Genomic DNA, 469,737 nt, shown 5'->3' with positions numbered 1-469,737 from the left:
ACACACACACACACACACACACACACACACACACACACTTTGAACAACTATTCTTGATTTATTACTATAGCTAATAAAATGTGAATGTGATTTTAATTAATGGAGCAGCCTCAAAATGGATATCAAGCCCTTCTCTTCAAACATAGTAGCTCTAATTTGCAATTGGCAGTTAGACACAAAATATTAAAAATGGGTAAAAGTCATAGTTTTAATGCAATGAGCTTAGGCATCCAAATTATATGCATTGAGATATTGGAGTGAAATGGGAAATATCAGATGTGTAAATCTATAAAATGAGTTTGAAACTCAAACCCAAGTTCGTGTATTTGAGGACAAAAATATTTTTTGCCGTTGCAACTTGGAGCAAATACAAAAAATTCTTTATTAGTTTTACTTCTTTTAAAGTAAAGCAAAGAGAAATTTTTAAAAAGTTGATTATTTTCAAATGATGGCTTGAAAGAGTTTAAATTTAGGTTTCCATCTAAGCTAGAATGTAATCCTAGAAATTTAAAAAGTATTTTGCATTTCCATATCTATCAGTGGAGCTGATTCCTGGAATAGGTGTCCTCATTCCTCTGACAGGAATGTCCATTGCCATTTCTCCTCTGCCATCTTAAAATAACAAGTCAGAATGTTCTTGTTAAAATAAAATTGTTCAATAAGTATGTGTTCATGGGTGTGGATTGAGGTCACTCTTGAATTTATAAGATATGCCCCATTTAAGACACACTATTAGATTATGTTAGCAACAGAATATATATATTTATCCCATTCTAGTGTTAACAAATCTCCAAACATCTTTCCTGGTTGATGTGATTCCTGTAAAATTTAGGAATAATAATTTACCCACTAAAGTTTCTTCTGTGAGGACAGGATTCCTGTTACTGTTTTAGAAATTTCATTTATTTGGACATTGCTATTTAAAATATAATTTCACACTGAGTTAAATATGTGCCTGTACTAGCAGTGCAAATGTAGCAATAATGAAAAGGAAAAAAAAAGTACAGTTTTCTTAGTCAGCATTTATTACTGTGCTGTATTATTTAAAGAGGAAACAATAGAAATAGGAATAGGTCTTCTGTGTTGCTGTAGTTTTCATTAAAATAGTTGTTTGGATCAGGAAAACGAGATTTGAAAATTTCTAAAAACTTGTTTTTAAAGACAGAAATAGTATAGACAATGATTTAGATATGTTAAAAGGAATGTTAAACATTTTCTGTTGTTAATCATACCTAACACTAAAGTAGGGGATAAATACTTGAGTTTCTGTCAGTAGCATAATCCTGTATCCGGAGTGGTCATATCTTATGAATACAAGTATAAATATAAATTTTATTATAGAGTTATATTACATTACACTATAACAGCAGTTTTATATTTCCAAAAAAAGATGTCTTTTGCAGAATATAGTAATAGCACCTATCTGTCTCTTCTGGAAGTTAATTTTTGTATTTGATGGACCTATACATAAAACAAACAGGAAGCCCTTCTAGGTCTATTACTTTAAGTTTACAAAGGTTACTATTAAGTAGAAGTATATTACATTTTAGCTAAGTATTTATTGTTGGCCATAAATTCTTTTGTATGAAAAATTGGAACATTAAAAATATTACATGAAAACTTATGGAATTGTAATGATGAATAATTAATATAAATGTTTATAACAATAATAAAACAATTGAATTATATTCTGTATTTATCTTATTTTGTCACAAGGTTTAAGAGTACTGTAAATAAGCTACAATAATATCAACTAATAAATAAATAAATTTGAAATTCCTGATTAACTTTTGCTTAATACTAACAAATCTTTCAGTATTAAGGTCAGGGTCTTGGAAAAATCCTCTGTTGGAATTAATGAATTTTATTTTAAGCTACACGTGCATATCAATTACAAGAGCTTTCCACAGTGGGATGAGCAGCAGCAGCAGATCTTCTAAAATTGACTATTTTTCAAGGAACATATTTAATATTAAAGGATTTTTTTGAGTTTTTAAATATTACAATCTGTTTTAAAACATGCCTATAATATTGAATTGTTTCTGATAATATACTTTCCAAAGCACAAAAGGCAAGTTAAATTACATATGAAACTACATCTTGGGGTATAAAAAACCCTACTTTTATTGCCATGTTTATCATTACATAGTTCTTATCTAATTAAATTCACATATTAATGATTCAGCAATAAAATGGCAGCACGTGTAAATAAATTACTTAAATGAAATTATGGTGTGAATATTCCAGTTACTATCACTATCTGAAAATAAAGAAAAAGCAAGATCGTGTGCCAGGCCAACATCAATTCTTGTTTAAACATAAAAACTTGAACTTAAAATAACAAGACAGAATGTCCTTGTTAAAATAAAATTGTTCTTGTCAAAATATTATACTATGTCATCTTGAAGCTTTATTGAAATAATTAGATTTATATCAGAGCTTCTGCAGAGTTAACATTTTGTATAATTGACTTAAATACACAAACCAACTAGTTAAAAAACTTCATTAAATAATAGATGCACAATTCACCCTGATCCAGCAAGGTTCTCATAGACTGGGCATCCTTTGTACTCTGATCTCCTGTTCACAAAAAGGTGTTATGAAATGTAGCAAAGAGATTATACCAAATTCTGTCAAACCAGAAACAATCAACTTTGTCAAGCTAAAGGCTACAATTGACATTGAGTAATATGCCAGAGTTTACTTCATTAATAAAGTAAAACAGATTCAATTTGCTAAAACAGATTCAATTTATATGCAAACTGAATTAACAAATTAATTGAATACAGTTAATATAATTATTTCCATGTATTTAATTTTAAAAAAATCTTTGTGCCACATTGACAATTTTATTGATGGGCATTTTTCAAAGAGCTGTGGGACTCATGCAGACTGGAAAACGTAGGGTTCTGTCTTCCATATTAAGAAAAGTCTGCATTCAGCCTGAACCAATGTTTCTTTATTGACAGGATAGAATGAATGAACCTTAGCTTCTCTGCATAATTGTCAAATGTGGACTGCTTTACTCTTTTTGTCTCCATGGGAAATCTAAAATTCTACATGGCACAAGCTACATTGGGGTTAGTTTGAAAATGAACTACACCACTTCTGTGATAACTTTCTCCAATGAGGGCTACAGGTCAAATTGGTAGGAAATTCTATATGTTTTTCTGATGCATCTGGAACACACAACAATGCTAAGTGAAAATAATTGTATGCTCATTAAAGGTTATGTTGCAAATGACCTTAAACAGAATTTTAAAAGTAGCCTTGGAGAGAACATTGGACATGATAATGTTCACCATATTTTCATCATATCAGTACTCTGAAGAGTCAGTATTTATAGGAAGCTGTGTTATGGCAGAACTATTTATAATTTAACTGAATTTTACCTACTTTATCAGTAATGACTCATCAAGATCTTGGGAGATTTATTTATAGCACCTGTTACTTGATCTTTTTAACTGAAGACTCCAGAGATTGAATGTAGCCTTATATGCATCTTGTGCATTGCTATCTGTCACTGATGTATGGCTCGTCTCCTAATAGACTCAATCCTTCTTAAGCCTAATGAAATCAATGGACTAAAAACACAACAGTATTGGCACTGTCCTTCTCTGTATAGTTGCAATGATATGCTTGGAATTGTCTTGTCAACAGAGAATAAACAAAACGTAGCTTCTAAAGCTTGGAAATATACAATCATTAAAGATAGGGAGAATAGAGAGTAAAACAAAATGTACACAAAGAAAACAAATCCATAGACAGAATTCAAAAGAACAATAAGGTTTTTAACTAATACATTGCTAAAAGAATGTATTCCTTTACTCTTTATTTAGTTGCTTATTATAAAAATATATTAAATACACATCTACAATATTTTTCTCCTGTTCCATTCTGTTGAAAATATATATTCCCACTGAGTGATAAAACAGGAAATAAGTATTTTTATACTGTAGCTAGATTAATGAAGAGTAATGTGTATCATTTCAGCCATCTGAATGGAAAGGTATAGATCTACCTGTGTGAAGAACTGTACTGACAGTTATTTTAAAAATTGAGTGATTACATATAAATAGAGAGCTTCTAGTCCCATATCAATGTAGGTGTGTGGGTGTAAGTGTGTGTATATATAAACACACAAACACATGCACACACATATAACATACACTTATCTTCCACATATTTACTTAAAAGTAAGGACATTGACCAGTAGCTTCAGATACAGGTAGTCCTTAAGTTATGAACCTTCATTCAGTGACTGCTCAATGTTATGGCAGCACTGAATGAAGGGAGATATCACTGGTCCCCCAAGTTATAGCTGTTGCAGAACTCTTGCAGATATGTGACCAAAATGTGGCACCTGGCAGCTTGCCAGCACTTACGACTGCAGGAGTGTTTCAATTCCTGCTTCCCCTACCTACCTGTCTCCATCTATGCCTTTTGGCTCCTTGCCATCCATGCCACATGCTAGCTAACCGTTGCTCTCTTGCTTCCACCACTGACCACACATGCCCAGCTGCTGGCTGCATGAGGCTTTTTTTCCCAGGTCACACACTGCAGTTCCCTCGCAAGACCTGGAGAAGATGGACCTGTGGCAGCAGATGCCTCATGAAGGGCCAGAGTGGACCTGCCTCATCAGCGGCAACAGAAAAAAACTGGAAAAGTTCAGCTGGGACTGTGGAGTGACAGTGGCCTTGGAGTACAACTGTGGCTGGGACTGAGCTGAAATACCCCAGGATGGCTGCAGCTTGTACCACACTGTTGCTCCTGGGACTTCCCCGGGCACAGTGGCTTTGTATTGTACTGTTGGGATGGCCGAGGCTTTGAGAGGGAGCTCAACTTTGTATTGTGCTGCAGATGAGGGGCCTTTTGCGGATCTAGAGTTGCCCTTGAAGAAGCACTTGAGTGCAGAGTGGCAAGCAGCCCCAGAACCATTAAGTTCTGGGTTTTTTGCTGCCCTGAAAGGCAGAGTGCAGGGCATCTAAAAGGGCAGAGATAAAGGGAGTCCCTTACTTTACTGAGATTCAGGGCTGGGACGGACCAAACCTAGAATGGCTTAGATTGGGATGGATCCCAGGCTATCAACCAGTGGAATTTAATTAACGATAGCAATGGGAGTGCCATTATTGCTAACAATAGCAATGGGAGTGCTATTGGGGGAGTGCTATGGGGGTGCTATTATTGATTGCTGTTAATAAGTGAACTGGTTATACAATGTCATGCTTTATGGTCACATTGCAATGGAAGCAATGGAACTTCTGATACCATTTGTGATAATAAATCAAGGACTACCTGTATTATTAATTTGGCCATCCCTACACTCCCCCCACCCCCATGCATAGCATTCTGAATCTTGCTGGTGCTTGTTATGATCAAGGAAGAATTTGCCCAAAAGGAATTACTGGGAATTTGAAATGAATATGCATTTAGTGTTGGATTAGAGGATGGGGGCATCATTTCAGATGAATTCAACATTCAAATACGAGAGGGAGAGGGGAAGAGGGACTGACATTATTTTAAGAGTAGCCATTATGTTCAACAACAACAATTCAAATAGCTATAAAATGCTATCAGTGCAGGCCAGAGCATTGTCTTTTCCTTTGTTTAGTGAAGGGATTGCTGCTTTTGCCAGTGACTTTTCTTGGCAGTTGGCTTTTGGCACATCACTATTGTTCAAATAGCCTTTTCCAAAGACATAGTTCCTTGATTGATAACTTAAAGCTAGTCATATCGAGACTGTTTATCTAGCTAGCCAGTATTTCATGTACAGTTGCATGCTTCATAACTTCAACCATAACAAGAACTGTGGCAAGATGCTGTCTTTGTGGGATTAGCAGCTGCCCAGGCAAAGCTTATATATTTTTAGAAGGTTGCTTGTTTGTGTAAACTAGCCTTAGTCCATATATGTTAACAAAATATAATACAATAAAGTTGCCAAAAAACAACAACAACAACAACCAAAAACCAGCCCTATTAGAAAAGCCTAGGAATGAAATTAATCTTGGCAGGCAAATTGAAAAGCCAAAGAAAAAGGAAAGATTTTTTCTATACATGAGGCTATATTTTTAAATATAAAATATAATTTATATGGCTTTTCCCTTAATAAAGAGCAAACCCACCACAATCATTACAATGATCATTTTTCATAAACAGTATTGAAATGCATAAAATAACATGTTACTTCCAAGCTAGCAAACCTGATGTACCTATACATAATAATGCATGTATAATGGTAACTGAAAGATGCTAAAATCCGGACTATTAGCATCTATTTCTGTAAATACATGGGCAATAAAAGAAATATACATATTGATTCCATTTCATGTCTTTAAAAATAGCTTTTGTTTGCATTTTAGGGGCTTAAGTTTAAGAAAAAGATACCCCAGTCTAATTTACAAGCAGGTTATATAGTCCTGAAATAATAAAACATTTTCATGGGAAGTCAATAAGTGTTTACTGAAATTAGACAAAAAGGCTTGACGCAAGATACCTTTTAAGCACTTCTAATTTTGAATGGAATGAAGAACCAACGTAGTATAGTGGTTAGGGGCACCAGGAGATAGTGAGTTCCAGTTCTCCCTGGGGCACAAAGTGCTAGGTGACCTTGAGCCAGTCACTCTCTGTCAACCCTAGAAAAAAGGAGCTGGCAAAGTCCTTCTGAAATTGCCAAGAAAACTGCAAGAGCCTATGTAGTTGCCAGAAGTAAGACTGGCTCAAAAGCACCTGCCCCCAAACCCACTCTCGTTCCCTTATAGGGCTAGGGCATCTTAAGTCTTCCTTGTATAGGCTAGTCATATCCATTCTTGAATTATAAATGAGAAATTTGCTATAAATGTTTTTACACTATTACTTATATGCAATTTGTGCATGGCTTTTAGAGCACGCAGATGTACTCATTTTTTATATTGGAACAGAACTTATTCCATGCAAAGATGGAATGATATAGCCAAATTAGATCTAGGTAATTTTTGTAAGAGATACAGATAACATCATTCAGAAATATGACATGGCTACTAAAGTTTATAGCTCATATCTGGCTTAAGAAAGATATCTGTTGAAGTGTCTATTTATGAGCATCAATTCCTATATGGCCTCATTTACTAATCAAATAATAGCATCATTAATGATGCTATTTCTTTTTTTATTTTGAAACAGATATTTTGCCCATTGGCCAAAGCTCAGGATGACCTGAAAGTAATGTAGTAATTAGAATGTTGATCCATTTGTATTCATTGGAAAATTTGGAAACATTTCCATGATTGAAAAGTATCAGAATTAAACTGATATTTTTCACAATGGTTTCAAGAAAAATACCATTTTTCTTGGTTTAACAAACAGCTAACCTGAAGAAGTTAAATATGTCACAATGAATGGCTTAAAGACATTTTTTTCTTAAGTGTAATAGCAATTTCTTATATTTTCTCATGTTAAATATATATTTATAAAGTCTACATAACTGCACTGTGTAAAATCACTGGTACTTATCATGGATTTTATGTTGCTTAAAACGTATTTTTGGACTTTGCTCCGTGTTGTGGAAGCATACTGAATAGACACTTAGACATGAATAATAATGAAACTAGCCAATGGTTAAATTTGTTTGTACTCTATGTACTCTAAACTTTCTAAGAGAAATCTGATGTTCAAAGAAATGCATTTAAACACTTGGCATCATTAAAAATGTGATGATGACCTTTGCCAATAATTCACTTTATCTGTTTATACAAATATTCTGTAAACATCTCTCTGCATAAAATTTCACTATAAACTTTTAATTGTTCATTTTGGCCAAGAATTTTTATGCTTTCATTCCAGCATATTAGTTGTCATAAACTAAATATAATAATCACAAAATAAATGTAGTAATAAAACCCTAAATTTGGGATTTGGTAAGCAATAAAATAAATACATGTGTCAAGTTCTTTTCTTGATTGCACATTTTATATTGGAAGCTAAAGTGTCACAAAACATGAAAATAAATGTCTATCATTATTGTTGTCAGTATTATTATTTAGTAATTAACCATAAAATTCTAATACAACAAGAAGGTAGCAATTCCAAGCCAAGAAAGCCTTCACTTTCAAAAAAAAAATTGATGAAAGTTTTCTGAATACTTTACTGTTATATAAAGTTATACATCCATGCCAAGTTATTCAACATCATATAGCAATAGTCTTTTATTAGGGGCCAGGATGTTACCATCAGTTCATTGAGGATGGAACTATGTAATGTAAGTAAAAATTCCAAGCTGGAAGAGTTAACATAAATATTTGTGTTTATAGTATGAAGAAGACATTTCAGTTTTTGAAGCTGGGAAGAAAAGGAGTGACAGTATTTTCCATTTTAGAAACGCTGAGGCACAAAACACAGTTGCTTTTAGAATTTTCATACATGAAATCCTTTGTCTTGTATGTGCATCATGTGTAACCGTAAAGTCTGTAAACTGCTCACTATTCGTCTCTGATGTCCAATAAGAGCAACTCCAATTCTTCTAATGTCACTGCAAGATAAATGTAATGTTGGAAAATATTGGGTGAAGTACAGAAAATATAAAAACAAATTGTTCCAAGCTGAAATATTCAATATATTAAACCTGAAATATTGAATATAATTCCAATATATTATACTATATTTTGTTCTTCTTCTTGAAAACTATTAGAAAATGGATACTGGATATTATACATATTGAGTAACTGGATTTGAAATGTACTGAAAGTTTGCATTTTTTATTCTGGCAAGACTAAAATGCAAATTTTCATTACATTTCAAATCCAGTTACTATTTTTTTATGGGGAATAAATATTTGTTGATTTAACCCATGCCTGCCATTTTGTGATGTATCCTTGCACTTTCTAAAATTCCAATCTTAACCACTGCCATATAAAAATTACATATCCTAATAAATAATGTACTTACTCAATACTCATTCTTGAAACAAGATCCATAGATGTGTACCCTGCTGCCATGAAATTAGCTTTATATTGGCCCATTTTTATTGAGTCCAGCCAATCACTGACTGATACAAAGAAGGGATATTCTATAATTTCACCAGGTGAATCTGGCATTCTGTGAAAAGAACAATATATTATTGATTTAGTAGATTAGTTGTCCATAGGTTTATTCTATAATATTGCTTACACAACAACGATCTCTTTGAAAAGTTCTTAAAAGGGAACCATTTTCCCCAATATCATCACAAAAAATCACCATAAAAATACAAAAGAAAACCTTGATAAACTTTAAAAAATATAACAACTTGAAATAAAATGCTTTGGACTGACAAAAGAAAAACTGAACTATTTTGCCACAATCATAAAGGATCTACTTTGTATAAAGGTGAAATATTTACAGAAAAGAATACTTTAAGCTAACAATTAAGCTTATATGTTGGGCTGTATATGCATTGGGATCAGTGGTGGGGTTCAATTTTTTTTATTACTGGTTCTGTGGCGTGTCTTGGTGGGCGTGGCAGGAAAAGGATACTGTAAAATCTCCAGTCACAGGTGGTATTTGCCGGTTCTCTGAACTACTTAAAATTTCTGCTACTGGTTCTCCAGAACTGGTCAGAACCTGCTGAATACCACCTCTGATTGGGATGCTGTGTCATCCAGGGCTAGAGGGACTGTTACATAAATGAAGAAAATAGATTCAGCTAAATCTCAATATAAACTAGAAATTAGCATTTCTTAGTCAGTGAAAACAAGTGACCCTGAAAAGCTCTGGGAATTTTCACAAGACAATAATCATAACCAGACCTCCAACTCAACTATGAAACACTAACAGGAAAGAAAAATAAAGATTTTAGAATGGCTTTCAAACTCTTGAAACTTGAATAGTATTGACAATCTTTTGGAAGATGTTAAACATGCAGCACATGCAAAGAAAGCTGAGAATAGTTTTGAGGTAGAAGAATTCTACAAGTTAAAGCCTTGAAAAAAATCTATGTGACAGAATAAAGAAGAATTGAAGAAAAATCAAATTCTATGACAATATTTGACTGAATTAAAAATTAAGACTGTTAGAAGTAAAGAAAAGAATATAAAGTTTGTTTATTGGTCAAGGTTAAGATAAGATCCCACCCCGCTTCCTTCCACAATATTCTGGCAATCTTTTATGAACATTTTACTCCAGGATTGAAAAAAATCGTTTTATGGATTTGTTTATAGATAGTGGATGGGATATTGGGTAAAAAGATATCTGTTTAATCTTACAGTGAGTAAAGAATTATTACATTTGTTTATATTTGTGATGAAGTCTGGAAATCACTTCTATATAATACTTCTCTTCTTTTTCTTTATTACATTTTTCTTTTTTCCTGCATGTTTTCTTTATTACATCGTTTTCTCTTTCTCTAAATTTAGTTTGTATTGTTTTTTATTACTGTAATTAAAATTATTAATAAAATATATTTAAAAAATTCTGCCAGGGGAAAATTTCAACAGGAAGTCAGCAGGCTACAACGATTGTTTGGAAGCTATTATTTCTATCCAAGAGACATTACAAAGTACTGACTGAAAAGGTGCACTTTCCATGTACACTACTTTCTTATTTTTGAGAAAAGGTTCTATATGAAGTGGGCAGATCCTATCCACGAGCGATACAATTGCCATGACCACTACCATGTGCCTCATTTGAAAATAAAAAGGCTAAATTTAGGATCAGATGGAAAACATCCCTTCCACAATCAGTACATATAAATCTGATATTAGCTAGCATTATTATTATTATTATTACTATTTTCATTATCAATGATCCAAATAAAAGGATATAAAACATATAAAAAGGTAATACTGAGATGTACAGTATGTGATGATGTGTTTTAATCATAGCAACACAGAAGTTAGCCAAAGTGCTGGAAGAGCAAGGAGTAGAATCACAAAGTATAATAGAAACTTGTCTAATAAAGGTCTGGGGATATTCTGTCATAGAGCAAAAAATAAGACAATTCCACATGTCTGTATAGAAATTACAATGCAGCATAAGAATAAGGGAAACAAAGTGAAATAGCTTCAGTCTTCTCTGAATCACAACAGCCGACATATTTGGATAAGGGGATTTTGGAGTAAGTGCCCAGTTAGGAGTGTTGATGGTCTCACATTATGCAATGCTCGAAAGAAGTTCTTCCTGAAGCTGAAGAAGATCAGACTTCAACATTTGGCTGCTACATGTTTGGCCTTAGCTCCTGGCTGAAGATAGTGGAGGACAGTTAATAAGGAACCTTTGAAACAATATTGAGGTATAAAGAAATGTGCATTAAAGCTTTTGTGACTTTATTAATTTACACACACACACAACTAGTACAAGGAATTTCCTCATGAAGTTTTCCATAGACTTTGAATGAATGTGAGAAGTTACAGGACGAACAGACCGCTCAAGTCTATCTGACATGATAGAGGAAACAAAAAGAAATGATGATGAAAAAAAATCTCTAGTTTAATGCAGAAACAAATCATTATGGTTCTTACATTAGTACATCCTCCACTAAAGTATGAAGAGAGCTTGGGTTTCGTATCAATTTGTCTAAGAAGCTGACGATGTCTGTAAACTTCGGCCGATGGCTTCTTTCCTTTTGCCAGCAATGAAGCATTAGTTGATGGAGGGCAGCCGGGCAGCCCATGGGAGCTGGAAGCCTATATCCTTCTTCAATGGACAGAATGACCTGTGTAGAAAGTGGGAGAGGATATTTATTTATTTAATTATTTATCAAAGTTGTATCCTGTCCATCTCTCCAAATAAGAATCGTAAATTTAAAATTCAGTTAAAATAAAACCAAGCAGGATAGAGAGGGAGGGAGCAAAGTGCATCTGGGGGGAGGTGGGGTGTTTTCTACCCCATTATTTACCTCCAAAGTGTCACACCCATTGGGACCACAGACTAGTTTGCACAGGGGTGTCAAACTCAATTTCATTCAGGGTTGCATCAAGATTGTGTCTGACCTTGGGGGATGTGGATGGATGTGGCCAGGGTGGGCATGGTCAGCTCAACATCACTTATGTTGGGGGCAACTATGATGGTCCAGGTGGGGCTGAGGGGGTCCATTGTCTGCAGTGGAAGAAGGTGAGACCAGGGAGAGCACCAAACCCTTGTCCTCCTGAGGAGCCTTGCTGTCCCTTTCAGGCTACATGGAGGACACCTGGATGGTGACACAGACTGTCCAGAGCCCTAGGCAGTGCTCAGCCCAGTCCTCAAGCTCTCAGGGCACTGGGACCCCACAACTGAGCCCAGCTTTGCTTCCCCAAGGGCTTGCCTGGCCCTGCTTACATCCTCCTTGCGGCTGCTGTTGCTGCACTCACTCTCCTTGGCCAGGTTGCTCATGGTGTGTGCAGGAGGGCAAAGTGTGTGGGTCAGAGGGAGGCCCACTCCCTCTCCATGCAAGGAGACCCGACTTTGTAACCAAAGCATATTCAGCAATAGGATGGGAGACCACCAGGAGACATTGGGAGGAGAGAACAAGGGCATGGCAAAAGGGCAGCAGGGCTGCTGGTGGCCAAGTGTTGAGGCAGGACTTTTATTCCTTTCTCCCTTCCTTCCATTTCTTCTTTTTCCTTCCCTTTTCCTTCTCCTTTCTTCTTCCTTCCCCTCTTTCTTATTCCTTCATTGTTCTCTTCCAATCTTTCCTTCTTTTTCTTTGTCTTTCTTCTTTCCCTTTCTCCTTTCCTTTCTCTTCTTGGTTGCTCAAATGCAAAAGTAGAAACATTTCTCCTTTTGTTTTGCTTTTAGTTTGTTTTGCTAGCTCTCTGCCAGCCAAAATGGAGCCTTGGTCCAGTTTTTGTCCTGGATGGCCTCCTGAAATCCTCTGCCAGCGAAAACAGAGCCTGCAGTCTCTCTTTTCACTGGCAGAGGACTGCAAGAGGCTTTCCAGGCTAAAAAAGGGGCCCAGGGAGCCTCATGTGCCCCTCATCTCCATTTTTGCTGGCAGAGGCATTGCTGTTTATAGGGTAGCCCTGCAGGCCAGATCTAAGCACCCCACAGGCTGGATTTGACCCATGGGCCTTGAGTTTGACACCCCCGAATTAGCACAACTATATCTTTCAAAAGTAGGCCCAGTGGGAGTAGATCTGACCTTGGGTCCAGAGGGTGGAAGCCATAGCAGTAAAGGCTCTTTTTCTGGATCTTACTCGATGGAGTGATATTGTTTTGTTGTTTTCAAATGAAAGCTACATCCAGTATGTAGAACCATAAAGTGTACTGAGTTCTATAAAGGACAATTTATTAAATGTTGTATGATAGATTCTTGTATCACATATCATACTAAATTATGCTTCACTGAATAAACAACAATCTGCTAGATTCATACTACATTTAGTATATTACATTTATAGCCCGCCTTTATTTTGTGCAGGTAACAGATAACAGATAATCAGAGTTGGAAGGGACCTTGTAGGTCATCTAGTCCAACCACCGCCCAAGTGGGAGACCCTACACCATTTCTAACAAATGGCAGTCCAATCTCTTCTTGAAAGTCTCAAGTAATGACGCTCCCCCAACTTCTGAGGGCAAGGCGTTCCATTGGTTGATTGCTCTCACTGTCAGAAAGTTTCTCCTTATTTCCACGTTAAATCTCTCCTTGTTCAGTTTCCATCCATTATTCCTTGTCTGGCCTATAGGCGCTTTAGAAAATAACTTGATCCCTTCCTCTCTGTGGCAGCTCCTCAAATATTGGAAGACTGCTATCATGTCTCTCCTGGTCCTTCTCTTTACTAGACTAACCAAGCCCAGTTCCTGTAACCGTTCTTCATATGTTTTAGTGTCCAGTGCCCTAATCATCCTGGTTGCTCTTCTCTGTACCTTTTCTAGAGTCTCAACATCTTTTTTGTAATGTGGTGAACTATTGTAATGTGCAATTCAAGATGTAACCCTCACCCAGCCAGCTTTCCCACCTTACTTTTGTTAAACCAAAACAAACTACACAGAAGTTTTGGCAAGGGTTCTCAAACTTTAGGTCACCTATGGCTTAATAATACTTTTTAAATTTGATCAAGCTTGCTCAGACAAAGCGAGTGTGCTATCAAAATTATGAGATTTGCTCCTCATTTGCACTTGATACTTGTCATGCCAGAATAGTGGAGAAACATTGTAATGTATAGATTAAAATTTAGGTATTAAAAAATAAGTGGTATATTTCTTTTTTGCCCTCAATTTTATTGAGTGTGTGAGAATCAGACAAATTCATTTATCATTTACCACAATGTTTGAGAACCATTTGCTTATGGCTAGGCCCAAAAAGGAAACTCTGCTGATGTACTGTATATTATATGCTATGCGTAGTCCTTGGGTTAGCACCATTCATTCAGTCACTTTTAAAGTTGCAACAGTGCTGAACTACTGGTACTTATGACAGGTCCTTGTAGTTCTGGTCATTGCAGCATCCCCACACTCATATAATGATTTCAATGTTCCCTTCAATTGGGAAGCCAATAGGAAGTTGAAAGTTTTAATTGCATGAGATTCTCACTTACCAGTGGCAAGTGGCAGTGCTGGAACTGCAGTTGTTAAATGATGCAGTCTCATGGTATTGTGTTTTACAATCCCCACTTGCTAAATAATCATACTAAAAGAGATTGCAGTAGAAATGGACAATGAAGAAGAATTTTGCTTCTATTGTGAAACTTTTGCTTGGCTTCAATTATGTTTCTCCCCAGCTATTAATCTTTCATGTCAATACTAAGAATACTAAATAATTTGCCTATAGAAATAGAATTTCAATGTTACTTGTTCCATGGCAATTTTAATTAAATTAGTTGCAGTTAGTAGTAATCAGTGGGGAATCAAATTTTATTTTCCACTTTCTAGCAATATGTTGTAGTAACAATGATTCCTATGCATGTTTATTCTAAAGGCAAGTCTTATTCAGTAGGACTTATTACTAGGTGAGCTCATGATGATTGTAGGGTTTTGGGTTTTTTTTTTCCCAATAGCAATGGAATAAATGCATCCCAAAAACAATAATCTGTAACAACTAGTTAAAACTTACATCCTGATTAGACATCTCCCAGTATGGTCTTTCTCCATATGACATTACTTCCCACATGACAATTCCATAACTCCATGCATCGCTTGCAGAAGAAAATTTCCTGTAGGCTATAGCTTCAGGAGCAGTCCATCTTATTGGTATTTTTCCACCCTGAAAATATACATTGAAAAATTCTCAGTATTTAAAACTAGCAAAAAATACTCTCCACTGAATAATCCTACAAACATATTAAAATAAATGAAATTCATAACTGCTGATAGAAACATAAACATTCTGTTATAGTTCATGTATTAACATAATATTGCTTTTGTAATGTTGTATCATAATTGAAAACGAAATGCATTTTGGTTCTTTAAGGCACTTAATATTGTTAACCATATTCAGACTGAGTAGGTGGCAAATTGTCTTCACTTTGATCATGAAAATCATTACTGTTTTCTTTGTATTCAAAATATGATGCAGAATAAATCCTTCTGAAATAAAGTTTGTTCGCTAATACTATATTTATCTGAAATATATTGTGGCTCATCTATACTTTGTAGTTATTATTTTCATAACACATTTGGCTTCCACTTTTGTAAACATTGTTCTAAACTATGCACCTTGGTTAAATTCAAGTCTAAACCATTTCTGCTTGTAAATCATGTTTGCTAAATGAGGGTTGCAAATGTTACTACCACAAAGTAATACACTAGCTTTCATGTAATTGGTTGTAAAAATCTGCCAATGATACATTACATTAGTTATTTTTTAACAGTAATCAAAATATAATTTTTGTTATCTTAAATATTAATTTATTTATTGAAGAATAAGTTTTGAATCCAAATCCAGATAGTGTCAAAATGCACTCAAAATGCATGCATTAAAGTTTGTAATGTAATATATTTGCTAAGTAAATTTTGTTAAGTAAACGAATGTTTTGTGATTTTTCTGTTTCAATTCATTTTTTAAAAATATTTTTGAATTTATTCCGTTAATCTTCACAATTATTTCAATTCAAAAGAACAAAAAAAGCAGCTAGTCATATGGTCTCACAAGAACATTGGCACTGTTTAAATATCTATGATAGATATAAGAGAAAACAGTTAAAACTGGGAAAAGAATTATTATGGGCACATGCTAAATAAAAAGACATTATTTATTATTATTACTGTATTGCCAGCAATATCTGAAGTTTCTTTAGATTTTAATTCTTTTTCCTTTTTCCCATTCCTGCCTTTTCCCCATTTCTCAAAATGTAAATTCTAATTCATATATTTCTTTATTTTTAAATAGAAGCATTGCACCAGTATCCTTGTTTCTAAATTAATTCTGATAATTTTTCCAATTAAATTAAAAAAAAATGAAATGAAAGAGATCAAGAGACTCTAAAATAGAGAAAACTAATAGTATAAAGGCATTTAATTGCTTGCAAAGTTCTAAAATCTCCATACTAATACCATGTTTGAGGCATACATTCTTCTCCAATGCCAGTTATGTTATTCCATATGTAGTTTTCTAACCTAATTTTGAGGGTAAGTGTTCTGTATTAGCATTCTTGGAAAAACCGCACCCTGATTGGCCCACCTGAACTGAAGCCCGATTGGCTGACTGACTGGCCGGGATTGGAGCGCTAGGAACCTACCGCGATTGGCCGAGCCGATCGCGGGAAATTCGAAGCGCTGCCATTGGCCGCCGAGCCGCCGGCCGGCTGTATAAAGCCAAGCGGTTTTACACAGTTGCTTTTGTCCATAACCAGAGCTGAATAAAAAGAGCTGAATGTTCACTAAGTGTCTCGCCTCTTTTGTGACCCGATCCCGGATCTAACACTGGCGACGAAGGTGGGATTGTGAGGCGAGGACCAACTAGCACGTGGCACCGGTGACCAGCGCCTACAAGATGGCCAGTACCGTGCCACCCGCTCCATTCGACCCAGCGACCGAAGACTGGGAGTCCTATATTGACCGCTTCCAGATGTTTCTGGAATGCAGTAACCTCAAGGACGCCAACGGCCAGAGGAAGCGGGCAGTATTCCTAACGCACTGCGGGGCCGCGGTGTTCAAAATGGCCAAGGCACTCGCGAGGCCCGCAGACGTTAAGGAGATGGATTGGGCTGATCTCGAGCCCATCCTGCGCCGCCATTACGCCCCCACCGTGCCGATCCTCATCCGCAGGTATGATTTCTACCGCCGGGACCAGCGCGAAGGCGAGTCCATCAGCGATTTTGTGGCCCAGCTGCGGAACATGGGAGGCCCCTGCGAGTTCCCCGAGCTGGACCAAGCAATCCGGGACCGACTCGTCCTCGGACTCCGAGACCCCGTGCTGCAGAGCCGGCTGATGGCCAAAGGCAACATCTCCCTCGCCGATGCCCTCGCCGAGGCCACCGCCGCCGAGGCCACCCGCCAGTCCGCAGCACGGATGAGACAAACCAACGCGCCGGAACGGCCACCCACCAATGAGGCGACCCCAGCCGCCGCGAAGCCCCGGGACACCAGCCAGCGGGAGACGACCGCACACCATGGCGACCTCGAATCCCAGCCTGATACCGAGGATGAGGACGAGGAGATACATCGGTTGCAGACCGAACGTGATCGCCGAGACCACCGGAGTCGTAAGTCGGGGTTCCGGTGCGCCGGTTGCGGCGGCGATCACCCCCACTCCAAATGCCGTTTCCTCGACGCCATTTGCAGGCATTGTGAGAAGCGGGGGCACATCGCCAAGGTGTGCCGAAACAAGAAGAGCTACAGCCCGCAGCGCCGAGGCGACAGCCCACGACGACGGGACGGCACCCCACCCAGACACCGAGACCGACCCGCGGAGAGCCGGTGGAGCCGCAACAACCGGAGCCGACGACTCAGCGAGGCGCAGCGGCGCGAAGAAACCCATCAGACGGTCGTCATCGGCCATTCATCAACCACCGACGCCCGGAAGGTACACGTGGCCTTGAGCATCGAGGACCGGCCCTGCGAGATGGAGGTGGACTCCGGGTCCTTCCTCTCAATGGTCTCATGGCGCACAATCAAGCGCCTGGTCCCGACCATCCGCCGCAACGAGCTGGACGACCAGAAGCTAATCCTGAAAGACTACCAGGGAAATCGCATCCCTGTAGTTGGCATCGGGCACTTCAAGGTAACGTTCAAGAACCACACTGACGTCCTGCCGCTCACGATAGTGGACCGGGACCGCCCCAGCCTGCTCGGCCTACAATGGTTCGCCCCGCTCGGCATCGAAGTAACCGGCATCCACCGCACGGACACGGCCGACTGGGAAGCGACCCTCGTGAGGGATTTCCAGGAAGTTTTCGACAACTCGTTAGGCAAGTACCGTGGGCCCCCTATATCGTTCAACCTTAACCCCAATGTCTCCCCTATCCGCCTAAAGCCCCGGCGAGTGCCTTTTGCGCTCAAACCAAAAATCGACGAGCAACTAGACAAGCTCGTCGCACAGGGGGTGCTTGAACCCATCGACCATGCCCGTTGGGAGACGCCCATAGTCACCCCTATCAAGCCCGATGGCTCCATTAGAATATGCGGGGACTATAAGGCCACCCTTAATCACGCGCTACAGCAAAGCGCCTACCCCGTCCCAGTGGTGCAGCACCTCCTGCACTCACTGGGGGGAGGCCGGGTCTTCGCAAAACTCGACTTGGCTCAAGCCTACCAGCAACTGCCGGTCGACGCGGAGACAGCAGAAGCGCAAACGATTGTCACACACCGGGGGGCTTTTCGTTGCAACCGACTCCAATTCGGAGTCAGCGTCGCCCCGGGAGTCTTCCAAAGCCTCATGGAGAGGCTCCTCCAGGGCATCAAAGGGGTGGTTCCCTACTTTGACGACGTGCTGATCGCAGCCGCCGACAGAGAACAATTGGAGATCCGTTTAAGGGCGGTGCTTAACAAATTCAAAAACGCTGGCCTTAAAGTCAAAAGGGACAAATGTCAACTACACACCGAGAGGGTCGAGTTCCTGGGCTACCTTCTGGACCGGCACGGAATACACCCGACCGGGAAGAAACTCAGGGCCATCAAGGAAGCCCCCACACCGACCAACAAGGCGGAGCTACAAGCATTTCTGGGGTACTTAACTTTTACAATGTTTTCCTACCCCAAAAGGCGACCGCGGCGGAACCCCTACACCGGCTACTCGATAAGGCGGCCACCTGGACCTGGGGGAAGCGGGAAGAGACTGCGTTCCAACGAACCAAGGACTTGCTAACATCAGACGCGGTTTTGATTCAGTACAGCGAAACCCTCCCGCTCTCGGTAACATGCGACGCCTCACCCTTCGGTATAGGAGCAGTCCTCAGCCACACCCTACCCGACGGGACGGAAGTACCCATCGCCTTCTTCTCCCGGACACTAGAAAAACCGGAAAGAAACTACAGTCAACTAGACAAAGAAGCCCTCGCCATCGTCGCTGGAGTTAAAAGGTTCCACGAATACCTTTACGGCAGGAACTTCTCAATCATAACGGACCACAAGCCCCTGCTCGGAATACTCGCAGGGAACAAGGCCACCCCGAACATCCTATCGCCCCGGATGACAAGGTGGTCCGAATTCCTTGCAGCATACTCCTACGAGCTGTCACACCGACCCGGTAAGGCCATCCTACACGCAGACGCACTAAGCCGGGCACCGCTACCGAACGTAGATGACGACCCGGCACCCACAACGACGACCCTACAGATCGAGACCATGCCGTGCCCGCTCTTAACCGCGCCAGACATTGCCCATGAAACAAATAAAGACAAACGGCTGGCGCGGGTACTGAGCTGGGTAGAGCGGGGATGGCCAGAAGTTGAAGGTAACGAATATTTCAAACCCTTCAGAAACCGCCAAACTGAGCTGTTCTCACAAAAGGGCTGCATTCTCTGGGGCGACCGGGTGGTCATACCGGAAACACTGCGAGACAGAGTGTTGGCATTGCTGCACGAGGGACACCCAGGGGTCGTCAAGATGAAAGCCCTGGCCAGGAGCTATGCTTGGTGGCCGGGGATGGACAAACAAATAGAAACTTGGGTCGCCGGGTGCAGCAAGTGCCAAGAGTCAAGAGCCAACCCCCCCGCCGCCCCGATCCGGGAGTGGGAAACCCCGAGAGGACCATGGTCGCGATTGCACATAGACTTCGCCGGACCAACCAAGGGGTATACATTCCTCATCACCGTAGACGCTTACTCCAACTGGTTGGAAGTAAGCACCATGAGAACAACAACGACTGAGGCGGTCATCGACAAGCTCAACAGACTCTTCGCAACGCACGGTTACCGGACGTCATAGTGTCGGACAACGGGCCCCAGTTCACGGCAATACTGTTTGAGAAATACCTGGCCGAACGGGGCATCAGACACGCCCTAACCTCGACGGCTCACCCGGCGGCGAATGGTAGGGCGGAACGAATGGTCCAATACACAAAAAAGGCCATTCAGAAAATCGAAACCGGCGACATCCAGGAAAAAATAAACAAACTACTGTTTATACAACACATCACGCCAAGCACAACAACGAACAAGAGCCCAGCGGAACTGCTGATGGGGAGGAAACTAAGATCCCCATTAGACCGCCTACACCCCACCTACAACCCAGAGAAACCCCCGGACTCCTCCAGCCGGTACCGGACATTCAACATCGGGGATGCCGTCTACGCGAAAAACTTCACGGGAGACCCCCTCTGGGTACCCGCACAAATCACGCAGGTAACTGGACCCCGATCATACAGACTACAAACAACAGACGGGAGGAGCTGGAAGCGGCACATCGACCAGCTACGGTCCAGACTAGCCCACAACACCCCCATCGACCCAGCAACAACGGCGGCCCAAGAAAGCAGAGAGGGAGGGGAAGCCTCAACCACCAACCCAGAAACCAACAAAAGACCGGAACCAACCAGGACACACACCCCAGCGCAAGCCGGACACCACCCACCAGATGACAGCAACGACCAAGCAAACCAACCAGACTCACCTACAGACCTCGACGCGTCGCAGACGGGTTTTTCACCTGGGAGGTGCAGCCAAGCCAGCTCAACCAGCCCGGAAAAACCGAGCGGGAGCAACAGAAACCACAACTCGACCGGCCCAGGAGACTCGGACGGGAGTTGCGGCGCCAGGCCCGGCTCACCTCACCAGGCAGTTCCATCGACGGAGTGGAGAGCGGCGCGGAGCCCGTCCGAACCGGCCAGCGACCTCGCACAGACTGAGCCGCGCAAGTCAACCAGGCAAACTCGAAGCCCCGCCTACCTGCGCGACTACGTCACGACGCGGCGTCAGACGAAACCATGAGGGGAGGGGTGTTCTGTATTAGCATTCTTGGAAAAACCGCACCCTGATTGGCCCACCTGAACTGAAGCCCGATTGGCTGACTGACTGGCCGGGATTGGAGCGCTAGGAACCTACCGCGATTGGCCGAGCCGATCGCGGGAAATTCGAAGCGCTGCCATTGGCCGCCGAGCCGCCGGCCGGCTGTATAAAGCCAAGCGGTTTTACACAGTTGCTTTTGTCCATAACCAGAGCTGAATAAAAAGAGCTGAATGTTCACTAAGCGTCTCGCCTCTTTTGTGACCCGATCCCGGATCTAACAGTTAATTCAAAATTCTAATAGCAATTTATTTATTTTTTTAAAAAACCCACATTTCTCTAAAATGTTATCTGGTTTATTGAATACTATATGATTCTCTTGTAGAGTAAAAGAATAGAAACGAAAATTGCAAACATTCATTTAGAGAATTCTATAAAGATACATCTATATATGGCACTTTAGCCATTATACTCATAATGGCTAAAATTTTATTTTTAATATTTCTTAGATGATTATTTCTTTTGTAAACCCATAAGATGAACAGGAATGGAAAATTTCATTACTCAATTACTTTTTGTAAGGTATATTTTTATGCAAAAAAAAACCTGTTATCCTTTTTATACATACATACGGTAAGTAAAAATATGAAACTAAGTAATAGTGAATATTAATAGTGAATATTACTATGAATAATAGAAGGATGTATTTGTTTCTGCACAGTTAAAATAATATTTATAGTGTTTGATGAAACTAGTAAAACAACTTCAGCCCTACTATGCTTCTCTTTATAATAACATTGATATCAATAAAATTATATTTATTAAAATTTGTTGTTTACAGGTGCTCTATCATCACATAAAAATAAATATGCCTTTTTACTAATATGAAACTTATACATCAGATCATCCAAAAGGTCACTTTCCTCATAGGCTGATTATCTAAGGCAAAGCAATTTTTCTCATCTTTAACTATGTTGCAGCTGAACATCATTTCTTAAATTTATAATAAGTCCAAGGAAATGCAAATTTCAGTTTTCTGTATAACATAGCAGTAATTGTACTAATCTAGTTATAGCACTAGAAACTGTATTCATCTGCTGTTTCCTGGGTTTTTCTTGATTTTTCAACTAGAAAAGGTGTACTGTAGGCTGCCACAATGGTTCAATTCACAATGAATTCAGGCATCACTTTAACCCAAAATGTGATATTTGGGTTTGGGTTCACATGTACAAATTGAGCCACTTTAGAACTCAATATCTGGCCAGTGTTACTTATTCAACAACTACTATGAAAGCAGACTATGTATTAGTGTGAACAGAATATAACAGACATTGTACAAATAATAGCAAACTTAAAGTTTGGAATGGAATGAAGAAGTTCATAAACATAAGATTAATGAGTGACATGGGATTGGATAAAAAGCCTGCTACCCATTCACCAATGAAGGAAACTTTCAAGTTCTTAATCTCTGGAAAAGCAATAATTGCACCCATATTCACCCACTATTTTGTTATAATGTTGTCAATATAAAACAGTTTGTTAACAACTAGAGAATCTTTAATACTTTTATTTAAGTATATGGTACTGCCTCCCATTTTAAGCTTTTTGGGTGCCATCTGTCCAATTTAGGAAAAGACTACAATTTATAGTGCTTTGTGTCTATGTTTGCCCAGTATACTAAGGAAAAGAAAGAGTTAATGAGATTGTGTCTTTGTGTTTGTGTGTGTGTAAGATTTACCATTTTCTTTTGCCAGTTGCACATGACTTGTTAACTAGAACCTGAACTTCAATATGGTATTCACATCCCAGGAAACTGCTACTTTAGGCATGTGGAAAGAAAGAAAGAAAGAAAGAAAGAAAGAAAGAAAGAAAGAAAGAAAGAAAGAAAGAAAGAAAGAAAGGAAGAAAGGAAGAAAGAAAGAAAAACTTATACATTCTTTTCTTCTCTGCCTTTTCTCTTGGAGAATTTACAAATCAGAAAAGGCTCTCAGACTTATAATTGCTTTGCTTTCTGTTTACATCATTCTATAGTTTGCATAAGACATCTTTAAATAAAAATACATGGACAGAGACTAGCACCAATTTTCAGACTGTGTGTCAAATCATTGGATGATTTGGACCTAGATTATGCTATGAGTATGCCCATAAATACCGTGAGCCCTATAGGTTTGGTACATAATGTCGCTGTTTGGAATATGATTTGGACTGAGAGTGAGCAAGCAAGATTAATAGCTTGTCTTGACAGAATAAGCACATGCTCTCTACATTTCAAATGTGACCAACAGTAAAAACATTCAAAAATACCTGCTTTACAAGTTATTCACTTATTCATTTTGTGTACCTTATTATGTTAGCACTAATACTGAATAAAAGATTGACACTAATTATGAGCAGTATACCCATATCATGGATTTTCTGTAAATATGACATTTATGATTTTTTTGAATTAAGTTGTATCTTGTGTATCCCCTAAGAAATATGTGGTCATATCTCAGTCCGTCCTCAAAGCAGCCGGTTTAATGATTGGTCCAAAATCCATGATGACCTAGAGACTTAAACCTGTTTTTCATTTTGTTACTGTTTCTTCAATTCCTTGGAAAGAAAAAAGCTTGAAAAATAATTATTTAGTAACTTTCCTTGGTATAAGCATCTGGAATATTTAATTTGTTATATACTTTCTTTTATGTGCTATTCTTTTAATGTGTGCTAGATACTTAGCCTTAAATTTCCCTACTGAATAACTCAGGCAAATTCTTGTTTGATGGGGTAGGGAATAGCTAATACTTTGAAGATAGGGTCAAGTTCTAGAAGGATCTTAACAGATTTGACCTTTGTGCTCTATTCAACAAGATGTAGTACAGTGCTGAGAAAAGTAAGATCCTACCAAGTGCATAGGTATAGAGTAGGTGGAACCTAGCTCAACTGTAGTAACTGTGAGAGGGATCTAGGTGTTCTAGTGGACCATAACTTAAGTATGAGCCAGCAGTGCATTGCAGCTGTGAAAAAGTCAATGCAATCCTAGGATGCATCAACAGAGGGATAGTATTGAGACAATAAAAAGTGAAAGAACTGCTTTAAATCATGTTGGTGAGATCATGCTTGGAATATTTATGCAGTTCTGGTCACCATGATACCACCTCCAAAAGGTTGAGACCTTGGAAAGTATGCATAGAAGAACAACAAATATAGTAAAATGTCTAAATTGTATGACAAATAGTTAAAGAACCTACGTATGACTAGCCTATCAAAAAGAAGGATCAGAAGGAATGTGATAACTGGTTTCCAGTACTTGACAGGCTGCACAGAAGAAACACCAGAATGTAGGACAAGAAGTGATGGGTGGAAGCTTGTACAAAAAAGATTCAACCTAGAAATAAGGAGGATTTTTCTGACAGTTAATTAATGAGACCAATTAATCAGGAGAATAGCTTGCCTCCTGTAGTTTGACCAAGATAATGTAAGGTATCCTGCCTTGAGCAGGGGGTGATACTAAAAAACCTCCAAGGTCCCTTCCAGCCCTATGATTCTAAGAACATTTGCCTATTGTGAAAATAATCAACTTCATTAAAGCCCCTTACCCTTAATCAACGTCTCTTCAACAGGTTCCCCCCCCCCCCCACAATATATGGTATATAAACTTCTTTTTACTATGTGGAAGTTTATTGGCTTTCCAGAAGACAAATCTTGAAGTACTTGACTGAAATTTTGGTTTGAAGAGAAACTTCATTTTTTCTGAGAGAGAAAAGGAAAAACCCATTCTTATATAACAAAAATTCTTTTATGACTTAGTTTTCTTGGCACATATTTTTCACTGTATGAATCAGATAAATCATTTGATTTAAGTCTCTAGGGTCACATTCTGGTTATTCCAGCTCTTTTGGCCAAGTTATCAGTCTGCAAAAGGAGATTGAAAGATGATAAATTGCAAAGTTTTCAGTGTTAGTAGAGGTGCTTCTACAAGATAGATTCAGGAGTGACAACAGTTTTTCTTCAGGCAGAAATGTGCAAACATTGTTGAAGTCTTATGAAGGTTATATCTGGGTTTCAAAAGTTCATTTGGTGCAAAAAAAAAAAAAAAAAGAACACCCATAGAAATTATCTACTAGTCATACAAATGTTTGTAGTTCAGATATAGTGGCTCTAAGAAAGGGGTAAAAGATCACATGCAAGTCTCTTGTTGATCTTTTGTCCGATGCTTTACATTATCTTAACTACAACATTAATATTCCCTGTCTAACATTGACAGAAATAAAATGAACATCTGAAACTCTTTTAGTAAGTCTAAATACATAGCAATTGTTTGATGGAAAAGGAAACAAATTTAGGGTTAAAATTCAAACTGGTAGGGCTATTGTTGAGATTTGTAATAGCTTTTATTTCCCTTTTTGGAATTATTTATGTAGATTATGTAGGGGATGAAGGTCAATTATTTAGATATACAGTATTTTAATAAACAAAATTCGTGCTCACATTCATGAAGTAAACTTCTTTGGGAACTCCAAACTTTTGGATAATTTTACATGCAAATTGAAAATGGACAAGAAGCTGATTATCATCAGTATCTCTTCTTTTGATCTGAGAAGCACAGCATCTGCTATGTTAGTCAGGCTACACTGTATATAATGTTAACATCTGTTCATTTATGAGAGTGATGTTATTAATACTAACCAGATTTTTCTCAAGAGGAACCTAGTTTGACTAGTCTGAGATAGTTTGTGTGTGTGTGTTGCCCTATATAGTTGTCTACCTAATGAATTAGAGATAAGAAATCTATATGATAAAACATTTCTGAGGTAGTTTCTTAGAATGATGGCCCCTTGAGTCTTAAAGCTTGGAAGCCTTCAAATTACCTAAAAAAACTATTTCTTTTTATAGGAGCCTCCCCTTTCTTTATGCTAATAAATTTAATTATTTGCCTATATCCTTTTGTTTTCAAAGGTTGGCTGGGATCTGTAACATCAGCACTGTAAATCTTTTCTTCTAGTCTTTTTGTTGATAAACTATCCTTTGTCATTTTAAATTCTGTAAGGTTTTAAAAGTTGCTGCTAGGAACTTTAACTGCCATTTTAACTGCCTGTTCTGTTTTTTTAAAAAAATAATTATTTCATTGCAACATGCTCTTAGAATAACTTATAAGTTATTTTTCAGAATATTCTGCTTAGCAGGAATGTTATAAATATGGTGAATCAATATACGGCTAAAAAAGTCATTTCTGTTTGATTATTTGTAACCTTAAACTGTGTGAAACTGCATTGTACATCAACAATTTTTGAACATATTTCAAAAGAGCTAAATTACAGAATGTATCTGGAACCTATGACTCCCAGAGATTGAAATTTGGCAAATCTGTGGCTGCTTCATTGCTGTCATGCTGCTGTCATGTGATCATCACTCTTGCTCTCAATTCTTTTTTGCTTGCCTGTAGCTATTGTGTTTCTCTATTTAGGTAAAGAAATATCTACGAAATGATCACCCAATGTGTCATTATTTGTTTGATAAGAGGATACAGATTCAGGAGTTCGACAGATTCATTTAAAGCAGGCATGTCAAACTTGCAACCCGCAGGACGGATGCGTCATGCTCTGGCCACACCCATGTCCAGTTTGGCAAAGGGGAAAAAAATCACAATATGTCATGTGACACGGCCGCAACAACATGAGTTTAAAGAGTATTATGCCTTTCCAGTAGCATTAAGTACAACTAAACAGAAAGCTACAGTATATACTTCCAGTAGTCTAGTTTCCATGCATAGTAATAGAACTTTTTCTGCAGCTCGGGATAGTCTGTCAGGGGCCATAGCAATAATTATGACTGTTTCTGCAGATTATCTGGCTATAGTTGAACTATCTCTTGTTGATGAATATTCAGACACATATACTGTTAGGGCTAGGCTAACATATGTGAATTTAGGATCCAATGGCCAGAAGATTCCTAATTCAATACAACAAATGTCTTTAAATCTTCAGTAATTCTATTCCTCTCATACCCTTCCCTCCAAATTCTATCTAAAAGATAAAGTAGTCTATCCATATTTTTCAAAGTTAATTTAAAGAGAGAAGCCAATGTAATTGCTTAGTAAGGAGGGGAGAGAAAGAAGAGATTGAGAAAGGAGGAGGGGTTGATCCAAGAGGAGGAAATTGAGGAATGGAGTACCCAATAGTATATGTGGACCTTGAGAGTCATTATATTTGGTGATTGCAAGTATAAACATGATTGAAGTGCATACCTCAGTCAATAACCCAGGTAATGAATCTTAAATGGGGTCATTGTGAACAACCTCTGCATAGCAAAAGAAAAGAAAATCAAATACAACTTTGCAATCTTGCACTTCTGAATACCTCTTATGTTATAAATCATTCAAAGCTTTAAACTGGATGCAATATTTCTGGGAATTTACTGAAGCTGAATATAGTCTTGACTGATTAGAATAGCCAGAAATACAGACATAAGCTTTATAGTCAACAGAGTTTTAAAGAGCTATGAATTGCACTTATCTTCTTTATATTTTTAAATTACTTTATGTAGCTATCATTAATATTTTTATGCCATCCTCTTTGCTAATAGCTATCACAGTGGGGAAAAAGCTAAAGTAATAAAACATACAATCTACCTGTATGAAGTATGTTGAAATTATAAAACTGTACACAATATAAAATTAAAAAGCTGACAGTTTTTAAAATTAAAAACTTGACAGTTTTTTCTTTTAAAAAATCTGCAAAAAATGAGTCAATTTTCATTCTAGAAGGACTTCATTCTCCATCTGTTCAATTAATGGTCTGTTCTTATCAATGGGACCCTTCAAAAGGCATCTATTGCAGTTTTTAGTAAACTTACTTGCTCACAAGACAAGCATTTTCTTTGGGTAAACTCTAATCAGACTCAAACCTAAGCTTTAGGAGTTTCCCTTTAGATGAACTTGGAAAACAAATGGTAACTAGTGCCAGTTTTTCAGTATTCATATCATTTTTACACAGTAAATTAGTTAGCAGACCCAGTCCTGAATTTATACTCTATAAAATTTCTGTATGTTCTTCCATGATAGTCTTTCATGGAGCTGCGGTATAAATATGATATAAATAGGGCATGGATAATTGGTGTCACATGTGGAAATCTAGAAAGGCTACACTGATAATAAATGTGTAATCTACTACTTTTATTCATTTGCATCCCTCTCATTTTAATTTTAAGATGTACTTAATATTCACACAATGTAAAATGAGAAAGTCTAAACAGACAAAGCAGGTTTATGTTTTAATCTTTTGTCCAAATTATTTCATGATTATATAAAACTGTACAGAGAACAGTGAAATACATTCATCTCATCACAAGAACAAAAGCATTTGTGACATAGCTATATTTACATCTTGTTTTAATAAATTGTCACTAATTATCAAAAAGAAAAAAATATGAAAATACTTTAGGGTGCTAAATTAATTTCTCCAATTAAAGTCTTTGGCATTTTTAATTTTCAATATCCTTTGTAAAACTTTTACTAATTATTCTGGATATCTTCATTCATTTCTTGTTAAAATATGCATAGATCTATTGCCAGTTTTAATTCAATTTTTTCCTTACTGCTTTAGAATGAAATGTTGGGTGTCTGTCCAGATAACTAGCTATCATCTGTCCAGCTAATTGCACATCTGTATATGTATTTTCATACATTGATCATTTGGCTCCAGAAATTAAAATTTTCCGAGGAAGGTATAAAAGGACAATTTTATGGTAGTATCATTAAATAGATTCTACATTGCAATCTTCTGGGTTAAGTTTCTATTTAAAGGAATTGTTATACAAATTACAATATGAACAGACTTATATTTAATGGTTAGACTAATGGTTTGTCTACTCCAGTCTTATCTATGGTAACTTGCATAGATTTGTCAAAGTTTTGAAAAATGGTCTTGCCAGTGCTGAAATTATAAGACTGAATCAGCTGCAAATAGTATGATTATATAAGTGCACGGTGTAATTTCATGTATACATGCAAACAACATATACAAATAGTGAAGATGGAAGCAATAGTCAGAAAGAAAATAATAGAAGCCTCCTCTTTAGAGAAGAACTGAATATAGTCCACTTTGGACTGATTCAATCTGTATTTAGGAGAAAATTGGAAGCCTGCTGGTATATGTTTCCATGCTATTTTGGATTACCAATAAGAAAGCAATCTTCTACCATTATTTCATTCAGGTATTCCAAAGCTCCTTGGCTCCAATGATTCAATAGGTCATCAGAACAACAGCAGTGCAAGAGCCAGTTGTAAATTTCCTTGTGTCTGTTGGTGTGTAATCGATTACTCTACTTATATGGACAAAGGAACTGATGCAGATCACCTGAAATTTAGACAGTGAATCCATTTCTGCTTCCAATCAAAGCTGAACAGGGTTGATGGATTGATGCATGATAGGCAAAGCCAAGCCTCCTTTAAAATCTAACCTAAAGCTTATTATTCCTTTGGATAATACTTTATTTATTGTTATTCATATATGCAAAAATATCCTTCCAATATCACTGTTTTTAATAACTTGTTGAATTCAGTAGCCCTATGTGGGTAGATTTCAAATATTTATGTGACAACATAAACGGGAAAAGTACATGACATGCATGCAAGTCTCATGCTAGCTTAATCATGCCAGGAAAATCTGAAAAGGATTTCTATTTATGTGTGCTACAAAAAGAAGTTTGTTGGACATATAGAGGCATCTGTATGTTTCTTACTCCGCATTAGTTCTAAAAAACTAAAGGAAGAAACTCAATGATGACGCTTCCACAACTTGTGTGCTTATGCTTCAGCTAATTTCTAAAATGTTTTCAGTCTACAACTAATCTCTCCACTAACTTTCCAAATGTGTATTTTATCAGTATTACTGACAAGCCTGCTGCAGGTCTATGCTTGATGCTCATGGCAGGTGTCCATATAATACATCTTAAATCACCATTTTTCAGTGTTCCTGATACCCCCTCCTCTCACACTTTTCAACCTCTTCTCCTGCCTTTTGTGAATCTTATTATTAAATTATTTCTTACTTTTTATTTGTCAGAAGCTCAGAACAACATTGTAAAGCTGTGGCCCTCATCCCTTGACCTTTTAGGAAGCCTTTCTCAGTTATCTATTTAATTAGTCTGTCATCTGCACCTCTATAACTATCTGGTTTGGTTCTGCAACCCAACAAGACAGACACAGACTTCAGAGAATAATTTAAGACTGCAGAAAAAACAATTGCTACCAACTTGCCTTCCAGTGAGGATCTGTATACTGCATGAGTCAAAAAGAGGCCTGCAAAAATAACTACAAAACCCCTCACATCCTGGACATAAACTGTTTCAACTCCTACCATCAAAACAATGCTATAGAGTATTGCACACCAGAACAACCAGACACAAGAACAGTTCCCCCCCCCGAATGCCATCACTCTACTAAACAAATAATTCCCTTAACACTGTCCAACTATTACTAAGTCTGTATTACTATTACTATTAATCTTTTCATCATTCCTTTCACCCCTCTCCTTCCACTTGTGACTGTATGACTGTAACTTTATTGCTTGTATTCTTATGATTTATATTGATTGTTTCCTAGCATGATTTGATTGCTTATTTGTATCCTATGACTATCATTAAGTGTTGCACCTCATGATTCCTGACAAACGTATCTTTTCTTTTTATGTACATGACAGCATATGGACCAAGACAAATTCCTTGTGTGTCTAATCACACTTGGCCAATAAAGAATTCATTGATTCATTCATTACTATTTTATTTCTTGATAAAACAACATTCTGCAAAATTCTGAATTTCTCACCATAAGTTTCTGAGCACACTGAAAGGACATTTTTCTACTCAGACTTACCAAATTATTCCCTACATTTATGCCATGATTGGCATGTTCATTTTAGCCAGCTCTATCTGACTGATACTGTTACATTAGGAAACAGTGTTACAACATCTTATAGTGTCTGCACTAAAAGTGAAGCATAATTGGAACAGGAGCTAAAAGACTTAAATGCAAGAATGCATTATCAATTGTGTTTTTTATTAGTGGAAAATTGGTAACAAAATGGAACAGAAAAATTATTTCCAACCCATCTTTTGTTTTCTTTCTGCAGCCTGGAAATTCACTTGCTGCGTACAGTTGCTTTCCAAATGTCTTCCATGAGTGCGTACATAACCTTAAAGAATGGAAAAATTGCCTTTTTATTTCATAAACTGTGGGCAAAAGTGTTGAAACCTTTCTGCCTCCCCAGAAACTCATCTGTTTGTTCAATAGTTAAACTTCCAGCTGCATTTATTTTTACTCCATCAAATTTGCTTCTCTATTGAATGTTAACAGCCGTCAAAGTTATAATTCTAAAAAGTAGAAGTAATTTTGGTTCTTTTCTACTTATCTAGCACAGTAATGTTCCTGCAATGTTGGGTAATAATAAATACAAAAAGTAGTAACAGAACTGGTAATAATTTATGAGAACACTTTCTGAGAGAAAATAATAGCAAAATAAATTCAGGAAATCAAATGAAGGTTTGTGTTGACATTCTGATAATAATTCTCTGGCAACAAACCCATAATATCCTTCAGAAGTTGAAATAATATGTTAGAAACATTCTTCCAGCCAACCTGTTCTCACAATTAAGAAATCTTTTCAATGCTTGGCATATAATCAGCAAAGAAATCATAATCACAATGTCTTAAGGAAATTCTTGGATTAATACCAATCATTTTCTATAGTTTAGTTTCTTTTTATAAAAATTACAGAGCTGTAACATAGAGCCATTTGTGTTGCATAGGTGAAAGGCAAAGCTTATTGTTTTTAAGCAGTGTAAAGTAATAGTAATAATTATATGTAATAATTGTCTTAAAATGACATTGAAAAATTGGCTTCAGCAAAAAGAATTGTTTTACTAATTACTAAAAACATTGCTTGAATGCAGCTTGATATTTCTGCTCATCCTAAGCCCAAAAGCAAATGTGACACAGAGCTGCATTTTTTTCCGAGTTTCAGAAAACTGTAGCTTTGAATGGGGCCAGGAACCAGAACTTTTATTCCAACAATTTTTCCATGTTAAATAATCTCTTAGCACAAGTTTTTCTCTCTCTGAAAAGATGAAGATAGATCTGTTATTTGTCTCAAACTCTTATTAAATTAAAAAAGTTCAGCTTATAAGTTCTGTAGAAACCACATAGCTTCAGTAATTACTGAATAGTTTCAGTAATTGAAAAGACCAGGAAGGTAAGAGGATAAGACAACGATTTCACCCATGCTTCAGAAATTCAGGAAATTAGACTATATTAACATTACGTTATACTGTAATTCATAACATGTAAAACCTTATTTCCCCCCCAGGTTTTCACATTATGGTGGATTTACAACTCAAGTTCCCTGTGGTCACAGTACACCAGTACATTGGTCTGTATCTGGAGGAGGATGTAATCCAGATAGAAGAATAAGAACAGCAGGTTCCCCAATTATTTAATCAAGATACATTATATGCAAGATTGGGGAAACTATGATATTCTGAAAGGGCAAAGTCAACATAAGAACAGTGAGTTGTAAGTTCATCATAACATATAAGACTGACGCTTAATGTAAAGGAAACATAAAGTGATACTTAGGTTCATATGGTAAGGAAGCAGCGGGAATGAAAGAAAAAATTGAAAAAGATATTTAGTACATAACTGTGGAGAAATTTCAATGATTTATAATGGAATATCAAATAAGTGGTGGAAATGTAATCAGTGATAAGATATCTTTTATCAATTTGGTGGACACATAAGATTGCCAAGAAATATTGGAATCGGGTATGTTGTAATGATTAAAAATAGATGTAAAATTGAAACCAGAAGCTTTTCTTTTAGGTATTATGGATAAGAAAATTGAGAGAAAACATGAGCTTTTATTTCTATATATCAGGGGTCACCAACCCTTTGGACCTCAGGGACCACCAAACTCATAATTTTAAATCCCGGGGACCACTATCCGGTTCTGTTAATGTGGCCTAATTTGTGGGCATGGCTTGGTGGTCATGTGACTGGCTGGGCATGGCTTGTATGTAAATATTATAAATATTGATATAAATATTGATTTTTTTATAAAAAAGAGCAACTTTTACCCAAAATCCAGCAAAGCAGGCAGGCAGATTGAGTTGCTCACAGAATCACAGATTCATTCAGAGATCTATCTTTCTGCCATCAGCTAGCTCAGTCACATAAAATTTTCTAGCAAGCAAACTCACAAAATTAACTCACAACACACCATGTATGTAAATATTGAATTTTTTATAAAAAAAAACTTTTACCCAAAATCAGGCAAAGCAGGCAGGCAGATTGAGTTGCTCACAGAATCACAGATTCACTTAGAGATCTGTGTTTCTGCCATCGGCTAGCTCAGTCTGCTCTGCTTCAGTCCTAAGGAAGATTCCGCTCATCTAAAGATTTCCTGCTTTCTAGCTAATCTAAATATCCTGGTACAGCAGAACAGCTGATGGTCAGAAAAAAGGAAAAATAGCAACTTAGCAGGCAAGTTTGCCAGATAAGGAGTGAGTGTGCGGGGAGGGTTCCTGTGGGCCATGTGGGCGGCGCAGCCTTGTGTTCCTATGCAGCCTGGAATAATTGCTTTGTGGGGTACTCTGGAGGTAATATTATTTTCTGGATTTTAGAATAATACTATTCTAAATAATGCATAAACGCATATGATAGGCAAGATGCATTTCATGGGATCATTTTAGAATAGATGTCTAGAATTGCCATTACATAATCATGGTAGCTCTCATAAACTTCTTGGCTGTTTTTCATTGCACGAGAACATAATATGTTAAGATTTTAATCCCTTGAATAAGAATAGAATAGAGCTGGAAGGGACCTTGGAGGTCTTCTAGTCCATCCCTCTGCTCAAGCAGGAGACCCTATACTATTTAAGACAAGTAGCTGAAATTATTGAAGTGTATAATCATGAGGACAATTATATATACATATGTATTTTAAAAAGATGTAACTAATGAATTAACAATGGATTTCAAATATTTATTTAAAGTAGCAATTAGAAAATTTGCTAAATACTTTATGAGAAGGATTCTTCCTTAATCCATAGCTTTAGATAGTACCCATTTAGTAAAAGCTTTAAAAAGCTTTACATGCATCATGTCCATTTTTTAATTTAATAATTTATGATAAATATGCATATAAGCTCCCATTTTCTCTATTAAGTCATTTCGTTTTGGCATAAATATTACATAATATGGCATTTTATACTTTTTTTAAGCCATCAATATTACAAAAACCTTCTCATTTGCATTCAGTATAATGATGGCAATACATTCTTACTGATAACACATACATCCATAAATTGATATTTATCAGACTAAGAATGTATTGCCATCACCATACTGAAAGCAAATGAGGTTTTCGTAATGCTATTTCTAAGCTACCTAATGGCTCAGTGGTTAAAGACACTGAGCTTATCAGCTCAAAGCTGACAGTATGGATTCGAGATCTGAGCACTGCATTATGGGGTGATCTTCTGTTACTTGCACCAGCTCCTGCCTACCTAGCAGTTAGAAAACATGCAAATGTGAATAGATAAATACTACCATTTGGCGGGAAGGCTCCCTCGGCTAAGAAAGTATCTGACTAATTTGCAATAAAGGTGTTCGTTAAATTTATCTTTCCAGAAGAAGAGCAAATATTTGTGTTTGATAATCCCAAACTGATTTAAAATGCTACGTTTTTTTCTGGAAAAAAGTATAGTTCCAATTCAGCCACTGTGGGGCAGTCAAAAGCAACAAATAATATTTATTCTTTTATAACTTGACAATACAAAAGTGTTCGTTTTCTGACAAATATTAAACTCAAAGCATTTAGTTTTCTGCTAAAACTAATCTTAATTTTATTTTAATTTGATAAGAAAAATCATAGGGCAGATTTGCCTGACTGAGGCTACAAGAAGCAGGCACAGTTAAATCCATTGTTTCCGATTCTGTGTTGGATTATAACCATAATTTTTAGTCACCCTTAGGCTAGATTCAGAATAAATCACTTAACACCTGAGCACATTAAAATCCAAAAGAATGAAATGAGACAGCTGTAACTTTTCAGACTGATTTCAATGAGCTTTCACAGTCACAAACAGCCTGGATCCAGCTCACTATGTCTTCAGCTTAGCTGTATTTCATTATGTAAAAACAAATCAGAGTAGACTAACGCGTGCATCTTTAGCATGAATTACAACCATACATTATTTATCAGTACTAATTAACACAATCTTATTTTAATGGATTACTGGAAGAATCAAAAATAATTTGTACAGGCATCTTGAAGTTGCCACAGTGGAAATAATATATGCAATTGTTTATTACACAGCTATCTGCATCCTGTTAGCCTAATGAAAAATACAAAAAGAAGATTAATATGTTCTTATTAAAATATATACTACTATTTATACTACTATTATCAAGATATATTTGGTTATAAGAATACTTCAATTTTTAATTTGATACTTTGATTCCCTCAGTGTAATACAGAAACTTTTTACAGCTCCTCTTATTGTAGATTTCAATCATATGAAAATGTTCCTCACTAGTAAGAACGAACTGATACAGTCAATGAATGAAATCTTTTAGGCAGGGTGAATGTGAGTAATTGTGCTTTTTGCTAAGTGATAATAAACATTAGGTTTAAACCAATGGTGGAATTAAAACTAGTGAGAGCTGGCACTTGAAAGTGCTCCAAGTGAAGCATGATATCTGCTTCAGATTCATGCAGGATTTATTAGCTTTCCAGGCAGGACCAGGAGCATGTGACCACAGTCTGCTTCATCTTGCGGATTATTATTCTCTGAGATGAATTGGCTTTCTTACCCCTGACATTATTTAAATTACTAGAATATGGAGTTTGCAAAATCTAGCCTTGTATTATCCTATTTTACCTAGCAAGATTGCAGCACCATGACTGAGCTCAGAGAGCAAAGCAGAGTTGGACTTCGTTAATCTTGGATAAGAAAACATTATAAAATGTAGTGGTACAACCTGAATTGCAAAGTTGAAGAAAATATCCTGGAACAATATAGTGACAGACCATCTCTACACTGTTTCCAAGAAACGACACGATTTTGTCCATGAAGTCAAGAGGAATTAAGCTCAACTCAAAAGTCATAGTTTGCTTTTGTTCTAAACACATAGTAGTCCAATTTGGCATTATTATTTTTTAACATAAAGAAGTTATCAATAAAATCAAACTATGAACATTCTAGCTTTAACATTATCAAAGCCCTATTTTTGTAAATTTTCATAAATTTCATAAAACTGCCCACTTGGTTGAGTGGCTATAGAAACTGAATAAATAGATTACTATACCCTCTACATCTACAGAAATAAGCTAAAACAGAACACTGTAGAAATTAATTCTTTTATCTTTGAGAAAACTATGACAGAGTTTTCAACTGCTGTGAATGCCAGCATACACATATACTTTTAACACTGTCACCTTGCAGGATAAGTGATTCAATATGAAATAGAGAATAAAGAGAAAGAAATAGTAAGCCAAAGAAATGGAAACTAATCAAGGAAAGAGTCAACCGAGAAATAAGCAAAACTGACGCTTAGAATAATCAATTAGTGGAACGGCTTGCCTTCAGAACTTGTGGGTGCTATATTACTGGAGGCTTTTAAGAAGAGATTGCATAATTCTTTATCTGAAATGGCATAGGATCTCCTGCTTGAGCAAGCGGTTGGGCTTGAAGACATCCAAAGTACCTTCTAATTCTATTCTATTCTATTCTATTCTATTCTATTCTATTCTATTCTATTCTATTCCATTCCATTCCATTCCATTCCATTTATTTATTTATTTAGTCAAACAACTATTAGATAACAGGTATAAGTATAAACATGGTTATAAATACACGAAATGGATACGAATAAAAAAAAAGAAACAATAGGACAGGGACGGTAGGCACATTGGTGCGCTTATGCACGCCCCCTACAGACCTCTTAGGAAAGGGGTGAGGTCAATAGTAGACAGTCTGATGTTTTTTACATATTTATCTTAAGCACAATATACAGTCAGATGGAACCACACATTTGAATGTTAAACCATTTGCTAAATACTCAATTTATTTGTATGTTTTACTTATAACATATAGCATTTACTTTTTATTCAGCTATCAAATATTCTTACATTTATGCTTTCCCTATTATACTTTCTGTCTTTAGTGAAGAAAAAAAATGGTTTGCAAAGTGTTTATGCATTATAAAAGTGCATTGTATTTCCCAGATTTGGTCACTGTTACCTTTTATACCCTGCCAACAGAAATGTAGGCAAACATTTTTCCAGGCACACTTTATTAATCACTATAATAAAGGCATTTTCCAATCATTGGATATAGATTCAGATTTATCACGTTAGACAAATTGCGCAGCTACTCCACTAGCAAACCAAAATGATCCACACATCATTTCTTTATTTATATTGTCTATATTTGCATCCCATTTTTCAACATTCAGTTATGACTTTCCTTTCATTTTTTTTCTTGGATACTAACATTTATAATATGTATTTCAATTTTACTCTTCAAAATATCATTACCATTCAGGTCTCAGAACTATTCCTTTGAGCATTCATCCCATCATTTTGTAACTTTGCTAATTATCACAGTCTTTTATTACAGTCAAATCAGTCAGTTTTGATGTGAATGTCTGCCCAGATGTATGCTCAAATCATGTTTTGAAAAATTGTTTTCGAAGCAGATGATCACCAGTCACTATTCTTGAATCTATGAATGATTGAATGAGAAAAAAGTTTTGACATGACATGTACTGAAATGTTGTGCATTATAATGCTAATGAAGGATTCATTTATTTTTTGAGATTGGAATAATGTAATATAATCAGATGAAGACTATGTTCATCTTAGTTTTATTCAGGTATTTGTGTTTTGGTCAATTAAAAGCAAGAGCCCCTATACCATTTTAGCCTGGACAGTCACTTGTCTGAAATGATATAAGGTCTCCTGCTTGAGAAGGGGTTTGGACTAGAAGACTTCTAAAGTCCCTTCCAGCTCTGATTGACTAGCTGATATCCAGAGAATATACCTTTATTCATCTACTTGTAAGATACTTTTAATGATAGAATAAATAATACACTTCTGCAATTAAGGTATTGTAATGGTATTCAATAACAGTAGTCAATAAACTATGATCTCTGAAATTGGACTTTTGCAAGATAAAATTAAAATATTGAATTTTTCAATCTCAAATATTAATCTATCGAAATATAACCATTCTACTCCATTTAAAACTATAGATCCTAGTTGTGCTGTATAAGTCTGAATAGAATTTATAGAGTGTATGTATTGTGTATGATAAATGCTATTTATTTATAGATAAATGGCATTTATCATACACAACATTGAAAGATGCTTATTGGTCTTTACCACGAGCAGCTGTGGGACACTCTGGTCATTGTATGATTCATCTTCTACCTGCTTACAGACAAAGACTTAAAAGCATGAAACCAACAATTAAATCAGTGAAGCCTTGGACTGAGGAGGCAAAGCTAAAGCTACAGGGTTGCCTTGACTGCACTGATTGGAATGTGTTCAAAGATACCTCTGCAGACTTGGATGAACTCACAGATACTGAAACATCAAATGTCAATTTTTGTGAAGACCTGAGCATATACAATAACAATAAACAATAAACCTTGGTTCACAGCTAAACTTATGCAGCTACATCATATCAAAAAGCTAAGGAATCAGTTCTCAACAAATGAACCAGCAAACATGTGGAAAACTCTTAAAAATATCACCGGTTACAGCAAAACCCCTTCCCATGCTGAAGGAAATCAACAACTGTCAGATGACCTGAATATGTTTTATTGTAGGTTTGAGAGAAGACTACTGCCACCCATCTCACAATCCCCATCTCAGACACACTAACAACAACCAAGCTTCCTACCATCTACCCCAACCCATTGGGCCTCACCACTTCTGGTGATTACAGAAAATGAGGTACAAAGTCTATTTCACAGACAAAAGCCAGGAAAAGACCAGGCCCAGATAAGATAACTCCTTCTTGCTCAAAAGCTTGTGTGAACCAACTGGGCCCCATCTTCACCTGCATCTTTAATAAATCACTAGAGATATGCTATGTTCCTTCTTGCTTCAAATGTTCTACTATCATCCCAGTGCTGAAAAAACCTTTCGACAAGGAACTGAATGATTTCAGACCGGTTTCTCTAACATCTGTAGTTATGAAGACCTTTGAAAGGCTAATGCTGGCCCACCTGAAATCCATCACGGATCCACTGTTAGACTAATTTGCCTACAAAGCAAATAGATCGACAGATGCTGCTGTTAATATGACTTTGCACTACTTCCTACAACATCTTGAATCTCCAAAGACCTATGCAAGGGTCTTCTTTGTAGACTTCAGCTCTGCATTCAATACCATCATTCCAGATATTCTTCTAACTAAACTAAATCAGCTAGCTGTACCTGACCACACTTGTAAATGGATCATAAGCCTCCGAACAGACAGGAAGCAGCAGGTAAAACTAGGCAAAATCACATCAGATACCTGTATAATTAGCACAGAAGCACCCCCCGGGGCTGTATGCTCTCTCCACCTCTCTTCTCTCTCTATACCAATAACTGCATCTCAAAAGACCCCTCTGTTAAAGTACTGAAGTTTGCAGATGATACAACAGTGATTGGTCTCATTTGAGACAACAATGAATCTGCATACAGATGTGTTGTGGCTCGCCGGCAGCAGGTGCGGACAGCAGAGGTCTCTGATAGTGAGGAGTCAGATGAGGGACCTGCATGTGATGCAGGGATGGAGCCAGGACTATTGAAGAGTGGGGTGCTGCCCTTGGAGCTTTTGCGGTCTGGCAGCAGTGATGCAGAGGACCCCGGGGAGCCTGTGCCCAGTGTGCATGCTCACAGGGCTGCTTGAAGGAAAGAGCAGCTGATGCAGCAAGGATGACTTGGGAGTAAGGCTGGGAGGTGATGGTTTCTCCCATAATGGATTAAAAACAGCCCTGGGGATGTATTCTTTGCAGGAAGCAAAGAAGTGTTTTAGACTCAGAGTTCTTTTTGAAGCCCTGCTTACCCTGGTTTGTTTTTGAAACATCTGTTGGTGGATATTTAATCAGTAATTAGTCTTCTGTTCTTGGCAGCCTTTTGCAACCTTGAAAGGGCTTGCTTTTGATATCGGTTTAAATGTCTTTTGGCTGAAATGCACTGAATTCCCAGCGCCGCATTCAAAAAAGGTTTGCTTTTATACACAGTTTGTGTTTGTTTAATTTGAACAAGGCTTAGGTCAGAACAAGATGGGAGGTTGAATAACTACCCTCGTGGTGTAACCAGAAAAATCTTGAATTAAATACACTCAAAACCATAGAAATGGTGGTGGATTTTAGGAGAAACCCTCGTATACTACCACCTCTTACAATACTAGACAACACAGTATCAACAGTAGAAACCTTCAAGTTTCTAGGTTCTTTCATATCTCAAGACTTAAAATGGACACCTAACATCAAAAATATCATCAAAAAAGCACAATAAAGAATGTTCTTTCTGCGCCAACTCAGAAAGCTCAAACTGCCCCAAGAGCTGCTGATTCAGTTCTATAGAGGAATTATTTAGTCTGTTATCTGCACCTCCATAACTGTCTGGTTTGGCTCTACAACCAAATAGGACAGACAAAGACTTCAATGGATAATTAGAACTGCAGAAAAAACAATTGCCTTCCACTGAGGATCGTATACTGCACAAGTCAAAAAGAGGGCTGTGAAAATATTTACAGACCCCTTGCATCCTGGACATAATTGGTTTCAACTTCTTCCCTCAAAACGATGCTATAGGCACTGCACACCAGAACAACTAGATACAAGGGCAGTTGTTCCCCAAATGCAATCATTCTGCTAAACAACTAATTCTCACAACACTGTCAAACTATTTACTAAGACTGTATTACTGTTATTCTTCTCATCCTTCCTAGTACCCGTCTCTTCCCTTTTATATTGATAACCATGTTACTTGTACCTTTACAATTTATATTGTTCTATTTGTTTCATAGTATGATTTGATTGCTTATTAGTCACCTATGACTATCACTTAGTATTGTATCTTATGATTCTAGATGAATGTATTTTATTTTTTCTTTATGTACACTGAAAGCATATGCACCAAAGACAAATTCCTTGTGTATCTAATCACACTTGGCCAATAAAGAATTCAATTCAATTCAATTCAATTCTGTCATGAACATTTTTTATTATGCTTTTTTCTTTAAACAAAGTTAAAATGCTCCCTTTCTGAAAGCAATTTGGTTTCTTTTTCTTTTATTAACACGGTTACTTCAATTTTTATTTTCTGAAAATTATATGAATTAATCGCTCCAAACAATGCTATCTGAAAACAAATTATTGATTATTTCCCAAATCATCATTTAGATTAATTTACTGCAGGACAGGGAACATTTCAATTTGAAGGGCTAATTGACTCTGGACAATTAATGAAGGGCTACATTCCAGTTCGGCATAAGGCCGCAATCCAAACTGAACAGGATGACTGCAGGGTTGATGAATAACTCACAAAATGTTTTGCTAGATCTTATTCTAAATCTCATACTTTCATTTCTTCATTCCCTGTTCCTCACCTACCTTGTCACAATTTATATATATATGTTCTTCTCAAATTGTTTGAGTGCAAGAACAGTTAATTGCATACAAAAGCAATTATTTCATGTTACTTGCCAACTACTTCTCATAGACAACTGACTCAATTAATAAATATTCAGAACCATTGTAATGGCAATGTACTGTTAATTGAGGTGCTCAGAATGGTCTCCCAAAGGCTGATTTGAAATCCATTCAAACAAATATTATGGGAATAAGGATATTGTGCTAATATGCATCCGCTGAGCATGCAACATCATGGATTCTGTAGATTGATCTGATTCATTAGTCTTTCCTCACTGATACACTATATGAATGTGATAACATCACACAATTAAATCATATTTGACAGCACATTAATAATGTGGATAATAAATGGCATACAGTGTCACAGGGTTCTGAAGCAGAAACAATCCCAGCAGGACACAGACTTATTGACTGTGGTTAGCAATGATGCATTACAAAAATGAAATTGCTTAAGTAAACAGCAAGAAGCTTTGTGTTTATTGTATATTTTCTCCTATCTGTACCCATCTTAACTCTACTTATTTCTTCTTCATCTATTTCAATTTTATTATCACTTTATATAGAAATCCCTGACCACTTCTATTCATCTTCCTTGAAATAACTTTCTACCATCTTTCTCTTTTTCTTCATGTCCCGAATCTGGTCATGATTATGGTGTTGGTATCTTCCAGGATAGCTACTCTATATGCAAATGTCTTGGTTCTACTTCTTTACTACTGCTCTTCATTGTTGACCTTCATCTCCTAAGTCTATTGAGACTGCAACTCAAAAGTTATTGGCTGTTTGGAAATTCAGGGAGGGGGGAGAGAAGGCAAAGTTATCTTATTAATCTGCACATTTCTCAATTATTTACTGCTAAGGACTGGAAACAGTGCTGTAAGACAATTTCCTTACTGCTTATCATTTTCTAAAAGATTCAAATCTTTTATCAGTTGTGCAGTAGCCAAATTCTGTGTTGCTACAATAATCCTAGTTAATGTATTTTATCTCACCCATTTGATTTTAATTTTGTGTTTAAATTTTAAATCTTCCTGGTCATTTGTCAAATAAAGATTATTACACTTTTTGGCAATCTAAGTGATTTGTCTAATCTATTGTAAAACTAATGATTGGAATTGTGGCAGACTAAAGATTTAATCTTTAATCATCCCAAATCTTCTCCAACTGTTTCTTTAAAAAAAATCAACAATGTGAGGTACAAGCCACTTCATAAACTTCAGTTACAGTTTGAACCTTAGTTTAGAAATGTAATGTTTTGTAGAAACCAAATTACATTTAATGTTGTTCCAATGATTAACTGGATTAAAATAATCACATTTAATTACTAGAAAGATCTTAGTTACAGTGCTGGGAAATCATATGGTAATCTTTACAGGATTAGGGTCTCTGAAGTATTTGGAATTAGGCTGAGGTAACTATAAGCATATTTCTTTAAAATTTTGATTTGGATGGCCTTCTGTTGGTTCAGTATGTTCAACTAAACATAGAAATCATCTTTCATGCTTTTTTGTGTGTAGCGTATCACAACAGCAGGTACTGTTTTGACATATGTCTTAACACTATTTCTTCCATTATTTATACAGGAACATCAGAGTTAATTCACCAAAATTCTCAAGGACCATCTTTCAACAAAACAGGTGAAAAGCATTAAAAATCAACATGTGTTTTAGACCAGAAAATATTAGATATTTCTTGCTACTTCTCTGGGAAGCATTTCCTTTGAAGGTCAATTCTACTTTTCTAGGTTTTAATCTAAGTGTGGCAGAAAGGTGATATTAGAGCTGCCACCAGGACAACTAGAACATTATATTTAAATTCAGGGGCATTTCCAATGGGTGTCAAAATCTGTAATATGCATTGCTATTGTATTTTGGGCAGAATGTAAATTGCAATTTATTTTACCCCTCCTGTAGTTGCCCTTGCTTAATTTCAAGTATTTCTAACTATAAAAACTGGACTTTAATGATAGTGGTGAACAACTTCAATATCATTAGCTAGGAATTTACTTATGTTGATCAGGACCAACATATAATTGAGCCTGAGGATTTTTGAGCTAACAGAACTTTGGTACTTTCAGACTTGAAAATTAGGGACAAATTAGTGGAGTGTGCATCAGAGGGCCAACATTTTTTGCTAGTATCCCTTGCTCTGTTAAACTTTTATTCCCAGAACTATATATGGTCCCTGCCCTTCTGGAGTGCAGTTAACACAATTATATTTCTTCTGAATATGACTTTTAGGAACCAAATCTGTGTTACAGTGTAATTTATCTTATGGAAATAGACCAGGGGTGGGATTCTACTAGTTTATTTATTTTTGTTTTTATTTTGATTTGTGAATCGCTTACAAGATAATAGGTATAAGTATATACATAGTTATGAATACATGAAATGGGTACATATAAGAAAAATAAAAGAAACAATAGGACAGGGACAGTAGGCGCGTTGGTGCACTTATGCACGCCCCCTACAGACCTCTTAGGAAAGGGGTGAGGTCAATAGTAGAAAGTCTAAGGTTAAAGTTTTGGGGGTTTGGGGAAGAAACCACAGAGTCAGGTAGAGTATTGCAGACATTGACCACTCTGTTGCTGAAGTCGTATTTCCTGCAATCAAGTTTGATGCAATTTACCTTGAGTTTGTATCTATTGTTTGCTCTTATGTTGTTATGCTTGAAGCTGAAGTATTGACAGGTAGGACATTGCAATGTATCATTTTATATACCATACTTAGATCAGATCGAAGACAGCATAATTCAAGGTTTTCTAGGTCTAGAATTTCAAGTCTGGTGGCATAAGGTATTTACACCTATTCACTGGAACCGGTTGTTAACATTCTAAGCAATTCGGAGAACTGCTTGTTAGAAGAAATTATTGGCCTAATCCTGTAAGGAAGGCAGGAAGGAAACATTCTGGTGTTGGTTACAGAAACTGCCTCTCCGTTAACTCTTTTTACATTCTTGGCAGGACTAGACTTCCTGTCTCTGGAACTTCTCTGGAGTTTTTTTCCCCTCCTTTGATGGTACTTTGCTTGTGTGGAGTGACCATTCAAAGTTACAATGGCACTGAAAAAAGTGACTATTTTTCACACTTACGACTATTGCAGCATTCCCACAGTCACGAGAGGCCAGACGAGGAGATGCATGTCTCGATGTGAGTGATATTGAGTTGGCCATGCCCAGACAATAACATGACCACCAAGCCACGCCCACCAACTTAGCCACGCCCACAGAACCGGTTGTTAAAAAATTTGAATCCCACCCCTGAAATACACCAATCTGATCAATTAGAAATCAATGACATATTATTTTGCCTTAATGTTCTCCAGCTTGGGAAGTAAAACAAGATGAACTAAAATGAAAATGAAAAAAGAACGTCAATTTTAAAGAGAAACAACCTTATCCTAAATAATCTGGACAACAGTATTCGCATAATTTTCTGTATCCAGTTTTTTAATATTGAAAAAAAAACCTAACAACATATACTTTGTATGCTGACACATTCTTAGATTGTAGTGTTTTAAATTATTAGCTTTTTAAATAGTAATTTTAAATATTTAATAAAATGATTATGAATACTTTTGGTTTTCTAAAACAACAAAATTAGCATTTTCCATTAGCATATATTATTAAGTTATTATTAAGATTTGGTATAGAATAATACAATTACAATGTGACTTAAATAAAAGACTCTTGAATAGTAAGAACTCTAGAATTAAAATCTCTTTTAGAAATTACTTTTAGATCCTGTTTCAAGCTTACCAAAATTCTGGTATGATCAGTCAAATTTGTCAGTCTTAATGCCTGATTTATCTGCATCTTTGGATATTTATGGAACATAAAAACTATAGATAGTTTTTTTCCCCAACAAATTCCAAATTTAGTAGAAAATGAAAAGTTGATAATGAATTACTAATAGCAAACAGCCTCAACAAAAGAATCCATTGGTCTTCTTAAGTTTTTAACTCCATTTCAGAATGAATTAATATTGCATATATGCAGATATTTTAATATTCTAATAAGAAAAATTTGAAAGAAAATTAAAATTACTTTAAAAAAATTACTAAAATTAATATATTTGAATGGGTTTTATATTGTAAACAAAATGGAAAAAAGACAAACTAATCCAGAAAATAAACATCTTTTTACATTTCTTTGAAGACTTCTGGTGAATCAATTCACTGAAGAACATAAACCATTGTACAATGAAAAGTAGCTTGATAGTGAGCCCTAATAAATTAATATAAATTTGAATAGGTATAAGTAGGATTAAAAAAAATATTTTTGCAAAATAAAATAAACTAATATACACACAAATATACACATGTATAGAAAGGCATTCTTATTTAGTATATATGGATACAAGATTAACAGATTAGGAAACTGTTAATATACTAAATAAAAAGTGAGTAAATTTCACTGAATGTTAAATAAACATGATTTTACTATTAAAATTTATTTTCATTGTGAAAATGAAAATAAAAAGAGGACTGCTTTATAAATATAAGCATAGGCCAAGCATAGGCCAACACATGGAACATATCTATTTTTATTTTCCATTTTCCCACCTCTTAAGAATTGTATTTTTCAAACCAAAAGGAATAGCTCCAACAGAATAAAATATTAACCACTATGGCTGAAGCAGTGTTGATCACAATGGAAAAAATCTTACTGAGGCCCAAAATAAAAAATAAATGTAAAGATTGAGGCTGAGGCATTGTTTCAAAATCATATCTAATTTTAATCTAATTTCATCTAATTTTAAGGTACATGAGTAATTTCTTTAGTCCTGTTCCTCATGCTGCATCATGCATAAATCACTATTTTTACTTGTGAAAGCATGGTGATTGTATGTTTCTAGAAATGTAGGAGGCAGTATAAATAGATATTTGGTAGAGCAATAACAAAGGCCATGAAAGGTTCAAAATGCTAAGTCTTCCCATAATCCAATCTATTATGCCAGCCAGAGCCAAAGAGTCAATAAATTACATCAATCAATCAATAATTGTCAACAGAAATAATATATCCAACAATAATATTCAGACAGAGAAATGAAACCAATCTGGCTACAATGAAAACCAACCAATTAAAAGAGAAAATTGGTTCAAACATCACTAAAGTTTAGAGGGAATAACTAGAAATGGAGAAATATAACTCTTTGGTAGTTTTCTTCTAAAGTGTGTTACACTACAACTTCTAACATCCCTGGGATGGCTTCAAAATGATGTGAATTAATATCACCATTTGGTTTATGGTGGGATAGGAGAAAGGAACTGAATTATTTCTGTTGGGGAAAATCAGTCACTTGTTTGAGTTGGGCGTCCTATATGAATGGAATGACTGAATTAATAACTCTTGTCAACAAATGTTTCAGAATGCTTTAAAATATCCTTGTTCTTGTTTTGACTATGAAACAGATAGTTATAGAAGGGGGTACTTTATTGGGAGGATGGAATCTACAATTCCATACCCATAAGAGCCACATAGAAATTATGATGCTAAGCTTCAGCTTTACAGAAGTGCCTGTTTATCCATACCTGGAATATTAATTTCTTTCATTTGTTGAACTTCTGTATATTGAAGAGTTTTGTGTGACAGTGTTATCAGGAAATGATGAAGTGGTCAGTTCTACAGCTATTATGGGTAGAAGACCTTGCCAGAAACAAGTCTGGTCTTGTGTATATTCCAATAATGTAAGCCAATTATTTCCTAAATAAGCTGACTAAACCAAATTGCGGTTTCTCACCTTGCTCCTTGGCTTGCCTTCTCTGAAAGAAAACTCATTTTGATATTATATATTATATATTGTATATTATATTATATATTGTATATTATAGGCTATGGAAGAGCTGTATATTACTACATGCATAAAAAATTCCACTCTCACCCTTATGAGTGACCTTTCTGTGTTAGATAAAAGCTCCAAATAAACTTACAGTTGTTGTATAAGCTGCTTCAGGATCATCCTCTAGTACCCGTGATAATCCAAAGTCAGAGACTTTGCACATAAGATTACTGTTGACCAAAATATTCCGAGCTGCCAAGTCCCGATGTACATAACCCATATCTGAGAGATATTTCATGCCTGAAGCAATTCCACGAAGCATCCCAACAAGCTGGATGACTGTGAAATGGCCATCATGTTTCTGAAAGGAAGATAGAGTTCCAGTTGACATTTTCATGTTGTGCTGGTCAAACATTTGCTAAATATAACAGTTTATATTTTAAAGATCTAATTACTTTTCAGCTAAATCTTCCATTAATTTAATATATACATTTGATAAACATATGAACCCAATTTTTACTTGAAGCATAAATGATCAGGATCAAATTATTATATTTTGGTCATAGTATCAAAGATCTAACCTTGGAAATGTCTACAATGCTAGGAGAGGTGGAAATAAAAAGAGGGGATCAGCAGCAAAATGTATGGATTCAGTGGCAATAAATGCAGCATTGGAAGATGTGAAGGATCAGGTTAGGGACACAATGTCCAGGAGAAAATCTACCTATATTATCACTAAGAATCGACACTGAGTGATGGCACACATTCAACCAATCAATTTCTACAAGGTGTAAGAATAGCTAGCAATTTCTCTAAAGCTATCAACAATTAACTAATTTCAGACAACTGCAGGGCATAATGCTTGATTGAGCAATTTTACTCTTAACTGACAAGTGGTGTTTGCACTGTGATACCCTGCATGAATGCATAGATGATTAGGAGAGCTTCACACCAGTCAGTATAACCCTGTCCCTTATCTCACTTTAATGCCAGGTTTTTCATTAGCCAAGGACTAAGGTACAGCGGGAATATTTTTGAAGGCCATGCGTTGGTGTGTACCTGCATAAAAGGTGAGGAACAGAAGAGTTCCAAGATATAAATAATGGAGAAAAACTAGAAAACAGTATTGCATTGGAAAACAAACCTTTGTTTTTGTATAATAAACTTCTCCCTGAAATAAAGGGAAATAAATTTGACTCTTGTCTGTGGTCTATACCAGGAGTGTCAAACTGGCAGCCCATGGGCTGGATGTGTCATGCGCAGGCCATGCCCACCCCAGCTCCACGAATGGGAAAAATGTCCCAAAACATCACATGATGGCAACGTGATGCGGCGAGTTCTCTACCATGCTATAACTGACTAGTTAGAGCAGGGGTAGTCAACCTTTTTATACTTACCGCCCACTTTTGTGTCTCTGTTAGTAGTAAAATTGTCTCTAACCACCCACTGGTTCCACAGTAATGGTGATTTATAAAGTAGGGCACAAAACCCCTACCGCCCACCATGAAAGCTGGAATGCCCACTAGTGGGAGGTAGGGACCAGGTTGACTACCTTTGAGTTAGAGTCTGAGAAAGACAATGGCAGCTTGCAAAATAATTCAGGACTAGATCATCTGTACATTCCTTTGTAGGAGGAAGTGATAGAATGTAGTTAATAAGACTATCTGAAAAACTTGGCTTCTTCATTGCGAGCCGCTGCTAGGGGCTTGATGATCTTGAAGATTGGATACGTATGTTTTAAGATAATGCTTATCAGTAAATTTGGTAGGGCAAGGATTCTGTTCCCGACTGCCTCTTGAAGCAATGGGATCTTACAAATGTTTTGACTATATAATACTTTGCAAACTGACAGCTTCTTTCTCAGTCTCTCAGAACTCCATCATAGATCACTAAAGACAGATAGGACTTTGAAAATAGATATTAGCTGATATGAAAAATACTTGATTATTGCATGGATGGGCATCCTGGGAGAACATTTGATGCTTTGCAATGGAAAAATCTAGCTTATTTGAAGCTTATTTTATAGCAACTAGATGTAAAAATATTGTACTGCAGCTTTTAAAAATAATAATACAATAAGTCCTTTTAAATCATATTACCATGTCTGTCAAAAATATACATAACTTATGCATTAAATGTTGTGTGCTAAATGAGAATAAACCTGTAACAACATTCTTTTAATTAAAGATAAATACCATGATAATTACATTAAGCCTAAATAACAACTTTTCAAGGATGTCTCTATGACAATTATGTGGACAACATACTCCAAGAAGAGAAACTTCAACATTATTCATATCATATTATTCATTTTTGCATACAGAAAAATTGGCTAAGAACTATTGCTTTCTGTTAATTAAATACTGTACTAAGGCTTTGTTGAGTAGAATGTGGAGTTAATTATGAATTAATTATAATTAATTTAATTAATCATGATTATATATATATATATGGCATTCAGCTTTGTTTGGGTATTTTCCCACATCATTGTAGTTGTGCTTTTAAAGTTGTAGCAACGTTTCGGCAGAATCTCATCTGCCATCATCAGACTTCTGTATAGTATTCATCTGTGAGTCATAGTGTTCATCTTTGAATCATAGTGTTCATCTGTGAGTCAACACTATACAGAAGCCTGATGATGGCAGATGAGATGCTGCCGAAATGTTGCTACAACTTTAAAAGCACAACTACAATGACGTGGGAAAATACCCGAATAAAGCTGAATGCCATACATGTAAGTACCCACGAAAACTTAAGAAACATATATATATATATATATATATATATATATATATATATATATATATATATATATATATATTTTCTGAGGTTCTCGCGGGTATTTGTATGTGGATCTTTGGTTGTTCGGGTTTTCTCCCGCGTAAGATTCGAAGTATCTAGGCAACGTTTCGATGAAGTCTCATTCATCATCTTCAGGCTTCTGTCTCCGGCTCTGTGCTTCTCAGAGTAATGTGAGATTGCAGCTGCTTCCTCCTTTTAACTGCCAGTGGGGGTGGGACTTGATTGGGTGGGGGCTTGGCTGTGTTCTGATTGGGTGGGGGTGTGTTCTCATTGGTAGGGGTTTGGCTGTGTTCTGATTGGTTGGGGGTTAGCCGTGTTCTGATTGGTTGGAGGCGTGTTCTGTTCAGGTGGGGGCTTGGTTGTGCTCAGGTTAGTCTTAGTTGCTGGGGGATTTGAGCTGGTGAGTTGTGATCTTGCTGTTTGGCTTCTAGTACGTGGTCCTGCTGCATCTTCATAGTGGGTGTCGGTTTGCTTCATGTATGGCTCAGAGGGGTTTGAAGTGGGTAGTGATGCAGCTGCAGTGCAGCTTCTGGTCCATGGTCGTGTCTCATTTTCTGAATGGGTGGGAGTCTGTTTTCTATATGGAAGTGTGGTGGTGGCATCTTGTGTGGCTCTCATGGGTGTGGGTCTGGTGTCCTTCTTCATATTAGGTACTCGTCTGTTCATGAGGGCGGGTTTCCAAATGGCTGGAAGGCGGGAGGTGTCATCTCGTTTGTTCATGCTGTGTGGGCGTTTTTCTATCTCTATGGCTTCTCTGATTATTCTGCTGTTGAAGTGTTCGGTTTTGGCGATAGTTCTGGTATTTTTAAAATCAATTTCATGTCCTGTGGCTTTGAGGTGTTGGACCAGGGAAGAGGTCGTTTCTTCTTTTTTGATTGAGTTCTTATGTTCTTCAATGCGTGCACTTATTCTTCTGTTAGTTTGTCCAATGTATGTGGTAGGGCAGGCAGTGCAGGGGATTTCGTGATACTCCTTGGTTTTCTAATTCAGTTTTGTCTTTGGGGTTTCTTAGGATGGTGGATATTTTTCTGTTTGTGCAGAATGCTGTTTTGATGTTGTGTTTTTGGAGGATCTTGCTAATTTTGTCTGTAGTGCCTTTTATATATGGGAGGAGGGCTTTGCCGTTTTCTTGTTCTCTGTCTTGGATTTTGGTTGGGGTTTCTTTTTGGATTAGGTGGGTAATCTTCTTTCTTTGGAATCCATTGGCTGTAAGTACGTTGGTGAGAGTGTGTAGTTCGGTTTTTTGGTGTTGTTCATTGGCTAAGCATTTTGTTCTGGAGATGAGTGTCTTGGCTACGGAATTGATCTGTGCTGGGTGGTGGTGTGAGAGTGCATGTAGATAGCGGTTAGTATGTGTTTTCTTCTGGTAGATGGTGTGTCCTAGGGAGCCATTGGATCTTTTGTATACCAAGACATCTAGGAAGGGAAGTTGACTGTTGGCTTCTGTTTCCATGGTGAATTGTATTTTGGGGTGTAGGCTGTTGAGGTATGTGAGGAAGTTGTTCAGTTTTTCTTTCCCGTGTGGCCAGATTATGAAGGTATATATATATATACACACACACACACACACACACACACACACACACACATACATAATGTTGGTCTAGGTGTGTTCAGGTCTTTTCCCATGTAAGATTAAGAGTACGTTGGCGACGTTTCGGTGAGGTCCCACTCACCATCCTCAGGCTAGTGCTTTTGGCTTCGTGCCAGTGCAAGCAGTGTGTGATCAGAGCTGCCGTCTCTCTATTAATACTGGTGGGGGGGGGCTGGTGTGCTGGGCTGGTTGGCTGCGCTGCTGCCTTTTGATTGGTTGATGGAGTTGATGTTGGTATAAAGGGCTGTATGATGGCCTTGTGAGTTTTGTTGTGGAGATATCCTGGATCTTGTGCTGTAATCTCCTGGGTCATTTGTTTTGTAGTGATCTTTTTTCCATTACCAAGAGAATAATCAGGGAAGCCATTGAGATAGAGAAACACCCCCATAACATGAATAGACGGGAGGACACCTCCCACCTACCAGACATCTGGAAGCTAGCCCTCACCAACAAATGAGTCCCAGCCATGAAAACCAACACCAGACCCAAAACAACAAGGGACACCACCGCCAATCCCCCTCATCAGATCCAGGCCCAAGCCCATCCTATAAACGAAGGGCAACACCATCCAGAAACCAGACCATGGCTGTTTCTCCAGCTGTCACACACCCCCGACCCCAAAACCAAACAAGCTGACACATGCCAAGAACACAGACCCAGACCCCAAACTCAAAGCCAGACTAAAACCCAGAATGCTATATCACGGCCACCTGCTCAGGATATCACATCAGAAAACTCAGAAAATTACACCGCAAGAACTCAAGAAGTTCCAACACAGTAAATTACCCAGGATATCACAGCACAAGATCAAGGATACCACAGCAATAAATCTCACAAGGTCATCACACAACCCATTACCCAAGCTGTTACAACATAGGAGGTTAATGGAAGAGATCAAAACACAAATGACCCAGGAGATTACAATGCAGGACCCAGGACACCACAACCAAAGAACTCACAAGCCCATCACACAACCCATTACCCAAGCCATTAAAACACGGGAGGCTAATGGAAAAAACGACCCAGGAGATCGCACAAGGTCCAGGAAAATACCCGAACAAAACTGAATACTATCTATCTATCTATCTATCTATCTATCTATCTATCTATCTATCTATCTATCTATCTATCTATATGTATATGTATATGTATATGTATATATCGATCTTTGGTTATTCGGGTTTTCTCCATGTAAGATTGGCAGTATCTAGGCAACGTTTCGATGAAGTCTCATTCATCATCTTCAGGCTTGTGTCTTCGGCTCTGTGCTTCTCAGAGTGATGTGAGCTTGCATCTTGCTTCATGTATGGCTCGGAGGGGTTTGAAGTGGGTTGTGATGCAGTTGCAGTACGGCTTCTGGTCCCTGGTTGTGTCTCATCTTCTGAGACACAAGAAGCCTGCACTCACAAACAAAAAAATCTCCACACCACAAGCCAAGCAAACACCTGTGCACAACAGACCCCCCGATACCTCCAGCTCAAAAACACCCCAACCAGCCATCCAGATAAAACCTAGCTTCCTAATAAACAATAGCCAGCCATTCACCCGAAGCCAAGCCACACTAAAACATAACGTTGCCAGCCAAACAAGACAAAAAAACCGCTACAAAACAGACAGAAGATATTAGAAAAAACAATCAAGCAGAACACAAACTCCAAGACCAATAAACACAGACCAAGACTTCCAACCAATCAGAATGAAGAAAAAACTATTCTAACACAGCAGTAGGCTAGCCCCAAATTTAAAACTGAAACGGCTGTGAAAGTCTGACATACAGATGAACCCAATACACAAGCCTGATGATGGCAGATGAGATTCTGCCAAAATGTCACGACAACTTTAAAAGCACAACGATAATGACTTGGGAAAATACCCGAACAAAGCTGAATAACATACACACAGATACACACACACACACACAAAATTATATATATATATAATTATATATAATTATGTATATCTGTACAACTCCTAAGGAAAAAAAGAAGTATTCCTTTTCAGCTTTTAAATACACAGAAGCTAACATACCTACCCTTCCCATTTAAAATCATTTGACAAATGAAGCTAAAGTTTACCTATTTAAATTTATTAGCCATCCAACTCTAATGAATTGTATGTTGTGAATGATATGATAGACTTTGAGCATGGACAATCTAAATATGAATTTTAATGCAGCAGCACATATTACCAAAATGTATAATAAGATTCAGTGTTTGTAATTATAATTCCATACATGCCAATAAAAAGCAATCCATATAAATTATTTAAAAATGATTATTTTTTTGGCCAGAGTTGCTTTTATTTTCATTTCATGACCCTTTTCTTTCAACCTCCTCTCACATCCTAACAAAGATATATTCAAATGATATTGAATTTTGTTTTTTTTAAATTCTAGGAGCTGATAAGAGTCCTAAATCTTGGAAGTTCAAACATTGAAATGTTACATTTTGCTACTATATTATTCCACACTTGTATCATACACACTAATATACAACCCTGCACAGATTGTATTAAATTAATATTAATTTAGTACTAAATTTTAGGAGCATTAAGTTAAGACATTCATTTTATTTTTTCTTCTGTGTCCGGTTATTTCTATATTAAATAGTCAGCTCTTTTAGGACTAAATAACTTTTAGAGGTTAGAGAAAAGGATTTACTTACTTGTTGGGTTTACACATTGTACTAAGATGTGGGTGAAATAGAGTTGTGTAGTTTAGCTTTGTTTAGAATGTTATCTGAATCATGACATTACATTAAATCATAATATAGCTAGTTTGTTTGCTTATGGACTGTTACATGAACATGTAACTTATTAGAAATAGTCTTTTGCTAACATGGGTTTGGGATTTAGAGATAGTGGATTTTATCAGACACTTTTTTCAAGTACAGATACAGACTATATCTTATCATGTCTTCCATCTATTGAAATTATCCAGGTATTTCTATTATTTGTCCATTAGTAGTGATTAATTTCATTGCTGTAAGTAAAAACTTAATTACTTTTTTACTTAATGACTTTTCAGCTTGCAATTTCTTATTCCAGCCAACAGATATGAGTGACAATTTTAGATTTGGAGAGAATTCAATCTTAAATCCTAGGTATTCCTTAAATGCCTTTAAACACATTCTTCTCATAGTTTATTGTATTCCCACCAGAGGGGAAATACATTTCTTTCAAATTACAGCATCTTATTGTTTATTTATTTAGCATATTTATATTAGCTACCTTCTCACAACAATGTGACCTGGACGACATGCAAACATGATACCAATTAAAAACTACAATTCAATCTAAAAACAGTCAAACATAAATAAAGATATAAAAAGACATCCAAGATTGCAGGAGAACAATAATCTTTTAGGTGGGGTTCCAAAAAGCTAACAGAGATGGAACTAATCTCAGTTTGAGAGAAACATATTATGGAGGATAGGAGTCACAGCAGAAAACGCACACAAGGCTGGACCTAACAGATGGTGCTTCTTTGGTGATGGGACTTGCAGCATACCCCTCTTGCCTAACCTAATGGGATGGATAGTTGTAATTTGGAAGAGATAGCCGCTCAAGTAATATTGAAAAGACATGTGTAAAATTCTTATTAGATTTTGATGCCACCTGTCATGCCCTTGTTGGAGTTGATTCTGAGGGGGAGATTGAGTAGCTGACAGGGAGTGGGAGTGTGGTTCCAGTGGCTATGGAAGAAATGGGGGAAGGGCACAGTCTGGCTGGACATTCAAAGGAAGACCCAGGACCACCCCCTCTTCATCCTAGGGCATGCAGGGAACAACGGAGAAGGGAGCAACATGGCTTATGGGAGAGAAAAAGGCCCCGATCCCTTTCATTAGTTGCAGCTGGGAGAACAGGATATAAGAAAGGCGTTTGCATACAGCACCTTGCTGGAAGCAAAGCATGCATTATGTTTGCCGAGGCTTATCTGGGTTTTGGCATCCTCCCAATGTGTGTGCTTCGTTATCTTTTGGAAGTCTGCAATTTATTATCCTGGCCTGTCATGTTATTTACTTCAGCGTGGTTTGTGTTTTTTTATTTTTTATTTCTCATTTATCTGTACTTTGGGTTCAGACTGCATTTCTTCCTTTTGTAGACTGTTTTTGGAAGAGTTTGATCTCCAGCCGAGGATAACTGGACATTGGGAGGCAAGTTGGAGGTATTAAAGAGACGTTACCTATTTTTGTGACTTTGTTGCTTTTGTGCCACGCCCTGGGTCATCACACCACCAATATAAAGGTTAAGATGCATTCTCACGGTGGATGTTGATTAAAAAAAAAATCCTTCCTGCTGCCATAGAAACTCCCAAGGAGCCTCCTTTCCCCTCCTTTAAATTCTAAGCTTTAAGCCCCAGGGTAGATTCTCCTATTTCAAATAAAATATGATAAGGTTTTGAAATTATACAGTAAGAAGTTCCATGAAAAATAATTAAAACCAATTTTTTTTTTTTAAAAAAAGATGGATGTCTATTTGTATTTTTCACAATTACCTTATTTTGTAATATGAAATTGGTCTGGCCCCAAAGAAACCAAAAGTCCCTTTTATCTTAATAGTAGTTTTATTCTAAATGACAAGATTTGAGCTTTTTGTAGAAACCTTTTGTTCTATAAAAATATTTTTTTTACAGATATACAATTGAAACTTTCCATATACTATATAATTTATACTATTCTTTTTATTCCATATGCACATCTTTCAATTGTACTTCTTCTTTCTTTTACTTTTGACTTTCTACCACAGGCAATACAACATACAGACTGTACTGATGACCTTTGTCTTGTCTTTTATGTACTAAATTTCACAGTGCCTTGTGCTATGTTGCAAAGATTTTAAATAGGATTTCTATGCTTTATTTCTCCATTACTATCCATTATTTTCAAATAATATTTTCCCCCATGCAATCTGCTATATTTCAGTCTGTCTAGTCTGGTTTTTTTCCCCTTCTGCAAAGTTTTTTAGACTATGCATCAAAATAGAATCTGTATGAAGTCTGTATGAAGTCTCTACTGGGTAAGATTTTCCCCTCATGTCTTTTTTTGACTGAAAGCGGAAGTAGTTCATACCACTAACAATCTTTATTTGGAGCCAGTGGTGAGAAAGCAGTCATGTAGAAGGGGAATTTGCAGCAAAGTTGATTGCAGAGTGTAAGCAAGCATGGGGAAATACTTTGGTTGCCCATTGCCTCCTTAATTCAATATACTACAATTTCTGTTATAGAAATAGTATTAATACAGTTTATCTACCTAGAAATGTACCAAAGGCACCATGAAGATGAGTTTCAGTGTTTTCCATTATTATTCTGTATTTAGCTAAAATATACCAACATGAAATCTACTGTCCCATTGCCAGTTTTCAACCTGTCACTGTTATTGTTAAGCTAAGACCTCCCTATCAATAGCTTAGCAAGTCAAAATGACATCACAATGATCACATGTGTATTGCCACATTGTTCAAAGGTGTGTGCATGTAGTTAATTCATAATGTTTGATGCAGCCATTTAATTTGCATTATTTATACCAGGAAACATATAGCATTGTTTGCCAGTCCTTGCCTTGTCTGCAAAAACTGACTTTTGTCCAATTCAGTTTGCCACTTTCAATTGCATTTAAATACAGTTTTTGTTCAGTAGGAGCCTGCTAGTCAACTGTTACAGTGCATTTTCATGGACTATTCAGTTTGGTCTTAATATATGCCTACCATTCATTTTCAGGTGTAAGAAATATTAAAAGTAGTATTTATTTTAGAACAAATTCAGTAACTGCAACCAAGAACTAATTTTCAGAAGGTACAGTATGGAAAAATATATTCTTAGACATATTTTTTTCAGTTCTTATACAAATTCTCAGTTCTTAGACAAATTAAAGAGATGTCTTGATTGTTGATTGTCTTGACTGTGAATTTATTTAATCTGAATTTAATCAGTTTTAGATAGAATTCAAGTTTATTGATCAGATCTTGGCAGTTTGTAATGTATCCATCAAATGTATTACGTCTATATAATAATAAGGAATATGAGTACACGACAACTTCCCAAAATGTCGACCATAACATTGTACTATAATTGTTGCACACTACGCATAGTTAATTTTAGTGGGATACATTATTTAATCATGATAATAAATAATTAAAAATCAATACCAATGAAAACAGATATCACCCCAAACATAACACAGCACAGCAATAAATGATAGTGATTCAAGGGCTTTACAAAGTAATTATTTTTAACAACTTATTAAAAAATCCAACCAAGTTCAAACTAATCAAACTTACAAGACAAGGCTGTTCTGATGTGTAAGGGCTCCTACCCTTTCCCCCTTGTTTCACCATAATAAGGGAGAGGAAATAGCAAAGTGCAGTCCCAAACTCATTTCCCTGAAAGTTGCATTCATTTTTCATCTTCCTATCACAATGCTCCAAGCACCTCTTCTGCTATTTCATTTTCTAGAGGTCATCAGTAAGCCAGGAATTCACTAGGGATCATCCAGCCAAGGGTAATCATGGCAATCAAAGCATTCTGGCCACTTTCTATTGCAAGGAGATGATTACAAGGTCACAATGGATGTCTCAAAGAATCTACTGGAAACCACCAAGTTCCACAAGGTAGTCAGTCATTCCATTTAATCTACAAAGATTCCAGGTGGCAGTCAATCTTATTTGGACCAGGGGATTATAAACTTTAAAGCACTGTTCTCCATTAAAGTTGCATTCCATCTACATGTTTCCTAATGGAATTTAGAGTAATGTTATTTGAATTTTATAAATGAATAGTTCGTTTGAGATGCTAGAATATTTTGAAGAGATACACATGAACTCCTGGTGCTTTTCTAACATATGTTGATGTTTCTAGTATGCAAATGAACTGACCCAGGGCTCCCATCTTCTTCTTCATCTATTATATTAAATATCCCGCACACAACGCATGAACGAATAGTAAATTTTTACATTGCATCCAAGGTAAATTTATATAATGGGCAATTGATACAGATAGGAGCAGGATATTAGTTCTTCTGTTTCAAAACAGCTTCCATAGCCTTTAAGACAGATTTTTAATAGTATGTCATGTCATGAAGTGGTGATAACTGTGGCTCTAAGTGAGTAATGCAGCAACATACTGTCCAAGAAGCAATGGCAAGAATCAATGCTGGAATTCACTGAAATCCACTTTTGGCTTTGTTTTTGTAACTAATGAGAAGTTTGAGACAGATATAGGGGGAATGAAGTTGTAATGTTCATCTATTGGAATAAAGTTTATATAGTAATTTTGCCTATTTCTCTCAGCAAGTAATGCCCAATACTTTCATCTATATTTGAAGAGCCATAGGGTTCAAAAGGTAAAATTGTAAGTTATCTGATTGTAGCATTTCCTGTCACATGCTACATGCTCCAATGTAATTTTGGGCAAATAAAACAAACACCTCTGTAATAAAATATTTTTTTAAAATGCAGATGCCCTTGCCTTTTGGATATATGTTTTAGCAAGATTCCTGACATATCAAATCAATTCACTGATTACCCCATAGCTTTTTTAGCTAGACATTTGAATAAATTTATATGTATTTTGATATACAAAATTCTTTGGCTATTTTAAAAAAAATATTTTCCCACAAGAAATAATAGAAACTTTTTACTGAACATTTATGCTACATGAAGTTGGTGTCTAATGCATACTTCTGATTCCCAGGGGTTATCCCCAAAATTACTTTTGATACAATTCCCAGTTGTCTTTTAAGAGTGTTTATCAGTCTTGGCAACAATTCATAACACAGTAAATTTATCCAAGGCACTGTTCCATCAAATTCTAAGCAGCCTTTAATAGCTTTGCCAAATAAACTGTTTTTGACAGCCAAAGGTATATCTAATGCTTGGCTGGTTTCACTCTTATATTGCCATTCTAGGGTACATGAAATAAATTATTTTATATTCAACAGCTGATGCTGTTTTGCAAAGCTTGTTTCAAGAAATATTCCAGTCCAGTTACAGAACACTGCATAAAATATTGACAAAAAACCCCACTCTCTCCAGTAGAAGCTATTCATTCCACGTAAACATTTTGTTCATTCCAGGAAGCAACCATTTTAAACAAAAAACTGTATCAATGAAACTTGCATGTTGCCTTCAACATTTAATTATGGAGGATTAGAAATGCATAGCATTAATTAAATCATGATACATTCTCTGCCTCTGTTTGCATGGATCAAACTAAAAAAAAAGGGGGGGGGATCCAAACTTTGCAGAATCATTTTATACTGGAATATAATGGAATGAACATTTAAAGAAGTTATGTAGTCCGTACCCATCATTTAAAGTAGCCTCTAGGCATTTCCTCATTTTTTGTAATATCACACTGTACCAAAAGTTTGACTTACACTAATTAAAATGTTTTATTATTGTAATATTAATAATATAAGAATCATCTTTCACATTGTATTTGACATGCGCAATATGCAAACGTCTGAAAAGTATAAGAGCACACATCTTGAATTGTTGAAGTGCAACTTCCAGCATCCTTAAGAAGCATCTCTAACAGTGAGGGAAGCTGGGAGTTGAAATTAAGCAATAACTGGCTTGCCAAATTTAATTATTTATCAAAGGTGAATAATTAATGGGAAGAATCACATGCAGAGAAAAAATAGACAACATATTTGTCTATTGAGGAAATTTGGGAGAAAGCGGAGGAGAGAACAAAAGAGAAAAAGAGCTCATATATTTCTAAAAATAAATTTGTAGCACTAATCTTCAACTGAACATGACCCAACAAATGTTGTAATATACTCCCATTGGCCCTCAATAGTGAGTTGGGTGGCATATAAATTTAATAGATAAATGTTGTTTTCAAACATTTTTCCAGAGAAAAGAGCTACATCACTACTGCCTGAGGTTTGTGATTTTCCTATTTCCTATATGCTGGGATCATTCAGAAGCATTTTTCAAATCAATCACTATTTAGAATTTAGCAAAGACTGGGAATTTCTATATAGGAAAACTAAAAGCAGAAAAATTTCCCCATGCCCTCAAGATGTTAGATTCCATTAATGAAAAACTGATTTTAAATCAGTAGAACAATCTGCCAGTATTGAAAGGACTCTGAAATAACTGGAGTGGTGAATTTATGCAGGATTGTTTGAAGGTTTCACTTTTAAATATCTTTTCCTTAGAAGTGTGGTTTCTAGATTCAGTCAGACTTGTGGTTTAGCTAGGCTATTAAAGAAAATGTCAATCAATACTCCACTCAGTGTACTGAAGAACAAGCTCTTTCCAAATATTCTTATTTTCTCTATAGAGTTAAAAAGTATCTCACTTTGATCAGCACGCACAGCTTGTAATTCTAATATTGAATGGAATCCACCTATCCCATCTTTTCTTCAAAAACACAAAGAACAAGAACAAAAACAAGAAAAAAGTCCCTTCTTTGATTGTCCTCCCTATGGGACCAGAAATCACTTGTCCAGGTAATTATAATACAGAGTTGGTAAGCTGTATCTTGCTAGATGATTAGTGAATAATTGGTGAATGCTTAGATAATATCATTTGTGAAATCTGGGGTTTGAATGGATATCAACAGTACAGGAACCTTTGTGACTTTGATTGTATGGCATTAATTGATTATGGATGCTCAGGAATTCTAAGAATCTGATAATGCATTGAGATGTACTGCAGTTAATACTTGACAGCATCAGTCAGTGCACAGCAAGATGCCATGTTTTTGTACCATTACAAGCTAAAAGCTAAAACAGAAGCAGCTGCTTTTAGATATTGCATGCTTCTGGTTATTTGGAAAAGTGAAACAATATTTTAAAAAGATCTAAATGTTAGGATATGAAGAAAATAGGTAAAGACAATCATTATAAAATATATGAATCAATCAATCAGTTCCAGAACTGTCTTCCTATATAATCAATCTACTCAATCCAGTGGTGTCCCCCCCCCATACATATATATGATTTCTGGATGTTCTTTCCATATTATTTTGCGAATAAGTGTCCTGGAAAAATGTACATGAAAAATTCTAACATAAAACAGTTTCACATGTAAAACATCTGATTATTGTTTTCAAAATGTTTAATGTATGAATTGTACTGGAATATTATAACATACTAATTTCAGTAAGAAAACCATTTCTTTTTATTATTTTAAATTATGTTACTTTTGTTGATTTCTTACCTATTTAATTAATACTAAATATTGATTTAATCAATATTTGAAAAGCATTTTTGACAATTTTATGACAAAAATTGAAATCCTAAGCATATATAGATATATGGATAATGGATACATGAATGGCAATAGCTTTACCTATATGGATAATGGATACATGAATGGCAATAGCTAGTGCTTCCTGAATGAGTTGTAAAATAACTGTGTATCAGTTCTTCATCAGTAAATTCATTAATTTATTGTGAAAAATACTTTCTTTCTCTTAGCTGCCAGTATACAAAAGACATTTGAATACTGGCAGAACAAGTGATAGAAATACATAGCTTTTCTTTCTGTGCCAGGAAAAACTCGCCTTATCAAACTTTTGAAATATGACAAGATTTGCTGAAAATTTAGGCAAGATTGGCAGGGAAGCTTTTTTCCCCAGTGATCTATCCTTAATTTCTAAATTGATGTTGCCTGGTTAGATGTTCCAGCTACCAAATGACCTAGTGTCATGGACTACCTGGCAGACCAAACAACAATAATTCAGTTACTTTCTCTCTCATTCAAATTATGGCCACGGCGGCGTTTCAGTTAAAAGAGAAAGTAATCTACTAGTGATGTTTCATTTCCAGCCAAGGGTATCAGGGGCCAGACTGAGAAACCAGGCACTCAAGTTACAGCACCTAGTCAGTTACAAGCATGGTTACTAAGTAGTCCTTAGCTGGATGGGACTTCACTTATATGATAGATAACACACATATTCTCATATCTAGAATGATTTGACAGCAGAAGTTGTGTTTGCTCAGCTGCCTTTCTCATTCTGCTGTTCCTGGGAGGTCACTTTAGATCCAAGCCTGCTGGAAAATATTGTCTGAATTCTTAAAACAGCTGAAATATTGGGTCTATGATTTCTGTAGCCAGGCCTATTATGTCTTGGCTCATGATTTTTTGGTTTTGTCTGCTGAAGTGTCACAGCACAAAATGTAGGCATGAAACTATTTCCCTAAATGCTTTACTCTGTAATTTGTAAAACGCTTTATCCTTGGTTTTCAATACAAATATAAAAACAACTCAAAGCATTAGGGAGAATTGATGTTAACATAATGTAATGGTTGAAACTGATGAAGCATGGGATTTTGCTTTTTATGCCAAAGATACCCATTTGGTAAACAAGGAACAGATGGCTGAAAGCTTCAAGGCTGAAAAAGGAGCAGCCAAATGTGCACTGGCTCAAATAGACAGGAGAAAGAAGCCCAGAATTTGAAATTTGAACTTTGCACTGATTAAGATCATATCCATTCATTATATATATATAATGTGTATATATATATACACACATACATACATACATATATACAGAAATACATGGTTTTCTAAATTTCAGCAACTGAACACTTATTTAGCATGTTTGTGTCTGCTCTGGAATGTAGAATTGAGCGAAAACAATAATTTTATCACTGTGCTTGGCAGAAAACTCATGTCACCATTCTTGTTTATTATGTTGTCCACATTTATTTCTACAATCACATGGGTATGTTTGATGAGCTCAACAGGACAATTGGGTGAATTTGCATATATAAACAATAAGGCTTCTATTAAACCACTTTCACTTTTTTTCAAAATTGTACACTGGACCTTTTTATTTTCTGAACTTATTGGAAAACATAGTAACAGTTACCAGTCTTTAAGGTTAGTAATAGAAGTATGAGTGTCTTCAAAATCATATATCATAACTGGCAGTATGGTTTTTAGACTAATTATCTAAAGAATCTGCAAGCTTTTGAGTTGTTTAGAATTCTTAATTGGGCTAGTTATTACAAATAATGTTATAACTTTTGTCAGATAAGGCATGGCATCAGCTTTAGAGCTCATAGGGATGAGTCCCAAGTCAATGCTGCAGCTTTTAAAAATAATTGCCCAATGTCTCCTGCAAACACAACATGAATAGAGGACCAATGCATTTGTCTAAGCAGCACACAATGCGACAAGCAGAGAAATGGAGAACCTTAGTAGAAACTGACACGATAGTGCCACTAGATGGCAGCAAAGAGATGCAGAAAACCTGTTTCAATTTTTGTAATCAATTTCTGGTAATTGACAGGACTTTTGGCTCTGCCACTCCCCAAACTGTACCTGAGCTACTATTGTTGTTGCTATTCCTCCATTTAAGTGGCTTGTGTGAAGAAGACTCCAGCACTAGAAACAATGTGTTTCTTCAGATATGGCTGCCAAACTATTTACTAATGAATTACCCTGGGATGTGGTCCCTACCTGAGAGGTTTGCCTTGAGTCCTCAACATCCTTGCTTACGTCCCTGAAAACAGGTGATATGAGGAAGCAAGAATGTCCAAATATTTAGTGAGAAGAACAATTATTTCTTTTGTTAATGGAGGTTATCATGTGTACCAAAACTGTCCAACATTGATTCTATATTCAAAATACAATTTTCATATTAGAACTAATTTTGACTCATGTTTAAATGTTTTACAAGTAGTCCTTGATTTACAACCATTTTTAGTGACTTTTCTAAGTTACAATGGCACTGAAAAAGTGACTTACGATTGTTTTTCACATTTACAGCATCCCCATGGTCACATGATCAAAATTTGACATTTGGCAACTGACATATATTTATAATGATTGCAGTGTCCTGGGGTCATGTGATCACCTTTCCCAACCTCTGACAAACAAAGGCAATGGGGAAACCAGATTCACTTAACAATCATGTTACTAACTTAACAATTACAGTGATTCACTTAAACAACTGTGGCAAGAAAGATTGTAAAATGGAATAAACTCACTTAGCAACTGTCTTGGAAACTGTAATGGAAATTTTGAGCTCAATTATGATTGAGGACTATCTGATACCTTAAAATTTTTCCATGGAGTGACTACGCTATGATTCCCCTCCCCCCACAAGTTTATTTAAGTACAAAACAAGAATGCCAACTCTCTATCCTCTACTATTGGTAAAAGTTGTGGTAGTTTTGGCCAACAAGATCCAATAAACAAAGAAACAAATAATTGGCATCAAAATTAAGGAATACAAGATGAAACGTTACGCAGATACAATATTCATAATCATGAAACCATATTATGAATCCATAGCTGTGGATGAAATTACTCAAAGATTTTCATTGCTTTTCCAAATATAATCAATGAAAGAAAACCAAAGATAATAGCAAGGCATTTATCTTTTAGAGAAGAACATTCTATGTAAAAAGAATCTCAGTATGAAATAACAAAAGATGCAGTGAAACATTTAGGACTTGACAGGATGCAACAAAGACATATTTTGAAATAATTACAATAAACTACAGAAAGAGATAAAACAAGAAAGGTGGAAAAGCTTAAAACTTTCCTGGCTGGGAGCTACAATGACAATAGAAATGTAAATATTACTCTGTATAAACTTCTTATTTGAAATGGCACTAATTCAAATCCCAGATAAAAAAATTGCAGAACAATTAATATATTTACATGGAATAGAAAAAAAAAGAGTATCATTCAAACTTTTGCAAGATGGAAAAGAGAAAACTGGATTAGCTTTCTTCCAGTCAGATTATATTATGGAGCAAACTGTCTGTTATGGATAAAACAAAAAACATTGTCTAATAGAAACATATCAACTATAGAAGTACCAGGCTAAGCCAATGGGCTCCACAGAGATTTATGATACAGAGAAAAAAAAAGGCAAGAATCTGAAGAGACATATTGTTAGAAAAATTCTATACTTTTTTTAAAAGGTGGGATAAGTCCAATGGTTTCACTACTAGTATCACAATCAAAACTTTTTTTAATTTCAAAAATAATTACTATAGGAAAGATCTGGTTACAAATGCCATTATAATTACCTGGAATTAAAAATACCAAGATATGAAAGGAAATTAAGAAGGATTTAATAAAGTAGGCTAAACTTCAATTGTCATTGCTGGGTAGAATTTCAGCGATTAAGATTAATGTGTTATCCAGAATGTTATTGTTATTTCAGATTAGTACTAATATTGACTATGAAAACACCATTTAAACAATGGCAAAAAAGATATTTCTAAATTTGTATGACAGGGCAAAAACCCAACAAAGCCAGCTAAGACACTTATATTGAGGTGTTTAAATTTTTGAAGAAAAAGACAAATTGTTTAAAATAATCATTATCATCATCATCATCATCATCCAAAACCAAGACCCAAAACTAAAACCAAGACCAAACAAGAAATCATAAACAAACCAACACAAATCTGCTAACCATTGTCATGGATATTTAGATTACATTTTTTTCGACAAGTATAGAAATGAACTCATTTTATTTATATTGTTGAAAATGCTGTGAAATTAATGCTTTATTTATATATATTGTTCATATTGTTAAGAAGGCTTATATGTATTGACTTTGCTTTAAGATTTAATATTTTCAGTTCTGAGCAAAGAAAATAGATATATTGACTTGTGTTCAGCATCAGAAAGACAAACACCTGCCTCCAATTATTTGGTGGTTTGCAGAATTGATAATACAGATCGGCTATGGATAACTGTAAAGGATCATGGCTTAAGTTTCTTGAGGTCTCCAAAAATAAGTCTTGTGTGTTCTTGTTTCTTTTTTCAGCTTTGTTTCTTCTTTTATAATTTAAAAATAACAAAAGAAGGAAAAGACGTGAATAAAAATAAGGAGGGAGAAATCAAACATTTTGTTGTGTGTGTATTACGGGGAAAAAAGAGATAGAGACAGGCTCTATTTTTTAAGTACTTTTGTAACTGACAAATAAAACTGACTATTACGCTTTGCAGCATCATGTTAACCTCTTCATCCAATCTAAGGTAGAGAAGCTAACTTAGATGGATTTAGAGCACTCACTTTATGGCTTCATTTTATGGAAGTCTCTTCTTTCTCAACTGTTATTTAGCACAGGGCTTCTACTTAAGTGTGTAACCTCTAGCTGTCAGGAAGATGAGGTTAATAGCAATGCTACACTGGGAATTATAGAAGAGCTGCTCCATTGTACACATTGTACATTGTTTCAATGTACAGCCCTATATCCTAACTTTTCTGCTTCATAGATAACTATTTTTCATCTTTCCTTCTCAAGGTTTCTTGAAGTTTGGTAAATAGTTCAAGATACCTTGCTTTAATATACTGTATATCTCCCCAAAAGGAGATTTGCTATTTTAATATATCTGCAGTGTATCTATTTCAGTTTTATATTTTGACATAAAAAGCTTGATGACATACCTATATCAAAGAATAACAGCAGCCCCCTCCATTTCAAAATCCATTAAACTTGTTCACACATATTAATTTGTCTTAATTTTACATATCCACAAAACAAAAACCCTAGTATGATAACATTGCATGTATTTTAGGCACTGCAAGTATTTCTTCTGCTAAATATTGAAGACTGAAGCATGTACCAACTGCAGAAGAATGGACAAAAGAGATGCTTAATATTTACGCTTAATGTACATAAAATGCTAAATAACCTGGTTTGTTAGTTTAGTTTAGTGTCTTGTGGAAACCTTGTATATAAACCATGCATGAACTGTTACCAATAGAGACTATTTGGATGAGCATACACTCGCAGATATTCAAGCAGACCTTTTCTCCTCAATTCTGATGGAAAATATCAGGATTATGCTCTACCAATCACCAATATATAATTTTTGACTGTTTCTAATCTTTATAGACTAATTTAGGCAGATGTTTGTTATTTACAAATTTTCACTAGGCCAGAGTGTACACCATCCATGTCATTTTGTGTTATTCGTGTAATTTCATCATTATAGAAATGCCACATAACCTCATTTTAATCAATGTGTGTCATTTGCATAATATCATCATTATGCAAATTAATTGGAATAGAGTGGTCCATTTCACGCAAGGTCTGTTGCTTGAAGGCTGTTATGAGTGTAGTGATGAATATATAACTCTTGCTAAACCATATTGTTGACTCAATTCTATTTTGTCTCCACTTTTTCATTTTGTCTTTATTATATGACTTTAAACATTTCCCCCATTTTAGCTTTATGGTCCAGAGGTCATAAACAATATATGTAGGAAACAGCTCCCTTTTTCAGTCAAAACTGACCTTATGCCCATTCAGTAAGTGAATGGCAGGCATATCTAATTAGGAAGAGGGATCCTACTTCAGCAGGAGGCTTCTGAGATACTTTTATTTTCAGAAACCAAAAGGAAGAAACAAGATAATAAAAAGAACTAACAAATAGCCTTCCAAACTAAGATTGTGCCCCTTCACACTTTCCATTTCCATAGCTCTGACCTTGGTTAAATGAAAGGCAGACATTCAACCTTTTTTCTTTTCATGGCACACATCCCATAGGTGGCACTGACTTGAAGCCTCCTTTCTAATCAAAAGGAAATCTGGAAAATCTTTTTAGGGTCATTAATCTGTTGACAATTTCTTTTGTTCAGTTTAAGAACAAAAGCTATTAATCCAACCCAATCACATAGCCCAAAAAACTTCCTTTATCTCTTTCTGACTCTTTTTTTTAACTATCATGAACAAAAGACTTTTATGAATCATTTTCCATGAGTTCATGACATACAGATTCTAAATTAGATATAAGTGAACTAAAAACAACTTCTGGCACTATGAAGATAGCTATCGTGACTTAAATTAAGCTAGTATATTTTAGTAAGTTTTTAAAGCATTTGTAACAGCAGAAGGGGGGCAGTATAAGAATTGTATGTCAGATATCTTTTATATTATGGCAACATGTCAATAGGACAAACTATTTTCTGTATTAGTTATGAATATATTAAAGATTGGGAATTCATCACTGGCTGTGCACATGTTATTAATTGAAAACTTTGTTACAATTTTCTTTTTATGCTCCCTACATTTATTTACAACTGACTTTAAGTGCATTAAGATTAGATCATCAAGTCACTTCAGTGGTTGCTAATTCAATTTATTTAAGCACAAATAACCGTTAATAATTATAAATAAACTACTAACCTATACTACACTTCCAAAGTGAAAAGAGCCCCACTGAGAAAACATCTTTTCAAATGGATGAGTAAAATGAGCAGTTGCCATATGGCAAGGAATTCATATTTCAATTGTCTTTTTGTTTCATACTAGCAACATTTAAAATACATTTGCCTAAATATAGAAATGTAATTTGTATAAAGAATCAATTATATTCTTAAGTTTAAATATTCTTTTCTTTCTGGCTGTACTTTTATATTACTGTACCTAAGATATTTACCTTAAGCAATCTTCTAGTAAAAATCTATGAATAACATTAGGGAAAAATTAATAGGATAAATGATTTAAAACCTTTTCTTAGAATGGATTCTTATTCAGATGTCCTGAGAAAATGATACCTCACCCGTAGAAAGGAGTCAAGGGATCCATTCTCCATGTATTCAACCACTATCATGAGTGGTCTACCTGAAAGAATACCAAAACAATGTATTAGGATTATATTTGTTATATTTCCAGCTATTGTGAAAAGATTAGTTGTGCTGCTAAAATATATATTTTTGTTGCTAAAATATATTATTTTCCAATCCTTTTCTGTAGCAAAGATGCTTTGCAAAGTACAAAATAGTATATCCTCCACACGAGGCTGTCCTTGAAGACCACCCTGAAGCTTTCATTGGCCCAGTATGTAGTCAAACAAGCAGCAGTGGAAATGCCTTGATATGCCCGTGTCACATCTCTGCTTTGTAAGCTGCACTGTCATTGGTTTTCTCTGGGTGCAATTTTAAGTGCTGGTACTTACCTATAAAGCCCTACATGATATAGAGCCTGATTACTAGAGGTTCTGCATGTCTCCCTTAACATTTTCCTGATTCAATCCTGTAGGGTTGAAGAACTCTGATTTCCTTTGATTAAAAATGTCATAAATCGATACCCTGGGGGTGTATCTTCTCTGTAATAGTGCCTGCCCTCTAAAACAAGATTCCCTCTAACCTCTGGATGGCTTTCAGTCTGCTCTTGTTCAGAAGCCCTCTGAAGACTCTTCACCCAGCCTTTGGTGAGGAAGAGTGAGACTCCTCGCTTCACTGCACTTATCATTTTTATCTTTATTTTTTTAATGTTTTTAATGTTTCGTTGTATTTTTAAAAAATTGATTTGACCTGTCCAGTCTTTAAGAGTTGGGTGGTGAACAAGTCTGATAAATTATTCTTATTACTTCATTATTTTATTATGTTCAAACTACATATTGTTTGGTTATAGCAGTGAATGAAGACATAAACTGAACATGCTACATTTTTGTTTCAATAGCTTCAGTAAAAGATTAATATGTATAAGCCATACCCATCATGGATACAGCACGTAAAAGTCTGCTAGAAGGATTTCTATGTAAGTTGTAATAATTGAACTCTTTGGGACAGACCACCATAAATAGATTCCACAGAAAGATGAGAACTATACCTTACTGAGAAAATTGTAATAACAGAATGTTGCAAGACTGACTGTGCTTTCCCTCTTATGTCCTATTTTATCTCTTATGTCCCACTGTATCAGGGAGGAATCTACTGGAGTTTCATCTGATGCTATCTTGTTCCATCTTTTCTCCTACATAAGAGGTACTACAGACAAAATCAGTAAGATACTACACAGGCATCACATCAAGACTGCCTTCAAAACAGACAGAAAAATAGCAGCCATCCTTAGAAACCCCAAAGATGAAATTGACCTGAAAAACCAAGGCATATATGAAGTCCCCTGTGCATCATGCCTGGCCACATACATTGGACAGACCAATAGAAGAATAAGTACCCACCTGGATGAACACAAAAATGCAGTCAAAAAGCTGGAACACACTTCCTCACTAGTCCAAGACATGGAAGCCACAGGTCATAGCATCAACTTCAATGGCACCAAAACCCTAACCACTATAGAAAACCCCAGCCACAGAATTATGAGAAGCCATAGAGATTGGAAAAAGACCTGAAAGCATTAATAGAAGAGATGATTCCACCAGACTGTTAATCATTTGGAAGCCTGCACTCACAAACAAAAAAATCTCCACACCACAAGCCAGGCAAACACCTGGGCACAAACAGATCCCCCCTGATACCTCCAGCTCAAACACACCCCAACCAGGCACCCAGATGAAACCTAGCTTCCTAATAAATGATAGCTGTCCATTTACTCGGAGCCAAGCTGCACTAAAAGCCTCCAATACAGGAACACAATGTTGCTAGCCAATCAAGACACAAAAAAAGCCACAAAACAGACAGAAGATATTAGAAACACCAATCAAGCAGAACACAGCAAACTCCAAGACCAATAAACACAGACCAAGACTCCCAACCAATCAGGATGAAGAAAAAACCATTCTGGCACAGCAGTAGGCTAGTCCCAAATTTAAAACTGAAATTACCATGAAAGTCTGACTCACAGACGAACACAAATACAGAAGCCTGATGATGGAAGATGAGATTCTGCCAAAACGTTGCTACAACTTTAAAAGCACAACTATAATGACATGGGAAAATACCCGAACAAAGTTGAATGCCATACATGTAAGTACCCGCAAAAACTTAAGAATATATATATATATATCTCCACCCCAAAACAAAAAGCAATATATAAGAAAAGTTATAATACAATATCAACATAATTAATGCATTAAAATTAGTAATATTCTAAGATATAGTTCAATGGAAACATATTCTCAGTGAGACTAGATAATGACTCTTCAGAGTTTCAGATCTGAGTTTTCTCTGTGAAAAAGGCTGGGATTAAACCTCAGACATTCTGGTTTGGTTGTTTTGCATTCATGAACTGTCTCTATTCCTGAGTGACAGTCTTTCATTTTAAACAAAATGAATCACTAACATTCTGTGCTTGAGACAAATGCATCCACATCACTTTGGTACTAATTTTGCTTTCCTTATTTACTTAAGCAGTTTCTACTATTGGTATTCAGGAATAAACTATTACTCTAATATAACATAGAAAAATGGTTCAATTTACATGCTAATCAGGGCATCCCATCAGATGTTATTTAGGTAATGCTAATAATACAAAGAAGTATATAATATATGCAAAACTACTGTAATGGATAATCTTACATGCAGGGTTGAAAACAATATAATAAAGCAACATACATATTTGTGGGAATGAATCTATTCTATTTGAAATGAACATCAGATTAAACAATAAAAAGAATAAAGAACATGGGTTCTTCCAAGGAATCGTATCTACATTTTGTCTGCTATTATTTTTCATTACTTCTGCCCAGAAATATAAATACATATATATAATATGGCCTGTCAAAACCTAACCTTGATGGAATTTTATGCTTCTAGCAGTTTCCTACTAAATATTTTTCAGCTTTATATATGAACTGAAAGATACTTTAGGTAACTAACCAAGCAAAAAAAACAAAACTCAGATATTATTTAATCCATAGAAAGGCCTACTGCATTGAAATAAATGGAGGATTACTCGACAGCAGAAATAAGAATAGCTAGTAAAGAAATCTGTTGGAAACATCAGTATAGAATAAAATAAGGAATAGATTAAGCTGTTGTGGTTTGCTGGCAGCCTGTGCAGACAGCAGCAGAAACAGACAGTGGGGAAGAATAGAGACCAGTCTGGGAGTCTGGGGAGGACCAGATGAGGGTCCTGCATCTGACACAGAGATGGGGCCAGGACCATCTGGGAGTTATGTGGTGACTCCAGAGCCTCCAGAATCTGGCAGCAGTGAGGCAGAAGAACAAGGGGAGCCTGTTCCCAGTGTGTGTGCACACAGAGCTGCCAGAAGGCAAGAGCAGCTAAGACAAAAGGGGCAACTTGGGAGTAAGGTTTGGAGGTTATTGCCCTCCCATAAGGTATAAAGGAAGTGCAAAGGTAGGAGAACCTTTGCAGGAAGCAATGTCATTTGGACTCTGAATGCTCCGTGTTTAATTTGTTCTCCATTTTGGTTTTGAAAGACTAATTGGGACTTTAGTTGTTGGCAGCACTTCAAGTCACATAAGGTGCTTTCTTATCAGAATTCTTCCGAAGAACTTTGGCAGACATTCCTGGGACTATTTATAACCAGTTGAAAATCCTTCTGGGCTGTGAATAATGATAATTCACAGCCATTGAACTAAAATAAAAGGATTTGGGATTTTATGTGTGTTTGTTGGTGTCTCAGGAAGCCTTGGTCAGAATATAAGCAAGGAAGCATCAGTGATATATAATAGATTTTATCAGAATCCATCATTATCATCATCATCCATTCTGATGACTATTTTTAGTCATTTAGTCATTCTATTTTTAAAAATAAAGTTTTATTGAGTTTTAACAAAACAAATAAAACATCTTATTTGAGTATAGCATCATTCTGGGTTATCACATTTCCATACAGACACAATTTCATATGCATATTCAACTTATGTATTCAACGTCATATCTTATTACTCTTTTTCCAACTTCTCACTTCTCCCTTTACTTCTTTTAATTTTCTTTGATGGTTATCTCATTTTCTTCTTATTCAATTGTATTCAATTTCTATATCTTTTTATTCATTGTACTTATACTTTTGTCAGTCCTGTTTACAATTTCATATGTTCTCTTCCAACATTCTTAAGAAGTAAAATTCCCCCTATGATTGCCAATCCAAGTGCAACACCTTTAAATCTTATTTTATTATCATATGAAATTTCATTAAACATTGACTTTGTGCATTCTAAAATTATAACATTATAACATTCAAATTTCTTATATCTATTTTATATCATGTAGATCTCATCATTCAGACTCTGCTTGGTACTTCCCTTGAAAATGTAAAAAGAAAAATTCTAAAAACATAGCAAAAACAATATATATGTATAAACATTAGTAAACAAAATAATTATTCAAAATCATTTTAGTACTGGTATGAACCTTGTAAATCTTTCACATTTCTTTTCAATATTTATCAATCTTTGAGAACAATTGAAATGTTTCCCTCCCTTCTTCATTATTACTTAACTGTTATAAGCATACCATTGGATAGTCATAGTTTTATCTTATAAATTATTTACTATTAATAAGCAAAATAATTATTCAAATTCATTCTAATAACTGGTATAAATTTCCTTATAAATCTTTCATATTTCTTTTCAATATTTTATCAATCTTAAGAAACAATTGCAATGTTTCCCTCTAGTATTGCATTAATTATAAATAAACATACCATTACATAACAATACAGTTTTATCTCATAGATTATTTACTTATTTCGTTTCTAACTCATTAAAGTATTCTACTGTCACAACACTATCTTTTGTACCTTTGCAGAATCCTCACTTTTAACTTAATTTAACCATTGTCTCTGTGTTTTCTAGCTGAGCAAATACCTTTAATCCTAGTATGTTTCCTCTTTTTCTTTATTTCCTGTTTTTGTCCCTCATAAGTTCTTTCCCTTTCTATCTTCCCCCTTTTTCTTATCCCTTTTTTATACCCTTCTCGCTCTAATTTCCCTTCTGTAGTTTTCTTTTCTGCTTCTCCTTTCTGTTATACTTCTTTTTCAGACTATTTTTCTTTTTGTCTGTTCCCTTTGATCTCAAACTTTTAACTCCTTTCCCCCTTTTCCCCTTATTACCACACTTTGCATTATCTGATCATTGAAAATGGCTTCTTCTTTGTCCAGCCCTTCTTCTTGCTCTTGAAGCATTTCCTTTTGCTTTTCATAGTTCAGGATCTCCATTTCAAAAAATCCAAATACGAAGCCAAAGGATCTTCCTCCCCTTTCTGCGTCTTCTTTCTGTTTTTTAAGACTCATCTTCAATTCCTCCAGGAGTGATGGCATTTTAAACACTTTTGAACAGGCTTGGCGACAGCAGGGATTTGCGTTTCTCCGCAATCCCTGCTGTGCTCACCGTCTTGGTGCCTCTGATCCAGATGGATTTGGAGGATAAGGCTGCCCTGTAGAGGCAGCTGAAGATAGGGAGGATCTGGGAAGGGGTTTGGAGGTGCCACAGACCCCCTCCTCACCCAGCTTAACCTCCTTTTCTCAAGGCGGTGCAGCGGCGGTCAGTGATGGCCACCACAAAGAAACTGGCAGCTGGAAAAGATTGTGCTGGAGGAAGGAGGAGAAGGAAGATTCAAAAGTGAAAGTGTTGGCTATGCCGGGAAAATAACAGCTTCTAAAACCCTGGAGTGGAATTGTTTATTGCCTGAAAGATACACTGTATCCCTAAGAAGAGAGGAGCGGCAGAGAAAGCTGCTAAGGGAAACCTTTTTTTTCTACTTACTCTCCCAACCCACAGAAACATTAAATGCAGAACTGGAAAATGCATTGGGCACCGAAGGTATTTTAACTTGAAAATTATCAGAGAAAGGACTTTGGACTTAACACCCTCAGAAATTGGAAAGCCCTCATTGGAGGTATGGATTTCTGAGCGTTTAAAGGGAAATTGTTGTTGTAAGTGGGGGGAGAGGAAAAAAAACTTTTTGGGGCATTTTAAACACTTTTGAACAACCACCTGATTAACTTTAAGTAAAAACAGAAAAAGAAAGAAAACACCAATGCCAAAAACTTTTTTTAAAATCACCAGACTGTTCCTTCTTGTTTCTTTCCTTTACTTTTCCTTTCCATGGGTTACTGTATCTTTTAATAAGATTTCAGTTACAATGTATCCTTGGGAATCTTTTCAAAGTTTCACTGTTAATCTTCTTTATTTTTCCAGGTGGCACTCCATTTTTCCATTATTTCACGTTCCACCCTTTTGCCTCCACTCTTCTCCTTTTTAGGGCTTTAAAATGACCAAGAAAAAATCTTTATTCTCCTTTTGACACTTAGATTTCAGCTTAAGCTTGCCTAATAGTGTCAAAATAGATTAATATAAATTTCTTTCCATACCATTTGTAATTGTCAATATAAAGGTTAAAAAAGGGTTTTTAACCTCCTTTTCTCTCTCCTTTGCCGCTTAAAGATTTTCTTTCAGAAGTATCCCTCTAGGCACTTTTAGATTCAGGATACCTTGCTTAGATGTTCTCTGTTGTTTAGCCCGGTCTGTCCTGCTTTCCTCTTTGTCCTCCTCCTGCACAATCTTATCCAATCAGGTTCTTCTTTGAGGTGGCCATTTCTGACCACTGCTGCAACCGCCTTTGGGGAAGGGAGTTTAAATCAGCCAAGAAGGAGACATGTGGCTCCCCTCCACTTGGCTAGAAATCTCCCCCCTCTTCACCACCTCTACGGGATGACTTCAGCACCGAATCCAAAGGATCGGGGTGCTCCAGCAGTGAGCACAGATCGAAACCACACATGATCACGGATTTCAGTCTGTCACTGAAGAGACCCAAACCGGAAGTCCCTTTAGTCATTCCATCTTTAACCACATGTGTTCTTGGCTGTGTGGAATCTGTTTATAGGGGTTGCGTCTTCCATAAAATAGGCAATTCATAGTACTTCAGACATTATTGAACTATAATTCCCAAACTATTAGGAAGAAAAGGCTGATGAGGAATATTAGAAACAGATTGAGGGCTACAGATTGCCTATTCCAGTTATAATTACTATACTTAGTCTCTTAGTGTATGGAAGAAATAGTAAGATTGGGACAATGATTGGGATAGGACATTGTCTTCTAATAATACTTTCTAAACATCTTCTAAAACATTTTAGAATTTATTTGGTCTAAAGGTATAAACCTACATCATCTTTCTCTACTTTCAGAAACAAGTTCTTCCAGATTTTTCCTTGCAAGCTACCTCTCATACAGTGCATTTAAAATATCAGAAGATCAGACTGAAGACTCAATTGAAGATGTGAAGATTGAAGCCTGGCTCTCTGGAAAACTTTAAGATAGGTTTCTGTTTGTAGCTAACCATATACAGTATCCTGCAATCTTTTCAAACAGACTTAGCAGATGGCTTGCACTTCTGTTAACAATATAATGATCTTGCCTCATTTTTCCATAACTTGTTGACATTCTAGCAGCTAAAGAAAACCATATAACAGTGTTAGAATCAGATAACTTGGCTAACTATGATTTAATATTCCAGCTAGGGTATAGTTGTCTATGCAAAGTACTTCTTTGTCTTCCTTATAGAAAAAGGTCCAGATCAAAATAATTTCGAGTTTTCTTGCTCAGAGTAGGAAAAGTTTAACTGATATCCAGATCTATTGCCAATGCTGTCCTAAATGTCACTTAAACCAATTCAGGTCTGGCTTTCTGAGTAGTACTAAATTTCATTTAAAAATTCACTATGATCTCCTACAATATTGATGTCACTATAGTTAATTAAAAGGGTTAGACATAGTTTGATGCCTCAACACTAAATGCTATTTCTATCAAGTAAGCTTATCACATTATTTATTCATTTGATTTGTATGGCCTTCTATCTCAATTGAAGTGTTTCTGAAACACTCACAAATAGGCTATAAATATGTAAGAGAGTCTGTCATAGAATGTTTTCAAACTTGGAGCCAGCCTTGTTATGATATCAAGATACTATGTCTTGATAAACTTATTACTGACAGTGAATAATTGTGATAACCACTGTACTGTTTATGCTACTGTGTCTGTTATTTAGGTATTGTAATATATCACATATTACTGTGTAAACTATATCAATAAAATGGTCATCTCTATAGCAAGGAACCTCAGCCGAGAGACATTACCTATCTGTCTTGGCTGATCTTGCATACTAAGCAAGATTGGATCTGGTTAACTCTTTGACGAAAGATTATCAGGAAGTAAGAAGCTAGACTGGGAAATAAAGAAATATTTCAGAAGATGGCAAAAGCAAAGGTCTTCCATTCTGTTACAAAAAGATGGTGGAAATGTTAAGAAGTTACTAGGAGATGAACCCATCTCAAAAAAACCTTTCTTCTATAGCATGGAAAAAAACCAGAGAGACTGTCTACTATATTTTATTTGAGTCAAGTTGCACAAAGGTGCCAATTTTCATATACAATTTGCTTCCCTATTAGTAATACATCAACACACAGTATGTGATACTATCTTGAATGGATAATAGTGAATTGGCTACTGCCAAGAAAGCTGCTGAAGTTACATTAAAAACTACCACACCTGAGTCCTCATTAGCAGGACAAGTGTAAATCAATTGGTCTTTGGTCTGTTTCCAAGAACCATTTAATCTTCTTTAGACTTAAAAGAAAAGGAAGGAAAGGTTAATTGAAAACTGATGGGATATAGGGAATAAGATTAAGGCAACAGAGTTAATGCCGATGCCAGTGAGCATCAAAATCTTTTACTGAAAGTATACAATATGGTTTGAATATATTTAGTACTTTATCCATGTGGTAAGAATACTTAAAGGAACCACCAAAGCAAAGGAAGCCATGTAGATCATTAAAAAAATCTGAACTAATACAATGTCAGCATTTGGCCAATGGAAAGTCATAAATATTGAAAAAACTAAAATCCTCAGAGCAAAAAAATTAGAGGTGGCAAAATGAAAATACAATACATGTATGATTTTGTACTTATTATAAACAATGTTAACATGGATAACCATGACAATCCTCTTTACCTTTCTCTGCTCATTCTGTGAATAGGAGCAGGTTTTTTAAAAAAATTTCTGGAAAATAAATTGTGTATTTATGTTACTTTGGATTGTTGGGTGAAAGTTGCTTTGTAGATTGGATTTACTAGATTTGCCAATATTTACAAATAAAAATTTGAAGAGAATTGTTAAGACAGAAAGAGCAACCATTGCAAAATATTTCAGATAGTATGAATGATATGCATAAATTGTGAAAATGCCAAATAACTTTATAAATAAGGATTGCCTAGACAGATAAAATAGGATGCAGAAGATGGGAGAAACAGGATACCATATTTCATGCAACAAACTGTAAGCTAAAAATAAGTATTTACTCTATAGCAGGGCTGTCAAACTGGCAGCGCTGTGCTGGCCCTGGCCCTGCCCAGTTTAGCAAAGGGGAAAAATGTCCTGATACATCACGTGATGCTGCAGTGATGATGTGAGTTTGACACCCCTGTTTAGAGCCAGTGATGCCCTTCTTCCTTTGCAGCTTGATGTGTTCTATTTCCACTCTTCTTATTTATTCTGCTAACTTATTTATATTTCTCTGCAGTGCAAATGGATGGATAGATGAATTGATATAGCTGTAATATGAGTAGATTTAGTACATGAGCAATGGGCAGGATGACAACAAGGAACTATGCCTGAACTATTAATCCTGAAAACTTTATGCATGAGTACAATCCAAGTTTTGCCTACAAATTATTGTCTAAATGTGTTGGAACTATAGTTCCTAAAATTCTCAGTTAGCATTGCTAAAACGCAATTAATGGGAAAACCATATGATTCTAGTAGATGCCAAAAGGAAGCTGAAAAAGTATTAAAATGAAATAGACATGCATTTTAATTTTACAATTTTCATCCCCACATGTATTCTTTTGAACCTATGATAGGTTTCAGCATTAAGAAAATTTAGTAATAGCTAATCCTTACTGAAAACTTCAGTGGATTATTTACAAGTAATTATGCATCAGATTACACTACTGAAACAACTCAGCCTAAAATTATTAATTGAAAATAAATCTAATTTTATTGATATAAATTTTAGCCTATACTTTGCTCTTCCACTTAAAAAAGCCAGCCAGTCAGCCAGCCAGCCAGCCAACCAACCAACCAACCAACCTGTTTTTGATGGATTATATTCCTAGCTAACTTAAAAATAAGAATATTAAACTATTAAATATTACTCTGAAGCATGTCATTTTGAAAAGGTTGTTTAAAAATAAAATAATAATCATAACTTTTAAGAGAACCATTTTGATAGAAATTGAACAATAGAATGAAAATAAGAATGAAAATACAAAGTGTCAAACTGTTCAGTAACTTAGTGTCTTTGGCCTTGTTTTAAATAGTGAAGTAAGGCAACACTCCCCAGGCCATTGGATTCCTCAAAATTCTTCCTCTGGCATAGAGTTCCCAGTTTTGCATTCCTGCTGATTTCTGGATCTGTTCTTTTCATGGTCAGGAAACTTTCCAGAAACTGCAGAGAGTTGCTAACTGACACTTGGTAGGATATATAAGTGTCTGACCCATTTTTTTGCTCCAGACTAGAGAAAATAATGCTATTCATTAAAATGGATGTAGTGTACTATAATTCTAGGTGTGCACAATACAGTCTTGTTTTAATTTCTCACTTTCTATTTTCAGGCACTTTTTTGCACAGTTAATTTTTTTAAAACCTTGGAATGTGACTGTTTTCAAATTGTCCTTTTAAGACACCCCCTTTTCTTACTGAGTTTTAAATCTTTTCCATTGTAGTGAGTCTTTCTCTGGAAATTCTTTGAAAATTTTGACAAGGCTTTTAGATAATTTCTGAGAACTTTATTCATTACTACTAAATATCTGGGTAAGGGGAATTTCCTACTGCTTTCAGGGCTAATAAAGACATGAAATAGCTTCCTTATTGACGGCTCCTTACTGCTACTGTAGGAAGTCAGCTCTGAGAAAGCAAATTGGCTTCTCTGGATGGACCAATATTATTTATGAATTACTGATAATAAAAAGTAAGTTTCCTACCTGTAGTCAGGCATCACTCTTGATTTATAGTTAAATCTTCTGTTACATGTAATATAAAATCTGAGCCTTTTAACAGATGAGCAGTGCAAGAGTTTTAAGAAAAATATTTATATATAAAAACTGAAGGAGATCATCACACATGAAAAACATAATCAAATAGATCATTTTCATAGCTATCATAACATCATTTTATATTGAATATTAATAGCAATAGCATTAGACTTATATACTGCTTTATAGTGCTTTACAGCATTCTCTAAGTGGTTTACAGAGTCAGCATATTGTCCCAACAATCTGGGTCCTCATTTTACCCACCTCGGAAAAATGGACGTCTGAGACAACCTTGAGCCGGGTGAGATTCGATCTGCCAAATTGCAGGCAGCTGGCTGCAGCTGAAGTAGCTTGCAGTACTGCACCACCGATATTGAATTAATATTGAATATTAATAATGTCCTTATTTTCAATAAAATTTTATGCATTTTAACAAATACTTTATTGATGTGCAGAGGGAAGTAAAAATAAAATGTGACTTGTCTAATAAGTCAGAACAACCTTCATTCTTATCATACCAAGAACTAGGTGATCTATCTACCTTAATAAATTTTCAGTTTAATTATTTACAATCATTTTCAGTTAACAGCTCTGAAGAGCAGCAGACATAGAACCGGTTCTATGTCTGCTGACTGCAGTTTTATAAAATGACAGATGGTTGTTGTTTCTGATATTAATATTTTGAATAGAAATGTGTTAGTTAACTCCTAGCTGGGTAACACAGTGTGAATTAATAATAATAGGCCTTCATCTATGGATCCAATTATAGATGTCAAGCTGGAGAATGGGGAGTGGGTAGGAGGTAGTATAATTAAAGCACTGTGCAGAGCTTTGGAGAATATGTATTGACTCCTGATCTTGACTTTCTATAGGTATTGTTTGACCTTCAGGAAACAAAGCAGTGCTCATCCTCTGTGCCAAGGTCTCATGCTGGTAATGATGATTATATTTGTGAGTCCTTCAAAAAGTTAAAAAGTATATACATAATTCAGAAATAGATTGCATTGTGCTTTTTTTAAATTTAATAACATTATGTCAGGTTTCCAAGTAATGAAATCCATGTTAAAAGAAAAATAACGAAGTCCATCTTCAAAAAGATTTCTTTTATTTAGGAAAACATCAAACTGGCAAAGTCCATGGTAATTCCGGATCTGACCCAACCTGGAATTACCTCACAATATTAGAAGTTAGAAACAACCCCCATAAATCACATTCTCCAATAGAAGTATTACGACGTTGCTTGATGTCATAAATCTCCACCTCCAGGGCCCCAAGCCCAGACAACTCATTTCCCATGGGAAAGAAGATCAGCCATAACACTCTCTTTATCTCCACTCCTCCCACCTTAGGAATGTGTCAAGCCCGAAACTCCCCCCCCATGACTACCACAGAGAAAATAAGAAAAAGAATATATACTAAGACAAACTAAAATGGCTACACTTATGACAATTTCGGGCTTGACACTTTACTTGCATATCAAATTAAATGGTGTATTGTTTCATTCGAATGGTGGGTTAAACACACTTATATAGGCTGATTCACTTGACTGTAACTAGCAAGGAAGTAATTATTGGAAGCTGTCAAGAATAGGACAATTAGATCTTTCTACTGTGTATTAAACCCCACATTTTAAGGAAGTGCCTTTCATGGCACAGTGGTTAAAATGCTGTATTGCAGGTTAATTCTGCGCACAGCCAGGACTTCGATCTTTATGGGGTTCGAGGGTGGCTCAGACATCTATCAAGAAGTCTTATGTGCTATTGCCATTGCTATTATCTTTACAGAAAAATCCACCTAGTACTACACTTACAGAGGCAACAAAGAATCCTTCATATTAAATAATCACATATCTGAGTACAAATAATTTCATATGCATTGTCCTTGTTTCATTAATGAACCTTAGTGAATTGACTAACAGAACCATTGCATTTTCTATAACTCTTGTACTCAATGAACATGAAAATATATGAGGATTGTTGCTAATTTGAAAACAGTGACCAGTTTTGTATGGTTGCATGAGGACAGTTGCTTCTGAGAATTAAGTCATTTTTCTAACTTTATTGAAGTTAGTTTGACATCATAAATAGCTGGTGCTTTCTTTCAACACACACGGCTTGGCAGAACATGTAGTATGTCCAGTTCCCATTTGGAGGAACATTGTCCTCCTCATTCTAGCAGCTCTGACAGACAGGGATTTTCAAGAGGAAAGATGCTATTCTTCCCAGGAACTCTTTGGTTTTCTTTTGTATATTGCACAGCAAATAAATAGCTCCTGAAGTAAAGATAATGGACAAAGGGAAGGCAGGTATAAGCAGTGGTGGGATGCTACCAGTTCGGACCAGTTCGGGCGAACAGGTATTTCCAACGATCAGCTCACCGCACCCACTTGCCCCTGCCCTATCCTGCCCTTTATTTCCTGCTTTGTAGCTCAACTCAATTACATGGCACAGCTGATTCCCTCCCCCTCGCTACTTACCGTTGCTGACTTGGAAAGTAAGCAGCTGAGCTTCTAAATGCTCCATTTTCACCACTGCACGTGCTCACCAAACCAGTTGTTAAACCTGCAGCATCCCACCACTGGGGATAAGCAGTTTATTTTATTTCCCTTTTCAGGGAGATTTTTTTGCTTTTCTAGCCAGTTTCTTTTATTCTCATGTTGTGATATTAGAGATAATGAAGATAACTGTGCATCACCTTTAAACTGTTTTCAGTTACTGCCAATGTAAACAAGTCACTTAATAATGGTAATTGGGACAGTAATTTGAATTGCTAATGACATAAAGTTTAACATCGCCTGACCATACCATTTCATCCATTCAACCATTATCTATCTATCTATCTATCTATCTATCTATCTATCTATCTATCTATCCAGGGTAGGTATCTACCGGTTCTGTCTACCTCTGTAGAACTGGTAGCTCTGAAGAGCAGCAGACATAGAACCGGTTCTATGTCTGCTGATGTTTTTGCCCACCCACCCACCCGGGCTCTTACCTGATCTTTATTTCCTGATTTTTCAACTTTAGCTGCTGTAGAGTTGTAATTGCAGGAATGTTCCAATCTCAGATGGCAAACCTCAGATAAAGAATGTTTCCAAGCAAATACAACTCAGGCAAACAAAGTCACTAATCTATGGATAAAGGAGGATTAGAGAGGGGAAGTAGACATATGTTAGACTTTAAGTAGAGATAATTAATTGTATGGATTACTGTACTAAACAGTAACAAAAGTTAAGTAGTAACCAAAGTTAACCAATGCTGGAGGATAACTAAAAATGTATATAAATGCAAGACTATACTCCAATAAAGATCATCATCATAATTCAGTTGCTCATGATCAAACAACTTGACTGCCTCATCATTACAACAAGCTGCCGAACGAGGCACAGCTGCAGTTAGAAAAGCAGGAAAAGAGGGCTATTTCAAAGGCTGCTTCTCTGCAGGCAGCTGCTGATGACGATTTACAGGCACGCGGCTCGCAGCCTGCAGGGAAGCTCGCAAATCCTGAACCGGTAGTTAATCCTGTCATATCCCAACCCAGTATCTATCTATCTATCTATCTATCTATCTATCTATCTATCTATCTATCTATCTATCTATCTATCTATCTATCTATCATCTATCTATCATCTATTATCTAATATAAAATATAAAATTTGGGCAAAATTCAAAGCAATTAATCTACAAATGGCAACTGAATTTATGAATGATTTTTCTTGTGAAGCAGGAAGGTTTTTTTATTTTTTATGCTGCCTTTATTATATTTTCTATATGAATAATTCAAGGTGGCAAACATACCTAATACTCCTTCCTCCTCCTATTTTTCTCTACAAAAACAACCCTGTGAGGTGAGTTGGCTGAGAGACAATGACAAGTCCAAAGTCATTCAACCAGTTTTCATGGGAATACTGATATCCCAGAAAAATATTTCTGAATAAGTATTTCATTTTATTTTTTACTATACATAGGAGGTCAGAAACCTACAATATGTTAGTAGTTTTTAAATTTTATATACAACAATAAATTACATTTCAATAGAACTGATAAAAATTTCACTTGGGGAATCTGGCAATATTGCTCTAATTTTATTATCAACTTATCACAACTAGAAATACTTGTTTTTCTTATAAAATAATTAAAACAAGATACTTGAATTTTATAAAAACCTCATGTGAAGAAAATACACCGGGTTCAGCATGAAAATGCTGTTTTAAGTCACATCACAGAAGCAGTTTTGATACAATATTAAACATATGGGAAGCTGAAAACAAAGGAAGTGCTAACACAGAACAACATCAGAATCATACATAATCAAAACCATTAATTTTATCAGGATATTGCCACACACTCATTGTACGCAGGTACCGTCACCCAGAATTTGGCTATATTATATATAATGCTTGGATGCCCATTATGAAGGCAATGTAGTAATTGGTTATAGTTGGTTACCCTGCATGTGTCCATAAAATTCATAATAAAATAAGACATATAAATCATTCTGTTTATCAGATATGGATACAATTATTTCTCATAAGGAATTTTATTAATTGACCCTCCAACAAGGCAAATCACAATATATTAAAAATGGGCTTGAGAAGATTCTGTGATAAGTAGCATTTCCAAAATAGCTAGCCAACTGCAATATGTAACATATTTTGCATTAATCTCATAATGCTGACCTGCCTTTCCATATGTGATCTCTGAAATAGCAGGCGTAAAACTTGCGACATAAGAAATCTAAATGTCATTTGAAACGTTAACATGGGAAAAACATCAGCTAGAATTAGACAAATGTTTCTGTGGCAGGACAAAGAATTTGTTGTTCAACAAAGTCCTGCTTGGGATATATCAATAAAAATAAATATGAATTTGAGTTTTAAAAATCCAATTATGTGCAAATGTGATACATGTGATAGTCTGACTTCTACTACATATGTCTGTATGCTTGCTAGTCTGCTTCATGAAACTAATGGAGAAACCAAGGCAGATTTTTTTTCAGGATGCTGAAGATAGTATAGAACACGGGTGTCAAACTCAAGGCCTGTGGGCCAGTTTTGGCCTACGGGGTACTTAAATCTGGCTCGTGGGGCCAGTCTGGAAATATCAAGGACTGTCCCACAGTGCCTCTGGCAGCTAAAAGGGGCTACATACACCCCTCTGTGCATTGCTTTCATCCACCATGGCCTCCTGCAGCACTCTGCCAGCTGAAATTGGGCTAAAACAGAGCCCAAAATGGGCCCAAAACAGGCTGAAAGTGAGCCAAAAAAGGCTGAAAAACAGGCCCAAAAGAGCACCAAAAGGGGCCAAAAATAGGCTGAAAAATGGGCCCAAAATAGACTGAACAAAATAAATAGACTGGGACAAAAATGGACTGAAAAACAGGCCCAACACGGACTGAAAAGGGGTCTAAAACAGGCTCCAAATAGCCAAGAAGCTGGCCAAAAATGGGTTATGTGACCCATTTTTGACCAGCAGAGTGCTGCAGGAGGCCATGGAGGGCAAAAATGAGGCACAGGGGAGCTGTGCACAGACCCCCGTGCCTTGTTTTGGCTGGCAGGGTGCTACAGGAGTTATCTGTCCAACCCCCCTGCTGCTCCACCCCCCCAAACCCCTTAAATCCAGCCCATGGGGCCAGCCTGGAAATATCAAGAGACTGGACTGCGGTGTCTCTGGTGGCTAAAAAGGACTGCATGTGGTCCTCCTGTGCCTCATTTTTACCTTCCATGTCCTCCTGTAGTACTCTGCTGGCCAAAAATGGACTGAAAAAAATGGGGAAAATGGGGCAAAAACAGCCGAAAAATGGATCCAAAACAGCTTAATAAATGAGCCCAGAACAGGTTGAAAATGGGCCCAAAATGGATTCAAAACAGCCCAAAAGTGGGTCTATAACAGGTTGAAAATGGCCAAAAACCAGGCCAAAACAGGCTGAAAAACAGGCCCCAAATGGCCCAAAAATACCCAGGCCAAAAACAGCCAAAAAACAGGCAGAAAATAGGCTTCGTGGCTCGTTTTTGGCCAGCAGAGTGCATAAGGAGGCCATGGAAGGCAAAAATGAAGTGCACTCTGCCAGCCAAAACTGGGATGAAAGATGGACTGAAATCAGGCCAAAAACAAGCCAAAAATGGGCCAGGTGGCTGGTTTTCAGCCAACAGAGTACTGCAGGAGGCCATGTGTTAAGTTTGAGCAATGAGAGGCTGAACCAGAGCATGAGTGCAACAGTACTTTATTTTACAAATAAAGGGCTGACCGTGCTTGCCAAGCCTGGAACTGGCTCGCAGCAATCAGCAGCCAGTTGGACCCCGCAGCCTGCTTTTATAGCTGGGTGCTGGGGAGAACTGACCAATGGGAATGGGGGAATAACGCCCACACAATGTGAGTGGACCTGAGTGAGAACTCCTTGAGTCCTCAGGACATAACACCCCTTCCCCCCAGATGCGAACACGCATAGTCCTTGAGGTAGATGGGGGGTTTGTGTTGGCGACCGGAGCGGCGCAACTCGGGAACATTGTCTGACTGTTCGGTATCAGTCTGTGACGGTTGAGCTGGCATAGTGTCGCCAACACTCTCTCTGGACTGGGCATCCTCGGAAACCACCGGGTTGGTTTCTGAGTCAAACTCTCGTGGGTTGGATCCGGTTGATCAACTCTCTGGGCGCTGTTGTCCGAGTTTGGGCTGACTGGCGACCGCTGGCGCAGACTGGTCACTGGGTGCGGTGTGGCTGGGTGGCGGATGGGACGGTTCCCCTCGACTGGAGACTCTGGATTCTTGTTTGCGAGGTTGCTGAGGCGCCTTCTGAGTTGGTCTATGTGTCTCCTCCAGACGCGACCATCCTCCAGCCTGACTCTATATGATCTCGGCCCGGTGACAGCGATAACCTCGCCCGGAATCCAAAGTGGGTCCCCAGCGAAATTTCTTGCGAATATCGGCTCCTGTAACATAAAATGTCTAACCCCGAAGTGGAAGCGAGGGGAGAGTCAGGGCAGTATTGTGGGTGCAGTCTATCTAATACAGTCCTCAGGCGCCGGCCCATCAGAAGTTCCGCTGGGGACTTATTGGTGACTGCACAGGGGGTTGAGTGCTGGCTCATCAGGAACCGTGAGAGTTTGTGGTGCCAGTCATCTCTGCCAAACCTAGCGAGGGCCTCTTTGGTGGTCCTGACGGCCCTTTCAGCCAACCCATTACTCGCAGGGTGAAATGGGGCTGTGAAAATGTGGCGAATGCCTAGGTTGGCTGCAAAACGGCTGAATTCTACTGATGCGAACTGTGGGCCATTATCGGAGACCAAGGAGTCGGGTAGTCCATGGGTAATGAACAGGCGCGTTAACACGTTGGTGATTGCTAGTGTGGTGGTCGTGGACAGCTGCGCCACGTCTATCCACTTGGAATAAGCGTCCACGACCACCAGGAACATCTTTCCATGCACGGGGCCGGCCAGATCGATATGGATTCTAGACCAAGGCGCTGGCGCTCTCCCATCTGGTAGGGGTGGCGATGGGGGAGCAGGACGGGATTCCTGGCAAATGCTGCAGGAACTTACCCAATTGACAATGTCCTCGTCTAGACCCGGCCACCACACGTAGCTGCGTGCCAACACCTTCATTCTCACAATGCCGGGTGTCCTCGTGCAACGCTTCCAGGACTCGGGCACGCAGCGAGGTCGGGATGACCACTCGAGTGCCCCACAGTAGACAACCCTGCAAACTGGACAGCTCCTGCATGCGAGTCTTAAAGGGTGCGAATTTGTTATCAACATTGCCTCCCGGCCACCCCTCCTCACCCAGTCGAGCACCTGGGCGAGCGTTTGGTCTGCCTTGGTTTTGCGGCGATGTCAAGGGCGGTGATGGGCAGGTCCAACTGGGTGATTTCAAAAATGGCATTGACAGGAGCTGGGTCTTCAGCCGGAGCGGGTAAGGGGCAGCGACTGAGTGCGTCAGCGTGGGATAGAGTTTTGCCCGGGCGGTGGATAAGTTTGTATGAGTAGGCCGCTAGGAAAAGCGTCCACCTTGTCATCCGAGGGGAGAGGACTTGAGGTGTCTGTTTGTCGCCGGCCAGTAGGCCCAGGAGGGGCTTATGGTCGGTGACCAGTTCAAGAAGTGGCCAAAAAGGAATTCGTGAAACTTTTTCACGGCTGCAACAGCTGCTAGGGCTTCCTTGTCTATTTGGCTGTAATTTCGCTCCGTGGCCGAGAGCATCCTGGAGAAAAAGCGATGGGGGCCTCGGCGCCATTGGCGAGTCGGTGACTAAGGACCGCCCCAATTCCAAAAGGGGATGCGTCTGCTGCCAGTACTAAAGGAAGGTTGGGGTCGAATTGGATGAGCACTGCCTCTGACGTAAGTAGTGATTTGACGGCATTAAACGCCTGGTCTTCTTTGTGCCCCCAGTGCCACGGTGACTTTTTGTCTAGTAATCTGTGTAGGGGTTCGGCTACTGAGGCTTTATGGGGCAAAAAGGATGCATAAAAGTTTAGGAGTCCCAAGAAAGCTTGTAGCTCCGTTTTGGAGGTCGGTGTGGGAGCTTCGTGGATCGCCCTGACCTTGGACTCCAGGGGTGAATGCCAGAGGCGTCAATTTTATAACCCAGAAAGTCCACCTGTCTAGTGGCAATGGCGCATTTTTCTTTTTTTAACTTGAGGCCATGCTGTCTGAACCTCTCTAACACTGCTTGCACTCTCTGGAAGAGTTGGGGTCTGTCCCTGGCCGAGACCAAGATGTCGTCGAAGTAGGGTACTACACCAGGGAGGCCCTGTAAAATCCGCTCCATGAGGGATTGAAAATACCCGGGCAACACTTACGCCAAATTGGAGACGCTTGCATCGGAAGGCACCCCTGTGAGTGACGATGGTCTGAAGTTCCGCTGTTTGGTTATCAACAGGGAACTGTTGATATGCTTGAGACATGTCCAATTTAGCAAAAATACTGCCCGGTTCGAATGTGTGCAATAAGTGCTGAATGACGGGCACGGGGTAGGCGCTAACTTGTAAATATTTATTGATTGTTGTCTTGTAGTCCGAGCAAATTCTCAGGCTACCATCTTTTTGAGGGTGTGACAATGGGCGTCTCCCACTTGGCGAAATCTGTTGGCTCAATGACCCCTTGTTTTAGTAGTTTATCCAATTCAGCGTCTAGTTTTGGTCGAATAGCAAATGGAACTCTACGTGGTTTTAATCTGATTGGGACTGCCTGGGGGTCAACGGTGAACGAGATGGGGGTTCCATTATAACACCCCAGCTCCTTGCTGAACACATCTGCGTAGTCAGCGAATAAGGAGTCAGTGTCTGAGGTTGAGACAGCATGGACTCCTGTTAACCCTAGGCCGAGGTGGGGAAACCAATCGAGCCCCAATAAGGTGGGTAGATTGCCATTAATTACCACTAGAGGTAGGTGGCCTTTAAAAGCTCTAAAACTGACAAAGAACTTGCCTCTGCCGATCACGGGAATGGCCTTCCCCTGGTAGTCCTTCAGACCGAACTGGCATCTCTGAAGCCGGGTAGTAGATAGGCTGGGGTGGAGTCTCTTGAGGGTGTTCCACGAGATTATTGAGAGCGCTGACCCTGTGTCAACCTCCATGTGGCACGGTTTACCTTCTAGGGAAACGGAGAGAGAAATTTTACTAACAGAGTGGCAAGTACGCCTGGCAAGGCGGTGCGTGCGACAGTTTAATACTTGCCTCTGTGGTCCCGAGTGCGAGGACGGGGTCTTTGTGCAGCGCTTTGGGGGCTTGGCAGACTCTCGCAATGTGCCCCCTCTTATGGCAGTTGTTGCAAACGGCTCCTTTAAACTTGCAGGTGGCCCTTTGATGTGATCCCCACAGGCTAGGCACAGGGTGATGTGCTTGGGTGGACCGGTGTATTCTTGTTTGGCCCCTACCTGCACGACCGTCTGTCATTGGTGAGGCGATGGACATCGTTCTCATCGTTGTGGCCTTCCTCCGCTTCCACCTCTTCGGAATGGACTGGGAACGCTGCTAGCTTGGCACTTGGGCCCTGAATTTCGGTGGCTGAGTTCGTTGCTAGCTCGGCTGCTAGGGCCTCCTCTACCGCTTGCGCGAGGTTGAGGTCTTTTTAGCTAGCAGTCGCCTCTGTAGGTTGAGATCCTTGACCCCACAAACCAATTGATCGAGGAGCATGTCCTCCAGGTATGTTCCAAACCCGCAGTGCAGGGCTGCTGTTCTGAGGGCGGCCATATATTGGTTGATGGTCTCCTTACTTGATTGCTTCCTCATTCGGAACGTGAACCTCCTGGCGATTTGTGAAGGCCTGGGAGCGTAGTGGTTTGTGAGGATCTCAAGCAACTCGGACCACGGAACGTTTTTTAATTCTCTCGGCGCCACGAGTGCTGCAGCGGTATCGTAAACGGTGGCTCCGCAGTAGATTAGGAAATAGGATTTTTTCCGATGCTCTCCCGCATCCGACAGGCCGACCGCATCGATGTAATGATTGAAACGGTTCTTATACGATTCCCACTTCTCTTCGTCTGGTTTAAACGCCGGGAATACTGGATTGGAACTCATGGTGCTGGAACGGCTGGGCTACCTGCGGGAGAAAATCTCTCTGGGACTACGAACGCTCGTGAGTTACTAGTGATATCAGCTCTGGAGAGGTTTTTGCTACCCTCTCTTTCTCTCTCTCTGGGTTACCACGTTGGCTGCTAGCCGTTGGAGGTGTCTTGATTCGCGCCAAAAAAGTGGGCGTTAGTGACTCTCTACAGCGCTGTGCTGTGATTCCTACTGGCTCGAAATTCAAATGACACCCGTTTGAATTTCGCGCCAAATGCAGAGCGGCTGCGGCTCGCAGCGCTTCACTTTCCCCGTAGCGAGGCTAACAAGCGGCTACAGACGCTTCTAACTATTTGACTCAGACCGCTTTCTCTGGCTGCGGATCTGCGTTTGCTCTTTTGATCGCTCGTTTCGCTAGCTGACCGCTCTCTCTGGCTGCGGATCAGCGTTTCCTTGTTGCCAGCCGATCGCTCTCTCTGGGCTGTAGATCGGTGGCTAGTGACTCAGCGGTTGCAAGGTGCTTCTGGTAGCCATCCCATCCTCGTCGCCAGTGTTAAGTTTGAGCAATGAGAGGCTGAACCAGAGCATGAGTACAACAGTACTTTATTTTACAAATAAAGGGCTGACCGTGCTTGCCAAGCCTGGAACTGGCTCGCAGCAATCAGCAGCCAGTTGGACCCCGCAGCCTGCTTTTATAGCTGGCTGCTGGGGAGAACTGACCAATGGGAATGGGGGAATAACGCCCACACAAAGTGAGTGGACCTGAGTGAGAACTCCTTGAGTCCTCAGGACATAACACCATGGATGGCAAAAATGAGGTGCCCCATTTTGGCCAGCAGAGTGCTCCAGGAGGCATCCATCCTGCCCCATGCTGCTCCCTTACTGCCCTTCTTCCTCATCCCCACTGCTGGCCCACAGAGGAGAATTACAATGCTGATCCGACCCTCAAAGAAATCCAGTTTGACACCCCGGTATAGAAAGTCAAAATTATATTGCGCAACCAGAAATCCATTATAATATACTAAATGGGCTTTTTTTTTGCTAAGCTACAAATAAGTGAAGTTCCATTTCTGTGGGCTCTAAATTTGACTAAATAATGGGCCAACTAATTATTAGTCTGTTCTGAACATGCCAAATCACTGTTCTTGTTTCCATGCTAGGCAGACAAAAATAAACAAAGAGGAAGTAAGAACAAACTACCAAACATTTTAGCCTTAAATTAAATCCAGTTAACCATGTTCCATTGATTCTAATAGTTCCAAAGAAAGGGAATCAAAATATTTCTAATCTTATCAAGTTAGGATGCAAATCAAATCACAAAATAATAAACAGAAAGATGAATAACTTAGCAGGAAGTGGGTGGTTGAGAAAGTGACAGATGGGTGGAATTAATGAGATCTGGAAAAAAGAAAGATGAGAAATTTAAAGGACAAAAGATAATATACGAGATGGTATGAGGATGTGAGAAAACAAGAATTGTTTGCAAGTATGAACAGGTATTGTGTAATGAAATGTGTGGCATAAACCAGATTTAACTATTTCCTTTTTATACCCTGATGTCATTCATTTAATTTATTTGGTTTACTATTTTGTATTCCATTTTTGCTTTCTGCAAAACATTAGCCCCCACAAAACCTGGCGTCATGGCTTTGTATGCATGCATGCCATTTTTAAATGACACCTGAATGAAAAATCACTTTCTGCAAGACCACTAAATTTTATTTCTGTTGTTAGAAAGGTAAAAGATGTCTCTGTTTAGGACAATAAGCTGATTGTCATATAATAGCTGTCAGAGTTGGCTCCTTTTTGCAAGAAGTATTCTCCTCTATACAAGAGAAGTATGCAACATTTTAAGGTCTTTGAATGATATGCCTGGAGAGTTTTCCAAAGTTTGTAGGGCCAGAACCAAGAAATAAATATGGTCAGATTAAAAACTAAACTTGATTTGAAATGACGTTATCAATATTAAATTTAACCACTATTTCTACATTTAATAATTTTACAGCAGCTAGGTTTGGAGGAAGTCTCCATATTATTCAAGTACTTCAGTCTAGGCCATGTAACCACACATATCCAGGAACATTATTTGCAGTTACAGATTCAGATTCCATTCACCATTTTCTGGTTGCAAATATGTGGCCATGCTCCTGATGACTCATCATGAAGACATTTCATTTAAAATAATATACTGACTTGCTTTCCATTTGGTGCAATGGCTGAAGGAGCCAGGCTAGAAGCAGGAGAATGAATTCTAGTGCTATCTTAGGCACATATGCCAGTTATATGAATCTGGACAGTCATTCTAATTTATATCTAGAAAGAAGACAATGGCAAACACTTTCAAAAAATGCTCCCAAGACACTTAATCACTATGTAAGACTTTTTAAAAAAGAGGTTTTTTTTTTAAAAAAGCATTATCATATGAAACTACAAAAAAAAAAATATTTGGTGATGAGCATTTATTAATTCAACATACTATTTTGAAATGTAATTATGAAATACAGTTGCCAAGAAAGAGTTAATGTTATTTTTAAATGGCAGATGAGACTAGTGTGAATAAACAGAACTTTTAAAGAAAATTGTTATATTTTACTATTGTACTATACTTGAATTTGGGAAAGAAACATTGATCTATTATGATAGATATTGAATAATTTTTCATTTCTTAATTCATTTTAAACATAAATGCTAGTTTATAACATTTAGATGCAACTCACATACACTAAAGAAAATTAAAATGCTCCTGGATATATTTTGGAAATCTGACTTCCTTTTTAATTCTTTTCTGTTATAAAGCAACACAATACCCTTTTCACATACATTAATATATAGACTTGAAGGACTCTCTATTTCTTAAAATAGTAAATAAACCCAATAGCTATAGATAATATTTCAGAGGATCATTGCAGGAGAAGACACAGATATTTTAAAGGTATGAAGACAGAGACAGTGTTTGTGCCATTGGGTGCTCAGAAATATCCTTTTTGATTGAATCCAAAGTGCTGCACAATTCTAGTGTTGCATTCTTAGAAGAAGCTGAACATCAGGCAGTCCTCGAATTACAACCACCATTGAGCCCAAAAGACAACTGCTACTTGAATTTTGTCCCATTTTACTACTTTTTTTTTAAACTACAGTTGTTAAGTGAATCACTGTACTTGTTAAATATTGATGTAGTCTTAAGTGAATCTGGCTTCTTCCATTGACTTTGCTTGTCTGAAGCTGGCTTGGAAGGTTACAAATGGTGACCATATGACCCCGGGAGATGCAACTGTCATAAATACATGCCAGTTCCCAATTGGATGCTGCAATGATTATAAGTATGAAAATGGGTCATAAGTCATTTTTATCAGTGCCGTTGTAACTTCAAATGGTCACTAAATGAATCGTTGTAAGTCAAGTACTTGTACTCCTTTTATATAGCCATATTACACAGACTAATGCAAAATCTTTAAACATTATTACTTGTGACATTAAAGTTATATATCATAATAGATGTAGATGGGCCCCAGCTGTCTAACCAGTTAGCATTTTTTTAACAGCATCATATTAATTTATTTCAAACAAAGGAAAAAATTATCTCTCTTTTTGTAATGCTTATTTGGATTTTATGCACTTTTTTTTACTCATTTACTCATTGATGTAGAACCTAGGGTATATTTGTCTAATCTGTAACAAAAGTGACATGCAAAAAAATATATTTGTCCACCTTCTTCTGGTCACATGACCCCAAATATTTTAACAATGGATGCTTTGAAAATGTACATGGAATACCTACCGGAAAAAATCCTGGAGGGCAAAGATCGTCCCCCTGACAAAGGATGTGAGGCTGCAATGTTATTTAAGAATCCTTCCCTCAGGAATCTTGGGCAAAGAGACTGGAACCCAATGGCCGGGAAGGGTCCTTAAAAAGATAAAAACTGTCATTAATTATAGTCAGTGATTTTGGTTGCTGAAAAGAAACTGTTTCCAATAGGACCATGATAATATTAAATAGCTTAATTATTAATTTACAACCAGTTGTATAATCAGCTCATGCCAGCCAAACAGATATTACTCCAAGGATTAGATTTCATTCTGGTGCCACACTTTAATTGAGGAAAATGTGAGATTGGAGAAACATCTTTTGTTGTTATCAGCTTGGTTAACTATATTTTTTGTAGTTTTTCATTTATTTAATTTTCCATTTTCTGTTTTTTTTAAATTTCTTCCTGTAAAATTTATTAACATAAGTAAAAATGAAAAACTACATAATGCTAGGCAAGAAACCATGGCTTACCAATCATGCTAGCACTGCTCACAGATTTTATTAGGCTAAAGCAAGCCAATATATTTTCATATGATGCAATGTATGAATTCACTATTGTAGATGCCATTTATTAAAACCTCTCCTATTCTTACAGCCATCTTTTTTCCTTATCGATAAATCTGTTAAACAGGTAAAGTCAGAACATTTCAGTGAGCAAAATTATGTTTATACTTGGGGATTGTAAACTATATTTTCAATTGGGTTTAACATAACGATTTCTAATCAATACTTGGACCGCAATTTGGATATTATGAGAACCCAGGAAATCTTATTGTTCCATCATACTGTAATAGGTTGGAATAGTAATAATTGGACAAATTCATAGATTCTGCAAACCTCAAAGTATTAATAAGGTCTGCTAATGAAAAATGGTATACAGTTTTAGAGATATTGAAAAGTCGCACATAGTAAACTATGAAAGTAATCTTTGACTGACTATTCGAGTTTGATTGAAAAATACAGAAAGCCATAATTATGTAAATGTCTTATTGGATTTAGTTATTACAGAGGGACTCAAAAATTCAGATCTAATAAGACACTGCATAATATTTATTTGGAGACATTGTCATGATAATTTGAGCAGAAAAGTAGATCCTTCCCCCCATTGTACATGTTACAGGAAGAAACTACAAGTTCATGCCCTTCTTACTGTGTAGGATTTAACTCTTGTCTTCTACCTCCCAGAGTTTGATTACAAAACCTTAGAAGCTTTTTATTATGTTTTAATGACTTTTTTGTTTTGTTTTTATTTTTTTGCAAATAAAACTTCTCACATTTGGTTCAGTCTGGATACCAGAATTGTTGGAAATTTAATTATAGGAGGATTTGGTGACTCATTTTGTTAGACTGAATCAATGCGCGATTTGTGACTTCCAAAGATATAGGCAGGTTGTTTGAAGCAGTAAATTCTACCGCTTATCCATTAGATCTTTACCCAATTTGGTTTGTAGCTACTAGGTGGCAGGTTATTAGAGATACTTAATTTCCTTGATTGCCTGATTTATATTTAGCAGTGAGTTGAAAGAGGGATAGTAAATTGACATTGAACCCAGACATGTCAGAGGTATCCACTGTGAGTTGGTGTATTCCAGATAAGTAATAGACATTGTTTTTCTGAATGAGTACACTTTCCTAGAAAGAATAGATGTTCACATGGTGCTGTTTCTGAATGCAACTGTCTTGCTGGTTGCAAGAGTCAGGAGTACCCTTTACTCTTTACTAGCTGTGTCTCGTCCAGCAACAAAATGACCTTAATACTGTGGGCCACATGCTGGTAACTTGCAGACATGTCTACCATATCACACTTTATACGACTTTTGTATTTAACATGAACACCTCAATTAATGCCAAATTTAGCAATGAGGTTGGTTTGTAAAAATCACACTATGCTGTAGTAAAAAGATAGCATTGCACCTGTTTCAAATTTGTTTTAGCAAAAAAAAAAAAGGTGCTAGTTAAGTGGGAGAATATTTCTTTATACACCCATACCCCTGATCACTGATATCATCTTAGCAGGCTACAATGCCATATGCTCACCTCACAATGAAAAGTATTGAGCTTTTCCTCTTTATCTGCCACAATACTTTGCATACTTTGCTTTTCCTCTTTATCTGCCACAATACTTTGCAACCCATTCACTGAGTTAAATGGCTTGATCTCTTTATTCATTAAGAAGCCTTTAAACAATTTTAATTGTTGATTTTAATTTTAACATGATTGGATTAATTTTGATTTTATTTTTTATTGTAAATTACCAAGAGAGCTCAGTAGACGGTATAAATTGAATGAATGAATGAAAGAATATAACAGCATACTCCTGTGAGACTCACATTCCAGTATTACTGCAACACAAAGGATGATGATCAATGTAGGAAAATGCTGGAATCCACACATTTAAAACCTGCTATTCAGCGTTATATGCCTGTCTTCACCAAGAACATGAAAGAAGAGACAAGGGAACAAAGTTCCACATTAATGGTAATTTACACTGCAGTCTAAACTGTTTGTCACATTGTTCCTGGCTGCTTCTGAAATTTATTTCATCAATTCAGATCTGGATTACAGTGCGTTGGCAAAGATGTCTGGCTGAAGATATGATCTTTTCCAACAGTGACCACAACATGATAGACTTTTGTCTCAACATAGGTCCACACAAAAATCATTACAACGATGGAATTCCCAATTATAAGTTCAAAAAAGGCAACTATGATCTTATAAACAACAATCTCTCATCACTTGATTGGCAATTTCTATTCACTGGATGCAATACTGTAGAAGACCATTACAACATATTTTTATTTGAAGTCAAAAGCGTCATCAAACTATATGTACCATTAACAACTCCCAAAACCAGAAAAAACAAATTACCCATAACAATAAGGAAGCTTCAATTCAAAAAGAAATCACTTTGGCAGAAAAACAAATCTGATCATGTTGCCAACTTCAAAAGTCGGTACAAAAATTTGCCACCAGATAAAGACTGAATGCACCAATTATCACATTAAACAAGAAGAAAACCTTCTATGCACTAATTCCACTCTTGCTTTCTACAATTTTGTAAACAACAAACTAAAAGACTCAAGGTCCATCCCACCCCTGAAAGGACCTAATGGTAAAGACTGCAACGACGACACTATTAAAGCCAACCTCTTTAACACATTCTTTGGCTCAGTATTTGTAAACAGCAATGGATCATGCCCAGTATTTCCTAGTCGAACCACAGACAACTACAATGATCTTATACATATCGATTTTACAGAAGACAATGTTGAAAAAGCACTATGCAATCTAAAACCATCTCTGTCTATTGGACTGGACGGAATATCTGCCTACTTCTTAAAAAAGCTATCCACTGCCATAGACAAACTTCTAAGCATAATCTTTGAAAAATCTTTCAGGACCAACTCCTTGCTAAAACTATGGTCACAAGCCACAGCCATCCCCATCTTCAAAAAGGGAGACCCCAGCCTAGTTGAAAATTACAGACCAATCTCTTTATGCTGCGTCACCTGTAAAGTCATGAAATCAATTATTAATCAATCCATCATCCTTCACTCAGAAACAAACAGCCTACTCTCTAATAAACAATTTGGTTTCAGAAGGAAACTGTCCTGTAACCTGCAACTCTTGCACTGCAAAAACATATGGACTACACAACTTGATCAGGACGCAATCTACATAGACTTCTGTAAAGACTTTGATTCAGTGGCACACGACAAACTACTCCTAAAACGAAGGTCTTATGGTATCTCTGGATACCTGCATAACTGGATAGAAGCATTCCTGTCAAACAGACAACAAATGGTCAAAATTGGAAGCGTCCTATCAAATCCTGTACCTGTCAACAGTGGTGTCCCCCAAGGCAGTGTTCTAGGACCAACTCTCTTCATACTCTACATAAATGACCTCTGTGATCATATTAAGAGCAACTGCATTCTCTTCACTGATGTAAACACCACAGACCATACTGCTACTCTTCAAAAAGACCTTGACTATGTATCAGAATGGTCAAACAAATGGCAACTTCAAATCTCAACAAATAAATGCTCTGTCTTACATATTGGCAAAAAAAAAAATCAGAAAATAAAATACAGGCTGAATAGTCAAGACCTTGTTGATGATCCAAACTCTGTCAAGGATCTTGGAGTACTCATCTCTAATGATCTAAGTGCTAGAGCCCACTGTAACTACATAGCCGAAAAGGTGTTAAGAGTTATTAATCTAATCTTATGTAGCTTTTTCTCTGGTAATATTACAGTACTAACTAGAGCATACAAAACATTTGCTAGACCAATACTTGAATACAGCTCATCAGTCTGGAACCCACATTACGTATCTGATATTAACACAGTTAAGAAAGTCCAGAAATATTTCACAAGAAGAGTTCTCCACTCCTCTACTCTTTGCAGAATATCTTATGCCACCAGACTTGAAATTCTAGACCTAGAATGCAATGTCCTACCTGTCAATGAATACTTCAGCTTCAACCATAACAACACAAGAGCACACAATAGATACAAACTCATGGTTAATCGCACCAAACTTGATTGCAGGAAATAAAACTTCAGCAACAGAGTGGTTAATGTCTGGAATACTCTACCTGACTCTGTGGTTTCTTCCCCAAACCTCCAAAATTTTAACCTTAGACTGTCTACTATTGACCTCACCCCTTTCCTAAGAGGTCTGTAGGGGGAGTGCATAAGCGTACCAACATGCCTACCATCCCTGTCCTATTTTTTTTTCTTATATGTATCCATGTATTCATAACTATGTTTTTACTTATACCTATTATCTTGTAAGCAATTGACAAAAATAAATAAATAAATAATAAAATAAAAATAAAATAAATTGGTTAATCCCCTACTTTCTCTTATTTGCTCATGTAAGTAGCAGTGAACAGCCTATACTAGTAATGTACTAGTAAAGATAAATCTCTATAGCACAGATCTGTATTTAATAAAACACTGAAATTCATGATATTTTTCTATAATTCATACATCAGAAATTATTTTAATCAAGAATACTGAAATGTATCTTTTTTAGAAGAGAAAGATTGCCTGGTTTAAAACCAAAAGATGAAAGGCATGGAATGTCAGGTGGGCTTTGAAATTTCATTAATTAGAGTATATTTTTATAGAATTTAAACTGTGGACCATCAATTTTAAGTCAGGACATCACCCTTGATCATTTTGATTCTTCCTTCAATCTAAACCTTTGTTCCCAGACTTTTTTTCCCCATGCTGATTATGGATGGATGTGATGAAGCTACATTGCTGTCTTCTCCGCAAAGAGGGAAATCAGAAAATGTTTTTTTATTCCTAGAAAAATATAAGTCATTTACTTTGAATTTAAGTCTATTCTTTTTATAATTAAAACTCTACCCTATTTTGAATTTACAAAGCCAAAACCAAATCTCTATGAGCGAAATCTCTATGAGCCAATCTTTCTTTGAATTTACAAAGCCAAAACCAAATCTCTATGAGTAATGTATTTCCCCTTAAACTGAAAATTTGTGGTTGTTGCTGAATTTGGTGGGATTTATTCAATCCTATGTAAAACTTACACAGTTTTGGATTGAATCTAACATGTTGGAGATCAATTGACAGGGTCAGTTGATCCTTTTTAGCATAATCTTAATAGACTTCATTGATCAAGTTCATTAAGAATATTGTGAGACTAAGTAATTGTCTTTCTTGGGTGTGTTGGTGAAACTTCACCAAGCATTTCCCAGTTATCTCTTTGATTATCACAAAGAATTTGGTATCAAAAACTGCGAGGTAATTAAAAGGAATATTATAATGCTATTGTTTCTGAGCTGCAAATATCTAGACAACTACCAGATGGCAGAATAAAATACAGATGATATACAGTTATGATAGTCTTTAGGAAGATTTAGGAAGAATTCACTGTAACCGAATGTGCACAGTATGCAAACATAAGGACAGACTATAGCAGTTCTTGCTCATATCATACCAGCAGTCCATCTTTCCTGACATTTACATTTCTGCACCAATCATATTAGGTAGGGTAAAATAATTAGTGTGTGAATAATGGAGAAAAGGGATCTGGATTCCTTCCCTTTGTTACATAACTTTTAGCCATTTCTTTTAGAAGGCTCAAGGATAAATTTTATTAAGTAGACATTTACTTCCAGCTAAGAGTAGATAATATGGCACTTTCTGAAATCAATAATCTAACTCATTAAAAGGCAGTTTCCCAGGTTCCTGGGAACTCTTTCTTTGTCTACAGAATGTTTATGTTTAGTTGATCAGCTGACAGCTTTAAAAGTCACAGAGTACGAATATTTCACATTTAATAGCATTTGAATTGTAGCTACATTGTGACATCATTGGCAGCATAGTGAATGTCACACTACTTTTTGTTGTAGATGCCAAAAACTATCCTATTTCATCTGCAGCAATACTCATCAAAATGTAGTATAGATTTGTGTATAAACAGCCACATCATAATTTTAGTGCCAAAAGTATTAAGAAAAAGCAACAAGAAACTAGGAAAATGGGAAAGGTGCTATTTTATGGGTGTAAAAAAAGCAAACAAACCTTAATATTAGTGAATGATTACATTAACTGTAGCAACCAAAGGGATAATAAGTTGTATGGTTTCTCTATGCTTAATATTAATAGGCCAGGTCTTTTTATACCTATGAAATTCATCTCAATTGGAATTATGATTGGACAAATGAAGGAATGAACAAAATGTGATTCTTTACGAATATTACAGTGTTATCAAGCATGGCAGCAGCTTGTGAGACAACTTGTAACTATTTCCAAATATAAAGGAGAGCCGTATTAATCTATTTTATGTTTTTTTTTTCAAATGAAGAAACTCATCTAAAATGACTGCCTATTGATTATTTTATAAATCCTCAGTTGCAGAGTGTACTTTCAGCTGATGTTTACTTCTAGTTGGAGGTTGGGGTGGTGAAGAGGAAATGTAAAGCACTTTGTCAGGAAGTTTAATAACACGTTTTGCTTCCTCTGGCTTCTGCTTCCATTATTTTCAAGCTGAACTGCATGTTTGTTCCTCAGAGACAGCCAACACCTGCCTCTCATTATAATCAGGAAAGAAGCAGGTTCCTTCATCTTCATGAAATATAATTTTGCAGTGATTAACAAAAATGAAAAAAAAGCCCAGGAAGAAAAATCAACTAAAATATAATTAATTTATATATTTACTTAGGCACAGTGACAAAAAGTAATGTTAGTTTTATGTAAATTTAGAAATACATAAATGGATGGTGAATTGCTGAGCTTCCTTGCCTAAGCATTATCCTTCTTTTGTACTTAATATGTTTCACTTCACACTTTCAGTGTGATGCATTTATACCTTTGAAGGAACAAAATTTGATCTGATTGTACATATACAGGCCTTTATCTTTTTTAACAAATCTATTCTGGGCCAAATTAGTAATAGCTTGAAAATATTTAGATAACAAAAAACAGCTCCTCCCCCATAAAGATGGACTTTGGTTGTTTGACTTTCCCCTGCATCACCTTAAGCTTTCCTAACCTAACTTCATAAATGAATGACACGATATAAGAGAACAAACCCATCAGGACAAGATTCAGCAGTCCATCTGCATTTAAAAGACAGCAAAGTCCACACTTTGGACAGAGACAACTGCTGGTTTTTAAGACGGTCAAAGAGGCCACTATGTCAAAATTGAACAGCCTTCTCTCAACATAGGGAAAGTGATACAACATCATCTATCTCTAGTTTACAGCACAGTGTTTTTAACAGTTCCAAGAAGGCACCACACCCCTTTTCACTATGTAGGTGACCATGACTACACAGATGATACAGTGGCCTCAACAACTCCCTAAAAGAATGCAAATGATTATCGGCCTATAGGGAATATAAATCTTTCCATTTTCCACCATCCAGTCAGAGCTGAAGAAGTGGAAAGTCTTCAAAGACAAACCAGAAAGTCTACTTGCCTCTTGAAAAAAAGCACCTTTGGGACAACCATGATTTGGATGACTGAGAATCTCCATAGACATTTTCCTAACCTAAAGCTGGAGTTTGTCCTTTATTCCTTTACCAAAAAGATTTATTCACCCTTTGCCCATCATTTTAGCAATGTATGACTTCCTTCTTTTTTGTCTAGGTCAGGATCCAAGACAATAAATGCAGTCATTTCACCTCTTCTGTCATCATGCTTACTTATAAATGAACAAACACGTAGGGGACTGTCTTGAATCAGAAATGAAGAAAAAGAGTTAAGCTTTCCTTCTACGTCCTGCTTCTATATTTTTATATTTCTATTGTACACAATGCTATGCAGTTAGGAATATATTATGGTTTGATATTCAGCTATAGTTTATAGTCAAAATACAGATAAGTCGGCTATAATGGCTAACTATGCAAAGGGTGGGGGTTCTTGAGAGGGACAAGGAAAGCACATAGGGAAGGTACACCAAGACTGTATATTCTCCAAAAGGTTGCCAAAAACTTAATGGTCATTCTAGATAAAACAAGAGGTACTTATGTCAGGCAGAAGCAACAGAGATGTTGGAGGTGAATGGTAATTTTAGTGACAATGACTAAGCTTGTGTGGGAAAAGGCAAAGGTAACCAATCCTGTATTTTATCAAGAACACTACATGGAAAAGCAAGTTAAAGTTGGAAATGGTAAGAAGGAAAATATAATTGGACTGAATAGCCTCAGAAACAGGTTCACTCATTCCACTATTTCTTCATTACTAACCATCCTTCAAGCAACCAAAATAATACAAATATACATTAGCACCATCAGATAAAGCACATTGAAATCAAATTGCTACATTATTGATATAAGAAAGTTGAATAAATAAGTTGAACAGCAAAGAGATGGCCAGAGGCTGACAGTGAAACAGATCACAAATTGCACACTTGCAAGTTCCAAATTAAGCTAAAGTGGAAAAAGAGTCAACCACTTTCTACAAGGTGATCTTGAGCATGTGATCATCATTTTCAAGTTCAATACCAGTAATTAAAGTCCTGAAATGATAGGAAACTAGAGGAACTCTGAAATATAATCAAACAAATTGTAAAGGAAGAATGTGAAAAAGATTGCCAAAAAACAAGAAACGAAGGAAAACAAACACATAGTGCAAATTGCCAAGAAGAGAAGAAAAGACAAACAAAACTGTCAGGACCATGTCAAAGAACTTTAATTCACTGTTAGAAGAGACAAGAAACAACACTACAGTGTCACCAACAAAGACATTAAAGAAAGAAAAAACAGTAGAAAGTTTTTCAAAAGATCTCCAAAATAATGAGGTTTCAAGATGAAATTGATATGCTAAAGGATACCAAGGGACTCCTATAACTGTTTCAAAGAAGGTAAGGCAAAGATAAAAGGAGTATAAGGAAATTCTGTACATCAGCTATCAAAACCAAAATATTTAGAAGATATTCCTTACATATAATAATCTGTAGTACTAGAAGATGAAATTAATGATCACCATTTTAGTGATAAGCAAGTCAGAAGATTATAAGAATAAATGAAATCACTTGTCATGTTTGTTTGCTTCCAGGACTTTGTTGTGTTCAAATGCATACTGTCCACTTTGCTGCCTGATACTGCTTGGTGCTATTTGTCTGCCGAAATCTGGCCAACACTCAACATGCACCTTTCTTGGTCAGACCTTTCCCTCCTACCTGTTAGGACTGTAATCATCATCACTCCATTAGGCCTCAGATTGTTCTTTGAACTGATTCTGCATTTTGCTGGCATTATGTTGCCAGTGTTCTAAGTCTGGCAAATGAGGTATAGCATGCTATAAGCTAAAAAAAACACTGAACTGTATGCTCATTGCTTGGCTGCTTATGACATTCTGCACGTAGAAGTGAGCATATAACAGCTATTACACAAATATAAAACTTATCCTTCAACTTTATCATACAGATTTTCAAATAGTTAAATTAAATAGTTATTTTAACACATCCTTGTCCCTTCCATCATTTTTGGCTGAAGAACTAAAAAAAATGCATATCCTAGCTCACCCAGCAGCAGCAACAAAAACAATTCCTTTTTTGCATTCAACAATCAGAATTCCAAAAATAAACAACAAAATATATATTGAATGCAAACAAAAATAAAACCAGGTGAAACTCTACTATTGTTATGATCAAATATTAAATTCTGCAAACCATAAATCAGAATTTTAGTACATTTAGAAACAATATGTTAGCTAGAGAGTAGCAACTATAGATAAAAAGTTATGTTAAATTATTATGAACTATCATTGTGCGTTTTTATAAAAAGAGTAATACAAGGGAACATGGATGATCGAATAAATGGTCCTTTACCACAATGAGAAAATTTTAATGTGTATAGGATTTCTAAAAATCCTTCTCAATAACAGCTATTAAAATATATGAATTATAGGAAGATTTGGTGACTGATTTAGATTGAATCAATTTGTGATTTGTGACATCCAAAGATATAGGCAGGTTGTTTGGAGCAGTAAATTCTACCACTTATCCATTTGATCTTTACTCAGTTTGATTTGTAACTTCTAGGTGGCAGGTTATCAGAGATAGCTGAATTTCCCTGATTGCCTGATTGGTATTTAATAGTGAGTTGTTCAGTTGTTTTAGTAGTGAGTAAAAGCGTGACCTTTCTTGTTAAAATATCTAGCTAATCTAGTCTGGTTCAGGGAATTGGGTTCCTGCTGTACATGGCTGCCACTGCAAGGCAGGTGTCGGCCGAGGATGGCCGCCTGGCTGCAGGAGCCCTGAGGTAAGCCAGTGTGGGGCAACTGGGGCAGCTCCCCCACCCCCTGCCTCGCCACATAGTGTGGCACCCAGACAGAATGGGTGGGCACTAGCTGTGCCAGCTATTAAGTAGGGCTTTTTGTGGGGGGGAGGGCTTATATTAGGCACACATGGAAAAACATGCTAGGGCTTATTTTCAGAATACTTTTGGGGAAATAGGGTACGTATCCGTATATTCTCAGGATTTGAGATGAAGGAATATAGGGAAAACTGTAATTGACCTAAATTCAGCAAATGAAGTTCATTACATAAGCTCACAAGAAGAAAAAGAATCAATCCCAAGTGTATTCTGTCTTCAAAATATTTTTTGTATATTTGCTGCACTTCCTATCTCATGTGAGTAGCTACTAACTCCTGTTATTAAGCCCTGGAAGCATTTTTTTCCTCAGCATCATATATAAGAAATGCTAAAGAGGTAGAACTGTCTTCAATAACTGCTTATATATTATCCTGGGTATATCGAATGATGCAGCCCAGATAATGTTATTGCAGTGTTCTGCAGTTAAATCTTGCTCAGCTTTGCCAGTCCATAATGAAAGAAGAGGGAGTTAGGCATATTCAATTGTAAGGATCAAGCAATGCTGTTAAAAAGATTCATGACTTTCATTTAACCAAAGGTTTTTTTTTGCAGTGGCTTGCATTGTTGATAATGACCTCATTAATGGATTCCTCAGAGTAAAAGTACAAGTATAATATTCTGGAATAAAAACAATTACTGAACAATTGCACCTGGCTTCTTTTGTAAAGTGACATCTCATTCTTTAGTATTTGTGAAATTATGAAGTTCAGGGCCACAACACCACTTTATATTTTCTACAGTATTAAAAAGCTGGCACAATGAATTATAGTAGGATCTAGGTAGAATTTTAGTTCAGTCATCATATTAGCAAAACAAAATAGGTTTGTGAACAAAATCTAATCTGTGAATCAGATTAGAGTTTGAGCTAAGTTTCATTGGGAGGCATACTACCTAAATGAAGCTGTCATTTTTGATGCACCTTCTTCAACCTTTTTGTATCTCTTCTCTATTGCCATATGTGTTTCTCCCACAGCCAATCCCTGCATCTTCTCAGGACTTGTTTGTTTTGTGACTTTTTATTTCTCTTGGCAAATACTGTATACCTACTAAGCTTACATTAATGAGAATTCACCCCTTTCTATAGTTATTGCTTTCTTTAATTAAAATTGATTATGTGCCATCTAGTCAGTGTTGATTTTTAGGAACAACAAAGATAGATTTTTCTCCATAATGAACTGTTCCTATTCTGATCTTTCAGATCTTTCAATAGAGTACCAATTGGAAGTGTAACAGACCATTACTTGTGCTTCCACTGAAAACTATGGATTGATTTGCTTGATGATCCATCAATTTATTCTCAGGAGCTTCTTCAGCATGAAAGTTTAAAGGTATCAATACACTTTCTATCCTGATTCTTCAAAGTTCCAACTTTCACCTCCATAGAGAGTCATAGGGAATACTGTTGCTTGTATTAATCTGTTCTATGTATAAAGACACACTGCAATATCAGAGTATTTTTTCCAAGTTGTCCTGGCTGTTCTACTATGTGCTATGTGAGGAGTATGTCTTCACTGCTTCTTCCTTTACTGTTGATGGTTGAGCCTAAAAATCAGAAGCCATCTGCCACTTCAATATCTTTATTATCAATTTAGGGCTAGTTGTTCTATCTGTTGTCATTAATTTGATTTTTTCTAAAATATAATTTTAGTCCCTTTTTTCCACTCTGTGAGCTTTATTAATATTCCTTGCAGATCCTTTGCATTTCCAGCTCTTAGAGTAGAACATAATGTATGTTACTGAGATTCTTTGTCCAATTTTAAAACCTCATTCTCTTGCAACCCAACTAATTCAGCATATTCAGCATATAGGTTGAATAAATAAGGAAAAAGTATGTAGCCTTGTCTCACTCCTTTCCCAACCTGGAACAACACTGTTTTGCCATGTTCTGTGCACACTTTAGCTTCTGACCTGTATGTAGGTTTCTCATAAGGACAATGAAATATTATTGAACTTCTATTTTTTCTAAATATATTTCACAGCTTGATGCAATCAACATACTCAAAGGCATTTATATAACCTAGTGTTCCCTCAACCTTGGCAGCTTCTCAATTATCCAGCATGTCTCATATTCCTCAGCCTTTTCTAAAGACAGCTTGAACATTTGGTACCTCTTTTTCCATATATGGATCTAATTTGATTGGATATTCCTAAGCATAATTTTGATAATATAGTAGGTGAAATTAAGGATACTAAATGACACAAAATTATTACAGTTCTACAAAAGATGGAAGAAAATGCCTTTCTTATAACAACAAATTGTGTACTTCATAGAATAATTATGATTACATGTGATTCTTATATTAAATTTTATTGCTATAGGTCTTAAGATATAATTTGTGCATTCAAACAGTTAAAATTGCTGGATAAAAAGTTACCTATTTCATAAATGATATAATAAAGATTCAACAGGACACATGATAGAAGTGATCTGATGTAAGATTGTTTAATGTGTGAATGTATCATGCAATGTAAAAAAACTTTATAAAAATAAAAATTTTGTACACACATATGCACACACACTGCAAAAACATATTTTTGAATATATTTGTGCAAGAAATACAGGAGCAAGCTGCATCAGAGACCAAAGGAATATAGAATCCCAGAGAGATTAAAATGACATACTAGCCAATCTATAGAAAGCCTTTCTCATAACTTTTAAAGAGATGTTCTAGCATTTGGATAAGGTAATTTTTTTCCCTTTTACTCATACTGCTATTCATACCTCTCTTTGACTCTTCTTTTTCTTGTTTGAAAGAGAGATCAGCCCTCTCTCAACGGAAGGGGAGGGATATGACACCACCAAAAGTGCTATTCAGCAGGTTCTGACCAGTTCTGGAGAACCAGTAGTGGAAATTTTGAGTAGTTCAGAGAACCGGCAAATAGCACCTGACTGGAGATTTTATAGTATCCTTCCCCTGCCATGCCCACAGAACCGGTTGTAAAAAATTTGAATCCCACCTTTGGACACCACCTATCTCCTGTTTACAACACAGTCCTTTCACAGAAGGACTGTGTCCTTCTGTTCCAAGAAGATTCCACCCAGTTGCACTATCATTCTGGTGACCCTGAAGACACAGATAAACCCCCAAGGGGCCCAACAACTTTCTGAGAAAATGTAGTGACCAGATACTGCAAGGAATATAAATTGTTCCATTTCCCCCACCCTGCCATTCAGTCAGAACTGAAAAAGCTTCTTGGATGAAAAGCAAAATGTCTTCAAGGAAAATAAAAACAAGGAGGGTCCAGTAGTCTTTTGAAAAATCACTTTTGGGACAACTATGACCTGGATGACTAAGAATCTCCGTATACAAGAAGCACTTATATTTTATCCATTTGCATTGCTTTTCTTTAAAAAACCCTTTAACTACTTTCACTTCAACTCACTTGGCAGAATGAAGTAAATGGCCTACTCAGGAGATGTGTCCATGCTGGCTTCTCCACTCTACACAGCTCACAATGGAGAAACCTCCCATTTATGCCACTGGATGCTACTGCTGCACATAGATGACTTGTGGCTCACTCTGGTGACTGCATGGTACTTGTAGTAGTCTTCTTTTCTTTGAAGCTTCTGACCACTACATTGATTATTGGAGCTGGTATTGTTCCTGTAGGGAGTGGAGAAGCCAGTGTGAGCCATGCAGATGAGTGGGATGATTTTCTTCATCACCAGCCAGGAAATAAGTTTGAAGAATAACAATATTGTTAGGAAACTATGTGGTAGCCTTTCAATATAATTGGTCCCAACAAGTACTACCATGGCTGAGTGAGGAGAAGGAACAAGAAATTCATTGCACAGAAGCAGAGTAAAAAAAAAGTGCTCCTGGGAGGAAGAAGATAATAGCTCTGGAACCTAAACCCACAATTTAGATTCAGATTTGTACACAACAATACATAGATACTTGATAACAGTTCTTTTTAAAAATATTTGAAAGTACATATGAAAAATACACACTACACTTAGGTAAATATATGCTTTAAAAGAGTCAATATATATTGCCTTGAACCAATAAGAAAATATCAATCACTTCTATTATATATATTTTATCACATTGTTCAGTGATTGCTATGTGCTTAATATGTATGGAATTTTGAACACTAAAGCTTTAGGATATGCAGATAAAAAGATGTGGAACTTTACTACCCAAATAAACTCAACTGAAGAGATAGGAATCAAGATTGCTTGCTATTGTAATATAATTCTAATGCACAAGTTTGAATTCAATAACCTTCAAAAAAGGTCAAGACTATCATTTGAAAGACCTTTAATATAACATCCATTTGTTATCTTTTGCTTGGCAATGATAATAAGGGCAAATATTTGCTCTATTCTAAGGAAACGCTGGAATTAAAATTAACTGCAAAAAGCCTACAAGCATTTTAAGTACATAGTTTAACTCATTCTCCATAGAATTTAACAGAAGTATTGTAAAAGCAGTGACATGGATTTATTCAAATTTGCACAAAATAATTATGACTGTTGGCATGTCTAAATAGCCTTTTACTGCACTGTTACTACTCCTAGGTGTCTATTATAATGAATGCTACTAAATCTGAGATTTGAAAATGTAGGCGGTCATGAAAATACCTGCAGTTAGAGTTTCTGTATTACTCTGTTGACATTTAGTTGTCCAGATTCTTAAAATTCAATTATACCAGCTCTACCCAACACTTGATGGATACAACAACAGCCAATTTAAGGCTGCCTTTAGTTCAAGAGGCCCCCACTGACCCTCCCCATCTCATTGTCTTTTTTCTTTCCCCCTGAGCCACCACAGTGTCAAGATTCTGCACTATAATCTAGCATCATTGTCATTTCCAAACACATCCCAGAGTAATGTCAGGACATGATCATGGAAGTCACTAAAAAGCATCATATTGCTTAGATAGTCAAATAAAACAGATAAACAAACAAGTATAAAAAGCTGAATAGACATCAGCAATGGGCCCTAAATAATTGCCAAGAAAGCCAAACAAAAGTACATGTGGAATAGAACTTGAAAATATCCATCACATTTAGATCAATATATTTATTGACCAAAAAAGAATAATGTGTAAAGCTTTTCAAAAGAATATCAGGAAGGAAAAGGAAATAATCCATTCATGCAGAATCATCACATGACATTTATCTATTTGATTTTGCTTCAAAGATGAAGATAGCCTGTTCAGATATTTTCCTTTTGCAACATTTGGAAATTACAACCAAGTATCTGCTTAGTCCTTTCTAACTGCACTGTTATTTTTTTGTTTTGTTTTTAATTTATAGCAGAATCCACATATCCAATTTCCCACTTGTATCATAAAATGTTACATCTCAATAAGACAGTAATATATGGTCATTCTGAGCACACATTCAACTATACAACAAACCCATTAATAGTTTAAAACTGTAAATCAGTATCCATGTGTATAATTACATACAAACAAATAACTTTAGCATATCTGCCAGAGTAAATTAGGTAGGATTAAAACTGTATGTCCAATTTACATCATTCTAGGATTTTTCCTTTCATTGTAAACAAAAGAAACTTAATCTGGATGATGATGTGCTTTGAATTATCATTGGAACCATTGAAAAATTTAAAAATAATGTTACATCACTTTTCAATTCTGATCACATACTATACATTTCAAGGACATTGGAAGTTCCACTTTTTGGCATGTGTTTGCAATATCTTAAAGTAATGAAGCTATCAGTCATCTTGTCAAAATAAGCAAGACAAGGATAATGTATGCATTTATATTTTATCTAAAAAGGCTTCCGCTTTAGTTAATTGCTAAAAGAAACTTGGTTAAAAAACATTTGGTTTAGATGTATTATGAGTATGGAATAAAAAAATAGCTACTATTTATTTTCCAGCCAATATGAGATGCTTATAATTACAAGATAAATGTTGTAAAAAATCAACAACAAAAATAGGAGATGGTTCGTCCTTTACTAACCACTATACCAAGGATACTGTATTACAGAAAAAGGATAAAGTTTACAGTTGCATGATATAAGCAGTCTCATGAGGATGTATTGATGAGTTTTGAAGAAACTAGCAATGACTCTTATATCCCCTTTGTAAACTCATAAGACATTTTCTATACACATTTGATAGTTGTCAACAGAAAGAAGTGGAGGGGAGTTTCAAAGAACAGGCAACAGTGTGGAATCGAAAGTACATTCCATTCATATTTTCTTCAGAGACTGATTAGATGACTGAAGCTTCTGCCGCACAAAAATCTAATTGGAAAGCATGTTTGATGACTCTTGGCTATGGACATGTTTTGTTGGAGAATATGAATTATGATACACCTAGAGGGGTGGGGGGAAAAGCAGGGTCAAGGATGACATTGATTTACGTGTCTCAGAGTCGACTACACCCAGGTCATGCCAACATGTTGACTTCCAGTAAATCCTTTGAAGTCTTGGGAGTGTGACTTGAGACTCATGATTTAATTGGGGTAACTGCTGGAATCCTGACACCCTTTGTGTTTTATGTCTTCATCATATGCCCCCATGTTGAATGATCTTAACTTGATTATCCTCCAAATAGAAAATAAACCAATATGCTGTAACCCTCTAATGACAGGAAAGAATGTTTACACATTTTCTTTTGTAATCTCCACCATAATTTAATACTCAAATTGTACACTCTGGATCCAGATTATTGAATATGAATGTGAATGATCCAGTTTATATGGTTAGAGGCAAACTGGGAGTCAGTTAAGATTAGGTCATTGAGACAGAATATTTTTTGTGATATACTTCAATTAAGACTACCTAGTTATTAGTTCTAATTTAAATACAAATATATTTCATGCATAAGTGTTACCAACATTAATAATAATTTATTCTAATATTGATTATATTTGCATTGACCTCCCCCCCACAACTTACATTTTCAAAGTTACATTCTGATTTCTTAATGCTTTGCTTGGATCCATTTTTATTACCTTGAGTGAGAAACAAACTATTGGATTATTTCACAGCAGGTTTAGCCTGATGATGAAATGAAAATTAAAATGATCCTATTGTGAATTACTTGTGACAATTACTTATGGCAGAAGAAGCAAAGAAAAAATGATGGGACTCACATTTAAATAATGCTGGTTGTTCACTAGATAAACATTGACATTCTTGCAAATAAATGTAATATTCAGTTGAACAAAGTACTCATCTCTTACTTTCAAAATAATTTCCCGGTGTATAGTGTAAGTGTATTGATCAACAGAGTGAAATCTTGATATTCCAAAATACTTATTTTGTTACAATAGTGAATAAGATTTTATTAGAATAAAATTGTTTCTTTAAATAAGCATTAACTAAAATGGTAGTATTAAACTTCATTCTTCATAAAATTGCTGATTGTATTCTATCAATAATACACTACAATAATAGATTTCTGCATTTTATATAAGGAAATATCTAACAACCGGGAGTGCATCTATTAATGTGGTAATATGTGATCAAAATATACACTTGTTTTTGGAAAATAAATTCTATAGAGTTTTGAATTAGGATAAACAACATCAACATGAAATCCAAAATGGGCACATAAAATTTCATTGGAATAGTGAAATAAAAGCAACTATCAAAACATACTGACCTGAAACAAATTTTCCATTCTCAGAAAGTTTATGAATATCTTTTAAATAACATCAAAGCTAGTATCAGAAAATTAATATTCCTTTTAAATCAACATCATTGTCAATCAAATCTTGATTTTATTTTTTAAATTTAATTATAGGTTTATGTAACATTTCAAAAGGGAGTTTGACCTCTGAAGGTTTCTATAAGCTAGTCCATTAAAAGGTTCTTTCTAGAAAGGCTGATCCACTTATTTTACCTCCAGGGGTGGGATTCAAAGTTTTAACAACCGGTTCTGTGGGTGTGGTTTAGGTAGTGGGCATGGCTTGGTGATCATGTTATTGGCTCACTGTGGCCAACTCAATATCACTCACATCGAGGCACGCATCTCCTCGCCTGGCCTCTCATGACTGTGGGGATGCTGCAACAGTCGTAAGTGTGACAAATGGTCATAACTTTTTTCAGTGCCATTGTAAATTTGAATGGTCACTCCACACAAGCAAAGTACCAGCAAAGGAGGGGAAAAAAACTCCAGAGATGTTCCTGAGACAGGAAGTCTAGTCCTGCCAAGAATGTAATAAGGGTTAACGGAGAGGTAGTTTCTGTAAGCAACACCAGAATGTTTTCTTCCTGCCTTCCTTACAGGATTAGGCCAGTAATTTCTTCCAACAACCGGTTCTCCGAACTGCTTAGAATGTTAACAACCGGTTCTGGAGAATAGGTGCAAACTGGTAGAATCCCACCCCTGTTTACCTCACTTTTAAGGTTTCCTCTGAAACTTTAGTTAGCATTTTGAATAGGTGGAGTAGCCTCTTCTAAATATTTCAAATAATGTCTGAGGCTATGACCAAATGTGAAGTATCTCAGTTTGTCTCTGACTCTCAAATAATTATAGACACTCTGCAGTGTCCTACTACTAGTGGTATGATTTTCAGACATATATTTTGTGCATAGCGATAATCAAAGTGATCACAAAATGCATTAAATGTACGTCTAAATATAAAACTGAATTCCAGGAGGTATTTATTCTACAGAGAGTTGTCTCGCTTCAAATAAATAGAAATAGTTCAGCATCTACTGCTTCACTATTGTAAAAAAGCCAGACAAGAAGAACTGTGTTTGAACTCTGCAGTGAGGCAGAATTGTTGTCCCTGCGCACTGTAAATCTGTGTATGGTATGCCAATTAAAAAAACATTTATGGTGATAGAAGTGAAGTAAGAAATTCTTTCAGTTCTTTTGTCCTTGACCTCTATAGCCTCTTCTATCCTTGGCAAAACTGTTGCATTATATTGGACAAAATTATCAAGTTTAAATCATTAAGCTAAAAGACAAAATATCTTCTTCCCATTCAATGTAGCACCAAAATGTTATTTTTATACCTTGCATCATAAGTCTGCGTATGTCCTTTCTTAATATTATTTTTTTAAAAAAATCCAAAGTAATTTCACCATACCAAAAAACAAAACAAAACATTTTGTCTTACTGAGCAGTAATTAATGAGTGGAGAGAATTTTAAAATCCATTGCACTCAATTAATTTGGTCTCTGTTTTTAAAGCCAATAGATTAAAACATTGGATCATTTTTCTTATTAACTGAAGCAGTATATATAAGCAAGTTGTGCAACTTAATAACTAATGGCTAACAGAGGGGATAGTATCTCCCTCCATACTGTAGATTAGCTAAGTTTTTCACTGTCAGACAGCGATTCATTAACCACTTATAATGTGAACATCTTAGGGTTCAGTATCATATTCTATCTGATAATTGCCCCATAAGTATATCTCAATTCAGTATTTCTTCAGTCTATAGTATTTCCATAAAGCCAATTTGAACTTTTATATTTCAAATATTCTCAAATCAAACTTCCTATTTGGCAGGCTTTAGTGGCCAGAGAGATAAATATGCCCCAACTCTATTGTTTGAAGCTGATTCCACCCATTTACCCATTAGCCCGCACTCTGAAGCCAAGTGCACACTAGGAAGCCATACTTAATTTCCTTTAGCATTTGGAGAAAGAAGAAACAAAAGGAACGGCCATTTTAATCTGTGGCACATGGTCATCCAAGAACAAATTCAAACAGAATATCCCTGGTGAGATTCAAACTGTTGTATTTATTAATTGTTATGTTCAGCAGTAACTTAATACTGTCTATCTTATATTTGATTCTCACTGTATGTATCCCCATTTTTCTCAGTTTCACTATACCCTGTTCTTCCGATAAAGCTTTTATTACGGGTTTAGCTGCCAGTTGAGCTGCAGATAGATAACGTGTAGTGGGGACAGAACAAACTGATTATCTCAGTTTAATTAATAGAATAGAATTCTTCATTGGCCAAGTGTGATTGGACACACAAGGAATTTGTCTTGGTGCAAATGTATTCAGAGTAACTAATTTTTCATTTAATACTTAAAATTCTGCTTAGTATTTTTTGAGCTACCTAACAGAATATATTTCTTAACATAAATGAAAACTATAATTCTAGAAAGACCATGCAATTTATACCTTTTTATTTTCCTGTTAATACTGTAACAAAATACCATTAGATACGTACAAACACACAAGCACAAAATAAAAAGTAAGACTTATTAAAAGTTTTTTTCATAAAAATTTATATAAAATATTGGCGGGATAATAAGCAAATGCAAGAATCTTCTCTATGCTATAATTGTAGTTTGAAACATTTTATAGCAATTAAGAAATAAATTGTGTTCTAGAAATGTTTAGATTTTTTAAATATTTCAAATCTGTGTCTAGTTCTATATTTTAATATTCAGTGAATATTACAATAGAATAGAAAAATAAGTAGAAAAATATAATTTACTTGGAAACATGCTATTCAATAATAATACTACAAAATCTGTCTATGAAATTCTTATTTTGTCCTTCTGTGTAGTTGTATATGTAATATGTATTTTAATGTTAACATGTTTGTATTAGGGTCTGGTATATTTTTGTACTATTTAAACATGAAAAACAGAAATAAACCTGCTTTTAAAAACTAATTCTGATAACTAAAAATCAACTATCACAAATCACTGAATAAATATTCAAACTGATTAACCTAAAGGCTAAGCTTTCCAGCCTTGTTAGGTTTATAAAGAGATTGTGCAAAGAATGGCATAACAATGAACAATATCCAAATGGTCACCAATAAAATGGTCCTTGCTTCTGGTACATCTTTGAAACACAAATTGGTTTATCTCTACACATGCTTCAAGTCAATCCTAAACAGTGGTGGGATTCAAATTTTTTTACTACCGGTTCTGTGGGCGTGGCTTGGTAGGCATGACAGGGAAGGATACCTTAAAATCTCTAGTCAGAGGTGGTATTTGCCGGTTCTTCCAATTACTCAAAATTTCCACTACCAGTTTTCCAGAACTGGTCAGAACCTGCTAAATACCACCTCTGATCCTAAATGTGAATTAGGAATTAGGTTCTTAAAAGTATATAAGAACAAAATTGTGTTAGCACCTTAATTCTAAACCTGCTATTATGATCTGCATAATTTAAAAATTATTACTTTAATCATGGGAAAATATTTGAGAAAAACAAAGAGTTGGCTATTTTTAGTATTTTCCATCCATGAATGGAAGTTATTGAAATGGATTAGATGGAAATTTTATTAATATTATGGACCTTCAAACTTGTTTGGAAGGCTAGACTCATTGCTATAAGATATTTTAAAACGAAAAACCAACAAACCTTTTGCTCCAGAGAGAGTCCTAAGGGAGGATATGATTCTCCTGAGATAGGAGTAGAAGCTGCGGAAAAGCAGCCTGAAGGGAACTGTTAAGTTTCTAGAATCTATACTGATTCTGCCTTGGGCTCAGCCTTACTCATACTGATAGCTGTTTTCTATTTATAATATGTAAGAAGACTTTTTCACAAGAACTCTTTGCTATTCTTCTCTTGAGATTTTAAATTTAAGCACTGAATTTAAGTACACGGTCTTAAAGTCTACCCAAAGCTCTCTTGTATTAGAATAAAGAGCAAGTTAAGAATGCTATTTGTTATTTGTTCAGAATGAGTCCAACTAAATAATCACCTAAAATCAGTACTGAAATTATACAATTACTAAAAGACATTGATCTTATTCAGGCACCCTGTTCACAATTGCATGCTAATTTCTTGCAACCACAGGAAAGAATTAAGAATATAAGATCAAGAAATAATATATTGCCTTTGTGATGTTGCCATCCAAAATTGTTGGTTGGAAAGAAACATTTGCTATGTCTAATGAATGTTTCAAGGGTGTAGAAAGATCTGCTGTCGGCATCTCTTGAAGTGCCTTTGATACATATTAGAGTGATTTACTGTCAAAATAATTACTATCCAGATTATTTATTCTTTTAAAACTGATCAGTTGACAACATTCCTTTGAGTGATGCTACTTGATTGTCAGTTTTATTACCTTATAAGTTGGAAAAGAAAATTTAAGAAAATAAACTCAATGCCAACAACCTTTATGATCGGTATGAGAATGTAATTTAGGACCGTTAATTATGGAGCATTTGTACTCTAGGGATTTACAACATCACCCAGCCACTGCTGTAGCAATACATATCCTGCTTCAGTGAAGATATATTGCTACAACAATTTCGCTGCTTGATGCTTTAAATTGCTCCTGCAGAAATGCTCAGTAACTTGTTACTACTCATTAAGCTTGGTTCTATTTTGTTTTTGTTCTTATTTTGACTTTTATATAATCAAGAAATAAAATTAAAAGTTAAAAAAAGATTTAATCACTGCAGTAATATCAGCACATTTCTCATCTTGTCAGCACATGGATTTTTCAGAATGCTCAAGCCAATTTTAAAATAGTAACTAACATAAGGAAGTGTAGCAAGTCATCAAATCTGATGAGGTGATGATAGGTAGTCTTAATATAGACCTTAAAAGTAAATTACATAAGTAGATTTCTTTTTTCAGATAAATTATATGTATCATATGAAATAAACTGCTTTGTTTTTTTTCCTAATAATATTAGGAAAGAAGCAAAAAAAGTAGATATGAAAAAATTTCCATTGTTTTGACCAGATAATATTTTTATTCTTCCAAGAATATTGCAATGGCAGATATGTAATTTTTAATTTATGAATTTATTCATAGTTTTATTTGAATCATAACTAATACATAAAAATCTAAATGATTGTGCAGCCTAAACTTAAACCTACTTGGGACAAATATCTTGCCAGAAACATGGCAATTTAAGGGCACAGGAAAAATAAGGAAAGATAAAAAGATACAATAGAGAAGACAGAGACACCCGAGGAAGTGTAGATTAATCAAATTTTTGTTTCATTCTTCATTGAAGAAATTCACAATTCTTCCAAAATTCAGAACACTTTTCCAAATATGAATATATTTACTCTCAACTGTTTGTTATATCTCCAGTAAAGTTCAAATAACATTTTTGCTTCATTCACTATGTATTGAAACAGTTGAAGTGACATGAATTATGTTGATTTCAATGTAATTATTTAATGAAGGATAGTATAAATGTACATTGGTTACTCACTTTATCCATATTGATAAATACTGATTTTGAATAAGTTAATCATTTAAAGCAAACAAACTGTGGATAGAACTGAAAGAACATATTTGCACACAAATATTTAATATTGCACATATGGTTTGAATGCCATAACTAGGCCTACATTAAAGAATACATACATATGCACTTTTAGATACAATACTGCTTACCTATATGTGTAGAGCAAGCAACTTTAGGTAAGGGACTGGGGTGGATAAAGGAGAGAAAGAAAGCAACATATAATATATCTTAGACAACTTACTCTTTGTGACAACTCCTTCAAGGCGAATAATGTTTGGATGATCAAATTGTCCCATGATACTAGCTTCTCGTAGGAAATCCCGTCTCTGCCTTTCCACATGTCCACCTTTCAAAGTTTTTATGGCTACAGGAACCTCTTTTTTCCCAGGTGTTTTTAGGCGACCACTGCACACTTCTCCAAATTCACCTAACAACAATATATATAATTATAACCATTTACTATCTTCTAATATTTTAAATATGTGAATAAATATATGAAAATATTCTGGCAAAATAACCCTAAAAAAATAAAAAATAAATAAAAACATACATACTTATGTAAGTTATTTACAAAAAAGTTTTCTGCCCCACAATTCCTGATTAGTAAACTTAATTAGTTACAAATGAAAGCACGATAACAGGTAAAGCCACACATTTATTATCCAAAGCAATGTTCAAAGTTGTGTAGTATCAAAAGAGATTCAATTTCTTTTCAATAAATATAACTGACTTTAGACTAGTTCTTTTATTATGGAGACTTTGAAAGAAAAGCACAATAATCTTCTCTGATCTGGTCTAATCTAATCTTATATAGGTTAAGTCCTCTATTTATGACCACAATTGAGCCCAAAATTTACATTAAGTGAGAAATTGTTGTGACTTTTTATGACTTTTCTTGCCACATTTGTTAAGCGAATCACTGCAGTTGTTAAATTATTAATAGTGTTGTTAAGTGAATCTGGCTACCCATTGACTTTGCTTGTCAGAAAGTTGCAAAAGGTGATCACATGACTTCAGGACACTGTAACTGTCATAAATGTGAGTTAGTTGTCAAACATCCAAATGTAAATCATGTGACCATGGGGATTCTGCAATGGTCATAAGTATGAAAAAAGGTCATAAGCCATTTTTGTTCAGTGTCATTGAAACAGTCACTAAGCAAACTGTTGTAAGTTGAGGACTACTGTATTACAGATAGATAATACATAATGTATATAATGTGGCTAAGATGTCCTCTGAGTAGATCTAAACAGAAGGAAAGAGTCATTTCCATATGCATTCCCTTCTAAAACTATAAACTATAAAATAACATACAAAAAACAATATATAACAATCAGGAGATAGAATAACAGAATATTTGCTGATAAGGACAACATTTTAAGGAATTAAATTCTAATTCAATTGTGCAGGTGGACACAGGTTTGTTCTAATTATAACAGACAGTAATATTATGGAACTCACTGTAGCTTCTGAATATAGATTATCTGTCTGTCTGTCTGTCTGTCTTTATCTCTCTATCTCTATTTCTATCATCTATCTATATTTCAAAATTGTTCTCTCTCAGATTATCCTTAGTTAGGATTAGTTGCATACTGTTTTTGTAGAGAAACAAAATAAACTGTTATTTAAAATAATGTCAAGACGTTTTATACAAAATGGCTATATAAATTTAAAATGTTTCAATAATTTATGAAATATGAAATATCTGTTCAAATATTAAAAACTTGGGTTGGTAAAATTATTATGCTTTATACACACACACACACAAATTCACTCAGATAGTCAAATAGGATTCATTTGGCTATTTCATATAGTATTCCACAAATACAGGTAGTCTTTGACAATGGTTTGAAGTTATGGCAGCCTTGACACAAGTTACTTATGACTTTTTCTCAAAGTTATGACTGTCATGCCATGTCCATGGTCATGTGATTGTAAATTTCAGATTTGGCAACTATTTATAATAGTTGCAGTATCTTATAGTCACATAATCATGATTTAAAACTTTCCTGGCTGGCTTCCAAGAAACAAAGTCAATTGGAGAAGCCAAATTTGCTTAATGATAGTATGATTCACTTAACATCCACTTAATGATTTGCTTAACAATCTGATAAAAGTGGTTGTAAAATTGGGTTCCATCACCTAATCAATCCCTTTATGACTGTATCAATTTATGACAGAAATCCCTGTCCCAGTTGTGGTTGAAAGTTGAAAATTACATGTAATATGACTAGTGTTTGAAATAAAGAACATATAATATTTCTTTAACGTAGGGTGACAATGCCGCTTTGCTAGTCAAGTATCTAGCAATGTGAATTGGAATTAAGTAACATTTAGAGGACTAGAAATTGCCCATTTATGTTCTATAACTCATAATAGAAGTTATTCAAGTTTAAACAGCTTCTACATTAGGGCTGAGATTTTTATGTTCAACTGAGACTCAGTTAAAATGATGTATGTGTATACACACACACACACACACACACACACACGGTATTCAGCTTTGTTCGGGTATTTTCTATAATGATGTGGGAAACTACAATGACGTGGGAAAATACCAGAACAAAGCTGAATACCATACACGTAAGTACCCGCGAAAACTTAAGAAAACATATATTTTTGATAGTATTATCACTAGATTATTTTAAAAGTGCACTTATTAATTATGGAAAAAAATTGATTAATTTTTACCTGCTCCAATAACTCTCTCAATACGAATCCTTGTTGGCTCTATCTCCTTTGCAAACTCATGAACAGCAAGGGATGGATCTTCATAAGTATCTGGATCAATATATGTTTTGGTTCCTGGAAATCGTACTGTAAAATCAGAAAGGTAGTTTCTGCATTATATACAAATGATTGCAGCATTTAAAATAAAACAAATGAGATCATTAAGACCCATAATGAAATTTAATACTTATTATTGTTCTAAACTGCCTTGTTATTCTAAACTGTTTAATTAACATTCATCCCAAACAATTTGTGAAAAGGCTGCATATAGAGAAAGGTAATAGATGCTTTATATATTAGCAAGTACGCAAATGGTACAATTATAATAGGACCAAGAAAGAATGAAAATTACCTTCTTTTTTTCCTTCTTTAATAAAGGAGGGATAAGATGAAAGTGATTAGAAGGCAGCATGGGTTTTTTCCAATCTAAATAATATAGCATTCAAGGATAAATATTTACATTTTCACTTGCTTTAAGATATATTCATGGAAGAAAGTTTCCAAGCTATTGTGAAGTTTGAAAGAAGAAGATGAAGAAGAATGAAGAGGGCAGTTGGCTACATCAATTGTCATTCTAATTTTGCAATCTACAGCACTAAGTAACAGCACTTTTCCTACAGCCTCAGAAAAGCAAGGAATTGTGAGGTCATTGGTATTCTTTGAGGTTGGTTGTTTTCTTGCAGACTTTTCATGACCAAACTTGATAACATCATCAGTGCAGAAGGGAGTTGGGTTTGCTCTCATTTTATGTATATTTGGCTTACCCTATCTGTGTTGATAGGAAGAGTCTTCATGGTTCCTTGATTAGGCTCTTTTTTGCAAGAAACATCTGCAAGAAAACCTCCAAGCTCACAGATCACTAAGGACTCAATACAGGGGTGGGATACGACAGGGTTAACTACCAGTTCGGGATTTACGAGGTTTGGTGATTTACGATGTGCTTCCCTGCACCTGCCAGCCGCATGCCTGTGAATCATCATCAGCACGCTTCGTGCAGAGAAGCAGCCTTTGAAACAGCCCTCTTTTCCTGCTTTTTAAACTGCAGCTGTGCCTCGTTCGGCAGCTGAAGTTGAAAAATCAGGAAATAAAAATCAGGTAAGAGCCCAGGTGGGCGGGTGGGCAAAAACATCAGCAGACATAGAACTGGTTCTATGTCTGCTGCTCTTCAGAGCTACCGGTTCTACAGAGGTGGACAGAACCAGTAGAAACCCACCCCTGACTCTATAGTTTTATCCTGAGCTACAAATATTAGCTTTTATTGAAATAAGGAATTATTCCATTTATGATGTACAGTATATTTTAAAGCACTATAAGTAAAACGTTATTTTTAGATCTGGCTATCTTTCATGATTGTCACAGGATAGCTGATATTTAAACTTATGCTATTGCCTTCAATTTTTATACTGAACTCTTTACTCATACATTCTGTCAGGCTATCTTTTTTTTGCAGGGGAAGATATTTTATCAGTGCATTGTCCATGGCCAATATATTTTAAAAAGAATAAACACATGGGAGATGTTGGGAAACTAATAATCAGGCTGCTCCTCTGTCCATCTTCAGGGTAAAATGGCTCCTTAATAGTCCTTGATTGTCAGGACTTTTTAATAATGTAATAATACTGTATTTATTCCCCTTACTCTTTTAAAAATGTAACATTATTCTTCTTTACTTGATACACTTCTGTTTTACTCTATTTCATCCCACTGTCCTTCTGGTTGACTTTAGTAGAATGACTTCTACAGATAATTTGTTCCCTAATCAAAAAGAAAAACTAAGTCTAGTCATGGTAAATATTGAATCCCCTGATCTAGTCCCCTTAATCCTAGGCATTTAAAAGCCCTCCCCCCCGCCCCAGATTTTAGTCCATATTTTGTAGCACAACTTCTGGAGAAGAGTGATGAAACACAGAATTAAATGCAGAAAATTACTGAAGTGCAAACTTAAGGGAAACATTTCATGAAAGTATGGAATAGCCCTACATGTTGAACAAAATTGATGAAAGCCAGTGAGAAGGAAGACTTGAAAGTACTAATGTAAAAGTCTGTGTTATCTTACATGCTTATGACTCTAACTAAACTGACTTATTTGGATTATAAATCTTGATCAGATTCTTAATTAAGCTGTATACTTAAAGTGCACTGTCTTTAATATTTTAATTGTTCTACTGGCTTATGCATTCATTACAGCAAATATTTGGGGCTTTTATTTTGACCCATAATCAAATTATTTCACTTAGACTCTCTAGGAGAGAGTACAGAGGTATCACTGTAATTATTACATATAGCACAAGTAGACTCATATCCTAAACTATTAATTCAGACTATGCTGATGTTAGTTTTAAAATGTTGATGAATTGTGGAAAGAAAACTATAGAAAAGTTGGAAATAACCAAAGTAGAATAAACATTTTTTACGAGAGAGAGAGAGGAGGGGGGGGGGGGTAATATGCTATGATTTTGAACAGGCGGAAATCAAAAAGTTTGTAGAAAATCATATAACAAGCAGCAGGTGAAAATTCTTCTAAACATCTAAATGCTAATGAGAAGTATTTATTTTGCACACATCAAAGGTGAACAGAATTATTTCCCCCATAAAATAATCTGGAATAAATGCTTAATTAAAAAAAAAAAAACATCTAACAATGTGCAGATGTTGTTTGCTATTTGGTTATTTTGGTTTGAGTGATCTAGAAGCTTCATTAAGTTTATGATGCAGTGGTTGTTTTAATCATTTCAAATTTGCAAAACAGTCATGAATCTTCCACGGCTTTGAAATGAATAACTTTTTTCCTGCAAAAATTTACACATTCAAATGGATAAAAATATTAAAGATAATTCTAGCTAGAACAAAGATTGGCTTTATCAGCTTGATATGCAATGTAAATGCAAGTTAAAATTACAGTGGTGAAATTGATTTAAATATTTTTTTTAAAATTTCAGTTATGTTTGCTTACAATTTCCATTTTGCAAATTATTTCTTCGTTTTTCTTCAGACTTCATTTTTGCCTTGATATACCACTGGCATCTTTAAGAAAACAAACACTATTTTACTTTTGTCTTAATGTCATAAAATAAATGATATTGAGCTAATATGCTGTTTATATAATAACCATAAAAGTACTGCATTTAATTGAAGAGGGGGTAAGAAAACCAACAATCAAATTAAAGTAGTAGTTAGCATGTCTTATTAAAATATATTTTATATAATAGATACTAAAATGTATGAAAAGGACTCCAGTAACATATCAGTTAATCAAACTTCACAGGTGTTAATGGTGCACACATTGTTCATATTTCTTCCAAGTATACTCAAAGGTTCCTTCCAAAGGGAGTAGCTCCTTTTAGACTGATATTTCTCACATATAGTTAGAAAGAAATAATTGGTGTCTAGCACTTGAGATCAGACTGAATGTTTTTGAAAGCCATTTTTGTTCATTATAAAGGGCTTAAGTACCAAAGCAGGTTCAAGATTTTGAAATGCTTAAAATTACAATTATATTCAAAATACCACATTTTCTCATGCATGGGGAATATCTTATCATCTTATCACTTAAGGTAAAAGAGCCGTGGTTACCAGGAGTTTATTTACATACTGATTTAGTTTCATCTTTGCAACTTAGTAGTAAAGTTGCACATCCCTGCTCTCTAGTGACCAATAAAACTAGGTTACATCTTGGGACAGTTGAAAAGGGATGATTCTATTCTCTAATTAGTAGTCTTTAATCCCTGGGCAAGGTTGTGTCATGGCTGAGTTATACCTGACTACATCTTTATTTTCTCCAAAGAAGCCAATATTTTGGATAATTGGAGACACCAATGTGGCAAAGTCAAAATTTGTTCATTATACCGGATATTTTGTGATCAAAATACCACTGGTAGATATTCTTAAGATTTAACATCAGTTATTTTTTTATTCAGCAAGTAAAAATCTTTAAAGCACATCTGCCAAACAGGGAAGATACCTTTTCAAATTCTGAAATTCTCTGAGCAATCACAACATACCAATTGTGGTATGCTCCATGTCACCGACCATAATTAAATATCATGCACTTAAATCAGGATTTAAATTTGGCTATTTTAGATCTTTGGCCAATAGGTGGGTCACAAATAAATAAAAGTCACAAAGCTATAATTATTTATTATTTATAATAATATTACATAAGTAATCAATCCTTACTTTGAATTAACTGTTTAAGAAAGCAGCTTTATCATTACGTTCATGAAACAAAATTCATCTTCCACTTAACCTACCCATAACTTCACTCTAGTTTACTCTAGCAGAATTACAAAGAGGGCAAGATTTCACATTTTTTAATCTACTTAGGAATTTGTTGAAATTGCATACAGTTATATACAGCTTCTCAGTTTCTACTTTGAAATCAATTTTCAACTTTTGTACAAGTGCTCTTTTGGGACAGTCTTAAGAGTCATGTTGGATCAGACCAAAGATTTATATAAACCTAATTTCCACAATGGCTAAACATATATAAGGAGCTTACCAACAGAAAAAAAGTCAACAGTATCTTGATCTTATTTGGGTACCAAAGATTTCATAATTTCGCTGAACTCTGCAATGAAATCTAATAACACAATCACCTTTCTATTATTTCCACCATAACTAACTGTTACATTCTACAAAATTTATCAGCTTCTTACCTCCTCCAACTAATGGTTTTACATTAATAGCTTAGAAACTGTTGCTTAAAGGCTGATCATTTAATCAAACTGAGATACAGATTCTTATGACCTCCTATCTACATAAAGTAACCATAAGATTAACAACCATAAGATTCAGTGTATGGTAGCATCAAACATTCTTTAGTACAAAGAATAAAACATCTAGTCAAAGCCAAATAATGCACTTTGAAATTTGTTTCAATTCCAATAATAAATTCATTGAGTTGTCTTATTCTCTCTCACTTTAGCATTTAAATTGCAGGAAAACAATTCATTATATTACATAATGGAATGATTCCATTGAATGTAGAAAACATTAAAAAAGAGAATAGATAAGAACTAAAATTGTTTGCCATGTTCCTAATATTACCTACTATTTCTAATACATATGAAGAAAACCTCATATATATTTATTTCTCTTACCACCGTAATAACAAGCCTAGTCATTATATTAGAATGTTATTTACTATGCAATTTTTTCACCATGATAACTATTATGATTGCATTTAGTTATTTTGATTTATTTATTTTGATTTTGTTTCATCTTGCCTTTATTATTTTTATATGTAATTCAAGACAGCGAACATACCTAATATTCTTTCCACTTCCTATTTTTCACTGCAACAATCCTGAAAGGTGAATGGAGCTGAGAGATGCTCACTGGCCCCTCATAAATGTCTTAATAAAAGGATTTGCATATAGTTTGAAAATTAATTGTTAGAGCATTAATCATGGTATCCGTCATTTTGAATGAAGACACTTGTTAATGATGTTGATTTTTCATGACACATGAATCACAAGAAAATTATATTTTAAACTCAGTGTAAAGGAGAGCTGTATTTAGAAACTTCTTGAAGAAGCAGAACATAGGAATAATGTTATCCTAAGAATGTGAAAACTACAAAAACTTAGTAAAATGTAACAAAACTGTGGAAACCCTTCTGAGAATTGCATTCCCAATTTTATTCATCAATGAGAGAATAAAACACTTTATGTAATAATATTGTTATGGCCAATTGCTGTGCTGTGAATTCTTAGATCTATGTAAAAGATAACAATATTTGATAATATTCATTTTCAAGAAGTTGTTGCTGATGGGCAGATTTAAAAAATGAAATTGAACAAAACTGGGGCTTTAACTTATGTATCTTCTAAATATCCCAACAGGAAAATTGATAAGTTAAAAATGAAGCACTTGATATTTTTTAAGCAATGAAATAACCTTAAGTTTGATAAGGTGATAAGTATTCTATATTTTTTACTAAATTAGTATCATTTTTCCTGAGGAAATGTTCTTTTTCAGTGAGTGCAAAATTCCTTAAATATTTATTAGCTTCCTCTGCCTCTCAGAACCAGTTTGAAGAAACAAAGAAGCTATTATTTCCTAAATTTCAATTTAAGAGACATGCAAGGTTGCCACAAGCGCTTAATATTTTATATGAATCTGGCCCGGTCCTTCTGCAAAGCCCTTATTTTTCCAGCTTTTACATAGATCTTTGATTTGTTACCACCAAATGCTAATCATAGTTTACAGTGCAGTCAGGAGAGGCTATTGGGTCGCATTTTGAAACTTCAGCAACATGGTCAGGTGCTGTGAAATTTGTTTATCATCATTGAATGAATACAAGTAAGTAAACACAATATAGTTTTAGTCTAAAACTGAGGAAATTAGTTCTTTACATTATTTTAATTTCTTATGATCAGATTTTAAAATTTAGAATGGCACATGGGTACTTGGTTACATGGAGAATTACAGTGTCAACATTACCTTCCAGTAATGAGGAAGAAAAGAGTGAGAATGACTAGAAGAGTGAATCCACCCACAGCAGCTGTGGCAATGACCAGAATCTGCCCTTGTTCTGCTGCTATATCTGAAGCTGAAAAAAAACACCAGATAAAAGTCAAGTTTTGAGCAATACCTTTTAGGACAAGTAACAATCCTCTGACAGACCAGCTACAACCTCAGACAAAAAACAGTTATTAAAAATGGTTGCTGAGATCGATTGGATAGTTTAGTAAACCTGAAATAAAAATTTCTGGTCTAAAATGGTGGCACTTTGAACAGAAGAAATATTCGTTCATATTGCAGGATGCCAGACAGCATTACAGGAATATAGGACCACTCACTCCACTATGCGTTACATCATTCATAGCTTCCATAACACTTCAAATTACATTTTATCCTTAAGGCAATCTTGTGAAATAGACTTTAAAAAAAGCTTGTGTTCTAAACCAGAATGTTAAACAAATACTAGCTCTCATTTCCAAACCTAGCAGTCTATTTATATGGTATCTTATGACAGCCTGGTTCCTCTGGATATATTTTGCATTGAATATAAAAGATAAAATTGTTTTAACATGCTACAGACATTGAATATGCTATAAATATGCTATACTGATACTAGTTTGGAATTGGTACCCACCAATTTGAAAGGAAATGAAATATGTTTGGAAGGAACTAACCTAATTTTCAGTTCCTAAATTAATAAATGTATGAGAATGTAATTTGTTCTGGTTTTCACACTGTACTCAATTTTGTGATATGGTACTCCAATTTTAAAAAGTCTGCATTGTTGAAAGGCATGTTGAAATATGCATAAAAGAATAGTATGAAAAAACATGAGAATATATATTGCACTCAAAAAACAATACACAAATATTCACATAATACCATTTTCTCCAGAATTGAAAATTCTATCAATCTTGTCAGCAGTACTGGTATTCACAAGGTCCAATGGCTTGTGGGGGGAGGAGCAGAAAGGGCTGAACAACTGGCTTCTCTTAGAAGAAGACATAAAGATAATTTGCCTGTGATTCACAGCTCCAAAAGTCGTGTATAAAGTCATGTATAAAAGTATAATGAACGAGAATATATATAGTCTATGTTGCCTATATTTTAAGATATTATAGGAAGTAAGTGAAGAAAAACATCTAGCACACGGTGCTGTTTTAATTGCTTTGGTGTAAATACAGGCAGTTGGAATTTCTCTTATTACCATGAAAAACAGACTCAAGAGGAAGTTTGTAAGAATGAAAATTGTAGCTAATATTATGAATTTAAACACAAAGACTACAGCTGTATTAGAGAGAACTGCAAATTCAGATAAAAGGAAATATAATTCAAATTCAATTTGCAATGCAAATTATTACTGGATGATGAGAATTTCTTATCTTACATGTGGTAATAACAGCACATTTTATAAATTGTTCAGAATCAAGTCAGGCTATTTAGTGACCACATAGTAAGTATCATATTGAAGTATTTGCTTAAGTATTAAATAATTAGTTTCTCAAATTTCAGTTCATTAATTATGCTGAAACTATCAATTTTACACATTCCATAATTTCTGCTCTTTAATGCCCCAATTACCTGGGGGGGAAATAAGCATAATAAAATATTATTACATGCATTATTTTGAGTTGTATTTAAAGGTCTCAGGACTTTATTAATTTAATCATTCATTAGTCTAATTATAGTTTTGATTATTCCAATTAAAAGGGGGATAGAGGGAGATTTACATCAGCCAAGACTTCACAGCAGTGCTTTGAGTGTTCTTTCTGTTCTTCAGATCCCATAAGAAACCAGGTTGTCTTAAAAAGGGCCATTAAAAGGGGCATTTTGCAAATGCAATATGGCATAAAAATAATCACATTTTGCCAACTTAATGACCAAAGATTAGGCCCTAATATGAGCTTGTATGTGTGCTTGTCTTTCTCCATCAACATGATAAGTATTTTTTCTAATGCTTCATTCCTAGGAATCTTCATATAAACCAAGGACCTGCTGGATCCACTTAGCTTCCTGAGGGTCTCTGGTGGTCAGTAAAGAATGGGGAGTCTTGGCAATTTTGGACAGGATTACCTTTGAACACCTTCTAGACCAGGGGTGGGCAAACTACGGCCCGGGGGCGACATCCGGCCCGTTGGTCTTTTTAATCCGGCCCGCCGAAGATTGGTACAGAATTAAGGTTTGATGTGAATGATTGAATGATTGCATTCATTTGATTTTGACTTGTAATGACAGGCATTTCGACACCAGGTGGCGGCCCGTCTGTCAAATTTTAAAAGTCAATGAGGCCCCTGAGCCAAAAAGTTTGCCCACCCCTGTTCTAGACTCTAGGTTCTTACTCAACAAGCTAGTAGTACTTTAACCAAGAAAACCTTTTCACTGAGCCAATGGTACCAATCTTATGGTACCAATATCAGTTATGGTTCAGTGTTCAGTTCTGCCTGTAATAGGACTGAGGGAAAGATTAGTTTTTTACCAAACTTTTTGCAAGTGACTTTGGAACTGGTTGTCAACCATGTATTATGAGTAGCTGTCTCATTTTTTTATGATAAAAAGTTCCTGAATTTTAGAGAGAGAGAGAGAGAGAGACAGAGACAGAGAAAGAGAGAGAGTCAGAGAGAGAGAGAGAGAGAGAGACACCTGCAATCCATTTTTTTATCCATTATAATGTGAGTTTCGTTTATTTTACATTCTGTATATTACTCTTTTGTCTCTCTTTTCTGTTTAACATATGCAAGAAAGTTTTGTGTGCCTCTAACCATAAAGTAGAAATTTTATTTTTGGGTATTTGTTCAAAAATATTATGACAGAGATGTTTCTTTATAAATATCATGGAAAGAGTTAATCTGTAGTCAGTGACTGATAGTGCCCAAGATTCCCCCCCATCTCTACTATCTCTATGTACTTACATTTTTAAAAGTTGTAATTTTTCATTTGTAAAAGAATTGATAAACTTGGGTTGTAATAGTTTATAGATTATCAAACGATTTATTATTTTATAATATTTCAAGTTATTGCAAATTGACATTCATATTTTTGTAGTAATATGTTGCAAAGGGTCACTTCTTTGAGGTTTATGGCATAAAATAAAATATAAATCTATTTTGAATTTGTTAATTATCATCTATGCAATGACTATTTCTATGGAATGTTTATCCACCTGAGGCCTTAATTCCTATAAAGACAAGCAATTAAAGGAAATCAGCATATCCAATAATGGAATAAGTAGTTAAGTTTTTTTCAAATTGAGAAACTTAATATGACTGGAACACAGCCATAGCTGAGTTGCTGCTATTGTTCCAGTCAACAGACTCCAAAAATTATTTTTTATTAGGGCGCCAATTCTGGATAACTACTATCTAGTCTCAAATCTTCTTTTTTAAGGTGAGAAGGTGGTGGGTCTACAATTGTAAGAAGCCCTGAAGGAAATAAAATATCTATCCAGTCAGGTTTCATGTCTGGATGTGTTAACAAAATGCCGGACTTCTTAGTAGATTTTTTTATATCTGTTCCGGACTAGCAGGCTCATAGCCTGCAAATCTGATTGGCCGCTGAAAGCCGATCGTGATTGGTCGCCATAGACTGATGCGATTGGCCAGTAAACGGGCTGCTGCGATTGGCCCTGCCAAGAGCGGCAAACTCAAATCGCCTTCATTGGCTGCCTAGCCGCAGCCAGCCCTATATAAGGGGCTGCTGCGGCTGCGGTTAGTTGCTCAGATCTGAAGTCACAAATAAAGAGCTTTAGTTACTGTCTGAGTCTTGCCTCCGTTCTTGAACCGTCCTCCCAGATATAACACTGGCGACGAGGATGGGATGTGGAGGCAACAGAAGCTATTGAATTTTGCTAGCCGAAGGAGCACGTGGCTGACAGAGCACAACAACGGCGACATGGCCAGCAGCGCTATACCACCCGCACCATTCGATCCAGCTAGCGAAGATTGGGACTCATACATGGACAGATTTCATATGTTCCTGGAGTCCAACAACCTCAAAGATGCCACGGCCAGCAAGAAATGAGCCGTTTTTCTAACCCATTGTGGACCAGCTGTTTTTAAGATGGCTAAAGCCTTAGCCAAGCCAGCTGAAGTTAAAACCATGGATTGGGACACCCTTGCTCCCATCCTGCGCAACCATTACGCCCCTTGGCCCCTACGTCCTTGGCCTCAGAGACCCAACCGTCCAGAGCAAGATTATGGCCAAGGGGACATCTCGCTTGCAGATGCCATAGCAGACGCCACAGCAGCCGAAGCCACTCGTAAATCGGCAGCACGAATGCATCGAACCAGCGGGACCAACCACCAACCCACCAATGATGCTGGGAAACCTTCAGACAAGTACACATCAACCACCCATCACGAAGACGTCGAGTCATCCTCAGACAGCGAGGAAGAAGAAGTCCACAGGCTCCGGTCAGAACGTGAGCAACGGGACCAGCGGGGTTGCAAATCCAACTACCAGTGTGCCGGATGTGGGGGAAACCACCCCCGATCCGAATGCAGATTCTTAGATGCCATATGCCATTTTTGTGAGAAACGGGGACACATCACGAAGGTATGCAGAAACAAGAGAAATTCTAGCCCCAGACGGAGAGGGAGCAGCCCAAAGAGAAATGATGGCAACGCCACCACGCAGAGGGACCGCCCTAGCAACCAGTGGAACCGGTACAGCAGACCCCGAAGGTTTAACAACACCCCCAGATGAGAGGAGGCTCATCAAACCATCACCATCGGCCACGCTTCATCACTTGACGCTAAAAAGATCCGAGTAGAGGTCATGATTGAAAACAAACCGTGCAACATGGAAGTCGACTCTGGGTCATCACTATCCATGGTATCCTGTAGAACACTCAAACAGCTAATCCCCAACATCTGACGCCAAGACCTCAGCAGTCAGAGGCTCATACTGAAAGACTATCAAGGCAACCGGATTCCAGTCGCAGGTACCCACCATGTGCAGGTCTCTTTCAAGGGACATAAGGCAATTCTACCACTCACCATCGTAGACCGAGACCGGCCAAGTCTATTGGGTCTTCAGTGGTTCGCGCCATTAGGAATCGGAATGGCTGGCATCCATCATACTGAAGACAATGACTGGGAGGCGGCCCTCGTCCACGACTTCCGAGAAGTGTTCAACGAAAGCCTAGGCAAGTACAAGGGGTCCCCTATTTCATTTAATCTTCACCCCGACATAGCACCCATTCGTCTTAAGCCACGCCGAGTTCCCTTTGCTCTTAAAGCCAAAATTGACGAGCAACTGGATAAATTAATCGCGCAAGGCGTGTTAGAACCTATTGACCATTCCTGATGGGAGACACCAATTGTCTCCCCCATAAAACCTGACGGGTCCATAAGAATCTGCGGTGACTACAAGGCCACCCTCAACCACGCGCTACAGCAGAGCGCCTACCCAGTGCCAGTTGTTCAACATCTCCTGCATTCACTTGGGGGTGGCAAAATATTCGCAAAATTAGATCTGGCCCAAGCGTATCAACAGCTACCAGTTGATCCCGAGACTGCAGAAGCCCAAACTATAGTCACACATCGTGGTGCATTCAAATGCAACAGGCTCCAGTTTGGTGTAAGCATAGCCCCAGGCATCTTTCAAAGCCCGATGGAGAGACTATTACAAGGGATAAAAGGGGTTGTGCCCTATTTTGATGACGTATTAATAGCAGCACCCACAAAAAACCAATTAGAAAAACATCTCAGAACGGTCCTACAGAGGTTCAAAAACGCTGGCCTCAAGGATAAGAAGGAAAAGTGCCAGCTTTGCACAGAAAGGGTGGAGTTTCTTGGCTTCCTCCTTGACAAGCAAGGAATCCACCCCACAGAAAAAAAAATGGCAGCTATCAAAAACGCCCCAAGACCTAAAAACAAAACCGACCTCCAAGCCTTCCTGGGACTTATTAACTTTTATAACATCTTCCTACCCCAGAAGGCGACTGTTGCTGAGCCCCTTCATAGCCTACTCGATAAAAGGGCATCCTGGAATTGGGGACGTCGGGAGGAACACGCTTTCCAGCAAGTAAAAGACCTCCTTACCTCAAAGTCAGTACTAATTCAGTATAACGAGACACTACCTTTGACTGTCATGTGTGACGCCTCACCATTTGGGGTAGGGGCCACCCTGAGTCACGTCCTACCAAAAGGCTCAGAAGCACCAATTGCATTTTTTTCATGAACTCTTTCAAAAACAGAAAGAAACTATAGCCAATTAGATAAGGAAGCCCTTGCTACTGTTTCTTCAATAAAACGATTTCATGAATATGTTTATGGGAGACCGTTTTCTATTATAATGGATCATAAGCCACTACTTGGGATCCTGGCGGGCGACAAACCTACTCCACACATTCTCTCCCCCAGAATGACGCGATGGTCAGAATTTCTCGCCGCCTACGACTATCAATTAAAATACCGCCCCGGGAAATCTATTCCCCACGCAGATGCCTTGAGCCGCTCACTGCTACCCAAGCCACAGGAAGACCCAGCTCCCACACTCCCAGTACTGCAAATAGAGACAATGCCATCGCCTCCACTAACGGCTCAAGACATCGCCTTTGAAACCAAAAGAGACTCTTGTTTGGCACGAGTTCTTGGCTGGGTGGAGAGGGGATGGCCAGATTACAACACTAAGGAAATGATTAAGCTGTTTAAAAACAGACAAATGGAACTTTTTTCACAAAAGGGGTGCGTTTTGTGGGGAGACCAAGTTGTTGTACCAACTAAGTTACAAAAAAGGGTCTTGCAAATGCTACACGATGGACACCCGGGCATCATGCGTATGAAAGCGCTGGCAAGAAGTTACGCCTGGTGGCCAGGTATAGACAAACAAATCGAAACCTGGGTCGCCTCTTGTAACAAATGCCAGGAAAACCACTCAGCTCCACCTAAAGCCCCACCAGCAGAATGGGAAACACCAAGGGGTCCTTGGTCTCGCATTTATATTGACTTTGCGGGACCTACGAGAGGCCACACCTTCTTAATAACTGTGGATGCCTACTCAGACTGGCTTGAGGTCAATAAAATGAAAGCAACCACTACTGAGGCAGTCATTAAAAAACTGAACAGACTCTTCACCACACACGGGTTACCAGATGTCCTGGTCTCTGACAATGGGCCCCAATTTACCGCCTTAGCCTTTGAACAGTATTTAGCGGAACGGGGCATCCGACACGCACTCACATTGCCGGCTCATCCTGCGGCGAATGGCTGGGCTGAACGAATGGTTCAGTTTACAAAGAAAACCCTGCAGAAAATGGATCAAGGCAACATCCATGACAAAGTCACTAGAATGCTGCTCCTACAACACATCACACCAAACAGCACGACCAACAAGAGCCCAGCTGAACTCCTGATGGCCAGGAAACTCAGATCGCCTCTAGATCGTTTGCACCCTGCCTACACCCTGGAAAAGCCCTGGGTTCCAGCAGCAAGCACCGTGTTTTCAAGGTAGGAGACCTTGTTTTCGCAAAAAATTTTTCTGGGGATCCCCTTTGGATTCCTGCCCAGGTAACTCAAGTTACGGGCCCCCGCTCCTACCGTCTACTCACCACTGATGGCAGACCATGGAAACGCCATATTGACCAACTGCGCTCCAGACTAACCACATCTTCCAACCCTGACCCTAACTTTGACACTAGGGGGGGAGGGGAAGCAGTGAACTCAGAATTAGAACCAACACCTGTTTATTCCGAGCTAACACTGAGATCACCGCACCATGGTTGGCAACACTCACCAGCTGCAGCTGAGACTGGACAGTCGAACGCTTCGCCAAGAAGCAGCAACCAGGCAGGTTCAGCGAGCCCTGGGAGTCATGGCAGTAACAGCGAGGCTGAGGACTCCATCACCCCGGGGCACCAGAGGAGAGCCCTAACCATGACACCGGTTCACCATTCCTGTTTGATCCAGCAAGCAGTCCATCTGAACCCGGGTTTGAACAAGGTCAAGCAGAACTGCGTAAGTCAGGCAGACAGGTGCGAAGACCTGCCTACCTGCGAGACTATATTACTCCACCCCTTTAACGGAACCGAGAGGGGAGGGGTGTTATGGACTAGCAGGCTCGTAGCCTGAAAATCTGATTGGCCGCTGAAAGCCGATCGTGATTGGTCACCATAGACTGATGCGATTGGCCAGTAAACAGGCTGCTGCGATTGGCCCTGCTAAGAGCGGCAAACTCAAATCGCCTTCATTGGCTGCCTAGCCGCAGCCAGCCCTATATAAGGGGCTGCTGCGGCTGGAGTTAGTTGCTCAGATCTGAAGTCACAAATAAAGAGCTGTTGTTGCTATCTGAGTCTTGCCTCCGTTCTTGAACTGTCCTCCCAGATATAACAATATCACCACTCATAAAACTACTAAACACCACAGAGCTTTCTCTTATGGGCCGCTACAATCTTCGTTTGACAATCTTGTTTCTTATTCTTATATGATGGTTCTGGGAAAAACAATCCCTATCAGTAAAGGGACAATCAGTATAACGATGATACTTAATTGTATATATCCCTGAAAAATTATTTATTAACCATTTTAAAAAAGAAGAAAAGAGAGCAAAAGACTGATAAAAAGAAAAAATGGAAATATAATTTCAATAGGCATACAAAGGAATTAGCAATATTGTACAGTTAATATTCAATATGTCAGACAAAGAATAATGGATGGAAACTGAACAAGGAGAAATTCAACCTGAAAATAAGTAGAAATTTCTGACAGTGAGAATGATCAACTAATGGAACAGCTTTCCTTCAGAAGTTGTGGGAGCTTCATCACTGGAAGCTTTCAAGAAGAGACTAGACTGCCACCTGTCAAAAATGGTGTAAGGTCTGCTTGGGCGGGGGGGGGATTGGACTAGATCAGGGGTCTCCAACCATTTGAACCTCAAGGATCACCAAATTCATAATTTTAAATCCCACAGACCACTAATATGAATTCAGCATGCCATTTGCTGAAGCACCTGGACTCCCACTGACAGGATGGGGTGCTTCAGGCGCTTAGCCTGGCTGCCTGTTTCTGCAACTTTAAATACTCAAAGAGTCATTTGGACTCGTTTCCCACAGAAAACAAAACACTGGGATCTCTCATATCTCCCTCCCCCCCTCTCTCTTTCTCTCCCTCTTTCGCTCTCTCTCTCTGTGTCCTCTCTCTCCCCCTTTCTCCCTCCCCCTCTCTCTCTGTGTGTCCCCCCCTCTCTCCCTCCCCCTCTTTCTCCCTTACTCCCCCCCTCTCTCTGTCTTGTCTCTCTCTTTCCCCCATCCCTTTCTCCCTCCCTCTCCTTATTTTAACACCATGAGAAAGGATTTGAATCTCTGAACTAAGTGTCAGACTCACCTGTTTATTGTTGTGGAATACATCCCCCAAAAGGTAAAATCCTAACAGATAAATATTAGTTTCTAATTTCCACTTTGTTGTTCTTTATAAAAAATTACATTTTGTGTGTTTTTGATTTCAGTTCTTTAGTCAATTCTTTTTCCCCTTACAAACATATGCTAAATACTTATATATGGTTCTGTTATGAATTAATTTATAACAGAAGTTAAGTATATGCTGTTAACTTTGCCATTACTGTATATTTTCCAAGTTTAAGTTGTCAACCTAATATCTTTAATAGTGTTTCTGTTTTCCAATGTGCAGAAATTCCAGATCTATACAAATATATGTCAGAACAATGCTGATTAACTGAGTCCATGAAACCAGAAGACTGGTGTGCTTTTCTCTGTCAGAAAGTATGGGTATCTTCTGTTTATTCTACAGCATGAAAAAAATGAAATAAAATTTAAAAAGTGAACATTTTTAATACATTGATCATTCAGCCATTGGGTGAGCTTACATCCTATTACTAGCTCAATTTTATCTGTTAGTTACATGCTTTACTTATTGCAAATTGACATCTGTCAGCCATCAGACCCTCCAGCAGAGTGAAAAATAGGAAAGTTGACAGAAAGACAGCTAGACAGATAAAAGAGAGCAGCTATTAAGACACATAGATACAAACTGTTGTGATTGGAGCTCTAATGGAAACGAATTAATGTCAAGAGTATAGATAAATGCAAAAGGCATTATAAAGAACAAAAACAAATGCAGTTTTTAAAGGCATAGGCCAAGATATGATTGCATCACCTTTTTCCTTCTTCATATTCTACACATTTAATCATACTGAAGAATATTTTAAAATGATACGAACAGTTTAGATAATTGTTAAACTGACCATTTCAGATTCAAAATGTTTGGCATTGTAGATAATTTACATCAATTATTTGCATTTTATTATATTTCACTGAAATAACATAGTATTACATTAAATAATGGGTAATTTACATTGACCAAATGATTTAACTGCTCTTAATTCAAGAGTGTCATCCAGAACTAGATGGACTACAATCTCAAGAAGAATAGTCACTTCTGAATGAGATGGACAGCATGTAAATGTAATAAATAAATAGATAAAAAATATTCTCACTATGTACATGGAACCATGGCTTCTCTCTGGAGCCACTTAAGCAGACTTAGACAAGTTACATTCATGTAGCCTATTCTGAAAAACGCACCCAGCCACCCCCCACACCCTCACATGTTTCTTTCACTCCCATTATACATATATAACAACTTTCTTCTTATAGATGTTGCATATTTTACAGTTTATCCAATTTTAAGCTACATAGAGGCTCTTTTGCATCATTGATCAAATCAAATCAATAAATGTTTTCCTTGTGGTTGTAGAGACATTTATAATTTGATCTACAGTATTAAGTTATTGTTAGTTTTTTTCAAAATTTAGGAAATATTCTATTTATTTTTTGAACTCTTTAATTTCTTTTTCCTAATACTGTATAAAACTTCCTTATTATTTCCTACTTATTTTTTGTTGCCTTTTCTTTATTCACTGTGTGACTCTCAGATATGCTGTATTTGAATGGAAGATTACTACAGTGTAATTCCCTGGATACACAGTGAACTATGGACCTGCATTTTCAATGTATTTGAAGAGCACCTTATTGGCAAAAGCAAAACTAGTAGAAGAAACAACATTCCTTTTTTTAGCTTCCATATCATATACGTTTGGTATTCATATTTTTTATGATAGTAGTAATTTGGGATTTTTACAGTGTTGATTCTTTGTAACTTTTGTTGTAGTCTTCCAAGACCCAATAATATTAATCTAATCTAATAACTACATTATTATTAAAAGAGAGGAAGGATTGTTAGAAGACAGTGAGATTTAAAGTGGAGAAAACACAATTATGAAAGGAAGGATGAATATGTGTGAAAGGTTTTATTCTATTGGCTTTGTAGTAGCCTGGATAAATTCCACTTTAAACACAGACACCGGAGCAAGTGCACATTCGTATAGCTTGCAGATTCTCAGCTTAAGGTATATATATGTACTGATGAAGAAGGAAGACACTACACAATTTTATGTGTACATCTATGATCACACACACAACCAATGAAATCTAGAGTCACTGAATGAATTTTATTGTTTTCCTTCTATGCTCCCACAATTCCAGCTGCTGCTTATAAATCGCTTCTTCTACTTGACTTACCCCTTTGATTGTTTTGGCATTTATTTCTATGTATATACTACTGAAATATCTATGCAGTACTCTATTGATGTACATTAATTTGAATAAATCAGATTTTCTTTTAATTCACATCTGAAACTTCTAACCATGCTATCAGTTATTAATATATGTTGTGCATGAGTACATATTTGACTACTCATATAGTATAAAAACTACATCCTCTTTCATTAATGAGCTTTTAAAATTACTCCTGCAGTGCCAGATAATCCTCTTTCTGCTTCATGCACTATCTTTAATAATCATTCCTAAATTTTTGACTGCTCTACATAATGATGTATCTAATTCCATCCTAAATAATTGAAATAGCATAGATTGCATTCCATTCAGAAAAACAGGAAATGCAGATTGTCCAATAGAAGAAACAATAATCAGCTTTTACAAAGACTTTAAAGCTTTCTTCATACTTTACCATGCAACATTATTCTTATTTACTTATTTACATTACTTCTAACACATTCCAAAGCCAGAGGGCATTGGGGAGGATATAGCAATATATAATCTATATGTCTATGTCCATATTATCTATATTTATATCATTGATCATCTTCTTAAAATCTAAGAATTAAATACACAAAATCAAAGTTCCACTCAGAATTGCAAGGAATTAAAGGTTTGGCGAAACAGTAGAGAATATATTATGAATTATACCTCTTATTTCTCATTAAAATCATTGGATTGGATTGGATAATCAATGGATTAATAATCCAGTTTCATTCTTGTTTGTTTCACCCTTTGTTCCTGTACTGATTTGCAATTATGACTTTATAACAGTGTCTTTTCCTTGTGTTTTAAACCAATGTTCATAAGAGATTGTTATATTCATTAGAGTTTGCTAGAAGTAGATTTGTACCACAGGAACGTTTGAAAATCTATAATCATAACTAAAAAAAAGAGATATAAACCATAAAAGTATTTCTAAATTTCTTTACACTACTGAAAATGGTTACCCCGTCTCACAAAATAACCTCTCATAAACACTGCCACAATGTGCCCATTCTCCATCCATCCATCCATCCATCCATCTATCTATCCATCCATCCATCCATCTATCCATTTTTTTTTCTGACCCCTATGGATGGTACGTGTCTTCTTCAATCTCAGAGGCCTGGGAAATTGAGGGTTCTTTGCAGGATCTTAGCTGTTCCTTAGTTTGTTTGGACAGAGAGCTTTGACGTTGTTCACAGGTTGTGTTACAACATGCTTTCCCAGCTTAGGAGTCACAGCCTGAGTGCTCCTACCATGACTAAAACACTTTGGCCTTTACTTTCCACATCCTCTCTAGTTCCTTCTTCAAGCCCTGATATTTCTCTACCTTCTCACAGTCCTCTCTGGACTTGGCACTGCTACCTCTAACTTTTATTTCTTGTTTATTACTGTGATATAAAATTGTTTGACTAATACTACCAGTCCATCTGGATCTGAAAGACCTATCAAATTTTAATCCTGTTATTATCTATGAACGTCTGTGGAATCTACCATCTGGACTTGGCTGGGTCTAGCCATTATACTGCAGATGTTCTTGTACACAATGCCAGCTACTTGATTATGTGTAGTGAATGCTATTCCTTCCTGTACCTTACACCCTGGTATTATCTGTTGAACTATCTCTAAGGTCTCTTTGCACAGTTTGCCCCTTGGATCCTGTCAGGTATACCCTTGCTTCTATTGATCTGATGCCTAGTGCCTGTTCTTGTGCTCCTATGATCAATGCTTCAGTGCTATCTTTTAATTCAGACATTCCAGCCACATTCTCAATGGCTGCCATTTTCAGCTATCTCTAGATATATCTCATGCAGGGTCTTGTCTTATTATGGTATTACCTCTGCTTGATCTTTCTCCTATGTCTCAGGCATTATCTCAGAGTTCATCTTTGGGTGCCAACTTATTTATATATTCTTGGATTCTGTAAGTTTTGTATAGACAGGATTTTTACCAACTCTCTACATTGTATGTAACCATTTCAAAAGTCTTAATTGCTGAAGTCATAATCTATAGCTTAATTTTTACATTGAACATTTTACATTTTGCATTTAACATGCATGCGCAAAATGTAAAATCACAGAACCGGCAGTTACACGGGTCAGATCCCACCTCTGCTCTCATCCCACTGGGATTAGCCTTCTGTGCTGTCAGGAGAGCCATGCTGCAAGCCGCATCTGCCGGGGCATTGCAGCTGGCAGGTTCCAGGAGAAGAGCCTTCTCTGCCATGTTCCTGCTGTTTGGAATATCTTGCCCCCAGAGTGAGGTCTGCTCCAACCCTCCTGACCTACTGCGAGAGCTTAAAGATCTGGCTCTGCTAGCTGGCTTGGGCTCCAAAAGAGGGACTCATATTGGGAGTAATTAATAGATTAATATCAGATTCCACTTTTCTCCTGCTCATTCTTCTTCCCCCTCCTCAATTTTGGCTGTTATATATTTTATTTTGATACTTTTTTAGTATGTTAGTTATATACTTTTATTTATTTTTTAAAATATTGTGAGCCACCCAGAGTTATCCTGTTGTAAGACTTGGGGGGCGGGGGAGGGGGGGGAATAAATGGATAAATAGATAAATAAATAAGATAAAAACTCAGGATTTTCTTTTGAACTCTGCATATTTATTACAAATCAAACTCAACCACACATGTCTTGGAATCTGAGTGATAGATAAACTAATGTGAATACCTACAGACACAAGCATTTTCAATCAGTAATTCACTTTAGACCTAATATTCCCAATTGCTAGTTGAGTAACATTAGATACATATTCTGTTAGACATACAAGGATTTTGGGTCTTTGTTTGAGACTTACTTTCATCTCCAGTTTCAAATTCAAACTTTTGGCTATAGCCACTGTATCCTGTTGCAGACCTGAGTCTGATATGAAATATGTACTTGGTGGCTGGTTTGAGACCTGTGACAATGACACTTGGAGCCTTTGACCTTGTGGAAGAATAGCTGAGCTGCTCATTCTCCTGAGGGACAAAAGAAGAAAAAATATAATGTGACATACTAGCAAACTTTCAAAACTAAATTTTGTTATTAATGTAAAATTGCATTCATTCAAAGGCTAAAAGCCATCACTATGGGTTGTGGCACAGACTAGGCTTAGCTATATAGTAAGAAATGTTTGTTTTTTTTATACAACAAGAGTTGACTAATTGTGAACTCAAGAGTTAGTAATTAGACATCATAATATGAAATTAGTACAAGACTGCATTTATAGAAAATGGCGATTATACACTTTAAATCATAGATACATTTGGATTGCAAATATCTACTAAAAGCATAATGTATAAATATGGGAGTATGCCAATGTCTCTACTCACTTCTACCCACAGGTAGTGCCAAAATGCTGGCACTATCTGTGGGTAGGCTTGTGGGTAAAAGAAAGGAAAATTAACTCTGTATTTTTGCTTGTAAAATGCGGTTATTATCTTCTTAGATTGGAGATGGGTTTTTAAGCATACAATTATCTTGCAGATTTGTATTTTGTTACTGAAATAACACAGGGAATCTACTCTCCAGGGAAAATTAAAAGCATGTATATTTTTCGTATGTTATAATGGATTTCCTTCAAAATCAGTTTAATAAAAATTATTGAGTGAAATTATTTTTAGATATATTTCAACCACTAGTTCAGTGATTCTTGGACATAGACATACAATTCTTTATTGGCCATGTGTGATTAGACATACAAGGAATTTGTCTTGGTGCATATGCTCTCAGTATACATAAAAGAAAAGATACATTCATCAAGAATCATAAGGTACAACACTTAATAGTCATAGGGTACAATAAGCAATCAAAACATACTAGGAAAGAGTCAATAAAAATTGTAAGGATGCAAGCAGCAAAGATATAGTCATACAGTCATAAGTGGGAGGTGATGGGTGAAAGGAAGGATGGAAAAATTAATAATAATAGTAATGCAGACTTTCTAAATAGTTGGACAGTGTTGAGAGAATTATTTGTTTAGCAGAGTGAGGGTGTTCGGGAAAAAACTGTTCTTGTGTCTAGTTGTTCTGGTATGCAGTGCTCTATAGCATCGTTTTGAGGATAGGACTTGAAACAGTTTATGTCCAGGATGTGAGGGGTCTGTACATATTTACAGGTTCCAAAACATTAAAAATGTTTCTATGCATCTCATTTGGTAACAAGTGAAACCAGATCATTTTTTGAGTTTGTAAGTTTCTGAGGGTTAAGAGATAGGACAAAACAATTTACATGCTTAATAACAATAGCAGTATTTTTCCAGTTCACTACATAGTTGTAATTTTAAGTTTTTTGTTTTTTTATATTTTCAACCTTACAATACCTTAACTTCAATCTAAACCAAATTATAATTCAATTTAGAAAGGAATGATCATATAACCTAAATGGTATCATTTACATTTAAGTTTTCAAAATTCTGAATGCAACCTTTGGAATTCTGAGAGACAAATAATAAATTAGCAAAAAGTATCCACTTGGGATATTTATCTGTAGTAAACCAAAAATATAGTGTATCAATTATTAAAAGGTATTTTATGTCTGATATTTTATATTAGATTCAATAAACAAATCTAAACATTTCAGTGTTCAGAATTCTCAGAATATTGTATGGAATTCTGGGAGCCATTGGGAAGGATTGTGATAAACCATAAATATAGAAAAAGGCATTTTATGCCTGATGTTTTATATTAGATTCAATAATGAATTGTAAAAAACAACCCTTAGAAAAAAAAAACCTTCTCCCACCAAGGGGTTTTGTTCTACTACCACTGCAGGTTTGAAACATGAAGCCCTGTAAATAAAATTGCCCTAACTATCTCTAATCTTATGCAACTATAAAGTGAAGAAATTTATGGCATGGCAAAGTTTTACATACTGCTCCAGAGAAAAAGTACATCATTGCTATCTTAGCAGTATGTAACAATTACTATATGATTAAGTTGTTGTGTTCAGGGAAAATGAAGCACTGGGGAAAATATTAAATGATCTGTCATTTTCATACTTCAAAAGAGGATAGATAGTTAAAAAAACCCTGTCCTATAGGATGTCTTTATTTTGTTATTTATTTTAATGAAGTCTCCAGCATATTATTATATTTTGCAATAGCAATCCATTGGTAAACTGAACAAGGAAAATATGAAATATTTATGCATAAATAAAAGAGAATACACAAACCAGAACATAAAAGTATGCTATTCCCAAAAAGCAATTAAATTTTGCCTCTTCAACAAGGAAAAGGAAATGATGTGGCTCCAATACTACTGATCCTTCAAAATTCAACATAATATATATTTCCCACCTTAAAAAGCAGTAGGAATAAAAATATTAGCTGACAGCCTAAGAAAGTCCCATTTTGTTGATAGATACTGGATCCAACATTTAAACCTTAAAAATCAAAGAAAATAATAAGCTAGTAGGTATCCAGACTGATTGTATAACTGAAACTCCTTCATTTTATTATTCTCATTTTATTTATTAAAATAGGCCTATTACGATTTGCTTTGTCTTATTAAAATAGGTATATTAAATCTTAAATACCCTGAAAGAATTAAGATCAAATAAAGAAACAACAAAAGGGAAATAAACAAAAAGAAAATGACATAACATTTCACTTCCTGATTACCATATTATCACAATCTGCTCAATGTACGCTGGGGAATCCCATCAGATAAGTAAACTATGGCCCCTCTGTCTAAAAAGTGAAGAGATGAATATTTTTTTTAACTTGAGTATAGATTTGTCTTGCTAGAATAGGAATATCTAAGAACCAAAATTATATTGGTAGAAGATATAGATAATTCATTTGTTTCGTTTAATAATAAAACTATGTTATCAGTTTGATTCAGAGGTGATATTAAGCAGGTTCTGACCAGTTCTGGAGAACCGGTAGTGGAAATGTTGAGTAGTTCGGAGAACTGGCAAATACCACTTCTGACTAGCCGTGCCCCCATCTATTCACTGCCTCCTGAGTCCCAGCTAATCGGTTGGGTCTTCTTCTTTTTTTAACAAAGATTTTTATTAATTTTCAATAAACAAACATACACAAACAAAACACAAAACATGAAAACATAAAACTTCTTTTTGGAAAGCGACTTAGTCCCAGGTTACATCTTTTTGTACAGACATAAATCAAATTCATGCTCACTTTGTATACCATTTCATATCTTATTTACCATTCTATATTTTCTATATGGATTTTCCCCTCTTTTCACTCTCTTAATTTTATTTTATTTATTTCATCTCAATTTAAATCATTATACTTGTATCTTTTGTCTGTTCTGTTTCAATTATCTAATTATCTTTTCTCTTTAACACAAAATTTCTCCTGTAATCACTGATTGAAGTATGACGCTTTTATATCTTTCCCCTAAATTTAACACTTAAAATAATATATAATTTTCATTCTGATTCTGCTTACTACATTCTAAAGCTACGTACTACATTTTAAAATAAGAAAATAAATTTATAATATAATTAAAACAATAATCCATAGCAAATTAAACTCTATCATTAAATCTTAACCATTTTACACATTCCCTTTAATATTATATTAAATCATATAATGTTCCAGTTTTCTAACTTTATTTGAAATACAAATACAACAATAGTCTTATGTACTTTTGCAGAATCTCTTTTTTAATTATGTTTTTACCCTTTATCTCTGAAAAAAACCCTGTTTCTTTACATCTTGTTTTAAACCTTTGTAACTTCTCTTCCCTTTTTCCCTTCCTTTCTTCTCCGATCTAGCCTTTTTACCACCCCCCCCATCTCTTGATCTCCACCCTCTTAATCTCTACTCTCTTCTGTATTCCTCTTTTCTGTTGCTTTCTGACTTTGTATCGATTTTTCACCTTATTTTTCCCTTTTTTGGTTGTTCTTTTAAGTCTTAAATTCTCCATTCTCTTTGCCCTCTTTTCCTTTTCTTCCCCAGCTAAAGTTGTTTGTTCATTAAAGATGGCTTCTTCTTCTTCATCCCAACCTTCTTGTTCTTGTAATTCCTGATAGGTAGAAATCACCATTTCTAAGAAATGAAAAACAGATCCAGAAGAGGCCTTCCCTTCTTGTTCCTCTTCTTTTAGCTTTTTAAATTCCATTTTCAGTTCTTCAACAGATAATGCCATTGTGAAAATTTTTAAACAACCCAAATGTTTTTAGTCTTTCAAATAATAATTTCCAAAGGTCCCAAAGTCACCAAGCAATCCAAATAGACACAAGCTGTTTCATTTAGCACTTTCTTCTTTTTATATTTTCTCTTCCTGGGGTACAGTTCAATTGCAAAGTTCCAAAATGTATCTTTTAGAAGTCTTGTTACAGTTTAACTCTGATCTTATAAGTTTCAAGCAGCCTCCTCCAGCAAACTCTTAATATTAATTCTTTACATCTCCCTTCCCACTTATAGCCAAAAAAGAATTTTTTTTTAATTCCAATGTTCAGAAATCTTTAATGTTCCCTTGGCTTTAATTTTCAAATTTAATTACCTGCTGATGCCAAAATGGGTTTTTCCAATTTCCATCTACTATCTCCGTAAGGAAGGAGAGTGAGAAAAAACAAACTTTCCCTTTTAACTTTCATCCGCCACTTTTTACGATCTTCTTTGGGAACAGTGTATCTTTAATAAAGTTAAGTTTCCAGGGTATTTAGATGTTACTTGTTATCCCAGTTTAGCCAAAAACTTTCACTTTCTCAGCTTCCTCCTGCACATTCTTGTCCGGATGAAAGCTTCTTTGTGGTGGCCATTGCTGACCGCCGCTCCACCGCTTTTGGAAAAGGGAGTTAAGCCAGCTGAGGAGGGGGGGTTGCGATTCTCCTGAACCCCTGCTGGATCTTCCCTGTCTTCAGTCACCTCTACGGGGTAACTATTAGCCCCCAAATCCAGCTGAATTGGGGGCACTCCAGTGGCAAGCACAGCAGGAACCGTGCATGATCGCGGATTCCTGCCGCCGCCGAAGTCTTGCAAACCGGAAGTCCTGGCTGGGTCTTCTTTTGTTGCCCTGCACAGGAGAATGGAGCTCAAAAGCAGTTAGTGGGGTGGGGAGAAAATAGGATTTCGCAGTAACCTTTTCCCAGGAATGGGGAGGGAATGGAGATTTTACAGTATGCTTCCCCTGACATGCCCACCAAGCCACACCCACCATGCCACGCCCAGAGATCCGGTAGTAAAAAAGTTTGAATCCCACCACTGGTTTGATTGTGATAGAATCATTCTTCCTCAACAGATCTGGGGCAGGATCATAGCAAACCTTTGAATACTCTAGTTTACTAAACCTCTTAGTTCAATAATATCATTTGATGAGAAACACGTTCCAGATTTTAGAACACAGAAAGGAATTGGCTTATAATACTGATTGTAATCCCCCAAATGGAGCTTGCCTGTTTGATATACTTCTGTTTAACGTTATGAGAATGGGAATGAAAAACAATAAAACTGTAATAGAGGTAACTGAAAAAGATAATCTTGCTTTATGAAAGAACAATAGTACCAAGTCTTATAATTAAGTTTCTATTCATTATACATTTTGGAAAAAAATCAAAGTAAAAGCATATCACTTGCAACTTCTACAATTGGGACTGGAAGTTTGGTGATAATTTGTGATGGTCATTAAGTCAAAGCACCCACTGAAGTGGACCTGAGAAGTCCAAACCATTCTCCTAAATGGGCATCTTTTGCTGAAAACTGGCAAAAATAAATTTAAAAATAGGAAAGTGGCAAAACTTGTTTCAAACCCCAGTCATTAACTGTGAGCCAGGTGCCAAGTACCTGAAATGTGTCATGTGACTGTGGAATGTGGATGTGGCACAACATTTTATGATCGGCAGAAGTTCTTTATGGGCTCTAAAGCATTCTTTCCAAGGTCATTGTAACTCCAAACAGTCATTATGTGACCAGTCATATATGCTCAGGACGATCTATAGTTAGAAAGCTAAGTGATGTGATGGAGCACACAGATAACCTTTTTTTCTTGTGGGGCAAATATATATATGAAAGAGGATAAAATAGTAATATAACATAATACTCGTGGGTATAATTGTTCTGATTTACCTATACAGTATTTCAGGATTTAAACTATGTATTTTAACTCTTTGACGATCCAATTCTTTTCTGTACAGGTTAACTGGCTCTTCACATACTTAAATAAGAGTGTATTCTTGCAGATCCTTAAATAAAACAGTTTGAATTCCTTTAACTGATAAGTGATTGAGAATAGTGCTTTAGATTTTCATAGGAGTGTTCTCATAGGACACATAGGAGTGTTCTCATAAGAGAAGATGGGGTCACAGATGAACAATAACCATATTAGATATTATGCTGACATTGCAGGTGGAGAAGGTTGGAGGGGAGGATGTTGGAAATACAAATGGTGCCTGACAGCTAAAATTTCTGAAATGAATTTAGCAAATGGCTGTTAAAATTGCTCTGTTGATTTTAATAATACCCAATATGAGCTATCAGCCTGAGTCAGATTAGATTTGGAGAAAATTTAAAAAAAATTACTTGGACACCTGCTGAAGAAATTATATTCATTAGTTACTTGAAGGGACAAAAAAGGACATAAAGAAAATAAACATAAATAATAAATTAGAATTTTGAGATAGCTTTCTTCTTTCTTTGTTTGTACTTTGCTTGTACTTTTTCAAATTCTGAATATGTGTCATTGTTGCTTAGAAAATCTATCTATCTATCTATCTATCTATCTATCTATCTATCTATCTATCTATCTATCTATCTGAAGACATAATATAGAACACAATCTATAATCAGTAAGATGAATATCTTGAATGTTTATATCTGCTAATGTGGTTCCACTAAAATAAATTATTTAATATGATAGATATTCCATGCGGGTTTTTTCCCCACTAATAATTTTTTTACAGATAAGGAAATCCTATTTTAACATGGTGATGACTAGAAAGTTTGTGTTCTTCAGATTTTGATGATTTATTTTAAATAGTAAAGTTGATTGCAGGTAATAGGGTCATGATGGAGAACCTATGGCACGCATGCTGGAAGTGGCACACAGAGCCATTTCTGCTGGCACGCAAGCTGTCAGAACTGCCAGAACAGATCCTCTGCACGTGCACATGCGCCTCCCACCAGCCAGAGGATTGTTGAGTCTCTTCCATGCATGCGCAGGAGATGGGGCACATGCGGGAGATGCGCATGCATGTGTAGGGGGACGGAGGGGTCGCACAAGCATTGCATTACGATTTCAGGGACAAGTGCATGCGTGTGTACACACACACTTTTGGCACGCGACAATGAAAAGATTAGCCATCACTGTTATAGGGATACAAATAGATCTAACATCCCTTCTTTTTACCTATAAGTAAATAATATAGAAAATAAGTTTTGTTCCTTGGAATTACTGAATATGTATTTTTCTTTTGAAAATTCTGTTTTCCACCCAGAGCTTTAGCATAACTGGCAAAGGATGATGGAATAGTAATACATATAATTGAGTAGGGTCAATTACAGCTTAATAATTTTATAACTGAATGAAGAAGAAAGAAGAAAAAAGGCAAAATGAAATTAACCAGAATGAAAACAAAATAGATTGTAGGTGGTACTTCTAGCTTACGTAATACAATTAATAGAACAAGAAATTATCATAATAAAAAATTTAAAAAGATATATTAAAGTTTACATTTTAATTTTAAGGGAGTTTGGAAAGGATTATAAGGTCTTACAAGGTTCAATAGAACAGAAAGGTACAAATTTAGAAGAAATTGGTATAGCTGAAATGGAAATAGCCAAGGGAGAAATATACCCTGTAAAATACTAAAATATTGATTGCTCCTTCTCAGCGGTATATATCACTCCATTAATGCCAATTTTCCTGCACAAAAACTTCAGAATCAATATGTCGAATACTAAGTCTTGCATGTTTATGAAATTGCTTCCAAATAATAGAAGTGATGCCATTAATCCCAATTCCTAATGTGGCAGAGCAGTGAAATGAACAAAAGGAGATAAAGCAGTTCTGAAGAAAATGACAAACAGTTCCTGTAAAATGTTCAAAACACTGCAAGTATTGTTTTAAGATTTTTGACATTAATTATCCAGGTAATCTCTGGGTCATATAAACCTGAAGTGAATTTTTTTTCTCCAATGGAATTAAACCTAGCTGTCTAAATTAAACAGGCTATAAACATTTATTTATATGGCAATAGGACTTGAAATCCCCTCTGTAAGATACTATTATTATGTTTTTCCACAGCAAATTATCTTTGACTATAGATTTATTGAATATCCCCATAGTTCAATGACCGGAGATAATGGCTTCTAAAATTAGAAAGCTTCCCCAGTATTACTATAAATTGGGGTAACAGAGCTACAAGAAGTTTCACGTCCTCTGGGATAAAAGACACATTAAAGGGTATTATTTTATTTGAAAGTAAATTAGGAATCCAATCCTTCATAGAGTGAAAAAGCAATGAGAACTGCAAAAACAAGAATTAAGACATATTTATCATTTTCTGCTCAGATGGTGAAACTGAGTCTTTTTATCTGCCATATTTTGTTACTTTCTAGAAACTTGAATTGGACATAATGTTACACTCTAGTTTAATGTTACAAGCTATTCTACAAACCACCAAGGGCAGTATAAAATTAAATCAAGAGAGCAACTAATGCAGAGGGATATACTTGTCAATGGTTTTCTCAATTACAATTATCAGAAAGATTCAAAACAGATAAAAATAATTATGGTATGGAGCAAAGTAAGACAGAATTAGAAGTGCAATTGTATATCAATGATGAATATGTAGTTTCTAAAATGTACAAATCTCACCTTCAAATTCAAATTCAAATCCATGACTTATTTTAAATTTAATTATTTTTGAAAAAGGCATCTCAATGAATGATAAGTGGATATTGACTTATTTCAACATGCCATCACTTTGATTACTGTAGTTCACTCTAGGTAAAGATAACAGCTGACATAGCTGCTGTGCAGGGGAATAGAATAAATAGAATGTGACTCTGAGTCTCACTTCTTCATTTATACAAAATGTAAGCAGGTCCATTGAACCTCAATGCAATGTCAGTGAGTTAAGAGTGAACATGTACTTTTACTTAACAAAGTTAGAGGTAATGCAGAACTCGGCGACTGAAAGTAATGTAAATAATCTGTTTATTCCAGTTATCTCTGATACAGTATGTATAATTTTCAGATGTCTATAGTTTCATTCATATGCTGATTCATGAATTTCCATATTAGAAATAACTGAAAAGCTTGAAAAAAAAAGTACTTGTACATTTCAGTTTCATGTGCTTCAGTGATATTGTCTAGATGCTTATCTATCTACCCATTCTGTTGGGCCATCTAATTGGAACAATTATCAATGCTGTACATGACCAATCCAAACAGTTAATGTTTCTGCATATTATAACATACCATACCACCATGTGTCCTTTGTTCAGCTTACCTCATCTTAGAAGAAACGAATAGTTTCTTGTGTAGTTCACTATAGACTCACAACTCTCATTTTATTTATCCCAGGTTTAAAAAAACAATGATTGAAATAAACAGAGAATATTCAATGCAGGCTATACTAGAGCATTTTTATCTCTTTACCACTATTTTGTTCTTGTAGGGACTCTTCATACCATCCATAAATATCTTTGCAATACAATGTCTGCCCCATAATAATGTTTACTTGGCAGAATTCAATGCCCTACATTTAATGTTTATTTTTTGTGATTTAATATAATTTCTTTTCTAGAATGCCTTTGCATGTGATAACTTCCAGATGCAATATACAACTGCCCACCAAACTGTGGGAAAAACCACCACACTGTGGGCAAAATCACTAAAAACTCTCTTGAATGTGGGTGTACATTATTAGGTCTCTTAGAATTGCAATTCTAATCTGTCCTCTACACCAGGGGCCTCCAACCTTGGCAACTTTAAGCCAGGAGAATTTCAACTCCCAGAATTCTGGGAGTTGAAGCCCACCAGGCTTAAAGTTGCCAAAGATGGAAACCCCTGCTCTACAGTGGCTGAAATTTAGGAGGAGGCAACAATATACAGTGTAATATTAAGGCATTTGTGATTTTCTCCATCAAATATTTTTTTAAAAAATACTGTATACATGACACAACTATGGTTATTACTCTTTAATTAGATAATTTTGCTCTTTAAAGGTCTGGTTTTCTAGTTTGACATATCAGAAGAATACAATATTACATTCAGCAATCATAAACATATACAGAAAGTGACAGAAATGGATGCATCCAGCTCTTCCACATTTATACTAATTGGTAAGGTTTACAATGTTTATGGCATTATATTTTGTTAATTGGGCTTAGTTGGACTGTGAATTTTCACAGTGGGCAGATATTCATGTTTTCTTAATAATATGAAAAGGTTTGAGATGAAAAACCAAGGCGAGAAATTATAGCTTTTTGTCCTTCATTTATTATTTTTTAACACCCATTATTATTCATGTCAGACAAATAAATAAATTTGTATATATGATTCCATCTCTATATTCTTAGCAGGAGCATCTTTTCTTTTATAACTTTTTAATATTCTATGCTGCATCATTTTTCCGTCTTCTTCACTATTTTCTATTCACAAAATTGGCTCTTGGAGATTGTGTTGAACTAAGGTTTTAGACTTAATAGTATTTCACAAATCATTAACACACTTGCTTTTGGTACATTGCTATACATAGCCAAGCATCTGACTACATATTGCTTCTGTAGACTTTTCTTTAAGCATAATAAAGTAACATAGATTTTTTTAAAAAAAATTCTAGATGCATATGTGCATGTAGCTCATATTAACAAGTATGGATTTTAATGGTGTAATAAATTGCATTATGAATTCATGAGTTTTAAGTAGTGGAAGTTTATATTTACACAACAGTATGTCTGACATTATTTCATTATTAGTTGAAAGGACATGATATTTGCCACTGACAAAAAGCAAAGTATTTCTATCCAGAAATCTTTTCATTTTAAGTCATTGATTAAGACACACCTAGTTTATACAAGGTCACTGCAAAGATAAGATTTATTTATTTATTTATATTTCATGTTTTTAGACTACACATCTCCCTCAACGAGATGCTGTCAACTGAACGAAATTTTTACTATAACCTCCAAACATTTATCAGCAGCAGATGTATTCTTCCAGAAATTATAACACTAGTAACTGCTCAGAAGAAATACAAAATGATAGGCTATTAACTGAACTGTTCTAACAAAAGTTGAGACAAAGGATACTTCAAAATCATTAGCAAAGCCTACAGAATATGTAAATGCATCATATACTATGATTTCCCCCCGAAATTGTTTTACGTCAAAATGAATTCATGGAATGAAAACTTCTATTCCAACAATCCCATTGTGGGGATGGGAGACACTCCAAAGCAATATGAGAATATAATAAGGGATAGTTTAGAAAGAGTGACTAGAAAATAGCAAATATCATATTTTCTTGTAGTAAATCCTTAACTACATGAAATGTTTGGAAACTCTGCCCAAACTCTGCAAAACAGCTGTGGGATGAATAGGGGGTGACGGAGGATTGAAGGTGGGAAGAAGAAATGGAAAATATATTTCCATTGTGTATTAAAGTTCATTTTAAAAGGTTTTGTATTTTTAGGTTTTATTTTATGTTATGTACATTTTTAAATGTAACCAACCTGAAATCTTTTTGGAGTAGGCACCTCAAAATCAAACCATCAATCAATCATTCTAAGCCAATACCTTCGTGTATTTTGATATATGCTGGTGTATAACTTTTGGTATTTTTTTAAATAATAATGTTTATATCATAGACACACAATTAACCTCTATCTAATGTATGATCATCATGATGTATGATACAAATTAAATATTAGCATTTATTCAAAACAATAAAAAACTGCAAAGCTCAAATTTGTTTTACAGAGACTCCCTACAAACTAACATCTCATACAATATCCAGCATACACAATCAGCATGGCTGTTTGCTGACATTCTGGGAGTTGCAATGCCAAGATCGTTTAGGAAAACTGATGTATATATATCATGGTATTTTTCTTTAATATTGAGTTGAAAATCAACCAAATTATTTCTGTAGTGTGGCATATTAATGTCATAAATGTCATCTTAACTGATAACAAATTGCACGTGGAACTAATAATTAATTTCCCATTACTAGTTTTAAGTGGTTAAGATGCTATTTCTTTTTTCCAAGTGTGTAATATTTTGTGTGTGCTGAAGTCATGATTGGAAGTTTTCATCATAAACTGAGGTCACCAATGAGCAGACCCATTTGAAGCAGGTCATTGGTTGTACAGCCAAACCAAAGTAAGAATCAATTTCTTAATGAACAAAATTTACAATGAAAAAACAACCCTGCAAATATCAGCTGTATATTTAAAATGCCAATTGTTTGGCATAAACAGGCTATACTATAAACTGATATACAAAAAGGGGAAAATGTTAGAAAATGAGGCTAATTCAAGGGTTTTATTTTATTGTAGTCAAGACCTACTTTCTCATAGTACTTGATCTCGTAGTCCAGAATGGCTCCATTAGGAAAAGCAGGGTCTTGCCATGACAGGGCAATGCTGTTTTGGGAAGCCCAGTCCTTCCTGACCATACCTATCAAGGAGGGTGCTGAAAAGGAAAAGGATAACTCCAGGTTAAATACAATGCAGTGTATTTAAATCACCATAAAGAGATAACTTGGAATGATGCTATATGGTTTGATCAACGGATACCTCTTTGCAAAACTAAATAAGTGGTGATAGAACAGGGGTGTCAAACTCAAGGCCCATGGGGCTGCTCTGGAAATAATGAAGGACCGGTTCACAGTGCTTTTGCCAGTGAAATGTTGCATAAAAGTCAAGATGGTGATTGTGAGCATGTGATAAAAGTCTACCTCTTTGTACACATGTGTATTGTCAATATATGTTCATGGGCTCTTTCACTTCAGGGTTCATAATATTCTCTGCATTTTTTTTGAACCCCCCTGCTTTGCATTAGTAAATCTTAGTACTTTAGATTAGCTTCTATTAAATCTATCTGTTCCTCTTGAAAGTCACTATGTCTTTTCCTGGGATTGGATGGCTGTCACATGATTCTGGGAAAAAAATGAAACTGTTTTAAAAAGTTGCAGATAAGTGCTATATCATAGCTGGTATGCACCAAAGACTTTGTAAGTGGATGTACTACCCAAATAAATGTACTATTAAAATTGGATTTACTTAGAAATGTGTTGAAATGGAACCAAATAGATGTCTCTAGTATGCAATGGTTCATAGTACATATTACATTTCTTATTTCAGTGACCATAAACGATAAGAGCCCCTGATTATAACATCGAACATGCAAACAAGCCAAATACACTACTAACATGGGCAGCATCTTGCCCACATGCTTTTATCTTTCTTGGTGACTTCAATCTACCTTATATTAACTGGACCCTTAACAAATGTACAACTGAACCCACACATGCAACCTTCTACAATGCAGTAAAAAATCTGGGACTAGGAACAACTAGTAACCAACAACACTAGACATAACAACTGCCTCAATCTCATCTTCTGCAATAGTTTGAATTCAATTTACGGAATACAAATTAAAGAACCCTTTTCCAACAGTGACCACAACATGATTGACTTTTGTCTCAACATACATCCACAAAAAAATAATCACAATGACGGAATCCCCAATTATAACTTCAAAAAAGGCAACTATGAACTTATAAACAACGATCTCTCATCCCTTGATTGGCAATTTCTATTCACTGGATGCAATACTGTAGAAGACCATTACAACATATTTTTACTTGAAGTTAAAAGAGTCATCAAACTTATTACCCATAACAATAAGGAAGCTTCAATCCAAAAAGAAATCAATTTGGTGGAAAAACAAATCTAGTCACGTTGCCAACTTCAAAAGCTGATACAAAAATGTATGCCACCAGATAAAAACTGAATGCACCAATTATCACATTAAACAAGAAGAAAACCTTCTATGCACCAATTCCACCTGTGCTTTCTACAATTTTGTAAACAACAAACTAAAAGACTCAAAATCCATCCCACCCCTGAAAAGACCTAATGGTAAAGTCTGCAATGACGACACTATTAAAGCCAACCTCTTTAACACATTCTTTGGCTCAGTATTTGTAAACAGCAATGGATCATGCCCAGTATTTCCTAGTCGAACCACAGACAACTACAATGATCTAATACATATTGATTTTACAATAGACAATGTTGAAAAAGCACTATGCAATCTAAAACCATCTCTATCTAGTGGACCAGACGGAATATGTACCTACTTCTTAAAAAAGCTATCCACTGCCATAGCCGAAGCATAATTTTTGTAAAATCTTTCAGGACCAGATCCTTGCCAAAACTATGGTCACAAGCCACGGTCATCTCCATCTTCAAAAAGGGAGACCCCAGCCTAGTTGAAAATTACAGACCAATCTCTTTATGCTGTGTCACCTGTAAAGTCATGGAATCAATTATTAATCAATCCATCATCCTTCACTCAGAAACAGCTTACTCTCTAATAAACAATTTGGTTTCAGAAAAAAAACTATCATGTAATCTGCAACTCTTACACTGCAAAAACATATGGACTACACAACTCAATCAGGGCAAAGCAATAGATGCAATCTACATAGACTTCTTTAAAGCCTTTGATTCAGTGGTACATGACAAACTACTCCTAAAACTAAAATCTTACGGTATCTCTGGACACCTGCATAACTGGATAGAAGCATCAGACAGACAACAAATGGTCAAAATTGGGAGTGTCCTACCAACAGTGTCAACAGTGGTGTCAACAGTGGTGTCCCCCAAAGCAGTGTTCTAGGACCAACTCTTTTCATACTCTACATAAATGACCTCTGTGATCATATCAAGAGCAACTGCATTCTCTTCGCTGATGATGTAAAGCTATACAACACCACAGACAACACTGCTACCCTTCAAAAAGACCTTGACTATGTATCAGAATGGTCAAACAAATGGCAACTTCAAATCTCAACAAATAAATGCTCTGTCCTACATATGGGCAAAAAAAATATCAGAAAATAAAATACAGGCTGGATAGTCAAGACCTTGTTGATGATCCAAACTCTGTCAAGGATCTTGGAGTACTCATCTCTAACGATCTAACTGCTAGAGCCCACTGTAACTACATAGCCAAAAAGGTGTTAAGAGTTGTTAATCTAATCTTATGTAGCTTTTTCTCTGGTAATATTACACTACTAACTAAAGCATACAAAACATTTGCTAGACCAATACTCGAATACAGCTCATCAGTCTGGAACCCACATTACGTATCTGATATTAACACAGTTAAGGAAGTCCAGAAATATTTCACAAGAAGAGTTCTCCACTCCTCTACTCTTTGCAGAATATCTTATACCACCAGACTCGAAATTCTAGACCTACAAAACCTAGAACTATGTCGCCTTCGGTCTGATCTACATATAGTATATAAAATCATACATTGCAATGTCCTACTGTCAATGAATGCTTCAGCTTCAACCATAACAACACAAGAACACACAATAGATACAAACTCATGGTTAATCACACCAAACTTGATTGCAGGAAATACGCCTTCAGCAACAGAGTGGTCAATGTTTGGAATACTCTACCTGACTCTGTGGTTTCTTCCCCAAACCCCAAAAACTTTAACTTTAGACTGTCTACTATTGACCTCACCCCTTTCCTAAGAGGTCTGTAGAGGGCGTGCATAAGTGCACCAATGTGCCTACCGTCCCTGTCCTATTGTTTCTTTTATTTTTCTATTTTTCTTTTATGTATCCATGTATTCATAACTATGTTTTTACTTATACCTATTATCTTGTAAGCAATTGACAAAATAAATAAATAAAATAAATAAAACATATTAACTGTTATCCTGTCGGAAGATGTTATAATGAAACTTAAGAGGTACTGCCTCTTCAGGACATTTTTCAAATAATGATATGATTTATAATTGTTCATAATGCTAATTTTATGTATCAACAACAGCCTATGAAAACAACTAATGTAGGAGACATTATAAAGGATTCAAAATTATTACAGAGCCTGATCTAAAAATGTGGATTTTTTATTGATATCTTCCATACATAGACAAATACATTTGTTTTTTATATTTACTATGTAAATAACCACTACATAGGATCAGAGATGGGCTGCTGCTGGTTCGGACCAGTTCACCTGAATTGCTTGTTCCAATTCTGTGCAGTTCAGAGAACTGGCAAATCAGACCACTGGTTGGCCCCACCCTGCCCATTTTTCAGGCTGTTTTGGGGGCCATTTTCAGGGCATTTTAGGCCATTCTTCAGTCCAAACATGCCCCCCAAAACATCCTGAAAATGGTCCCAAACCAGCCAAAACAGGCTGTTTTTTGGCCATTTTTGGCCATTTTTCAGGCTGTTTTGGACCAAAAAAACCAGCCTGAAAAATGGCCCAAAAACGGCAGACATTGGCCCCACAAATGGTCCATTTTTGGGCCATTTTCTTGCCCTCTTTGAACCAAAAATGGCCTGAAAACAATCTGAAACGTGGACTAAAAATTCCCCCCAAAACAGGTCATTTTGGGGCTGTTTTCAAGTGATTTTGGGGCTGTTGTCTGGTCATTCTTCAAGCTGTTTTCAGGCCATTTTTCTTGCCAAAATCAGTCCGAAAACAACCTGAGAATAGCCCAAAAACTGGCTGTGACAGGGAGAGTAGCCAGATGAGCCATACCCAGATGCTTCCCCATACTCTCCCCTCTCTGCTAGCCCCCTTCTTCACACAGGATCACACAGAGAGGGAGAGAGGGGCAAGAGTTTTTGTGTGCTCCTGTTTCTGTGTGGCACTCTCTCCATAATGCTAGTGGCCGCCGCTGCCCCCTTCTTCCTCTCTGACTCCTTCTCCACTGCTTGGAGATCCTATGTGAAGAAGGGGATAGTAGAGAGGGGAGAGTGTTTGGTTGCTGCTTCTGGGATGAAGGAATGTGGGAAGCAGCTGGGTCCAGCTCACCCAGCTTCTTTCTCTTGCAGCCAGATTTCCCAGTCTAGCTTGATGAAGGCTTCCTCCCCAGGCCCCCATCCATTTTCCCTTTGGCTGGACAAAGCTAGGCAAAAAGCTGGTCCTCACTGGTGCCAGCCTATCCAAGAGCGGGCTTAGAAAGAGCAATGTGAGCTGCGCTGCTGCCTGTGTCAAGCTAGACTGGTGAAGGAGAACATGAGCCAGGCAAAGGTGTGAGCGTGGGGCATCTGCAGCATGATGGGCCTGGTAGACTTTCTAAGCCTGCCTGTGTCTATGTGTGAAAGAGAGAGAGAGAGAGAGGGAGGGAGAGAGAGAAAGAGGGAGAGAGATCCAATCCAATCTTGGAGAGTTATATCATGGTTGGCTCTCTCTCTCTCTCTCTCTCTCTCTTTCTCTCTCACACACACACACACACACACACACACCTGGATTCCCTCCCCAACCCTGCCTGTCCCATATAGGGACCACCCACACAAGTGATATAGAGTTGGCCATGCCCACTCAGTCACATGACCCTCCCAGTCATGCCCACCCAGCTATGCCCACCCAGCCAATCATTAGGGCAGAGAACCAGTTATTAAAAAAGTTGTATCCCAGTACTGCAGAGCAAAATAAGAACTAACCAACTTAATATAGAATGTTTGCCAAATGAAATCAAGATATCCCATTTATAGTCAACTGCCCCACTTCCTAACTCATGGCTACAACTGTCAAAAAGGGATCAGTTAAATTTAGTTAAACAGTACAAATGCTTAATAGAGCAGCTAGGAATGAAAACGAAGAAAAGCTCTGTGAACATTTATGAAAAATGGAGAACACACTGGAATAAAAGTATGGAGCCTATAGCTTTCCAGATACCATTGCTCACCTGCCTCAACTAGCATGGCCAATGGCCATGGATAATAAATACTGGTCAGCAACATATTCAGGCTTACAAGTGCCATTACATGTTTCCATAGTGATCTCTTAGAATATAAAAAAGAGAAAGCTTCCCAACATTGTTCTTTATTGTTTGCTTTTCCTGTAATTTATTTAGTATTATTTATTATATAGCCTAGAATATTAATTGTAAAAATAAATTTATAATACATTCAAGTTGCCATTTAAGAGTACTTTTTCACATACTACTATTGAATATAACATAAACTGTTGCATGTTAGCATGAATTATGAAATACAAATATTTTAAATACAACATTTGTAACATGATCATGTTTTTGTGAAGTATCCATGTTGCAGCATGTATTCTGTATCACATGTGATTGAAATTATTTTATTAATATAACATTACACACATGCATTTATAGATACTTAGATCCACATTTATTTACACTATTTGCAATTTGTACAAATTTTATTTCCTAAAATATTTGAAACGCCTTTGAATTTATCTCAGAAGGTCAAAATACAAATATTTCAACAAACGGATAAACAGATTTCACAATAAGAAAATACTTTACACCAATAACTTTCAGTGCCTCAAACTATACATTACGTACACATAGTTCACACAATTATTTTTGTTCTCTAGCATTAGATACTAAAGGCAAATGCTTCCTTTCTCCTAAACCCTGTAGTCACAGGAGAAAATATTTCTAGGAAAGATACTGTATGTGGCTGAGAAAGGATTTTGTGAAAAACCAAAGCAACCAATTTTTCTCTCAGGATGTAACTGATTTAAATCAAAAAATAGACACAGTTGCATGTTAATGTGAAGCAGAGCAGTATACCTCTGTTTTATTGTGCCTTACTTGGCTCATGCTATCTTCAAAATAACTATTGCTAGCAGTAAAGAACATGACACAGGTTCTGCAAGAAAATATTGAATTTTATATACGTTAAAGCAATTTTTGCAAATGTAATAACTATATCCATCCAGAATTTAATTGCTTCCTTCACTTGTCAACAATTCTGATTTTTATTTGTACAAAATAAATAGGCTGTCTGTAAACAAGAAAATAAATTGACACAGATCAAACACTGACAGTCAACCATCACAAATTATTTCCGTCTACTATATCTTGCAATGATTTCAAACTACCATAAATAAAGGAAGATTTTTGAGAAACTTGAATTCATCAAAATGTTCATTCTATTCAATTTAGACATTTCCTTGTATGATGATATTATGAAGATTTATTCCTATTTCATTATATAGATATTTGGGTACTCTAATTAGGAAGAAACTGCTTTGGTTATCTGATGAAGAGGGCTCTAAGGTCCCTTAGTTATCCTCCAATAAATAGTTAATATCTAAGTTGCCATTACAGTCTTTGTTGATTTTGTAGCACAACTACCCCCGTGGAATTTGTTACCTTGCTGTAGCCATCTGCCAGCTCACAGTTCTCCAATTACTTTTTGATAATGCCATCTGGAATTGTCAAAGGCCTTGCCAAAGTCACATTATATATATTGCATTCCCCTTATCCATCAAACCAATTACCCTGTCAAGGAAGGGAATGAGATATGGTTAGTGATATTTCCTGTTCCACTTTCTGAAGAGATGGGGAATTTAGAGTAGCCTTTAAAGGTGAAGAAGCAGTGAAATCATAATATTCCTAAAATGTTACAAATAGAAGGAGGAAGCAGTATTATATTTGCCACCTTGAGTTACATGAAAAGAAAGGCAGAATAAAAATAAAATAGGATTGACAGATGTTATTGAAACTCAATTAGCAATTGCATGCACTTCCATTACTTAAGACACTCTTTCTGTTTTACAATAGCCAAACTTGCTATTTTGATGTTTTGGCTGCCTGAGATGAAGGACAAGATAAGAACCCCCTTTACACATACACTGAACTTGTTTCCAAATAAATAAGAAATGGCTCCCTCCATAGGATAGACTAGGGTTAGAGCTGATTTAAGGATCGTTTTTACGATGGTAAAGTGAGTTATTCTTAGTGAAATACATGGTTGCTTAGCAAACCATAGCAACATTAAGTGAATCCAACATATTCAGTATTTATTTTTTTTGCTGTAAAATAGTAAATAAACAGACAAAATAATAAGTCATGCTGTAATGAGTTATAATTATAAGCTGGTTGCCAAGCACCCAAAATGCAGTCACATGAGGCAGTACAGTATTCTACGTCAGTTGGAAATGCTTTACAGCTGTAAAGTCATTCTTAATGACTTTGAACAGTCATTAAACAAGGACTACCTGTAATCTGAAATACTACACAAATGTACTATTTTCATTATAGCTATGTACAAAGAAGGGAACATGGAGAATGGAATGGTCTATAGGTAGCCAGATCTTCCTATTATAAAAGGTCTTGGCAGGTAGAGAGAGTGAGTGACATGGTGGGCTAGAAGTGAAGATGCTTGCATCCCATTTTGAAGGTTGAGAGTTCAATACTAAGCAGTGATAGATGTTTCTTTATCAGAACACAAAGAGAAAGTATCTGTTGCAAACTTTGAGTAGGAGTTAGAAAGGGCATCCGGTCAGTAAACGCTCAGCTCCATTCAGTCAGCTTGAGTCCATCCCAATACAAGGGATTAAAGGTCATAAAAAGAAAAAAAGAAAGAGAGTAAGGGGATGAAAGCCAATTCAAAACTAACTGCAAATGGAAAAAAGTTTTATTTTGAAAGAGTAGATTTGTCATGGCTTTATTTGTGTGGAAAGACTGCTAATTTGGTGCTTTCCTGGGCATATCCAAATAAAACACCAACATTCTTGGAACTGTCTTTCTAAGTTTCTGGTAAAAATGATTCTTTACTCCTATTTAATATTCTGAAAACAATCATGATGGTGAATTCCTGCCTTTGGTCTATATAAAGTGAAATAAATTGTAGGTTCTGTTTCATGTAAAGTTAACACAGAAGAATTTTGCTGTTTTAGTGCTATGAAAACTTCTTTCTAGATGCTATTAAAATCCCTATTATTTCATAGAGATAGCCTTGAGATTTGTTACAAAATAAATTAATTAGCAATATATTTATATTTTCTGTTCTATCATATTTTCTGTAGGATAGAGTTCACGGTACAAGCTATGCTGATTTAGAATATATGTCAAATATCATTTACCTAATATAAGTTGCTCCCTAATACATTTTATGAAAAGTTTTTGATTTATAGATGAATCTATTAGAATTGTACAAGGACTACTTCTAAATAAATGTTTGTGGATAGAATGAAAATTAGAATTTATATTTGTGATTAATTAAGCAACCCTGAAAGGCATCAGTAGCAATTTCTGCTGATTCCAAATGATGAATGACATTATTGTGCAAATGCTATTCCATACTTGCATCCTGGCATTTGATTCAAATATATAAGTCATGACCTTTATGTGATGATGCGATTATGCATGTCTTATAATTTTACTTCTGCTTGCATGATCTTTCTATATACTTCAGAAGTACACATTATTTTCCTCAAGAGGGTTTATTATCATAAAAGAATTGATAAGATTGCAGTTTAAGGGAGTAAATCCCAGAGAATAGCGTGAGATATAATTCTGAGTAAACATGCAAAGTGTGAGAGTAGAAAATTTGAGAAATATATAATCTGAACATGAGTAGAGGGTAAGTTTATTTGATGAATAAGATGTACTTAGAGGATATATCCAACCACTGTGAGATTAGAAGATTTTGATTTATTCGTGATCATTGACAGTAATCTTTCCCAGTTAGAGTGGTTCAGTGGTAGTTCATACATTATTCATGCAAAAGATTCTGTCTTCAATCATTGTCATCTCCAGGGAAACTGAGAAACACACAGGAACCTTGGAAACATCATACCTCCCATCATGGGTAATAGTGAAAGAAACCAGTGATTGAGCTCAAAATAAATTTAGGTGGTCTAAAAATGCAATGGATTTAAGAAGAAGCTGTCAGAAACTAATACATTTTGGCCTATAAATGGGTATAGATTAGGTTTTGGCATTGGAGCCAATTAATACTTTCTTTTACCTTTCCATTGGCTCTGTTCTTCACATCTGCCTGAACTTTCCAAGACTTTCTTCCATTTTAGAAACATCAATCTTTCTTCATTTAATTCTCTTTTTGAAGAATGCTTGACAGAAATGTCAGGGAAAGAGTCTTTTCAAATATTTATGTGTCAAGACTACCTCTGCAATGAAGTACTGCAGAATATTTAGAATATGTAACCCAAATTTGGTCACTTGCATTGCATTTTGTACAAATGTTTTCTGCTATTTTATAATTGGGATCAAACAATAATATTGATTAAATATTATATATTGTGTATAATGTATTAAAATACACTGTACATTCTTATTTCTTTATGGATCTTGACTATTCTGAAAATATGGTTTATGATAACAAGGTTTTAAGATTGAAAGTTTCCAAAGTTGTAGGAAAATGTTTGATGCATATACAGTACATAGTCATGATTCAGATAAATAAGAAAAGGTACCGAGAAGAAAGATGATGATTAGGCACACAAAGCTCTAGCTGGATCTTGTAAGCTGATTTTCTGGATGTTGGGTGATATTAATATTGAAGAAAAATGTTTTAGTGTATATATAATAACACTATCTAAATATCTGAAAACATGCAACACAGATGATGGTCAAGATCTATTAACTTATCATATAAGTCATATAAGAACACAGGCATATTCATAGAATAAATGTTTTTAGATCAAGGAAGACAGATTTTTGTTGAATATTTCTTTGAGCAGTTTGGAAATTATTAATAAGGTAGATGGTGAGGCATTCTTCAATGAATGTGAACAAGCAATGATAAATAACTTTTAATTGGATTCCAAGAGAGTATCATGACTGGAGTGGATCCAAAATCAATAAATACAGAAATACAGAATTTGGATTCAGAACACTGAGGACATTATTTAATCTGTCCTCTTCAACTGTACAACTTTGCAATAAAATAAAAATAAAAATCAATTTCTACAAGATCTATAATTGACAACAAATGTTATTTATGTTGGATGTGATATTCTAGAAAATATTGTAAAACAGTTTTGAAACAAAATATATGTTGGTCCATTTTTCCAGTAAGGCTTTGGTAGGCCAGTTCTTTTGATGACATAATTAGCTAAAATACAGAGGAAAAAGTATTGTGTAAACATTTTCAAGTGTGCGTATGTTGTGGCCATCAACACATTCTAAAAAAATGGCTTTATTCCCAGGTACATATTTTTTTATTTTCTGAATTCTTCTAGTCATTTTGTTAAACTACAATAGTAAGACTTTATTTCTGGTCAACAGTGTATGTTTAACACATTTATCTTCAAACTTCTTTTTCATGATTTAGCTCGACAATATAAAATAAATCTTTTTTCTTGAAATATTGTCTTTTCATATATAGTAGAATAATGTTCAGTTTCTATTCTTAAATGATAACTCTAATATATTAGTAATGAAAGATGGAAAATACTATTATTCTTATACAAAATACCTCAGCCTTGATTTCTATAACTAGATTGCAACATCTATGAAATTTGACAGTAAGTATACAAATGTTTCATACATAGCAATAAATACAGTCTGTTATAAATAGTTTTTGGCTAGTTCAGGGTATTGTAACAAAACTAATTGCTACTTTGAAAACTCTGCCAGGAAAAATAGTAACATTTTTAAAAATAATTTTCTTAACAGGGGAATATTATTTCAATTTCCAAATCATCTGTTCTGCCACTTCAGCGCCTTGAAAGTAGACAATTGATGCATTACTTTATGTATTAAAAAATAATGATTTCTATGTTTGTGAAGGTACACACAATACTTTCTCAACCATGGAATCTCATTTGGTTTGCTACTCACCTTGAATATCATGTGTTAGCAGACATGCATGTAGTTTCCAGTGTGTATATTTACCAGATATTCACAATCAAATATTTGTTGAATTTGTTATAGTCTCTAGATGCAATTGTTGTAAATTGTTGTATTTTAAAATAATTATAATTGACATACATTAATATAATAACAGTATAATATACGGTATTAAAAATCCTAATGTATTTAAACATATATTATGAGCCATGGCGATGCAGTGGTTAGAGTGCAGTATTGCAGGCTACTTCTGCTGACTGCAATTTGGCAGTCAAATCTTATCAGGCTCAAGGTTGACTCAGCCTTCCAGCCTTCTGAGGTGGGTAAAATAAGGACCCAAAATTGTTGAGGGCAATATGCTGACTCTATAAACCACTTAGAGAGGGCGGTTTATAAATCTAAGTGCCATTGAATTATTGTTTACATAAAAAATAATTGAAATACAAGCACAAATAAATATAGAGAATTGCATAAATTCACATAGATATGTATATTAGTTTACAATTATTTAACTAACCATTTTTTCATTCCAATATTTATTTTATAAAGTTTTGCCTTTAAAAAAAATCATCTATCAACTTGGGAACAGCTTTGCTAATTAAAAATACTTTCTGCCCAGTGTTTATGATTAGAAATTGATTAGTTATTAAAATTTTTAGTCAAAATTTGTTTTTTGAAGGCTAATGAATGCTAATGAAATTCAGATGAATAAATGCTACCTATATCTCTCAGATGATATCTGTCATAATATGCAGATTTAAGACAACAGTTTTCTGCATAAATGTGTGACTTGGTTCAGATTTCACTGAAGTTTGTGTTTAGTAGTCGAGGTATACAATTCTTGTGAATTTGTCCTACTATCACAAATAATTCAGAGTCAAAATAGGATATCTATTTCTACCCTCATTGTGTAATATTGTTTGTTTAGCACCTGAAAAAGACTATATATTCGTGTATTTTGTTTAATAGTTTACCTGTTCAACAGACAACATATATTTCTGCTCTGAAGCTCAAATATCAAGTTTATATTTCCCAGTTGGCTATCTTACTTCAATCAGATTACAAACAGTGCAGAGATAGACAAAAGATTGGATTCTGATGTTCATTTCTATCTCACTACTACCTGCTTTCATTCTTACAATCTCTTAAAACTGCTTAAACTAATCTCAGGCAGCTGATCTATAAATTTTGTATTTGCAAGTATACATATTAACCCCTTAGTTGGTAGTTATTTTAGACCTTTTAGATTAACTCTCCTCAATATATTTTGATTAAGTCCCTTGAAGAAATCAAACCTAGATGCAAAAAAACTACATGTCCATCCTTTCGGAAAAGTGAGGTGATAATGAAAAATTTTGAAGTCAAGAAAATAATTTTCAGAGATAAATGTACTACTATGTTTGTTGAATACCTGAAACATTATTTGCCTTTATATATGCTTGATGATGGTTTTTTTTTAATGAACACAATGGCACCTTGCAAAACAGCTACAATTTCATGGAATTAAAAATGGTATTTAAGTCAGACTATTCTAGAGAAAAAACATATTACTTAATCAATCTGCAGTATACACCGGGAGACAAGTAAACCAAGAAATCTTGATACAGCTCACATTCAGCAAGTACATAAAACAATATTCTAAGGATAAAATATACCTTAAAAATAGCTAAACATAATTAAAACAGGTTTTAGTAAATAATGAAATATCATTAATTCTTGGTCTCTCTGCATGATATTAGGATTACTTTAAGTTCTTTTATTACTCAGAATTCTCAACATGTGAGAACACATGATGTCCAGGACAGAACATAAAATTTTATACTACTAACTTAGAAGATAAATAGATTTTTGAAGAGTATTTGGGGACATTCTTAATTAATATTCTGCAGTTCACATTAATTGAGTATAACATATTAAATTTGAGCTCCTTACAAATATTTAATACTTAATAAAGGTGCAAAATTTAAATTAGATTCTCTATACTGAAAATCTATATTGAAAAAAATAGCTTTCTATTATTTTACCTACTTAACTACATTCCATTTATTCTGTGTATAATTTTAAGATTTATTCATTTGTTTATATAGCTACCCATCTCAAATTCATGACTTTCAGAGGCTAACAATAAATAAAAATAATATAAATATATATAAAATAAAAGACATAGTATACTTGGATTTCAGTAAAGCATTTGACAAAGTAGATCATAACCTACTTCTTATAAGTTAAAAAATGTGGACTAGTATCACCACCAGATGGATTCATAACTGGCTGACACACTGCCTCAACGTGTAGTCCTTAAACTACATCTACATCTAGGGAAGTAAACAGTGTGGTGCTCCAAACTTCTGCCTTAGGCCTAGTACTCTTCAATATCTTCACAAATGATTTTGTGGAGAAACAGAATGAGAACTCATCAAATTTGCAGGTGACATTAAGCTGGCAGGAATAGCCAACACTCCTGAAGATAGACTCAAGATCCAGAAGGATCTCAACAGATTTGAACACTGAGCCACCAAAAAATCCAATGCTATCCTGAGCTACATTAACAGAGGGATAGAATCAAGATCACATGAAGCATTAATACCACTTTATAATGCCTTGGCATTATTCTTGGAATACTGCTTTAAGATTTTGTCATGGTAGTATAAAAAATGTTGAAACTCTGGAAAGAGTGCAGAGAAGAGCAACAAAGATGATTAGGGGATTAGAGACTGAAACATATGAAGAACAGTTGCAGGAATTGGGTATGTCTACTCTAGTGAAAAGAAGGCCTACGGGCAACATGATAGCAATATTTCAATATTTGAGGAGCTGCCTCAAATAAGAGGGGTCAACCTATTTTCCAAAGCACCAGAAAGCAGGGAAAGAAGCAATGGATAGAAACTATTCAAGGAGAGATCAACCTAGAACTAAGGAGAAACTTCCTGAAAGTGAGAATAATTAACCAATGGAACAGCTTGCTTTCAGAAGTTGGAGATTTGTAAGAAGAAACTGGACAACCATTTGTGCAGAATGTTATGGAGTCTCTTGCTTGAATAGTGGGTTGAACTAAAAGACTTCAAAGGTTGCTCCCAACTATGTTATTCTGTTGTTCTATTCTATTGTCACAACAAAGTAATAAATAATATATATAGTAGCTGAAATAAAAAAACAACAACCAACACAATTAAAATAATCATGATATAGGCTCAATGACATACACAGAACCCCAAACTCAGTAACAAAGCCAAGTCCTCAAGAACATGTAGACATCTAGCTGGGTTGAAATAAGTCTAATCTATTTTTTTTCAGGAATGATGTTCCAGAGAACATGTATCACAACAGAAAAGAGTCTGCTTGGAGGGCCTTAAGATGTGATTAAAAATATTAAGGATAGAATCATATGTTGCCCCCCCCCCCTTATTTCCAAAATTATGATCAGAAAAAAGCTTAGTGCAATTTAATATTACTGTTGTTGTCATTGTTATAATTATTATGTTGCTCTGCAATGTTTTCAGCTTAGTTATAAAGAGGACATCATTCAAAGATAGTGCCAGGTTACATACATTATAAACCAACTGTGTTTATCAGTTGCTGAGTTTCCATGTTCTAAAAGTAACTTGACCGTACCTATTTTGGCAGCAGTATAATCAGTGTCTTATTTGGAATATGGCCAAACACATTTGGTATATATCTAGCTGCAAAACATCACACTGTCATTAGATGGAGACATTTTCTTCATATCTTTGTTGCCATCTAGTTCTCACCCATATGTTTTCCGCCCAGATACAATAGCATTACTGTTCATTATACTAATGGAATTTTTGTGAGACCAAAGACATTGCTGCAAGAAAATATAATACTAGATGACACTGCTTTGCATGACAATGACTTAGTTTTTCTTTTTACCTTAAAAACAAACCTTTAAAAAAGTGAAGTGCCAATGTTGTGTACATATTTGTTTAGTATGTACATTGGCACTTTACTTTTTTACTTCTCCCAAAAATCACAACAATTACATTTATAATTAAAAATTGCTAAAAATCCATGTATATTACTGTAATTTATTTTGTAGAGTTATGCTACAGTTAGTAAACATATAATTTTCAAGTAGAAAAATAAGTTTTTTATAACCAATGTTTAGTTAAAACTAAAACTAATGAAAAGAAACAAACAAACCCCACCAGGGTTCTAGCAAAGCCAATAGCTTGCTTCATTCTAGAAACACAACCAACAAAATAATAACAAATGCTAAGAACAACAAAATAATAATCTCTTTTTATAAACAGCACATCAGTACTTTACAACAGGGGTCGCCAACCTTTTGGACATTGGGGACCACCAAACTCATAATTTTAGATCCCAGGGATCACTAACTGGTTCTGTGGGCATGGCCTAATTTGTGGGTGTGGCTTGATGGTCATGTGACTGGCTGGACATGGTTTATATGTAAATATTATAAATATTTATATAAATATTGATTTTTTTTTTAAAAAAGAGCAACTTTTACCCAAAATCAGGCAAAGCAGGCAGATTGAGTTGCTTACAGAATCATTCAGTAATCTATCTGCCATTGGCTAGCTCAGTCTCTCAAATTTGCTTGCCGTGAATTTGCTTGTAAGCAAAACTTCAGTCCTAAGGAAGGTTCACTGTACTTAAAAGCAGAGCCGAAGATCTAAAGACTAGCTAGAAAGCAAGAAATCCAACCATTTCTTGCTTCCTAGCTAATCTAAAACTCCTGGCACAGCAGAACAGATGATGGTCGGAAAAAGGAAAAATAGAAATTTAGCAGGCAAGTTTGCCGGGTAAGGAGTGAGGGGAGGGAGGGTTCCCATGGGCCATGTGGGCTGTGTAGCCTTGTGTTTCTGTGCAGCCTGGAATAATTGCTTTGGGGGGGTGCTCTGGGGATGAGACTTCTCTGCAGCCCAACAAAATTTTCTCATGCCCCACCAGTGGGCTCCGGCCCACCGATTGGTAACCACTGCTTTACAATATCATTTGATTAAGGGAATTTTTAATTGTTTTCTCCAGTAACTAGATAACTTTAACCTCTTACATTCTTTGAAAAACTGAGACACAATAAGAAAACAAAAACATTGCTTTCTTCCTATTATATACAATCCTTTTGTCAACTAAAAAGATACTCCTTTGGTCTTTTTAGCTGCCAGAAAAAGGGAATGGGGGAAAACAAGGCATTCTTGAAATGCCTAAATAATCACCATGGCAGCCCAAAATTGCTGGAGTATAAGAAGGTTATTGGAGAGCATGATGGATGACGCTTGGAGACTGATGTGTCCTATTGAGAAGTCACATCCAGGGGGTGGGGGAAAGACCAGGTCAAGGGGTCATACAAAGACCATGTATGATGTAATTTAGTATCGACTGCACCCAGCCACGTGCCAACATGGCAATTTCTAATAAACCAATTTACTTTTTCTGAGATGAAGCTAGAGACCTTTGAGTTGGATGAGGGGTGATTTGTTGGAGCACTGACACCTTTCTTCAATCTATTTGTACACTGGCAAAAGTTTTTGAATGGACCTGTGCCATTTCCTCAGTCCTCAGCTAAATAGAGATGAACATATGTAGAAAATGTCTTTGTTCAGGGTCCTTTGATGGCATGGTTAATTGTACTAAAATGCAGTTGATGAAAAGTGAATTACAGATTCGATAGGCAGTGCTGCAACAGACGTAGAAGGTCATTCAACAAGAACTACTCATTACTTTAAATTACTACCCTTGTGGAAAAACTATGGTAAATGCCAGGTTGGAGTGCTTTCATTAAGAACTCATCTTTCAGATTTGCCCCGAGGCTATCTTTCTCTTTTTGTGTTAACATGGCCCAATTAAAAGCAGTTGGCTAAATGAAAAAGAAATTCTTTGCTGTTTTAGACAAGATTTATGCAGCCGATTGTATGAACACTATAAACATTTTAGATAGCTGCCAGATAGCTACCAAAAGGCTGTGTTATCATTGTTTGTATTGTTATCATTTTTATTGTTACATTATTATTACTCTGCTGGTTACATTTTTGGTTAGATTTTCCATCTTGCTCATCTATTGTCTATTGTATTTTTATTTGTGCGATATTGTGAGACATTCAGAGATGGTCTGGAGTCATGCAATGCTAAAATCAAATACAAAAGTAAACAAATATTTGCTATAAATAAATATTTCATGGATCCGCACCTGCTTTTTTTACTTTTGTACTATGAAATAAATAGAAATTTAAAACAGAGGATGTATTACACTGTTAAAATTGTTAAGTACAATTATCTTTTATTTATTTATTTTTCAAATATATTAGTTCTGCATATTGATTACCTCTCATACTTTAAACTGTTTATATCAATAAATTTTTATGAAGATTCTATACAAATCAGGAACTGACAGAGAGAATACTGGTGAATTAATGAAAAGCATCTGTAATGGATAAGCTGAATAATTGTAAATGGGCTAACATGACATCCTTCATTTCTGAATTATGATGTTGAAAACCATAATTGTATACACAGGTGCATAACTCGTTACTTTGAATTCAGTTAATGTCATGATGTGACATAATTTAGTTATTATGGAGGAAAAAAAACTCTATTTGTTACCAGCAGTTGTTTTTATATGAACAAGTCCTATATATTTAGTTTCCCTAGAATAAAAGTTATTCAACTGGTTCACTGAGAGTCAATAATACAGACACAATCAGTGTTGGGTGTTAGGAATATGAGTCACCTAACAGCTATTTGAGTTGGAAATATATAAACCAGGATAGACATATTAATACTGTCTCCTGAATCCTAAAAGTGTAATTGGGTGTGGTTCATCAAACAGTCATAAGATGGAGCCAGAAACCTGGGTTGTTTAGTCTTAGTCTCAGAAGAAGTCTCAGTGAGTCTCTGTTTCCTTCTGTTGGAGAATATTGCCGTTCCTCATAATTGACTGGTATTCATGGATTTGATGTAAGTCTGATACTGAACTGTTTTGGACACTGGACTTTGTTATTGGATTATCCCTGGATTGAAAACTGTCTGATTTACCTGTGAATGACTTTGGACTGCTTGTCTTGAACTTTGCTTAAACCTTTCTGGAAGTAAAAACCTACATATACTGTACAGTGTATCTATGTGCTGTGTGTGTATTATTCAAACACTACTCTCAATATGTCTCCCTGTATGCGCTCATTCTCCTAACTGGGAATTACCTCAACAGTGGGCTACTGGGTAGTTGGTGAGGTTTAGGTGAAACCCTAGCTGTGATCTCTGGCTGCCCCCACCCACACACTCTTGTGCTATGCTTTTCCTAAATAACTAATTTTTCTCCCACCAAGGCTGCCTGAGTCAATTAGCTGCCTGTTTGAAGCTGTGTGGCACATGTGAGCGCTCACGATCAGAGAACCCTTGTCAATGAAAGTGCAGCCCACTTTTGGACACAATCAATGATATTAATACCTCACAAAATCTATGCCATATATTTTTTTTGCTCTTTTTTGTTAGGTAATACAAAGAAAGAGCTCAATCTATGCATGGCTGCAGTAACAGTAACTTAATGATCATATCTGATACCATATTACTCATAGTTCAAACATCCAGGAAGACAATGAAGAATTTGGGAAACCAGGTAATATTCTTATCCATTCTTTTGGTCCATGGAACCAAATAGTTCCATGGACCAAATAGATAAATGATTGGCTACTGACATGAATGAATGAATTACAAATTGCATTAGTAATGGCATGCAGTGGGTGGCAATGCAGATCAGAAAGGGTATGTGGAAATGGCCAAGATATGACACATGGATCAGGGAAAGCACATAGAGACATGTCAGACAATGTGCATGGGAACCATATAAGAGGTGCCACATTATTCAATGAAGGTGCATGTGGTGGCGTTGATTAGGGAGGGTGTATGGGGAGAGACCAAAAAATGTTGTGTAGATCTGGGAAGACGGCAGAGACACAACAAATGTCAGAAGAGTCTTTGGGAATGTATGGTATGGGCCAGAAAGGGTACATGGAGGTTCCTTTTTCCCTATTCCTCCCTTCCCTTCTTCATCTTCCTCTTCTCCTTCCCCTTCCCCTTCTCCTTTCCAACAGACAGTGGCTGATTCTGATTAGGAGAGTGAATAAGAGATTTCAAAACTGGTTGGGCAACTAATGGAATATTGAAAATGAAGATCACATAACCATTGCAGCAGTAGCCGGTAGCAGGAAAGCATCCACAACTGTCCAAATTTCATTCCTCAGGAGTCATAGGGCCCAGTTTTTAGACCTATTCTATAAATTAGACTATTTGAAACATTTTTTTTTCAGAAATTGCCCTATGATGCATTGTTTCATCCTGTCATAGATAATGACAATAAGAGTTTTAATAGCATACATGCTATTAAAAATCAGATTAAAAATCATGCACAAATCTGACAATTTTAAAACGTGACAAGATGAAGTACCAAAAGGCATTTTTACTAATTAAAGGCAAAAGTCACATATGAACATGGGATAATCTGAATGTGAAAGGTTTCAGTAAATTTTACTGAATAACTGATATAAAATATTTTTTAAATGAGGTTCAGCAACATGTCCCACCTCCACCTGTCCTAGATAGGAAAATGCCTTACTATAATCCTCAACTTACAACCATTGGAACCTCATGTGATCAGTATCCAAGTGCATGGAAACCATCTTGTATTTATGATAGTTGCAGGATCCCGAGTTCACAAGTGGTATTTGTGACCTTATCAGGTAGCTTTCAACCAGCAAGTTTAATGAGTAAAGCCGGATTCATTTAACAACTGTTCCAAAATGGTTATATAATCAAGCACAATTCAATTAATAATCACATCACTTAATGATAGCAGTTCTATTGCCAATTATGGTAATATGTTAAATACAATTTGTATTTAATTCTGAGAGCCAATAACCAAAGTACTGGTCCTGAAGATAAGAAATCTATATTCAAATCAGTTATACAGTTTGATGAGCAGCTTTAAGGCTAATCATTAAATCCCAGCCTATTTAGCAGATAAAACAGCCCACTCACTGACATACTTTTTTTTCAGCTGTAGAAAATAAAATCTTATCAACTGGCTGAAGATATCAGAGTTCAAATCCATTAAATCTCTGACTGATTTCTGCACATAATGATGTATTTCACATTCACCAATTTTCTCATGGTAATAACATTGTACAGAAGGCTCTTTGGCGGGTGGGGATAAGGCATTTGTGCAGTTGAATATATTGAGATGCTGAAAATCTTTTTGGGATGTTTCTGATATTTTCCAAATTGAGCCAATTGGCTCTTTTTCTTTAAATGACATATTAGAAAACTGTGAAGAAGATAAAAGCAGCTTATGGATTCCACACTCAGTCAATTCAGTACTGATGTGTTTTGCCTACTGTTTCAAAAAGATAAGTAAATGACAAAACAGTAAATTCAAACATTCTGCTATCCAAACATTGAGAGCCAGGCCTTATGCCTGATGTTTCCAAAGTAACAAATCTTAAATGAAACCATGTGAAATGCCACAATGAAAGTGAACGAAGACAAACATAGCTGATATACTTATCATATCCCAATTATCAGTTCCATGTTTTTAATGGGTGTTACTTTTAAACCACTTCCTACAAGAGCTGTTTCCAAATGATTTTTTTAAAAAAAACAATGAATAGCATAATTGTTATCGTTTGACACAGAAAAACCCAGGATGCAAGAAACTTACAAAACCACCTGATTCAACTTCTTGCATGGGGTGATGGACAATCAATTATTAAATATCCCTAACAAATGGCAGGAATTCAACTTTGCTTAAATATCTTCCAAAGAAAAGACTAACATTTCACAAAGCAGTCTTATCATTAGGATTTTGGGCTGACCATTAACCAAAACCTACTGATTATTTAAATCCATTGTTCCTTGCATGACTTTTGGGTTACTGTCACACCTCCCTAAAGTCTTTTTTTCTCAGGCTACAAGCTATTAGATACATAATCTAATGCTTCAACTACTCCTCATAAACCCCCTTATCATTGTAGTTGCTGTCCTCTAAATATATAGTTTTCCAAAGGCCTTCTTAAAAAGTGGTGCCCACTACTTCACCTCATATTTTATGTCTGGTTTGAGCTATACTGAACAGGGTAGAAAAATGGCTTCACCTGCACTTCTGCTTAGTATGGTTCTCATGCTATATTTTTGTATCCAGATGAAAGGCAGAAGCACACAATATTGTGAATGAAACACATATTTCTTTTTCCTGAGGTTTGTGAAATTAGACCCTAGAAGAGAAGATGTCAGGATCCAATTATCTAAGTAATAGGTATATCTTTCCTATCTCTATCTATCTATCTATCTATCTATCTATCTATCTATCTATCTATCTATCTATCTATCTATCTATCTATTTATGTATTTATTATTTGATTTGTCAATCCCTTACAAAATACAGGTATAAGAATAAACATAGTTTTGAATACATGAGATAGATACTTATAAGAAAAATAAAAAGAAACAATAGGACAGGAATGGTAGGCACGATTGGTGCGCTTATGCACGTCCCCTACAGGCCTCTTAGGAAGGGGGTGAAGTCAATAGTAGACAGTCTAAGGTTAAAGTTTTTGGGGTTTGGAGAAGAAACCACAGAGTTAGGTAGAGTATTCCAAACATTGACCATTCTGTTGCTGAATTCATATTTTCTGCAATTGATTAGTTTCACACAACGTTTATAAATGATAATGTATTTTGCTTTGTTTTTCCTTGAACTTGCCACTCCTTTTCCAAAAAGCAAAGAAACTACCTGCCTACTAGATATCAAAAGTTTACCAGCTCTTTCTTAAGCTATTATTTGGCAAGACAGTGGGACACATGGTGGCTTTGGGCCAAAAAGCAGCCATGTACCTAGATTTACATTATACAGGGTGAAGGAGAAACTTCACAAAATGCAGTGCTTCCTTATCAAGTAATTACCAAGTTTAAATTATTAGTTTACAAAAAAAGACAACTTGCAGGTACAGTTCTATGTGCAAATTTATTTTCTGTGGTTGTTTTTGCATGGAAGACAACTCCTGTGAGAGATTTCCTGTAGTTGGAAGAGATCCAGTTCAGATACAGGAGCATAAATTCATTTCTATTGTGACAATAAAGCCTCATTTCATGGAAGATTTGGTTGGTTTGGTTCTCTTGACAAGAAAACATTTCTAAGCTTCATTCTCCCCAGAAACCCATATAAAATTAATGTTTTCAGAGCAAGCAAGAAATGGCTATTACACTAAAATTTCTGTGCTGAAAAAAATAAGTAAGTTACACTTATATTAAGGAAAGTCCAGTTTTCACAGGCTTATGAAGACAGATTTGTTGGTTCATATTTTCAAAGATTTTCCAAATTATTTCTAAGAAAATTGGCTAAGTGGATTATGGAATCTATAAATTGTTCCCATTACGTATAAGAGAAAGTTACAGTGATAATTCATATTTGCCAATGAATACAGAGGCCTCTTTCATAAAGCTGAAATATATTTTTTAAAAAAGAAATTTAAATTGTAAAGTTCTCTATGCTGATTTGCTTACTTAATGATAGCTGCTTTAAAGATTTATTCAGAATTGGATGACTCAGACTGTAGTAAATTAATGTTTTTATTTGTTAAACAACTTTGCATTATAAAAGAACCAGAAATTACATTTTCATCATGTTAATAGCTTAATGATTTATGCCAGTGATGTAGTGCAATGGAATCAGTGGAGGAATTCACATTTTTTAACTACCAGTTCTATGGGTGTGACTTGGTGGGTGTGGTGTGGCTTGGTGGGCATGGCAGGAGAAGGTTACTGCAAAATCCCATTCCCTCCCCACCCCACTAACCTGCTTTTCAGGTTCATTCTCCTGTGCAGGGCAACAAAAGAAGACGCAGCTGATCAGCTGGGACTCGGAAGGCAGAGAATAGATGGGGTGTGGCCAGTCAGAGGTGGTATTTGCTAATTCTCCGAACTAATCAAAATTTCCGCTACCGGTTCTCCAGAACTGGTCAGAACCTGCTGAATGCCACCTCTGAATGAAATGCTGCACAAATAAATAAACGTTTGAAATGCTGAACCAATGTATTCTATTGGACAGGAATGATGGGATCACCCAAAAGAATCTGGGTTATTCACACAAAACAATTATCATATGTGCAGTATTAAAAAATGCTACTGTGCATTAATTGGTAGGGAAACGAACAGCAACACATAATTGCCCTATAGTAACAAATAATATAGTGAAGTGTGACAGAATGTAGCTGAAGATTTATTAATTAATTTATTTTTGGCTTTTAATTTTTTTTCCTTTATCCAAAGCAGTGAACATACTCCTTCCCTATCTTATTTTTCAATTTATTGCCAGGTTTAGTTTCTTTGTTAGCCCCATTTCTGTTATTGCTGTTGTTCTTTTAAGTGTCTGCTTCAGATTGGGTGATTGTATACAATTATAGGCTAGTCACTCAAATTCTCAAAACATGCAGTATTATTGTCCTGTATATACTTTGTCTTATTAACAATAAGTTTGAATAGTTTGACCTATGAGCTGCAGGAAACAATAAGAAGTTTTTAGTATTCTGTTCCTGTGGTAAGTTGTTTAATTGATCCTACCTATCATCTGGCTGTATCTATTTTTTCTGTTTATCTCATTGTATGGTTGGTTTATGTCAGCCCTATGAAGCAATTATATTTGATTAAGATGCAGTGTTCTAATGGCCTCTAATTGGCTTTTCCAAGGTCCTTTCAATTTTCTAAACCTTATCTATTTATTTGCATTATTGACATTTCAAATTTCAGACTGCTTATTTACAGGCATAGAATTATTTAAATATAATTATTTATAAGTTATTTATCCTCAAAGTAAAAAAACATATAAATTTCGGGGAACAGGGAAAAATACACTAAGATAAACAGGACGAAATTTACACCATAAGCTGTCATTACCCAGGTACATTACTCTACCTACTAAAATCATCTAGTTTTCCTTCTTTACAGCAGTTATAAGTACAATTATAAATTTACCTCAGTGAGTAATTTTCTTCTTTCTATGATTGATTCTGTATAATTATTAAAATAATAAATCATACTTTCATTTTTTCTGATATACATAAAAAATTCATAAGGAGATTCCAGGTAGCAAATAAACATCGATATTATCTTCGATCAAAGAAATCTATTTAGCCATCTCAGCAAATTTAATCATATTCACCAACCATTCCGCCATTGTGGAAACTGCTGAATCTTTCCATCTTTGGGCATAAATAATTTCACTGCAGTTACCATGTACAAGACAAAGTTAACCTTTAATATCTTCTGGATCAGTATGCGTATTTTCTAGCTTTCTAACATGTCAGCCAAATATGATATAATCTCATTTCATGTTATTCATATTTCCAATACATAATACATGTCTTTTAATGAAATTTTCAGAGGAAATTTTCAGAGCAGGGGAAACATATACACATTATGTATAACATAACTTTGTACATTGTAGACAATTTCTCAGGTGACAGATACTGGTGACATACTGTATAGCTTAATGATACATCATTTTATTAAAAAACTCTTTAAGAAATATAACATAGTATAACTTTTAATCATTTCAAACATATATTTTCCTATTTTTTCAAAAGCTGGCAATTTAATATCAACTTATTTAGTCAATTTAGTATCAAGTGATTCAGCTAATAATGCCCATAGATATTCAAACATTTTCTGAAGCAAATGTGGTCTAACTTCTCTCTGTACAGTCTTCTCTAGCTTCTTGCCTCTACTTTGCTCCTTTTGTGATGGTTGCATTATATCATAATCCAAAAACGAAAATGTCTCAAATAAGGGAAACAAAGGAAAGAGAAAAAGCAAGTGTCCATCCTTTTATTTTGCTTTGTTTTTCTGTATCCTTAATTATTTCATCTCAAGCAGTGCTCTGTAATTACGGTCAGTATCACACTCTTACTCATATTTACGTTTTGTAAATTTAGCAATTATCTTGCACTCTTTAATAGTAAATGAAAAACATTTCCCAAAATGTCCAGTTTAATGTCTAATTGAATTCCAGTTTATTCAAAAGGTATGTCACCAAAATATCATCTTTGAAAATAACTATTCCCTTTATCCATCTTGTTAAGATTTTTGATAAAAGTGTTTAAATGTTTAAAACTTTTTTCTGTAACTGAAAAAGAATAATAACGTATTCTTCTTATAAATAATAAATGGGATTTTTATCCTGCCATTCAGAAAAATCTCTCTTTGTTGTAAATTAATTACATCCAAAAGTGTTTAAGAAGTGAAGCTCATGTGAAACTTATGTGTATATAGTTGCATTCCGGCTATGACTTTGATTGAAGTACCCTGACTTCCATCTGCTGGTAAGCTATTTTTTGTGTGTCTTTTTCCTTTTCTATTCTTCTTTTACTCCCCTCCCCATTTTACTTTTCTTTTACATTATAATAATTTGTACCAGCTTTTAATCGTCATTTTAAAAAATTCCTAATATAAATGGCTTCTTTAGCACATGGCAATGTTACATTAGCCAGGAGACTATTAATACAGAGTAGTAATTTGGTTGCCTAGGGCTGCTAGCCTGTTTGGTTCAAGCTTGTATGCACCATTGGGGAGAATTGCTCTTCATCAGAAAGAAAGATAAATGGCATCTTGCAGCATTATCCGGGATCTACTCCATCCATCTAAATAATCTAGCAAATGGGAGTTGCATCCAAGAAGTTTCAATATTAGCAAGGTTCTGACAATCTGCATGAAGCACAGGCTTGTCTTCCCGCTGAAGTAGTACCTATTTATCTACTCGCATATAACATGCTTTTGAATTGCTAGGTTGGGAGAAGCTGAGGCAAGTGACAGAAGCTCATCCCCACCACATGATGCTAGAATTTGAACCATCAGAACAAAGACCATCTCAGCATCATTAATAGAAATATTATATAAAAAGAAAGTCATCTAGCCTTCAAAATGATTTTTTTTATTCAGTCGCCCACTCTGTTTCTATTTCAGTGTCAAATCAAGAACTCTGTCCATTTTTTTGTTATAACTATCCCAACCAGACATTTACAATATAATGTATAGATATCAGCTTTTCAAAACCTGGTAATTTTTTTAAAATTCATCAAAACACGGTCAATAAAATACAAAATAAGGCAACATTTATTACGTTGGAAAACTCATAGTTCAATACTTACTTAAAAAAACCAGTTTAGCTTTTGATATAAAAATGATACGCAGACATGAATTTAAAAATATCATTTCAAAATAAATAGATGGGAGTGCAAATTGATTTCCTCAAAAGAATTGTAATAAAGGAGTAATAGCAACAGTAATAAAAAATAAATAAAACTGGTGATGTGGCATGATTTATTTATGTTTATTTATTTATTTAAGATTTCCCTAAATGTCAAAATATAGGGATTTGTTAGAAAACGGTAAGCCACATATTTGTAGAAATATAGGAATCTAAAATGGTCTGATAGCTATCATACGCATGAAACAAAACTATCACTAGAGAAAGAGAGTGGACCTCAAGACATTAAGAAAGTTAATAAGGATAATATTACAATTTGGGATAAGTTAAAGAAAGTACCACAGCAGAAAGGAGATCCTGAATTTTGTTTGATGTCGATATTGTTTCAATCGTATTTATTTTTGTTTACATAATTGTTTCTTTGCTGCCAGAGATCTTGTGAATTACAATTCATAGGTCAACTCTGGAGAGCCAAAACTGAAAATGTTTGGTACACGCAAAGTTTTTGATGAAAAACTACATATTTTCTTTTAAATCAAGTGAACATTTCTGGACAAATAAATAAAGAAACTAGAGTCTCCATCAAATGTTTCAAGAGCATATGATTTTTTTTGGATGAAGAGTTGCATGATAATATTTAGCAATGAAAACTGCTGTGACTATCATAATTTTGGGAAAAACAAAAGCTGCTTGATATATTTCCCATCACAATTCAGTGATTACATGTTTGAAAATATTAAGAAGTGTTAGACTAATCACAAACTTTTGCATTCATGAAAAGAGCTAGTTCAACAACATAAAAACAAATACATGAGTGACATTGGGCTTTCTGCTTGATATGTAAAGTAACACGTAGAAATTACAGACTGCCTTAAAAGTAAGCTAAGGAAGTTATTAAAAAATTGAATCACTATGCTTGATGATTTTTAAAGATATGCACATTTAATAGATTGCTTTTCCTTTTACGTCATTAATTTAAAGTTATATGTCTACAATGCATTTTTCTATTTCTAAAGAAATAAAATTTGAAAATGATGATGGAACACCTGGTAGTAATAAATGGCAGTAATAAATATACAGTTTTGTTATTTTATTTTTACTTTAAATATTATATTTGGTTTCGTGATTTGAATGTTTTTCATTTGTTTGCTGCTAAGAGTTACTTTGGATAAATGGATGCTATGTACTTTTGGTTTAGACCAATAAGATAAAGATACATCGGTATACAGATGTCTTCATTGTTATATATACACATTACTGTACTTTGAACAAATTGTTGAGACAAATAATTTGTATTTAATTACTTGGAATAAAATTTGATTATACAGTACTATTCATCTTCAGTGTTCTGGATTTGTAGGACAGTGCTATTGTAAAATATCCCCAACTTCCAATTTTGGCAAGCAATCCAGAAAATATAATGAGATGTCTGGCAACTCATTTGAAAACCAATATAGTTGGTTTTTTCCTACTGTCTGTCAGCAAATGTCACTACACAAGGCAACTTGACAGTAAGATGGGCAAAATATAATTTTGAGTAAATAAATAAATAAAAAAACTGTTCTTGCTTTATAGTACACAGATTCACTAAAAATTAATATGGTTCTGCAAAGAGAGTGATAGTGCCTGGGTTCAATTCTCTCAGCTGTTTGGATCAAGCTTGAAAATGTTTCATTATCTCTTGATTGGGTATGAGAGTTTTTAAAGAGCACAAAGGCTGCATGAGAAAAAAAAATCTCTTGCAAGAACTTGTTTTCCACCTACACAATGTTGGCTTTCATCCTTTAACTAATATAAGGACAGGATAAATCAACATTTCAAATTCAGAGTTAAAAAAAATCCCATCTGTGCACCCTGGGTAGAATCTGTCTACTACTGAAAACTACATATATAAATTGTTATTTAGAAATCCTAAGTAATGAATAAAATAAAAATGACCTTTCTATTGATATTATCATTATTTATAATATTTATATGATATTTGAAAAAGCTATGTTTTCACAAGTCAATAATTCCTTTTTACTAGTTCGATTTACACATACAAATCAACTCCCATAAATGACACTCATGGTAAGTATCGCTTATCGTTTTAAATTATTGTTTCCTAGTAATATCCCCTTTATCCAACTGAGAAATAATGTTCCTATCTTAGGAACTTTATTAATTTCAAAGGAAAAAGAAAGGCAAATTAATTAAAAGAAAATTTTGAAATTAAAAAAAAGAGATCAAAGATTTCCTTTTGCTTATATGCTGTGGTATTTGACTTCACCTTTCTGATTGTTATTCATATTAGGAAAAAGATAGCCTAGAAGACCCTAATTCCAATGGTGCTCTCAAGACAGCTTCTTAATGTGCTGCTGTAATAGAATCTGGGAACAGGTGGCTAATAAATTAACCAAAGGTATGCAATCTATTATTGCCTGGCACTGTTCCAGTCACATAGCTCACATATGACAGCTTGTTTCATGTAAATTTTATTGTAATGCAGGTTTCATTTGTCACTAAGGGATTGCCTTGTTAATGAGTAGAAAATGCTAATGATATTTTATGCAAAGCCTACTAAACCAAAGGCAGGTGTGCAACATTCTTATTACCACGTTATTCTTTATATTGTAAATTAATAAGGAAGTTAGATAGGGCAAAAACAATTCATTAATCTATTGAAAAACATTCAAATTCTATATGGGTTGTTTCAAATACTATGACTATTCCCAATGAAGCCTTCATTGTTGTTGTTGTTGTTGTTGTTGTTGTTGTTGTTATTATTAGAGAGGGCTGTAAATTCACTTAGAGAGGGACTGTAAAGCACTGTAGAGCGTCTAAGTGCTGTTGCTATTATTATAAACTTGTACTCATTAAACATAGAACTCAGTCAACTAAACATTTAAAAATGTATCACAAATATTATTGACTGGTACTGATGGTTGATACAGAATGCTTCCAGCACCACAGGTATCAACCAAGTCTCTTCTTAAAATGTATGTTCTTCCGAGTAGCGCAGTCTCTTGCAGCTCTGCTGGTACTACAGCAGGAAGTTGCAACTTCTTGATGTATTTTGCAAAATTCTTGGATATGGAACCAAATGCCCTGATGACAATGGGTATCACTGTTTCATGTTTCATCCATAATCATATAGTTTTGATGGCCAGGTCTCAATATTTCAGGATTTTTTTTCAGTTCTTTTTCTTCGACTCTGGCGTCTCCTGGTACAGCAATATCAATAAATTGTACTTTTCGGTTTTCGACAACTGTGATATTATCTGGCGTGTTGTGTTCCAAATGATGATCTGTCTATATTTGAAAGGTCCATAAGATCTTCACCTTCTTATTTTTGACAACTTTTTCCACTTTATGTTCCCATGACTTTTCGGATATAGGTCATTCATATTTTTTTACATAATGACCAGTGGATTAATTTAGCAACTTTGCTCATGTCTAGATTTGTAATCATTGTGTGATTTTGCTGCACTCACATATTAAATGTGAAACAGTTTCAACTTTGTTGTTGCAAAGTCAGCAGTTTGATTGTCAGTGGATTTCTGTATTTTTACTTTCATAGCATTAGTTTGTAGGACTTATTCTTGAGCAGCAACTATTCTATTTCTTTCTTGACGGTTCCCATCTTAAGCCATGCTCATGTCAAATTGTTATCACATTTTTCTTCAATGTTTTTCAAGTGCTGCCCATTCTGTCATGCAGCTGTTTTTCCTTATATTCTGCCTTTGTTTCTATTGTTTTTCTAATGTTCTCTGTTTTCATAGCCTGCAGCAATTTTTTTGTACTTTGGTTCACAGTCATTCAAACTTAATTTTTCTTCTTTTACAGTTTGATGGATTTGCAGTAGCCTTCTGCCCCCTTTTCTTCTTGGCAGGTACAGCCTATCGATGTCACTTTGTGGGTGTAAAAAGCATGGTACATAGTCAATAATTTACGTGTTGTCCAGTCTAAGTTTTCCAGTTCAACCACAGTCCAGTTGATGATTCCAGCTGGGTAGTGTATCACTGGAACTGCCCATATATTAATGGCTTTAATTATGTTTCCAGCATTCAGTTTTGATTTTAATATTTTGAGGAGCCATCTGATATATTCCTTTTCTGTTGACTCTTTGACTTTTCCATTCAAAGTGTTATCTGCTTCCAATATGCCTAGGTATTTGTAACCTTCTTCATTTGCTAATGCTTTCACTATGCTTCCATTTCCCAGTTCTACTCCTCCTATTTTTTCCATTTTTCCTCACTGCATAGATAATATAGCACATTTTGCAAGTTCTAATTTCATTCTGATGTCACCACTGAACAATTGAACTGCATTGAGTATTGATTCAAGTTCAGCGGGTTTTTTTGCATATATTTTTAAATTATCCATTTATAGTAGATTGTTTATCTTGCCATGCTGGTTTGAGATTTGGTATCTCAGTTTTGTATTTTCATAGGATTATTGTCAGTGGAATTATTGCGATGTTGAACAGTAGTGGAGAAAGTGAGTCCCCTTGGAAGATTCCTATTCTGATGATGATGATGATGATGATGATAGCATAATCATATAGTTCTATTTCTCAACTGGCCTTAGGATCACAGAGAATGAGGTAGTTTGTTTGAGCATTCCCACTTTCTATCAAGTATCTTAAATGTAAGAAAAATATTAACAATTTTTGTACCATTTCATTTTTTTTTACTTTAGAGAAGAAAGATTGATTCTTGCTTCCTGTAACAACAAAAGGCATAAAAATTTAATGCAACTTCATTATGAGGCTGCCAATTGTCCTGTTATGATTTACCTAGGATTCCTTTTTTAGCACTGCCACCATGTATACCACTGTATATACCATAGCACAGGGGTGTCAAACTGGCAGCTCATGGGCCAGATATGTCATGCTCAGGCTATGCCCACCCCAGCTTCGCAAAGGTAAAAAAAGTCAAGATATGTCACATGATGTCACGTGACATTTTCAAATTTCAATATTGCTACTAAGCATTTGTGTTATCCATTTGGAACACCATGGTATTTTCAGAAGTAAAGTAAGCTGAATCCAGTTCAGCATCTTAGCATTCTCTCAAAAAACATAACAAAGACAACTATTTTTATGGAGTGGAACCACTTGGTTCAAAATGTCACTTGACGGTCATGTTAGGTGGAATTATACAATTATATGATGACAGCTATCTATAGCAGAAAGGGGTGCTTGCCATTGGATGATGTTTCAACTTCTTTTATTCACATAAGAACTGTATTTTTCTTTCCACTATTCTGAAGTTAGGGAGGAATTGCCATTCCACAATAATCTTCACCCTATTTCCAAGATTTCCAATGGTAATGAGACCTTGAATATTAACTAGTTTACTTAGAACCATAGGATACAATTCATATGGTCATAAGTAATCCATAGTGATCAAGCTTCTGCTGGAATCATACTCTTTCATATATCTCCTAAAAATGCTTTGGTAGATACCCTCTTCTCATGGAAGACCAAACTAAGTACAAAAGACTGTTATGAAATCTTTTTGGACAAAAATAAAGAAAAAAATATTAAAAGGCATAAGCTTTCATTAAAACATGTTTTAAATGTATTTACTTGAAAGGTGCTACCAGACTACTAGTTTTTGATTACCATTGACTAATATGGTTTTCATTCTACAACAAACTAAAATAGTAACGCTCCCATTTCTTTATTATCTTTTGCTAAATTTGATAAGCAGCTGTAATAGCGATTTCTTTTATTTTTAAAGATTATATACATCTAACTTTCATTTATTAGCTTTTCTAATAACATTACTACATATTATAGATATCATAGATACAAAGGAAAAGGAAAAAAAGCTGAAAAAATTTGAAAAAGAAATAACCTAGACTAGAGCTTTTTAAGGGTTAAATCCTGTAGTGAAATCCAAATATCGATATGAATCCAGTCTGGTCAATTTCACTACTCAGAAAGTTGCTATTTATCTTCCATATGGTAAGTAAAAGTAGTTCATAGCCTGTCCCCCCAAAAGGGGAAAAAAAGTAAAGCAACAAAATAAAGTTAACCCTAAAATCCATTGGAGTATCAGCCTGCAACCAATCAGTTTTAAAGAAATAAGAATCAAATTAAAAAGGGCGGAAAAAACCTTGGAAATGTGTAGTTAAAAACCAAGGCATGCTTAAAAACTGAACAGCTGAGAAGAAAATGGAACTCCCTACCAGAATTGCAACTTCCAGGATTTCTCTCCCTACTCAACCAAGAATCATCTTGGGCCATTCCTAGCTGTTCTCATTTGATCTAGGGAGAAGACTGCCAAGGAACCTGCTTTGGCAGCAAAAATATAATAATAATGCTGTTCATCAGCAGAAGCAATTCCCCCCACCACTCATCATGCCATCTTGGAGGGAAGTTTTTTTAATTATGTCTTTTGAATGATATGTACATACAGTTTATATATCTAGTGATGGCTGATGTGTCCAAGTGAAAGCTTCCAGGAATTTTCTTTTAGTAATTTTAGATTTAGCTTGATCTAAGATGCTCACAGTTTCCCAGTTGAAACTATGGTTGAGTTTGTCCATGTTTTGCGAGATTGAGAAGGTTTTATTGTGACCTTTATGTCCAGAAAACTGCAGTGCTAGGAATAGATAACAAGCTCCCAGACCTTGGTATTGGATCCAAGATTTAGCAAGATATTAGATATTACCTATGGGGATGAGAAGGGAATTTTATGTAATTGTGTTTTGTAATTGGAAAGCATAATATAGATGAATATTTACTAATACTTCTATTTCTTTACTACTTTTTAACTACTGGTAAGGGTATGTCAAGAATAGCCGATATTCTTGTATTTTTTCTTTTCACTTTTTGAAAGAGAAATATTTAGCAAGACAAAACAGGATATTCTTGGAGCTTGTCTCTTAACAGATATCAAGGTAATGAAAATCCCTCAATACTACTAATTCATGCATGTTCCAATGATCTACAATTTGGTTTTGGAAAGTATCAACCACTTCTGCTTGAGGTTGGGTGATTGACAACAAATGTCAACAAAGGGTTCATTTTTATTTTTTCTTTGATAATTTTAATACAAATGTTTGCAACTGTGCTATTAAATCCATTTCTTGCATTCTGCGCTGATAAATATTTTTTTCGCTATATACATTACAATGTACAGCAAGTCTTCTTTGCATTCTACTGCTTCTATCCTTTATAAACTTCTGTTTTCAATTGAGATATTTCAATCATAAAAATCTCATTAGAAGTTTTCAGTTGTATTTATTACAAATAGTCTTTGTTTAGCAACTGCTCTGCTTAGTGACCTTTCACAGTTTACAAGAGTTACGAGAAAGTAATTTTATAGCCAATCCTCATATTTATGATCATCACAGGTCAATAAAGCAAAGGAAAGCTGAAGTAAGATCATTAGCATAGTCACAGTTTTATTTGGCAACTGCTTCACTTAATGAACAATTGCCATCCCAACTGTGGTTGCTAAAGAAGGACTACCTCTTACTTGTTATATTTTTCCCTACTGTACCAGATTCAAACTGATCTAATTCAGCATGCTTCAATGAAAGTTATTTTTTCTATCTTTCTGAAGTCCAATTTTGTGATAGCTAGTCATGATTCAGCTAATGTAAATATATTCTCTGAGAAATGTGTCATTACCATTGCTACAGTCAATTAATCATCTTTATGGTCACTTGGTTCTTTATCTTCCTTTCTAGAGCTTCAGAATCTGAAATTGATATGGTAATATTTGTAGTGGCATCTGTTTCCATGTAGTGGTTGATCAATTTGCTGTATCAGATGTTTAATATATAGTCTGGTTTATCACATTTTAGAAGCTAGAGATCTAGTTGTCAGATATTAGTTTCTGTTCCTCATACCTGGAAGTCACCAACTACTGCAACTTTTCTTTTTAAAGATCATGAACGATAGCTGAGTCATTTGTGTTGCTTCTTAGCATTCCGTTATCTGTTTGGCCCAGTCTATTACTGTTCCATCTCTGAGATTCAGAAATTCTCCTCCCCTCCCCGAAAGCTATTTCTAAGTTAAGCTAGTGGTTATTTTCTATGTCTCTACTTTTTCACCTTGGGCTTCTTCCTGTTTTGGATTTTTTTTCTTCTAACAAACAGTTCATTCTCTGTCAATTCTTCTTCCAGTATTCATCTTGTTTGATTAATAAATCTCCCATGAGTTGTAATGTGGCCATTTGCAGCTTCCATTCTTTTATTTATTGATGCATCATTATAAGCATCTCCTTGTTGCATATGGTTTACAAACAAGAACAGGTATTTCAAATCATGACTGTGGTCTTGTATTTGCTGATCTTCGCTTCTGTTTCTTAAGGCACTATTATTTTACATTAAAAAAAATTATGTTGTCAGGTTTTCAGGTTAGCCAAGCACTCACTTTAGGCATAGACTGAAAATTTGTCCAAAACTTCTCCCTTGAAATCCCTGCCAAAATCTTGTTAGTTTACCATTTGTTTAATCAGCATATGTTCCTTGACAGCCGTTATGTGCCAGAAATTACACAAGTTTGATTGGAACAGTATTTATTGATATAGGATATAGTAACATAATGTTTAAACCCTGATTATATTTTAACAATATTAATATTTTATTTATTTATTTATTTATTTATTTTGATTTGTCAATGGCTTACAAGATAATAGGTATAAGTATATACATAGTTATGAATACATGAAATGGATACATATAAGAAAAATAAAAAGAAACAATAGGACAGGGATGGTAGGCACATTGGTGTGCTTATGCATGCCCCCTACAGATCTCTTAGGAAAGGAGTGAGGTCAATAGTAGACAGTCTAAAGTTAAAGTTTTTGGGGTTTGTGAAAGAAACCACACAGTCAGGTAGAGTATTCCAGACGTTGACCACTCTGTTGCTGAAGTCATATTTTCTGCAATCAAGTTTGGTGCGGTTAACCTTGAGTTTGTATCTATTGTGTGCTCTTGTGTTGTTATGGTTGAAACTGAAGTATTCATTGACAGGTAGGACATTGCAATGTATGATTTTATATACCAAACTTAGATCAGATCAAAGATGGCATAATTCAAGGTTTTTTAGGTCTAGAATTTCAAGTCTGGTGGCGTAAGGTATTCTGCAACGAGTAGAGGAGTGGAGAACTCTTCTTGTGAAATATTTCTGAACTTTCTCAACTGTGCTAATATCAGATACGTAATGTGGGTTCCAGACTGATGAACTGTATTCAAGTATTGGTCTAGCAAATGTTCTGTATGCTCTAGTTAGTAGTGTGATATTACCAGAGAAAAAGCTATGTAGGATTAGGTTAACAACTCTTAATGCCTTTTTGGCTATGTAGTTACAGTGGGCTCTAGCACTTAGATCATTAGAGATGAGTATTCCAAGATCCTTGACAGAGCTTGGATCATCAACAAGATCTTGACTATTCAGCTTGTATTTTATTTTCTTATTTTTTTGGGCAATATGTAAGCCAGAGCATTTATTTGTTGAGATTTGAAGTTGCCATTTGTTTGACCATTCTGATACATAGTCAAGGTTTTTTGAAGGGTAGCAGTATTGTCTGTGGTGTTGAATAGCTTTACATCATCAGTAAAGAGAACACAGTTGCTCTTAATATGATCACAGATGTCATTTATATAGAGTATGAAGAGAGTTGGTCCTAGGACACTGCCTTCGGGGACACCACTATTGACAGGCACAGAATTTGATAGGACACTCCCAATTTTGACCATTTGTTGTCTGTTTGACAGGAATTCTTCTGTCCAGTTATGCAGTTGTCCAGAGATACCATAAGATTTTATTTTTAGGAGTAGTTTGTCATGTACCACTGAATCAAAGGCTTTACAGAAGTCTATATAGATTGCACCTATTGTTTTGCCCTGATTGAGTTGTGTAGTCCATATGTTTTTGCAGTGTAAGAGTTGCAGATTACAGGATCGTTTTTTTCTGAAACCAAATTGTTTATTAGAGAGTAGGTTGTTTGTCTCTAAGTGGAGGATACTGGATTGGTTAATAATTGATTCCATGACTTCACAAGTGATGCAGCATAAAGAGATTGGTCTGTAATTTTCAACAAGACTGGGGTCTCCCTTTTTGAAGATAGGGATGATCGTGGCTTGTGACCATAGGTTAGGCAAGGAGCTGTTCCTGAAAGATTTTTCAAATATTATGCTTAGAAGTTCTGCTATGGCAGTGGATAACTTTTTAAATAAGTGGGCACGTATTCCATCTGGTCCAATAGATAGAGATGGTTTTAGATTGCAGAATGCTTTTTCAACATTGTCTTATGTAAAATTGATATGTAATTTTCTGTGGTTCAGCTAGGAAATACTGGGCATGATCCATTGCTGTTTACAAATACTGAGCCAAAGAATGTGTTAAAGAGGTTGGCTTTAATGGTGTCGTCATTGCAGTCTTTACTATTAGGTCCTATCAGGGGTGGGATGGGATTACTTGTATAAATAATGTATTACTTGTATATGCTCCTTGATTCCCAGAGACACCAAGCCATTTACACATTGTTAAAAGAAATTCTCTCCTTTTCTTCTTATACTCCAGAGAATTAGGCCACAGCCAGTATGAGAGTTTCTTCCTAATGCTTTATTTGTTTCCTGGACTCAAATAATATTTGTTTACACGTTGTTGTATTGTCTCTGCATAGTTTCTGTAAGGTGTCAGATCTGCCATCACACTGCCTTGCTTCATTTTCATGACAACCTACCATAAAGAGATGGAATGGGGGAATATGGGGAGGGGGGATGACAGCAACCAGAAGTGCCAACAAGTAACAATGGCTGGAAGATCCAAGGACACAGGTATGGGAACGGAATGCAAACACCCACAAAAGAGCTGCCAAACTTTAGAACCGTTACCAAAACACCTATTTTGAATACCATTGGACATTAACAAATGATCAATGGAAGAAGGGCCCAGGAGAAGGAAGTTTATGCTGTAATATTCAGATCTGGCTTTGCTTGTGCTGTAACCACTTTACTTTAGTAAAAGTATATTGTTCATTACAAATGGAGTCAAATGTTTTTTAAATGCCCAAACTGTGATGGGGCTGATAACACTCTCTCTATACCTAGAAACTGACTGACTCATATTTCTGCTTCAATTACTGTAGTGTACTCTACTTTCACAGCAAGAATCAATAATTCAATCTTTCAATGGCAATTAGCATACATTAACACATGCCTCTTACAAACAGCATATCTTAAATATATAATTTCATCCCCAAAGCTGAGCACAGAGTTCTTTAAAACACATAGATTCCCTGACTATCTTCTGTTTTTTGTTGCTCCTTCCTGAAGAATTCCAACTCCAAATTATTTTAATCTCTTTCTGTTTCATTATTTTCCTCCAATTTATGTTAACTTTTTTTCCCTGTCCCATGATGATGAGAAATAACAAAAATTAAAGTAAATGGCTATTATAGCTGGCACATACTTCTCTTGCTTTTTTGAGCCATTTAAGACTACTTATGCTGCACCGACCAATTTATCCAGGAAGACTGACAAGCACTGTAGAATACAACTGTAATATTTCAAATTATTCAAGACTTTTAACAAAAAATCTTCAGATTCTCTCAAAATAGATAAAAATACCTATGAAATTAAATAAAGTAATAAAAGAACAATCAGACCAAAATGACTATACTCTAATAACCATAGCTAAGAATACTGGCTGAAATATCATGAACAAGATGAAACTATTGTCATTACTATTGTTTGCCAGAATATCTAGCCCTCTTTCAGCTTAGCTTTCTACACTTTATAGAAACTCTTCTATAAAAGACTTTCAGCCACAAGCATATGTCAATTCTACAACACTGTAGAAGCAGATTCTTTTTATATATTTTCTATTCTCTGATAGTGACTTTTATTTTTCAGAAAAGCATTTTATTTTCCATATAAAGCAGAAAGTTTACATTGAGTTTTGCATTATTTTATTTTAGCTTCTGTAAAAGATCAGTAGATAAAGTGTCAAGTTTGGCTTGGTTTTATTCCTGATACACTAAGGATACATAACATTTGAAAATGTCAAGATTTTATTGGATATGAAGTGAAAGTCTTGTTAACAACTAAAAACCAATATGAAGAGAAGCTAAATGTTGTCACTGTCTTATCTTTCTTTAAATGCCAAATCTACTGAATAATTTATTCAAGAAACAGTGATTTTAAATGCTTTGATTTATCATCATTAGAGTTTGTTTACTGGAGTTTTGTGATAAAGACTACTGTAATTATTAGTTGTAATCATCAGTTCTGAGTAGATTCCTTCAATTATCTTCTCTAAATAGTCCTTTTCATATAATAAACATTCAGATTAAAAACCAATGCCAGCAGAGATTGAGAAACTTAAAAAATTAACTAATCCTTATAAGTGCGTAATATAGCTTGGATATTCACAGGGTGAGACCATATTGGTCTTCACAAATTTAAAAAATGGTTAAATTTGACATTGAAATTATAGAAGTTTAAATAATAAGTTGCATCACATACTTGTTGGCATGTTAAGAAATCTGTCTTTCCTTTTGAAATTCTTCTCTAATTCTGTAAAAGACAGTTCCTTAGAAACCTGAAAAGGAGGAGAAAATAACAGACTTTCACTTGGAAGAGAGCCTATAAATACTGCTCAGAACCTGAAATAAGAAAAACACTATGCGTCTGGCAGAGTTGAGGATGTGTCACATCAGAAAGCAACAGAATGTACTCTTTTCTGTTGTCATTCTCCTGTTTTCAGGTTGAGAATTTCCCATCTTTAGTTCGAAAGAAACATGGCCATGTCAGTAATGCCATGTCAGTAATGCAGCAAACAATGGCTTCTAAGTAATTGTCAAGGAGTGAATAGAAAGATTTTAAATACAAGCAACCAGAATGATTTGAATATATCTTTAAAGGACATAAGTAAAGAAATACCTAACATGCTAACTAGAGGAACAAAAGATTCCTTGTAGTACAATAACCTAACTTAGTTTTGTTCTGGTACTTTATATGTTATCCATATCGTAAAACTTCAGTTAAAACAAATCTTTGATAAATCTTGCTTGAAATCTCTTCAAACTCATTCTAAAAGGTACTGCATGTATTACAGTTAGATAAAAATACATGAAATATCAGAACATAATTGACATAACAATTCTTTGGCAATAAGATTTTTAAATATGGATTTGGTTGTCTGCTGTTCAAAATTATGTGCATTACATAATAAAATATACCTAGAAATGTGAGACAACAGCTTAGTATTATAGTTGTTTTTCATTAAAATGCATTGAAAGTTAGTGAAAATGGGAACATATTTTATTTTCCTTGGGACTTGAAGCCTGTTATGCATTCACAGTACAGCAAATCTGAAGAAAGTAATGGAATAAACCCAGTCCATTATGGTGAAGAATATTTGAATACAGCGTTCTAGGGAAATTCTGTTCCATTATATAAAAACTTAAGATTTCCAAAAATACTGATGAGTTAGTTATGATACTACAACTACATTTTTCTCTGAATCTGAGAGTTCAAAAGGAACTATATAAAATTTGTATAGAAAAGTGAGTCTGAGAAAAAATATTGTTCATATAGAACAGAGGTATCAAACTGGATTACTTCAAAGGTTGCATAAGCATTATGGTTCTCCTTCGCAGGCTGGCAGGGGAGGGAGAAAGGGCATGGATGCTTCCTGCAGCACCCTGCGGGCCAAAACGGGGTGCAGAGAAACTGTGTGCAGCTCCCGGTGCCCTGTTTTCACCCTAGATGGCCTCATGCAGCACTTTGTGGTTAAAATGGGGCACCCTGTTTTTGACCTGGACAGCCTCCAGCAACATTTGCCAGCCAAAATAGATCTGACCCGTGGGCCTTGAGTTTGACATCCCTGATATGAGTTAAATATGATCCATGATATGATCCATATGAGTTAAATTGGAGGAATAGTTCCTGTCATTATAAAGAAAGAGACTATTGAGAGTGTTCCACACTGTAAGATTACAATACCCTTTATTTCAGTTGGATCTATCACATGGAAAAGTTACACTGGAGAAAAAGCTTCATACTGCTAGGAAATGACTGACTGAATAGATATGCCCAAATTCCACTAGCTGTGTCTTTGCTTCGGGCAGTAAATTTCAGTTTTGCATATTCTGTAGAGAATAGTAAAATTTGTAAGATTAACTAAATAGTGGAAATTAAAAGAAGAACCAGAAAAAGAAAGGAAACAGATGGGAGAAAGACAGGCTTGGTTGCTACAAATTAGCTGACATTTTGACATTTTGCTCTTTGCTAACCCATTTAAGACAGGTTCATATAACACTACATATACAACACAGTTCTGTTCTGGAAAGTCATGACATATACTTTGAATGCTCTCCTTCAAGACAAACTTTAATATTTAAACATTTCATTATGAATACAAAGATTTAATAGAGATCGTCAGGTAGAATAGGTTGTATAAATTTTAAAAATTACCTATTAATCTATTGACTAGATTCACAATTTTTGCTTGAAACTATACAGATAACAGAATGTGTGTGTGTGTGTGTAATTTTTCTTCCTCCATTGAATCTATGCTCAATATCTGACTAAACTAGTCCCTACAGTTTTCTTGCCAAGGTTTTTCAGAAGTGGTTTGTTATTGCCTCCTTCCTAGGGCTAAGAGAAAGTGATTGTTCCAAGGTCATTGGCTTTGTGCCCAAGAAGGGACTAGAACTCACGATCTGATGCCCTTATCTCTACACCAAAATGATTCTCATGTGTCCATGCAGGTATATGTAAATACAAACATATGCACATACCTAGGATAGATGGCCTTTTAATTTAATTAACTACAATTCTTTCCAAACACTACTATTTTATTAGAAATCTTTTTGAAATGTAGCAGAATATTGCTAATGATAACAGTCTGCAAAGATTTTAACTTTTTGTATGTTATATCAATAAATGTCATCACGAGTTACTGTTGTTAAGAAGGTCCTTAAATAACACATGTAATGTTAGAATTAAGAGCTTTTGTTTATGAGAGACATTACTAAGATAATGAAAATTTTGCAAAGTTTTATTAAGCAGGAGCAGCTTTATTATCTGTCTTACAAATTTATTCAAAGTAAAACAGATTCCAAAAAAATGCTAAATAAAAAGGCAACTTAATGAACAGAATGAGCAGTTTTCCATTTTTGCTTTATCTAGAGGTATGAAATTGCCTCTCTCCTTCGCTGCTTCAAAATCTTCTTGGGGAACAATGCTATTTTTTATAGTTCAAATTTTATAGTTCAACCCGGTTGACCAAAACTTTCTCTTCTTATCTTCCTCCTGCATATTCTTTTCTGGTCGAGTTCTTCTTTGAGGTGGCCATTTCTGACCACCGCTGCAACCTCCTTCAGGAAAGGAAGTAATGGGCAGCTGAGGAGGACAGATGTGGCTCTCCTCAACCCTGCTGGAGGTCTCCCCACTCTTCACCACCTCTACGGGATGGCTAAGCCTCGAATCCAGCTGGCTCGGGGCGCTCCGGCAGATTTTGATCCGTCGCCAAAGAAGCTCAAACTAGAAGTACTGCAATTGGCATTTTTAAAGTTTCTAGCTCAGGGATCAGCAACCCAAGGCTCTGGAGCCACATGTATCTCTTTCATCCCTCTTCTGTGGCTCCCAGTCACTAGTTGGTAAAAGGAAAAAGGACACCACACTAGGAGGAGTCTCTATGGTGGGGGACTGGACTTCCTGTTGACTCCAGTTAGGGGTTGGCTAAGTTAGGGACTGGACTTCCTGTTGGCTCCAGTTAGGGCTCCAGTTGGCTCCTAATGAGGACCTTTGAGTGTTTAAGGTTGCTAACCACTTTTCAAGACTATGACATATTTATTTTTTTAATATCTTATGGAATTAATATCTCTACTCACTAGTAATAATTTAAAACTTGATTAAAATAAATCTTAAGGATTATTTATCTAAAAATATTTTAGACAAGTAATGTAAATTAGCACTTGATTAACTGTATCTTTTACTTTGCCAATTGGTCAGTAAAATTTTACTCTAAATACATTTAAAATGAAAATTTATCCCCCAAATGTAATAAAATTGAATAATCTCACCAGACTAGCTATCCAACATGTAAAATAGTTAAGGAAAATTATTGGGGAGAAAAACAGGGTGGATTAAATAATATCACAATTATAGGCATATCACAATTATAGGCACATTTGGGAGACTAAGAGCTGCAGTGGCAGAATGATTAGAATGCAGTACTGCAGGCTACTTCCACTGCTTGCTGCCGGCCTGCAATTTGGCAGTTTGAATCTCAACAGGCTCAAGGTTGTTTCAGCCTTCTATCCTTTTGAGGTTGGTAAAATGAGGACCCAGGTTGTTGCGGGCAATATGCTGTCTTTGTAAACAATTTAGAAAGGGCTATAAAGCACTGTGAAGCAGTATATAAGTGCTATTGCTATTAGCTATGAAAACTGACTCCTTCGTGCAATGCTTGCTGTTAATGAAAATATTTTATTTATTTTATTTATTTATTTTGTCAAGCGATTATAAGATAACAGGTATAAGTATAAACATTGTTATGAATACATGAAATGGATACATATAAGAAAAATAAAAAGAAACAATAGGACAGGGATGGTGGGCACATTGGTGTACTTATGCATGCCCCCTACAGATCTCTTAGGAAAGGAGTGAGGTCAATATTAGACAGTCCAAGGTTAAAGTTTTTGGGGTTTTGGGAAGAAACCACAGAGTCAGGTGGAGTATTCCAGACATTGACCACTCTGTCACTGAAGTCATATTTCCTGCAATTAAGTTTGGTGCAGTTTACCTTGAATTTGTATCTATTGTGTGCTCTTGTATTGTTATGGTTGAAGCTGAAGTATTCATTGACAGGTTGCAATGTATGATTTTATATACTATACTTAGATCGGACCAAAGAGGACATCGTTCTAGGTTTTCTAAGTCTAGAATTGCGAGTCTGGTGGTATAAGGTATTCTGCAATGGGTAGAGGAGTGGAGAACTCTTCTTGTAAAATATTTCTGGACTTTCTCAACTGTGTTAGTATCAGATAAATAATGCGGGTTCCAGACTGATGAGCTGTATTCAAGTATTGGTCTAGGAAATGTTTTGTATGCTCTAGTTAGAAGTGTGATATTACCAGAGAAAAAGCTACGTAGGATTAGGTTAACAACTCTTAATGCCTTTTTTGCTATGTAGTTACAGTGGGCTCTAGCACTTAGATCATTAGAGATAAGTAATCCAAGGTGCTTGACAGAGTTTGGATCATCAACAAGATCTTGACTATTCAGCTTGTATTTTATTTTCTGATTTTTTTTGCCAATATGTAAGACAGAGCATTTATTTGTTGAGATTTGAAGTTGCCATTTGTTTGACTATTCTGATACATAGTTGAGGTCTTTTTGAAGAGTAGCAATATTATCTGTGGTGTTGAATAGCTTTACATCATCAGCGAAGAGAATGCAGTTGCTCTTAATATGATCACAGAAGTCATTTATGTAGAGTATGAAGAGAGTTGGTCCTAGGACACTGCCTTGGGGATCACTACTGTTGACCGGTAAAGTATTTGATAGGACGCTCCCAATTTTGACTATTTGTTGTCTGTTTGACAGGAATGCTTCTATCCAGTTATGCAGTTGTCCAGAGATACCATAAGATTTTAGTTTTAGGAGTAGTTTGTCGTGTATCACTGAATCAAAGGCTTTACAGAAGTCTATGTAGATTGCGTCTTTTGCTTTGCCCTGATCGAGTTGTATAGTCCATATGTTTTTGCAGGTGTAAGAGTTGCAGATTACAGGATTGTTTTTTTTCTGAAACCAAATTGTTTATTAGAGAGTAGGTTGTTTGTCTCTAAGTGGAGGATAACGGATTGGTTAATAATTGATTCCATGACTTTACAGGTGATGCAGCATAAAGAGATTGGTCTGTAATTTTCAACTAGGCTGGGGTCTTCCTTTTTGAAGATAGAGATGACCATGGCTTGTGACCATAGGTTAGGCAAGGAACTGGTGCTGAAAGATTTTTCAAAGATTATGCTTAGAGGTTCTGCTATGGCAGTGGATAGCTTTTTTAAGAAGTAGGCACATATTCCGTCTGGTCCACTAGATAGAGATGGTTTTAGATTGCATAGTGCTTTTTCAACATTGTCTTATGTAAAATTGATATGTATTATATCATTGTAGTTGTCTGTGGTTTGACCAGGAAATACTGGACATGATCCATTGCTGTTTACAAATACTGAGCCAAAGAATGTGTTAAAGAGGTTGGCTTTAATGGTGTCGTCGTTGCAGACTTTACCATTAAGTCCTTTCAGGGGTGGGCTGGACCTTGAGTCTTTTAGTTTGTTGTTTACAAAATTGTAGAAAGCGTGGGTGGAATTGGTGCGCAGAAGGTTTTCTTGTTTAATGTGATAATTTGTGCATTCAGTCTTTATCTGGTGGCATAAATTTTTGTATTGGCTTTTGAAGTTGGCAATGTGACCAATTTGATTTTCCACCAAAGTGATTTATTTTTGGATTGAAGCTTCCTTATTGTTATGGGTAATTTGTTTTTTTCTGGTTTGGGGAATTGTTATTGGTACATATAGTTTGATGAATCTTTTGACTTCAAGTAAAAATATGTTGTAATGGTCTTCTACAGTATTGCATCCAGTGAATAGAAGTTGCCAATCAAGAGATGAGAGATCTTTGTCTATAAGATCATAGTTGCCTTTTTTGAAGTTATAATTGTGGATCCTGTCATTATGATGATTTTTGTGTGGACGTATGTTGAGACAAAAGTCAATCATGTTGTGGTCACTGTTGGAAAAGGATTCTTTAATTTGTATTCCATACATTGAATTCAAACTATTGCAGAATATGAGATCAAGGCAGTTGTTAAGTCTAGTACTGTTGGTTACTAATAGTTCCAGTCCCAGATTTCTTACAGCATTGTAGAAGCATTGTAGAAGAAGAAAATATCTTGATACTTCAAGTTCTATTCATTGTTCAAAGAAAAGGTGATGAACTATAATCTTTCAAGTACTGCATAGTTTGCAATGTCTTTTAGTCTTTAAGATCACAATCTCTTAGAGATCAGTTAACTGCCTAAATGACCATAACTTAATAGCAAGATAATAGTACATACTGTACACCAAACACAATTTCTCTCAGTATTGTCTACACATTCTAGATACTAGGAAATATCTTCTAAATTGCATCTTAATTTTTAAATCTTTAGCCCGGTTTTTAAAAGACAGTCAATGTTAAGATCATATCTATACAAAATCATCATATGGCTTAAAATAGATCAAGTACAAGGCAATTTTTCCCAACTAATATTTTTACTGAGACAAAACAGCAGTATCCACTATTCAACAGCACAAACCTGCAAGCTAGCAATTACTTAATTCGTCACAATCACTTTGAAATAAAGCATATGCTGTTAGTTAACACTATAGCCATTGCATTTGAGAGTATCTGATGTTGCCAGCAAAAGCAGCTGCTATCTTTTCAGTTTATAACTGGAAGATTTGGAGCTAAATCTCAGGCAACTGAAATAAAAAAACAGTGTTTCAAGTAATTTATTTTCCCAGGAGTACAATGTCAACTCATAAAATATTTTTATAGTCTTTTTAGAGTTACCAACAGAAAGGGAGGGCGGGGAGCAGTGCGGCAGCTTGCAAACCAAAAGTGCAAAAATAGTTTTCAAAGATAGTAACTAGGTGACTGAAGTTTCTGCAGTGCAAAATTCTAAGTGGAGAGCATGATTGATGACTCTTGGCTATGGATGTGTCCTATTGGAGAATATAAATTATGATACACCCAGGGGGTGGGGAAGAGGGTGACAATGAATGTGTCACAGAGTCAGCTACACCCAGACAGTGCTGGACATTTTAACCCCCAATAAATCCTTTTGAAATTTTGGAAGTTTGGCTCGCAAATCATGATTTAAATGGGGGTAACTGCCAGAATCCTGACATACAACTTCTTTATAACGATGGATCATTTTGGGATGACTCCAGGTAAACCATTAGTCTGCATAAAAATGAAAACTTTAATGCAAATCCAAAGGATATCAAAATATCCTTTGAATTAAATCTTAACCTTCAGCACTTGACTTTTATATTTTTCAAAAAAGCAAGAGAAATAAGTAAGAAAAATAATTTTCCAGTAAGGAATTATAATTTGCATATTGTAATCATTTAGTGCATCTGCTAATTACTGGATCATATCCATTGTATGTGTGTGTAGCAGTAGGAGGCATGCTGGCAAGCATTTGCAGTCTTAAACTAATCTACAAGTGAGTAAGCTTCATGGAGCACAATGAGACTATTTGATATAAACATATGATTCCTGCAGTGTCAACAAGCAAGTAAGTAGTCAATTTATGGCCACTAAGAAATAGCAATTGCCTTTTAATATATTCCTCAAACATCTGCACTCATGTATTTTGTGCAATAAAGAATAATTCTTAATTTTAGGACAACCATTTCTTTCATATCTCATATGCTAAGAAATTAAAAAATATGGTGCCTGTCCCTGGTTATACTTCGAAAGCATAATTGCTATGCTTGATTCTGTCTCTGAACTGTTTTGACATTTGTCTTCTAAGTGCTTTTGGAAGATTACACAAAGACTTACAGGGCTTGTGGTCTGGATTTCAAGAGCTTTAGCTGAATAAAAAGTCCTGCCCAGGTACTAAAGAGAAGTGTAAAATTTACTATGCAGGTATTAGCACACAGTTCCTTTATTTATGATGTCAGTATAGAACTTTCTCTACAAACACAAAATAGCTGAGTGCAGTAGGATGTCCTCAAATGCAAAGCTCTACATATGAAGTCTTTCTACAATTATATTTTACTGTTTATAGCTGTTATAATACAATTTAATGATACATAATAAATTACTTAAAATATAAAAGCAGATTTTTTCATCATGGGCTACAACTCCTATATCAGTATTTGAGCAACAATCTGTTTACATGTCTAAGTTGTACTTAGTTTACTGCAGTTTAGTTCTAAGCAAGTAGATATAAGATTGCTCTTTAATCTTCTTAAAAGGCATCCTCATCAGATTATAGGAAAACTATTATAAAGAAACAATAAGAGCTCTGTTCTATAATGTATCATCAGAAACATTGCTTTTCTCATTGTCTCTTTTAATTCTGGTAAATTGATTTCTATTTGAATAAATAAAATCCTGGATCGACTAATATTCCACTCTATGGTCTGTTGTTTCCTCAACAAAGATGGATCAATGACATTATTAGTGTTTGGCTGTGCAAGATGTTGCAACGTATATTCAAGCAAGTCTGTCTTCCAACATGATATGATAAGATTCATCCATGAGATCACCATTTGAGTAGGATAATCTTTAAGGGGGGTGGAGAAGACGGATAAGAACAAGTGGTGAGTGATAGATGGACATTTCATAATGAATCCTGTTACCTTGATGGAAGGAGTGAACTCATTCCCCAAATATTAATATGATGTATTTTGATGAGGTGACTGTTTTATCAGATTGCAATACGTTAACCCCATTAGTTTTACAATTCTACTCATTCATTTTTCTGTCCTGTATGACTTATTCTTAATGGGGGTGTGATAGCTCAACAATTAAAGATGCTGGCCTTGTCAGCTATAGAGCTGGCAGCCCAGGTTCCAGACCTGAATGCTACATAATGAGCAGCTCCCATTATTTGCCCCAGTTCCTGCCCACTCTTGTATGGAGATGGAAGAGGAGATTCTATGGGCAAAAATCTATTGGATATGAACCATCATGCCTGCTGGTGTCTTTGTAGAAGAAGGATCTTTGTTAGGTATACAAATGTGACATTTTTTTTATCCAAGCATGGCCAAATTATAGCAGAGGAGTGACTTATCTAGAGAAGCTGTCATTCAATTGTTGTTACAATTATTATTGTTTATAATGGTAGCTTTCTATTTCTATGCACAAATGCTATAGAATTATCATTTTTTCATAATGTTTCAGAACATGTAAAATAGATACAATGCATAAAGCGTAATATCTACATACATTTAGAGTTACATGCAACATTCAATAGAAATAAATGTTAACATAATACCACAGGTAAAAATGGTAGAATAACAAGTCCCCTTAAATAACTTCTAGACCAGAGGAAAAAACAGAAGTACTCAATCATATACATGTACACATGGGGCAAAATTAAGTTTATAATTACAATTCATGAATAAAGATGCAGATGGGGCAGACTTAAAGTTCCTTTAATAATGCTAAATTACTCCAGGGAATGAACTGCTAAATAACTGGCATAGCTGTTATATGGATAAATGCATTTTGGCTTTGAGCTTAATACAGCTTAATACAGGAACATTTTACTTTAACTTTAAATAGGAACTGAAGTTTTAAACATGGAAATTACACCTAGTGAATTATTGGAAAAATTAAATGGTTTTTAATTCAGCTACCTTTATTTACATAAAGGTTTATAATTTTTCATAAAGTCAAGACAGGTGATAATGTAAGTAAAGATGTAACCAAATAAATCCCTCCCTTCCTTCCTTCCTTCCTTCCTTCCTTCCTTCCTTCCTTCCTTCCTTCCTTCCTTCCTTCCTTCCTTCCTTCCTTCCTTCCTTCCTTCCCTCCCTCCTCCCTCCCTCCCTTCCTCTCTTCCTTCCTTCTAGAATTTTTAAACCACTCTGATCAACAGAATTTGGATGGTAAAAATGACATTGAACCAGGGGTGGGATTCAAATTTTTTAACAACCGGTTCTGTGGCGTGGCTTAGGTGGTGGGCATTGGCTTGGTGGTCATGTGACTGGGTGGACATGGCTTGGTGGTCATGTTATTGGCTAGGTGTGGCCAACTCAATATCACCCACATCAAGGCACGCATCTCCTAGCCTGGCCTCTTGTGACTGTGGGGATGCTGCAATAGTCGTAAGTGTGAAAAATAGTCACTTTTTTTAGTGCCATTGTAACTTTGAATGGTCACTCCACACAAGCAAAGTACCAGCAAAGGAGGGGAAAAAAACTCCAGAGAAGTTCCAGAGACAGGACGTCTAGTCCTGCCAAGAATGTAATAAGGGTTAACAGAAGGTCAGTTTCGGTAAGTAACACATGTTTCCTTCTTGCCTTCCTTACAGCAGTGGTCCCCAACCTTTTTTGTACCAGGGAGCAGTTTCACGCAGAAACACTTTTTCAAGGACTGGGGGGGACACTTTTTCAAGGAGGGGGGAGGGGGAGGAGTCCAAGTTTGGTGGTTTGCTTGCAGACGTTTCATTACCTGACTAGATAACATCTGATGTTGTTACCTAGTCGGGTAATAAAACGTCTGCCATCAAACCACCAAGTTCAGGGAGGCTCAGGACAAGTCCCTGCAGGATGGCTGAGAAGCCCCGCCTCTCAGCCCTGCCTCCCTCAGCCTCATCCCTCAGGTGTCTCCCTCCCTTCCTCAGCCTTATCCCTCAGGTGTCTGCCTCGTTCCTCTCTCAGTCGCTGTCTCGCTCCTCCACCAGCCCAGGAAGAAACTACTTCAAAGAAGCCGGTAGGGTGGCTTTTCCTGTCGGCGCAGCTCCTCCGAAGCGCCCGTTCACCCCCACCCCGCTGCCCGCGGTTCAATCCAGTGCTCCGTTCTGCCTGCCTGCCTTCGTTTCTGGTTGTTTCGGAGCAGCTTCAGCTGAGTAAAAGAGGCGAATAGTTATTATTCTCAGCCAAAGCTACTCCGAAACAACCAGAAACGAAGGCAGGCAGGCAGGCAGAACGGAGCACTGGATTGAACCGTGGGCAGTGGGGTGGAGGTGAACAGGCGCTTCGGAGGAGCTGCGCTGACAGGAAAAGCCACCCTACCAGCTTCTTTGAAGTAGTTTCTTCCTGGGCTGGTGGAGGAGCGAGAGAGCAACTGAGAGAGGAACGAGGCGGGAGGAAACCGAAGCCGCTGAACCGGAGAGCAGGACAGGCTTTGGTTGCTTCCTCCCTCCCCTTCTTTCATTTGTGTCCTTGATCCCTGATCCCAGCAGCATTCACTGAAGGTTTTTATTTTATTTTTATTTTCTTTGCGGCCCGGTACCAAATGATCCACGGACCGGTACCGGTCTGTGGCCCGGTGGTTGGGGACCCCTGCCTTACAGGATTAGGCCAGTAATTTCTTCTAACAACCAGTTTTCTGAACTGCTTAGAATGTTAACAACTGGTTCTAGCAAATAGGTGCGAACTTGTAGAACCCCACCTCTGCATTGAATTGATATATATCTCATCCCCCAATTAAAAAACTACAGAACAATAAAAGCAAAACAAAACAAAACAAGAAAAGAATAAAAGCAAAACAAAACAAAACAAGAAAAGAATAAAAGCAGAACTCCTTCTATCTCTACGAAGTGGCCCAAGGATGTGAACATTACAGTTTCTTAGTAAAGATTTCAAATTTATTTGAACATTGAATTGACATAAAACTTAAAATGCTATGATAGCATTATGCCAGTTTTCCACGAGAAATGCATGATAATAGGAATATTATCATAAATTACTATTGTTGAAAAGAACTCATGGCCATTATTACTATCTAGGCTGAGTGCAATTCAACATTTTCAAAGAGTTTTGCAATATTTTTTCCAGATTCATTGTTCATGATCATAATCAAGTTGCTTTATCCCAGAATTGTTTTCAGAAGGATTTAAAAAAAAAAAGGATAATAAAAGAGTGCATTTTTGTTGAGGAAAAAATGGTGATAATTGTACCATTAAATTAATTTCAGAATGTTCCTAATTTCATTAGAACATTATTTGAAATAGTTTTAGTCGAGTGCTCACAAATACATAACATAAAAAGTTCCCATCTCTGCTAAGAAGTAATACAGTATTAGAAAGTGATGATGGATTTATACTGCCATAAATCATAGCAATATATCAAAAGAAAATGGAGGATCAGACTTAAGAATTATCTTTTCACAGTTATCACAGCTTGCTTCTATTCATTCAACATCCGCAGTTAAAGAGACAATAATACTTGAACATAATATGTTCTATTTTGTGCAATCACCTAGGACTAGATAATAGTAGATTTTTCTTTTGATTGTAATAATAAAGAAATATTATTTTTCATCAAATAAATTTTAGAATTTTAACTGTAGCTTGGAAGGAAAATGGTTGATCCTCTCTGGCAGATATGGTACGATCTACAGTAGTTAATAATTTAAATAGTTAATTTTTTTTATCAATGCTTTTCATTCCATTCCATTCCATCAATGCTTTCCATAACACTATGGTTGTTGCCTTATTGTTTCTTTGAATAGCAATATACAGGTGCAATTAAATAATCAAATGCTGGAGTTAGTTTCTACTGCTTCAGCAAGACCAAAATTGCACAGAAGAAAGCACTGCAGCCCAAATCTGCACATAGGTAATGCTTTACAGTTTTTCTTCCCCTTGGATATAATAATTTTAAAAGAGATGTACTTCTATGCTTGTAGGTACTAGGATCTATAACGATACCAGTTCAGGTACATGTTACATACCTCTTGTTAAATATTAATGTATGAAATTGTGACATAATCTAGATTGATATAAACATCTAGATGTAAATATGAAGTCCTAAGGAACAGAGTTTTTAATTTAAAGGAAGATTTCAAAAATACAAATCCAAGAGAAACAATGCTTCAGACTATTCATGAAAAAGTTAAGGAAAAGTTCTCAGTTATTTTTATGAACCCCACTATTCTGAAATACTGATCCCTACATTTTTCTTTGTTTTAAAATGATATCCAACCCTTTATTGATCTTTAGCTGGAGAACATCAGCATTAATTAATGTAAGAGAAACAATCTGATTTGAAAAATGTGAACAATGCTACTATTCAATCATCTGAATCATTCCAATTTTTGTTGTTGACTAATGTGGATGTAAAAAAAAAAAATCTCTTTCTTTCTCAATGTGCCAAATTAGAAATTGGCTTCATTGGAATCACATTTCAAATTTCTGTATTGTTTACTAATCCCATAATTTGGCAACTGTAATGAAAGACAAATCTTGAATAAATAATTGCTTGTATAAATCATGTTCATCAGTCTAGATATCACAAAATGTTTAATGTTAGCAAGTGCTTAGCAAACTCTATCTTCAAGCAGCTTTGTATATCATGATTCTTGATTCATAACTGTTAATATTTACATGCTATTTGCACTGTCAGCTATTATTGTACTAGTCACAATTTTTAGGTTGGACTGGGAAGGAAGAAGGCAGAATATAGACTTTATTTTGACCCCAAATATCCTTTTCTCCTCCTTCTTTTTTAAGTAAGATTGCCTCTTATCTCACACAGGATAAAATACATTGCTTAATGCTATCCTTAAAAGAAGAAAACAAACAAAAACTAGGATCCATTTCTGTTAATTTTATTTTGTATTTATAACCAATCATACAATGAATGATCACTTAATTAACCTAATTATTTTTGCTGATATTTAATGATAATAGAGTCTAAAGCTGAATCCATTATTAACTCTACCACTATTCTCTAATCTATGATTCTATCCTGTGCTATTTTTCCAGAATTAACCCAATTTAAATAAAAATACATTTACCATTCCAGCACAAAAGCTCATGTTTTCTTGGGTTTTAACTACAAAATTCTCTTGCTCCATAATTGTCCTTAAAAAAGATGTTTGTGTATGCTCAGGGAGAATGCTAAATGGCATCTCTGGCTCCATGTTCACAGCATGAATATGTTACTACGATTTAAAAATAGTGCCATTCAGATTTTTATTTTGGGATAGCATTTTTTAATAATCATATTGTTTTTCTTTGCAATAGGTTTTGTAACATACTGCAACTGCTCTGGAATCAATTCAGGTGAAGGAGCTTTAGAAAGATATTACATAAACAAAAGGGAGAAACACAGCTAAATGCAATAATAAAAAAAGCATTAAACCATAGAACAAGTCACACCACAACAATAGATAATGAAATAAGAAAAACATTCTAAGTGGTTTGTATGTGTTATGAAAAATCTACAGAATATAACAGAAAACTTTACAAATAGGAACTGATTATTTTAAAATACATAATATGAACACATTAATTTGTTTTAAAATTTATAGCTTTTAATAGAGGGCAAAAATAGAAAAATATGTAATTGCAATTGTTTTTAAGTCAGGAGGAGGAAGAATGGTTAGTAAACATACAAAGACTAACTTAGATGCTTGTACGTACATATATTTGAAATCTTCTCACTATTTTTTTTTTTTTTGCTGTGGCAGAAACAGAAAGGTTTCAGATGTTTGAGACTTTTGGATAAGTCTGCAGAGTCTGACATGGTATTAAAGACTTATTTTTAAATATATCAGAAAATAAAAGAAATGCTTCTTTTCCCACTGTCTGCTCTTTTACACAGTCACTGGTTTGTAAGATCCATGGTGGTGCAGTGATTGGAATGCAGAATTTCAGGCTGACTTTGCTCATGGCTAGGAGTTTATTTCAGTCTGGATCAAGGTTGATTCAGCATTCTATCCTTACAAGGTCAGTAAAATGAGGACCCAGATTGTTGGGGGAAATTTGCTGACTCTAGGTAAAGGAAAAGGTTTCCCTCGCACATACGTGCTAGTAGTTTCCAGCTCTAGGGGGCGGTGCTCATCTCCATTACAAAGCCGAAGAGCCAGCACTGTCCGAAGACATCTCTGTGGTCATGTGGCCAGCATGACTAAATGACAAAGGCACATGGACAGCTGTTACCTTCCCACCAAAGTGGTCCCTATTTTTCTACTTGCATTTTACATGTTTTTGAACTGCTAGGTTGGCAGAAGCTGGGACAAGTAACGAGAACTCATTCCATTACACAGTGCTAGGGATTTGAGCTGCTGAACTGCTGACCTTTCTGATCAACAAGCTCAGCGTCTTAGCCACTGAGCCACCACATCGCCCTTTCTGACTCTATAAACCGCTTAGAACAGGGGCGTCAAACTCGATTTGATTCAGGATTGCATCAGGGTTGTGTTTGACCTTGGAGGGTGGGGGTGGGGGGCATGGCCAGTGGAGGTGTGGCCAGCTCAACATCAGTGTGTCGGGGAGCACCTGTTGTGGCCAAGTGATAAGGTAGGACTTCTGTCAGACCCTCCCTCACTCTCATTATAATCTCCCTCCCTCCCTCCCTCCCTGCCCTCTCCTTCCTTTTCTTCTTTTTCCTTCATTTTCCTTCTGCTTTCTTCTTCCTTCCCCTCTTTCACTTCAGGCCTGTTTTTGGCCAGGACAACTTTCTGCAGCCCTCTGCCATAAAAATGGAGCTTGTGCATGTTCCCTCTGGGCCCCATTTTTAGCCTGGATGGCCTCCTGCAGCCCTCTACCTCTGTCAATGAAAATGGAGCTGGGGGGGGGGCATGCAGGCTCCCCCAGGCCCCATTTTTTTGTCAGGAGGGCCTCTTGTAGCCCATGCAGCCCTCTGAGCTCCATTTCACTGACAGAGGGCTGCATGGGCTACAAGAGGCCCTCCTGACAATGATAGGTTGGCAGTAAAACCTAAGTATGTACATTACCTACACCTGTACAATAATCATTGTAATTACTATACAGTAATTATACTGAAAAAAGCTTCATAGAATACAAGATGATCAATTACAGAATAAATCAGTGTCCTTGACCACATTCAGAAAGTTTTAAAGGGAAGGATGCAGTGATACATAAAATGATAATCCCACATAAAAGATTTAAAAGAGTATATAAATATCTATTTTTTAATAAATGTCTGTTTCTGGTTGTTCATAAAAATGATGCACAAAATACAACAGTCCATAAGTGCCAGCTATTCATTAACATGGTTTTAACAATGAAAATGCAGTAGGCACATTTTGCCCCAGGAAATCTGGAAATAGGTAGTGAATCAGCTATGAAGTAAATTATAACTCAGTTGATAAAAGGCATTGGAATATTTCAAGGACTAGAACAGTGGCTCTAGGATTACTAAAAAGATTCAAACATTATATTAATTACGTTTTTGTTATGTCCTGAGGACTCATGGAGTTCTCTCTCAGGTCCACTCACTTGTGTGGGCGTTATTCCCCCATTCCCATTGGTCAGTTCTCCCCAGCAGCCAGGTATAAAAGCAGGCTGCGGGGTCCAACTGGCTGCTGATTGCTGCGAGCCAGTTCCAGGCTTGGCAAGCACGGTCAGCCCTTTATTTGTAAATAAAGTACTGTTGCACTCATGCTCTGGTTCAGCCTCTCATTGCTCAAACTTAACACTGGCGACGAGGATGGGATGGCTACCAGAAGCACCTTGCAACCGCTGAGTCACTAGCCACCGATCTACAGCCCAGAGAGAGCGATCGGCTGGTAACAAGGGAAACGCTGATCCGCAGCCAGAGAGAGCGGTCAGCTAGCGAAACGAGCGATCAAAAAGAGCAAACGCAGATCCGCAGCCAGAGAAAGCGGTCTGAGTCAAATAGTTAGAAGCGTCTGTAGCCGCTTGTTAGCCTCGCTACGGGGAAAGTGAAGCGCTGCGAGCCGCAGCCGCTCTGCATTTGGCGCGAAATTCAAACGGGTGTCATTTGAATTTCGAGCCAGTAGGAATCACAGCACAGCGCTGTAGAGAGTCACTAACGCCCACTTTTTTTGGCGCGAATCAAGACACCTCCAACGGCTAGCAGCCAACGTGGTAACCCAGAGAGAGAGAAAGAGAGGGTAGCGAAAAACCTCTCCAGAGCTGATATCACTAGTAACTCACGAGCGTTCGTAGTCCCAGAGAGATTTCTCCCGCAGGTAGCCCAGCCGTTCCAGTACCATGAGTTCCAATCCAGTATTCCCGGCGTTTAAACCAGACGAAGAGAAGTGGGAATCGTATAAGAACCGTTTCAATCATTACATCGATGCGGTCGGCCTGTCGGATGCGGGAGAGCATCGGAAAAAATCCTATTTCCTAATCTACTGCGGAGCCACCGTTTACGATACCGCTGCAGCACTCGTGGCGCCGAGAGAATTAAAAAATGTTCCGTGGTCCGAGTTGCTTGAGATCCTCACAAACCACTACGCTCCCAGGCCTTCACAAATCGCCAGGAGGTTCACGTTCCGAATGAGGAAGCAATCTAGTAAGGAGACCATCAACCAATATATGGCCGCCCTCAGAACAGCAGCCCTGCACTGCGGGTTTGGAACATACCTGGAGGACATGCTCCTCGATCAATTGGTTTGTGGGGTCAAGGATCTCAACCTACAGAGGCGACTGCTAGCTAAAAAAGACCTCAACCTCGCGCAAGCGGTAGAGGAGGCCCTAGCAGCCGAGCTAGCTACGAACTCAGCCACCGAAATTCAGGGCCCAAGCGCCAAGCTAGCAGCGTTCCCAGTCCATTCCGAAGAGGTGGAAGCGGAGGAAGGCCACAACGATGAGAACGATGTCCATCGCCTCACCAATGACAGACGGTCGCAGGTAGGGGCCAAACAAGAATACACCGGTCCACCCAAGCACATCACCCTGTGCCTAGCCTGTGGGGGATCACATCAAAGGGCCACCTGCAAGTTTAAAGGAGCCGTTTGCAACAACTGCCATAAGAGGGGGCACATTGCGAGAGTCTGCCAAGCCCCCAAAGCGCTGCACAAAGACCCCCGTCCTCGCACTCGGGACCACAGAGGCAAGTATTAAACTGTCGCACGCACCGCCTTGCCAGGCGTACTTGCCACTCTGTTAGTAAAATTTCTCTCTCCGTTTCCCTAGAAGGTAAACCGTGCCACATGGAGGTTGACACAGGGTCAGCGCTCTCAATAATCTCGTGGAACACCCTCAAGAGACTCCACCCCAGCCTATCTACTACCCGGCTTCAGAGATGCCAGTTCGGTCTGAAGGACTACCAGGGAAGGCCATTCCCGTGATCGGCAGAGGCAAGTTCTTTGTCAGTTTTAGAGCTTTTAAAGGCCACCTACCTCTAGTGGTAGTTAACGGCAATCTACCCACCTTATTGGGGCTCGATTGGTTTCCCCACCTCGGCCTAGGGTTAACAGGAGTCCATGCTGTCTCAACCTCAGACACTGACTCCTTATTCGCTGACTACGCAGATGTGTTCAGCGAGGAGCTGGGGTGTTATAATGGAACCCCCATCTCGTTCACCGTTGACCCCCAGGCAGTCCCAATCAGATTAAAACCACGGAGAGTTCCATTTGCTATTCGACCAAAATTAGACGCTGAATTGGATAAACTACTAAAACAAGGGGTCATTGAGCCAACAGATTTCGCCAAGTGGGAGACGCCCATTGTCACACCCTCAAAAAAGATGGTAGCCTGAGAATTTGCTCGGACTACAAGACAACAATCAATAAATATTTACAAGTTAGCGCCTATCCCGTGCCCGTCATTCAGCACTTATTGCACACATTCGAACCGGGCAGTATTTTTGCTAAATTGGACATGTCTCAAGCATATCAACAGTTCCCTGTTGATAACCAAACAGCAGAACTTCAGACCATCGTCACTCACAGGGGTGCCTTCCGATGCAAGCGTCTCCAATTTGGCGTAAGTGTTGCCCCGGGTATTTTTCAATCCCTCATGGAGCGGATTTTACAGGGCCTCCCTGGTGTAGTACCCTACTTCGACGACATCTTGGTCTCGGCCAGGGACAGACCCCAACTCTTCCAGAGAGTGCGAGCAGTGTTAGAGAGGTTCAGACAGCATGGCCTCAAGTTAAAAAAAAAAAATGCGCCATTGCCACTAGACAGGTGGACTTTCTGGGTTATAAAATTGACGCCTCTGGCATTCACCCCCTGGAGTCCAAGGTCAGGGCGATCCACGAAGCTCCCACACCGACCTCCAAAACGGAGCTACAAGCTTTCTTGGGACTCCTAAACTTTTATGCATCCTTTTTGCCCCATAAAGCCTCAGTAGCCGAACCCCTACACAGATTACTAGACAAAAAGTCACCGTGGCACTGGGGGCACAAAGAAGACCAGGCGTTTAACGCCGTCAAATCACTACTTACGTCAGAGGCAGTGCTCATCCAGTTCGACCCCAACCTTCCTTTAGTACTGGCAGCAGACGCATCCCCTTTTGGAATTGGGGCGGTCCTTAGTCACCGACTCGCCAATGGCGCCGAGGCCCCCATCGCCTTTTTCTCCAGGACGCTCTCGGCCACGGAGCGAAATTACAGCCAAATAGACAAGGAAGCCCTAGCAGCTGTTGCAGCCGTGAAAAAGTTTCACGAATTCCTTTTGGCCACTTCTTGAACTGGTCACCGACCATAAGCCCCTCCTGGGCCTACTGGCCGGCGACAAACAGACACCTCAAGTCCTCTCCCCTCGGATGACAAGGTGGACGCTTTTCCTAGCGGCCTACTCATACAAACTTATCCACCGCCCGGGCAAAACTCTATCCCACGCTGACGCACTCAGTCGCTGCCCCTTACCCGCTCCAGCTGAAGACCCAGCTCCTGTCAATGCCATTTTTGAAATCACCCAGTTGGACCTGCCCATCACCGCCCTTGACATCGCCGCCAAAACCAAGGCAGACCAAACGCTCGCCCAGGTGCTCGACTGGGTGAGGAGGGGGTGGCCGGGAGGCAATGTTGATAACAAATTTGCACCCTTTAAGACTCGCATGCAGGAGCTGTCCAGTTTGCAGGGTTGTCTACTGTGGGGCACTCGAGTGATCATTCCAACCTCGCTGCGTGCCCGAGTCCTGGAGGCGTTGCACGAGGGACACCCGGCATTGTGAGAATGAAGGCGTTGGCACGCAGCTACGTGTGGTGGCCGGGTCTAGACGAGGACATTGTCAATTGGGTAAGTTCCTGCAGCATTTGCCAGGAATCCCGTCCTGCTCCCCCATCGCCACCCCTACCAGATGGGAGAGCGCCAGCGCCCTTGGTCTAGAATCCATATCGATCTGGCCGGCCCGTGCATGGAAAGATGTTCCTAGTGGTCGTGGGACGCTTATTCCAAGTGGATAGACGTGGCGCAGCTATCCACGACCACCACACTAGCAATCACCAACGTGTTAACGCGCCTGTTCGTTACCCATGGACTACCCGACTCCTTGGTCTCCGATAATGGCCCACAGTTCGCATCAGTAGAATTCAGCCGTTTTGCAGCCAACCTAGGTATTCGCCACATTTTAACAGCCCCATTTCACCCTGCGAGTAATGGGTTGGCTGAAAGGGCCGTCAGGACCACCAAAGAGGCCCTCGCTAGGTTTGGCAGAGATGACTGGCACCACAAACTCTCACGGTTCCTGATGAGCCAGCACTCAACCCCCTGTGCAGTCACCAATAAGTCCCCAGCGGAACTTCTGATGGGCCGGCGCCTGAGGACTGTATTAGATAGACTGCACCCACAATACTGCCCTGACTCTCCCCTCGCTTCCACTTCGGGGGTTAGACATTTTATGTTACAGGAGCCGATATTCGCAAGGAATTTCGCTGGGGACCCACTTTGGATTCCGGGCGAGGTCATCGCCGTCACCGGGCCGAGATCATATAGAGTCAGGCTGGAGGATGGTCGCGTCTGGAGGAGACACATAGACCAACTCAGAAGGCGCCTCAGCAACCTCGCAAACAAGAATCCAGAGTCTCCAGTCGAAGGGGAACCGTCCCATCCGCCACCCAGCCACATCGCACCCAGTGACCAGCCTGCGCCAGCGGTCGTTCCGGTCAGCCCAAACCCGGACAACAGCGCCCAGAGAGTTGATCAACCGGATCCAACCCACGAGAGTTTGACTCCAGAAACCAACCCGGTGGTTCCCGAGGATGCCCAGTCCAGAGAGAGTGTTGGCGACACTATGCCAGCTCAACCGTCACAGACTGATACCGAACAGTCAGACAATGTTCCCGAGTTGCGCCGCTCCGGGCGCCAACACAAACCCCCCCATCTACCTCAAGGACTATGCGTGTTCGCATCTGGGGGGAAGGGGTGTTATGTCCTGAGGACTCATGGAGTTCTCACTCAGGTCCACTCACTTGTGTGGGCGTTATTCCCCCATTCCCATTGGTCAGTTCTCCCCAGCAGCCAGCTATAAAAGCAGGCTGCGGGGTCCAACTGGCTGCTGATTGCTGCGAGCCAGTTCCAGGCTTGGCAAGCACGGTCAGCCCTTTATTTGTAAATAAAGTACTGTTGCACTCATGCTCTGGTTCAGCCTCTCATTGCTCAAACTTAACAGTTTTGAAACAGCATTCTATTATTGCAACATTAGTTATGTGGAGATATATGATGAAAAGCGAAGGGTTAGGAATATTAGGAAAAGGAGATAAGTGATTGTATAAATCTTTCTATATTGAAGCTGTTCTGTTTTACCACAGCACGAGGTTCATCACAGCACAAGGTTACTGATCTCTTTGTCTAGAAGTTTTGATCCAGGACTTAAGCTGCAATGTGTGGAAGAGCAAATTTTTTACCCTTTCCTTTCCCTGCGTGGTCTGGAAGAGTCTGGATTGGAGTCCAAGAATAAGATTTCAAACACATCTTTGATACCAATGATTATTTAAGATGTGAGTAAATATTCTATTCATATAAAAGAGTTATTCACCAGTCTTCATACAACCAACAAAGACTTCAAGAGTTTAGCTAAAAATAGCTGAAAAGCTTAACATTACAGGAGGCTGCTTTCAAGGCTTAGGGTATCCTTTGATTACCTTGAGATTCATTGTAGCAGAAAATTCAGCCCCATCTTCCTGTTCTTTGCCTCCCTTTCAAACTGTTTAGGAGTTTGAATTGGTTATTTTCTCTTTGTCAATTTTATTGTTTCCTTCAGCTAACACACTAGATGTAGGTAAAGGCACTGATATTTTTATATCATAGATGTTGACAGCTCAATATCTCAACTGTACAACTTAAATAAAAACACACTATATAACTCTAACTTTTAGTTTGACAGTATTTTGTGCAAACAGAAAAAATATCTAGGAGTTTAATATTTTAAGTATTTCTTTAGTTACTCAATAATAATTGCCCACAGTATCATCATTTATGACCTTGCATTTTATAGAATTGCTCCTCTTACTATTGTTACTGCACATCATTAGAACATTTGTGCAGAAAATATTTGAATTAAACTGGTTATTTCTACTTAGTATATAATGCAATGACAATATTTCCCCATACTTCGTTGGACAACACATTCAGAACAACAGAAAAAAGGGATTGTCAGTTCTTAGTGCTAACTGAATAATTATATACTTCACTATTTTAGTTCTTTATAGCATTTATTTTTAATAATGCTAATCATCTGCAGTTGTTCTAATAAAAAGTATATTATACGTTAGAAAAACATTTTGAATATAAACATATTTTATAATTGATATAAATGTAAATAAAGTAAAGGTCTCTAGTTTCAAGAAGAACAATGACATTTTGTTAATCTGTATTTTTATCAATTTTAATATTTTTACTGTGGGTTTTATTATTTATGAATTACGTTAAATTTTGTTCAGCTTTTTTTTTCAGCTGAAAGTCTTCATTTTATTACTAATGGCTTGAGTTGCCTTCTTTGGTCAATGGTAGAATATAAATTAATTAGACAAAGGAATGTAAAAATGTAAATTAAAATAAATAAAGGGATTAAAGCAGTTTAATGCCATACTTCAATTTAGATTCACACATTAGTTATCATGCATTGTTAATAACAGGCATTGTTTAACAATGTGTGGATCTTCAGATTATTCCTTTGTCTAATTAATTTATATTCTACCATTGACCAAAGAAGGCAACTCAAGCCATTAGTAATAAAATGAAGAGCTTCAGCTAAAAAAAAAAGCTGAACAAAATTTAACATAATTCATAAATAATAAAACCCACAGTAAAAATATTAAAATTGATAAAAATACAGATTAACAAAATGTCATTGTTCTTCTTGAAACTAGAGACCTCTCCCATGTAGATGTAGTAATATTAGTGAAACATGTTATTGTCCAAAAGAGATGTACAAAATGAAAGTGAAAAATAAGTTAATATTGCAACCATAATTACATGAGAAAAGCCCTGCTATCTTTTTATATACACCACATGTGTACAGGTATATAAAAAGGCAAGTCTTCATATAATCACAGCTTCCCGCTTGAGTTTTTTGATTTTATGAATGCCTTTGTTGCTCAATAAGATAAACAATGGAATATTTTGTATTTTCATGCATATGTAAGAAGATTGTTTGATCAACTGAGAAATATCTCTAAATTCATATTTGACAGTATCTTCAAAATTTATTAATTTGATGTTTATTAATACAATCTCATGAATATACATATTGTTGTCAGCTTAAATAGAACTACCAAAGTAATTTTGGTGAAATAAGATTAATGAAGCATGCAGTAATGTGTTAAATAACTGTAGTTTTGCACATATGAGCAATTTTTCTTATGTCATAGATTGGTAGTTGACTCCTAAATTAAAGTCACAAACTAGTACTAAGATAGTAAATAGACAAGCAAAATTTGCTGGATTAATACACAAAATAAAATGTTAAAAATAGATTTTTCCAAAGAAAAACAAACGTCAATCAATATCGCTTGAATAAAAATGAGTTAGACTTGTTTTGATGAATTGTCTGATTATGTATCCTGCAACTATTTCCCCCAAAATATGACTATGGAAGTGTAAATAATTTGAAAAAGTACAAGCATACTTTCTTCATATTTATTAATGATAATTCATGAAATATATTATTAGTCTTATTGTATAATCTCTAACTGACACACAAATAAAAAGAAACTCACCATTTTGATCTGTGGTAATTGTGATGGCTGTGAACTGCTTTGGTGAAAAGCTTAATTCAGAGACACCATTCATGGCTTCTATTTCAAAGGTGTAGTTCGCATGGGACACAAAATCAAGCACAGTCACTGAAGAATTGATAAGCCCACTATGTCTTGGAACAAATCGGATTCCTCCTCCACATATCTCACACTGGCTGGTATCAGATCCACATTTTTTACAAATAACACTATAGGTAAGGTCTTTTCTCCCTCCGGTGTCACTTGGTGGAGTCCATTCCAACATAAGGGCTGTTTCATTTATATTAAAGATGACATTCCTCGGAGCAGAAGGTGGTCCTACAAAAGGACAAAGAATCTACATAAGTATCAATCTGTTATATTAACATGCACGTTCACACAAAACCTACCTTCCAGCCTTGATTTACAAAAACAAATTGCGTAGGGTAAATAAATATCAAATTATACTGAAATAAATGAGACAAAAGCTGTGAAGAACTCCTTTTAAAATTTCTTCACAAATATAATATATAAAGGAAAAATGTTCATTTGTGCTCCTACAATGATATATGTAAAATATTCTATAGTAATTGGACAACATCAGAATTTAAGTAAGCAAACACAAACATGTAAAACTAGGAATGAAATCAGATTAAAAGTAGTAGCCAAATTCAGAACACATTCATGATGTGGCTTGCAGAATCTAGCAGCTGATAAAGCAGGTATAAAATATGGATTGACTGTTCTGAGATTTGACAAAATGATTGATAGTTTTGAAGCCTTTTGTAACTACTGTGCAGTTGTCACTCATAATTTGGCTAAAGATTAACCAATCTGCAAGCAGAGAAAAGCCCATGTATTGTATACATGAAGAACTTAAAGTTTTTAAAAAACCCAGAAAAAGTAAATATGAATTCATTTTATTGTTCATATGCTATATGTTTATACTTTCATGAATCTTTTTCCCATTGGTAAAGTTAATTTTGCTATGATTATGTTTTGTGATATAAGAACCAAAATCAAATTATTCACATATAAATATCAATGAATTTCTCATCTATTCTAAAAAATCATGGAATTGTGGTATTAAAATGTTTCAAGCTATCTTGGATCCTAATTGTTTTGTCCAACAATAATAAATTGATAAAAATGTGACATTTATGATAAGTATTTAATAAGTATTTAATAGAGTTCAGCTTCTGGAGACATACTGTCATTATTTTGAAGTGGTTATTGTTAATAAAAATCTATTTTTAAAAAATCTTACTGGACATAAAATTCTGTATGTCCACTAATAATAATTTGGTTGTGCTGCCAATATTTTCTGTATTTCATTTCTTTAACTTCCCGTCTACTAAGAAATATGGATATTTGTTTGTAACCCAGGATATAATAAATTGAATAGACAAAATAAATTGTAATCTATGGAAATGAAACCCAGAATAAATTTATTAATCACTATGATGCCACCACAATCTTTGTTATTTCTGTATAAATATCATTTGAATACCAAATTATGCCCAAGTTATTTTTTTAAAAATTACAGTTTGCTAATGATTTTCATAGTTAATCAACGTATAGAGGATTTTATTTTGTTTATAACAAAAATATGATTTATTGTCCATTTGTACTGCTATGAACAGGAAAATTGTTGTTGGAAAATTGTGGTAGGAGTGTTTAAAAGTGTAGAAATGATAGCTTGCAGTCTATTTCTTAAGAAATAGACACCCTTCATACTGAAGGGTCCTTGTGCCAATTTGCATGACGATTAAATAGGTTTTTAATTGCCATTAAATTATGCCAACTAAACTGTGATTTCATGCAAATATTAAGCTGTAATGACATGCAGTGAATCATTTACTAAGATTTAGAACTTGGAACAAAGAGAGACAATTAATTATAATCCACAGATTCTGCTAAATTATGTGTCATTGGGATTTTATGAATATGGCCTGATTGCTTTGTTATCACTTATACATTATACATCGATTATATACTGCTCAAAAAAATAAAGGGAACACTTAAACAACACAATGTAACTCCAAGTCAATCACACTTCTGTGAAATCAAACTGTCCACTTAGGTAGCAACACTGATTGACAATCAATTTCACATACTGTTGTGCAAATGGAATAGACAACAGGTGGAAAGCAGAGGCAGTTAGCAAGGCATCCCCAATAAAGGAGTGGTTCTGCAGGTGGTGACCACAGACCACTTCTCAGTTCCTATGCTTTCTGGCTGATGGTTTGGTCATTTTTGAATGCTGGTGGTGCTTTCACTCTAGTGGCTCAGGTAGTGCAGCTCATCCAGGATGGCACATCAATGCAAACTGTGGCAAGAAGGTTTGCTGTGTCTGTCAGCGTAGTGTCCAGAGCATGGAGGCACTACCAGGAGACAGGCCAGTACATCAGGTGAAGTGAAGGAGGCCATAGGAGGGCAACAACCCAGCATCAGGACTGCTACCTCTGCCTTTATGCAAAGAGCACTGCCAGAGCCCTGCAAAATGACCTCCAGCGGGCCACAGATGTGCATGTGGCTGCTCAAATGGAAAGAAACAGACTCCATGAGGGTGGTATGAGGGCCCAACGTCCACAGGTGGGGTTGTGCTTACAGCCCAACACTGTGCAGGATGTTTGGCATTTGCCAGAGAACACCAAGATTGGCAAATTCACCACTGGCCCCCTGTGCTCTTCATAGATGAAAGCAGGTTCACACTGAGCACATGTGACAGACGTGACAGGGTCTGGAGACGCCATGGAGGACGTTCTTCTGCCTGCAACATCCTCCATGACCGGTTTGGCAGTGGATCAGTAACGGTGTGGGGTGGCATTTCTTTAGTGGGCCACACAGCCCTCCATGTGATCACCAGAGGTAACCTGACTGCCATTAGGTACCGAGATGAGATCCTCAAACCCCTTGTGAGACCATATGCTGGTGCGGTTGGCCCTGGATTCTTCCTAATGCATGGCAATGCTAGACCTCATGTGGCTGGAGTGTGTCAGCAGTTCTTGCGAGACGAAGGCATTGATGCTATGGACTGGCCCGCCCGTTCCCCAGACCTGAATCCAATTGAGCACATCTGGGACATCCTGTCTCTCTCCATCCACCAATGCCACATTGCACCACAGACTGTCCAAGAGTTGGGCGATGCTTTAGACCAGGTGTGGGAGGAGATCCCTCAGGAGACCATCCGCCACCTCATCAGGAGCATGCCCACGCATTGTAGGGAGGTCATACAGGCACGTGAAGGCCACACACACAACTGAGCCTCATTTTGACTTGTTTTAAGGATATTACATCAAAGTTGGATCAGCCTGTAGTGTTTTTTTCCACTTTAATTTTGAGTGTAACTCCAAATCCAGACCTCCATGGGTTGCTAAATTTGATTTCCATTGATAATTGATTTTGTGATTTTTGTTCTCAGCATATTCAACTATGTAATGAGCAAAGTATTTAATAAGACTATTTCATTCATTCAGATCTAGGATGTCTTATTTTTGTGTTCCCTTTATTTTTTTTGAGCAGGAAATGCCAAACATCCTGCATGGTGTTGGGGTGTAAGCACAACCCCCACCTGTGGACGTTGGGCCCTCATACCACCCTCATGGAGCTTGTTTCTGACCATTTGAGCAGCCACATGTACATTTGTGCCCTGCTGGAAGTCATTTTGCAGGGCTCTGGCATTGCTCTCCTGTCCCTCCTTGCACAAAGGCGGAGGTAGCAGTCCTGATGCTGGGTTGTTGCCCTCCTACGGCCTCCTCCACATCTCCTGATTTACTGGCCTGTCTCCTGGTAGCGCCTCCATGCTCTGGACACTACGCTGACAGACACAGCAAACTTCTTGCCACAGCTTGCATTGATGTGCCATCCTGGATGAGCTGCACTACCTGAGCCATTTGTGTGGGTTGTAGACTCATCTCATGCTACCACTAGAGTGGAAGCACCACCAGCATTCAAAAGTGACCAAACCATCAGCCAGAAAGCATAGGAACTGAGAAGTGGTCTGTGGTCACCACTTGCAGAACCACTCCTTTATTGGGGATGCCTTGCTAACTGCCTCTGCTTTCCACCTGTTGTCTATTCCATTTGCACAACAGTATGTGAAATTGATTGTCAATCAGTGTTGCTACCTAAGTGGACAGTTTGATTTCACAGAAGTGTGGTTGACTTGGAGTTACATTGTGTTGTTTAAGTGTTCCCTTTATTTTTTTGAGCAGTGCATATCAGATTAGGGGGAAAAGCCTGGCAGTCACAGCCTTTTGGCAGACATCTGTGAGTAATACACTCAGGAATTTCGTTATGTTATATATTTTGTTTAGGCAAGCAAATACATGGATAACTTTAAATTGTGTATGCATTATATTCCAATCTTCTTCAGACCTAACAATTAGGGAATGCTTATTATATTATATTTATAATATTATATTTATTATATTAAAGGAAAAGTATATAATATCCACTACATAGGCAGGTAAGTTGGTCCCACCTAAGAAACTTAGTATAATCAAAGGAATCAAATGAATATTTCAGAAAGAACAGCAACATTAATATCAAGGATGTGCCTATAATCTTACTCATCCATCCTCCCAGACTGTGCAGGGAAAGGAAAAGGTAAAAAATTTACTCTTACACAGCTTGCAGTTTAAGTCCTGGATCCTTCAGAAGGTTTATCTATGTATTGTTAATAATCAGTGCATAGTATATATTACACCCAGAATCACATCCAGAAAAATAAACACTAGTTACCCCCGAAATATTCCTAAACTGTCATTATTCTATTAATAATGTAATGCAGTGTGTTGCTGTTTTGATACTACATAAGACTGAGGGATACTTTTTCAACACAGAAGTGTCTTGAGTCTAAAGAAAAAACTAATTTGCATTTTTGATTAGCAAAAACAAATGCTGTTTTTATCCTTTAAGATAAAGAAGGAAGGGGAAGAATTTTAAACACGAGGATCAATTAAACTTACGGGTACATGCCATAGTTGGTGGATCCTTATCAGCTCGGAAGTAACCTTTTTCACATTGGCATACAGATGTTGCTTCCACGAAGGTTTGGCTATGTGGAGGACACTTGGAACATTTTATATTTCCAGCAAATGCTTTATAAAATCCTGACCGGCAAGCTGTAAAAAAGAGGAAAGCAACTATACTTAATTTATACTTAAATTGCCTATTTCTATATACACATTTTTTCTGTCTTTTTCAAGGCATGGCACACTGTAATGTATCTTAGAAATGAAATCCAGCTTTTGAATGTACAGGTAAGTACAAACTGCATCCTGTATGCTGTTCAAATCAAGAAAGGGAGAATACAGGCAGTTCTAAAATTGGATCATCTGTGATAATGTCTCTTTGCTTTACATTGGAGTGGGAACTTCAGTGGCCCAACTGCACTGAGAGGAATTGTACAGCTTGTGAAAGTAACCTAGTGTACACAGTGCAGACACCTAGGAAATACAAATATAAAATACAAATTGTCCAGTAATTATTATATATGTACACATAATATTTATTAATATTTTATAGATTATATATTCCTATTGGTCAGAATGTTATAGTCTAGTCTATAGTATAGGAGTAGCCGTCAGACTTACAGACACTAAGATGTTTTCCATACAATTAACAGTAATAAGTAAAAGGGTGACAATCACTTAGTATAAGTATTCATAAATAAATACTGTCATCTAATGCTGCTTTGAATGTTTGCAATCCAGATCCGGTAGAAGTTAACAGAATTTATAATAATCATTATAAATTATGCACAGAGGATTATCAGATATTGAAAAATATTGCCTATGCAAGAAGTCAGAGTATGATTGGACTCCAGGGACTGATAAGACTGCAGTTTAACAATCTTTGGTCTTATTTTCATATATTCTTCATTTTCTTCTCCATCTATATATTTACAAAATATAACTTTTGTGAAATACTGCCACTGAACCAGCTGATCAACATCCGTACATGAAATCAGATTTATGAACATATAGGTCTGTTTAAACATGAAAAGTAAACCAATGATTTATGTACATTCTTGATTAAGTTTGATTTAAATTGTTTGACTAAAGAATATAAATAGATATTTTAATATAGCTTAAATTCCACCAACTGTAAATTCAGCAGGAGAAAAAGAAGATCCAGAATAAACTACCTTTGCTTCCTTTTTCTGCCAAATAATAGGCTGTTAAATGTTCCAAAGGAATACTGCTAGTATTTTTAGGAAGAAAGCATATTAAATAGAAATACAAAAAGTAAAAACTAAAAAAATCCCAAAATTAAAAAAAAATGAGAATATATAAACATGCATGTTTAATATTTCAACTCCATATTACATTTTAGAGTGACTGTAATCTATGAGAACAATCCATTATTTATTAAACACATTTATATAACTATCCAACTCACACATAGTTGATTCAGGTGACTTACAGCATTTAAAATGTCACCATATTAAAAAAACAACAACCACAAACATATGCCAGCAGAGATTATATTACCTGAGACTTCTCAGAAAACAAATGAATGAAAAACACCATAAAATGCGCCATAGAGAGTATTTTAACATACTGCTCCTCTGTATGGTTTGCCAATTGCACAGTGGCAGATAGGAAAGCACTCCAGAGTGTTAATGTCATTGCCCAGAAGATTATTGGTTGCTCTTTCCCTCTGCTGCCTTAAGAAAGTTCAAAACATTCTCAAAGATCCATCTCATCCTGGGCACCCTTTTTTGGAACTATTACCATCTGGCAGACAGTACAGAATAATAAAAACAAGGACAAATAGGCTGAAAAACAGCTTCTATCCCAGGGCAGTAGCTCTTTTGAATTCTGCTGTATAGTGCAGTGTTGGTGTGGTGTCGGGGGTTTCCAGTTCAATGTGTGGAGGGTGAAAGATGTATATTTGTGTTTATTTTCATGTTCAAGGTCATGATGTACACTGAAGATGGTGTTTGATTTCATTGTACGAGGTGCAATGACAATAAAGTAAACAATAACATTTACTTCTGTGCTAATTGGTATATTGAAGTCTGAATAATATAGAAATTCATGTAAGTAGTTAGGTAAATAATATACATTTTGTATAGATTATTAATTTATTTAATTCATAAGTTACTGACAGTAATTAATATCTTAGATTTGCATATCATTTAAAACACAGCCATGAAAAGTGAAAAAAATACATTAATGTAAATCAGAGCAAAACCAGTAACCAACAATATGCTCTTATTTATGAATGGCTTCCGATCTGGCAACATGAAAACACAACCTTCTGTAATCACCTGCAGAGGAATTTTTTGAATTCCCACATGTTCTCCAAGATACAGTGATAGAAGGCCATTGGTGAAAATCATTCTTGAAAAAGGCAAATTCTGATGCCAATCTTAGTCATTTAGTATCACATAAGGTACTTTTCAGACATTTTTATCTTCCAAATTAATCATGCATTACTTTATCCCAAGTAATACTAGTTATCTCTATAACTGTAATTTTGCTTTTCCTATACAGAAAAAAAAATTGCTGAAGAGTGAATTAAAAATGTTCAAGGAAAAAAGTAACAATTGGACACTAACTTGTCCCAATTTATTCTCAATCTCATAAAAAGAAGAATGAGAACTATATGTCATCAGCAATTCAATAAACTAGGCAGCATCAAAGAGCTTGACAGAATGGAAAACTGTGACTATTACATTCCTTTTTGGAATAAATCCTGAAGCAGAACCTCTATACAACATTGTCCATCTGAAACACAGATTCCACATCAAGAATAGATTTAGAGTAACATGAAAAGTCACAAAAGAATCCCAGAGATTTACGACTCCTATCCTTAATTTAGAACTCATCATCCATTCGATCAATCAAAACAATCAAAGATCAAAACATCAATCAAAACATCTTTTTACTGAAGCCATGTCTAAAATCAGTTTAAATGAATCCATTATAGATTGATGAAACTGTCAAATTTAGTTTTGATTATTATTCCAAATCTTAATTTTTCCTCAGACTATTTGCAGTTCAATAGTAGATGCACCTAGCTAGATGTGTAACAGCCTCCCAAGTCCATGGTAAAGCAAATATTTGTTTAGATTGTCAAAATCTCATTAAGCCACTGCTTTAATGATTTATTGGCCAAATATAGCTTTCATGTGAAAATTTTGAAATATATTATGTCATAAGACAATACTAAAACTTCAAGATAATTTTCCTAGAAATTCAAAATCTCATGACATGACATCAAATGTCAGAGCAACTTGTCAAAACTTTAGAATATTAATGATCTCACAAGATCAACTATAAATAGTTCGTGACTTTACTCATCCATTGAGTTCTTAAATAATGTAAGAAAATATGAATGGATTTGAGTGCATATTAATACTAATATATTATTAGAAAAATAATGTTTGCAAACAGTTTTCTTCAAAATAAGACCTTTCCCTTAATGTATGCATAGTGGTAGAGTTTATTTTGGTGTTTAAACCATTGCAAATTATAGAAAGTGCATGTCATAACTGAATAACTTAATTACTTCAATCAGAATAGAACTGGAAGGAACCTTGGAGGTCTTCTAGTCCAATTTTCTGCTCAACCCTATATCATTTCATATAGGTGGCTGTCCAATTTTTTTCTTAAAAATCTCCAGTAATTAAATTAAATTAAATTTATTTAATGCAATATATTAAATGTAATATATTTAATGTATTAAACTTAAGAATAGTTTTATTTTTAAAATAAATTTAGATAGTACAAATGAGATTAGTCTGTACAAAGTGAAAATCTCTCTTTATATTACAAATATCCTGTCTTATCATCAGAAGTTGTATATCCATGGTGATTCTGCAAGGAATAATCCCAATTAGTTATTTGATTTGATTTAAATTTTATAAATATGTGCAGATTTTATAAATATATTTATCTGATCTACAGAGATCATCCTAAAGGGAAGGCGTAGTGCAAGAAATATGTTTTGATGAATATTAACCTTTCATTTCACAGCAATGTCAGTCTAAAAAAACGAATAATCCAGTTATCCTTTCATGCACACTATATAGTGCAGGAAAGTTATGGTTGATTTTACAAATCTATTGAAAAGCCCTAAGGCCAGGCACAAAATGAGATCATCATGGTGACTGAATACATTAAAATAAGAACCAGTCCTTTATAGATATAATATGATAACATGCTGAGAAAGTCCAAACAATCAGAGTCTTGGAATAACTGAACTGTGCAGAGTACTGATTACTAGATTCAAAATGAAAATAAGAAAGCTCTTTTAATAGGTCAGTGGGAATACAATCAGAATCTGAGACAAACATTTCAGTGCTCAATGCAGTTGCAGTCAAGTAGAAGTATTTTTCTGTCAGATTTTCACATGTAAACTTTTCCACAGAGATTTTTCCAGAACCTGAATTACTTTCAAGTTGGTTAAATGTGCTTTAAAAGTTTTATAATAGTAATAAAATAAAGTATACCATAGAACAGGAAAAGTCATTTCTTTTTGTAACCTATTATATATTTCAAAGGAATATATGTTCAGTATTGCATTGCAGATTTAAAGTGAATACTATGTGGAAGAGTATTGTGCTAAAAGGAATGAACACATGGTTTCCTGGAGGCTGGAAAAATATTTTTTCCATGAAAAATAAGAACGTTAGTAACTTGTGGCATAGTGAAACTGTTGGGTATATTGATACACCAACTTGGTTTGGGTGAATAAATATATAAACCAAGGTTTAAGTGTTTGTAGCTTTAAGCACCAAACTGTAATGTAATTAGATAATTAAGGGTGCGGTTACAAGCGGCAATAAAAGGCAGAAAGAGAAACGTAACAGTACTGCTCCCTGGTCTCTCTGCTCTCTGCCTGCCTGCTGCTTACTCCTGTTTGAGACATCTGCTTGTTACTGTTTGCTGGCTACTGTGCTGGATACCGTTTCTGCTGAACAAAAGGACTATTCCCTTGGTGAGCTGATATCCTGTGAATACTCAGCATTGTCTTCGAGAGAAAGGTATCGGGAGGAGAAGATTTACAAGCAGATAAGGACATAGTACTAACTAGTTAATGGACTAAGTTACTGGATGGATATATTTGTGAATGACATATGGACTGATTGACAATGCTTAAACTCTGAATGAATTAAACAACTATTTAAAACTACAAACAGTTTTTGTCTCCAGTGTGTGTATACTCTTGGGCCCAGCCTCTCTCATTTTGGCTGCCTGGCTTGACTGCTGCTGCACACTCTGCTTGGGGGTTTGTCCCCAATCACTAACATTGGTTATGGGCCCAGTGTGCACAGTCTAACTAACCAGGATATAGCAGTGAGAGTTGGTGTGAGTTGCACATTACTGTAAAAACAAACTGTTTTTTCATTAGTTTTTAAATAGTTATATATCTGAAGAGCAATGGCACAAGTAAATTTGCCAAATCTGTCCATGATATCCAGACTAGATGGAACAAACTATGTTTCATGGTCAATGAAATGTAGTTTACTTCTACGAAGAGAAGGTTTGTGGGACATAATAACAAACCCACCAGATGTATCTAACTTAGATCCTAATGATGAAGAGGATGATAAACTGATACAAGACTATAAACGAAAGAATGAGCAGGCTTTATGCATCATAGGACTGACTCTCTCTGATCAGCAACTCATCCATATCCGTGGAGAGGAAAATGCTGCAAACTGCTGGGAGAACCTCAGGAAGATATATGTTCGGGACAGTGTAGGAGCTCAGAAATTATCTTCAAAGCTTGAAAGAAACCAACTTAGTAAAGTAAAGCACCCGGAAGAAGAGAATTTATCTTCGACGGCATACACAATTAAAAAGTGTTTTAATTGTGGAGGCAGAGGACATTTGGCAAGATTCTGCAGAAAAGAAAAAAGCCAGATTGTAAAAAAGCCAAAGAAATCTTTTGAACTAGCCACGTTTAGCAACTGTGATGTGAAGAATGATTTATGGGTGGTGGACAGTGGTGCATCCCACTGCATCACGAGAGATAAGACAAAATTTATAAAAATGTCTACAAGCTCTCAACATATATCACTTGCCAATGGTTGGAACCTCAAGGCCAAGGGTGAAGGTATTGCATACTGTCCATGCTTAAACCAGAATATAAAAATGTTGTATGTACCACAGTTAAAGATGAACTTACTCTCTGTAAGAGTATTAGACAAACTAGGTTATGTAATTACATTTAAGGATAATAATTGCATAATTGAGAAAGATAACAAAAGGGTAACTGCAGCTTTAAATGGAACATTGTATGTTTTACATGATAGTAAGAAAGGGGAGGCACAGACTGTATTTAACAATATAAAGCCTCATAATGAATGTATCCATTTATTGCATAGGCGTTTGGGGCATGTAAATTTTAAAATGCTAAAACGAACAGTAGAGTTATCTGATGGAATAAGGTTAAAACCTTGTGATAAATATTTGCGTTGTAATGTCTGCTGTGAAGATAAGAGTAAAATATTGCCTGCAAATAGGCTAAATGGTTTCAAAACTAAAGACCCTTTAGAAGTAGTATTTGCAGACATTATAGGTCCAAAGAAACCCAGTATGGGGGGTGCTCGATATATACTGAGCATTATGGACCATTACTATAGATATGGGTTTTGCTACCTAATGAAAAGCAAAACTGAAACATATCAACATTTCTTCAACTGGTTAAAATTTGCAGAAAGAAAGACTAAACGGCAACTAATAACCCTGGTGACAGATAATGATGCGAATTTGTTAACAGCAAATTCCAGAATAGATTAAAGGTAGCTGGAATAGAGCACAAGAAATCTGCACCATACAGACCACAACACAACACATTTATTGAGAGAAGAGGCCAAACACTACAGGCAATGGTTAGAACAATGTTAACTGATTCTGGATTACCTGATTCTTTGTGGGGGGAGGCCACAATGTGTGCTAATAACATATTGAACAACGTTGTTAACACAACTACTGGTGAAATACCATTCACCATGTGGCATGGCAGGAAGCCTGATCTGAGTAATCTGCACACATTTGGTGCACCAGCATGGGTGCATATCCCTACACAACTCAGGCGTAAAGGGCAACACAGAGCTAAACAATTATTCTTCGTTGGTTACCAAGCTAACCATAGGGCATATAGATTTTGGGAGAAAGGCACATCTAAGGTGTTATGTAGTGCCAATGCCCAATTTCTAGAGCACGTAGGATGGGATAAGTTAGAACAGGATAACAATAAAGAGGTAATTATTGAATCCTACAGAAATCCCATTAAGTATCCCTGTAACTTTAAGAATAAAGTAAAGAGAGAAATACAGGAAGAGATAGAGCCCATAAAGGAAGAAATAGCTGTGCAAGCTGAGGAACATGAACAGGTAGTAACTCAAAAAAGTCCTCATACAAGCCCTGTAATTCCCAGAAGAACTACACGAATATCTAGACCGCCTGATAGATACCAGGCTAATACAGTGTGCCAGGAAAATAGAGTTCCATATACTGTGGATGAGATAAAAAAGTATCCTACTAAAGATAAGGAAAGTTGGTATGCAGCAATGAATAAGGAATTGAAATCCTTGAAGGATATGAAAGTATATGAAAATGCGAGATTACCTGTTGATATAAAACCCATTGGCTGCAAATGGATTTTTAAGATAAAAACTGATAAGGATGGAAACATAATCCATAAGGCAAGATTAGTAGCCCAAGGTTTTAGACAAAGTGCCAATGACTATGATGAAGTATTTGCACCTAGTCTTAAAGCAGCAACATTAAGGGCAGCCTTAGTGTGGGCAGCAAGCAAGAAATATATAGTTAACCATCTAGATGTGGAAACTGCTTACTTGCACGCTCCACTAAGACATACTGTATATATGAAAAAGCCTATTGGATTTAAAGGTGAAAATAATAATGATTGTTGGTTGTTAAAAAAGAGCCTTTATGGTCTTAAACAATCGGGCTATGAATGGAACCAGTATATTGTAAAGGAACTAAACAATATAGGGTTTAAAGCTGGTTTAGCCGATCCATGTCTATTTAAAAGGGAGACAAATGGTAAAATATCATTATTATTATTGTTCACTGATGATATTGCCTTGATTACTGAGACTAATGATGAAGCAAATAAAATAATAGCATCATTAGAAAATAAAATAAAAATCAAGCAATTAGGGGAGATAAAGAGATATCTAGGTTTGAATATACTGAAAACACAGAAAGGTTTTAAGATATCTCAGGAAGATAAGATATCTAAATTGCTAATAGATTATAAGATGGAACTTTGTAAGCCTGCAAAGACTCCAATGAGTCTGGATATTTGCAAAATGGATGCTCAAAGTCCCAAGTTTGATAAGGTATTATATCAATCTTTGATTGGTAGCTTATCATACATTAGCAATTGGTCAAGGCCAGATATAGCTTATAGTATTAATCAACTGGCACGACATAATAATGATCCACTTCAATGTCATTGGAATGCATTAAAGAGGATTTTAAGATATCTTAAAGGAACATTACACCATGCACTGTATCTAGAACCAAAAGGTGATCTAATACTGAGTGCTTATGCTGATGCTAGTTTTGCATCAGAAAGAGACACAAGAAAGTCGACTTCGGGAACAGCCATAATGCTGGGTAAGACATTAATTGGTTGGAAGTCAATAAGACAACAGCATATAAGTTTGTCTACTATGGAGGCAGAATTCTCCTGTTTATCGCTATTATGTACTGAATTAATTATGTATAAACAAATGATGAATGATATGGGTATAACTGTAAATTATCCTATAATTGTACATGAAGATAATCAGGCAGCAATTCAAATGGCCACAAATATTGCAGTAAAAACTAGGAGCAAGCATACGGATTTAAGGTACCTAAACGTTAAACAATCTGTAAAGAGTAAAATGATACAGCTGGAGTACTGCATGTCGGAGGACAATATAGCTGATAATTTTACTAAAGCCCAAGGTGCCATTAAGCACCTAGAGAGTTGTGAAAAGTATGGGTTTAGATTGTAAGGGTATTATATATTTATATCACCCAAAAGGGGAGAATGTTGGGTATATTGATACACCAACTTGGTTTGGGTGAATAAATATATAAACCAAGGTTTAAGTGTTTGTAGCTTTAAGCACCAAACTGCAATGTAATTAGATAATTAAGGGTGCGGTTACAAGCGGCAATAAAAGGCAGAAAGAGAAACGTAACAGTACTGCTCCCTGGTCTCTCTGCTCTCTGCCTGCCTGCTGCTTACTCCTGTTTGAGACATCTGCTTGTTACTGTTTGCTGGCTACTGTGCTGGATACCGTTTCTGCTGAACAAAAGGACTATTCCCTTGGTGAGCTGATATCCTGTGAATACTCAGCATTGTCTTCGAGAGAAAGGTATCGGGAGGAGAAGATTTACAAGCAGATAAGGACATAGTACTAACTAGTTAATGGACTAAGTTACTGGATGGATATATTTGTGAATGACATATGGACTGATTGACAATGCTTAAACTCTGAATGAATTAAACAACTATTTAAAACTACAAACAGTTTTTGTCTCCAGTGTGTGTATACTCTTGGGCCCAGCCTCTCTCATTTTGGCTGCCTGGCTTGACTGCTGCTGCACACTCTGCTTGGGGGTTTGTCCCCAATCACTAACAGAAACATTTGTGGACATACTGGAAAGTGAATGTCATTTATAGCTCTATTGATCTAATTCTCTATTGATCTAATTCTCTATACCGGGGTGTCAAACTCAATTTGCTGCATCAGGGTTGTGTTTGACCTCAGGGCCCAGAGTGGCCATGCCCAGGGTGGGTGTGGCCAGCTCGATGTCACTCATGTTGGGGGTGCCTGTGGTTTCTCCGAAGCTCTGTTTTTGGTTGCAACAGCTTCTTGCAACCCTCTGCCACGGCCTATCCTGTTATTTTTGCTGGGAGAGGCACCACAGGTTGGCCTTTTGTTGTTTCCAGAGTGGTAATCCAGGCCAGATCTAAGCACCCCGTGGGCCAGATCTGCCCCTAGGCCTTGAGTTTTATACCTCTGCTCTATACCAGATGGTCCCAAAGCTTCATGTCTGATTGTCCAGAATCATGGGTAAGCCATACAAAATTTAAAGAAAACTTTACAAAAAAACTTATACAAAATTGTTTATTTAAAATAAAAATCCTTTCAGGGCCTTTGCAAAGTAAAACTAATATATGATCAAGAAGATAATTACAAAACAAACATTGAAAACCCCATAAACTCCTGTAAAATATAAATGTATGGTTTTAAAATCAGATAACACCCCTCTCCAGCTTAATTCCAAAGGAGATCAATAAATTCCTTTTAAGAAAAGTCTACAAAAAATTATTAGTTGGTCAGCGTTTTCCTAAAATATGGAAGCTATCAGCCAGATGGAGACAGTCACCGGGACCAGAGGTTTATTCTTCCAAATTTTTGGTCTCATGCTAGAGCACAGCCTCAGTGAACATTTTTCTTTGCAGAATGTGTGTACTGGACACATTCTATGTACTATGCATAGTATTTATATTGTGCTTGGCTGTGTGTGTGGCTTTTAATTGTTAATTTGGATATTGATGGCCAGCTATTAAGTCGTTGAGTGTTGTTTCCTTGTGCCTCTGTGCTTCTGGCTCCAAATACCTAGTAAACTGGTGATAAATCAGCACTCCTACTGACTGATAAAGGGCCTGTTTCCCAGGCTTAAATCATTTCTCTGGCTGACTTTGTCCCTGTTCAGCCAACAATCTTAGTAGCTGCAAAATTGAATGCATGTCCTTGTTCATTGCAATATGAGGCTACCAACTCTAACTCTCACTCATGTTTTTTCAATCTGGTGGTTAGCTTCCTCCCTGTCTGTCTTCATAGGGACAATCAATGCCAGGAATCTGGTAAATTTGATTAGACGTTTTACTTACTTACAATTTTTGTAGTGATCTTTTGATAAATGCTTGTTACCCGTTCTGCCTGAATTGGTCACTGCACTCCAGATGTTTTGCTTGTTGTGTACTACAATAGATTCTCATTCTGCCATATAGTGTCTGATGGAACTCTTTTATGTGACAGTGGATACTTATTGGCAAAACTCAGAATGTATAGAGTTTTGAAACAACAGCCAATGACTTAATTGCCAACCATCAACACCCCAATCAACAAATAAAAATCCACACACAATCAGGCAGCACATAAAAGCAACATATAGAAGAGCCCAAATCAAACATTCTGGTAGAGAAATATTTCCTGAGGATGGGCTTTACACAAGTCCAAAAGATTGGAAGACTAATTCTCTGGTCCTGGTGAGGGACCCAGATTGGATCATGTAAGAAATGAAATATTTACTGTACAACTATACTTCTAATTATTGCATTTGATTTTATGTGTTTATTAATAAGATTTAATCAGAAGGAACACTAGATATTACGCGTGTATGTCTGTGTATATATACAAAAACTATATAGATGTATAATCCTATCTTCAATCATTCATTCCTTACATAAGAAATACCTCTGTACTCCCTTCAGCTGACAGAGTAAAATTCAGCATCATTTGTCAATCTCACTAAACCAAATGACAGTTTTAATAAATAATACATTATTTGGTTTTATTTAAATTAATTGAACTTTCTTAGCTATATTGAATATAACTTCCAATAATTATCTAGTTGAATTCATTTGCAAGTGATTTTATGATGTGTAAAAACTCTTCATGTATTAGAATATGTCAATGGCTGCTCTTCACATATTAAATAGAAAATCAGACACAAAATTGCTCCATACTAAAACAGAATGTTAATTGAACTGCCACAAATAATTTTGTACTTTTGAATTTAGTAACTGCTATTTTCCTGATTTAAAGCTTAGATTGTTGATTCAGATTCAATACCAAGACCTCTAGCTACTATAAACCTGCTTGTTCATTACTTTCTCCTCAACATCTTGACATGGATAACATGTATACACAATTCTTGTTTATTAACACTGCTAATTCACTGCATAGAACATTGGGATTACATGTATATGAATTCTGCAGTATGTTCAGAGATAGTATTAGTTCTTTCAGTTATAGAAAGGGCTATCATGGTATATACATAGAAACATCTGGAAGCATTTAATCTTCATTTTATGATCTTCTGCAACTTTCTTTATTTTTATTCAAGTAAAAACACATTGGTGTATTGATGTGATTTTTGATGTGACATTTCAATTTTATATATATATAAAATATATCTATCTATCTATCTATCTATAAAATAGATATATATATCTATAAAATATATCTATCTATCTTTGGTTATTCAGGTTTTCTCCCGTGTAAGATTGGAAGTATCTAGGCAACGTTTTGATGAAGTCTCATTCATCATCTGCAGGCTTGTGTCTTCGGCTCTGTGCTTCTCAGAGTAATGTGAGCTTGCAGCTGCTTCTTCCTTTTAACTGCTAGTGGGGGTGTGACTTGATTGGGTGGGGGCTTGGTTGTGTTCTGATTGGCCCCACTCAATCAAGTCACACTCCCACTAGCAGTTAAAAGGAAGCAGCAGCTGCAAGCTCACATTACTCTGAGAAGCACAGAGCCGAAGACACAAGCCTGAAGATGATGAATGAGACTTCATCAAAACGTTGCCTAGATACTTCCAATCTTACGTGGGAGAAAACCTGAATAACCAAAGATCCACATACAAATACCCGCGAGAACCTCAGAATATATTGTAGCAATGTTTCAGCAGAATCTCATCTGCCATCATCAGGCTTCTGCATTGTGTTCATCTGTGAGTCAGACTTTCACAGCCGTTTCTGTTTTAAATTTGGGGCTAGCCTACTGTTGTGCCAGGATGGTTTTTTTCTTCATCCTGATTGGTTGGCTTCAGCTTTGTTCGGGTATTTTCCCACGTCATTATTTATTTATTTATTTATTTGATTTGTTAATCGCTTACAAGATAATAGGTATAAGTATATACATAGTTATGAATACATGAAATGGGTACATATAAGAAAAATAAAAGAAACAATAGGACAGGGATGGTAGGCACATTGGTGTGCTTATAGACGCCCCCTACAGACCTCTTAGGAAAGGGGTGAGGTCAATAGTAGATAGTCTAAGGTTAAAGTTTTTGGGGTTTGGGGAAGAAACCACAGGTAGAGTATTCCAGACATTGACCACTCTGTTGCTGAAGTCGTATTTCCTGCAATCAAGTTTGGTGTGGTTAACCTTGAGTTTGTATCTATTGTGTGTTCTTGTGTTGTTATGGTTGAAGCTGAAGTATTCATTTACAGGTAGGACATTGCAATGTATGATTTTATATACCATACTTAGATCAGACCGAAGACAGCACAATTCAAGGTTTTCTTGGTCTAGAATTTCAAGTCTGGTGGCATAAGGTATTCTACAACGAGTAGAGGAATGGAGAATTCTTCTTGTGAAATATTTCTGGACTTTCTCAACTGTGCTAATATCAGATACATAATGTGGGTTCCAGACTGATGAGCTGTATTCAAGTATTGGTCTAGCAAATGTTTTGTATGCTCTAGTTAGTAGTGTGATATTAACAGAGAAAAAGCTACGTAGGATTAGGTGAACAACTCTTAATGCCTTTTTGGCTATGTAGTTACAGTGGGCTCTAGCACTTAGATCATTAGAGATGAGTATTCCAAGATCCTTGACAGAGCTTGGATCATCAACAAGATCTTGACTATTCAGTTTGTATTTTATTTTCTGATTTTTTTTGCCAATATGTAAAACAGAGCATTTATTTGTTGAGATTTGAAGTTGTCATTTGTTTGACCATTCTGATACATAGTCAAGATCTTTTTGAAGGGTAGCAGTCTTGTCTGTGGTATTGAAAAGCTTTACATCATCAGCAAAAAGAATGCAGTTGCTCTTAATATGATCACAGAGGTCATTTATGTAGAGTATGAAGAGAGTTGGTCCTAGAACACTGCCTTGGGGGACACCGCTATTGACAGGTACAAAATTTGATAGGATACTCCCAATTTTGACTATTTGTTGTCTGTTTGACAAGAATGCTTCTATCCAGTTATGCAGTTGTCCAGAGATACCATAAGATTTTAGTTTTAGGAGTAGTTTGTCATGTACCACTGAATCAAAGGCTTTACAGAAGTCTATGTAGATTACCTCTATTGCTTTGCCCTGATTGAGTTGTGTAGTCCATATGTTTTTACAGTGTAAGAGTTGCAGATTACAGGATAGTTTTTTCCTGAAACCAAATTGTTTATTGAAGAGTAGGTTGTTTGTCTCTAAGTGGAAGATAATGGATTAGTTAATAATTGATTCCATGACTTTACAGATGACGCAGCATAAGGAGATTGGTCTGTAATTTTCAACTAGGCTGGGGTCTCCCTTTTTGAAGATGGGGATGACCGTGGCTTATGACCATAGGTTAGGCAAGGAGCTGGTCCTGAAAGATTTTTCAAAGATTATTCTTAGAGGTTCGGCTATGGCAGTGGATAGCTTTTTAAAGAAGTAGGCACATATTCCATCCGGTCCACTAGATAGAGATGGTTTTAGATTTCATAGTGCTTTTTCAACATTGTCTTCTGTAAAATCGATATGTATTAGATCATTGTAGTTGTCTGTGGTTCAACTAGGAAATACTGGGCATGATCCATTGCTTTTTACGAATACTAAACTGAAGAATGTGTTAAAGATGTAGGCTTTAATGGTGTCATTGTTGCAGTCCTTACCATTAGGTCTTATCAGGGGTGGGATGGACCTTGAGTCTTTTAGTTTGTTTTTTAAAAAATTGTAAAAAGCACGGGTGGAATTGGTGCATAGAAGTTTTTCTTCTTGTTTAATGTGATAATTGGTGCATTCAGTCTTTATCTGGTGGCATAAATTTTTGTATCGGCTTTTGAAATTGGCAACATGACCAGATTTGTTTTTGCAGCAGAGTGATCTCTTTTTGGATTGAAGTTTACTTATTGTTATGGGTAATCTGTTTTTTTGTTTTGTTTTGGGAGTTGTTGTTGGTACATATAGTTTGATGACTCTTTTGACTTCAAGTAAAAATATGTTGTAATGGTCTTCAACAGTATGGAATCCAGTGAATAGAGATTGCCAATCAAGGGATGAGAGATCGTTGTCTATAAGACCATAGTTGCCTTTTTTGAAGTTATAATTGGGGATTACATCATTATGATGATTTTTTGTGGGTGTATATTGAGACAAAAGTCAATCATATTGTGGTCACTGCTGGAAAAGGGTTCTTTAATTTGTATTCCGTAAATTAAATTCAAACTATTGCAGAAGATGAGATTGAGGCAGTTGTTAAGTCTAGTGTTGTTGTTTACTAGTTGTTCCAGTCCCAGATTTGTAACAGCATTGTAGAAGGTTGCGTGTATGGTTCAGTTGTACATTCATTTAGGGTCCGGTCAATATGAGGTAGATTGAAGTCACCAAGAAAGATAAAAGCCTGTGGGCAGGATACTGCCCATGTTAGTAGTGTTTTTAGCTTGTTTACATGTTCAATCAGGTGCTCTGTAACATAGTAAGAATCGAAATGTTATATTTAAGGATAGTTAACAGATGATGGTCTCAGGAATAGCAAGCTCCTGGGTAACTTGGATGTTTTCTAGATGTAAGGACTTTTTATAGAAGATAGCAATACCACCTCTTCTACGAATTTCACGATCTGATCGATAAACATGATAGTCTCTTACTGTGGTAATGGAGTCAGGGAGAGATGCGTTGGGTCATGTTACACAGACAAATATGATGTCAAATTTAGCCATATTTAGTAAGAGGAGAAATTCAGGTATTTTATTTGCAAGGCTTCTTGCATTGAGTAGCTTGCATTTAAGGCCAGCAGTAGTTGGAATTGAGGTAGTTAGGGGCGTGCGGGCCTAGTCTTGGGTGATGGTGGATTGGTTGAGGTAGGGTTGTGGTTGAAAGCTGAGTTGCGGGTTGTGTGACTTACTTTTGATACAGTCAGCATGGTAGTCAATGTACAGGTCCTTCTCTCCATTGTCTAGATGTTTTTTGAGTTCAATACAGAGTACACGGGAATGGGCATGTTACTGTATGGTTAGGTCAGGGAGACAACGGAGGTTCTTATGGTTGGTGTTGATTTTGGCAAGTGAATTTATTGTGTAAATGAATTTACGTTTGCTTGATTCATTTACGCAAATGACCCTGCAGAAGCGTGGGGCCACAGAGCCGTCTCTGTTTTTGAGCTCTCGGCCAATGTGGGAAATGTCAAGTATATCATCAGGGGAGATGGTTGATGCTTGATAATCACTGATGATGTTTTGGACAGTTGTGATGTCACCATTATCATTGATGTCTTATAGACCAAATAAGATGGCGTTTGATGTTTCCGTTCACGCTCAACAGCTTCTCTGATGAGGATTGGGATATCATTATTGGTCTGGCTTACATTTTTTTGTGGACTGGGTTGTGGATTGGGTTGTGGTTGTTGAGTAGAGATGTGGTTTGTAGCTATTGGATGTTCAGGTTTTTGCATTGTGTCTTTTTTTTCAAGGTTGGATAATCTTTCTTTTAAGGTGTCCAGGGATGCTACTGTGGTGTCAAGGGATGTTATTTGTGTTTCTATGGTATCAACTCTTTCAAACAGATCCAGTTTCGGTCTGCATGATTTGCAGAGATATGGAAACTCATTGGATGATTCTAGGTATTGAATCATTTGCTCGGGTAATCCCAAGCAGTCATGATGAGCGTATTTGTTACATAGAGAACATTTGATGGAGTTTTCATTATCTTTTAGACTTTTGTAGCATTTAAGGCATGTGCAGGAGTCTTGTGGTTCATTCGTGAGGATTACTTTCTCTTTAGGTTGTGGTTTTGCATTGGATTTTTTTCTTGGCATGGTAGGTTTGTTAAGATGGTATGTTGATTAAATTAATTAATGGAACAATTTTGGCTAATCAATAGAGCCAATATCACACCAATCAATCAATTACAGGAATCTCTCTAGTCAAATAATTTTCCTAAGCAACAATCAGCCTAATCAATTAATTACACTAATTGCTAATCAATTAATTACACTAATCATTAATCACATTGTTCAATTAAATTCACTAAATCACAGATTTTACTAATCAATTAAATTACATGAATCTTGATCTTTTAAACTAATCAGTAATCACACTATTTGCACTAAACACTCTAATCACACTAATCAATTAAAACAATAAATCAATTAAACCATTAATGAAATATTTTATAGAAATTGATTATCTAATCAATGATATAGGTGACGAGGTAGAATAGTTGTAAGTTTTGAGGTAATGAATTAATCAGTGTTTGATTAAAGTAATGAGGTAGTATTGAGAGCCTGTAAGGAAAGGGTTAATTGTTTTACTAGCAGCTGTGATTTCCTGGGTGGGAGGAATTTATTGCTCTGATTGCTGCTGATATTACTCTGTAAACAATAGGATGTAACAAGATGTTCAAATCACGGCTTCTGGGTTGCCGGGCTTCGGTGACAGCAGGGATTCGCGTCTCTCCGCGATCCCTGCTGTGCTCACCATCTTGGTGCCTCCGATCCAGATGGATTTGGAGGATAAGGCTGCCCCATAGAGGCAGCCGAAGATAGGGAGGATCTGGGAAGGGGTTTGGGAGTGTCGCAGACCCCCTCCTCACCCAGCTTAACCTCCTTTTCTCAAGGCGGTGGAGCAGCGGTCAGTGATGGCCGCCACTAAGAAGCCGGCAGCTGGAAAAGATTGTGCAGGAGGAAGAAGGAGAAGGAAGATTCAAAAGTGAAAGTGCTGGCTGTGCCGGGAAAATTACAGCTTCTAAAACCCTGGAGTGGAATTGTTTATTGCCTGAAAGATATATTGTATCCCTAAGAAGAGAAGAGCGGCGGAGAAAGCTGCTAAGGGAAAACTTTTTTTCTACTTACTCTCCCACCCCACAGAAAATGCAGAACTGGAAAATGCATTGGGCACCGAAGGTATTTTAACTTGAAAACTATCAGAGAAAGGACTTTGGACTTAACACCCTTAGAAATTGGAATGCCTGCACTGGAGGTATGGATTTCTAAGCATTTAAAGGGAAATTGTTGTTGTAAGGGGGAGAGGAAAAAAAACTTTTTGGAGCAGAGCTTGAAAAAGGAGGAGACTGCCTAGAATTTTAAAGAAAGATACATTTTAATGGGAACCTTTTGATCAATCAAACCCCAGAAAGAGAAATTGAAGAAGGTAAAAAAAAAGCATTGAAAGAAATAGTTTATTTGGACTACTTAGTGACTTTGGAATTCTTTTGGAACTACTCTTGACTAAAAATACTTGGGTGGTTGTTTTTGAAGAAGTCTTTCTCTTCACGATGGCATCGCTTTTGGATGAATTAAAAACTCAATACCAAAAATATAAGAAAGAAGAGCAAGATGGAAAAGATACTTTGGGCACTCTTTTTCAATTTTTAGAAATGGCGGTACGCACTTATGAAAAATTGACTACGCAGCAGGATGACCGGAACAAAGAAGAAGAAGATGCCATTTTGGATGAGCAAGGGGTTTACTTTGGGGAGGACGAGGAAGAGGAAAAGAAAAAGGGGATTTTAAGGGTAGAGAAAACAATCCAAAAAGAGAAGAATAAGATGAAAGATGGATATAAGGCTAGAAAACAACAGAAAGTGGGTAAGCAGAAGAAGAAAAGGGAGGAGGAGAGACAATGGGGTAAAAAAGGCAAGGAGAAAAATAAACAAGTGAGAAAGGAGGGGATGAAAAACCTTAATGCTGGGAAGCAAGACTTTAAGAAACAAAATCTATTTAGAGACAATGGGTAAATTTAATTGAAAAAGGGATTCTGGAAGGTACATAAAAGTGTGTTTTTCTATGTGTATTTAGAGTAAAATGTGTATTAGTATGTATGATTTGTTTTTTTTTATGGTATTTCTGGTGGATTGTAGGCTTACATTTTGTAATTCTAGTGTATTTGCTTTTCTTATAAAGTTTTTTGAGTAATTCTAGAATGTACTAACCAGAATCTCATTATAATTTAAGTGTTATATTAAGTATTGTTAAGTTAGGGAAAAGAGTTAAAGGTGTTACTCTAATTAGTGTACAGGAGAAGTATATTCAAAGAAATAAGATGAATGGATAACTGTAAAAGAACAGACAAAAAAATGATAAGTACTATAAATTGTATTGAGATAAGATAAACAAAATATAATTAAGAAAGATAAAAGAGGGAAGAAGTTATATAGAAAATTGAAAATGGTAATAAGATATGGATTGACATATAAAGTAAATATGATTTTTGAATTTGTGTCTGTGCGAAGAGTTTTAACCCGGGATTAAGCAGCTTTCAGAAATGAGGTTTTTTATGTTCTGTGTTATGTATGTTTTGTCTATGACTTTTTTAAAAAGGCAAAAATTTTGATTAATAAGAAATATAATCTGGATAATAGAATGAAAAGGAAAAATTGGGATACGTTTTACTGGTTCCTCCAGAATGACTCTTTATGTTAATATGCCTTGATTGTTTGTATGTTTTGTTAAGCTAACAAAATTTGTTTTTTTAAAAACAAAAACAAAAATAAGTCAGAGTAGCAGATAAATTAGAAAGGAAATGTTATTGAATAAGAGTAAAGAGAAATAATGTGAAATCTGTTAAAGGGAATTTACGTGCTTACATGGAAATGGGATAAACCAGAAAAATGCCATATAAAATAATGTTTTATCTGCTTTGTAAAGATCTATGATGGAAAGAGGTTTTATGTTTTTAATGTTTAATGATGTTTTGTCTTGTTTGTTTTTTGTTAAAATTAATAAAATTTATTTCAAAAAAAAAAAGATGTTCAAATCACGCTGGATTTTTGAAAGAGGGCAAAACTCACTGAATTAAAACACTTTAACTACAATCAATATGTCTCTGAATAAGATTGTTTTCCAATAGTTTCCTAAAGTTCTTCAAGTTGAGTAGTAGTAAAAATAGAGTCCAGAAATTTGGGTTAACCAATCCAATCTGTCCTTTACTTTTAAAGTTACTTCTAATTGCAATATCTTTTTTTAAAAAAAAACTAAATCTGACAGTCACTCCAGGTCATTAATCACAGCTATTTTCCTCCTTTGAGTCAAACTTTCCAAGGAAAATTTCACTGCAGAAATTGGACTGATTCTTACCAAGACTAAGCACGCTGTTACAAGATCTTTCCTTTCTTTTTCACTTCTGTCTCAGCTGCCTTCCTGGCTTCGATTTAGCCATGCTGGCAGTTTTCTTTTTAGTTCGGATGGAGGGGTTTTCTTCGGGTCAGTCGAGAAGACTTTCCTCTCCTCGCGACCACCGAAGCATTCCTCTGTCTTTACCACCCGTCCAGGGTGACTTTCAGCTCCTAAGAGCCTCAGGGCTTTCTCCTCCCTCCTTGTTTTTCCCTGCCAGCTGTCTGATGTGGCTCCGGGGAAACTGTGTGGGGGATATTAATGGAAACATGTTGTCTGGCGTGGAAGATACTTCTATCAGCTGTGTGAGGGATTTAAATGAAGGTACATTGTTTGCTGGCTCCAAGTGATCCAGTTCAAGAGCTCCACCAGTGTGGTTAATAGGACTCGATGGAAAGAGCTTTACTTCTCTGGGGAAGGAGAGGAGGGCTCCGGATCAGCTAGCAGGAGGTCCGCCAGCATTATTAGGGCTCCATGGCTTCAGAATTCAGCATTTTGGGGCTTGTTTTGGGGGCTCACAGTTACTCACGGTTACTGGTGCAGGCGGCAGCTTTAAAAGTGATTTCTGGTGTAGGTAGTGGCTTTATATGAGATAGTGTTCCAGGAGCGAGAGCCTCACCTTCCTAGTTGGGCGCCGCCATGAATCCCATTTATAGTTGTGCTTTTAAAGTTGTAGCAACTTTTGGCAGAATCTCATCTGCCATCATCAGGCTTGTTTATTGGGTTCGTCTATGTGTCAGGCTTTTGTAGCCGATTCTGTTTTAAATTTGGTGCTAGCCTTGTGCTTTGTTAGCATGGTTTTTTCTTCATCCTGTTTGGTTGGGAGTCTTGATCTGTGTTTATTGGTCTTGGAGTTTGTTGTGTTCTGCTTGATTGGTGTTTCTAATATCTTCTGTCTGTTTTGTAGCAGGTTATTTTTGTCTTGATTGGCTGGCAACATTGTGTTTCGTGTATTGGGGGCTTGGCTTCGGGTGAATGGCCAGCTATTGTTTATTAGGAAACTAGGTTTCATCTGGTAGGCAAACACCCCAACCTTCCTTCCTTCCTTCCTTCCTTCCTTCCTTCCTTCCTTCCTTCCTTCCTTCCTTCCTTGGCAATTCACATAGTTCATATAAATCACAACAGGATGATTAATGAAATGAGTCCTTGCCATTTTGTGGAAGAAACCACATGCAAAGCATAGTAAAATCTTAAAATAAGATTAACATGATAGGAGTGCTCCCAATTTTGTACTCTGCTATGGAATCAACATTTAAGTCAAAATAAGTAAATAAATCAATTCCATACCTTGCATCTATGGATACAGATTGTAGGTTTATCAAAATCAAATATTTCACCCAGAAATCTGTCTTACCATTGTGAAAACTTTTTCCCATCTTGCTTTTTACAGAATAAAATTCTGATAAATAAATTAATTCAAATAATTTGATATTGCAGGATTCAATGACAAAAGATGAAAATCATGTTAGAATCACCAACACAAAATCTAGAGTGGCATGGAGGTAATATATCCCTTCATTAAAAACTTAATAACTTTGGCTGAGACATACTTTATTATTTTTTATTTTTTTTCTGATTAAACTAATGCTATCATATGGTACACACTCTTATGACAATAAGGCTACTATAAAATATCCATAATCAATTCAAATGCATACTTGCCTAAATATGTTTAGAAACTAAAATTACACATAGATGCAATTTTCCTTATCTGAAATTTTGGATACATCATATACAACAAAATATAATAATAATAAATTCAGATATGGCTGAATTATATCCAGCAACATCTTGTGATCTCCATAATTATTTTCTACAGTCCTGTGACAATGTCTGAAATGGTTTGGATGAAACAAGGTGGTGCAAAAAAGAGAAGATGAGTAAAAAATCACACTGTTTTCTTCATTCAAAAGAAGTATTCTTGTACTGAAGAACCATCTCCATCTTGAAGAAACATCACAGAAAAAAATCTATCAGGCATGTACAGACACACACAGATCCGGACACAAACACTCACACCACTTTACATTAGTGATCTTATATATTAGAAGGAAACATTTCAGAAATATTTCCTATAGGAGAATAATAGTTTTCTAAGCAAGAGAACTTTGACAGAATCAATTTAAGCAGCCAAATGAAATTTGGCAGCTTTCCTTTCCTTATGTGATTAATCCAGCTGCTGCCATATCTATTGATTCTTCTACTCATTGATTGGTTAATTTAATGAAATATGAAGTATTAGAAATGGAACAAGTACAGTGCTAACAAAACAGGAATTTGACACTACTTCTAAAAGTAAAGCCAATACTGCAGAATCTAAAGCAAATGTCATTTCACATTTAACCCAGTAATGTGTTATTAAACATATTGCTCTTGAACATAAAACAAGATGGACTTTTTTTTTACAAGAAGCTGGTTGCATTTTATAAAACCCATGATTTTTATTACTCATTAAATATAGGCCTTTAATAGAACTTTCACCATACTTTGGTTATACATCATGATTTTATTTTATATTGCAAGCAGATGTATCAGGAAATATCTTAGTGTAGCAGTTGCTAGGATGACTTTCTCTATGCAAGATATTTTTACCCAGCTAAGAATTCAGTCCCAGTACATTCAGTATTTAACAGTTTGAATCCTTTATTCTGTAAGTCTAGTTGAGTATACTTACAGATTTCCCTCCACATTTTTATTGGTTTATCAAAATATAAAATACAAAGAGAAATAAATAAAAGTAATAGAAACTGGGAGGAGGAATACACACACACGCGCACACACAATATGCTTGTGTTTACTCATTCATTTTTATAAACTGTCATAATTTATATTACAGAATTCCCTATATTATTTCAGATTTTTTTAAACATAAAGGAAGAAAACCCTTTAAAAAATTTAAAAACAGTTAACTTTTCTTTAAAAACATTTCTAAAATAGTAAGTTCTAATACATATTTTTTTACTTCACTTTTTTTTCACTATCTCTTAATAATACTCATACTTTAAAGTTCACTTTCAGTGGTATTTTCAAACATTATATATAAAGGAAAAAAAAACCTTTTCATTTTCAAATCCACTTTATAAACCCAAAACAACATTAAAGCTTTTTTTCAATTATATATATCACACCAATAAAAATTCAATTACTTCATTATATTTAAATCTTTCCCTCAAATTTAGCATCATGGAATAGATCTTGTAACCTTTCATATTTTCAAATTTATCAATATTTTACAAACTTTGGCAATTATTCAAACATATAGACAGATGGAAAACATACATTTACAAACTATTTAATAAATACAAAACTATATTAAAGCATTCTTTCAATATGTATATTAGGCATAAAAATCCATTCTAACTCTAAGTAATTAACTAATTAAAATTAAGTCACTCCCTCTAGCTTGTCTTCATAGAATAAAATCTTTTTCTTTTCATGAATGCCTATCAATTCTCTTTTCTTTAAGAAATCCTCAACCTTGTTAATATCCATGACAACAGTCCCAAAGTTGTTCTGTTAAAAGTTGTAGATTACTTTGAAACTCTTCCTTGTAGAATACAATCTTCTTCATTGAGAAGAAGACATTGAGACACTGAGATGTCTGTCAAATCCTTTTTTTTCTGGAAGGATTCTCAATCTTGTTAGTATCCATGAAGAAAAAAAATGCCAAGCTTGACTTCTTAAAAGTTGTGTGTTTACTTCTTAAAAATTGTGAGCATGTATTCTTGTTTCAATTGTTATATTCAAGCCATCATTATAACAAAATCTGGTGTCAGATTTGTATTTCAAAGTTACATTTATTTTCATTGTCTGATATTTGTGGAATTGTCTCAGTGGGTTGATAGTATCTTTTACTCTTTTTTATATCATCTATAACATTTGTATCTTTAATACCTAATCTGTTTACAATATGGGTGATTCTCAGTAAATAGCTTTCAAACACATTCCTAATAACAAACTCGAGGTCAGGTTTAACCATCTTTGTAGTTATCTCTAGTTGTCAAAATGTGTTTGTTTGTTTGTTTGCTTATTTATGTATTCTGGGCAACCAGTTTATAAAAATCAGAGAATTTCAACCACCTACAACAAAGAAATTGAAGGCTGTGGATTATTTTAAAAATACTGTGTTTCCCTGAAAATAAGACCTACCTTGAAAATAATCCCTAGCCTAATTTTTAATGTGCTCTTAATATACCCAAACCAAACCCTACCCCAAAATAAGCCCTAGTGAAGGGGTGTGAGCATGGCCATCACAGAGGGTGGTGAGTGCACAAGCTGATGGTGTCTGGCAGCAGCTGTAGCCCATGCAGTGCATGTGAGTGATTAATTGTCCAAGCAGCAGGTGGAGGCAGAGGCAAGGGAACCATAGGATCTGAATGCACCGTATGGGCTGTGAGAAAGCCGAGAGTTGGTGGGCTGGATTGGCGATAGACATGGGAGACTTGGTTTCATGTCTCTTGGTTTTCCTGCAGTCCACATTGTGTGTCGGGATTGCTTACCTCCTCCCCCTTGCCTCTGCCTCCGTCTGTTGCCAGTGTCACCACACAAAGATAAGCCTTCCATGTTCACCTTCCTGCTCATGCCCACAAACACTTGGCTTTCTTGCAGCCTGCATTGTGTGTCCAGATGACCTGCCTTCCATCAGTCCCTGTGCTCTTGCTGCCTCTTGTGTACACACTGGGGAGTGGGCTGCCCAGCAGGGCTGATCACTCTGGCATTGTGTTTCTCCAAAAATAAGCCCTAATACTTTTTGGGAGCCCCCCAAAATATAAGACTGGATCTTATTTTAGGGAAAACACAGTAGTAAGATCCAACCACAATTTTTTATTCTTGTTTCTTCATCAAAATTGAAAAGAAAAGATACTCCACACCTCCTTATTTTAGCTTGTCTCCAACAACCTTTTTCCTTGTTATTTAACAATAAAATTCTGAAAAATGGCACAGAGCTTCAAAAAGGAGTAACAGGCTGTCACTAAAGAGAGCCTCTTTTAGCTAATAAAGATAATAGTCTCATAAATTGGTTAAGAAATGAAAGGCATAATATATTGTCCACTTGAAAAATAAATTCCAAAATGGCTTATTTGTCCAACAACAAAGTGATTACAAGGCCATGCCCCAGCTCTGGCTCCCCAGCTGCTCTGAAGCATGAAGTAACTTGCAGACCATTGCTGTATGGAGGATCTTATGGAATGATTCTAGCACAGTCCCTAACCCAAGAAAGTTATAAAAACACAGGGAGAGCCTGTTCCTTCTTTTGTTAAATTGGAGAAATGGCAGTCCAGAGAAAGATGTCTGGATATGTTAATTATCAGTCATATCACTGGAAGTCTCTTCACTTAAGATTTTGATGATAGTAGTAAAAAGTAGATGGTAGTAGAAAGCAAACTGAGATTAGGCCAAAGGAAATGCATAACTAGGAGTCAAAAATCATAGGGACGCAAGACAATTTTGTATATAGTTTTAAAAAAATAATCCAAGTTCTAGTCCATTTTTAATTCTATTGGTGTGGCATTTGTATACAGGGATCAGCCTTAAGTCAATTAGAGTTTTGAAAACTTGATTTACAATTGTTCATCAGAATTTGAGTAATCTCAGTACTGCCCCAAGTTCTTATCAGATACATGCACTTTTTACATGTACCGGTAGAATAATAAATTAATCAATATTTTGCATTTTTATATTGTTTATGTTTTTTGGTGTTACAGGCAGTTTTTTTGTGAAGAGACAAAAGTATTAAGTCCCTTGATTTTAGTTTGACTTCTGATAAGTACATAGTACAGATTTGCCTATTCTATGATCTTTTTAGATTCCCCAATCTGATTTACATTCTTTATATTCCCCATGGTACAAAAATTTGACCCTGTATAATTTCTGTCCTGGACAATGATAGCTAGGGTATTATCTGCCAAATTCATTTCTACAGAAGAGATTTGATGTTTGAACTGAAAACATGCAAAGATATTTTATTTAAATGTAAGATACATTTTACAAGTATGTCCAAAGTTTGAGTGACAATTTTAGAAACATCAATCCCCATTCCAGAATGTTGTCCTGTAACAATATATATCTTGTTTCTGAAAATTTGGATTTATAATAAAATAAATGGGCCATATGTAAGATATTAAAAATAAATTAATGAGGTGATATGAAAAAGCCACAGATTAGATAAATTGAAATGTCAACATGAGAAGAGGAAAACAATGCTATATTTTTTATGAATTCCAATTACATGAAAATCTTATGCAACTTGCTATGGAATAAAACAAAAGAATTGCGTATACATGTTATCCAGAAATGTGAAAATAGAATCTCTTTGTGCACCTGCTTATTATCACTTTTTTCATAATGTAGAAAATTTAAGGAGCACAAATGCAAAATTAGTTGGGTTTCAGAATTTGAACCTGTTTGTGATGTATTTACTGTTTTAAAGCAGATAATTATCACTTCTGGGATAAGTTTAGAAACACTATACACGTTGGTTATAAAATCATTTAAATATTGTTATACATCATTATTATTGCTTATAGATTTCCCAGTTATGTCTTTCTGATTATCACTAGAAACAGAATAGCAATGGGAATTTTATAGTATCCTGCAGAACATTTTTAATGTTCTCTGTAGGCTTAGTTTCTCCTTGATTATTAAATCTTGTAAGCATTCTCTGTATTAGAAATTTTGTTTCTTCCTTAAACATTTTTCTGATACAACTGTATTTTAAAACATGGTCCTTAGTTATCTGGTTTGGTTATCTGATAGACCATCTTTCTCTGATTATTTCAGCCATCTCATAAGACCTATGAATAAACAAAAGTCTTCTGTTTATTAATGAATGCCACCTGATGGAGCCTAGGAAGCAGGCCTTCCATGTTTTTGCACCTGTTCTCCAGAATAGTATCATTTCATCAGAAAAGACTGCAGTTTTTGATTAAGAATATGCTCTGCTGAAGATGTGCTATGAATGCTTCTATGAATAAATAAAATTATTAGCAATGTTACAATATACTTAGGATATGTACATGTAATTTAGAAAACAAAAGATTGCAGAATTTTGGGATCCAAACTATTATCATTGACTAATAAGTTCTATATTAATGATGACTATTGTTTTAGGTTGATACTTGGCTAGAAATACACATGGCATTTGTTAGTATTAAAATTGAGTTTTTGGTTAGTTATATCAAAAAACAAATAATAATCAAATTGATAATGAGAGAGAAAAATTGTAAGAGGACAAATCAACATTTTTCATTACACAAAATGGTTGTATTTTAAGGCATGCACAGAAAAATAAACTTACAACATATATACAGATTTCCATTACTGAAAATAACAAAACAAAAAAGATTCAGTGTGAAATGATGTTAGGTAAGCTTAAGATATTTATATGATGCAACAATATAAAATATCAATACTTTGGGATAACTATAAAAAAGCAGAGACTGAGATAGCTAAGAAGGTTTCATTTATTCTAGCATATCACTTTTTTTAAAATGTTGGTGTAGCCTATCTTTGGAACCATGCCCACTGTGTTAACAAAAGACCTATAGTTGTATAAGGCAGTTCACAAGTAAGAAGAATAAATTAATATTTTTTTAAAAGAATAAATATCAAAAAATTACATTTTTAAAAAAATCTGTAATTTTATAAATAAACCAAATGGCAATATAACTTTATAACTACATTATGTTATATTAAAAAATCTACATAGTTAAAAAGAAACATTATATTTTCTAGAAAATAAGCCATAAAGTAAAGACAAAAGAAGAAGGTTAAAAAACACTATAAAAGATAGAAAAGAATACAATAGGAAATGGGAAACAGGGTAGATTTTTTTCATTTCTCTGATAAATGATATGAACCCCGCCCCCCCTAAAAACACCATTCCCACCTAAACGTGTACGATGGAACTTCAGGAAATGAATGCTTCTGTCCACAACCAAATCAGGTGACAACCAAAAATTTCAGAAAATATTTGCATCTGGTCTTGAACACATCTTCAAGTGGCAGCCAAACACAGCCACAGCGATTTTCCCTGCTGTAGTGATTCCCCTTCTGCATCATTTTTTTGTCCGCACATGTGTCAGTTGTGCAGTTTGGTCATGACCAAATTGGATTGCGACTAAAGACCTGGAATGGATTATGGGTCATGACCTGAGGTTCCACTGTACACAAATAAGTTCAACATAGGATTCAATTTCTGAACAATTAATTAATATAGAATCATATTGTTCTCTTTTATTACAAAGCTAAATCAAAGGCTAATGTTTATCAGTTCAGGGAAACAAATATTTTCAACAATATATGATCAGTTTTTATGTACAGTTCAAGTTCATTACTATCCAAATTTTATCATAGATTGAATGATTACAGATTTCTGAGATATAATCTAACAAACCAATGACATTAAGTCTAAACTAATTTTGAAGAACTTGATTCGCCAAGAAGCAAGTGTCTAATAACGAAGGCATTATCATTTGTCACACTCATAACTCATGTACAGAGGTTCCTGAAAATTTATTTCATCTCTGACACACAAAGAAAGAAAGAAAGAAAGAAAGAAAGAAAGAAAGAAAGAAAGAAAGAAAGAAAGAAAGAAAGAAAGCCAACACTTCAAAATTTTTAAGTTTTTAAAACCAATAGGCTTAGATTATGCATGTAGGTACTCTACTTCTATTCCAAACTCCTTATATATTGTCCAAATTTGGAGAAATTTTTTTTTGTAAATTTTTGTTAAAACTAAATTGTTAGTTTAGGTTCAGTCAAGCCTTTCTCCAACACATTAAATAACACTGGAGCTATTGAGGGACCAAAGAATTAATACAAATATTTTAGCTATGTTCCATTCAGTCTTTTCAGGTAAATTGTATTCCTTTTATAAAATCTGAAAAGTTGTAGAAATAATATTATTCAACAGCTGAATATGAGGATGATAATGTCCTTCTTAGTTCATGTTAAAAAGATATTCCCAGTCATTTAAAATAACAATTTCACCAATGTTAATTTCTCATGAGAAAAAATATCAAATTTAATTTTCTGTCCAATAATGATCATATATATATAACTAATTTCAGTACTGGGAAAGTAATTGAATTCCTCCTGTGATTAGAACAAAGAACTTGCCAAGGCTGTAATTATTCTCAAGATAAGCTCAAAATGGTAATTTTTTGCATTCCTATACAAGATTGTGATGGGATATGCATCTGGTGAAGCAGTGGGAAAGAATTATGGCAACACAGCATCCCAGATAGAGATCCAGATTAAGAGACCGAGCAGTCCTGAGCTGGATGGTGTAGGGGGATGAGGTTCAGGATAACTACATCTTAAAATCTTTCAGGATATATACAGGGGTGGGATTCAATTTTTTAACAATGTGGCTTAGTTGGTGGGTGTGGCTTGGTGGTGATGTGACTGGGTGGTCATGGCCAACTCGACATCATTCATGTCAAGGGGCGCTTCTCCTTGCCTGGCCTCTCAAGACAGTGGGGATGCTGCAATGGTCATAAGTGTGAAAAATGGTCATAAGTCACTTTTTTCAGTGCCATTGTAACTTTGAATGTTCACTAAATGAACTGTTGTAAGTGAAGGATTACCTGTAGAAAAACACAAAAATCTTCTTTGCTTGCAAAAAGCTGCCCTTAATACCAATCATTAGATTAAAAATACCTGCAAGCTGGAGTTACAAATCAAGCAGGGTTCCAGAGCACCTTGAGGAATTAAAATAGTTAAAATGCAGTGATAACTATCAGTAGCCACCTCTTGCTCATAAAGTGAAACCTTTTAGCAGAGAGGTCATTTAAGCTCTCCTGAAAGACCACACCCAGGAGAAGCAATCCTTAGATCCATTTGCACCACTTAAAGACACCAGCTGGTCTCAAACACCTCACAAGATACCCTAAGGAAATCACCCAGATTTAAGAAAAGGTCACATGTCCCCCCGAAAGACAATAAAAAAAATCAGTGCCAAGTTTGCATCCTGCCTCTTGGAAGTATACCCCAAAAGGACAATGCCAGATACCACTAAAGCAGTGAAGGAAGACCCCCTCCCCAGATATAAAAAGAAACCACGAGGCAGGAAAAAAATTCAAACGCAATGCAAATAATTAAATCACAACAGTAGCTGTTGCTTGTTGAAGCTGAATAGGGAAAATTATCCCATCAATAAACACAGGATTAAACATTACCAAGCACAGAATTAACCTTTATCAAAAACCAGGTTTAGATCAAAACTCAGAAAAGGTATGTAAACTCACGTTTGAATGTCAATCTTTTGAGCTAGCCAAGAAGCCTTGCTGAATGTCACTCATCTTGGTTCCCTATCATTAAAAGCTTCTTTCTGACATCTCTGCTTCATTATTCAATTATTTTTTCAAAGTGCTGATTGTCCAGGGAAGTATTTCCTCCCAACAGCAGTGTAAAAATCATAGAACAACCCTTCCCCTTTAAGAAAGTCGAGCCCCAGAAGCTCCAGAGACAGGAAATCTAAGCATACTGGCTAGAATGTAATAAGGGTGGAAAAAAACAAAAGCAGATTGCTTCTAACTGGTTCTCCAAACTGCTTAGAAAGTTAAGAAAGGGTTCTATAGAACCAGTCAGAACCAGTAGAATCCCACACCTGAATATATGATGTAATTAGAAGGTTATAATTTTAGTTTGGAAAGATTCTGTCTATTTGGGTAAGCAAATGACAGATTGAACTCAACTGGATTGTGCTGTGTTGCGCCTTGACAATGATTAAAACTTTTAATAGTGTAATATAGACATCCAGTAACTTTAACAAGGAACATTGTGTATTGTACTACTTTCATAAAACGTAAGTCATTAAATTAATGTGTAGAGAGGTTTAAAATATCCATGTGGAACCACCCAAAGAATTGTTCCTAGCAACACTGTAAGTCTTGATGAAAAGGGGCATTTTTTTCAATCTTCACTTTTCTATACAAACTTTAAAATATTTTAATCTACATTGTAACATTGTCTTTCATCTGGAACACTTGTAGAACACTGATATATTCTTATTGACTAAACCCATTATTTCTCTAAGGATACTTCAATATAAAAAAACTGAAATTGTTTCTTGTAGGTGTTTGGAAACTTCTTGATATAATATTTGACTTAATACAAACATAATTTCACAAATTTAGATAAAGGTTTTAATAGATTTAAAAATCTAACACAGTACACCACCTTCTTATAGGTGTATTCAAATTCAGCTAAACATATTTGTTTGATTTTGATGAATTTTTTTATCAAGCATGCTAGGGCTAGGGATTGCAATATCACATTAAAATTAAAGTCAGACAAAGACTTTGTTGATAGGTGTTTTTATTGTATTTGAATTACTGGTGAAGTAATGCATTTATTTTGCATAAATGTAATACACTATACCTGCCCATACTTTTCTTGCAATTCTTCCTTGTCCACTTTCATATATAACTTTATATATTTTTTTAATTTTCATTTCCCCCCCAGCACATTCTTTTAAATGCACTTATATCCACAGATTACTTCCTTTCATCATCCTGTCAGCTGTCTGTTTATCTCACGAACACAATGACAATAACTTTCATTGGACTCCGTAAATAAAAACATTTAATGTGTTCCTAGCAGTTTCCATATTGTCTTTCATCAGTAATTCAACTTATAAGTATTAATTTAAATCAATGTACATGTATTTAAATTAAAGGCAGAATATCAGCAGATAGCCAGAATCTGCAAAGGCAAAGTCAGGAAAGCAAAGGCTTAGAATGAACAAAGACTTGCAACAAAAGTCAAAGATAATGAAAAAAGTTTCTTCCAACATATAAATAACAAGAAAAAAAATCAAGGAAGCAGTCGGTCCACTAAGGAGAGAAGATGGCAAGGAAGTAACAGGCAACAGAGAGAAAGCAGAGCTGCTTAACTCATTCTTTGCATTGGTCTTCACGCAAAAAGAAACTATAGATCAACCACTAAAAACATAATGTAATAGACAGACCAGAAATAAACGTTAAAATAAGCAAAAAAAAAAAATCGTAGCAGAACACCTGTCTGCTGTTGAACACAAATCACCAGGGCCTGATGGATTACATCCCAGTTTTAAAGGAACTGGCAGAGGTCATCTCAGAACCACTGCACCATATCTTTCAAAAATCCTGGAGCACTGGAGAACTACCAGAGGACTGCAAAAGAGCTGATGTGGTTCCCATCTTCAAAAAAGGAAAAAAAAAAACAGACCCAAGAAACTACAGACCAATCAGCCAACCATCAATACCCAGGAAGATATTGCAAAAAATAATAAAAAAACCCAGATCTGCCAACACCTAGAAACAAATAAAGTAATAACTAACAGTCAGCATGGGTTTGCTAAAAATAGATCATGCCAAACCAATCTTATTTCATTCTTCAACATAGTGACTAAATTAGTAGACCAGTGAAATGCTGTGGACATAATATACTTAGATTTCAGCAAGGCATTCAACAAAGTAGACCACAAACCTACTTTTTGGTAAGCTAGAAAAAATGGGATAGATAGCACCACCACTAAATGGACTCGCAACTGGCTGACAAACCAGTAGTCCTAAATGGGTCCAAGTCTACATGGAGGGAAGTAAGCAGTGGGGTTCCACAAGGTTCCGTCTTAGGCCCACTAGTCTTCAATATCTTCATTAATGTCATAGATGAGGGAATAGAAGTGGAACTTACCACATTTGCAGACAATACGAAGCTGTCAGGAATAGCTAACTCCTAAGAAGATAGGCTCAAGATCCAGATAGGTCTTGACAGAGTAGAACACTGGGCCGTATTTAATAAAATGAAATTCAATGTAAAGAAAAGAAAAGTCCGAGCAGCATGCAGCAATAGCCAAAAAAGCTAATGCAACCCTAAGTTGCATTAACAGAGGGATACAATAAAGATCAAGTGATGTACTAATACCACTCTATAAAGCCTTAGTAAGACCACACCTAGAGTACTGCATCTAGTTTTGGTCATTCAACAAGATGTTAAGACTCTAGAAAATGTACAGAGAAGAGCAACCAGGATGATTAGGGGACTGGAGACTAAAACATATGAAGAACAGTTACAGGAACTGGGCATGGCTAGTCTAGTAAAGAGAAGGACCTGGGGAGACATGATAGCAGTGTTCCAATATTTGAGGGGCTGCCACAGAGAGAAGGCATCAAGTTATTTTCTAAAGCACCTATAGGCCAGACAAGGAACAATGGATGGAAACTGAACAAGGAGAGATTTAACCTGGAAATAAGGAGAAACTTTCTGATAGTGAGAATAATCAATCAATGGAACAGCTTGCCCTCAGAAGTCGTGGGAGCATCATCACTTGAGACTTTCTAGAAGAGATTGGACTGCCATTTGTCGGATAGTGAATGAGTATATGTGCATCCATTTTCTCAAGAGGCAGGCACTTTCTCTCTCTCTTTTAAGTTGACTTCCCATCAATTCTTTACAATGTATGAGGAATAATTAGTTTCCTTTATATCTCTTAGCAAAAAAGGTTACCACTTATTCTATGCAATTGGGAACCAGTTTGGTTTAGTGATCAGAAAGTGGTAGACCATGAATATAAGTCCTGCCTTAGTCATGAAAGACAATTGAGTGACTGTCACTCTCTCTCAGCCCAAACCAAACCACTTCCTAGTGTTGCTATTGTTGGGGGCAAAATAGAAGAAAAAATGGTGTGTTGGATATGTTTACCTCCTCAATGTGTTTGTAATAATAATAAAGATGAGACAGAAATAAATTAAAAAATTAAACTGAGAAATTCATAAATGCAAAATGTAAAATTACCGAACCGGTAATTACACCAGTCGGATCCCACCCCTGAACTATATGGTTATGGAATATCAATTTGACAATAGTAGCCTATGATGTTTACACTTTTCTCATTGTTTTCTTTCTTTTTAGTGCCTCCCTATCATCAATTTGATTGTTCTACAGTAACTGCAGCAGAAAGCTGAAATGAAAACAAGAACTAAGACAGACTTGCTGGACCAGCACAAAATAAAAAGAATAACAACTATCAAATGGATGTTATCCGTCCTTTTTGGTAAACACCAATAGGTCTCCTATTAAACAAATGATCCTTCCTTCCTTCCTTCCTTCCTTCCTTCCTTCCTTCCTTCCTTCCTTCCTTCCTTCCTTCCTTCCTTCCTTCCTTCCTTCCTTCTGTGTCAGGTTACCAGAATATGGATATGTGGCCAAAGGCTGACTTATCTTTATGAAAATAGAACTGGTTGTTCAAATTTCATAGGGAGCTGTTAAATATATTTTTTCAAGTAAACATTATACATTTAAATATTTATATGAGAACACTCTTATCACAAAACAACTATTTTGTCTCTCCTAATGTCACATAGGAAAATTGTAGTGAAAAGAAAAGAGAAAATGATAAAACGCTTATTTTATAAATTCCAAAATAGCTTTAAAGATAAAACCAGCTACATTTTAATTTTATCTCTATTATTTGTCCTATGAATAATATTCACAATTATAGTATTCTCAATTGCATGTAATTAGAATAAATGTCAGAAGCTTGCTAAATTTTGATGGTAACTTTTACAAACTTTTACAAAGAAGCCAATGTTGTCATCCTCGTTTCAATCATTTATCTAGAAATGGTGACATCTACTCAACCCCAGCTGCTGTAAACAGTTTTCATTAATCAATCAATTCTGGCATGCATCACTCACTGCCAAAGAAGCACGCCACTGATTAATTTCAAAAGTAGTTTATCTGTCCAGCAATTTGGAACCTTGGCTTGTTTAAGCAATTCCTCTGAAAAGTATATAAACAATTGTCAACTAAAGTATAAGTTCTGGACTAACCAAATTCTAAAGGCTCCTCTGGCTTAATCTTCAAAAACGTTTTTACAGTAGCTACCGGTATTTTTTTATATATACAGATAAAAATAAAATGCAACAGTCTTTCCTGAAATATATGTAATGTAGATATTGAAATTTTACTGTGATAAATTAAATATTGTTTGATTTTATGCAAACATTGTTGATAAAGATTGTTGATTAAGATTGGATACTGCATTTGGGAAGTCTAATATATGTGTCATTTAACTCCTTTAGAAACTACCAGTTTAACTAAAAATATCTGGAAATATGAAATAATATTTTAATTAAGAACTCTTGAAATAGAAACTAGGTATTTCTATTTAAGAATGGGTCGTTTCCTCAAAACAGAAAATTGTCTTTCTCTAAATCAAAACAAAATGAATGAAGAAACAAACTGCTCCAAATGTTTTACTGCTGTCAGGAACATTATACTAGTTATCCCAATATTCACTTAGTGATAAAGATGTCTGGAAGTTAAAAAAGCCAAAGCTAATTTTTCCCCCTTCCATTCTGACACCCTAATTATCAGGACTGCTGAGATTGTGCTGAATAATCAGTGAAATTGTTAACATTTATTAATCCCACAATTTATATGAAAAAAAAAAGGCTTCTGGTAGTAGCATTGACATCTTAAAGGCAAGAAACAGTCTTTAGAGAGAGCTTTTGAGCCATGTTCAGTAATAAACATACATGCTACCATGCAAACTTTTTAGACAACCTTGCTTAGCAGACACTGTTTTTAAAATATAACTATTATGCTTTCATTTGATTTTTTTTTAAAGTTCTATTAACCTGTGAACCTACAGTAAATATCAAAGGGAAAGGTTGCAGTTTGGAGACAGAACATTCCTTTTGTCCTCAAAGCAGATTGACCTTATTCTTCCCCGACAAGACTCTGAGCTTCTTTACTTACCTAAAATTGCTGGCATCACTGAAGAGCTAAACTCAAATTTATAACAGAAAGAGAGACTTTAATTATAGTAATAGACACATTAAATCCTCTTTCAACTGATTTTTAGAGGTTAAATGTATTAAGGATTTTTAAAAACTTACTGCTATCAAAGACAGCTCTTCTGTTTTATTTCTGAGGCTATTATGGTGAGTGTCATTTTGCTATGTTTATTTTTTAATGAAATCTAATCCATAGTTTTTCCAAATATTTTCCCTTGACTAAGTTAAGGAAGTAATCATTAATAAATAGTTGCAATGCTCTTCATTTTGGGATATATTCAGACTAGAACTAAGATATAAACTAAATTCCTTTGAAGATATGTTTGGGGTAAGAGTAAGATATTCTCATTTTTTTCTCTGAAATTTCTAAAAGGATTCAATCTATGTATGTATTTACTGGAATTATTCTATACAACACAACTCTACTAGATGTGAGACATGATGGAGATGCAACTTGGTGACCTGATTTAGGTAATGAATTAATTGGGTGCCCATAGCCATTTAGAAGATAAATATATTGGCCTGGTTAATACTTTTATAGGATCTCTCCAGGAAATATCATAGATATAAGCAAGGCTGGGAGGTAAAAAGATGAACCTATAGAGATATGTTGATGAAGTATCAGAAGCTGAACTCAGTTTGAGATAGACCAACTGTAGCATAATCTAGCTGCCCTCTTTCCTCCATAATCTAGAATAATTTAGCTGCCATCTTTCCTACAAGAAATTCTACTGCAGAAATATGATTTTAAAGTCCTAAGTACAGTAGTGATATCATTGTGGAAATTCAAATCTGGCTAGTGAAAATATTTACTTTGCACACACCAGCACCACCACTCATACTTGAAAAAATATGAACTAATATTTCTCCAACAGATTAACAATAGCCATATCATTATTTGGTGGAATGTAAAAGAAAAAGGTATTGAAGAGGTTGAATTTATAATGATTTGTATATCATGAAAACATACATATTTTAATAATTAATATTTATTATTAAGCTTATTTTTTTCCTACATACCATTTTGAACTGTCAGTAATTGATCATATTCCTTTTGACTTTTGGAACTAGTTGCATGCTTTCACCTTTGACTATTTAATAATGATCTTGATTAAGCATGAAAAAGACATTTTAAAAAGTATAATTTCTTTTTCTTGCTTTAAAGTAATATTGTTTTACATAATCAAAATTATCTCTAAAGAGACAGCTTTTTATAATAACAGTCTATACTTTTATAATTGGATACAAAGTGATTAAGAGATATCAATTAAAAAGTAAAACATACCAAACAGACAACTATAATTAATGTCTTGATATCAGAAAAGGGATAAAAAATTGATTCATTTACATTTCAATAAAAATGACTAATATTTTGGAATGCAGTTTGTCTTCAGTTAATTTTGAAACACAATTTTCTGGTCAGAAAAATTACATACATGATGCCCTAATATCCATGTTTTAGCATAGCAAAATATATTTTAGAGAATAATGTATAAAATTAAATAGTCCCTAAGAAAAATGCTACCAAATATTGAAAATATTATAAACTAGGATTTGGGTTATTATCACTCATTTGATAATCATTTCAATTTCATTTTCCAAGTACAACTAGTTTCTTGTAGTTCCATTTCTTGCAGCATCCCTGTCACTTTGTGATCATGATTCACCAACCTGGCAACTGGCTTTCACTTACAATAGTTGCAGTGTCCAATGGTCATGATATTGGCATTTGTGAGCTTTCCTGAAAGCTTCCCACAAGCAAAATCAATGGGAAAGCTGACAGGAAGGCCTCAAATCTCTTCAGGATGTCACTTCCAATGCTCTTTTTCCCAAGGAAGCTTCACTTTAAAGTTTGAGATCTCAGGGAGCACCCTGTAGCAACTCCCACCTGCCCATGTTTCCCCTGACTGCCCATGACCACTCCAGCCCACTATGTTCTGTAATGTCAATCTGGAATCCCTGTTGACCAATCCGCAGCCACCATTAGTTCACATTTTCTGTAGCACCTCCCCTCAGCAACTCCACACCGCTCTGTTGCATGCAAGCACTCTGATCACCTTTCTTGAGATTCAAGATGATACAATAGAAGGTTTTTTTTTATGTATGTCTTGGCAGAGCTTTGATTGCACTACTGTATTCCTGTCTTTTTTGATAATTCCCTACACATACCTTTTTTTCCTTCACAAGTTAAAGCACCTCCTTAAAACATACCTCAGCCTGGAACATTATTGTTTTATCTATAAACTAGAATAAAGCCAGCTTAGAAATTATATAAGTGAACAAAATAATGAATTCTCTTTGTGTATGCTTTGAGAAAGAGCTTACAATTTAAAACAACAGGAGGACAGACAGGCAATACATTCTGTAAATTTATCTCATGAATGCTTAAATTGATTTGTTTTATCTGTTGTTCCTATTAAAATATATATTGATTGCACAATTCTTGAAAAGCTAGAATCATTAATAGCACTGAAAGACTTATCTCATCCTCTCTCTTAAAGCTAATTACTGAAAACTGTTGGTCTATTTATGTCCCCTTGAAAGAGTCTGGCCTTTTTTACTGGCACTTTAATCAGGAATTCATCAACACTTTTAAAATTCCAATAGAAGAGAATATATCTAGTTTAGGAGTGAATTGTGGAGTCTTTGGTGCTCTCTGAGCTTGTTTGCCTGCAACTTTTTTTTTCATCCAATGAAATAACAATCAGTGCAAATGCATGATCTGAAAGTACATGGTCAGGTAAAGATTGATGAAGCTCACGCTTCTGACTTTTTCAATCTTGGTGTATTTGGTTAGGTTGTTTATGCTGGATAGTAGTGCTGTCATTGATTTTTTTTGTGACATAAAATGAGACTATGATTTCATCTTCTTTAATCTTTCTCTTTAGATATTTTCTGAGCATGTTTAGATTGGTATTTGGTATTAAGTGACATATTTTCCCTTATACCATCAGTGCAGTACAACGGTTTTTTTTTAAAAAAAATCAGCTCTCATGACAACCCTATCTGTATCAAAAGCAACTTTTGATGTTATAGAACAATCTGAATAAGCATATATTTGGATTTTTTTTTTTTTTGCTAAATAAAGTAACATGGCAATACCAAGCAGTCAGAAGTTACTTGTTTCAGACAGGCTGTCATGCTATCTGAAAGATTTCTCACATTATATCGATATGGACCATGTTATCCATGATTTGTCTAGTATGACACCTACTATCCATATATTGTATAGAAACTGTTCTGAAAGTTAAGTAAAGGAGTGCATTGCCTCAGAACACATGCTTCTTGGTGATAAACCATTCTACTAATGTCTGAATTTATTCGAGATTTCTTCTTGAGTTAACATTGGGAACCTCTTAGAAAGCCTTTTGCTCTTTTCAAAGACAAAGTAAAGAACCATGCAAATCTAATTTTGATGTCACACTTGAGCAACCTAGTGGTCTTTTGCATGAATTCCTCATAATAATTTGGATTTTGTAGCTAAATTAATCTTAATACGATCTAAATTACATTTATCTTGATGACTGAGGGGAAAAAGGCTACCTGTGATTCAGATGGTTAACTTAACGTAAGAATTTGTGAACTCAAACTGTGGCCAACTATTGTGACCTCCTTTTGAATTTGAATATAGAAAGAACTATTAAAGCAAAACAAAGCTGCCTAAGCAGGTAATATTTTCATTTGTTAATGCATCTGAAATTGCTTGCACAGGCAAGCACAGGAAAAACTTTTTAAAATATTAGATATTAAAGCCTGTGTCTATACAAAGTTCTATATCTTCCTGGATCTAAATATAATTTTTTATGCCAATAATATAATGCAAAATATTATTTCAGCTGTATCACTACTCTGAATCCAACGAAGGCCCTGGCTCATGCCCTTATTAGCATTCCAATGAGGTACAAAGAAATCTGGTAACACAGCTGGGAGCAGGTGGCAGAGGAGCAGGCTTAAAATGAGTTGAAAGATTCATTAAGCTATGGACTAAGTAATTGAAAGCCACAGCATTAGGCTTAGTTGGGCTTGAAAAGTACTTCAAGTTTTTGAAGTGCTGCAATAATGCAAGTTCCAATGAAATAAGTCTTTTGAATAATTACTATGGGGAAAAAACTGCATGAACTTCAGAAAATGGGCATACTATGTATGTATGTATGTATGTATGTATGTATGTATGTATGTATATGTATATTTGTTTTCGTAGATTTTCATGGGTACAGGTATGCAGGTCTTGGTGTGTTTGGGACTTTTCCCGTGTAAGATTGAGAGTATCTTGGTGATGTTTCGATGAGGTCCCACTCACCATCTTCAGGCTGGTGCTTTCAGCTTCGACTACCGATCCAAACTAGCCAACCTACTCAAAGACCCCACTTACAAACTTCTAAATACTGATCCCACCATCTACCTGTAAAAAAAACCACCAAATCCAAAATAAAAGCCTTGCCCATCAGTGAAGCAATCCAGCAAAGATTCATCCCCAGAGAAAAATCATCCAGATGCCCTAAACTCTATGGCCTCCCCAAGATACACAAAGAAGGAACACCACTCAGACCCATAGTCAGCTCCATAGGCTCACCTCTACAGAATCTTGCCAAATTTCTCACCAAACCACTCCAGCCCTACACAGAATCCATCACCTAACATGTACAAAACTCTTTCCACTTCATAGAAACAATAAAGAAACAAAACCTACAACCTGGCGACCTACTCGTGAGCTTCAATGTCATACCCCTCTTCACCCAAGTACCTATTAAAGAAGCCTTGACAGCCATCCAAAACAAATACAACCCCCCTAAGCACATCCTAGATCTGACCAACCACTGCCTAACCAACACATACTTCATCCACAATGGACAAAGATACAAACAGAAGGAGCACCTATGGGATCACCCCTCTCACCTGTCATCACTAACCTATACATGGAACACTTTGAAACCAATGCTCTAGACAAATCCGAACACAAACCCAAACTCTGGCTTAGATATGTAGACGACAATTTTGTAACTTGGCCACATGGGAAAGAAAATCTGGACAACTTCCTCACACACCTCAACAGCCTACACCCCAAAATACAATTCACCATGAAACAGAAGCCAACAACCAACTTCCCTTCCTTGAAGTCCTAATTTACAAAAACCCCAATGGCTCCCTAGGACACACCATCCACCGGAAGAAAACACATACCAACCGCTACTTAAACGCACAATCCCATCACTACCCTGCACAGATCAACTTCATAGCCAAGAACCAAACGCCTAGCTGACAAAGATCACCTGAGAACAGAATTTCCAACGGGTCCCCAAAAAACACAATTACCAAGCTAATTCTAAGGGAGACACCCCCCTTAAACTGAGACACAGTACAGGACAACGGTATCGCCCTCCTCCCATACATAAAAGGCACCACAGATAAAATCAGCAAAATTCTCCACAAACACAATATCAGGACAGCCTTTGGCACTGACCAAAAAATAGCTAACATCCTGAGAAACCCCAAAGACAAGATCCAGCTAGAAAACCAAGGAGTTTATGAAATACTATGCAACAATTGCCCAGCCACATACATTGGACAAACCAACAGGAGAATAAATGCACACATTGCAGAACATAAGAATGCAGTGAGAAAAGAAGAAAATACTTCCTCCCTTTTCCAACATCTTAAAGCCACAGGACATGAAATTAATTTTGAGGGAACCAAATTAATCTCCAGTACTGAACACTTCAACAAGAGAATAATCAGGGAAGCCATCAAAATAGAGAAACACCCCCATAACATGAATAAACGGGATGATACCTCCTGCCTATCAGACATCTGGAAACTAGCCCTTATCGACAAATGAGTCCCAGCCACGAAAACCAATACCAGACCCCAAACAACACATGATACCACCACCATTCTCCCACACCAGACTCAAACCCAAACCCATCCCATAGACAAAAGAAACCAGACCACGGCTGCATCACCAGCTGCCACACCCCCTGACCCCCAAACCAAGCAAATGGACACATGCGATGAACAAATAGCCAGGCCTCAAACTCGGAGCCAAATCAAAACCCGGAACATCACATCACAGCCACCTGCTCAGGATATCATATCAGAAAACTCAGGAGATTACACCACAAAACCTCAAGATGTTACATCACAACCAACGACCCAGGAGATTATAGCACAAGACCCAGGATTTCACAACAGTAGAACTCAGAAGGTCATCACACAGCCCAGAGGAGGCTGATAGACACACAGTCAATGTGGTATTTAGGTTTCTTCAGGTATTTTCCCACGTCTTAATATTTGTGCTTTTATTATAGCAGTGTTTCAGCAGAATGTCATCTACCATCTTCAGGCTTGTGTATTGGGTTCTTTTTAATCTTGTGTTTCAGGCTTGGCAGCTGTTTTTTGTTACAAAACAAAAAACAAAAACAAACAGCATTATAAACGGCATAAATATGCTTAAATTGTCCAAAAACAAATTAAACTGTATATAGCGTTTGTGAGATTTATGGTGAAACTGTACATTGCAAATCCATGTTCAAGGATGCAGATTGTTCACTGTAAAAACGGTTATATAGAAAGAATTAATGAACCAACATGGCTTCCTACCTGTCTGAGGTAAAAATCTTTATATACAGCCTTAAAAATGTATGGTCTTTTGTTATGAAGCTGAATGAGGCATTCTTAATGTGTTAAAGCTTTAATTAATGTTTCCGAGCACAAAACAGAGTTAATTTGCAATTTACTATAATTCCTCAAATAATAGACTGGTGTGAAATTGCACTTTTTGTTTTATAATATGTATTAAATTGCATTCAGTTTTGAATGAATGAAAGTGATATAATTTTTCTCTTTTTTGTATTTGCAATGTGGAATATTTAAAACATTATCACAAATATTTCTGATATGGCTCTTTTAAATATGACATTAAAAGTAATAAAATGTTATGGTTGGCAAAGCACAATCAGGAGGTTCTCAGTCTGCTTGCTGGAAATAGATCTCCCAATTGTGATTAACAATGAGCGTGCTTATATTGAATTAATGAATATACATGTTGACTTTCAGCTTCAATTCACTGGAATAATTATTTCACATTAGCATATCAACAAGCCAAGAACTAACAGTCTAAAGTTTCAGGTCACTGACTATCTATAACAAAGAAAGTTCTTAGGTAGTTTATTTCAGCAGCCTCAGTGCACATTTTATGATGTTCTTGCATTTCTAATACTACAGTTTACTTCTCTATGCAAATGAACTATATTATTTACCTCTTAATTTTTAGTGAAGATTTAAATATGCTATTGCTAATTTTAAATCTATATGTGAAACTTAATTACTGTTTCTGCTTATGTAACGCGTCCATCTACTGAAATTCACCTTCCTAACACTTTCTAAATCTGAAATTGGATTTGGAGTATAAATGCAGGAAAAATAAAAGAGCAGGTGTGAAGACAAAACAAAAATATTGTTTTGAGTTAATGAGCTACTACTTCAATTACATTGTATTTTATTTATTATCATTTATAAATGTTACTAAAATGTTAAATTTTAGAGAATGACATATATTCATTAAAATAGGCTGCTATAACATTTAAATAAAAATACAATCAGAGTCCAGAGAAAAAAAATGTGTTTAAGAAGTGAGGTTACTGTAGCAGCTGTTAATCATGTTGATAAATTTCTCCATCCATGGACTTTCCAAAAATTGGTATATCTGTTCTAAGAGAAAATCTTGGGAGAAATATATTAATTTGGCTACTATATTGGTTTAAATTCTTTTTATAATAAATGTATTAAGCACTACAACAGAATAGATAAAAACTAATAGAAATTAAGTGTACTAAAATAATTAAAAAAAATAGAAAATCAGAAAAGAAAAAAACAGTAAAGAAAAAGAAAAGAAATATATAAATAAATGACAAGTAGAAATAATTTTAGCCACTTCTCTTCTTACATAACAAATGATCTCTTCTTCCCATATTGCATCCATAAACATATTTTTATTCATTGTGTAGTCCCAGCCAAAAAAATGTCAATTGAAAGTTACCACAGGTAACAACGTAGTATTTTAACCTTGATCAAATAAAGCAATTTTATATTTATTTCTTTTACTTTTTACAATTTTAATCATTTGTCCTTTCAAAATAATTCAATTTCTTTTCATATTTTCTTTGTTCCTTCTTGCAAAATTTAACAACTTTAACAAGTTTCTTTTGTACATTCAATAAAACAAGCTTATCCAAGCTACTTTTTTGTTTTGATATTTGTATCTCTCTTTTAATTGTCAGTTTCATTTGTATGTCAAATGAAACATCTTTTCATATCAGTCTTCTAGCCTTTCCTTTTGAAATCCACTTTCAGATCAGTCTCAGTCTTGACTAGTAAAACTTGTTTCTCTTTAGCACCTTGCAGTATTGCAGGCAAACTCTGGCCACAGCCTGCTGTTTGATCCTGAAGGTTGATTCAGCCTTCCATCCTTCTGAGGTCAGTAGAATTTGGGAATTTGGCCTTTGGGAACAATGTGCAAATAATACTTATATTTTAAACCACCCACACAGAGATGTAAAGCTCCATAAGCTGTGCTGTCCCACTCACTCACTCACACATGTAAGTGTGGTTTAGAGAGTTTATTAATGTTCCCCAGCAGTTCCCGTCACTCAGCCTTAGAATTGTCCCAAATAAATCTATCCACAAGCAGGCTAAGATTAGTCCACAAAGCAATGGCTTATAGTCCATAAAACAATAGAAAGATGCCCCAACATGTAAGTCCACCAACCAAACTTAAATCCACAAGGCAAATCTGAAAGTACATCCACGAGAACTCATTTGGCAAAAGAAGTTCAATGTCTCTGAGGCACAAAGTGAAGCAGGAAGCATGAGGAATAACCACACACAGCCATAAACTCACATTGTCCCCAGCAACGTCTCCTCTGCCTGATGTGATAAATAACTTTCTGGTGCAGCCCATCAAAATAGGTGGGGCTTCCCAATTAATCTGGCAGATTTCTGTTGCTCTTGTCATTTCTCGGCCCTGCGTGCTCTGGGATCCACCATGGAAGGTAGCTCCTCCTCTTCCTCTTTACTCACCATCCTCCCCTGCAAGCTGTCCCCAGCTGAAACCACCTGTAAATCTCTTTTGGCCACCTGGATAGAGTCATTAATCCAGTTCCTGACATGCCAGGAATTAGCTCATGCTCCCTTAAGCTGACCCCGGAGGAAGAATCTGAGGAGTCATCCAAGGGAGACATCACATAAGCCTAAATACTATTGCTCTTGTTACCTGTAAAAGCATGCACTTTTAAATACATTTATGAATCTATTTGACCAATTTTATATCTTCCTAATTCCATTCTGTATTAATAAATCACATTTAAGTACCATTTTCCTTTAATTGTAATACTTAATTCCTTCTTGTTCTTTTAATGTCCAACCATAATAGTCTATTCCTAACATGTTTTTTTAAAGAATTCAAAATAAGAAGGAAAGAATATAATTAATTACATAATTTTATTTCAAAACCATCTAGACCATCAACCCTTGTATAATTTTCCAAAAGGAACCTTATAATCAACCTTTTGCTTTTTATTCCAACAAAGAATTTTTCAAGTCCTCAAATTTGTATTTAAAACTTTTTTGTTAAGGATTAGAGGAAACTTTCCTGGTATTACAAAACCTATATTACAAAACTGATATTACAAAACTCTTAAGGTTTCTAATAGCTCCATTTTAACTGCAAATTAGTTGCATCAAAAATAATTAAAAATGAAGCTCAAAAACCCTTTTATTTGTAAAGGCTACATTATGGCTATGACCTTAATGAAAAAAAAAATCTATCCGCTTTCAAGCCTTCAAACTCACAAACACTAAAAATAAAAATCTCAGTTCCTGCATAAGTCTATACCTATGACAAACATCTCTCTGAAATGCATGAAAGCAATCTCATGATCTTTCCATTTGCCAGAGAGATTGCAACACCCAGAACTCACCATCCTGTTGTTGATTATCATCATAATGCCATCTTGCTCCTTCATCTAGTTCGCTACAAATTCACAGCAAAAGTGTGTATTGGCTTATATTTTTGAAAATAAATATTGTATTTTTTGCAGTGAATTTTAATAGATGTGCTAATCTGAAAACTATTCCTGAACTTGTATCCAAATCACAGTCAAAAACAATCTAATGATGAAATGAAACCTGCAATGTGTTTTTTGTAAATAAAAATGAAACCAAAATGAAAATTGTGGTTTCCTTCCTTGGACAATGTATTTACTTTAATGCTTTGTGAATAGGATAATAAATCTGGAAACTTTACAATGCAACTCATGAATTACAGGAGAAATCATTTACTACTGTTTGGAGAATCAGTATATCCCAAAACAGCCTTTTTACAGCCAGCTATTTTTATATTTATTTATACATATTATATGTATTTTATTTTTAAAGAAACTTTTTTTTAAATGAAAAAGTACAAAAGTTCCAATGTTAAGAATTAAAATATGTGAAATCATTTTGAATTCATGTTTTTAAAATTTATTAACATTGCATGAAACTTATTAATGCAAATCTTGACTGATTCCTTCTGGATAGGAGGGAGAAATCACGTAGTGAAACCTGAATAATACCAGCTTGTGAGGGGAATCATTTAAACTAGCACAGATGTTTTCTCAAAGGAATTAGGACTTCTACATTAATGGGAGAAATAACCCTTTTAAGGTAAGAAAATATACAATTTGGAAGAGATACATTTGTTCTGCAGGTGGATTTTACAAAAAGTGCATTCTAATGTGATACTTTTTAACTATGCACATTAAAAGTCACACTTTTTATAAAATTTATAACAGATTTTTATATCTGATGACATTATTGCATCTGCTGGGGGTGTGAAAATATTGGTACCTTATTTAAACCTAGAAGTTAAGATTTACCTGCCATTTGCTACTTCCTTCTGTTGTGCTGGAAATGGTACGATTTATAATTGCAACTATCAAAGTATTACCGAAATATGAGTATGTGCATTCTTAATTGTATATCTGTTGGCAGCATATAATAAAAGAATATTATAAGTTAGAGTCTTGACACTACTGTACAGTATATCTAAAATAGCAATGTGCTTTTAACAACTTTACATCTCACCCCAAATAAGCAGCATTTACAATTTGGAGATACGAACAGTCCATCGTTTTCCACTGTATAATTGAGAAAAATTAATTACATGACTGGACTTGAAATTCTGCCACTATTTCTAAGTGAGACTGGAAAAATAATAGAATGCTTTAATATATTCTAATAAAGAAGCTTGGCAAGGGATGCTTGAGAAATGCTGTTATTTCTGCATACGTGAAATCTTGATCTGCAGTATGTTTCTCAAACTAATATGCAAATTGAAATTTGGTTGCAAGAGTAAAACAATTCTATAAAAACAATATGTTCCATGGAATCATGATTTTCTTAATGAATAACTTGAAATTTTACAGTTTCAGTTCTCCATTTTATTAGGAATGACTAAAGTTACTTTTTGCTGTTGTTTTGAAGTGTTATATCCAGTGTCTCTGTTGTATCTAATATTTGTAACTCTCTGTTCAAAATGCTCATTCCCCATTTAATGGAGATTGCACTAAAAATACATCACTGCATTTGGATATATTTACAATTTACATACCATAATGAACATAAAAGTAGTTGATTTTCATTTTTTATTCAGTGGAACTGTTTGAAGAGCTATTTTGCTAGCTTTTTAAAAATAAACATTGATTCCAGTATAATTGTCTCTGAAGGCCATCTGCTGAGAAACTAGTGGACTTCTTTGTGAGATTAGTTAGATACTATGAGAATAGATTTGCTAAATTAGATGGAATCAAGGAAGCACAATGCTCATGTTCTTATATTATCCTTTTATGTAATATTCCTCTCCCCTTGATAGCTTAAATAAAGAAAATAAAGACACATTTAAAAATGAAGTATTTAAATATTTGATTAAATTGTCTTAAAATACATAGAAACCCCACTTAAAACAGAGCTGAAGAGAAACAAGATACCAGAGATCGATCGGTCTATCTTTTGGTCTGTCTGTCTGTGTGTCTATCTGTCTACAGAGATATATTCTAAAGTTCTTTTTATATGAAAGAAAGAATCAGTTTTCCCTGTTATTTTCAAACAAGGTTTCATTTCTAATACTAAAATTGTAACCCCATTGAAAAGCAAAGCTTGTTGTGCATATTTATTTTTAAACACTATTAGTCTTTTTTATTGTAAGCTGAAACTATAAAGAGGTTTCACTCCACTGTCACAGAACAATTGTATTATGGATTATGGAGTGATACTAGACCAAAAAAGACTCTTAAACTTGAGACAGAAAAATTTCAGCTAGATATGTCTAGAATTTATAAGCCCCAGTAAGAATATTAAATGACAATTCACCTGTCTGATTAACAGCACCATAAATATTTAGTGGTTATTTTTGCTTTTATCTATTTAGAAAAAGTGAGAAAACTACAAACCTTTTGCTACAACTCTTCCTTTCATTGAGCCTTTCTCCAGATGGCATGCTTTTTCTGACAAAAACATTCAATTAGCCATTCAACACTTTTTTTTAGGAACTGGAAAGGCTGTTTCCTGAAAATATTAGTCTCATTCAGAGCTTCCCATGTACAAGAAGGTGGGAAAATAGAGAAAACCTGAATAGATTATGGATTAGGCCAAGGCTAATGCTTTATTATCCATGAGAAATTATCTGAAAATTCCTGCCAGCATTGTGCCTTATGGGAGCAAAAGGATGGTATATTTATTTTCCATCTGAAGGATCACAATGCTGGCACTATCTCCAAATCCATCCTAATTATGCTTTAGATTTGTGGTATTAATCTTGAAATCAGTACTGTACTCTGTTGTTTATTTAAATAATAATCTAGAATCTCTATGTCATTAATCTGTTTGGGACTAAATGGAAGCAACCCAGGTGACAGGAACGTCAGTACTCTTTTGCTGAGATCTGAGACATAGCAACGGTAGGAAGTGGCTGGAATAGACTGTTCTACTGTTATGCTACTACTTTTAGTGGATCATTGTTGTATACACTATTCTTCCAGCACAGAACACAATAATCTAGTTTAATCACTCGATCAGCATGCAATAGTGCTGTCAGAACTGCCACCATACGCTTAAGCTTAGCATTTGCTAGTTGCCAGACTGGTAGAGAGAACCAGTCAGTAGGGAGAAAGCTTTTCCTATTGTGTTTATCAGTGGTGGGATTCAATTGTTTTTTACTACCGGTTCTGTGGGCGTGGCTTATGTGGTGGGTGTGGCTTGGTGGTCATGTGACCAAGTGGGCAAGTTTGGTGGTCATGTGACTGGGTGGTCATGTGACTGAGTGGGCGTGGCAAACTCAATGTCACTCACATCAAGGGGTGCCTCGCCTGGCCCCTCCCCTCCCAGCCATTCTTTATCACACCCAGCCTCAACTTAACTATAGTTCTGTTAAAATGTTCACCATTTTTTGACTTTATTATCTATGTACTATAGATGTACTTTCATGGACCACTGAAAGGAGGAAATGGCTCACAAGCTTTGCCCAAGAGTGTGATAGGCAACAGGCTTTTAAGGGGCTGCCAGAAAGGGGGGGGGGCAATGTATTTTCCAAAGCACCAGAAGACAAACAAGAAGCAATGGATGGAAACTGAACAAAGAGAGAAGCAAGCTAAGACTAAGGAGCAACTTCCTGACAGTGAGAGCAATCAACCAGTGGAACTACTTGCCACCAGAAGTTCTGGGTGCTCCAACACTGGAGGTTTTTAAGAAAAGACTGGACAGCCATTTCTCTGAAATGGTATAGGGTTCCTCCCAAGGTCCCTTCTAAGTGTTATTCTGTTATTCTGACACTTTTCCCAGGATCTCTATTCAGAATTTGGCATCCTCAGTTTTTCTGTCTGAGCAGGGGGTTGGACTAGAAGACCTCCAAAGTCTCTTTCAACTGTTAAACACACATATATTTATGCTCTGGACTATTGCCATGTAAACCCTGAAAAATACCTGGGCAAAAGAAAGGCAGTAAAATCACTCTAAGTGTAGGGACAGTGTAAAATATTAATGTATGATAAATAATGAAACAATTAAAAATAATAGTACAGAGTTTTCTCTCTAACCCCCTTCCTTCCTATTTCTTTTTCTTCTTTTCTTCTATTCTTTCTTTCTTTCTTTCTTTCTTTCTTTCTTTCTTTCTTTCTTTCTTTCTCTCTCTCTCTCTCTCTCTCTCTCTCTCTTCCTTTCTTTTTGCTCTTTCCTTCTTCCTTTCTATTTTTCTTTCTTTCTCTTTCCTTTTTCCTCTTTATTTCTTTCTCTCCCTTCCTCTTTCTTGATCTTTCTTCCTTTCTTGGCCTCCCTCCATCCCTCCTTCCTTTCCTTCCTTCCTTCCTTGTCTCTCTCTCTCTCTCTTTCTCTCTCTCTCTCACCCCCCCAAACTCTCTCTCATCACACACACACACACACACACACACACACACACACCTGGTCTGGGAATAACTTATCGGGTGAACTCCAGAGCAGTGAATGGCAGGACAACGAAGAAAGCAACAGCCCCAGAACATCCATCCGCCCTCCCTTTCAGAGCACATGGGTGGTGGCATGGGCAGGAGGGTGGCAGCAGCATGGCTATGGGAAGCTCCAGGAGTTCCTGGCCTCCCTTTTGGAGCACATGGGCAGTGGCGGCAATTGTGGCAGGGGGCAGCAGTGGTGGAGTGACTATGAAGCAGCCCCAGGAGTCCCTGTTATGTCCCTGGAACTTAAAGAAGTTCCCACCCAGGTCCGTTCGCGCTGCGGGGGCGGTTGCCCTCTCTCATTGGCTGGTTCTCCCCAGCAGCCGGCTATAAAAGCAGGCTGCGGGGTCCGACCAGTCGCTGATCGCTGCGAGCCAGTTCCAGGCTTGGCAAGCACGTTCAGTCCTTTATTATTCTAATAAAGTATTGTTGCACCCATGCCCTGGTTCAGCCTCTCATTATCCGAACTTAACACTGGCGATGAGGATGGGATGGCTACCAGAGGCAAAATGCAACCGCTGAATCACTAGCCGCTGATCCACAGCCAGAGAGAACGATCAGCAGGCAACGGGACCGAACGCTGATCCGCAGCCAGAGAGAGCGGTCAGCAAACAGTGAGAGTGAGAAGCGTCTGTAGCCGCTAGTTAGCCAGCTACAGGGAAAGTGTAGCGCTGCGAGCCGCAGCCGCTCGTTTCCTTAGGCGCGAAATTCAAACAGCTGTCATTTGAATTTCCGCCCAAGAGTACAGCGCGGTGCTGTATTTCGTAGTCACTGACGCCCACGCAGGCACGAATTTCAAAACGCTGCCAACGGCCATTGCAGCCTAGCCTCGTGTTAATCCAGAGAGAGGGGGAGAGTTGTGAAAACCTCCCCAGAGCTGAAGTCACTTGCCTGCCATAGGCACATAAAACCTTCCTGCTGCTGCCCCAGAGAGATTTTCTCAACAGATTATCCAACGAGATTCTCATCATGAACTCCAACCCAGCTTTCCCATCGTTCAAGCCGGATGAGGAGAAGTGGGAGTCATACAAGAATCGCTTTAACCATTACATCGACGCCATTGGGCTGGCTGATGCAGGGGAGCACCGAAAAAAACCATATTTCCTGATCTACTGCGGAGCCATCGTCTTTGATACTGCCACAGCACTCGTGGCTCCACGTGAGTTAAAAAACGTCCCCTGGACAGAACTGTTAGAAATCCTTACTAACCACTATTCTCCTAGACCCTCACAGATTGCCAGGCGGTTCACATTCCGTATGAGGAAACAATCAGACAAAGAAACTATCAACCAGTACATGGCTGCCCTCAGGACTGCAGCACTCCATTGTGGGTTTGGGACCTACCTGGATGACATGCTCCTCGATCAGCTAGTCTGTGGGGTCAAGGATCTTCACCTTCAAAGGCGCCTACTCACCAGGAAGGACCTCAACCTCGCTCAAGCCGTCGAGGAAGCCCTGGCAGCGGAGCTGGCAGCACACTCAGCCACCGAGATCCAAGGTCCTGTCTCCAAACAAATTGCAGTTTCCGTCCACTCTGAAGAGGTGGTCATCGAGGAGGACCCCAGTGATGCGGCTGACATCCACCGCATAGCCCACACCAGACACCCGCAGGTAGGAGCCAAGCGAGAAAGCATCAGTCCGTCCAAGCACGTCACCCTGTGCTATCCTGTGGTGGATCTCACCTGAGGACCACCTGCAAATTCAAGGGAGCCACCTGCAACAATTGTCATAAAAAGGGGCACATTGCCAGAGTCTGTCAAGCCACTCACAACTCGGCACAAAGGGTCCCTTCCTTTTCACATTCCGGACCCCAAAGGCAAGTATTGAACTGTCGCACCCGCCACCATGCTAAGCACGCTTGCCATACCATTAGTAAAATCTCTCTCTCCGTTTTATTAGAAGGTAAACCTTGCTGCATGGAGGTTGACACGGGGTCAGCGCTCTCAATTATCTCTTGGAGCACCCTCAAGAAACTACAGCCCAGTCTATCCAGAAACCAGCTCCAGAAGTGCCAGCTTAGCCTGAAGGACTACCAGGGGAAGATCATTCCTGTAATCGGCAGAGGCAAGTTTCTTGTCAATTTTAAAACTTTCAAAGGCCACCTACCTCTAGTGGTAGTTAGCGGCAACCTCCCTACACTTTTGGGACTTGATTGGTTCCCACACCTCGGCCTAGGGTTAACAGGAGTCCATGCAGTCTCAACCTCTGACACTGACTCCCTATTCGCTGACTACTCAGACGTATTCAGCAATGAGCTGGGGTGTTATAACGGTACCCCTATCTCATTCTCCATCGACCCCCAAGCAGTTCCAATCCGGTTGAAACCTCGTAGAGTTCCATTCGCTATTCGGCCTAAATTAGATGCGGAACTGGATAAATTATTAAAACAAGGGGTCATTGAGCCAACAGATTTCGCCAAATGGGAGACGCCCATTGTCACACCCCTCAAAAAAGACGGTAGCCTGAGAATTTGCTCGGACTACAAAACCACAATTAATAAGTTTTTACAAGTTAGCGCTTACCCAGTGCCCGTCATTCAGCATTTATTACACACTTTTGAACCTGGCAGCATTTTTGCCAAATTGGACATGTCTCAAGCGTATCAACAGTTCCCTGTTGACAACCAAACAGCGGAACTCCAGACCATTGTCACCCACAGGGGTGCTTTCCGGTGCAAGCGTCTCCAATTTGGTGTAAGTGTTGCCCCAGGCATTTTTCAATCCCTCATGGAGCGGATTTTGCAGGGCCTCCCTGGTGTAGTACCCTACTTCGACGACATCTTAGTCTCGGCCAGGGACAGACCCCAACTCTTCCAGAGAGTTCGAGCAGTGTTAGAGAGGTTCAGACAGCATGGCCTCAAATTAAAAAAAGAAAAATGTGCCATTGCCACTAGACAGGTGGACTTTCTGGGTTATAAAATTGACGCCTCAGGCATTCACCCCCTGGAGTCCAAGGTTAAGGCAATTCACGAGGCACCCACTCCAACCTCCAAAACTGAACTGCAGGCCTTCTTGGGGCTATTGAACTTTTACGCATCTTTCCTGCCCCATAAAGCATCTGTGGCGGAACCCCTGCACAGACTTTTGGATAAAAAATCGTCGTGGCATTGGGGACACAAGGAAGACTCTGCTTTTCGTGCAGTCAAATCACTACTCACGTCGGAGGCGGTCCTTATTCAGTTTGACCCCAACCTTCCATTAGTGCTAGCAGCGGACGCTTCCCCTTTTGGAATTGGGGCAGTGTTAAGCCACAGGCTCCCCAATGGCTCCGAGGCTCCCATTGCTTTTTTTTCCAGGACGCTCTCTGCAACAGAGCGCAATTATAGTCAAATCGATAAGGAAGCTTTAGCAGCTGTTGCAGCAGTGAAGAAATTTCATGAATTTCTTTTTGGCCACTTTTTCGAGCTGGTCACGGATCATAAGCCTCTCCTGGGTCTACTAGCAGGTGACAAACAGACCCCTCAAGTCCTGTCTCCTAGAATGATGAGGTGGACTCTTTTCCTAGCGGCATACTCGTATAGACTCATACACCGTCCAGGTAAAACATTGTCCCACGCAGACGCCCTCAGCCGCTGCCCCCTGCCTGCTCCAGCTGAGGATCCTGCCCCGGTCCATGCTATCTTTGAGGTCACCCAACTGGACCTCCCCATCACTGCCCTTGACATTGCCGCCAAATCCAAGGCAGACAAAACGATCGCCCAGGTACTGGACTGGGTGAGGAGGGGGTGGCCGGGCAGTGATGTCGAAACCAAATTCACGCCTTTTAAGACCCGCCTACAAGAGTTATCCAGTTTGCAGGGCTGTTTGCTGTGGGGCACACGAGTGGTCATCCCAACCTCACTGCGTACCCGAGTTTTGGAGGCGTTGCATGAGGGCCACCCTGGCATCGTCAGGATGAAGGCATTAGCACGCAGCTACGTATGGTGGCCTGGCCTCGACGATGACATCATCAGATGGGTAAGCTCCTGCCATCCCTGCCAGGAATCCCGTCCATCCCCTCCAATTGCCACCCCCACTAAGTGGGAAAGCGCCAGCGCACCTTGGTCCAGGATTCACATCGACCTAGCGGGCCCGATGCACGGCAAAATGTTCCTGGTGGTCGTGGACTCTTACTCTAAATGGATTGACGTGGCACAACTATCCACAACCACCACGCAAGCGGTTACCAAGGTATTGACTCGCCTGTTCGTAACACACGGGCTACCAGACTCTATTGTTTCCGACAATGGCCCCCAGTTCGCATCGGCCGAGTTCAGTCGCTTCGCTGCCAATCTGGGCATCCGCCACATCTTCACGGCTCCCTTTCATCCTGCCAGTAACGGATTGGCAGAAAGAGTCGTTAGGACCACTAAAGAAGCTCTAGCTAGGTTCAGCAAGGAAGACTGGCACCACAGACTCTCCCGTTTCTTGCTGAGCCAGCACTCAACCCCGTGCACAGTCACTAATAAGTCCCCGGCTGAACTCCTGATGGGTAGATGCCTGCGGACTGTATTGGACAGGCTTCACCCACATTACTGCCCTGACTCTCCCCTCGCTTCCACATCGGGGGTTAGGCATTTTGTCTTACAGGAAACCGTGTTCGCGAGGAACTTCGCTGGAGACCCTCTGTGGATCCCGGGCGAGATCGTGGCCATCACCGGACCCAGGTTGTATCGAGTCAGACTGGAGGATGGCCGAATCTGGAAAAGGCACCTGGACCAGCTGCGGAAGCGCCAAGGCACTATCGTTAGCAGTGACTCCTGGTTGCAGACCGGTGCAACCATCAGCACCAGTTCTGGTGACCTGTTTACACCTGCAGCCGAGCCGGGGAGCCCGAACACGAACCGTGACCACCAGACGGCTGACCAGTCCGAACCAGTCAACGGGAGCACATCCCCAGTGACCAGCCCTACGGGTCCCGAGCCAGCACTGACCGAGGAATGCGTTTGTGACACCCCACCGGTCCGACCTTCCTCTGCAGATTCTGAACTACCTGACAACTCACCAGAGTTGCGCCGTTCTGGGCGCCAGCATAAGCCTCCCGCGTACCTTAAGGACTATGCGTGTTCGCATCTGGGGGGAAGGGGTGTTATGTCCCTGGAACTTAAAGAAGTTCCCACCCAGGTCCGTTCGTGCTGCGGGGGCGGTTGCCCTCTCTCATTGGCTGGTTCTCCCCAGCAGCCAGCTATAAAAGCAGGCTGCGGGGTCCGACCAGTCGCTGATCGCTGCGAGCCAGTTCCAGGCTTGGCAAGCACGTTCAGTCCTTTATTATTCTAATAAAGTATTGTTCCACCCATGCCCTGGTTCAGCCTCTCATTATCCGAACTTAACAGTCCCCACTTTCACTTTTGGAGCACTACTTACTGCAGCGTCAGCTCCTGCACAGCCTCCCATAAGACTAGCAAGAAGCCTGTTCGGGTGGGGAGGAAGGAAATCCCCGGCCCGCCCATTCTGGCTGGCAGCTCTAATCCCCTTGCTCTTCCAGGTTCTGCCACCTCCCTCTGCTGGAAAGTCGTAGTCCCTTCCCAGCCTCAAAGGGAAGGGGCATCAGCATTCCCAGGGATTGGTTTTGGGGTGGAGCAGGTTGGAGAGCTTCACCCCAACTCTGACTGGGATGAAACACTCCTCTCCAACCTGCCACAGAGAACAAGCCAGCGGAAGCCCACTACCACCACTTCTGCCAAGGCAGCACAACTGCTTCCTAGCCAGCACGCCTTTTATCCCGGTACTGGACAGACGGCATGGAATCAGCTTCTGTACAGCCTCACTGCCCCAGAAGAGCAGCAGTGGCAGCCACAACAGGGCAAGAGACACAAGTGAGAACTGCCAACTCCCCCTTGGCCCCGGCACTGGCGGTTCTCACTCCTGCCTTTCGTCTGTGTCTGCTGCTGCTTTTCTGGGTCAGCGGAGCTGCATGTTTGAACTACTGCCACCCCCTCGACCCAAGCAGCGGTGGTTCTGACTCCTGCCTTTTGCCCCCTGCCTGCCACTGCTGCTGCTCTTCTGGAGTGGTGAGTCAGAGAATACCTACAGGATCATCAATTCCTACTTCCTAAATTGCTGAGCCCACCTGATCAATGATCTATTACTGAGATGTTATGACAGGAGGAGGAAAAAGAAAAAGGAGACTTCCATGCAAGAAATTAAGTCTATGTTACAAGTAATACAAGACCAAGGGAAGCATGCAGAAGATAGAATGGAGAAGTTAGAGGAAAGGATGGAGAAGATGGAAGGAAATATACAACAGGTATCAATGATATATGGAGAAAAAATACAGACAATGGAAGAAAGAGGTGATAAAACAGATAAGACAGTGGGAGAAATAGATAATGGACTGACAAGGATCGAAAGTGAGAAAGGGAAAGATTCAATATTTGGGAAATGAAAAAAGCTGATTTCTATCTAAGATTTCAAAATATTGAGGAAGAAAAGAGAGAAAATCTTAAAGAAATTATGACAAAAATACTAGCGGAGACCTTGGAGAGGAAAGGTGATGGATGGAATGGATGAAATATATCAACTATTTACCAGATATGCAATGAGAAACAAATTACTCAAGAGAAGAGGAACTTAAAATGCAAGCAAAAATGGAAAAGGAAATGGAAAAGGAACCAAGGGAGGAGAGGAGACAAGAGAAGGGAGCAGTAGGTGGCTAAATGATAATTACAGAACCAAGGGAACAGAGAACAACAAGAGCAATAAATCCTAACTATAAAGTATAAATAACAATGGAAGAGGAAAAGAAACTGATTTCGATAACTATACATGAATTAAATTCAGCTATTAAAAGGAAAAAGATATTCCACAAACTAGGAAAGTTAAATATGGATATAATTTCCTGATGAGAAGTGCATATCAAAAGACCAGTATAAATTACAAGCATTTGCAGATGATTTGCTTTTTATATTGGAAGAACCATTGAAAACAGGGCCAAAGTTGATTAGAGAAATAGAAGAGTTTGGCGAAGTAGCGACTGAAAATAAGCAAAAAACCCACAAAAATGCTGGTGAAAAATATGACAGAAAAATAAATGAAAAGACTAATGGACAAATTAAATATTCAAATTACAAAAATAGTGAAATACTTAGGGATACAAATGACAGCTAGATGTGGAACACTTAAAGAAAATAACTATGACAGACTATTACAACAGATTGTGATAGATCTAGAAAAATGGAAAAATCTACAACTATTCTTAATCGGTAGAATAGCGACAATTAAAATGAACATACTGCCAGAAATATTGTATCTATTTCAAACGATTCCAACAAGACTGAAAAAAAAATATTTTGAAGATTTAAATAAAATGATGATGAAATTTAGTTGCCGAGGGGAAAGGGCAAGAATCAAGATAAAATTACTACAGGAAGCAAGGTTGAGAGGGTTTTTTGGATTAATTGGGAATTATACTATCAGGCAACAATATTGATGTGGATGAAGGAATGGATTGTATTGAAAAATGCCAGATTACTAATGTTAGAAGGACATGATTTACAATTGGGTTGGCATGCATTTTTATGGTATAAAGAAAGTAAGGCACATGGATACTTTAGGATATTATATTAGAGATGCTTTATTAACAGTATGGGAAAAGATAAGAGACTATCATTATTTGAAAATACCAGTCTGGTTATCAACTTTAGAAGCCTTTTCATACCCACAGCTATTTAAAAAGGAACACATAATTAGATATGATGAAATTTTAAACGAACAGGGTGAACTCAAAACAAAGGAAGAATTTGATTTACAAGGGATAAATATAAATTGGTACTCATACTTGCAAATACATACAAGGTATGAAAAAGACATTAAGATGACTGGGTTTTATAAGGAATTGACTGATTTGGATAAAATCCTAATAGGCATTGATGAAAAGTTGATTAAAAAACTATATGGTTATCTATTAGGAGTGAAGTTAGAGGATGAACAAGTAAAAGAAACAATGATTGCATGGGGGAAAATTTTTGGATATGGAATAGATCTTGATAAATGGCAAATATTATGGTCTAGAAATTATAAATTAACTATGTCAACTGCCTATGGAGAGAATTTGTATCAGATGTTTTACAGGTGGCATCTATCCCCAATGAGAATTGCTAAGATCTTTGAAGATAAGTTGGCGAAGTGTTGGAAATGCCAGAAGTTACCAGGATCATATTACCACATGTGATGGACATGCACAGAGACTAAAAAATATTGGGCTAAAATAAACATGTGGCTAGAGAAGATGATAAAACAACCTATAGACTTAAAACCAAAGACATTTTTATTGGGAATTTTGCCTGAGGGTTATAACAAAGAAATAACGTATTTGATTATTAATATTATAACAGCAGCTAGGATTGTATTTGCACAAAATTGGAGAAATGAAAAAATTCCGACAGAAGAGGAAATAATTAAGAAAATAATGTGAAGAATGTGCAGAAATGAGTAGATTAACAATGGTAATTAGCGAACAAGAAGAAAAAGACTATTATAAAATTTGGAATTTATTTTATGAATGGCTGGATAGAAGAGTAAAGAATTGAATTATATAAGTATAGCATTACATATTGTTACTGATAAGTAGATGAGTTAGATAGAGTAAGAAAATGAACTTGAAATATATTATTGAAAGTTAAGGACTTAAAAGTTAAGGATAATAGAATAAGTGACATATGATATAAAATATTGATAAGAACAATTATAAATATATACAAGCTAAATATGTATGATATTATTTTGTGCATGAAGAAATATGAACTCAACTGACACACTGTGGAACAGAAAGATTTTATGTTTGTTTTTGTTGTTGTAATAAAAATAAAAAACTTTTATTTAAAAAAGAAAAAGAAAGCGATGCTAACATTTGCAGATATTGGCCCTTAGAAATTGGAAACTTAAACCTCCTTTCCCCAAACTGAGGATAAGCATGAAGACTTAAAATGATAGAAAGCTGCCTATTCCTAGTTACATTTTTTTTTATTTGAAATCTAATGTCAACAATCACAACTTATGTGTGACTTTCCTCTTGAGGAAGAGAGAGAAAGAAAAGAAAAAAGGAAAGCAATAATTCCTGTGAGCTTTTGCTTCCCAACCTTGCACTTTTTAAACTGATACCCTTCAGATTTGTTCATTCAATTTTTGATTTGTTAAACTTAATAAAGAAGCAACAAAAATGGCTGCAGAACCAAGATTAAATTTATAAATAACTCACAGAAGCTACTTCATATCAAGGTTTATGTAAGTTTCAACTGATTCTGATAAACTAAATATTTTTTGAAAGCCTCAGATTCTATTTACATATTACCTACAAGTATGCTTTTCAGGGATTAAGCCAGTGGTGGGATTCAAACAATTTAACAACTAGTTCCCTGTCTTAATGACCACCAGCTTGGGTGGTCATGGCTGGGTGGTCATGTGACTGGGTGGGTGTGGCCAACTTGATGCCACTCACATTGAGGGGCGCTTCAATTCACCTAGCGTCTCATGACCATTGGGATGCTGCAATGGTGGTAAGTGTGAAAAAATGATCATAAGTCACTTTTTTCAGTGCCATTATAGCTTTGAATGGTTTCTATATGAACTGTTGTAAGTCAAGGATTACCTGTTTAAAAATACAAAAAGCTTCTTTGCTTGCAAAAAGCTGACCTAAATACCAATTATTAGACTAAAAATGGGCGAATACACACTGAAGATCCAGTGGTGTATTCAGCCAGTTTGTACCGGATCGGGCAAACCAGTAGCAAGGATTTGGTATGGGTTGCTGAACCAGTAGAAAGTTCTGGCTGGCCATGCCCCTGACCCGGTCACCCTCCTGCCCGGTACTTGCTTCACCCCACCTGCCTGACATTCGCCTAAGGTATTTCTTTCTTTTCTTTCCCTCCCAACAATCAGCTGTACATAAATCAGCTGTGCTGGGATTCTCCTTGCTGAGGCCCAGAAAGGCAAAAAATGGCTCACCCCCCCCTCCATTTTTTTGCTTTCCTGAGCCTTAGGGGAGCCTTCTGGGACCAACCACCCCAGAGGCTCTCCTGAGGCCAGGAAGCTCCCAAAATGGAGCATGGAGGGGTGCTGCATGCCTCTCCCATGCTGTTTCTTTCTTCCTGAGCCCTAGAGGAGCCTTCTGGGAGCAAAAACATCCCCCCCCCCCGAGGCTCCTTTGAGGCCCAGAAGGCCCCAAAATCGGATGGGGTGGTGGCTGCAAAAAAAAGCCACGCCCACCCAGTCACACACCAAGCCATGCCCACAGAACCGGTAGTAAAAAATTTTGAATCCCACCACTGTGAAGATCAATGATAGTCATAGCCATCATTGAAACCTAAACTATTCTGTCTGAATACCTTCATTTTCATCAGCAATACTGCAATCCAGAATTACAAATCAGGCAGGGTGCCAGAGCACCTTGAGGAATTAAAATAGTTAAAATGCAACCATAACTATCAGCAGCCAACTCTTGCTCATAAAGTGAAACCCTTAAGCACAGAGGTCATACAAGCTCTCCAGAAAGTGAGTGGACACATTTGGGCTACAAATCAACAAAGTATATAGGGGACCCACGTTTAAGGAATTTAATAGTGATTTAATCCAGATTTAAGGAAAGATCACATGTCCCCAGAAAAGCAGTAAAATAATCAGACAGAATGCTAAGGTTGCATCTTTCCTTTTGGAAGTACACCCCAAAAAGATAGTGCCAGGAACCAATAAAGCAGTGTAAATAAAGCTTAAAACAACCCCCTTTAAGAAAGTCAAACCCCTAATAAAAAATACTAGACACATTAGGGCTTATTTTTGGGGAAACATGGTATCAGCATCATCAGCCTGGTTGGACAACCCAACTCCCAGTGCATGCACAAGAGGTGGTGACCGTGCAGAGCAGCTGCAGTCCATAGGCCCCTTAGCTGGTGTACTTTGCGACTGTGCATCCCCCATGCAATGCAGGTGACTCTAAGTGTTGCAGTGGCAGTAAGGCACATAATCCAGCCTGCTGGACACCCTATGTGGCAAACAAAGACAGATGCTAGGACAGAGTGGGTGATAAGCCATGGGAGGCTCATGTGCGGGAGAGCTGGAAGATGATGTTGCATGGCAGGGGCCCAGTGCACAGGTGGCCATGGCATGGTACGACCCCCATCCCACCCTCTGCCTTGCCTCATAGTGGCAGCACTGGCAGCAGGTGGAGGCAGAGGCACAGGACCACCCACTCCATGTCCAGCAGCCATTGCAAGTACATTTCAGGCAGCCATAAACTCATCTGGCTTTCAATCCCTTCTAAGCCACTGACAGGGTAGCCAAAAAAGCCAATGCAATCCTAAACTGCATTAACAGAAGAATACAATTAAGATCAAGTGAGGTACTAATACCACTCTATAAAGCTTTAGTAAGACCACACCTAGAATACTGCATCCAGTTTTGATCACCACGCTATAAAAAGATGTTGAAACTCAAGAGAAGAGCAACCAAGATGATTAAGGGACTGGAGGTTAAAACATGCGATGAACAGTTGCAAGTATTCCACATGGCTAGTCTTGATAAGAGTTACATGATATAAAATAGATATTAGAAACTGAATGTTATAGTTGTATAATGTATAAATTAAATGTTTAATGAGATTTTAAAAGATAATTATAAGATTTAAAGGTGACACATACTACTTGGTAATCATAGGGGAAACCTTGCTTTTTAATCCCTGAAAGGGGACGGAATTATCTTTTTTACTTTCCCTTTCGGGATGATGATGGAAAAAGAATATATGAAATTATAAACAGGACAGACAAAAGTACAAGTATAAGTATAATGAATAGAAAGATATAGAAATTTAGAAAAAGATACGTAATTGAATTAGAAAGGAATGATACACTCATAAAATAAAGTTGAGGAAAGTAAAGGAATAGAAAAATTATTGAGAAATTGATAAAATAGTGACAAGATATGAAATTGAATATATAAGATGAATATGTAACTGAGATTATGTCTGTATGGAGATGTGATAACCTGGAATCATGATGTTCTCAAAAAAAGATGTTTTATTTTCATGATGTTTTGTGAAACCCCAAATAAAACTTTTACAAAAAAAATAAATTAATTAATGTGACAATGTCATTTTGCTTTTACAACTGATAGGGCTTCATTGATTCTGAAATAGTCCAGTCTTAGTCAATAATCAGTGGAATCCATATCAATTTCTCCTTCAGATTCTTTTTAGAAGGAAGGAGAAATGCTAACTCATCTCTATTCTAGATCCCATTCATCCCATCCTGAATCTGCTGCAGTGAGATGCTGTAAATTATTCCAAGCACCATGCTCTTTATGACAAATAATTATTTGAACTATGGGAAAAAAATATTTTTGCCCAAGGAATTCATTAGTAGAAAAACTATATGTGAGTGGCCAATACATTGCACATAGATTTGGCCAACATAAAAATGAGCTCTTTACTGACATGCCATTATTTTAGATTCAACAAAACAGAATTAGCGCCTCATCTTGAATAAACTGTTGTAAATTTCCAATTAACATTTTATATTTCAATAAAATAACAATTTTGTGAATTAGACCTCTACTAGAACAGAAAATATGGGGGCAATTACAATAATCAAATATAATTATATTTAAATGATTAGCTCTTTAGCTATCAATTATTGTGCATTGCATAGTAGTTAAGAAGACAATTTAATTTTTATTATGCTATTTTCTATTCAAAACATCAAATGTGCTGACATTAAATGTGTCTTTTTATGTATGTCATATTCTTTACTCAATTATAACCATACCTTTTCTTAATAGGACAGCTATTGCTAATGATAAAATGTCAAAACAATATATTTTACATTTTTACCATGTAGGTAAAAATAGAAATACGTTAATAATTGCTTTTTTTGTTGTTTTTTTTGGAAAGTTGCTTTTTTGGGAAAAAAATATAAATCTAAACAAATGACTTTTTATTCCCACAGTTGACTTTTTTCATTAAAAGTATAGCATGTAATTTATCTGTAATGATGATGCTGTTGATGAAGATAATTGGTCAATAAATATGCATATAGATCAATATGAAACATGCAGGTCATATACCTGTGCAATCATGTATTAATCCATATGCTGTTTTTCTAAGAAGGCTTTCTCATGCTTTTCTCTCTCTTTAGTTGGAAACTGTATATGTCATTATTCATCTTTGGCCTATCACTTAGTATTACATATAATATCCGTGAAGCTTATAATTGCAGTGTTATTCAGCACATTCAATATTGGTAACCAGACAGAGATACATTTATTTCTGAAATGCATTCGTGACAATGAATTTTATTTCATATTAATAGTGATAAAGTTGGATTATGACTAGGAGACCTGTCATTATCAGTCCTTCACTAACAGTCCAGTAAAAAGAGAAATATTTCAAGTAAGAATATATTGAGAAAATAACTTGAGTTTATATTTAAGTCTATGGATGATATTTCAACAGGACCATGACCTTTGCGGTTGATTTGTCTAACTCTTTGTAAGATTATAGGGATTATATTAGCTTGTAGTGACAATTTATGAAAAGAAGTTAAAAAAGATTCTCAAATTCAGAAAAAAAAATCTGTGAGAACCATGTATCATATAGATTGGGGGAATTGTATTGATTTGATATTAATTTACATTAGTAGTTAGAACAAGCAAACAGGTAGTTATTCCAATTCACTTATTTTCTGCAGAAATAAGTGTTTTACAGGAGCATTTAATGTCAGCACATTCTTTAAAATGTAAAATAACATATTGTCTATAAATAGCTTGGTCACAATAGCTATAATTTTTAGCTTGGTGTACCTAAGAACAAATATAGATACAGAGTATTCATTAAAAATAAAGGAAAAATATCAATGAGTATTTTAAGCAAATATACAAGCCTGCTACTAGTTAAGTTATATTAGGTTAAATTAATTGACGGTCCCAGAAAGATGAATCTTAATGGTTTTGTATTTTAATGGAACTTTGCCTTTGAAGAATATGTTTTCCAGCATCACTTACTTAAACCTCTGATTCTGGTTTCCATTTTTGGTCTTTGTCAGTTCTTGACTTCTTATTTAAATGTTCCAGTACAAATAGCAACATCAATAAACAGAGCAGAGTTGGGACTTCCAGTTTGGGCTTCTTTGGCGACAGACTGAAATCACAATCGTGCGCGGTTTTGATCCGTGCTCGCTGCTGGAACGCCACGAGCCACCTGGATTTGGGGCTGAGGCCACCCCATAGAGGTGGTGAAGAAGGGGGAGCCATCAGCAGGGTTGAGGAGAGCCGCATCTCTCCTCCTCGGCTGGCCATTGCTGCCTTTTTCAAAGGCGGTTGCAGCGGTGGTCAGAAATGGCCACCTTAATAAAGAATCCGACCAGACAACATTGTGCAGGAGGAAGTTTAAAGGAGAAAGTTTGACTGACTGGGTTGAATGGAGAACATCTATTTAATGTATCTGAATTTTAAAGATTAATACTATTCCTAAAAAAGATTTTAAGCAGTGAAAGAGAAGGGGAAAGGAAATGAAATTGGCTTTTTTTACTCTCACATTGACAGTTTTAATTGACTTGGAACATTAAGAAGAAGAGATTCAAATAAGAAATTGATACTAATCCACTTTTACATTAATAGGCTATTTCTAACTGAAAATAAAGTGTCAAAGGGATAAAGATTCTTGGATAATTTAAAAAAATTATTTAAAAAAAGAAAGAAAGCAGCGGAGGGAAAAAGGAAAAAAGACGGTGGAATCTGGAAAATGGAGGAGACCACCTGGAACTTTAAAAAAAACTGATAGTGGAATTTTAACAAGGCTTGCAAAAGATACATTGTAGCTGAAACTTGTTATAAGATAAAAAAGCCCCTGGAAAGAGAAAGTGAGAAAAGAAGCAAGAAACAGTTTTGGATTATTGGAAGATTCCTGGAACTTTGGATGGAGGATCCTAATGAAACAAAATAAAATCAATTGGGGATTGGTTTTTTTTAAAAAAATGGCATCACTCCTTGAAGAGATAAAAATGAGACTTAAAGAACAAAAAGAAGAAGCACAAGAGGGAAGAGGATCTTTTGGTTTCGTATTTCAATTTTTAGAAATGGGGATCTTGAACTATGAAAAACAACAAGAAACGCTGGCAGAACAAGAAGGGCGGGACAACGAAGAAGCCATCTTTAATGACCAAGCAATTTTAAGCGGGGTAAAAAAGGGAAAGGGGGGAAAGGGAGTTAAAAACTTAAGCATTGAAGCAACAACCAAAAAAAGAGAATAATTTGAAAAGTAATCATAATATCAGGAAGAAGCAGAAGGGAGGATCACAGAAGGGAGAATCAGATAAAAAGGGAATAAAAAGGGGAGGGAGAAGAAGAGAAGGAAGAGGGAAAGGAAAAGAAGCTACAAAGGACATAAACAAGATATAGAGGTACAGAAAAAGCATACAAGAATTAAAGGTATAAACCTATTTAAAAGACACAGAGACAATGGTTAAAATTTAACTTAAGGAGAGGATTCTGCAAGGGTGCATGGGATAGCATTGTTATATTAGAAATAGAAAAGGGTTAGAAAATAGGTAAGATGATTAAAGTGATAGAAAAAAATTCTATTGATGTCTAGTGAAATATTTGTTTGTAAAGAGAATAAGGCTCTCAATGATTTTAAAAGAAAGTTAAAAAAAACTGAAAAGAAACATGGAAGATTTTTATCAGTTGACAAGATGAACTTGAATAAGAATAATAACTTTATTGACTACTGTTAATAACTATTGTTTGGTTTTTTATTAGACAGTAATAAGTAAAATATGAAATATAGATGATTAAAGTTAAAGACAACTGATATTACTAGGTAATGTTTGTTAAAAGAAATATAAATGTACAAGATTGTTATTAATATTAATGGCAGAGCTGTACTTGAATAGAATAATTATTCCATTTATTATTGTTATACATATATACACAGATATATATATATATACATATATACTTTTTTCTTTTAAGAATTTAGTGTGTATTTTTAAGGGAATGTACCAAGCAGAATTTGATTGAAAATGGGTATGTGTTAAAAAATAGAGGTTAGAAAATGAATGTTATAACTGTAAAAGTATAACTTACATTTTTAAACAAGATTTGAAAAAAGATACAAAAGTGTTACATTCCAGTCTAGTAATTACAGGGGAAAATTTGTTTTATGAGAAAAGATAATATGAAATTGTAAACAGGACAGATGAAAGTATAAAACCATTGATTAGAAAGATTTTAAAAATTAGAAAAAGATATGTAGTTGAATTAAGAAAGGAATGAGATAATTTAAAATAAGGCTATAGGAAGTAAAGAAAGGGAAAAGCTATTGAAAAAATTGTGAAAATAGTTATAAGATATGGATTAGAATGTATAAGATAAATATGTATTGAGTTTATGTTTGTATGGAGAAGTGATAACCCGGGGGCACGCTGTTCTAAAAAAAAAAAATATTTTATTTATATTTGTATGTTTTGTGAAAACTTAAATAAAACTTTTGTTAAAAAAAATAAACAGAGCAGGCTTTTTAACAATTTTTTTTCCAGATGTGGAACTATTTAGTTGTGTGTTTTTTAAAAAATCATGGTGATACACAATTTGAAAACCTTGATATAGAGGGATTAGCATAACATAATAAATTACCTATCCTTGCTTGGATCTGAAAAATGAAGTCTTTCCAGCTTCTCTTGGTTTCAGTATGGAAGATTTCCACATTCAGCCTTGTATTTTCATATGTAAAATATTACATATTAATAGGTCTTTTGGTGACCACTTCATTAATGGATGCAATGTACAGGTAACTATTGTATATTGCAATTTCCATGTGAGATATGTCATACTCCGAGAACTTTATATACTTTGCAATTATGCAAATGCACTAATATCTTGAAATATGAGTGTATTTGCATAATTGCAAAGTATATATTTCAAGATGATGGTTATAAATGCAGTTTTGCAAATAACATGACTTCAGGGAATTTTGTTTTTACAATATTTGACATTATATCATTAGATCACTGCCTTCCCACTCTTCCCTTTCAAATAATAAAGTCATATTTTTTCAATAAACACTCACAACTGGCAACAGACCACATACAATCCACAACTTTTTCCTAGCATTTGCAGATCTTAAAATGAGTTGATAACTTTTCCCATCTTTTAAAAACATTTTACCAAGATACAAAAAATTATCTACTTGCTTTGGTTTTTACAATTTGTAACTTTCAAGAGTTCACTCCATTTTTCCTGTTGTTACTTTGGTATGAAATATGGTTTCTATAGAGGGAGAGGTGGTATGATTAAATACAGTGAAGTGGCAGCAGGAAAAGGCACATTCCAAGGACAGGACAAGACAAAAGGCAACACATGCCAGCACAGGATAAGCTACAGAGAAAGCCCAACAATTCAATCCCCGAACTATACAGGCTGTCAATAATTTTCTCTTGGCACTTAATTCTTTTTCCTTGATGCAAGTATTTTCTTACATTTTTTTTTTATTGATACACAACCTTTTATGCCATAATTTTATTAACAATTCTCATTTCTCTTTTGCTCCATAACATATTTTATTGCATTCTGTTCTAAGTAGATTTCGCATTTTCTTTTGATATAACAGCAGTTCATTCTGTCTGTTGGAAGATTAATCTATCTTCTTTTTAATAGAGATTTTCATTTATACTTCTTCAGGTCATTATGCATTCACACTAGATCTTTTCACTTCTGTCTCCTTCTCACGCATTTTTGAGGTTATTCAAAGTGATATATAATATTATATTTATGTACTAAATTACAAATTGAAATTGGAAGTGCCTAATTTAAGCCAAAAGTGGAAAGCCATACCTCTATATGTTGTACCTCATGAATTGATTCCTTTTGTTTTCAAATGCTAGATTCTCTTATGAACTGAGTGCTGTGCACTCTGTTTAAAATCCATGCATTAAAATATACATTTAGTTTTCTAATAAGTACATAAAATTCTATCATTATCCTCATTACAAGCAGCCTACACTGCAATATTACCCACTGATCTTCACAATCTCTTGACCATCAAAAATGTTTGCGATTTCTATATGAATGTGAACATATGCATTTTTTAGTATTTTTTTTTTAGTATTTATTTGATTTGTCAATTGCTTACAAGATACAGGTATAAGAATAAACATAGTTTTGAATATATGGGATAGATACTTATAAGAAAAATAAAAAGAAACAATAGGACAGGGACGGTAACCATGATTGGTGTGCTTATGCGTGCCCCTTACAGGCCTCTTAGGAAGGGGGTGATGTCAATAGTAGACAGTCTAAGGTTAAAGTTTTGGGGGTTTGGGGAAGAAACCACAGACTCAGGTAGAGTATTCCAAACATTGACCGCTCTGTTGCTGAAGTGGGTAAAAAACAAATTTTAATTTGTTGAAACTAGCTTCCATTATTATCCCATAAAGTACATTGTATGTGATGCATCATGTGTTCTCTGTATACAATTGTTGAGGCACAATTAAAATTGATTAGATTTATTAACTAGAGTGCAGCCATTACAAAACCTTGAAGTTATAATATAAAAGCAAAAAGTGGAGGAAGGGGAAAGGAGGAGGAAGAATATTATGAAATTATATCACTCCCCTGCAAAACAAAGACCTTATCCAGCATATAACTATTTATTCTATGTATGATATAATCAATGTATTAAATGGTAACTGCTTTATAATCCTCACCTCTATTACTTAAACCATGTTAATAACAAAACAAGATCAGCATATTACATAATACATTCATTAGATTTTTAATTGACTGAAGTCAAGCATTTTGTGTAAATCCAGATTTTGGGCCACTCTCTATTGTTGATCTCAGCATATTTTAGAGTATAATAAAGCAGTTTTGATACTTGATTGCTGATCATGCTTCTTTCCTGGCTTGCCATATTTTTGTATTTTTCAAAAAATAATTAACATATTAGTATGGCATGACAACCCCAGACAACACATTATTACTAAACACATTTAGTAATAATGTATTGTCTTTGATTGTCATGCCATATAAATATTTCTAGGATAATATCTTCTTTTTATAAAGTTTAAAAATGTTGTATGTTTTAATGGTGACGTACTTTGACTGTTTAGCTATTAGATATAAAGATGTTATAGATGAGAGGTAAAGTTACTCAAAAGTTTTGTATCAGTTTTAGCAATTAAGTTGAGCACTAATATTGGGGTTTTTACATTGGGAAAAGTTAGTACAATAGTCCATACATATATTTATAGAGTAATTATAAGAAATCTCAAATATGTGGAATATTTTATTGAAGGGAAAAATATTGAAAAAAATAACTAAAGTAAAAATGTTCTTATTAGATGTCTAAAAATGTATATATGACTAAGAGAAGTGTCTCAAACTATAATTAGGTGGTCATCATGAAACAGCAAAGTAAGAATTTTTGGAAAGTACAGCACAACAGGGAACTGTTTGAAGAAGCGGGTGTGATTAAACTGTCTAGGGAAATAGTGCCAAATATAAAGACTATATTGTCATTATTAGTAGAAAATACAGAATAACAGAGTTGGAAGGGACCTTGTAGGTCATGTAGTTCATCCCCTTACTCAAGCAGGAAAGCAGGAGGTTTAATAATTTAAATCAGTACAAGAAATATGGCAGCAATCTGAACAAAAACACAATTTAGGAACTAAACAATGAAGAATAAAAAGTTGATAGCAAATACTGAAGGTTGACTCAAACAAGACAGAGTTGATCAAGCTCATTCTTGATCCTGTTCAATATTATAAAACTTAACAAAAGTACCAAGAACCACATTATTTTATTTAACGTTCTTATTGTTTGACTAATTCAAATTGTTCTCACCACAACCAACATTTACTTCATTTAAAACTGTACTGTAGGTCAGACATATTGATCAAAACAAAATAAAAGGCTATGGAATGAAACCCATATTTGAAAAGCAGATTATTTTTAGATATGACTTTTGGTCATACCATTTTATTAAGAAATGATATCAGCATAACCAGGATATTACTGAATACAAAATAGATAAGAATGTAGCCCTGGATCTTTGGATGATTAACACATTAGCAATGAATTCTGATATTCAACTATAATAATAAAATTACTTCATTTCTTTCTATCAGTATTTCTAAGTGAAAAAGAGTTAAGGGAAAATGAGAAATAAATCTTAAGAGTTCAGTCATAAAGAATGCCCAGATAAAGTACAGATAAAAATTGGCGTCCAATGCTGAAATTTTCAGTGAATGTTTTGCAATAGAGCTGATAGAATCTTTATATAGTTCTAGGAGAAGAATTAAAAATAAAAGTGAAGTCAACAACTCTTAGATTTTAGAATTGATTTGAGTGATTTTAAATTTGATTCCACATCCCAGATTCTAAGATTTGAGTCAATCAGCTCTGAAACCAGTCTTTCAATCAAAGCCATAATAGCCGTATTAAAAAAAAAAGCAATGAGTGAAAAACAGGATAACATTTCACTGGTTAAACTGTTGACAACTTAATGTCATGTTCATCTAGTTCAAGTGATACATCATGAAAATTGCTAAATACTTTTCAGCATTCAACAAGCAACTTATCTAAGGCAAGGTCATATGCAGGCATTAAATCACCAAGACATGAAGCGTGAACATGTTGTATAAGTGCTGTATAAGGTGAATCACTTTATTTTTAGCACCAATATTATTACACTTTTATGACCCGGAATCTTCTATCATTTAGGCTGTTAGTCTGTTAGTCTAAAAACTATGATCTCATCAATCAAGATGTAGATTTGAAAGAACAGAATGTTGAAAGAACAGGAAGAGATTTTTAACCACTCATATGAAATGTTATATTAGTTTAACAGTAGAATCAAACATAGTGGCCATGAAATAATGCTTGCTGAATTTTCCTGATAAAAGAAACAATAATCCTTTTAATAATGCACATCTATATATCTTCCCTTTGGGGTTCTGACTTTATATAAAAAGTGAAAAGGGTAAGCTTGATTATAATTTGGTAGTGCAGATATACAAATGTAACACAAGTACTGATAGTTGGTCTATTATTGCTTGTGACAAGAATTTATTTTATTTTATTTATTTTATTTGTTTGTCAAGCATGTATAAGATAACAAGTATAGGTATGAACATAAACACGAACAAAGGAAGTAAATTCAGAAAATGGGGACAGTAAGTAATTGACCGACTGGCTTGTGTTCTGATATCATGAGCCAAGAGAGAGTGACTGGCTCAAAGACATCCAGCTGGCTTTGATATCTGGATATAAGGAGTAGGTAAGATCCAGATGAGAAAAATCATGGGATTAAATTAATGAGATAGTTTTTACTTCTTATTAAGTAAATCTCATGATAATAAATTAATGTATACAATAACATTATAATAATATAATGTATACAATAACAAGCAACAAGCCTAGATACCACATATAAGTTAATAGATTCTAAGCCTTAAATTGTAAATTAATTCAACACCAATTAAAAAATAACAATCTTGTAGTGCACAATTGGGAGGAATGCTGTCATATATGTTACACAGGAAAAGTTACCTGTGGTAAGATAGCTGGTCAATAAATGTAATCAATCAATCAATCAATCAATCAATAATATCTCGTTACCCCGCTTCCTTCTTTTTTTAAAAAAAGTAACTGATTTAAAGGAGAATTTCTGCTTGTTTGCAAGAACCATAAACAGAAATAACCCAGGAAGTTCAAAGTGTCTCCCTGGGAAACAGGCTAGATTCTAGCTAAGATAACCCACCCTGATGATCTTGGCAGGGTTGCTGCTAGGCCTCATAACTATGTTATTCCATCTTTCTTGTCTTTAGTTGTTTTTGTACTTTACTAAAGGTATTAACTGAAAATAGAACTCTATTTTCTAGGTTTAATAAACTATAATTTACAGTATTACCTTTTTAGCAGAAAATTGTTTTATCTACATACATTAGGAATATCTCGTTGCATTTTCAATATTCCTTAAAAAATTCAAAGCTACTAGAATGCACCACATCAGTATCTTGATATTGTAGTTTCCACCTAGTAATAAATTATATAATATTTTAAATTATGCTACCTTTCTAAACTGGTGTTGCTGATGTTTCCCTTCTATCTGTATAAATGCCCATATACAGCAGCTAAACAAAGGGTGCAAGGGTACCAGGTGCTGCTGTATCTGGTCATTTTCTTCTATCCCCAAATCTTTCCATGCTGCGTTTTTTTTGACAAGGAAGTCCAGTCAGGGCAGTCCTCCTGATAATCTGTCATGTGGGAGAAAAAGGCAAATATCTGCAAGCACAATGCAATAAATATAATGAATGAGAAGGATGTTTCTTTTGTAAAGACCCTAATAATATCATGTTCTTAGGAACACATTATTTCACATTCACCGGATGCTTCATTCTAATAGCTACATTGATAGGAAATGCCATTTGAATAGAAAATGAATTTTTTTAATGCTACTTGCCATGTCAAACATTTCTCACAAACTGAAAACAAGAAAAGCAATGTAAATTCAGATTTTCTTCTTGTCAACATTATGCTATTACTGAACAAATTAAGGCAATAAATTTTTATTTATGGTTTATTGACAATATTAGGTTTATATAATAATTTTTCTTCCCAGCATTCTCAAATTTGATCAAACCTTTACTATTAGAGCTGGTTGACTAATTAATTCACATTAATTAACTAGCTGGCTCCAATAGTCTCTGGGTGGCATACAAAACTTAAAACCCATAAAACAGATAAAACTTCAGAACTAACAGACAACCCAGACTAAAACAATCCAGACGTATACAGGAACATCAGAAATACATTAATACATTAATACAGCAATCCCAGACATGGGACTTTAGCCAGGTTTTAAGAACTTTCCAGAAGCCCAGAAGAGGGAACATTCTGGGTGGCATTTTGGGAGAATGCTATTCCAGAGACTGGGAACTATGATAGAGAAGATACATTTCCTTGGTCCCAAAAGATTATGTTTAATAGATGGGACTGGAGTGTAGCCATTCTAACAGAATGTACCACACAATTATCCAAATATTAAAAGTTAGTTTTAGAAGACAGTCAGTTTGGTGTCGTAGTTAAAGGAACCAGGTTAAAAAACAGGAGATTGTGAGTTCTAGTCACATCTTAGACACGAAAGCTGACTAGGACTCTCTGGGCCACTCACTCTTTCTTGGTCTAGGATATCAATTCAGGAATAACTGCTGGCTCAAGATTTGGTTGATTTAAAAAAAAAGAGGACCTTATATTTTTGGGAAGGAAAAGAATTTAAGGTTAGTTTAAAAGCAGTGGTTTATTTATGAGTTATTTTTGATTCAGACATTGAATGGAATAATCTTTCCCTGCTATTTCAAATGTAACATAAATGACTGAATCACAGCTCATACTTCACTGTTGGAGCAGCAGATAAACCTCTTATTTATCACTGCATTTTTGCGTCTTCTTCTTTGTTTCTAAACTTATTACAACATTCATCTAATCCATAACCAGTTTGCCTCTGCAATCAATGTTTTTTCATTTTATATCATTTAATTAGTTTATTGTTTTCTCAATCAGAAGTACAGGGTGACTAAAATAACTTTAAAATGACGTGGCCCATCTGAAACTTTTTAAAAGGATGTCAATGTGTATGTAAATGGTAAAACATTGATTTTTTTATGTTTTCATTTATTATCTTTATCTCAAAGAAATATTTACAGTGGATCAGTCATTAAAATGTAATGTCATTTCATAGAGATAATGGTTAAATAAGGATTAAGAAAGGGGATTGTGCAAGGTGATGTGTTGTAGTATTAATGTATTTGAAGTAATAAATTACTTAGAAAGTAGGAAAATATAGGCTTAAAATGAAAAGATTGGAACTGATACTTTCTTGTTATTAAAATATTTGTTCTTTGTTAAACTATATATAGAGATAAATTAACTAAATGTGAAAAAGAGAAATTATGATAAGTTTATTAATTATATTTAATGACTTCAATAATATAGCTGAACTGAATTATGGGAATTGCTGTAATATGATTAATATCAGTTTTTATGATTAATTGAATAGACCAATTTCCTTTTTTATTTTGAAATTATAAATGATTTGATGTAATTGAAAGGAAAGTGCCATGCGGAATTTGACTTAAAATGTATGTGTTACATAGTTGCTAGGAGATTATTGTTATTAATCTCTAAGGTGATAATTAAAAAGTTAAATGATTATTGGGAATTAGTCCACTCTAATTGGTAAATGTGGGGGAAACTTTTTTGAAATATTTGAATTGAGAAGGTGTTTTTGAAATGATGAAATAAGAATATGTGATGAAATTGCAAACCTGACAGATAAAGTATAAAGCACAATAAATATGAAGAAAATTATTTAAAGATAAAAGAAAGAGGTTAAGAAATGAATAGAAATATATATAAAATAAGTTTGAGAAAAGTATTTGAGAAAATTAATAAAAAATATGTAAAGAAATGATAGGATATGAAACTAAATGTGAAAGATGAATATGTGAACAGTCATATTTGTATGGAAATGTGAAAACCTGGAATCATGCTGTTCACTAAAAAAAGCTGTTTTTGAAATGTGAAAAAATAAAAAACTTTTTACAAAAAAATGTAATGTCATTAGAAAAATCTCTTTAATTGTCCAGGTCTCCTACATTTTTATTGTTTACAAAACAATTTATTAAATATATAAGCAATCAATTTAAGTACACAATAAATGGTCCTATTTTAGTCATTCATTCCAAATTAGATTTGTACTGGTATGCTTAATATATTTTTAAAATATATTTACAGGATATAAAATGTGCATATCAATTTGAAAATTGTCCTTGTGATGGAAGCAATATATGTGTATTGGTGTGTGTGTGTGTGTGTGTGTGTGTGTATGTGTTCTTTTCTGAGAGTGAGAATCTAAGTTTTAACTACTGAAGCAAGGAGATTTAGTGGAATACGATAGGTAAAGTCTAGTTATACATCATGAAGGAAGTAAAAAATATATGTGCTTTGTCTGTATGTCTGGAAAATAAACAAACAAAAATTGTCTTTTTGACAAAGTTCAGAAAAGAAATAGTGCAGAGATATAATTATTAAAGTACCCTTTGTGTTGAGTAAGTCACAAGGAGCTGTAAAGTTAGTTCTTTAAATTCATACTTAGAATTTAAAGAATATGTTAAAAAAGAGAAATGGAAAATGAAATAAAAACAAATTCTTAACACAGTAGTGAAAAATGCAGTTGTACTGTCGTAATGTAGCTGGAAATTGTTAATGATCACCAGCTGGAACTGAAATTGATCAAAGGGATGAAAAGCCAAAAATTGCAGATATTCAAATAGTGTGACACACAGGTCTCTTTTGTTTTTCTGCTACAGCTGGTTAAAATGGCTTATGGATTATTACAGTGAGAGAAGGTTGGCTGGGGCTGGCTGTTCACCCAAAAATAGAGAAACTCCTATTTGCAGCAGTATTACTAAATAAATAAATGTATGGCCTCAGGCCTGCAGTACTGTTAATAGTATTTGTTAATGCAAATATCCAATCCTTACTACATTAACATGAAATTATTTTTATGATTGTAATAAAATAGATAATTGAATAAATTTAGAAATTTAAGTAATTATTGCTTTTGTAACCAAGATTAACTCAGTATGATGCAACAGTTGTATTCCACAATTTGTTAAATAAGTGTTCCCATAGTTATGCCATGCAAAAATCTGGATGCCGACTGAGTAACAGAAAAGAATCAGTAATTTCTATACCTCTTTGGTATGAACTAGAGACAACCTGTAAATTTGCAGACCTAATTTGGTATCCTTATGAAGGAGCAAAACGAAACGAGCCATAGTTCTCTTAGTGACATATGAGAACCCAGGAAGAAAAGTCAGTAAATCAATGTTATTGTTATTTCTTCATACAATTCATGGGCAATGTGATAATTTTTACACCATTAACTGGGGTAGATAAATACATAGAAATAAAACTGGGTAACAAATGAAATTCTTTTACATTTTCCCTTTTCTTATAATTTGAATGAAGTTAAAATGTCTATATATGTATCTATATACACTGCTCAAAAAAATAAAGGGAACACTTAAAGAACACAATGTAATTCCAAGTCAATCACACTTCTGTGAAATCAAACTGTCCACTTAGGTAGCAACACTGACTGACAATCAATTTCACATGCTGTTGTGCAAATGGAATAGACAACAGGTGGAAAGCATAGGCAGGTAGCAAGACATCCCCAATAAAGGAGTGATTCTGCAGGTGGTGACCACAGACCACTATTCAGTCCCTATGCTTTCTGGCTGATGGTTGGTCACTTTTGAATGCTGGTGGTGCTTTCACTCTAGTGCTAGCATGAGACGGAGTCTACAACCCACACAAGTGGCTCAGGTAGTGCAGCTCATCCAGGATGGCACATCAATGCGAGCTGTGGCAAGAAGGTTTGCTGTGTCTGTCAGCTTAGTGTCCAGAGCATGGAAGCACTACCAGGAGACCGGCCAGTACATCAGGAGGCATGGAGGAGGCCGTAGGAGGGCAACAACCCAGCATCAGGACCGGTACCTCCGCCTTTCTGCCAAAGCCCTGTAAAATGACTTCCAGTGGGCCACAAATGTGCATGTGGCTGCTCAAATGGCCAGAAACAGACTCCATGAGGATGGTATGAGGGCCAAACATTCACAGGTGGGGGTTGTGCTTACAGCCCAACACTGTGCAGGACATTTGGCATTTGCCAGAGAACACCAAGATTGGCAAATTCGCCACTGGTGCCCTGTGCTCTTCACAGATGAAAGCAGGTTCACACTGAACACATGTGACAGACGTGACAGAGTCTGGAGACGCCATGGAGAATGTTCTTCTGCCTGCAACATCCTCCAGCATGACCGGTTTGGCAGTGGGTCAGTAATGGTGTCGGGTGGCATCTCTTTAGTGGGCTGCATAGCCCTCCATGTGCTCGCCAGAGGTAGCCTGACTGCCATTAGGTACCGAGATGAGATCCTCAGACCCCTTGTGAGACCATATGCTGATGCTGTTGACCCTGAGTTCCTCCTAATGCAAGACAATGCTAGACCTCATGTGGCTGGAGTGTGTCAGCAGTTCCTGCAAGACAAAGGCATTGATGCTATGGACTGGCCTGCCCGTTCCCCAGACCTGAATCCAATTGAGCACATCTGGGACATCATGTCTCGCTCCATCCACCAGTGCCACATTGCACCACAGACTGTCCAGGAGTTGGGGGATGCTTTAGTCCAGGTGTGGGAGGAGATCCCTCAGGAGACCATCTGCCACTTCATCAGGAGTATGCCCAAGTGTTGTAGGGAGGTCATACAGGCACATGGAGGCCACACACACTACTGAGCCTCATTTTGACTTGTTTTAAGGACATTACATCAAAGTTGGGTCAGCCTATAGTGTTTTTTTCCACTTTAATTTTGAGTGTAACTCCAAATCCAGACCTCCATGGGTTGCTAAATTTGATTTCCATTGATAATTTTTGTGTGATTTTGTTGTCAGCACATTCAACTATGTAATGAACAAAGTATTTAATAAGAATATTTCATTCATTCAGATCTAGGATGTCTTATTTTTGTCTTCCTTTTATTTATTTTTGAGCAGTATATATAATTTTGACCTATATTTTATTGTAGCTAGGGGATTATACCAGTGACTGATACATTCTTCACATCTATCTAGTTAAATAGATTCCTTTTAAGTGTATGTTATTTTAACAGAAAAGTAAGTCTTGGATATAATTGCTTGTAAGATACTATTTGCTAAAAGAATCTTGCATTCTGTTTTATGAAAGCAGAATTTGATCCCATTGGTAGTAGCCAAATTTAATTTTGGAGCATAGCCTCATGCAAAATAGTAGATTACTGATCATCTACTATAAGAATAAAATCTCCTTGATTTCTCTAACAAGAGGACAGAGGAAACATTAAAGATTTGAGGTACAGAAGAAGAAAAAAATAAACCTAGAAGCCGAGGAAAACTTCTCTAAACATTAAAAATGAATTTTACAACCAACATAACCAATAACTAAACTATATTTGGTAGTAGATACAGAAACTCATCACATATCAAAATCAAATTTAAGAATGCATGAAACATACATCTTTGGAAATTCATCATTAAAAATAAAAGGTCAGATAGTATTGAAATGAGAGAACCAGAAGCAAATCATTTTACCCTAAATCAAAATTCTTATATGCCAATGTTGAGAAGCATTTCAATTTTAGAAAAAGGTTTTTCAAAGTACTACATTGATGATGTTAATTCCAGAGGAGGCAGGCAAAAAAACAATAAAAGAAAATAGAACAACATATGAACCAAACCTTCTTAAGTAAGAATTTTCAGTTAGGTTCTAATCAATATTGTTAATAAACAGAAACATCACAGCAGCAACTTGAAGTTAAATTGAATTGATGTAAGTACAAACATACAAATATACAAATGAGACATTTGTACTTCCATCTTTCCACCCCCAAAGTTTTAATTGATTGAACTGAGGAAAGAACTGTTAAGTATTTTGAATATTCTTCAAATGAAATGAGTGCTTTAAAAATAAATAGTCTGACTATAAAAATTACTTTTCAGAGATAGGCATTAGATCTTTATATCTGAAAAAATAACAATTTTAGAAAAGAACAGCATTTGATACAGATAGGTTTTAGATAAAATTCATAAGAATTATATTAAATCTAAAGGAAAAAAGTGTCATTCTCAAAATTAATGAAATGTAATGTTCTGCACACCAGAACAACTAGACACAAAGACAGTTTTTCCCCTGAAAGCCATCACTCTGCTAAACAAATAATTCCCTCAACACTGTTCAACTATTTACAAAGTGTGCACTACTATTACTGTTAATCTTTTCATCACTCCTTATCACCCTCCCACTTGTGATTGTAGGACTGTAACTTTGTTGCTTGTATCCTTACGATTTATATTGACTGTTTCCTAGTATGATTTGATTGTTGATTGTACCCTATGACTATCATTAAGTGTTGTACATTATGATTGTTGATTCTTAACGAATGTATCTTTTCTTTTTGTATACTGAAAGCATTTACACCAAGACAAATTCCTTGTGTGTCCAATCACACTTGGCCAATAAAGTATTCTATTCTATTCTATTATAAATGTCTTCCTAATTTCATTTTCACCGGTTCTTTAATTTAGTAAAATAATGTGTTTCTTATTCCTTCTAAAAGCCTAGTAGCAGAATGAAAATTAATTTGAAATGGGAGGAAAATCAAGACAGGGTATTGGATTTATAATTCCTATTTGATGGCACAAAAGAATTCAACCAATTAATTCAACCAATTAACAAACAAGTTAGACATACGAAATACTGTCTGGGACTATTCTATGAAATACCTTTGCTCATTCCTTGTCACTGAGACCTAGAGGTGTTCATTTTTTGTCAAAACCCACTTATGACCTTAGGGAGGCTTCCTACATTCCTTGAACTTGCCATAAATTGGTCATCTCTTTCTTTCCCAAATAATACATGTGCTGGATCTCTCATGCATTCCAGGAATGTTTTATGAGTTGACGCTATACTTTTTTCTTTGGCTTTATGATGGGGCCTTTTTTACCGGTCTCTATATTCCTCATGAATTTCCTCTTCCTTTAATTTTGACTGGGTTTGTTTAGGTTTTTTAAAAGCTATTGTGCAATTGGTTTGTTTTGGGCTTAACTTGATGTGTGAATCTGGTCATTCAATTGTTAGCTTATGGGCAGCCTAGAGACTTATTTAAATAAAATCTCTTTATTGAGATTTGCCTATCAGAGATATGCAGATTTCAAAAATAATTTAAAAGTATAATCTTAAATTAGCAAAACTTCTTTCTGTTATTCATTAGGCAATCCCCTTTTGCACAGTCATAACAAAAAAAGAGGAATTGTTTTAAGAATTTTCTTATTATGGGTACTTCCGGTTTGAAGGGCTTCGGCGACAGACAGAAATCCGCGATCGTGCACGGTTTCTGTCTGGGCTCGCCACTGGAGCGCCCTGAGTCAGCTGGTTTCAGGGCTAAGCCACCCCGTAGAGGTGGTGAAGAGGGAGGAGACCACCAGCAGGGTTGAGGAGAGCCGCACCTCTCCTCCTCAACTGGCCATTATTCCCTTTCCTGAAGGCGCTTGCAGCGGTGGTCAGAAATGGCCACCACAAAGGAGAACTTGACTGGAAAAGAATGCGCAGGAGGAAGATAAGAAGTGAAAGTTTTGGCTGACTTGGTTAAATTGTAAAAGCAACAACTAAGGTACACTGGAATTTAAACTTACAAAAAATAACATCGCTCCCAAAGAAGAGTCAGAAGCAGCGAAGGAAAATGAAAAGGGAAATGTTTGGCTTTTTTTTCCTTCTCTCTCCTTCCCTGTACTGACAACTAAGAGACTTAAATAAGAAATTGGAAAAATCCACTTTGACATCAATAGACAATTAAGCTGAAAATAAAATAAAATGCCAAAGGGATAATAAAGATTTCTGGATATTAAAAATTTTCTTTTTCATAAGCAGGAAGGGAGAGGAAAAGAATAAGGGCAGGATCTGGAAGAGGGAGGAGACTGCCTGGAATTAAAAAGAATCTACAGTAAAACTCCAACAAGACTTCTAAAAGATACATTTTAACTGAAACTTTGCAACTAAATAGTAACCCCAGGAGGAGAAAGTGAAAAAAAAGAGCAAAAAAGAAACAGCTTGCGTGTATTTGGATTATTTGGTGATCTTTGGATTCTTGGTTATTATATTTGAATGACTAAAATCAATCGGGTGGTTGTTTAAAAATTTATACAATGGAAACGATGATTGTTTGGGGGAAGAATTTTGGATAGGGGATTGATTTGGAGAAATGGGAAAAATTGTGGTCTCAAAATTATAAAATGACAATGTCAACAGCTTATAAAGAAAACTTGTCTAAGATGTTTTACAGGTGGCATTTTCCCCCAACAAGAATTGCAAGAATGTTTAAGAACAAATCTGAAAAGTGCTGGAAATGTCATCAGATACCTGGCTCATACTACCATATGTGGTGGACTTGTGAGGACGCTAGAAAATATTGGACTAAGATTCGCATATGGTTGGAAAAAATGACAAAGACACATATAGACTTGAAACCAGAGATTTTTTTATTAGGAATCTTACCTGATATATATAATAAAAATTTGAAGTATTTGATTGTAAATATATTAACAGCGGCTAGGATTGTATTTGCTAAAAACTGGAAGAGTGAGAAAACTCCATCAGAGGAAGAAATTATTAAGAAAATATTGGATTGTGCTGAAATGAGTAAATTGACATTTGAAATTAGAGAACAAGAAGATAAACAATTTTATGAAGTTTGGGATCTTTTTTTATCAATGGTTAGATAATAAAACATAATAATAGAATATTCAGATTTAGCATAAAAATTTTTTTCCTTTTTTTTTTCTTGATACTATCTTTATAAAACATTATCAAGATAGATTTGGTATGATCTTATGATTTATTGCAAAATAAACTAAGTAAACTATAGTTATCTCGTTAAAATATGAATTAACAAAATTATAGATAAATGATTTTTTTAGTGATGATATTAGGTTGTACAATTGTTGATTGATAATATGAGCTATCATGTAATATAATTATATTAGTGACTAGGAAATGGATGTACAAAAAAATGTGGTAAACCAATCGATGCACTGTTTGTAAATTTATGAAGAAGGAGGATATTTTTATGTTTTATGTGGTATGTCTATGTTGTTTTGTTGTTAAAATAATTTTTTTAAAAATATATATATATACAATGGCACTACTTCTGGATGAATTGAAAATGGAACTTAAAAAGTACAAAGAAGATGCACAAGAAGGGAAGGGTTCTTTTGGCTTCGTTTTTCAATTCTTAGAAATGGAGATTTGGAACTATGAGAAACAAGAAACGACTGCAAAACAAGAAGACTGGGACAAAGAAGAAGTCATCTTTAATGAACAAGCAATTTTATGTGGGGAAGAAAAAGGAAAGGGGGGAAAGAGAATGGAGAATTTAAGACTTAAAAAAACAACCAAAGAAAAGAAAAATAATTCAAAAAATAAGTATAATATTGGAAAGCAACAGTAAAGGGGAATACAGAAGAGAGAAATAGAGGTAGAGAGACAAGGGGGTAAAAGGGGGAGAGAGAAGAAGAGAGGGAAGAAGGAAAGGAAAAGAAGTTACAAAGGACCGAGCAAGATATAGAGAAACAGGACCTATTTAGAGATAATGGGTGAAAATCTAACTGAAAAAGGGATTCTGTAAAGGTACATAAGATTGTATTGTTATATTAGTAATAGAAATAACTTTAGAAAATTGGAAACAACATATGATTAAAATGAGGGATAAAACAGTGTAATTTAGTGAAATGTTTGTGAATAAAATAAGTGAAATAAAATAAATGAGAAAATTGACTTAGGAAAGAACGGGAACATTTTAATTAGTTAATGTTTTATAAAATATAAGCGAAGGGGGGGGGATTAACTATGGAAAGCTTATAATTGTTCCCATAGAAGTATGATATTTAATTGAAAAGTAATGTTAAAGATGTTAAGACTTTAATTAATATTAATATTAATGATAGAATTGAATTGGAATGGAATGTTGTTTTAATTATATCTGTTAGTGATTGGGGACAAACCCCCAAGCAGAGTGTGCAGCAGCAGTCAAGCCAGGCAGCCAAAATGAGAGAGGCTGGGCCCAAGAGTATACACACACTGGAGACAGAAACTGTTTGTAGTTTTAAATAGTTGTTTAATCCATTCAGAGTGTAAGCATTGTCAATCAGTCCATATGTCATTCACAAATATATCCATCCAGTAACTTAGTCCATTTTACTAGTCAGTACTATGTCCTTATCTGCTTGTGGAGATATCTTCTCCTTCCGATACCTTTCTCTTGAAGACAACGCTGAGTATTCACAGGATATCAGCTCACCAAGGGAATAGTCCTTTTGTTCAGCAGAAACGGTATCCAGCACAGTAGCCAGCAAAACAGTAACAAGCAGATGTCTCAAACAGGAGTAAGCAGCAGGCAGGCAGAGAGCAGAGAGACCAGAGCCAGGACTGTTACGTTTCTCTCACTGCCTTTTATTGCTGCTTGCAACCGCACCCTTAATTAGCTAATGACATTGCAGTTTGGTGCTTAAAGCTACAAACACTTAAACCTTGGTTTATATATTTATTCACCCAAACCTAGTTGGTGTATCAATATACCCAACATTCTCCCCTTTTGGGTGATATAAATATATAATACCCTTACAATCTAAACCCATACTTTACACAACTCTCTTGGTGCTTAATGGCACCTTGGGCTTTAGTAAAATTATCAGCTATATTGTCCTCCGACATGCAGTACTCCAGCTGTATCATTTTACTCTTTACAGATTGTCTAACGTTTAGGTACCTTAAATCTGTATGCTTGCTCCTAGTTTTTACTGCAATATTTGTGGCCATTTGAATTGCTGCCTGATTATCTTCATGTACAATTATAGGATAATTTACAGTTATACCTATATCATTGATCATTTTTTTATACATAATTAATTCAGTACATAATAGCGATAAACAGGAGAATTCTGCCTCCATAGTAGACAAACTTATATGCTGTTGTCTTATTGACTTCCAACCAATTAATGTCTTACCCAGCATTATGGCTGTTCCTGAAGTCGACTTTCTTGTGTCTCTTTCTGATGCAAAACTAGCATCTGCATAAGCACTCAGTATTAGATCACCTTTTGGTTCTAGATACAGTGCATGGTGTAATGTTCCTTTAAGATATCTTAAAATCCTCTTTAATGCTATCCAATGACATTGAAGTGGATCATTATTATGTCGTGCCAGTTGATTAATACTATAAGCTATATTTGGCCTTGACCAATTGCTAATGTATGATAAGCTACCAATCAAAGATTGATATAATACCTTATCAAATTTGGGACTTTGAGCATCCATTTTGCAAATATCCTGACTCATTGGAGTCTTTGCAGTCTTACAAAGTTCCATCTTATAATCTATTAGCAATTTAGATATCTTATCTTCCTGAGATATCTTAAAACCTTTCTGTGTTTTCAGTATATTCAAACCTAGATATTTCTTTATCTCCCCTAATTGCTTGATTTTTATTTTCTTTTCTAATGATGCTATTATTTTATTGGCTTCATCATTAGTCTCAGTAATCAAAGCAATATCATCAGTAAACAATAATAATAATGATATTTTCCCATTTGTCTCCCTTTTAAATAGACATGGATCGGCTAAACCAGCTTTAAACCCTATATTGTTTAGTTCCTTTACAATATACTGGTTCCATTCATAGCCTGATTGTTTAAGACCATAGAGGCTCTTCTTTAACAACCAACAATCATTATTATTTTCACCTTTAAATCCAATAGGCTTTTTCATATATACAGTATGTCTTAGTGGAGCGTGCAAGTAAGCAGTTTCCACATCTAGATGGTTAACTATATATTTCTTGCTTGCTGCCCACACTAAAGCTGCCCTTAATGTTGCTGCTTTAAGACTAGGTGCAAATAACTCATCATAGTCATTGGCACTTTGTCTAAAACCTTGGGCTACTAATCTTGCCTTATGGATTATGTTTCCATCCTTATCATTTTTTATCTTAAAAATCCATTTGCAGCCAATGGGTTTTATATCACCAGGTAATCTCGCATTTTCATAAACTTTCATATCCTTCAAGGATTTCAATTCCTTATTCATTGCTGCATACCAACTTTCCTTATCTTTAGAAGGATACCTTTTTATTTCATCCACAGTATATGGAACTTTATTAACCTGGCACACTGTGTTAGCCTGGTATCTATCAGGCGGTCTAGATATTCGTGTAGTTCTTCTGGGAATTACAGAGCTTGTATGAGGACTCTTTTGAGTTACTACCTGTTCCTGTTCCTCAGCTTGCTCAGCTATTGGTACTATTTCTTCCTGTACGGGCTCTATCTCTTCCTGTATTTCTCTCTTTACTTTATTCTTAAAGTTACAGGGATACATAATGGGATTTCTATAGGATTCAATAATTACTTCTTTATTGCTATCCTGTTCTAACTTATCCCATCCTACGTGCTCTAGAAATTGGGCATTGGCACTACATAACACCTTAGATGTGCCTTTCTCCCAAAATCTATATGCCCTATGGTTAGCTTGGTAACCAACGAAGAATAATTGTTTAGCTCTGTGTTGCCCTTTACGCCTGAGTTGTGTAGGGATATGCACCCATGCTGGTGCACCAAATGTGTGCAGGTAACTCAGATCAGGCTTCCTGCCATGCCACATGGTGAATGGTATTTCACCAGTAGTTGTGTTAACAACATTGTTCAATATGTTATTAGCACACATTGTGGCCTCCCCCCACAAAGAATCAGGTAATCTAGAATCAGTTAACATTGTTCTAACCATTGCCTGTAGTGTTTGGCCTCTTCTCTCAATGAATGCATTGTGTTGAGGTCTGTATGGTGCAGATTTCTTGTGCTCTATTCCAGCTACCTTTAATCTATTCTGGAATTTGCTGTTAACAAATTCCATTCCATTATCTGTCACCAGGGTTATCAGTTGCCGTTTAGTCTTTCTTTCTGCAAACTTTAACCAGTTGAAGAAATGTTGATATGTTTCAGTTTTGCTTTTCATTAAGTAGCAAAACCCATATCTAGAGTAATGGTCCATAATGCTCAGTATATATCGAGCACCCCACATACTGGGTTTCTTTGGACCTATAATGTCTGCAAATACAACTTCTAAAGGTTCTTTAGTTTTGAAACCATTTAGCCTATTTGCAGGCAATATTTTACTCTTATCTTCACAGCAGACATTACAACGCAAATATTTATCACAAGGTTTTAACCTTATGCCATCAGATAACTCTACTGTACGTTTTAGCATTTTAAAATTTACATGCCCCAAACGCCTATGCAATAAATGGATACATTCATTATGAGGCTTTGTATTGTTAAATACAATCTGTGCCTCCCCTTTCTTACTATCACGTAATACATACAATGTTCCATTTAAAGCTGCAGTTACCCTTTTGTTATCTTTCTCAATTATGCAATTATTATCCTTAAATGTAATTACATAACCTAGTTTGTCTAATACCCTCACAGAAAGCAAGTTCATTTTTAACTGTGGTACATACAACATTTTTATATTCTGGTTTAAGCATGGACAGTACCTTCACCCTTGGCCTTGAGGTTCCAACCATTGGCAAGTGATATATGTTGAGAGCTTGTAGACATTTTTATAAATTTTGTCTTATCTCTCGTGATGCAGTGGGATGCACCACTGTCCACCACCCATAAATCATTCTTCACATCACAGTTGCTAAACGTGGCTAGTTCAAAGGATTTCTTTGGCTTTTTTACATTCTGGCTTTTTCCTTTTCTGCAGAATCTTGCCAAATGTCCTCTGCCTCCACAATTAAAACACTTTTTAATTGTGTATGCCGTCGAAGATAAATTCTCTTCTTCCGGGTGCTTTACTTTACTTAGTTGGTTTCTTTCAAGCTTTGAAGATAATTTCTCTTCTTCTCTCAGCTGGTCACGTTCAGACCTTCTTCTGGCTTCTTCTAATAGCCTGCCGGTAATGTCGGTTACTGATAAACTGTCTTTTGGCAATACCTCTAAAGCCATCACATAATCATCATAGCTTTGATGTAATGAAGACAGTATGATATATACCTGTTGCAACTCATTAAATATAAGCTCTTTTTCTTGTAATTCCTGAAAAATGCTCTTCATACAGTTTAAATGAGTTAACATGTCTCCATTCTTCTCAAGATGTGTTCTAAACAGCTTGCGTGTAAGATATATATGAGCTCCTACACTGTCCCGAACATATATCTTCCTGAGGTTCTCCCAGCAGTTTGCAGCATTTTCCTCTCCACGGATATGGATGAGTTGCTGATCAGAGAGAGTCAGTCCTATGATGCATAAAGCCTGCTCATTCTTTCGTTTATAGTCTTGTATCAGTTTATCATCCTCTTCATCATTAGGATCTAAGTTAGATACATCTGGTGGGTTTGTTATTATGTCCCACAAATCTTCTCTTCGTAGAAGTAAACTACATTTCGTTGACCATGAAACATAGTTTGTTCCATCTAGTCTGGATATCATGGACAGATTTGGCAAATTTACTAAAACTAATGAAAAACAGTTTGTTTTTACAGTAATGTGCAACTCACACCAACTCTCACTGCTATATCCTGGTTAGTTAGACTGTGCGCACTGGGCCCATAACCAATGTTAGTGATTGGGGACAAACCCCCAAGCAGAGTGTGCAGCAGCAGTCAAGCCAGGCAGCCAAAATGAGAGAGGCTGGGCCCAAGAGTATACACACACTGGAGACAGAAACTGTTTGTAGTTTTAAATAGTTGTTTAATTCATTCAGAGTGTAAGCATTGTCAATCAGTCCATATGTCATTCACAAATATATCCATCCAGTAACTTAGTCCATTTTACTAGTCAGTACTATGTCCTTATCTGCTTGTGGAGATATCTTCTCCTTCCGATACCTTTCTCTTGAAGACAACGCTGAGTATTCACAGGATATCAGCTCACCAAGGGAATAGTCCTTTTGTTCAGCAGAAACGGTATCCAGCACAGTAGCCAGCAAAACAGTAACAAGCAGATGTCTCAAACAGGAGTAAGCAGCAGGCAGGCAGAGAGCAGAGAGACCAGAGCCAGGACTGTTACGTTTCTCTCACTGCCTTTTATTGCTGCTTGCAACCGCACCCTTAATTAGCTAATGGCATTGCAGTTTGGTGCTTAAAGCTACAAACACTTAAACCTTGGTTTATATATTTATTCACCCAAACCTAGTTGGTGTATCAATATACCCAACAATATCCATTTATAATTTTTTCTTTTTTTAAGAATACAGTGTGTATTTTAAGAATGTACCAAGCAGAATCCGAATGGAAGTTATGTATTATACTGAATGTTACAACTTTAGGGAAAAGATATAAAGGCGTCATACTCCAATCAGTAACTACAGGAGAAATTTTGTTTAATGAGAAAAGATAATAAATAATTGAAACAGGACAGACAAAAAATATAAATACAATGATTTGAATTGAGATGAGATAATTAAAATAAAATTGATAAAATTAAAAGAGGGGAGAAGCTATGCAGAAAATGTTAAATAGTAATAAGATATGGAATAGAATATAAAAATGAGCATGAACCTGAATTTGTGTCTGTATGAAGAAATGTAACCCAGGATTACGCTACTTTCAAAAAAGATGTTTTATTTGTATTTGTTTCTCTTTGTGAAAACTCAAATAAACTTTACAAAAAAAAAAAGAATTTTCTTATTGTGCTCACTTCAAGCAACCACATCTTTTTAAAGGCTTGTCTGAAAGCCTGAAACTGCTTTAATCAACATTAATGAGATGCATTGCTTATGTGAAGACCAAATACTTTATTATGAATGATTTTGAAGTATACAAGGCCTTATTGCAACTCATTAACTTTTTCTACTATCCTGGACCAAAATGTATGTACTGTGGCTTTTGAAACATAAATACAGGTAGTTCTTGACTTATGACCACAATTGAGCTCAAAATTTCTGTTGCTAATTGAGACATTTGTTAAGTGAGTCTTGCTCTGTTTTATGACTTTTCTTGCCACAGTTGTTAACTGAAGTTCAGTTAGTAACATGGTTGTTAAGTGAATCTGGCTTCCCCACTGACTTTGCTTGTCAGAAGATTGCAAAAAGGTGATCATTTGACCCTGGAATACTGCAACCATGATAAATATGAGTTAGTTGTCAAATGTATGAATTTTGATCACTTGACCTTGGAATAATCATTATGTGTGGAAAATGGTCATAAATCACTTCTTTTTAGTGGTGCTGTTACTTTGAATGGTCACTAACAAAACTGCAATACAAAACTTAATACAAAATGTGTTTTTGTATTATTATATTATTGTTTTTGTATTATTATTAAATCTAACATAGATTTACTATTAGACTTTGAAAACTAAAGGGAAAAAATCCACTCCCGCTTGCCACAAATGCTTTCTACTAGTTAATACTGGAAAATATACCTCTACCCAAATGTCATCACATATGCTGTATAGCATTTCAACAAAAATATTTAAAGAGAACTGAAAGAGAAATTAAGATAGAAATAATCTGCTTCCTTAAATGAAGTTGTCATTGATCAGAATATAGATGGTTTACACTGAATTAAGTGTAGGACTGTAACTGAAGGAAGGAATAGCAATACAGTTACATTAGATGCAAAATGTATGTCAGATCCTAAAATGGCTGGTACTTCTCCACAATTACATGAAAATGAATCTTGCAAGAACACAATATGTTTTGAGATCTGAATTTTCTGACATGAGATATCATAGAAGATCACAAAAATAATGCAAGATTTATGACTGTTTAAACTTTTTTCATGATGTTGTCAAGACTTTGAAAATGCTAAAACTTAAATTGAAATGCCCAATATATATATATATACATACATATACATACACATACACATACACACACACACACACACACACACACACACACACACACATATATATGAACAATTAATATGGTCTTATTTAGTACTAATACATTTCAGTGAAGCTTTTAAAAATATTCCAGAAGTCTGTGTAACTGTGGTCCTCCATTATATTACTTGTAAATATGCAAGGCATTCAGGTTTGTATTGACAATCAGTTTTTTTAAAACATTCATTCCAATTCTTTAGATTCAATAACATTTCTATTCATCAACCCTTTTTCTATGCCATTTTTAGAATGCTTTTAAAGTACTGAAATACGGTGTTTCAAGATTTGTAATTTTTGTTTCTTGGGGCTGTTTTTTGTGTGTGTCACAGAATCCATAATTCCTTAAGTAACGATATATGTTTGTTTTTATCCTCAGTCAATCTGCTGGTTACATTATCAATTTTCAGTTCTTGTTTCCTTGACTAAATCAATACAGAAACAGAGGTAGTAGCTTCAGCTGAATTCTGTCTGATTTTGACATGACTAGCAGAAAAAACAATTCAGAGAGTCTCAGTATGCTTTTTTTGGTAAGTGCTGTTCTATACAATGCTTGACCTTCTATAACTTCAGCTTCCTGGAGAGATCAAACAGTTGCCCAGAATTAACCTTGAGATGAATTGTTTAGACTATGATAAAGTTTCCTAAAAGGATCATCCAGCATTACTAAACAATTCCACACACACAAACACACACACACACAAAAACACCCCACTCTGAGGACTTCTTATTTTCCACAAAGGTGGAAGCTGCTTTTCTTTTTAAAAAAAAGGTGACAAGAGAAGAAATAAGTTTTAGCTCAGATATGGAATCAAATATCAGATATGTAGAAGTTGTTCAACTGCTAAATCCGAAATGTTTTGAAGGATTTTCAGTAGTGCTTGTTAATTTTCTGCAAGTGTGCAAATTATATTGGTCACTGACTATCTAGAATAGAATTAGGCACATATTTTGGGAGCATTTATTTCAAATCAAAAGACTGTCTTAATCAGTGCACTTATTTTTGAGAGGGGGCATGTTTAAAATATAATGATAACATAATCATAAAGTCTATGCTGACTCAGTGTAGTGTAAAAACAGCTTGAGTTACCTGGAACCAATCAGTCTCTTTCCGCAAGAAAGGAGACACTTCTTAAAAATCTTGACAAGAAAACTGCAGGGAATAGTTCAGGTAGACACCATGAATAGAAAAAAAGGCAACTTGAAGGCATGTGCATGTGCATGCATACACCCACAAACATACACACCCACAAAATTTGAGATTTTGCATTTCAACAAATTATATACAAATTATAGTAGTCATAAGTAATTTCATAATGAAACACAGTAACATATGATACCTTCTTTGAATATTGAATTGGCAATAGAATGATAAAGAATATTGAATTAAAGTAATTACAAGTATAGCAAATCTAGATAACACATAAAAACAACAGGGAAATGGGAAGTCTATCTCCTGTTCTGAATACTTCCTCAGTCAAATGGACTATAATAGCCACATTGACGTAATCTTTGACCTGCTATTGTTGTAGTTTCTTAATGCTAAATCAACAAATGATGTACATAACTGAGTCATTAAGTGAGTAATATTTGATAGCATAGGTCAGATTAGATGGTCAGAAATTAGGAGTAATGAATGAGAGATGTATGATATATTGATGCCCACTGTTAATGTAGATTGAAATAAAAAACTTTTGAAAAAAAAGAAATTAGGAATAATGTACAGTATAGTGATTTTATTTCTATGCCTTTGTATTCCTGTATCTTAAAGTACCAATCTAGAGTATTTGCATTTTGTATTTGATATTTAAGACACTGATCTGTTGATATAGCAATATCACCTCAGTTTAAAAAAAATATACCATGAATTTGAGAAAACATTATTATTGACTGCAGAAATACAGGAAAAATATTGGTGAAATTTCAGGGTTTGAAAATTGGTTTGTATGTTGTAATGTTTGTATCACTGAAAACTTGTTTTATACTTTTAGGTTGATTTAAAAATATAGCATTCAGAGAATCAAACTCCTGCTTCAGTGATGGGAGGAAAATATGAGATTTCTTAAAACTATACTCAAATGATAATCCTTTTATCATGCTTCTGCGGATAGGCTAAGTAAAGTTTTCAGAAAAGATAATTCTATTAGGTGATTATTGGTTCTTATAAGAGAAGCAACCTTTGAATTGATTATCCTTTGAATTTAGTGGTTCCTTATGGTGCTGAATTTTTGGGATCCAAGAAAAGTGGGAATGGATGGTCAATCCTGTTCCTGTAAAATCAGCAAATGTATTGGAGCAGTGTACTGAAAGAAGCAAGCATCCCTTCTTCATTTAGGAAATGCTTGCATTGGGGTATAAAGTTTAAAGGGTCAAGGAAAGCTATAAGCACCCACTTGCCTTGATTACAACTGCTGTTTGAAGAGTCTCTCTGTCAGGTTAAAGATTGGTTGGAATAGTAACCTCATGGAATTTCATGAAGTTGCTATTTGTATCAAAGAAAGGAAAAGGGAAGGGGAAGGGGAAGGAGAAGGGGAAGGGGAAGGAAAGGACTGGATTTATTTTCTCCAGCAGTCCACACATTAAAGATCATGTTTCACCTCATGTGAATGAGCAGAAGTCAGATTGTTTCTTTCAGAAAGACAATAATATGAATGAATAATAACTTACTAAATTATATGTTGTTCAACTCCTAGCAGCTCTTGGAGGATAACTCTTCAACCTATCTAGAATGAATAAACTACTTTTCTGTGAAAAATACTTATGCCTTGCAATACACTTATCATTGTAGAAAATCTGAAAGGGATTGGAAAAAAAGAGGAAAATACTAACTTTCTATTCCAGCAAGCCAGGGCATATTGCGAAGTACATATAAATCTAGCACTGCACTTGAAAAGTCCCAAGAGCATCTATTATGGACTAAGTGCCAGAAGACACAGTATGACTTATTTCTGTGTGAATATTCATTTGATTGTTTTGTTAATAAAATGTAAACTCTGTGGGAAACATTAATTGATTATTGGTTAAACCCAAAGTTCCTTTCTCCCCGCCCCCCATTAAAATTGTTCCTACAAACAAAACAAATAACTGTAACATTTTAAGATGCCTGGAAATTAGTTGTACCATTATTCTGTTCAACCCTGAAATCTGCAAAAGGGTTCTTTAAAATTGTTGACAGGAAATTATTTCACCCACATTCTTAGTTTTATTTAAATATATTTTATTTTAACTGGAGAGAGGCAGCTGCAAAACCTTTAGAATAAATACAACGTGGCAGAACTCACTGTAAAATGCTAAAGAAAAATAGCATTGACTATGAGTGTTTCTTCAGTCATAGTCTGTTGTTATTTTAGGTCTCAATGGGGGAATGATATCACAGATGGAAGCATGATGATGTTTACTCATACCAGCCCTTTGATATGCAAATTGCTGTTCTGAGAGAATTAAAAATGCACTGACCAGCAGACATTCCTTCTGAAGAGAAAACCATCACTTCCTAAGGGAGATAAACATTTCTAACTGCAGATACATGGTGAATCTTGATTGCTTTCCTGAGGGAACACCTGCATTTTGTACCATATGTATTTTCTACCTTTAAATGCAAAGATAAAAAATAAGTTATAATAGATAGAAGGACGTGTTCAAAAAGGGACATATGATTCTGAATATAAATTTTGCAAGCTTTATTTTGGGAGGGGGAACCCAATCAATGAATTAATCAAGAGTTATTCATAGTTGCAGACTGATGACTTTTGTAATTATAGTGGTAAATTTATTTTCATCTATTTACTACTAAATACTGTTCCAGATGTGCCCAGCATCTTTGGAATGTCTTGCATGATTTTTGTGGGTTCTCCTGCACTAGTTTAAACTGACCTATCATATCCAAAATAAAAATCAGCTTTCAAAGGCTCTGATTTAAGAAGAAATATTTAATTCAAGATGGTGATTTGCTGTTTGAGAATTACACAGATACTTCAAGTCTCTTTAGACTATTTAACAACTGCCAGTTTTCAAGCAAAATAAGGAATTAATTAGGCTGTTCACCTACTAGAATTTCATAATGACCTTGTTAAATGTAATTTTAATCATGGCAAGGATGTTAACTGTTTCCAGGCAGAAAAAGGTAGATTCAGCCTCTACTGATCCATATTGTCAAAGCATACTACCTCACTTATTTTATAAGGAAATAATAGCATGTACCATGGTTTTCTCACCTGTAGGCAGAAAATGTTTGTGCAGTATGCAAGATTTTATTTACCAAGTGTGTTTAGAGAATTCCATCCCTTTCTATGTATTGTTCTTGGTCAGCAACAACAATTATTCTCATGAAATTTTCATCACCATTGTGATATTGGATTGGAACAAACAAGATATTGGATTATATGCAACTTTATTTCCAAGAAAAATAGATTGTTCCTTGGGCTTATTCATTCTGCCTGGCTTCCTTGATTCCTTGAGAATAATCATTTAAACATTTATGGAAAACAAAAATGAATGATATATTAATTTATCTACAATACATTTTAAAAGTTATTTTTTTTAACAAAATACTTGGAAATGATTAAAAAAAACCTCCTGAATTTATTTGAAATAGATAATGTATAATAGATGCATACCACAATCCTGAAACCTAGATTTAGAAACATAATTATATAATAATTCTTGGCTATCTTTATGACAATGTACGTAATGAAATGTCATATACATGTAGAGTACAATATTTTATTTGATGCAAACTATAAACTGATACCAGTTCATGTTTAATGCAAGCCCAAATTCAGTTAGCATATAATAGTTGTGACTAGCGCACTTGGAGTTTGTCTTGAAATTCCAGATGCATTAGTGTTGGATTGCTAATTGTTAAGTGTGCAAAACAGAGAAAAGAAAAGCTTCATTCAAGAAAATCTCAAAAAGAAGAATCTCCTTTTAAAGCACTACATCAGAATGCAGGAGATAGCGGGCAAATCCTAGATATGGATTTATCCTCCAGTGTACCCTTTGTTCATTTGATTTATTTTAAATATTTGAGATCTATCTAAAATAACTAATGTCTTACTTTATTAAAATAAATTTAAATTTTAAGTATAATGTTTTAATCTTTTACTGTTATATTTCATTAATAAACATATAAAATTATGTTTGAAAAATTTTATTGCCTATTTCCATCAAACTGGAACCAATTACTCTATTTTCCATAGAAATATCATTTTGAATAGTGCGAATTTGAATTATATGGCCATTTCTTGGAATTCATTAACCACACTAATCAAGGACTATCTGTGTAACCAAAGTTTTTCCCAAGTTAATATTGCTACATATCTTTGGAAAAATAACTAAAAATTCCAAAGTAAAAAACTGATTAATTTTCTTCTATCAGCTGAATTAGTTATTGCTAAACAATAGAAATATATAAACATCTCATCTGGGCTATAGCTTTGCTTGTAAAGTCTGTGATAAAATCAGTTGTACAACAAAGGCAAAATAAAAAATGATTATTTTTTAAGGAACAGTAAGATTTCATTATTTAAATAAAAAACTAAACATTCTGGCTAGAAATTTTAGCCAACTCTGGCTCAAACATTATGAACATATAAAATATACCAGCATTATGTACATTTTTGACATTTAAATTTAAATAAAAAGGTTGATTATACATAGTGATTATGATGTTGTCTAACATATAGAAGGTTAGCAGTTTGAAACTGGTACGATTTCCTCTTTTACCCCCTAAACTTTTTGTTTTCTGGAACCATCCAGTGTTAGATTTGTATAGTTCCCTGAATATATAATGTACAAAGGGGTAACTGAAAAAAGAATGATAGATTATAACCACTGATGTTCATTAATATTTCTAGATGAAATCAAGCTGCACAGTTTTTAGCAATATCCTGTATATGGTAAATTTAGTAACAACTTAGTAAAAATAATGTTTCCTCATATAAAAGGCCACTTTTAGATCCTCTTTGTTATCATTTTCCACTGTGAAATGAATGAGTGGAACAAAAAAACTAGCATATTACCTAAGATTATTTAATATTATAAACATACACATTATTTAGAGCCAGATGTATTTTGATAAATAGTTTTGTTCTAATAGTATAATATTAATGATATTCACTACTATGGAACATGAATAGGAAAGTTTCAGCTATGCTATGCATATTTAAATAGCCATATATAAATATTTTATTGAAAACTTGCAGTACAGCCTTCTTTAAATTTTGGCATTTTGCAACATAAGTAGCAATTTTAAAATGGCAGTACAAAACATATATGCAAATGTCAGGTGGTTGTTGTAATAGTGGTTTAAAATAGATCTGTAAGACTTGTGACAGGTGGTTCATGCACCAGTCATTTATATCAGCATATTTTTATGCACAGGGAATTCAGGTATAACAGCTACTACATATGTATAAAATCAATGGCTCACACTAATGGAAAGTTATTAAGCTCACATTACTTGCTCATATCCCCTTAGTACATTCCTCAATCTAATTCAGTTCCAAAAACTAATTTTAAATGTTTGCATTTGGTAAAAAGATGTGGATGAATCAATGTGATTATACATATAATTGATAACAATTTCATTCAGATTTGTATGACATTAGTGCTAATCTAGATTTTGAAATATCAATATTTTCTAGATAACAGAGCACTTCTCTAAACATGGAAGCAATTCATATGGAACCCATTCAATAAGTTAGTGTGCATAAGGGTTCAAGGAATGTAAATTTAGGTCACAAATCAAGGCATAGTGCTACTAGCCAATACTGCATATTACCTGACAGCACAGTATTTCCCCCAAAATCAAGCCCTAGCTTGATAGAAAGCAGTATTGCTGGCTAATTCTGCTGATCACTGATTGCCAACATTCAGCAGTTCTATCTTAGTGGCTCAACCTTTCCATGCTTCGAAGGGCATGGAAGTTGTGATCACCCTCTAAAGGTTTAGGGTTTACAAAAAAACAGCACAGTATTTCCCCCAAAATCAAGCCCTAGCTTGATAGAAAGCAGTATTGCTGGCTAATTCTGCTGATCACTGATTGCCAACATTCAGCAGTTCTATCTTAGTGGCTCAACCTTTCCATGCTTCGAAGGGCATGGAAGTTGTGATCACCCTCTAAAGGTTTAGGGTTTACAAAAAATGTTCCATTTCTGTTCAAACCTTGGACCAACAAACTAAACAGCCTCTTTTCAAAGACAACTAATCCAGTAAAAATGTGGTTATGATTGAAAGTCTTTTAACATTTATGCACAGTTCCAGACTGAAGCACAAAATGAATTAAATTTAAGAGCTTAACATTCAAAAGTATTCTTGGGTACAACTTCTGTAAAGTTATACTTCTTTAAAGTAAATATAATCAAGAGTGCAAATATTAACAAAAAATAGCATTTTCCTGGGCTCAGAAAATACCTCAGGAAACAAAAAGGAGATGTGAAAATTTGACCCTGAATAGAATTCATCATACAGTCATACTTTTTTTAACTGAAGATACAATATTTGGAATGTTATTTGACTGTGCATCATTTTAACTAGAATTAACATTTTCATCAGGTTGATTAATGGTTATATGATCAATTCTAAAATATTTAACATATGGGAATACCAGTAATAGTGAAATTAATATATTATTCATTCATAGCAACTATTATTTAATAAGCAAATTCCAAATACATCCTTTGTCGGCATTTTAAACTAAAATCCTTCTGTGCATATATTTCCATGTCCTTTGGGAATTTATGCATACTTTGATCATTATCCCTTTGAAGTAAAACTTGTTTTAAAAAAGGCATTTCAAGTGCAGCCTTCAGCTCTGTTAGATGTTTCACTAGTAGGTAGAAACTTATTTTACATAATATATTTTTCACTCAGAAAATGTATCCTGGTGAATGCAAACTACATAATGTAAGCTTAAAATTCCTGTTTTTTCCAATCTCCTAGGAACATTTACTTTGTGGCTTATATCAGTTTCATATTTGCTTGAGAGAACAACTTTATTAAGATAAATAACTCAAAATGTCAGTATCATACAAATTTAGACATTATTTTTTCTAAGAACTAATTTGATAAAAAGTGTTTTTTCTCATGTGGGAAATATAATTTCTTATGAACACTTTCAATACAAACATATTTATGTGATGGGGATCTCCTCTGTATACAAAGTCACGTTAAAAAAGCAGTATTCTTCAACAGACTCAGCTTTAGTGTTTCCTATAAAACATAATTTTTTATTATTTTTCTGTGGCTTTTGTCTGATGTTAATAAAACCTAAATCTGGTCTGGTAGAAATGATTAGTTTCCAGCTTAGGGAGAATTCTTGCATGGTTAAAATTAGAGTCTATCTCATGGTGCTAAGGCGGCCCATGGCTGGACGTGTCATGCAGGCCATGCCTACCCTGGCTTCGCAAAGGCAAAAAACATCACGTACATCACAATACGTCACATGACGCGATTGAGTTTGACACCCTTATGCTAAGGGAAACAAAACATAATTGTTCTGTCCTTATTACATCAGTAGTTAATTGCTCAGCAGCCTGGTTCTGGATGATTTAGTCCCAATTAAGAGGTTCATTCTGAGGTTCATTTTCCATGTGAGGTTCATTTTCAGTGTCACAGGAATATGCTTGGTGTCTTGAAGATATAACCAACTGGACTTGCTCTGCATTGTACTGCAGCCTTAATGCTTACATGGCTGAGTCCTGCATGATTATCTTGGAGGAGTTCAATCCTTTTGAACCTGAGGAAGTGAACAGGATTCTTGTAGCTATTTGTTCAGCCACTTTTGTATCAGATCTATACCTTTCCTGTTTGATCAAGGCTGCCTCACAGAAAACATATGATTGTGTCTGGTGATGGTTAATGCTTTTTTGAGGGAAATGGTGGTCTTAAGGACTCAGTGATGTATCCCTACCTCAAGGAACCATCATTCAACCCAACTAATCTGGACAATTTTTGTCCTATCTGCCTTTTACTGAATCCTCAGCAGCCTTTGATACCATTGATTAAGGTATCTCTGTACTACTTCAGAAGTTGGAGATGGATAGCAAGGTGTTGCACTGATTCTCTTCTGGAATTAGTTCCAATTAACGTTGATAGGGGGATCCATCTATTTGTTGTTCAATCTCACATCTGTATGCAGATTCGTTGTTGTCTCGAATGAGACCAAGCACTGTTGTATCATCTACAAACCTCAGTACTTTACCAGAGGGATCTTTTGAGATGCAATCATTGATAGAGAGAGAGAAGAGAAGAGAACACACAGCTCGGGGGGGGGGGGGGAACTGTGCTAATAATACAGGTATCTGATGTGATTTTGTCTAGCTTCACTTGCTGCTTCCTGTCTATTAGGAAGCTTATGATCCATTTACATGCGTGGTCAGGTAAAGCTAGCTGATTTAGTTTACTTACAAGAATATCTGGAATCTGGTATTGAATGCAGAACTGAAGTCTACAAAGAGGACCCTTCGTAGGCCTTTGGAGATTCAAGATGTTGTAATGCAGAGTCATATTATCATCATCTGCCAATCTATTCATTTGGTAGGCAAATTGCAAGGGGTCTAACAGTGGATCTGTGATAGTTTTCATGGCCACCACTAGCCTTTCAAAGGTTTTCATAACTAAAGATGTTAGAACAACTGGTCTGAAGTAATTCAATTCCTTGATGTAGAGTTTCTTCAGCACTGGGATGATAGTAGAGCATTTGAAGCAAGAAGGAACATAATACATCTCTAGTGATTTATTAAAGATGCAGATCGAGATGGGAGCCAATTGGTAAGCACAAACTTTTAAGAAGAAAGAGTAATCTTATTTGGGTCTCATCAATGGTGGGATTCAAATTTTTTTTACTACCGTCTCTATGGGAGTGGCTTGGTGAGCATGGCAGGGCAATGGTACTGTAAACTTTCCAGTCAGAGGTAGTATTTGCCAGTTCTCCAAACTACTCAAAATTTCAGCTACTGGTTCTCCAGAACTGGTCAGAACCTGCTAAATACCATCTCTGGGTCTCATGCTTTTCCTGGCTTTTGTCTGTGAAATAGATTTTGCACATCATTTTCTGTAATTACCAGAGGTGGAGGCCCTTACGATCATCCTGACCATGTTGGCATTGAGTCTTGAGTGTGTGCAAGGTCTGTTTGCTGGTTTCTTTTATGTACACTGAGAGCATATGCACCAAGACAAATTCCTTGTGTGTCCAATCACACTTGGCCAATAAAGAATTATATTCTAATCTATTTTATTCAATTATTAAATATTATGCATTATAATATCTCTCAGCTGCTACATGTATTTCCCTTTTCTTGTTGTATTGTGTTTTAATTGGCTTAACTGATTTTATGGTTGTTTGCTGGTCAGAGTCACTTGTTTGAGATAGGCAGCTATACAAATAGATTAAACAAAAATAGTTAAAAATTAACTTGTAAGCTGCAATTGGACCATCAAGCAAACTATCAAAAATATGCTAATTTGTAAAGATAGGAAAACAAAGTTCAGTTCTAAATATAGATCTATATAAAGGCTTTGACTGCAAAAGGTAAATCATCGGTGTGTGTATATGGTTTATTATTGTCTTCAGTAGAGTTTTATCTAATAAAGTCATGACTGAGAGTCTTCTGCTGCGTAAGCCTATTTATACAATTGCAATAATGTTCACAAAGGCACTAAAAATAATCCAAGAAAGTTTTTATGAATTGAACCACATATGAATTGATTCACATTAGTGTGTGTGTGTGTGTGTGTGTGTGTGTGTGTGTTCATTAACTGTTTCAAATTCTTTAAAAGGAACAAACAAACCAAACAATTGGGAAGGAAGGAAAGAAATATACTTAGAAGAAATAAAAAATGTGGTAGATTTTGCAATCAGAAAGAGCTGAGATTGTATTTGGTGTAGTTAGTTGCTAAAGAAAATTAGGAATGTATAACACTAAATTGATATTTCATAAGCAGTATGGTGGGTTATATTTTTTAGTTTAGTTTTCTTTGAACTACAACATCAAGTGTGCTTTCTACATGGATGATCAGTATTAGGATAACTAGGGAATTATGGCAATCTATTCAGTTGATAAAGATAATTAGTCACTCAGAAACGTATTAAGAAAGTCTCTTTAATAAAGTCCACTTAGACAGATTACTTTTAATTAATGTTTTATTTCATTCATTTGGTTATTGTGTGATTAGTAAACAAACAGCATGTCATTTGACCTTTTACCGAGCAAGGATGTTTAACTGTAAGGAAAACTGGATTAAGTACTGTAGGTAATGGACCTATTATACTAATAGAGATCTGTATAACTAATGATCTAATTTACTATTAAAATCTTAGTTTTAGTAATGTATAATTCATGGTCACTGTGCTTATCTGATTGTGTGATCAGCATAATCATATTATTGGAAAGCTCAACTGACTGTTTCTTAGATAAAGCATTATTTCCTAGTTACTACTTTTTAATTAAATGTGGCAAGATATAACTTGACTTATTTTGGAGATAGTGAAATGGGAAGAGAGTTTTTAATGTTCAAGTAATAGTGAACTTCCTCCCGGATTCTGCATCTTTTGCCGTGAAATATTTTTTCCCTTATGAACATTATTACATTGGCTCTGATTTGGCTGCATATTGGCTTGTGATTCACTGAATTTTGTGTTGGCTGGGTTATTTTATTTTGGATTAGCAAAATAATGATGCAGTGAAACAAACTGACTTTGACTTTGGGGATTCCAGCATATATGATGGTTTGAAACTCTCAAGAGTAAGGGACCTGACCAAGGCTTGAAAAACAGGGAAAGATGGTTCCAGAAAATTGATGAGACGGCATTATGGTATAAATATTATTATTTTTGTTTATTGGTAAACAAATAAACAGTGTTAGAAATTTAATTTTCATTCTCTTTCTTTTTCATGGTTGCTGCTTTTGTTGACCTAACTTTTGTAGTCCCAGGATCAATCAATCAATATTATTTATTTGGTCAATTACCAGCAAAATTAAAAAAAACTGGGTGCTGTAAATAGAAGCAATAATATAGTAACAACTAACAAAATAAATTCATAATATTAAATAATAAATTGGTATAAATTCATAATGATAAAGTATGAACTTTAAAGATAAAGTTCTCCTTGATCATGTACCACCAGTTTTCTTCCAAATTAAACTTCCAAATCTTTTAGCATCTTTTCACAAGGATGATGTTCAAATGCTGCTTTTGCATTTAGACTTTTAACACATATTTTTTTCAAATGTGACATCCACAACTATAAAAAATATTCCAGATGTGGATGCACTAGAGATTTATCTATGGGCATTACAGTGTTAGAAGTTTAATTTTCATTCTCTTTCTTTTTCATGGTTGCTGCTTTTGTTGACCTAACTTTTGTAGTCCCAGGATCAATCAATCAATATTATTTATTTGGTCAATTACCAGCAAAATTAAAAAAAACTGGGTGCTGTAAATAGAAGCAATAATATAGTAACAACTAACAAAATAAATTCATAACGATAAAGTATTTACTCATATATTACTATATTAATAGGTGACAAATTTAAATAATACATCTAAAATACACTATATACCTCTAATGACTTAATAGTTAAGCTATATCAAACCAAACGTAGTATTTAAGCAAAGGTCATATGTTCACAGTTTTGTTGTCCTTTCATTGCAGCAATACAAAATTTAGGTTTTAGATCCTGAAGAATAAGTTTCAGATAAAATTCATCTGAACTCCTGAAGGATTTATCTATTAAGGGAAAACTATAGATTGGCATCCCTAAAAATTTACAACATAATCATATGTGTGAAATGGTTTCAACTTCCTCACAACCACATAGAAGATACACTGACAGGAATTTTACAATACTTTAGTTGAAGAAATGCAAATGGAAGAAAGTTGAGTCTAGGTTTAAAGAAAGAAATTAAAGAAACTGATTCTGGAGCTTAGGGAAAGTTAGATTTAGTAAATAATTTGCTGGATATGCACAATTTATCCAAATTCTGTCAGGCTTGTTAACTTCAATTTGCAACTCCATTTCCTTGTTCTTTGAAAAATTTATTGCTTATCTTGATCGGAACTTAATGATATTTAGAACAATGAATCCATATGAATCCCACTTATGCTCTACAATCTGCTTCCAGATTTTTTTTTGATTATTTATTTATTTTTGTCAATTGCTTACAAGATAATAGGTATAAGTGAAAACTTAGTTATGAATGCATGGATAAAGAAAGAGAAAAATAAAAAATAAAAGGAACAATAGGACAGGGATGGTAGGCACATTGGTGCGCTTATGCATGTCCCTCTACAGACCTCTTAGGAAAGGGGTGAGGTCAATAGTAGACAGTCTAAGGTTAAAGTTTTTGGGGTTTGGGAGGAAACCACAGAGTCAGGTAGAGTATTCCAGACATTGACCACTCTGTTGCTGAAGTCGTATTTCTTGCAATCAAGTTTGGTGCAATTTACCTTGAGTTTGTATTTATTGTTTGCTCTTGTGTTGTTATGGTTGAAGCTGAAGTATTCATTGACAGGTAGGACATTACAATGTATGATTTAATATACTATACTCAGATCGGACCAAAGGTGGTGTAGTTCTAGGTTTTCCACGTCTAGAATTTTGAGTCTGGTGGCATAAGGTATTCTGCAATAAGTAGAGAAGTGGGGAACTCTTCTTGTGAAATATTTCTGGACTTTCTCTACTGTGTTAATATCAGATACATAATGTGGATTCCAGACTGATGAGCTGTATTTGAGTATTGGTCTAGCAAATGTTTTGTATGCTCTAATTATTAGTGTAGTATTAGCAGAGAAAAAGCTAGGTAAGATTAGGTTAACAACTCTTAACGCCTTTTTGGCTATGTAGTTACAGTGAGCTCTAGCACTTAGGTCATTAGAGATGAATACTCCAAGGTCCTTGACAGAGTCTGGATCATCAACAAGGTCCTGACTATTCAGCCTGTATTTAATTTTCGGAATTTTTTTTGCCAATATGTAGGACAGAGCATTTATTTGTTGAGATTTGAAGTTGCCATTTGTTTGACCATTCTGATACATAGTCAAGGTCTTTTTGAAGGGTAGCAGTATTGTCTGTGGTGTTGAATAGCTTTATATCATCAGCGAAAAGAACGCAGTTGCTCTTAATATGATCACAGAGGTCATTTATGTAGAATATGAAAAGAGTTGGTTCTAGAACACTGCCTTGGGGGACACCACTGTTGACAGGTACAGAATTTGATAGGACACTCCCAATTTTGACCATTTGTTGTCTGTTTAACAGGAATACTTCTATCCAGTTATGCAGGTGTCCAGAGATACCGCAAGACTTTAGTTTTAGGAGTAGTTTGTCATGTACCACTGAATCAAAGGCTTTACAGAAGTCTATGTAGATTGCATCTATTGCTTTGCCCTGATCGAGTTGTGTAGTCCATGTTTTTGCAGTGTAAGAGTTGCAGATTACAGGATAGATTTTTCCTGAAACCAAATTGTTTACTAGAGAGTAGGTTGTTTGTTTCTAAATGGAGGATGATGGTTTGGTTAATAATTGATTCCATGACTTTACAGATGACACAGCATAAAGGGATTGGTCTGTAATTTTCAACCCAGGCTGGGGTCTCCCTTTTTGAAGATGGGGATGACCATGGCTTGTGACCATAGTTTTGGCAAGGAGTTAGTCCTGAAAGATTTTACAAAAATTATGTTTAGAGGTTCAGCTATGGCAGTGGATAGCTTTTTTAAGAAGTAGGCACATATTCTGTCCAGTCCAATAGATAGAGATGGTTTTAGATTGCATAGTGCTTTTTCAACATTGTCTTCTGTGAAATCGATATGTATAAGATCATCGTAGTTGTCTGTGGTTTGACTAGGAAATACTGAACATGATCCATTGCTGTTTACAAATACTGAGCCAAAGAATGTGTTAAAGAGGTTGGCTTTAATGGTGTCATCGTTGCAGTCTTTACCATTAGATCCTTTCAGGGGTGGGATGGACCTTGAGTCTTTTAGTTTGTTGTTTACAAAATTGTAGAAAGTGCAGGTGGAACTGGTGCGTAGAAGGTTTTCGTCTTGTTTAATGTGACAATTTGTGCATTCAGTCTTTATCTGGTGGCATAAATTTTTGTATCGGCTTTTGAAGTTGATAATGTGACCAGATTTGTTTTTCTGCCAAAGTTATCTCTTTTTGGATTGAAGCTTCCTTATTGTTATGGGTAATTTGTTTTTTCTGGCTTTGAGAGTTGTTATTGGTACAGATAGTTTGATGACTCTTTTGACTTCAAATAAAAATATGTTGTAATGGTCTTCTACAGTATTGCATCCAGTGAATAGAGATTGCCAATCAAGGGATGAGAGATCATTGTTTATAAGATCATAGTTGCCTTTTTTTTGAAGTTATAATTGGGGATTACATCATTGTGATGATTTTTGTGTGGACGTATGTTGAAACGAAAGTCAATCATGTTGTGGTCACTGTTGGAAAAGGGTTCTATAATTTGTATTCTGTAAATTAAATTCAAACTATTGCAGAAGATGAGATTGAGGCAGTTGTTAAGTCTAGCGTTTTTGGTTACTAGTTGTTCTAGTCCCAGATTTATTACAGCATTGTAGTAGGTTGCATGTTTGGATTCAGTTGTACATTTGTTAAGGGTCCAGTTCATATGAGGTAGATTGAAGTCATCAAGAAAGATAAAAGTGTGTGGGCAGGATGTTGCCCATGTTAGTAGTGAATTTAGCTTGTTTGCATGTCCGATGTCATAATCAGGGGCTCTGTAACATAGTAAGAACCAAACTGTGATATTTAAGGACAGTTCACAGATGATGGTCTCAGGAATAGCAAGCTCCTGGGTAACTTGGATGTTTTTTAGATATAGGGACTTTTTATAGACGATAGCAACCCCACCTCCTCTACGGATTTCACAATCCGATTTCACAATGATAGTCTATTACTGTGGTAATGAAGGCAGGAAGAGATGCATTGAGCCATGTTTCAAAGACAAATATGATGTTGAATTTAGCAGTATTTAGTAAGAGGAGAAATTCAGGTATTTTATTTACAAGGCTTCTTGCATTGAATAGCTTGCATTTAAGGCCAGTTGTAGTTAGAATAGAGGTAGTTAGGAGCATGCGTGCCTAGTTTTGAGTGATGTTGGAGGCAAAGGTATTTATTACAAGTAGAGGAGTCAGTTCAGTTGGGAAGAATTGTATTTTGATCCAATAAATTATTATCATCTTCCAGTTCCAATTCAGCCTGATTCAATAATATTCCTGTCTCAAGTCTTAGCTAATCATTTGTTCTGTTGGGTGCAGCTTAAACTGACTGCAGGACATCGGTTTGCATTGTTTCCTGAAGCAATATTACATGTTTTGCCCAAATACCCTTTCTTGGTTTATTTATAGACTGTTCTTATCTCTTTCCATGTAATTGTGAAACATGCACACACACATGCATACATAATTTTATACTCATTTAAATTAAACATGTTTCCCTTTGATTGACCATCACTTAGTCAAAGAAATGTTTTAGAAGCTTACAATCACTTTCATTTTTTACTACCAAAATAATTTAGTGTCATTTGCAAATTGGTCAGCTCACACCTAAATCCAGATTATTAAACAACTTTTCATTGAGATAAATCCCCAAGTATTGCCTTTGATTATTAATACACATTAAGAATATAAAAAGGACAGCTTCTCTTATCTCACAACTTCTAGGTTACTTAAGAGTCCTTAGTAAACTTTTGAAAAAATCCAAGTGTACAAGAATGTATGTAGGGTATTTCCTTCCATGAGTCTGTTAACATCTCAATAAAACCCAGACAGTTTGGTGAGTCTAGATTTATTTCTGCAGAATCTGTTATTATCTCACACTCGATTTGTCTTCATGTACTGCTTTTGTCTTTGGTTACTATTTCTACCAATTTACCCTGAACAGACATTAAACTGTTAATAATAGTAATAAATCCTATAAAGTATGTTGTTTTCACACTTCTCAAACAATCAGTTTCACTACATATAAATTATTTTCATATTTCTCTTGACATACCTATCTCTCACTTCCATATACTAAGCAGCAAAAACACTTCGTTATACACTGTCATTTTTGCTACTTTCAAAAAATCCTTCATTCTTTCAACAAATCACTTACTATGAACAACCATACTATCTGCAATTGCACATCTTAAAATTTCTGTATCCATTTTTTCATCTTTAATGAACATTAAACACCTAATATACTTTCTTACCTAATCAAGAAACAAAATGACCATGGCTGGAAAAAAAAAATCAGTGGAAGCAAGAACAGCTTCCAACTTCCTATCAGCTTCCCCATTGAGTTTCTTTGTGGGAAACTGGTAGTCAGCATGGGAAATCTTTCCCTCTTTTTCCCTCCCTCCATTTTCTGTTTAACACTATACTTTAGAACTTTGCTATATTAATATAATATTCATATTTCTTGCTACATCATACAATGTATCTAACATTTATAGCAAATAGTTTGGGTTCATAGCCAACACAGCATCATCTGTATATGCTTTAAATATATATCGCTAACCAACACATATCTATGTCACCACAAACCACATTTCTTACATGTATACTATTAAGACATTAAACGAATATTTTTAACAGTTCCTTCCATTACACCTTGCTCAATGTTTATCACTAAGTTTATCAATCAAATCACTAGTCAGGATTCCATTTATTCTTATGCATAACTTCTTTTTATCATATACCAATGGTACCTTGGTACTCATTGTTAATTGTTTTTATCGTATCAAATATGATGAGTATCAAACAATTTTTTCCTACAAGGAATAATATAACAAGTCACAAGGCATTTAATACTGACAGGTTTTAGCTTATGCATTAAATAGCAAACAACCAATGAGTACTGGAACAACATTTTTGTGTTGGAATGCGTTGAGTATCAAATTCAAATTCAATGAATTTCAAAACAGTTGAGGACCAGGGTACTACTGTACTGCTCATAAACAATCAGTTTCCAATTTCATAGTAGCAGAAAATATTTCAGATGTATAGACTATCACTTTATTATGTTTTTTGTAAAGGAGTATATTTTATGCATTGTAAACATGTATAACAAGAAAATCATTGTAGCAAAACTGGAAATTAAGTACACAATATTGAAATAAAGGATACTTTAATGGCATACCAATGCCACCAACATGAATGATAATTTAATATTCAAAATTTGCATATATATATATATATATATATATATATATATATATATATATATATATATATATATATTTGATATATGATTATTAACTTTACCTGGTAAAGGTTTTTATAAATTTTAGAAAAATTGGGACTGTGTCAAAGAATAAAAACTTCTCAAATCCACAACTGGCATTTATTTATGATGGTTGCAAAATCTAAGAATTGCCATTTGCAATCTTTCCAGCTGACTTCTAATGAGCAAAGTCAATGTGGAAAACTGGATTCATTAAACGCCCATGGTGACTGCAGTATAAAAGGTTGTGAAATCAGGTGCAATTCATGTATAACCACATTGCTTAGCTATGAAAGTTGCAGTTTTAATTGTGGTCATAAGTCAAGAGCTACTTGTACTGCTCAATTAACAGGTAGTTTTTTTCAGATACGGGGCATCACCATCTGCTTCAAAGCACTGATTCAGAGGCATTAACCAGCTTCTGAATTCAGTATTTCATCTGATCCCAACTGTCTGAAGGAACCTCAGAAGGAAACATTGGATTCAGCCTGCAAAATCCAGACATAGCAAAGAATCCTGACAACCTCTTCAAATATTCTGCCTCAAAAGAATCTCATATGACTTTGCAAGATGATAATCTAATTATTTTGGTAATACAACATTTAATTCTCAGAGATTATTTTATCAAAAATTGTCTTGCAAACCTCCCACAGTGGTCTAAGATATGCACAAACTTGCAAATCTTTCACAATGGCCTGAAGAAGAAAACTCTTTTATCTGATCTTTGAAAAAGGTTCAAAACATTTTAATGATGCTGCTGGATTTTTTTTTCTTTTGAAACAATTCAGTTGGAGAAATGTGGATATTTTCCCATTCTAATTGCTGCAATTTGATTCTAACAGGGGTTTGTATCTGTGTCTAATTATACTGATTACTCCTTTTCTTCCATCATTGTAAGAGACATCAGTTCTGCTGCTTCATATCTCAGCATTTCTCCTTAAACTATAGGCATCCTGGAATCTGCATTAGAAGAGACGTTGCCTGGGGACAATCTGGTAAAGACCACTTGTCATCTCTTTATTTTGGAGCATAGCAAGTTTTGTGGTAGAACTTTTTTTATTATTGGACAATTCCTGCAGCACATATGTAAACCATCATAATGGATCACCTTTCTTATAAAGGTTAGTAACCTCCAGCTATTAGTAGTAATCTACTAGTTCAATTAATCTACTTGTATGATTAATCTACAATTAATCTAACAAATCTTTCAGGCTTGGTATGTCAAAAAAATTTAAAATGCCTATCTGACTCTATTGACATGCAACCCCCTCACCAAACAAAAGAGAAACAATTATCTATCTACCCCCAAATCTAGGTCACCCTGAACAGCATGAACAGCAGTACATGGTGAGTAGTGCCAACTCTTAAGTCTGGGCCTTGACTTGAGCCCTAGTACTATTATAGCCCCTCACAGTATGTTAAGGGTTGGGGAACAGCACGATCCCCTCCCCAGGATCTGCCATGTATTGTACCTCTTTCTTTAAGGTGATGCTCTCTTTCTGTTGACTGATGCCTGCAGATAACCTGAACTTCTCTGGGCACACAATGTTTTCATTCTTGAAGAAGCTTTGGAGAATGCTCTTCTATGGCCTCTACAACTGCTGAAAACCACATAAAAGTATGGCTGTCTTGTGCAACTTTCAGACGGTTCAGAGGTCACGTGCAAGCATACCTCATTCTACCATAGCCTTTATAGCCTCCAAAAATTACACAAGAACATAGCATCCTTTGGAGAACCATGGTTGTATGTTGGTGAACACTAGCATGGTACTGCTTGTGGTAGGTTCCTGATTGCAAATAGGTCTAATGCAAATAATTTGAAAAACCTGATATTCAAAATGAACCTGACATTTAAAATGAAGGTTTAAATGCAATAGGGAAGCCTAAACACCCACATTTAAATACTGCATGAAAAAAGAAACCAAATTAGAGACTTAAGTCACTTATAGGTCCAAATTGTTCGGAAAGAAGTCTTTCCAGTACCGATGAGCTTCTTTTAGGCACTGCATTTAGTATATATACTTCATTTTACAGAAAATAAGGGGAAATAAGGAGACTGCATTCATGTCAACTGCCTGATGCATAAAATGATTCTTAACCTAATCATTATCTTTCCTATAGCTAACTTCAAATGATGAGTAGGAGCTACAATTTCCTTTTGAAGTAATTTGAACAGAAGTGCTATGATATGAAATATGCTTCAGATCATTTGAATTCAGGAACTGTAATTAAGCTGGTGCTGCAGAAATATTTTAAATAAAGACACTTTTAACTTTTCTTAGAAACTGAGCTCTTGATTCATCTTGCATCTTTCTTAAAAAGAAATGCAAATGAAGGAGAAAGATAAATAGAAAGAGGGACTGAAAGCTCAATTTTTGCTAGTATATAGAAGAGAAGCTGAGAAATTCATATTTGATTCCAAATTGCATATGGTTGTGAGAATATTTCACTTGTAGTCAATCTCTTAATGCAACTGAGTTTTTTCTTGGAGCTGCACAAGAATTTCAGACAAGTAGTTCTAATGTTCAAAGCACCTTTTTCTTATCAAAGGTAAAGAATTGCACAGATGCAGTATAGTGTTATATTAACATCACTACATAGTAACTTTTGGTAATGTTATATTTTCAAAGGTAAAGAATTGCACAGATGCAGTATAGTGTTATATTAACATCACTACATAGTAACTTTTGGTAATGTTATATTTAAGCAGTTATTCTATATGATGTGTTGTTTAAAATGAAAATGCTGAACATTTTCTTTTAGGAATTGCTATGTATATCTTAATTTATGAAAAATCAAACTATCATAGAGTAGTTGGTACTGTCAATGTTAAATGAAAGGAACAATTTTAATAAATTTGAGTGTCAAAAAGTGTTCTCTTGTAAAAATCAAGCTATTGTTGAATATCATTGCACTTTGGCAAAATAGTTGTTTGAGAATTTTGGCAGTGCAAATAAATAGATTAATGTAACTGATTATGTTCATGACATAAATATATTTGTATATTTACTGGAAAGTCAATGATTTCAATCTTTATCATTCACCTATTATCTGTCTTTTTGAAATGTAATAATAAAAGGAATATGAAGATCAGAATTGTAATGAATTTCTTTGACTCTTCTTTTGTCTTCCTCCAAAAAAGCTAACAAATATTTAAAAGTTATGATTTTAATTTTGAAAATATCTGTTTTCATGTTATATGTAGTTTTCTATTTAACATATTATCTTTATATTTGTCCTTTCCTCTTCCTCCAAAGCAATTGCTATTGGTCAAAAACAAGTACATGGACTAGTTAATCAATATTCACCTTTTTAAGTCATCTACATTCTGCTATCTAAGAAGTGAACTGAAGTCCTTGATTGGGGAAACTTAGTTTTCTAAAATGTTCCCTTCTAAATAGAACTAAAAGATCAGGCAATAAGGTAAATGGAGAGATGTTTAGGTAGAAAAGTATTTTCATTGGAAAAGTTCAGTGACCAATTTATAGGAAAAGTACAGCTATATGACAAATAACCTGGATATAGTTACTACAAATTTCCTGCAAGAGCAAACCACTAAATAGAACTTATTTGCTAAGAATTCTCACAATTATTTCTTTAGCAGTATATTTAGCATATAAAAATTTAAATAAATTAATTCCATAGAAATATAGCATATTTCCCCCATCTAAATTACAATGCCAAGAAAGTAGGAAAGAACTATCTTTATGATAATATTGAATCAAGAAATACTGTGGTGTGTTTCTGCCTTGCTTCAGGGACAAAACTGATTTTGCAACAACAAAACAAGTTTTTGGGGTTTGGGGAAGAAACTACAGAGTCAGGTAGAGTATTCCAGACATTGATCACTCTGTTGCTGAAGTCGTATTTCCTGCAATCAAGCTTGGTGCGGTTAACCTTGAGTTTGTATCTGTTGTGTGCTCTTGTGTTGTTATGGTTGAAGCTGAAGTATTCATTGACAGGTAGGACATTGCAATGTATGATTTTATATACCATGCTTATTGTTGTTTTCTTATAAGAATTACTTAACAAGAAGAAAGGAAGAGAAGATAGTTGCTTACACAATCACACACCCACCCATATATAAACACACACACTTTTTGCCTCAAACACTATTTTAGGTGCTTCAGTACTGTGGATCATCAGCATGATACCTGTTTGAATCATTGAAAATAAATGGTGGCAGAATTGAAACATGCTTCAAAACAGATAGAAATTAAAATATCTTTATTACAGTCAAAGACCAGCATACACAATCATATACTGTTTCAGATGATAGGTTTTGGAAAGTAAAATTAGGAAAGCAAATTCATTGGTATGGGGATGGGAAGTTGAAGATAGAAAGAAGGGTAGTATCTGATCTACTTAATTTGGTTTCACAAATTGAAATATTAATGCTAGTATCTTGGTAATGCAAACTGAGTGTCAAAAGTGCTCAACTTTCTCAAGAGAAAATTTAATTCAGACACTGTTCATTCATTGCATTAATTATTATGGATCAAAGTATGCATTCCTCAGATGAAAAGTATGACATTTTACCAGTTATCTGCAAAGAGGTTAAAGAATTGTTTAGCTAATACTTTGTGGACTAAAAAGAACAAAGCAGAGTTCCTCTTTTATCAATGATACAGTGTGGCTTTAAGAAAAGTCTAAATTAGCAATTTGGTGAGGCATCTCTTGAGATGAAGTGAGAATCATAACTCTGATTCATTCTGGGACTAGTAAAATGCATTTATTTTTTCTGTTTTATTCATTTATACAGAGACATAGAGAGAACAAAATGAAATGATAAACTCTTACTACTAATCCACCAATGCTCATGTTCTTTTACTGTATATTTTTAAATGTTGCAGACTGAATTTCCAGACTGTCATGTAGCATAGCAAATTAATATTATGGCAACTGAACCAGAAGATTTTTGCTGCTCCCTGTTACTGTTAAGTTTTATAGTATAGTTTGTGGACAGAGGATAAATTTTAAAGTTCTTAATATTGCAGCTTTCCTTAGAATCATTCACATATGCATGGACACAAATGTATGGTATGGAATTTAAAAGCATAGTATGTGCAGGTCATTGCTAAAATAATAATTCAAAGATGAACAGATGTATGAAAAATTATAAAATCTTTTATTCCTACAGTGTCAAATCAGGAAAATAATACTCCTGCATGAAAAACTGCAAACGTAATAAAGCAGTGATCTGAAAACATAGTCCGTTCAAACATTAATTTTTCACTCCTTATGCAATTAAATAAAAATAATTAAATAAACATAATTTTAGGTACTCCTGAAATTTATCATGGTCCTACTAAATACTGTTTTAGAAAGAGAGAGAAAGAGGGAGGGAGAGAGGGAGAGAGAGACAGAGACAGAGAGAGAGAGACACACAGAGAGAGAACATCTCATGGAAATTAATAGGAAATATTCAGAGAATGATTCCAATCCTACAATTATTCTAAAACATATGATTATATTTGGCTCTCCATGTTTAGCTTGTTAAAAAATCTTGCTAACCTGCCCATTTAGGAAGTTAGGATCAATATTTTGCATTTTTAGTTTAAAATATTGCATAATAACCAGACACCATTATTACGTTATTCTACTCTTACATTCATGGCAGAAGTTTTAAATAGCTTTATCAAATAGGTAAATGCCATAAAAGTTAGTATTATGCAATATTTTTGTACATAGATCAAAATGAGACAGTTATTTGGGGGCAAAAGATTGGAGCTCATAGAAACCATATAATTTTATTTTATTTGACTTACCATATAAGTCATGCCCTTTCTTCTCTTGCTTTTATTTGAAGTAGATTTAATTGGGTGCCACATGATTTTTAATGAACTTATTTTTGTATAAATACCCTTCTGAGAATCTTCATCTTCAATAATTTAAATATAAATAAAATATATATGAAGATTTTGTTGATCAAAGGCCAACTATCAGCAAATTTTACAGATTGAAGAGTATGAATCAAAATATGCTGGAATAAACTTAGTTTGTAAAGAATTCAAATTGTTTAATAGGAAAATGTGCAATTGCTTCTTGCATAAATTGTGAGAGGTTCATCATACATTGAAGCTTATCTACTGTGTTTCTCCAACAATACGGTCTCCACCAATAGGAAGGCCCAGCATGATTTCTAGGCATGAGGTGAAATTAAGCCCCACCCCCAAAATTTAGGCCTATTTAATCCATGCGTTTCCCCGCCATTTCTCACATCATTCGTTAGAACTACATGAGGTGAAGAGAAATTGGGGGAAAGGATCGGGGGGAGAAAACTTGTCTTTAGGAGTGCCCTGCAGGTAGCCTAGGCTAGAATACCCCAATCTAACAATAGAACATCAGCTGATAGAAGCTCCCCAAAGGCAGAGTCCCCAGCCGCTTCAGGGCGAGGCATGGCTGCCCGTGTCCCCTTGTCATTAGGCAGTGTCTTTCGGGCAATGGAAGCTCCCCAAGTGCAGTCACCAGCCACTTTGATCAGCCGATAGAAGTGGCCTTGGAGTGAGCGTACATGCACACTCCCCTCTCCGCGAGGCTGTTTCTATCCGCTGATTGAAGTGGCTGCTGACTGCCATTGGGGAGCTTCCATCGCCCGAAAGACACTGCCTGATGGTGAGGGGACACGGACAGCCATGCCTCACCCCAAAGCAGCTGGGGACTCTGCCTTCAAAGGAGCTTTTGTTAGCCAATAGAAACAGCCTCATGGAGAGGTACATGTGTATGGGCTGCTCTAGGTGGGGGAGGAAATTAAGTCACGCCAAAAGACGGCCTAGCCATTTTTTAGGGACTCAAAAAAAAAAAAAAGGTCTCTGAGAAACACGGTAGTTCCATGCAACCTTTTTTATCAAAACAAACATCCAAGTGGCTAATATATCTAATCACCAGCATAAATTCAATTTAGTGAAAGATCTTCGTAACTGCAGGATTAAGCTATGAAATTCTATGTAGTTTAAAACAATACCAGTCTTAATACAGTTATGAACAAACATTTTCATCCATTAAAAAATCAATTTCTTTTTCTTAGGAAACATTATTCTTTCCATCAATATAATAATATATAGTATAGAAAATATAGTATAGTATCATATCGTATCACATATATATACATATACATATATATATATTTTTCTTAAGTTTTCGCGGGTACTTACATGTATGGCATTCAGCTTTGTTCGGGTATTTTCTCACGTCATTGTAGTTGTGCTTTTAAAGTTGTAGCAACGTTTCGGCAGAATCTCATCTGCCATCATCAGGCTTCTGTATAGTGTTCATCTGTGAGTCAGGCTTTTATAGTGGTTTCAGATTTAAATTTGGGGCAGCCTATTGCTGTGCCAGAATGGTTTTTTCTTCACCCTGATTGGTTGGGAGTCTTGGTCTGTGTTTATTGGTCTTGGAGTTTGCTGTGTTCTGCTTGATTGGTGTTTATAATATCTTCTGTCTGGTTTTTTTGGCTCTTTTTGTATCTTGATTGGCTGGCAACATTGTGTTACTTTATTGGAGGCCTTTAGTACAGCTTGGCTCCAGGTAAATGGACGGCTATCATTAGTTAGGAAGCTAGGTTTCATCTGGGTGCCTGGTTGGGATATGTTTGAGCTGGAGGTATCAGGGGGGATCTATCTGTGCCCAGGTGTTTGCCTGGCTTGTGGTGTGGAGATTTTTTTGTTAGTGAGTGCAGGCTTCCAAATGATTGACAGTCTGGTGGAATCATCTCTTCTATTCATGCTTTCTGGTCTTTTTCCAATCTCTATGGCTTCCCTGATGATTCTGTGGCTGGGGTTTTCTATAGTGGCTAGGGTTCTGGTGCCATTGACATTGATACTATGACCTGTGGCTTCCATGTGTTGGACTAGTGAGGAAGTGTGTTCCAGCTTTTTGACTGCATTTTTGTGTTCATCCAGGTGGGTACTTATTCTTCTATTGGTCTGTCCAATGTATGTGGCCAGGCATGATGCACAGGGGATTTCGTATATGCCTTGGTTTTCCAGGTCAGTTTTATCTTTGGGGTTTCTAAGGATGGCTGCTATTTTTCTGACTGTTTTTGACAACTACCATTCCTAGAAAAACAGATGGCACACTAGGACACAAAAACAGATGGCACACTAGGACACAACATATACCAGAAGAAAACACACACTAACCGCTACCTCAACGCCCAATCCCACCACCACCCAGCACAGATAAACTCCGTGGCTAAAACACTAATTACTAGAACCAAACGCCTGGCAGACAAGATACACATTAAGACTGAACTATGCACCCTGACTAAGGTACTGACAGCCAACAGCTTCCACAAAAGTAAAATCACCGGCTTGATCCACAAAAACACACTGAGACATAATAGAGACCCAGAAGATGAACAGACCTATGGAACAGCTGTCCTGCCCTACATAAGAGGTACTACAGACAAAATTAGTAAGATACTGCATAGACATCACATCAAGACTGCCTTCAACACACAGAAAAATAGCAACCATCCTTAGAAACCCCAAAGATAAAATTGACCTGGAAAACCAAGGCATATACGAAGTCTCCTGTGCATCATGCCCGGCCACATACATTGGACAGACCAACAGAAGAATAAGTACCCGCCTGGATGAACACAAAAATGCAGTCAAAAAGCTGGAACACACTTCCTCACTAGTCCAACACATGGAAGCCACAGGTCATAGCATCAACTTCAATGGCACCAAAACCCTAGCCACTATAGAAAACTCCAGCCACAGAATCATCAGGGAAGTCATAGAGATTGAAAAAAGACCAGAAAGCATGAATAGAAGAGATGATTCCACTAGACTGTCAATCATTTGGAAGCCTGCACTCACTAACAAAAAAATCTCCACACCACAAGCCAGGCAAACACCTGGGCACAGATAGATCCCCCCGATACCTCCAGCTCAAACACACCCCAACTAGGCACCCAGATGAAACCTAGCTTCCTAACTAATGATAGCCATCCATTTACCCAGAGCCCAGCTGCACTAAATGCCTCCAATAAAGTAACACAATGTTGCCAGCCAATCAAGATACAAAAAGAGCCAAAAAAAACAGACAGAAGATATTATAAACACCAATCAAGCAGAACACAGCAAACTCCAAGACCAATAAACACAGACCAAGACTCCCAACCAATCAGGGTGAAGAAAAAAACATTCTGGCACAGCAATAGGCTGCCCAAAATTTAAATCTGAAACCACTATAAAAGCCTGACTCACAGATGAACACTATACAGAAGCCTGATGATGGCAGATGAGATTCTGCCGAAACGTTGCTACAACTTTAAAAGCACAACTACAATGATGTGGGAAAATACCCAAACAAAGCTGAATGCTATATATATATATATATTTGTTTTCTGAGGTTCTCGCGGGTATTTGTATGTGGATCTTTGGTTGTTCGGGTTTTCTCCCGCGTAAGATTCAAAGTATCTAGGCAACGTTTCGATGAAGTCTCATTCATCATCTTCAGGCTTCTGTCTCCGGCTCTGTGCTTCTCAGAGTAATGTGAGATTGCAGCTGCTTCCCACCTAATCCAAAAAGAAACCCCAACCAAAATCCAAGACAGAGAACAAGAAAACGGCAAAGCCCTCCTCCCATATATAAAAGGCACTACAGACAAAATTAGCAAGATCCTCCAAAAACACAACATCAAAACAGCATTCTGCACAAACAGAAAAATATCCACCATCCTAAGAAACCCCAAAGACAAAATCGAATTAGAAAACCAAGGAGTATACGAAATCCCCTGCACTGCCTGCCCTACCACATACATTGGACAAACTAACAGAAGAATAAGTGCACGCATTGAAGAACATAAGAACTCAATCAAAAAAGAAGAAACGACCTCTTCCCTGGTCCAACACCTCAAAGCCACAGGACATGAAATTGATTTTAAAAATACCAGAACTATCGCCAAAACCGAACACTTCAACAGCAGAATAATCAGAGAAGCCATAGAGATAGAAAAACGCCCACACAGCATGAACAAACGAGATGACACCTCCCGCCTTCCAGCCATTTGGAAACCCGCCCTCATGAACAGCAGTACCTAACATGAAGAAGGACACCAGACCCACACCCATGAGAGCCACACAAGATGCCACCACCACACTTCCATATAGAAAACAGACTCCCACCCATTCAGAAAATGAGACACGACCATGGACCAGAAGCTGCACTGCAGCTGCATCACTACCCACTTCAAACCCCTCTGAGCCATACATGAAGCAAACCGACACCCACTATGAAGATGCAGCAGGACCACGTACTAGAAGCCAAACAGCAAGATCACAACTCACCAGCTCAAATCCCCTAGCAACTAAGACTAACCTGAGCACAACCAAGCCCCCACCTGAACAGAACACGCCTCCAACCAATCAGAACACGGCTAACCCCCAACCAATCAGAACACAGCCAAACCCCCTACCAATGAGAACACACCCCACCCAATCAGAACACAGCCAAGCCCCCACCCAATCAAGTCCCACCCCCACTGGCAGTTAAAAGGAGGAAGCAGCTGCAATCTCACATTACTCTGAGAAGCACAGAGCCGGAGACAGAAGCCTGAAGATGATGAATGAGACTTCATCGAAACGTTGCCTAGATACTTTGAATCTTACGCGGGAGAAAACCCGAACAACCAAAGATCCATATATATATATATATATATATATATATGAAATTAAAGATCATACTCTGATTTGAAAAAAAATTGTCCATGATTCTAATCACTAAGATTAATGATTCTACAGAGCAAAATATCAAAATATCTCTTCTTAAGAGCAAATAACAATGAACAATTCCATTTTATATATTTTTCTACGAGTAAACATTTTGTCTGTAAATGAAGTTTTCATCATTCTTCATTGATGACATACTTGTTTTCAGTATATGAACTTCATCCAGCAATTAAATATATAATGAATTTAATGCATTCTCTGTTGATAAATGAAATTCAGTTAAAAGCTGGATTATAACCCATATGGTTGAGCATAGCTCAAAACTTGTCTTGAAATTTAATTAAAACAATTGTCTTACCATGGCATGAACCATCCACTTCTTCATAGCCAACACTGCATATGCATCGTCCTAAAGGAACTAGCCAATCGCCATCAGCTCCACAATATAACTTTGGAGTATCCCGTTCTTCAGCACTCTTCACACAGGAACCTCGTACTTCCACTAAAGAAGAAGAATCAACCCTTGGAATGGTGTCAGGAAACATAGCCAAGTTCCGAACAGTGAAAGGACACTTTTTGTAGTAAACCCGGACAGAAACCAAAGCAATGCATGCCCCAATATCTTGGAAGGCAAGAAAAAATCCTTTACGGTTTATTGGTCCCACTTCACGAACTTCTGTATTCAGTTTCAGGATGCGATCTCCCAAATCCATCTGAGTAAAACTCTCATCAGCTGCAATAGTATCAATTTTGCTGTATTGGTTTGGCTTGAATTTAATTCCATGGGATTCATCTGATTCCAGATAGTAAAGGTTGAATGTTTCTTTGCATGTCCCCAGCACCCATGGAATGCTGTTGCAGTCCCTCAGTGTAAATTTCATTTCCACATAAATTTTCTGGGCAGCATCACGCGAGATCCAATTTGTACGAAGCCAGTTGTTTTGGTTGGGTTCCATAACATTACATACCTGGTATGTGTGGATAGGACGATTATATTCATCCATTTCTGTTATAGCATCCCACTAAAAAGAAAATACATTCCATTGAAAAATCATAATAATAATCAAAAACTGTAGGCATGTTTTATTTGCATTAATTCAAAAGATCATAATGTTGTTGATATATTAATTGATATTAAACTGAAGAACTATGACAAAACTGAAATTGCCAGAAGTAGATTACTATCATTTCAAATGGTTATTTCATTTGGGGGCAGCACTTTTTCAAAAAGCATGCAGATAACACCCCAAATATTCTGTGTTAGGCTCTGGAAGTAGATTGATTATCTAGCATTAATCTGAATGATTATTTGCTCCAATTCTCTCCCTTCAGAGAAAACGAAACACAATTCATCAGAGACACTTTGAGCTGCAGTTTTTCTTTTCACCACAATAGCTTTTTAAAACAACTTTGGCAACATTCCCAAAGCTCTCAGTAATTCTCAGTAATTACTGAGCACATCTCTGCTTGGCTCATTTTCAATCTCAGTATTCAGTACAGGTTCAAAAGTGTAGGGATGTGTAATAGGCCTAATATTTTAATAATATGTAGACATAGTTATTAGTAGAGTCCTTGGAGAGAAAAAAATTTCATTGTTTCTAAGGACAAAGGAAGAACAATAATATACAACCATTTTATCAATAATCTTATAGTAAAAAAGAAAAGAAACTTTAAAATAATGCACATTTAAGACATAACTAAAAACATAAGACTAAGTCAAATTGAAGAGATTAATATATTAATGATTGGAATAATATATGTTTGCAAAAGAAGTAAAAACTTGAAAGTGATGGAAATTCAAAAATAAGCTGACTAAAAGAGGGTCAAATGGGAATAGGAATGAGCATGAAGGTAAAATAAATCTGTCAAAATCCCTATCTGCTACAGAAATTGCTATCATTCATGACAAGAGTCTGGACAATAGTGAAGTTAAATAAATACAGGTGAAAATAAAATCTATCTTCACTTCATATCTTTTCACCCATCCAAAATAATACAAATGGAGATATCAGTAATGGACTGATGGCAAGAATCATTTTGATTTTAAGACAGATTTGTTAATCAGTGAAGACATTATGCTTCTTTCTCTTATCTTCAACAAGGCATAAAACACCAGCAAATGATAAAAGTCTATTGATATAGTTTCTGTAGCCCAGTTATCTTTAGTGCAGTGAAATTACATAGTGGTGAAGCTTGGCTGAGGCTTTTATTACAAGCATCTGTTCAATCTGTAGAAAAGGTAAATTTCAGATGACTGATGGAGACCAAATATTGCTCTTATTTTTTAAAAAAAAAGTGGTGGAGAGAGGGGGAAAGAAAGATACAGAAAATTGCAGATTAACCAGGACAGTTTTTATTTTGACAGCAATCTCACAAGAAAGATAAGGATAAAACAAAGCAAAAGCTATTTTATGTAGTTTTCCAGTTAAAAACTCAAAGTACCTTTCAAAATTAATCCAATCTGAGAGATAAAAGTAAAAAATTCAAAGTTAGTACTAAATAATTAATTTTACCAGAATCCTTGAAGAATTAATACTATTAGTTTATAATGAAAAACATATTAAAGCAATGTCTCTGACTTGCAGTTTACTGTAAGTTATAACACCAATAGAACTGGATAATTTTCAGCTTTATAAAGAATAGAGAAATGTTGATAAAGTCACCTTCAACTAAACACCATTTCTGAAATGTGTCATAACATATTTAGTCTATCTTTTACTGCTTTGTGGGCATTCTACATTAGGTGCCCCCATATTTATTTAATTTAAAGAAGTGTATGTCTACATATATAATTTCTAAGATCTCAGCATCCACAGTGGAATAGGTAGAACAAATGAAAAAAAAACAAGTGTTTGGGTGCAAAAAATGTGATCTAAATACTTTTATCCAACTACTTTACATAAGGGTAGAGTTTTGTTTCATGATGCCAGTGTACATGTTTACATTTTGATATGAACTGTATCTGCAGTGTGTATCTACCCCTTTGTACCAATTCTATCAATGCAACATATGCTTAAGATAAGAGGTATTGAAGTGCCAAGGAAAACTGAATTTCATGGATAAATGTAGGTTTCACCCAATGCTTCCATCTTTCCTTGCCTAAAAACAAAAAGAAATTATGTCATTTCTACAAATCACATAGGCTTTTCTGTTATGTTTGCTGACACAGGCAAACATGGCTATATCTTCTCAGAACTCAGAACTATACCTTGTCATTACAGTGACCTTCATAATATACAGAATACATTATCTCCCCATATATTTGTACTCTGTGAAGCCAAACCACTTTCTATTTTACAGATGGGTAACCAAGTATAAGATCTGTCCATCAGCTGAATATACAGCTGAGTTGAACTTTAAACTCATTGCAGTGTTTCTATAAATGACGGTGGTTCTCTTTTAGAAACTTACTGTGATTATTTCAGGGAGAAATCTGAATCTTGTACTACATTTTTCATTGGCAAACCACTCATCAGTCATAAAAAAAAGCATTGTGTGATAACACCAAAACATGAAGAATTCTGATGAAGCAATGCTAACCATTTTGCATTAGGTACACTTTTTCACCTGTTTGTATGAATAGCATCCCAAAGGAAGGATCAGAATAATTATTTAAACACAATTTGAACCTTCTGTTAAAACATCAGATCTGACATTTATGGAAAATCTTGTATGTAAGCAGGGCTGAAGTCAGCATTATTTTACCCTCAGTTAAACAGAACATGATGTTTTTTATGAATTGTCTTGGGGGAGACAGAAAGTAACATAAGGTGAAGTACTGTGAATGAAATGCTTGATTTATTAACAGCTTCTCTCTGTTTATATCAGTGCAGTTTCTTCAGCTGCAAGATTCTTGGTTTTGAATCAAAGGACACTGCAATGATCTTCCAGTCTTAAGGGAGGTTCAGCTAAGGAACAAAAGACTAGCTAAGGAGGATGGAATATACATGCCCTTAAATACCAAGGATTATTTGTTCTTATATTTTAATTTACTTTTCATTTTGATAATGACAAGCAGTTTTCCTATACTAATAACTGTTTCAGATGCAACTGTACAATATAATCTCTTTAGCTTGCTATCACAGATTCACTTTTCTATCTTTTGGGAATGATAGGAGGTACTCCTAATTATTTGTATCCTGAAACAATTTAGATTTGCATAAAATTTGATTTTACCACAACAGTTCATTTGGGGGATTGCCGTTGTTTAAATGAACTGCATAAAACTGAAGCTTTTTCTGGTACTTTGCACATCCTATATATTAAAGATTCAAAACAAAACTTTATGTTAATATTTGTGACATTCTCCAGTAATATGATTTTATAACCAAGCAATCATACATGCTTGAATAAGCATTTCTATATTCAGTAAACTTTAAGAATTGCTAGTATTTCTTTTTTAATTTCTGTGGATCATTTGTCTCTGTGATAAACTCATCCGTAATGCAATTCCTATATCCTTATTAAAGATCTGAGACTGAACTTGGAATTAAGCTGTAATGAGATAATTTAACGGTGTATAGAGTGCCAAAGATGAAACTGCAGTAGCTAGTAGCAGAACAGTCAGGACAATGCTTTATTGCCTTAAGAACAAAGAAGATTAGAATCTACCACTCCAGACTAAAATATGTAATCTCCTAAAATTTAAATCTTATATCTTTCTCTCCCACTTTTATGTGGTAATGGATTTCTTGCTGTTTGCTTTTTGAGCCTTGAATGCTCAAAGAACCTGCAATGTGTTGTGAAAATAATTTGCTCTGCTCTGGTTTGTTTGTTTTTTGTTTTTCATACAGTAATAGGCTGTAAACCAGGAGACTCAGTGTTCTAATCCCACTTTAGGCATGAAAACCAGCTGGCTGAATTTGGGTCTCTCTCAGTCCAACTCACCTTACAGAGTTGTTGTTGTGGAGAATGTACATGGAGTAAGGAGTATTTTATGTGTCCACCACCTGGAGTTATTTATAAAAATTATACAGGAAGAATTAAAAAAAATATTTTTGAAAAAGGCAGTGATTAACTACATTGGCTGTTGGTCTGCTCCCAAGAACAAAGTTACTTTATGGACTGCCTTTTCCTAATCATATATATCCATTCCATAAGATCCAGCAGGAGACATATGTTCTGGGTTTTGTGTTCTAGAGTTCCACCTCAGAGGATCCAGAAGAAATTTTTTGTTGGCTGTGGTTCCCAATCTCTACAACATCCCTGACCCAGAATAAGGTTAGTCCATCCCTGTTAGGTTTCTGGAAAGTCCTTAAAATGTGGATGTTTCAACAACCCCGAGGATCTCCTGGGGAGCCTGTGATATTGCTGCATTGTGCTTAAGTGTTATTTTACCACAAACTTGTTTCTTATTTATGTTGAATTTTTTTTCATAGCTATATTGTGGATAATTGTTGTGGGTAGTACATTCACTAGAATCACGTTTAGTAAGATGGGCAGGTATATAGAAAATAAAATACAAGCTGAATAGTCAAGACCTTGTTGATGATCCAAACTCTGTCAAGGACCTTGGAGTACTCAACTCTAATGATCTAAGTGCTAGAGCCACTGTAACTACATAGCCAAAAAGGCATTAAGAATTGTTAACCTAATCCTGCGCAGCTTTTTCTCTGGTAATATCACACTACTAACTAGAGCATATAAAAGACCAATACTTGAATACGGCTTATCAGTCTGGAACCCACATTACATATCTGATATTAACACAGTTGAGAAAGTCCAGAAATATTTCACAAGAAGAGTTTTCCACTCTCTACTCGTTGCAGAATACCTTATGCCACCAGACTTGAAATTCTAGACCAAGAAAACTTAGAACTTCGCTGCCTTCAGTCTGATCTAAGTATAGTATATAAAATCATACATTACAATGTCCTACCTGTCAATGAATACTTCAGCTTCAACCATAACAATACAAGAGTACACAATAGATACAAACTCAAGGTAAATTGCACCAAACTTGATTGCACGAAATACGACCTCAGCAACAGAGTGGTCAATGTCTGGAATACTCTACCTGACTCTGTGGTTTCTTCCCCAAACCCCCAAAACTTTAACCTTAGACTGTCTACTATTGACCTCACCCCTTTCTTAAGAGGTCTGTAGGGCTCATGCATAAGCACACCAACGTGCCTACCCTCCCTGTCCTATTGTTTCTTTTTATTTTCCTTATATGTATCCATTTCATGTATTCATAACTATATATATACTTATACCTATTATCTTATAAGTGATTGACAAATCAAATAAATAAATAAATAAATTTGCTAAATAAATGAAATGTATTTCCCAAATATTAGTGTTATTATCAAAGTTGGGAGGCCTCAACCTTTATGGGTTTTAGGCCATCTGAGGAACAATAACTATTTAAATAAAGTAGTTGCTTGGTTCAAAACTCTACATTTTCTTCTACTTTACTTTATTTAATCTCTTTCTTAATTGAAGAATGATCAGAAAAGGCCCCACCCCAGTCTTTTGAAGTCTTTATGCCCTCCATCCATCTAGACAGCCAACAGCCAGCCAATCAGCGAACCAATCAGCCAGCTCAGCCCAGCCCTTCCCAGCCCAATGAATACATTTCTATAATTCAGTCTCCCCAACACCTCTTCCTTATTCTCTCACACAAACATCATGCATATACTGTATTTCCAAAATCCATTTCTATTGGATTATATGGATAGAAGTGATAGAAAGAGTATACCATAAGTATTTAGCTACTAAGGATCAATATGCTGAAGATGATACTAATGAAGAGTTGCTTTGTCTAGGTATTCAAAAATTGCCTGTTTGGAACATGATAGCAATACCAATATCACTTAGACTTATATACTGCTTCAGAGTGCTTTTCAGCCTTCTGTAAGCAGTTTACGGAGACAGCATATTGCCTCAGCCATCTGGACCCTCATTTTACCAATCTTGGAAGGATAGAAGGCTGAATCAACCTTGAACTGGTGAGAATTGAACTGCCAGCAGTTGGCAAAATTAGCCTGCAGTACTGAATTCTAACCACTGCACCACCATGGTTGATGAGTTACATGATCTAGATTTCTCCTACATCTGTATATAAGAGCTCAGATAACTAGTTTTTCCCACATATGGCTGATTTATCACTTACTTATTTCTTAACCTGAAGAAGCCCAGGCAATGGTCAGTCATATACTGATAAATTACACCATTAGGTGCACCAGTAAATCTTGCTAAACTTAAGATTGAATGTTTATAAGGTGCTTTATGCAGACTTTCCTTTGAAGATGGTACAGAAACTGCAGTTTGTATGAAATGCTACAGCTTGATTTACCAAAAAGTCCAGTTCTGATTGATGATTATCTTTCTTTTAGTGGAGGTCATGGCTTCCTGAGACAAATCCAAGGTTGTTAAGTTAATGTGCACAAACACACATTTGTATTCTAAGATACAGGTAACAAATATAATGCTGAAGAAGCAAGTGAAAAATATAAGTCAAGTCTTTTTCCACTTGGTAATTTTAAATATTTTCAAGAGCTAAATTTGGTAAAGTGGCATCCAGCAGTTCCCAATCTATGGAGTTATTATTTGAGCATAGGTCAGTTGTCTCACAAGATATCAAGACAATGGACAAGCAGAAAAGGCTCTTCTTTAAACTGAAGATGGCAAATTATCTCTTGTGTAAATCAGGCTTCATTCTTCTCTGCAATACAGAATCTAATCTAATCAAGTCTTCTGTAAGAGTTTTCAGAGACGTTAAGTCAATTGTTGAACAAGGAGTTAAGTATCTGAAAAGCTGAGATTTTCTAACATGTCCTGGTGTGAAAAGATTTTGAAAGTGTAGTTGGTTATAATTTTCCTTTAAAAAGACAAGGGTTTTTTATGGTGCATTAATCATCCATCCATTATGGTGCATTATACTCCATCGTCTTCACTGTTGATCAGACTCTACCACAGGTACAGGTTTGGATAACAAATTTTAAGAAAATTCAAGTAAGTTTAAAGCAGATTCAGAAAAGGCAACAAGCATGATAGTAAGATTAGAAACCTATGATACCAAATTAATGTACCAAGGTTAGTCTTGAGAATAAAAGACTAAAATGGGGAAAACAATACTTTTCAAATTCTAAGAAAGATATTATACAGAGGAATACAAGTTCTGTAGTGAACAATGAACTTGATTTAGTCTCCTAAATCCTCCTTTCCAAAAGTTCATTATACTGTCTCTTATGTAAGTCAAATAATACAAGGAATATAAAAGTGACAAAGCAGAAATAGGAACTCTATTATAAAACTCCAGTTTAATTTGTTAAATATTGTCTTCTAGGAGATTGACTAGTGTTTTATATTTTTTTGGACATCAGACCTTCTAAACTTCACTTTAGTATATTTTTATGTTTAAATAATATTGAAGATAATTGTTAGCTCATATTTTAGTTTTAGACATTTGCATGATTAACTGAATATTAGTAAGGTGGGCATAAAGCTGGATTTCATTGTTAATTACATTTTATTGTTTGCCACATGATTTTGTATATTATTCATGATATACAGATTATAAAATAGCAATAACATGTAACAGACACTTATGTAATGCTCAAAATAATAGATTAATAATTTTAAATATAGAAAATTAGGACAGCAGTGTATAAAAGCAACCCAGAGCCCCTCCTTGAGAGAAATGTGTTGTCTAGAAGTATAAATAATATATACCCTGGTCATCTGTCATTTGGACTATTGAAATGTGTTTTACATGGGGCTGCCTTTGAAAAGTATCCCGAAGTTTCAGCTGGCACAGAATGTGGCTGCATGAGCAAACTTGGGCACCCAAACAACACTGCATATAACACTTTTGCTGTGCAAGATGCACTGGGTGCCAGTTTGCTTCTAGTCCAATTTAAGATGCTGGTTATGACATTGAAAGTCCATATGACATAGGGCCAGGCTACCTATGGAACCACATTCACCCTTTTACATTGGCCCATCCAATCCAGTCAGCCAGAGAAGGTATGTTGTGGACCCTGTTAAAGAATGGCAGCCTTGTCTGTCATGGCCCCCACACCGTGGAACATTCCCCTCCAGATGTGAGCCTCCCCACTCTCCTGGCCTTTGAGAAGGTATGAAAACATGGCTCTCCAGCCTTCTGTAGGACTCAGAGAAGCACGAAGTTGTGGAGCTGGTCTGTGCCCCGAATTTTTAATTTTTTTTATACTGTTTTTATCTTTTAATATTTTATTTATATACTATCCAGAGTCCCTCTGTGAGAAGGCTGGCAGTTTCAAATTTGATAGATAAATAAATACTGTGAATTGCATTGTAATCATTTATTGCAATTTTTATGGAATTATTATTGTAAAAAATACTCTGGCTTATAAAATATTGATTTCCACTTCTAATATGAGAAAACTGCAGCATTTTAAAATAACATGTTATGTTAATACAAATGATTGAAAATGTCTTATAAAAGTCAACTGTTGAAGGAAATTATTCTTTTGTTCTCAGACAATGAAGGACATAAAACTATTTAAAATTCTGTATATATTTCCTTTAATTAAAATTTCATGGTTCAATAAATTTAGTCATATTTATTAAGAGGCACCATGAAGTTAAAGAACTTTTAGATAAATATTTAGAGAATTACTGTCTATGGCTTACTTCTTTCACCAATATTTTTTTTAAAAAAGTACAATTAGCACAGTGAAATATGGTAGCCAGGAGATTATCTCCAAGACTGTGTCTTTAAAATGAGAACTTATCTCTCTGATCTATGATATCAATGGAGATGTTAAGGGTTCCTCCCTGTGGATGAATAAAAGACAAGTGAAGAGAAAATTCTCACTCTCATAAATGTGGCTAGTAAGTATTATATAACAAAATCCATGTGCAGAGTGACTTGTACATTGAAAGAAGGCAAGGAAAGATATCAAAAGCTAATGTCTTTTAAGTGTATGTCCATCTATTTTCCCTATTTTCTATTTCACAAAGCTTTTAATTTATAATTATATGAAGTAGTACACAGATAATGCCCACCAAATTAGTTGCTCAGCTCAAAAAATTTATCAGTGTTATGCTCTTTTTATATTAATTTATTTTGGTGATACAAGCCTGTTTGGAATATGAAAATATATAAAATCAATGAATCAATATTAATTTATCATCATCATCATATCATCATCATCATCATGATGTTCAGGGGACACTAATTATAATATTTGGTATTTATCTGTATTATTACATGGCAAGATAGTAGAAGATTACTTGTAAACACAATAGCAATACATATATATATTCTATAATCCAAAAACACATATATGTAAATATATATGCATATATAAATGGGATGTACACACACAGACACAAACTCAGTTTAGCTGCTAAAGGCTAAAAGTAACATCTTAGCTGACTGAAAATAATGTTAACTCAGAGTAATAAATGAACATTTTAGATGTTTGATGACCTAAATTTGTAAATGTTTCCAGATAATAAATGTTCAAGACACATCTACAGTATGCATTTGGTTTTTCTTGTCTACGTGTAAGACCTTAATTTTCTCACCACTGAAATGTTTATGAAAATGTTGAAGAGTATTGGGCCTAAGATAGAATCTTAGGGTATCCCCCTGCATGCTTCCCCCACCCATGTAGATGCAATTAATTAATTCTATTAATTATTAATGATATTTTGAAAAGGTTCATATTTTACAGAGCAATGAATTGAGATCCAACAGTAGAAGTATACATTGAATTTCTATGTAAAAGTAGCTTTTGAATAATAAAGAGTATGTGAAGAATGCTGTATGTCACCAACGGTAATTGATTTGATCATTTTCTATGCACCAAAGATGATAATATAAGTGCAGCTGTTCCTTCCAAATATGTCAGAAGCAGAGGTGCTATTCAGCAGGTGGAAATTTTGAGTAGTTGGGCAACTGGCAAATACCACCTCTGACCGAAGATTTTATAATATCCTTGTCCTGCCACACCCACAAGCCATGCCCACAGAACTGGTAGTAAAAAAAAATTGCATCTCACCACTGGTCAGAATGTAACCTTAGGCTTAATTTCAATTCATTTTGCTGTATAATGTTAACAGCAAAACAGAAAAATCATGTTATAGAGCTCTTCAAAAGTGTCAAAGCACAAAGACATATGATGAAACAGACATTTTAATGCAAACTGGCAGTTAAATATTGTTTTGTTATTGTGTTGCAAGTATAAAACAGTAGTGTATGTTTTGAGGAATGCTTCATAACTTTGGCATAGGTAATATACCTGAAAAGGTATGTTTATTTGTATATTTTGTACTCAAACCCAGGGATACTGCACAGTTCAAATTCTCAGACCTGGGCAAGCTAGCTGAAGATTTTATGAATTTTGTGCTCTAAGTGTAATTCTATGCAATTCCATTTAAAAAAAAATCAAAAACTTAACATGCTTGTTGTTTTAAGGAAATAGGTAAAGGTTATTAATACAAAGCTGAATAAAAATTCTCACAAACTTACTCAAATATACCACATTATAATTTGTACAATATGTGATGCATTATAGTATGAAATATTCCCCTAAAACCTGTCCCCTTTCAGAATAATTGCAGGCTATATCTGGGCTTCAGAGTCTCAAATAAACGAGTCAATCCTCCTTTTCTTCACATATCTACTCTTCCACAACCAAGAACTTGAAATGATTGCTTAAACATTTCTCACTAGAGCTATTAATATTTAATGGTATTTTAACTGAAGGAATGTGAATAACTTATGTTCTTTCTTGCAACACCCCATCTTCTCAAAGCTTGTTCCTGAGTTTGTTGTGTCCAAATTTCTATTTCTATATATTCACTAGTAGAGTTCACATAGTCACACAACAGTATGAAGAGCTATCAAGCTAGGTAGTTATTTTTGCTTAATTAAAATTCACTGAGGTGAAAATTATTAGCACAGTATTAAAACACACACGCACTTACTCATACCCTTTAGTCTATTTTGCATGGGTAATAACGTTTTGTTTTTAACTCCATGAGAATAGTCTCTGAAGGTCTTGATGAAGGTTAACTCAATGGAAAGAAAATAAGCCTGAATTCTGGAGCTTCTTTTTCTCTCACAGCTGCAAGAATTTTATATGAATATTGTGTATTATATCTCCTCAATTTCTCACAAACACATGATTATATGAGTGCTTTGAAACATTCTCTACTAGAAGTCTGCATATAAAAATGCAAATATAAAATATGCATTAATAGAAATAGGACATGTTTAATTTTAGAAAAGAAATGAAGCAGGGAATCTTTCAAACCTCTGAATAATCTAAATTAAATTCTGAATTCTAAATTCTGATATTGTAACAAGGGTTGCTGTATCAAGCCAGTGAAAAGAACCCTTCTTGATAGCAACATATTCAATGGATGAAACGTACTAACAGAGTAGTATGCACAATATACAGTTATCTTTAAACGTTCTGTGTATTTTGCAAGGAGGAAATGGGTTGTGGTGCTGAAAATGCCCTTCCATTTTGATTCCAAAACTTAAACAAGATGTAACGAAGTAGTTTTTGTAGATGATGGCCTACCCTTTGATTAGTAAAAGTATATTGCAAAGAAACTCTTGGATGAGACCTAATGATATATACATTTGAATATGATTTGATCACTTAAGTGCATACAATCCAAAAACCCTGTTTGTTGTTTAGAATCACTATTTATAAAACAGGACCATACAGTAATGGCCATTCATTGCTTCTGCTAAAGATATTAGAGCTCGCTCCAAATCATTCTGGAACCAGCAACTTATTTTGCAAGATGGGATCTGATTGCACTGTATGAATTTTTAATCTTAAATGCTCCAACCAACACCATTAGCTGATTTTATGTATGACAGTATGTTCTGAATAATTTCTCATATTATGAGTACTCTCTAGTATAACACAGCTGATACAAATTAAGACTCAGAAAAAGCTAAGCAGAAGAAGCAAAATGTATTTTGTTAAGACAAGAGATCTTTTTAAAAAAATCTGTTAAAAGTGTATATTAGTTTTTCAAAATCTATAAATATAACTTGCAGAGTGTCGTGTTCAAAATCAGATAACTGAAACAAGTCTAATGTACCACTTCAAGGAGTAAAAGGAGAAATGAATGTTCATATGCCCTACAAAAAGTCTAAGGGAAAGGCAAGATAGAATAATGCTTTATCTGCTACAAGTTGAAGGCATTCATACTTGTACACTATGGCTTAATGCAATTCAAGTGAGGACAAGAGAAGAGAGCAAGCATTTCATTCAATTGTCAGCAGTAATTAGATCTATTAATTGATATATTTCCTATAATGCTTTATTATTTGCATTAGAAAAATCATACTTGATATATGGATTTTTTTCTTTCTCTTAAATGTGGAAAAGTTATAATCCTTTATGCTCACAAATGAACAGAGGCTTTATACACATTGGGCCATAATCTGTGTAAACTATTCATGAATATTTAATATACTTTCCTGATAATGTTTTTAAAATTCATATTCATCTGATATAAACAAACTCTAAAAACCCCTTTTATCATGATCTGTACATGATATTCAGTACTGTAGTTTTTTCAGGATTTTTGGAGGAGGGCATTTTTTATAGGAGAAAAACTAATGACAGCATACTTCATGTTAGCATTCATGCTACTATATAAGAAAGATCTAATTTTTATATATAAATGCTTTTATAACAAGTATTGGCCAGTCCTATATTTCTTTTAAATAGTAAGGTTAAAAATGATTAAATACAAAAACAGTCTACTGAAATAAAATGGGAGTCCTTTATTAAGTTTATTTTATTTATTTAATATATAAACAAGTTTCTTTGTTATTTCTCGTTATTTTTGGCCTGTGTTATATAACCAATATATACTAACATCACCAGCTTACTAATTCCTTCCTCAACAAACCTGGTTGCAAGGTGAAGATGCATTCAGCATGGTAATATCAGGACAAAGGATGAACAGTATAGTATATTGAATGTAATAAAAGTAGAAAGGGAGAAGATAGGGCAGGGAGAAGTAGAAGTAAAAGCTGAATTTCATCTATTCAGCACTGCTTTTCACAACATCATCTCCAATATTATACTGCATTGAAATCAGGTCCATCTGCATGAAATTGTAAAAGTAGCCTATTAAACATTTGCTACATCTTTTAATTTTATTCCCTGAAGCTGTATAGCAATCCCTGAAAAAGAGTAGTGCTTTATAGAAAGGCAGAAAGTGCGATGCTTGTATCACATATATCCATGTAAATACATTAGTTATAGTGTATACATATAATGTATTTATATACCTGTGAGTGTATATGCATAAAATTTCTGCATGGCTGGACAATCATTAGCATTACATCTATATATTGTTGTAAAAGTATGGGTAAATTCTGCAGATGATTCTAGACTGCAGAACTGACTAAAGCAGGGATATCAAACTTGTGGTTTAGCAAAGGGGGGAAAAGTTACAATATATCACATGATAGCACCGTGACAATGTGAATTTGACACTTCTGGACTAAAGCATTTTGATGCTAAATAATAGTAGCAGGATATGGGGAAAGGAGTTAGAGGTTGAAAAGCAAGAGTTTTAATGTCATAACAATTTCTGGTTACATCTTTTAAGGTTATTGTTATCCCTACCAGTATCTGCTGCTTTAGACTATAGAAGCAAAAATAATGATATGGAGAAAAAGCAAAAATATGAAGCAATATAATTGTTGACTTTACTAATATTAGAAGTCAGATCCTATGAGCAGAAATTCAGTAAGAAGGCAGATTGAAAATGTTTCTGGGTCACAGTTTTTTAAACAATTTAAAGATGAAAAAAAGAATTTAAAATCTCATGAAGCCAATACACTCAGTAAGAAGAAATATATTCCTTGATTAGTCCTACAGTAAAACTGATTGGGATGCTTTTCTATTTTTAATTTAAAGAATTTGAAGAAAAATATGCAATATTTATGAAAGGAAATGGATAGCAAGTATTGCAATATTATATTCTATATTATTATACATAACTGAAGGTTTGCTATATAACTGGTTGAAAGCATTTTTGGCATGGTTAATTATTAGCATAATAAATAATGTATTATTTAAGTTTTAAAAAACTAACTGTGATAACCTTACAATAAAAGAGTTTGGGATGCTTTGCTGTTTTTAATTTAAAGAAGAAGATGCATATTTCATGAAAGGAAATAGTATGATAAAAGAAACAATAGGACAGGGATGGTAGGCACATTGGTGCACTTATGCACGCCCCCTACAGACCTCTTAGGAAAGGGGTGAGGTCAATAGTAGACAGTCTAAGGTTAAAGTTTTTGGGGTTTGGGGAAGAAACCACAGGGTCAGGTAGAGTATTCCAGACATTGACCACTCTGTTGCTGAGGTCGTATTTTCTGCAATCAAGTTTGGTGCGGTTAACCTTGAGTTTGTATCTATTATGTGCTCTTGTGTTGTTATGGTTGAAGCTGAAGTATTCATTGACAGGTAGGACATTGCAATGTATGATTTTATATACCATACTTAAATCGGACCGAAGACGGTGTAATTCAAGGTTTTCTAGTTCTAGAATTTCAAGTCTGGTGGCATAAGGTATTCTACAAAGAGGAGAGGAGTGGAGAACTCTTCTTGTGAAATACTTCTGGACTTTCTCAATTTTGCTAATATCAGATACGTAATGTGGGTTCCAGACTGATGAGCTGTATTCGAGTATTGGTCTAGCAAATGTTTTGTATGCTCTAGTTAGTAGTGTGATATTACCAGAGAAAAAGCTACGTAGGATTAGGTTAACAACTCTTAATGCCTTTTTGGCTATGTAGTTGCAGTGGGCTCTAGCACTTAGATCATTAGAGGTGAGTATTCCAAGGTCCTTTACAGAGCTTGGATCATCAACAAGATTTTGACTATGCAGCTTGTATTTTATTTTCGGATTTTTTTTTTTGCCAATATGTAAGACAGAGCATTTATTTGTTGAGATTTGAAGTTGCCATTTGTTTGACCATTCTGATACATAGTCAAGATCTTTTTGAAGGATAGCAGTATTGTCTGTGGAATTGAACAGCTTTACATCATCAGTGAAAAGAACGCGAAAAGAATTGCTCTTAATATGATCACAGAGGTCATTTATGTAGAGTATGAAGAGAGTTGGTCCTAGAACACTGCCTTGGGGGACACCACTATTGACAGGTACAGAATTTGATAGGACACTCCCAATTTTGACCATTTGTTGTCTGTTTGACAGGAATGCTTTTATCCAGTTATGCAGTTGTCCAGAGATACCATAGTATTTTATTTTTAGGAGTAGTTTGTCATGTACCACTTAATCAAAGGCTTTACAGAAGTCTATGTAGATTGCATCTATTGCTTTGCCCTGATCGAGTTGTGTAGTCCATATGTTTTTGCAGTGTAAGAGTTGCAGATTACAGGATAGTTTTTTTCTGAAACCAAATTGTTTATTGGAGAGTAGGTTGTTTGTCTCTAAGTGGAGGATGACAGATTGGTTAATAATTGATTCAATGACTTTACAGGTGACACAGCATAAGGAGATTGGTCTGTAATTTTCAACTAGGCTGGGGTCTCCCTTTTTGAAGATGGGGTTGACTGTGGCTTGTGACCATAAGTTAGGCAAGGAGCTGCTCCTGAAAGATTTTTCAAAGATTATGCTTAGAGGTTTGGCTATGGCAGTGGATAGCTTTTTAAAGAAGTAGGCACATATTCCATCTGGTCCAATAGACAGAGATGGTTTTAGATTGCACAGTGCTTTTTCAACATTGTCTTCTGTAAAATCGATATGTATTAGATCATTGTAGTTATCTATGGTTCGGCTAGGAAATACTGGGCATGATCCATTGCTGTTTACAAATACCGAGCCGAAGAATGTGTTAAAGATGTTGGCTTTAATGGTGTCGTCGTTGCAGTCTTTACCATTAGGCCCTATCAGGGGTGGGATGGACCTTGAGTCTTTTAGTTTGTTGTTTACAAAATTGTAAAAAGCACGGGTGGAATTGGTGCTTAGAAGGTTTTCCTCTTGTTTAATGTGATAATTGGTGCATTCAATCTTTATCTGGTGGCATAAATTTTTGTATCGGCTTTTGAAATTGGCAACGTGACCAGATCTCTTTTTGGATTGAAGTTTCCTTATTGTTATGGGTAATGTGTTTTTTTGTTTTTGTTTTGGGAGTTGTTATTGGTACATATAGTTTGATGACTCTTTTGACTTCAAGTAAAAATATGTTGCAATGATCTTCAACAGTATTGCATCCAGTGAATAGAGATTGCCAATCAAGGGATGAGAGATAAGATCACAATTTATAAGATCACAATTTACAAGATTACATGAAAATTTTAATGACTACTCAAAAAATTCAAAAAACCAGACAATATTTGATTTTAAAGCTATGCCTGTGAGACAGAAGATATGATGACAAAAAGACATCCATGTCCTTCTTTTGCCAGGTCTCAAAGAATGTAACCATATTTAAGAACCTAGATATATCTGAGAAAACCAAGAAGATAAAAATTATCTCCAAATTCTCAAACATTTTAGACAAACCATTATAATGAGATGAAAAACTTGATAATGGGAGGAAGGGCATTTGAAATTCTTTCTTAGCCTTTGGGCTGTGGGAGTCATATTGAAGGGGTGGTAATATTAGTATAAGGCACATCAAGCTCTTTGACTTCTAAGGGATTTAGAGAAAGAAAGAAACTGAACAGACATTTCCATAGGCTTCTTAATCTTTTAATTCCTAGTAATTTTAAAGTGAACAACTAATTATAGTTGTTATAGTGACTTCCTAATCTGTATATAAATTTCTTATGGGCAAATTTATCTGGGCAGTTTCCACAGCTTGATATGACTGGACACTCAAATGTTTCCATTATCAGGAATTCCTCACATGTAGATTTTAGAATGCAGAATGTATTCACTAAAAATGCAAAGAAATATGTAATTGGTCTCCATAATATGCATATTTTCCCCTGCAATCGTCTACTGATCTATGGTAAATTACAGATAGATTTAACTTTTCTCTTGGGAGAGATTAAGCCAGAAACTTCCAAGATAATATTTTTTATTTATGAAAATTTACAAATTGGTACAGATTTGGAGGGTGTCTCTCAGCCATTAGTGTTAGACTTGGAAGGTATTTTCATTGATGATTATATTTTCATGTACAATAAATAGAACCATCTAGGATTTATTTAGGAAATTAACTCAGCTGGGAATGTGCTCCTTTGAAATAAGGGAGGTTTATTCTGAATATATTTGGTTCAACAGGAACTATACAATTCTATACAACTTTGTTCAGATGTCAGATACATTGAATTTACTGGAACTTACTTTCTACAGAATGGAGAAAAGATTGATGATAAGTAATTTCCAATCTTTCTGTACAAAATTGTAGAAATGAAATATTATCAGCATCCAGTTACAGTCACATTATTTATCATAAATACTATCTTGTATCTGAGAAACAACTATGATATGCCAATTTATGCATCTGCTGTCCCATTTTTCCTTTTTCTATTGAACCTCTACAGTAGTAAAACTGAAACATTACTTTCACTGATGAAGGTAACATGTTTTTCTGTTAATAAACCAAGTTATAACGAGAGCAGGAGAAATATGTTAGGGCTCAGACCTGGAATAGTAGATAAACATTAATATACACAATCCTTTTGATTTCCCTTTTGTGCATCCATGGTGTTTCATAGCTAACTGAATCTGAATCGTGCCTTGATCTACCATTCTTGTTCTTTTTATGTAGATTTGCTACCTAGTCTCTATTTATAAATGCAACACAATGCAATGTAAGAGAATACAATATAGAACACAGAATAACAGAATTGGAAAATAACATGGAGATCTTCTAGTCCAATCCCCTGCTCAGGCAGGAAACCCTATACCATTTCAGACAAATCACTGTCCAATCTCTTCTTAAAAACTTCCAGTGGTGGAGAATTCACAACTTTTGGAATAAAGTTGTTACACTGATTAATTGTTTTAACTGTCGGGAACTAACTGTCTTTAGTTCTAGGTTGCTTTCCTCCTTGATTAGTTATCATCCATTACTTCCTGCGCCTTCACTGCCTTAGAGAATAGGTTTATTTCTTCTTTGTGGCAAGCCCTTAGATACTAGAACACTGCTATCATGTTACCCTTAACCCTTCGTTTCATTAAACTCATTAAAATATAATACAATACAATGCAATATAATATACATACATAGATACAAACTATGTTATATGTTTAGCATAATTATATGGGGTGATTACTGAAAAACATCTGCTCTAGTGTCACTTCTATCACACACACACACACACACACACACACACACACACACACACACACACACACATATATATAAAAATCAATTTCTTTTTCTTAGGAAACATTCTTTCCATCAATATAATATTATATAGTATAGAAAGTATAGTATGGTATCATATCGTATCATATATATATACATATACATATACATATATATATGTTTTCTTAAGTTTTCGCGTGTACTTACATGTATGGCATTCGGCTTTGTTCAGGAATTTTCCCACGTCATAGTAGTTGTGCTTTTAAAGTTGTAGCGACGTTTCAGCAGAATCTCATCTGCCATCATCAGGCTTCTGTATAGTGTTCATCTGTGAGTTAGGCTTTTATAGTGGTTTCAGATTTAAATTTTGGGCAGCCTATTGCTGTGCCAGAATGTTTTTTTCTTCACCCTGATTGGTTGGGAGTCTTGGTCTGTGTTTATTGGTCTTGGAGTTTGCTGTGTTCTGCTTGATTGGTGTTTCTAATATCTCCTGTCTGTTTTTTGGCTCTTTTTGTATCTTGATTGGCTGGCAACATTGTGTTACTTTATTGGAGGTCTTTAGTGCAGCTTGACTCCGGATAAATGGACGGCTATCATTAGTTAGGAAGCTAGGTTTCATCTGGGTGCCTAGTTGGGATGTGTTTGAGCTGGAGGTATCAGGGGGGATCTGTCTGTGCCCAGGTGTTTGCCTGGGTTGTGGTGTAGAGATTTTTTTTGTTAGTGAGTGCAGGCTTCCAAATGATTGACAGTCTGGTGGAATCATCACTTCTATTCATGCATGTGTTTTGTGTTTTGATCTCTTTTCCATTAGCCTCCTGGGTTGTAACAGCTTGGGTAATGGGTTGTGTGGTGACCTTGTGAGTTTTGTTGCTGTGGTATCCTTGATCTTGTGCTGTGATTTCTTGGGTCGTTTACTGTGTTGCAACTTCTTGAGTTCTTGTGGTGTAATTTCCTGAGTTTTCTGATGTGATATTCTGAGCTGTGATGTAGTATTCTGGGTTTTGGTCTGGCTTCGAGTTTGGGGTCTGGATCTGTGTTCTTGGCATGTGTCAGCTTGTTTGGTTTTGGGGTCGGGGGGTGCAACAGCTGGTGAAATTAATTTCGAAGGAACCAAATTAATATCCAACACTGAACACTCCAGCAAGAGAATAATCAGGGAAGCCATTGAAATAGAGAAACACCCCTATAACATGAATAAACGGGACAATACCTCCCACCTACCAGACATCTGGAAACTAGCCCTCACCAACAAACGAGTCCCAGTCACGAAAACCAACCACAGACCCAAAACAACACGGGACACCACTGCCAATCCTCTTCATCAGACCCAGGCCCAAACCCATCCTATAAACGAAGGACAACCACCATCCAGAAACCAGACCACGGCTGCTTCGCCAGCTGTCGCACAAGATGAACACACTACAGAAGCCTAATGATGGCAGATGAGATTCTGCTGAAACGATGCTGCAACTTTAAAAGCACAACTATAATGACGTGGGAAAATACCTGAACAAAGCTGAATACCATATATATATGTGTGTGTGTGTGTTTCTCCAACAATACGGCCCCCACCAATAGGAAGGCCCAGCTTGATTTCTAGGCATAAGGTGAAATTAAGCCCCACTCCAAAATTTAGGCCTATTTAAACCATGCGTTTCCCCGCCATTTCTCACATTGTTTGTTAGAACTACACGAGGTGAAGAGAAATGGGGGGAAGGGTGGGGGGGGGAGAAAACTTGCCTTTAGGAGTGCCCTGCAGGTAGCCTAGGCTAGAATACCCTGATCTACTGATAGAACATCAGCCAATAGAAGCTCCCCAAAGGCAGACTCCCCAGCCGCTTCAGGGTGTGGCGTGGCTGCCCGTGTCCCCTAGCCTTTAGGCAGTCTCTTTCAGGCAATGGAAGCTCCCCATTCAGGCAATGGAAGCTCCCCAAGCTCCCCAAGTACAGCCACTTTGATTGGCTGGTAGAATCGACCTCAGGGTGAGTTCACACACACACTCCCCTTGCTTTGAGGCTGTTTCTATTGGCCGACAAAAGCTCCCTTGAAGGTAGAGTCCCCAGCTGCTTTGGAGCATGGCGTGCCTATGCATCAGGTTCCCAACTGCAAACTCAATGTAACTGCAAACTCAATGCAACTGCAAACTCAATGCAATGTACATATGCTGTTGTCAGAATAAATATCAGACGACCCCAAGTTTTCTGCTGCATTTCTGCTTCCTGGGCCAGCCGCTCTTCTTCGTCCCCTCAGATAGCCCTATTCACCCCCACCTCGATTTCCCACTGCAACCATTTGGATTGCAGGAGGGTCGCTAAAGAAGCATTTGTCTTCTCCTGTCCCACTCTTTTAAACTTCTCTGCAGCCTTGGAAATCCTCTCCTGGGGATTCCATTCCAAGTCCAACCCTGCTTAGTTTCCATCCTAGACAAGCCCCCTCCCAGGTACGCTCTGAGAATCCAAGGCTTGTTTCCTTCTCCCCATCTCTGACTTGAGCAGAGCAGGCACTGGGGGGGGGGGGGGGAGGGGGAAGACTGAAAGGGCTCCTGGGTTTTTTGCCTGATCTGGGTGAAGATCATCCTGGTGGGCCCAAAGGGTGGTCTTTCAGATTGCTTTAATGATTAACAGGACACTTCCCTGAACCTCCAACTCCCTCTAGTGGGGAGGACAGTGTCTTGCTGGGCCCAGGAGAGATGATGGCTGCATTGCAGCTGCATTGCAGGAAGAAACACTCCCCCAAAAGCCCCTTGGGAAACGTAAATGAATGAATAAACTCAAAGCGTCTTTGGACAACCCCCGGTAAATTGCACCAACAAAAGAGAGGTGGCAGAAGAGCAGGGACCTTCAGGTTCAGAAACTCAGTTAAGCACAAGCTGCTACTTCTTCCCTCCCTGCCCTCATTTCACGTTGCCTTTGATCACAAAGCAGATCTTAATGATAAACAACCCTTTTGTAACTTACCAACTACATGCCAGTTGGCTCATAATGTTTCAGTGCCAGTATCTTTGAATGGTCATTAAAGATCACCTACTTTAATTTTAGAAAGTGTTTGCTAACTGCTTTTCAAATATTAGGAACCTTTGCTTTTATTTTAAATTCTCTTTTTTTAAAAAAAATCACGAGACTCTGAAGGCTGGATACTTAAATAAACAAGAAGGAACTAAAATTATAATTAAAGGAGAAGAACACTTAAATTAATTAAACTAATACAGAATTGAGCAAAATCTTTTAACATTCAATGTAGTGAAGGATATTTTTGAGCAATAAATCCAGGTTAACTTTAGAGTGTCTGCATCTAGAAATGTAATAAATGTGAAGATACTTCTTATCACATTTGGTGGGCATATAAGAAAGCTAAGAACTACTTGGGTCAGATATTTATTTTAATTAACAGAATTCTTAAAATAAATGACAGTGCAGGTAGCTAGATTCTGCGCAGAAGCACCAGGGATTCATTGGAAACATGTGTCTAATCCACTATAGATATTTTATACAAATGTGGCAAACCCTTTGAACTGCTTATTTCTTTCTCTTTTAGTATTAAACTGACTATGGGCCTCATAGTTTATGGATTGTAATTTTAGTATAGCAGACCATGGGTAATTGACATACTGTATTTTATCATAGATTTTATCTGTTATTTATTATTCTAGTCTAGATTTCTAATTGTATATTTACTGAGTGTTTTTATTTGTTCTGGTCTCTGGTCTATGACTGTAATAAATTGAATTGAATTAAAATAATTGTACAGTGAAAACCAAAGGCTTTCCTTTTAAACTTGATAGATAAATAGATTGAAAGAAAACATGGGACTTTATTTTTATATAAGACAATATAAGGCAGTAATACTTTTGTATGCATAGCATTGGAAAGACCTGCCAATTCCTACAATGGAACAATGGATGCTAAAGCTAACGGAATTGGTAGAGAGGAAAATGTTTTGATTGGAAAACAGAGACTCCAGGTGGAAACCACTTTTGGGCTTTTTGATTGAAATGGAAAGAAATTAAACTATAATTTGATGATTTTTATATTTTATCTTTTCTTGATTTTTTTTTTAAAAGAGAGAGTCTAGATCTATAGATAGACTGTGTTTAAAAATATATAAATAGAAACATGTTTTACCAGACTAAACTGTGCTACTGGGATAATATGGAAAAAGATGCTTTACAGGACATACAAATTAAATGGGCTGATCTTAATAACTAAAAGGGATATACAAATAAAATGAAACATTGAGCTGGATAATTTTCCTATATTGGATTTATAAAAAAAGACTTGTTAAACCTTTGAATTTTGTGAGAAGGGACAAAGAAATCAAATTCTGGAACCTTATTTGAAAGGAATAAAGACCAAGATTATTAAAAGTAAAAGGAAAGGAATGTAAAGCTTATTTTAAATATGTGATTATCTCTGTTAATCCTTAAAAATATTTTCCTGATCAAGAATGCAATGAGGCTTCAACAATTTATTTATAGAAAGGAGATGCTATATTGGAAGAAGTGACTATTTGTGGTATATTAAGAGGAGGTAATGTTACTAAAATTATTTATGAGATCATTTCTTTATATTTATTTTTCTTTATTACATTCTAATTTTTCTTTCTTTACTATTTTTCTATTTTATATATCTATTTTTTCTTTGCTGCATTTTCTTTTCTTTTTATTCTTTTGTTTAATTTGCATCAGTTTTTATCATTTTAATTGTAATTTTAATAAAATTACTATAAAAGAAAAGAAAGAAAACCTTAGTGATTGTTTGGTAAACTTTAGTATCCAAATTGGTAAATCTAAAAATTACAGTAAAAGAAATACTGCCAACATCAGGAAGTAATAAGTAGAAAATTAATATTTACTTTGAAATGATTCTTTGTCTAAACTTATTAGATAAAATAACTGACTAAAATATTACGTTTTTTAGAATATTGTAAAAGTATCATTTTTGAATGTGTAACCTGCAAATAGTTAAGGCTTTTCTAATGTGATGGATAGGCAGAACCCCATTGACTCTGCTACCAATTCTGTCAGTAACTGTGATAATGACACAAAGAAATGTTTTATTGGTACTACCAAGGAAGTCCAGCCAAGAATGACATAGAACAATCCATACAAAGTTTAGTTCTTATTTGCTTACCATACCATTTACCATACAGAAAGAATCTTGCCAAACTAAATCTGCATTAGTCTAATCCTAACAGATAGACCCTGGGACATTCTAAGCAGTAGTTATCCTAAATCTTTTCCTCTTTCTTTGATCCAGTTCTGGACTGTGTTGATTTACCCATCCCCCCAGAATATGTTCCCTCTTTCATGAGAAATGGCTTCTGCATTTTAGTCCGCTACACCACCTTCCCTTTCACAGAAACAATTCATCACATCACAGCATTAGTCATCAGAATTTCAGAGAAAGATAGAATTCTATATAGCTTCTACAGCAGCTCCCATTCCAAGTCTACCAAAGTCTTCTTAAAAATGATATAGAAAACTTGAAATATTGGAACTCACTGAGTTTTAAATTCCCATTGACTTTCATATATATGTAATGCAAGTAATCCCATCACATTTACTATAATAATTCATCCAGAAGAACTAGTACGCTAGTGCCAAAGAATTAAGCAATGTCCTGAATTACTATACAACTACAACCAAAAATAACCACCAAACCACAGCCACAAATAATCACTGTTTCATCAAATAATTCCACAAATGATATCCCCTTACTCATCAGAGACATCATGGATCATGATCAGAAATGTCCAAATGCCCTCTTATTTGGCCTAGAAGATACCAACGAATCAGTTGATATCACCAAAGTTCTCAATATCATAAGCAACTCAAATATAACAAACATCTCTCTTAAAGATATCATTGAAATAACCAGAGATGGCCCTGAGTTCAAATACAATGAATTTGAATGAATTTCGGTGGCCCCAAAATTTTGTAGAGTTGTTTGCAAAAATGAGTTCAGCAAACGTATATTCATTCATACAAAAAATGCCATTGCAAAAACCAATCCCACCCATAAGACCAGACTTATCCATACTACAAAGAATCTGCTCCTGTGAACTCCGCACAGAACTCAAAAAACATCTAGACAGTGGAGAAAAGGACCTGTACATTGACTACCATGCTAATTGTAACAAAAGCAAATCACACAACCCACAACTCCACATCCAACCCTACCTCACACATCCAACCCTATCTCATCCAATCCACCATCACTCAAAACTAGGCACGCACGCCCCAACTACCTCAATTCCAACTACAACTGGCCTTAAATGCAAACTACTCAATGAAAGAAGCCTTGTAAATAAAATACCTGGATTCTCCTCTTACTAAATACGGCTAAATTCGACATCATATTTGTCTGTGAAACATGGCTCAACGCATCTCTCCCTGATTCCATTACCACAGTAAGAGACTATTATGTTTACCGATCAGATCGTGAAATCTGTAGAGAAGATGGTGTTGCTATCTTCTATAAAAAGTCCCTACATCTAAAAAACATCCAAGTTACCCAGGAGCTTGCTATTCCTGAGACCATCATCTGTGAACTGTCCTTAAATATCACATTTCAATTCTTACTATGTTACAGAGCCCCTGATTATGACATTGAACATGTAAACAAGCTAAATACACTACTAACATGGGCAACATCCTGCTGACATGCTTTTATGTTTCTTGGTGACTTCAATCTATCTCATATTAACTGGACCCTAAATGAATATAAAACTGAAACCATACATGCAACCTTCTACAATGCAGTAACAAATCTGAGACTGGAACAACTAGTAACCAACAATACGAGACTTAACAACTGCCTCGATCTCATCTTCTGCAATAGTTTGAATTCAATTTACAGAATACAAATTAAAGAACCCTTTTCCAACAGTGACAACATGATTGACTTTTGTCTCAACATACGTCCACGCAAAAATAATAATGACAGGATCCCCAATTATAACTTCAAAAAAGGCCACTATGATCTTATAGGCAATGCTCTCTCATCTCTTGATTGGCAATTTCTATTCACTGGATGCAAGACCATTACAACATATTTTTACTTGAAGTCAAAAGAGTCATCAAACTATATGTACCAATAACAACTCCCAAAACCAGAAAAAACAAATTACCCATAACAATAAGGAAGCTTCAATCCAAAAAGAGATAACTTTGGCAGAAAAACAAATCTGGTCACATTATCAACTTCAAAAGCCGATACAAAAATTTATGCCACCAGATAAAGACTGAATGCACCAATTATCACATTAAACAAGAAGAAAACCTTCTACGCACCAGTTCTACCTGCACTTTCTACAATTTTGTAAACAACAAACTAAAAGACTCAAGGTCCATCCCACCCCTGAAAGGATCTAATGGTAAAGACTGCAACGATCACACCATTAAAGCCAACCTCTTTAAAACGTTCTTTGGCTCAGTATTTGTAAACAGCAATGGATGCCCAGTATTTCCTAGTCGAACCACAGACAACTACAATGATCTAATACATATCGATTTTACAGAAGACAATGTTGAAAAAGCACTGTGCAATCTAAAACCATCTCTATCTATTGGACCAGATGGAATATGTGCCTCCTTTTTAAAAAAGCTATTCACTGTCATAGCCGAACCTCTAAGCATAATCTTTGAAAAATCTTTCAGGACCAGCTGAACCTATGCCAAACTGATGGTCACAAGCCACAGTCATCCCCATCTTCAAAAAGGGAGACCCCAGCCTAGTTGAAAATTACAGACCAATCTGCTTATGCTGCATCACCTGTAAAGTCATGGAATCAATTATTAACCTAGAATAAACTTAAAGGCAATGCAGGATATGAAGAGCAGGGGAGGGTTGGCACTTCCAAATTGGGAGTTGTATTATAGTGTGGCCTCTTTCGTATGTTTGAAGGAATGGGTGAATTTAACCAATAAGAGAATATTATTCTTTGAAGGCCATGACTTACAGAGGGGGTGGCATGCTTTTTTATGGGATATTGGGAAAACTAGCAAGAAATATTTTCACAGACACCTAATCAGAGATTCATTATTGACTAATTGGAAGAAAATATGGAAAAAACACTACTTAAAGATACCAATCTGGATCTCAACAATGGAGGCAATGACCCACCCAAATAATCTGGATATTACTAAAATGATTAAATATAAGGACCTATTGGATACGCAAGGAAATCTGAAATCGTGCAAGACCTTCAAGATCAGGGATTAAAAATTGATCCGTGGGCAGCTCTTCGAATTCAAAGTAGATACAAACAGGACAAGAAAGAATTTGGAATCAATAATAAACTCCAGCAATTAGATAAAATTTTATTAGGATCTGGCAAAAAAACAACAACAAAATTTTATAATTATTTATTAAAGGTAGAATTAGAGGAAGAAATTGTTAAAGGGAACATGATAGCCTGGAGTAGGAACATAGGATGTAATATCACCTTAACAGAATGGGAAAAAGTCTGGGGTAGAAATAACAACATCACAAAATTGGTAGTGTACAAAGAAAATGCCTATAAAATGTTTTACAGGTGGCACCTTCCTCCTTCGAGATTAGCGAAGATGCACCCCAATATGAATCAAACTGCTGGAAATGCAAAAAAAAAAGAGGGAATTTTCTTCCATATGTGGTGGTCTTGTACAGAAGCTCAAAAATATTGGCAGAAAATTAGAAATTGGCTGGAGGAAATGACAAGAGAACAGATCGAATTTAAACCAGAGTCCTTTCTATTAGGGATCTTTGATAAAGAACTACCAAAAAAGTGAAATATATAATAATACATATTTTGACAGTGGCCAGATTGGCTTTTGCACAATGTTGGAAACAGCCTCATCTTCCATCAGAGGAGATGATTATTCAAAAAATTTCAAGTTGTGAAGAAATGGACAAATTAACCTTGGCATTAAGAGATAAAGACACTTCAACATATTACGACAGCTGGAACTGCTGGTATAAATGGATAGACCAAATATAGGTTTCACACTAAAAGGTAAAAGAGAAGAATCAAACTAGTGATATACAGATATATGTAAGGATTAATTGTGTATATGGTATAAAATAAGGATAAAAGGGATATAAAGGAGGTCTCACAAACTGTTGAAGATGAAAATATTTTTAATTGTTTTCTATCTTTTTCTTTCTATTCTTTTTTTTTCTTGCTTTCTTTTTCTCTCTTGAATTTATGTGTGTGTTGTTGGTCTATTTTAATTGTAAAATCAATAAAGTATATTTTAAAAAACCCCAAAAAAACAATCTACTCTCTAATAAACAATTTGGTTTCAGAAAAAATTATCCTGTAATCTGCAACTCTTATACTGCAAAAACATATGGACTACACAACTCAATCAGGGCAAAGCAATAGACGCAATTTACATAGATTTCTGTAAAGCCTTTGATTCAGTGGCACATGACAAACTACTCCTAAAACTAAAATATTACGGTATCTCTGGACACCTGCATAACTGGATAGAAGCATTCCTGTCAGACAACAAATGGTCAAAATTGGGAATGTCCTATCAAACTCTGTACATATCACCAGTGGTGTCCCCCAAGGCAATGTTCTAGGACCAATTCTCTTCATACTCTACATAAATGACCTCTGTGATCATATTAAGAGCAACTACGTTCTCTTCGCCGATGATGTAAAGCTATTCAACACCACTGACAATACTGCTACCCTTCAAAAAAACCTTGACTATGTATCAGAATGATCAAACAAATAGCAACTTCAAATCTCAACAAATAAATGCTCTGTCTTACATATTGGCAAAAAAAATCAGAAAATAAAATACAAGCTGCATAGTCAAAATCTTGTTGATGATCCAAACTCTGTCAAGGACCTTGGAATACTCATCTCTAATGATCTAAGTGCTAGAGCCCACTGTAACTACATAGCCAAAAAGGCGTTAAGAATTGTTAACCTAATCCTGCGTAGCTTTTTCTCTGGTAATATCACACTACTAACTAGAGCATACAAAACTTTTGCTAGACCAATACTTGAATACAGCTCATCAGTTTGGAACACACATTACGTATCTGATATTAACACAGTTGAGAAAGTCCAGAAATATTTCACAAGAAGAGTTCTCCACTCCTCTACTCATTGCAGAACACTTTATGCTACCAGACTTGAAATTCTAGACCTAGACAACCTAGAACTATGCCGCCTTCGGTCTGATCTAAGTATAGAACATAAAATTATATATTGCAATGTCCTATCTGTCAATGAATAATTCAGCTTCAACCATAACAGTACAAGGACACACAATAGATACAAACTCAAGGTTATCCTCACCAAACTTGATTGCTGGAAATACGACTTCAGCAACAGAGTGGTCAATGTCTGGAATACTCTACCTGACTCTGTTAAATCTTCCCCAAACCTCAAAAACTTTAACTTTAAACTGTTTACCATTGACCTCACCCCTTTCCTAAGAGGTTCTGTAGGGGGTGTGCATAAGTGCACCAATGAGTCTACTGTCCCTGTCCTATTGTTTCTTTCTTTCTTTTTTTTCTTATGTGTATCCATTTCATGTATTCATAATTATGTTTATACTTATACCTGTTATCTTATAAGAGCTTAACAAAATAAAAATAAATAAATAAAAATAAACTTTGCACCTACTGGGCAAAAAGTTTTTAGCACTATCAGGCTAAAACATCTGACTGGTAAACCTGGGAAAGTGTCCCTGGCTTCCATCTTTCTGGCACCAGCTTTCCAAAATCTCCTGGCCAAAGTCTGAAAGTTTTGGACCAAGGCTTGCTGTATAGAAGTTTTTACCAAGTAGTGATAGAAAGGTTTCAATGATTGGATGGTTCAATCAGGAATTGCTTTAGAATGCACAGTTCAGAGGTTCTGCTCCCACTTGCCATTTGGTTCAGCTTGCCCAAAGTTCCTGACCAATGCATCCAAAATTAAGAAACCAATGGATGAAGAAAAGAGAATAGTTAAAAAGAAGTTTCAGGGTAGATTGTGTCAGAAGCTGAAAATGGTCAATATTAAATGTAGAATAAGTAAGTAGGTAGATTTGGAGGCCTCAAGGGTCAAAATATTGACTCAATCTACATAGTAACTTAAAATGTATATGAATGATATTTCCATTGTTTCTACTTCCCAGTCCCTTCAAATTATTATACAATAATAAAACTTCAATCTTATTAAAAGTGTAGGCAAATTGGTTTGATAAACTAAAATATCCATATTCATTAGAATAAACTCCCAATGCTTCACAAGAGAAACTGCAAAAATAAGAACATCTCATCTTAAATATGTTTTTACATAGTTGTTTACTGTAATTAAGCACAGAGAGAAATTAGGTACATCCCTAGACAGAGTACTAATATTTTACCCTTGACTTATGATTATATAGGGCATGGGAAATTTGTGGCTTGGCTGACATAATGATTCTTGATCCCATTAGAATGCTTATTATAACTCTGAAAGATTATTTTGAATAAATGATAGATTTCTACAGATTCTGCTCTTGAATTAGATGCCAAATTGCATCTCTCATGAATATGTCAATTTTATGTTGACAGCAAGAAAATAGAAGGACATTTCTAGACAGAATCTTGCACCATAACAAGTATTGCCTATAAACTGCATCTTGCCTTGAAGTGTCAGTCCTGTTAATTAGGATTAAGAAGTATCTGCTACACTTTTATGGAACCTTAGATCAAGAATATTTAATATACTGTGTTTCAGACTATATCATTTTTAACTACTGCAGATCTTGACTGACTGCTTTGTTTTGACCATTTCTGCCTTGGCTTTTGCATGCTAGGAGTGATGCTTGTCTCCTAGAATCTTTGAAATTCTACTTCATTTTGATTATATGTTTGATTTGCCCTTTGAGTACAGTTCACTAGTAGGAATATTCTTTTATTTGTACTGAAATGCCTTGTTTTGTGAATTAATTCAGAGTACACTATTAATGTATCACATATTGAAAGCCAACAGAGCATAGTTAATTTGTGGGATTTACTACTACAAGAAGTAGCAATGGTTACTAGCCTGGAAGGTTTTTTTTAATAAATGTTGGGTAAATTCAAGGTGAACAAGTTTAACGAGGTACATTAATAACATTACATGTGAGTATAAGTGGCATGCAAAACATTTACTGTGCAAGTTGTATTAGGTGCCAGTTTAAAAAAAAACTTTTATAGCCCTACATGGCATGGGACAAGATTACCTGAGGAAATGTCTTAGCCACATCACATTGGCATGTCCTACCAGGTCAAGGCAGGGTTCTGAAATGCTTGATTTAGAAAAAAGATCAATATAATTTCAGAGGATCAAAAGAGCATCAACAAATAGTCTCAAATTTATGATGCTTATGATGGACATAATGGATTTTTAGAGCAAAACTTATTTTGATTTAGAAAGTTTTGAAACTAACTTTCTAATGTTATAACCAGCAGAAAAGAAATGCTTAAACCTGTGATACATGAAAATACTAAATAGAAGAAAAGAAAAAAGATTGGTTAAAAGGCAAATTCAGAAAAATTCTATCTTTACATAACCATTCTAACTTCTCCCCTTACCTCCAAAGATATAATAAAAGACTAAAAATGTGGACTGTCTAAAAAAAACAGCTCACAGGAATATAAAGAATAAATCTTTATTTTATTTAACTTCAGCTTTTTTCAAGTACTGTTATTGAGAAATGCTGCACAGATGCAACAAATTAATTTCATCTACATATTTTCCAATGTGATTCTCTTTTTAAAGAAATAAACAAATGGTTCTGTCAACAGGATTTTTATGACCAACAGGATTTTTTCTCTTTCGCTCTCATATGAAGTTTTCATTATTATGTGGTCATTTGTTTTTATGAAAGAGGTAGAAACAGACAAAAGGAAAGAAATTCTATTGTGCCATAAAAAAAAAAAGAAAATAATTCCACGAGAAATAAAAGCAATGAATTTTAGATATTTCAAATATAAAATTATATCCACACAAGCAGTATATACAGTATAATCTCTAAAAATATTAAATATTTTAATTTGATATTTTATATTTATTTATCATTTTATTTTATTGTTGCTAGTAGAGTTGTTTTGTTTATGGTGCTAAGATTTTTTTAAAATTAGTTCTTATATTCAGCTTAATATTAAATGACAGTTAAACATCTATTGGGAATTTGGTAATAATTCAGTACTCAAGAGACAGAATGCATGGACCACTTCAAAATTAAACTTCATGTATGACATTTAAAGACTGAAACTTAGATCCTATAATTCTTTTTCTCCAGCACTGGCTTTTTAATAACAATTTAAATTCTAAACCCACAAAATTAGAAAGAATGTAATAATGGAAGTGAAATAAAATTAATAGCTTCAAAATATATTTTGTTCTAAAAGCAATCTCAGAGTATATTAAGTAAAAATTAAGATGGCTATGAATTCACTATGCAGTCAGAATTATTGCCTGTAATAGATTTTTTTTTAGGTGCAACATAAAGAGCATGGGAGGACAGATTCCAAATTCTTCAAAATGTCCTGAAGATACAAATTAAATCAGAAATCAATTAATGTTTTCATCATTTGAAAAAAAAAAAATCTTATTTTTTCTGGATGCTTGACTTCGATAAAGAAAATAAATTGCATAAGGAGCTGTTATTGTTTGTCCTGAGCTGAAACTTTTTTTGCATTCCAGCCTTTGAATAAGTTGAGTAAAAGTTGCCTATTTCTTGACAATTTAAGGAACTCGGCTCTCTGATGTTGGATCTTTGTTACTTACATCAGAATAGGGTTGGGTGACTGAACATCAGAGTCTGAGATCCTGTCAATGGGTCCTGGAGACTTGCTGGATCAGCCAGAGTAGAGTCATTGGTTCCAACCCTATTGGCATCACCCACTCAGACTATTATTACTAAATACCCATTGCTCCACTTCCTCTCCAACCTTCTCTTCTTGATGACAACTCAGCAGGCCAATACCAAAATCAGAATAGCCCTGGAATATTTGCCCTGGAAGTGAAAGGCAGAGGGCACCTGGATCATTCTAAAGTGGCCAGAGGGCAATTCCAAATAGGTAATCTGATTGCAAATTGTCTGAATTGTTGGTAAATACATAAGATTTAATCCACCCATGTGCTTCTTTATCAGGGAAAGCACTAGTTTAAAACAAGAACAGTTAAAGATGACTTCTGACTAGGTTTAATTAGAGAAATAATGAAAGAAACAGCAGAAAAAAACACATGTCTATGTGCCCACATATGCCTGGTTAAAGAGCAAATATTCAACAGCCCCAAAACCATGTTCATGACCAGGCTATAAACTGAGAGTTTCATTAGTAAGGAGGAACTACTGTGAGTATGTTCATGCTATGTAGTTCATATGTAGTATGCAGTTCATATGCAGTCAACAAATGTACCTGTTATGTCCTGAGGACTCTAGGAGTTCTCACTCAGGTCCATTCACTTTGCGGGGGCGTTTCTCCCCTTTACCCATTGGTTGGTTCTCCCCAGCAGCCAGCTGAACCCCTACACAGATTACTGGATAAAAAGTCACCTTGGCACAAAGAAGACCATGCTTTTCACGCCGTGAAATCACTACTCACGTCAGAGGCGGTACTTATTCAATTCGACCCCAACCTTCCTTTAATGCTGGCAGCAGACGCATCCCCCTTTGGAATTGGGGCAGTATTAAGCCACAGGCTTCCCAATGGCGCCGAGGCTCCCATTGCCTTTTTCTCCAGGACGCTCTCTGCAACGGAGCATAATTACAGCCAGATCGATAAGGAAGCTCTAGCGGCTGTTGCAGCAGTGAAAAAATTTCACGAATTTCTCTTTGGCCATTTTTTCGAGCTGGTCACAGACCACAAGCCCCTCCTGGGTCTACTAGCCGGGGACAAACAGACCCCTCAAGTCTTTTCTCCTAGGATGACGAGATGGACCCTCTTCCTAGCAGCCTACTCCTACAGACTCATACACCGGCCAGGTAAAACATTGTCCCACGCTGACGCTCTCAGCCGCTGTCCCTTGCCGGCCCCGGCTGAAGACACTGCTCCTGTCCACGCTATTTTTGAGGTAACCCAATTAGACCTCCCCATCACTGCCCTTGACATTGCTGCTAAAACCAAGGCAGACAAAACGCTCTCCCAGGTGCTCGACTGGGTGAGGAGTGGGTGGCCAGGTGGCAATGTTGAAAACAAATTCTCACCTTTCAAGACCCGCATGCAGGAATTGTCCAGTTTGCAGGGCTGTCTACTGTGGGGCACTCGAGTGGTCATCCCGACCTTACTGCGTACCCGAGTCCTGGAGGCGTTGCACGAGGGACACCCTGGCATCGTGAGAATGAAGGCATTAGCACGCAGCTACGTATGGTGGCCGGGCCTTGACGAGGACATCGCTAGATGGGTAAGCTCCTGCAACCCCTGCCAGGAATCCCGTCCAGCTCCTCCTATTGCCACCCCTACTAAATGGGAGAGTGCCAGCGCTCCGTGGTCCAGAATTCACATCGACCTGGCCGGCCCTTTGCATGGGAAGATGTTTCTAGTGGTCGTGGACGCATATTCTAAATGGATTGACGTAGCTCAGCTATCCACGACCACCACACAAGCAATCACCAACGTATTAACATGCTTGTTTGTTACACACGGGCTACCCGACTCCATTGTCTCCGACAATGGCCCACAGTTCGCATCAACCGAGTTCAGCCGTTTCGCTGCCAACCTGGGTATCCGCCATATTTTCACAGCCCCATTTCATCCTGCCAGTAACGGATTGGCTGAAAGGGCCGTCAGGACCACTAAAGAAGCCCTGGCTAGGTTCAGCAGGGATGACTGGCACCACAAACTCTCGCGTTTCCTGATGAGCCAGCATTCAACTCCATGTTCAGTCACCAACAAGTCCCCAGCTGAGCTCCTGATGGGCAGGCGTCTGAGGACTGTATTGGACAGACTTCACCCACAATACTGCCCTGATTCTCCCCTCGCTTCCACATCGGGGGTTAGACATTTTATCTTACAGGAGCCAGTATTCGCGAGGAACTTCGCTGGAGACCCCCTGTGGATCCCGGGCGAGATCGTGGCCATCACTGGACCAAGGTCGTATCGGGTCAGACTGGAGGACGGCCGGGTCTGGAGAAGGCACCTAGACCAGCTGCGTAGGCGCCTCAGCACCCACACGAGCAGGGACCCAGAATCACAAAGCGACGGGAGGTCTCAGCATCAACCTTACATCCACATCCTTCCCGGCGACCAGTACACACCAACAGTCATTCCAGAAAGCCCGAGCATGGACAGCGGCGCCCAGACGGTGGACCAGCCCGATCCAGTCTACGGGAGCACGTCCCCAGTGACCAACCCTACGAGTCCCGGGCCTGCCCGAACCGAGGGGCACGTTGGTGACACTTACCCGGCTCTGCCTTCCCAGACAGACTCTGAACGGACAGTCAGCGTTCCAGAGCTGCGCCGTTCTGGGCGCCAACATAAACCTCCTGCCTACCTCAAAGACTATGTGTGTTCGCATCTGGGGGGAAGGGGTGTTATGTCCTGAGGACTCTAGGAGTTCTCACTCAGGTCCATTCACTTTGCAGGGGCGTTTCTCCCCTTTACCCATTGGTTGGTTCTCCCCAGCAGCCAGCTATAAAAGCAGGCTGCGGGGTCCAACCAGTTGCTGATCGCTGCGAGCCAGTTCCAGGCGTGGCAAGCACGGTCAGCCCTTTATTGTTATAATAAAGTATTGTTGCACTCATGCTCTGGTTCAGCCTCTCTTTCCCCAAACTTAACAGTACCCTTTCTTTCTCTTTAACTTTAACAAACCTTCACATTCATGCAAACCAAATGTACTGTAGACAAATAGATACCACTTCAGTGAAAAGGTAATAGCATTCCGCGTATCTCAGTGCATAGTCACAGGACCACAGAAGTGTCTGTGGCTCCCTCAGGTAAGAAATAGAGATGAGCAGCATGCCTAGAGTGAGCAAAACACGGCTGCGCAAGGAAAGTCTTTACCTTTACCTTTATGTAACAATTATACTGACAATGCATAAGACAGGAAAATAAAAGGTCATAAAACAAGTCAATATTAAATAGAGTAGGGATAACATGAATAAGATGTAGATCACAATAAAATTATCTGATGTAAAAACTGAGAGGTGTGAGGGCTCAATGGTTAAAGGCTTATCAACTAGAAAGTGAACAGCCGGATTCAAGATCCAGCACATTTATGAACAGAAAATATTTCTTGAATTTCAATCTTGAAAATTTTAGCCATAGATGAAATAAGTTTATCTATTTTTCAAGGATAACCTTTCTGCTATTTAAAAATTGTTCTATAGCCTGTTCACCTTCTAGAAGTTTTAGATATTGCAGATATGTTTTTAGATACTATCAAGCTTTTCTTAAATTATTGTTCAAGGTGCAAACAGATATAATATTGGCTTTAACAGGATCAAGTATACAGTTTCAATAAGAGTATTTGTGCCCTATAGATAAGATAAAAAACAAAAACAATATTTTGTTCTTAAATAAAAAAGAACATGAAAATAAAGTGAGTTCAAGCATCACCAGTATAATCATTTCTCCCCATCACCAGTGCAAAACATTCTCTGATTTTATTGTCACCCTCTATAGAATATCTCCAATATTGTGAAAAGGGAAGCTGAGTGATAGAGCTTGTTCTTTATATGTGGAAGATGCCAGATTTAATGGTTGGCCATTCTGAATAAATTGGGAAAACTTCCAGTTTGAGAATTTTGTCAGTCATTGCAGATAATTAGCTATGGATAAGATTTGGCAGTTTCCCATATTTGTATCATAGAACATGAAGCCTTTTTTCTTGATAAATCATGTGAACTTGCCAAATAGAAAACTAATTTGTTTAATTTCTTTAAACTTGAAACTTAATTTTATTATGGCTAAAGACCAGCATGGAGAAACACAATATAAAAAGGAAAGAATTTAGGAGATGAGGAAGGAAACATACAAAACCAGTCATAATATAATATAATCAAGGTGATCCAAATAAATCTAAAAGGCAGAATAAGAAAAAAAATAAAAAAATATAAAATGATGTATTGACAAAGTAGAGATAAAATAGAGTAGGGATAACATGAATAAGATGTAGATCACAATAAAATTATCTGATGTAAAAACTGAGAGGTGTGAGGGCTCGATGGTTAAAGGCTTATTGACTAGAAAGGGAACAGCCAGGTTCAAGATCCAGCACTGTGTGACAGAGTGAATTCTTGTCTTCACCATAGCTCTTTCCCACCTAGCAGTTCAAAGCATGGAAATGCTAGTAGACAAATAGATACCACTTCAGTGAAAAGGTAATAGCATTCCGCGTATCTCAGTGCATAGTCACAGGACCACAGAAGTGTCTGTGGCTCCCTCAGGTAAGAAACAGAGATGAGCAGCATGCGTAGAGTGGACAAAACATGGCTGCACAAGAAAAGTCTTTACCTTTACCTTTATGTAACAATTATACCGACAATGCATAAAACAGGAAAATAAAAGGTCATAAAACAAGTCAATATTAAAAAATGTTAAGTTTGCTTTTTTGGAATGCTTTTTAAAATTAGTTTCCTGTCTTAAACAGCCTGAATGTTGGATATGCTTCTTTCTAGTTCAATCTTCAAAGATATAGACATATAGGCAGAGATATGGGTGATATGTTATCTGCAATTAACAATTTATACAATTCCTGTAATCACTGTACTTTAATATTTGCCTTCTGCATAAGACATTGCCTTCATTCTTGTCTGTAGCCATGAATGAAACAGACTTAAGTCTTCCTTAGATCAGGGGTTGCCAACCTTTTGGACCTCAGGGACCAGCAAACTCATAATTTTAAATCCCACGGACCACTAATAAGAATTTTGACTGACAGTAGCTTGCTGACATTGGTTGGAGAGAGAGTGGGGGGAGAGGGAGAGTGGGGGAAGAGAGAGAGATCCGATCTAACATTGGAGCGATCTCTCTCTCTCTCTCTCTGTCTCTGTCTCTCTCTCTCTCTCTCTCTCTCACACACACACACACACACACACACACACACACAGAGAGAGAGAGAGAGAGAGAGAGAGAGAGATATCCCTCACCCCCTCCAAGGTAGCCACATTTCTTCACTAACCTGCTTTTCAGCTCTGTTCTCGGGCTGGGGGGGAAGGAGAGACAGAGAGAGACAGTATCCTACGATCCCAAATAAAGAATGATCGGAAGGAAAACAGGGTGGGAGATTTTCATGCAGACTTTTTGGGGGGATTTTCCAAGTGTTTCTATCTGCAGAGACCCTGGGAAAATCCCCCCAAAAGTCTGCAGGAAAATTCCCCACCCGTTTTCCTACCGATTGATCATTCTTTATTTGGAATTGCAGGCAGGGGTGGGATTCTACCAGTTCGCACCTATTCGCTACAACCGGTTGTTAACATTCTAAGCAGTTTGGGGAACTGGTTGTTAGAAGAAATTATTGGCCTAATCCTGTAAGGAAGGCAGGAAGGAAACATTCTGGTGTTGCTTACAGAAACTGCCTCTCCATTAACCCTTATTATATTCTTGGCAGGACTAGATTTCCTGTCTCAGGAACTTCTCTGGTGTTTTTTCCCCTCCTTTGCTGGTACTTTGCTCATGTGGAGTGACCATTCAAAGTTACAATGGCACTGAAAAAAGTGACTTATGACCATTTTTCACACTTGTGCCTTGATGTGAGTGATATTGAGTTGGCCACACCCAGCCAATAACATGACCACCAAGCCACATCCACCAACTAAGCCACGCCCACAGAACAGGTTGTTACAAAATTTGAATCCCACCCCGGATTGCAGGGGTCTGTTCTCCAGCTCCATTTTCGGGGGTGGGTGAGGAGAGAGAGACTTTTGGCTTCATGCAAGGAAAGCAGCAGAAGCAGCAGAAGTCTCTCTCTTCCCCAAACTCTGCCAGAAATCAGTTTTTGGCAGCGTAGCCTCTTGAAGCAGGATGCTTTACAGGGTCCCAAAGACTGCCAAAAGCAGAAGAAGTGGAAAGAAGCAGCCCGGTGGCCAGGCAAAGCATGTGGGACAAGTGGGGCAAATTCCCCCCTCCACCCTTCCCCCCCATACCTTTCCTTTCCTTCCCTTCCCTTCCCTTCCCTTCCCTTTCCTTCCCTCCCTCTCTCCCCCCTTCTTTCTTTTCTTCCTTCTTTCCTTCCTTTCATATTTCCTAAAATGTTCTAAATCAAATAGCCTTTAGGAAAACTAACTTCATCCAGTTATATCTTTATTCAATATAAAATTTCTGATCTTTTAAATTCCAGTGGTGATATTCTGGTTTTAATCTGAGTTGAAGATAAAATTTTCATTTTTACTTTACATGTTTTTACATAAGTATGGGAGGTGGTTGAAGTGTCAATCTTGACCTTTCTAAGCTACATGCATTTACACAGAGAAACACACACACACACACACACACACACACACACACACTGTTCTGACCAAGGCTTCCGAGTCTGTAATTACGCACATGCTTATTTTAAAAACAAGTCTTATTTTATTGCAATACTGGGAGTTATTTTCATTCCCAGCCAGTAATGAATCTCAAACAGTACCCACCTTTCTTTCCTATGAAGTGCTGCCAATAACAGAAGTGTCAAATGAACAAAACCAACCGAAGTACAAAGAGCTTCAGGAATGATCTGAACCGAATGAACCTTTGCATTCCTGCAAAGGTTTGTCATCTTTGCCTGTCCTTTACACCTTATGGGAGGGGAAATCACCTCCCAGCCTTACTCCTGAGTCACCCTTTTGTTTCACTTGCTCTTGCCTTCTAGCAGCTCTGCACACACGCACACTGGGAACAGGCTCCCCTGGGTCCTCTGCCTCACTGCTGCCAGACTCCTGAATCTTCGGAGGCAGCACCCAACTCCCAGATGGTCCTGGCCCCATCTCTGTATCAGATGCAGGACCCTCGTCTGAGTCCACTCCAGACTCCCTGACTGGTCCCTGTTCTTTCCCACTGTCCAATTCCACTGCTGTCTGTACAGGCTGCCAGCGAACCACAACACTGATGCAAAAGAATGAGAATCAGGAATAAAGTCAATTTTTTTTGGTTTCAAGTTTTTTATTTTATTTTACAATATATCCACATCAATGCATGAACAGTGTGGCACTTGGGTATCATACATTTTAATGCAAATTAAAATAGTGCTTTTAATCATATTTGTTACATTCCTCAAGCTTATGTAGTTCTAGTATTGTTACACATATTTGTTATGAAATTATAGACATTCGCTATTTAATTATTCAATGTTTCAATACATTATTCCAATGCCATTCACAATTTTGTTTAAACATACGTAGTAATACCATCATTCAGTTTCTAATTTCCCTCTTATTATTAGTTTTGTCCTATTATACAAAAATGTGTATACTAATATTCCCTTCCCTCTTATTTCTATCGCTATTCTAACTTTTAATCATGCTACCATTATATTTAAGAACAAATCCTTTCTATCTGTCATCTGTCTCCTTTAAAGCTTTAATTGTTCATTTTTTAACTTGCCTCCCATATTCCTCTCTTGGATCTTTATCCCAATCTACATCAATGTCCTGACTATGCATTTAAAACATTTGTCCAATCTCTACCCTTTTCCATTGTCTAGCTTCAAAATATCTACCTGTGCCCTTATCTCCCTTTCAAAAATGTCTTCCAACGTCTCCAGTTCCCTTTTAAAATTTCTTAAAATGTATTCCTCTTGGTTTATTTCATCAGTCATTGTTGTTTTTGTTATTGTCTCCTTTTTGTCATCTTGTTTTGTTTGCTGGTTAATCTGTTCTGCTTTTTCATCTGCTCTTTCAATTGGCTCCACATATTCCTGGGCATCTTGATCACTCATTGTGATCAAATATTTCCCAGTTTTTCATTCATGCTGTGCATTAAGTTCTTAATTTCCTTGTGGTTTCTTTTCAGAATGTCCTTGATGCTTTGAAACATCAGCACCATTTCTTCCCAAGTTCCACTCATTTCCTCCTGATGGAGCATCTTGTCTTATTTTAATAAGACAAGACCACTCTCTTATTTAGTAATCCAGAGAACACATATTCAAGCCTAAATTCACGATTCCAATGAAGAACGGGCTGGAGCCGAGACAGTCTAGATGCGATACAACCATAGTCTTTTACTTACCTTACATTGACTGTGTTACCACGTTGGCGTTATGATGAAAATTCCTCAAATGACTGACATTGACTTCCTGGCAAGGAGTGGTGCAATAATGATGATTCATGGCTGGATGTCAAGAGGGTGGTGGTGTAATAATGGTGCGGGGCAAATGGGGGATGGGGTGACTTGTCACGGGGGTACATGGAATCATCGTGCAGGGGAAAGGTGCAGTTACCATGTTTCTTTAATTTAAGGTGGTCGGATGTTAGGCAGCGAAGGCAGCCAGAAGGTGGTTATAGTAATTATGTTATTATCCAAGGTATAACATAAATATAGCTCTGGGTTGCGACGAAAACCAGAGCTGACTTTAAACGTAATTTGATCGCTGTTACCTGTTGTTGTGGTGTGGGAAACAAATAAAAAACTTCACTGAAGCTACATGAGTAAGTTGGTATCTTATCGTTCACCCCCTCAATATCGGACAAACAGCTGACAATATCCTCCTGATGGAGCATCTTGTCTTATTTTAATAAGTCCCACTTTCTTATCTAGTAATCCGGAGACCACATATTCAAGCCTAAATTCACTCCCCAAAAGAAATCCAATGTTCACATTTTTTTGTATTCCGTAGTTAATCAATCTTTTCCTTTAGATAATCCCAAAAGCTTTCCAGAGCCACTTTAAATCCCAATTATGCATTCAATCTTGTATCATAGCATTCAGGGGTCTCTTTAATGAAAGAAATAAAGTCAATCGATGGACAAATATTTCTTTATTATGTGTTATGTATCTTTTTCACATAAACATGAACAACAATTAAACTTCCAATCAGAGTTCTATATTTAGAATTTGAATATAGATTGCTGTGAATTTTAGAATTTTTAGAATATAACAGCTGCTCATCACTTCTCTGGTTTTTGCAGGTTCATCTTATGGAACCTTTCTTTAATCCCACACCAGCTTTTTGGAATGCCCTTACTATAGTTCTGACTCCTCTATTTGTTTTTTAAGATCCCTAAAAGACATACTACATTAAGACTTTAAATCCTGTTAATTTTTGTTTGAATAATTGATTCTTCTTGTTTTATTTGGTATGTCTAGTTTGATGAAAAGAAGGACTAGGGATTACATGATAGCAGTGTTCCAATATCTCAGGGGCTGCCACGAAGAAGAGGGAGTCAAGCTATTCTCCAAAGCACCTAAGGTGGATGGAAACTTATCAAGGAGAGAAGCAACTTAGAACTAAGGAAAACTTTCCTGACAGTTAGAACAATTAATGGTGGAAAAAAATTGCCTCCAGAATTTGTAAATGTTTCAACACTGGAAGTTTTTAAGAAGAGATTGGATAACCATTTGTCTGAGGAGGTGTAGGGTTTCCTGACTTAGCAGGGGTTGGATTCTATTCTATTCTATTCTATTCTATTCTATTCTATTCTATTCTATTCTATTCTTTGTTTCAATGGCTAATTTAATTGTTTTAATATTTCACTTATGTTTTTTTATTATATACCATCGTGAGGATATAGCAGTTGGTAGTATATTAAGTTAAAGAAAAAAATAAAAAAGAAAAATGGTGTATCTTCAAAGAAGATTAATCATAGCTAGTTATTAAGAAAATGGTTTGATTGGGAGGAAAGAACGGAAACAGCAGCATGAAATTAAAAATGCTGAGGGGTGTTTTTTTTCTTCAATGAACACTCTAACAGTTGCAGTGCCCCTGGAGAGAAGTATCCTTTAATGTGTAAAAATCAAAATTGAACTAAGCATGTTCATCCCCCGGAAACTTAAAAAGAGATGTTTTACTGAGTCATTTCTAGGATGCATAAATGATCATATGCCGAAAGAAGGGGAAAAAGATGTTTTATAGACACCCTGAACTTCTATTTAGCAATGAAGGAATATGTCAATGCTTGGGGCAAAAGCATTTCAACCAAGACATTTTTTCTATGATATATTTTTAGCCTAGCCTAGCCTGATCTGAGATATTTTAATCTTTCACCCACATACCTTCTTAGAAAGAGAACATTTGAACTAAAATTAGAGATTTTTTTCTCCTTTGAACATTATTATCAATACATCATGCATTCTGCTGATATCAGTAAAGAAGGATTCCTGGAATACAATGCCATGCATTTTTTTTCTATGAATAGCAGCAGAAGTGCTATTAACAGTCTTTTGTATAGTTTCAGGGACTTTTGTATAGTTTCATAGTCTCCCTCGCTCTCTCCCTCACTCCCTTTGGTATGTTCCAACATAAAGATTTATCTTACATTTTAAAATTTACTCTGAAAACATGTTCTATAGGAAATTAAATTTCATCAGATGAAGCCGGTTATTATATTTTTGAAGAGATCTAAAAACCAAGCTTCTTAATGCTATCCTGATTCACTAATTAATATCCTTGGATTGGAAGACTCATTTGTGAAAGATTTCAGTGATATGAAAAAATATGAGTCTGGTGGAAATTTTCTCCCTTTCTACAAGGGAGGACTCAAGGACATTGTAGGAAAGTTGGGAAAGTGAGGAAATTAATGCAAATTGTATAGGCAGAACAGAGTAAAAATGAATAAAGTTAAATCAGGAAAAAAATCATGAAATTATATCACAGAACAGACATAAGGGGCTTCTGAGTGGACAAAGTGAATGAAGACAATAAGAAATTGGGCCTTCTAATGGAAAGAGCTCACCCACACAGATGAAAAAAAAAACATGTGGAGTTTGAAAAAGTTATAAAAAGATAGAGTTCTGCTTTTCCTATTCCTAAATGAAATATTACTTTTCAGAACAATAGCCCATAAGGTAGGTTGAGATGAAAGATACTGACTGGCCTAAAGTAGATGAATTGAATTTAGCCTGAATGTTCTGAATACTCAACAAAGGGTAAACAAAAACAATGCTAATAATGCAAGCAGAACCATGATCAAATCAGAAGTCATGGCACATTGGAATAACAGTTTTAAAAGTATTGTGAAATGCAGGGAGGGAAGTATGTTGCAGACAAAAGGACATGGCTAAAAAGGCATATATTCAGCATATGCATATGCTTAGTATGCATAAAGCCTTATAACAATTCTATCCATATCCAAATTGAAACCCTAGTTTTGATTTACAAATGTAGCTATTTTTTTCTTATTAAAAAAAACAAATCTAAAAATAAATAATATACATAGATTAAAGTAATACCTAAAAACCTTATTAAAGGGTCATCCCTTAATGTACTTATGACCTGAACTTATACATCTAGGTAGCAACGCAGCTTACATAATATGTCATATATCCTCCATCATAGGGTCCTAAAAATAGCAATTAAGAATTTTTTAAAATATGTTCATCTTAATGTTGTCTGAAATTTGCCAGTTATTGAGCTAGTGCTTTAAAGTACATTTTTTCTGTTGTGCATTGCAAGGGACATAAATATCAATTTAAGAGATTTTTGCATTAATCAAGAACTCCATTAATTTAGAAAAGGATTTATAGCTAGCAGATTTTCAATACTGCTGACTTTGACTTTGGAGTTCAGTTTTTGTCTTTCACTTTGTCACAGGATTGAGTCATAAACAAAAGTGTAAAATGAACTCTAATTAACATTTAGTATTTGATGCAAAAGTGCATTGTCCTTCTCAGATAATTTCATTGTCGCATTATTTATTTATTGTTATAGGTGACCAATTGTGTGTGGCATTCAATAGTCAAATAAAATAAAAAAGAATTAACATTGAATTGCAGGAAGCAAAAAACCCCATTATTTCACTTTGAAACAAAAACAAACCCAAAAGCTGAAATACACACACACACACACACACACACACACACACACACACACACATTTTAGTGATCACTCTTCTGACCAATTACTGTATTTCATTCTATAAATTGGACTGATTTGCTTAAAAATACATTCTTAAACTATGCAAAAAATACTCTTTGTTTTTAATCAGTAAACAGTATTTAAAGGGAAATTTTATGTCATTTTTGTTTTATTTTTTAAATTTTCAATATTTTCAACATTTTTTAAACTGTGGTTTAAATAATATGAGCATGTAAAAATACTGGTAACATTATTTTTTTTAAAAAAATGTTTTGTATTAAAGTCAATAATGACAATAGCATTTGGTGTTAAAAAACCATTTAATGCTATTCCAAGGGACAAATAAAATGAGAATGCTGATTTAGTATCCACCAGCGGTGGATTCAATTTTTTTTACTACCAGTTCTGTGGGCGTGGCTTGGTGGGTGTGGCAGGGGAAGGATACTGTAAAATCTCTAATCAGAAGTGGTATTTGGTGGTTCTCTGAACTACTCAAAATTTCCGCTACCGGTTCTCCAGAACTGGTCAGAACCTGCTGAATACCACCTCTGGTATCCACTGAATGTTTTCCTATTTTAATTTTGAGACTGCAATTAATAATTTGAAAGTGAACAAAATATTCCTGAAGGTATTGTTTTAAATGCACAATAGTTCTCTCATTCACCACTTTAAATGGAAAAGGTTATTTTTGCTTTACATTTTATTAATCTTCTATTTTGATAAATTGAGCAATGAATCTTCTTATGATATCAAGCTGATTTGTCAGAACCAACATGGCAAATTATTTGGATGTTACTGCTGACTTTTCCTACTTGTTTGTATTTGGTTATATCAACTAAGCACTCTTACTATTACTTGTTATTTTGGGGTCTCAGGAAGAGTTGATAATCTTGTATCTCCTGTCAGTCTTATCTGTCAGCACTTCATTTTGTGGAGTTTCAGGGTTTTCTTTTGCTCATTATTTATGTTTGTCTTGCCTTGCCTTCTTCAAATAGAGATGCTGGCCATATGCGTTCCAATTTATTTTATTTATAAAATTTATTGGCAGCCCATCTTACCATCCGGTAACTCTGGGTGTCTTATAATAATAAAAGAAATATATATACATATTAAAAAGATAAATTAATACCAGCAACGCTAGGATCCAATTACAGATGGGGAGGGTAAGGGCAGGGTAGGGTGGGCGGAAAAGGTGGGATCTATTATCACAACTTTAAAGGAAATGAAAAATGTTAATTTAATTTGAGCAAATTTTTACCTTTGCTTTGATATATGAAAGCACGTTTTGTTCTATTAGAAACAAGCATGAAGGCTAAAGTGCACTGCTTGGTGCCTCATCACAAGAATGGGACATCAGCCACTTTTTGAGGGTAAAAATGGATGATGTAAGCCTGTATTCATCTTCTTCCCATTGCCAATTCAACTCCATGCACATATTCTGCTATGCTTTGAAAATAGTCTTTTCCCTTAATGTTACTTCAAGTACATCTGACTGTTTGGGGCTGGATTGTTTTACTTCCTTTTAGGCCTGTTCCAGAATGATTTCTGATTTCTTCTCAGAGGACTTCTTCTGAACCACAGCTTACTATTAGCTCTGGTATTTTTTAGATTCCCTTTTTCTGTAATAGCACAGCCACTACAACCTATACACTATCTGGGATATCTCTCTCTCTCTCTCTCTGTCTGTCTCTGTCTGTCTGTCTGTCTGTCTGTCTCTCTCTCTCTCTCTCTCTCTCTCTGTGTGTGTGTATGTGTGTGTGAAAACCCTTCTAATTCCAGTAACTGCATTATATGAAAGCATTAATAGGAGATTCAGAAAGAAAAAAGTAATTATTGGAAATGATTCTGTCCAGTTTCTAATAGCCATCAGCAGCTGATGGTAAAAGTGGGATAAAAAGGCCTTAGAGAAAAATATAGTAATAAAAAAAGGACTATTCTCAAAATAAAATCTTCTTGTGCCTGTTTACCTGTGCATTTTTATCTTTTATCTTTTTATATAAACACGAAGATTAAATATGCATATATTAACAGACACATAAAAGCATAAATTTCCCATTCACAAGAAAGAAAAAGTGTGGTAATTTGCTTTCCTGGAAGATGAAGATAGGAGAATGCATTAACAGTCAATTGTCCATTGGTAAGACCTACCGTGCAAGCTGCTGCACAATTACTTAATATAGGCAGAATTTTATTACAGCCATTTTAAAGTTGTCGTGAAGACAGGAAAGAAACACTTAACTATTGGTATACTTTTAGTTTTCTTTGTTTTGAATAGGTGGCCTTTTTTATTTATTGACTCTACTACTTTCCTCTTATTACAAGAGGAAATCACAAATCCATTAAGAATGACAATGTGCAGAAATAGGCAGCTCACAGCGGGAATGGTATAGTATGGTTCTAAAATCAGATGTTCCTGAAGCCAGTGGCTTTTCTAGGGTATTGTTTCTTTGTATGGAGATTCTTTAGCTGAAACTAAATCAGTGGTACTTTTATCACAGCTGGGAATATCTATGTTATTGGGATACAACATTGATTTGAATACCTTGCTTGTACTTCATATTACATGTCACACAATTAACATGTCCCAGGACAGAAAGATAAAGAAACAAAAATAGGCAATATACCAATCAGTGTATAGGAAGTAATAGTTTAAAGAATTAATAAAAAGAATAGTCATCTGATATTAAAAAACCTGCAACCAATAATCAACTATAGATATGGTGGTTGACAGAGTATACTGGTAACTTTAAATGTATGGAAGTTGTTTGGATTAATAATATGTGTTCACCTGCCATGACTTAACACTTCTCAAATGCAATCAATTGCATTCATGTGGATAAAACTGGGAGGGAAAAGAACAGAACCTCAGTGACTCAGAACATCACAACTAAAAATAGAAATAAATTAAAAATCAAAGAGAAGTTCAATAAGCAGTGCAAAATGGATACATTGATAATAAATGCAGCAGCATAAAGCAAATTTAGTAATCACTTAACAATTCAGAGGTCACCAACGAGCAAATCAAGATAGTTGTCAAATAACAATTAGCTTGCTTTTTTTACTATGAGAGCAAAATCTATTGACACCAATGCTTCCTAATATAGCTGCTAAGTTGTGGGGGAGAGAGATGAAAAGCAGGAGAGAGAAGCCAATTTTAGAATTGAATTATTTGTCACGAATAAAGAGTGTATCTCAAAGAAAGAGAGAGAGAAGAGGAAAATGAAGTCATAGAGGTGAAAAGAAATAAATTCAGAGAGTAGATGAAAACCACTGAAGAGTTATAAATTTGCATGAAAAATTTCTTCAGCAAAAACAAATGCAATCTTTCTTGTGCAGTCTAATTTGCAAATAACCATTCCTGTCTGAAATGTTTAAAGTCATATATCTTTAGCTGTGTGTTAGATTTCCATAAAACATTGAGTCCTTTTTAACTTACTATGGAATTTCACAGTTTTTTTAAACAAAAACTACCAAGTGCTTTAAAGTATCCATGATTCAATATCCATGATTCAAGCATGCATCAGAACAACAGTTGACAGTGAAGTAAACTGGACAACTATTCTGAAACCCTGGCATGACAAACAAGCAAAATAAATTAGAAGTTGGGAATTTGGGGAAGCAAACAAGACTCTAGAGCAACCTTACAACTGCCAATCCACAGTAAATTTTAAATTTATAAATGAGAACAAAATTTGGAAGTTACTGGGCATATATTTTAAAAATGTAGAAAATGAAGATGGCACTATAGCCACAAGTAGCCTCATGCTTTTATTTACTATATCAAACATTTAAATAGTTCAAATGTTAAAATCCACTTTAATTGATCTTATGAATTTGAGCTGGCTTCTTTTTTGACTTCTGCCTTTCTCGCTTGGCAGGACTAGCTACAAAACATTCTAAGTCTCTCTGTTAATGATTTCACTAATGGCAGTAGTGAAAAAGAACGTTTGCTCAAATTTAGGACACCAACTCCCAACAAATCTCCAAAACAACTGAGAACTGATGAGCTAATTCCATCTCTGGGCAGTAACAGGGCAAGTAAGAATATTTTTGTGTTATAAGCAATCTCTATGATCTTCTTTACTTTATTGAAACTGGAACTGTTTTACACCAATCAACAGTAAATATATTCTCTCCTATATTTCCAAAAGACTTCCACAGCAACATTCCTACAATCTGAATGAATAATAATATAATAAAAAAAACACCCTCACTTGTAGCAGAAACTGTTGGTACACTGAGTGCCATACCAAAAATATCTTGGATGAGACTTAGAAAATGTGCACATTGACAACATTTCCATATGTCAGTTACAAAAGGCCACAGAGCTTAGATTTGCACATATACTATGCAGTTATATTGTGACATCCTAGGTTCTTGGGAGGAACTTGATGCATATGAATATCAACACCAGCTTTCTAAATCATATCACAAAACTGAGTGGACCATCCTTGGCTCTGCTTTCTCAGAGAGAAACTGAAATGCCTCAATCAGTCAGCAACCTGAAAATGAAATGAGTCTACTGTACTCTGGACAGTGCATCTGCATATGTTCTTCAAACAAGTATAATTTATCTAGTTACTAGAAGCAATAGAAATAATGTGCACAGATGGACTTCTCAATGACTTTCTCTTTCCCATTTCAGAATTTAAAAGCAGTAGACTGACTATATTCCACACCTAGCATTTGAAAAAATTATGAAATGTAAAACTTCAACCATCCTGCTGATTATACTTAAAATGAAAAATTATCTTACTTCCTTTCATCTATCACAGACATATTTTTTTTTTACTTGAACATTCCTTGCTTCCTAGCTGCAAGGTAGGCAATAGCATAGTTCCAAACATGTAACCCACAGAGTTAAAGCTATCTTGGATAACATTTAACACATTGATAAGACAGCTTTGAATAATAATGGAGAGCTCCAGTCTCAGAAGAACCATCCCTTTAAATTCTCACAATCTTATCAGAAGAAACTCTGGTGATAGATGCTTTCAAGGCAGAAAGAAGCTACTATTTTGAGAAGATTTCAGGATTTAAAGCAAGTTCTTTCAAAACCATATCAATGAAAAGTTGGATATTTTAAGTCCAGCTTCCAGTGTCAGCAAAAAGATATAGGGGAGTTGTTTTCTTAATTTTAAATTGCCAAATATACTGGCCTCTCAGATCTCAACGAAGAAGTTTATGCCACTTGCATTTCAAATTTTTTATCCCAGATATTTGCATTTTATAAACAGTTTTCTTTTGTTTTGATCTATTGACTGTAAATTCTTTAATAAATAATGTTTCATGTGGTAAACAGTACAGTAGTATAATTAATGTAATTATCCAGGGTCAGAAATAAACTGCATATAAATTATGCTTTCTGAGAAACAGCAAATGTTATTGGCCATTGTCTTCTTGTTCTGATTGTGTGTTTCATATGGCCATCTGGTTGATTATGTGGCTTTAAAATATTTATATGAAAATGCACATTCTCTCTTGTAACCAATCAAGAAGGAAGGAGCTCAGGAGTAATGACAAAAACAATTTCAGTCTTTTGTTTTGTTTTCCTCTTAATTTGTTGTGCACCGTTCAAAATAATTCTGGTTAGCTAGAATACTAAAATTGCTAAATTAATCATTAATGGTTTGAGATTGTATGTGAGAATAAAAATTATAGAATTTAGTAGACATAGTTCATGAAGAATCTCTTTTAATAATTTAAAAGAGATTTAATTTCTTATGCTTGTTTTGGTTGCCCATTGTGTACTTAAATGTTTTATACACGTATGCATATATGAATAGTATATTAGTTAAATTTTATACTTTAAGAGTTCAGGGTAGAGTGCGTAACATTTCCTTCTCCAAAAGCCCCATCATGGGAGGAGCAAATTCAGATTATACTATCTGTATTACTTCAGAGTCCAGCACTGTTTGAGTACCAGAAATGTTCTTCTTTTAATTTATTTACGTCAGTATTATACATTCTAACTCATAATACTTCTGAGAAAAATCTTCAGGATAACCTCCTGATATCCCTTTTCTTTTTTAGAGCATCCTACCTCTAAGGAAGCAATTTTATACATGGTAACTATGTGCTTTATTACTGAGCTATTGCTCTTTAACTGAAGTGGCATATCTTTTCCCATGAATATTCTACTTGCAGGGTATAAAATGTAATTTGAATTTTAATAAAAGCACATTATATGGTAGCAATATATCAAAAGCACTGACATTGATAAGCACTTAAGTGCCCATTTACTGTCCAGTTTGGTCCTAATATGAACTTACAAATCATCACAACTATAATATATTGTATGCTATGTACTTTGAATAATTTGAACATTTATATTAGATTTTAGAACCTAAGTCTAATTACTTACACAGAAAGTCCATTGTTGTAAATATACATATGGCAAAATAATACCGTGTATTGAAAAACCTGCATATTTTTAATTTTAATTTAGTCAGTAATTTATTCTTAAACTATGTCATAGTTTTGAAAATCAGGAAAAATAATGCATAGCTAAATCAAATACAAAAATAAAAAAAGGCTTCTAAGAAGAAGCTTCACAGAATTATCTATACACCAGAGTAACACCTCTTCTATGTTTTTTTCCATATATCTACACATAAAATATTCTAGATTCATTGTACCTTAACATTAATGCACTGTTATCAGCTTCCAGATTTTTCAAATCAAATCTTATTTTGGGGGTTGAAACTGTATACTATCTAATTAATTATTCTCTAACTTTCCTTTGAAAGAGAAAAAAAATACCATGATCTCATAAACCCAGTGTTATTACTAGACCCCAAATACTCTAGGATGAAGTCCCATCTATTAATTAATAAACACAGCTTCATTTTACCATTATGCCTCTAAATTGTAGGATGACTATAGTAGTGAACAAAAATGTAAGTTTAGCTTCCCAGATGGAAAATATAATAATATTCACAAACATAGATCTGATCCATATTAATGAAGCATTACCTTACTAGTGATACATTATGGCAAAACCTTTTAAACCTTTTATTTCCCTAACATAAAGAATCTTTGGACATAATTTTGGCAATATTTAGAATACATATTAGAATGGTTTTTTTATAATAATTTTTGATACATACTTCTTTTATGTTATTTTTTTCTGATATGAGCTCTTTTTAAAAATTAAATATTGCATATAAATAATTTTTAAACATAAGAAAAATGCTGACTTTTATCTGCTTTTTGGAATCACCCACATGCATACATGTTTTAGTTATAATTTTGAGTTACCATTATCCATAAAGCTATACTGCTGCTAGCTTATTAATTATTTATATGAATATTTGTAGTATAATGTACCATACAAAATAGCATACAACAAATAGCAATGCTGTCTGCTTCTTTTGATAAGCAAAAATCAGTCACAATCCTGCCGCCTTATTTCCTAATTCTGAAAAAGTCTTGGAAACGCAAGAAAGGGTAGGAAAGGCTAAGATTGATATTGGGACAAGACTTTGCTTTTATTTACAAATGAATGGATGGATGGATGGATGAATAACAAATCAGGAACAAAATGAAAAATTCAGGGATGGTGGTACTCATCTAGAAAAATATCCAGAAGTATAATGGCAGCAATTAGATTACTTCTTTCCTTGATTGTTGTTTCCACCCATTGCTTATTGTCCTACCAACCCAGTTGCTATCACAATAGCATTCTTTGACCCTTTAGTTTTTTCACAAACTGAACTTTGGCCGATTTACTATGCCTCAAGGTTAGATGTTTTTCTTCTTCAAACCTATGAGAAATGTTATGCAGACTGTTAGATGTTCTCACAAGGAAGCAAATCTGCTTTTTAGGGCAAGATTTCTATGGTACAGTTACCTCAAGCAAACCAATCTTTGTTCAATCTTCATGGGTTGAAGATGTTACTTGTGTATTAAGGGAACTGGGTGACTGGGGTAGCTAAGAGAGGTGAAGATCACCAAAGAAAGGAGAAATATAAGACTGGTGAGCTGCAGGAACAAGTGGAATTAGGTAGGACAATCTGCAGAGAGACTGCTGGGAGAAAGGATTTGACAATGAAGAAAAGGAGCTATGCTAATGGACCAATGTATCAAAGGTTAAAGTGTGACCAAACTGTAGATCTGAATGAGGGCTGAAAAGCAGTGATGCTTTTCCCCTCCAGACCACTTTAATTTAGAAAAGGAGAAAAGCAGAAAAGCAAAGCTGTCTGAACAAGGAATTAATATAACAAAGGCCAATGATTAGCAACTGTATAACACTGATATCAAAACTGTAAGGAATTGCAAGGAAGCTCCATAAATTATTTTGGATTGTGGCAGGCTACAAATGTGATGATCAAGCAAAGTGAAAGTAGTTTATAAGATAAGACTTGAAATTAAGATGTATATACTAAAAATAGAGACAAGAACTTTGAAAAATAAGCTCACATATGCAACAATTCAAAGCACTCTAATAAATGCTCAACTGTGCCCTTTACTTATCCCTTGATAACAATATACCACAGAAGCAATATTAGTATAGCTAAAATTACATGAGGTGAAAGATCTGCCATGGAAATGTAGTTTTTATTTTGTTGAAAACATTGTCTTGATGGTTGTAGACAATAATTATGTTGCCCTAGTTTCTTTATTCTGTTTGTATCATTTTCCTCTCTCTACTTTGCTGTTCTGTAATTTTGCATTTTTCATAATGTCCTTTATCAAATTTACATACATAGGTGCAAAGTGTACTTATAAGTCAGTATTGTTGGAACCCTATAGACTTTACAGACTGCTTTTGATATAAATTAGATTAATAAAGGATATAAAGGATCAACAACAAAAAAGAGATGTTAATAATTTATTTGTTTATCACAATACATAAGAATGTCCCAAAGGTGCTTTTTCAAAAGGCCACAGTTTTCCTTATATTTCCACATAAGACTATTTCATTTTCGTAGCTGCTCAGTGAGAAAGCTTATACTCAGATAATGATTTTTTCCCTAGAAAACTTTATGATCACATAGAAACTTTTTCTGTACTTAAGTTCTAACTGCTGATCCATTACACCCTATAGAATATGTGTTGGTATTATTTATTAAAAGATCCATCTTAAGGAATTCGTGGTAGATTACAACAAATAAAGCATTCATCAAACAGGACCAGCTGCTCTTCTGCACCTTCTAACCATACTTCTGGCTGAAAGCTTCCCTCTTGATTTCTAAAAGAAAACTATATTGTTAGTGTACAGAAAATATGTTGTTAATTTATGACTAGATAAAAAACACATACTTTGTGTCCTAATAAAAGCACACAGAAGATCAAATTAAGATTCTTTTAAAAACTGATTACAAGCAGAAGGAAGATAAAATAGTTCTAAGATGCAGGCATTCTAAATGGGCAATGCTTGTAAATGCCCTAACTTATTGCAGCATGAAATGAGGAGCTAAAGCTAATCCTTTTAGCCATTCCACATGAAAATGAGATCTCCAGCTAATCCTTTTACAGTAGCTATACCATATGAAACGGGGTATTTAAGCAAATCCCCTTAATCATCATGGCAAGAATGAGGGAGCTAATGTCAATCCCCTTAGTTCTCCCACATGACATAGAGCCAAAGCCATCATTTAAGCTATGCTTAAAGAGAACTACATCAACCCTTTAACTATTATGGCTTGAAATTGTTACCTTTGTTTTATCAACATAGGAAGAATTTAATTAGAGATATAACAATGTGTACTAGTGCAACAAGCTGGATTTTGTCTTTATTATTTATTTAGCAATTTATTGTTTCTTCTGACAACATAAATCACAGCTGACACATATTGTACTAAATAAAAAGTAATCAAACAAAGGAACAGCATACAAGATGGAGAAAGTTAAGAATAATGGTGAAATAAAATAAGGACTAAAACTTTAGCTTTTTTGTCATGGTTAAGGAAACTGAGAATGATGCAGAGGTAGTATTCATCAGGCTCTGACCAGTTCTGGAGAACCAGTAACTGAAATTTTGAGTAGTTCGGAGAACCTGCAAATACCACCTTTGACTGGAGATTTTAAAGTATCCTTCCCCTGCCACGCCCACCAAGCCATGCCCACAGAACCAGTAGTAAAAAAAAATGAAAAAATTGAACTGGAGTGATGACTTAATAAAGTTAATTATGTACTTTTTTTCCAAGTTAACTGTCTTGCCCTTGATAATTAATACAAATGTTGTTCTTTATTTTCCATGCTGGATACATGGTCTCACAATGCTTGACTCATATGTACAGCCAGACATAAGCAATGAATTGCTTTGTCTGTTACAGCATTACAGGGTATAAAAATACATGCAAATGCTTAAAAAAAATCAGTACAAATGCAATGAACAATAGTGTAAGATAGCTAAAAATGAATTGTAATTAGGCTGCATGTTTAAAGTACCAAGTCTCACTGATGCATCTCATTTCTAATTCATTTCATTCTTACATTCCGCCTTTCAGTTTTAAAGAAATAAAGGTTGTCTTGTGTTCTGTTGAAGAAAAACCAGAATGTCATATTATCTCATTAACAAGACATAAAGATAGTTTTCTTCATGCCATCATTCTGATGAAAACTTAATTCACACTCATTTCTCATCCTTTCTCATCTCATCTTTCCCACTATCATCTCCTATTGGTTTCTTATGATTTATCAATTGTTGTTTGTAACTTATGATTAATGATTGTAAGTATGATTATGACCTATGACTTGCTGTTTATATGTACATTGTGAGCTTACGCACTGGAGACAAATTCCTTGTGTATATGATCATACTTGGCCAATAAAGAATTCTATTGTATTGTATTGTGTTGTGTTTTGTTCCATTCTGTTTTATTCCATCCTATTTTGTTCCATTCCATTCCATTAAACAGGATAATGCAGAAGATTAAGTAAAAATGAAACAGTAATGAAACATGCATGAAACAAGTATGGAACAATAATGTCACATAATGCTATATCTGAACTAATGAAAATATATTTATCCACAACTAGAGATGGTGCCCATAATAAATTCAGGATAACTAAGACAACTATTATGCACTTTTAAAGACAATTAATATTTAAGGCAGATTCATGATCAATCACAGAATTTGGACGGAGTCTATAATCTATCATGGTTTCAATAAATTTAGGGTTTTAAAGATAATCATAAGAATCTTAAATCTTTTTATCCTTGATACCAAGGCATCAAAACAATTGAAACGTTTGAGACAAATAAATCTGCATTTAAATCATCGTATATTTAGATTTATAAATAATTATTTAAATTTTCTAGAAGATAATTCAAACTAATAAATTTTCCAAGAAATATCATTCCAAGCAAAGTAGATTTCAGTTAATATGCATCTTACTACATTTTCCCATATCAGTAATTCCTTCAAGTATATAGCTCAGGTCTACAGGTAGTTTAAACATTCATAAAAGTCTGGAAAGTATGCTTATCTGTACAAACTGTTCAGCAAAAAATACTAAAATAACATGTTTTGCATCTATTTGAATTTTTTCTATGTCAGTGAAAATATTTTTTAAAATGGAGGGGTGCATTTTTTTTCTTGCTTACTTCTAGATTACCAAACAGTCTGGTCTTCCACCTTGCATTAAAAATTAATAATTTCCCTATGGCTGCAAATCTATTTGTTCAGTTGCCATGGAACTACAACAAAGGAAACTTTCTCAGAGGTGGTATTTGCCAGTTCTCTGAAGTACTCAAAATTTCCACTACCAGTTCTCCAGAACTGGTCAGAACCTGCTGAGTACCACCTCTGGCTGAACGTCCATCTGCTGAGGACCATGCATGTTGAAAATTGTGACTTGGAATTTAAGTAGCAAGTGTAAGAGATAAAACAAGAATTAAGACATGAATTGATGAACAAATTAAAATAAGAGGGTAAGATGAAAGTAATAAAAGGGGGAGTTTTTAATAGATCTGAATGAAGGTGATTTTGAACTGATAAACAAATGCAGAAAGCTGAAATGTAGATTTAATTATGCATGGAATTGAAATGTCTTCGGAACATATGAGCTGATATCATTTGATTGTTATGCATACATCTAAAACTAAAATACCCAGGCTGGTAACAGTTGCATCTTTATACTTCTCTGAATGGTGAAAATGAAAAAAAATCAGAAATATAAAAAATCAGAGAAAAGATCAGTATTTAAATTAATGCCTTTAATCCTTTCACCTATCAATTTTCTGCATGTTTAAGATAAACATTGCTTATCTTAAAAAGGAACAGCATGCTATGTATGTATTAGGGATGACTTTGGAGGATACAGGGGTCAACAACATAAAATAATGGCAACAACTGGACACTTAATGAACATTAAAAAGTGATGGAATTTCAATCATGCACATTCATCATTTGACACTTTGGAACAAAGTAATTATGCTTTTACCCCTGGTACCCACAGTTACCTCTCCCTCCAGTGTGATTATTGTGTGATCCTTTGTGATTTTTTTAGTATAGTTAAAACTTCTGAAAAGATTTTAAACATATTTTTAAAAAATATGTTTTAAACATTAACATTTGATAATTATATAATTTGCATTGTATTTGCAGCTTCAAAGAGACTGTAAGATGGCATTACTTTTTAAGTTTGCAGAATTAAAATTCATTAAATTGGTATTTAATATTCATTAATTATCTATTTCCTCTTCCTCTTTATAAATTCATCACTGAGATTCTATTCCCTTGAAAAGTTGGAGAACATATAGCTATAGTTACAACAAAATCATCCATGAAAAGCTTATCCAAGAGGGAGTGTAACCTCTTTTGTGAAGCTTCTTCTCCAGCAACATTGAATTGTTAACTAGGGTATACAAAACCTTTGTCAAACCAATTCTCAAATACAGCTCATCTGCCTGGAATCTGCACTGTATATTGGACATTAACACAATTGAACAGGTTCAGAGGAATTCCTTGAGAAAAGTACTCCACTCCTCCAATAACAATATAATTTCTTATGCCTCCAGGCTTGAAATTTTGGGCATGGTCAATCTAGAACTGTGCCACCTGTGGTCTGATCTAAGCATAGTATACAAAATTGTTTGTTACAATGTCTTACCTGTCAACAACTTCTTCAATCACAACAATATATAAGCAAACATCTAATACAAACTCAAGGTAAACCACTCCAAACTCGTTTGCAGAAAATATGACTTCAGCAAGAGAATGATCAATGCCTGAAACGCCCTATCCAATTCTACAACCTCAACCCTCACAGCTTCAACCTCAAACTGTCTACTGTGGACCTCACCCATTTCTAAGAGGTTCTTAAAGGGGACATGCATAAGAGCACCAGCATGCCTACCATCCTGTCTTACTGTCCTCATTTATTAGTATTTACACCCTTTGTTCTTGTTTACGTTTTGTTATTTTGTACATGTTTGACAGATGAATAAATACAGATACAAACCTATTTCAATAGTGTTATGTCCTGAGAACTCTAGGAGTTCTCACTCAGGTCCATTCACTTTGCGTGGGCGTTCTTCCCTTCACTCATTGGTTGGTTCTCCCCAGCAGCCAGCTATAAAAGCAGGCTGCGGGGTCCAACCAGTTGCTGATTGCTGCGAGCCAGTTTCCAGGCGTGGCAAGCACGGTCAGCCCTTTATTGTTATAATAAAGTATTGTTGCACTCATGCTCTGGTTCAGCCTCTCTTTTCCCAAACTTAACACTGGCGACGAGGATGGGATGGCTACCAGAAGCACCATGCAACCGCTGAGTCACTAGCCGCCGATCCGCAGCCAGAGAGAGCGATCGGCCGGCGATAAGAGAAACGCTGATCCGCAGCCAGAGAGAGCGGTCAGCAAACAAAAAGAGCAAACAAAAAGAGCAAACGCTGATCCGCTGACAGAGAAAGCGGCCAGCAAGCGATAAGAAGCGAACGCTGATCCGCAGCCAGAGAGAGCGGTCAGAATCGAAAGTTAGAAGCATCTGTAGCCGCTTGTTAGCCCAGCTACAGGGAAAGTGAAGCGCTGCGAGCCGCAGCCGCTCAGTATCAGGCGCGAAATTCAAACGGTTGTCATTTGAATTTCAAACCTAAAAGGTACAGCACAGCGCTGTAGCCCAGTCACTGACGCCCACACAGGCGCGAATCCAAACGCCGTCAATGGCTAACAGCCAAACGTGGTTAACCCAGAGAGAAAGAGAGGATTGCAAAAAGCCTCTCCTAAGCTGAAATCACTTGCCTGCCACAGGCACTAAAACATTGTCTGCTGCCCCAGAGAGATTTTTTCCACAGGTTGTTCAACCGGTCCCAGCACCATGAGTTCCAATCCAGTCTTCCCAGCGTTCAAACCAGATGAGGAGAAGTGGGAATCATATAAGAACCGCTTTAATCATTATATCGATGCAGTTGGCCTGGCGGATGCTGGAGAGCATCGGAAAAAATCGTATTTCCTAATCTACTGTGGAGCCACCGTCTACGATACTGCCACGGCACTCGTGGCTCCACGTGAGTTGAAAAACATTCCATGGTCTGAGTTACTTGAAATCCTCACTAACCACTATTCTCCCAGGCCCTCACAGATTGCCAGGAGATTCACCTTCCGTATGAGGAAGCAATCAGGCAAGGAGACCATTAATCAGTATATGGCCGCTCTCAGAACAGCAGCACTGCATTGTGGGTTTGGAACCTACCTGGAGGACATGCTCCTCGATCAATTAGTTTGTGGGGTCAAGGACCTCCACCTGCAAAGGCGCCTTCTCACCAAAAGAGACCTCAACCTCGCACAAGCAGTCGAGGAGGCCTTGGCAGCTGAGCTGGCAGCGCACTCAGCCACCGAAATTCAGGGCCCAAGTGCCAAGCTGACATCACTTCCAGTCCACTCCGAGGAGGTGGTAGCAGAGGAAACCATCAGTGATGAAAACGACGTCCACCGCCTCTCCAACGACAGACGGCCGCAGGTAGGAGCCAAACAAGAAAACATCGGTCCACCCAAGCACATCACCCTGTGCCTAGCCTGTGGGGGAATCTCATCAGAGGGCCACCTGCAAGTTTAAAGGAGCCACCTGCAATAACTGCCATAAAAGGGGACACATCGCGAGAGTCTGCCAAGCCCCCCAAAGCTCAGCACAAAGACACCCCCCCTCGCACTCGGGACCACAGAGGCAAGTATTGAACTGTCGCACGCATCACCTTGCCACACTGTTAGTAAAATTTCTCTCTCCGTTTCCCTAGAAGGTAAACCGTGCCGCATGGAGGTTGACACAGGGTCAGCGCTCTCAATTATCTCGTGGAACACCCTCAAGAGGCTCCAACCAAGCCTATCCACTAGCCGGCTCCAGAGATGCCAGTTTGGCCTGAAGGACTACCAGGGGAAGACCATTCCTGTAATCGGCAGAGGCAAGTTCCTTGTCAGTTTTAAAGCTTTTAAAGGTCACCTACCTCTAGTGGTAGTTAACGGCAATCTACCCACCTTATTGGGGCTCGATTGGTTTCCCCATCTCGGCCTAGGGCTAACAGGAGTCCATGCTGTCTCAACCTCAGACACTGACTCCTTATTCGCTGATTACTCAGATGTATTCAGCGAAGAGCTGGGGTGTTATAACGGTACCCCCATCTCATTCTCAGTTGACCCCCAGGCAGTCCCAATCAGGCTAAAACCGCGTAGGGTCCCATTTGCTATTCGGCCAAAACTAGATGCGGAATTGGATAAACTGTTAAAACAAGGGGTCATTGAGCCAACAGATTTCGCCAAATGGGAGACGCCCATTGTCACACCCTCAAAAAGACGGTAGCCTGAGAATTTGCTCGGACTACAAGACGACAATCAATAAATTTTTACAAGTTAGCGCTTATCTGGTGCCCGTCATTCAGCATTTATTACACACATTCGAACCAGGCAGCATTTTTGCTAAATTGGACATGTCTCAAGCATATCAGCAGTTCCCTGTTGATAACCAAACAGCGGAACTCCAGACCATTGTCACTCACAGGGGTGCCTTCCGATGCAAGCGTCTCCAATTTGGCGTAAGTGTTGCCCCAGGTATTTTTCAATCCCTCATGGAGCGGATTTTGCAGGGCCTCCCTGGTGTAGTACCCTACTTCGACGACATCTTAGTCTCGGCCAGGGACAGACCCCAACTCTTCCAGAGAGTGCGAGCAGTGTTAGAGAGGTTCAGACAGCATGGCCTCAAGTTGAAAAAAGAAAAATGTGCCATTGCCACTAGACAGGTGGACTTTCTAGGTTATAAAATTGACGCCTCTGGCATTCACCCCCTGGAGTCCAAGGTTAAGGCAATCCACGAGGCACCCACTCCAACCTCCAAAACTGAACTACAGGCTTTCTTGGGGCTATTGAACTTTTACGCATCCTTCTTGCCCCATAAAGCATCAGTAGCCGAACCCCTACACAGATTACTGGATAAAAAGTCACCTTGGCACTGGGGGCACAAAGAAAACCATGCGTTCCACGCCGTCAAATCACTACTCACGTCAGAGGCGGTACTTATTCAATTCGACCCCAACCTTCCTTTAGTGCTGGCAGCAGACGCATCCCCTTTTGGAATTGGGGCGGTCTTAAGTCACAGGCTTCCCAATGGCGCCGAGGCTCCCATCGCCTTTTTCTCAAGGACGCTCTCTGCCACGGAGCGCAATTACAGCCAGATCGATAAGGAAGCCCTAGCAGCTGTTGCAGCCGTGAAGAAATTTCACGAATTTCTCTTTGGCCATTTTTTTGAACTGGTCACAGACCACAAGCCCCTCCTGGGCCTACTGGCCGGGGACAAACAGACCCCTCAAGTCCTTTCCTCTAGGATGACAAGGTGGACCCTCTTCCTAGCAGCCTACTCCTACAGACTTATACACCGCCCGGGTAAAACACTGTCCCACGCTGACGCTCTCAGTCGCTGCCCCTTGCCGGCTCCGGCTGAAGACCCTGCTCCTGTCCACGCTATTTTCGAGATCACCCAGTTGGACCTGCCCATCACTGCCCTTGACATTGCTGCTAAAACCAAGGCAGACAAAACGCTCGCCCAGGTGCTCGACTGGGTGAGGAGGGGGTGGCCGGGTGGCAATGTGGAAAACAAATTCACACCTTTCAAGACTCGCATGCAGGAGTTGTCCAGTTTGCAGGGCTGTCTACTATGGGGCACTCGAGTGGTCATCCCGACCTCACTGCGTACCCGAGTTCTGGAGGCGTTGCACGAGGGACACCCTGGCATCGTGAGAATGAAGGCATTAGCACGCAGCTACGTGTGGTGGCCGGGTCTCGACGAGGACGTTGTCAATTGGGTAAGTTCCTGCAGCATTTGCCAGGAATCCCGTCCTGCTCCCCCCATTGCCACCCCTACCAGATGGGAAAGCGCCAGCGCTCCTTGGTCCAGAATTCACATTGACCTGGCCGGCCCCTTGCATGGGAAGATGTTCCTAGTGGTCGTGGACGCCTATTCCAAATGGATTGACGTAGCACAGCTATCCACGACCACCACACTAGCAATCACCAACGTGTTAACACGCCTGTTCGTAACGCACGGGCTACCCGACTCCATTGTCTCCGATAATGGCCCACAGTTCGCATCGACTGAGTTCAGCCGTTTCGCTGCCAACCTGGGTATCCGCCACATTTTCACAGCCCCATTTCATCCTGCCAGTAACGGATTGGCTGAAAGGGCCGTCAGGACCACTAAAGAAGCCCTGGCTAGGTTCAGCAAGGATGACTGGCACCACAAACTCTCGCGGTTCCTGATGAGCCAACACTCAACTCCTTGTTCAGTCACCAATAAGTCCCCAGCTGAGCTCCTGATGGGCAGGCGTCTGAGGACTGTATTGGACAGACTTCACCCACAATACTGCCCTGACTCTCCCTCGCTTCCACATCGGGGTTAGACATTTTATCTTACAGGAGCCAGTATTCGCGAGGAACTTCGCTGGAGACCCCCTGTGGATCCCGGGCGAGATCGTAGCCATCACCGGGCCGCGGTCATACCGGGTCAGACTGGAGGATGGCCGTGTCTGGAGGAGGCACATAGACCAACTGCGTAGGCGCCTCGGCACCCTCGCCAGCAGGGATCCAGAGTCACCAGACGAAGGGAGGCCTCATCATCAGCCCCACATCCACATCATGCCCGGCGACCAGTTCACACCAACAGCCGATCCCGAAAGCCCGAGCACGGACAGCGGCACCCAGACGGTTGACCAGCCCGATCCAGTCTACGGGAGCACGTCCCCAGTGACCAACCCTATGAGCCCCGGGCATGCCCGAATCGAGGGGCACACTGGTGACACTTTGCAGGCTCTGCCTTCCCAGACAGACCCCGAACGGACAGACAACGTTCCAGAGCTGCGCCGTTCCGGGCGCCAACATAAACCTCCTGCCTACCTCAAAGACTATGCGTGTTCGCATCTGGGGGGAAGGGGTGTTATGTCCTGAGAACTCTAGGAGTTCTCACTCAGGTCCATTCACTTTGCGTGGGCATTCTTCCCTTCACTCATTGGTTGGTTCTCCCCAGCAGCCAGCTATAAAAGCAGGCTGCGGGGTCCAACCAGTTGCTGATTGCTGCGAGCCAGTTTCCAGGCGTGGCAAGCACGGTCAGCCCTTTATTGTTATAATAAAGTATTGTTGCACTCATGCTCTGGTTCAGCCTCTCTTTTCCCAAACTTAACAAATAGTTTTTCTATGCTGGCAGTTTTGGCTGACAACCAACATGATACAACCTGGATGCCTGCAACCAGACAGAAGTATGTATACTCAGGAAAACCTCTTAGGAGCAAAGTAAGGTTAAGATTGTAACTAAAAGGTAGTCAAGGTCTGGCATGGGTCAAGACCAGGAAATCAAAACACAAACGACAAATACAAAGAAAAAGATGACATGGAAACCAGAATTCAAACCATGGCATGACAAAGTAAACAAGAAATAGTTGAAAATGGCTTGAAAAGTTGTTCTTAGTTTTTCTCTCAGGGAGAGAAGTCAGAATCGTCTGACATTTAAAGCTCACCCCTCTGTTGTTTCATCCCTAAATTATTCCTCTACTTGGAAGTGGGTGGGTGAACCTCAGAGTCTGAGAAACTGCCAACCGATCCAAGATTATCATCCCTCAAAGTCTCTGACTGTACTTCTTCTGCCTCAGAAGAAGAAGAAGACAAGTACAACAAGGGTAGAGATTTCAGCCACAGCTTTCTAATATCTACTAGGTACAAATTTTGGAAGAGAATAAGAAGACAAAAGAGCTTGGGCTCCTTCAGAACTTTTTCTGTTCAATTAAAGAACAACATTCAATTGAAGAACAACATTTTTAAAAATGTTAGCTATATGTCTCGGTGTTCCTCTAAGTACCTAGTTCAAATGGGATAGCAGCACTTGGGTATTGTTGTATATTCTATATTTCATGTAATATAGAGATTGGCCACAACTGAACTCTACCACAAAGCTATCTTGTAAAATTTATTTAATTCTGTTACGAAAGTCCTCAGTTTGGTTTTAAAAAAAACTTCAGATGTGGGAACTACTTTTACATGATAGAAAATATGGTTAGAATGAATTCATGTGACATTTTGACAGGAAGCATGTATTGAAATTTCTGAATACTTTTTTTCAGAATACTAGCCACAACTAAAAAGCTTTCCAGTCATTGTAAAGTAAACACAAATGACTGTACAGAGTTAAAAAGTTATTTCCTTGTTCCTTTAAGAAATATCAGAGAAGTAAAAATAATAACTTTTGTACTTTTGTCCATTATTGGGCTCAAAATGAATTAGAGGAGAGAGAAAATGTAACCTGTAATATTTTATATATTACAATATTTAGCACAATCCATGTTCTTTTACTCTGGTGCATAAACAACAGTATGCTTAGAATTAAAACTCTATAAATACCAAAGATGACCAGGCAAAATGAGAATTTTGGCAATTGAATCCCAACATTTCTAAGATTATCAGGCTGAAGAAAGCCGTTAAGGTATTTTATGAATGCAATGTGCATTTTTATAAATAGACAAAATATTTCAAAGATAAGTTGCTGTAGTGCAGCAGTGTCAAACTCAATGCCTGGGGGCTGGATCCAGCCTGCAGGGTGCTTAGATGTGTCCCATGGGGCTGCCCTGTAAATAGCAAAGGACTGGCCTGTGGTGCCTGTGCGGCCCGCACAAACTCTGTTTTTTTGGCAGAAGGTTACAGGAGGCCATCACAGCTGAAAACAGAGCTTGTGAGGGCTGTACATTTCCCCACCAGCTCCGTTTTAGCTGGCAAAGGGTTGTAGGAGGCTGTCACAGTTGAAAACGGAGCTCAGGACCCATTTTTGCAGGCAGAGTGTTCAGGCCACTACAGGCACCCCCCACACAAGTGACATCCCAAGGGAAGGATATCCCAAGGGAAACCAATAAGTATTTTAATTATAGATATTCATGTTAGATATTCAAGTCAAATCACTGTCAGACAATTTTGAAGGAAACCATTGCCTCAAATCAGAAATTTATAACCAAGTCAACTGATCATTATAAAGCTCTACAATTGGTTATTTAATTTTTAAAGTATTGCAATTAGAAAAGATGAAGAGGATGATAACCCTGTGTCCGGTTACATTATATTTTGAGTCTTCATAAAATAAATTCTACAAGGAGGACATGATAATAAAAGCAATTAGAGTGCTTAGAATCAAAACCGGAATCAAATGAAACTAAATCTTTTACATTTAAGAAAAATATAGGATAATTGTCATTTTAAAATGTAAAACAGATAATCTTTCAAAGATAGGTACTTAAGTTAAGGTTTACTATTCTAATTCTCTTTCCATAGCTCAGTTCAATCAAATTTATTCAGATATGGCAAATAGCTGTTAGGATGAGCTAAAAGCTTTATAATTATTCTTTTGCAGGACTCTCAGAAACCTAAGAAAAAATTATGAGAGCTATTGGTTTACAAAAGAAGTTAATGTATAATTTTGCCTCAATTTTCTAATGTAAAGTAGATATTATAATTTCTATGGACTATTAGGATAATAATATGATGAAAATAATAAAATCTCTATCTTTGTCTACATTGCTATCATCTCTATCTCAACTGTCACTTGATTGTTTTTTAGACTATGTACCTGCAATAGAGTCATGCTAAATTTAACGGGCAGAGCTGAGTTTAAATGGCCAAAATCCTGACTGCAAGGCAGGTTGGAATCTTTTTGTGTGTCATAAAATCAGTAATGACAAGCGTGTGGACTTTGCTCCTGCATCATTATATATGTAGCAAAACAGCAATTTCTGAGACAGTGACATGCAACTGCTTCACTTGAGATTATATAAGAGATGATACTGTATAAAAATACTCTCAAGGTACTTTCCTGGATGCTGAAAATATATAGAACACATGCAAAAAATACTTAATGTATCTTGAATTTCCATAAGCACTAGCTTTATTTTTATTTCCCATTTTCCACTGCTGGGTTCCACATTTGGTGAACATAATTATGCTTGCTTGCCTTGACTTTGTCTTCTCTTTATTAAACAATATATATTCCGTCTTCATATGATTCTATTTGATCAGTTTGATACTGCTCTGTGATCTTGATTTATGCTTGGTTCCGTAGTTTAGTTTAAAATTTTCTGTTTGTTCTAAGTGCCTTCTTTCTTCTTTGTTTAATACAATTCTTATCTTTGTCAGTGCATATATCATATCATAATATATCATTATTTTTTCAATTATACTCTTATTTATTTTGGACTATTTTGATTTTAATTTAGAGACCTGTAATAGTTTTGTTATCCATTGGCTTTTAGTTGGTAACCCACAGATTATATAATGAATGTTTACATCTCCAGCATAGATTGGTTATGTTTGAACCCACATTTTTTTTATTCTTTTCAATGTTCTTACAATTTAACATGTAATTTCATTTGTATCAGAGGTGGTATTCAGAAGGTTCTGACCAGTTCTGGAGAACTGGTAGTGGAAATTTTGAGTAGTTGGAGAACTGGCAAATACCACCTCTAACTGGCCCTGCCCCCATCTCTTCTCTGTCTCCTGAGTTCCAGCTGATTGGCTGGGTCTTCTTTTGTTGCCCTGCACAGGAGAACGGAACTGGAAAGCAAGGTAGTGGGCTGGGGAGGGAATGGGATTTTGCAGTACCATTCCCCTGCCATACCCACCAAGCCATGCCCACCAAGCTTTGCCATATCCATGAAGCCACACCCACAGAACTGATAGTAAATGTTTTGAATCTCACCACTGACTTCTATGTTAATCTAGGGTTTCTACAGCAATCCAAGTTTTATCAAATCTGCAAAGTAATCTATATTCTATCAATCAGAATGCAATTGTTATATTTTATTCCATATATTTTCATTTTAATTAATTCTTTTTAAAACTTGTATATTTAATTTCATGGGTGAGTTCTCTAAATTCTAACATATTGTTATATGAATCAAAAGTGAAGCCTTCTAAGTTTTCTTAAGACCAATATTTTTATGATAACATAGAAATAATTTATACTATGTATATTCATGATTAATTATAATCATTATTGTTTTTAAATTGATGTTAAACTTTGTCATGTCAAAATACATCCCTCCAAAACTCATCACCATACAACATATTTTGGATAAATTATCATAGTTATATATAAACTCTTCTTCAGGAGTTAGACAGAATTTTCATTCCCTAGTTTTGACCAGATAAATTGTTCCATTATGCATTGACTTTATGTCTTTTCTTGGTGATTAATAAGGAAGTGTATGTATCTGAGCTCAAATTATCTTACTTCAGATACATTATGCAAACCCTTAGCTCTCGTCAGTGCTGAGAAAGATGGAAGATGAAAAAGAAGAGAATAACTAACAGAAAAGTGATTGATTACAGTGACAATGGGTGAACACATGAAAGATCAGGTTAGGGACAGATTGTCCTGGATAAAATCTGTGTGGTTACTAGGAGTTTTCAATGACTTGATGGGACATCATCAATTTAAAAATGTAAATATTATGTTGTGTAGCACATTACATTTTAGATTAAGTTTTTTTATGTTGTCAATCACTGTAATTTTGTGATCTTGAACTGGTTCCCCTCTCTCTCATCTCAAACCACTCACAAGATTGTTTTAATGGGTAGATAGCAGGAGAAGGAATATTAGGTAGGTTCACTGCCTTGAGTTACCTATAAAATAAGTAATAAAACCAAGATAAAAACCTAATAAAATGCATAAAATAAAGTGATTTCTAATGTTTATTTGTGCTTTTATTGAGTTTTGATAAATACTTAATATATATAACAAAAGCACATATTTCTTAAGATGAAATATAGTTGGGTGTATATAAGCACTTCTTTGACAAGATTTTCATCATCTAGTTCTAACTGGATAAATTGTTCCAACGTGCATTGACTTGTTGGTTAAAATGTTAGTTAACGAGCAATCAGTAAGTAAACTGTTTAAAATAATTTCTGTACTAGGATATGAAATGTTTATCTAGGCTTACTAATCTCCATATTGTGTTCCTTTCTCACTATTATACATGAAAATCTCCACTTGATTTATACTGTTGTGAATAGTGAATAACAAAATGAAATCAATTTCTTCACACAAACCTGTGTCCTAAATAAAATACTTTGGATTTTCTGGTGGCTTATAAACTGTAAAAGAAATATGCAAACTCTTCTTTCCTGGGTCCAGAAAGAGCTTTAATAATACCAATGATTTACTTTAGATTAATTTTAAAAATTCAATGAGCAGCTGTCATTGACAGCTGTCAGCTAACAATAATATAATATTATATAATAATGTAATATTATTTTCTTGGGCCTCAAGTGGAAATAGAGACATATTTTAAATTAAAGATGATGGCATTCATGGCTATTCAAGAATAAAAAGAAAAAAGTATGCCACACAGTACAGCTCAGTACTTTGGGGATGACTGTGAATATTTGGCAGAAAGGTATAATTGTGTTTAAATAGGAGAAGGAAATAGGAGTCTGAGGCTGGGTATGATGTAATAGAATGTAAAATTTGCCAGCATATGGAAATGTTTGTATTTCCTTTTCAGCCATCATGATTTAAACATTTTATTTCAATAGAAGCATTTGGAAAAAAATATGTCACCATCTAAAGCAGGGGTGTCAAACTGGTGGCCTGTGGGCCAGAAGCAGGACATGCAGGCCACGTCCATCTCAAGTCCACAAAGGGAAAAACATTGTGATAAGTCATGTGATGTGGTGAGTTTGACACCTTTAATTTAAAGCAAAGATAGGATTCTGGGGCAAAAGAAAAAGATGCAGATTACTTCCAAATTTGATTTATCTTGGGCATGTTAAAGTATGACCATTTGATTTTAAGACCATTTGGAGGAGGCAGAGTCAAAATTTACTTCTGTGGTACTACGTGACAGCAGCTTTACAAAAAGACTGTTTTTTTCATCAGCTAAGCCTCATTTTGAATAACCAGCACAATGTATGGGTCAGAAATGTGTGCATAATACAACGACTGTTTGAATGTCACAAATAAAGTACATTGTCTATATACTATAACTAGATTTAAAGAAAACCCAAGAACAGCTACAAAACAATAAAAATTCCAAAGTGATTTCACTTTTAAGAAAAAGAATCACGATTGATTTACAAACTCAAATAATTCCACCAAACCATTTTTGGGTTGACTTGTGTTCTGAAAAGACAGGACTAACAAATCTGAGTAGAGAATAGATGGAAAAGGCTTGTTTAAAAAGAAGAGAAAGAAAAGCATAAGAGAGCAGAGAAGAAAGGTTCTTTGAAAGATGAAAGATGAAGTGATAACTGAAAATAGTTAGCTGCAGGTGTTCCCTGAACATAAAATATATTTTGCAATGTAATGTTTGTACTTTTTTTTTATAGGGCAATAGACAAGATAGAATTATCCACTGATCTCATTGTTAAGAAATTTTCTGGTATGCTTTTTAAAAATGCACAACTGTCATTTAATGGCATTAAAATTAGATGCACATTTTATTCCTCTAGAATTATTTTATGTAGTATATGGAAGGAGACATGGGCTTAATCTATAGGCTTAAATAGAGAGAAAGTGCTTGATTAAATTTATTAAAGTTTATTAAGAAACATGCTCTACTGCAGTGAAAAAGATATTCTGCAGTCTGTTGTGTAAAGTTTACCTAGAATTTTCCTCCTTTTCTCTCCCACCCTGCACCCTTTTTGCAATTTCAGTTATTGTTGTGTAAGAAAGAAAGTCATGAAATTCTGACATGAAGTCTTCAAAGTCATGCTTTTGGAATGGATATAACTTTACAAATAAAAGAATTTAGACAAGAAATTTATATAATAGACTACATTAATATCATAGATGTGTAAAATACACAAAGTTAACAGGTTAGCAAATATCCTCAGAGGCTTCCCTGATAAATAACATTGTCTCACACCTGACACTATTTATACCTTCATCATAGAGACAAGTGCTTTGTATTTACAAAAGTATTCATATATATTTTAATATTTGTAGAATGTGCTAAGTAGTGTTATGTTGGCTTTCCCAGGGAAATTTTTAGGAAAGTGTGGTTAACTATGAAGAGGTAACCATTAGACGATATCATTAATGTGAGTGAGAATTTCAATATCCAAGCATTGATATTTTGCACATACAACTTTGTATTGATATCTCTACTTGCCAAAAGTTTGGATATTTTGAACTTGAAATACATCTGCCTCATATTTAATATATCTCATCATATTTAAAATTGTTGGTGTCTGTTCTAACAAAAGGCTAATTCAGACAGTTTGCAACATCTATTCAATACTGCATTCTTCTGAATATGGCAAAAGTTGGATGTATTAATGAATTATTAGCAAGGGTTAGCACAAACTGGGTCCATACCTAAATATTCCCACTATAATATAATACAAAAATTAATATTGATTTTAAATGAATATTGATCTTTCATTTTGCAAGGAATGAATACCTTGCAACCATATTTCAAATTCTCAAATCATGCTAGAATGTCATTAATCTTGTTGCTCATATATTGTCCCCAGATTTACCAAAACTTGATAGTTTGAATTTTGTGTACATTTGAGTTTTATCAGTACTTTGCTTATATACTATAATTACTTGAAAATAATTTTGAAAAGGTGCTTCAGAAAGTTAATGCCACATCTCTTTAGTGCAACACTATCTTTTTCATATTTCCATGCAAGCCTATACAAAGAAATAGCTACCTTGATTACTGATATTTAAGATGCTGATGTTTTAACAAGTCAATTCATTAAAGCAGCCACATTTTTTCAGGCTTATGGGAAAATCTGAAAGAAACAACCTCACAACTGCTTTAAAAGGTGATATGTTAACAGTCCTATTCATTTTAAAGCACTTTTATGAAATCTTTTCAAAACAAATTTGATCAGTGATTGTCAACTTGAATGCAAGATGAGGATGTTTCAAAGACAAATTTAGTATAATTTGTTTAAGACAGTCAGAACTGAGAAGTTTTTTGTGAACCTGGCCCTGACAGACAGGATGACTCATAAGCTGTGAATTACCCACTGGGCAGACTCAATATAAAAACTGTGACTTTTTGGCAAGGCAAAAAGAAAAATGATTTTTTCCCCATCTCTAGCTGAATTCACTCAAAGGAATGCTATAGCTATTTGGTAGTTAGCTCTGAAACCTCTCTCTTTTGTAAGGCTTTAATTATCCCAGTGACAATTTTTTTTAGAGTCATCTGTGGCCAGATATCCTTAACAGACCTGACCTTAACTTAGCCAATATAATAAGGAAATGAGTAAAGACTGCTGGAGAAGGGAACAAATGATAAAATGAGTTGGGATATTGTGTGCAATCTCTGCACCCTTTTTTTTGGTAAATTTTTTTTGAGTTTTCATACACAAAAAAACCATAATACAAATAAAACATCTTTTTTGAAAGTAGCATGGTCCTGGGTTACACTTCTTCGTACAGACACAAATTCAATTTCATGCTCATTTTTATGTTCTGTTCCATATTTTATTGCTATTTTACATTTTCTACATAGCTTTTCCCATCTTTTAATTTTCTCAATTTTATTTTGATTATCTCGTCTCAATTCAAATCATTATATTTATACTTTTTGTCTGTCCTGTTTCAATTTCATATTATCTTTTCTCATTAAACAAATTTTCTCCTGTAATTACTAATTGGAGTATGACACCTTTATATCTTTTAGTTTTATCCATTTAACTCTTATTTAAGCTTCAATATATACCTTAAAGTTATAACATTCAATATAATAGATAACTTCCATTTGAATTCTGTTTGGTACATTCTTAAAGTACACACTATATTCTTAAAAAAAGATTATAAATATATGTAATTAAAACACTCATTCCATTCCAATTCAGTTCTATCATTAATATTAATGTTCATTAAAATCTTAACTTCTTTAATATTACTTTTCAATTAAATATCATACTTCTTTGGGAACAATTATAAGCTTTCCATAATTAATTTTTCCCCCTATTCCTCTTCACTTATATTTTATAAAACATTAAATAATTAAAATGTTCCATCCTTTCCTAATTCAATTATCTCATTCGTTTTTTTTTCATTTATTTATTAACAAACATTTTACTGGGTTACAATAACTATTTTATCCATCATTTTAATCATACATTATTTCAAATTTTCTAAAATTATTTCTATTTTAATATAACAATACAATCTTATGTACCTTTGCAGAATCCCTTTTTCAATTAAATTTTCACCTATTATCTCTAAATAGGCCCTGTTTCTCCATATCTTGTTTCTGTCCTTTAGAACTTCTTTTCCTTTCCTTCTTCCCTCTCTTCTTCTCCCTCCCCCCCTTTCCCCCTTGTCTCTCTACTTCTATTTCTCTCTTCTGTATTCCCCTCTTCTGTTGCTTTCCAATATTATACTTGTTTTTCAAACTATTTTTCTTTTCTTTGGTTGTTTTTTTAAATCTTAAACTTTTCATTCTCTTTCCCCCCTTTCCTTTTTCTTCCCCACATAAAATTACTTGTTCACTAAAGATGGCTTCTTCTTTGTCCCAATCTTCTTGTTCTGCAGGCATTTCTTGTTGTTTCTCATAGTTCCAAATCTCCATTTCTAAAAGTTGAAATACGAAGCCAAAAGAACTTCTTCCTTCTTATGCATCTTCTTTATACTTTTTAAGTTCCATCTCCAATTCTTCTAAAAGTGGTGCCATTTTAAAAACTTTTAAACAACCACCTGATTGATTTTAGTCATTCAATTCAATAACCAAAAATCCAGAGATCACAAAGTAATCCAAATACTCCCAAGCTGTTTCTTTTTGCTTCTTTTTTCCACTTTCTCTTCTAGGGGTTCTACTATTTTGTTGCCAAGTTTTAGTTAAAACATATCTTTTAGAAGTCTTGTTAAAGTTTTACTATAGATTCCTTTTAATTCCAGGCAGTCTCCTCCTTTTTTTCCCAGATCCTGCCCTTTGATTCTTTTTGTCTCCTTTCCCACTCTTAAAAGCTTTTAAGTATCCAGAAATCTTTATTATCCCTTTGACATTTTATTTTCAGCTTCAATGCCTATTGATGTCAAAGTAGATTTTTTTCCCAATTTCTTGCTTAAGTCTCTTAGCTGTCAATATAGGGAAAGGGAGACAGAAAAAAAAAACAAATCCTTTCCCTTCTCTCTCTTTTGCTGCTTCAAAATCTTCTTTGGGAATGTTACTTTTTTTGTAGTTTAAATTCCAGGTACCTTAGTTGTTGCTTTTGCAGTTTAACCCAGTTAACCAAGACTTTCTCTTCTTATCTTCCTCCTGCACATTTTTTTCCTGTCAATTTCTTCTTTGAGGTGGCCATTTCTGACCGCTGCTGCAACCACCTTCGGGTAAGGGAGTACTGGCCAGCTGAGGAGGAGAGTTGTGGCTCTCCTCAACCCTGCTGGCAGTCTCCCCCTTCTTCACCACCTCTACGGGGTGGCTTAGCCCTGAAACCAGCCAGCTCAGGGCACTCCAGTGGTGAGCACGGATCAAAACCATGCATGATCGTGGTTTCGGTCTGTCCACGAAGAAGCTCAAATTGGAAGCCTTCTGCACCCTTTTTATGTGTGTCATTTTGAGGGGTTCTTCGCACTCTCTGAGCTTGTTTTCTTGCAGATGTTTCATTATCCAAACTAAGTAACATCATCAGTGCTAGTAAGGAGTATGGTTTGCTGTCAGTTTATATTCTAGTGGCTTGTCCTGTCAGTGTTGGGAATGGACTTAGACATTTTTTGTTTGGGTGTTTACTGTTGGCTTCTTTGGCAATTTCTTGATTGGGGTACTGTTTACTTGATTGTTGGTCTAATGTTAATCTTGGAGTTAATCTCTTAACATCAGACCAGCAATCAGGTAATCAATATCCCAATCAAGAAACTGCCAAAGAAGTCAACCAAAGGATTTTTAAGACCAGCCCCAATGACACTGACAGGGCAAGCCACTAGAATATAAACTGACAGAAACCACACTCCTTACTAGCACTGATGATGTTACCTAGTTTAGGTAATGAATGCCTGCAAGAAAACAAGCCAAGAAAACACACACACACCCATTTCAACCCTGAGCTACAAATATTCCCCTTACTGGTGTGTCATATTAGTTCACATTCACACCTAGGGATACAATTTATACTGTGACCTTTTGAATCATTTGGATTCTGTTATTTCTCTACTGATTGCTACTTTCTTCCTCATGGCCATCTCCTCTCTCATATTTTCATTGTATTGTTCCTTAATAAAATCTAAACTCTTTCTCTGAGTCATGTGTGGTCATCTATTCTGAGATCCATACTTATGCTGGAGTTTGGGAGAAAGATCCAGATTCTATATATTTTTGGGCAAGGTTCATATTCATTCTGGATCTGGGAAGCATTTTTGAGTGGAGATGCCTTCAAGTTAGGGATGACTCCAGACAACTGGTCCCTGCAATTTTCTTGGTAAAATGTTTAAAAAAATGTTTGCCATTTCTTTCTTTCTAGGACTGAGAAAGAGTGATTGGCTCAAATTTACCCAGCTGGATTCATGCCAAAAGCAAGACTACAATTTCCAATCTCCTTGTTTTTAGCCTGATGACTTAAACACCACTAAAATAAATACTTTCAAACACTATTTGGTTAAAAAAAAAATCCCAGTCCTTGCATGAAAAAGTATTCACTCTGTTTTTGAAATGTTTCTCAGTTTCAGTCTTTGTATGCATGCTACTTATTCTCTGATGTTTTCTGATATGTGTCATAGAAATACACTTCATAGAGACAAATACTGCATATATTCACTTTGCTGAGCATACATTAGTGATATGGGGAGCAACAAAGATTAAAAAGAACTGAAAACTAGGGAAATTACTGCACATTGTAGAATAAGGTCATATTCCTAAAGTACAGATACTTGAACTTGAAAGTAAGACGAAGACACTTGAAAATACTGAGTTTTTTTATGTGGACAAATTTGGAAACATCTTGAATATTGCCACAGGCAAAAGCAAAGAGTGAAACAGAGTACAGTGATTATGACTTATGCTATTTCTTAAGTTATAACTTATTTAAAAAGACATATTTTATTTAAAAATGAGGAAACAAACTCAGGATTATTTTAAATTACATTTAAATGTGTAAGAGAGTTATATAATTATTTAAGCTTAGCACCCCTTGAATTTGTATTTTTAAGCAAGACAGATTGTGTGTTAAAATAGTCCAAACTAAATATTGCATGAAGGCTGAAATAGTTTCATGTCAAATTTATATTAAATGTAGATCTCCCCTCCCCCACCTCAACATTTGCATTCATATTGAATGATGATAGTGTCTGCTAATTTAAAAAAATGAAAATGGAGAGAAAATCATTTAGTATCATATAGTTTTTGATAGTCTTGGGATCCTTGAAATAATGTCCCTAGTGTGAACTAAATCTCACTTTGAGATCAGAGTATAAATATTGATTCAAGCAAGGTAAATTTGACATTGCTTTCCTAAATTCAATAAAACCCAATGCAGGCAGGCAGAATTCTTGGAAGGTCATGGATTTTCAAAACACAACAAATCCAGGTTTCTGTTCTTACCCAAATTGTAGAGTTATAGAAGTCAATGAACTAAATGCACTAAGCATATATCCAAAGGATGGACTAAGAAAAAAAAGGAAAAAATGTACTAATGTGTCTCTGAAAAATATTAATTCCAGGTTAACAGATAACAGATAATCAGAGTTGGAAGGGACCTTGTAGGTTGTCTAGTCCAACCCCCCACCCAAGTGGGAGACCCTACACCATTTCTGACAAATGGCAGCCCAATCTCTTCTTGAAAGTCTCAAGTGATGGCGCTCCCACAACTTCCAAGGGCAAGTTGTTCCATAGGTTGATTGTTCTCACTGTCAGAAAGTTTCTCCTTAATTCCAGGTTAAATCTTTCCTTGTTTAGTTTCTATCCTTTATTCCTTGTTTGGCCTACAGGCACTTTAGAAAATAGCTTGACCCCTTCCTCCCTGTAGTAGCCCCTCAAATATCAGAAGACTGCTATCATGTCTCCCCTGGTCCTTTCCTTTACTAGACTAGCCAAGCCCAGTTCTTGCAACTGTTCGTTGTATGTTTTAGCCTCCAGTCATCCTGGTTGCTCTTCTCTGTACTTTTTCTAGAGTCTCAACATCTTTTTTATAATGTGGTGACCAAAACTGGATGCAGTACTCTAGGTGTGGTCTTACTAAGGCTTTTTAGAATGGTATTAGTACTTCCCTTGATCTTGATTGTATCCCTCTGTTAATGCAATTTAGGATTGCATTAGCTTTTTTGGCGGCTGCTGCGCACTGCTGGCTCATATTTAGCTGGTTGTCCACTAAGATTCCAAGATCCCTCTCACAATTACTGCTATTGCGCCTGGTTTCACCCAGTCTGTATGTGTACTTTTGGTTTTTCTTGCCTAAGTATAGGACTTTACTTTTCTCTTTATTGAATTTCATTTTATTAGATATGGCCCAGTGTTCTAGTCTTTCAAGATCCATCTGGATCTTGAGCCTATCTTCTTGGGTGTTAGCTATTCCTGCCAGCTTAATATCATCTGCAAATTTGGTAAGTTCCCCTTCTATTCCCTCATCTAAGTTGTTAATGAAGATACTGAAGAGTATTGGGCCTAAGATGGAACCATCCCACTGCTTACTTCCCTCCATGTAGATTTAAACCCATTAAGGACTACTCATTGAGTACGGTTTGCCAGCCAGTTGTGAATCCATCTAGTGGTGGTGCTATCTATCCCACTTTTTTTTAGCTTGCTAAGAAGTAGGCTGTGGTCTACTTTGTCGAATGCCTTGCTGAAATCTAAATATATTATGTCCACAGTATTTTGCTGGTCTACTAATTTAGTCACTTTGTTGAAGAATGAAATAAGATTGGTTTGGCGTGATCTGTTTTTAACAAACCAGTGGTGACTGTTAGTTATTACTTTACTTGTTTCTAGATGTTGGCAGATCTGTTTTTTTATTAGCTTTTCCAGTATCTTCCCAGGTATTGATGTTAGGCTGATTGGTCTATAGTTTTCTGGGTCTGTTCTTTTTTCTTTTTTGAATATGGGAACCACATCAGCTCTTTTCCAGTCCCCTGGTAGTTCCCTGGTGCTCAGGATTTTTGAAAGATATGGTGCAGTGGTTCTGAGATGACCTCTGCCAGCTCCTTTAAAACTCTGGGATGTAATCCATCAGGCCTCGGTGATTTGTGTTCATCAAGATCAGACAGGTGTTCTCTTACTATTTTTTTGTTTATTTTAACTTTTATTTCTGGTCTGCCTTTTACAGTTATGTTTTTGGTGGGCTGAGCTATAGTTTCTTTTTGTGTGAAGACAGATGCAAAGTATGAGTTAAGCTGTTCTGCTTTCTCTCTGCTGCCTGTTACTTCCTTGCCATCTTCTTTCTTTAGTGGGCCGACTGTTTCCTTGATTTTTTTCTTGTTATTTATATGTTGGAAGAAACTTTTTTTCATTATCTTTGACTTTTGTTTCAAGTCTTTGTTCGTTCTGAGCCTTTGCTATCCTGACTTCGTCTTTGCAGATTCTGGCTATCTGCTGATATTCTGCCTTAGTTGTATGTCCTTCTTTCCATTTTTTGTACTTCTCCTTTTTTCTCTCTCAATTTGCCAGAGAGATCTTTGTGCAGCAATGCTGGTTTCTTCTTGGATTTCTTGTTTTCTCAGTGGTATTGTGCTGGTCTGGGCTTCTATGATCATACTTTTTAGAGTTTCCCAAGATTCTTGAGTTGTTTTCCCCTTTAGGATTTTCATCCATGGAGTCTTTCCCAAGTTCTTATTAGGGGGTACATTTCAAAGTCTATGAAAAGACTTTGATTTTTTTTTCTTGCAAAGCCTTGGGAAGTTACAAACCAGCTATCATAAAAGACAAATGAGTGAAACTACAAGAAACTGGCTAGTGGGTTGGCAGGCATAAGATTAACAATGTGGGATAGGGGCAGAGAGAAAAGTTATCAGAGACTTTAGTTTAGAAAAAAAAACAAATATTCTAGTACAGACTGAAAATGTTACTGTGAGTCATTATAAAAAGAATGAACAAGTCGTACATCTCCTGAAAGCCAACAACCACCACTCTCCCAATCAACAACTGCATAGAATGACAAATTTAGAAGCATACATTCCTTCATCAAACTCGGCTTTTTAAAAAATAAATAAATAAATCAGCAACTGGAAATTATTCAAAGCCTTAGAAAACCTCTCTGGGGAATGAAATACACTTCTGAAGTGAAGTAATTACATCTGTGGTTAATTTCATTGGAAGCTTGCTAACTGACAAGGAAGCATTTACAAAAGCTGCAATCACTGGGATTACATGTTCTCATGAGTCTTACATAGCCATACAATCCGGGATGCTCACACTCAGCTCTTCAGTGCAGGTGTCCTCTAATTAGATATGTTTCAGACCCAGGTGTGCATATCAAAAGGTAAACAGAGCATACTGATGAGTTGAGAGATTCCCAAGAAATTCTCTTTAACAGTAGCACTGTGTGGATTCCAGACTCAGAATAAATTTCAAAATTAAGGCAAGTTTGCTGCCCTTTTCCTTGTAAATGATAGCCTTGACTATGAGACTGCAAATGCAAATTCACCCAAATGGGAGCAATCACTTTTGAAACCGTGGTAGAGAAAGTTATTTTAATAATAGCCTTCCTGCTTTTTACCATCTTCAGTTTATGACTTCTTGCACTTTCAGCAACCCTTGCTTCATTAGGAACAAATCATATTTCTTTCCAATGCAAAATCTCTCTCCCCTCAATTCAGATAGATAGGGTTGTTTAATAAATTTCTTTGGGGAAAGAGGAAAGCAATCTATTACTTGAGAAAATGATATTTTATTTAATGGAGCTTTGGGTGAATGCAAGAACTGTGTTATATGATGTTACTTTGAGAATATCGATGTCCCTTCTACTTTTTATTTTTTAAACTGTTTCCTGAGGAAAGTCTGAACAAGTACAGTTGGATATAGAAAATATATACAGCCCTGGTAAAATGCCAGGTTATTGAAATGTAAAAAAAGACCAAATCACTTCAGAATTCTTTACACCTTTAATATTAAAAATAAACTATACAATTCAAATGAAAAACAAGCGAAATTCTATGTGTTCACACCCTCTTATAAGTAGAGAAATTCTATGTGTTCACACCCTCTTATAAGTAGAGATGTGGTTGTATTCAGAATTAACCCAAAAAATTCAAACTGATGTTAAATAGTAATCACTACACACCTGCCATGTGGTAAAATGACTCTAATTAAGCTGTATAAAGTTCAGCTGTTCTAGGAGATTTTTTCTGACATTTACTAAGTTGCTTCTTATAGCAAAAGCCGTGGTCTGCAAAGATATTATAAAACATCAAAAGAACTTCTTGTTAGAAGATGTAGTCAGAAGAAAGATACACTGAACACACTGAAGACAACCATCAACAAGTGGAGAAAATGTGGAACAATAGTAACATTACCAAGAACTAGATGTCCCTACAAACTCAATGAAAAAACAAGAATAAACCTGGCCCTAGAGGCTGCTAAGAGGCCTCTAATGTTGCTTATAGCCAGTATTTGCCAGAAATTTCTACAGCTAGAGCTGTAGAAATTTCTGGAAAATAATGGCTGCCTAGTACATGTGACCACAATCTCCATATTTTTCATATGTCTGAGCTGTGGATAGAGTGGCTAGATGAAAGCCTTTTCTTATAAAGAAAAACATTCAGAAAGGCTACATTTTGCAAATACCTATGTCAAGTCTGACAAAAGCATGTGATGAGACTTTGGTTTACATTTTGCCCATAATTCCAAAGAGTATGTTTGGTGCAAATAGAACACTGCATATCACCAAAACTATACTGTATCCACAGGGACAAAATTATGCTTTGGGGCTGCTTTTCTTCAGCTGGAACTGGGGTTTTAGTCAAGATGGAGGGAATTATGAGCAGGTTCAATTATAATTAAGTAATGGAGGGAATTATGAGCAGGTTCAAATATAATTAATATAAGTTAATTTTGGTACAATAACTTTATGCTCTGCTAAAATGCTGAAGACAAATTTCACTTTACAACATGACAATGATTCAAAGCATAATCAACAAAAGAATAGCTTCACCAGAAGCTATTCTATATTTATTCATTTTATAAAAGCCTAGCCAAAGTACAATTGAAAGTCTGTGAGGTGACCTGAAGAGGGCTGGGCACAGAAGATGCCCTCACAATCTGACAGATTTGGAGCACTTTTCAAAGAAAAGTGGACAGAGATTCTCACGGCAAAATGTGCTTTGCTGATAGGCTCCTTTCCCATAAGACTGAATACTGTCATAAAATTAAAAGGTACTTCAATAAAATATTAATTTAAGAGTGTGTGCAACTTTGTTATTGTAAGTTTTTATTATTATTTCCCCCTTAAAATATTTCACTTTGTACTATTGAATTGTACAATTTATATGTTATATTAAAGATGGAAAAAATTAGGAAATCTTAGTCTATTTCTTTTTTACATTTCAAAAACCTTGCATTGTAACAGGGGAATGTAGATTTTCACAAATAGAACAAACAAAATGTTAAAAAGTTATGATATTTATGTACTTACTTACCAAGCACATCTAAATTATATTAAAGTAACCAAAATATCTTTACAATCTCTCCAAGGCATGTCACAATTTTTGAGCACCCCTAATATTTGGAAATTGAAAGTTAAAAAATTTGACACACCCTACATGTATCAGTATCTTCCAATTAATTTCTAATAGTTTCTTTTTCCTATTTTTATTTTTTTACATATTTTTACATGTTTTCTTTTTTCTCTTTAACATATTTTTCTCTCTGTGTTAGGTTTGGTAGTTTGTCCTGAGAATTTCTTTGCTATCAAGAAGGAACATCCTTACAATTGAATGATGATGGAAGAGCACACAATGGCAGTTGTCAAAACAACTAGGTTTCTCAAAAGGAAGAACAAGAGCATAGTTTAGTTTAAACATGACAATGGGTTAATGCAATGTGGGATCCAATTCTAATCCTAGTGAAAAGATGTGGATTTAATTTATATATAGATAGGTAGAAAGATTGATATAGATAATGCAGTTGAAGTACACTGATGATGATCCATGCTTTTGTCTGGCCCTTCACCACTGTAGGTGAAAGAATGGATTATAGTATCTTTGCCCCAGTTCATTGTAAATGCACCTGCCTCTATATTTCCAAGCCTTTGATTCCAATCTGTTTTCTGACCCAAGCTATATTTACCGCTCTAGAGTGGTTGCTTTGTTCTGTTCTAAAAATAACTCTAGCTCTGATTCACTGTGACATCTGGCATGGCTCTCCCCTCTAGTAGCTGGCCATTGCCCGGTGAAGTAATTTATCTTGAGCTGCTAATGGATTTTTTTTAAAAAAATAATTTTGTGATCAATCCATATATGACCTATTAAGTCAATAAACTATTTTCAGGCATGGAAGTTCTTATTCCTTTGCACCATCATAACTCCCAATGGGCACCTTTACTATTTCTGTCCTGGCTGAGTGAAATACGCACCCCTTGATTTTTCACTTCCTTCCTATAGTACTGCAAATCTTCCTTTCATTAAAAAAAGTCTTTAAGTTTCAATATAGGAAGTTTGCTACTTCATGTCTATGAAGTTGAACTGATAGCTCTTCCTCAGTACAAATTTTACACGGACCTACAGAGGAACATTGGAACAACAACAAATAAATGTGTCCTCTGCTGCAACTGATTGGTATAAGGGTACTAGAAAGGGTGAAAGAGGAGAGAGAAGAAGGGTTTTAGTTAGTGTCCAAAGACATAATATTTTGTGTATGTGTGTGTGAGTGTGTGTGTGTGTGTGTAAAAGAATCTGGGAAAGCAAAGGAAATCCATGACATTATTGAAGTCTAAAAAAAAAAGAAGAAGAAGACAGGCATTGATAGACAGGCCCACATAGAGGCAAGCCAATATGGCTCGCCTTCACTGCACAGATGGGAAGGCCAATACATAACAGAACAGAATTCAGGTCTTGGGATGGCCATAAACCCAATCACACTGTAAACCATTACAATTTTATTTATAATTTCTGAAGCAACAGCATTAAGAATCAGATGGAAGGAACATGGGAGACAAACTTTAGGTTGTAATGTGGAATTACCCTCAAAATATTTCTACTTCCCCCAAATCCATAATATTTTTTTTAAAAAATCTGCTACTAACTGAATGAAAACCCATTTCTGATTCTGTAGCACTCTCTCTCTCTCTTTCTCTCATTTTTTCTTTTTTCAAATGGCTGCATCAACTCCTACTCTCCATGCACTTTTCATGAAATGATTTTCTGATTTTTGTATTTCCCATGACAAATAACTTGGCAGAGACTCTTCCTAAACATATTGAACCTGCTTACAAAATTGTAGGAGGGGGAGGAAAAGACAAAAAATTGAACCACATGAAAAATCATAATTTAAAAAACCTGAATGGACCAGTGCTATTCAGAAAACAATGTCTTTATAGATGTTCCCCAAAGTTACAGAAGCATATGTATAGAATAAATTCTGTAGAATGTGAAGTAATAAAATAGCAATAGGCTGGCTGCCTACAGTGAATATTCTGTGGAGAAAAGGCTGCAAAATTAGTTTGAAATCTGCTATTATATAGTTGTTGAAAGCAGATGAAAGAAGTGATACTATGTCTGAAAATATTTATTACTTATTTTTTTAGACAAGTGGCTATAAGTGCATTTGATATCTAATATTTTTAGATATCTGATGTCAAATCTTTTAACAGAAATTTACATTTTTTCATGTATCAACTTAAACAGTTTTACAGTTTTCAATTCTTCAAATATTCATTGCTATAGATCAAAGGTATACATTTAGTTCAATGATTTATACAGATCTGCAATGCATTTGAATCCAGTATTTAAGTAATGTAACTGTTTTGAAACATAAGAAATGTACGCTATCACAATGTCCTGGTCACCGTTGCATTTTTTTCAGCAACTTCTTTCCATCTTTTTAGATTTCTAGATTCTCAGTCTAACCTTTTTCCTCCCATATGGAATTCCTGCAGAATTACTCGTGACTAATTACTTTTCCCCTTATGCTGATAATTACCAAAAACTATGGCAATGGGAATCAAATGTAAATATACAAGATATTTAAGAAGAATCTATATCTAAGCAATCATTATGCACATTGACAAACATATGGCAATTTACTGCTCTAGACCTACACACACACACACACACACACACACAGACAATCTTCAATGATTATAACAACCACAAAAAATTGAATAATTTTATTTTTGAATAATCAGTGGTCTTGTTTCTCTGCCTGTTTTCACATATTGGATGAAAGAAAATTTGGATGAAGGAAAATTAAACTTATGTTAGGCAATATTGTCATATTTTACTTTGTTTCATGATTAAGTTTCAAGAAACCATGCTTTAATGCCAAATTAGAATTATGCCTATGTCAGAAGATAAGAAAAGCTGATCTGAATGATGTCTGAGATCTGATAATGAAGATAATGTTCCATTGCTTAGAAAAATATGTGGACGTTGCAATAAGGCAACATAATCTTTATATTTGTCTTGTTAACCAACTGGTAATATTCTATAATGTTACCATATGTCATTGACAATGGCATTCTATTATTTTTCCCTGTATCTCCTCTTGATACACTGTATTTTTAGACTTTGGAATGCAGAACCTTATAAGAAATAAAATAAGTATCTTATACACAGGAGAGCTTTACAACATACTTCCAAAAATTATTATACTTATTATTCTAAATTTGCATAAAATTTTGGATAGATTCCAACAGCTGAGTACCGCATAAGCTGCTAGGGCTTTCACTGCTGTGGAATAGCTTATATTTCATAAATTCCATAGATAAATATAAGCCCCTATTCTCCAAGGAGCTGATAAAACTAGGATTAATGCTTCCAAAACAGCACTATGGAAAATATTTATATTTTGAACATCAGAACATCAGGTCAAATATCAGAAATGTTCACTGAATTTCATTCACATTATTTTTAAACAGAAAACTATTTCCACAATTATCAAAAGGTATTTTAAAAAGATATTCATACTTAAAAGTTGACTTATGGTGTAAGTCCATAACTATTCATAAATAAACCATCAGAGGTGATTAATTAGTTGTGCCATTTGTATATCAGTAAATGCTTCTACTGGTGCAGTTCTATTTTTAGAAATATCTACTAAAATGTAGTTTTCAATTGAATTAAACATACGGTGTACAATGTATAATTCAATGCATATCAGATATATTCCAAATAGCCATCAAAATCTATGTTGGTTGACTTACCCCATTTAGAGGATAGGTTTTCCATCCTAGCTCTCCAATTACGGTGGTTGTGTCAAGTAATACAACTAGAAATAAATAAATAAAGTTAATTAAGAATGTGTTTTAAGCAATTTAATGCAGCAAGCTACACAACTTTATAAAATTAGTACCTTTTTTCTATGTTGCATTAGGCAATCAACTCAGGAAATATGGATATCCTAAAGGGATACCTTTTCCATTTTAACTATTAATAAACAGAATTTTAATAATCTTGTTTTCAGATTGTCAAATATCCAAACCTCTCTTAAGATATTTTAAAATGCTTTTTTGATGCAGGAATCTTCAAGAACCTGTGCATAGAAATTAACACAGAAACATGTCAATAGGAACATGTGCAATATGTTGAACAGGGGTGTCAGAATGGATTTCTTTGAGGGCTGGATCAGCATTGTAGCTCTCCTCCATGGGCCAAGGATGGGGGGATGGGACAGATACTTTCTGCAACACCCTGGCAGCTAAAACTACCTGTGCACAGCCTCCCTGTGCCTCATTTTCACTATCCATGGCCTCCTGCAGCACTCTGCTGGCCATTTTTGGGCCAGATTTTTCCCATTTGCAGGTCCTTTTTTGAGCCATTTTTTGGCCCATTTTCAGCCAGCAGAGTGCTGCAGGAGGACATGGAGGATGAAAAGGAGGCACAGGGGGCCCGTTTTAGTTTCCAGAGGCCTTTCATATTTCCAGACCCCTGGGGGATGGATTTAAGCACCCTGTGGACCAGATCTGGCCTGTAGGCCTTGAGTTTGACACCCCTGTTGTAGAATAATGAATATAATAAAGGCTTGCTTAGGGTTAGTATTCTTAATTACCGTTGTGTAATTTGTTGTGCTTGAAGCAAACAACACATTTAGAATATATCTTCCTGTTCTCCCAACATATCCATAACAACAACAGCAAAACAAAGTATTTCAAAAGTTAAAATCAATAGTAAAGAAGTAATAGAGATTTTTCTTCCAGGTTTGAAATATAAAATTTATACTTTGTATATAAAACCTGCAGTTTTGTATATACTTATGCTGAACTAAGTTCTATAAATTATTTTTAAGAAGTCACATATAGCATTAGGGTAATAAAATGGAGTTCATCTTATTTTGTACATATGTGCATATATATGTATCTACCATATATGAGTGCATATGCAAATTTAAATATGCATGCTATTTCGAGAATAATAAGCATTGATAACATGAATTTAAATAGTTTGAACAGTTTGTAAAATATTATTTTCTGTGATTAATAAAATTATGATGCTTTTTAAAATCCAATGACCTGGATTTGCATAACATATTGAATTATGCACAGGAAAAATATTTAAGTAAAATAAGAAAATAAATTGGTTGTTTAGTTTATGGTTCAGTATGTTTGCAAACTGGTAAATAATTAAATAATTTATCATACTTTTATTTAATGGTAAATACTGCTTTCTAATGTATTTATAAACTTACCACAATTCAAAAGCAGTGTGATATATAGGATAAGCAGGATAGAATATTTTAGAAGGCTTTTGCTTATCTGAATAAAAATGTGGAAATTGGTGGAATATAATAAATTGAATGCCCCTATAAATGCTGGAACAAAGAAACAGCAGTATGCTATAATATTTACAGGAAAACTGTTATATAATAAGGTAATATCTGAAAGTTCTCTGTGCTTTATATTTGCAGAAATTTTATATTTAATGAGATTCATGTTCGTATTTCGTTCAAGTGGAAATACTTAACTGTACCACAAAAATAGCACATACTGTAACTCTAATCTTGTTCTTTTATATGGAATAATAAGGAGTGAATAATGCTTAATAGGTTCTCTTCTGTGGAACTCTAGGCATTAAACACCCACGTGCTGTTGATACATCCCTCTCTGTATTTGAATATAATATATATGAATAAGTAGCATAAAAACATAGAATACATTTTATAGGCTGCAAATTCTGAGATTCATGTTAAACTTACTTATAATACCCTGTTTCTCCAACAATACGGCCTCCCCCAATAGGAAGTCCCAGCATGTTTTATAGGCATGAAATGAAATTAAGCCCCTCCCCCTGAATTAAGGGCTATATTAAAACATGCAAAATGGGGGGGAAATGGCGTGGGGGCTTGCTGTTAGGAAATGCTTTTGTTGCACACCCGGATATGGTGTTGCCTGTGTTGACCCTGATACAAAGAGCCCCACCAATGCCGAGGTCAACAACCAAGATGTCACTGCCCGCCCTAAGATGCAAGGGGGGGTGAATTAAGTCACCCCCTGAAAAGACGCCCTAGCCATTTTTTCGGGGCTTCCCCCCCAAAATAAGACCTGGCCTTATTATATGAGAAACATGGTATTATCAAGAAAATATGGTCCTTTTCCTACCATTTCTAAATAAATAACACATATTAATTATTCTGTTAAATAAGGGGACCATGATGAGGTGCATAGTATCCAGGATATTTTGAATCTTCTCAATAATAATTACAACCAGATTCAGTATTAAACTTATGTTAAATAGGAAAGAACACCATTTTGACTGCTCTTCTAGACACCAGCAGTTGGCCATTCTTATTTCCTTGACTAAGGTAACAGCAGAGCATAAACTGAAAAGGGGGCTCTGGCAACCTCTTTGAGTTATGCAGGAGTAACTCTTGAGTTAATTTTATTTGAAGGAGGCAGTTGTCAATTACTCAGATATCAAGACATAAAAGACTTTATTGAACAAAACCAGCATTTTCAATGGTACTCATAAATTTCTTGTAAATCAATACAGCCGTTTGCAAAATTGATGACACATGGTATGGAGGGATCTCATTTGCCAAATGCATTTGAGATGCTGAAATTACATCAACACCATTCAGAGTATATTGCAGGAATGGATTCTATAGATAAAATAGTACATGTGAGAAAGCTATTGCCAATGTTTCATTTTCTAGAAAGAATTGCAGCTGATAGGCTAGTCATAGCTGAGCAAAGCTTTTCATGGCTATGAACTACATACTCTTATTTAGCAAAAGTCTTGTCTCTAGGACAACACCTAAGTTGTATGTGGGGGTGGGATTCAAATTTTTAACAATCGGTTCTGTGGGCAGGTTTGGTTGGTGGGAGTGGCTTGGTCGTCATGTGACTGGCTGGGTGTGGCCAACTCAATATCACTCACATCGAGGCATACATTTCCTTGCCTGACATCTCATGACTGTGGGGATGCTGCAACAGTCGTAAGTGTGAAAAATGGTCATAAGTCACCTTTTTCAGTGCCATTGTAACTTTGAATGGTCACTCCACACAAGCAAAGTGCTAGCAGAGGAGGAAAAAAAAACTCCAGAGACGTTCCTGAGACAGGAAGTCTAGTCCTGCCAAGAATGTAATAAGGGTCAATGGAAAGGCAGTTTCTGTAAGCAACACCAGAATGTTTCCTTCCTGCCTTCCTTATAAGATTAGGCCAGTAATTTCTTCTAACAACCGGTTGTCTGAACTGCTTAGAATCTTAACAACCGGTTCTAGCGAATAGGTACGAGTCTGTAGAATCCCACCCCTGGTTGTATGTTTCAATATCTAAGGGGTTGCTACATAGAAGCAGGGGTCAACCTATTCTCCCAAAGCACTTGGGAGCAGAACAAGAAGCAACTAATGGAAACTATTCAAGGAGAGAACCAATCTAGAACTAAGGAGAAATTTCCTGACAGTTACAACAATTAATCAGTGGAACAACTTACCTCCAGAAGTTGTAAATGCTCCAACACTGGAAGTTTTTAAGAAGAGATTGGACAACCATTTGTCTGAAATGGTGTAGGGTTTCCTTCCTGAGCAGGGGATTGGACTAGGAAATGTCCAAGGTCCCCTCCAACTCCATTGTTATTATTTTATTTCTTAAGTGAGAATAAAAGAAAACCCTAGCAGCAGGCAAAAGATTCCAGTTTTTCTGCAATTCTGTCTCAGGATCGAGCTTTAAAGCCTTCAAATAACAGGTCACGATTTCCACTGTGTGTTAGTTCAGCCCAAGGTGATGAGGTACAACTAAATATTATCAGTGTATTGATAACACCTCAACCTATATGAGTGGGTGACTTCTTCCATTGGCTTTGTACAGATATTAAAATGCAAAGAGAGAGAATCAGTCTTTCTGGTATCTCACAAATAAGCAACACCTGAATGGCTTCTGTCCTATTATCACCAACTGGTATTACTCTTAGGAAGGAACAGAAAAACTCCTAACCACAACACAATGCTTTCCACTTGTAGTCATCATAACTGAGCTGAGAAAATATGGTTGATGGCATCAAAGACAGCTGAGAGGTTCAAAAGGACCTTTTGAAAAAAGTGTGCCATGCAGATTTCAACAAAAGTAAGTAGTAGACAATAAATAGGATTTTCATTCGATGTCCAGGTTTGAATCCTTATAGTATTGTAATTGATTTCTTCTAGAAAATACCTCTGAGTCACTAGAATGAGAAGGCAAGTAAAGGCAGGTTTCTTGTTTCATTGGGTGAAAAATTAAACATGACAATTGGAATTCTGCAGAGAAGTTGGTAGCTTAATTGTTATGGATACGTTTCTATATTGTGCCTTAGTTGAGCTCTAAACTGCAGAAGATAATCTTCTAGGCAACAGGAGTGGAATTCAGGATAAGCCAATGAAAGAATTGAAACAATAAACAATGCATGCAGAACTAGCTGTGCAAATGTTCTCTTTTCCTATAGGGAGGGTTGTGTTTAAAGATAAGTTTAAAATGGCAGATTTTTTTTTCCTTCACTGGATGTTAGTAAATGTTACAGCTTTTATATTTATACCTCTTACATCAAGGAACTGAATTTTTCCATAGGTAACACTGATACAAGTGGCCCATAATCAGATCAGTCATTTTTTTCCCCAAGAATATGGTTCCCAATAAGGTAAACAATGTGCTCCAATCCAGTTTTTTTCCTAATGGAGTGCCCTTCAGATATTCAGATTTCAACTTTCCACCCTCATCATGATTCTATAACCCTGCCAAATGTGTTCTTTATGTAAATTATTATTGATTGAGCTTCTTTATAGAAACTATTTATAAAATGACAATATTAACATTTGGTAAACACTTACTTCAAACATTTCAGAAAGTATTTTACAGCCTAGCCTACTTCACAATTTCTTATAAGCATTCTTTTTTTCCTTCTTTTTTTAAAGTACTAGATATTTATGCACAGCTCTGTGAACAAAAACTACATTCATTACCCTGAAGTGTTTTAAAATGATTTTCTATGAAAACAATGCCCTTGTGTATTTTTTTTATAAAAAAAAATGAAAGAAGAAAAATACACATGAGTCTGACAGCTAAAACATGATAAGGAAAATACCGAGTTGTTATATCATAATGGGATTTAGTCACATGAGTGGAACACCATAAATAAATCTCACCAAAATACTATATGTATTCTAGAGAAGCATTTAACTAATAGCTCCTTACAAACAAATGAGATAATAAATCCTACCAACCAGTAAAATGCTTTTGTGGCTTTGGGAGAGTTTTTTTTTTCTTTTAAAAAACTCAGAGTAATTAGATTTTCTCCCAAATAAATCCTTCAATCTACAGTATTGTAAATCCCTAATCCGCAGCAACTAGAGAATCTATTTTCCTTAACGTCTGAAAGGAAGAGAAGCTTCTTTCACTGTTGCATTATTGAACCTCTTTTTCCCCCTGCTGATCTGCAAAGAGCCCATGAAATGAGACAGCTGAGGTAGAAAGGCAAGTGTCCTGGAGAGTCAGACACTGGAAGCCATGACCTACTTTTCTGATTCACTCAGCAGTTTCCCCCTGTCTCACCTCATCTTTTTATCCTTGATCCTGATGATGGGCAAAATGCTAGTTCTGGAAATCCCTAAATCCATCCCCTTGAACTGAAGAACTTTCTAGCAACAGTACTTTGACAAATGTTGTTCGAATCAGAATCCATCAGCCTCTTAGACAAATATATTTCTCACTTCTGAAGGAAATGTTAAGTCCCTTTTGTAAAGTTCCTGGCTCTGGAGTTGATGGAATGTCTGCTGCCGAAGATGTTTTAACAATAGCTTGATGGTTATCTGATGGAGATGCAGTAGAAGTGGATTGCCACACTGGGGAGGATTTGGATTCAATTTCCCTCCCAACTGGTTACATTCTGTGATTTCTTATGCTTTTATGGGTTTGATCTCTGAAGTGAATTATATATAATTTTCAGAATCTTGGTAGTTTTGTTTTCTTTGTGCAGCACAAAATAGGTTTGTGGGCAGTGGAAACTGATCTTCTTTATGTGCCTTTTATTACTTCTGCAGTTATTCCCTTAAGTTATTAAAAATACTAAAAAAAAACTAACATTGTAAGCTGCCCAGAGTTACCATGTGGTGAGATGGGTGGTTAATAAATTTTACAAATAAAATAAAATAAATAAATAGGAATCAACAAGGAGAAAATGTGGCCTGATCAAATCATCAGGGAGGTGTACATAATCCAATATCCATAAACCTGTTTGGCTTGCACCCTATTAGCTTTCAAAATTTGTTGAATTTAAGGGACAATATCATGTTACCGATGAAAAAAGATGTTCTTGTAAACATTTGATGTTATGAAGTGGGCAAGGAAAACATATGCACATTCATTGCAAATTATGTATCCCTTCTAGTTTCTATGCTTCAGTTAAACCCTAAAGGAAAATTTAATGAAAGTTTTCATACCCCCACCCACAGATTTGGAAGTATCAGCAGCCAGAAGAATTTCAGATGTGAAATGAGAATCAATACCAGCAAACTTCTCTATGTCTAAGCAATATAGCTCAAAAATGCCATCAAGAGAATTCAAACATAATTCTCAAATATTCTAAAATTCAAAACAACATAAGCCTGTTTTTGAAATAAAGACTGTGAGTGAGAAAATGCAAGACAGATTTCTGCAAAACATTGCTTTAAAGATTTGAAAAGTTTTTTATGTGGCACTTTAACATTGTGATTGTCTTTGGGGAATGAGAAAGTGAAGGAGGAAAAAAACCAGGCTACTAAAAGGAAGGTGTAGGCTAGTACAAATATAATAATCTCATATCAGTTCACTGTAGTTCAGAGAACAAATATATTCTTCTCTCTTCTGTAAATACAACAATACAATCAAGGTTAAAACAGTGTGTCTGATGGTATTTTGCTGATGTATATCCCAAACTTGAGATACAATTAAATCTCTTTCCCTTCTCTTCCCTTGCATCTTTCAAAATCTTTCTTCTTTCAACTTTAAAACAAAAACAAGAGCCATAGGTCTTAGAAAAGGAAAGAATATCTGCTAATGATACATATTTCAAGGTTATATAGAGCCTGTTTATTCGTGTTTTGTATCATGTTTTGTACAGACACCCATAAGAAAATGACTCTGGGTCAGGTACAAAACTCAAAAAGGGAAAACCAATAAATACATATACTGTTTAAAACATTATTAGAAACTATTAAAAAGCACACAAAACAAGAGAGAATGAAGTTAACTACAATCTCCCCAGTCCCTGACCCCGCCAGGCCTGATTACATAACACCTCCCACCCGAAGATCTTGAAGGATCTGCAGAATGTTAAGAGGGAAAAGAAAATTCCACAAGCCCGATACCATGGCAGAGAAGGCCCATCTCTTGAACCCTGCCAACTATAATTCCTTGACAGATGGGAATTCAAAAGAAGGTCAATTTGGTCACAGCTAAGTTTTATTTGAAAATGTATTCTACAGTATGCTATGTTCACTGACAAGGGTAAATGCCATTGACTCTGGCGAGATCTTAGCCTAGGTTTTACATACAGTAATAGGTTTTCAGCCTTAATTAATCCCTATTTAATGAAGATTTTCAAAATGTACCTATATTCCTACTAGAAAGCATCACAAGCGAACAAAGCATGGCTTACAGTTATTTTCATTGATATAATAATGATATTTTTTTTGCACTTGTGTCTGAAGCAATAAAGCACTTCCGGGTTGAAAGGATTAGCCAATGAAATATCATCCAGTTGGGGGCTTCTTTTATATCCCTGTTAGGAGCTTGAGTGAAGGCAAGCATTCAACCCTGCCCCATAGCAGCTCTCGGGTCTCGAAGTTGGGCTTGCTAATCTCCTGCCCAGCCTCCCACTCAAGCCATTGTGCACCAAATGCAATAATGATGATAATAATAGTAGTGTAGAAATAAATTTCATTTATTATTTATTTATTGTTCCAACATATGACTTCAAGACACTGGACAATTAAAAACCTGTATAGAAGAATAAACAGTAGTGCAAAAAGAACAATATAAAAAGCATATAAAAAGTTTATTTACTTCTGAGCTTTATGTCTTTTTAACTGCTTGAACAGCTAAGCAGTTTGATGTTTTCTCCTTTATAATAATTTCTTAACTGATCCAGTCTGACACTTTTGCACTCACTGTTCATTTATTATTTACAATGTTAAGAAACAAGCCTTAGCAGCATGTGCATTTTTACAGGTGCATGGCTAGGCTGTCAAACTGAAGTACATGCTTGAGAACAGCAAGCCTTGAAAATCTCATTCTCTATGGTACACAGTCTGTTATCTTGTTATTGTTCCAAAATAACGATCAGTCTTCTGTTTCTAATGTATGCTAAAATGTGTGGGCTTTAAAAATACATTCCACACTGCCAGCAATCACTTGCCTACTTATATCTACTTGTTCCATTTGGTTTCCTCTGACCATCTTGATAATCTAAAAGCAAGATGAAAATGAAGAAACTTTCTCCCACATGATCAGCTATTTTGTATATGGAGAAGAAAATGTTCCCTCTTTGTACATCAAATGATCAGAATTACTACTTCTGAATCATGAATTACTATTTCTGAATCATGTCAACTGTGTTTCAAATGTTAAAAAATTTAGTACAAAATTTACAACTGGATGCCTATTAAGGGAGTGGATATTCCTACTCTTGTAATCTTACAACTTTAAAAATTGCCTGAACCAATATGTATCCTTCCAATGAATTCAGGTATTTGTTATCCAACATCAGTGCTGATGATGTTTCCTAGTTGTGTAATAAGACATCTTCCGTCAAGCATCCAAACTTGGAAAGCACCAAGAATTCCATAGTTCAGTCTTGAGCTATAGATATTGTCTTCTATTGGATTTTAGACCTAAACAAGGTCTGTTGCTTAACAATGCTCCCATACCCAAATTGTTTAATCTTTCTGCCTTATCTTCCTACTTCTTCTGTATACAAGATTTATAAGCACGCATGCACACACACACTTAACATAAAACTATTCAAAGTTATAATTGCAATTTTGTCTCAAGAAGCTACATACGAGCTGATGTGCACTCATCTGTGCTTTATAACAACTTTGCAAGTAGCATTGTAAATGCTCCTTAAACTGAGAGTATGATGAAGTGAAATTCAAATTAGGGTTTCCTAAATGAGATTAGTTATATTATTCCAGCTTTCTGCAATTGCCACCCTGAATATATATGAGACTTCTTTCCACTTCTGTACTGACTTGTGTTACTAATAAACTTAACAGGCTAAAGCAGCCTTGCTGTTACTACTATGAATCACCAGGTGCTGATGGTGCTGCATAATTGTCTTTACTGTAGTAGTAAAAATGTCAATTAATATGTCAATCTTTTCCCTTATAGAACATTAACTGAATAGCCACTACTAAAGAAAAAATATTTATTTATAGAGTAAATTGATATAGTCACCCATGTCACACAAAGTAACTCTGGGAAGCATATAACAATAAATATATAAAAACAATTATTAAAAACAGTCATAAAAATATAACCATATGGCACAAGAAAGATTGAATTAAATGCAATTCATAAGATATTCACAGTCTCTTGAGATGTGGCATAGTCACAGAATAGGCCCCAGATGGCATAGTCCTAGAATAGGCCCCCAAACCCAAACCCAATTAGCCTTGTTGTTCCCTATGCCCAATCCTTTCAGCCTCCAGACACAAAATAAGACATCCATACATCACTACATGGTAACAGATGAGCCTTTGTGTAGGTGTTGAATAGGAAAGTTGAAAATACTAAACTGTGTAGTACCCCACATAGTAGGACTGAGAGTGGGAACTCTTCCCCAACCACCACTAACTAGAATTGACCCTGGAGGAAGGAGGTGAACCCTCAGAATGCCGTATTGGCCATCCCAATCTTCTAACTGATTCCAGAAGGATGCCATGGTTAATGATATTGAAAGCCACTAGGAGGTGAGATAGACAAGGATGGATGCAAAATCCCCCTTTCTATCCTCATTGGACAGCATCAAAAAGGGCAATCAATGCTGTTTCTGACTATCCTGCTTCCTGAATCCAGGTTTAAAGGGATCCAAATCATCTACTTTTTCCAAGATCCTCTGAAATACTATGCAACCATATTTTCAATCACCTTCTCCCAAAACGGGGCAGTAGATACTGGAAGAAAATTGTTCTTTATGGTGGGGTGCAGCAATGGCTTATTGTCGATTAACCAGAATCTCATTAAGAGGTAAAGGAATAACCTCCTCTCTCAAAGAAAAAATAACCACTGCTAGAATCCATTCACATGCCCCCACATGAATCTAACAAGAAGATGGCTGTGCTCATAGACCTAAGGATCCTGTACACTTCTTCAATCCAACAAAGTTCAAACCATTCCCATATAACAGCACAAGACTCCTCTCCAGGCAACTTCTCTGGGCCTGGACTAAAGTTGGCATTTAATTACAAAAGAATTAAATTAATAATTGACAAGTCCAGTATTTAAATTATTCATTTGAGCTATTTAACTACTGCATGTTAGCCTTGCCTTAAGGCTACTGTAATTTCATATGGGTAGCATACAGATTTTGAAACTATTATTTGGCCAGCAAACATATGAAAAGAAATATACATTATTCAAAAGTGCTTTATGTGAATGTTATTAATTAACAAATATTGGTTGGGATGGGGGTCAGACCTAATTAATATTTTGATGAGACATTCAGGACTATTTTGAAAAAAATATCATTATCATCACATATAAACAACAATGAAGTAATGATCTTAAAGAGCCATGATGACATAGTGATTAGAATGCAATATAGCAGGTTAACTCACTGCTCACTCCAGGAGTTCAATCCTGACTGGCTCAAAGTTGACTCAGCCTTCCATCCTTCCGGGATCGATAAACTGAGGACCCAAATTGTTGGGGGCAATATGCTGACTCTGTAAACAACTTAGAGAGGTCTGTGAAGTAGTATATATGTCTAAGTGCTATTTCTATCTGCTGTGTTTAAACTTTAGAAATCTCCATGGAGTTATTAGGAATTTAATTTGCCTAATTTTACTTGCCTAATGCATTTGAATATACATTCATTTTAAACAACTCAAAGTCCTTAAAATAGTTGGTCAATGATGCACAAGTTATGAACTATCACTCATAGTTTGAGCTCTTAAAAATATATTTTTTGGAAATAGATTGTGCTAATGTATTTCAGATAAGATACTTTTATTTTATTTTTTGTTCTTTTTTGTGCTAACCAGTATTTATCTCTCCCTTTTATTTATGTTTCTTTCTGTGATTAGGTTAGACTAGATTAGATTAAATGAGTTGTATTGATGTGTATGGGGGAACTGTAGATTATGCCAATATGAAATATCTTTAAACTATTTGATAATGCTACAGAAATCAGAAGCCCCACTGCAATCTTTTTACAATGTACTTGTCCTCAAAAAGTAGTGCCTTAGAGCAGGAAGCTATGTATTGCATAACTGAAAACAAACATTTAATGAGAAAGTATCAAGGTAGCATAGAATGAATGAACTCAGCTATTGTCTACATAGAGTGAAAGAACATGTACTGTAAGTTTTCTTAATCACAGTAAATATCAGGTCTAATAACTTTGCAATCCAATGAACATTTTTAAAGGATCAACATGCAGAATTCTTTGGGATTTTCTTATAAAAGGCATTATTATTAGAGAAGTATAAATGCTCAATGAAACCAGTTTTCTTTTTCAGTTAGCAAGATATAACCTGTATCAGAAGACACCAAACTATGATCAGATGAAATCAGGCACTTTTTTTTCGAAAAGTGCCAGTTCTCTATGCTTTCTCTAGTTTTAGTATTAATAATATTTATTATAAATTTAATATTTCAGAATATTGCTCAGTTTTCTTCAAAGTGAAAAGGCTTTTCTTACCAAATTTTAAAATAATATTAGCTATTCTACATGGTATGTGGATGCAGACTGGTTAACATTTATGTATAATTGTTCCTTCTGTATGTTAGAAGTTACAAATATTCTTTTTCTTCCAAATGATAAAAATCCTTCTAATTCATAAAAAAAAAAAAGATTTTGGAGAAGTAGATCCTAAGATATCAAATATTCAGAGATATACAATATCATGATATGACTATGTCTCAGCAAAGGATGATTAAGAAGGTAGAGTGTAGTAGAAGTATTGTATCGCTATTCTAAAAAATAATGTCATTTTGAGTGACTTAGTTTAAAGTAATTCTCTAAAGGGCCACTTCAGTCAAGTGCTCCTTATATAACCCAGTGAAATAAGGGGAATGCCACTGAGACTTTTTACAATGCTTCTGAAGAGCTCTGAAGGGAAACAGACAGATATATGCATAAACATTATACACAAATATAAATGTCAACTCATAAAATATTTCTATGGTCTTTTTAGAGTTGCATTGCCGGCAGTGCCGACATGTTAACCCGCAATAAATCCTTTGAAATTTTAGAAGTTTGGCTTGACACTTATGATTTAATAGGGGTAACTGCCGGAATCCTGACAAGATACACATATACATACATATTTTGGGAGGATACCTTCAAGTCAAATGCTTGGAGATGTCCCTTCAGTTTTCCTAGTAACATTTTCCAGAAAGGCTTGTTTTTTTGTATCCTTCCTAGGGCAGAGAGAGTCAGACTGACCCAAGCCCCATCAGCACTCCAGTATTCCTAAAGGCATCCACACTAACAAAAAAATAATTTTTAAAAATAGCAATAGCCATAGCAACAGCACATAGACTGTTATATACTGTTTCACAGTGCTTTACAGTCCTCTCTAAGCAATTTACAGAGTCAGCATATTGTTCCCAACAATGTGGGTCCTCATTTTACCCACCTCGGAAGGATGGAAGATTGAGTCAACCTTGAGCCTGATGAGATTTGAACTGCCAAATTACAGGTAGTCGACAATCAGCAAAGTAGCCTGCAGTACTACTCTCTAGCCACTGCGCCACCACAGCTCATAATGGACAATGGACAAAATGGACAAAATCTTGTCATATAGTTTTTTTTAATTATTATTTTTGTTGCTGTATAATGGAATGCCAGCAAGACATTTAAAGATACATAACCACATAGCACTGTTTAAGAGCCTTAAACATAGAACGCACACAAGTTTTGTAAAAGAGGAAAAGACAGAGCAAAAGGGAAATTATCATTAGATAAACTGAGTGGAAAAAATACCAGATTATTCATAATATTCAAATGATTCTTCTTACTGAACTGATTAGGGTGAACTGGGTGAACTTCTAATCTTTCTTAAAACTGGTAAAGCTGAAACAAAAGAAGAATAATTTGGAATACCTGATTGGGTAAAAAAAAGAATTTTAATTTCCAATATTTCTTGTAATATTCTCAGAGACCAGATGTGGTGTTTGTGCACTTTTCTAATTAGCCAAGGGTTATATGTAAACATCCTGTCTCTTACCAAATAATCACTTCTTTATGATGCTTTCCTACCTTCTCACATTTCAAGTAAATTTCAAGGTAAGATATCATTAAGGAAAATATAAATAGCTAGAGCAAAAATTGATGTGTAAGAGAAAGCTTCAGCTATTTCCACCAATAAACTAAGCTGTTATTTCTGTTAGAAATGGGGTATGACTCTCAAAACTATTGCTACAAGAAGTATTGTGACCCAAATATTAGGAACAAGATTTTCAATTATACCATCAAATGTGGCCAAGTAGGTGCTAATCTGAACTATCATGTTTTAAACTAGTCAACATAGCAACATAGTTTTAGGATTATTACACATTAACCTTTGCAAATTGTGCTCAGTATCTGAACCAAGAATAAAAGTATCTGTGCAGATAAAGAAATGGGAGAAGGAAGGATGGTGTCAATAAATGTTAACATCCTGTGTATAGAGTATTAAATGTCAACATATAATCAAACCTAATTTATTATTGATTCAGTCATCTTCATTGGAAAATATACAACTGTTTCTCTACTTTCATTAAGCAGATACGGTACTTTAAACCTTCTTCCTGGTATTTTATATTGAAATAGACAAAAGGGTGTTCTCACAAATTGCAGTTATCTATTAGAACAAGAAAGGCAGAAAGCAGAAAGTTTCAGAATGGAAGAAGAAATGCTGTTGCTCTTTACATTTCATTTATTTTTGATTAAAACATCTTAATTCTTTATTTGTTTCATTCATTTCCTATTTTCCTAATCACAAATTTAATTTGGCATGGGTTTCATGTCTCTTTCAATCACCACTTTTTTATCTTTTTGAAAATAAATGTCTTGGGTTCTCCATTTGTGTATATTTGGTCTACATTAAAAATGACTAATGCTTGACAGCTGATCCAGATTTATGACGTCAAAATATAAATAATTTTACATTATAATTCTATTCTAAGGGAAGGTGCAATAAAGCATGCACTAATAGAATTTGTACTGGCTTCTTTCCTTATATTCAGGTTCCTAAAACATGATGTTTATAAATGGAATAGGAGTCTGGACTCACACTAACACTGTAGGAAATAAAATGCTTATTTTCTTCTGTGCAGCTTCATTAGATTGGATATTTTGTTTTTCACATTCCAGTGCTAGCATTCTAACATTATGATATATTAATGCATAGTTAACATAAAATGCTGCTTTATATAAGGGCCATATTATTTAAGCATCAGGAAAGTTATGTATCATCTAACTAAAAATGTCTGGAAATGATCTGGACTTCTTATGCAAATAGTATAGTCTATGAAGTCAATTCATGGCTATCTGAACTAATGAAGAACAAACAGTATTTTAAAAATATACAGTTCAGTTAATGTTCATGATATTCAAATATTATAAAAATATGCCTTGCAATTTCTGTTAGTAAATATATCTGAAATATTTAGAAACTGAAATTCATAGCTCAGACTCTTTTCATTTCTTTCATCTAATTTTATTCTTTCTGTTTCTATATCTTAGTTCTACTTTCTTGAAATAGACTACAATTTTAAGGGTTTATCTATGAAACACAACCTCATTACCAGCTATCACAAGTGTGAGTGGAACTATTCAAGGAAATTATAGCAGGAAGCCAGTCTTCAATGTACAGCGCATTTTAATAATCTTGAAGTACAGTTAATGAGACTGCTGGGGGCTTCCTAATACATGTAAAAATTCTTCTGTTTGAAGTATTATTATGCTCTGCAGTCATTTAACGGATAATTTTAACTGACAGTAGTTGAAATGAAGAATCCCAATTTGAACCTACTAGAAGTTGGAAGGGAGCTGGAATTGGAAGAGACAATTTAAAATACTGAGGTCAAATGCCTGCTTAGTGCAGAAATCCCAATTAAACTCAACTTTTCTTTAATACTTCCAATGAACATAACTTCACCTTTTCCATAAATTTCCACTGCACTGATAATATTGTTTAGCATTTGCCTTCAGGGAACTTTAGACCATTATTTCACATCCTGCATTGCTTGATAATAAAGAACTGGCCATGGTAAGTTTCGTTGCATCAACCATTGTATGATGTCCTTCTTATCAGCCCTCTTTTCAAGACTAAATAAGCTTATTTTTACCAGTATCTATTCTATTAATTATAAATCATCATTTCCACTGATCTAATCAACTTTCTAATTCTTTCTTTTAAAGATATAATTCTATTCTCAACAGTGCTTGAGTCTATCGTTTGATTGACTACTCATCGACAAATATTTTTCTATTGCTTAGTTTGAAAAGTTACATCATCAAATCAATTCAGAATTTTATTCTACAATCAGAAAAATTACCACATATACCATAATGTTCAAATGATGCCCTATACAAATCACCTGTTTCAGTAATTACTAACTATGCTAATTAACATAAATACACACAAATACTTCATGCTCCAAATATACATTGAAAGTAGCATAAATATAGAAAAGAATGAGAAGACCTTCATTTCCACTCATACAACAGGAATTTCAGCTTTCATGCTGGCTGAGGAATTCTGAAATTTGTAGTCTAAATTTCTGGAGAAAACCAGATTGGGGAAGGCTGGATTATATGCAATCTCAATTAATAGTCACTATGAGTGTATTAACCAGTTATGATACAATTGGATAAAGCATTTCAACTTGTGGAAGTACAGTGGTGTTTCCCTCTCAGCATAGTAATAGGCAGTATGGAAAACACTTTGCTCTACTTCAAAAAGAACAGTGAGGCGAAGCATACAGGTGAATAATAGAGGCAGAGGTGAGATCTCTGTTCATCTCTTTGTGTCCATTAACAGTAGTTCTCTCCTGATGAAAACTAACTGGTATCATTTCAAAGAGGAGTGAAGTTTCAATTAAGTGAAGTATAACTTTAGAGATATACAAGCCCTAAAAGCCACCTTAATGTTCTTAACTGTGCAGTGATTTCAATAGAGTCTGTGTTGAATTAATCTCCACATGGAGAATATTATTTTAGATAATATTATCATGAAGACCATCACAGATCTTCAGAGGCAAATATCTATTATAAGATTGTGATGCAAGGAATTTAAGACCCAGCCAAATCTTGAAAGGATTAAAAAAGTTGTCCGTAAACAAATACATTAGCAGGTTTTTTTATAAGGCTGTGCCAAATAAATTAGAACATTTGGTAATAAGAAAGAAAGGGGGAGTGTAGAACATTTTTTCTTACTTTGGAAAATGACTAAACGCATAGGAATATCTTCATCTCTTCATCTTTAACCCAATCTTCCTCACAACTTATAGATTCAGCTTCCAAGTTTGGCAAGGTGATTCCGGACATTATGCTGTATGAGAAGTGAATAATTATTCCTTCTCATAAAAAAGTAACATAGAATAAATTTTAGAACAAAGTTCTAAAACAACATAGAAATGATTTTTGATATATTCAACAGAAAGAACTCCCAATGATAAATAAAAACATCTGGAATGTCTCTCTTTTTCTCTGTCTTTGTCTCTCTCACTTGGAAAGTTGCAGCTGACTGCAACTTGAATGGTATGAAGCATAGCAAATATAGGATGGTCAAAATATCAATTTTCATAAAGGGCCTCAGACAGAAAATGTAATTTAGTGTACACAACATTGTTAATAAGTATTTTTCCTATCTTTTTTTCTTTTGATGTAGTTATTGAAAGATAGCTTGAGACTTTAGAGTTAATATATACAAATATTTTCACCACCTAATCTGGTCATGATTACCAAGATTTATATATCATTTTATCGTAAAAAAATAAAAATAAAACATCTCCAGTGTTATTATGGATGACAAAATATGATACAGTATTCTTAATATAATTAAATTTTTTCCTGAAAGGAAATTCTTCACATTTATCAAGTTAGTAGGATAATCGTATCCTCCCTAAATTTGTATTTAAATTGGTGAATATTACCACATTTTGTGATGGAAAATTATGTACTTTAACTATATGTAAAGATTTGAAGATTTTTTTCTGTCTTTCCTGGTGATCTTTCTATCAGGAAGGGAAGAAGGAAGGAAGGAGGGAAGGAGGAAAGGAAGGAAGGAAAGATGCTATGTGAAATTTAGGCATTATTCATGTATCCCATTACATTTTTTTTGTGCCTAAATTAGGAAGCCCAAATTATATAATATTGCCTGCCTATATTTATAATATAGGGCATTGGAGTCCTAGTCACAATATTAGCAACTTGTAATCTTGCATACAGGTTTTTTACATAAGAAACTGGCATACAACATTTATATAATTTGGCAGCTTAACCTTAATCAAATTTAGGAATTTATAGACACAATCATTTGCTATATTAATAATTATTGAACTTCCTATATGTTTACATGGCTAATAGTACATTATTCACATAGCTTTAATTGGGACAGAACCTTTGCTATTCCCAGCCCTTGTTTGCAGCCAAGAACAATATAATTAATGATTCCCTGTTTTAGAAATATTTTCTTTTGGAGATTACATGCAATTTATTTTATCAGAGGTCACTCTATGGCAATGTTTAATTTATTACAGTTAGCAAGTAATTTGATACAAAAGAAAGAAGGTTGAGACAACAGATGTTGGATGTCCTGTCTGAGCAAAGTCAAATTCAAACTTTCACTATAGCTCAAAGAGAAGGATGAATGCAGGAGAATCCCAAACCTTTTCTGAAATAAATTGATTGGTAAAATAGCCTCAAGGAACCCATTTAACAAATCAGCTTATTTGTGAAAAAGCTGCAGTCTATAGAGTGTATGTATGTATGTATGTAATAATAAATGATAGCCGTCCATTTACTCGGAGACAAGCTGCACTAAAAGCCTCCAATACAGAAAACACAATGTTGCCAGCCAATCAAGACAAAAAAGGCACAAAACAGACAGAAGACATTAGAAACACCAATGAAGCAGATCACAGCAAACTCAAAGACCAATAACACAGACCAAGACTCCCAACCAATCAGGATGAAGAAAAAACCATTCTGGCACAGCAGTAGGCTATCTCCAAATTTAAAACAGAAATGGCTGTGAAAGTCTGACTCACAGATGAACACAATACAGAAGCCTAATGATGGCAGATGAGATTCTGCCTAAATGTTGCTACAAGTTTAAAAGCACAACTATAATGACGTGGGAAAATACCCAAACAAAGCTGAATACCATACATGTAAGTACCCGTGAAAACTTAAGAAAACAATACACACACACACACACACACATACAGTACATGCATGCATACATACATACATACATATGTACACATACTCAAATACAATAAGTATACATACATACATACATAATTATCAACGACCAAGGAAAATAGTTTTGCAACCAGTAGTTTTATAAACTCAGTGCTCCTATTTATACATTATTCTACTTTTTTAATACTGGAAAAACATTTTCTGCTAAAGTTGCTTTGAATAGATTTTTTTTTTAAATAATCCATTGTATTCTTACACTTAGTTTTAACCCTGATACATAGATGTTTAAAGTTTGACAATGACTACATGAAATTTCCACTGAAATATTTCACAGAGTACTGAAAAAAATTAGAATGGAAAAGGCAAAGGATAATTAATCATTAAAATATTTTATTATCTTTTGCAAATTCAACATTTATTTATTTAACAAGATACCATCAATATTTACAGACTTTTTAAGTTCCTCAAAGCAACAGTGTAGAACTTTGAACAACTGTCAATTTAATTATTTATTGATCATGCCCCTATATTTATTAATTCAGTCATGTAAGGTCAAGACTGAGAACCTATAACCCCAAAGGCAGAATCCTACAGACCATTGAATAACCTCAAGCAAAGACATAGAATTCTAATACAGAGAGATGCATACCATCAACTCCATCAGTTCTCTAAGGAACATAGTTAGACTTTTCCTAATCAACCTTAACAGATGAAAAATGGGGGAAAGGTGGGATAGGGAAAGCTTTATGTCAAACACCATTTAAGGATCTACAGTGCCCTCAGACCAATGAAAACATTAGACTATCTTTGATCCAATTTAGCTTATTTCCTTTCACTTATTCAATGAAAAGGAAACTAATTTCATTTAATCAGAAAAAAAGAAAACAATAGGTAACCCTCAACTTACCACTATAACTGAGCCCAACATTTTTGTTGCTAAGCGAGACATTTGTTAACTTTTGCACCATTTTACAACATTTCTTGTCACAGCTGTTAATGAATCATTGCAATTGTTAAGTTAGTAATATGGCTGTTAGATGAATCCCTAACCCCATTGCCTTACTTGTCAAAAGGTTACAAAAGGTGATCACATTATCCCAGGAAACAGTCATAAATATGGGTCAGCTTCCAAGCATCTGCATTTTGATGACATGACCACAAGGTGTCTGAGATGGTCATAAGCATAAGTCCCTTTTTTCAATGCTGTCATAATTTTGAATGGTCACTCAGTGGCCTATTGAAAATGGTGGACTACCTGTATTCAATTAGTAAACCAGTCATTTCCAACCTGCTAACCAGTTTCTTTACAATTTCAGCTTGAGTCAATCTGATGCTAAATTTCTTCCGTACATGGACACATATTTGCTTGATGAAGTAATCCCCTTTTAGGTGTTATGTTATCCAGAACACTTATGATGGATACAACTCTTGTTATGATATAATTAGCTTCAACGTATTCACTGAAATCTGACAAGAATTTTTGTTGTATAGTGATGATTTTATTTAGGCCAATCCCAGTTAAGTCAATAGAGAGCTTTCACTCAATATTTGTATAGATAAAAGTTCAGGTTATGATAGAAATATGGATTATTAACTCACAGTATGAAATTAAAAGAATAATTAAGAGGACATGATAAAAGGAATACTTTTTAGCAATAAGTTTGATAGTACTAATTAAATATATAAGCAGAGTAAGTTTTTAAATCAAATAGCAGTTCACTGAAGGCAAACAATTGCTTACTTGCAATCCAGCACTTCTGGAGTTCCAGCAATCTTTCAAGTCAGAGGACAGAATTGCTTGCTGTGATATATTGTATGGTTGATGCTTGAATTACCAAGCCTTCACCTCAAAGGACTTGAACAACAGTTTCTATTTGTCTGCAACTTCATCTTCTAGCAATTGGATTAAACTCCAGTCCCATTAAATGGTATCAGATTAAGCCTTCCTCTCACCATATTATTCAGTGAAACCAGCATTTCTTTAGCATTTGCATTTGCAGAATTAACATTTGATAAACAAAAGTTTGTTTTATGGTCCTAGATCATAATGTAGGTATCAGGGCTCAATGGTGAATGCCTTCAGAGAAGCCAATATCATTAAATGTTTATCTGGGTAGCAGTGAGTCACCTGAACTTCTCTCGTCATGAGCATACCAGATTTGTAATGCCTGAAAGGGTCTTCTGAATGCCACAGAGCCAGCAGACATAACAATATCATGAAAACTGGACCAGAAGAATGCCCATTGATTATATAAAAACAACCACACAGTTTGTTTTACTGTACATAATTATTAGTGAAACAATATTGGGTGAAGATAAAGGAAAATGGTATCCACATTCCTCTAGTAGCCTAAGATGAAGCTTATCAATAAAATATCTGAAGTGCTTAGGATTCTTAGGAGAAAGCTATATAGATCTTATTAAAATTAGCCATATGGGGTTTTTTGCAATGTAGAATAAATTTGTTTAAGATATCAATATATTTTATATAACACTATGGCATATTGCTTGCTGTTTAAGGATATCATTTTTAATTGCAATTGTTAATGAATCTATAAAGTAAAAAAAATGCCAAGACTAGTTTTGAAGATAACGTAGACTGCAGATTTTACCATTCAAAAAAAATCTGCTTACTGGTAATTTTCTAGTTACATTTCTGTACTATTTCTGAAATTGCTTTTTGTTGTGCTTCTTAGCAATGAGAAAAAAAGAAAGAAGTTAAGACAAGCCAACTACTTATAAAGTTCTGCCTGACATCTTATATTTGTACTTATGTACTTAAGTAAATGCAAACAAAATGAATTCTGATTAGATAATTTTTATACTGAGTATCTTGGTAAACATAAATATGAAGAAACTAAATCTGAAGTTGCAAAAGCATATCACCTGGGATATACACAGGTGTGTATGTACTCTCTCTCTCTCTGTGTGTGTATGTACATTCACACAAAACCACCATATTTCTGGCATCTATATGCCGACAAATAGCATACAAAATTTAGCTTAACTAAAAGATGTTATCCTCAAAACCCTAAAATTAAAACTCAAAATAATAGAATTTATTAATGTCCCGCTCTCCCTCCCTCTCCATTTTTTATTGTACTATCATTTTCAATTGCACATGAAATATAAATTCCACCATATCATTATCTCTTTTCCCTATACATAAACACAAATGAAACACATCTTCATACCCATATGTGTAGTACAGTTATTGCCTGAAAAACTAATGAGATGTCATACATTTAGTGCAAGGACAGTTCAGATAAAACAGTGGCTAGTGAATAATTGTGCTTCTTTGTAATTAAGCTAAGCATAACAACATGGGAATCATACATGGATAATAAAATACAGATAAATTAAATCAGTGGTTTTTGTTTGGAACACAAGGATTCAAAGGTGGCACTAATCAGTCCGCTTTGTAAACTAGATTTTCAGGGTGAAGATTGAATTAATTTATAAGGAAAATCCATTTCTAGTAAAATGAATATCTGATGCCAAAATATATATTAAACTCTTCCATAGTATGAAAGTATGATCTTTTGTTGAGAATAATTTTGGCTATTAAATTGCAAAATCTATAAATAATTATTTCAGTTAAAAAACTGCCTTCGGTTTAATTGCAGAAATAGAGATTAATATTTTTTTTATATTAGCTATATGTCTGCTTAAGCACTCTTATTCATAGCCAAGTTAAAAGGTTTTACCATAGATTGATGTGTATCATTTTGAAGATTAGGCACATATAAGGATGTATACATATTTAATTTCCTGCAGGAATAGACTTTTACACTTGAACAAATCAATAATAGTTCATTTGTTAACATTCTGTGGTTTTCCTGTCAGCATAAGTGTCCACAGATCATTAAGTAGTAACAAGATTAGTTACCATGATATTCCCCAAAGAAGAAAAGCAGGGTCAAGAATGAGTCCAAGGTCACTACTTATTAAAATGATTATGCAGGTAAAGCAAAAGATAAGCTTTTGATTTGCGCAGATCTCCTAAGTGCTGTTCTATTGTACTCAGCCAGCAGAGATGATCCTTTAAGCTTTCATCTGAACAGATTTGGAGACCCAGAGGTGTTTCAGATAGACTATTGGATCATAAAACATGATCTCTATGCCTTAATTTTTCTTTGCAGGTGTAAAGTGAGGACGAAGAAAAAAGAAAAAGAAAATCTTACATATTTATATAGCATTATTTAAATAGTACTCTACATATTTATATTATTATTATTTTCAAATGATATGTCTGTGACAGATTTACTATAGAAAGCTAAGGCTGAGATTCATAGAATGTCATACACATGCATGCTCAGGTTCAGGGGCTTTAGAGGAACTGTAAGAGCGTCAGACTCTTGCGGGCCTCAGAAGCCCTAGATAGACAGCAATATCCATTCCTTAATAATACAATACAATTACTTCAAACATAACAGAACAGAACAAACAGGGTTGGAAGGGACTATACTTCTAGTCCAACCCTCTGCTGAAGCAGGGGACCCTATACCATTTCACTGGATGTACAATTTCTTAGAAACCACAAGTGATGAGGCACCCACAACTTCTGGAGGCAGGCCGTTTTTGACACAAAAGTCAAAATAAGCTTGTAGAAACAATCCTCTGAAAAACAGCTTTCCTTGATTTCATGATTAAGAAAAAACAATCTGGGCATAGGAACTGTCTTTCAGGTTGCATTCGGATTACCCCACTTAAAGCATATTTCTCCCTTATTTTAAGTTTTAAAACTCCATTCATCCACCTATGACAATTAGATACAAAAGGAAACACATGCTTTGAACCAGAAGTGTAAGCTCAAAGTCCACATTCTTGCTCTGTTTACCAGGGCTTACCTCAGAAAACCAAGAATATTTAGGTAAAATGGAGAGGGCATTTCTTTCAAAGCTTCATTGAGTTTAATCAGTGGCATAACATCATTGGTCTGGTCTGGGCCTGAGGAAGCTTTGAATTAATGCAGAAACTTAACTTCCTTTCTACCATGCATGAGAATGTTTTCCCCTCCATCTGTCACTTAAGTGGGGCAAATCAATTGACACTGCCAGATGACACAGAGCGACCATTCCATTAACCCATGAAAGGAACAAGTGATCCTTTCATGCCTATGGGAATTGTCTTCCCTGGCAGCTACTTTGCAGACTTACACAACCTGCTTTTTTAATACATTAAATAATATTCTTTATCAGTCCAGCCATTATCCCTCCCACTCCCAATAACTCCCTCTCCCTTTCTTCCTCATTCTTTTTTACCTTGGTTGCTGGAAACATGACTGCAGCCTCCCAGGCACACCAGCAGCAGCACCAAAGGAAAGAACAGGTTAGATTTCCAAAGGAAGACCCTCATTTCACAGCTGTCCATGGCTGGGACCTCAGACCTTTCTCCTGGTCCCACACTGGGACTGAGGGTCTCAGCTTCTTTGCCTGTCCAGGCTAATAAGCAATGTTGAAGTCCTGAGGGAAGGAAGAATCAGGTTCACAGTTGTTGCCAAAGCTAAAGAAATAGCATGGGTGGGTGGGTGGTGGGTGGGATGTAGTAGGTGGGGAAAATTGCCCTGAGAAGAGCTCCCTTCCCTTCTAAAACAGTGGCTGGAGGGCAAAGGACATCGTTGAGCCTGTAAGACTTGAAAGGCAAACAGCTTAGTCAGAAAACTTTCCTCCAGATGCAGTGTGTGTGTGTGTGTGTGTGTGTGTGTGTGTGTTCGTATGTGTGTGTTGTAAGAAGGGTACCGAGGCTGGTGTCGCCCACCTGGCTGCCTTCTTCCGTTTTGCTTCCTTTTCAGATTCTCAGCAGCAGCAGCAGCAGCAGCAATCGTTTCACTGACGACCCCCCGAAGGACTGTAGCCACCGCCTGGGGAGCAGCCTGTCCACCCCTTTGGTTGATTGCCCATCCCCGCGCTTGACCATAAGGGACAGCGCCGGGACAGAGAATAATTTCCGAGCCGGGAAGGATTTTTTTTCCTCCCACGAAAAGCTGCTCTACTCTAAGATCCTGAAACGCTGGACAGCTCCCCGCTTCTCCTCGTCAAGAAAACTTGCCAAGCAGGATTTCCCAGCCGCCGCGACGGACTCCCCTTGGCTGGGACGGAGGCTCCTTGACGCCAAGCACTCGCAAATCAGACTCAGTTGGGCTGCTTCCCTTCCTCCCGCCTACTGACATCTCCGGTTTTTTCCCATCGGCTTTTCCTTGGGGCCGAACGAATCCTTCCTCCCGACCTTTTCTTTTCTGGAGGACTGTGCGTGCCAGTTATATATCAAGCCAAGCAGCCTTCGGAGGCACTCCAGAGGAGCAGAATCAATATGCTACCTGGCGTCCGAAGCGGCAGGAGTGCTGCTGAGGTTTTCTTGGAAGCAGCAGCCACTGTTTGCTGCAGAAAATCCCTGATTCGTGTTTCTCTTTTCTTCCCTGACAAAAGACGGGTGGGAGGAGAAATTACATTTGCACTGGATCTTTAAAGGTTTGGGGAGGGGTTGGAAGGAAAGAAGCATGAGAAGCAAGGCAGGACAGACGATGAAGCTTTTTTCCCACCTGCTCAGTTGTTCTTTTGAGAAGAGGTGAAAGATTAGTGGGTAGCTCTTGGAGAGCAGGAGGGAGAAGAAAGAAGCTAATTCAGCTTGGAAGCTGTGAGCAGCCTGCAGGTCAAATGCAGCCTGTTCGGCACTAGAGGGGGTTAGTTGACAAGATAAAAATAAATAAATAAAATAATAAATAAATAAAATTGCTCTCTTTGGCTTTTGAAGGTAGTAGCAGCTAAACTTTAAAATTGCATTAGATAAAAAGACATTGGTAATCCTCAGGGCATGGTGGCAATTTACTATCTTTAGCTTTTTTATCCTTCCTGGGGACAAGTAACTTCCTGGGCTGTGGAATAATGAATCCCCAAGTCTGTTGGGATGTTGCAGGCTAAGGTCATGTACAAAATGATGAGTTTCAGAGTTGGATCAGAGATTCATGATATTGTCTTGACTGAACTAGACCTATAAGTTTTTTGTTACATGTCCAACAGAGGAATAAATAATAAAAGACTGATAGATGAAAATGACTGTCTGGTGGTTATTACAGGGGCTAGCCAGAAGATGAATTAAAGGAATAGAATAGAAACAAAAAACCCAAAAATATATTTTCATGTATTCAGCATGTTAGCACTTTGGAAGGTACCATGGGGAAAGAGATGGGCAGCAGAGAAGATACCAAGAAGGACCTCCTAGCCCACAATGGCAGCAGCTGACTTGGTAATGTGTGAGAGAAGTTGTCCAGGAAAACATTACTCTGGGTCTGAACTCAATCTGCAGAAAGAAAGAGACTGTTGTCTAAAAGCAGTAGCAAATATATTTAAATGATTGTACTAGTTTATTCTAGGATTAGAGGAAGATGAGTAAAAGGAACTCAGGAAGGCTTCACATCAGGATAATGTGGAAGAATTTATAAAGGTATAAAGAGTGAAAGGAGAAAAAAGACCAAGGTTCACAACCTGAGGGGAAGAATCTAGGTCTAGAAAGTTAGAAGGAAATAATCAAGGGCAAAGGAGGTTTCACATACAAACTGGTCGGTCGATAAGATATTATCACCAATGAAAGTAGAGTTGAGGAGTGAAAAAAGAATCAAGACCCCCCACCCCTGCACACTTGTATCACAGATGAGGACAGGGAAAGTAATACACCAAAAAAGGGGTCATTAATAGATTTAGCAAGGTATTTTGAGAGTAGGGGGATAAGAAGAGAGACCAAGAAATATGATATATGAGTCTGTCTTGTGAGCACAGAAATACAAAATATATTAATTCATTTAAAACATTTATATAGTAACTTATATAAAGGGTGGCCCCTAATCAAAGTATGTAATACACTTAGAAAAATAGATTTGATAGAAGGGCTATTAGAAGGGGCATAAATTTTAAGAAATAAATCAATGTAAATTTATTTAAATGTGAGAGAAATCAAATAATAATTGTTTCTTTTAGACTAAATGCAAGCTAAAGAACCTCAAAAATTCCATTGTATGGGTCATTATTTAGTTTGTTGTGTGAATTGGTGTATTTATCTTTGGGACTGAGTTCTGGGTCACATGATTAGATAACAGTGCTGAAACTACACAAATATCTCCTTCAACTGATAAATCCAGAAACAAAGAATTCAAAAACAAAATCCATTTTATATTTTATAATTTACATAATTATAGCTGAGCTAATATATAAATACCATATCAGATGCCGTTTTGTACATATCAAAAAGTTTACTCTCAGGCATAAAGATATTCACTCTGCCTTTTCAAGATTATTTAGCAAAGTTTGAAATATTTTCTTTTTATTCTATCAATCTTTGTTATACTTTAGAGTTAATAGAAAGCATTCAGATAATAAACTAAAGGATTCTTTCTGATTGCAGTTGAACCTAAACTGCAGATACAATGAAGTTTTTAAAACACTGTAGAGGAGCTTTATAGAAGTAAAGAACAGTGAAAGAAATCAGTAGTGTAATAAGACTGTCTAATAGAGTGATACAAGTTTGAGCTATAATCTAGAAATATTCAGTCTAAATAATATTTCAGAATGAACTCTGATCAATATAAGTAATGCAAACATGAAACCCTTTGAATATTTAAGAGGAATGCGTGCAATAGAATATAATGAATTCCTGAACTTGTTCAATAAAAATTGGTATAGCTATATCTAGCACTGGATGGCCAATTTTCTTTACTGTACAGTCAAGGAGATTATGATTATGTCTGTAGACTTTTCACAAGTTATTCTTTTCAATCAATGTTGAAGGACAACATGACAAGGAAATTGAAAGAACTGTTTCATTTTTAGAATTAAAATGAAATGCTGTCGTCATGTATCATATAGCATATAAAGAGTGTGATTGAGTTGTTACAGGCATATGAAATTATCTAATTTTGAGTAATGCTACCACTCACAGTTGTAGAGGACATCCAGGTCTCTGGCAAAAACTTGCTTAACTTACACAAAAATTCATTTGAAACTGAAGGGCAATTTCTGAATCCAAACTCACATCTAACTGAATCACTCTAATTGAAAATATAACAATGTTGGAATACGAGATTATTCTATTTTGCAAATTCAAAGGTATTTTTTATGTTTTGACCCCTCCTAATGAAAAATTGAAGTGACTAATGTCTCTCTCACAATGTGGAATATAAAATCCATAAATAGTGCTTTCTATATCACTTAGGAAATTTTTAATTAAATAATGTCCAAAACCAAATAAAGATTTAAGACACCTGTAATTTATTTCTATATTACTGCTAACAAAATGGTGACCAGCAACATGCAGGAGACTTGCTTTCACTATAAACTTCTATAGTGGTTGAATTCCAAATAGTGTTAATCATAGAAGATCTAGAAAACAATGCAAAACAATAATTAGAGGTAATGTTGACGCGGGTGTATGTGAGTAAATGACTCTATTTTGTTGATTGGTTTCTGATCTTCAAACAGTAACTGTTCAAATAGAGAGAGACAACACTATTGTCTGTTCTGGGAATTGGAGTACAAATTTAAAACCATTTCATTCAATTATATTTTTTAACAAAAGCACCAGATTCGAAATATAAAAATTTACATGCTATGTAATTAGCAATAACAATTTATTACATTTTACAAAAAAAATACATACTGCACAATGTTTTATTTAATTAACAAAAGGGAAAATTTTAGTCACTAGATCTATTTTAACAATCATAAAATATTATTGTAAAACTTTATTTAGATGCTGAGGAAATGTGGTTATGATTGTGAGGAAGACACAATCTATTTATTATAATATATAGAAATTTCATTAAAGCAGTAATTTCTAACTAGAATACATCAATACTATGTTAATAAACAATGTATTGGCAAATATACTTTTTGTGCTATTCTTGAAGAGAAAGAAGCACCAAAAAAAAAAAAGAAGCACCATTTTTATTCTTTATAAAAGATGTAAATCAAAATTACATGTTGTTATTCTATAAACTGCTCTGTAGAATGTAATGTTTAATAGAATTTTATATTTTAAAGCTGAATATACTTTATTCTTTAAAATGTCATTGTATTATATTTGTTAAACGGTTTACTTTTTAAAAAATGCATTACTTACTGCAAATATTTTAGAATATGGAAAATAAATTATTGTAAAAAAAGGTATTTATTTTAGTCCAATTCCAAATTCTAATGAATTACTGAGAAATGTTGAGACAATAAGACAATTCAATATTTCAAATTCAAACTGAATAAAGTTAGAGAAAGGTGATTATTAAATTCCAAATTAAAAATCATACAGATAACAATTAGCCTACAGTACTAACAGTCAATTCTAACAATGTAGTTTATGTGCTATGAATTTATTTTTAAATGAGTTATTTTTATGAAAGAATATTTTACGGTAGGTCATTTGGCATGATAAAAGGGTTAATAAAAGGAACATACATATTGCATAAATATTTCATATCAAAATTTAAACATTTCCTGGTACTTTGTTTTATACTTTGCTGTAGATTCAGCATATTGTGTATATTCTATGTTATGATGACATATATGCACACATGTAAAAAGCTATTTTGATGTATATGCTCTGTCACTGTTTATTGTGACTCTTTAGCACCATGGATAATATTTATTTCAATAAACTCCAGAGCTTTAATAATAGCTTGTATGATAACTCCTTTCATTATTCTCTTCTGTGCATATTTTAAATATTTTACTTTAATCTATTCTTGCTGTGTATTCCAGTATGTTTCCAGAATAAGGTGAATGGAGAACATAATTTTCTCCTTATTTTAAATAGTGTCACAGAGTGGCAGCTCTTTCGGCTTCTCCTTATACTACATCTCTTATGCTTATTTCTCTAATTCAAATCTCCACTTTTAAAACAATTGTTTTAAAAAGCATATAATAGAAATTGAATGTGAGGAGACAGATTTAAATTCAGACATTTTTGTCATGGAATGGTTCTTTTTTCTTACGTTATGGCTCGATGTTTTACAACTAAAATGAAACTAAATCTTAAGTACTTCTTCTACTGCATAATAGCTGGGCTATTCATGTCTTGCATAAGAGTCTATAAAAGCTTTTTTCACAAATGGAAACATGAGAATTATTACACAGTTTTCCATCTGACTGTTAAAACTTTTACTGCCGGCTTTTGTGCAAAAGTTAAGAAACAGCAAAATATGTTGGGTTTTTTTGTATCCAACATTTACTGCTAAAATTTGTATACAGAAGTGGAATTATTTCATTTTACCATTTATCTCTCATGAGAAATACATTCATGCACTAACACACATTAATTGAAATTTCAAATGGTATTCAAGAATTAATAACCTTTTAAAGTTGTTTGGAATAATGTTTCTAATATAAATAGGCACCTGCAATGTTCTATAGAAACACAACTCATCCGTTCAAATTTTTTTGCAATTTATTTTCATAAAAGTTGAAACAGAGCTCCTGCACTATACGATGATGAAGACAACAGTCAGCATATATGACATTTCAAAAAGTGGTAAAGCAGGAAAGAGATTTTATTTTAATTATGAGGTTTGTAAACTTATAAAAGTATACAAGCTAGGTACTATGTAACAATTCTATATAGATTCATTTGACAGTAAATCTCTCATAGTCAATATAATCCTTCTTGCTTTGGATCTGATTTTAATATAGCAAAAACTTTGAATAAAATAACTTTGTCAAATGAATCTATATAGAATTGTTACATAGTACCTAGCTTGTATACTTTGAATAAGACTTAAAAAGATTAATATGAAATATTAAGTTATGTCTTATCTTCCTAAAAGAAGACTTGCAAAAAAAGTCTGGTTATGGTTTTGGGATTGGAAAAAAGGAGGCATAGATTCAAGACAACACTGGATGTGGAAGCCTAATGAATTACTTTGTGTCACCATCTACTTCTCAGACAACCATACTTCTCAAAAAGATCGTTATTACATTAAAATAAGGATGTTATATATTTGCCTTAAAATCTTGGAAGAAAACAAGACCATCAATCAAATGAAATAAGTCAAGACATAATATAAAGGATATGTTTATATGGTGCAGTTCTATACAAATTTTGAAAGACTTATTTAATAAATATTATATTGGAAGAAGTATTCAAAAAGTGTATGACCACAAAATCATATCAGAAATCTGAACTCACTGTAAAATTGGGGATTCCTTGAAACCATTTCTATATATTCTATTTGAATCTCATGGCACTGTTATGTTAAGAAATAATGAGGAAGCATCATAGCTTATGTGATTTATGTTGCTTTTGCAATACAAGCATTTGGCTAGAGGTTGATTGACAAGAGCTACAATGGAATCTGCTGAGAGATTTTAATCTTCCTAATTGTTTTTCTCTCCTTCTTTTCCATACAAGTAGCTCAGAGGTGAAAATGAGAAAGCATTGAGACTGTAAGGCTAGAACAAAAAGCAAATAATGTGAACAACCATATTGAATACATGAAGGAACAGATTTTTACCCTTATTGAAGTAAAGCAAACACATAATTTATGTACAGAAGCTGACATTGTATTAAAAGAATGATTGCCCCTTTTATTGTTCTAGATCACAGGTGTCAAACTCACACTATCACATTGCCATCACAAGACGTGTCATGATATTTCCCCTTTGTGAAACTGTGGTCAGCCTGGCCTGTGCATGATGTATCTGGCCCATGGGCTGCCAGTTTGACACCCCTGTTCTAGATCACCTTAACTTCAAAATGTCTGGACTTCAGCTTGAAAAATTGTCCAGCCAACGTGCATGCATTCATACTATTCTTGATTATCATATCAGTTGTCATTATAAGATACATATAATTGCATAGACTTGCTGACATTGTTTGAAATAAAAAGAAAACAATTAGGTGCAGAACCAATGATTGCCTCATATGTGACAGACAGATCCTCAGCTCTGTCCTCTCATCAGCATTTTACCTGAATTTTATTGACTGATGCAGAAATTTCACTAATCCTTAAAAAGGTTCTTAGGGTAAGAGCAATAACAAAGTCAGAAAAATTTAAACAAAAAAATAAAACAAAATGCTATTGAAGCATCGAGACCTACAAAACAAACAGAACCATTTAAGGTGTCCTTGGTGCTCTTTTGAACTTGATTGTTTTTGGCAGATGTTTCATTTTTCAGTACTAGCAATGATCATGTTACCTGGTTTTGTTAATGAAACGTCTGCAAGAAAACAATGCCATACCCAAGGGCCCCTCATTTAAACTCCGAGCTACTTCTTTATTAGCTATTCTCCTTTATTAGAACCAGTAAAGACCTTACAGGGAGAAATTCAACTGATATACAAAATGTACATACATACAGTATATTGGCTGCTATTCAATTGAAGCTAATAGGGAATAAATAAGTTTAATAGTTTTGAAAAGTATTTCAAGTATTCACTCATTTTAATAGTAATATTGTGACTATAAAGAGGTTGAAACATATATTATGTCTTCCATTACTTTAGAATTTTCCCCTCCATTTAAAGTTCTCAGACACACTAGCTATTCCTTCTCAGATACTTTGATTTCCTGATATTTTTTATTTTCCTTTGTGCTTATTTTTACTATTTTTGGAACAAGGAGTGGCCAGAACTGTAAATTATATTTGATATGTACGTTATATTTTTCATTTATTATCAGATAATTATAGATGTCTATACAACATCCCTTTTTAGAAGAAAGCTATTGCAGTTCATTGCACTCAGTATTTTCAGATTATTTTCAAGCAAGGAGCTACAAAAAAACCTCTGTCATTATCTGTTGTGCCTATTCTTTTTTTTAATACAGTACTTAACATAGTAACCATGGTAGACTTCATATACAGAAATTACAACCTCTATTGTTTAAATCAAATTTCACAATGTGGTTCAAAGCTGGATCATCTGCTTCAAAAATAAAAATCCCAGGTTAATTTCCAAGTAGACATGAAACCCACCAGAAAGGCATTGTCAAACATGTCAACAGTACTGTGACAGACAGATCAACGGTTTGACTTGATATAAAGCAATTTCAATGCTCCAGGTAGGTCAACATATATCACAATGCAAAAACCACTTTAGGTCATCTTTTCATGGCATTGCAGAAGATTAGGAAAGTTACTGATAAACCCAACAAATAAGTAAATTATGATTCATTTGAGGATCCTCTTATCAGAAAGATTAGTGCTTCTATTACTGGCAGAAATTATCATTGTTTGCCACAGACTGGAGAGTTACTAGTTGGGTCTTGCTTACAAATTGTTTTGTCTGTATTTAAACTGGTGGCCTCTAAGTCTAATCCATGCCATGTTGGAGGGCATTTCAACAATGTGTGGAAGGATTTGCTAGAATTTGCTGAATGCATGGCTGATTCCATTCACAGGCATTTAGAATGGATTTGTATTATATAGACCAGTTCAAAAATTAGAGAAAAGGGACTTGAACTTCTATCTAACTTTGATTTCCATCCAGAAGATTTTGCTACGCTTAATGGCATTTGCTTTGAAATTATTCTGATGTAGTATAATATGTGAAACAGAGTCACAAATAAATGGAGCCATCACTGACTGTATGAGGTGGTAAAAATGCAGCAACAGAACTTGATTAGAATATGTCTGTGTTTGCTTACTGATCAGAAACTTTCACTGAATTCAAGCACTTTATTCTGTTGTAACTGTATTATCAAATTACAAAATTAGCTTTGTTAAGCTTTCTTTAAAATATGATATTTTTATTGTATTGTCTTACAAAAATTGTGCCTTTTATCATTATTTTCAATTTAATAAGTTTGATTCTTAAGTTATTATTCTAAATAGAATGTTCAGTAATACTATATTTACACATTATGCATAACTCCTAAAGATTTGTTTCAATGTACCTTGATACTTTCATTTAATTAATTAATAAAAGGAATGGATGTAACTTTAATATATTACCTCTCTGAAAATAACTTTTCCCTTTGAAGCCAAGTGGAATGAATATGAGAACATAGCAATAATAGGAACAACTATGATATTAAATATATTATTGTTAAAATTCCTACTTAACCATTTCAATCATCTAAGAAAAGTGAGGGTTCCATGAGTATTTATTTTTTTACCCATATCTACATTTGAACTATGAATATTAGGCATATTAGTTTAGTATATATGAATTCATACTAATTAGACTTAACCCTGGTGTCTGCATGTATATTGTCAATATATACCTAAAAAATGCTGCATCTTTATCGGGGAATAGTAGTTTGCATAAAATGAAAAATGAATTTTATTACCAAAATTTTTAATTTCAAAACTAAGTTTTAGTACTTAGTGTTGTGTCAGAACAAAATTCAAGGCATTTTGACTGTTTCAGAAATAAATCATAATTGTAGTTCATATATAGTTGTTCTCTTGTATGTCATCTCAAACCTGTAAGAGCAAATAAATGAAAGTCCATCCTTGGACATAATTAACTTACAGAAAAATTGGACAGTGTGATATTTTCAAATTTTTGTTTAAATATTTTAAATTTTTAATAAGATTAGAATTGAAGAAACAGCCTTTTATGGCTGTTTCCTTCACACTATTACACAGCCCTTAGCCAACAAAGCATTCACACAACACAAGATTGCTAATTTATCTCAATTGGCACTTATTTAGCAGATGAAACAACAAAGCAAAATCTCACCACATCCCTTTCTAGGAAGAACAAGTAGAAGTAGCCAATTAAATTCTACTCTTTGCTGTGGATTCTTGCATTACAAAATATATTGCATCAGCAAGCACACATACAATACTACCCAAAGCTCTTCAATCAGCAAACTAATCACAATCTGAAGAGCCCAAAGGACAAAAGGAGCAATCACTCACAGTTGGAGTAGAATCAGCAAAATTACACAACAATGGGTAGGAAGGAAGAGCAGGCACTCACTGTCAATGCCAACCAATATTCTTCATTCTTGGCACTTTTTAATTCACTCTGGAAATTTAAATTACAAAGGTGCAAGAATACATACATAAAGGCATTGAATTCATACATACTAAAACTTTTGGACAAATTCAGCGTTAACAATAACAAATTCAGCATTAACAATATTTGTGTCTGTAGTATTGTCTGCTTGCAAAGTAAAGCAAAGTCTAGCGCAGTAATATGAAACCAATATGGAACTGCATCTGCATTGGCTCACTTGATTTTTTTCTTTGTTTTTGTTTTAATACCATGCTACCAATGTTCTTAAAAGCTGAAACAAGTATTTGCAGACAGAAAATGGGGAGAAGAAAGGTTTTTCTTTCTTTCTACTGGAAGGTTAACCTACCATCCTAATTAGAAGAATGAATGATAACTAAAAAAAAGGTTTCAGAAGTTAGGATGGCTTCTTGGACATTCTCATGGATAGTAAGAACATACCATTAACAGGGCTGATCCAGTGGTGGGATACAATTTTTTTACTACCAGTTCTCTGGGTGTGGCTTGGTGGGTGTGGTGTAGCTTGGTGGGCATGGCTTGGTGGGTATGGCAGGGGAAGGATACTGTAAAATCTCCATTCCCACCTCTCTCCTGGGGAAAGGTTACTGCAAAATCCTCATTCCCTCCTTACTCCTAGGGGAAGGATATTATAAAATCCCCATTCCCTCCCCACCACACTAACCCGCTTTTCACTCTGTTCTCCTGTGCAGGGCAACAAAAGAAGACCCAGATGATCAGCTGGGATTTGGGAGGCAGAGAATAGATGGGGGCAGAGCCAATCAGAGGTGGTATTTGCTGGTTCTCCAAACTACTCAAAATTTCTGCTACTGGTTCTCCAGAACTGATCAGAACCTGCTGAATACCACCTCTGGGTTGAGCATTGAAATATATTGTGCAGAGATCACAGACTTCATTTATATGGACTTGATTCTTATGCATACAGTTACATATGAATCAAACTTTTCCTTAAGACTGATGATTTCATTCTGAAAACTTACAGTATGCATCTTTCCAAAAATGATTTATGACATGATCTCCTTGGTATAAAATTGCTGGTAAGAATATTTATGATTATTACTCAATTTTAAAAAAAATCAAAATTCATTTCTAAATTTCACTGCAACTTTCGTTGAATGAACTTCAAATGTTTGTTCTGGTAGGAATTGTAATAACTAGTCAGTGAGAGCATTACAGCTAGTAACATTATTTTGAAGATTTCTTACAAATCAGTGATTGGAATGAATAAAAATAGAATATGATTCTATTTAAATTTTCAATGTATTATCTGACAAGAAGTTGGTTTTTGAAATCAAACCTTCAATTTAAAAAGGGGTTTTCTGTAGGTTATGATGGGGAAGCATTGAAATGCTTACAACTGCTTCATTGTTTGCCAAAATAGAATAAAAATAGGAAGGAGACAAGACCTTAGAGTGTACATTAATCCTGTCAAGTTTCAAGGATTTAACTGTAATAAATGATTGAAATATTATCTTTGTATGTCTTTTGGAGACAATGAAACAATAGCACAGCAGATTCCAAGCTGTGCACCAAACAGCCTAAACTGGAGCAAAATAATTAGAAAAATCTGAAATCTTCCTACTCCGATTTAGAAATAAAATCTTTAAATGTAAGTGTTTATATTTTACTTGGTTTTCTGAAGTGTCAGACTTTGAATGACTATTATATGAATAATAAAGGTTACTGAATGATTATTAGATTATGTTATGTGTTGGGTAGATTATAATAACTGGTTGACAATCTTATTGTGTGTTAGGCAAATCTTCTTCATTACTGGTGTCAATTGCATACCATGGTAAGCAGGACACATTGGCAAAACATGATTCTTTGGGGCACAACTCTGAAAAAATTAACCTTTAACTTAACTTTGCAGGATAATGTAGTTTTGCTTTCTCTAATCAGTCCATCTTATGAGGCATCAAAAGATTAACATTACTGGCAGGCTTGGATTCTATTGGAAAGGAAGTGATCATCACTTACAAGATTCAGGGTCGATGAAGTTTCTCAGTCATCCAGGTCATGGTTTTCCCAAAGGTATTTTTCTAAAGGCAACTGGACTTTGTTTTTTAAAGATGTTTTGCTTCTCATACAAGAAGCTTCTTCAGTTCCTTTTGAAAAGGCACCCTTGGGACAGTTACAGATTTCCATTGTGACAGATTCAATATTTGCCAGCAATACTTAGGTAGCTGAATTGGACCTACATAATATGATAAAATTCATGTAGATAGGCCTACTGCAAAAAAAAAAAAAAAAGGCTGGTATAGACATTGTGGCATTGGCATGCTTTGTCAGATCATAGTTTTCAAAGCAGTAAATCAGGGGTGTCAAACTGGCAGCCTGTGCGCTGGATACATCACACACAGGCCATGCCTACTCCAGTTCTGTGAATGGGAAAAATGTCATGAAATGTCACATGACAACAACATGGTATGGCAAGTTTGACACCCGTAATGTAAATGTTTGGGCTAATATGCATGTATTAGTTTGGTACCTGATTATTCCTTGTTGATAGTCTTACACTTTTGTAAAAATAACTTATACTCATTGTGAGACTCGTCTGAAGCTGCCATACACAGAGATAAAGCAGGCAGGTGGACGAGAGCAAGGAATCTTGTTTAAACTATACCTTCAGGAAATAGATAAGAAGGAACTAAATTATTAAGAAAACAAAGAACAAAACAAAAGCAAATCAGTGAAAGAAGTTGGACCTGAGAAAATGGATAACCCTTCACCAAATATCATCAACAGTTACAAGATCTGCAAGGCTGAAGTAGTGCTTGTTTGAGATCTCTCCACAAATTTTGAATAATATTATAATAATATTAAGGCCACAAAACTTTTATCTTTATTTCAGTAAGTGGTGGATGTTGAGGTAATTCCCCGTAAGGAGAATGAGCACATACAGGTATTTTGAGAGAAGTGTTTGAATAATACATACACAGCACACAGATACACTGTACAGTAAATGTAGGGTTTTACTTCCAGAAAGTTTAAGCAAAGTTCAAGATAAGCAGTCCAAAGTCATTCACAAGTTAAATCAGTCAGTTTTCAATCCAGGGATAATCCAAATATCAAAGTCCAGTGTCAAAAAACAGTTCAGTAACAGACTTACATTAAATCCAGAAATACAGTCAATTAGCAAAAATGGAGCAATGGCAATACTTTCCAACAGAAGGAAACAAAGATACACTCACACTCTCTTTTGAGACTAAGACTAAAACAACCCAGGTTTCTGGCTCCATCTGGCCGTTTGAGAAACCACAGCTAATTACAGTTTTGCATTTTCTTAAAGATACAATTTTAAAATGTTTATCCTGGTTTATATATATTTCTAACCCAAATAGCTGTTAGGTGACTCATATTCCTAACAGTGGATGACTTGAATATATATTTCTCATTGGTATTTGTTGGAATACCCATCTTTTTTTTAAAGATTCAGTTTATTTACTGAATAGTCATTATATTTCTTAATACTATCAAGCTGAGCTTTTCCAGTGATTGAAATGAAGTAAAACATTGTCAGAAGTTGCAACATATTCTGCAGAAGGCCTTAAACTGAGTAAATAACAAAAATGCAATTTACTCTATAATCCTACACTAATTAAAGCTTAAATCTGATTTAAATAATATTCTAAAGCTGAATATAAATTTGAAAACAAACTTATTCAAGACAAGAAATGAAGAAACTAGGAAATAAATTTCAGCAGTGGATACCAATCCACCCCAGTATTGTTGGATAAGACAGATTTTCAAGATGCATTCAAATATATCTTGAATCTTTTTGACTGCACATTAATCTTTAATATCTCCCGATTACTAAACTTTGACTACCATCAACCATAGTGTGTTCTGTGATAAGCTGGAAACTGGTAATTTTCTATTGTTCTTGAAATACTGAAAGATTATAGATTGATGCTATTCAGCATTTGCATGAAATGATCAGAAGAGTCCAGCTGAACATGTGATCTGAACCATCATTTATATGCAATTCTACTCTTTTTCTTCATAATAGGCATGAGACACTGTTTATATTCTGAATTAATAAATCTTTCAAGGTGGAAATACTGTTAGCATGCTATTTATTTCCTTAGTTTATTAGTATTTATTCTGTTCTGAATAGGATAACATTTTCAACAAAATTTCAAGTACAGGTGAAACTCGAAAAATTAGAATATCGTGCAAAAGTTCGTTTATTTCAGTAATGCAACTTAAAAACTGAAACTAATATATGAGATAGACTCATTTCATGCAAAGCAAGATAGTTCAAGCCGTGATTTGTCATAATTGAGATGATTATGGCTTACAGGTCATGAAAACCCCAAATCCACGATCTCAGAAAATTAGAATATTACAAGCAATCAATAAAACAAGGATTGTACATAGAACAATATCAGACCTCTGAAAAGTATGCACATGTACTCATTTATTTAACCATTTCTTATTGTTATCTTTATTTCAGGAATCTTTTAAAATATAGTTTTCCAATTCATATATCCACCATTCAGTCTGAATTCACCATTTATCCACCACATTAAGTCCTAAATAAGTTTGATCTGTATTTTAAGGAAACCCTTATGTTTTTAAATTATCATGCTAAACACTTTAATTTAAATTAGTAGTTTATTTCACCTCATTTGAAACTTGTCTCTCAAATGTAATTTAGTTACAATATTGGTTAGCAGTTTTAGCTGACTGAAGGATATAACTGCCAAGCAATCTGTTGTGTTACTGCCTTATTAATTAAATTTATTTGATTTTTGTGCCACTCAACTCCAATCGATTAAAGAAAATGTTCTTCATATGTATGACCTATGTATACTTGATCCATTATACTTTGTAATTGATACTTGTTTGCACAAGAATCTTTATTATTTACAGAATTTTTTTTTAATAGTGCTTTTTCATTACATTACCCCTTTCTTACTTCCTCTCTTTAGTTCTAGTAGGAGAACGAGAACTAACCTGTCTTTTCCAGGTCAAGCCACTTGTTGCCACTTCCCAGGTAAACCTAAATATATGCAACAAAAATAATTCTATGTTCATTGATATTAGGATCTAGCCAATCTGATGATTTATTGACAGACTAATTCAGAGGTTGGAAACTATAGCCCTTTTATGATCTGGTTCAGGAATTCTGGGAGTTGAAGTCCACAGATCATAAAGGGACCATAGTTTTCCACCTCTGGACGAACCCCTAGATAAACAGATACATATTTTGTTTTATAGATGTTGATTTTGAATTTGGGAACTTCATTGGCTGAATGATAATGTATCATATTTTTTATCAATGTACATACTTAATCAATATTGTAATTATTTTAGTCTAGGAGTAACATAAATGCAAAATGTACAAAATATACTATTTTGTCCCTTTTGATACAAATTATTCTTGTATGGATGCGGGAACTACCTGGGGTATAACGTTTAGTACAAAAATTGTCGAATTAATATGGATATTGATACTGACGTTTTATAAAATAGATTTCTGCAATATAAAACTGTGATGTATGCACAAAACATAATTACAGTATCATTTTCTTATACAATACCACTAGAGGGACTAGAGGGATTAAAGCTGAAAATGTCTTGCATGAGCTTAGAAAAAGACATGCGGTAAACAAATTATTAACACAAAGACATTGACACAAAATGGACAAATTATTCAGCTTCATATTTAAACTGTACATATCAAATGAAAGATAACATGAACATTAGGGGCCTTTTAATGCTTGTATATCCCTTTAATTATACTCTTCAGAAGCTATCACTTTTCTGCAGTCATATTTTCATTTATAAACCCTTTTGGGATATGCATTGGCACAACTTATGCAAAAGTGTTGTGCTTTGTAAGTGTTCTACATTCTTTCACAATTGAAGACTAATAGTGGCAAGTTTCTTGGCTGAAAGAAACAGGAGGTTCTGTCATTTTTGTCTACCTGTACTAAATTGAATCCAGAGAAACCTCAAAAATCAGTACTTGCAAATCAGTTGCAGGTAGTTCTTGACTTACAATAGTTCATTTAGTGACCGTTCAATGTTACAATGGTACTGAAAAAAAGAGACTTATCACTGTTTTTCATACTTACGACCTTTGCGGAATCCCCATAGTTATGTAATTACAATTCAGACGCTTGGCTACTGACTCATATTCATGATGATTGCAGTGTCCCAGGGTCATATAATTATTTTTTCCGACCATTTGATAAGCAAAGTCAATGGGGAAACCAGATTTAGTTAACAACCATGCTACTCACTTTACATCTGTGGTAGTTCACTTAACAATTGTGGCATGAAAGGTTTTAAAATTCACTTAACAAATGTCTCACTTAGCAACATAAAGTTTGGGCTCAATTGTGATCGTAAATCAAGGACTATCTGTAATCTCACAAAAACAGAAAAGAAGGTCAGTGCCCTTTATGGTATTTAATTCTACAACTGATTAGAAGAAACAGCAATGCACAATCCTATTTTCTTCCTGGTTGGTTCTTTGTGAATTGTAGAAAAGACCACAAATGCAGCAGTTTTTGATAGCAACTGTAAGTATGTGCATTAGTATGTAGTAGCACTGTATGTACATGCAGTAGTACTTGTTGTCGTACATGAAATATATCATACTTTCATGCATCATGTGGAAAAATAAGTGGACATATTACTTATTTATTTTCATTTATTTATAGTACTCTACTTTCTCGGCATTTTTATCTCATAGTCCATATAAATATGGACTTTTTCATTTATTTGTAGTACTCTACTTTCTCGGCATTTTTATCTCATAGTACATATAAATATGGACTTTCCCCCTTCCCTCCTTTTTTCTATATCAGCTTCTAAGGAGGGATATATTAAATTTGATTGCATGTCTCTGTTGATCCACATCAAAGATCTCATATCCAAGGCTATGTCCTGATCCTAGTGGCAAAAGCTCACCATCTGCTTTCTTTTGAATCACAAAACCATGCCCAGAATTTCATTTCAGTGTCAGGCAGTAAATCCAGCCAATTGAATGGAACTTCACAGTTTTTAATCACTGGACGAAGAGTACAATTGCTCATAGCATCTTAGACTTCACCATTGTTGCACTTTTTCTTTATTTGTCTCACCTTCACACTTCAAAGATCTTTGCCTATTGGGTAGAAATAGCAATCACTATTCTTAAAATGGCTTCAGCTTGCTGCAGAAGAGTGTTTTCAGGTAGAACTGTCACAGTTTGGAAATAATTCTTTTAAGAATGTAAGATTACAAAGTATGCTAACAACCTTAAGGGTTTTCTTTTCCTAATGAAATATGTGATTCACAATACATTTAATACAGGCAAGGTATTCTCTTTCAATCTTGTAGGACTTATTTCTGCATCACTATGTATGGAATATATCTGTTAATACTTTGCTTATGTACACAAATATGAATATTCAATAAAGAGGAATGTAATATTAAAAGCATCAATATGCAGTAAAATATTACAGTTTGTACTGCTGGACTTGATCTCAAGAGCCATGTTCACCTCAACCAGTTCAGTTTTCTTCTACCTCTTCCCTCATATATAAACACATACTATATGTACACATCACATATTATGTCTACTAAATAGTCTGGCCTTACATGATCTAAATTTTGTTCTGAAAATATAATAAACAATGTACAATAAAATACTACTTATTACATATTTATTTATGGTTTGTTTATTTGGTTAGTTAACTTCTATTTCTTTTCAATAATGAATGATTCTAGGAAATTTACACCATACACCATTAAAACCTCAGACAAATCCAGAAGAGTATGGAGATAATAATGGAGAAAAAGAACACAAATTTTAT

At 35.8% G+C, this 469,737-nt stretch overlaps 1 protein-coding gene across 1 annotated transcript; it reads right to left on the bottom strand.

The window, feature by feature from the left end:
• Nucleotides 1-1,794: 1,794 nt before the first annotated feature.
• Nucleotides 1,795-451,761, bottom strand: EPHA6 (EPH receptor A6). The gene is made up of 18 exons (XM_026700746.2): nt 451,228-451,761; nt 427,086-427,150; nt 342,574-343,237; nt 223,370-223,525; nt 218,400-218,735; nt 155,314-155,438; nt 142,644-142,806; nt 128,260-128,368; nt 124,769-124,839; nt 121,777-121,902; nt 119,327-119,512; nt 95,065-95,190; nt 69,611-69,672; nt 47,873-48,082; nt 14,978-15,127; nt 11,469-11,662; nt 8,920-9,069; nt 1,795-8,503 (listed from the first exon to the last, which is right to left on the bottom strand). The coding sequence occupies exons 1-18, from the start codon at nt 451,334-451,336 to the stop codon at nt 8,389-8,391; spliced, it is 3,117 nt and encodes a 1,038-aa protein (XP_026556531.1). The 5' UTR covers nt 451,337-451,761; the 3' UTR covers nt 1,795-8,388.
• Nucleotides 451,762-469,737: the final 17,976 nt, after the last annotated feature.

The sequence above is a fragment of the Pseudonaja textilis genome, chromosome 7, assembly GCF_049901715.1.
Source record: "Pseudonaja textilis isolate UNSWEBS1 chromosome 7, rPseTex1.2, whole genome shotgun sequence".
In the NCBI taxonomy this organism is placed as follows: Eukaryota; Metazoa; Chordata; class Lepidosauria; order Squamata; family Elapidae; genus Pseudonaja; species Pseudonaja textilis.
Note: the sequence above shows the minus strand (reverse complement) of the source record. Positions and strands in the feature narration are given on the sequence as shown.

Coding starts and splice junctions, on each gene's coding strand:
- EPHA6 (XM_026700746.2), bottom strand. CDS start 451,336: ATGGACAGCTGTGAAATGAGGGTCTTCCTTTGGAAATCTAACCTGTTC. Junction 142,807..155,313: donor AGATCAAGTACTATGAGAAA/GTAGGTCTTGAC, acceptor TTTGTCCCTCAG/GAGAATGAGCAGCTCAGCTA. Junction 15,128..47,872: donor AAGCAGCTTATACAACAACT/GTAAGTTTATTT, acceptor GTATATTTTCAG/GGTGGAAAAATACCAATAAG.